Here is a 478,212-nt window from a genome sequence, read left to right as displayed (position 1 = left end):
TTGAACCACACGTGGCCGCCATTATGCAGAGCCCCATTAGCATATCCCAAAGTGCCACATTACCAGAGCCACATCCAGAGAAAGAGAAATGGGCATTTGAGCACTACATATTCCTCCTACGTCTCTTTTGTTTGCAAGCTATTTATCCTCTCTGTGAAACACTGCCTGTGTGTGCTGCTGCCTCTCAACTCCACTTCTGGTGAAACCTCTATATCCAGGGCTGGCTTTAAGAACCTGTGTGCTGAATTTTTTTTTAAAGTGGTTTTCTAGGCCCAGGCCCACCAACAAGACTGAACACGGGGCAACTCCTCCAGGCTCTGGCAATTTAAAGAGGCCTGGGGCTCCCAGCTACTGCTGTTAATCCAGCAGATGTGGTAGCTGGAGCCCCATGGCCCTTAAATCACTGCCAGAGTGCCATACAACCCACTGCAGAGTCCTAGTAGTGCACTTGGGACGGGCAGCATGGAGGGCTGCCTACCCAGCCCTGTCCCTTTTGCTCAAGGTCCTGTCCCTTCCAGGAGCACACAGCCTTCCCCCTGCCCACTACCTCGCCCAGGGGACCAACAAGTCTGTCAGCTCACCTGTCGAGGCCACTTTGCTGAACTCGGCCTTCAAAATAGTAATTCAGTTTGCCAAAGAGATTTTTCCTAAAATTTATGTGTTATTCACAGGCCCCTTCTATAGCTGACCGTGGCTGGACCTTGAGACCTGTGAAATCACAGACTACCATGCTCTGTTTAGTGGTTGAGGCTCCTGATTGATTTGTGATTGAGTCTAGGAGACACAGGAGGCAATTATGCAAAGGCCACTGGACGTGGACATCCAGCCACTGACCATCTGCCTGAAATTTAATATGGTTTCTTTACTGAGCTACCAACACAGATGCCTAGTAGACCAGGCAAAGGCTTTGTGACAGAGTTGGGTGAGCTGTAAGAAGCTGGCAGATAGGGGAAGCGTGGAGAAACATGCCCAGCTCCCACTGACTAGAAAGGCTAACAAAGATTTCTGCACTCAGGCAGCAACAATTAGGCACAGCTGCAGAACATGTGCTGCCTGGAAGAGGGGAACTTAAAAAGATGAAACTTGCCAGAGAGATGGCCAGACACAGAGGCATCAATGAAATGGAAAGTGGAAGAAATCTAAAAAAAAAAAAAAGACACTTTTAAGATAGTGAATTCTATTTTATTCACTTATGCTCCCGAGTGTTACGGTATTTCCCTGATAGACCATCTCAGATCTCTGTAAATGGGGGGAGGAATGGGACAGCTATTTTGATAACTTAAACACTGCTGGATATGCTGGAATCTATAATTAAATAACCAAAAATTCAGCAGAACAAACACAAAAGCTTCTACTGAACAAGGATGCTCCAGCCCCATTTTTCTAGTGCATTTAAAACAACTGTCAGGATAAGTCTCCAAATACATATTGGTAAATGTAGCATGAACCCTACCAAGACCAAAGAGGCAGCAGCCCTACTTTCCCTACAGCAGAGAACTCTCGTGTGTTTTAAAACTTGCCCTGCCTATGACCTCTCTGTATACCAGCTCTCCACACTCCAATGTGTGCTGTACACTCTTGCCCATATTCATATTTATAAAGTGTGACCACACCATTTTCATCTTCAAATGTCTCCATTTGCTTCCCGCACACTTCAGGTCTCACTGAAAACTACCTTTAGGTGTAAACCCCTTAATGATGTTGTTCCAGCCTCTTTTATTGACATTGTCTTTCTACTTCCCTCATGGCTCCCATGTAATCTTGCCCCTGCCAGGGCCTAACCTACACAATTCCTGATGCTTGGAACACCCTTCATGCATCTTTCTGCTTCAGCAAGTCTTCACCACTTCAGATTGCATTGGAAAACATCCTTCTGCTTTTAATGCTACAACTGTTTTGTTTAATTATGTGAAGCTCTTTGGGAAGCAGTTAAAAATGCAATTTGTTATAAAAACTAAAGTTGTATGACCGTTATCTGACACTCAGGCACAGCAGAGACTGCAGAAGAGAGAAGGAACCAAAATATGCTGCAACGCTTGTTTCTGTTTGACTTGTATATCAAAGGCAAGAAATCCATGTGTGCAAGGACTGGTGGCAATCTGAATGTTCTCTTTGGATGTTAGCGGGCAGGAGAGTGGGAGGAGAGCAGGTTTGAGAATAGGAGAATAAGAATATATTTTAACTTGTATCTGACCTCTAGTCTTAGCTCCTTCACAGACAAGGCTGAGAAAGTTGACATTTCCCCAATGTCCTGCCCATCCCTGTCTGTTTTCACAGCAGATCTCTGATTACTAATATGGTTCTTAGCTGGTGACTGGATGCTATAATGACTTGTCTTAGATTACTATAAAGGGCTTAGCTAGATTGTAAACTCTTTGGGTGGGGACAAGGGCTATAGTGCTTAACACAATGGGGCCTCAATCCTGATGGGTAATACTTCAAAACAAACAAACAAACAATGACATATCCACCCTTCTGAAGGACCAGTGGGTGAGGTAGTATCTTTTATTGGACCAGTTTTTGTTGGTGCGAGAAGAAAGCTTTTGTGTCAAAACAGAGCTCTTTTTCAGATCGGGGAAAGATATGCAGAGTGTCACAGCTAACTACAAGATGAAACAGATTATTTAGCTGTAATTAACACATATTTCATGGACCATTCCAAGTGAAATGCCACAGTAACACCTCTCTAGTCATGGCTGGGGTAGGGGGGAAGAGGGATAAGATAGCTGGGGGCGCACTGTTAGTGGTTCCTAGATTGTTAGGAAAAGTCATAAACCCGGTGTCTCTGTTCAGTCCATGATTTTTAGTGCCTCGCAAAGTTATGAATTTATGCTCCCAGGCTTGTCTTTTGGAAGTGTTTTGCAGGTTTCCTTTGAAAATGAGAACTAAAGTCTTGTACAGAATGATCCCTATGTGAAAAATATTCTCCCATAGGTGATGCGGTGGTTTTGTCTTTCATCACCCCTTCCCCCAGTGGGTTAATATAGTTACCTGGTTTCACCCCATGACTGTTATTGGAGCATTTATGCACGGCATGAGGTGATAGGCACGTGTAGGGCTCATCAATCTTAAAAGGTGTGCAGTGGGAAGTGCTGATCACTGTAGCAATGATACATCTGCAGGCTGGGCATCTGCTGTTTGGGCAGGGTCTGGTGCAGCTTTGAGTTTGCATGTCCTTCCCTTCCCCCACCAACTGAAGGAGTGTTACCTTGAATGGTTCATTGAAATATGGAGATACACATCTCATAGAGCTAGAAGGGACCTTGGGAAGTTATTGAGTCCAGTCCCCCTGCCCAAGCACCATCTTTTTTTTTTTTTTTAAAACATCTATTTACCCCAAATGGCCCCTCAAGGATTGAACCCACAGCCCTTGGTTTAGCAGGCCAATGCTCAAACCGTGTGTTAACCACTTATGTTAAACAATCTCTTCCCTCTTGTATTTAGCTGTGACACTCTGAGAATGTTTCACAGGTTCTGAATAGCGTAAATGTTTTTCTCTCTCACCAACACAAGCTAGTCCAATATAAGATGTCATCAGCTCAATCACCTCGTCCCTCTAGAACTCTGAAACCTATCTGGTGATACTACCGCTGCACTTTTACCCTCTAAAATAACTTGTCTGTGTGGAAAATCAATCAATATATGTAGTCATTCTGGTTCACTGCTTTTCACAGTGGTGACTGCTCCCTAATGAGCAGCACAGAACCACTTCATCACCATTTTAAGGAAGACTGTGCCATAGTCCATCTGTACACTGCATGTGTAGAAATAAATCTGGCAAAACAAATAATGGTGGACATTTCCAAAGCACTTACAGCCTAAATGTGCCCATTAAATGGAATGGGAATTTTGCTACTGCCTCAAATGACAACAGAGTTAGGCTAATGCTAAGCACTTTCAAAATCCAGATCTAAATATTATTTCTGTGCACACTGCTCCTGCACCCCACCACCCAGCCAGACCCTGCACACCCACACTCAGCTCTCTCTTGCACCCTACCTCCCACCCAGACCTCTCACTCCTACCCAGCTCCTGCTTCTTACCTTCCACCCAAACCCAGACCACCAAGTCTTACCTCCCACCCACACCCTGCACCGCCAGCCTGCTCCTGCACCCAGCCAGACCCTGTAACTACTGTCCGCAGCTTCCTCCTGCAACCTGCTTGCCACCAGTGTTCCCTGTAAGCTGAGCCCTTGGGCTGCCACCCAGGAAATATTTAAACGCCACCTAGATGATTTAGCAGACTGCCCCCATTGCCCACAGTCAGCAGCATATGTTTCTGGTGGCGGACATCTGCACGTCTCGGTGCACATAACAACACAATTTATTCTGCACATGGATGGAAAAAATAGAGGAAACATTGCCTGCCACCTAGAACTGGCTCCCTCACCCTCAGCATACTCCCACCCCGTACCTCCTGCCCAGACCCTGCACCTACCACCCTCACCCAGGCAGCCCCGTCCGTCACACTGAATCTCCCATTCTGACCCTATTCCAGACCCTGGCGGCCCCACAAAAATCTACTAGCCCCAAGCCATCAGAAGGGTTAACGTGGCCTGAGGGGGAAGCCCTGAGCCTTGGCACACCCCAGTGGGCTGGAGCAGCAGGGAAACTCTGGTGCCCCAAGTTGCATGAGGGAAGTGAGCTTCTTTCTTCCCCTGCTTCTCAGTTGCAGGTGACATTAGTGAGGGATTTTATTTCTCCTTCTTACTTGGGAACCAGGTGAATGGTGTGTGTGTGTGTGTGTGTGTGTGTGTGTGTGTGTGTGTGTGTGTGTGTGTGTGTGTGTGTGTGTGTGTGTGTGTGTGTGTGTTGCTTCTCACCTGTTTGTGGCCCCCAACTGATTTTTCTGTGGGTCAGAAGGCCCTGAGCCAAAAACGGTTTCCCATCCCTGGTCTACAGCCATTCCTCCACTAACGCAAATGGAGAGGTGCAAGATCTGGGTCAAGCGAATGGCATGGGTGTAACAGCAATTGCCTAATACACTCTTCCTCCTCTGCATTCAAAGGGCCTTCTGCCTGCCAAGCTGGGGACTTGCAGGTTGAGAAGGTACATACATGTCTAAGGTGACCATATCCCCTGTCCCAAACACAGCACAGGGAGATTAGTGGGGAGGGGCAGCAGCTCCACCAAACCCCAGAGAGCCAGGAATGAGGTGGCAGCCACCAGTGCTCCCTGGGATCCCTGCAGAAGTGGCAGCTGCTGCCCCACCTGCCAGCCCCAGGGAAGCTGCAGCCACTGGCGCTCCCCAAGCCCTGGGAAAGCAGCAGCCACCTGCACCTAAGCCCGGGGAAGCCGCAGCCACCAGTACGCCCTGAGCCCCAAGAAAGCAGCAGTAGCAGCAGCAGCTGCCACCCCCACCGCCAGGGAAACCGCAGCCACTGGTGCTCTCTGAGCCTCAGGAAAGCAGCAGCAGCCTCTGCCCCTCCCCCGCACAGTCGCAGGGAAGCTGCAGCCGCTAGCTCTCCCCAAGTCCCAAGAAAGCAGCAGCAGCTGCAACTCCCCCAGCTGCAGCGAACTGGGAGCCCGGGGGAAGCTGCAGCTGCCAGTGCCCCACTCAGCCCCAGGGAAGCCACAGCTGAGAACTCCTGGACAACTCCTGGAGAACTCCCACCAGCCACTGCCACAGCTGCTGGCAGAAAAGGTCAGCTGGGAGAAGGGCCCAAATACAAGACAATTTGTCCCTTTTAAAAACTAACTTGGGACGCCTTTTTGGCATCCCAAATATGGGACCATCTTGCCCAATATGGGGCAGATGGTCACCTAACACGTCAGCGTGGTGAGGTGGCAAAGCCATGAAAGCAGCTACTTTTTCTGGTACAGAGTAGCATATGCACCAGTATCAGAAACTAATGTAGCTAATTATTAGCTAATGTTTAATATAACAAACACAATAAGGGATAAAACTTCTCTGCTGTATCTAACTTTGACATCTTAGATCCTTAGCTACTTTTCACTCTACATACTCCACACGCTCATCTCAAACGTTGTTACAGAGGAAAAAAAAAAGACAGTTATAACTTTTCTTGCTACATAACACCTTTATGTTCCAGGTATAATCAGGCATTTAATCCCCACCACACACATATCCCCACTGGCTATATCCCTCCGATTCATGCATGACTATCTTCCTGTATGTTGAGTAGCAACAGAGAGGTAGCTGTGTTAGTCTGGACTCCAACAAAACAAAGCAGCAGAAATGTAGCACTTTCCAGAGTAACAAAATGATTTAACTGCTGCATTTCTGCTGCTTTGTTTTATCTTCCTGTATGTCACTCTGAAATAATCCACTAATTCTTCTCTCATTGATGGCTATAAGGCTGCTTTAACTGACAATTTCCAAGTCATACTATTCAGAAGTTGAGTCTTCTAGGGGAATCACTGCATAGTTGATCAATGCCATCATTTTAGGGTTTGCAGCAGGCATGCCTGGAATTATTGTGAAGCAATGGTGAGGGAAGGAAAGGAAGGAAGGAAGCAAAACAGAAGGAAAAATTCTAATGCACAGTAATTTTCCAGACAACCCAATATTAAAATTCATTTAAAAACATCCTCGTGAAAATCAGAAGATATTGCATTAGGAAATATATAATGTATGTAATTTGTAGTACACTGAATCCCCAGGGAAAATGTCAGCTCTAAAAATAAAATTTTTCATAAAATTATAGAAGCACGGGTTTAGAAGATATCATAAGTGTAATATAATCAACCTCCAACACTAACTTAAAAAAAAGGCAGTTAGAAAAAGTTCACACAGATTACTTACATATCAACAGGTGAAAAATGAAGAACCAAATCACCCTTTGCTGGGGAGGCAACCCTGTTGGACAGGACCACACTATGTGGTATGTCTGTGCTAGTGTAAACCTACATCTATCTGTAGGACCCACATGCGTGGGCTCAGTGTTTCCAAGCCTGCATTTCAGCAGCCATGCTGCACGGTAAACCTAGGCTTACCATTGTGGACCCAGATCTCACAACCACATTAATATGTCTCTGCTGCTCTATGCAGACTTTCTGACTCTGATCTGCAGTTTGACCTGTGTCCATACTATAAAGTGACAGGGCTTGGACTTGACTTAGAGGGGAGTTGAGCTCACACCTACTCTCCTGGCCAGATCTACGGATCTGAGTCTAAAGGGCTTTCTGCACCAAGTCCAACTGATTTGCATGTGAACAGAAGTGGGGGGCTTAGGTTTAAACCTGGATTAGAGATCTTGCTTATTATGCAGCACGTACATATTCAGAGACAGGCAAGAACTCTGAAGATCTTCTAACAGTTGCCTTAAATTACTCCTTCTATGGGGAAGAGTCCAGAGTGGGGTGCTCCAGATGTGGGGAAGGGCAAGGGAGGGCAGAGCGGTCCAGGGTGGGAAGGCTGTCCAGGGGAAGGAAGGGCAGGCAATCCCCTGCACTGCAGGATGAACCCCTCTCCATTATGCCCTGCCCACTCAACAGGTGGCAGGGATTACCTAAGGCAGGCAGGGAGGTGGCGAAGGACAGCAACAGCAACAGGGGATCGCTTTCCCCCAGGCGACTCCCCCCCTTGTACTCTCACCATATGGGCAGTGTGAGTGGCAGCCTGCTCCACTTCCCTGCACCGCTCCAATACGCTGAGCCTGGCTTCTTCTCAGGCAGTGGGGAGGGCATGGGGCTCAGCAGGCTGGGAGGGTGTGGCATGGTGGAGTATGCTGCCGCTTCTGCTGTCCGTGTGGTGAGTGCAGGGGTGAGGGTGTAAGGGGAGGTGACCTTCTGCTACTGCCACCAACACCTGCTGTCACCCACCTGTTCCAGCATCCCCGCTCAGAGCTGTGGCCGGGGAGCCAGCAGTCCAGCGCAGCCCTGCCAGCCCCACGTAGAGCCAGCATCTCCCAGCAGCCCCATGTGAAGCAGGGGTTGGGAGGCTGCTGCAGCAGACCAGTGGGGGCAGCCAGGGACAGGGGGCACTCACCTGCCCTGGTGTGGCAAAATCCCTCCTCTGGGACCACTGGAGGTCCCCAGAGTGCCAGAGCAGGGAGATGCAATCTTTATTAGTCAGAGGACCTTGATCTCTCAAACCTAGGTGATGACTTATTCAAGCTGGTCTCACCTCCTCTTCCTCAGAGAGCCTGTCTGGGCTACTCGGAGAGATTGCCTGACTTTCCTCCTCCAGGTTCCACTGAAGAGACATCCAAAATTTCTTCACTTGTCTCCTACTTGAGGAACAAGGTAGGTGTCTCAAGGAGGTCAAAATGACCATAGGGAGGACCTTCCAGGCATCCTCAGTGCTCCTCCTTCAGTTTCTCTTTCTCCCTTGGGCACAATTTGCAAACCTGTGCCTCACAAAGTGCTCACACAATCACCAGCAGGTGGACTCAAACCTGGGACTTCTGGAGCTTAATACAAAAGCCTCTACAACCGGAGCTAAAATCCAGCTGGCTCTCAGCTAAAGCTGTAAAGGACACTCAACCTTTCTCTCTGTAAGTGGTCTAGGTGCCACAACATAGGAGAGTGAACCACACCCATTATGTGTGTGTTGCATTCAGAGGTGTTTCCAGTTCCACCGACTCACATTCTAAAGTAGCTTGCACACAATGCCTGGTCAAACCCAGTCCACCCCACTGTCAGTGGGTCAGCAAAAGAGTGAGTCCCTAATATGAACAGGATGGTCAGCCTGGAGGGACTCAGTAGGGATCAGATGCCCCATTACCTAAAGTCTACAGATTTCTTCATTCCTTGTCCTCTTCCTCAGATCATTACCACAACATGGGAAATGCCACAGGTCTTAGCAGCACTGAAACCAAGATAACCACACCTCACTGGGGGGCATAATCTTTTCATGTGCTGCATTTTCCGATATTATAAGCAGGGAATGGGTCCTTTCCTTGCAACACCTGGAAGCTTTCTTTGACGACATTTCCCCATCAACTTTTAGAGAAGGGTCAAAAACCAATGAGAGAGAGAGAGAGTTCAGAGATGTTGGGTAATTGATAGATAGCTCTTGACAGAGGGGACAAAGTGAGGTGATGATCTCTTAGGCATCTGGGCTTGATAAGCAGGCAGAGGGAGCTCAGTGGCAGAAAAGACCACAGGCTTGATTCTCCTACAGTCTATGTCTAGACCGAAGGCTTTTGTTCATAGAAGTTTAAGATATTTTGTGACAAAACTCCTGTTGACAGAGCATGTGTGGACACGAATGGGCATTAAAAGAGTGATCTGCTCTCCCAACAAAGAGCGGCCAGACAGCCCAGGTGCTCAACTGGCAAAATGGCCATCCGGAACCACGTCATCCAGGGTTGCAGGTCACCCATTCCTTCCAGGAGTTGGTGGTGGAGTCCCACAGAGATGTGCACTTAAAGAGACCCCTCCAGACTGCTGTTTCTGCCCCTGATGCAAGCTCGCCTACACCTGCAAGGGACAGCAGACCTCTTGCAGTGCCTGCTGTGTTAGCCCTGAGTTTGTGGGCGACACAGCTGGTCCCTGGGTGACATACTGCCAGAGCTGCCCCAGGGCTTGCAATGGCCCCATATGGACCTGGTGTGGCTTATGCTGAACTTTCTGGAAACTGCCTTCCTGTTCCTTAGTGAGGTCGACCCCAAGATCGCCTTTAGGACCATTGTCCTGGCAGCAGGAGCTACACCCCTCCCTCCTGCTGCATTGGTGGCTCTGAAATGATGCATGTCAGCATTCCATGCTCCATGAAGGTCTGTGTGGCTTCACAGGCAGATGAAACAGTAAGGCAGGGAATAAAATGGGCCATCATAGTCAGAAGGTCAAGATAACTAAGGGTGCTTGGGAGCACCGTAATGTAACAATAAAAAGTCCATTCAGAGAGGTCCAAGATGGTAAGTTGAGTTCCTGATGGGGCCTTTCTGGAGGGTAACTCTATGCCACGGGCCAAAGTCCTCTCATTTTCTAATGGACTGCTCAAACCATCACACAATCAGCTTCAGACAGTGCAACCTACAGGTTGAAGCAAGACTCTGACCTAGTAGTCAGAGTAGAATTAAGAGAGCGGAATGCAAGGCATGGTCAAGAGACAAGCCAAGGGTCAGAGCCAGGAGTTAGGAATCAGAAGTTCAGAGGCAAGCAGGGACTAGGACTGGAGTGGAGAAGGCAAGGGGTAGATCAAGGGCTGGGCAGGAGGTAGGTCTGCCACAGCTGAAAGTGTGGAAAGCATTTAGCAGCTGCTGAGCTTCTGTTGCTACAGGGATTAAATGGTGATCTGTTGTCTCTTCTGACCAGTCACTTACTGAGGGTTTATGGGGTCCAGCTGACTGCTGTAGATCCACTGTATTTAAGACCATGAAAATAACAAGGAGGATTAAAAACTGAGATGAGCCTCTGGAATTCATTAAGAAGTGACCATTAATTACTTTGGTGAGAAAAGATTCAACAGAATGGAATGAATGGAAACCAGACTGAAGGATATATACAACTGGGAATTAGAGAGGAAGTCTTGGCAACGGGAGCAAACAATATGCTAAAGAATTTGTCAGTTGTCCTAACTACTGCCTCTTGAGTGGGTGGATTAACTATAGGCATGGAAAAATATCTAGCAAGTGTCTACACAATGTTGTTACAGTAGCAGATGTGCAGCGTCATAGCTGTGTGGCTATGGTCTTGTAGTGTCTGTGATAGCACAGGCATATCCTAATAAAGCAGGAGGTGGTAGAATCAGGGAGATGTGAAAATTGGCCAGGTTTAAAGTGTGCAAGTTGCATTTTATTATCCAGTAACACATAGGATTTCAATCCAACACAAAATAAACACTTTCCAAAAGCTTAGATCTGGCCTTCATGCGTGTGCTCAAAAGTAGGGTGAATATTTCCTGGCACTTGCAGTATGAAGATGTAAACATCTGCTAAAAACTAATTAGTTGGGCATGCCCTTTAAATAGCTCTGACATATCTGTTAGAATTTGTACTTCCAAATCTGACAGGTGAATATTATAGGTACAAATTTTAATACTGGCACATATGCACATTTTAGATCATTTAGAAGGCATGAACAAGCATAAATATGCTCACAGATGTTGGCAAAATATGAGCAGAAGTAGGTGCATGCCCAGAAAAGGAACATGCACAAGCAAATGTTGTCATTTATAAGTTTCCCTTCATGTATACAGAAAAAAAATATGGGAAATACTTATTTGTTGTCTGAAGAGAAAAGGACCTTTATTAATTGCTCTGAGTATAAGTTCTCAATCGTGCAGAGTTTACACCTCAAAACTTACGCAACTGAGGTACATTAACATTACAGGATTGGGATCTTAACCTTTTAAGCAACTTACTCAAAAGTACGTCTTGATTTCCTCATCACTGGAGTCTTGTGCAAGTTGTGATCACTTTCTATTCCAATGTAAGGATTAGTTCCTTCAACATTTACTCCAACAAGTAGTCCTCACATGCTTGAATGATCCTATTGACTTCTAAGTGCTACTCAGATGATTAATGGTTTTCAGGATCAGGCCCTTATTTTCAACAATAAAATATCATTACATGTCTCAAATGTTATTTTTAACCCAAATTTGATCCATATCTGGGTCTTAAGAGATTGGAGAGAAATAACAAACAAAAACAAACAAAACAAACAAAAAAAAAAGCCAACCCTCCATAAAGCAACTACTCCTCTCAAAAATATTCCAAAGTATATTATCTGTAAATGCAACATGTCCTTACATAGGTATTAAAAGTATCTATTACTGATGTTATAAATCACTAGTTCATACTTATAAGTTTCAAATTCTTTAGCAATACATACACGCACACACAAATCACCTCAATGAAGTATTCTTCATGATTTATTAGTAAGTATTTAAAGAGCAATTAAGTTATAAATAAAATGTGGTGATAGTACCACCTAGTCTTAAGTGCTATCAGCATATCAGATACACATGAATGAAATAAAGGAGCACATTTAAGAAATCCAAGCTTGTTTAGAAATGTTATGTAAACCTCTTAGATTAAACAAAAAAAAAATCTATTAACAAATGAGAAATAAAATAAGCTGCGTACTGAGATCAAACATGGCCATGAACTGGCGGTATCTGACATTTCCATCTTCATCAAGGGGGATTCTGTCAAGTAGCAGCTCAAACTCTTCATCAGTAATCTCCACACCAAACCTGAAACAAACAGCAGTTAGCAGCAGTCACTCACGGAGTTCACATTTGGGTCAACAGTACCCACAATACCCTAAGCATATGGCTGCCATTAACTCTTTGTTACTGCTTCGGTCCTCAAGATCAAGAGCACCACGTGAATATCAGAGGTTAATCAGGGTTTTGATCGCTTCAGCTTTCTCAAAGAAAGAAATTCTACCACAGAATCCCGCATTGGTGGGGCACAGAAATAGAAATACTAGCATATTGAACTGTGTGCAATTGTCCTCTATAAAAAGTTATTCATTACACTAAAACACTGCTGTTGCTTAAACTAGTTAACTCTGAAAGGCCTTTCATTTGGACTGTTTAGCATGAAAGAAAATGTAGAGAAAAAGTGGCTTTTCGAAAAACAGCTTCTTAATGCTTTTGCAAAGCATTTCATAGTGGCTTTAAAGACATTTTGCATACAAATATTTAAAAGGGGCAGTGTTTATTCATCAGCAAGAAGGTGTTTTCATCTCTCATGAACAATCAAAACATAATCCTCGAAATACTGGCATAAATAAGAATGACTTAAGCAATAGTAATGAACAAGGCTTTCATTCATCATTTTGCGGAGTTGACAAAACACGGCTGACTTTTGGAGGAATATACTTTCCTTTTGCAAAGGCACTGGAAGCATACACTAAACACAGCATTTATTTGTGTTTTGATTTTTGTCACCCTTTGCCACTCTGCATAACTCAAGAAAATATTCTGAGGGTACCATTTGTTTTAAACTCAACCGCTTACTTTTATACGGTTCTGACTCTTAAACATTTGGAGCAAGGAGAAAGGCTGATTCTGTATTGTGCATTACCTGACCTGGTTTATTTTTGAGGAAGTCTATGGAGAGGGGTAGAGTTAATTGTTTCTTGCGCTTGCTCTCCTCAGATTCAGTTTTACCATAGCATCGCTTAGTCACCATTTACTCCTTAGTATTTCTGATGCAGTGTCAATACACCCTCAATCTGAGAAAAAAAAGCGATCCCTCAGAGGTTTTTTGCCCCCCCTCTATGGAGAGCATGAAACCTAACCTGGCTAGCATGCAGTGCTCCCTCTAATTCCTTCCCATCCGTAGGTGGAATAAATTTTGTTATGTGCATCAAGGCATATGTGGGTGTGCACCACCAGTAGAAACACTTGCTGCTGGCTATGGCCGACTGTGGGAGCTCTACCAATAAGCTGGGTGGTATCTGAATCTCTCCAGAGTGGCTGCTTACAGAGACCACTACTACCATGCCCCAAGAAACCCAGGTTCCAGGAAATCCACTGGGACCATTAAATAATTCCACCATGCCTTTTGGAGATAAATTATTGGGTTATATGATTAGATGTAAGCAGTGGTTGCTGCTGTGGGGACCACTAGGATTCTATGGGTAGAGCCCATCAAATCTGGGGATAACCACTTTATAACCATGGCTATTCACATCTGTGAACGTGGATGCAGGTATCTGTGGCTCTTCCGTGCAGATACAGACGCAGACTGAAAATTTTGTATCCACGCAGGAATCTTTCTATGGGACGCAAAAGGCTGACTGGCAGGACTGGAGACTTAGTATGTTGGAGTCACTAATTTAAAAGAAGTCTTGTGGCACCAGTTCTGTTAGTCTACAAGTTGCCACAAGACTCCTTGCTGTAATTTAAAAGAGAGAACCGTATCCAAGAAAAGATGGATAATCTCCAATCAAAATAAAACATACAAATTAAACAAAGTCTAGACCCTGCTGACTGGAGTCGGGGTGGAGGGGGAAGGAAGGTAGGAGGAGGAGAGAGACCAGAGTGTGAAAAATTCATAGTCTGCATGTCTTTGATCATTTTAGTGGGTGCTAAAGTGCTCAGTAGTGACTGCTACATAAGATAAGACACAGGGACATGCAAACAAGCATGTTGCCCCCGCAAGGCTGCATAGAAGAATCAAGGAAAGGAGGAACAGCAACTTTCCAATAACTTGATATTGGAACTTGTCACAGCTTATATAAGTGCATTACAATTTGGGGAAAAGCAAAGTATAATTCATAATATTACTGAAGTCAAGTAAGCAGCAAGACAAGAAAACAGCCATTATCAATCCAAATGAAATGGTGATCAGAATCTCTTCACTTGGACTAGCAATGGAAGAAACTAACAGTGGGTCAGTTAAAAACTAGGAATGATAATGTTTTATAGCCTGTTGTCACTCCCTTTCCCTTGTTTGGGGTGTGGAAAATTCCAAGTCTTTACAGACACAGGGATTCATCCAGAAGTCTGTCCAGCCCCTTTGTCAGCAAACTTCCTATAGCCCCTAAAACCAATCCCTCAGTCATCAGCCAGGGGCACCTCCACTTTTGTCTCTGGCTGATTTTCACATGCAGTGCAGCATGGTGCTACCAGCATAGCTGCCTGCAGACAGGCTGCCCCCAGTCCTGAACCTTGCTGTGTCCCTGCTGGAATGCCTTCCCTTTGTGGAAACAGAGGAGAGCAGACAACAGGAGTCAGCAGTGGGATTTCCTTCCAGCTCCCTACGTAACTAGGGCTATACGCAGTGCTTAACTTGTAATGAAAGAGGTGCCAGGGCTCAAGCAATTTTTTTTAATGCCATAACTGATGTGGCAAGGCCAGAGATGCTGGGGCTATGAATTGCCAAGCCCTGGCACAAAGTAAGAACTAGCTGTAGGGATGAAAGGCAGGCCCTCTCACATTGCAACCTAAGCTGTTCTACAGTAGTGCTGCGCAGCTAGCCTTAGAGCCAGAGAGAGACATACCCATCTGGTGAAAACTGACAAACTGAGCTACAACAGTTTAAACAAGTTGAGAATTCCCAGGGCCTTGAAGACAGCTATCCAAAATTATAACCCAGACATCAACAGAATTACCCTGAATTTAGGCCGGTGTCATTGAGATAGACTAGTGTGTACTGGGTAAGGCCTTGAAGACTGAAACTGGCACAGAAATATCACTGGCAGATTTCTGGACCTGACAAACCACCACCAGGGGACATACACAAAAGACTCATACCCATGTCCTGGGAAGGAATACTAATATTCAACTTATTATAAAATAGTGTGATTGGCTAGGGGGAGATGGGGATCACAAAGACTATTGTATTCTGAGGATAAACAAAAGACTATCAGATGGGGTTTTTTTCCCCCACATCTCAGTCTCAAACCTAGATCCCTAGGGGCTCTTAGTTCTCTGCAAAAATCATTAGTGATTTTGTGAGGGAAGGACGTTTAAACATTGTTGGTAAAGATTTCTGGGACTCATCATCAGATTTTTATTTTAACGTGAAAGGAAAATTTCAAACTAAAAACACTTGCTTCACTGATGTTTCTATCACCTTTGTCTTCCACAGATATTCACACGTCCATGTTTGCTCACTGAATATTCACTGAAAATAAAAATCTTGTGACTACGTGGCCACTATGCAATTCACTCACAGGAGCAAACCAGGAGCAGCTTGAATAAGCCTTTCTTCTGCTTATCAAAGTTTCAGTTACTCAGCCAGCGAGCATAAGTGACACCAGGAGGCTAATCACACAGTGAGTGCTCCAATGGATAGTCACAGTCAAGTCTGCAGACTTACTGACACGCTGAAAGTTATTGACGGTATGGCCAGAAGGGACACTCACAGACATCCAGTCTGACCTCCAGATCCAGTCACAAAACTATTCACACAGTGATTTTTAATGGAATAATTTTTAAAAGCACAGTACCAGATCCTGAGCCACCATTCCATTTCTTTTGATCCAGCAGCACAAAGCAAGGGGAAAGGTAGCTTAACAGGCCAGTAGGTTGCTCAGAGCAGAGGAATCCAATGTAGAACTGACAGAAATGGCTTCTTCTTCGCTCTCCACAGGACCAGCACAGGGGTGGCATCTGGATGCAGCCACAGGAGGGTGAGTGGGTGGACCAGTGCTATGTCCCAGAGCTCCCCAACTGGCACAAAGGCCAGTTGGAGGGAGTTACTAAGCAGCATGATTTAGAGTAGACTTGAAGCCCTGACAGCTGACGGGACCCTGCCAAGAGTGCCATGGGTGGAAATGCACCCCACAACAGTTCCCAGATAAAAAACAAGGCAGGAACGCACGTTCTCAGAATGAATGAAAAATACTCATTAAGAATGGTGCCCTCCCCGGGCACAACTTCCAAAAGCAGGAAGAATTTCTGTGTTTGCCAGGTGAAGCTTGAAGCAGGGCACATCTCCAGTAACTCAGGGACCCAAAAGAAAATGTTTGGGGTGGAGTTTTAACAGATCTAAGAATACATACATTGCAGTAATGGGATGAATAAATAACTACAAAACAAGTGATGTGTTCAAGGTAGCAAAAGGTGACTGGAGCCATACAAAAGAGCAGGAAAAGGAAAGGATTTTGCCCTGTGAAAAAAGTGTTTTCTCTGGAAAAGGAATAGAAAAAATAAATAATTCTCCTCACTATTTATGCTAGTGAAAGGCAGGAGTATTGTATGAACTAAAGGCTGCAGGTGTACAAGGTAGAAAAAGATGGCAAGGAACAAAAAAACAGCCCCAGAGCCGAAGTGCATGCAATGCAGATACCTTGAGGTAACTGCAGCCTGAAATAATTGACAATACTAGTGAATTCATCCTACAAGAGGGAACAGATGTGTGCCACTCTCACAAAGGGTGTGGGTTTCCACCAACATGGGCAGGGCTGGGACAAACTATGAATATATTACAGTGATGCCTAAACGCCCCAATCATGATCCAACATGTATTTATATTGCCATCCCTAACAAGATCAAGCTGGCTGCAGTTACATGAGCTAGCTGCTCCTGGAAAAAGGAGCAGCAAACAGCATTTCACAATGCGATGAGACAGCCCTCTAGACGATACTGTAAACTGCAACAGAAGGAACTCCTTTGGGTTATCATAAATATTTTACAGTGCAACTCAGCACACAATCCTACAGTTTCTCCCAACCTCCATTAGAACAGGATTTGCTTTTGCATAATTTAGTATAGTGCAGCATTTTAAACAGAATTAAAGATGGGGTGGAGCAAAACTGGCTTACATCTCCTTATAAAATGTAGATAAATTCTTTGGCTAACTATGTTCAGGTGATTTCCGAGTCCTCAGAAAATGACATTTTGCAAAGTGCTGAGGCCTCAAAAGCATTTTGCCAGGATGGCTTTTGATGTCTGCTAAGAGCACAACATTTTCAGCTTCCAAAATGCTCATGGACAAGGGCTTCAACAGGAACTGGACAACTTCAGCTCATGAAGGGCAGACAGAGGGACAGAGCACAGTCACATGCTCATTGAATCAGAGCAGGTCAAAACCTGTTGCATGAAAAATTTGTTTGTCAAATAATGACCTTGCTTCTCAAAGAAAACATTTGCAAAAAGAGGTGAAGTTCTTGAATTTGGCTTTTTTTTTTCTACCACACTTACAAAAATTGAAATAATCGCTTAAAAATGATCCAAGTTTCTCATCTACCAGAACTTACTTTTCAGTTAAAACAATTCAAGATTTTGGTGAATTGAACACATTGATAATGATTTTGTTATAAACTTTTAAATTATAAGATTTTTTACAAACTGATTGCAATATTTAAAAAAGTTAAAAATGGAAATTGGAGCCATTTCAAACCCTGCAAAATGGATACCTGAAAATGTTAAAATATTTCTGAAATCACTTTTTTGTTTTTTAGATGGCAGTATTTGGAACATTACGTATCCAGACAAAATATTCGTTAACTTTTCAATAAGCTTTTTGAGGGATTCAGCTCTTCAGTACCTAAACAACAGATTTCGAAAAACATACAAGTTTGGAAATTTCTAGTCAAGGTTGTCTATACACCATAACACAGAGGTAAAATCCTAGCCCCAGTAAAGTCAATGGCAAAACGCCCACAGACTTCAATTTTGTCTGTATTTCCTCTTCATTCCCATTCAATTAAAATAGGATACCTACAGAAATCACAGTGCAGCCATTTTACACCTGGCCAGAGTCCATTACAGTAGGCATGTAATACTCCAAATTCACAATGGAGATGTTTTACATCCACTTTTCACAGCTATATTTGAATACTTGAGTAACAATTCCTTAAAAGCCTTAGTAATAATCTCAGTACAAATGTAAGTTCTTGGGGCTTGATTCTCCACGCTATTATATCAGTTTTACACCAGTGCTACCTCACTGAAATCAGCAGTCGTGTGAAATTGACGCAACTTAATGGAGAATCAGACCCACTACCTCTTTTGAGATGCTAACATGGTCTTTAGACTTAGCACACATTTCCAATATAAAATATCCTGGGCCAAATTCAGAAGTCTTCACTTAGCCCAATACATAAAACTCTTCTTTTCTATTTATCTTAAGGCCTGATCAAATACATCATGATTTGGTGTAGCATGTGCATGGCTTGCATTGCAGCAACTGATTTGTAATTCAGTTGCAGTCAAAATGGATCCAGCCTTTCTTCTGTTTAAACTTTATCATCTTTGTCAAAATCTATCTTCTGCCCTTCTATAAGCTGAAGTTAGTTAAGGTATCTATTGTGTTAGGGAATATTTAGAGTAAAACTATCCATTAGCACTGTTGAAGATCTGTACACTTACTGACTTATTCAGCAGCACTTTTTACCCTTTCTTCACTGAAGCTGATCAGTGGGAATCATTGACAATTTTGCCTGATTCAGCATAGAGACAGGATCTCTGAATCCAGCCAAGTAATTGCGAGCTGGACTGGTGGCTTCCTACAAACAAAGGGTATTCTGCCATCTAGTGGCAAAGATGTTTCAACGTTAACAAAACTGGCTTTAAAAAAAACCCCAAGTCTGAAAGCTTTGTACATACAACTCTTCACTGCGGTTCATTTCTCAAAGCTGATTATAGCAAAGCAGCAAGATTATGATACTTCAAGGATAAAAACATACTGAAATGAAATATAAATACGTACATTTGCTGACAATACAGGATGGAAACAGGAAATCACACAACGCACAATTCCTATATGTAAGTAGCACTTTAAAGACCAGCAAAATAGTTTATTAGGTGAGTTTTCGTGGGACAGACCCACTTCTTCAGACCATAGCCAGACCAGAACAGACTCAATATTTAAGTCTGAAGAAGTGGGTCTGTCCCACGAAAGCTCACCTAATAAACTATTTTGCTAGTCTTTAAAGTGCTACTTGACTGCTTTTTGTTTTGATAGAGTATAGACTAGCACGGCTTACTCTCTGTTACTATTCAACTCCTACATGTGTGTATGCAGAGGTGTGACCAATTTTTAATCCTTAGATCTATGATATACATTAATTTCCTGTCAACAGTTATCATATGGGTAGCTATGTTAGTATGTATCTACAAGAACAATGAGAAGTCCTGTGGCACCTTATGGCCTAACAGATTTTTTTGGAGCATAAACTTTTGTGGACCAAAAAAATCTGTTAGTTTTTGAGTATCTGAAGGTGCTCTGCATCACACTACAAAGAGAGACATAACTGTTGACAGATACAACAAGAAGTCCTGTGGCACCTTATAGACTATCTATACAAACTTTCCTCTTCCATGTATTGCATGTGACTCTATAACAGAATTTAATTTAGAAGAAAATAAGTAGAACTACAGGATAAATCATGTTATCTAAAAATAGTCAAATAAAATCAAGGAATAATCAACAACAAACTACCTGGTTTAAGTTTTTGATACACTATGAAGAGAGGGTGATCATTTCATGGGACAGGGCATGTCTGTTTGGCTAGGTTTGGACTTGATTTTATATAAACGACTGGAGATTTCTTTTACCTTAAGCTGAGGTCTGACCCTATGAGATGCCAACCACTTCATTCTACTGACATCAGTGGGAACTAAAGGTGCTTAGTACCTTGCAGGATCAGGCCTGTGGTTTGTTATTTAACATTTTTAATTGGTGTAAAGCATCAAGAGGGCCTGATTCTCTGCTCTATTACACCAGTTTTATAGTGATGCCACTCCACTTCATGGCTGCATTGGCATAGAACCAGTGGAACATAATGGAGAGTCAGACCCAGTTATTTTATGTGTGTTATGCCCCCTTTTTTAGTCTTAAGAAGATTCAAACTGCACTTTTCACACAAATGTAGTTTGAAAGAGGAAGAACATGTCTTAAATGTCCATTATTTCCCTGACTTCTCAAGCCCTTGGTCATTTCACATGGCCTCCTGTGATCATGACATGGGCACACTGTAGGGTCAGGTAACGATAAAAGCTAAGAAGCATATCTATGAAAGTAAAACTTGTCTACAACCTTATTACCACTGATGAAGGGAACAAAAGAATACTTTTCTTACCTGCTTTCAATTCCTGCTTGAAACTCCTGCTGACTAATGACCTCTCTCTCCAACCTGTCAATTTTTTTGAGACATACAGCTAAAGGGATCAGAACCAATGACAACATATTAACCTGCAGTTTTAAAACAAATGAGCCCTAGATAAGTGAAAGGGTACAGCTAGGAGACCATTTTGGCTCACGTCAAGTCTCAACTAGAAGGCCCAACACCACTCCAAAGCTTCTCCTATGTCCTCTACCTTGTACAATAAGAGCCAAACCCAGCCCCAAGCGTGCAAGGCACTGCCACAGCAAAGATTATGCCTGCACTATGCAGAAACGGGGCATGACATGAGGAGTCCAGGATTCCTTTATGCACAGCTGCTACACAGGGTTGGGCAGGGTGGCGGGTAAGAAAGGACAGTGGTCTGGCTGGCCAGTGAAAAAAGTCAATGAATTTGATAGTTCCTGAATCCACTGAGCAGGGCTGCAGCACCAGGAAGACTGATCCACGTGTGAAACTTGGGAGGTGGTTGTATGGGACAATTCTTACTTGTTTCACTGCATCTCTCAAGGAATTCCCCAATGCACAGTCAAACTAGTCCACCTTCAATGGAGACAGGATTTAGAGTGCCCGGCTATTATTCTTTGTTCAAATTTCTTAAGATATAGTCAAGATCCAGAGTTGACAGCACATTTTCAAAAAATTTAATAAGTAAATAAGATTTTGTGGTTCAAAAGCCTCTGGCAGTCCTGCGGTACTTCACGGCACTATTCCAATATCTAACATATCTAGTTGGAAACCTTCAGTGACTTGTGCCTTAACAGAACACACTGACTAAATGCACCAGAGAATCATTTAAAAGGGCGTGGTCACAATGATTTTAATTGTTCATGCATGAGTGAAAACAAATCCATCTGATTCCTCAAGGCAAAAGTGATACTGAGAAAGTCCCTGTTTCTAGCTGAGTTTCATCAGGAATAAACGCAGGCCATGGGCTGCATTCATAATTGCGGGCAAATCCTGAAGGGCACCACAGCTTCACACAGCTGAAGGAGGGACAGAAGGGGCGTAGGTGGCTTTTCAGCACCTTCACCCTAGGAACTACCAGCATAAGTTCTAGCAGCCTGAGGGAGTAATGGGCAAGGCTCTTCAGAACACAGTACTCCAGTTACACATCCTACAGGGGGGTACCAAGATTGGGTGATGCACAGCCAGCTACTCCAGTCCTACATTATTCCCTGCCTAAGGGACACCCCAACTGGTTGTTTAAGCCAGTCTTTTGTCACCTCTAACCTGCAGGAGCTGGGCAAAGGTGACAGAGCAGGACTGAAGATCTGACACTTCAGCTTTGCCTGCTCTCATGGGGAGTAAGGGTGCTCCACATTTAGCAAAGTCAGTCGGGCCCTATGAAACAACTCTCAGTATGAGGCAGAAAGAAACACCAAAGGCCCCCAAAGGCCTAAAACATATCTTTTAATGATATAAAATAAGAATGGTCATTTATTCTCAGTCACCCCCACTTCTCTGAAAATTAACAGAGTGGGAGCAATGTTAGTGTGTACTCCAACAAAACAAAGCAGCAGAAATGTAGAACTTCAACAAAATGATGTATTCGGTGATAAGCTTTTGTGGGACAGACACACTTCTTCAGATCCTCTGAAAAAGTCAGTCATGACGCCACATTCTCTAGAATGTGAAGGTCAGCAAAGGGTCACTGGTTTTTAACGAGACCAATATTAGCCTCCAAAAGCCTTGCAAAGGCTCCAGGCCTCAAAAAGGATCGATATGTACAGAGCCCCATTGCAGAGCCCAGCTGATCTCAACCTACGCAACAACAATGGAACTCTCCAAGAGGTCCATACAATTGCACCTCATTGTAGGATCGGAGCCTAAACATTATCTTGTGTAAAAACTCCTCTTTCATTCTGAATTTGTATTTTCAGTGTTTGTGGATTCTTTCTGTTTTAGTACCTAGCTCACAATCTGTTATAACAAGAAGAAAACAAAAAAACACCCAAAAAAATGATCAGGGACTTACTGGAACATGGCCAAGAGCGAAAGGAAATCAGATTGAAACAAATTTGTCAACTTGGCTTCAGCTGCAGTCAGAGAGGAAGCTGGGCTGATGCTCCCCGCCCGATGAAATCTACAAAGGATGCAATTGGAAAGTAACGATTAATACAGATATCACTCACACTGTGACAAAGCTCCTCTTCTAGCTTGCTGGGTCTTGTGCTTTTTGGTAGATTATTTGGCTCAGAGGCTCACAGCAGCCCACAGTTTAGACACCAGCTTGCTGTTTGGTGAGCTACTCTAATAACCGGACAGCTCAGGGAAAAGAGAGGAGACCATACTCCATAGTGTCTCCTGCTTGTCCAAGTGATTTGGGCAGGACAAACCCCTCCACCAGATCAGTCCTCCTCTTGTGCTAGGTGGGGGATAAGAGAAGCGGAGGTGCCTGAGACCACCCTCCACTTCAGGCACCAGTCCACGGACTCTGTGATAGTAGCTGACTGCAATGGCTCAAGTATCAGCTGCCTGACAGTTACGATTCCCTGGGCCACTTCCCAACAGCAGTCCCCACAACACTCCTTACCACAGGCTCTTCTTTCTCATACCCACTTGCACTTACCCCTCTCAGGTTACTCACAGCTCCTCTTCTCATCCACTCCTCACATGCACTGAGCTACCAGAAGGGGAGCCCTTTTAAACCTGTCTCACTGGTTCTTAATTGGCTCCAGGCATTCCGATTAGCCTGACTCACTTGCCTCTGGAAACCTAATTGGCTCCAGATGCATTAATTGGCTTGATTGACCTGACTGATTCCGGAAAGTTCCTGCGAGTTCTAGACTAGTTTGTGTTATGTTACCCTGGGAAGAGGGACCTATTTAATCTGGGGCTAATATACTTCCCTTTGACCACTCTCCTGTATGTGCCCACCCACTTCTCAGTTCCCCCAACAGGACCACTCTTCCGGAGCCTTCTGGACTGACCCTGCCACAGTATGTTCTCCATTCTGCTGAGGGTCTTGTGCTGGTCAAGAGGTTTCTGACAAAACAATATTCCATCCCTGCCATGGCTAGAAGATTTGATCTGTGCTATTGTTCAGGAACTGGCTGAAGATATGCATCAGCACAAACACAAGTGTGGTGTATTTTACAGAAACTCCGTTCAACAGCTTCCAGGCTATGATGACTAAAACATCATCAGTGCAAGACCACCCACAGTATTTGGAACATTATTTCTAGATGTTGGCTGGAGAAGAGGATGATAAGATTACTCGTCTGTATTCCGGAAGACCTGCACACCTCACAGACTCTCTGGCCTTTTCTGAACTTACCTGCATCCCCGATATACTTCAGCTTTCCAAATAGCATAGCATAGCTGACATACCTACTGCGGTGTCTTGTGCGTGGTAGTGTCAATAGGGGCTGCTCTCCCATCGGTGCCAGCTACTTTTCTCATTTTGGTGGCGTACTGGCATTGACAGGAGCGAGCTCAGAGATCAATTATCTCATCTACGCTAAAAAAGATAAAATCAAGGGCCAGTGGATCAATCACTGCTGAGTCTATCCACTGCATAGTGAAGACAAGGCCTCTAAATCATGCTAAAAGGGACCTTCTTTCAGTGACACCAAAACACCTTCTTTGTGGTCCGGACAGGATGACTGAGGGCTTGTCTCCATTATGCCCGAGATTGACAGTGTAGCAATCGAACCATTGCTGTCAATAAATTGCATCTGCCTAGATCTGATAAATCAATCTACAAGTGTTCACCCATTGACGCTGGTACTCCACCAGGACGAGAAGAGTAGCCAGCGTCAACGGGAGAGCAGCTCCCCCACCAACGTTGCTGCACCCAAACTACCACAGTAAGTATGTTGACTTCAGCTGTGCAAATGATGAAGATTAGATTGACAGTGCTGGTTAGTATAGACAAGACCTGTGGCACAGAAAACCAGAGAACAATTACAACACTCACAAAGTTATACATGACAATCCATAAAGATAAAGATAATAAATACGTAATAAAGACGATAAAGATAAAATATTAAGGCCAAATTATGGTCTTGTTGTGATGAGGTGCATTCACGGGCAGGTGAGTGACAGCTAAGCAGAGAGCCCTGAAGGCATTATGGCACAAGAAAGCAAGATGGCGCAGAGAACTGGATTAGTACAATGGACTTAAAGTCAAAGCCCACCAACATCAATGAAAGTTGTTCCACTCATTTCTACGGGCTTTGAATCAGCCTAGTGTGCTCAGCTCTGCCCCATACTGCTGCTCCAAAACAGAGTCATGTGCACATTAGACTGACAAGAGCAACAGTTCTTCATGATGATAAAAATACACAACAAAATCTCAATTAACTCTGACAGCTTTATTCCTCTGGCTCTCCCACAACACCTTGTCTTGTGTGTTAATATTTTAGCTTATAATATCTGTGGGCCACAGGCTGTGTTTCACAGCACCAAGCATACTATTAGTGCTCAGGGAATAAACGGGAATGATAGCGCTGGCCACATTATGTTTCTGTAAAGACAAAATGGCGTTAGAGACATTTTAAAAATGAAGTTTTGAAAAGGAAAATGGCATCATCTATTTCTGAAAAGCAACCATCATTTCAACTGATTAAGCATTTCATTAAACAGGAAGGTAAAATAATTTTGTTTGTTTAGGGACTAGTACTTCTCGGTTCACATTTTGTTACCATTCATCTGAATTTTGTGATAGACCAGAAAACTTCTAAGGAACTGGTAGAGCAGCAAAGGGCAGGAGAACAGCACAGGGGAAGCAGTGCTCAAAGTGACAAGAGAGTCTCTCCAAAGACTTTCTGTATGTATAATTTTACTGCTTGTTAACAGGGTTATTTCAGGTTACTTATCGTGTGATGCAGGCACATTCCATGATTACAAGTCCTATCTAGTAGTAGGTATCTCCAGCTTTCCAAGTCGTGCAAGCGCTGGAAGGTCATGGATTATGGCTCTGTACCAAGCCATTTAATCAGGGGAAAAGTCATACTGCTTCACAAGTTAAAATAAACTTGTTCTTGCTGAAGAGTTAGATGAGCTGCCTCAAGCTAACCTGTGCCTCTCCCCATGCTAAAATATGCCAAAATGGTCTCTATTTGACCACTCCTACCTCAAATGGGACCTATGCATTACATGGAAATTTTGACTGGTCAGGGTTAAGAATAATCTCTAGCTCTCAGAGATGCCCACAATGAGGGATGTGAATTTAAGGGAAGATTTTCTTAAAAACACAAATGAACAAAGACCTTTGCACTGGGGAGATCTTTCCCACTTGCCAAAAGGGAGAAATTTTCTTTAGGTGATGTGGGGGGAGAGGGGATCTCTGCCCTTATTCCATCTGCCACTTCTCCAGGAGTGTTGTAGGGCGTCAGGATACAATGGAGGCTCTATGAGCCACTGAGTGAAGAAACTACAATGTTGTCCCAAAATACAATATTTCAGCCTATCAACCCTTCTCTGTTGTCTTTGTTCATCAGGCAAGAAAGCTTCCACTTCACAAAGCACCACACACAAAAATTAGGTACAGCCTCCATGGCTACAGTGCATAGGAAGCATGCAGAAGTCACGGAACAAGGCTGCTTTCAACTGGACAAGGGTCATTTGATTGTATTATAGGTTGACCAAACACCTAGTTTCTTTTTAAGCCATGTCCCAGACCACCTGACTGTTTTTGGCAGACATGGGCATTTGTCTCATTTTCTCTTGCAAACTGATCAGAGAAACTTGTAATTGGCAAGAACAAGGGAAGGGGGCAGGGGAATTCAGGCAACTTGCAATGATGTCAGGTGCATCTGGCCAACCCTGTGCTGTCTCCTGATTTTACTTTGGTACATATGGTCACTTTGCTATTGCCACTTCTCTCTCTCAGGTCTGAGTCACTGGGCTTAATTCTGTCTTGTGAAAAGGGGTGCAGCCCTACCAAAGCCATATAATCAGAAAAAAGGAATGATAAATAAGTAGCAACTTCATACCAATTTATGCTTGGGATTAGAGAGGATTTTGTGTGTGGTCCCTCTGTCACAACGATCCTGGAAGTTCCATAGAAGATCCACGTAATTGATCCCAGTTTGACTGTTTTCAAGGCCACATCTTGCCAGGAAAAGGTTAAAATGCTCCTTTTTGAGATGCATGTCAAAATTTTGTAGGATTGACAAGGATTCTTTTCCCACCTTCAAAAAAATGAAAGAAGTGAATCAGACTTCTCTTTATTTGAATAAAACTTCAGAGTGCAAATGTTCACTGATGAGCTTTCTTGTTATGCATTCTGCTCCATAACCACTGCATTCATTCAGTGTTCCAGGGCCACATTCAGCCACCTTACTCATAATGGGCAAAAAATTCCCACTGCACTGAAGTAAATGGCAATGTTCCTATTAGCTTCCGTGGAGTCAGGGTTTCAGCAAAGAAATAGTACTTTACTCCACAAGCAGTCCCTTTGGTAGTCCATTATGGCTCTTTCACTCCGCAGGAAATCCAACCAAGGAAGAATTCTCATGGGAGCAGGCCTGCTGTAAGCCCCAGCAGCATGTCAGGGATGGTGGCAAGGGGGTGTAGCATTCAGGGCTGCATTGTCACCCAAAGGCTCCTGGGACAGGCTGCCAGAATTTATGGCAGTCCTCCCAGGCTATCTAAGTTACACAAGCGGTCACTCTGTTCCATGCATTAGCCTTGATTATGGGAGACATAAAGATTGTTCAAAGCTACCTTGGCATCTCTCTGTCTTGGCTATGCATTTGGCGCTGCTCCTCTTAAGCTGTGTCTACACGTGCACGTTACTTCGAAGTAGCGACACTAACTTCGAAATAGCGCCCGTCGCAGCTACACGCGGCGGGCGCTATTTCGAAGTTAACTTCGACGTTAGGCGACGAGACGTCGAAGTCCCTAACCTCATGAGGGGATCGGAATAGCGCCCTACTTCGACGTTCAACGTCGAAGTAGGGACCGTGTAGACGATCCGCGTCCCGCAACGTCGAAATTGCGGGGTCCTCCATGGTGGCCATCAGCTGGGGGGTTGAGAGATGCTCTCTCTCCAGCCCCTGCGGGGCTCTATGGTCACCGTGGGCAGCAGCCCTTAGCCCAGGGCTTCTGGCTGCTGCTGCGGCAGCTGGGGATCCATGCTGCAGGCACAGGGTCTGCAACCCGTTGTCGGCTCTGTGTATCTTGTGTTGTTTAGTGCAACTGTGTCTGGGAGGGGCCCTTTAAGGGAGCGGCTTGCTGTTGAGTCCGCCCTGTGACCCTGTCTGCAGCTGTGCCTGGCACCCTTATTTCGATGTGTGCTACTTTGGCGTGTAGACGTTCCCTCGCAGCGCCTATTTCGATGTGGTGCCGCGCAACATCGAAGTTGAACATCGACGTTGCCAGCCCTGGAGGACGTGTAGATGTTATTCATCGAAATAGCCTATTTCGATGTTGCTACATCGAAATAAGCTATTTCGATGTAGGCTTCACGTGTAGACGTAGCCTTAGAGGGACAGCACAATATTATATCCACTGATTTTTAATGATGGCAGATTGCTGGCTATTAATAAGTATAATAACTGCTGGGTGAAAAAATACTGAGTGGCTGCAATGGGGACAGAGAACTCCTCCAGCCCTGGGGCTAGAGATGGGATTCAGGGACACAGTTCATTTCAGGAAGAGGTTCACTGTTATACCATATGGGTGAGGAGACAAGACTATTAAAAGCTATTTGTCAATAGAAATTGTTATGTCCTTCCCTCCCACAAAGAGCAGACCCATCACTATCAGACAGGCTATAGGTGGATCTCATCACTGGAAACTCCCTACATCTGGATTAAGGAATCTCAACAAAAGGAGTAAAGACTCATATTGTTCTTCTTGTCTACCTGTGAAAATAAATCATGCCAATAGATTCCTCCCACCAACAGAGTTCGCAGCTCAGGGCACATGCAGGAGGGGGATAAAAACCCCAGACAAAAGGAATGAAAAAATCTATGGCTACGTCTACTCTTGCATTCCTCTTTCAAAAGGTACTGAGACACTGATTTACATATCTTGTGCTTCACTTGCATAATTTCTTTTTGGAAGAGAATCTTTCGAAAGAAAAAAGAGCAGTGTAGATGGGGCTCTTTCAAAAATAAACCCCATCTTCAAATGAATGTTTCCTGAAACGAAATAGGGAGAAGGGTCCTTTTGAAGATGGGATTTATTTTCAAAAGAGCCCTGTCTACACTACTTTTTATTCTTTCAAAAGAATCTCTTCCGAAAAGAGATTATGCAAACGATGCATGACATATGTAAATAAATGCCTCATTTGCATTTTCCATTTCCTTTATTTGCATTCCTCTTTCAAAAGAGGAACCTATCACTTCATATGACATCACATAAGGAAAGCCAGGACTCTAGGAAAACCCCTCACTTCACTTAGATTCAACTCCTTCCTGAATATGTCTCAGTTTGGAAGACTTATTTCCTATCTCATTTTTATATTCTGTTGAAGTGCAGTATTTAATTTTAAGGGTATAAATGAGCAGTAAAACTTCCTGATGTTCTGACTGAGGCTGCATCACCAACCAGCCTATGACCACCTGTCCCTGAAACACTGAATTATGCAGGCAATGTTGGCAGTAGACACACAAGCCAGGACTACTGGCACCTTCTCTTTCTTTATTTCTCTTAAAAATAAAAGAAGGAAACAACTCCCGTACTGGGGAATACAGCACTCAGGAGCATGTCAGACTCATAATCCTGGAAAACAAAGGCCCCTGTTTCTCAAAAGCAATTGTTCACCATTCATTTCCATAGACTAATTGTAGTCTGGAGACCATTTCCAGCTGTGCCATGGAACTGCTTCTGTTACCATTGCGGAACAGCCACTTTTCTTCAATCAGTGATGTCTTCTGTTAGTTTTAGTGCACATCCCAAAACTCATTCAGGTTTCCCAGGTACTTTTTTGCCCAATTAAGCTCAGAGACTCCAAGTCACTGGACCTCACGCACCTTTGGTTGTTTCTTTGCAAAGTGTTTCTTGACTGTAAACTTAACCATTGTCAGATTTGCAATTTTGAGGGGTATCACACACATCAAAGAACAGAACTAAAAACTGCAAAGTGAGATGGAATGAGGATAAAAGCCTTACAGATATTTGTAGCAAAGGTTTTTCTTTAACTCAAGTAGTAGATGTAGGGCTGGATTTACAATTTACATGCCCCTAGGCATGGCGTCTTCGGCGCCTCCCCCATCTGCAGCAGACCTTTTATCGTACAGAGTTTTAGAGCAGTATGACACCGCTAGAATGCTGGTGCCGCTATACACCTGCCTACTATGCCTAAAATGTAAATCCAGCTCTGAATAGACATTTTTTTAAAATTGAAAGTCCAAGGTTCCATTCCTATGTTGCAGACAGTCAACTGAGCAGGAAACCATGGTGTTTGAGTATAGGTAACACAAATATCCTACACTATGTGTTGGGTATGCAAATAAACAATGGTACAAAGAGGAAAAACCTAGGAAAGGCAGCCAGCATAATTACTATGGCTACAGTTACGCTACAGTGATCTGTCAACAGAAGTCACGGCCAGAAGAGATTTCCTGACAAAACTTCCACTGACAGAGTACGGCCACACACAACAGCAAATAGAGAGAATACTCCACTCTTTCAACAGAGCAGGCGAACTGCCTAGCTGCTCTCTCTACAAAACAGGCACCCAGAAGCACAGCAGACAGGGCTGCCCATTGTTCTGGATGCCCTGTCTGTTGAGAGAGGCCCCCTGGGGATGTTTACACCACTGTTTTGTCAACAGAAATCTGTCACGAAGGTGTCATGGTTCAAAGTTTTGAGGCAGAATGCTGCCAGCAAAAGTGCTGAGTTTTGTCGACACACTGTCGACAAAACCCATTGGCCGTTTCTACACAGGCCACTTCCTTCGGAAGTTGCATGCTAATACACGGAGCAAAAGATGCTAATGAGGCGCGGATGCAGATTCTCTGTGCCTCATTAGCATAACATCACGCGATGTTGAGTCCAGAAGACTGTTCTTCCGGACTCCAAAACACTATGCAGAAGCGCATCCCTCGGGGGCCTTCCGGAAGGAAGTCCTCCTTCTGGAGGCCCCTTGGGAAGAAGCGGCCTCCAGAAGGAGAAGGACTTCCTTCCGGAAGCACCCCCCAGGGCTGCGTTTCTGCACAGCGTTTTGGAGTCTGGAATAACAGTCTTCTGGACTCCAAATCACGTGACGTTATGCTAATGAGGCACAGGGAATTTGCATCCGTGCCTCATTAACATCTTTCGCTCCATGTATTAGCATGCCACTTCTGAAGGAACTGGTTTGTATAGAAACAGCCACTTTGTGTATAAACACACAGCATGTTTTGTCTCGTGTAACTGTAGCTTGTAAGTATTCTAGACAATACTTGGAGGATCTACTTACTTGTTCAGTGCTCCTAGATGCTGTTGGGACCAGCACTATAGAAAAACCACAGACAGCGTGGTGCAAAATGGTATTAATGTACCAACAAAAAGGGTAGAAGATTTGTGATGTTGATGATACTCAGTCCAATAAGAACTAAACCCACCAAACTGATTTCACAGGGTGTACCAAAATCTATCAGAGAGAGGGTAATTATTTTAAAGACTTCAGAATAACTATTAAGACTTAACAAGTTTTGAGCCAGTGATCTTGAGGCTACTTGGATAATGAGGAGCCTACAGTTATACTAATCCCAACAGCTGCTGATCTCACAGCACTTTACAAACACTGACAATTTCTCTCTCTCTCTCTCTCTCTCTCTCTCTCTCTCTCTCTCACTCACACACACACACAGGTTTTTAATGGAAACTGCATTGTGAGTAGACTCAAAACCGCTTGCCGAAGGCAGATCTGCTGTTAGCATGATAGTGAACTAGTGAAAATTCATGTGACCAACATTTCTATGGAAAGCATCATGTTGCTTTTGCACCCTTCTATGAAACTTTGCTTATTGGAGCAGTAGCTGGTTACCAAATACTGGAGCAGAACCCTGTTCTGTAGTAGCTTCATGTGTAGAACAGCCGCAGATTAGGGCCACAGGAATCTTCTGCCTGATAGCTGGACTAAGCATCTTCCCTGTGGTTAATATGGTAGGAACTAGCTCTATGGCAGATGAAAGTAGCTACTTGTGTATCTTACACTTCCCATGTTCTCTCCATTTATTTTGCCTCGCTTTACCTCATCCCAAACCAGCATTGCATACACATACCCTCACCCTTACTCTTTATTTTTTTAAATGGGAATGAGAATATTGTCTAAAACTTGATTTAGCCATTACCTTCTCCAAGCTTTTCAAACTCTCCATTTCCAGTGTGAAACCTAGTTTGTTCAGCATGTTCTTAAACTCAGGCATCAGAATCTTGACTTCATCACCTGGGTGCTTCTGGGATATCACTTCAGTAATGTCCAGGGACCTATTTCCAACAGAAGACAAGATGATTCTCGATACATTTCCGCCATATCAAACCTAACCCTGTGCCTGCCCCAAAGAAATTTCTCATTCTATTATAAATACGGAATGATAACACTGAAAAGAAAAATTCATCTTGCTGTCTATTGGGAGGTTCCTATGCACTCATTCATCCCTTAGCAGTGGGAAAGAACCAAGAGAGTAGGTTTGGTTTGGGTTTTTCTTAAATTATCAGACAATGAGCCTTGAGCTCCCTTTTTATGGTTCACTCTGTAGGATGCTGCTTTTCTCCCTGCAATCCCACTCTACAGATACATCCCAAACCTTGTATCAATGTTAGCTGTTAACATGAGAAGAAACATATGAAGAGATGTGGTACATTCTCTGTCACTTGGAATCTCTAAATCAAGACTGGATGGCTTTCTAAAAGTTATTCTCTAATTCAGCCCTAAACGGTTGTGTTTGATGCAGGAATCACTAGGGTGGGGAGTTCTGGGATCAGTGTTACCTAGGAGGTCAGACTAAATGATCACAATGGTCCCTTCCCAGCTATAAAATCTACAGATTGCTGCAGAAGTGCTCATACCTTTGTTTTGCCTTTTCTTTTAGCTGTGTGTGCACCTCTGATGCAGTCATCATGGTTCTGTCCCTGGGTCCGTGGCTGGTGGGATCAAGCTAGGCCAGAGCCCCAGAAGTAGCAGCATCACAAAGTGCTGCATAGAACTCTTCAAACTTGACAATGACTTTGCCCTGTAGCTTAAGTCTGTTACAAAGCAGAATTGTGAATGTTGTTTTTAGTTTGCATTCTCTTCAGTGATATAAAAGAGAGAGACCGCTTTTCAAGAATCTTACTGAATGCTAACGTTGCTACCACAGCTACACTTACATTTAAAAAGGAGATATTTACGAGGGATCTGATCCAATGGTAACAAAAGTCTCCCACTGACTTCTGTGGGCGGGCCCTCAAGCGTTATGTTCTTCAGCACCCTATTGACAATATTCAATTAAATTTTGTAAGAAAGCATTTCAATCCAGCTTGCCACTACACACTTTTAATATGGCTTTTTGATCAGTTAAACAAAAGTAAGTTGTCTAATTTAATCAGGTATGTCTTAATTTGCCTTTTCCCTGAAAGATACAGAGAAGTCATATTGCATCATACTGTGCTTAAATAATGTACATTTAAATATTTTAAATGGCGCTACTCAAATAATTAATATATGTATTTGTGAATCATCATACCCTGGTTGATGATGGTAGTAGAGAGAACTATTCATTAACCATTAGCCCTTACTGTTTGCTCAGTTCTAATTGCAAATAAGGTTGAAATTACATCTACTGTGAAGCAGACAGTACAGTGCTAAGGGGTATGAACAGCTGTGATGGTGTAAGATAATAGAAATCACACACTGTGCCTGCAATTGTTAATATAATACACAAATATTATTTCTCAGTAACTACATAATGAACTTAATTTCACTTCTATAATGCAGGTTATTTTCTCCAAGTGCAAAGCTGTGATTCAGCAAAGGGATTCTATTGCTGTCATAAATTACTTCAGGGTCTCTAAACAATTTATGAATTGTACAAAACAAGAGAAAAAATGAGATTCACAAAGATAACCATGATGAAGCTCATATAGCAAGGAATAATGTGAAGCAAAAAGAATTGTAGGCTGGGAAATTATAGATCAGGCAGTAACAGTATAGGGAAGGCTGTGAAGGTTATTGTGGGTAATATATTTAAAAGCATAAAAAAGTCAAGCAAACTATTGAGTAAATTATTCTTCTTTATTTTAGGTTGTTAGGCTTCCAGATGAATTACTGTTCTCAGTCTGGCATATCATATTTTTATAAAGAAAAGTCAATTGAGAAGGGTAAAGAAGATGTTTAAAAAATTAGATCCATGAGAAAATATTAAGAAAACCAAAGGTTAAATCCAACTCAGTTTTCTTACCCTCTGAAGCTATGTTAGCTGCCAGAATACGACAAGGGACTTTATGAAAGGGACAGAGATCCATTATTCTTTTTAGCCAATGAAGATAAGTCAAAAAGTAAGGGTCTGAAGGGAAAATTTAAGTAACATTTTAACTTTACAGGCATGGTACTTCTCTCACACCAGTTTTTCTCCACTGTTATGCCACAGGTGTAAAAGGAGTTATTCATGATTCACATCAGCATAAGTGAGAGAACAGTAGTTCTACAATTCCTAGAACAGTTAGGCACTGAACAAGATGCTCACGTTGCTTATGAAATCACCATCAATGGAGGAATTGAAGGCTCAGTGTGACATCCATTCATCACTGCTAGTGTAAAAATGATAAAATCAAATTTTCAGGAAGATGGACAGATCCACAGAATTTTATGAAGAAGAATGAGTTGCAGGATAGGCATCAGGAAATGTATTTTTAATAATTTGCTTTTTAGATGCACAACTGCACTCTCCCTCTTATAGTAAAATATTTTAAGACCATATGATTTAGAAAGGTGAATCTGTTCTCTATAGTCACAGCATCGTATATTATTTTCAATTTGAAAATACGATGCTGGCAAGAGAGGTGATGGATGAATTTCATGGGTAAGGAACAGATTGAGACAGGGGCTATTATAGTGAAACCAGGATTGCCATAGTCAAAAGAGAAAATTTGCTCATATTTATTTTATTGGTTACTAACATTAAAAGTCTTTTGCCATCATCTGATTACAAACCTTACAAGAAGTTGCTGATACTGCTTGCAGCTGATACACCTTCCGAAGATATTTGGTCAGCCTCATGAGCAGCACATCTCTATAAATGAATAAAAGTCAGTAATAAATCAATAATGTGATTTTATCCAGTCTACCTCCATATATTAATAAAAGAGAAAAGTGAGCTATGATTTTAACAGAGGGAAGAGAAGAGAGAAATATAAAGAATTCATTGATACTAACAACTGTATATGGTAAAAGTCAAATGGCTTTGTTTCATACTGTTAGTAATACACATGCATATGTCAAAGTAATGGGTCCTGGACAACGCAAACTCTGGTGTGAGGCACATACCTATTGACGTGTCCCTTGCCTGCAGGATCATTGTTTTTGAGCAGCTGTCTCATAGTAAAATAACCCCCAGATCTCATTTTTTCATGCAAAGTGTGCTCCAGCTTAAAAAAAAAATTGATACACATACAATAGGAAATTTAAAAGTAACACATGCTTCTAAGATGCACTTTTAACTCATTTTTTACCTTTACGCACAAGGAGAGAATATCACTTGTCACTAACTAGATGATAAGAAATCTAGAAGGAATATATGTTCCACAATGAAATGATGTATTTTTGATAACCACCTGAGAGATGAGGGAGTACTTTCTTTAGAGAGTCTTGAACAGGGAAAGAAAAATGTAATTTTTTGCTCAGCTGGAATACAGGTTTTCAAGTTCTGCTGTGTGATTGAATTGAGTGAACCTTACTGACAGTGCCAAAATAAATATGATCTTTGCTTTCTGTGTTATCATTAAACCATGTGTTGCAAGATTACATTTTGACAAAACTACCAGCACAGTCCTGAAATCTTTACTCAATCTGTATCAGACAGTTTCCACTGTCTTCAAAGGAAACTTTCCCCACAAATAACATCCCGGGGATGCCATGCAACATACATTTGTTCTGGAATCATGGTAATGAGGTCTGTGCAGTGTTTGAGAGTACAATCAATACTTACGGAGGATATTACTAGGTAACTGAATTATACAGCCTTACAGTGATTGTTCTTTTCTCTTCAATAGCTTCTAAAACCCCTATCATTTTGCAAGACTGGAGATACAATTGAACATTAAAGTATAAGCTGAGATACATACATTAAAACTATCACCATGCTTGGCTTTCAGATCAAAAGGAAGACATGTCAGTGTACTTCCTATACGCCAGTTCATAGGAATTGCTCTGAGAGGCCATATCGGTACCAAGAAAGGTTCTTCAGAGTCCAATTTTATTCTACCCATTTATTTATATGGACTGTATGTGATTAAAATCATGCTTCATCAGCTTTAATCCTGAGTTGTGTCCCAGACTGAGACAGTAAACTGGTCTTGCTGCTAGAAAAACCTGTTCTCCTTACTGCTGGGCTTCCAACGCTTCCAATGTCAGCTTCTTGACCTGAGTCATTAAAAAAAAAAAACCTTTCAGAAACTATACACAATGGACCCAGGGGGTAAGGAGAGTTAGTCAACAGGACACAGAATTCACAGATGCTTCATCTACACTACTGAGTTACGGAGATCTTTTGTGTGTGTGGATGCGCTCTTTTGAAAGAAGTTCTTTCGGAAGAGATCTCCTGGAAGGGCTTCTTTCAAAAGAGCGCATCCACACACAAAAAAGTGGATCAAAAGAGTATTCCTTTTGAAAGAACAGGCCAGGGATCAAAAAAAAAATTAGGTCCCATGAGGACTGCTCTTTCGAAGAAAAGAGCCTGTAGAGCATCTACACACATTTTCTTTCGAAAGAACCTTTAGAAAGATGGAGATCATCATGAAACAGGAAAGGAAGGGCAATTTCAAAAGGAGTACTGTATTCTTTCAATTTACTTTAGAAAGAACGCTTTTGGTGTGTAGATGCTCCGCGGGACCTATCTGAAAAACTTGCTAGTGTAGATGTAGCCAGAGAGACCATAAGCTTGTCTATACTACCACCTTCCTTCGAAGGAAGGATGGTAATTAGGGTGTTGGGAGTTTATTAATGAAGTGTTGTGGTGCATAAACAGCACTTTATTAAGCAAATTCTGCACACACACACACCCCCCGCCAAGGCAACTTTGAAATTTTAAACTTCAAAGTATTGGCTTGAATCTAGCTGCGGCTCACCCGCCGGTACTTCGAAGTGCTGGGGCAACTCTGAAGTCCCTTTACAAAATTTTGAGGAGTAAAGGCACTTCAAAGTATCAGGGGATGAGCTGACGCTAGACACGAGCCAGTACTTTGAAGTTTAAAACTTCAAAGTTGCCGCGGGGGGGGGGGGGGGGATTTGCTTAATGAAGTGCTGCGTATGCACCACAGCACTTCATTAGTAAACTCCCAACACCCTACTTACCATCCTCCCTTCAAAGGAGGGTGGTAGTGTAGACAAGCCCCAAGAGACCATCTAGTCTGACTTCTTGTTTATCACAGACTGCTAACGCCACCCAACACTTGAATATTAAAACTCACCACTGAAATTAGACCAAAGTATTACAGCCCAGAGGGAGAGATTATTTACCACAGGGAAAGCAGAGGAGGGATTAGGGCTCACCAGTGTCACAGGTCCCAGAAATTACAGGAAAGGGATTATGTGGCATATACCTAGATAATCCCAGCATGTGACCCACCACCACATACTGCAGTACAAAGTGTTCCCACTAGGCTGCTGCCAATCTAACCTAGGGAAAAATTCCTTCCCAGCCCCATATATTGCAATAAGACCCTGAGCATGTAATCAACTACCATCCAGCAAAGCATGGAAGAGCATGAGTCCCGGTCTTTCCCGTCTCCAGCTGTGGCTCTCTGATGCTTCACAGGAAGGAGATAAAACACACCTTCCAAAATACATTGGAGAAGGAGAGAGAATACCTTCCTAACCCTGCAAGCATGAGTTTTACCAATATAAGATACAGACTCCAGAGCCTTGCCTCCTACCATCACAAGCAAACCTATCAGATATCTGCATTCATAAATTTGCTTAAATCTCTCATAAAATTAACTAACTTGTTACCCCCACCACAATTGCTGTTGGCAGACTGTTACAGAACCTCACTGTTCTGCTAGTTTCTGGCCTGAATTTATTCATGTCCAGTTTATACCCATTTGTTCTTGTGCCAACATCGTTCTTTAGTTTAAATAGCTTTCCATGCTCACTAGTATTTACCCTCATAATCACAGATTTCTAGACCTAGAAGGAACCTTGAGAGGTCATCAAGTCCAGTCTCCTGTGCTCGTAGCAGGACCAAGCACCATCTAGACCATCCCTGATGGGTGTTTGTCTAACCTGCTCTTAAAAATCTCCAGTGAAGCAGGTGCCAGATCCCTGGGCAATTTAGTTTCATGCTTAACCACCCTGACAGGAAGTTTTTTCAACATGTTCAACCGAAACCTCCCTTGCTGCAATTTAAGATCATTGCTTCTTGTCCTATCCTCAGAAGTTAAAGAGAACAATTTTTCTCCCTCCTCCTTGTAACAACTTTTTTTTTTAGGTACTGTGGAAGTATAAGAGTTATATTGTAATAATCTAAGTAGTATAAGAGTTACATGGTAAAAGTCACGCTATGATACAATGTTGCTTCTGAGCTCAAGAAGGGGAAGTTATGTTGATGCTGTGTGTAGGAATGTAGGGTGGGTTTGGATGGAGCCAGGTGTGCCTGGGAAAGCAGGAACCAGAGCAGTAGGTGCTAGACAGTAATGAATTAAGGTAACCAGAGAGTCATAAACAGGAGATTCCTCAGCTCTCATCCCCTATCACCACTCCTCTACTTAAGATACATTGATGACATCTTTATGATTTGGACCCATGGTACAGAGGCTCTAGAAGAATTCCACAGAGACTTTAACAATCTACACCCCACCATCAACTTATGCCTCGATTACAACATGCAAGAGATACATTTCCTGGATACTACAGTACTAATCAAGGATGGCCTGATCAGTACCACATTGTACCGAAAACCTATTGATCGCTATACTTATCTACACCCTTCTAGTTTCCATCCCGCACACGTGACTAGATCCATTGTTTACAGTCAAGCTCTTAGGTATAATCGCATTTGCTCTGATCCAACTGACAGAGACCAAAAACTACAAGAACTTTACCAAATATTCATAAACCTGAATTACCCACCAGGAGAACTAAAAAAACAAATCAACAGGGCCAGACGAATACCCAGAGACCAGCTACTCCAAGATCGGCCCCAAAAAGCCAAGAACAGAGCACCACTGGTCATCACCTACAGCCCCCAACTCAGACCACTGCAACGAATTATTAAAGACCTACAACCTATCCTTAATGAGGATGCCACACTCCAGAAGACCCTGGGTGACATGCCCGTTCTCTCCTACAGACAACCTCCCAACCTCATGAGGATCCTCACTAACAGCCACAGTCTATACCCTGGGAATACCAGTCCTGGAACCTTTCCCTGCAACAAAGCCCGCTGCCAGCTTTGTCCACATATCTTCTCTGGAAATACCATCATTGGACCTAACCAGGTTACTCACAGAATCACGGGCACTTTCTCATGCTCCTCTACCAACATCATATATGCCATCATGTGCCAACAATGCCCAGATGCTTTGTATATTGGACAGACTTCTAACTCCCTTAGACAAAGGGTCAATGGGCACAAAACAGACATCAACACACTCCAGATCCACAAACCAGTTAGTCAACATTTTAATGGAATGGGGCATTCTGTCAATGACCTAAAGGTATGTGTGTTACTGAAAAGGAATTATCGCACCGTTCTGGAAAGGGAAACAGCGGAGCTGGCTTTTATATTCAAATTTGGCACATTAACACACGGTTTAAATCGTGATGGGAACTTTCTCAGTCACTATAGGGGCTCGTCTGCATACTTGGCTCAGTCTAATTCTTGACCCTCCCCCTCACCCCTCCACTCTCTGATTTGCTCACCTTGATTATCTTTTTCTGATTTGTCCTCCTTGCTTATTGTTTTTGATTCTCTGTGCCTTAAATATCGAGTCTGTTCTGGTCTGGCTATGGTCTGAAGAAGTGGGTCTGTCCCACAAAAGCTCACCTAATAAACTATTTTGCTTAGTCTTTAAAGTGCTACTTGACTGCTTTTTGTTTTGATAGCGTATAGACTAGCATGGCTCCCTCTCTGGTACTAAACAGGAGACTGCTGAAGGTGATATGGAAATGAAGATACATGACTGGTCTCAGGGGCTATGTGGGGTGGGTGGGTGTTTGGTTTTTCTTTGTTTATTAACTTGCCTTCTTTTGTCTGTATAAATTGAGAGACCTGAGCCCTAGGTGGGGGGCTCACCTTTTTCTGAATGTATTAGCAGAGCCGCTTTGCTAATAAACAGAGTGGTCGGACAAATTGTGAGTCTCAAGTCTAACTTTCACAATACTTAAAAGCTGTTGTCACGTCCCTGCTCAGTCTTCCCTTTTCCAAATTAAACCCAATGCTTTTAATCTTCCCTGACAGGTCATGTTTTCCAAACCTTTAATCATTTTGTTGCTCTTTTCTAGACATTCTCCTGTTTATCCACATCTTTGCTGAAATGTGGCATCCAGAATTGGACACAATTCTCCAGCTGAGGCCTCCAGTTCAGCACAGACTGGAAGAATTAATTCTCATGTCTTGCTTACAACACTCCTGCTAGTACATCCTAGAATTGCATTCGCTTTCTTTGCAACAGCGTCACATTGTTGACTCATATTTAGCTTGTGGTCCACTATGGCCTCTAACTCCCTTTCTGCAATAGTCTTTCCTGGACTATTTCCCATTTTGCATGCATGAAACTGATTGGGTCTTCCTAAGCAGAGTACTTCATATTCGTCCTTATTGAATTTCATCCTATTTGCCCCGGACCATTTCTCCAGTTTGTCCAGATGGTTTTGAATTCTGACCCTCTGTTCCAGAGCACTTGTCACCCCTCCCAGCTTGGTATCATCCATGCACTTTACAAGCACACAAGCAGATGTACCTGACGTTGCTCGATTCTTTAACTGAAGTAATTTTTTGAAAAATAAATGAAAGATGTACATGCTGTTTTCAATTATGGTATCTTTCAAAAATGAAGGAAAAGGAAAGCTGGAGTGAGGGTTTGGATGTGAGGAAGGGCAGGGGTGGCTGGGTGGCTGGCTTAGGGCAGAGAGGTGGTGGGAGCTCAAGCTAGGGGATGGGAGTTCAGAAGTGAAGGCAGGTGGGGGAGCAGAAGTCCAGACATAGTCTCAGGGCAGGGGGATGGGGAGGTGGGGGGTTCTGGGGCCCCTGGGGGTGGAAAGGGGTGATGCTGCTACAACTGCAGCACCTCCCAGAGTCCTGGGGCTGTGCTCCCCACCCCCCTCCAGGAGGGAGGGATCTGGCGCTGCATGCTTGTTGGGTGGGGTGTGGGGCTCTATGGGCTGGCCCTAGCCTCCAGCTGTTCTCTGGCTTGCAGCTGGTTGGGGGAGAGGCTTTCTGTGGGCATCCCCCAGCCTGCTGCTGACAACCAACCCTGCAACTTCTCCGCGGGGGGGGAGGGGTGTCTTTGCTTGGAGTAGCGCCTGCCCCATTCTGAAGCCTGTTGGTGGCAGGGCATCACTCTGTGGCCTGACCCAACCTTCAGCTGCCCTATCCCAGCCCGACATTGGGCTGGGGAAGGGTGGAGATGACGCTTTGGGAGCTTTCCTGCAGCTTGTTTGGTGGGGTGCTTCAGGGGCTGTCCCCCACCCCCAGTGCCTCCTGCAGCCTACAGAATGTCTGTGGGGGGGAGACCAGGCTCTGGAGGCTGCCCTTCTCTCCTGCAAAGCCCCCCCATGTGGCCTGTAGGCTGTTGGAAGTGGGGGCAGGGCTCTGGGGGCTGCTCCTAGCTTCCAGTTGTTCTCATTTGGCCTGATGGCTGTGGCGGGGTAAGGCTCTAAGAGTTGCCCCCAGCAGGTTCCCCCTCCTTCACAACCTGCAGGCTGTCTGGGGGAGGGGGCAGGCTCTGGGGGTCACCCTGCCTTCCATCAGCCCTTCTGTGGCCTGCAAGCTGCCTGGGGAGGGGCCCAGCTCCAGGAGCTCCCTCCACAATGCCCCCCACACCCTGCAGGCTGTCTGGGGAGGGGCCACACTCCAGGCGTTGTCTTTTTGTAGAGACAATTTAAAATATTACTTTTTATTGTCTCACTATTGCAAAGTAGAATTCTTACTTGACTTTGGAATTAGCATTACTGTGAGAAAATTATCTGATAACTTCATTTAATATTTTAAAGTAAAAACTAATGTATGTAATAAAATAAAACAGCAATGTTTTATTATAGATATTTACGATGTCTGTCAAAGAAGTTTTAAACTCTGTTTCCAAAAGAGGCATTTCTAATAGGCTATCGTTTTTAATAATACTAAACTAATCTTGGCTCCCATCACTTTCATTCAAATAAGATGATGTGGGAATGCTATAGCTTACCTGTTCAGGAACAAATGTTAAAGAGTCTCTGAAATGTGCACATATAAACATGTATACTTGAAAATTAATTGTGTGACTGTCTGAAGTTTTGTACATGCAAATGGGTACGCATAAGCACAGCTTGCAGGCAGAGTTTTCAAAACCCATTTGAAAATGTAGCCCTTGCTTACTCTTTGGAATGTGGTTAACATTAACATACCTCTCAGGAATGACTCTTCAGATTGACACCAGACCCTTGATACATAATGGTAGTCTTATTTTGTACAGTTGAAATACTTCATTATACAATATGAAGGTACAATTGAAGGGTGGAAAGAGCTCACTATGGCAACTTCTTGCACCCCTTTCGCTCCCTGGTGAGGTTGCACATGATGTTATAGGCACATTGGCCATAAAAGGAAGTCTCTGCAACCCCCCTCCCCCCACATTACAAAAGAACCCCAATTATCTAGCATGCATAAGCATTTTAAGGATAACCCAGAGAGGGGTCACAGGAGATAGCACTGTGGCTATGTTTAGATTGCAGACTTCTGTCAGGAGCCCAGAGGTTTCCAAACAGAAGTCTGAGGCTCCGGGAGCCTTCTGCAGACATCCTGGTCATCCCGATTCCCCCAAGGAAGAAGGGAGGCATCGGCAGAGGGCTTTTTTTCCAACAGTTGTCCATGTGTGGATGGGCCAAATGTCAGGAAAGCCTCCCCTGACAGAACTGTCATTAGGTGATATGCAAATTGCACAAAGCATTTGCTTATCTTTGCTTGTGCGCAGGTGGAATACAGAGGGAGAGCGAGAGAGAGAGATTCCACTGCACTGCCTTACCTAAGGAGTAATGGACTTAGAAGAGCAGCAGTTTGCCCTCAGTTAGGAGGGGCATTATCTGACTCCTCTTCCCCATCTGATCTTCACACAGTGCTCAACAAAGCCCATTCATTTGGATTTAGAATAGGAGAGGCAAATTTCACTGAACACATTTCTTATTCTACTTGTTGTATAAAAGAACAGATAAAAGCCAAGTGTTCACTGTGTAGGATACACCAAGTCAAAACACTCTGTCTAGGCTGACATACTGTAATCCAACCAGGAATAATACAAAATCACCTCCTTCCATCTATAACTGACCATAAATTAGCTCTTTTGTGTTACTATGGATTGTGTAAGGAAAGGATAGTTAAAATACATGACACTTTCAGTACATCACAAACCTTAAACACTTTAAGCCAAAAATAAATATTAAGTTTACACATGCTGAAGACCGCACACAGATGCATATCAGGGGGCAAGTTCTGCTCTCAATTACACTGCCAGTATAATGCCAATAAATCAACAGTTATCTGGATTCACACCAGTGCAACCTGGAGTAGAACTTCGACCTGTGACTGTTTAAGAAAATTAATAATTTCACAGGAAAAAAAGTTTTCAGTCACCTAAAACCACAACCTTGGTGTGGCATGGAATACATCCAGCTAAACGGCTGGATAGTTGAGGAGGTAAATAGTCTTAATGCTAGAGAAATATGACAGACTTTTTTTTTTGAGTCCCTCCCCGACTCTGCCTCATTCTCATCCCGCCCCCTTCCTCCCACAGGTACTTGAATCCTCCCTGACAGCTGAGGTGCCTGTTTCGCGCTCCCCTGGCACGGCCCACCCCGGGGCTCCCTCCGGGCGCCGCTGTGGGACCGGGGGTACCTCAGGCGGGCCCCCTCCACTTACCAACATCGGGAGCTTGGGCTTTGCCGGGTCGGCGCGGGCGGAGACCTGCTGCGGCTGCTGGACGGAGCGGGCGCCGCGGAAGGGGTCCCGAAGCTGCAGCTCCGGAGGCGGCGGCGGCGGGGCGGGGGTGCAGCCGCTGCCCCCTGCAGGCCGCTGGGCGCGTAGCCGCGCAGAGCCAGGCGCTCCGGGGCGCAGAGCCGGGCGAGCGGGTGGGTGGGCGAGCGGGTGGGTGGGTGCTGGATCATGGGCGGCTGGGGGGCGCCTGGCCACGGGAGCCAAGAGAAGGCCGCTGTTGCTGCTCGGCCGCGGGGTCTGCAGCGCGGCGCGGCCCGGCCCGCAGGGAGCGCCTCCCCGGCGGTAGGGGGCGGGAGCGCCGAGGGGCTCTTCCCCTTGCCCGAGGCGCTCGGGCCACGTGGCCGGCCGCCAGCTCCTGCCCGGCTCGACAAATTCCCGCGCCCCGAGCTCGCTGCTGGGCCACAGGACCCCGCGGCGCCCCGGGCTGGTGCTGGTTCTCGTCCGGAACAAGGGCAGGTTGATACAGAAAATGCCGGAATCCCCTTTCAGCCGCATTTCGGCCCAAGCCAGGCGCAGCGCTGGCCTCTTTCCCAGCCCCCGCAGGAAGGGGCCCGCCCCCGCTTGCCCACTGGCGAGCCTTTCCCCGCCGGAGGCTGGAGCATTTACCTGTCAGCAGACGTGGGGCTTCCCTTGGTAACATGAAGCCAGTTCCTTGGCGTATATAGGGAAAGTAAAATAGAGCCAGGGATCTCAGACTAACTCCCACCCACTGGGTGCAGCTGTCCACGCATCCGAGGCTGCAGTACATAGGTCTACCCAACAGTCTTCGATGTCCATACACTCGGGCGCCCTCCGACCAAGCAGGAGACAAAGTTGAGGGGCCTCAGCTAAGCCTGTCTAGCTCCCGGCCCTTCAAACCAGAGACTTAAAGAATTCCCTAGCTGTCAGCCATCAGAGGAAAAGGAGTTGTCTATTAGATGGACTGGATAAACCATAGGGATTTACAGAGATGAATACCAGGTCTTTAAGGGCATCCTGTAGGGAACAGAAAGTCAATGGAGATCTTATAGACCTGGTATAATATGTTCCATAGCCATTGCCATCAATTAAATAAACACTGCATTTTGCACCTGGTTCAGCTCCTAAGCACTCTACAAGGATCACCGTCTCTAAAGGGTGTTACAGTAATCCAGTTGTGAGATGATAAAGGCACAGATAAGTGTTAGGTGAACATCAAAAATCTGTGGTCATAATCATCTTGATAGATGTACGGGGAACACCACTCTGGTCATATACATTACCCCAGGACGAGCAGGGAGAGGCCCACTGAAGAAGGGAGGCAGGGAAGAGATGGGGGCTTGGGGTAGGGACAGAGTTGGGGTTTTGAGCACCACCACCCCCAGACACACACATACCAGAGGGCCTGCATCAATGACTTAAATAGTCACTGGGCCAGAAAGAGTGTGGACACAATCCTATAGTCTGGTGGTTAGTCGCTCTATTTAAATAAATTTAATAGGTAATGAAAGCTTATGTCCTAATGCCGTAATAAATTTGTTACTCTCTACAGTGTCACCAGATTCTTTGTTGGTTTTGCTGAAACAGACTAATGTGGCTACTCCTCTGAAATGTAAGTAATCCAAAGCGTAACTGTTTCTAAAGAAGACATTGAAGGAGACCCACACTGGAATATCTCATAGCCCAAAATATTTTGTGGGCCACACATAGAAACTCCCCTGCCCCCACCAATACACACAAGTTGCCCATCACTGAACTAGTCTTTCTCAAGATGCTTGGAGACTGTTGAGCTGAAGCCTCCCTACTATGCTTGCTGGACCTCAAGTGAAGCCTGTTACAACAACTTATATGCATAAAGTTACACACACATATGAGAGTTTTAAAGACCTGTTGAGACAAGTCCAGAGTCACGAAAAAGATTTTTTTCAAAGATGTTGAATGAGATATAAACTCTTTGCTGAAGCATTCCCTCTGGGGAGATTCAGGGACGTCCTTATGATTTATTAGGCCCTATGCAGTATTATTAAACTGGTGCTCCTATGCTTGATGGCAGTCCAGGGGGCATGTTTGTTTTAGGGATGTGATTTTATAATCTTCAGCAACACACTCATGAAATATTTTAAAGCACATTTTAAACTCAGGGCCTGGTCCATGTTGCCACTCCTTAGATCCCCATGTTGAGGAAATGGTAATAAAATTTTGAAAATCAACATTGTATATTAATTATGTATTAATCCTGTTGTCCTGTAGAACAGGGGTCTGCAACCTGCAGCTCCAGAGCCACATGCGGTTCCTTAAGGACTTCTTTATGGTTCCCAACACTGTAACTGCAAAAAAACAAAAACCAACCCCCCCCCCGCAAAAAAAAAGAAAAAAAACCCCTCCTGATTATTTCCAATAAATGGTGAACATCTAAAAGCCCCAAAATTAACAACTCATAACTAAATAGCAAATGATATGATCTTGAAACTTTGGATAACTCCCCCTAGTGTCCTCCAGAGAGAGAGAGGGTTTGGGACTGAAAGTTGGAAAGACAGTGGTTCAAACACACATGTAAAGTGTGAGGAAATAGAATATGTAAAACGTTTGTGAATGTCTTGCAGTAAATATGTATTGCATTACAAATCATTGTGTGCTGTTCTTAAAATACATGTGACAAGAAGTATGGTTTGATGTTATTTATCAAGGTCTGCCTCCTGTTCACATGCATTGTAGCTCTTGAATTGTTGATTTTTGTACTGAATTGGAAAAAATGGCTCTTCTTGCTATTTGGTTGCTGATCCTCTGTGAGTTGCCAATCCCAGATCAGACTTTCTGAAAACAGGGCAGACACCCCAAACTGGTGATAAATTCTGTAATTAGATTTCACTAAGCCAGTAACAATTGTGTACTCCTGGGTCACTGTACCACTGTTACCATGGAGTCACTTAGGTACTCCAGCCTTTTCTACCAAACAGACAAATTGGATTTAGTGAGAATAGTTATATAAACCAAAAAATCACACCACTGCAGGTTACTCCAGTCCCAAAGGACCAGTCACTTAACCCAGAAAATTGGTACTCTGGATTTCACACCAAAGGTAATGCTGACAGCTAATTCTATAGTTTATAATTAACTATAGATTTATTAGCTAAGAAAAAAGAAGACATGTTATAGAGAGGTTAAAACTTGTGTGCAGTTTTCAACTGAACTCCCAGTTGAAAAGGGACTTTCCCTAGCCACCTTCAGTGAGAAAGTGAGGGGGAGAGAAAGCAAGTGATGGGAGGGCCATGGAGTGAGTGGGGATGGGCCTCGGTGAAAGGTAAGGGTAAGGGTGTTTGGTTTTATTCCATCAGAAAATTGGCAACCCTAAAAGCCAAAGTTTGTAAGTCCAAAATTATAGCAGTTGATGTAATATATTGCTAATTTCCCAAAAGTCTTTTCAGGGATCTCCATTTTGCATTTGGTATTTTCCCTGTAAGAGTCTAGTGTCCGAGGTAAGGATTATTCCTTTAAATGAGTATTTATAGTTTCTGCTCACAGAAGACAATTTGTACCATGTCTTCACATATGTGGAACAGTGAATTTCCACTGTCAAACACAATGGCTCTGTCTTTGAAGTTAGCACTCTTAAGCAATAAAAGTCATGGAAGATGGGTGAGATTAGAGAGGACTGGAAAAGGCAAAATATAGTGCCTAGCTATAAAAAAGGTGGAATGAGCACAACCCAGGAAATTTCAGACCAGATAGCCTAACTTCAGTGGTGAGAAGGACCATAGAGCAAATAATTAATTAATCAATCGTTCACAGTCAACCTGGGAGGGGATATCCAGTAGGTCGCACAAAAATAAGTTCTGCATCTGGGTCATACCAAGATGGGAGTTTTTCAAGTTAAAAGTCAAAAGAGGATTTTTCTGTCAATTAACAAGGTATTTTCTAATTTAACTAAATTTACATATATCCAAGGCCCTTCATCTTCAGCTTTTAACGAAAAATTCCCCAGTTTCCAAAAGCTATTATGCTGTTTTTAACCAATTTTCAGACCAATTTTTGAAGAGGGGGAGGAGAGAAGGGCACTGTTTCCTCACACTACCTCCTCTAACTCTTCCACTTCCAAGGGAACTAGGACAGAAGAAATCATAGCCTAGTAACCGGGATGGCCTAAGTTACCAGCCAGTCATCTTTCTTTCAGGAGTGGGAAGCTGGGTCACAAATACCTGAAGTACTGGTTTATGTACTGTACTCAATCCTGTACCTTCCATATGCACATTACCACCCTTACAAATAGTGATCAGCATTTAAAGCAAATAAAAATTAGTGAACTATTTTTCATGCTAGTGAGGTCAAAATTAAAAACTGTTCTGATGTTGCAGAAGCTAAGTGTTTACAGAAAATTAAAAAAATTGAATAAATAAAACAGGAGAAGGATATTTTTACTCTGAGACGTACCCATAAAAACTGTAAAGTTAATTTTTGCACCAATTTTTGTCTACTTTTAATTTTTATAACAAACAATAATACATTACTTGGAAATTTGAAACAAAAACTGAAAATGTAGGGCCGTAGATATAGCACACGTCAGGCAACCTATCAGTTAGCAGAAAAGTTAGATGGCAAATGGGTGCACAAAGCCTGTGAAGAGCTGAGCACAGCAACACCTAATTTATAGGGAGCACCTAGGCTCCCTATAAAATGAATGAGGACAGATAAGTGCCTAAGAATATGTAACCCTTCTGCCGGAAGGAGTCAGCAGCAACCAGGGCTGGGTTCAACCTCTAGGGGTTCCTTTCTATCCATCTCACATAGAACCAGCTCGAGCCCCCAGCCAGTAACCTGGGAAATTCACACACCCCTGGGGGCCTTGGAGAGGCAATGCTTCCCCACTTGCAAGCGCAGAGTCTGAGTGTAGAAAAGAAACTTTTAATGAAAGACGCAGAAACGTCATATGACATAAGCTTGGGAAAATACCACACCCAGAGTTCATAACCAACCCTCAAGTAACTGTCCCAGCTCAAATGGCTTGAGCAGTGTCCTTTGCCTGTTAGGCTCACCAGCCCAATACTGTAAGGATCTAATCCACACACCCAAACTTTCTCCATACTGCGCTTCAAAATGCCCCACTTACAACTCTGTCCAGTCCGTGCAGGCCATGACACATCACCCTGATGCATTCCCTTATTAAGCCTGAGGCAATGTCACCTTTGTGCTGGTCCGGCATTCCGCTTGCCCCTGCCAGCTGCCTCACCAGTCGCTCATGCCAGCTGCCCTGCTGGCTGCCTGCTGGTCACTCCTGCCAGCTGCCTGTTCACTGTGCTCTGCCAGCTGTTTGCCCCCTGTCTTGTGGGTTTTACTGTAGGCAAAACCCTGTGATTTCAGCTCTCGGTGGCATTCAGCTCTGGGGCTAGCCACAGCATCTCAGTATCCATGAATGTGGATTCTCACAAAATAACTATAGACCCAGATTTAGATCTATCGTTGAACAGTGTGGGGGAGAACTAGTCAAATCAGTCTGATAGCTGTATGGCTCCCAGCCAGCTGGTTCAACCACTATCCCTCCCCGGGTTCAACCTCACAATGGTTAGATGGAGGGAGCCCTGCGCAATCCATATCTTACACAGCAATGATGTACCCCCCTGTACCCCACAACAACTTTAAGCATTGGTGAGACTCCATAATTCTTACACTGGGTGATAGCATAAATTGTGACTTTACAACATGTGGTTTACAATAAACAAAATGTCATTGCTTCAACTGCTGCTTATCAGGCTTTATTTACAAGGTATTACATACACAAACCTTTGCATTTTCATGCAAATGATCTCTAAAGGACACATTCCCCAAAACCTTCAGCAGTATTGAGCTACTGCTGGCACATTCCTTACAAATAGAATCCACAAAAGCTGGTAGGGAACCACCTAAACTAGCCCTAAATTCTTCCCCCTCTCAAATCAGGAACTCCTCTGTGGGCTATTTGGAGGTGTCTACCTCTGCTTGCAATCCACATCCAGGAATCCTCTCGTGGAGTCAAACAGCTTAGACACTTAAGCTATTTCTTACATGAAATGCCGGGAGTGATACTGCTGCCTCCCTCACATCACTTTTATCCCAGTAGTTAGAACATTCATTTGGGGCATGAGACTACATCTATACTAGAGAGTTTTGTCAACAAAACCCCGGATTTATTGACAAAGATCACAGAGGGTCCACAATAAAAATGCATTCTATCAATGTACTGTCAACAGAACTCAGCACTTTTGTCAACAGCCTTCTGCCTCTCCCACATGAAGCAGAACTCCTTTCTCGACAGAATCTGTTGACAGAAGAGCCCTGTGAGAGCTCCAGGCTGCCCTCTGTCTACAGACAGGGCTTCCAAGTCATCCAGCAGCCCTATTTGCTTTGCTTCTGGTTGGCTGTTCTGTCAAAAGAGTGGCCGGGCAGTCTGGCTGCCCTCTGTCAACAGAGAGAATCAACAGTGCACTCTGCTTTTGTGTGTAGTCACAATCTGTTGACAGAAGTTTTGTTGGAAGATATATTCTATTGACAGATCACTGTAGTGTAGACAAGCCTGAGAGATTCAGGCAGAGGGGAAATTGAATGTCAGTATGCCACATCTTTGGGAAGTGCATTAACAATGGGGCTAACAGTTATAAGGGAAATGGCACCTCCGCCCCCTCTGGATTTTGACTGGGATCCAAACTAGTAGTTACGTTTGGAAGATACTTGCAGGCTTAGACCCTGCAGGAAGCATAAACATCCCCCACACAGGTTGACCTGATTTAGGGCTTGTGCAGGGCCCACGAGTGAGATAGACATGGGGTGCCTGGAGCGAGGCAGCGGTGTGAATGCCCCCAGGCAGAACCATAATGCAGTTTACAGTTAAAACTTAGGCAGCAGTTGAGCTTAGATACATACAGGGTTAGCTGGCAGCTAAGCAAGTTTTTTGTTCTGGGGTTTATGTACCTAGGTGACTTTGGGGATTTAAGCCATTATACCACCTAGAAAAAGTCAGCAGGACCTCAGCTCTTACTGTTAAGTTCCAAACATTCTTAATTTAATTCCCCTGCTCCACTATTCTTCTGGTGCTAAAAGGGTGCAGGATCGGGGTAAGGGAAAGCATTAACAATAACTGAGAAACCCAAAGAAGAAAAAATGAAGGTCAAGAAACCCTGATGTTTTCATTCATGCAGCTGTACAGAAACTAATTAACTCCACCCATGCAACATCACTATGCTTTCTAGTTATACAGTTATCATCTGACATAGCATATCTGTTGTCTTCTGTGCTCAGGTATTCAGCTGTGGCTGCTTGCTCTACACCTGGGCTTTCACTTGTCTTTGATAGTGTACCTATTGGATGCCGGGGGAGTGGGCAGGCGTAGCCTGCCCACGGCTACAAGGCCCCTCTCATGATGAGAGGGGACCCATTAAAAACAGCCCGGTTCCAAGTAAATACGGGGGACAATGAAAGAAAAACCAGGAGCGGGAGTGAGGGTCAAAGGTTTAAAATGAGGGAGCCAGAGGGGGACACCGAGCAGAGGACCCCGGACAGCGCCCACCGTTCCTCAAAGGCGTCCAGGGAGTTGGTGGACGCCGCCCAGAGGAACTCTGCTCAGATTCGTGAGCGGAGGGAGGAACGGAAGTAGGCCCCACAGCCGCAGGTCACCCCCCCTGCCAGCCTCCTCTCCCTGGTTTTGTAAATGGCCATTTTGGCCGTGGCCAGGAGGAGGCTGACGAGGAAGTCCCGCGACTTTGTGGGGCCACGGATAGGGTGTGAGAGGATGAGAAGGTGTGGGGAGAAGTGCAGCCAGAACCTCAAGAGGAGGTTCTGGAGGAGCTGGAAGAGGGGCTGCAGCCTGGCGCACTCAATGTAGATGTGCGCCAGGTTCTCCCTCGTGCCGCAAAAGGTACAGGTGTCCGGGATGGAGGTGAACCGCGCCAGGTACACGCCCGTGCTCACCGCTCCGTGGAGGATTCTCCAGCTGATGTCCCCGGCGGGCCGCAGGACCAAGGTGGAGTAGAGGCCAGCCCGCCGGGGCTCCCCACCCTCCGATGATGGCAAGAGGTCCCGCCATTTGTGATCGGGGCGGGACACGAGGGTGGGGAAGTGGAGCGTATGAAGCACGAGCGCGTACAGAAAGTGTCGAGGTGCGGTTCAGAAGGGAACCGGCTGGAAAGTGTGCAGCCGGCTGAGGTGATGGGGGGGAGTGGGGTGGGCAGGATCGCGAAGCCGGGGGCCCACGAAGAGGTCCGGAGGGCTAGGAGTGGGAGGGGGGCGGGGTGCACCCTCTCGCAGGACCCGGCCGAGGTAACTGTGAGCGGTGGAGGGCAGGGCAGCCTTCACCTCCCGGAGTACGAGACGGGGGGAGCGTAGGTCGGAGAGCCCCATGCGCCGGGCGAGCGCCGGGGCCTCCATCCAGTCCCCCCGCTCATAGTCCAGGAGGTCTCCGACCCTGGTGATTCCACCTAGGACCAGCCTCCGGCGCACCGTGCGAGACTCCGCCGCCTGCACACAAAGGTGGGGGTTGTGCAGCAGGGGCTCCGCGAGGAGGTCTTCTCCCACGGTGGCCCCTAAGGACCTGGAGGCTGCGAGCAGCCGCCAAGTGCGGAGGAGGTCCTGGGAGAAGGCCGGCAGCTCCGAGAGGCCTCGCAGACGGTCTCTGCAGGATAAATAGAGGAGCTGCCGGTCGCATCGGAGCCCTCGGTAACGGCGGAGGAAAGCGTGCGCCAGCGTGCTCCACGCTGGACTATCTGCACTGTTGGTGTTGAGAAGCCTCTGCAGGGCCCGGAGGCGGAAGACATGGACCTGAGTGCGCGTGCAGGTCAGGCCCTGTCCCCCATCCTCCGGGGGGAGATGGAGTACCCCTGCAGGGACCCAGTGCAGTCCTGGCCAGAAGAACTCCAGGATTAACCTCTGGAGCTGGTCCAGGAACCCGGGGGGTGGGACCAGGGTGCTGAGGCGGTGCCAGAGCATGGACAGGACTAGTTGGTTCAACACCAGCGCTCTCCCTCGGAGGGAGAGACACTGGAGTAGCCCAGTCCACCTCCGCAACCGCTCAGCGACCCTGCTCTCTAGGCCTTGCCAGTTTTCCGGCGGAGAGGGATGCGTGGCGGAGAGAAAGACGCCTAGATAGAGCAGCGGACCCGCACTCCACCGGATGGCCTGAAGCGCGGGTGGGAGGCGGCTCGTCTGCCATCCGGTCCCGACCACCAAGCCAGAGCTCTTGACCCAGTTGACCCGGGCGGAGGAGGCTGCCGAGTAGATAGCTTGGCAGGCCTCCAGATGCACCAGGTCTCCCGGGTCCTGGACCACGAGGAGCATGTCGTCGGCGTACGCCGACAGGACTAGCCGCAGCCCTGCCTCTGGAAGCGCCAACCCCGTCAACCTTCGCCGAAGGAGGCAGAGGAAGGGCTCGATGGCCAGAGCGTACAGCTGTCCTGAGAGCGGGCAGCCTTGTCGTACTCCCCGTCCGAAGCTGACCGGAGCGGTCAGGGTCCAGTTGAGCTTGACCATGCACTCTGAGGCAGCGTACAGCACCCGGAGAAACCCGACGAAGCGGGGTCCGAAGCCGAAGGCCTGCAGGGTGCCCAGGAGATACCCGTGGTCCACCCTGTCGAACGCCTTCTCCTGGTCCAGGGACAGGAGGGCGAACGACAGGCCGTCCCTACATCCAAGCTCTAAGAGATCCCGGACCAGGGACAAATTATGCAGGATGGTGCGGCCCGGGACGGTGTAGGTCTGGTCGGGGTGGACCACGTCCTGCAGCACGGACCCCAAGCGACGGGAGATGGCTTTGGCAATGATCTTGTAGTCCGTGCTGAGGAGCGAGATGGGACGCCAATTCTTGAGGTCGCGGGGGTCCCCCTTCTTGGGTAGCAGGCTGAGGACTGCACGCCTGCACGAGAGGGGGAGCACCCCGCTTTGCAGGGCCTCAGCCCAGACGCCGAGCAGGTCTGGGCCGAGGACGTCCCAAAACACGCAGTAAAACTCCACGGTCAGCCCGTCCATGCCCGGGGATTTATTGGTATGAGACGGAGGGCTTCCGAGAGCTCGGCCAGAGTGAGAGGAAGCTCCAGCCAGTCCCGGTCGCCCGTGCTGACCGACGGGAGTCGGTCCCAGAGCGCCCTGCGGGCGTCGGCGTCAGTCGGATCCGGGGAGAAAAGGGCAGCGTAGAAGGCGCGAGCCCTCTCGCGCATCTCCACTGGATCTGTAAGAGGGGTGCCATCCTCCACCAGAAGGCAGAGGATATGTTTTTGGGCGCCCCTCTTTTTCTCCAGGGCATAGAAGAAGCGGGAGCCGCGGTCCATCTCCCGGAGGAGTTGGATTCGCGACCTCACCAAGGCCCCCTGTGCCCGATGGGCGTCGAAGGTCCTGAGCTCGTCCCGCTTCTCCTGGTACATGCTGCAGAGGGATGGATCTCCGGGGCTGGCGGCTAGACGCCTCTCCAGCTTAAGGACCTCCTGTTCCAGCTGCCCTATCAACGCATCCCGCTGCCGGCTGGCCCCCCGAGTATAGTCGCGGCAGAAGAGCCGCGCGCGCACCTTTCCCAGGTCCCACCACCGCCGTGCCGAGGGAAAGGCGTGCCACTGCTCGCGCCAGGCCAGCCAGAACTCCCGGAAGGACGCCACGAAGCCCACATCCTCCAGCAGGCTGTTGTTAAAATGCCAGTAGGCCGACCCCCGCTTCCCCGGCGAGAGGGAAGCCTTCACGGCCACCAGATGGTGGTCTGAGAAGGGGGCCGGCCGTACGCTGGAGGCGTGGGCCTGGGAGAGATGGTGCCGCGAGATGTAAATGCGGTCCAACCGGGAGTGTGTGGATTTATGGCCCACCACCCGGACGTAGGTGAAACCGGCGTCCTCGTCCAGGTGGTGGCTGCGCCAGACGTCCACCAGGGAGCGACGGTTAATGAGCTCCCTGAGGACGTCCGCAGCAGCCTGGCACTTCTCGGTCCCCGTGCGGTCCCGCTCCTCGAGGGTGCAGTTGAAATCCCCGCCGAGGACCAGGCACTCGCGAGGATCGATGGTGTTGAGGAAGGCCGCCGCCTGCCGGAAGAAGGGGGTTCTCTCCGGGCCGAGTGTCGGGGCGTAGATGTTGACAAGGTGAAAAGGCAGCCCCTCCACCCGCACCTGGAGATACAGCAGGTGGCCCAGCACGACCTCGACGCTCCCCAGCACCTCGGGCTGCAGGTCTGGGGAGAACAGGGTCGCTACCCCGGCCCGCTGGGCCGAGAGATGACTAAAGTGGACCCCGTCTCCCCACTCCAGCCGCCACTTGGCTTCGGCGGCCGGAGTAGTGTGGGTCTCCTGTAGAAAGGTGACCGAGTACCCGCCCTCTCGGAGGAAGGAGAGCACTCGGCACCTGCGGAAACCCGACCCGCAGCCCCTGACGTTTAGTGTGGCAAGGATGAACGGCGCCATTTGGAGGGCTGGGGAGGATCCTTGCCAGAGGGAGCGCTGGCGGTTCCCGTGGGGCCACGCAGCAAGCCGTGAGCCACGCCAAAGGTGACAAGGGCATCACGGAAGCCACGGTCCCGTTGGTAGACCGCGGTGTCCCTCTTCCCGGTCCCCTTGCCCTCCCTCAGAAGGGCCCTCGCGGACTCCAGGGCAGAATGGAAGTCTCCCCAGTGCTGGAGGGCGAGAGTAACCTTGTTCTTGGAGCTGCGAACGTCCTCCAAGAACTGGCGCATCTCACCCGCCAGCGTGTGGGGTGCCGAGGTCTCGGGGTCTTGAGAACCCGTCGGCCTCGCGTTCTTTTGGGCCCCCCGGTCAGAGAAGAGGTTGGGGTAGGGACTGGGGCCTGAGTTTGGGAGGGATGAGGGCGGTGGAGGGAGAGCAGCCCTGGAAGTGCTGGGAGAGGGCAGTGCAAGAGGGGCCTCCTGAGGGGTTACGACCTCGGGGGCAGGTATGAGTGGGCAGGGGTAAAAAGGAGGAGGAGGGATGGGGGCAGGGGAGGTAGAGATCAGTGGGGGAAGAGAGGGGTCATGGGGGGGAGGGAAAGGAGGGAGTGGGGGGGGAGGAGGAAGGGGAGGGTTTAGAGTGGGGGGGATTGCGGGTTCTGGAGCGGGGCATTGGCCGGGAAGGGGTATGGCGGGGTGGCAAGCAGTGAGGCCAAGGTGGGAGCAAGGGCGGAAATACAGGCCAAGGAGGTCTCCAGAAGGGGGGCTTCCTCAGGCAATGGCAGGGTAGAGGTTGAGGTGCCGGCACTCTCAGCGGGAGGCGCCGGCAGGTCGCGGGGGAGGGTATCGTGGTTTTCAGTTCCGGGGACGAAGGGGGGGTGCAAGGGGAGCCCTAATTCCCCTGGGGCGTCCGGGGGGCTGGCCGACCTCCGCCGGGGGGTCGTCCCTAGTTGAGGGAGGGGTTGCCCCTTGGGACAGCTCAGGGCAGAAGGAGGTGGCAATTGAGGGATCGCTGGTGGGAGGGGTGGGGGAAAGTGGGAGGGGTGGGGGAGAGTCCATAGGCGGCCCACAGGTCTCTAATAGCAGGCCTTCCATGTCCAGGGCCACCGGGGTGAGGCCCAGGGCCTCGACCTCCTGCGAGAGGAGGGCGAGGCCGGGAGCCACCTCCTCCGGGCGCTCCGTTACAGCCGCCTGGGTAGCGGCCGGAGGGGTGTCGGAGGAGGGCGCGGGCACAGGAAGGGTCGTCTCGGCCTATTTTGGCTCTGGCTCCGGGGCCGAGGGGGTGTTAATCTCCTCGGCTGCCGCGACGGCAACCTCCGTCGCCCCCGGCAGATGGTTGGTAGCCGGGGGTTCAGCGGGTGGAGCGGGGCTGGCGGATCTCTTGGGTGCCTTGCGCGGCACCTCCACCCCATCCTCCGGCGGGGTGGGGTGCCGGACGCGCGCACCCCCTTTTTTCCTTTTCCCCCCCACCAATACCCAGCCCTCCGAGGAGGCGGGCTGGGCAGTAGAGGAGGAGGGGCCAGGGGATAGGGCCGACAAGGAGGGAGGGAGGGAGGAGGGGGGTGGGGCGGCGAGGGAGAGGGGCGACCCGCCCTGGGGTGGGCCCTCTTTTGGTCCTGCCGCCGGCCCTGCCTCCCTCTCCTCCACGGGCCCGGCTTTTGTGCCCGCTCGGGCGCCAGCGCCTGCTGCTTCTCTCCCGGCACCATGCTGCCGGGCGCCCTCCGACGCCCGAGCGGCGATGGATCCGTCCGGGCCTAAAAGAGGAGGGGTGGTCCCAGGTCCTGTCGCGGTCGGGGCGCCGCCGGTCTCGTGGCTGACGCCCCCCGGGTCGGAGGAGGTCCCGGGCTCCTCTTCTTCATGCCGGGCCAGGGGGCAATCCCTCCGGACATGCCCCGCCGCCCGGCACCCAAAGCACCGGGCCTCCCCCAGGGTGTAGAAGACCCGGTACTGGGCCCCTTGATAGGGCACCAGTATAGTCCCCTCCTGGGCCACCCCGCTCTGTGCTGCCGCCAGCGGCAGTTGGACTCGGGCCTGCCGGCGGAATGAGAGCACGTGCCGGAGGGCGGGGTCTTTGCAGCCTAGGGGGAGGGGACTCAGGACCGTCAAAGGCCGGCCCAGGGCGGTGAGGAAAGGCAGAAGGGCGGCGTTGGGAAGGAAGGGCGGGACAGAGGAGAACACCACCCGCACGCCCAGGTCTTCCAGCGGCTCCAGGGGCACGTGCACGCCCCCAACCACCAGGCCCCTCTCCACCGCCTCCTGGGCAGCGGCCTCCGAAGCCAGGAAGAAGACGATCTTCCCGAACATCCGGGAGGCCGCCACCACGGCCGCGGACCCCACCACCCGTGCCAACGCCCGCACGTAGGTTTCCACGTGGGGCGAGGCAGCCACCAGGAGGCAGCGGACCCCGTGCCTCCTGGTGAGCGCGGGGAAGGGGCCGCGACCGTCGGGGATGGTAGTCCTGGCGGAGGCGGAAGGAGCAGGGTGCGGGGCGGCGGCCGCCGCCTGGGCATACAACCTGGGAGCTGAGATGTTGGGGCCCCCAGGGGTGGTGGAGGGAGCAGGGGGAGAGGGAGAAGGGGAGGCTGCGGCGAGTGCTTGGGCAGCCGGGGGGAGAGTCCCCGCCACGGGGGGTTTAGCCCTCCGGGCGGGGCTCTTGCCCTTCCTTTTCCCCTGGCCCTTCCTGCCCTTTTGGGGGGGTGGGTTCGGGGCCAGGTTGCTGGAGGACACCGTGGCGGAGGTGGTGGGAGCCCCGGAGCCTGTGCCCGCGCCCTCAGCCGACATGGCGGCAGAGTCTTGGGCGGCCCTGGATGAGTGGGCCGCCGTTTCGGGGGTGGGAGAGGTGACAGTGGAAGACGAGGGGAGGAGGGGGTCACTGGATGACCCTCTGGCGGGTGTGGGGGTCATGGTGGTGGGTTTGTAAGATGGGGGAAGTTTGTTGGGTGTGGGGCCTTTAAGAGAGAGCGGGGGAGGGGAGGAGAGTGGAGTGGAAGGAAGGATGGAGGCGTGGCTGCCCCTCCCCCACCGGCCGGGCTGAGGACCCAGTCAGATGGGGGAAGGGCAGAGCAAGGGCAGTGAGGTCAGGGGAAGGTGAAATCTAAGATGGCCGCTACTCCCAGCACAAGATGGTAAAATGGCTCCTTTTCTGCACTGGGATGTGAGGGATTAAAGTTTATGCGTGTGTGGGGGGGAGTGGGGGGCTTAGGTGAAGTGAAAAAAAAAGGGGGGGGCGTGGGCACAGCAAACCTGGGGGAAGGGGGTGCCCACGTGCGCCTGAGGGGGAGGCGCCCACAGCAGCTGCTGCAGAGCCTTCAAGAAACCAGGGGGAGAAGGAAGGGGCAGCTGGTTAGAAGGGGGCCTAGGTGGAGGAGGGGCCCCCAGCGGCGGCTGGGTGTGGGTGTGGGGGGCAGTAAGGGGGGGTGGGGCAGGGGCACACCCTAACACCCCACCCCTGGCTATGCAGCCACCCCTCTGGAGTCCCGGTGGAAAAGAAGGGCTCTGCCCAAACTCACCCCTCCCAGGCCACTCCACAGGAGGAGGCCTGTGGAGGGGGCCCAACCGCCGCTTTAAGAAGCCCCTTACCTTTCCTGGGGGGTGAGGATGCCGCAGCTGCTGGGTGAGGAGGTGGGCTGCCCAAGTGGGGGGCAGCAGCAGTTCCCCCGTCTTTGGTAGTGTGGGGAATGGGGAGCAGGAGAACGCAGTGCTGCTGAAGGCTGGGAGGAATGTGTCTCCCAGAGGTCATCTGCATGAGAATGCAAAGGGCGGCAGGTGTGATACTGAGGCTGGGAGGAGTGTGTCTCCCAGTGATCATTTGCATGAGAATGCAAAGGTGTGCATGTGTGATACCTTTTCAGGCAAAGCCTAATGGGTAGCAAGTAAGCCATGAGATTTGATCTATTGTAAACATGTAGTTGTAAAATCACAATTTAAGCTGACACTTAATGCGGGAGTTGTGAGATCTCACCAATGCTCTGGGTTGTTGTGGGGGACAGGGCAGTCGCCTTAGCTGTGTAAGACATTGATTACACAGGGGCCCCTGGTTTAAAGCATTGTGAGAAAAAAGGGGAGGGGCACTGGTTGAGCTAACTTGCTGACTACCATGGCCCTGCCTATACCTTGGCTGTGTAACTATAAGCCTGGCTTAACTAACCCTCCCCACCTGTTGAAAGCTAGAGCCGGATACTAGGGTGTTTGTGAAACCCCATATGAGAGATACCAGGAGCTAAAATCACAGAGTGGCAGCTGAGGCCATGGAGAGCTGAAATCACAGGGTTCTGCCTTAGGATGATCCCAAGCAGTGGGGTTGGGCGGACAACGGCGGGTGGCTGGTAGGAGCAGCAGCGGACGATGGCAACCTGCGGGCGGCCGGTAGGAGCGGCAGCGGACGACGGTGACCGGCAGGCGGCTGGTAGGAGCGGCGGCGGATGACAGCGACCGGCAGGCAGCTAGTAGGAGCGGTGGCGGACGATGGCGGCTGGCGGGTGGCTGGTAGGAGGGGCGGCGGACGACGGTGACCGGTGGGTGGCCGGTAGGAGGAGCGGCGGCGGACGCTGGCGACCGGTGGGCGGCCGGTAGGAGGAGCGGCGGCGGACGCTGGCGACCGGCGGGCGGCCGGTAGGAGTGGTGGCGGATGATGGCGACCGGCGGGCGGCTGGTAGGAGGGGCGGCGGACGACGGTGACCGGTGGGCGGCCGGTAGGAGGAGCGGTGGTGGACGACGGCTACTGGCGGGCGGCTGGTGGCAGCAAGGGGAGGCTGCAGACAAGTGGACAGCTAGTACTGCCCTGGTGATGTATCTGCGGGCTTTGGGTTTGGGACTGCACCGCAGAAGGTACACCCTGTAACTGTGTGTGGGGTAAAGGGCCAAGAGCCCCAGCAAGAGACTGGGTTCTACTGCATATGGGGATGGTATCTGGGTGAAGGGGGTTTGTCTCTTCTTTGCTTAGATATACTGCATCTGTCACTGTAACCTTGGGGTAGGTTATGGTCATTAAACAAGCCATTTCTATCTCAGACTCTGTGCTTGTGGGGGGGGGCGGGGGGAGAATCGCTTTACCCTCGAGCTGGTTGGTTGTATCCTTGACAGGAAAACCCCACAAGAGTTGAACCCGGCCCTTTTGGCAGGCATCTGGCATTAATAGAAGGGTTACATAAGTGGGGGCTCGTCCGGGATCTCTTTTGCTGGGTAGTACCCCTCGCAAGCACACATATATATATAACATTGTAAGAAGCAGTTCTGTTGTTGCAGGGTAAGTTAGAGTTTATACCATGGCTGGCCGTGTGCTAGAAGACTGGTGTGAGGAGTTGAGTATCGATCCTAGAAATTATCTATTAGTTTTAGGGATACCTGAGGGTATGGAAGATGGCCCAATTGAGGCCCTTCTAAAAAAAGCCATTGATTCTCTAACAAGGTGTTGCATATGGGGGCATAGACCTCAAGTAGACGACAAAGCATTTGTGGTGCTATGTGAATTGCCAGTAGCTGTGGACTCTTTGCAGATCCCAAGTGAGATAAAGATTCCCACTGGCACTTTGAAAGTTGTGATCACCAAGGCCTTTGCAACAGGCCCCGCCTCACATGCAGTATTTGAGGAGAAGATGACAGCCTTCTTGGCACAGGAAGGAAAGACTATGGCAGATGTGTCGAGTCTACTGAGTGCTGAACCATCGGCCCCTGGCCCTTCTATTGATGTATGGGCCAAAGCTTTGGGACAAGCATTGGAGAAGGTCCTGCACCCTCATCGTGAGTCTAGTTCATACTGTAAGTTACACTTATTTTCTGGTGGTGCGGTCCCAATACCAGGGGAAGAAGCGTTTGAACCCTGGTTAGAACATACCACTGAAATGCTCCGAGAGTGGGCAGTACCTGAAGCCAAGAAGAGAAGGCGACTGATAGAGAGTCTCCGGGGTCCCGTGCTGGATGTCATTCTCACAGTGAAGCTGGGTAATCCGGAGGCTAGTGCAAATGACTGCTTAGAAGCTCTCAATCATGCTTTTGGGAGGATTGAAGATTTGGAGGAAGTTTATTGCAAGTTCCTGAGTACCAGACAACAGAGGGGTGAAAAGTTGTCAACCTATGTTCAGAGGTTGGAGAAACTACTGCAGAGAGTTGTCTTGCATGGAGCCATCACAGTGGAACAAATGGATCGAACTCGAGTGTCCCAAATTGTGAGGGGAGCGCAATAGCAGCACCCAATCCTATTCTACCTTTGGTTAAGAGAATGACTGGTGGCCCCACCCAGCTATTTGCGATTGATTAGAGAAATCCGAGAAGAGGAAGAAAAGCAGGCCACTAGTGAGAGTTGGGGCACTCAACCGTCCAAACATCGCGGTACAGCCCTCTCGCAACCCCCCACAACGTTGATGGTGAACAGTGGAGAGGAGCTTGCCCAAAAGGTGCAAGACCTGATGGTGCAGGTGGACGAACTGAGGGGCGCTGTAGGTCCAGCCCGGTCACCAGAGAGTGGTGAACAGCTAGCAGCAGTGGTCCATAAGACTGGGCTCAGGACCACTACTTCTACATGTTGGCCAAGTATAGGATCATTCTTCTGCTACAATAGTTTATTCTTCACCAGGTTCAGTAGCTGGGGAGACAGCATTCAGTCCTGTTCCTTTGGGGGCTGATGCTAGGTAAGATATTAGAAGATTCAGGGAAGTGGTTTTGTTTGGAGTTAAAGGTCTCACAAATGTTCTAGAATTTACAATTGTGAGAAGAGCCATCTTTACAATTTGGGTGTCTTTTTGCACATGCTCCAGCTGGTGATGGTATTAACACCTCAGGTTTTCAGCCAGCCATCTGCAGGGATTCCCCTCCTCCCCCAGCTCCAATATATTGTCTCTATGTCTGTCTTTTTTAAAATTTAGTCAGAAGCAGCAGAAGTGGCCCCAGCTGGAGATGGGACATTGGGCAGAAGGGCATTGAGTATTCTCTCTCTCAAGTTCTTGACTTGCTAGTTTACACTTACATGCTTGGGTCTAACTAATCCCTAGGTGTGGGATTAAGGAGTTGTTCTCCTGGTGAGACTGGCAGTGACTTTGGAGTTTTTTCTACCTTTTTGTATTATGTGGGGGACAGGACAATTGCTAGCATTAACTGACTATATCTTATTTAATCATTTCCATGCCATTGTTGTGAAGGCCATTGCAGGGACTGTGATGTATCTCTGTTTCTTCTATTCTCTGCCTGTGGAACAAATAGTTTAGTTTTCTGGGAGCTATTATACTTTGATCGAATTCCAGTTGTTGGATTTAGGTGGTCCTTCATGCTCTTATGTTGGCCAGGAACTCTTTCCTACAGTACCTGTGGCAAGAGGGAGTGACATCAGCCACAGATGCTCAGTAATCCAGTTTAGTACCTCAGTGAGGAGAGGAATTTGTAGAATTGATTGAGAAATTTGATTTGCAATGATAGTATCACTTTGTAGGGAAGGTCAGCCTGTCAGCTGCCAAATAAGGTAAAAGTCAGTTATACCAACTATTATTATTCATATGGCAGGTTCCAACCAAAAGTCATGTCCCATTGCAGTGAGTAGATTCTCTACAAATCCCATACAATGCTTACATCTAAGGCTCCCACCAGCCCTCGAGGGGGGAAAAACACATGCTCAACTTTAAAGTCCCATTGACTTCAGCATCTAAGCCTCTGTGGGTTCACAGTCTAAACCGACTAGACACACAAGGAAAGGGCAGAATTTTATTACTGACATATTACGGATGGGACAGCAAGGTACAGAGATATTAAGATGTAAAGAATCAGGCACCGAAAGCCTATGCCCTGAAAGACAAATTGTTCTGCTCTTTCACATTTGGTTTGGCTCATGCACTTGAATTTCCCAGGGCACGTGCTCCCTGAAGCCCCCTCGCCCCTCCCTTACATGTAAGTGACCCTACATAGCCCAGTGTGCCTCTTATGTTCCAGTCTCATGCAGCCTCTGTCCTTAAAGGGACCGGGTACAGGGAGAAGGCTAGCCGGAAAAGTTTCCTCTCCTCTTCAGGAAATCCAGGATTAGGGAGAACTCGTTGCTATCTGAAACACTCCGTCAGCCCCTGGGGACTTTACGCGATTGTTAAATCCTCACAAACTTCCTTTGCTCTCCACTTAAAAAGCTCCCACCCCAAATCTGCAGCTCCCGCCCCCCAGCAAGGCAGCGCCTATTTCCCCCGTCTGACAGAATATCCCTGCAGCCCAGCGCAGACATGGCCTGGGTCTCTGCCAGTCAGCGTCCCTGTGTGAGCCCGCTTCGGCAGGGACTACGCCAGCAGTCCGAGCGCGCTCGCCGCCCGGTGCTCAGCTTTGCTCTCTGTCCTCCCCCGCGGTGCCCAGGGCTGGGCCTGCGCGCAAACGGTTAACACCCTCCCAAGTATTTCTGCGGCCTCCCGCCGTCCCTATTAATACCGCGGGCACGTGCTGTGACACAGCGTCCTCCGGCAGGGAGCAGATAACTTTAATTTGCCCTTTAAACGTCCCTAGCGCGGGACAGCCCCGCCGCCCGGCCGGCCTCGGCAGCAGCATGGCGGCTTTGCCCCCGTGCCCTATGATGCCTGGGGGCTTGCTAGCCAATGCGTGTGCCCCGCGGGGGGACCCTGCTCTTATCGCGAGAGGCTGGGGGTATAAGTAGCGAGGAGAGCGGCGCCCTTCTAGTTAGAGCGCGGGGCAGCGGCCCGGGTGGGTGGGGGAGTGAGCTGAGCCAGGCAGCCAATCAACCAAGCAGCGCGCGAGCAGCACCTGCTCTTGCACCAGGGCTCCGCGGGGCGCCTCTGAGCGCGTGCCAGCATGAGCGGCCAAGCCCTCAGCTTCCTCAAGGACTTCCTGGCCGGCGGGGTGGCCGCTGCCATTTCCAAGACCGCTGTGGCGCCCATCGAGCGGGTGAAACTGCTGCTGCAGGTAGGCGGGGGAGGGGCTGTGGGCTTCGGCGCAGCGGGCGGCCCAGGTGCGGGGCTGGCCGCGCTGCAGAAGCGCCGGCGCTCACTGGCAAGCTCGCGGGGGGGGAGCCGCAGGTGGCGTCTGATGAGCCGCAGCTTGCCAGTCCCCAGCTGGGGTTGGGGGGGGTATGATCGGCAACCGGATGCGGCGGGTTTCTTTGCGCGCTGTCGGGGCAGGCGGAGTAGCGGTGTTGGCAGGCGAGCGGCGCAGCACAGACGTCGAGCGGGGAGCGGGTCAGGAGCTGGCAGTGCCTAAATATGGCAACAGGCGCCGGGAGCTCTGGTTGCACAAGAGCCGCCTAGCGCCCTGCCCCCGGCTCCGTTTATAGCTGGGCTACGGGGGGACACCAGCACTCGGGGGCGGGAGCGGTCTTCTGCAGCGCTTAGTTTGCACCAGGCCAGAGCCCGGGTGCCTCTGGGCTCGGTAGATCGTAGCGCTGGCGGCTCTGCCCCGCAGGCAGGTGTCAGAAGAAATCTTCTTGCACCCCTGCCGCCGGTGGCTGGAGCCCGGGCTCCGTTTTGTCACACCGTACCCGTCTGTGGTCCCCATTGTTGTCAGGGTTTGGAGGCCAGCTGATCAGGCTGGTGCCCCAAACCGTGCTAAGGGCACTCATGCCATCTGACTTGCTAAGGGATATGGCGACCTGAAACTCTATCTCGCCCTAGCCTACAGCCCTGCTTGAAGGGCATGTCTGCGTCATGGGCTGAGTTCTCTGGAGGATAGTCTTCTGGTAGAATCTGAGGGCCTGGCTTGTGTTCCTGGACAGAGGTCAGTTTTAAGACCCACCTTTCATGCAGGCATTAGTACTAGGAAGCTAGAAGAGGCATAAAGCTGGCTGTGTTGAAATTACCTTGTTGAAGATAGTGGCAGTGTCATGTTCTGGGTATGTGGGGGGGCTTGAACTTGGAATGCTTGAGTGGTGGGCTGTTGCACCCATGGCTTAAAGGAGTACTAACAAACACAGAGTGTGGCTTTCATCATGGGCACCCCGCTATAAGAATTGTTCCAGCAACACTGCCTTCATGCTCTTGTATCCTGATTTGGGCTTGTGAGCTGTTGGTATTCATTCAGCACGGGAAAAATCTTGGTTGAAGTTCAAGGAACGTTCTCTTCCCCCCCCGCCCCACATAGATGCTGGGCCTGGGGTGCTACACCCCCCCCGCTAGATGAAGTGGTGCCCATCCAACACAGGGTTTTAAAATTGGAGTTCAATGGCTTTCTGCATCCCCTGCTATACTAATAGTTCCTCCAACCCTGGCCACACCAGGTGTGGTGGTGATTTCAGGCTACTCCTGCAAATGCCCAGTTTCCTCATGACCTAATAATACAATAATCCTAAAGGAGGGTTAGGATTGTATACAACTGGTACTATGTATTGCATTTTCTCATAATTTTACCATTCTCTAGCTAATTTGTCAGATTAGATGATAGCTCTCATGGTAAGAAGCAAGAAATTCCCTAAGAAGGGTCCCTCTAACCCAATATTCTGTCCTTCTGACAGTGACTGATGGGATGGATGAACAGAGCAAGGCAATCATGGAGTGATCCAGTCCCAGACTTTAGTGTTCAGAACTCTTGCTCTAGGGATCCCTGATTACCTTGGCTAACAGTCATTGATGGACTTATCCCTCATGGACTTATCTAATTCTTGTTTGAACCCAATTTTATACTTGTTGCCATAGGTATGTTGTGAAGGCCATAATTCACACATTGCTGAATCAGCCTGTAGAAAGTTCTTACTCTTCTAACCTGGTGCCTATTCAGTTTGTGGGGTGATTCCTGGCACTTCTGTTACATGGAGGGGGTAAACACATCCTTATTTCCTTTCTCCATGCCACTTGTGACTTTATAGACTGTTGTATTCCCTTCCTCCCCCACATCATCTCTTTGCCAAGGGGAATGCAAAAGCTGTTTTATACTTAAACATTTTCCAATTCTGGTTGCTCCTACTCAAAGGGGAGGAGTGTGGAGCATGCAGTATTCAAGGCGTGGGGAGCATACCATTGGTTTATATAATGTTATATTTTCTGACTTGCCTGTTTCTGTACTTTGGCTCATTGGGATCTGTTTGATACATTGTCCAGAGTAACTGTTGCAATCTCCTCCCTCTGCCCTTGTCTTTCACTCAACAGGTCCAGCATGCCAGCCAACAGATTACAGCTGAGAAGCAGTACAAGGGGATTATTGACTGCGTGGTGAGGATCCCCAAGGAACAGGGCATCATTTCCTTCTGGAGAGGCAACCTGGCCAATGTCATCCGTTACTTCCCCACCCAGGCCCTCAACTTTGCTTTCAAGGACAAGTACAAGCAGATCTTCCTGGGGGGAGTGGACAGGCACAAGCAGTTCTGGCGCTACTTTGCTGGGAACCTGGCCTCTGGAGGTGCTGCAGGAGCCACCTCCCTCTGCTTCGTTTACCCTCTGGATTTTGCCAGGACCAGGCTGGCTGCTGATGTGGGCAAAGGGCTGAGTGAGAGGCAGTTCACAGGGCTGGGCAACTGCATTGCCAAGATCTTCAAATCTGATGGTCTCCGTGGGCTCTACCAAGGATTCAATGTGTCAGTCCAGGGCATCATTATCTACAGAGCAGCCTATTTTGGGGTCTATGACACAGCCAAGGGTAAGTGGAGGGAGCAGTCTTTACTGAGACAGTTGAACAAATAATGCTTGCTCCAGTACTCCCTGCCTCTGGCACTAGCTCTCAAGACCTAGCTAAACTACAGCTTTGTGTAAATTTTATATAATTAATTGTTAGTGCACTTCTGAAATTCTGTCCTGTCTGTCTTGGCTGATCCCTTGTAATGTTTGTGGGCTTTTTGGATCAGGATGGAATAAACTTGGAGCTTCCCAATACCAATCTAACCTTATTCCTTTTCTAGCATGTTGTTTCATGTGTGGCATTTTGATGTTGAATTATGTTCTAATAAACCTCAGTCCTCCTCATGCCACTGTAGTGCAGTTCTGAAAGGAAGTAGTTATGCTCATAGGTTTTGGAGCATTTAGCCATCTCTTGATTTGGCTTTTAAATGGCTCATGGCTGGGCTGAATGACAACTGGATGGTGCTGTTTGAAGTGCAGCTGAAGGATGTGTGAGTGTTTGGTGAAGGAGGGCTGAGAAATCCCCTTGATCAAGTTCTGGGAATGAATGAGAGTTGGGTAAGAATGATTCTCCCTTGCTCCATCCCTTCATTCTGATTTTGTTGATTTACTCTTGATGACAGGTATGATGCCTGATCCCAAGAACGTGCACATCGTAGTGAGCTGGATGATCGCCCAGACTGTCACAGCTGTAGCAGGGCTGGTGTCTTACCCTTTTGACACTGTCCGACGTAGGATGATGATGCAGTCTGGCCGAAAGGGAGGTAAGAACAAATCTTCACCTGCAGAGTTTTATAGCTGCGGAGTATTTCACCAGCTGGCTATAACATAAGGTCCATATAAATTTCTGCTGCAGGGGGGAAAAATCTATTGCCATTCATATTAACTTGGTTAAATTGGTCACTATACTTGATTGACCTTCCAGATTGTCGTGAAGGACTTCTCCAGCACTCTTGTTTTATTTTAAATTTATGTGCATTTAAGATACTCTAGGGAGCAGACTTCTGAAATCTAATTGCCTGTGTGAATCAAGTTTCTCATGTGCATCTTTTGTCTTCACAGCTGATATTATGTACAAGGGCACAATTGATTGTTGGAAGAAGATAGCTAAAGATGAAGGAGCCAAAGCTTTCTTCAAAGGTGCCTGGTCCAATGTGTTGAGAGGCATGGGCGGTGCTTTTGTATTAGTATTGTATGATGAGATCAAGAAATTTGTCTAAATAAAACTCCTGTGTAGTTCAGAGCTATTGTGCAATATATTGTGGTTTAATGGACACTATTTCCTAGGGAAACAGATATGGCTGTTACGGTATAAATCCAGTTCAGAGAAGGATGCATAATGGTTTAAGGGTTGTCCATTGGATCATAGTTATATTTTGTATGAAAAGTCCTCAAGATTTTTGGAACTTGTATATATTAATCTACCAAATATCAAATTTCATCCTGTGATGTGCAGTTCTTTATTAGATGGCTTATTTGCTATTAATTTTTGATTCTTTTTAAAAGAAAACTAAGTCAAGAGCCAAGTACGTACTTGTATTAAAGTGAGGTCTCTCTAGTTAACCAACAGCATCAGGGTATTTGAAATACATGAAGAGCATGCTTCTCATGAGCCTGGACTTCTAAAAATACCTGATCCCAAGGTAAACATGTTTACAGACCTGTGTGGAAAAGGCTGTCTGTAAGCACCAGGAACCACATTCTCAATCCCTGTCTCCATGAATAATTCTCCCAGAATGTAGATGAGTTCCTAGATTCCTCTTAGTATTTCTAATTAACAAAGACTGAAATAGCATGTTCAAGATTGTGCCATACACATCTTCACAAAAAGCAAAAGTGTTGGATTCTTAGTGGTCAATTGAACAAACCAAATAAATCAGTACACAAATGAAATTCACTTTACTTTTCTTTCTAACTTGCTTTAAGTATCCATGCTTTTTGTAAGGGTTCTGCACTGACAGTATGTGTGGTGATAAAGCAATCTTTTGGTGCACTAATACATGTGAGCTCAAGATGACATAGTAATAGTCAATATAAAGACCCCCTTACAACATGAAGCACTTATGATTTTCTTCCAAACACCCTAGCAATAATGATTGTGAAGGTAGATTTAGCTTAACTTCTCTGAAAGATTGTCCTGAGCTACTGTCTAAAAATAGAGAATTGCAAAACATTTTATGGTGTAGGTGAGAAGAGGTAGAGGAGAAATCTCGTCTATTTGCTGAGAATCTGAACTCATCCACAAGTGAGTTTAAAAATTAAACTTCACATGGCTCATTTAGCATATGCATATACTGTGTTCTGGATTTTAAAAATAGTGAGGATTCATTTCCCTCCTTGATGTAAAGTAGCTGTCGATTGGTGACCTTCAGTAAGTCACCTAAACCCTTGTACACCATTAACCTGAATGGAGAAAGAGGAAAAGCATATACTTAGCTACAGTCACCACTTGCATCCATGCTATGCGCTACTCAACTTCCCAAATATGCAGGAAACTATCAAGTAAATCTTTGACCCTTTTCATACTCTACAGATCTTTAGCCTTTTGGTATGTCTAAACACAACCACCAGCAGGCTTCCTTCTCTGCTTGAGTGTTGGCTAATTGCTTTTCTGACTGTAAATAGACAACTCTCTCCCTGCAGTGGTTACACAATTGTTTCAAACTAGAAACAAGGGTGTGTCTATATGGGCACACATCTTTGAAATAGCCATGCTAATGGCCATTCTGAAGACTACTAATAAGGCACTGAATTGAATATTCAGCACCTTATTACCATTAGGACACTTCTGGCTGCGGTGCTTTGAAAGCCCTGCTTTTGAAAGCAGTGGCTTGGTGCAGCTACACAGGGGTCCTTTTTGAAAGGACCTACCCCTTTTAAAATCACCTTCCCATCAGTGAGCAGGATAAGGGGATTTTGAAAGGTGTGGGGGTCCTTTCAAAAAGGAACCCCCTGTAGCCACACTAAGCTGTGCACTTCAAAAGCAGGGCTTTTGAAGTGCCACAGCCAGAAGTGTTCTAATGCTAATGAGGCACTGAATATTCAGTTGTGCCTCATTAGTAATCTTCAAAATATGGCTATTTTGAAGATTTGTGCCCATATAGACACAGCCTAAGTGCTTGAGATGTGCCTGACAAAGGTACACATCTCACATTAGCACTATTGAAAAGGGACCCCAGAATCTCCAGCCAGAGGCAGCTGCCACTACACAGGCAAGTGAGGAGGAGATCCCACCCTGCCCCACTGCCAGTCAAAAAGGAACAGAGTTGGGGTGGGCTACCCCAGCCTGGCAATGGCACTCAAGGGAAGAGCTGACTGGGCTATCTCTGTTCCCTTGAGTGGTATCTCCTCCTTGCTTACCTATGCAATGTTAGCTGCTGCCTCTGGCTGAGCTGGTAGACCTTTGCTCCAGCAGCCTTTTAACAGGGTCCTTGTTAACAAGGGGCCCTCAGGGCCCCCCCCCACAACAGCACTGAGGGCACCTTAGGCAAGCTGCAATCCCCCTCAACCTGGGGATTGCTGCCACCCCTTCTCACCCCCAGTAGCAGCAGGTGTGCAGAGCCAGCCAGCAGCCTTTTAAGACAGGATCCCTGCTTCCCCAGCAGTAGCACCCCAAGACAGAGCTGGCTGAGCAAAGTGCTCTGACAGCTCTTTCACCTTTAACAAGGGAATCTCCAGCTCATGAGGCAACTGGTGCTGAGTTGGTAGCCCCACCTCCTCCCCTTGTGTGAATTTCAAGTTATGCCTGGTTTTCCAGGAACATAACTCACAAATCAAGGGTCTACTGTATTATTCAAAATAAAAGTTGAGACTAACCTTGAAAACAAGACACTTTTCATTTAACTTTATAATTTGCCTGAGTGCACTTGCTTCTCAAATGGTCAGATTCTTTGCAGGAAAGTATTAACAGGGAATATGGAAGACATGGCTTTGAAAATTTTTCAGGCTTCAAGGAAAGCATTCAAAAGCTTAAGATGTGCTAAACATTGTATCGGTCCTGAGGCCAAAAAAATTTGGTTGCTGTTGAATCAGAAACACCCTCTATATACAACTCAAGTTTCAGATGCTCCAGAGTTACAAGAAAAATCTAAAATTACAATACTCACCTTCATGCTACATATAAACAAAAAGGTAGTGGGGGAAAAGAAGCTGGTATCAAGCATTTTACCTTTTACAACTGGAGAACAATATATCAGGAAACATTTGAGGGGCTTCTTAAACATTGCTAGGAGGAATGAGGAGAGAATCAGCATGAGAGAAAACAGCCTTCTTCCATGAGTATGTTCTAAAGGAGATAAAGTGGAAATAACACTAGTAAAGAATATTGAAAGTAAGGTGAAAGTTTGAAACTGGACTTTACTATAAATATCCCCACAAGAGGATTTTCAGCCAGTGACCCAGAATCAGATGTCTAGGGCACAGCTGAACATTTCAAGTTAAAGCATCCTTACTCTTAGCAGTCTGAGCAGAACAGATTGTCTAATTCCTCTTCTTCAGTCCTCTATGAAAGCAGAGAGGTATTACCCAGAAAAAGAGGCTAGCAGGAGGAAAATTTGTCTTTTAGACAAAAAGAGAATTACATTTAAACTGACTACTAGCCAGGACTTGACAATCTGGATTTGATTTTTAAAAAGAAATCACAGAGCTTATGTTTTAGGAGATTTTGCATTTTGCTTCACTAAATGAGGACAACCAGCCAGTTTCTTTACAGATACTTTAGTGTCCTTTACAGATGCTGGATAATAAAACAAAATGCTCTAAGCTTATGCAATAATCAACACCAACATAATTAACATTTAATATTTTACTTCTTACAATTTACAAAAAAAGTGATATACAAAACATTTCCCATAACAAATTAAATGTAAGCAGCCAGGACAATTCAAACAAAGTCCATTTTGTTAATTTCTTCAGAGAAAAGTGTGATTTGAATGCTCAGAAGTGCTCAGGGTGACCTTGACAGTTTGTCTTTCATTCAGAAAGTCTTCAAATGGTGAATAATTTTAAATCAGTGTAGTTATACAAATTACAGCAGTACTATCCATTAGTCACAAAGAAAGAACAATTGCAATAGTAGGTGTTTACCATACTACCGTTTGAAGTTAACTGTTAAAACACTGTCACACACAAAAAATTTAATCCACCAAAGTCAGCAGGTTCAGAGGTAAAGCTTCGACTCATACAGTTTAGTCAAGGTCATCACAGAAGACCAAAGAAACTGGATGACCCCCTGTGCCCAGCGTATCACAATATTAAATACTCAGAAACTCATGCCATTGTACTAAACATGGAAAGAAAATGGATCTGACTTTTGCAGGTTCAAAAGAGGCTTGCTCTTTAACAAAGCTTTTTAACACAAAGAGCCTCAGTATTTCTACAGGAGGGGAGCCAGAACAAACAGAAGTGCAGTAGTAACTGGATAGCAGTTGATGCTCTTTACGAAGGAAAAATCCTACAGCCTGTGACGAAAAAGCCTGTTGCAGTTTAAATATGGAAATAAACTATATTACATACTGCCTTCCATTACCACTTCCATAAAATCTCACACTGGCTGTGGCCACACTAGCGTCTCCTTTCGGAAGGGCTATGGTAACATGGCACTTCAGAATATGCTAATGAGGTGATTCATGAATATGCAGCACCTCATTAGCATAACAGCAGCCACCGACACTTCGAAACTGCTGATTTTGAAATGCACGCCGCATGTGTAGCTGGGGATCTTTTGAAACAGCCCCAATTTCAAAAGCCTCTTCTTCCATGTGTTTTGAAACCGGCAGTTTTGAAGTGCGTGTGGCTGCCATTATGCTAATGAGGTGCTGCATATTCCTGGAAGCACCTCATTAGCATATTCCAAAGTGCCACATTACCATAGCCCTTCCAAAAGGGAGGGGCTAGTGTGGCCACAGCCACTATGTAACTGTAAACTGGCACTAAGGTTGGTCTGCAACCACTTGAGATTCAGTATCTAAGAGTGAAAATATAAGCCTTAGGAGCAAAAATTAAGATTTATCTTTATATTCTACTTTGTCCTCTTTTCTAATGCTGGTAGATAGTATCTCTGAAAACAATCTTGTTCTTCTAAATTTGTTTCACACAGCTCCCCGACTCGTCCCACCAGCCAGCCACAGCAGAGGTCTGTGAATAGTACCATCACAAAAGGCAAATCGCTATTGACCCAGTTTGCGGAGTAGTTGAATTTTGTTTTTATTAGATTTCACATTTGAATTTCACCATAGATTTATTTCTTTATCCAACAAACCTTTCCACCCAATACAGCAGGTTCTTTTTTCCTTGCATTTGGATCCATAAATCGGGGAAGGACCCAGAATGAACACCACTTCTCTTTCTTTGGCTAGAATGATCTGCCCTAGTTGCAGAACAGGACACTTTCTGCATCCTCAATATTTTAGCTTGCTCACCTGATATGAAGTGCTAGTGCTGTGCAGCTAGAGACTATGTCTAGATTGCAAACTTCTGTCGGGAGCCCCAAGGTCTCCTGACAGAAGTCTGCTGTTCTGGGAGCCGTCTGCCAACATGCTCGTTCCATGAGGAAGAAGGGAGGTGTCAGCAGAGGGTGTTTTCCCCGACATTTGGCCCAGTGTGTGTGTTGTGAAATATGCGTATCTTTTGCCAACACATCTCTTCAATCTATACATAGCCAGAATGACTGTTTCCGTTACAAGGTAATTTCTTCCAATCTTCCCTACAGATATTTATCTTCTTCCTGCATTGTTATGAAATAGCACATACAGATCTACTTTTTATTGAAAAAATTCCCACAAACTGTAGTAAAAAGAAAACTGAATCATTATAGCATGACCTAGAAGTTCTGAAGACCAAACACCAATGAAAAATTAGCACAATTTACAAATTAAGCACATGCTTGAAAGTTTATTACAATCTAAAAAATTAAAATTAAAAACTTTCGTTTTTACAACTTGGATCCAAAGTGCAGCAATTCCAGCCTTCATAAGTGTGAACTTCATTTGTTCTTTACAAAAACAAATAATCTGCAATTTCATTTGTCACTTCTCTCTTTTATAAATACATACTCTCTAAGGAAACACTGATTAAAGTGAAATTGTCCATTTAAAACCAGTTTACAAGAAATTACACTTCACTGCGGTGCACTTTAATCAGCAAACAATGAAGATGACAATACTCTTGCACAGAACAGTCTACAAAAGCATTAGAAATAGAAATCTGGTGATCAAGAAAACTCTGGGCAGAATAGAAATAATTTATAACCAAGCAGCACGAACATTAGTGGGCTTAGGCCTCCGTAATGCCCCACTAGATGCATCAGAAATTGGTCTCTCAGTTGTACCACTGACTGCACTGGATGAACTGGATGCTCTTGAAGCTCCTCCTATTAGAGAGCATAAGGAGAACATATATTAAAAAATAGTGCTGTTGCCTTGGATGAGGTAGGAGGCCCTATCGCTTCCTCTCCCCTGAATATTACCAAGAATGGCTTTTGTGGTCATCCTGTGCTTGAGAGCCAATCCAGAGTAATGAGGGTCATTGTCTTTACTGTGGTATCTCCCAGCCTGGGCTGCTTACAATCAGCCTACCAGCAGGCAAGTCACATTGTAAGTTTGGGGTGGGGAACCTTTTTTGGTCAGGGGCCACTGAGCCACAGCACAAACCAGGTGGGGGCCATGCACAAGTGAGAAGCAAAGAAAAAAAACCCAACAACAAAACACTTACCTGTGTTCCCTGTAAGCTAAGTACTTTGGCACCCACCTAGGAGAGCCTCAAATGCCACCTAGTTGATTAGCAGAGTGCCCACAGATGGTGGCATAAATGTCTACTTGTGGTGCACATCTGCACGTGTCTTGGTGCACATAAAATTGATTCTGCACCCCAACTGGAAAAAATTAGAACGAACACTGCTCCTCACTGACTGGCCCTCTCACTGACTGGCCGTCACGTGAGAAGGAGAGGGAAAAATCCTCTCAGGTGGGGCCATACCCGTAAAACAGAAAAAAGACTTTCCCCTTACACTTCAGTCCCAGAGAGTGTGCATGTGTAGGAGGAGGTGCTGAGGCTTGGGACTTACCCCCAGGGCTGGATTAATTCTTCTGGGTGACAGGGTTCAGTGTGCAGAAGGGGGCTACCAGGGATACAGTCATGCTCTGGGAGGGAGGGGGGGAGTGTGAATCAGCCAATTCACAGGACTCCCGAAGTGCTGGGAGGGAAGGAGAGGAAAAGAGATAGGGTACACTATGGGGAACAGTCTGGCTGGGGGTTTGAGAGAAGGGGTGGAGTGGTGGCAGGGCCTGCAGCAGAAAGGAGGGTTGAGCAGCCCCTGGCAAAATGAGAAGTGACACGTTTAAAGCAAGGGCACATAACACTGAGGGCCATGTGCTCCCCTCTGCTTTTTTATGTTTATTTTGCTGGCCATTTAATTTGCCCCTAATAATGGATCACTGTATACTGAAAAGGTATGATAAAGAAGGAGAATCGAGTGCAATGTATTTAATTTTACTCTTGGGGCTATGGTTAGTGCACACGCCTGATTTCAATCTTGCATCCCACTCAGTAGTCTTGGTTGCCTATCGCTGCTATACAGCTTAATATAAATGAGTACCCATAATGCCTTAAGCTGCGTTAATGCATACATTTCACAATGATATTAATCACCAGTGTGTCAAGTTTTCAGCAACATTACTCTGTACATTCAGCATACATTACTCTATACACTTTTATAATATAGTAATATCGCCTGCAATTAATTAGTTTGCTTGCTCATCACTTGAGGTTCAGCCCTGCTCCATCTGCCTTCACAGGGCAGATAAGTTCCTCTTCCCTGCTGGGTACACACCAAGCTGTCTCTTTCCCCAGTTATTAGATTTGTTGATGTGGTATATAAATGTGCCTCCATTGTCTCTGTTGATAACTAAGCTGGAACAGATGTACTTTCACTTACCCACCAATGAACTTTACATGTGCGGCAAACAAAAACATCAAACCGCAGTCTCACTGTCTCTGGTCAATCCTTCATTTGTATTCAAGACCCGGACAGACCTGTTTACCAATTCTGCTCAACTGCCTGGTTTAAATATACTTTAGTCATAATTCCAGTATAAACAGTGTTGCCAACCCTCAGCAGTATTGTACTGTATTTGCAACTCTGGTGTTTCACTGTACGTTTAAGACAACCTTGCTAATGTAGAATTGTTTAACAGTACGAGATCATCAAAATTAGATATGGTAGAGAGTAACAGACAAATAGTACAACATTTATTTTTATAAACAAAAATGATTAATTGTTCTTAAAGAAGACTACTGAAGATTCTTCCATTTTAACAAGAGAGAGAAAAATGGTACTTCATGCAGAAAAAGTATAATGTAAACTAATGTCATATCAGGTCCACTTACTTGAAGAGCCAAGCTGGCTTAGAGCAGACTTTCCTCGTCTTGACGATGGTGAAGAACTCAGATATCCCAAATGGCGCTGATAGTCCATCAACTGTTCAGAACGCTTCATGCCAACCGTTGGCTTCACAGCTTCCAGTCTCTTTAGAAGAGCCTGAATTTAAAAAAAATAAATAAATCCAGTTTTGGTTAAAGAATCTATAAAAATATTCATAAATTAGTGTATATTTGTATATATCACAACAGCCCAAAACTGAAGTGTTATCTGCGACTCTACACTCAATGCAGTTAATTACCAGAGAAATTATTCCACCGTTGGGTTCATTTTTTTTCCCTTTCACTCTTTTGTTAAGCATTTACTAAACTCAAAAAGTACATTTACTTAAAGTCCCTAAAATGTGTTTTTCGCTGCACACTATTATATTTCATTTTACTTGATATAAAGTATGTGTCTGTATAACTGTGAAATTGTGCTTTGTGTTTCTCAAAAATAAAACTCAACAAATCTATCCCTACAGGGAGAAGGGGCAGTAAAGACTGTGGCTCTTTCTAACTAGTTTTCCAGCGAGTGGCAAAGGAAGCCATTCACTAGTAGTGGAATGTCAGCTGCATCAGACTAAGTGCAATAAATCTACAAATATACTATAGCTTCTATCTCGGTACCGGGAAATGTGCATTGAGAGAGTACAAGAGAGAAAGGACAAGTAGTTTTGGCTTTGCTATAGTATGTCACATGTTTGTATCAAGTGCCAGTCTGTTCCTCATCAAATGGAAATACCTAGGTAAGCAAAAGTCAAAAGAAGGACTTTGGCTAGAAATAGCTCCTGCTTAAAGCCAATTGCAAAACATGAAATATTAGACTAGTCTCTAAATGTTAAATCCAACTTCCTACACATGATTTTATCACCATCTCCTACACAACTGCCTAATTTTTGATCTATGTCAAGAATTATAAATTGATCATTCACTTAATCTGAAACTTTAAACTGTAAACTCTCCACACATCTAATTAAAAACAGTCTACGCAGGCAGACTAATTTAATGAACTGAAATTCTGCTGTTAAAAGGCTAACATGTTATGAGTCTGCATTCCAATTATAAGGTCTTTGTATAATTTACATACCAGGAATATTACATTAATTTCAAGTATGCCTTGTACTTTATAATGACTGTTTATCCACTGGATATGGCCACACTACTCAAGAATTAAATAAAGCATTTGTTTGTTTTTAATACGCACATTTGATGTATAAACATTAGATTACATTTTTATGTGTGTGTACAGCCAGGGATGGCGATCCCTTTACCAAAGCAAAAAAAGCCAACAATTTTAAAACATGCATCTTTCACAAGTAAGAAAGATGTTATTTTCAAAATAAAATAAAATAAAATAAATCCAGATGAATACCATTGGAAATACTAAGCTTTATTATTTACTGAGAGATCAGATACAGATTCTAAAGTGGTAGGAGCAGGTCCTAAAATAAGAGATGAAAGGGTAGCCTTCATCTGTCTTTACTCTCTGCTGAGAATTTCATCAACGGACATTATCTAGTACCATCTGTAGCTGGAATTCTGCAATCCAAACAGCAGCCTATTGCGTATGGAAATGAATCCCTCCAAACATTTTGAATGGCTGTCCTGTCCCACTGAATCAATGAAGAACGCACTTCTTATAATTTACTACCAATAGTGTAAGCTCTAACAATAGATTACAAAAGGGAAATGTGTGAAGTGCAGTTTATGCTCAAATTCAGTATGTTGAGGCTTGGCCTTAATAGAGATAGCAATTACCTCATGCATTACAAAGACAGCTTCCCTATCTTTGACATTATTAGTGAGCTCAGGCAGGACACTTAGTATTTCACTCCCCTTCTCCCCACCCTTTGCACCAGCCCCATGTACCTGATTTGTTAGTTCTTATTTCAATTTCTTTTGGATCTCTGTGTTATAATACCATCAGTGCTGTACTGGAAATATTGTATCTCCAGATCTGAAGCAGTGGGTCTGCGCAACGAAAGCTCATCACCTAAAAATTATTTTGTTAGTCTTTGAAGTGCTGCATTACTGCTTGTTTGTTTTGTTAGAATACAGACTAACAAGGCTACGTCTGTTACTATTCACCATGATTAAGCAGATTTCAGACACTAGATTTAACATAAGGAGAAAATAAGTGAAAGTTTTGTAATCATCTGCATTGCTGTGCTTTCCTGTTCACCAAGCCTTATATTAATGAATAAGATTATTCCATTTAGGAAGAGAGTACAGTAAACACTTTCATATCTAGTAGCCCCAGGACTGGGAGGTTGCTGGATATTCACATATTCTGGGTAATAGACAGATATATCCAGCAATGTATAACAGTAAAGAAAAAAAAGGTTAGATATTAAGAAAAAAAGTATGCAGAATGCTTTATTTACCAACAACAGTAGTACTGTACTCTATAAACTTATACTGTATCTGCTGTATTTATTTGTATTTACTTTCACTGTACTGTACTTATAGAAAATATAACTAAAATTTACTTATGGTTAAAATGCCGGTTATTTGAGAGTTGTGAATGATAGAATGCTTGATATGAAAGAGCTTACTGTATAAAGATTTCTGAATAATGTTTAAAGCACTGGATCACTGACATTTGGAAAACAAACAAACAAAATCATACAGTAACAGTATAAAGGATTGCTGCTGCTTAGTGGCTTAAAATGAATTGCATTAATTCAGCTTCCAGCACAGTAAATGAACGCTAAAACTAGTCTAGGCATTTTCTTTTTTAAAAAAATCAGTGCACGTTCTTCTGATGTGGGGAAAAAGAAGTCACAAGTAAAACTGAGTGTCTAGCTTCACAAAGTTCAGTTTAGAGAAAGGTTAAGTTGCTATGTTTCCTTGCTTATGTTGCTCTTTCAATCTGTGTAGGCTTCAGTTTCACCATCCATTGAATCCAAAGAGCTGACTGTTGTGCCTCAACAGCTGTTCAAGTGTATTTATATTATGACTTCTCTAATTTCATTCTTATTAGAACCATGCTGTTACTTTGGTGAGCAGAGACAGAACAGAAGAGAGTACGTTTGAAGAAAGCTTTTTGCTTTCTCTGCATGGACTATTTTTTAATTTTCTCCCATTGTTACAGTGGCATTACTTGGCTCTGTACTTGTCAGTTAGTTGTAAATAACTTATAAGACCTTAAATTCTTTCCTTTTTAATGGAACTTTACTTATTTTTGTGAGTAGGATCCACATGAAGCTCAATGAAAGAAAGCTGAGAAGATGAACACCAGAATGAGTAAAAAAAGAGAACAGTTTGAGTATCTCAAGGGGCCATAACTTATGGTACCTTCTCTAACTTTGGTGAGTCTAGCCAGTCCGTAACAATTATTTTTATTACTGTTACCACCTAGGAGCCCTAGTCCTGGACCAAATGCCCCATTGTCCTTAGCAGGCACTAGACATGACAAAAGGACAGTCCTTCCCCCAAGAGCTTACTATCTAAGTAAATCATGGTTAAAAGATTTAGTCACAACTATTCTTAGTAAAAGTCACTGCTCAAGTCACAAGCAGCAAACAAAAATTCATGGCTTGTGACGTGTCCATGATTAGTACTATATACCCTGGACTAAACCTTGTGGAAGAAGTGACTTGTGGGGACAGCCCTGAGGGCCCTGCGGGTGCTGGGGCAATGGCCTGGAGGGCACCATGGATATGCCTGGGGAGCAGTCCGAGAGGGTGCCAAGTATATTGAGGGGAGGAGGAGTTGTGGGGTTGATTCCCTAACCCAGCTCCTGGAAAGTGGAGACCCCAGTTCGTAGCTCCAAGTGCTGCCTTCCTCACTCTGAACCTCTCCCTCCTGCTGCTGGTGGGAAGGGCGGAGGGGCCTGAGACTGCACCTGCAGTGGCCAATGGCCCCAGCCTGGGGACTGTCCAAGCTGCTCAGAAGGGCCCCAGACCAGGCACACCGACCACTGCAGAAGTCACGGAACCAATGACCTCAATGACAAACACAGAGCCCTAATCATAGTTATCCTACTTCAGGTCATTAGGACTATTGCTTGTGCCATATAAATAGGCACACCTGTGTGACAATCCAAACAGCACTGTAACTATTGTATTTTAGTGCTCAGGACAAGCAAGCATATTTGTCTCCCCTACTTTTTCCCCGTCTCCGCATATTTCTGCCTCATTTTTCACCTCCATGTCTTTGCACCTGGGTGGCTGCCCCATCCTCGTTATGGCCTGGAACTGAAGAGACTGATATTCTTCCTTAGTGAGGGAAAAGTTACAACAGCAACTTTTCCATGTGGCAGGATTTCTAATGCTGAGAACTACTGCCTAGCTCTACACCTGATATTGGGCTAGATGTGGACTCCTATCACAAAATTGCCATGCATGTAGTTTTTTTTTTGTTTTTTTTTTACTATATTACCAGGTTAAAAGAAATCCTAAATGTTTTATTTTTAGGAAAACCACCAGGAAGCATCCCCATTTGCCCTTGCCTCTGACGTTCTGCCTACAGTTCAGCTTCTGAGTACCTGCGGTATTCCACATTCCAGGATATTACTGCATTTGCATTCTGTTGATTTTTTTCCCTTCAAACAGGTTCACTCTAGCGCAGCGTTTCCCAGCCTATGGGTCGGGACCCAAACATGGCTTGCAATTACATTTCAAAAGGGTCCCCGGCTGGGCTGGGCAGCTCCATAGGTGGCTATTAAGAAACCATTCACACTACTGACGTGGTTCTCAACTTCTCAATTGGATTAACAGCCATCATGACCAGCATCTGAAGAAGTGAGTTAACTCACGAAAGCTCATGCTCTAAACTTTTCTGTTAGTCTATAAGGTGCCACAGGACCCTTCGTTGCTGCTTAAGCCAATCAGTTACACTAAGAACCATTTCAGCTGCAAGGCAAAGAACTGCACACCTGAGGAGTGGCACCGAGCTCAGGTAAGGGGGAGGCCTGACTCCAAGGTTGGGAAGGAGGGACAACAGAGCTGATCAGCTCCCTGGCTTCCAGCCTCTGCAGGAGATGGGGTCCCCATAGACCCTAGCAGGGTTCCTGCAGCTGGTGCGGCCAGCTGGGGCTCTGCACCCCAGTCAGCTTCCAGCAGCAAGGGTCCCTGTGCCTCCCCTAGCTCCCTCCAGCCTGTGAGTGACTCCTAGCCCGAGTGTGACTCTCCTAGCCCCTGAGTGAGACACCCATAGCCCCCCGCAGCCCGAGTGCGACTCCTAGCCCCAGAGTGTGACTCCCCATGCCCCCTGCAGTGAGTGACTCTCCTAGCCCCTGTATGAGACACCCATAGCCCCCTTCACATCAAGTCCTTTCACTAATTTCCTATCTATTCTTTAGCAAAGGTCAAGCTCTTCATCCTTATCTTCAGGGCTCTACACACAGGGTTCTGCCTTATAGCTCAACTCCTCTCTTCTTGCACACCACATTTTGGTTATCCCTCTCTAATGATCCTCTGACTTCTCATGACTTTGGTCCTTTTCAAGGGTGCCCTCAACAGCCAGGCCAGTCTCCTTTTTGGGCACCAGCAATCTCACTTGCCTTTGGAAAATACCTTCTCAGAACTCTGTCTTCAGCCAGCTTTCCCACACGTCTCTGCTCTACCACTATCTACTAGAAAAAGTACCTTAACCTACCTTGTCTCTCTCATTAAATAATGCAGCATTTATAAGAAAGAGACAGTATGCATACTCTCAACACATATATGCCTCCCAGTACCATCATCTCCCCTCACCTTCTCTGCCTTCTCATAATCACAGACTATTGTAATCAAGTTATCTACAGTAGAATCTCTGAGCTAAGCACACCTCGGGAATAGAGGTTAATTCTGAAAAGTCTGTAATGCTAAAGGAAAAAAAAAACAATAATTGCTCTTTGAAAAGTTCACAACTGAACATTGACTTAATACAGCTTTGAAATTTTACCATGCACCAGAGAAAAATACTGCTTAATTTAAATCAGGGGTCTCAAACTCACAGTCCAGGGATTATCTATGGCTAGAGCATATTCACAATCTGGCTCCAGAATCCTGGCAGCCCAGGGGAAATGTCCATCCCTGTTCCTCAAATCCTGCCCCTTCCCACCACTGTCCTGCCCTCTCCCCATATTTCACCTCGGCCCCCCATTCTAAGTTTGTTTCTTTAAACCCTAGGAAATTATATACAAAAAGACTACTACGCTAAAGAGGCATTATGAAGGTTAGAAAGTCAAGCACTTAAAAGCTAGGACATGTCAGAATTAAGACCGCCAGTACCACTTTTGTCTCCTATGTGAATATGATGCGGTCTTTAATTGCAGGGTCATATATTATCTTTCCCACCTGCTCTGAGGATGAATCAGGGTTTTCCACCGAAGATTATCTATAGGACCCCAGCAGAACTTGAAAGAAGTGTAGTGAATGAAGCAGGAAGAGAGGGGACAGACGGTGTAAGGTAGTTAAATGCTGCAGGGAAAAGTGGATTCTACCACTGCCTCTGCTAAAGAGTGACTAAGGGATGCCGGCAAACCACTAAAACCAAACTTTTCACAAGTTTTCACTGTGTGTTGCTCATTTTCAGGGTGTCAGACTTGAAATCTATGGTCTGATTTTCTTAAGTGCTAAGGACTTACAGCTGCAGCTGAACTCAATGAGAGTTGTGCTTGAATATTTGAAATGCTATATAATACTAAGCACTCTGAAAAAAATCTAGTCCTAGGTATCTCAAAATGAGCACTCAAAAGTTTAATTTTACTATGCAAGTTACTGTTCTGCACAAACCATGTATTGCATGCAAAAAAGTATGATAAATATTTATAAGGTTGCGAAAACTAGGAAATGCCAGAATCAAGGTTGTTTGTTTAAGACAGGCTCCATGCATATTGCATGCATTGAAATACTATCTTCTGTCACCACTCCCTTCCCCGCCCCCATAGCTCCTATCTTATTCAGTACTCAAAAAGGATGAAGCTCACCTAATGGCTGACTTCTCAATATTTTTTTCCCATCATTGTTCAGTGTGTGTGGCATCATGCTGTGTTTACTGCATACTATTCAAACCTTGCTCTGCAGACAGAATTATTAATCTTCTCTAGACTTTCCTAAGGTCCCCATCACTATAGCATCTGAATGCTTTACACGTTATCAATTTATTTTCACAACACATGCTAAAGTCATGGGGGTTCATCTGTCCATTTTATAGATGGCAAACTGAGTCACAGAGAGATTAAGGTCTCAAATATTCACTAATTCAATTTGTAAGGTACTTTAGGATCCATTCAAGCGTACCTACTTTAACATGCTGTCAATGGAGGACTATGCATATATTCACAGAGCACCTGGCTTAAAATGTCAGTAAAGACTGAGATATACACCTGCAGAGGTCTAAAAGATTATCACACATCAGCAACAACTCTTCCACATTCCATTAGGAAAAAAATAGGTTGATGGAAAAAACCATGACAGACATTTTACAAGGATAAAACATTTTGTGACTCACTAGTGTCCTCTATTGGTCAGTTACATTTTGTTCTTGATTATTTCAGGCAGCAGCCTATAATCTAAACAGAATGACCAGAAGTTCTTGCTTCTCTCTGCCATCTCCCATCCCGCAAAAAAAGCAGCCAATGGAAAAAATCTGACATCTACGAGGAGTCAGATTGGAAAGGGTTAGTCACTAAAATAGTCTATTTTGTTTCAGGAAGAAGGGTTCTTTTGAAAACAGGGTTTATTTTCAGAGGAACCCAGTCTACATGACTGTTTTTACTTTTGAAACAGTCTCTTCCGAAAACACGATCGTGCAAGATTATGCAAATGAAGTGTGAGATTTGTAAATCGGTGCTTCATTTGCATTTTTGATCTGCCTCATTTGCATTCTTCTTTCGAAAGGGGAATGTAGTGTAGACATAGTCACTGTGTGTTCACACACTAAAGAGATGGAGACTGTACAAGTATTTAGGATATTATTTCATACTTCTGCCTATGTGGCTATCACTGTTACTGAAATAAAGTTTATTCTGGCTTTAATATAATCAACATGTTTAAAAAAAAAGCTTTAAGTGTTGCCTTACTAGCTCGGCAACCATTCAATAGTGGCCCATCTGTTATCAAGCAGCCTCTGCTCCAACCTGGGAGCACTCCCACGATTTGGGCCTGTTGGAGGGTGGGGGAGAGAGCAGAAGCAGCTTTGCACACTTCCTCTCTCCCTTCCCCTACCCTGAACCCCGCCTCCCACCCTGCCATTGGGGGAACGGCAGGTAATAAAAATCAATTATTTTTTAAAAGAATTTTTTATTAAATAAATAAATAAATTTCTCATTTAAAATAACAGTTACAATTAAATCTCATCACAAACCTGCTACACACACACACTCTCTCTCTCTTTCTCTCATAACAATGAGCTGATAGTTCTGTCCAGCTGAACTACTCCCACTTGCTTCTTGAAAGTTCTGGGCTTTCAATTTTTGTTCCTCAGCTGACTAAAAAGTAAAATGTGCAAAAAAGACACAAACCGAACAGGTCTGGTTTTGCTCTGTGCTTATGCAGTGGTGGACTTTGGCCCAGTACAGCAGAAGAGATAGTTAAGATACTGATGCTGTCTCAAAGACAGAGGGGCTGCGTCTACGCCACGAGATAAATTTGAATTTAAGACAGTTAGCTTGATATTACCACATGACTGTCTTCTCTGTAAATGCCATTAGCTCGATTTAGGGAGCACTAATATTGATATCATAACATTGTTGTTACCGGATGGATATAACGTCAAGTTTGAATTTAAAACTTCTATTAAAAAGCCAGTGTGGAAGTGTCACATCTTAAAATAGAATTTATTAGCCTCCAGAAGTGTCTTGTATGTGATCCATAATGCCCCTCAGTGCTCTGCTCCAGCCGCTGCTCTCCAGGTGTGCAGGAATTAGGTATCAAGAAGATCATAAATTTCAAATCAGGACTACGACACCTGTGGCTGGAGGGTCATGTTTGTGTGAGAGCCTGAGAAATGTCTCTTTCTTTCTTTGCTATTAGCGCCGTGAGCGCATCAATGCATTACAAATAGCCCCAGTATGCAGTGTATGATTCTGTCTCTACATTTGCTACTTTTTTCTGTGCTGCCTCGTGCCAGCTGCTGCCCCACCGCATCACGTGGCAGCAAGGCTGTTGTGGGGGTTGTGCTTGCATAACAGATGAAGAAACTTCTTCTCAGCAGTTTACATTTGTGCACCCCCATCTTCCCCACAGGTGCCATGAAGTCGGAATCCTTCCTGTTCTTAGCCACATCATGTGGGTAGCCCCTGACCCAATAAAAGGATGTACCTGCTGCTTGATGCTGACCGTGCTGCCAGGCAGCACTGTGTCCTGGCTTGCATGTGGTTAGGGCTCCAAGGGTGGGAAAGAATTTCAGGGGCTTGCAGCCACTGGGGAGAGGGGAAGTCTGCCCCACCAGCTAAGATATTCACAGGGGACTACTTCAACTGCCTCCCGAACCCTAAATATACATTAGGGGCCTTTCTGCGGCATGGGGGAACTCCTTCAACTGATCCCCCACTCAAACCCACCCCACACCCCAGCAGGGGCAGTGGATCATTTCAACTGGCTCTCTCACCACAGCTCACAGCCCCCTCCCAGCAAAAAAATTCTCAGGGGCTTGCTGCCCATTGCAGACACCTGCTGCTTTTTGCAAAATATTTGATATTTCAGTTATAAAATATTTTCCCTAACCTTTCCTATCCTCTTTCTTCATGCTCTAACTCCCCTAAAAACACAGGGAACAGTGGATGGAGGGCCAGTTGAGATTCCTCTTTCCATTATAAGTTCCGTTATAAGTTCAATGTATGAGATTTCACTGCCATCCCATGTGGGCAATGTCTGTGTAGTGAAGAAAGAAGACAAAATATACTTTTTCCTAGTGTTTCCTATTCTCTTTCTTCTAACTTTGCACACCTTCATGCAAGAAAGAGTGAGTGGAGGACAAGCTGAGAATACAGACTGCCCCTGTGTTAATTTCAAAGATCAGATGCAATCATCGAAGGGGGGACAGTCAGTGGATGGCCAGCTGAGAACACAGACTGTGCACAGAAGCTGTATAGTGCACTGGAAAGCCAATTACCATCCTCTCAGCAACTCTCTTTTTTCAAAATCTTTACTACAAGCTTTTTTCAAAAACTTTCTTCAAACTTTTCAGGGTCCCTGTGTTATGTTCAGGGACAGGATGCAATCACAGGAGCAGGGACAGTCAGTGGATAGCCAGTTGAGAAGACACACTAGTGTTGATTTTTACTAAATCATTGGTAATTCACTTACAGAAGAAAGATTTCTGTTAACTTTTTCGCCATCTCTGTGGATGTCCTATTTTAACTTCCTTCCGACTGGAAAAAATTGGATGTTTGCTTAACATGGGAGGGAAATGAGGAAAATGCAATGTGGGAAGATGATGTCAAAGACCAGCGAGCATACCCAGAATGCTGTGGGGATGAGGGAACTATGGGATAGGTTCCCACAATGCACTACTGCAGCTGTCGATGTTTGCCAATTGAGTTTGGCAGCAATATGTCGACTTTGTGAGGAGCATGTGGGAAGGCGAGGATAGTCAAAATCAAATTTATAAATTCCAGAGTTACAAAATCGATATTAATAAATTTGATTTTATCTCATAGTGTAGATGCAATATATAGGATATAGGACAATATACAGGAAAGGATGCAGGCAGCATAGAAACAAACAGTGGAGTGCACTGGAAAGAAAAAGGGAAGACATTCAGCACGCACTCAGTTTTCTGTATTTCCCCACACTTTTGCCACCAGAAAAAACATCATGGCTTCTGAACAAAAGAGTGACCTAACTGGGTAAAAAAGGGAAACGAGCCAACTGTAGGCAGTGCAAGAAGATCAAGCAAGCTGCATGAATGAAACATCACAAGGAGAACTGCTTTTAGTGAGAATATGATGTGGATATGGCCGAGTGGATCAACTGGTTTGTAACTTAAATCACTCTCTCTCTATCCTTTTTAGAATAAGTGTGAATCATAGAATCATACAACAATAGAGCTGGAAGAGACCTAAAAAAACCACCAAGTCCAGCCCCCTGCTCCAAGCAGGACCAAACCCATACTTGTGATTTAACAAGTAAGTTCTTAAGCTGTTTCAGTATTGGATGTTGCTAGAAAAAAAAAGTTAGCTAATTCTTATGGCTTGTTTTAATTGGTTAACTAGGTTTAGAATCCATCATTCAAGTATATAATACAGAAAGTTGCAGCACGAGAAATCTGAAGTTGCCAATTGCCACTTAGTGTCATTTTCTTATACTACAAAAGACATGCCCCTTATTTTGGAACATCATGGTCTCAGACCATACTGGTGATACTATAAGTCCATCCCTATTTTACTTCAGCCTAACTCAGCTTTTCCAAGAGAACCCCATCCCATACTTTTTTTTAAAAAAAAGAAGTGCCAGTAAGTTAGATAGATTTGCAAAATTAAGTACACTCAGCACAGTCTTAGCTTTTTTGGTAACTTGATTTAAAATAACAATTTTTTTTGTGTGCATGACTTAAATCAATCCACCCACAGTGACGCACTTCTGTGGAGGCTTTTCAGCTGCCGCTACCATGGTAACGAGAGGCACGGAGCCATGTGGCGCCAGGAATGGGATGCCAGGTAAACGCCTCACCCTCAGGGCCCCAAAGTGCCCTCTCTGGCCCAGAAAATTCTGTAATCTGTCATGCCACATTTCCCGGGGTTGCTGTACTAAAAAGGTTCAAGTGTAATAATTTTTAATTTACCAAATTCTCTCTTTCAATCCTTTGCTGCTCCTTCTGCCTGTTGAGGGCACTATGGTATAACTTTGGCGGCAGGCCAGCAGGTTTCTTCAGAGCAGCACTTTTGCTCCTTGGCTTTGCAGACTGTTTGGAGAGTTCTTTTAACAACCTTTGGTTTTCCCGATCAATTTGTCTTACTTCCTCATTTGTGAATGAGTAGTTTTTCCTTGACCCTGGAGATGGCTGATCAATGACCAATTGTTGCTGTTCCTTTTTCTCCAAATGTAGAAAAGCTTTAAAAACATAAAAGCAAAACACACACATGGATCAAAGACGCCACATGCAAATTACTTTATATTACTATACTCTATTTATAGACCTAGAAATTAAGTTGGAATTTTTGAACCTGCGGGTCTGCAATTCAGTGTTAAGACAAATAAATGGCTTATTTTCACTTCTGTCAACACGATATTTATTTTAATGGGAGCTGGCTGGCACCTCTGCAAATCATGCCGCTTATTTAGTGAGAAAATGTTAGCTATGCTTTCTGCCCCTCTGTTTTAAACTGAAATAAGTCACACTTCGGACCTGTGCCTTCAAACCTCCAATTCCCACTTGACCCAGATTGAGACATGGTGAGCACTTCTCAGGCTCAGTTAACAAATTACTTCACTATTCAAAAGAACCATGAGTATGCAAATACATCCAGTGCGTGCTGAGCATACTTTAATTCTTGGGGACACAACAGACAGACAGACATGCAATTAGGGTATCCTTTGACATGGCCAAAGGACACATAGGAACACATGGCGACTGGAGTTTTCAGGTTTGTCTGTATGTTTACTATAGCAGAAGTTCAGCAACACCCTGCAGAAGCATAGTTGTTTCACACTCGTTCCCTTCCCCGCATCCTGACGAGTGAACACCAACATCCTTTTGCATTTCCCCTTTAGTATAGTCATCAGCCCTCCCAGTCCAAGTGGCCAGTCTTGGTCTTAGTCCAACAATGGCCCTCTAGTTACCCCCAGCCCTGTTATGTTTACCCCCTGCTATGACCTTTGTCACCTTATAAGAAGTTTCCAAGCCCTTGTAATACAGTTTCAGAAAGGCCGGGCTTAGAAACTGCCAATGACACCATCACTGAAAATAAAATGAAGTTTTAATATTGTCACAGCATTGTTCCTAACATGCCTCTTCCTTTGATGATCGTAATTATATCAGGCAAGACACTTAATACCCCCAGCCCCTCAACCTCCTCCTTCAGTCCTATGTACTTTGTCAGTTTTTATTGCTATTTTTTTTGGACCTCTGTACTACATATATATGTTAATCTGTACTGGAAATGCAATCGTTCTGATGAAGTGGGTCTGCCCATGAAAGTTCATCACCTAATAAATAATTTTGTCCATCTTTAAAGTGCTACATTACTGCTGTTTTGTTTTAACATGTACAATGATCTCTAAAATTATCTGCCCCGATTGTGCAATTGGGAGGGAATCACATTTTGAAAACAGGAGAAGTTGCCTTCGTGAGGCACACAGGAACTAGAAGAAGAAAACTGGGAACACACAAGAACAAGACGAAAAAATATATGCCCTGGAGATTACCATGAATTTGGTACAGGACTCCAAAATAGAAGAGCTTTACAAGTGATCCTTCTGGAGAGAGAGAAATAGCATGTACATGTATGGCCACTTAAATGGAGAAAAAGAAGAATCGGGGCTAGAATTATTAAAATAATCAATAAACAAAAAACTAAAATAGAAGTATGGGAGAACAAAGCAAAACTAAAGCTTAAGAACACGCAGAATTTCCACCTCAGAGTACTTCAATATGCTAGTGCAGATCTGGCATTTTAAAAATGGGAAATTTCTTGAATAGGAAACATACGTTTCAAGAAGAAAAGGTAATTTAGTATTAAAGGCCAAGCCTCTAAAAAGTGATTACTGAATGCCTGTTTTCTGTGCCATGACACACAGTTTCAAGGAGCGTAACATTCAGCAAACACAGAGCACCACCTCTGTTAGAAATGAGGTTCCTTCAATTATTTCACATTAGGTTTTCAAAAACAAAGGCACTTAAAATCCCTAGTCACTTTTAAAACAAAATAAACAAACTCCTCAAAAACAACAACCAAGCAGTCCTGTAGCACCTTTAAAACTAACATATTCCTTTATTAGGTAATGAGCTTTTCTGGGTAAGACCCACTTCTTCATATGCTCACTTTTGGAAAACTTGTTCTAAGTGCTCACACTCACAATGAGCCTGAATAGCTTTCAGTCACATCCAAACAGTTCCCATGGGAACAACTGAACTTAAACAACCAGAAGAACCTCTGATAAATATAAGAATTTAACTTAAGCAAAACTATCTGCAAGACACGTCACATCAGGAAAGACAGCTCAGTCAATTTGTCAAGATAGTATGGAAATCACCATGTAATTAATACATGCACACGCACGTGCACACACATGATAATGCAAAACTAGTAAAGATCTAGTGTGACTATAACACATTAGTAAATCTTGAAAAACATCTTCAAAACTTAGTACTTCATTTGTAATGGAAGTACACTTATTTACCAAAGTAAATCAAAGGTGCAGATCCGAAATGTGACACATCCACATGCAAAAAGAACAAAGTATACCTAGTCTACACAATTCATGTAGAAAAACAAAGTGGCACTGCTCTTCCTTAATGCAACCACATCATATGTAACTCTATGCGAACATGCAAAGCAAAAGCTGAAGAACATGAAGGAACTGGAGAGATGCTAGTCACCTGGAAAATGATCTGAAGAAAAGATTTGTTACGTATGGTGCATGACAAACTTACATAACTGACAACTTTATTACCCCAAAGGTGTTGAAGACAAATAACTTCACCTAGTACTCCCTATCCCCTATAGCTGTCCCCTTTAGCCAGATTTTATATAGAAGGGCAAGGTCAGCACTTGGGTGGGATCCAAGAGGAGAGAAAAAAATCAAGTTTCCCTAGTTTTTTATTGGCATTACTTAGCTGCTGGCAATGTGGTTTGTCAGAGAGACTATACATCCCCTGAACACTTGTTACTGAAGATCCCACGCTCTTTTCACACCAGAAAGAAATGTTATTGGTCTACTGCTCAAATTCCACTTCAGTATTTTCAGTTCCAACTCTTACCACACTGCTCCAATCATTTGGAATCTCCAGCTCCTTGATCAGAGATTAGTGATTAGCCCTAGGGTTTCCGAATAGAGGATGCAAGCTGCCGCCTGAGTCTCACCAACATGTCTTCAGCCCATGTTGCAGACTCCGGGTTCAGAGGCTCCACTTCCCTGACCAGCTAGTAATGATTTTATTAATCAGTTATTTCACTGGATAGAAGGGGAAAAAAGCCGCAGCTGCTTCCCCTGCATTCTCTCTCATGGCAACCCCACTTGCCTCTGAGCAGCTCATGATGATTGAAAATTGTTAAATTTGTATCCTTGAGTTTTCGCTCATGTCACCTCTCCAGCTTGGGAAGTGCTCCCTAAAAAATCTGCAAAGCTTCTTCATTATCAATATCAAAAACTCTCCTTTTCTGGGAAGCCTACAAAGGAACCTGACAACAAGTAGGCTGTTGGCATGCTTACAGCAACCTATCATGCTGACCAATACTGTGTCCTTGTATTCCTCCACCTCTGAATCCATCGCCTCTTGTCTTGTATTTCACCTGTAAGCTTTCTGAGGCAAAAGCCATCTGTATTTGTACATCACCTAGCACAATGTGGCCCTGGCCCAGGACTAGACCTCTGATTATGGTAATACAAGTGATACCACTGAACACAGGACTCTTCATGTGCTAACTGGTATGGCAGAACATAGTAATGCTACATAACATTTGTCTCAATGCACGCCAAAGATGGCTGTACTCCAAGAGAGAGTAAAGCAATTCCTACATACTTAAACTTCATCAAGCACTTTGAGATCCTTAGAGATCAATACGCATAAGTCTCATTACTTCACCTATTTTCTGCCATCACAGATTATCATTTTACTGCTCTGATAAATCCTTACAAGCATAAGGAACGTAGTAGTGAAAAAAATATTGAAGGTCTGATGCGGGGCAAATACCATTCTCAGTTCAGTTAGTACTGGTCTGCAAAATGCTTTCTGGATTGCATTAGGGGAAACAAAAAGCATCTCAATTAACTATTCAGGTGGAAGTGTTGTGCAGGAGCTGCATCACCTTAAATTTATTTCAGAAGTCTAATGCAGCAGTACAGTAGTCCCGCGAGTTATGTGAAGGTTGCATTCCCATGCACCCTCATGTAACTCGAATTTTGCATAAGTCAGGGGTGGGGGTCCCCCAGTGGAACACATATTCTGCAGCAGGGGACGCAGCAGGAACACCTGGAGTTTGTTGTGAAAGCTAAGTCCAGGGGGTGGGGGTGGGGGGCAGTTGGGGAGGGTTAAGCTTGGCAGTGGGTTGGGGCTGTGGGAGAAGGGCAGGGGGTGGAAGTAAGCTGGAGCCGCACCGTCAGGGGGAGCGTTGAGCTGGAGCCATGCGCAGGAACGGGATAGGCTGGTGAGGCGGAGCCACGCGGGTTGCGGGAAGGAATGCAAGTTAAGCACAACTCGAAATCATGCAACTTTGATAGCACAGAGCTGGACTGGCTTCTTGCTATGAACCTTGGGGCAATTTACATAAATTCGCACACATTGTACCAATTTGAGCTCCACTGATGGATTTATTCATCTTTCATTTAAAAATTGATTTTACAAACTATAAAGTTGTCTTTTCTTCCCTTTCAGTTTCATTTCCTTCTCTCACTATTTTGTGTCTTTCCCTCCTCCACTTCAGCATCCAGTCACTCCCTGTCTCTTTTCTTCCATTCCTTTCACTGCATCTTCCTTTCATCATTAATGCTTTGGCCACCATCAACACTTCACCATTAACACGAGCTAGTCCATCCACAACCAGGAAGAATGGGTCTGCTCCATTCCCCCAGGCTACTGAATCTAGGGGGTCTCACTACTATTAATGTTGTAATATGGAGTGCCATTCTGTTACCAATCTGTTGATGGCTCATGCGGGTAATGGGTTGCTAACAGTAATATGACAGGTGCACGAATATTGGAAAGGAACACCAGGAAGAGGAAAAGCTGTGGAAGTTTAGTAGGGAAGATCTGTTGTGATGTACTATTCAGTGCTGCCCCCACACCTTGACATACTGAGCCACACAAAGCCCATGAGTTTTGGGCTAGGATTCAGAGCTTGTAGTACCTGTGCTGCAATTGGACCAGATTTCCTGAAGAGGATATCACCACAAATTCATGGCTTTTAGTTGTCTATGACTAATATAAATTTCTTCCAAGTACAGCTTATGGCATGGTCTCACAAAGAAACACAACTGGGTGAGAACTTTTAGTTAGTTCTCCCATTCAAAGTTGCTACAGGACAGCATGAGACACTGTATCACGCTGTGCATTAAATCTACTTAATTTACTGAGTAATAAAGTAACTTCAGAGCTCTTTCCTAAAGTATATTTTGGAGCATGTATGACAGACAGCACTTACGCATTTCAAACCTTCATTGATTGAAGCCTCTACACAGAGAGCATCTTCTAACTGAGAGTGCCTTAGTTTCTTGAAATGGGTAATATTCCTAGTCTTGCTCTATTATAAAGTCCCTATGAAGCATAGTAAAGATTAAATATTTAGTCAAGAAAAAAATACATACTCATTTCCTCACGAGATTAAAATGTTAACAACCTTAGCACTACAATTTAAATACTCATCCCTGCCTAGCAATACACCAGAACCTTACTAAAATCATGTCTCACTAAAAATAAATATGAGGAACTATCTAGTGAAGTACTGAAGCAGGGCTGATTAGGATGATACCATGCTCCCATGGGACAAAAGGTGATAGATGCAATTTAACTCTTCCTTTCCGATCTCCTGGTACCCTGTTCTGGCCTGCTCTGTATTTTGTCCCTGAAGGTCTGGTACTAGCCACTGTCAGAGACAGGATACTGTGCTAGACAGACTCTTGGCCTGACCTAATATGCAGTTCTTATGACTATGTTTATTTGACTGGCTAAATAGCTGGTTGAATAACTTATCTGAATATTTAATACAATTTTGCAGCAAACATTTAACCAGATCAGATTGAAAGTTATTACAAGTCTGCAATATGCCCCACTTAATGCTCCTTTTTTCCTCTCTTTTTCAGTCTCTGGATGATTAGAATGACTATCCACTATTTTATACTCTGTAGACAAAAGAGGTAAAGTTTGCTCATATCTCAAACCAATGAAAGCAGGTGAATTCCTACTTCAAATACCATTTTGCAAGGCAAGGTACAGTTGCATTAAAATCCATTGCAAAAAATCAGGGCCTCCTTTATCACCATAGTAACATCCTCTGTCATATAACTGTCAATATGCAGATATATTAAAACCATACTTTTGTTCTTTGGGGGTGGAGAGGAAGAAGGAAAATATGAATCGGTGGGGGGAATTACAGGGGTGACAATGGACAGATAAGAAGAATTCTGTGGCTGTCAAGAGAGATTTTCACATAAAAAAATGAAAGTATGCTGACTATTACAGTGTTTTTATGGTTAGGGCCCTACCAAATTCACAGCCAGGAAAAACATATCAACAGTGAAATCTGCTTGTGTGCTTTTACCTTTGGGGTCAGCAACCTTTTGAGGTGAAGTGCTGAAATTTGAGCTTCTGACTTCTACATATGGTCAAAGTGCTGGTGATACTTTTTAAAGTAACTAATAGTCCCATTTATAACAGTTTAATTAATAAAGATAAAGAGCTTTACCATTTAGGTGGTGGTTGGTACCATTAGCTGTTTTTTTTTAAATCCATAGGCTGCATGGCTACGAGCAAACTTTTGGCTGCATGAGGGAGGAAGGGGTGGGGCTCCCACTTTGCATGCCAATGAAAATCAGCTTGTGTGTGATTCTGGGCACCTGTGCTGGGGGTCATGGACCCCTATTTTGCCTTATGCTATACTACCCAGAGACGGGGGCGGGGGGGAGGGGGAAGGGCACCAGTTTTTCTCAAATTGAGGGTATTACCCAAAAGGGAATTGCAGGGCAGCTGCAAGGTTATTTAAGGGAGATTGCAATATGGCCACCTTTACCTCTGTGCTGCCTTGAGAATTGGTGGATGGATACTGGTGGCTGCTGAATGAGAGCCCAGTTCTGCAGAAAGCAGTGCAGAAGTAAGGCTGGCAATACCATTTCATGCCATCATAAGTTCTGCACTGCTGCTGCTGGTGGCTCTCCCTTCAGAGCTGGGATCCCAGCCAGGAGCCACCGCTCTCCAGTTGTCCATCTTTAAAGGCAGCGCTGCTGCCAGCTGCAGCAAAGTAGTAAGGGTAGTAGCACTGCAATCCTCCTTACATTAACCCTGTGCTTCCCCCCCCAACTCCTCAAAAAACAAAACAAAAAAAAACCACCACCATCATTTCGGGTCAGGATCTCTTCAATTACAACACTTCTAATTTTCAGATTTAAATAGCTGAAATAATGAAATTTATTTCAAAAATCCATGCCAATGAAATTGACCAAAACAGACCATGAATTTCATAGGATCCTATTTATGGGGCTCAAACATTAATTTAATTATCCTCACAATTGTGCTGTGTATTACCAAACCACCCGCACCACAAATTAAATTATATGATCAAGGTCATATAGAAAGTCTGTAGCAGACCCAAATATAAAACCAGACTTCCTGAAACCCAGTACAGGGTCTTAAACATAAAAATACTTCCCTCCCCTACACCCCTCATGGGAAGGAACTAAATGGAAAGAGTGCAAGGAAAGGGAAAGCTGAAAAATAAACTGCTAATGCTAGAGTGAGTGAAAAATGGATCTAAGGGAACGGACTTAATTTGAGGTGAAGGTTCACTGAGAGACTGATGTGGATGACAATTTTCTCCATAACACAATCTACAGGAGATTTTTTTTGATAATTCTGTTACTGACAAAATGTGAGTCTATCAAAAAGGGAGCTAGGTCCCACAAATGGCAAGTCAAAATGCCAGACCCTCTTCCAATTTTCTGCCAATTAATCAAAAGTTATTTGCTGTACATTATGCCCCAAAGGTTGTCAACTTCTGGCTTTGGTGGACTGTAAGCTAATATTCCAGAGATACAGACTGCACCTCCCAAAACCAGGATTCTCTGGTCCAGCAACATCTGTGGTCCGGCAACTGCAGAGAAAGAGATTGAAAGTTCCAGCCACAAAGAACTTACACTCTTTAAATTTGGGCCAGACAAATCAGAGACTCATTTTATAATCAACCAGTGGATAATGATCACCTGCCTGAATATCTATACTTCCCATCCCATCTAGATTACAGATTTATTTATTTATTTTTTTAAAAAACATGATCAAATTTCCTCTCTCACCTGTTCTCCATCAATAGCTAATGGCCTGGGTCCTTTCTCATACTGATATGTTTAAAATTTCATATAATATGGACATACTCTTTCCAGCACTGAAATACTGACACCTCTTACCATCAACATGTCACACTACATAATCTGATCAATGACATCAGCACTGCATCATAATGGAATGCCTTAAGTAATCTTAAATGTAAGCAGACTTTTTTAAAAAAGTATGAACCACACCATATACCACACCACAATATTTAGCATTCCTTTGGTGCTTTACAGAAGTGCTGCCCAAGCGGAAGTACATTTGGACTCTGCCCGAAAAGTCATTTAAGAAGGCTGGAATCCTAGGCCTCCTTCCCACTCCCTGCTATATATGAATTGAGAAGGTAGCTGAGTCTTGAAATTTTACACAGTTCACCCTTTAAGACATCAAGAATTGTTTTTCTTGTCTTCAGAATTAATAATCCTGATTTTGGACAAACACTGCCCTTCATTTTTAGATTTACTTTAACATCTACTGCAGTTGTCACAGAGATTCACACACAAATCAGCCGGGCCATCCAGAAAAACAGAAACAAACTATACGAACAAGACCCAGTTAAGATCACTAGACTCTAAAACAGGGGTGACAAAACCTTGTGGCCCAAGGGCCACACTGACTATGGGGGACTGGGTAGGGAAAGCTGGGGGAGGTGGTGGCTCCCCAAACAGTTAGGAGTGACCTTGGCCCTACCCCCTATACCCAGCTACTCCTACTCCCTACCCAATGACTACCCCATCCCAGGACCGACTGCCCCTTATTCAGCTCCCTACGTCCCATCTCTTGACTGTCTCCCCCCAGAACTGCAAACTATCCATCCACCTCCCTAAAGCAATGTACCCTCTAATCTTTTTCATGCACATGTAGAATAATTTTTATGTATACCAAGGCATGTGGGTGCTCTCCTGATCAACTAGTCAGCAGCTCAATCTCTCCTGAGCATCTGCAGAAGCACACATATTACCAAGAATGCTGCTTGGGAACCCTAACTCCTGAACAACTTGTTTGCTCCCCAGAGCTGCAGGACTGCCACCTGGAGCTGCTGCTGCACTGCCAAGGAGTTAGCTGGCTCCTCCTGGCAAGGCTGTCCCCTGCCTCACTCTCTGGTAGGAGCTTTGTGGCCAGACTGAAGAGTTTACTAGGACTGGTGTGGCCCACGGACCATAGTTTGTCCCTCTTCTGCTCTAAAGGCGTGGGGTTCTCAAACAAGAGAGCCCAGTTGCTAAATCACATAGTGTTCATACTTCTCAAAAATTAGCCAGAAGATCTTTGTCATAGTTATTGGGCAGAGTCTCACATAACAGGATTCCAGACCATTTTGGACTAACAATGACAGAATCTTGAATATAACCTAGAAATGAAGAAGAAATCAATTTAGATATTAAGAACAAATTCTGAGTTCATACTAGCCAGCACCATTCATGAGTAGACAAATGCATTTTCCAAGATACAAACTGAGGAAAAAGCAGGGAAACTGAGTCAAATTTTATTCTAACACTGACATTTTTTATTTAAAAGACTAATTAGGGATCTTAGCCCACGGGTCTGCAACCAAAATAGCAAGAAGAGATATTTTTCAGATTCAGTTACAAAATCAATACTTAAAGAGGCGCAATGCATGTGAATACCAAACAGTCCTTAGTAAATAACATCAAACTATACTTTTTGTAACCCCTATTTTAAGAACAGTGCACACACAATGATTTGTACCAGTTAGAAAGTTTTAAGTTACTTTCACCTCTGTATTGGATAGCAAATGAGGACAAGGAAAACACCGCATGTGGGGACAGTCTCTTAAGCAAGAAGGAGCAATGTTTACATCAACCCTCCACACCCACCCCTCATTCCCAGCCTCTACCCTCGTGGCTCCCACACCTGCTCCTGTCTCCAAGCTTTACCTGCCTCAGCCCTCAACTCCCAAATCCGCACCCCCCAATTCCAAAGCTTTAACGTCCCTTTCCATAAGATCTTCCCGCCTCCATCCCCAGGCTTAACACCTCTCAGCCTCAAACCCCCCACTCATCCCCAAGGACTGACCCCTCTCATCCCCAAACCAGCCCCAGGGACTAATCCATCCCTGGCGCTGGCTTTATTTACTGTCAAGAAATTGGATAGGGCAGCATGGCTGGACAACAGGCATGATGGGGCAGGACAGCAGAGGCCCCAAGGTAGTGAAAGCCTTTAAACCCAGGTCCTGCTGCAGCCAGAAGGGTGGAGGGCCAATCTCTGGGTGAGAAGGGGTCACAGTTCATGGGGGGTGAGAGCTGGCTCCCTGGGGCTGTGCTCAGAGCACAGGACAGAGGAAACCTGTGCAGTCAGCCTGAAAAACAGCCCCTTGCCTAAGTCACAGCTGGGAAGGGGCACAATACAACTGGCTCCAGCCATTCCAGCACTGCTGAATGGGACAGCAGTGCTTCGATGGTGAAGAGCCTACGCTAGGCAGCCATGTGTGCCCAGAGGAAGGAAGGCTGGTGGTGGTGTTCTGCTGGCAGGGGTGAACCGAGCCTTGCCCACCAGCAGGGTGTGGCCACTCAGGTAATGGGGCAAGTGAGGGGTTCTCCCTGGCTCCCTTCCACTGCTGAAATAATGGAACTAAATTTAATAGGGATCCATCCGTTAAAACAATTAAATTTAGATTCATTATTTCAGCAGAAGAAGAGGAGAGAGCTGCAAGAAGAATCAGTGGTGGTAGCCTCTGGAACCACAAATGACTCCCTAAAGAGCTGCATGTGGCCCTGGAGCTGCAGGTTGCTGATCCCTGTCTTAGCCAATTTTGGTGGTTGTAATCAAGAGTTTATAAAATTCCAGGAGGGGGACCAGAAGCACTTCTTTTAACTTCTGAGAGTTAGCAGTATTAGCCATCTGAAGACACAGTGATGAACTCCAGCTCAAGCTTGGTTTACTATTTAAGGTTACAAATTGTTCTGAGGAAAAATACATGTAGCAAGGATTCTTTCAAAACAACTAGAAGCAAGAATGCTGGCTGAGTGAAACAAGATCCCTCACTCATGGATCATCTGTTTCTAAGGCAATAATTTTGGAACATCACATTCAAAAAACTTCAGTATTTTCACAAACTATAACAATATGAATAGTAACAGAAATGGAGCCGTGCTAGTCTATATACTATCAGAACAAAGAAGCAGTCAAGTAGCACTTTAAAGATTAACAAAAAAATTTATTAGGTGAGCTTTCATGGGACAGACCCACTTCTTCAGTATAGAATGATTTGCTTGTTTTACATAAATACATTCTAAAGGCATGTGGCATGAGAAAAACGGTATGCTAAAAATCCTTGTCAGCTACTATAAACTTGGGCCAATATACATGCTCTATATGCTCAAACTCAAACACAGTCATTTTAAACCCCAGAAGTTATTTTACAGTATACTCCATTACAGCAGGTACAAGCCATACCATTGTCTTCACTTACCACTAGAGACAGATGATTATTTCAACAAAGTTTACGATTTGAATGTCACGCCTTTTTTACCTTTTTTCCCATCCTTTCTCCTTTCGTACAACACACCATTCTTTTTTACTTTTCTCCCCACATCAAAAAAGAAACTTTCATGTTACCATTCAGCTCAGTTCTGCAAGACATACCGCGAAATGCTTCCAAAAAGAGGAAAAACTTCAGTATGAACTGGGTGTACATTCTCCTCAGGGAACTGAACCTATGCAAATGTTATGTACACTTAAGCTCAGGTCTACTTGTTACCAGTATTATAATCTCACTTTCTTATATTTCCTTAGTAAGTTTTAATAAAATTGTTTTAAATACAGCTTTGATAGTCTGATGTCCAATAGTCACACATTCCTCACAAGTAAGCAATTCTTATGATTAAACATTACTCTTGTACATTATGTTCTCTCAGAAAAATAGTTTCCCCCTGCAATCACTCTGTATATACTGAAAAAATGTAAAAAAATAATTGTGGAATAAAAGTAGAGTTTCTAGTTACAGAGCAGTCGCTTTCCAAAAGTTAATACCTGACTGATTTTAATTTTTTTAAGTATCCAAAGTAATTACAGGATCTTATGCTTGCCAGTTTGATTATTCTAGACATTGTTCCTCTGGGAATGATAGAAGGGCTAATCAGAACAATTGATTGGAAAATATATCTAAATTTCATATCTCACCTACTGACCTTATTACTTAAAGATGGCCACTGAGTAACTGCTTTTCAGTTTTGTGGAAACAAACTTGTTCCTTACAGTCAAAAGTTTCATCCAGGGAGAATATTTTTATGAAGTTATAGGTCCCCTGGCTTAATGGATGTGACAAAGTTTGGGCAAAATTAAGCCAAAAAACAAACAAAAAAAACCCCCTCACCCACACCCCAATCTAGTTTGATCTGAACTGAAACAGGCTTTGTTGTTAACTCATTGAAAAAAACAAACAAAACGAAAAAGCTTCAATAGACCAAAAAGTTTTGAGTCAACTTGAAATTATCTTTTTATTTTGAATTTTCCATTTTAATTCAGGTGTTGTAGATATTTTTCTTAATTGGCCAAATCTGAAATTCAAATAAAAAGTATAAATGAAATTTTAAAATATTATTTTCAGCTGAAACTATTCACCCAGTTTGACAAACAGTCTCAAGACCCTTTTGAAAAGAGCATTACAAACATTTCACCCAGCTCTACCCATGAGTTTAACTACCCACCAGTACCATACACTAATACGATGCGTTGCTTAGTCTGAGTTTATGAGATCAGCACTTAGAGTCATTAGAGCACATGTCCAACATGCTAGCCACTAGCCACATGTGGCTATTTGGCTAGTACAGTGTGGCTAGTTGGCTTGAACAATAAATATATTTTCATAATAATGTGGCTAATTCGCTATAGTAGTAACCACTATTTATTCTCACCCTATTAATTTTTGGTGAAAAGGAGTCTGGTGTCCCATTTGCTGTCCGAATCCTCACCATTCCTGAGTGGGATGGGAGCATCCTGTAATCTAGTGCTGCAGTGTCCAACCAGTTGCGAAGCACTAGACAATCGGATGCTCCATCACACTCAGAAATGTTGGGGATTAGGACAGCAAATGGAATACCGGACTCCTTCTCACCAACAATTAAAAATATTTTGTAAAGTTTCTATGGGAGAAGAAACTACAGTTTTAATGAAAACCTTTCGCCAAAGACAATATGGTTTTTTTGGTTCTGAAATATTTTCATCCTTCAATATTTAGAAGGAATTTATTTAGTTATGAGAACACCAGAAGTTAAAATGTTTTTGCAAAAATGTTTGCTATTTATAGTTGTGCTGAATTCTGAGTTGCATTTGAAAGTTGAGAATGTCTGCAATTGATTGATTTCACATATTAAAAGTTTTGTGGTTTTAAAGAAAATTGCTAGTATTTGCTATTTGAGTTAGCAAATGGATCATGATTTGAAAAAAACAAGTACAATTTTAATGCATTTGTGAACCAATCGATTCTATTTGGGAATTCATCTCTTTACTCACAAGAGTTCGTTAAAGGAGCAATTCCATTACCACTGAGGCACCAACATACTATTACACCCACAAAACAAAACCAGAAAGGCAGCTTTGAAACTGTCTGAAGTCAATTTTAAAACAAAAAGAAGCACACATGGGGACCCCTAATTTCTATTAGGGCTCAATACCATCATAGCCCTTCTTGACACAGAAAACCTTACACTTTGTAAATATGTTTGTAAAAAAATTTAAGAAAAATCACCTTTCAAAAGCTGATTCAGGTCCACAGCATCATGCAAAACCTTTTGATTGTATTTCCGATCAAACTCGCCATCTAGTGAGAAAGACAGATGTAAGAATAGGTCTCAAATTTTCCATTTTCTAGTGTGTTATGCTTTATAAATTTTTTTATTGTACTTAATGCCTCAAAATTACCATATAATTCTTGGCTCACATTTTCCTGTCTTTTTACTTTCAGCTTCTTATCATTTGATGCTGCAAGTTCAAAAGATTGGATAGGACTGATGTCTGGAGTTGACAGAGGTGTTACATCAGTCACTGTATCTTCAGACTCTTCTGCGTATTCACCAAGTTTTGGTTTCACTTCCCCTGACTTTACTCCTGGCCTGAATTTTTGCCTTGGGGACAGAAGACCCGAGCTGCATGTACTTTTCTTTGAGGAGGAGTGTGATGAATCTGATATGCAGCTATCAGAATCCATATCTGAACCATCTGTATCTGAACTTGAGGAGGAGGAAGAAGATGAGGATGAGCTAATATTGGTATACTTTTTGTTAACTTTCTTTCCGCTACTGGACTGCTTAGCTGATTTAGGTCTACTCCTTCGTTTTTTGCTATCATCACTACTGTCTTCTTCATCTGTATAATAATCCTCTTCACCTTCTCTAACTATTTTGGGGATCCCAGCTGGAACATTAATATGTATTTTTCTGTTTAGCGCAGAATTTCTACCAGATGTACTTGCATTCTCTGAACTTAAAGAAACTGATTGTGATGAACCATTCTCACTATGATCAGTACCACCGTTTATGGAATGCTCCTTGAGTGACTCTCTCTTTTTCTCCTCACTTTCCTCCTGAGCACTTTGTTCTTTCCTCAATTTCATTTCTGATTTAGAGTCTGACTTAGCTACATGCATGCCTCTTTTTTCTGAAGGCTCATTATGTTCTTCACCATCAGCTGCAACAGGATTTTCTTCTTTCTTTGGCTGTTCCTCAAAATCACTGTCAAAGAAAGAATGGTCCACTTCACCCTCTGACACATCTTCATACCGGTCCATCTCAAAGTTTATTGAATAAATTCCAACTCCTTGTCCTGCAGGTGTGAAAATGGTTTTCAAAAGGTTAACAAAAAGAAGAGAAAGTACACCCTTAGTATAATTCTGGTTTACATTATACTTCTATGATATTATTAAATATGTTATGTACCAGGTAAATCCTTATGGTAAGAGGCTGAAGTGGAGACTTAAGAGGAATGAGATCAAAGACAAAAAATGGCAGGGAGTTGGCACTAGTACAGCAATTGGGAGGCCAAACATCATATAGTTCTTAATTTAGGAGCAAAACTAAAGAGGAAGGGACGCTGTACTACTTTTGCATTTGACAAGGCAGTTTAAAGAGGAGGTGATGAGACCTGGAGAAACAATCATCCTTGCACAGGCCTCAAGCTGTGCATGGCAAAAGAACCACAGATCTTTAAGAAAGGGGGCGGAGACCTAAACCCTTTGCAGCTCTTTATAGGAGAACTTTTAAACTTGTCTTGACATGAATGATCCTGGCACTGATAGTACTCCTGCCTCAAGTGCTCCTTCAAGAACAGGAGTTCTAGAAGGTCTGTGGTTCCCAGTAGTTTTCCCACTTTTCAACTGCGTTGAAGCTTCAGAGCTTTATAAACTATGAACTACTACTTGAAGAGAAATAAGCCATATACAGCTTAAAAGTGCCGTTTAGCAGTTTAAGCAATAAGAAACTAGGGATTCTATTGCTATTCAAAGTTTCATAGACTCAAAGCAGTAAAAGGAGACCCAGTGAGCAAGACACCTTTCAGCACTGCAGGGCAACAGCAATGGAAGGAAATCTGGGGGCCGTCAACTCAGGAAAGCTCCTGAATTCCTCCAAGAGTGGTTGAAAAAGGGATATAAGAAGTAAGATATGACACCTCCTGCTCTTAAAGGCCTGGGTAAAATTTGAGAGTTTTGCTGCATTTATCACTTCTTGTGTTGACTGGCTTCAAATATCCTTTAGAATCTGACACCCAGTTCTCAGATGCATTCCTAAAAATACCTGAAAAGGAAATGTAATGCACAAAAGCTACAGAACAACAAGTTTATAATGTAAATATGAAAAAGAATTAAAAAGACAAAGTCACAACACCTGTATATGACATACATTTTCTTAAGAAAAAGCGGAGCATTGTAAAACTTCACATTAGATATTCCCTCAAGCATCTTATTTGGATTCCTCTTTCTTAAGGCTCGGCTTTCATAAAATACAAAATTACTGAGCTGCCTGTTTTATAGTTGTCATTTGTGGGACATTAGTTGTTTTAAAAATAATTAATAAAACTATAATACTATATGCATTGACGTATATGAAGGCTATCAAGTGATTAAAATTAATCACAGAATTAAATAATGAATACTACTGAAATATTTGTGGATTTGTTTTACATTTTCAAACACTGATTCCAATTGCAACAGAATAAAGCATACAGCGCTCACTTCATATTTATTTTTAATTACAAATATTTGCAGTAAAATTATAGTAGTTTTTCAATTGGTTCATTACATGTATTGTAGTTCAACTTCTCATGAAAGTTGAACTTACAAATGAAGAATTGTGTAAAAAGACTGCATTGAAAATACAAAACTTTACAGCCTACAAGTCCATTCAGTCTTACTTCTTGTTCAGCCAATCACTAAGAAAAACAAGTTTGTTTACATTTGCAAGAGATAATGTTGCCTGCTTCTCATTGAAAGTGAGGACACACATTCACTGAATATCACTGTTGTTAGCACTGCAATTTACTTACCAGCCAAATGGTCTAAACATTTATATATTCCCTTCACGTTTCAACCACTTATTTGTTACATAACTGAACTCAAAACCAATACATTCTACATTTCTATACTGCAGCTTCATGATAAGGATGTCCCACCACAGCATGAGTAGGTCATTCTTGCATGAGATAAATTGAAAAAAATGATGAGAAGTCCTGTGGCACTTTACAGATTAATAAATTTATGGGAATATAAGCTTTCATGGGCAAAGAACCACTTCATCATCATACGTGTGACAAAGCAAGTCTTTGCTCACAAAAGATTATGTTCCAACAATCCAGGGTTATTGATTTTGTATCTTGTCCCAGGGTTAACCCAGGATTTCCCAAACTTTATATAGTTGGAACTTGGTTTCTTTCAGTACCTTTTTTTGTGTCCCCAAAATATAAAAGCATAAGAAAAATAATGAATGAAAAAAGAAAAATGTTCCACTGTTTATTATTTATTCACAATAATAATAGTAATAATAATATAAATCTTCATATAAAATACTTAAGTGCCTAACTTATTGCTATTACCTTAATTACGCAGGAAAATACAAAATGTACCAAATGAATGGGATCATCCGCAATAATCTGCATATTTTCTAAGGACCAGTATTTTTTTTTCCCCAAGGACCATTACTGGGCCACGGACCACACTTTGGGAAATGCCGTGTTGATCTATAAGGTGCCACAGGACTTCTCATTGCTTCTGTGGATACAGATCAAGATGACTACTCCTCTGGTAACTGAAAAAAAAAGTCCTTTGTTCATAATTTTACATCTTTTGTTCATCAGCTGATATTCTATTTTTAAACAATGCAATTAAAACAGTGATTAAGCATGATTAATTTAATTGCAATTAAATCGACAACCATACTACAATTCTTTACAAGACAGATACAGCAGCAGTGTCCTGTGTCAATAGTTGCATTACTCTATTTCGTATCTGGATGTGAATAAACCAATAACTGAATTACAGAACAGCGTTCATGACTCTTATCTGACCTCAGTATGATCTGTAATATGGAATTTACTTATATCTAATCTTTTGTAAATTGTCTTGCATAAACGGAAGAGTGAAATTCTATGAGTTACAATTATTTTTTTTTTCTTAAATCTATATTAGTTAAAAATGTGTATCTATATTACCTTTCCTGATCATTTGCATCTATTAACATTTAAATGTTAACTATAACATTCTTGCAGACATAGTTCTGGTATTATGTTACTTAGCAGCCAAAACTACATTAGCAATATGTTAAGGGTACTGATTATATATGGTACCATAAGGCCTTTCTAGGACTTTACTGTTGTCACTGGACTACACAGTAATGGGTAGTTACAACTTCACGGCAACAATGGAGAAAGAATTTGAGCATCTAAATATAGGTCTTTAACAGCTGAACTAAATAAGAATAATTTGTTAACCTTCTGTGGCCTTTAACCATACTGTTCAACAACTTGGATTCTGCTCAGCAGATAGCCATGGTATTGTTAGCCACTTTACTATAATATTAATATTTTATTAATAACACTGCCTCTTCCACTTCTCAGGCACAGTCCTTTCACTTTGTAATCTTCACATTAATAAAAAACAAATGTGCCCCTTTGGTCTATTTCTTTTAGTGACACTTTTAGGCTACGTCTACACTAGCCAAAAACTTTGAAATGGCCATGCAAATGGCCATTTCAAAGTTTACTAATGAAGAGCTGAAATACATATCCAGTGCCTCATTAGCATGCGGGTGGCCGCGGCACTTCGAAATTGACGCGGCTCGCCGCCGCACGGCTCGTCCAGACGGGGCTCCTTTTCGAAAGGACCCCGGCTACTTCGAAGTCCCCTTAAGGACTTCGAAGTAGCCGGGGTCCTTTCGAAAAGGAGCCCCGTCTGGACAAGCCGCATCAATTTTGAAGTGCCGCGGCCGCCTGCATGCTAATGAGGCGCTGGATATGTATTTCAGCGCTTCATTAGTAAACTTCGAAATGGCCATTTGCATGGCCATTTCAAAGTTTTTGGCTAGTGTAGACACGGCCAGTGTGTCATAAACTACACATCATTTCAATGGCTAGTATGAAATCAATTTAAATGAGACGAATTTGATTCCCAGCAGGAACTTTTGTATTTTATTCCATTGTGCATCTAGCGCACACAACATTTTTCAGGAGCACAGAGTGTTACATATATGCGCAAAATCTTTTATTACACTGTCTGTAGAATGTACAGATTTTTACTATTTCAATTACTAAAACCACAGAATCAACAAATCAGATCCTGCAGTCGTAGCAAAAGCATATACATATGTCTCACGTCTGATTTTAATAATGCTATTTATACAAAGAAAATGTTGCCGTCTGTATATGCTAACGGCTATCCACCTACAAAATTCTTACCCAGCACCAATTACTTACATAAGCTCCAATTTGTCAACATTTTCACATACACTTATCTTTACTCAGTCACACAGTCCCACGGAAGTAAATATTACGAACACTAAGTTTTTGCAGGACTGGGACTCTCAGGAATATCCTCAAGAATACATTAGCTTGCTGATGATAGTACCACCACCACCACCACCACCACCACCAGCTAGTTGGCACCCATTACCAGCTAACACACTCAAGAGTCTGATTGCTCACCGTGTTTGGGGTTGAACAGGAATTTTCCCAAGCGTGAGGCTAGCAGGGAACCTGTGGGTTTCCTCTGCAGTACAGGCCACAAGTCACTTGCAGGTTTAAACTAGTGGAAATGGTTGTTGTTCTGTAAGTTGGAGTTTTTAAATCATGATTTGAGGACTTCAGTAATTCAGCAGAGGTTAGGGTTGGGTGAGGGTCTGTGGCCTCCAACACACAGGTCAGACTATATGATCATAATGAACACTTCTGACAAAGTCTATGAGTACAAGGAGACCAGAGTTCCCTATAAGACGTGTACTTGTGTGGCCGTCCAAGAGAGATTCAAATGATTAACATGCTTTTTGTCTGACGTGTGAAATAAATCATAAGTATCTGTAATGATAGTGTCTCATAGGCTGTGTCTACACTTGGCCAAAACTTCGAAATACATATTCAGCGCCTCAGTAGCATGTGGGCGGCCATGGCACTTCAAAATTGAAATTGCTGCGGCTTGTCCAGACAGGGCTCCTTTTCAAAAGAACACTTGCAACTTCGAAATCCCTTTATTCCAAACAGCAGATAGGAATAAAGGAATTTTGAAGTTCCGGGGGTCCTTTCGAAAAGGACCCTGGTCTGGACGAGCCACGTGGCAGCGAGCTGCGGCAATTTCAAAGCACCGTGGCTGCCGGCATGCTAATGAGGCGCTGAATATGTATTTCAGCGCTTCATTAGTAAACTCTGAAATGGCCATTTGCATGGCGATTTTGAAGTTTTGGCCTAATGTACACATAGCCATAGTGAGAAATGCTACATATTTCCAGTAATACAAGTGCTCTCAGCATCTAATAATATGCCTCTCTGAATTTGTTAGTCTTTAAGGTTCCACAGGACTCCTGTTTTTCTTTTTTTTTCCCCAGCACCTCACAATACTTGGGACTTTAACAGTGTTAGGAACAAGTCCCTTTATGGTGCTGCTTGTCTAATCAGAAGTCTGTACAATTGTCTACGATGGATCACCATGAAGGCAATAAAGCAGAATAGCTACAATATAAAAGTATTGTAGTTTGTGTGGTTCTCACAAAAAAGAATGAATACGGTAATATAACTTTCTGATCTACCCAAGTCATTGTTAGGAGAAAAAAGAATAAATACAACAGAGCCTCAGAATTACAATCACCTTGGGAGTGGAGGCTGTTCATAACTCTGAACACCATGCTTTTGCAATTCTTTCAAAAGTTTTCAATTTTACTATGCAAAAGAAAAATGCTGCTTTCTGTTCTTTAAAAAAAATACTACTTTGGGTTTAACACAGTAGTGTGTGTGTGCCTTTGCTGCTGACTGATTGTGTATTTCTACTTCCAAATGGGGTAGTATATGGTTAACTGACAGTACGTAACTTTGCTGTTCGTAACAGAACAACTGTATTCAAAAGCTTGGTAGGTTTTTGTTTTTGTTTTTGTTTTTTTAAGTCTAAGCTTAACTCAGAATTTCTACTTTTCGATTTTTCAAGCTTTTTGGGGGGAGGGGGCTGTGTGGAGGTGTGTTGGGGGGGAATGTATGGAGATTATTACACTAAACCAATATTCCGCAAAAGTAATACACAGGAGCCACAAAACTGTGCCTGCAATATTAGTGGAGATTTTGTGAGGGAACCTCCTTAGTTTTTTTAAAATGAGATTAGGAAGCAAAGTGGGCCTTTGAAAGATGGGGACTCTCAGAGATTCAGAAAATACACAATGAAGGAAAGAAATGCCACTCTTTATTCCACTAATGATCTCTTCTGTCCCCATAATGGCAGGTTCTCTAACGTCCGCAAGAAGGAAACCCTGTACTTGAAGACTGGAGGATGTGTGTGAAAGCAAATCTAAGGAGGGAAAAGAAGTGGCAAAACAGGGCTCTCAGGGGCTGGGGCAAGCAGCTGCATAGGGAAACATTCCAACAGCTGAATCCAAATAACAGAAATGTCCCTGTCTCCATTCTGAAGCTAACATCTAGCAAGTAAACATTGGAAGCATTTTCTACTTCAATGACCATTTCAGTGTATCTCAACTTGCAAACAACAGATATGATTAATTTTGTTTAAGTGGAAAGTGCCCTTTCACCAGTGAAAACTCTTCCTAGTTACTGATTAGCATTGTAAGGCTTTTCTGCAGGAAGCATGAAAGCTCTACTTATATGACTATCTGCATTACGTGCACCAGAACAGGCCAGAGACAGAAAATAAACAGCCAAAAGAGATGTGCTACTTTTCCACTCCACAACAAAATACTTCTCTGGCTGAATACTATGCTCTCTCATTGATATTCACATTATGAACTTTTTTTTTTTAAATATATCTTTCTATCCATCACTGTCTAAATAAGAACTCTGTTTTGTAAGAAATTATATTCTTTTAAACTAAATTTTGGTGCATTTACTTTAATGTGTGATCGCACCAAATCTTCGTGTTTACCTTCTGGTTTGGACTCAGTCATCTTGCAAATACTTAGCTGATGTTGTGCTGTAAATTGTCTGAGAGCACCAACAGTTTTGTGATTACACCTTTACATGTTACCAGTAAAGCCAGTTTCAGCAAAACTGTGTTTAACAGAAGCATACTGAAGAAGAAAACTGTAACTGTAGCGAAGCCTGTTAGAGATGTGCCGCAAAACAGTTATCATGTGCATGCAAACCATGTTGACCATATTTAAAATCATATCAACTTCCATAACATACTTGGAGACTGTACAGAGAGAGCTTCATATGTATGGTATGTACTGTTGTATATTGTGTAATATCTCCTTAGATGTAGCCTGTTGGGTATCTCAAATCACAGTTTGTATTGGTTTTATTTTGTTTGGTACAGAAAGAGTATACTTCCTTCCAATGTATACAAAGTCTGAGCAAGCCACAACTTACTGCAGTGGGTTAGCGATCCTACACAAAATGTAAGAGTTATCAGTGGATGTAGAGTTTTGTATTATTAAAACCACATTTTTACATAAGAACGGCCATACTGGGTCAGACCAAAGGTCCATCTAGCCCAGTATCCTGTCTGCCGACAGTAGCCAATACCAGGTGCCCCAGAGGAGGTGAACCGAAGACAAAGATCTAGTGATTTGTCTCCTGCCATCCATCTCCTGCCTTCGACAAAAGGCTAGTCACCATACCTCACCCCCTTGCTAATAGCCATCTATGCACCTAACCTCCAAATATTTATCGAGCTCTTTTTGAAACTCTGTTAGAGTCCTGGCCTTCACAGAGTCCTCTGGTAAGGAGTTCCACAGATTGACTGTGCGCTGTGTGAAGAAAAACTTTCTTTTATCAGTTTTAAACCTGCTACCTATTAATTTCATTGTGTCCTCTAGTTCTTTTATTATGGGAACAAGTAAATAACTTTTCTGTATTCACTTTCTCCACACCATCCATGAGGTTATATACCTCTATCTTACCGCCCCTCAGTCTCCTCTTTTCTAGACTGAAAAGCCCCAGTCTCTCCTCATATGGGACCCATTCCAAACCCTTAGTCATTTAGTTGCCCTTTTCTGAACCTTTTCTAACGCCAATATATCTTTTTTGAGGTGAGGAGACCACATCTGCACGCAGTACTCAAGACGTGGGCATATGTAGCCAGACAGAATGCCCCTGCTCTACTCCATCTTGCCTGCCCTTCTTAGGTGCCTCAGAGCACACAGCACAAAGAGACAGCATGATCTTGGAATGTTTTGAGAGCACGCTGTCCGGTACCTCACAAACACAGATGTGCTATGTCAGCATGACCCTGGACAGATAAGGGGGCTAACAGGCTAGCTGTCGGCCTCGGGGCTTTAAGCTGCCCTTGGCTGGCATCGATAGTTGATCCGCCCACACTTGGTCCCAGGAGGGGAACTTTACTGCCCATGTCAAAGTTTGCCCCGTTTCTATAAATTTAGTTATCTCTGTCCTTACGAACGTAACTGCCTTGTCAGCGCTGGCATCACAAAGACGAACCAATACAATTGGTACGTTGAGATAAGGAAGAACCTGCGTGCCCCAACGGGGTATAAAGAGGGGCCCGGCAGCCTACTCTAACTGAGCTCCAACTTCCTGTGCCTGCCGGTCGAGTAAGCTTATTGCCTCCAGAGGATCTACAGGACCCCCTTCCCCATACAGTTCTTCCCGAGGGATTCAGTGAACGACCTTGGCTACTCCAGAGTTGAAGGATGCAGGGGTGAGAATTATACCTGCAGTGTTTTTTTTTTTTGTACACATTTAATAGTAAGAGCTCTTTAGTCTGAGGCATCTGGTCCTCAAATGGGTAACTTTTCTCTAATTGCAAGGTCATTTGTATCATCCTACTATAGTAGCTAAGCAAATAGAGCAATAACAGTGTAACCATTAAGATTTTATCTAACTTTTCCTGCAACTGTAACCATTAAGACTTTATATAATTCTGTAACCATTAAGATTTTCATTTCTGCTTTGTAATAAATAGTAACTGTGTTTAAGCTTCAGCCTGACTCCTTCTAGTTGCTGTAACTTGGCCAAACACAAACAAAGAACCTTAGCCGGTTTGGCTATATTCAGCCTGGTCAGTGGTAAAGTGCAGTAAAAGCTGGGCGCTGAGTCATGCTGCCTCCACGGAGCAGATTCTTGGGCATCTGTACCCGGCCATCAGCTGACAGCGTACCACAGTTTTATATAGGGGAAGTAAGATATTCTTCGTCTTATTTTCTATCCCTTTTTTAATTATTCCTAACACCCTATTTGCTTTACTGACTGCCGCTGCACACTGCATGGATATTTTCAGAGAACTATCCACTATAATTCCAAGATCTCTTTCCTGATCTGATGTAGCTAAATATGCCCCCATCATATTGTATGTATAATTGGTATTATTTTTCCCAATCTGCATTACCTTACACTTACCCACATTAAATTTCATTTGACATTTTGCTGCCCAATCACTCAGGTTGCTGAGATCTTTTTGAAGTTCTTCACAGTCTGCTTTGGTTTTGACTATCCTGAACAGTTTGGTGTCATCTGCAAACTTTGCCACCTCACTCTAGATCATTGACAAATAAGTTGAACAAGACTGGTCTCAGGACAGACCCTTGGGGAACGCCACTAGTTACCCCATTCCATTGTGAAAATTTACCATTTATTCCTTCCCTTTGTTTCCTGTCTTCTAACCAGTTCCCAGTCCATGAAAGGATCTTTCCTCCTATCCCATGACCACCTAATTTACATAAGAGCCTTTGGTGAGGGACCGTGTCAAAGGCTTTCTGGAAATCTAAGTATACCAAGTCTACTGGATCCCCCCGTCCACATGCTTGTTAACCCCTTCAAAGAACTCTAACAGATTAGTAAGACACAACTTCTCTTTACAGAAACCATGTTGACTTTTGCTCAACAAATCATGTTCCTCTACGTGTCTGACAATTTTATTCTTTACTATTGTTCCTACTAATTTGCCTGACACTGACATTAGACTTACCATCTATAATTGCTAGGGTCTCCTTTAGAGCCCTTCTCAAATACTGGTGCTATATTAGCTGTCTTCCAATCATTGGGTACCGAAGCTGACTCAAAGGATAGGTTACAAACCACCATTAATAGTTCTTTCAGAACCCTTGGGTGAATACCATCTGGTCCCGGAGACTTGTGACTGTTTAGTTTATCAATTAGTTCCAAAACCTCCTCCAATAACACTTCAATCTGGGACAGTTCCTCAGATTTGTCACCTACAAAGGACGGCTCAGATTTGGGAATCTCTCCAACATCCTCGGCCGTGAAGACTGAAGCAAAGAAATCATTTAGGTTTTCTGCAATGGCATTATCTTCCTTGATTGCTCCTTTTATGTCTCTATTGTCCAGGGGCCCCACTGCTTTCTTAGTAGGCTTCCTGCTTCTAATGTACTTAAAAAATATTTTACTATTGTTTTTTGAATTTATGGCTAACTGTTCCTCAAAATCTTTTTTGGCTTTTCTTATTACATTTTAACATTTAATTTGGCAGTGTTTATGTTCCTTTCTATTTTGATCACTAGGATCTGACTTCCACTTTTTAAAAAATGCCTTTTTATCTCTCACTGCCTCTTTTACATGGTTGTTAAGCCAAGGTGGCTCTTTTTTAGGTCTCTTACTGTGTTTTTTAATTTGGGATATACATTTAAGTTGGACCTCTAATATGGTATCTTTGAAAAGTTTCCATGCAGATTGCAGGGATTTTACTCTAGTTACTCTACCTTTTCATTTCTGTTTAACTAACCTCCTCATTTTTGTGTAATTCCCCTTTTTGAAATTAAATACCAGAGTGTTAGACTGTTGCAGTGTTCTTCCCAACACAGGAATATTAAATGTTATTATGTTATGGTCAATATTTCTAAGTGGTCCTGTAACAGTTACCTCTCGGACCAGATCCTGTGTTCCACTCAGTACTAAATCAAGAACTGCCTCTCCCCTTGTGGGTTCCTGTACCAGCTGCTCCAAGAAGCAGCCATTTAAGGCATCAACAAATTTTCTCTCTGAATCCTTTCCTGAGGTGACATATACCCAGTCAATATGGGGATAACTGAAATTCCTGATTACTACTACATTTTTTATTTTGATAGCCCCTCTAATCTCCCTTAGCATTTCAGCATCACTATCACTGTCCTGGTCAGGTGGTCGATAATATATCCCTAGTGCTATATTCCCATCAGAGGAAGGAACTGCTATCCATAGTGATTCTATGGAACATTTTGATTCATTTAGGATTTTTATTTCATTTGATTCTATATTATCTTTCACATACAGTACCACTCCACCACCCACTTGACCCATTCTGTCCTTCCGATATATTTATACCCCAGTATGATAGTGTCCCATTGATTGTCCTTATTCCACCAGGTTTCCGTGATGCCTATTATGTCCATCTCCTCCTTTGATATAAGGTACTCTAATTCACCCATCTTATTAGACAGACTTCTAGCATTTGTGTAAAAGTACTTTAAAAAAACTACCACTATTCATATGCCTGCCCTTCCCTGACATATTGGATTCTTTTATATGTGATTTTTTTCTCATATTGACCTGGTAACAGCAAAGAAAAGAACACTGTGCAAAATAAACAGATGGAATTGTTTAATTAATCAGAAGTCACTGGAAGACTCTTAACTACTGCAAATGTGTAATATTATTGAGAAAGTGTAATTCACCAAGAGTATTCATAAATAAGTCTTATGGTACAATTGTGATCATCTGTTAAAACAATTTTTGCCAAATGTATACTTAGACCGCATGACCAAAGCCTATTTCATATTAGCAAGATATTTTACTATGCCTCATTAAAAAAATCACTCTTCTCTATGCATTTCCTCTACGCTGTTTTCTAGACCAATTAAATTAGCAATACTTCAATCCAGTGTTTCACGTTAAAAAAAACACTACTTTGATCATCAAATTGCAGCACCACACAATGAATGGGATGACTGGATGATATTTAAAGGAAAAGGTTTTGACTCCCATTCAAATACCCTGCTGATCAACAAGCTGGGGAGGGAGGCATGCCAAAAATTGGTTAATGTGGCTATTGAACTGAAAAGTGACTTTGTTCATGTATTCAATACAGACCAAAGCTCTCCAAACAGAGCTCTGCCTGTAAGCTGAGCAAACACGTTTGTGTCACTCAGGCCGGGATTCATGTAACAAGCCAGTAAAATCCAGTGAAGGGTGTGGGGGAAGTAACCTCACTAAACTAGAATAGCAAATCAGCAGTCATGTAGCACTTTAAAGACTAACAAAATTATGTATAAGGTGATGAGCTTCCGTGGGACAGACCCACTGCTTCAGATCGCGACACGCTGTTAACAGAGTGCAACAGATCTGAGGAATAGAAACAGAGAGATCTGACGAAGTGGGTCTGCCTCACATAAGCTCATCACCGAATAAACTCTGTTGTTAGTCTGCAAGGCGCCGCAGGACTGCTTTTCTTGGTGTGAACAGACGGGCTGCCCCTCGGCGACTAGAGCACCGTCACTGATCACTAAAACCTCTCACTTCCCGAGGCCTGCTGATTACCCGGGGCCTTTGCCGGGCCCCACAGAGTCACTGCAACAGGGGGACGGTGCTGGAGGGAGCACCGGCCTGCAGTCTCCCCTCGCCGGACGGGCGCACGGGGAGGAAGGCAGGGGGAGGAGAGCACCTCCATGCGCGGGCGGCTGGTGGCGGGGAGGGACCTAGCAGAGGCCATGGGCGAGGATGCTGGTGGGAGGGAGAGCGATGGCACAGGCGGCAGGTTTCCCAGCCCCGCACGCCGCCCCCTTCCCGGGCAGCGGTAGCACCACCGCCGTGCAGCCGGGTTAGGCCCGGTACCGCCGGCAGGGGCTGAGCGCCCAGCGCCGCTACCGCGCTTTGTTGTGGGCAGAGCAAGGCAGGAGCCGCTCGCCCGCCGGAGCCCAGCAGCCTCCTCCCGCTCCGGCCCGGGGCCCGCGGGTTGATACTCACCGAGGCCTCCGAGCCGCGCGCCTCTCGCCTGCGTCGCCGGGGCGGGGGCGGGGGCGGGGGCGGAGCCGGGCGTAGCTGCTCGCCGTCCCTCAGGCAGCAGCTCCGCCCTTAGCAACGGGCCCTGCGCGCGCGCGCGCGCGCCGCCCAGCCGGTCCGCGCGATTGGTTGGCACCGTGCCAACAGCGCAGAGTGAGACGGGCCAGCGAGGCCTGGCCCCCCCCCTCAGCAGGCCGCGCGTCGTTGAGCGGCTGCTCGCTGGGAAGGGCCTCTGGGTCTGGTGCTGTGCTCGGCCGGGGCTGGGGCACGTGACAGGCAGCCGCGCAGCAGCTTCCCGCCTAACGCGCGCGCCCGCGCGCTCGGGGTGAACCCCCCCCCCCCACGCGCCTCAGGTGGGATTCTGAGCAAACAGCTCCACGGCGTAAAGCTGCTGGCGCTGCCCCTCCTCCCGGCCGGCGTGGCCTGCTCAGAGTTCCCGAGGCGGGTGACAATGTGGCCGGCTGGTTTGGGCTGGTCTCTGGCCCGGCTGCAAGCCGCGGAGAGCGATAATTCAGGCAGCACGAGCGGTCCTGTAGCACCTTAGAGACTAACGCGTTTATTAGGTCGCGGGCATTCGTGGGTCAGACCCACCGCTGCTGACTGGAGTGGAAAACAAACGGAAGCCGAGGTTTGTGTAGCTGGGAGGGAGGGAAAACGCGTTACTTGGCACTACACGCTGCATCTCCGTTGGCCACACCCGTGGGACCTGACGAACGGGGAAGTTTGCTGGACACGGGGGTCTCCCTGTCCCCCCCGAGCCTGCTTCTGGCTCCACACAATACTGTCCTCTCTCCACCCATCTCAAGCCCCTGCGGTCCCTTTACCTTTAGCCTAGCCTGTGCTGCCTCAGTCCCAGCTGTGGCCCTAGCCACAGGCCCTGCAGAGGCTGGCTCCAGCCATGGCCAGGCTGCAAGCCCTGGCCTGGAGTCGGGGAGGCCGTGTCCAGTCCTGGCCCCAGGGTTTCTGATTTCAGCCCCAGCGAGACTGGCAGTGTGTGTCCAGCCATAGGGATGCTGGCTGTGGCTCCTGGGCACCAGCTCCATCCTCAGCTGGGCTGTTTGCCACGGCCTCAGGCCCATGGGCATGGGTATCCCCGAAGAAATCCCACCAGGTGCCCCTCCCAACAGCCTCACAGCCTTGGGGCTCTCTGATCCAGTAACATCCATCGCGTTGCCAGAAAAGAGAATCCCAGTTTGGGGAGGTGGAACCTGTAGTGGAACCAGCTGATGAATCAAGTTAAGTAGGCTGTGTCCAATTCCTGTGAATATCAAAGGTGGGGAAATTGCTCTGGTAACCTGTAAGAAAGTTGAGATCCCTGTTAAGGCTGAGATTGAAAGTGTCAGATTTTCAAATGGATATTTTGTTGCATATTTTGGATATCTTCAAGAACAACAAGAATTTCTGTGGTATGTTATAGACTGACAGATAATTTGGAGCATAAGTTTTTGTGGGCAAAGACCCGCTCCACATCGGTAAGTCTATAAGGTGCCACAGAAATTCTTGTTGTTTTTGAAATTACAGACTAACTTGGCTACCTCTCTGAGATTTGCAAATGAATTCCCACTTAGATGTCTCCCTCTACAGTCTTCCCCTGCCTTATGAGGGTAATTCATTCCTGAAAAAGCCCTCTTTGGGCAAATTCTTGTAAGTCAAAAATGTAATTACCATAAATTTCAATGGGAAAAAATGTTATGTGTTTCTGAGCCCCAAAATTTGCACCCACTTACGCTTACCTGGCAGAGGGCACAGCTGCGCAGAGCAGGTGGTGGCAGCCCTGTAGCCGCCCAGGGAGCGACTGTGTACCCAGTAGCCACCTCTCCCAGGAGCACCTGGGAGCAGCCGCTGGCTGCTGCATCGCCGAGGTGGACACCAGACCAGCCCCAGGTAAAGGCTGGGCTGGGGGCTCCAGGAAACCGCCGCCAGGTGGTGAATGGCACTGCTGTGCATTGTGGGTGGCAGCCCCCTACCCCCCCGGGGAGTGAGGAGCAGGGGTGGGGCCAGGATGGACTGTGCACCCAGCAGCCATGTCTCCCAGGAGCGCCTGGGAGCAGCCGCCGGCTCCTGCAGCACCAAGGTGGACACCAGACCAGCCCCAGGTAAAGGCTGGGCTGGGGGCTCTGGGAAACTGCTGCCATGTGGTGAGTGATGCCCGAGGCACAGCTGCGCACGGCGGGTGGAGGCAGCCCCTGCCTGAGGAGCAAGCGGCAGGGCCAGGGCCAGGGCCAGGATGGGCTGACTTTCTTCAGCTGCAGGGTGTCCGTGTCCTGCTGAGGCACTCGTAAATGCGAGTAAATGCCTCGTAAGGTGAAGTAGTGGTGCTTAATCAAGCTGCTCATAAACTTGAATTCTTGTACCCCGAATGGGCATATCTTGGGGTATGACTGTATAATCTTGTGGTAAAAGTCTTTTGCAGACATTATTGAATGTTCAGGGATGTTAAAGTGTTCCCCTATAGGTTTGTGTATTCCAGTTCCTGATGTCAGATTTATGTCTGTTCATCTTTTGGTGCAGAGACTACACAGTTAGTCCAATGTACTTGGCAGTCAGGCATTGCCGTCACATGAAGCCATATATCATATTAATGGATGTGCAGGTGTATGAGCCCCGATGATGTGGCTGATGTGGTTAGGTCTCATGATGATGTTGCTTGCCTAGATGTGTGGACAGAGTTGGCAATGAGGTTTGTTGCAAGGATGGGTTCCTGGCTTAGTATTTCTGTGGTATGGTGTGCTGCTGCTAGAGAGTAGTTTCTTGAGGTTGGTGGCTGCCTGTAGGAGAGGACTGGCCTGTCACCCAAGGCCTGAGAGAATGAGAGATCGTATTCCAACATAGGTTGTAGATTGTCAGTGATGCACTTGAGAGGTTTAGCTTAAGACAATATGTGATGACAAGCGGTATTCTGTTGTTTTCCTTGTTAGGCCTATAATGAAACAGGTGACTTGTGGGTACTCACCTGGCTCTGTCAGTCTGTTTCTTTAGTTCCCCAGGTGGGTAATTAAGTTTTTTAAATGCTTGATAAAGTTCATGTCTTTTGGTGGGATTGGAGCAGATACAGTTATATCTTAGGACTTGGCTGTAGACAACTGTGCTATGTTTTGGGTAGACTCTTGGAGGCATGTAGGTAAGAATGGCAGTCAGTGGGTTTCCGGTATAGAGTGGTGCCTACTGTTGATCATTGATTTCTACTGAAGAGTCCAAGAAATGGATCTCTTGTGTGGAATGGTACAGACTGAGGTTAATGGTTGGGTGGAAATTGTTGAAATCCCTGTGAACTTCTTCAAGGGCCTCCTAACCATAGGACCATATGATGAAGATGTCATCGATGTAGCGTGAGTAAAGGAGGAGTGTTCGGGGATGGCAGCTGAGGAAGTGTTATTGTAGGTCAGCCACAAAAATGTTGGCCTATTGTGGGGCCATGCAGGTGCTGAAAGCACTGCCACTGATGTGAAGGTATAAATTGTCCCCAAATTGGAAATAATTGTGGGAGAGGGCAAAGTCATATAGCTCAGCCACCAACTGTACTGTAGCATCATCAGGAATGGTGTTTCTGATAGCTTGTAGTCCATCCTCATGTCGAATATTGGTGTAAAGCTCATCTATATCCATGGTGGTGAGATGGCATTTTCAGGAAGATTACTGATGTTCTGTAGTGGACTCAGGAAGTCAGTGGTGCCTTGGAGATAGCTAGGTGTGTTGGTATCATAGGGTTTATGTCGACATAGCAGGATAATCCTGCTGTAAAGGTGCCAATACCTGAGATGATAGGATGTCTGGTGTTTCCAGGCTTATGGATCATGGGTAGCAGATAGAATATTCTTGGTTGGGGCTCTGGGGAAGTGTTTGTGTGGATTTGGTCCTGAGCTGAAGGAAGTCTTTTCTTGAGCAGATGGGGTAGTTTCTTTTGGTGTTCCTCAGTGGGATCAGAGGAAAGAAGCCTATAGAATGTGGTGTTAATGAGTTGCCTGGCAGTTTCCTATTTAGAGTCTGACCTATTCATGATGACTACAGCACCCCCTTTATCAGCCTCTTATGTCAGAGTTGTTTCTGAGGCTGTGGATAAGATTGTGTTCTGCACAGCTGTTCAGCTCTTTCAAGTCACAAACCTAAGGGTAAGGATAATGTTTTGTCTATGTTAAAAAATGCTGGCTCCCTCCAGGTTTTGTAATAGGGACTTGAAATTTGGCAGGGTGGCAGCTATTGCACCAAAGACCTGTCTTTGTCATCCCTTGAAATATGTCCCAGTTTGGCCACAGTATAAGCCGGGGTGTTCAACAGGTGGCCTGGGGGCCAGAATCTGACCCACAGAACCTTTTCATATGGCCCACGGAGCTGGCTGCCACAGAGCCCCAGTGGCTGGGGCGCAGAGCTCTTGCCGGCCCAGGGGGCAGAGAGACAGCTTGTGCACAGGAATGGCAGCAGAGCCTGGGAAGCCAGAGCAATAAGCTGCTGCCAGCCCTGTGGGGCAGAGCCCTTGCTGGGGTGTGGGGCCAGTGACAGAGTGGTTTGGGGCTGCAAGGGGATTAAGCCTGGTGGTGGGCAGGGGACAGTTTGGGACTGCGGGAGTTTGGGGGCTAGGGATGGAGGGTGGTTTGGGGCTGCGGAGGGGTGTAAGGCAGGGGGTGGTTTGGGGCTGCGGAGAGGTCTAAGGCTAGGGGTGGTTTGGGGGGATCTAAAGCTGGGGGTGGTTTGGGGCTGTGGAGAGGTCTAAGGCAGGGGTGGGGGTTGAGGCTATTTTGTGTTCAGCTTTCTAGAACATGTAAAAAATTTCTGTGTGGGGCCCCCCCAATGAAAAATGGTTGGACACCCCAGTATAAGCCTTTGAAAAAAATCACAGTTCATGTGTGCTGAGAGGGAGATTTCTTAGCAGTTAAATTCCATTGCAGATTCCATGTACTGTGTATTCTCCTGCTTCAAAGACAACAGGACTTTCCCTGCAGACTGGGCTCAGTTCTGTAAGGATCGACTGGAACTGAGAGCCAGCAGTCTCTTTCTCTTTTCACTTAGTGACCCTCCTGGAAGGCCCGGACCCTATAGGTGAGAAAAGTGCCTGATTTGAATGCAGAAGGGAGATAGGTGGGGAGAGGATTGAGACAAAGAGTTGTGGGGGACAGACTGTGACTGGAGATTTGGTAGTATTTGTAATACTTGGACAGACACGTTTAGGCTTGCCCTTAACCAGGGGCAACTGATGAAGAGTGATGCGGGCAGGAGGGGGACACCATCCATTTGATCGCCTCCCATGTGACTGTACAGGAAGTGGAGTCACATTGCTGGGGGTGCCAGGCCCCACTGCTAGTCCCTGAGGCTGCCAAGAGGCTCTGGTCCCTTTTCCCTCTTACCTGGGGCTTTTGGGGGGCATGGGGCCCCTCAGATCCCCTCATGTCACCAGTGCCCATAACTAAAAGCTCACGCCTTCAATTAAGAGGGAGGAATCACAAAGCCCAGACAACAAATGTTTTCTAGTGACAGAGGAAAAACAGGAACAGTAGTAAGGCCATTCCATCTATTGGACAGCCTGGGGTGGCTGTCCTGAGACCTGCTGTGGCTACCCCAACTGCCCTATGGACAGGACAATCCCCCACATTGAGGTCCGCCTTCTTAGGCAGCAGAGCAATCACAACACACCTGCTTGATAAGGGAGCAGCCCACTCTCCAAGGACTTGGCTCAGGTGGTGATAAGGTGAAGGCTTAGGACATCCCAGAATGACTCCATGGTTGTGTGAATTTTCAGAGATTTGCAGGTAAGTATCACATGGAGGTATTCGCATCTTAAAATTACATGTTGTACATTACCTAAGTCAGTGTTTCCCATATTTAAAAATTCTCTTGCCCCTTTTAGGACTTCAGCCTTATCAGCATATCCCCTCTCCGAGTGCAGTTCCAGTGCTTTTCTCCTGATTTTTAGTAATTTATTTTCTGCTGTGTGCCTCTTGAAATCATTTCTTGTACCACCAGTGTTATGCATACTACACTTGGGGAAACAATGCCCGAAGTAGTTGATTCATATATTCCAAGGTTAGATGGGACCATTGTGATAATCTTGTATGATCGTGCAAAGAATACAAGCCGTAGAACTTCCCCAGAATAATTCTTGGAGCAGATCTTGTAAAAAAAAACATCCAATCTTGATTTAAAAATTTTCAGCTATGGAGAATCCACCACAACTTTTCATAAATTGTTCTGATGGTTAATCACTTTCACTGTAAAATTTATATTTTATTTCCAATCTGGCTGTCTACACTAAAGAGTTGTGTTGACAGAAGGGGCCTTTTGTCAACATAACTCAACACACACACACGCATCTGATGAAGTGGGTCTGTGCTCACGAAAGCTCATGCTCAAAACTTTTCTGTTAGTCTATAAGGTGCCACAGGACCCTTCGTTGCTGTTACACACACAAAGCGTTCTGTTGACAGAGCTCAACAGAACTGCATTTGTCTTGACAGTGTTATCCCTCAACAATTTGAGGAATAATGCTCTGTTGACAGAAGTGCAGCGTAGACACTTCTGTCAACAAAGAGGGCTTCTGGTTCACCGGGCAGCCCTGTTTGCCGAGCTTCTGGCCAACTGTTCTGTCGATGGAAGGCAGGGCAGTCTGACTGCTCTCTCTCAACAGAGTGGATTTCTCTGTCAATCTGCTTTTGTGTGTAGATACACTCTTCTAGTGTAGACGTAGCCTCTGAGTTTATCTAGCTTCAACTTCAGGGCTTTGGATTGTGTTATACCTTAGTCTGCTAGTTTGAAGATCCCATTATAAAGTATTTGTTCTTCATATAGCTATTTACAGACTGTAATCGCGTTACTCCTTAACCTTCTCTTAGTTAAGCTATCCAGAGTGAATTCTTGAATACATCAACATACAATGATTCTTGATTATTTTAATCACGCTCATTAATTTTCTCTGAACCCTCTAACATTTTACCAACCGCTTTCTTGAATTGTGGACACCAGAACTAAAAAAGGTACACCAGCAGTAGTGCCAAGTACAGGGGTAAAACAAACTTTTTACTCCTACTTGGGATTCCATGTTTTTGCATCCAAGGATTGCATTAGTCTTTTTGGACACAGTATCACACTGGGAGCTCATGGCTAGCTGATTATCAACCATGATCCTCAAATATTTTTTGGATTCACTGCTTCCCATGACAGCCATCCACCATTTAAGTATGAGCCACATTCTTTGTTCTTAGGGGTACAGTAAACCCTTAAGTTACATGGGGGTTGTGTTCCTGCAACCCCTGTGTAATTCAAATTTTTGTGCAAGTCGGGAGCAGGTGGGGGAGAGATGGGAGCTAGGCTGCTGCCTGGTTCCTGGTTCCGTTAGGCTTGCAGGAGCCAGGAAACTGACCAGCCCACCAGAGCTGGTTAGATTCCTGGCTCCCAGAGTGGTGGGGAGCGGGAACCATGGGGCAGCCTGGTTCCCATCTCCTCACTGCTTGCAGGACCGGGGAAACTGACTAGCTGTGGGCCAAGAACTGATGCCTATAGAACATCACTAAAAACATAATTTCAATTATGTGTGTCCATTTGTAATTACATTCTGAGATTTATTAGTTAGCCAGCTATTAATCCATTTAATGTGTGCCATATAAATTTTATATCTTTCTAGTCTTTCATCAAAAAGTCACATGGCTCCAAGTGCAAAATCCTTACATCAGTATTATATCTTATCAACCCAACTTGTAATTTCATTAAAAATTCGTTAGTTTCACAGAACCTATTTTCCACAAACCTGTGTTGATTGGCATAATTATATTACCTTCATCTAAATCTTTATTTATTGAGTCCCATATCAGCTACTCCTTTATATTGCCTGAGATCAATCTCAGAGTGATACGCCCATGCTGAGGCCATCCTATTTGCCCTTTGAAAATATTGGCACAACATGAACTTCTTTCCAGTTTTCTGTAACTTCCTCAATGACCCAGTCTTATTGAAAAGCAACATTACAGGTCCAGTGAGCTCATCAGCCAGCTCTTCTAAAACTCTTGGCTGTAAGTTATGTGGATCTGCTGATTTAAAAATGTCTGCCTTAAGTAGCTGCTACAGTCCTTCCAAGATACTCATGGAAGGATCATTCACCTGAAATATTAATGATATGGAAAGAATGTTATAGATATGACTATATTATCTTTTTTCCCCCAAATACGGAATACACATTGATTGAACATTAGCTTTTTTTTGCCTTATTATAGATAAATTCTACCATTTGAATTTAGTAATGGACCACTACCATTATTAGGATTCTTTTTGATCCCCAGGTTTGTTAAAAATTCCTTAATGAGTTTAACTCTTTTACTTATAAACTTCACCTTGTCCCTCTTCACTTCTCCTTAATTTTCTGCAATTCCTGGCATCTCATTTATGTCAATTACTATCAAATTCCATTTTTACATCTGTTTTTATATATATCTATATATCTGTCTTCACTTCTTCTGAAAACCATGTAATTTTTAAAGCAATGTGACCTTAATTGATTGTGGGATAATGGCTTTTTCAACAGCCGATAAAGTGTTCTTCAGATTGGACCTTTTAAGCCACCATGTGTACATTACTGGTATGAATTTTGTTCTCTTTGTACATTATAAATGTGATTAAGTCATGATTACTTGTGCCTCTATTACCATTAGGGCTGCCTCCCCACTCTGACATGCTGAGTGCAGAAAGTGGGGGCCTGCTTAACCTTAAAAATACCTTGCCTATAAAGGTAGCCATCATCACCACCCAAGTTTGAAAAAAACCCTTTAAGCCAGCAAGATCTTAATCTTCCTTTAGGAGAGAGCTTGGAAACAAAGAGCCGTAATCTCATAGCTGACCTTTCAGTCTAAGCCGTGACTATAAATTGACTCTTCTCTAGGACACGGCGATCAAATCACTGCCTTAAAAAAAGTAATTTATTCACAAAGTGAGAGAAGATACTCAAAACATTTTGGTTGCAAAACAGAGAAGTTCTTCCCTAAGATTCAGCTCATAAGTTGCAGAGTACAGGAGAAAGAAATCATGAACCAGAGCAATTCCATATCAATTTCACAACAACAAATAACCTGACCGCATATAGCTAAATGTTACCCTTCTATTTACTTATCTATGGCTGATAGAGACAGGCAGGATATTTACAGGATTCATTCCAACTGCTTAGGAGCTATCATGTCTCTCTGTCCCCTCTGTATCAGCTACACAGACAGACTGCAATTGTTCTCAGTTCAAAAGTTTCTCTTCCTCCCATTCATTCATGACAGTTACCATTTTTTGTTCTGTGATCAGTTGCTTTGTATCTGCTAAGAAGATGCCTAATGAAGAATTCTCTTGCATTGGATGCAGCCATTTTTGAGTTTGTAAATTATCCATAATATTTAGAACAAGGGTTGGCAGCCTTCAGCACAGAGCCCACCAGGTTAATCTGATGAAAAGCCACAAAACATTTTGTTTACATTGACTCTCTGTAGGCACAGCCCACCACAGCTCCCAAGGGCCACCATTCCTGGTCAGTGGGTGCTGTGGGAAGCAGATGGTCCACAGTATTTTAGAATCATAGAAGTGTAGGATTGCACTCAAGGCAGGAGCAAGTATTATCTAGACCTGCAGTGGCGAATGGGGCAGTGGAAAGGGGTGACAAGTGCATGATGGTGATGAGGAATGGAAAAATACTGCAAGGTGAATATACACATCAGGGCAGGAAAATGAGGGGGTGGGTAAGAGCCTGAGAAAAAGGGAGGTAGTGAAGGCCGAATGAGAAAAATAATGGGGCCTTGGAAGAAAGCTTATCAGGAAGCAGCCTGAGAAAGATGCATTCAGCTCAGCATGAAAATGTAACCGCGAGATACCTCATCATGAGAATTTAACTGCAAAACTAGTTTGTGCCACAAGATTTAAGTTTCCATATCTGTGCAGCCCATAACTGGAGAACTGGACACCCCTTGCTTTTTCTCCTGTGGCCATATTAAATAAAGCGTTTCTGTTCTGTCTGAATTTCTACATCATTTTGGGGGCTCGTCTGGGATGTGTCCCTACACAGACCGCCCTGAGTAGGACCCTCATCTCGGCTCTTTGACTTCGTCACTCCAGGAGGGCAATCCTCAACTTGGTTCTTCAGCTCTGCAGCTCCAGACCCTGATCTACCATCTGCCTGTTTGGCTCTGACAGTAAATCCCACACCTTCTGGGGCATCAGTCCAGGCACCGCCACCATTTCCTGGCTCTGAGTCCCCTCTTATTACTCTCATCTATGATTCCCCTAGAGGGGACCAATTTGAAATTGATGCCCCTTTGAACTCTCAGGAGGGATGCAACATACATCATGCCACTCTAGATCACCAGGGCACCCTGATCAAAATGTTCCTCTGGAATAAAAATGTCACCACCGAGCTAGACTGCCTACAGCATAAGATCCCTATGAGAAAAACTCATCACAGCGAAAAAGCTGCCAAGTTGCAGTATCCCCTCCGAGAATATCCTGTACTGGGGGGTAATCCGTGGTGGTCCACGTCCCTTTTTTGCCTTCAGAAATTATCTCCTGGTGAACCACCTTCCCCAAACTCTGAAGACCCTACCGGGTTTGCACAAAAACTCCAAACCCTCTTTGAAGTCTATAAGCCAACTCATGGTGACATTCAGATGCTCCTTAGTGGTCTTCTTCCCGGAGACCAGAAAAGACACCCTCCTTGAAGCAGCTACCTGGCTTCTTCAAGACCCCGGCAAAGATAATCTGCCACACCTCCATAAACAGGTCCTCGATGCCATCCCAAAGGTCTCCCCGCAAAAGACAGACTGGTCCAAAATCTCCTCTTGTACGCAAAAGCCAGAAGAGCACCCTGCTGATTATTATTCTCGCCTGATCCAAGCTTTTAAGGCACATTCTGGCAGCTAGGACCCAGAAGCTAGCTTCTCTGTTATGGTTACTCAGACCTTTGTTCTAGGACTGTTACCTAAAATATCCGAGCCTCTGCAAACCACTGTGATTGGCTGGGAAACTAAACCCCCCGCCAAAATTTTGGTGGCTGCCACTCATTTTTACACTAAAGCCCAACAGCAAAAATTGAAGGCTCAAGAAAAACTGGTGGCTCTGCAAATTAAAGGTCTTCAGGGTGGCACCAGGCCACGGCACCCTATGGGACCATTTCACTTCACTCAACCACTCAGTTCCTCTGTAGTTCTTAATGACGTTTGCCACTACTGCAAGCGGAAAGGCAACTGGAAAAATGAATGCCCAAATAGACCGCGGGGGCCCCACTCTCGGCTCATGCTCCTACATTCCAGCCAGGCGCCCACTGAGGTCCACTGCCTGCACTGGTCCCTCTCCAATCTCATGAGAATGAGAATCAGTATTAGGAGAGCCGAGAAGACCCAGAGACTCTAGCTCCTTTATTTTCTACCTCCTGTGATGCTATGTTACCTGTTACTATAGGGAAACAGACTGTTCCCTTTCTTGTTGACACCGGTGCTTCTTTGTCTATTCATAGCTCTGATTTTTGTATCTAAGGTTCCTGTTTCTGATAAAGTAATTACCACTGTGGGTATTGGAGATCAACCCATAGACCACTCTGTTACACAGCCGCTTTTGTTTACCTTGGGCCCCCTCACTGAGCAACATGCCTTTCTGTTGAGTCCCCGTGCTTCGGTAAATCTGTTGGGGCGAGACCTCCTTTGCAAGTTTCAGGCAACAGTTCATTGTTCTCCAGGTGGGGTTTTCCTCACTTTACCCCAAACATAAATTCCTGCCTTAATGACGACACTAATGGAACAGGAACCCAAGTCCAATTCTTCCTCGTTGCAACCGGAGCTATTGGCTCACCTTCCTGAGTACTTTTGGTCCACTCCACGACTGATGTGGGACTACTGAAAGGTGCCATCTCAGTTTCTATCAAGGTTAAATCAGGAGTGTCTCCCCCATCAATCCTGCAATACCCTTTGTTGGTCGCTGCCTCTAAAGGCATTGCTTCTGTAATACAAGTTCTCCTAAAACAAGGTATCCTTGTACTGACTCGCTCTTTTTGTAATACTCTGATCCTTCCAGTCTGTAAGAAGGATAAGTCTGCACCTGAGGGGTTGCATGTTTATCGATTTGTCCAAGATTTACATGCTATTAACAATTTCGTGGTTCCTTTGACAGCTGTGGTGCCCAGCCCTGCTACTGTACTTTCTCAGATGCCTGCTTCTGCCTTTTATTTTTCTGTGGTGGAAAATAAATAAATAAAAGGCATTTTGTAATGCCTTTTTCTCTCTGCTGATTCACCCTGACTCTCAATACTTGTTTGCTTTTACCTACCAGGGTCAACAATACACTTTCACCCGCCTGCCTCAAAGTTTCCGTGACTGATTCGCCCACTATGTATAGCCAGCTTCTCAAGTCTGACCTTGATACAGTTCAGCTGCTTCATGGTTCTGTGTTGGTTCAGTATGTAGATGACTTGCTCCTTTGCTCTGATACCCTCCCTCATTCTCAAGCTGACTCTCTTGCTCTTTTAGAACAACTTGCAGCACGGGGTTATAAAGTATCCTGCTCTAATCTGCAATTCTGTCAGACTTCTGTTACTTATCTGGGATACACTATTTCCCACGGTACCCGTCACCTGTCTCCTGATCGTTTCTCTGCTGTCCTTTCTCTGTCTCGCCCACAGACCAAATGCCAGCTCTGTGGGTTCCTAGGTGCTGCCAACTACTGCCGACAATGGATTCCTAATTACTGTGAACTTTCTAAACCTCTCGCCCTTCTGACTTGTGACTCTTCTCCTGACCCGCTGCCCTGGGAAGCTGTCTATGAATCTGCTTTCTGTCAGCTCAAGCAAGCCCTTTCCTCTTCGCCTGCTCTTGGTTTGCCTGTCTATTCTAAGACTTTCACCCTTTTCTGCCATGAACACCAAGGTATTGCTTCTGGTGTCCTGACACAGCCTTTTGGGCCTTCCCCACACCGTCCCATTGCTTACTATAGTGCCTCCCTTGACCCGGTTCTCTCTGGGTTCCCTCCTTGTTTTCGCACTGTTGCTGCAGCTGCTCTGCTGGTTTCTAAAACCGATAACCTTGTCCTTGGGCATGCCCTTACTGTTGCTGTCCCACATGCTGTTCTTGTCCTCCTCCAACGCGGCAAAACGCAGCACTGTTCCCGGACGTTTAACCCACTATGAGATGGTTCTTTTGACTGCGGACCATGTGACCCTTGTCCACTGTGACCTCCTCAACCCTGCCTCTCTCATTCCTTCACCTTCAGACAGACAACCCCATGACTCTGCTCAGCTCGTGGTTTCTGTCTCTCTTCCCTGTCCTGATCTTTCTGATACCCCTCTGATTAACCCTGACCTCATTCTCTATGTCGATGGCTCTCGCTTTCAAGACAAACATGGTATTCTCTGAGCTGGTTATGCTCTCTGTTCTGATCACGCCATTATTGAATCTGCACCTCTTTCTGTTACTAGTGCTCAAGCTGCTGAACTCATTGCTTTCACCCGTGCCTGTCACCTTGCTGCTGAACAGTCTGCTAATACCTATACAGACTCTCGCTATGCCTTTGGCATCTGACATTCTTTTGGACAGATCTGGAAACAAGGTTTTCTTACTTCTGCTGGGACTCCCATCTCTCGCGATCGCCTCATTTCTGCTCTCCTATATGCTGTTCTCCTCTCCTCCACCCTTTCTGTCCTATGGCGCAAAGCGCACACTGCTGCTGCTGACCCTGCATCTCTGGGAAATGATAGGGTGGACGCTGTGGCCAAAACTGCTGCCCTGTCAGAACTCTTGGCCCCGATCTTATAGGCCGCTCTCTACCTTTCCTCCCCTGTCTCTCCTGACCTTCCCTTCCTCCAGGATGCCACCCTGGAAGCTGAAAAGAATGCCTGGATTTCCGTGAGCTGCACTCTCCACTCTGACTCCTTATGGTGGCACCCATCTGGTTGCGTTGTAACCCCTGGGGCCCTATTATCCCTCTTAGCCCAAATGGCCCACTCAGTAGCACACTTGGACAAAGGAGGGATGATAGCCAAGGTTGACTGCCATTGGTATGCCCCCGGTTTTTCTGCAGTAGCTGCTCATTTTTGTTGCCAGTGCCCACAGTGTCAGCAACACAATCCCGGCTGACCGCCCTGCCAGCCACATACATTCCACAGACCTTTGGGCCTTTACCCCTTTTCCCACCTCTGAATGGCTTTTATTGAGTTGCCCAGGTCAGGGGCCCTGGAAGTATGTGTTGGCTATTGTCTGCCTTTTCAGCAGCTGGCCTGAGGCATACCCTTGCCGATGGGCTGATGCCCTCACTGTGGCCAAAGAAACTTCTTTTTGATGTACTGCCCTGTTTTGGTCTGCCTCATTCCCTGGACTCACACTGTGGCTCCCATTTCATTGGCCAGGTTGTCCAACACGTGTGTAAAGTCCTTTCCATCTGATACCAGCTACACACCCCAAACCATCCTCAGACTGGGGGTAAAGTGAAGTGGAAAAACTTTGATATTAAGCTTGGGAGGATGCCAGAAACCTAAACCTTCATCATGGGAAAAGAGCTGACAATCCCCTAGTCTCCCAACACACGGGTTTCCACCAATTTGCATGCACCTTTTTACTGTGGCTTGGAATAAGTGGATTGGAAAAGGCCATTGTTAATATCTCAGCCACGATTGAAGCCATGGGAAATGCGACCATGGATGCACTTCAGGCACTAAAAGAAGAAATTTCACAACTCTTCCAAGTCACTATACAAAAATTGTATAGCTCTTGATTACTTACTAGCCTCTCAGGGTGGGGTATGTGTGCTAATTAACTCCAGTTGTTGTGTTTATGTGTCTCAGGATAAGTGCATTGAAACTGATACTCACAAAATTAAGTCAGTTAACAGTTCTCCACCAGGTGGCCTCAAAGAACACTGATTGGGGATTTAGCCATATCTGGGCCTGGTTAACCTCCTGGCTGCCTGATTTGGGTTGCTTGTGAGAAAGATGTTGTATGGAATCTTGTTTGCTCTGATTGTCTTATTACCATTATATGCATTTGTCCTGCTAGTATTGCGCTGCTTACATCTTTGCCTAACTAAAACCACCTGAAGCATCTCTGAACTGTCTAGAACAGAACTACAAATGATGGTACTTAGGGAAGTAGCTTATGAGTGTGAGCTACAAGAGAATATTAAGGATTTGATAACTATAGGGTGCGTCTACACTAGCCGGCTACTTCGAAGTAGCCATCACAATGTCAAAATAGTACGCATCGTGTCTACACGTGCCGGGTGCTATTTCAACGTTGAAATCGACATTAGGCGGTGAGACGTCGAAATCACTGTTCCCATCCGAAGATGGGAATGGTGCCCTACTTCAATGTTCAGCGAGCCCCATCAGCTGAGGGGTTGAGAGATGCTCTCTCCAGCCCCTGCGGGGCTCTATGGTCACCGCATGCAGCAGCCCTTAGCCCAGGGCTTCTGGCTGCTGCTGCTGCAGCTGGGGGTCCATGCTGCATGCACAGGGTCTGCAACCAGTCGTCGGCTCTGTGGATCTCGTGCTGTGCAGGGCAAGTGTGTCTGGGAGGGGGCCCTTTAAGGGAGTGGCTTGGGGTTTTGCTGGCCCCTTATTTTGATGGGAAGCGCTTGTGTGTGTGAACGCTCTGCATTTCCTTCCGCGGCGGCTCCTTTCAATGTTCTCCATCGCTACTTTGACGTTGAACATTGATGGCACCAGCACTGGAGGACGTGTAGATGATATGCGTTGAAGTAGCCTATTTCGATGTCCTAACTTCGAAATAGGCTACTTCGACGTAGTGTGCTAGTGTAGATGTAGCCATAGAGGTGTAAGCACAAGCACTTACTAGTGGGGAATGATGAGGAATGGAAAAATACTGTAAGGCGAGTATATGTGTCAGGGCAGGGAAAGGAGGGGATGGGAAGGGGCCTGAGAAAAAGGGAGGTAGTGAAGGCCCAGTGAGAAAAATAATGCGGCCTTGGAAGAAAGCTTATCAGGAAGCAGCCTGAGAAAGATGCCTTTAGCTCAGCATGAAAATGTAACTGCAAGACTAGTTTGTGCCAGAAGATTTAAGTTTCCATATCTGTGCAGCCCATAATGGGACTATTGTTGTATGGGGTATATAAGGAAAAGTGAACTTTTTTTTGAGAACTGGACACCCCTTGCCTTTTTTCCCATGGCCATATTAAATAAAGCACTTCTGTTAGCCAAACAGTGATCCCGTCTGAAATTCTACATCAATGGCAGAGGTGGAGGCAGCTCCTCTAGCCCCGTCAGGCTCTAGCTTCAGCCTGGTGTGGCTCACATGGCAGTGGCTCCAGCTGTGGCGAGGCTTCAGTGAGTAATCGGGGTAGGGACAGTGACTGGCTGGGGTGGGTGCCTCGCTCAGGAGCAAGGAGAGGGGTGCCCCTGTAGCGATCCATTAAATTTCTTTTGGACACCACTGATCTAGACCATCCCTGGCAGGGGTTCATCAAACATTCGCTTAAAAATCTACAGTGGTAGAGCTCCTACAGTCTTCCTATGCAATTTATTCCAGTGCATAACTACCCTGGTGCTTAGTGAGTTTTTCCTGCTGTCCAACTTAAATTGCTCTTTCTGCAGTTTAAGCCCATTGTTTCTTGTCCTATGCTTAGAGGTTAGCAAGAACAATTTTCCTCCCTGTCTTGTAATAACCTGTTATGTACTTTAACACTGTTATCGTTTCCCCCTAAATTTAGTCTCCTTTCTTCAGATGAAACAAACCCAGGTTTTTTTCAGTCTTCTCTCATACATTGTTTTCTAGTCCTTTTGATATTTTTCTTTCTTCTCTGGATTTTCTCCATTTGCTCCACCCCTTTCCTGAACTGTGGCACTCAGAACTGGACACAGGACTCCTGCTGAGACCTTATCAGTGGGGAGTAGAGCTGAAGAATTACTTCTGGAGTCTTGCTTACAACACTCCTGCTAATACATCCCAGAATAATGTTCACTTTTATTGCAAGTTTTGCACTGTTGACTCAAGTCATACTTAGCTTGTGATATAACCTCCAGATCCCTTTCTGCAGTACTCTTTCCTAGGTGGGCTTTTCTCGTTCTGTACATGTGCAGTTGATTATTCTTTCCTAAGTGGAGTACTTTGCATTTGTTCTTAATTGTATCCTTTTTACTTCAGACCATTTCTCCAGTTTGCACAGATCATTTTGAATTTTAATCCTGTCTTCCAAAGCACTTGCAGCCCCTCCCAGCTTGAAATTATCCACAGACTTTATAAGTGTACTCTGAATGTCATTATCTAAATCATTGATGAAGATACTGAACAGAAGCGGACAAGAACCAGAACCTGTGGGATCTCAGTATGCCCTTCCAGTTTGACTGTGTATCACTGATAACTACTCTCTGGGAGTGTTTTTCCAAAAAATAAAGTGGAAGCATAATAGAAGTTCGATATAGGTTGTATTTCTCTAGTTTGGTTATGAGCAGGTTATGCCAGATAGTACCAAAAGCCATACTAAAGTCAGGATACACCCTATCTACCACTTCCTTCCATCTACTGCTTTTCTTTTATTGATCTTTAGGTTTCATCTAGTCTCACAGTCTATTGCCACATCCTGTCTCAGCATGCAAGAGGCAAGAGAAAGTGAAGATCTCAGAGCAAAGGGCATGTTATAACCCCCTTTCCAGGCTACTGTATTCTTCTTGCTTAACCTTTCCAGAGTACTGTATTCCTTCTAGAAGTCTGATTTCTCTTGCATATGCCAAACTTCCCCTTCACTTAAGAAGTACTTGCTTATAAAATCAGAAGTAAAAACACCAAGTGTTACAGCACACTACTACTGAAAAATATTATACTTTATTTTACTGTATAATTATAAAATAAATTAGAATATACATACTGGACTTACATTTCAGTGTGTAATGTACAGAGCCCTATAAAGATATCATTGTCTGATTTAATTTGTATTGACTTCTAGGGCTTTTTATGTAGTCTGTTGTAAAATGAGGCTACTATCTAAATTAATTGATGTACACCTGGCAGACCCATAGGGGTTTGCATACCTCTGGTTGAGTACCAGTGCCTTAAATTCTAAAGCAAGGAAGCAGACAAATGACAAGTAGGAGAAGAAAGTGAAGATATATTCTGGATGATGTCACACACTTCTGAGATTATAGATTCTTGCCACAGCAACTACAAATTATGGATAATGCCTTTCTGTTTTAAAGAAAGAACCCCCAGGCTTTTTCACAAATTGGAACCATGAGAATGGTGAAGATTTAATGATGGTGAGATTTTAGAAGATGTCATATTTTTACTGTGTAATCACATTAGTCTGGGATCCTCCAGACACTTGTTAGTTTAGCTTTAGTACAGGAATAGTCCTGTGTGTGCTCCTATTAGTAGAGTTAAGCATATGCATGTTTGTAAAATCATGGTTTAGAGATTATAAACCCCTTAGGGCAGGGGTTGCCTTTTGCTCTGTGTGTAACCTTTTAAAAGCATTATTTGTGATCTATTTATGTTTTATAACCTTTTGAAGATAACTAAGGGTGTGACAATAAGGAGGCTATGTATTTAGTATCATATTTATTATAGTGTCCAAAGAGTGCTTGGTGCTTCAGAGCTGTATGAAGCAAAGGTTGCTGGCCTGAGTTTGCAAATTAAAATCTCAATTATGCCCTGAAGTGGTTCAAGGTATAGTCCTATGTTATTGGTGGGGCTGTGTTGTCCACGGTGACCAATCCATTTGCAGATAAGAACGAAATGATGGCTGCAGTTAAGCACATGTAACCCTATTGATGTCAGTGGATTTATACTGGTATAAATGAGACCAAAAGAGAAGAAACTCTAACTTGACACGTTTTTTCTTGTGGATTCGATTTTATGCATGGATGTACCGGTCTGGAACGTGTTGTCAGTGCAAAGTGCTACATAAACGCCCTATTGAAAGACGGGCCACTGTGTTTCCACCCCAGGAAGAATGCTTCATGAGCACTCCCCGGGGCCGAGGCTTTCGGCCTAGCTGGGCAGGCAGCGAGGCCTGGCCGCGGGGAAGAGAAGGGGTGAGAGATCCGCTCGGAGCGTGGCTCGCCTGGCGTCCAGCACATGGCCCCTCTCCCTGGTGCTGTCACTCACGCTTCCTGCTTCTCCTCCCCCTGCTAGCCGCGCGCGAGCACGGCGTGGCCTCCCTGCTCCCACCGGGCGCTGGGTCCCTAGCGGGGAGGAGCGGAACAGCCGCTCCAGCGGGAAGCGCTGGCGAGCTAGTGGCCGGCCCCGCTCTCCACTGCCGCCGGGCATGAGCCCCGGCTACCTCTCCTGCCCGGGCGGTGCTAGCGGCGGCGGGGCTCGGGGAGGGGCGAGCTTCCGGGGGTGCTGCTGGGGCGGGAGATGCGCTGCTTCGCAGCATGTTCCCCGACGCCGATAGCGCCAGCAGCGGCAGCGGGCAGCCCGAGCCGGCGGGCGCCGCGGACTCTGGGGCCCAGGGAACTCACGGCCTCGGCGGACAGAACTGCCGCAGCAGCGGCCTGGCGGCAGAAGCGGACGACGAGGAAGAGGAGGAGGATCCCGGCTCGTCCCGCTTGATGCTGGCGGCCGGGCTGGGGCTGCTAGCGGTGTCCGTGCTCCACCTGGGGGAGGCGGGGGACTGGGGGCCGCCGTGTCTGGCCTTGCTGCGCCTCGCCCTCTACCTGGGCTGCGCGGCGGCCGCCTTTCTGCTGGGCACCGCACTCGCCTTGAGCGGCCGGAGCCGCGGCCGGCTCCGGCCCCCGCCGGACTTCCTGGGCGCCTGGAGCCGCAGGCCCAGGGGGGACGCCCCGCTCCTGCGGGCAGGCGCGGTAAGTAACGCCCTCTCCCCGGTTCTTCTCACTGCTGGACCAGTTCTCTGGCCCCCGCGTCATGCCGATTGCGGCCCCAGACCCCGGGGGCTGAGTGCTGCCAGGGCAGGTACATGTGGAGCTGAGATTTCTTGCTCACTCCTGGTTCGATTCAATTCCTTCTTGCCCCCCAAACAGCAGCTGCGGAAGGGCGAGATCCTCGCTCCCCATCCTAGCGCAGACACCCGTTTACGTGTATGTGCCAGAGCCACGCGGGAATGAGGGGCTGCTGAGGAGCTTGGCAGATGCCAATACTTTGCAGTAACAGTTGCTGCAGTTAAGTGTTGTTGGCTACAGCCTTGTGAGGCTCTCTCCTTAGCATATAACCTTGTATTTGGTAAACGTATTATGACAACGTTTTCCTGCAGTAGTAGAAAACAATGTTTATTCAGGTCAGTTCCCTGCTACTTAATTGGCTCAAGTTATGCAAGTTACTTAAACTGAGAGTGCTTTTAGGTAACCATCCGGCATCAGGGAATAAATTTGTGTCAGTGTATGAAAAGCAGGGGTTCACCTTTCAATCTCTTTGCCATTTCTTTAGATTAAAAAAATACTAATTGGGGTGTGTTGGGGGTGAGTAAGGTACAAAATATTAATGTGACTTCAATGCAAATGTAGATGTGGGGTGTGCCAGAGAACTGTCCTTAAGTAAACTTTATCATATTACCTGCCTGAACTTTTACGCATCTGCAAGATGAGCATGGGAAAGACATGCAGCTTTCTGTTCTGTTTACATCCCTGCCCCAAGTTTATACCTCCAAAAATAATAATTTCCCTGCTGATTTCCAAAGAACAATTGCGTAGATGTATTCTTCTGTTTGTGATCCTGTGTTAACCCATTTATAGAGTACATACTTGCAGACATTCAGAAGTGTTAGTCAAAAGCAACTTTTTAATAATTTCCAAATTAAAAAAAAAATTAGGACTAAGAAAAGTATTGCTTGACATGAGAAATTGTTTTCAATCCAGTACTGCATATAGATATAAAAGACGTGTAGTGTTTAACATCCCAGGCAAGCTCAGTGTCATTAACAGGAGACACACACTAGTGAACTGCATATTTCCATGAAAATACAGTATAGGTATGAAATACCACAAACATAAATAATGCACTTTGTTGTAGTTCATTTTATTAATGGATCTCAAAGTGTTTTTCAATAAAGGTTAGGTTTTATACCAAAATATGGCTAATAATGCTTGAGATAACAGGGTCTAATTAGTTATGTTTAATACTTTAACATTGATGTTAATAGCAGCTTGAAAGTGTTGTCTTTTCTGAATTTCCAGGATAATGTCTCATTCAGCTATTGCCAACACAGGCTTTCTGTGAACTTGAGAGAGCAGAAAGCCTCTTGAAATTTACTCACTAGTGTAGTTTGCCATTCTTGGACCTTTCCCATCAAACAATGACAAAAAAATCTACAACACTTTTGTGAGGAGGACTTGTATCTTCAAACTATTAACTGTTAGGAGCAGAAGTAGTAGGAAGGAGCCAGTTTGTCACCAGAAATAAACTACCAGGCCTATGCCAGAGGCCTGCTGAGTGTACTCTTGTACAATAAAAAAGTGTAGTGCGTTATGCTAGTAGAAGACAATTATTCAGCTGGATGCTGGAGACACTGTTAAACAAAGCTGGCAAGAAGGTATGTTCAGGGTCTGTCCCTGCTAGTGGGTAAAAATGATATTGTACCTGATTCAAAAATGATTAAGCTGTGTTTTATGCTGAGAGGCCTTCACTGTGTTCAGCTGTTTCTAGGAAGCATATATCTAATAACTGTGCCATAATATGCAGGGGATAGGGTGTAGTTGTGACACCACTGAGGAGACACATGGGTAAGTGGCAGTAACCTCACCTGTATTGAGAGTGGTATCTTGTTGAATATTGTGGCTAATGGACTGAGTGAGTTTGTGGGGAGTGATGGGGACCTAGTGTTTATTACACACTATTAAGTTTATAAATATTCACGGATAATAAGAGCAGTTAAGTAGGAAATTGTGAAAACCCATCTGATGCTGAGAAAAAAGATGTGCTAAAGCTTTGTTAAAAGCTTTAAATTCCATGGGGCAGATCATCAGGAGGCATAAATCTGCATGCTTTGTTATGCAGCATGGCATAATGCAGCTGTGCTCATTTTCCCCATGTGACTGTCTGGGCTCCCACATCTTTTTGAACAAATAAGATAGTCTTTAAGGTGCCACAGGACTCCACATTACTTTTGCTGAAACCAACTAACACTGCTAACCTTCTGAGACTCATCTCCCTTTTTTTGTTTTTTGAGCACACCTGCTATCAGTGATGCAACTCCCCCATTACCTGGGCTTTAAAATCTCCCCCTGCCACAATAGGAAGAAACAAGTTAAGAGGGCATTGAAATAAACATATAGTGGAAACTGTGTAATTAGAGAAGACTGAGATTTAAATGAAGAATGAAAGCTAATGTTTTCACTCAGAGCAACACAGTACCTTAATCCAGCGGACAAGAACAAGAGCTAAAATATCTAGAGACAAATACAATTGCTTCCTTTTGTATACTATTATGGCAGGGCCAGGGTGGAGGGCCTCTTCAGAGGGACACCAAGCAAGCAGAAGGGCCTGAGGAGCACCAGCAGGGCAATAGCAGGCAGCTGGGTGGGAGGTGGCTCAGCCTAACTGTGGCCAGCTGACTCCATGACTGATGTAATAAGAGGCCTTTAACAGCTCTCCACAGTGGGAAGCATGGGGAGAGTGTGAGAGGTGAGGAGACCAGAGTAGTGGAGGACACGGACACTAGAAACCACAGAGGGAGAGTGAGGCACTTCAAGGGGTGGGACTTGCTACTGGGGTAGCCTGAAGAAGGTATCACGGGAATTGTCTGGGGAAGCAGCCCCCGGGTAAGAGCTGCTGGGCTAAGGGAGTCAGCCCTTCTTACTAGCAGGTGCATAGGGTCCCTGAGCTGGAACCTGGCATGAATGGGTGGGGACTGGGTTCCCCCTGCTGAGCACCCTTTGCCCCAGCAAGGGCAACTGGACCCTTAAGTGGGACCAGTGGACTGAACAGAGGCCAGAAGCCCAGGAACAAGACTGACTTTGTCACACTATCTGTACACATTCCTTATTTTTCCTGGAAACTTTCTCTTGTAATTCCCGCTTGCTGGTTTCACGTGTGGCACTGTTGTCAGATCACTCTTTGTACTGGTTTCCTATGGGATTGGTTCTGTGATAGTTTTAATTATTTCTGAAACTAGTTTTAAATACATTGAAAAACCAAAAACCTCATAGTCCTGTGTTGCACAGATAATTTTAGTTCAGGGATAGTCTTTATCTCAGGATCTGATGCCTGCTAAGATTCAATTACAATGTGCCAGATGTAGTTGAGGCAGAGTCCTCTCCCACAAAGAGTAGAAATAAAGTTTCAGGAAAAGGAGTGAGGGGATTTCTTCTTTTCTGTTTGAAAGTCTCAGGCATCAGACTTCCTGGGTCCTGGGCTTGCAGCTCCATCTCTTTTTTTTTGACACACAGTTACTTTGACCCCAAAGCTCTTTGTTTTGCAAATGCATTTTCTTCAAAAAGTATTTTTTCGTGAGTTCAGGAATTACTCTGATCTGTACTTATAGAGTAACAGAGAAGTAGCCATGTTAGTCTGTATTCTAACAAAACAGCAGTCATGTAGCACTTTAAAGACTAATAAAATGATTTATTAGGTGATGAGCTTTCATGGAACAGACCTTCTTCTTCAGATCTGCAGAATGATAGATCTGTACACTCGTCCTTCACTGTATGAGCACAGTTGGTTCCTAGCTTATTGCTCATAGGTGAAAACTTATAAGAGGGACGCTAAATTCCTGTTAAAATACTTGTAAAAGACTCTGATTGGCTGCAAGTGCTCAGAGTGGCAGCAGGTGGCACTGCTTTTGAAAGGTGAGTGAAGGTGGGGTTGGGAGTGGGTTAAAGGTTGGGGGCAGTTCGGGGCCATGAGCAGGAGGGAGGGTTAAAACCTGTAGGTGACTCAGATGGAGGAGGTGGCATTTGTTCCCCCTGGCTGCAGCCGAGGTACCTGGGGGGCAGAGGGTTCGGAATGGATGGGGGTGGGGTGGGTGTTGGGAGTGGGCTGGGGGGGGGGTTGTGTGGGGAGCTGTGGGCTGAGGAAATATAGAGACTGGGCGGGCGCGTGGGCGGGCAGGCGCATGTGCAGGGAGTTGCCATTTGGAGGGTTGGCAGTAGGCCCTCTGGGTCTCCCCACACCCCAGCCAGTGACCCTGTGGCTGGAGGTCAGCCTGCTCCCTGGCCAGGGACCCTGTGGCTGGCTGGGCTCCAGCCATGGAGTTGTGGGTCTCCCTGCACCCCGGCCAGGGAGCCTGCGGCTGTCTGGGCTCTGGCTGCGGGTCAGTCCGCACCCTGGCCAGGGACCGCATGGCTAGCTCATATAAGCGGGGAAACTTACTCACGTAGTGAACAATCGTAAGTATATGTGTCCCTTATTTTAGCAAGTACTCGTAAGTAGAGTACTCCTTAAATGAGGGGTGAGTGTACTGGAAATTCTGTAGATCTGAAGAAGTGGTTCTGTCCCACAAAAACTTTTCACCTAATAAATCGTTTTATTAGTTTTTAAAGTGCTACATGACTGCTGTTTTTGTTCTGTGCTTATGTACTACAGCAGTGGGGATAGTATTAGCAACTTGATAGGGTATTACATAAAAATGTAGGCCAGCCAGATTTTGTCGCCAAATATTCGTTCATCTTTAAACTGTAATAATTAAGATTAGGTCACCTCTTCCAGTCATGCTTTCTATAATATTTATGGAACTTCTGCTCTTGCTCAACTGTTTGTCTAGCTGTCATGGATCCTTCTGATACCATTTTGGATCCTTCTCAAGAGACAATTATGGGATGTTAAGTATCTGTGAAACTAGAGGTTCCCAAACTTTGACTCACCCTTCCTTTCTTCAAGTACAGAAAAGAATTATCTGGCCTTGTCTAATGGGCAGCAGTCTTATTAAGAGGATTATGGATGGGGCAGAAGGCCTTCATTAGAAAAAGAGTCGTGGATTGAGTGTTTAATTGTTTCTTGCAGGATGGCTTTCACTTTAGATTCAGTAAATGAGGAAACTTCAGTAAGTATTGGGTGATAAATATTTATTCTAATGGGAGTTGGACTGAGCTCCTCAGAGAGTTGGAAGGAGTGTTTAATAGACTTCAAAGGGAGTTGGGTCAGTCCCTTGGGTAGAACACTCATTTGAAAAATAGTGTTTCTTAAAGCCTTGATTCTTCAGATAATTATGATGCTTGAATAGTCCCATTGCTTTCAGCAGGTCTGTCAATATGAGCAAAATAACTTGCCCCATCCTTGTTTTGTTTGAACCCAGAGAAGCTGCCATCCCACAATGCTAAACCTCTGTGCAAGTTGAAAGGTGGGGATTTTGGGGTTGTCTGTGTTCTAAAGCTTAGATTGTTCCATGCATGTATTAGAAATCTATTGAGAATTACATTGAAGAATAACACTGCATTCTCAAAGCCTATGGACTTCAAAGGAAGGGTGCTATTTAGTTTAATATTAAGATCTATACACATACAACATTTAATGTAATTTAGGGTTATGTTATTTTGTGTGTTTAATTTTTTCATTTTTGCTTTTGCTGCTAAAACTTGTGTCTGCACATCAGGGCAGTGTAATCAAAATGATATTTTGGTACAGAAAGTAAAGAGTGATCAGCTTTCTGTTTAGACAACTCTGATTCCACAGCAAGTTTAGTTTTGTGAAGATAGTGGTGTGTTTTGTTTTGTTTTTTCCTCTTCTGTCTTCTTATTTTCATTAACTTCCTTAATCAGTGGGGAAAAAGATGGAGACCGACCATGACAGTGGTAGAATAAATAAAAGCAATAGTAAATATTTGGTTATGAATGCTAATATTTATAGATAATCCTTTCTTGTAGGATCAGAACATGTGTTCAAGGCTGTATTTGGTTCTTGATCCTTTAACATAAATAGGAAATATTCCCAACACACAGCATGAACTGATACTAGACAAGATACAATAGAACAGCAAAGGACTGTAATGTCCTAATTGTTTTTTCTTCTAATCATAACTCTTTAAATTCCCTGGGGATTTTCAGTTACCATATATAAACATTCTCTTTAACACATGGAAAAGACCTGTTAGGATAGCCATCTCCCTGTAAATTTAGGATTGAACTTTGCAGTGTCTTGGGTTAGCCAGGTGTACTAACTTTGTGTTCGTAGTACACGAGAACATTTTGACTGAAACTTGTGTGTTCACAGATTTTGGTTAATGTAGCTTTGTGAACTAGTCCTCTGTCAAGGAACTGAGAGGTCACAGTAATGCTCTGTTTCCTTTCTAAATTGTGTTTTGACTGAGTCACTTTGATAATTAGTTGGTTGAGTTGCCAAATTCCCTGTGAGGATTACTGTACCCTAGCTAAGATACATTAAATGCTTATTAGAATCAGTGACTATAATCTACACTTAGCTGATATGAGTGCTACTTTATAGGGGTTAGTCTGTTTAACTCAAACTAATAGAAAGGAGAATAAACATGTTTTCCAGCAAAAAAATATGTATTGGATTAATCATTCCCCATATTCTTCGGAGTAGCTGTTTTACTCTTTTTAATGTAAAAAAATATTTTCTGCATACATACCCAACATTGTCTCTGTCAAAAATTTAAATCTAATGTAGTCAGTCACTTTTTCACTTTTGAACTTGTCGTAAGAAAATATCTTTCACACATACTGACTGGGGTCTTTTCTCAGAAGTAATTTTATACAGTTATTCTAACTGTGGGATTTGCATGGCTCTGTTTCACATTCTGAATTGGCCAGCTTTTCTTTCTGTCCTTATGGAATTTATGCTTAATGGATAATGGAGTATGTACATAGTCCCTTGTACCTGAAGAGGGATACAGTATTGCATTTCTTTCTTCCTAGACTAGTTGATCACCCAGTCTTTGGAGCTTCTGGGGTCCAGGAAAATGAGTTTTATTACTTAAATTACAGGAAAAAATCAGTTGTGAGATTATTGGAATGTAGTCCCTTGCAGACCAGACCGGCTGACAGCTTAAATCTGTCCTTTGATATGGTGTAGAAAGCTGACCATTCTTCCCTACTGGGAGGGGGGAAAAATCTTTTCCTCCTCTCTTTCTTCTGATAGGGAGAATCAAACAAGATAGTAAATGTCAAGAGCCATATTAGCTAGTAGTGTAGTTACACCTTGATGTATAGGTCACTTTTCTACTAGGTGGAGGAGAGAGGATTAGACACAAGGTTGAATGGCAGGAAGAGCACCCTTTTGGTTAGGTTCTTGTCTGTTACTCAGGCTGCATCTACGCTACAAGATAAATTCAGATTTAATTTGGTTACCTCGTTTTGTTTTTTTTGAACTATGTGACTGTCTTCACTGTAAATACCATTAGCTTGATTTTGGGTGCACTAATTTCTAGATTACAAAATTGCAGTTAACTGACACGTATAGTGTCAAGCTCGAATTCAGAAGTTTGATTAAAGGCAAGTGTGGAAGTGCCGCACCTTAAAATTGAATTTTAGCTTTCAGAGGTATCCCGTATGTAACCCACAGTGCCCCTTGGTGCTCTTCTCTGTCCACTACTCTGCAGTAACAGAAATAGCCTGATTCTTTTCCAAGTGGGAGCAGCAAGCCTGTAGCTGAGGGCTCTTGTTAGTTTATGAGAGCCTGAGAAATGGCTTCTTTCTTTCTACGCTGTTAATCATGTGCACGCATCTACCCATTCAAATAGCCCCTGCAGGGAGTTCACAACTCTCTCTGTACAATTGCTTTTTTTTTTTTTTTTTTTAACATGACCTGGTGCCAGCCCCTGTGCCACCGTATCTGATGTCAACAAAGCTGTGCTGAGGGTCATGCTCGCATAGCACACCAAGAAATTTCTTCTCAGTGGCTTACATTTGTGTGCGAGCCGCCTAACTTCTCCCACAGGCACCACACAGTTGGGGTCTTGCCCATGCTGAGCCACGTCACGTGGGTAGCCCCAGACCCAACCCAATAAAAGGACGTGTCTGCTGTTCAGTGCTGGCAATGCTGCCAGTCTTGCAAGAAAGAGAGGGTTTTGCTGCTGCTGTGGGGACGTCTCTCCCTGGTGGTTAAGGTACAGGGTGCTTTGCTGCTGTTGTAAAACAGCAATTCTGTTTTCTGGGATGATGTGAGGTAGGATGGATGGCCAGTTGAGAATACAGTTGCTGCACCCCTGTTGGCAATACAGTGTAGGGGCAAACCAAAAATTCTTTTCTCCTGCATTCTTCTCAATCTAACATTCCAGGTCCCTGCATTATTTTCAGGGATCATATTTCTGCAATGATGGGAGCTGGGATGGAAGGCCAGTTGAGAATACAGTCACTGCACCCATGTTGGCAATGTAATGTGTGGGGAATCCAAAAATTCCTCCTCCTAATTTCGAGTGTCTTCTGCATTTCCAGGGATCGACATATTTTCTGGGATCGGGAGGGGAATGATGAAAATGCAATGGGGGAAGATGACATCAAGCCCAGCAAGTATACCCAGAATGCTAAGGGGATGAGGGAACTGTGGGATAGCTTCCCACAATGCACTACTGTAACAGTCAATGTTAGCCAATGTGTATGTGGCAGCAATGACTCTGGCTATGTCTACACTGTGAATATGCAGCACCTCATTAGCATAATGGGAGCCGCAGTACTTTGAAAGTGCTGCTTTCGATTGCGTGTGACTCATCTACACAGGGTACTTTTCAAAAGGACATCGCAAATTTTGAAATCCCCTTATTCCTATTTGGTTATAGCAATAAGGAGATTTTGAAATTTGCGGTGTCATTTCGAAAAGAACCCTGTGTAGACGGACACCGCAAATTTCAAAATCTCCTTATTGCTATTTGGTTATAGCAATAAGGGGATTTTGAAATTTGCAGTGTCCTTTTGAAAAGAACCCTGTGTAGACAAGCCATGCACGATTGAAAGCAGCCCTTTCGAAGTGCCGTGGCTGCTATTATGCTAATGAGGCTGCAATACCTCGTTAGCATATCCCAAAGTGTCTCATTAACATCCCCCTTTTGAAGGGAGGGAGGGCTAGTGTAGACATAGCATTTATGGGAGCATGGTGTGAAGTGAGGATAGTCAAAATCAAACTTATAAATTCCAAAATTAGAAAATCAATATAAATTCATATTTATCTCAGTGTAGACACAGTCCCAGAAACTTCTATAATAACCTTAAAACATTAATGTTTTCTGCAAAATCTACTTGCTGACATCTAATTTATCCCCCCAACCCAATCCTTAAGAGAGACAGAGAGAATCACTGATTCTTAAGGTGTATTGCTATTAACTTACATCTGTCTTGACAATCTGCTGTTCACAGTTCTCTTACTACTGCCTTTTGATCACAGGGCTTCTGATTCCAAGAACCAAGAATTCTGGACTGTCCTTCAATATTGCTCACTGGTTTTTCCTTCTCTGCATTTTAACATCTAAAGATGTACTTATTTGTTCTTATCCAAGTGGTTTGTTAATCTCTGTTTAATGAAGCAGTCAACTAACTTCCCTAATGATGAAGTGGTTCTTACTAATTAGAAATTCATGACAAATAAAACAAAATGCATCCATTGTACCACCTGCCAATCATCAGAAATATTTCTGGATTTTAAGGTTCTATTACATAGTTCCAGTCCTGCAGTGGGATTTTCACTTGCAGAATTAGGCTCATGATTTTGATAGTCCGCTACATAGTATTTTTTTAATTTTATTTATAGATCTGTTCAATATTCTTTATGCCGCTTTCCTTAGAATGCAAAATCTGACAGAATATGCTTTGATTACGTGCAAAAAGTAATCTTGGAATGGTAATTTCTTCCTCTTCTTGTGAAGGCTGATGCAAGGGAATTAAATCTTTTTGGAAATGCTTCACTTTATTTGCTCCCATAACTCTTTGGCTATAGAATGGACTTGCACCCAGCTTTCTTGTGTTACGCTTACTCAGACAGTTGTCTTGTTTTACCCCCATTTGCAATTTTCTTTTCATCTCTCCTCTTTTTGTCATCTTTATCTCTGTCTCACAGCTTGTTTTGGCTGTTCATTTGGGTAACACTCTTTAGACTGACATTTAATATTTGGCTTCAGAAATCATGTTGGTGTTATCCTGTCGGGGGGACAGGGCTTTGCTGTTCACTCCCTTTCCCCCATGTTCATTCTGTTGCAGAGCTAGCTGGCTGACTTCTTAGGAACTAGGATCCAATTTTTCATGGTAAATCTTGGGGAGGATGTTGTCTCCCCTGTAAATGGATACAGAGTGCCTTTCCTTGCTTTGCTATAGCAAAACAGTCTGTCACTTTTCTTCATAGACAGGACAATTCCCTGTCTGTTTTAATGTTCCTTTTATACCTCCAGGCAGTCACAATTGTTTGCAATTGGTGATTTTTCTATTGAGAATCTTGGGATGGAGCAAGGCTAGACAACTGAGCCTTGCATTACAGTATGGACTGGCCAGGGCTGGGTGATGATTCCCCTCTACTTGAGTGGGCCATCACTTGAGGCATACTAACTTAGTAACACTGATGTTACTAACTTTTTGCCCAAGCCCACAAAGGACACTTCCCATATGATTACACTATTCCTTAAATATTACCCAGAGGGGTACTACTTTTGGCAGTGGTTAAGAATCTTGACAAGTTAATGAATCTTCTGTATATACTTCTGTGTTATTCCTGTTTATACCCTGCAATATATCTGATTGGTGTAATGAATTTTCAGGTCAGAGATTAGTTGTTTGCAAAGAACAGGGGACGGTTTGCCAAGGGGCCTCTTTGTCACGAACTGTCTCCATGCTAGGGGATTGCACTGTTTAAACTATGGTGGCTTCTAAACAGAGTTAAAATTATATAAAAACTGTGTTCAGACCAGTCCTTGGTGTGAGTGATGCATAACTTCTTGATAAATTGATTTTCATATGTTAGTACCATTCATAAGGTAGTTTTTAGTAGGAAAATTATATAGCCACCTTGGTTAAAGCTGAACTAATGGAAAATCTACTAAAATGCTATCGGAAGTAGCAACTTTTGATTACCAAAGTCCAATCTGATAATTTTACTCAAGATGATCCAGTCTTTCCATGAAGACATGAGAAGAACCATCCAATATGACGGCACATTATTGGATGTTTTCAGCATCAGGAGCGGCGTCAAACAAGCATGCGTCCTTGCTCCGACATTGTTCGGGATCTTCTTCGTGCTCCTCCTAAAGCATGCCTTTGGATCTTCAACAGAGGGCATCTTTTTGCACGCAAGATCTGATGGCAAACTGTTTAATCTTGCAAGGCTGAAAGCTAAATCCAAGGTGCGGGAAGTCCTCATCAGAGATTTGCTGTTCACAGATGATGCTGCTGTGGTGTCACACACAGAAGACCAGCTTCAGAAACTGCTGGATCCATTCTCCAAAGCATGCAAGGACTTCAAGCTTTCCATCAACCTAAAGAAGACACATGTATTTGCTGAAGACGTTGCTGAGCCTCCATCAATCAGCATTGACAACTATTCGTTAGAGGTCGTCCACGAGTTCGTTTACCTTGGGTCCACCATCACTGACACCCTGTCATTGGAGACTGAGCTAAATAGGAGGATCGGAAAAGCAGCCACAACTCTGTCCAGACTCAGCAAGAGAGTGTGGAATAACATCAAGTTGTACACCCCCACCAAAATGCAAGTCTACAGAGCCTGCATCCTCGGCACCCTCCTTTATGGCAGCGAGTCTTGGACCGTGTACACCCGCCAGGAAAAGAGGCTGAACGTCTTCCACTTGCGCTGCCTCAGGTGCATGCTTGGAATATCATGGAAGGACAGAGTGTCCAACACTGCTGTCCTTGAGCAAGCTGGAATCCTAGCCATGCACACCCTCCTCAGGCAGCAGTGGCTCCGCTGGCTTGGCCACGTCCACAGGATGAATGATGGAAGGATCCCAAAAGACATCCTGTATGGCAAGCTAGCCTCTGGCAAAAGACCTCCCGGACGCCCCCAGTTGCGCTACAAAGATGTTTGCAAGAGGGACCTCAGGGAGGTAGGCATCGAGCCAGACAGCTGGGAGGAGCTGGCAGATGATCACAGCAGATGGAAGCAGGGACTACACAAGGGCCTTCAGAAGGGTGAGATGAGGATCAGACAGCTAGCAGAGGAGAAGCAAGCCCACAGAAAGCACAGTAAGGACCTGCCAGACACCCATTACACCTGCAACAGATGCAGGAAGGACTGTCACTCTCGTGTGGGCCTTCACAGTCACAATCGATGCTGCAAATGATGATCCCAAATGGAACTACGAAGGGCGCGATCCATAGCCTACGTAGACTGAAGGATGCTACTATACTATAATCTGATAATGTACATCACAAGAGGGTGAAAACTAAGAAAAATGTTAGTAGCTGCAATATTGGATAGTGCAAGAGAGATGAGTCATTGGATATTGACTTTTGTGTATTATGGTGGACTTAGTCTTTTGGCCCACAGATTCAAACAGGAAAATGCTTTGCACAAAGGCTAGTAGTATTATGTATCTTATATTCTGAATGCCAAGCTGGTTTTATTTTTACTGCAAATTTTCCTCTGCCTGGGAGAGATACTTTTTTCTATCCTCAAGTTATGTGCTGGCTGATGTTTATGCTTTGTATTGTGTGTGTTGTCTGATTTGTGGTGTTACATATTCATACAGTAAGTTGCATGTTAGTATGTTGAATTGCATCTTGTAAATATTGACCTTCGTACGTCTCCATCTCTGTAGTTAATGTATCTACTTAAATCTTTACAATTTAAATGAATATGAGCTATTTTTAAAATAAGTTGTAAGTTAATCAAATTGTGCCACACTAATAAATGATATTAGTTTGGTAATTTTTCCATTACTGAGCAAATAGTACAACACAGTCTAAGGTTCTGGCTCAGTGCCAGCTTGGATTTTATTTCAAGCCACAAAGGGTCTTGTTGTCTGTCTTACGCAGGTCGTGTCAGTGACAAAGGACAAATATGATGTGAAAGACTCCAGCCAGCTCAAACTTCCTTTTCTCATGTAAACAAACATACATGCAGGAAATCCTTAGGAGCCAGAAATATTTTTCAAATCTGTATTCAGTTTTAAGTGACCTCAGAGCTCCCATTTTTTCCTCTTTTCATTTGTTACAAAGTACCAGAGGGTTCAGAGATTGGTACAATCTGCTTTAATAGCTGCTCTTTGATTATAAACAGAACTTTAAAGCATTCTCAGATGTCGTGACTGGGAAGAAGAATTCATGTAGACATAACCATTGAAAAACTCACGGTATCTCTCTAGGTGTTTTGTCAGTTAAGAAGAAGGTAAGGCTGAAAGTCAGTGAGAGCAGGATCAGGGTCGTAGCAAAAAAGAGCAAGATTTTCTTTTTATCTGAGCAGGTGAGAGTGCATTAGGTGGCAACAGTCAGTGCAGCTGAAGTTGTGTCCAAAGTAGACCCTTTGAAGAAAAGAGATGTGTATTACCTTTAACCCTTAGAAGCAGTTGTGATACTGTTTTGCAAATTGCCTGACATCTTCTGAATTGATAGCCAGTAAAATAGGTCGGTTGGCTTGGGAGTGTCTGTACAATCTTTCATGACACTTGTTAGATTTCCAAAAAAACATTTCAGGCATAGTGCATAGGTTTTTTTTTTCTTGCTAACAACATTGCAAAAATCCTTCTTTGATGCTTATATATTCAGGGATTGAGTAAGGCACAGCACTGTCAGCACATGGATGTGGCTGTGGCCTTGGCATCTGGAGTCACATGAAGTAAGAATCTCGGCTTTCATTTTTAAAAGAATGCTTCTAGTTTTCATGGTTATGAAGAGAAACTTTTTTCAAGCCTCTGTGACATGAATGTCAGTAATGTGCGCCTAGTCAGTGGATAGGTCATACCTCTTTGACCTATTGTTTCAGGCTTTTTTCATTAACTTTAACAGCACTTAAACTCAAGCCTGCTGTTCTGGAGGTCTTCATGCTTATACCATTACCTCAACAAAGGATGGTATATGCCCTTGCTGCCTTCACACCATCATATGTGAGGGACTCTGTCGGACAGATTCCTCTGCTTGCGTGATTGGGCAGCTATCCAATTTCTCTTGAAAACGGGAAGCAGTAGATTGGGTTGGGGAGCAAAGGAGGCCTGCCGAGAAAGACGAGGTGGACCTTAGTGTAGAGGTTTCACAGAAGCTGTTCTGATCTGCAGCTAGGCCTAGTCCAATACCCACTGAAATCAATGTCTCTTTCTGTTGTCTTCGTGGCACTTGAGAATAGACCCTAGAAGTAGAGGTACAACATGTGATTGGGCATGAATCTATGCTTTTCGGTAGCAGTTACTTATCTAAAATTCCAGCAAAATATCCAACTTTTTCCCATAGAAGATTTGCCTTGAAGCGCCATGGCCTAAGATTTAAGGGACTGTACCTTTTATTTCAAAACATTCCAATTTTTTATCTTTTTGTCACCACAGTCTCCCTGTGTCAGGCCTGCGTTGAGCCATCCAAAGAGAAATTTATACTGGTTTAACGGGAGATACGTTTTAAGCTGATGTTATACAATGCAGTCAGTCTCATTTGGGAGCGCTCTTCTATTTCCGTTTAAATGTTTTGTGTCATAAGCCAGAATGAAGCGAATTAACAAAAGTTAGGATTAAAATGCTCTGAAAGAGTGACTGTGTAGGGGTTTCTACCAGTTCGATTAAATTAATTTAAAACTGTATCTTAATTAAACCAGTGCAATTTCTGTGCTGGGACCAGACATGAAATGGCTGTACTGTTTTCCTGTAAATGACTGACACTTCCTTTAGATGTGAAAACAATAAAGAAAATGAATTCAATGCTTTCTAGTCTGAGCTTTATAATCAGAACTTCCTTTTTTTTTCCCTGTGTGAAAGTGAGGCACAGATATATTGGCAGCAAGGGGAAACAGTGCAGAGGAAGTTATAAAGGCCTACCTACACTACAGTATCTGTGGTGTTTGTCACCCAGATGCTCCTTTACCTCCAGTTTCCCTTGCGTGAAACAGTGTTAACACCCATATGTCCCACTCATGTGGGCAGTCAGCTGTTCAGTGCTGCTTGTACCAAAGCGTGGCACATGCTTACTTTTTCAGAACTCTGAGGCTGTCTCTGCACTGAGGATTTTCTGAAGACCTCAAATTTTTCGTCTAGAGCTGGTGCAAATCTACCTGTGTTAGCAAAGATGGGAGCACTGGTCATGGTGGCTTGTCTACACTGCCACACCCACCTTTGCCAGCACCAGTGGAGCTGAATGGATGGGCGGATATAAACAAAAATTCAGCATAAGACAAGGTGTGAGAGACTTTGCTGGTGGGTGTTGAACACAGTTGACTGTCAAAACTGTGTGGAGGGAGAATGGGGGTTTGTAGGTAGGGATCTCTCTTCACACTTAACGCATCAGTTGCTTTTGTTTAGATATGTCCTGAAATGTGGTTTGTTAATAGTGTATTCTCTGATGGTTTCATGTGGAAAAAGTACCTCTTCCTCATATAGATAAACATGAATGTTTTATATATCACAGAGGTCTCTTTCCCTAGAGATTAGAATTGTATAGTAGGCAGCCTAAAATTTGCTTAGCTCTTGTCCCAGTTTCTCCCTGCCGGTCTGGAGCTGTTTTCTCTAAAACTGTGGCACTGCTACATTGTCTGTCTGTGACCTTCGACACAGATGCCTGTGTCACTCTGCTGTACTGTCTATGACCACCTATGTACATTGCAGTGTCACTCTGAAGTATTTCTCAGAAAATTCAATGTGCTGTGCTGTATCTGTACAATGTACCTAACACTGAGTCCTTTAATAATTGTATTACGATCCTGGGATGGAATTAAATGCTTTTGATTCCAGGACCATTTGAATTATTACTGTTGCATTTCCTTAGAAATGTAAATGAAATATATTATGCAGCAGACTCTCTCCCCAATTCTTTTTAAAATGGAGTGATTAGGCATAATTTTATTTCCTTCCTATGAATAAGGCACAGAAGTTCTGAAGTAATCCCATGATGGGTTTTATAAATTTGCTGCATGAAGCAAATTGTCTCAAAAGTGACAAACCAGAGCCTTAAAAATGTTAATATTTTTCAGACTCAGAAAAAAATCTGGAATGTCAGTTTCAGACGGCCAAAACGATTGTTCTGCTTGAGATTAGATAAATTGTCTCCTTGCACGTGTTGTGTAGAACTCTTTACTTGCTTATGACTCTAGGTTTTAAATACTAGAAAATATTGATATGAGAGCATCCTGTGAAATGGTTTAATTCATTGATTGTGCTATGATTTATAAGAATTATTACTGTAATGGTAACACCTGAAGTCTTTGATAGGGGATCAGGAACCAATTAGAAGTGCTTTGTGCTAGGCTCTGTATATTCATCATAATAAAAAGATAGGGTATCAATTGCACCAAAATGAACTGAGCTGTGAGACTCTTTTAAAAATGAGAGAGAGTTTTGACAGAGAGAGATTCTAACACTTCATTCATTAGGGAGACTTTTTTTTCTCGCCAGAGTCAGAGGAAGGATTTTTGCAATTTTCCCTCACCCCAATAACTTTTTCACATTTACCAGTAGCACATTTCTAAACTGCCCTCTTCAGTAAGGGACTGAGCCCTTCTCTGTATTTAAAAGTTGTATTGGTATAACTTAGTGCATGGATATAAGGACATGCTAATTCTTTCCTGTCAACAGATATGGGCACTCACATCAGCATAATTAATCTGGTTTGTATCAGTGCAATTCAACATCTGTTGGAGTTAGGTGTGTGTGTGTGTGTGTGTGTGTGTGTGTGTGTGTGTGTGTGTAAGTAAAGCAATATGGCTGCATGCCACATCCAATGTCAAATCCTGAATTGCAGATCCTGCCCATTCTGGACATGCTTTTAGAATTGTGCTCCAGTGAGGGTAATACCCTCCTCTCTCCTGCTTTGATGCTGTAGAAGCTAATATCTAAGGGTACATCTACACTTATGGGAAGAATGAAGTGCTGGTAGTTGATCTTCCAGAGTTCAATTTCATACACCTAGTGGGGACACACTAACTCAAACTGTCATGTCACCACCATCACCCCAGTATTTCTGGCAGTTGTGAGGAATAAGTGAAGTCGATGGGACAGTTTGTTCTGTCAGCCTCTCACTGTGTGGATGGTGGCAAAAATGGGTAGGACTGCTTCAGCTATGCAGTTCTCATAGCTGGATTTGCATATGTAAAATCATTTGAACCTCATAATGTAGACCTGGTCTCAAAGTGCCTGTTTAGGTCAGCAGCTTAAAATAAGTAGTCATGGATGTTCTTGGCAAGACTATCACAAAACTTAATTGAAAAGTGCTTTGGAAAACTTAAAGGTCTCACATTTTGAAATGTTTCATCGGGCTGAGCAAAATGTATTTTAGGCATGATTTAATGTTAGCTACCGGCCTCTTGCAGAGGTATACCAAGAAGCAATGTTTGTCTTTCTAACTGTGTGAACTGCTGCTCCAGGAAGTTTGTTTTCCTGAGGTCTTATACATGTGTAGATTATCATCTTGTTTACTAGAACATTTTTAATTGCTTAGCGTGCTGGACATGGCTAGTGTCCTAGTGTTGACTGAAGGGATTGCAAATGGCAGACAATTCCCCTTAGCAAATAAAAAAATGCAAATCAGAGAGCTTATATCCCCAGTACGTCCTAAATTCTCACCATAAGTGCCCTCATCAGCTTTAAAACAAATCAATGGTATTTTCCTATAATATCTTAGATATCACGAGTGTCATGTAAAAATGAGCTGATTCTGTTTTTTATTTTGAGTGTTTCATTTTTTTCCTCTTTCTTATTCTGTTCTGATTCTTTCCTTGCTTCTTTTATTTCAGGGTCATTTGTCTGGAAATGCACATGAATCACTTCAGTCTAGGAGAGTGGTCATTTCTCATAATATGGATAAAGCTCTGAAAGAAGGTGAGTCTTAACTGAGAGGCATGACTGGGGAGATTCTAAATCTCTGGTCATATTGTGACAGTTATTTGCAAAAGTAATCTCATTTATGTTTAGAGGACTACTTGCGAAGTGAAGTGCTACTCAACAGTGTATAAAGAGATCTGAACGTGATTCAAAATTCTTTTGATCCAGCACATTTTGCCCTGGATTAAAAGAATGATGGAAGGAAGGGAATCTTCATAAGATTAAATAATTCTATAGTTAAGTCACATAACATAGATATTGCACTGGAACTGGCATGTCTTCATTTTCAATATTGTAAAAGGCAAAGGACAGCTCAAATGTAGTTAATTTCAATAGGGTCAGTAAGTACTACCACAGCGCAGATTGCAAGCTGATCACTCCTTGATCATCAGCAGAGTGAAGATTGTCCCAAAGAAACTCTATATGACAAAGGAATGCAGTAAGCCAAAGATAAACACCCTCTATGCCAGAGATGTATTGAAATGCTCTGTCTTCACAGAGGATCTCACCTGCAAAATGGAACACAAACCGGACCAACAAACTATTGATGATGAAATGTGGTCCATGCTGAGAGGTACAATATACAAATATGCCAAATCTGCCTTTGGAACATGTAAATTCTCTGACAAAGACTGGCTCGAAGAAAATGCTGACATTCTTAGGTCTCTTCTTGAAGAAAAACACAAGGCATATCTGAATAACCTAAAGAACCCATCTCAAAGCACAAGAGATCAACTTTGACATGTAAGGTCTGCTCTTCAAAGAGATTCCAGGTGGTGTGTGAGCAAGTATTGGGCTGATCTATGTTCTAATATTCAAAAGACATCTGATTTGTGTGACCTGAAAACTATGTATTGATTGAAGAAAGCACTCGGATCAAACATGACTAAAGTCATCCCACTGAAGCATTTAAATGGACAGGTGATCACATACAAAAAGCTGCACATGTCCAGATGGATGGCACGCTACACTAGTCTTTATTCCCACGAGTGTACAATACAACCTGAACTTGACAGCCTCCGTCCCAGCTCTTCCACAAATGCCTGAGCTAGATGCAGAGCCTACAGAGGAGGAACTTTCTCAAGCTCTTGGTGCTCTTTCCAATGGAAAAGTGCCAGGAAATGATAGACTCCAAGCTGAAGTCCTGAAGGCAAACAAGACTGTGCTCTTCCCCTTCCTCTATGATTTACTCCTAAAGTGTTGGAGAGCAGGGGCTGTCCCACATATCTTTACAGATGATGTAGCTCTTATTGCTCATAATGAAGGCATGCTGCTGATGGATTCTCTATCCAGAGCCTGCAATTTGTTTTCCCTTAACACAAGCATGAAGAAAACTGTTGTATTCACTCAAGGTATTCCTCAGTGACCCAATGTCATCCTGGATAACAGCCCATAACATGTGGTTCAACAGTTCTGTTGCCTTGGATCTCCTGTCACCACAAACCTATCCATGGATGAAGAACTGAACATCAGAATTGTGAAGGCAGCTGCTATTTTTGGCAGACTTATGAAATGAGCATGGAACAATCCTAAGCTGACAGTGAAAACAAAGATACTAATCTGCCAGGCATGTGTAGTGATTATGCTGCTATATGGTTATGAGGCATGGACCACCTACTCCAACTAGGAGAAAAAACTGAACAGCTTCCATCTTCTCTGCATTTGCAGAATTATGAATATCACCTAGCAAGACAGAGTTTCAAATGCAGATGTCCTTTCAAGATCTGATGGCATACCCAGCCTCTTGGCGATCCTCAATAGCAGAAGACTTTGATGGCTCAGTCATGTGAGATGAATGAATGACAAACGTCTTCCCAAAGAAATCCTCTTTGGTGAACTGTCATGTGGATTGAGAACAAGAGGAAGACCAAAGTTAAGATTAAAGGACACATGCAAAAACACTATGAAAATAATTCCAAAATCCTGGGAATCTCGATCATCAGATCGAAATACCTCATGGTGATTGCTACGACAGGGCACATCATCCTTCAATAGTGTATGTGCAAGGCACGCAAAAGAACTTCATCTTCGAAAAACTGACTCCATAATTCGGAAGTAGCCTGACATGCAGTTATTGCAATCGACCATGCAACAGAGGCTGCAGGGAGGCAATGGAGGGCACCCGTGAGGGGGAGGGAATGAATATGAATCCACCCCTCTGCTGACAGCAGGGAGGGCAGGCAGCACAGCATACGAGCACAGAACAGCTGTGACAGAAGTTATAGGGAGGCTGCAGAGGGCCCCCATGGCGGGGGGAGCAATTGTGCTTTGTGTCCCCCCCTCTTGAAATTTTGTGCCTGCCCCCACCCCCAGTTTGCACACCCTATTGTAATCTATGAATATGCCAACTGTTAATAGAGTATGAGCAGCTGGAGCACAAAGGACCAGGTTTTAGGAGGCACCAGGCATGCATAACTTCCACTGATTTAAACAGGAGCTCTAGGTTTTCATGGCATGTTAAGAAGGGATCTAATATGTTTGTACACACAAAGGGTCAGAACTGGCTTGATTACAAGTACTGGAAAAACCATTGGAAGCAGGATTGTGCCCAGTCTTGGAAAACCCTTGATCATCTGAATGAGGAGATGTTCAGCCTGTTCCATTCCTGTTTTTCAGTTCCTATATAGAAATGAATGGTGCCATGGTTCTCAGGTCTGGTTTGTAGCATCTGGCAGGGTTGGACCCTGAATTGTGCAGTCTTATTTTTCAGTGTAATCATTTGGAATTGAAACAGTCATTACAAGTCACTTACACTTGATGGAAATAGAAGCCTGTGACGTGTTTTTTGGCAACACAGGACGTTTAAGAATTTTTTAAATTGACCTTTAGAAATGCTCAGGCATTGTTGTAATTGTAATCTTTGTCTGTGTTCTGTTCTGGTATGTTTCTCACACAGGTCTTGAGCAACCAGGAAACTTAGCTGAACTATAGATTTGAACATAGGTGCTGACTTGCCCTCCATCCAGGGGTTGCTTGAACTCCCTCTTTCTCACGCACCACCCTCACTCTACCCCTTCCTCCAAGACTCCATCATGCCCCATCCCTGCCATCTGCCCCATCTCTTCTCTGCTTCTTTCAACAATCATGGCCTGTCCGTGTTTCTCCCGTGCCCTGCTGGAGCTTCCTGAATGTCGGGAATCAGCTATGCACAGTGCTCTGGAAGCACTGGGAGGGCAGGGAAGGAGTGGATCTGTGGGGCCATCAGCAGGCATGAGGCACCAAGCTGGCACCCACTCATTTTTCCCCTTGGGTGCTGCAGCCCAAGAACACCCACAGAGTCAGCATCTCTGAATCTGAGTATAAGAGAGATGGTGGGTAAGGTAATATTGTTTTATTTCATTTTGTTGGTGAGAGAGACAAGCTCTTGAGCTTACACAGAGCTCTTCTTTAGTGTTTAGCTAGCTGTTACGAACTTCTAGTGCCGACATAGATTTGCTACCTATAGCTGTACACAAACCTGACATTTTAAGCATGCTTGTAAGCAGCGGTGAAAACTTCTGTCTTCAGAAAATGATTATGAACTACCAAGAGCTATTGTGTCTGTGCTTTCTCTTTATGTTCCCCCAGAAATTAAACAGTCAAAGTGTGTGTTCTATCCTTTTTCCCCCCCTCTCTCTATTTGATGACAAACGCTAGTGTGAAACCTTTGGGATTTGATCAGATGGATGCTTTTTCAGTTCACTGTAATGTGTGTAATGTCTGGAGGATTGTGCATTGTAGCTTAAAAATAGTATTGATTAACAGCTACCTATATATTAAGATTTAATTTTTTTCAGGTGTTATTGCTATGTATTATTGACTCAAAAATTGTGTTTTGAGAGAGGTTTATAGAGACTCCAGGGCTGTAGAGTGTTGAAATAGATTAATTTTAATAATCACTTACTTGTATAGCATCATAGATGTATTGTGGTCTTGCAAACCCAAAGTAAGATATTTTTGTCACAAAGAGCTCACAAACTCAGATGAGTGCTTTTGTGAAGATGATGTTATATTCATTCTAGAAGATTTGTTCATTTACTATGGCTCTCCACCAATTCGTTCTTTAGAACAAGGGTTGGCAACCAAACATAGCAAGAAGAGCCATTTTTTCCAATTTGGTAGAAAACTCAATAATTTAAGAGCCACGGTACATGTGAATACGAGACTGTCATTAACAAATAATGTCTAACCGTACATTTTGTCTCCCCTATTTTAAGAACAACGTACATGCACTGATTTGTAATGTGATACATGTTTACTGCAGGGACTTCGCAAACTTTTTACATGTTCCATTTCCTCACACTTGATGTGTGTGTTTGTACCACTGTCTTCCAGACTTACATTCCCAAACCTTCTCTCTCTCTGGAGGACACTGTGGAGTTATTCAACATTTTGAGATTACATATCATGTACTGTTTAGATATGAGTTGTTCATTGTTGGGCTTTTAGATCGTAAATAACCTGGAGGATTTTTTTACTTCGCGATTTTTAGCATCAGGAGCTACAAAGAAACCCTTAAAGAGCTACATGCAGCAGACCCATGCTTTAGAACACCTCATGTGCAGTAAACTCTTTTTTCACATCTGGCAAGCCTGGGATTGGGAGGTTGGTGGATGATCAAAATTGCTGGATACTAGAAGCGTCAGGATCCCCAGCAGGTGGGTGGGTGGGTGGCGGGGTATGGGGAGGGCGGCAGGGGACACTGCCAGACCTGTGGCTAGGAGCAGGCTGAGACACAGAGTCCTGCCAGCAGCCCCAGCCACTGGAACCCCAACAGGGTGCCGGGGGGGACTGACAGCCCCACAGCTGGGAGTTGGCTGGAGTACAAAGCTCCTACAGCAGCTCCAGCCCCAGGAAGCCAGCTGGGGCTGGGGGAACTCCAGCTGGCGTGCAGCTCCAGTGGCAGCCCTGGGTCTGGGAGGCAGCTGGGAAATTCCAGCAATCCCAGGGGCTGAAAGCTGGCAGGGCCAGGGGAACTCCTCTGTGGTGCAGAGGTCTGCCAGCAGCCCTGGGCCTGGGAGCTGGCTGGGGCCAGGGAACCTTGGCAGTCTCGGGGCCAGGGAATTTTGGAGTTGGGGGACCTGTGGGGCTGAGGAGCAGAGCTCCTCCAGCAGCCCCAGGGCTGAGAGCTGGCAGCTCCAGCCTGGGGACTTTGCCAGGGCTGGGGAACCCTGGGAGCCCCTCTAGCAGCTTGGAGTGAGGCCTGAGCAGGCCGACCCCCAGGTTGTTCCTGCACTCAGATCTGCTCTCAGAAGAGGAAGTGGCATCATGTTTGTGCCAGTTGTTTGAGCGTTCTGGTTGGACGAATACCAGATAAAAGAGTTTACTGTAATGTTTAACTAGCTCAGCCAAGAAAATAATGAAATTTCATCTGTAACTTGTATAGCATTTTTCATCCGCGTCTATTAAAGGGATATATGATACTTGAGAAGTTGTGAGATGGCGTATAGAGGTTTTTAAATGGCTCTCATTCTGTTCTCTCTCTTAGGCTACATCTACACTAGGGGAAAACTTCAAAATGGCCATGCTAGTGGCCAAATTGGAGAATAATAATAAAGTGCTGAAATAAATATTTGGTGCCTCGTTAGCATGCTGCCGGCCACAGCACTTTGAAAGTGCTGCATTTTGCTCACGTGTGGCTTGTTTACATGGGGGGTCCTTTTCGAAAGGACCTTGCAAATGTCAAAATCCCCATATTCCTATTAATTGCAGTGCTTGATTATTATTCTCCGATTTGGCCGTTAGTATGGCCGTTTCGAAACTTTCCCTTAGTGTAGACGAAGCCTTAGAGTTTTAGAATTACATCCGTGTAACTTCAGTGAAAAACACTCTTTTACACTGATGTGAAAATAGAATCCTGCATCTTCCTTTAATTTTGAGTAATTGATTCAGTATGATTTCTATTATGTAACTTTCCTCCTAGGTATCTTAGTAGTTGCTAAATAGTCTTCATCCATCAAGAATTAATTGGCTTTCTAATTTTTTAAAAAGTTTTTAACAGTATTTTGGCGGATGCCATTCTCCTTGGCTATGTCTAAACTAGCCCCAGAACTTCAAAAGGGGCATGATAATGAACCTAATCAAAATATGCTAGTGAGGCATTGCAATGAATATGCAGCACCTTATTAGCGTAACGGTGGTCGGAGCACTTGAAAAGTGCTCTTTTGATTGTGCACGGCTCGTCTACACTGGGTCCTTTTCACACACTTCGAAATCCCCCTATTCCTATTTGGGTATATTAGATGTTGCTATTTATTGTTTTGTTTCTCTTCTTAGTGTTTGACTACAGCTACAGAGATTACATTCTGTCTTGGTATGGGCGGCTGAGCAAAGATGAAGGACAGCTGTACCACCTGCTCTCTGAAGATTTCTGGGAAATGGCCAAGCAGCTGCGACAGAGGCTGAGTCACATCGATGTAGTTAAAGTTGTTTGCAGTGATGTAGTGAAAACTTTACTTACACACTTCTGCGACCTTAAAGCAGCCAATGCCAGGTAAAAAGGTGGGGAAAACCCCACAACATGGCTCCTTCCTCCTTCCCCAGTATTTTAGTAGGATGTTCGGCTTGTCACTTTCCTTTTGGATAAACTATCTTGAGATAATAAAGAGTTTATAATCCAGAGAGGCACCATAACAGTAATGTATGTTGTCCTTCATGTTTGAGAGACATGTGCTACACTTTCAGGGACTTGGGGAAAAGGGAAACCCATATTTCTCTTTCGAAAAGGTTGACTTCTTCACTCTGTTTCTAGTCCTGTTCTTTGCTCACTATGCAAGAGGGTCAGTGAATAACTTCTGAGCATGCCATGAGACTGCAGTGCTATTTGGAAAAGAGAACAAATAGCCATGGGCACTCTTTCTCAGAAAAGTGCAAGTGTTAATTCCCTAATATTCTCTCCTCCCACACCTGATACCAGGAAGCAAAGCCCCATGGTTTCTATCAAATGTCTGTCTTGCAAAAGCAAGATGTTATGTTAGTCAAATTGTTGGACCATATTTTTCTCCTGTTTAAGAGGTTTTGTGTGACCTCTCTTTATACTGTCCCTGGTGATTTATGAATGCTTATTTCTCCTCTTAATACCATGATTGCACTCAGTCTGGTACTTGAAAGTGACTAGTAGTTCTTTTGGCTGGCTCTGTGAGCATGCATTCCTTGGTCTGAGTGTACTATATAGACTTGGGAATGAGGCACATTTGTGCTTGTCAGTTTTAGAAAATAGCTTTTTAAATTATTCTAACTGAAATGTTTTTTGTCTCACGTGATGAGACCTTCAGGCTGTTTTGTCCACAGTGATATTCATTTGTGCACTTTGCCTAGAGTGACATTGACAGGTCTGTTTCTAATATTGATCTGGGAAAAAGGCTTCTTTCTCTGTGTCCACAGTTATTTTACATGCCAGCAATTTCTTTCTCTGAACAGATAGTTTTAGAATTTTACTGGATGGTACCCAGTGCAGTTTTTTCCAGTACGTAACAAGTGAAACCAATGAGATAATTACTGATGGTTTCTGCTGGAAAATAGAATATAAACAGGTGATATTTATATGCCTTCAATGAAACATATATAAAATTCTCTGTTAGCCTTTAATTTGAGTTCCAGAATATTTGCAAGTTACTTGTGTCTCAATAATGGTAGACATTTTTTGGTTTTCTGACATGCTTACCTATGCTCTTTGAGTGCTGTATTGTAGTTGATCACTGCGATCTGAGGCTGGACACTTTTTTGTTATTTTATAGGTATTATGATATTCAAATATTGATAAACAAAACACCTTCAAATTTGAAGATGGAAAAATAGTCACTGTTTTTGGATGGGGGCATTTGTGTTCTTACTATACTCACAGTAACAATTCATCCTTTGCTTATTTTTAATTTAATTTTTTTTTGCTTTGAGTTGATCATGCATTATGATTACCCGCTAAGACTAGTACACAATAACATGCAAATATAAAGGTTGCTTCAGAAATCCATTGGGCAGTGATAATCGCATTCCTTAATTTACAGATTAGTTATTGCATGCAGACTTTAAATCTCTGAAATGCAGCTAACAAAAAGATTAAAGCCAGACAGGTTGATTACTCTTTCCACAATTTGAGATCCTGGTACTGTTTCTTAGAAGATCTGCTTTGGCTGTAGGAGTATTCTGAGGTGTGTTTGTTTTTGTTTTTTTGTTGAGATAATTTTTTGGGTGTGCTATGACTGCTGTGATGCTCTCATACATCCCATAATATGGGAAGTTGGAATCATTCGCTTTTTTGATTTGAAGCTTGAGCATCACAAAAAAAAAACCTTTCCAGTTCAGTGTCATTATAATGCTTAAAAAGCAAACAACAAAATTGGGAGCAATCTATCTACAGTATATAGAACTGATACCTCTGATACAGTTTGGCTCTGAGTCCAAGCTTTGAAAAGTATGCTACGTTTAGATTCAAACTTGGATGTTTTGTGTTTGTATCTGTGAAACTGAAACCCATTGGTTTGGGTATGTAAAATCATTTGCTATTGTGATAATGCATCTTATGCATTGTGTTGTCTGTGAAATTTTGTTACATATTATGATAGTAAAGGGAGTTTCATTCTTTGCTTGAGTACAGTAAGTGATCTAGAAAATTTCAAATACAGCTTGTTCCTCTTGTAGAGAGGATGTTATCCTGGTATCTGCATTTAGGGTCTTCCTCATTCTGTGTGGCAAGTAAGGGAAAGAAGTACTCTCTCTTGCATGAGGCTAACAACGTTAATCTAGTCTGTGTGAGGGTCATAGGGTTTTTGCCAACCATTTCACACCAGGTCATCTTTTTAAAAACTCAACCCTCTGCACCTGCTTGGGCTGATAAACTAAAGAAGTGCCTAATTCTTCTAGTCCCAAATCGTGCTTTCTGAGGTGTTTTTTTTCCTTTTCATGCGACTCCCCCAGACACTGGTCCGGTAGGATCTGGAAAAGATTCTGTCACTCATAATTTCACCTGGAAAGTTACGACAGTTTATTTGGCTGTTTGATGTTCTTCCAGAGTATGAAAGGGATTAGATAGTTTGACTAAGGAAATTCTCATTTGTGTATGTGTGTTAACTGATTTCCAGATTTGAGATTGGAAAGGAAATTCTGCTGAAGGCATGTTTGCTGGTGCTGTAATGAATTTTTTCTTCTTTCTTTGGCTCATAGAGCTTGAAGTGCCTATTACAAGATGAAGTGAGTGTATTCTGCAAGATGGATTTCTTGTAACTGCGGGAGATGGGTATTGGTGAACCTCAATTGTTTTTGTGTTCTTTTTGTTTCTCTGTGTCTGTTCCCTTAATGTCTCATCCAAATGGCTGGTGTTGGCTTGAGTAAGGCATAGAAAAGCTGAATGCTTGCTACAGTCTTCTATTATGGCTGGATCATGAGCTGAATAGGGTGGTGGAAAAAAATCACTGGGAATTTTCATTAGGGGCCCAGTGTAGGCACCATCTGTTGTGCTGTCAACTCTTAGTTTTGCTCATGCTAAAGAACAAAAAGCAATTTACTTCCTGGAATTTATTCTCTGTGTGGCTCATAAAATATTTTAGTGTCGGAAAGGCATAATGCCTTCACATGAAATAAAACAGTCTGAGACTGTAAGACTTTTTTCCATGTAAAGCCAGATTCTAAGTGAAAGTGGGAGAGGAGAAAGGTTCCCTCATCCACTCAATGAGAACAGTGCCTGTTGACCAGATGTAAGGCACTATCGATGTGATCAGAAGGTGTCTGTGTTTGTGGGTTTCTTACATTTTTGCCAGGTTGTGGGTGAATGGCAGACTTATTATTCATTGCTTTTAATCTGTTCTATGTATCTTGAGGTGAGAGTAGTAATAGTGAGTGATGGGCTGCTTTTTTGGTAAAACAGTGTTGCAGGTTTTTGCCATTAGATTCACAAGGCAAGACATGACTTGATGTTAATCCTGTAAGGTAGCTGACCACTCCGATTGATGGAGTTTTAGGGCAGTATCTGCTAAGGCAAATGGGAAAACTGTCTTGTGTCTATTATTTCTTTCTGGAAATGGCAACACAGGAATCCCATCAAGTTCTCGGTACAAAGCTCTTGTTTTTTACAAGGGCTTTTTTTTCCCCTCAATAGTAATCTATAGCTTGGTTCTCAAATGTCTTGGCTCTGTTTGTTTGTATATTACAGATAATTTTGTGTCATTATAGTTGCTACACTTATTACAGTGTATTGAGTAAAGTGACATTCAGTGTAGAATAGAAACCATTGTTACCATGAAGTCAGCAAGAGCTGGTACCAAGAGAACTTGATTGAACAAAGCCCCAAACACATCGACCCTTAATGATAGCTGGAGTACAGCTCCCAGTGTCTCCTTTTTCTTTTATAATTTGTCTCCCACAGTTTAAGTATGCCAAAAACTGCTTGTCATGCTAATCCTCTGAAAACCTATATCGAGATTCATGTGAATTTGAGAGGTTGTTGCAATCAGAACAGATACGGGAAAGAATGAGGATTAAACAGTTATGAAATAGCCCTTGAATAAGTATTTTGTTAAAGTACCTCTTGGCTAGTGCCAGTCTCTGAAGTTTTGGGTTTCTGGGAATGAAGACTTTCCCAGAAGAATTCAAGATGTTCTAATTTTCTGTTGTTTGTAATACACTAGGTCTAGAAACTACAGTCAGGATCAGGGTCTCATTGTACTTGGCTCTCTACCAGCATAGTGTTTTTTGTAATCCATGTCAGACTGTTTTTGATAACAGACCCAAATCTTTTATAGAGTTCTCAGTCTTGCAAGACTAATGCACAAGTTAATAACTACACTATGAAACACATTCTCCGTTACATTTCAATAATATATCTTTGCTGAGACAACACATGCTGATAAAGTGGTTCAGGGCCCTTGATGTGATGTGTTGATTAAATTGACTTTCCTCTCAATGTACATATGTTCATTGTCTTTTAAAAAGTTCAGCCTACTTCTTGTCTTTATTGTAATGCTTTCATATACAAATCTAAATGAACTTATTTAATTTCTTAGTAGTTTCAAACAGATCAAGCAATTTTAATTCTGTTATGCTGTCAATAGGTTTAGTGATCTCAGGCAGACACAGGTAAAGAGATGCAGATTGCATGTTGCCCCTGATGGTACCCAAGGCTGCTTTGTTATGAATGTATACTGAGTACAGAATGTGCTGTGAAAATGTTTTATGACTTGTTGAATGTGCACTTGAGCTCACCCATTTCACTGTCAAGAATATTAAGAGTTAAATGTAACTTTGTGGGACTTCTTTTCTGAAAGACAGTAATTACTGGAAATAGGGAGGTCTAAAGGAATGATTTTTCAGCTGTTACTTGTTCCTGTGGAAACTCTCTCCTCCCACTTCCTATGCAAACAAATAAAATACAGTCTTATCTTTAGTGTCTTTAAACATATCTTACACTGCAGTTTTGTTTCCCTGTCTGAAGGTTTTCTGATCTTTACCATGTGAGTTTCCTCATTAATTGCTGCAGGATAGATACTGCACAGGGTTTTCAGTCTTTGGGCGTAAATTTGCCATGTCCAAGCATTCCAAGATCCAGGAGGTAAATCCTCCCTTCCCAAATAATTTTTTTTAAATTCTGCTTATTTATATTCTTTTTAATCTTTTTGGGATTAAAGTTTTTCAAGCTCTTCTCAACCACCATCAGGGCTAGAAATACATACATACACTTTTTAAGTGTGTGTAATAGTGCCAGGATCTGGGGCTTAAAGAGAAACGCCTAGTATTGCAAGACTCAAGATAGAATGGCGTGAGTTGACAATACTGGAACCAGTCTCAGGAGGCCATGACCATATTATAAAGAGTTTAGATAAATGAGAGTGAGGTTGGGGTGCAAACCTAGCTGAAGGGCTCACTTGGGCATTCACTAGTCTGCTGTGAGGAAGCCATCCACTGGATTAGCCTTCAAAATCTGAACCAAGTCCAGGTGCTTGTCTTTAGGCATTGTCTTGGTGTGAAGGCCTTCTATTTAGTGCCCTCTCCTAAGAGCTTGGACACAGCAATCCAATTGCCCAGTACCTAGAGTTAGCACTGACCACTCAGGCTTCCCTGATGTAAATTAAAGGAACTTTCTACCAGAACTCCCAGCCATGTGGTTGCTCTGATGTCACAGATTAATTCCTCATAGGGCGAGTGGTAGGTATAACTGGTAACTAACAGGCGGAGGCTTGAATTTGAAAACACAATTGTTTTCTACTTAATAGTGTGAGAAATCTATAAAAATCCTCTCCATGAATTTCCATGCCTTAGTTTCCTCACCAGTGCATTCTTCAGGAAGGGTCAGAGTCCTCTAGGGTATCTGAGCTCCTTCTCCAGCATTGCATGGCTTGTCTTCTCAGTTATGCAGTCCCTCCATTCCTAGGACCTAGCTCATCTTGCTTTCTCTGACCTTGGTTGGTTTCACAGCCAACCTGAGCCCCACTTTCTATGAAAGCATGCCTGTACCTTCACATCTCATGCAGAAAGCTTTGTGTGGGTCTGTGATCGTGTTTACGCAGCAAAGAAAAACCTGTGACTAGACAATGCTAGCCAACTTGGCCTTGTGGGCAGGGACTGTGAGGGTGTTTTATTGCTGTATTGATTTCTGGGCTCTAGGATCGTGTAGAGTGTGGGGGCGGGGGAGGCTACAGAGGGGAGGGAAGGAAGGAAGGGTGGGTATGACTCTGGAACTCAGAATTCTGTGTAGAATGAAACAAATAGCCTGAGCCCCATGAGCTCAAGTTGGCTAGAGCAAGCTAGTCACCATTTTTAATTTATGTAGACATATCCTGTGAGTCTTGCCTGACCCATGGAACCTTTCTAGTGTTTTTGCAGGCTAGCTAGCATCAGTATCTTGTTATCTTTGTTCTGCATTTGGCGACTTTTCCACTCCTTCCTCTTCACCAGCTCTCTGCAGATAGGTAAGGGGAAAATGGTTCTTTTAGGCTTGAGTTAACTTCTTTTGCCAAGGTGCTTCCATCTGAATAGGTGTCCTCTGAAGTCTAATAACCTGCCATTGTACCTGGTATTGAAGAGACGTGACAATGCCGTTATTAGCAAAAGTGGCATTCACGTGTATAAATAGGTATGCAGTGATACAGCAGTTTTCATAATAACGTCATAGTAATTAGAGAAAAGTTGTGCAGGTAGATTCTGCCAAAGTGTCACAGGGTTCCAGTATGGAAGAGGTTGGGAACCCTTGTGACAGGTAATGGTGCAGTACTAGAGGATTGTGGTAGATGTTACCTTGCTAAAAAGCCAGTGGTGTTAGTTTGGGGTTTATAAATATACATTTATAAATAGGAAAGAAAATTGTAATAGCTTCTTGTCCATAGTAGTTTTTAACTTTTTAATAGTAAGATCTCTTGTGGTAAGGTTGCTGAGCATCCTGTAGACCTCATCCATACACACTAAAATACACTTTACAGTTATTGTCATCTTTTTTTATTAAAAGCTTTTTGTAAATTATTTTTAAATTGGTGTTTTCCACATTCCAGTCCTCTTAAATCCTGTGAGTGAACTGGAGGATTGGTAGCATCAGAAATAAGGTCGCTGTGGGGGTCGCTAACAAAGGCATTTGAATACAGATTCAATATCCACACTGAATAGAGGAGGGCACCACCAGAGCATCACTTGCCACTTCTTGTGAGTGCAAAAATTAAATTTCATTCAGATCCAGAAATGATGAACCACATGGAAGAGCTCTCTGGAGAAAGGGTTTGTTTGGTGTGTTGTTTTTTTTTTTTAAATTGTTCTGCCTACCTGTGGTTACTAACCTTTCCTCTAAAGATTATATGTACCAATATTTCACATATTTTGTGATAGCCAAAGAAAAGGCCCTGGCTTTCTTAACCAGTTACATGATTTCTTATCCACACCAAATTGAGTGCATGTTCAAAGAACTTGTAAGATGACAGTATATCTGAAATGAAACTCCTGAATGATTGATCGATGTTGGCTTCACTTCACAAGGAAGTAAAAAGTAATCATCTGTAATGTATGCTGTGCAAACTACAAATGTTACTGTCTACATTGTCAATTTAATACATAAAATATAATTTAGTATACGTCAGTCACTAAAAGGGTAATTGTTTCTTAGCCAGTGGCCGGGTAATGTGCAGTGAGGTACCAACTATGCCCTTGTTACCATCCGAGTCTTTAACTGCTAGAGCGCAGGGCTCCTAGCACTCTCACCTATGGCCAGGCTGTGGTAACCAAATGGTTAAAGTTCTTTTTATTGTGCCAGCTGTGTTGCAGTGACAGAGAGTGACAGCAGTCAGGCTTAGATCTTAACTAGTTACAAGTTTATTAAGCTATAGTTATAAGCGTGGGGTTACAAAAGGCTATTGTCTACTTCTTTATGCTAGCAGAGTACAGGTGTTAACAGGTTACATTACAATTCAATACCACGACGTCTTAATGCAACAGCATCTATCTATAGAGCTCTAATTCTTTAACTGTGCGCACCAAAAGGAGACCTGAGTATGGGTACATCTTACCCTCCTTAATATGGGTGTATCTTACCCTCCTTGCATCTCTCGATACCAGCGTAGCCAAGCCAGGATCGGTCACTCAGTTCCGCGGAAAGACGAATACGAAATTGGGCGTCCCCAGTTGCAAACCTCAGGAGGCAATCACCTGACCCAACCAGCAGGTAGTTGGTGGGAATGCACTCAGAGTCAGAGTGCTGTTGGGCCCATCTTTATACCCCTTGGGTCAAGTATCCTCTTTCTTATCTGTGGTGCCAGATCGTACTGGTCTGTTTTTTGTGATGCCAGTTTTTACAAGGGCAATTCTTACTTAATTTGCACTTGTAAGACTGGAGATAAGCAATTTTGGGAGTACAGGACATTCTTTTACAAGGACGGAGATTTCTCTTCTGGGATGGCTGTGTGGGCGCATCAAATCCATCAATGCCAGCTGGGGGTAATTTCCTGAGGTCCCCTTATTGACGGTTGGCCTGTTAGCCTTTTATCTGTACTTTGTTTCTCAGGGTCACGATGAGCTAGCACATCTGGGCCTCTGTGGAAGACATCAAAGACTGTCCTGTTTAACTGGTGTTTAGTGCCCTGTGTGCTCTGAGGCACCTTAGAGGGGAGGCAAAAGCTGGTCTGTAGTGGGTAGATTTTGTCTGGCTACGTTGTTAAAGACACAGATGTGTTGAGTTGCCACTTTCGCTGTTTCTCTGTGTGATTTTGAAGCTGATGAAGTAATGTGTTTAATTAAAAGCTTTGCGAGGTACCTCTTTTGGGAGCCACTCAGTCCAGTTTAAGATTTGTTTCAGTTCACTCAGCCATTGTTTTCAGAATGTAGGGCTAATCAGCTACGTTTTCAAAAACATTGTGTGTAAGTATCTGTGTGTAAACTTAGTTAGGGATTTTCAAATATCAATTTGTGTCTTTTCTGTTTGGAAAATCCAGTCATGTAGTCATAACAGATACTTCTGTGCTCAGAGGTTGAGTCAAGGTGGATGATGTACTGTTTTTTATTTTATTTTTTTTATTGGACCAATGTCTGTTTTGTGAGAGAGACAAACTATTAAGATAATAGCTCAAAACTTCTCCTCAGGTCTAAGAAATGTTCTCAGTGTGACAGCTAAATATAAGATGGAGCAAATTGTTTTCCATAAGTACCTAACATATTTCTAGGGGACCACCTGACCTGAAATGGCCAGTTAACACTCTATCATGGTGGTGTGGTGTGTCTTTTTATCATTTTCCTGTGAATGCAGTTAGTCCCTTGTTTTATTCACATAGTTGTCATCTGAAGTATGACACTATGAGGTACACCGGGGGTGACTATCTGTCCCATTTTTTCCTGGGACAGTTGGGTGTGACAAGGTGGCAGCCCTCGCTGCCAGGAGCTCCTCCACTTAGAGGCTGCCCCATTCCCTAGTACCCCACAGGGGCAGTCCCTACTGCTGGTGAGCTCTGTCCCAGGGTGGCCTCTTTATTTCTTGGCACCCCTCCCCCCACCTTGGGAGGTTGTGGACCCCCATCCTCCACTTCCCCTCATCAGGAGGCTGCAGAGTCTTCATCCATGGTGCTTCACTGTGGGGCAGCTGCCCGCATCGCTGAGGAGCCCTTACATGGAACAGCAGCCTCCCCATCCCTGAAGGCCAGTGTCCCGTATTTGCCATAGGACAATGGGGTCATCCTAGATACACCACCTGCTGTGATAGGCATGTGTGGGGACCCATGAATCTTGAAAGTGTGTGTTATGAGACAGCCCTCCAGTCTGCTCCCACACGTGTGCACTTACCTGGGATATTGAAAAGGATTTAGGGGAAGTTCTTTATGCAACTACAGCAGAAGTTGATGCTGAAAAAAATCTAGTGGTGCTCTGTGTGCACGCCTGCACATGTGCATACTGCAGTTAAGTTTCCTGTTTCCACTAATGGCTGTTGCTGTTTGTGAGGGTAACATGTACCTCGTGAGCTATTTTCTCTCTCATACTCAACCCAAGATGGATCTCCAGCAGAAGAGAGACTTCCTCCAGTAGGTACCCTGCCCATCATGTCCATGTCTTTCCAAATCCATCAAAGTACAGCTACCCCCAGTCCTTTTGCAGAAGTCCAAGGGACTCTCTCACTCTGCAGGAATCTGTGCATGCCTTTGTACATCAGTGTCAATAACTTGTTCCAATAGAGCTGGGAGTGATAAGGTTGTGATGGAAAGCAGGCAGTGAGAAGGAAAAGAACTTCAGCTAGAGATTAACCTATTTACAGATAGCTAGATAGACACTCATCCTGGGTTTGATCCTCTTCCAAACTTCAGGTGGAAAAGCAGAAAACTTTTCCATAAGCTTATCATCCAGAGAATGCTTCTATTTCTTGGCAGTGACAGCCCTTTCAAATGATACTCTCTCTCCTACGTGGCAAGTACGTCTGTTTTTGTTCTTTTAAACAGCTCCATTGAATACTTTGTAGGATTTCATAAACATATCAAACAGTTTCTCCCTTGTGGCAAGAAGATTGATTAATTGAGGGTTTCCATTTCTCCCTGTCTCATTACAAAGGATTCATTAGCCTGGAGGAAAACAAAGGTAATCAGCATAAGGCCTGCCCAGTAAACAGAAACCAGTGTCACTCATGCTTCCGCTCCCCACAATCTACTAATTAAGTAATTTGGCAAAGAGCATACATGCAATGATGGATACAATTCTCACTGTTGGACAGCAGCAGTTGATCCTAGAGGGCAAATTTGGGGTCCTTTCTGCAACTCTTCCATGAGATGTCTGTGAATTTTTGGGAAAGCACCAAGAAGATCTGATGAAAGTTGTATTAGGCAGCAAATAAAACTTAGCAGGAAAGTTAGAGGTCATTTTCACACATTTGCACAAAATAAAGCATCCTAAACACCACCACCACCAACATGGGCTGAGTGCCTATTGATGTCCGATGCCTCCCTATTTCCTTCCATCGTTCCCTGTCCAGTGCAGAGTGGCTTAATTTCTGTAGACTAGCTCTGCACCAACCTACTGTATGGTCTGCCTCTCCTGTTCAAACTGTCCATCACGCCAAATATCAGAATCTCTTAATTTTTCATTCATTCCACAGATATGCCCAGATAACTGTAACTTGCATTGTATAACCTGCAGTAGGTTCTCTTTTCAGCTGTATCTTCCTATATAATTCTTCACTGGTGACCTTCTGCATCTATCCAGGATCTTTCTAAAACAACTCCTCTCGAAGGCCAATATTCTTCTCTTTGAATCTTTTGTTATCACCCATGTCTTACATCCATACCACATGTTGCTGAATACACACGTTTTCAAGATGCTTGGCTTTGTTCCTAAACTAATAGTTTTGCTTTTCCAGATCTTATCCATCACCTTCAAACTTGCTCTTGCTTTCACTATTCTAGTTGCTATTTCCTTCTTACAGTCTAGATCATACATTTTGTCAGATGAGTGTCAATGCACTGATTGTGAAAAAACAATATGAATGAAATTTGATGCCAGTACAGCTAACTGAACTGTAGGAAGTGGACATGGTGATTGAATGATGGGAAGTCCAAAAACATGATAGATATCTTCTTGATAAGAAGATGGTTAACATCAGTACAGTAGTACCAAATTTCCCAAGGAGCAAATATGGACTTGGACCACAGTCTAGTGATTGCAAACATCAGGCTGAAACTCAAGAGAAAGTAAAGGATGGCACCAGTAATGGATGAATTAAAGTCAGGGACAAATATTTACCAATTGGCTTATTCTTTCCATTCTGTTTCTGTGATAGACCCATCTTGACCACATGCCAGTAAATTCTTGGAACTGGGCCAACTCAGCTAAGCTAAATTTGTCTGATACTGTAATACTACCTAATTTTGTAAGAGACGAAAATGCAGACAGACTATACAACTGCTTCCTAGCTGTAGGAACAGTTAATGCTCCAGAGAGATAGGAGTGTTTGGCTGCAGTCCCAAGGGCTGGGGGGGGTGGTGATCCTATGGGGACTACACTGATCATGGATGGAATAGAAAGATAAAAGGCAGATTTAATCCCAGTCCAGTCATCTGTGCTTTCAATCCCTTTCTTGTATTCTGAAAGTGTTTAGCCATAAATGATGGCATAGACATCACTTACAGAAAGTGTGTGAGGTGGTCTCTAGTAGTATCTGAAGTGATGGGCTAGAGTGCCTGGAAACAGTATTTTTGCACACACGTGTGTCTCCAGGCCCAGATGGTCACTGTCTTGTCCAAGTACTAACACAACTGTTGTTCAAAAAGAAGCTAGTGGTGGACGGTTTTAGGCTGGTAGATTGTAAAGCTGGAAGAATATACTATATCTAGTGAGCTGACCTCCTGTAGCCTGTATAACACATGCCATAGGACTTTCCTGAGTTAGTTCCTATATGAACTAAAGCATTCATGTTATGTCATTCTGGCCTCATAAATCATTATTATAATAATTTATTAATTCAGGTAACTTGTTGAGGGGAGGAAATTCGGGATCACATTCTCCCCCTACCCTGATTTGCTGCTTGGGTTGTACTTGAACATGTAGACATGGATGGAGCATGCTCATTAACAGCAGCTGCCCTCATCCTGCCACTAAGCTATTGGCAGGTTTGGGTCGTCTCTGCTTAATTTAATGTATTCTGCTCCCAATCTAGGATTTTTAAAACATGGTACATACAGCTGCTCTCTGCATGTTGGCACTGAATTCTGGGTGGCTACTTCATCAGACCAGTTCAGCAGGGCAAGGTTTTAACATGTAAAAGGAGATCAAAAGTTTATCTAAAACACCCAGGACCTCTGCCAAACTGGTCTGGGGACAGGTTTGTGTTGACAAATAGCTACCTGTAAGAAGAGACCATGGATGGAAGTGCTTGATGCAGTATAGTGACAGCTGTAGGAAACTGATGGGGATGTGCAGTATACTAGTATGAAAGTGCAGTGAAGAAGACAGCCAAACATTCTGAGACCAGAAAGAAGAGGCGGTTTGACCCAAAAGTCAGAGACCAGTTCCAGTGCAGTTTGCAGGAGGCCTTCCATTGTGATGGGGGGCAAGGACACCCCTCTCATGAGCCAGTGCTCTATAGACAAATATGCAGAGTATCTGCAGACCCATGAGGCACCTTTGGTTTGTGCACAAAGAGAAGCAGGTATATTTCCCTGTGACTAGAGTATATGGCTGTACCTGCTGTTTCAATATGTACTGTTGGATTTCTGTTGTCTATTTTTCTGAAATAGAGAAGTGGCAGAACAGCAACCACCTGAGTAATAGGTGGTTACTGCCAGCCAGGACCTGCAGAGGCAACATCTGTGTATGCCTGGAGCAGAAACCAATGGTAGAGGATAAGGAGAGAAGTTGTTTGGGTGAGGAATAGCATATCTGGGCCCTCACTGCAGTCCGAGAGGCTTCTACTGAACTAGAATCCCTGCTTCCTGTGGAAATGACCATGGGGCCTCTCCAGGACACACAACACCCCTCCCATAGTACCTGCAAAGAGGTGCATCTGGAACCAACCTATGCACTGTCTCTTGACTTCCAGACCAATGCTGGAAGCATGTGAGGCACCTGTTCCTGCAAGAACTGCCAGACAGGGCACCTCACTCCACTCCTAGAGCCACTTGCATGTGCAGGAGATGCTGCTGCCATGCAACCAAGAGTCAAGGCAGGAAGCAAGAGTAATGGGGTGTGCGGATACTGAGTACCAGCTTTGTTACCCGTGTGATCACTTTCTCATGCAAAGATCTATCTTTGCAGCCCCCCACCATTTTTCTTTGTGTACACTCTTCCTCACACTTTTAATTACATAAAACTGCTTCAGCATCACGCACTTTTGATTGTGCTTAGCCAAAACTCTTTCCACTGTCTACATTTCCCAACAGGCAGCCTCTGCAGCACTAACCCTGGCACCAGCTGAGTCTCTACTCATCCAAGTTGTGCCATGGGGTAACCGAACATTAATGTGCTCAACTCTGACACATATGGACATGCTTTGAAACTCTCTTCAGTGCAGCTAGCCCCACCAGCAATGGCCCCCAAAGGTGCACCCTCTTTCCAATGTACTTAGTAATCTTGTACTCCCATCTGTCACCATTTTGAAACCTCCCAGGAGGGAATTCTTTAACTGGGGTGCATAACTTCATGGTTTTTGTACCAGTCATGATGTTTTGGAATTGTAGTTTGCTTACTGAGCTGGATACATACGACATGTTACTTATTATGAAAGATACATGGAAATTTACAATTTATGACTACTTAAGAAAAACATGTGAGCTGAATTCAGGAAGTTACAACATTCCATCATAAATCGGTTGTTTTTGATGAAGTGGCTAGTGTCTAGAGTTCAGTGAAATTCTTCACTGCTGTGTCAAAGAGCCTAATAGAATAACTTATTCTGTAGTTGAGTCCAGACTTATTCTGTGCCAATGTTCTTTTAATATTATTTTTATTACATTATTATTTTTAACATACAACAGAGCATTCCATTCACAGCAGAATATTCTTTATGTACTTGTTTTCTCTTGCAGGCCTGTGAGAGTGATGGATATATTTCCATTTAGGAACATAGGAATTGTCATATATCTACAGAGCACTGGCGCATCTAGGCGAGTGTCCTGTCTCTAAGGCAGCACTTCCCAAATCATTTCATTGAACACTGGTGTTCTCCATGATGTGGATAGGTGTTTTGTGGAAAAAGTTTCAGTGCTAGCAGCATTTTTTCCTTCTAAAATATTAAATAAGAAATTGTGCATATCAAAAATACTAAGGTATTTTAAATAGTATTTAGATTGGAGGAATATTTATAACGTGTTTATAATGGTATATTTGTTATACAACTCATGCAAAAACACCCTTCCCATTAAAAAAAAAAAAAGTCAAATGTTACTTATTTTCCAGTATTTTTTCTATAAAAATAGCAAATTTATAAAAACACAATTTAAAAATATTTTTCCAGATCTGATTTTGTTTTGCATTTCTTGTTCATAAAAACATTTTTAAGCTTTAAGAATGGACAGTCCTTTTTTTGAACCCTGTTATCCTTTTTTGTTCTTATGCAAAAAAGACACTAACCATCCTTCTTTTGGCTGTTGCATTGATGTGTTGCTCTGGGTTTAGACTTAATTTTTATACTTAGTTATAGGTTTGCTAACTGTCTTCCTATCAGAAGGGCATTAGTTGTTCATTGAGATTTTTTCTCGTGTATTTTTTATTCCTTGTAGAATAAGGCATCTAAAAAACCTCTTTTGAATCAGCTTTTGAGCATTACATGTAACAATTTTTTTGGTATGAACCCTCCTTTCCACTGGACCAGCATGTGTGTATTTCATCAACATATTCCGGATACAGAGTGTTCTGTGCCCAGATTAGTTTGGGAAATGCTGCTCTAAGGTTATGCCTACACTATAACAGGGAGTGTGATTTCTAGCTCTAGTAGACTGGTGACCTAAAAATAGCAGTGTAGCCCAAAAGCAGCATAGGTAACTGTTTGGGCTCGTCATCCCAATGCATACCCAGGGCTTGTACTCGGGCAGCTCATTTGAACTCCCGCCAATGCTCCCTTAGGCCATATTGCTGCTGTTTACATAAGCTGGGAACCATACTCCCAGCTGTAGTCTAGACATACTCTAAAAGAAGCCAGCACCAGATGCTTCAGAGGAAGGTGCAAAAAACCTTTTATTGGAGAATTATGGAATAACCTGCTGATTAGAAAAAAATTCATCTTAATGCTCATAGTCAACTCTTTGCTCAGACCACGAAGCATGGGAATTTATTCCGTATTAAAAAAGAAATGATCCTGTGTATTATAACTCTGGATGCTCTTCCCACCGCCCCATTTTACTTGGAGGTTTAATGATACCTCGTGGCAATGTGTTCCACAGAAGAACCACAGACTTCCATCTTCGTCAGTTTTGAAATTTACCATTCAGTTTTGCTTCCCCTTATCTTGGTATTATGAGAGAAAGTGAACAGGAATCACTGTATACCTTCTCAGTACCATTCAATATTTGATTATACCTCTACCATGTCCAACTTTCATTTGTCTCCACCCAGAATTGAGCAGGCTCAGTCTTTCCTATCTCTTCTCATATGGGCATTTTCCCTTGGCTAATTTGCATCCTCTATTTCTGCTAACATTTTGAAACGAGGAGAACAAAACTGCACATAAGATAAAGGGGCTAGATTGATCTATTTAAGATGTTTTAGTATTTATCACATTATTCATACATCCCACTTTTATTTATTTTTCCACTAGTTAATATTGTCTGTGAGTGTTGAAAATTCTCAGTCAGCTAGTTATTCAGTGATTCTTTGTTTGGGAGGATTCACTTGACTTTCTCGTGTTCGTTATTCGCTCTGAAAAGTCTGATCATAGAGACAGTCGGTTTTCTGAGTGACAGCTTAGCAGTTGATCACAGATGTGGAAGATCACATCTGTTCTATGTTTAGTATCACAGCTAGATCCACTTCTCAGCCCAGCAATAATATGCAGTCCCCTGCAATTCTAATGTGAGCCTAATAATTAGTCCGCAGTAAACAGGTCTGTTTGCATCTTTAGTGCTTTGCCTTCTCATTTGGGTGTGTTGGGGGCAGGGAATGGATTAGGTTTCATGAACATCCACAGGAGTGACTAGAAAACAAACTTTTTATTTTTTAAATTCACCCATCTCCCCAGGGGCTTATTCTGAACTGTAATGGCTTATTCTATATTGCTGTGGTTTAAAACATGTTCTTATTTGTACGGGTATAGAGAAAAGATTGGGCAAAGGATTAAAATGGGGTAAATGAAGGCTTGCCTCAATATAACCAAAAAATAAATAGATGACTGTAGTTTTTGTGTGTTTTCTGGATATGGTTATGTCCCTGGTATTTTTGGTAATGGTGACTAACGATGCATTGTAATTTCAACTGAAATTCTGGTACCCTTTTTAATAGGCAGGAAGAGCAGCCAAGGCCATTTTTACTCCATCCATGCTTAAGAAATTCTGAAGAAGAAGTAAGATTCCTGCAATCATGTTCTCAAATTCTGGTGTATTGTCTCCTACCATCAAAGGACGCCCAGTCTCTCAGCTTGCGCATACTCCTCGCAGACATGCTTGCAACAAAAGGTAGATTATAGATCAGAGATAATTTACAAAATGTCTACTACAGTATTAGTGATTATAAGTTTAATATATTGACATCACAATTTAAGTTCTAAAATTAATCTTTTGTAATAACCTGCTTAAGCAGAGAATTAAAAATCATAGCATTAGCTAATTAAAGATAAAGCACTGACATCTCTGGGGCAGATTTTAGCCAGGTGCTTCATTTATGTGTTTAAATACAGCAACTGTGTCTACACATGCACAAAACATTGAAATAAGCGGCCCTTTTTCAAAAGAGCGGGAGGAGTGTCCCCACACGTAAAACTGTCTTTTGAAAGGAAATTGAAAGAACGGGGTGCAGATGTCAAAATCCAAACCCCAATCCCAGACCAGGAAGATTGGCCCCTTTTCAAAATACTAAATTGGAAGCGTACACATGTAGACGCTCCACAGTCAGCTTTTACGAAACATGGGTCTATCATGGCGTCGGTCAGCTGGAGCGCGGGCCACTCCAGCTGGCAGCAGCAGGGCTCTATGGTCCCTGTGTCCAGCTGCCTTAAACCCGCACGCATGCAGGAAATCCGTGGCAGGAAACTGAGTGTGTACTAGGAGCAGCCTCTACATGTGCTGCAGCATGGCCAGCAGCCAGGCCCCCCCACAATCCCCACGCTGCCCCCCGAACCCTCGCAGGGCTCCCGGGGGGATGGGGGGAAGGGCCCCTTCCTGGACAGAGTGGGAGCTGCAGGACCTCCTCAGCCTGTGGAAGGAGAAGGAGGTTCTGCATGAGATGAGGGTCAAGTGGCGCAATGCCCCTGCCTTCGGCCACCTGGTGTAGGGCCTCCAGACCAGGGGCCACCCGGAGCGTACTGCAAAGCAGGTACACTCCAAGGTCAAGGATCTGCAGCAGGCCAGGCTGGCCACTCAGGGCAGCTCCAGCCATATGCCCCTTCTTCCGGGAGCTCTGGGGCATCCTGGGGCCCCAGGACAGCTCCCCAACCCCGTTGTTCCCAGACACCTTGGCCAAGGAGCTGCAGCCGGGCGAGGAGGAGGAACAGCAGCCTGGACCAGGGACCCAGAAGGGGTGAGGGGACCACGGAGTGGTCGAGTGAGGAGGGAGCCCTCACCATTGTCATCCCCTCCTGCTCCTCCAGCTGGGCAACTGGGAGCCGGACGTCACCCAGGGACCCTCTAGTACATACAGGGAGGGGCGCACACCTGCTGCACAGGGTGGGGGTGAGGCAATGGCTAGTTGCCTGCACACAGGACTGGTGGGCCCAGGCCGTACACAGCCCACCCTCTACATGGCATGCAGCACCCCACAGTGGCCCACCAGCAATGTCCAGCACCCACCTTCAGTGGACAGCACCACAAGCTGCAGTGGGTGGCCCACAGCCAGGTCCCCTCCGTCCCGGGGCACATTACTGATATGCTGTCCTCCTCTCCACACAGCTGCACCATCCATGGGCCGGGAGAGCCCTGTGCTGTCCCTCGTCCCCAAGAGCCACCCACCCCTCAGCCCTCAGAGGCACCTGGACGCCACCCCACATAGTGTGCCATCAGGGCTGTGGCTGGAGGGCCCCCCTCCAGGCTGAGGAGGACCTAGCCAGCTAGCGCCAGGCCAAGGTGGTCAAATAGCACCTGCGTCTCGCCCAGGCCGAGATGGAGTAGTGGAGGGTAGCCTGGGGGAGGCTGCTGACCACACTCAAGGGCATTTGCCACACCCTCTGAGACCATGCAGCCAACGTTGCCCACCTCCTGTCCCCCCCCAGCAGCTGCTTCCGCTGAGCCTCCCCCACCAACACCAGGCCCACTTTCTCAAGCATTACTTCCTGGTGCTACCCACTCCCTCTCCTGCCTGCTGGGGACCCCACACCGGGCGAGGCAGGGGCTCCAGGGGCCAATAGGGCTTGCAGCCCACCAACCCTGCCTTAGAACGAGCGCCCCGCCCCCCCCCCAAGTTAGGCTCCCACCCCCTGTACATAGCTAACAAGAATAGTGTAGATAAAAGTTTTATAAATGTTCACTACTCCGTGCTGTGCTCCTCTGCGGGGTGGTGGATATGTGGGTGTGGTGGGGTGAGGGTGGTGGGGGCAGTGGGTGGCAGATGTGCATGGGACATGGATGTGCATGTGGGTCAGAGATGGTTGTCGGCAAAGGCCTGCCTGAGGGCCTCCCTGATGTGGTGGCTGTCCCAGTGGGCCTGGCAGATGGGGGCAGTGCCTGGCTGCTCATAGCTGGTGCCGGCTGGAGGCCCCCCCCACCCCTGGGGACATAGGCATCCCCCTTTCTCTCCACAACATTGTGGAGGATACAACAGGCACCCACCACCTGGAGCACCTTGAGGACCCTGACCTCCAGCCGCATGTGGAGGCACCTCACCGCCCCTTTAGGCACCTGAAGGCCCACTCCACGACGTTGCAGGCATGGTTGAGGCACTGATTGAATGGCTCCGAGTGGGGTTGAGGTGTCCCGTGTACGGCCTCATGAGCCATGGCTGCAGGGGGTATGCTGCATCTGCCACTAAGCAGAGTGGCATGGTGACATCCTCCCCCACTGGGATCTCCTGCTGGGGGATGAAGGTGCCAGCAGAGGCTGGAGTTCCGGAACACACTGGCATCATGGGTGCAGCTAGCCCAGCCCACATCTATCTCAGTGAACCAGCCCATCGCGTCCACCAGGGCCTGGAGCACTGCTGAATGGTAACCCTTCCTGTTGATATACTGGCCGGCGCTGTGTGGCGGGGTGTGGATGGGGATGGGCGTGCCATCCAAAGCGCCAATGCAGTTCAGAAAGCCCAGGTCCTGGAAGCTGGTGACGGTGTTGTCCAGATCCTCCAGGCGGACAATTGTATGGAGCGGCATTGTGTTGATGGCTCTGATGACCTGCAGTGGGGGAGGGGGACACCTGCTGTAGTGCAGGTGTGGCGGCTGTCTGCGCCCCACCCCCCCAACCTCGGGCCTGTTCTGCCTGCCTTGTCCAGCCCCTCCCCCCTCCATCTGGCCCCTTGCAGCAGTGGGTTCCCCTTGCCCAGCCCCCCCATCCATGGGGGGGACGTGACCCAGCCCCACCTTACCTCTATAAGTACAGCCCCGATGGTGGCTTTGCCCACCCCAGGCTGTTGTCCTATGGAGCAGTAGGAGTCCAGGGTGTCCAGCTTCCAGATGACTATCCTGACCCATTTCTCCAGGGTGAGCGCTGGCCGGAGTGCTGTCCTGGTGCCGGAGTGCAGGGGTGAGCCAGTGGCAGATGTCGAGGCAGACCTTCAAGGACATGCAGAAGTTCTGCAGCCATGTTTCCTCATCCCACTCCCCTAGCACCATGCACTCCCACCAGTCAGTGCTGCTGGGGTGGGTCCAGAGGCATCAGGGCACCTGGGGGCGGTGCCCTGGGTGGGGGAGCCCCACGGCCCCAGGAGGACTGCCCAGCCAGCTGATGAGATCAGGTGCAGCTGCAGTGATGGTGCACAGCACTGCCAGCAGGGTGTCCATAATGAGGGTGTCCTCCTGCAGGAGCTGTCACTTTGCCTCCATCGTGGGCACGGGGGGGGCTCTGCCGGGGCGGGAAGGTCTGGGCAGCACTCGGCTCATGCAGAATGGAGGGAGGGGCTCTTTAAAGGGGCGTCTGGCTGCAGCCCCAGAAGGGCTTGTCGGCCATGGGACCCGGTCCGCAGCGTTTCCTGCCGCCCTTCTTTCAAAAGAAGGCTTGGAGCCATGTGGATGCTCTCTTTTGAAAGACCTGCGGTGGCACTTGGCCAATTGAAATGCTGATCTGATAATGGTGGCGGGTGCTCCCTTTCGACAGCCGCTATTTTGACCGCCGAACTTTGATTTTCATCCTTTCGAAAGGGTGCTCATGTGTAGACCCAGCTAATGAGTCTACTTACCTGCTTAAAATTAAACACATATTTAAGTGCTTTCCTAAATCAGAGTCCGAGTGTTAGCACCTTGCAGCAAGGAGCCATTCCCCCCTCCTCCTCTTCTGTCCTAGAGGAAACCAAACCTTCACCACTCTGCAGTGGTGTGACCTCCTGGACAGCGTTTGTGTGGTCCTGGTCTTTTTTACGTTCCTCAGATAAGTAGAATGCTATCCTGAGGAAGTGAGCTTGACAAAGGAAACCCTAATGAACGATTGATCTAATTGAGAATTTTAGTGTTTTATGTAACACACTTTGAACTGGATGATGAAACCACTAATCTCTGTCCTTTTTTGAATTTGGTATTGGGGACAATTTTTCATATTGCACGGTTCCAAGTAACCCTCTTTTGGGATGGTTAATTTTCAATTCATAATTCTGCCCCTTCATAGACTCTAGTGCAAGAAGAGCAGAGACAGATATTTGAAATGTCGTATAGTAAACTTTCATATTTTTGGCAGCCCCAGGACTGGGAGGTTGCCGGATATTGAAATACCTCTGGATAATAGAGAGGTGTACTTAGCAGCGTAGAACACTAAAGAAAAATAAAATTAGATATTAAGAAACAAAAATATATGCAGAGTACTTTATTTACCAACAGCAGTAGAGTTGTATACTGTATTCGCTATATTTATTTATACTTACTTTCACTATACTGTGTTTATGGAAAATGTAACAAAAATTTACATATGGTTAAAATGCCAGTTATTTGAGAGTTCTGGATGATAGAATGCCAGATATGAAGGAGTTTACTGTAGTTTAGATTCATCTGGTTTAATATGTGTAAACTTTTTCATAACCTGAATTTCCAGTTTCCTCAATCCCAGTGACAGTTTGCAGTAATAAATGGAAAAAATAAGCAGTTTAGGAAGAGGTAAACCTCAGTCTAAAATGAGTGATGCACTGTATAAGCCAGGAATTACGTACTTATTCTTTAGAATTTTATCAACCTTTGTTTTGTGGCCAAAATGTTACATTGATGTTGTGTCTGAGTTTGAAGATGACATTTGTTCTTCAGCAGTAATTTTGTTCTTAAATTTCTTCTCTCAGTGCTGAAGCCAACAGTGGAGCTACTGAGTGATCCTGATTATGTCAACCAAATGCTGCTCAGCCAGATGGAATACAGAGAACAGGTGAATGAGCATCACAAGAAGGCCTACACATATGCTCCTTCTTACGAGGAGTTCATCAAGCTCATTAACAGCAACTCAGACATTGAATTCCTGAAACAACTAAGGTATCCAATGTTCAGAACTAAGCATGCATCCCTTGCCAGTCCATTATTGAGACCTATGTGATGTGTGATTTCTGTGAAGCCCATAGAGGAAATATAACCCTTTACATTGAATGAAGCTCCTGAGTAATCTGCTTTCCCTTTAGTGAGCAGGGAATATTAAAATTATCTCATTATAACTGCCTAGTGTATATTAAAGTACCTCAATTATTTAAAGACGTATAGGAACCTTCTCCACAGCATGCTCCGATCAAAGGATCAGAGAAATAATGTATTGACTTTTCATTAGTATGTGATGTCTCTTTAAATTGCATTTCTGAAAAATATATCACATTTCTTTTGGGGCTGGTTGATTCTGTAACGTGAGGTTTATTGGACTGGGCTGCAGTGTGTGTGTGTGTGTGTGTGTGTGTGTGTGTGTGTGTGTGTGTGTGTGTGTGTGTGTGTGTGTGTGTGTGTGTGTGTGTGTGTGTGTGTGTGTGTGTGAGAGTGAGAGAGAGAGAGAGAGATGACCTCCTGGAAATTTTTGAGGAATTTTTAAAGGCAGATGGCTCCTAATAATGTCATCTTGAATAGATCTCAGATTGAGTTTGGAGGCCATGATTTAACTCTGAAAGAACTAAATAAAATAATAAGATCTCCTGTGGAATGAACTTCTCTCTTTCGTAGTTTTCTGTGATGTGATACCAAGGCACCTATCTAATATTAATCCTGAATACCTTGCAATGTTTTTCATCCCTCTCCTTCCCAAATCTGAGAGTTTGGCTTGTGTTTTCACCTGTTCCTTCCTTCCTCCGTGATGCAAGATAACTGTTCGTGACCTGCTTGTAAGTACCAGAAGAGGGATCCTCAGAAGGGCCCAGCAGTCTCTCTCTCGTCTGGAATAAATTCCTATTCCAGGTTTCCTGTTAGTTCTTTCCCATCTGATCTGTCTCCCTCTTGTTTCTTTCTGTCTTGAGGACAGAGTTGGGAACACCCAGCAACAGTAAATGGGTTATGTTGGAACTGTGTGGTGTTCCTAGTATCGGGGAGGGTGTCAGGCTACATTTATGACCTTTCCAGTGTTGCAACTTTCATCTCCCAGTGACCAGATGTCTTTACCTGCATGGTGCTGTGTATGTGTACCTGACAGTGCTGGTGTTCCCAAGGGTGTCCTGCTGGGAACTGCAAGTTTCCTAAGGGTGTAATCACTGTCTTCATTGCGATGAATCTTTTTTTAATGCCCAGATTTTTAAACCAATGGTCACAACTTGTAGCATACAAATGATTCTCTGACTTCGCTAATAAAAAAGGTTAACAGTAAAACTAGGTTAACCCAAGAAGTCATCCTGCAAAAATGGAAAGAATACTGAGTCCACATGTAACCATCCTGAGGCAACTCCATGTGCAGAGCTGGATGTATTAGCAGCAAATGCAATTCCTGACCCTGAAATTTGTGGAGCGGCACCTGTGTTTGAAAAGGTTTGCTCAGTCGTACAGGCTACGTCTATACTACAGAGATATTTTGAAAGAAGCCCTTCTGGAAGATCTCTTCCGAAAGAACTGCTTTTGAAAGTGTGTGTCAATGCACAAAAAAGCGGATCAAAAGAGTGATCTGCTCTTTCAAGAGTGTCCACACAGCCCCCACTCTTTCGAAAGAACAGGCCAGGGATCGAAAAATAAGGTGCCATGAGGACTGCTCTTTTGAAAGAAGGACCCTATGGAGTGTCTCCACATGCCTTCTTTCAAAAGAAGGCCTTCTTCCTGAAACGAGAGGGGAAGAGCACTTTTGAAAGGAGTGCTTCATTCTTTCAGTTTATTTTCAAAAGAGTGCTTTTGGTGTGTAGACATTGCGTGGAGTCTTTTGAAAGAGCCACCTTCTTTAAAAAAAAACTTTTGAAAGAACTTGCTAGTGTAGATGTAACCTTAGAAACTGTGAAGCAGGCATGCTGCTGGACCCAACGGCATAATGCCCAAACCTTTCAGGCGTGCCATAGAACTATTGATGTAACCTTTTTTACTGATCTGGATTATGCTGGTTGGTGGTGTTCTTTGTTCAGAATGTAGATGGTCTCAACGGTGCAACAGAGAGGTGCCCGCCTCTGGTAAATATCCATAGGCTAAGAGTTGCTGGAACAATAACAGAAATCCAGGATGTCAGTAGAAAAGTTGTCATACTAAACTTGTGCTTCCAGACAAACATTGGGGCAGTGGCTTATTTAATCTATATAGGTAGTATATATGGCCCCCTTTTCATCTTGAGAGATGGTGGTTAGCAGGGGTGGTGAGGATCTATGGGCAGTGTTTGAGTCTGCAGCTTTTCTCGTGGCTTGTCCATCCAATATTGGATTTGCACGGTCAATTTCAATAACTGCATATTGGTCTATTTCCAAATTCTGGAGTTGGAGTTTTTCCCTACTAGGATGAAGTTCTTTTGTGTGGCATGTACATATACTATTGAAGGATGATGTGCCTTGTTGTAGCAATCGTTGCCAGGTATTTTGATCTGATGATGTAGACTTCCAGGATTTTGGATCGATTTTTGAATTTTTTTCATGGCTTTTTTTGCATGTGTCCTTGAATCTTAGCTTTGGTCTTCCTCTTGTTCTCAATCCATGTGACAGTTCACCCAAGAGGATTTCTTTGGGAAGATGTTCATTACCCATTCTTCTCACGTGACCAAGCCATCGTAGTCCGCTGCTGCTGATCGCTATGAGGCTGGTGTGCCAGATTGTGACAGCACATCTGCATTTGAAACTTTATCTTTCCAGTTGATATTCATAATTCTGTGGAAACAGCAAAGGTGGAAGCTGTTCAGTTTTTTTGTCCTGGTTTGAGTAGGTGGTCCATATCTCAGAACTATATAGCAAGATACTCACTACACGTGCTGGGTAGATTAGTATCTTTTGTTTTCACTGTCAGCTTAGGATTGTCCCATGCTCGTTTCATAAGTCTGCCAAAAATCGTAGTTGCTTTCCCGATTCTGATGTTCAGTTCTTTGTCCATGGATATGTTTGTGGTGACAGTAGATCCAAGGTAACAGAATTGTTGAACGACATCTAATGGGCTGTTATCCAGAATGATATTGGGTCAGTGAGGAATACCTTGAGTGAATACAACCGTTTTCTTCATGCTTGTGTTAAGGGAAAACAACTTGCAGGCTCTGGGTAGAGAATCCATCAGTGACTGTAGTGTCTCTTCATTATGAGTAATGAGAGTCTGCAAAGACGAGTTCCCTGATGAAGGCTTTCCTGACCTTAGTTTTGGCCTTGAGTTTTGCCAGGTTGTGGTGAGAGCCATCTAATCTTCTGTGGAGAAATACATCTCTGCGTGAGTTTCGAAATGCACAATCTAGTAGAACTGAGAAGAATATGCCGGAGAGGGTAGGGCAAGAACGCACCCTTGTTTGTGTCTGTTGTTAATTGCAAACGGTTCCAATGTAGATTCATCATATTGCACTGTTGTTCTTATGTTTTCGTGAAAGGATGTTATGATGTTTCGTGAGCTTGAGTAGGGTCAGTGGGCAGTCATTCTTGGTTAATACTCCTGTATAGTCCTGACCTACTGACTGTGTCAAACACCTTTTGTTAAGTCCACAAATGCTATGAATAATGGCTTTCCTTGTTCTGTGCATTTTTCTTATATTTGTTGAAGAGAGGAAAATCATGTCCATTGTTGACCTGCCAGTCCTGAAGCCACATTGTGTTTCTGGATAGACTCTATGTGTGAGTTTTTCGAGGCATTTGACAATGATGTGGGCAAATGCTTTGCCTGTGATGCTCGGTAATGAGATGCTTCTGTAGTTGTTGTAGTCACCCTGGTCTCCTTTATTTTTATAGAGAATGATGATGTCTGCACCCTTCATGTCAAGTGGGACATCACCTGCACTCCAAGGCAGTAAACAATCATTAAATGGGCAGAGCTAGCCAGATGTCCTAAGGAGAGCTGGTTTAGCTGTCGCAGCCAGGGTTTGGCATAAGGTTGGTGCCAAAAAAATTAAAAAGGTAAAACTATATACAAAAGTATGGGTTCATGAAGCCTTCATACTTCTGATTCTTTTATATGGATCTGAAACATGGACGTTTCTTAAAACAAGAGGTCAGGAGGCTGGAGACAGTTAATATAACTTGTCTGTGGCAATTACTGGGTATAAGATGGTTTGACTTTATCAGTAATATGGCTGTATCATTGAGAACTGAGCCACAAGAGTACTGAAGTCATCATTTGGCTGTTGCACAGCATGACCCAAAAAGGCTAGCCTACATCTCAGAAATGATGTCCCAGCTCATCTATCTACAGAGCTGAGACTCAGTCAGAAGAGGACAACTGGCCAGTCACAGATTGGCAGTGGTCATGTGCTCTCCTGCATTAATCCAGCTTCACCAGCTCAGTTATACTCTGTGGAGTTCTTAGATGCTTGGAATAAAATGTGTGGTCATGAGCATTCAGTGCTACTGATCTCCTCTGTCTAAGCATGATGCTGTTTATCTCCCCTTTACTGTGGATCTTGTATCATGGACATATTTCATTTTGGGTAGCTCTTTTCCTCTGCACTTACAATTGTGCTCGTACAACAGAAGCTAACCATTTTTGTTTGTGGTTTAGATTTTCTACTGTTCCCATGGAGTGAGCAGCCGTGGTCCGCTTAAGATAAAGACACATCTGTCATGTGAGAGCCACATTAAATGGTAGCATTACTTTCACATGACTAACGTGGAGTTATAAATGCAGAAGGGGTGACACACCTCCAAAGGTGGATTTCTGGATATGGCCCTACTAGGCAAATAGGCTGCTTGACCTCAACAGTAGAGTTGGGCTTGTGGAGAAATGGAGTCAGAGTTAACCCCTTCTCTGCTACTCAAGCATCACAGGCACTCATTTGCTTGCTGTACAAACACGTGCACCCCTCATGCTAGGTTTCTTGAAGAGATTCCCTCTAACTTCTACTAGGGCTGTCAAATCCAGGGAGTTCCTTCTCTACTTCCTTTCTTTGCTGGGTTTCTCGGAAGTTCTTTCATACACACACTGGATGCCTTGTAGCAGTGGGTTTAGGAGGGTAGAGGATGGGTGCTTATGGATTCAGTAAAGGCAACCGCATCTTTCCATGCTCTGAGAACCTAAAAGAAGCACCATTATCTTCATTTATTGCCATTATCTCCAGATAACTGAAGCACAGAGAGACTAACCAGCTTTTCCTAGAACGCATTTGAAAGAGTAAGGACCAGAAACTGTGTCCAACTTCCCAGGCTAGCAGCCTAACCACTGAACTACCCTTCCTTTCTTACTGGTCTTCATAGCAGAGCCAATGAGAGAGCAGTTTCAAATGTTTGGTGCATTGCACAACCAGTTTCCATGAGGTGTGGGTCCTGATGTGACAACTGAACACACCTCCTGTTAGATGTGTCCCAGTCAGCCCATGTGTTTCGGGGCTGAATAAGCAGATTTTCCTTTTTATTCTTCCTTCATTTCTACACTTAGCTCTGAAACCACTTGTATTTTCCAAAGAGGAAAATGCGTTAGGTGAAATAATTTTGTTCCTTGGTTGGTTATTTTTCATCTTCAGTGTATTTGCTCTTTTCTTTAGGCCAGCATGCTGTGCTACTGACAGTATAAATTACCCTTTATTAGGCCATTGGAAACCTAAATAGCCAGGAGGTTTATTAGTGTAATAACACTAATGGAACTGCTTGCTTCAGTTGAAACCTAAGCCTTTTGTTGTTGTTCTGGTACAATTACTGTGCACTCTGTTCACTTATTAGCTCTCTGGGCTCTTTTTAAATGGTAATATCAGGGAGCAAACTTGCTGTATGAAGCGTTGTGTTTTTTAGCTACACTTTATGTTCACTTTCCAGTCTACGGAAGGGCAGTCTTATCTTGAGCTGTGATCTTGTAACCACCAGGCAATGCTGAGTCTGATCAGAACTTGAATGGTAAGCCTCCAGGGAAATCTCAGGATTCTTGCAGGAGAAGGGGCCTGGTGTTTCTGTTTCAGCAGGTGATATGGTGTCCTCAGGGTCTGTGTTAGGCAGACATGTCTGCCTAGTTTCCTTGAGTGAAAAGCATAAGAACGGCCATGTTATGTCAAACCAGTGTTCCATCCAGCCGCCTTCTCATCTTCCAACAGTCGGTAGTAGAAGATACTTCAGATGGAATAAATCTGTTACTTATAAATGTCATTGGGTGACCCTTGGTTCTTGAAGGGTTATGTGAAGGGGTAAGGAACACTCATGTATCTGCTTTTTCCACACCCTTCATGATTTAATACACCTCCATCCTATCACCTCTGAGTTTTTTCTTTATAAGATGAACAGTCCCACTCTTAAATCTTTCCTCATATGGCGAGACTATCCCCAATCAGTTTTGTTGCCCTTTTCTTCACTTTTTCCAGTTCTAGTGGCTCTTTTCTTGATACGGGGTTACCAGAATTGCATGCGGTATTCAAGGTTAGGGGGTATTACAGATCATATTTTCTATTTTATTATCCAGGCCTTTCTTAATTGTTCCTAACATTCTGTTAGCTTTTTAAATTGCCACCTCACATTAGGAGGATGTTTTCAGAGACCTATCCACAATGACTCAGATCTCTTTAAGTGGTAACAGCTATTTTAGATCACATAATTTTGTATGTATAGTTGTGATTTACATTTTGCTTTGTGCATTACTTAGCACGTCAGCATTGAATTTCATTTGCCATTTGCTTCTGTTTTATCCCTTCCCAGGCAACCAGTTTTGTGAGATTGTTTCACAGTGAGCATTGGACTTAGCTGTTTTAAATTCAGAATTGTCCAAGTGCTTGTTGACCCTCATCCACCTCCAAAAGAATTCTAATAGATTGGTGAGGTGTGGGTTCCCTTTGCAAAATCCATGTTGACTCTTCTGCAATGTATCATGCTCATCTCTGTGTATGATACTTCTGTTTCATCCTATACCATAGGATCCACCAGTTTGCCTGATACTGTAAGCTCACTGGCCCATAATTGTCAGAATTTCCTCTGGAGCTTTTTTTAAAAAAAAAACAGTGATACATTAGCTATCATCCAGTCTTCTGGTGCTGAGGCTGATTTAAGTGATAGGGTAACATACCATAGTTTGTTCCTTCAGAACTTTTGAGTGAAAACTGTTTTGGCTCTGGTGATATGTTACTATTTAACTTAGTAATTTTGTTCCAGAAACCTCTCCTACTGGGATGTGAATCTCAGATAGTTTCGCAGACATGTTGTTGTAAAAGAATAGTTCCATGGTAGGAATCTCTTTCACACAGTGTTCAGTGAGAACTGATGCAAAGAATGTGTTTTAGCTTCTATACAATGGTCTTGTAGCACCTCGTGTTGTTCACCAACCCTGCTGGTTGTCTGGTAGGCTTGCTGCTTGTGCTGCACTTAAATTGTATATTTGTTGCTTGGGGAAAAATATATATATATTAGGAGCAGAAATGGGCAACATGCTAGTGAATGGACCTCATGAATGGCCCTTCATCTTAGTGGGCTGCAAAATTGTTGTAGCCAAGACGGTTTCCCTGGATAGGGTAGTTTCACTGACTGTGCTTGCTTATCTAGAAATTGCAGACTGTGTCAGCTGAACCAGAGCAGTGCTTTGTATGTAAAGGGAGCACCCAGCTCTCACAATAAATGTTGTGTGCAGTCAGCACACATCTCACTGCATATTCATATCACTTCAGTAATACTGGTGGGGAGTTTAAAAAAAAAAACTATATAGATGGTAACCAGTGGAATCTGGCAACCTTGCACATGAGCAACGGTAAACAAAATGTCTTGTGAGCCATACGTAGAATCCCAATTGTTTGTAGGTTGCCCCCCATTGACTTAGAATCGCTTTAACCTATCTATCTATATCTGTTGGAGAACTGGGTTACCTTCTGTAGGCTTTGACTTTTGGTACTAAGTATTGGAGGTACCTAGAGCAGAAGATCATGTGACTTGGAATGATAGCTACTTTCCAGTGCTGCTTGGTTCGTCTGAGGAAAAGTTGTGAGTCGCATTTTCATCAAGTAGGTACAGTGTTAATGTCCTTCATTTCCTTTCATCAAGGCAAAGAGTTTTACAGAGAAATTTGCTGCACAAGGATGTGAAGACCCATTGTATGCATATATTTTCTGTTCAGGTTATTTCAATGTGACCAACAATCCTTAAACTTCCCTTTCCCTAATATTAAGATAATGGGGAACGTTGAACAAGATTTCAGAGAATAGTGAAGGAAAAGAGAAGCCTTATGTATGAGGTCTGAAAGCAAAGCAGTAGTTTTATGTAGTGCCATATGTTTGCATGAAATAAAGAGGGTTGCTGAACTACAAGTGGCTGAGAATGGAAGATGATAAAGACAGGAAGCTGAAGATTAATTTTTCTTCTGATTAGATGAAGCAACTATGATGCAGGTAGAGCAGTGTTCCAATTATTATTTAATTTATTTGTGTACCAGATGATTCATGGTATATATTGGTCACAGCTCCTGCTGCAAAGCTTTGTCTCTTTAGCCGTGTCTACACAAGCCCCAAACTTCGAAATGGCCACGCAAATGGCCATATCGAAGTTTATTAATGAAGCGCTGAAATGCATACTCAGTGCTTCATTAGCATGCGGGCAGCCGCGGCACTTCGGAATTGACGCGCCCTCATCCCGACGGGGCTCCTTTTTGAAAGGACCCCGCCTACTTCGAAGTCCCCTTATTCCCATGAGCTGATGGGAATAAGGGGACTTCGAAGTAGGCGGGGTCCTTTCAAAAAGGAGCCCCGTCAGGACGAGCCGCATGGCGGCGAGGCGCGTCAATTCTGAAGTCCCCTTATTCCTATCAGCTCGTGGGAATAAGGGGACTTTGAAGTAGGCGGGGTCCTTTCGAAAAGGAGCCCCATCGGGACGAGCCACGTGGCGGCGAGGTGCGTCGATTCCGAAGTGCCGCGGCTGCCTGCTTGCTAATGAAGCGCTGAATATGCATTTCAGCGCTTCATTAGTAAACTTCGAAATGGCCATTTCGAAGTTTGGGGCTAGTGTAGACGTAGCCTTAGTCTTCTGTAACGAGACTAACAGTAAGGGAAAGGATCAGGGACAGAGATAATAGCAACATGAACCGGTGATCACACAGTTAACATGTGCAGCTCTTTTTAAAAAACAAAGTGGAGGAAGCTAAAAATAATTGACTCATTTATGCATTAGTTTTCTTCCAATTACCTAGATAATTCATTCTAACTACTTGAATTGCTGTGATGCCTAGAGTATCTGAATTGTGAAAGCATCACAGCAATTCTAATAGTTAAGACTAAAGTGGCAAGAAAAAATGAAAGTGGCAAATTAAAAATTAACTTATCTGGGTAATTGGGAACCAAGTATTCTAATTTGGCTGTCATTAGCGTGGTATCCGAGCACCTTACAATGCTTAATGTAGATATCCTCACCCATGTGTCTGTGTGGCAGGGAAGTGCTCTTACAGAGGAAGAGCTGAGTTACAGAGAGACTAAGTGACTTGCCCAGGTCATACAGGACGATGGTGTTAAACTGATTAGCCACATTTTCTTAAAAAATTAAAGAAGTTCAGAAAGGATTAGTTAATCCTCATCTCCTCAGTAATATGCTCAGAGGAATATCTGTGATAGAATAATTAAAGTTTCTGTTAAGCAAGGAGTTCATGAAATCCATGAAGATGAATGAACAGGAGTAGTATCTTGAGTAAAAATATCATTGCTTCTTAACTTTATCTTCCAATTCCTGCAACTGTAGGCAGCTCATGTTTTCCTTCTGTACAAATGTAATTAGGCTACCTCCCAAGCTCATATATAATTCTTTGTGTAGATTAGTTCAGAAATGGGGAATTGACCAAGCAGTCATGTGTTAAGGCTGCAACTTTTAGTGACTGCTTTTATGGTTAACTGTGGCTCTGCCTCTCTCTGGCTTTTTATGGGTTAGGAAAAGGGATGACAGAGGAAACCCTTTTACTTTCCCTTATTCCACCACTCTTATAGGAGGAGCATGTCTTTCTGATGGGGCTGATGTTCTTTTCTTTCTTAACAGAATGTGTTCATTATGACTGGCCAACACAGTGTATTTCCCTTGTTAGCAGGGTTTCCTAAGGACTTGCAATTTATTCACTGGTTTAAATAACCTTGTGCCTACTATGCTTGGTTCCATACATTGACTTTGTACAAAGTAATTGACTTTTGTTTTAAAGCCTTGAAAGGTACAGAGGCTGCCTGCATCATTGTTAAAATTACCCGAACTCCTTCCCGAGCAAACAATTACAATTGCATGTTACATCAGCAGACAAATCTGCCTTTACTGCACCTAGAACTCTCTTCTGAAGCCTGTCCCTGTTTTACAATGGTCTTAATTATTTCACCAGGCATGTTTTAAAATTTCTTCACTTGCCAAGTTTATTACATTTCAATCCCACTCTGTTTGCCAGCATTACTTTAGTTTACTTTTGAATTTTAAGACCATGATTTTGTATTACATTTTCATTAACTTTACTGGGGTTTTTAAGAACCTGTCCTAGAGTATCCCACATGTTTCAGTTGAGTGAAGAAGACTTCCTAATTAGTGCTGGGATTTTTGGATGATTTTCTTTTTCTGATGGTTCCATCTTTTGGAAACTATACCCTCCCCCATTTGTTCCCAGGCATACTCTCCCTCTGAATGGGAAAGTAGGTGCATGTGAAGTGACTAGGTTTCCCAGTGAATTTGTTCTAATATTTGTACTTCTAAAATATGTGACGTGAAGAGCAAACTGTAAAAGACCATCTTTTATCTTTTTGTTCTACCCTCTTAAAACTAGGTATCAGATCGTAGTGGAAATAGTTCAAGCAACCACAATCAGCAACTTTCCCCAAATGAAGAGACAGAAAGGTAAGCATGCATTCTGATAGGCGTTAAAGCTGTGTATTTAATGTAATAAAATAGTCAAATGTAAGACAGATACATAGCTGGATTTGTGCACACAGTCCTTGGATAGATTTTGAGACTGCCTACCTGCATTAGATATTCATGTTCCAGTCTTCTCACACTTTTCAGAGAAGTACTTAGTTTTGTTTTACTTATTCAATTGTGATTGAAATTTGACAAAATCTTCTTTCCATTGTAGACAAGGTTCAGAAAATAAATAATGGCCGTCACTGCAATGCCTGCTCATAAATAAAGAAATTTTAAGGTTTTTGCAATAAGTTGGCATTTTACACTGTTTAGTAAAACCTCTGACATTACTCAGTTTCACATATTTGCTGGCTAATAGTTGCCATTGCATAAGTATTCAGAATTAATCCTCTAAGCGAGCCTTTTTAAAAATTGTCCAGTATAAACTCCACTTGATATTCTCTAGCACCAATATTACAGTGTAGGAGTTTTTGTTTTTCACTGATCTAAATGACTGAGAGCACTGTGGAGTCGAGACACACAAACTTGTGAGAGAGGATGTTTGGAGGACACAATCAAAATACATTATGGATTCATGAAACTGTCTCCATCTCTATGAGGCCATCTGGTTTCCTGGTTGTAAGTGAGGGATTACAGTCCTGAGGAAGTGGGTTACTGTATATTAAAAGTGTGGGGTGTGGGAGAGTGTAACACAGAATGAAAGGTCAGGTGAAGGGGGCCCCAGTTAATACAATATGATTCAGATTTTCCTGTAGATTCTCATTAATATGTGCTTAAAAACTTGTGGCATGTTTGCTTAGATACAGTCATCATAATCATCATCAATAACCATGGGCTCAGCGCCTGTTGGTGTCTGATGCCTCTCACTATTTCCTTCCATCTTTCCTTGTCCAGTGTGGAGTGGCTTAGTTTCTGTAGACGAGCTCTGCACCTATCTGCTATATTATCTGTCCATTCTCTGTGGAGTCTGCCTCTCTTATTTGAACCGTCCATTATGCCAAATACCAGGGTCTTGATCTTTCATTCATCGTTCATTCTGCAAATATGCCCAAATAGTTGTGGCTTCCGTTTTACAACCACCTGCAGCAGGTTCTCTTTCGGCTGTATCTTTCTATGTAATTCCTTACTGGTGACCTTCTGCGTCCATCCTTTTCTCAGAATCTTTCTATAACAACTCCTTTCGAATGCCAATATTCTTTTCAAATCTTTTGTTATCACCCATGTCTCACATCCATACAACATGCTGTTGAATACACACATTTTCAAGATGCTCATCTTCGTTCTTAAGCTAATTGCTTTGCTTTTCCAGATCTTATCACCTTCAAACTCGCTCTTGCTTTCACTATTCTAGTCGCTATTTCCTTCTTACAGTCAAGATCATATGTTATGTTGCTTCCCAGATATGTGAACTTCTCTACATTTTCTAGTTCAATACCATCAACATTGATCTTCCTTCCTATTTCCTTATCTCCAAATTCCATTGTTTTTATTTTATCAATGTCCATAATCAGTCCGTACTGCTTCCCTTCTTTGTTTAATGCCTGCACTGTTTTCACTAGCTTCTCATCTTCCTCAATGATAACTGTATCATCCGCGAACCTCAAGTTAATTCTTTTCCCATGCACAGATACCCCTCCTACCTCTTCCTTGATCTTGTCCATTGCTCTCTCTAGATGTCGATGAAGATACTTTGGCAATATTAGATCTCCTTGTCTCGTACCGCAACTTGTTCTAAACCACCTTCCCAACTCCCCGCATGTTCTCACCACTGCCTCCGCATTGCCCTTGATATCCTTCAACAACCTTATCAATCTGCTATCCACTCCATATGACTCCAATACTGCCCAAGTCACTTTCTGATCTTTTCTGTCAAATGCCTTTTGAAAATCGACAAAGCAAGTATATATGTTCTTGTTCTTTCATTGATCTTTTTCCACTATCAGTCTTAGTGCCAATATCTGCTGTATGGTACTTCTATCTTTTTCTGAAACCTGCTTGCTCGTCTGCTCTATGTTCTTCTATCTGCAGTCTTAATCTCTCAGTATCATTGTCGGCACCTTGCCTAGATGACTTGTTAGGGCAATCGTTCAGTAGTTCTTGCACTCCAATGTACTTCCTTTCTTGGGCATTGTCACTAGCACAGATCTTGTCCATTCCTTAGGCGCCTCCCCTTCTTTCCATGCTATATTACACAGTCGGTGTATTTCCTGAATCATGCTTTATCCGCTGTACTTGATCATCTCTCCCATGAGCTTATCATTTCCAAGGCTCTTGTTGTTCTTTAGTTGTTTCACTGCTTTTTCTACTTCCTCCTTTGAAATATCAGTCTTGATCTGGATGCTCAGTGGAAATATCTCTTTCAGTTCTTCAGTCACTCTCTCTGAGACACTCGGGTCCAACTGTGCTTTGTATAGGTTGGTGCAATATCTTGTCCATCGCTGCACAGTCTTCTCCCTGTTCACAAGCACTTCTTTGTTCTCATCTTTGACTGCCATCTGCTTCGGTTGCCATTTCCTATTAACATTCCTAATTGTCTTTTACACCTCCCTGGTCTTACGTTCGCTGTAACACCTCTCAATATCTTTACATTGCTCCTCTAACCATTTCTCCTTATCCTTTCTGGCAGCTTTTCTTACTTCATTGCATTTCATCCTATATTGCTGTTCTGCCATCTGAGAAACATCTCTTTTGGTCTTCAATGCTCTCTTCTCTTGAAACAACTTCAGTGTCTCCTAGGTAATCCACTTCTTATTGATTTTTTTTCTTCTTCTGGAACAGTCTGCTCAATTACCTCTTCTATAGCAATGGCTATCCCTGTGACTCTCTTATTTAGGTCTTTCTCTGTGGCAATAATCTTCTCTTCCAGTGCTGCTCTGTATGCATTCCCTGTTTCTCGCTCACACAGCCTCGCCATGTCTCTTTTCTTAAACTGTGTCTTACATTTTCTTTTGAGTTTTATCTTGATGTTTGTGATCACTAGACTGTAGTCTGTGATCTATATCCGCTCCTTGGAAAGTTCAGCATTGCTGTATTGATGTCATCCATCTTCTTATCAAAATATTTGTCATGTTTGTGGACTTCCTGTCATCCAATCGCCACGTCCACTTCCTACAGTGCACCTGACATATATATGCAAAAATTGGGCAGTGACAGTCCTCGTTATTATAGTTACTTACCACACACAAGAATACACGTACAGGCTACGTCTATACTACAGAGCTCTTTTGAAAGAAGCTCTTCAGGAAGATATCTTCCAAAAGAATTTCTTTCAAAAGAGTGCGTCCACACACAAAGAAGCGGATCAGAAGAGTGATCTGCTCTTTCAAAAGAGAGCGTCCACACAGCTCTCACTCTTTCGAAAGAACAGGCCAAGAATCAAAAATGTGCATAGCTATTACGAAAAAAGGGCCCTGCAGAATGTCTACACACGTTTTCTTTTGAAAAAAGCTTTCAAAAGGGGGTGCTCTTCCGGAAAGGGGAAAGGAAGAGTGATTTCAAAAGGAACGCTACATTATTTCTATTTACTTTCTAAAGAACACTTTTTGTGTGTAGATGCTCCATGGGATCTTTTGAAAGAGCCCCCTTCTTTTGAAAAAACTTGTGAGTATAGTTGCAGTCACAATGAAAGCTGGCTAGAAACTTGCCCTGCTATGTCTTTTTCATAAGAGTAAGCCCCATGTCCACCATAACTGTTGACCTTCAGTTTTGCTCCTAGATCAAAGAAAATTCCAGTTCTCAAGCTAGGATGATTGAGGCCATTCTCCATCACCTCCTCTGAATTTACTGAAACTGAGGTCTTATCTTTGAGGCTTGTGCTATACAAGCAGTTAAATGAATATCATGTATTTTTGTTTTTATATGCTTCAGTATGCCCTTCCCCAATTTTTTAAAATGTCTGTTGTTTTCCTTTCAAGTTAGATGGATAGACATCTTAAAATATTTATATTCATATACAATTTATACTCCCACCTATGAATATTTTATTTGACTTTGTTTATTTAAATCAATAAATGTTGGTTTCTGTGTTTGCAATAAATTGCAGTGGTAGCAAGTGTACTAGGCACAATTTTCTTTTGGCACAGATAAACATTTTTTAAAGGTTCCAGAAGGTAATAAAAACAGAGTATTTTGTTTGTCCACAATCTAAAATGGAAGAGAGACTTATGGAGTCTGTGGTGGCGATTTATCCAAGTTTTTCTCCAGGACTTTAAATGAAATTCCAGTATAATCAATTCTTGCAATTTTCATCATGAATCTTGCATTATTGGTGTCTCAGAATCCCAGGTGTTGGAATCAAAAGATTGCATTAGAAGCTGTTTTCATTTAAAGAAAATTAAAATTTAGCTCTAATTCATTCAGGCTGTGTCTACACTGGAGAGTTCTCTTGACAGAAGGCCACTCAGGGAGTCTCTACAGTTATAAAGCTTTCTGTTGACAGAGTCTCGACAGAACTCTGCTTTTGCCTTGTCGGAGTTATCCCTCAAAAATTTGATGCATAACACTCAGTGCAGTGAAGACAAGTCTGTCAGAGAGGGCTTCCAGTTCACTGGGCAGTCCTGTTTGCAGAGGGCAGAGCAGTCTGGCTGCTGTCAACAGACATTACTGTCCACAGATGCTTCTAGTGTAGATGTAGCTGCAGCGAAAAGCTTTAAAAGGTAACCTGAATGCCCCTAAAGGCTCAGGAATCCCTCAATATTTATTATTTAAATAAATTTAAAGCTAATCTTATGTGTGTTGGAGCCTGTCTGTCATTTTTGAATACTTGAAATTAGCACTACTGAAATTCCTTTCTTTTATAACATACACTAAAGCTAACTATTTGCTAGTTCCTATTGAATTGCTGAAACAAAGCAAAAGGAAACCCGAAAGTAAGTATTAGGTTCACTGTCCATTAGAGAAGGAATATTAATGTACTTCAGATGTAAGGCTAATTTACTGGAAAGAGTTTTCCTCGTATTTTATTACTTTATATAAAAGCCTCACATGCCCATTACAAATCAAATTTTTCATCCCTATGTTTGCCTATTGTTGCTAGTGGTAAGGAACTCTGTTTTCTTGTGAGAAGACTTGATGTATGTACAATACTTTTTGTGCAAATTTGTATTCTGAAATGCTTTTACAGAGATAGATACTATTATAATTTGCCTCACTTGAAAAACAGATCAAACATAGGTTTCATGGTAATTAAAAAAAAAAAAGCTATTAAAATATAACCTAATCACATGAATAAACTAGGAGAAAATAGAATGTCATTTATTTAAATATCTTTATATTTTTCTGTGTTTCAAAATACATTGGAATTACAAGATGGAGCTCTGTAAACTTTGTATTCTCTTACTTATTTTGATGATGAATGTGTATACTGTAAAAACCAAACTAAATAGTATTTTTCAGTTCCCCCATTAAAAATACTATAATGTGGTCTCTTTATCATGAAAGTTGAACGTACAAATGTAGAATTATATACAAAAATGCTATTAAAAATAAGACAATGTAAAGCTTTAGTGCCTACAAGTCCACTCCATCATATTTCTTCAACCAATCACTCAGACATAAGTTTGCTTACTCTTGCAGGAGATAATTCTACTCACTTCTTTGCTTACATTATCAACTGAAAGTGAGAACAGGCATTTGCATGGCACTATTGTAGCCACTGTCACAAGATATTTATATTTCTGGCACACTAAGGAGTCCTATGTGCCTTCATTCTTCAATAGCCATCCCAGAGTCCATGCAGATGATGGGTTCTGCTCAATATCAACAAAAAGCAATGCCAACTGATGCGTGCTCATTTTCATCATCTGAGTCAGGTTGGTTGTCTTTTGGTGGTTTGAGTTCTATGGCTTCCACAGCAGAGTGTTGCACTTTTAAGGCTTCAGAAGGCACTATCCACATCAAGTCCCTCTCAGATTTCGGAACGCACTTCAGATTCTTAAATCTTGTGTCAAATGCTCTAGTTTCTTTAGAAATCATGTAGGTACCTTCTTTGCATTTGGTCAGATCTGCATGGAAAGCATTGGTAAAATAAACTACATGTGCTGAGTCATCATCTGAGACTGCTGTAACATGAAATGGCACAATGCAGGTAAAAACAGAGCAGAAGACCTGTAATTCTCTCCTGAGGAAGTCAATCACAAATTTTAATGCATTTTTAATGGGAATCAGTATGGAAGCATGCTCTCTGGAATGGTAGTGGAAGCATGAAGGGGCATACAAATGTTTAGCACATCTGGCATGTAAATACTTTGTAATGCTGGCTCTCAAAATGCTATGCAAACACTTATTGTCACTTTCAGGTGACAGACATTGTAAATAACTTGGCAGCATTATCTCCCACCAAGGTAAATAAACTTGGTGGCCTTCACAATTAGGTGAACAAGAAGTAGGACTGAGTAGGCTTGTAAGCTCTGAAGGTTTTACATTTTTTTTGGTTTGGAGAGTATGCATTTGTAAGTTGCAGTTTCACCATGAAGAGATTCCACTACAGTACTTGTGTGAGGTGAATTGAAAAATATATTCTTTTATTAGTTTTACAGTGCAAATGTTTGTGATCTATATAAGATCATGTGAGCACTGTATACTTTGTATCCTGTTGTTTAAATCAATATATTTGAAAATGTAGAAAAACCTTCCAAAATGCCTAATACATTTCAATTGAGATTAATTTAGGATAATTTTTAATCACAATTTGAGTTAATCTTGTGAGCTAATTGGAGCTAATCAACAGCTGTAACATGTACCCTGTCTCACACACAAATGATGAAATTTGAGAATTTAGTTCCTGATGGGAAGACTGTACTAAGGTGTAATTTTGCATTGGCTAGGGCTCCTATTACTTTTCAGTTTAATAAATATAGCTAATTTAATATGCCATTTTAACGTTACTAAACTGAAGAAGTTACCGAAAATACTGGGCACAGTATTGTGAATTAGAAAGTTTAATGATTACGTAGTCTATCATTGTAATTCTAAGTCTAGTCTAGTTTTTTCCCCTCCCTATATGTTTGTTTTGTGGAATTAGTTCTGTATTGTTTGAAGTTTTTATTATTTTCTATTATTTAAAACAACTACCACAACAATACTTTTTACTAGCCATCATGTTAAGGTGGAATCTTGTCCCAAACTAGCAATTAAGGCTAGAGGCTCAACAGTAGTTTTGATTTTTTTGTGGAAACCTTAGTGTTTAAAGTACTGATAAGCACCCTGTTTCTGGAAAATTTTCCTTCTGCAACAGAAATTTCGTTAGAGGAGATGTAGTTGCATAGTGGATACTTCTGCAGTTCTCATAATATTGCCTTATTCTACAGACTTATCATTTAACCTTGCAGCTGTTTTGTGTAGAATCCCACATCAGCTTTCCCACAGTCAGAATCAATTAAGGTTTCACTATTTGTAACCACTTTTTTCGATTATTGCTCAGGATATTGGTGCACAGTTCATGGGCTTATAGGTATTGTAAGGCACCTAAAGATAGAATAGTCTTCAAGTTCTTTGTCTGTTGTAGTTATTTTCGTAAGGGTTTCTTCCTCCAGAATATGGAGAGTCAACCTTGCTGGAGTTGACTTTTGGAAGACAGTCAACTGATATAGGGTTCATATTGGGTTTATTTTTGTTAAGGTGGAGGACGTTATTTGAAAAAAAAACCTAATATAATGTTTGTTAATTTCAGTTAAAATGGTTTAAAGAATACCATTGCCTTGTGAATGTGATCAGAACAGCTTAGTGCTAAGTTGCACCTGTACCAACCACAAATCTCATTTAGGATGCTCCTGGCTCTATACTCACAACCTTAATTTAGGCTTTGTCTACACTTCTAAAATTAAAGTGCAGTTGAAGAGGGGCAGGATAGCTAAGAGATCGCTCCCAGAGCTCTTTGTAAATGACCTGTACAAAGGGAGTAGTGAACAGTGCTGGGACCTGTTTACACTGCCACTTTACAGTGCTGTAACCTGCTATGCTCGGGGTGTATGGGTTCCTCCCCCACCACACTGCTCAGCCAGAAAGGTTCAGTGCAATAAAGTAGAAGCATAGATTTAGCTTGAGCATGGCATTAAGGAAGTAGAGTATGTGCTCAAGCCAAGGGATCTTGCAAAAATACAGAGTGCTGGGTGTGTATGATTCTTCTAGGTTAGCCAGCTGGGTTTATTCTACTCCAGGTGGTGGTCTCAGTGACAAATCTGCTAGTTTCACATAGCAGCACTGAGAAAAGCAAGATTTTTTTGTTTTGTTCTTTTCTTCTGGCAATAGAATTTAGCAGTTACATACAGGCACACCTTACTTTATGCTGTTTCTTTCAGGAGGAGTAGATATACATTAAACAGTAGAATACAGTTTAGTTAATGTTTTTGTAAGAATTATATCTCTAATTTTATCTTAGCTATGTCTTTATATTGCATCCATTCCTGTAGTGAAGGTGTTAATTGTCTAGGTTTTAGAATGGTAAGTGAAGCATCTAATTCTGTAACTACAGGAGAGCATATAAGGAAATAACAGGAAGGGTGGGAGTAAAGTTGGCTATTTGTTGACATAGTAGACTTAAACTTCTTACAGAAGTGAAACTTAGGGCACTTCAACACAGAGCAGGCCTATGCACTACAGGAGTGTGATTTCTGAAGCAAACTCTTGTTTTGCACACTAGTCGGTTCATGTGAAAGTTCCCTATCAAAACAAAAAAGCAGTCAAGTAGCATTTTAAAGACCAACAAAATTATTTATTAGGTGAGCTTTCGTGGGACAGACCTACTTCTTCAGACCATAGCCATACCAGAACAGACTTAATATTTAAGGCACAGAGAACCAAAAATAGTAAGCAAGGTGGACAAATCAGAAAATAAATGATCACAGTGAGCAAATCAGAGAGTAGAGGGGCAAAAGGGTGTTGGGGGGAGTCAAGAATTAGATTGACAAGTATGCAACCGAGCCCCTATAATGACCCAGAAAAATTCCCATCCTCGTTCAAACCACGTTAATGTGTCGAATTTAAATATAAAAGAGTTCAGCAGTCTCTCTTTCAAGAGTGTCGTGAAAATTCCTCTTCAGTAAGGCACAAACTTTTATGTCGTTAACAAAATGGCCCATGCCATTAAAATACTGGCTGACCAGTTTGTGGATCAGGAATGTTTTTATGTCTGTTTTGTGCCCATTAACTCTTTGTCCGAGAGAGTTTGAAGTCTGTCCAATATACAAAGCATCTGGACATTGTTGGCACATGATGGCATATATGATGTTAGTTGAGGAGCATGAGAACATGCCTGTGATTCTGTGAATAACCTGGTTAGGTCCAGTGATGGTATCTCCAGAATAGATATGTGAACAAAGCTGGCAGTGGGCTTTGTTGCAAGGAAAAGTTCCAGGACTGGTGTTCCTGCAGTAGAGACTCTAGTTGTGGGTGAGAATCCTCATGAGTTTGGGAGGTTGTCTGTAGGAGAGAACAGGCCTGTCACCTAGGGCCTTCTGGAGTGTGGCATACTGATTAGGGATAGGTTGTAGGCCTTTATTTATTCATTATGAGGATTCTGTCCCATGAAAGCTCACCCAATAAATTATTTTGTTAGTCTTTAAAGTGCTACTTGACTGTTTTTTGTTTTGATAGTATATAGACTAGCACGGCTTTCTCTCTGTTACTAAAAGTTCCCTAGTGTGCTCTTAATGTTTCAACTGGTGAAAACATTAATGGCAGAACTGTCTGACTAGGAGAGGTGAAAAGAGTGGGGAGAGTCAGGGGGAACGAGTGAAGCAGAAGGCAGAGGAGTAAGTGTCTGATTATTTAAGTCACTGCTGCCACCCCAGTGTATTTGAGCACTTTTTTGTAGTAAGGCAGGGGACCCTGATATGTAGTCTGGGATCAGTGCCCTGTTGTTTGCCTGAAGGAGGCAGCAGTCAGAGGTGATGAGTGCCTTAAGGGCCCAGTAGCCATGCTGTCAGTCCAGTGCTGCTTCCCCAAAAATGGGCTGCCTCTCCAGACCCTGCCTGTTTGTTTGTGTGCCCAGGTACAGTTACCAGCATCTCATCCATGTTTTTTTCCTGGAGTTATGGGACTGACTGTGGCTTTGCCTGCAAGTTAGTGCGAGCAGGTAAGTCGAGCATCTCTCCTCAGTGGGATAGGAGAGGGAAGAGCTTCAGGTGGACATTGGGGTACTGTAAATGGTTGTGGTCTGGAAAAGGGCACTGAGGACCCAGTAGGACCTCTGCAGTTATTCAGGAACACAAATAGAAGTTCCTGAAATGGTGGGCCAAGTTACAGCCCAGCTGGTTCCCACAGTTGCAGTCTGGCTGAGCAATCTTCTCCTGCGTCCACCCAGGGAAGAGGAAGAAAGTTCAAGGCCTCCGAGCCCGTTTTCCTTTCTTACAGATGGTTCTTTCATGCATACCTTTCCCCAACTCTCTCAATCCTAAAAGTAGTTGTTTGTGGTGGTGTTCTAACAATATACAAAGTAATATAGTAACTGTTTCTTTGTTACATGGGAACCACAACCTGTAACACCACTTGCTTTACCGTTATGCAGTCCTGGCTCTCAGCCACATATAGTACACATCTCTGTGTTACATTACTGATACCCACAAAACAACAGCTGTGCTTTGTTTAGTATCTCCTTTTTCCTGCTTTGCATGCATAGGGGGTGTTCCTGACCAACAGACCTTTGTTAAGCATCAAAACAAACTTCTGGATTCGAAACAATGAGGAGTTGTGTGGCATGGTAGACACTAATAGATTTATTAGGGTATAAGCTTTCAAGGGTAAAACCACTCATCTGATGAAGTGGATTCTAACCATGAAAGCTGATGCCCTTATACATTTGTCAGTCCCTGAAGTGCCATGTGACTCCCTGTTGGTTTTGCTGATACACACTAACACAGCCTGCCGCTGGGAGAGACTCTTCTGGATTCAGTTAGCCATATTTAACTTTTGTGAGTTCATGTAGATTAACTGAACCAATATGTACTCACTGAGTGAAATAACACACAGAGCAATATATACCAAGTGTGACTCACCCACTGCACTGAAATGCAAGAACAATGAATCCTGTGATACCTTAAAGACTTAACACGTTTGTTTGGACATAAGCTTATTGTGTGCTGGAGCCAACCTCATCTGATGCGTGACATGCAAAATTTAATTTGACAGATACATGAAAAGATGGGTGTGTTAGTCTTGAAAGTGTCAGGGGAATTCCTCATTGTTTTTGCTGAAACAGGCTAACATGGCTAACCCACTGAAACTTGCACCGAAATGGAATTTTCCAGCTTTGTCATAATAAAGCAGAAGAGGCTAAATAAAAATATGCTGTTTTTATTTTGCGTAGTTGTGAAATTTCTTTACTGAAACCAAAAGGGCTCTGCAAGACATTTAGATTTTGAAAATTTCCCAGCCAGCTCCACTTCTTACTTTCAGTTTCTGCTGCCATGCTTTACGTATAGAAACACAGCACACTTGTCATCCTGTAGAATTGACATTAATGCTGCTTCTGTCATTTCCCATTCATGTCACCACTATGCCTCTCCCTGCCTTATATGAGTGTGCCACTCAACCTTATTTTTCAAATCTTTCTGTACACAGATGTATATGTATTTAGATTTGTCTATTTAACTCAGAAAGCCTCCCATCCACCATCACTATGTGTATATGTATATATTATAATACAAGGAAGGTAGAAGGATGGGTTTCTCCTCTTAAAAAAGCAAACAAAAATAAAACTCAGATTGTAAGGCGAATATTCAATATATTTAAAACTTAGTTGCAAATATGAGTTTTATGTATTTCATTTGAGGGCTTTCCCTGTAGCACGCTATATGTACTGTAGTAGTATTACCACATTATAAAAATATGACTATGCGGGTAAAGAATTGAGTATTCATTTCTGAATACGGCTTAATGCTGAGTTGCATATATCCTGAATTTGAGAACAACAAGAAGTTTCGTGGCAGCTTAGACTAACAGATATTTTGGAGCATAAGCTTTCGGGGGCAAAGAGCTGCTTCATCAGATGCATGAGTGGGGAGGTGGTTTCAGAGGGTTATTTAAAGAGTGGGGTCCCAGTAAGAGGGACGGTCAGAGCTGGCAAGGTCTATTCAGCAAGGTGGAAATCCTTGTCAGGTCTGACCCTCCCTCTTACTGGGACCCCACTCTTTAAATACCCTTCTGAAACCCGCCCCCTGACTCATGCATCTGATGAAGCGGGTCTTTGCCCACGAAAGCTTATGCTCCAAAATATCTGGTGGTCTGTAAGGTGCCACAAGACTTCTTGTTGTTCTCGAAGCTACAGACTATCACAGCTACCTCTCTGATACTTGATACCCTGAGTTGTCCATGTAGCTTGCTCTGGAGCTTATGTCACATGCATGCACAAGTGTAAGAAGTTTTTTGATTGACCAACAGACTTGCACTCCCATTTAACACACACAATGGATTTGCAGGAGCTATTCACATTCAGGGATAGCACAGGAATCATTTTCAGTGCTGCATCTTTTGTTTATCTGTTTTTAACTAAATATTTATAGAACTACAGAGAATATTTGGGGTGGGAGAGTATTGAAATTTGAAGCCCTCTGAATGCCTGTGTGTGGTTTGTGCACAAGCTCCATTCTGTTGAATTTTAAAAACATTTTTCCATGTCTTTACAAATTCAATAACATATTGAATAGTGTTGGTATGGTCTCATAGGTCTCTTTTTTGAGTGAGGTGCACTTGACTCAAGTGTGTCTCCTGAGGTCGATAATAGCATAGCAGGACATTGTGTTGTCTAGATCAGTTAAAATATAAGTGGACATGTGGTTAAAATATTTTGTAATTTTCCTGTGGCATTTTCTCTTAACTATTTTATGTGTGCACTTTGTGTCAGTGGAGATAGCTACAAATTTATTTTGGAAGCAGACTTTCAGGTATTTTTACTCCAGTGTCCATTTGCCGTGTTGAGCCACCAGCATTTCAGAAGCTTGTAATCTGAAGTTTTCCATTGTGAAAGATAACTTTTCTCATAGCTCTGCTGTTTATCATAGATACTAAAGGTAAAGAAACTGCTGCAATGAAAGCTGACCTTTTGAGGGCCCGCAATGTGAAAAGGTATATTAATCAGCTGACTGTTGCAAAGAAGCAGTGTGAGAAGAGAATAAGGCTTCTAGGAGGTCCAGCTTACGACCAGCAGGAGGATGGTATTGCTGATGAGGGTGATGGCCCTCAGAGCCAGAAGGTAAGTATTACATAGCATGTGTAAGGTTAGAATGATTGCTTTTACCTGCCAGGTGTTAGCATTTGCTCATGTTAGTTTACTTTTAATTATGAATGTATGTTATCCAAGTGCTGGTGCAGTTGTTTTGTGTTCTGTTTGGTTCAATGCTGGGAAATTAGTGTAATCGTCACTTTGCAAAGTACATTGTGGTGTGTTGAATATAAGGTATTGGTATTGTCTATACGTAGAACTTCATAAAGGGTTCTTCAGCTCATGAATTTGCCGAATTTTCAGATTTGCCTTCTGTAGTAGATTGAGACACAATTATAGTAGTGGTCTTCATAAGATTACCTCCAGAGCTGCAATATTCCTTGATCCTTCCCCATGTTGATTATAGGAAATACTTTTAATATTTTAGTTGTGTAAGGCAAGTGGCATTTTTCAAGAACAGTCACTACAGAAGAGGTTCAGTCAGACTATTGACTATATCAGTTGGCAACGCTTTCTTGTTTGTGCCCTTTGGCTTAGCAATAGCCGCAATTCAAACTTGTATTTAAGGGAAGCCAGCACTGCCCTACGTATTGGCCCCTCTACTGCTGATGACATAGAAATAAATACCCAGCATGTGGCAGGGCTTCTTTGTTTTGTTTTTGTTTAACAAAATTAATTAACATTGGCTTATTACTCCCTGTGACCCAAATTTCTCTATAAAAAAGAGAAGCTGGTCATTCAGGTAGCCCTACAAGGCTACGTTGTTTATATTGTTTAAAGAATAGCTAATGCATCAGGTGTATACAAAATGGCAGATCTACTTTTCTCCTGTTACAATGTGTGTAACATTTCAAGAATAGACATTTATTGACATATTTTGGACAGCACTGGTGTGGGTTCAGAAGATTCAAAACATTCTCATTGATTTAAGGAGTATGTTACGTTCTTTAAATGAAGAATGAGTTGACTGATGGCTGAGAATATACTCCTGTCACTGTGACTCATACAGCAACCTTCCTCTTTGGTGGGACAGAGGTGATATATTATCAGTAATCTCTTCATTTTAATAAGTGCTTTGGTTATAGAATTAATTTGGAAGTGAAGTCAGTCTAGTTCTCATAATACAGATTTAAACAATAGAAAGCCAAGATCCAAAAGTATTCTCAGTTCTTTTGCAGCAAAAAGCAATGCTGGTTGTAAAATAGCTGCATTTTACTTTAAGATCAATACGTAATTCCAGAGACTCTTAAAGGTTTCTAGTTTTATTTTTTAATTTTGTATTTAGTCGCATTTAATTCTCATTTTATTTCACGGACCTAAATGTGATTGCTTTAGCTAGACTTTGAAGTTAAAGATGTATTTTTAACTTGATATGTAATAAAATTGGTTATTGGCTGTATCTGTATGCTATAGTTGGGATTTTGACCTCTATGCTATAGTTGAGTGTGATATTTAGTTCCAGAAAAGTAAGCCCTTTGAATTAAGGTAGGATATCATGCACCCTTTATAATCTATTAATGATCTTTATCCCTTTTTCTAAAAATGTCACACCTGCACAGCAATGCACTAGCCTGATCAAGTTCCTGTTTTTGGTGTTAACTAAAGAAATTATTTACATCATCTATAAACTGCACTCTGCATAGAAGTTATGTTTGTCTTATTTATAATGAGTATTGTACAGAGTCTTTGGCTGGCTGGTTCCCACACTGTGGTCTGTGAACCACCTGTGGTCCAAGGAGCATTTGAAGTCTTGCTTGAAATCAAATCTACACAATGGATGGGAAACGCCTCACAGCAGGAAACCACGTGAGATTGCTCTCGGGCACAGACAGCCAGACTTTACAAGAGTTCTGTTGATTGTGGCTGGGTAGAAGTTGTAATGAAAGAGAAATAAAATTAGCTTTCCTCCATCACAGGGATGGCATATACATTGTCTTTTTGTGTTAAGTGACCATACTTCATGATTTTTGATGCTCCACCCTCCTTTCCTCAAGCTTTGTGTCACAGTTTATCTGTGTAACTTGTAAGGATGGTGGAAAGTGGAAGGGCTTAAAACTCTTCTCCACTTCCATCCATCATTGCTTCTTGTATATGCTAAAGAGAAAAAGATCATGGCAAAAGAGTGTACTCATATTGTGTTAGACTGGAAGAATGTGCATTTTTTTGCTTGGATTTCCTCCCAGTGTTAGTGAAAGGGGAAAATAGCCAAAGCGCCTTTATATTATAAATGATCAGTAATCCTTAGTACGGTGCATCTATCTATTGCTACAAAACCAAAGGCATACCTACATTTGAGGAATTGATTTGATTTTTTTCAAAGCAATTCATTATTGTAAACAAGACACAAATGACATACTTCTCATGGGATCACCATGCATCATGGGGACATCGTTCCAGTATCATTCATGTTCTGCTGTTTTCCCGTTTCCCCCCAAAAAGGCAGGATATCAAAACAGAAGTCCCCTACCTCACTCTGCAAATACCATTTGCCCATCAGGAAACCTTCGTATCAACCAGATTTTCTCTTCAGTAAAGTCTCCTCTGGCAGCTTTCTTGCCTAAAGGCTAAGCTTGCTGTAGCTCAGGAAAAAGTTGCCATCTATATCTCAGATTTTCATGAACAGGACAGTGTGAATGTGTGCAGAGACCTACAAATAGCACCAAGCAGCCTACAGGTGTGTTGGGATTAATAGTTCACAATAAAATTTTTCAGATTTGTCTCATTAAGTAAGTGTATAATCACAATGTATTTTTTAATCCTCTTTGGAATCATTTTGACCAGATCTTGGATTGCTCAGAATTGTGAGGGACAGAAAGTTCAGCGTGCTTGCTTTCACCCTCATTTTCAAGCTCCCATATGAAAAAACACATTTTTTAATCGTGTTATGGAATTTGGCAAAACTTTTGAGGAGTAATGTGGTAGAGGTCAACATATTCCCTGCTGCAAGGTGTGGAAGAGATAAGTGTGGCTGTTTAGTTTTCTCTTTAACCTTGAAACAGATGGAGAAGGTAAAAGGCTTAAAGGGTTACCGTTAGGGCTGATAGCTCTAAGATTATCTCTACTTGCCCTGCTCTGGTTTGAGGATATGCACGTGAGTTGAACACATATATGTGTGCCAGAGTAAGTAAGGTCTGTTAGTGTCCTCTAAGCAGGGTTGATTGTGAGCAGTGGGGTGTTACAGAAATGTACGGGAATGCTTCACAGAGCCTTCCAAAGTGGGTTTTGATATCCTGCCTCTTCAAAACAGATGGCTAGTGTAGTGCGAACGCAGGGACACTCAGCAGTAGAGGCTTGAATTCTGTTTGCAGTCCTGTCCTGCAAAATAATCATGAGCACTTAGTCACATCAGCTTGCCTGTCATTTATTATGATGAACAATGGTTAAAATATTTTAATTTTATTCACCTTTGACTTTTTTAAAAAGCTCTCTTACTGAAGTCTTATTAAAAAACTGAATATCATTGTCAGTATTTCTGACCTTACTCTTTATTTACTTGTGTGTTTTCATACAAACCATCTGTTTCTTAAGATTTAAACTATCAGCTCTTTTTTTCCTGAAGTCCTAATTTTCTATTGCATTATGGCTGATTGCTGTAGAAATTATTGTATTATGAAGGGATTACAATGTAGGGAGGTAACAGGGTCCAGTGGACGGGATGGCGCTCAATGGGGAGCCGAGTGCTTGGAGTTCCGGTTCTTACTGTGCTAGTGACTTTGTGAGCCTAAGCAAGTGAATTCATCCTCTCTGCCTCCACCTCCCCGTCTGTAAAACGTAAACCTTTGTAATCTCTATCAAGAAACACTACCCCATGGAAGATGTGCCTGTTCTTATTTAGTTAGGTAGAAGACCAAGCATGTGTAGAAACTGGTGCAAGCTGAAGGAATAAAGATTGCTTTCATTTGTTTACCTTCTTTAATAAGGAATGAGAGAAGATGTGTAAATACAATATGCAGTTTGAGTTGTTCTGAAGTAGAATATCTGAGACTTCATCAGCTCTCACACTTTGAGAATTGTCTCTAGTACTTCTGATGAGTAAAAGCAAAAAATGATCTTACTTTTGTTGTGGAAGAGGAGGCCAGGTATTTTAGTTAACAATATTTAGCTATTACAGCACCTTGTGTCTACAAAGCAGTTTTCAACTACTCGTGAACAATTGCTCTGAGTTAGGTTGATAAATATTCTCATTTTAAAGATTGGCAAATACAGGTTCACCCTCCCAAAACTGGTACTCTCTGGTCTGGCAACATCTGTGGTCCAGCATGACCACGGATGTTACTGGACCAAAAATGTTTGGGTGGTTATTAGAGGGGGCCAGCCAGAGCCCAGCCACCCTAGGCAGAGGAGCCTGGTAGAGCTTGTTTTTCCAGCCAGAGCTGGCCTCCATGGGGCTGGGGCCATGCCAGCAGTGTGGCCAGGGCTGAGCCTGGTGCCTGCTGGGCTGGGGCCATGCCAGCAGTCTGTCTGGGACTGCAGCCAGCCCCAGTGGCGGAGCTGATGCCGTGGCCAGGGTTGGAGCCAGCCTCCACAGCACCAGGTCTGGGGCTGCACTGGTGGCACTTATGGGGCTAAGCTTGAGCCAGTGCTTGCAGGGCCGTGACTCTGTCCAGCACCCTCAAGGCCAGGGTCACACCACCAGCCTGGCTAGGCTCAGAGCAAGCCTCTGGGTCTGGAGCCAGCACCTGTGAGGCAGGGGAGCCTGTCAGCAGCCTGGCTATGGGAATGGATATGGATAGCCCCAGTGACTGGGCTGAGGGTCAGAGCTAGCACCCCAGTCAGGGCTGGAGCCAGCTTTTACAGGGTGGGGGCTGTGCCATCAGCTCGGTTGGAGCTGGAGCCTGGCCATACCCAGAACCTGCAGGGCCAGAGCCAGTGCCCGCAGGACCATGTCTGGCACTTGTGGTTCTGGGGCTGGCAGCTCGGTTGGGGCTGGAACCCCCCTCCACAGCTGTCACCCTGAGCATGGCTGGCCAACGTCAGCCCAGTGTCTGGGCAGGAGGTGAGGAGGGCCGTGGGGCTGGAAGATGGGAAGGTGGTGGGGGAGGGGGAGCAAAAGTAGTACCAGGAGCAGAATGGAGTAGCAGACAGGGTGGCTGGAAGCAGGGGACCTCCGTTCATCCAGCAATTTCCCTTGTCTGAAACCATTCAAGTCACAAGGATGCTGGATGAGGGAAATGCAACTTGTAGTGAGACTGTAACTGTGACGCAGAATGTCATTGGAGTGACATTAGAACAGGAAAACTGATTGCTTGTCCAATGCTCATTCCACTAGAACATATTTCTTATCTATGGAATACCAGTAATAAAATCTAACTGATTATAAGCTGAATTGCTTTCAGAGGATCGTAATTTTTCTTTTGTGGTGTTAGGTTTCAGAATGGCAAATCACGATCTAATCTGTGACATTTCAGACTGATGTTTTTCTGACACGATCCAAGCCAATGGCCTAATTTAATTCCCCAGAACACATAGAAGGATCTAATTATTTGAGACAGCAATGGCTTATTGAATTTTTTTTAAATGGCAGATAAAACGTACAGTGTGTTGACACACAAAAATTGTTGAAAAGAAAATGTTGTTTAAATATCTGTTCTTACCACAGAAATAAAACCTGATATAATTGTGGTTCCAGGGGACCCAACTCAGGTCACTCAGGTGATCTCCAAAGAATGGGATCACTACTCCCCAAAGCTGTTGGTCATTCCACTATTTTAATTTGCTCAGCTAGCACAAAACAGTCTGTGTGATATGATGTTGGTTACCATGAATCCAACAACACAGTTCCCTTGAACCAGTCTTAGGTCTCCACCAAGACAAATAAATTTCTACCAGTCCCAGAGAATCAGACACATTACATCCCAGGTCAATTAGTATTTCAGATTTTATCCCAGATAAATGCCTGGAGCCTGTTCTTATTAACTAAACTAAAATTTATTTAAAAGAGAAGAGAGTGTTTGTTTGTTAAAAGGGATCAGCACAGATACAGACATGAATACAGTTCTAAGATCAGATTCCTAGTAGAGATGCAGGGCCAGAGCTTGCAGAGTTCTTACAGCATTAGCCCATTGGTCAGTCCTGGGGGAATTGTGCAATTTTATTATAGCTCCAAATGAAACAATAGCAGAACTTCCCTGGGACTAAAAGGTTATAGTCAAAGGTCCGTATTTCCTGAGCCAGTCCAAGCAGGTTTGGCAATCTCAACCTGCAGCTTAAAATTTTCCCTGATAAAGTAACAAGCAGATCTGAGAGAAAAAGGATCAGGTCCCAAGTGCCTTCATACAGTTTTCCAGCAGCCTATTGACCATTTGGTACTGGGTGAACAATAGGTCTGTTTTGAAGTCTCCATATTTGCTTATCTTTCAAACATTGCGGGTTAAAGAGCTGTATGGATTAGCATAAAAACATCATTCACTGGTTTACTATATACATCAAAGAGGGAGGAATACATTGTACGCATTTGGTTATAGTGTTGATCTCAAACAATATACATGCAGCCACACAAATCCATAAACATTATCTTTATTTTCCTTAAGGTTGAATTTGGGTCATTTATCTTGCAGGATGTTTAAGCCTTTCTGCCCATGATTATCAGTTATACATGAGTTCTTCTTTACAGATCCTTCAGTTTGAGGAGATTTTGACCAACCCATTCTACCGAGAGCACTTTCGAATGTACGTGGAAAGGATGGACAAGAGGGCATTGATTAACCTTTGGGAGTCGGTGGAATATCTAAAGAGTGCTAACAAGGTAAAAGTAGTGTGTACTATGTGGGGGCTTGTTAATAAAAGCAAATTTTTATATGGTGAGTTCTGCAAAATTAATATTCAGAAATTGTGTTAACGTTTTATGTCTAAAAAATCAGCACTTTAACCCAGGATGGTACTATTTATTTCATTATTTCAACCTATTTATCTTGTTGTCTTGGTCTCGTGCAGAATTTTAAAATCCTTTGATTTTTAACAGAGGAGGAAAGAAAAGGAGATGTAAACACAAATTATAAAGTGGGACATTGGACCACTGATCCTTTCGCAACATTGTCACATACAACAGCCCGTTTAAAAGAGCCAAAACACAAGTATAGCTGTTTTCTTAACCAAGTGAGAAATAATTTTCACGAATTCATTGTCTTTTTAAGAGCTACCCTACCTTGTTACCAAGTAAATGACAATTTGATGCGCCGAGAAAATTTTCAGCTGGGTAGGTACTACACATGCACTATTCCTTTTTTGCCTCTACTCCTGTTGGCACTCATGTGAAGCCCACTAAAGAATATAGGCAGCTTTCCATTGATCTCAGTGATCATAATTTAAATATACTTACTTTTTGTGTCTGTACTTAAACAGATTTTTCTATAAAGACCTTCTTTCTCCTAATTTGGAACACTTTTTGTTGCCAGTGTGATAGAAGTGAAGTCATAAGCCATGTTTACACAGGCAGCATCAGTCGACAGAACACTGCTATACACAATTTACTATATCGACAGAGAACCGCCAGACTGCACTGCCCTCTGGTGACAGGAAGCGGCATGGCAGCTGTGCAAACAGGGCTGCCTGGCAACCGGAAGCCTCTCTGCCGACAGAGGTTGTTCCTGAATGGGGAGAGGTATAACTCGGCCGATTTAAAGAGCTCACTTCTGTCAACAAACTCTGGACAGAGCGCCTCAGCTGTATAGATGCTCTGTGAATTTTGTCGACAGAAACCTGGTTCTGATGACAGAGACCTTGTTCTGTTGACAGAAGGTGTCTGTGTAGATGTGGCCATACTTTCCTGTATCTAGTGTGAGAGAGCACTCCATGATAGGATCTGCCATCACTAGATGGGTAAGAGGGTTTGAAAATGAGGGTACAGAGAGAAGTATAATTTAAAACTTCAAGAAGCAGCTCTGAATGCTGGAGGTGATTGGTATGATGTGGATAGAGGGAGGACATATTTGTGAATATTGGAATAGCCAAAGGTTTATTTGTGTATGTATTTGGTGAAATGTTTCGGATTTTCCTTAGCATGAAATCCGAATTCTCCTATTGAACATTCATTATTATTCCTTGTTTCTCATTTATTCTCTTTTTAAAAAATAATTAATAAAATCAGCATGCAGGAGCAATGCCTCATGACTTAGATGGCAAGTGACTTGCTGGCTATGGTTCCACTACAGTGCTCTGTCAACAGAAGTCACTGTTGGAAGAGATGTCCTGACAAAACTTCTGTTGACTGAGTGTGGCCACACACAAGCCAATTGGAAGAGCATGCCACTCTGTCAACATATCAGCTCACTGCTTAGCTGCTGTCTTGACAAAACCGGCACCCAGAAGCCCAGCAGACAGGGTTTCCTGTTGTTGTGGATGCCCTGTCTGTTGAGAGAAGCCGCCCCTCCCCAAGCACCCACACATCTTTCTTGTTGACAGAATCTGTCGGCGGCAGCAGCATTGTGCCTCATGGCTGAGAGGCAAAACACTGCCAGCGAAAGCGCTGAGTTTTGTCGACAGACTGTTAACAAAATGCATTTTGTGTGTGAATGTTCCACCAGTTTTGTCAGCAAAACTAGCTGGTGTAACCATAGCCATTCTGAATAGTGAGCAGGAGAAGATGTAGTCCAAGTGAATGGTTAGCAAATATCCACAGGCTCAGATTTGTTCAGGTAAACTATTAGGCAGAGACAATTGTTTACATATGTGGGAATCGGTGGTGTTTTGCAGTTTACTCAAGAATAGAAAAGGAGGCGCTGATTGCTCTATAACCTATACAGTAGGGTTTCCCTTTGTATTTTCGAGACTGATGAGTGCCTTGAGTCACTTTTGTCATTGGTTTATAATGCTGTTCTGTCATCTCATGCTTATACTGCTCCATGAAATTCTGCCCTATCTAATGTATTTTTTAGGGATTTTCTACAAAGAGAATTTGTATATTCAAGTAAAGCTAAAATATAAGAAACCTGACATGACTAGTTCTCCTCTGAAATTTCAATTGAGAATGGGGAGCAGAAAGCAGCTTTAATTCTGTCTGTCTCTTTCACCATACAGTACCAAAACTGGTAAAGAGAGACCACATTTTAGAGCTCAGCCTTTTCTCAGTTATGCAGACTTCCATCATTTTTTATCTTCCTCCTTTGTACCACAGCTGATCTTAACTGATGATAAGATGTAGAGATATGTCTGTGCATATATCCAGGCACAAGATATAGTCAGTTCAACCGCCGCTAAATGAAATCTATAAGCATTCTGAGGTATGGTTCCCTTTTACATTTATTTTCTTCTTTTTTCCACCATCCCTGCCTCCTTATTTTCCAGACTGAAATACCTCAGCTAGTGAGTGAAATTTATCAGAAATTCTTTGTGGAAAGCAGAGAAATCCCAGTGGAAAAGTCACTTTACAAAGAAATACAGCAAAGTCTCGTGGGCAATAAAGGCATTGAGGTTTTTTACAGAATTCAGACTGATGTTTATGAAACACTAAAGGACAGGTATTACCCCTCCTTCATTGTCAGTGATTTATATGAGAGCCTAATGAAGAAGGAAGAAGAGAGTATTGCAGTTCAGTTGACATCTGAAGACAAGGATGAAGTGGTGAGTTAAATCTACAATTCTTGCTGCTTTTATCACCAGAGAACAATCTGAGTAAAAAGCTAAGGAGTATTTTCTCATCTCATACTTTGTACTTATTTTATTTCTTTCTCAGAACTCCTTGCTGTTTACATATCCTGAGCTAGTCAACCAAACAGCACAGATTTGATCATATTCCATTTTTCAGTTTTTGCATAGGAATATAATAGTGTGCATATAGCAAAAAGGCACTTTGTCTTCAGGTCAAGGGTTGCAATGTGTTTACTGTTGAAGGAAGGAAGGATTTTGCTTAGTTCAACTAAAGTCCACAGAAGCTGACTTCTCTTCTGAGAAGCCTTGAAGTTTCAGAGTTGTGTTTTGTACTTCATAGTTACAAACAACTATGTGGCATTCTTTGATCCAAGAGGAGAAAAGGCAAGCATGTCTGTGCTTGGATCATCTCTAGGGTACATGGCATTTTAAACCAATATACAAGTGCAATACAATTATGATAATGGCAAACCTTGGCATTTGATAGTTAGCTGTCAATTTTACATATCTCCAATTGTTCATACGTTGGGTGTTAGCTTTTTTATGTGATCAGTAATAGGATGTTAAATGTGTGATAGCAATTTTAAAAAGATGTGCTTAATGGGCTTCTGCTTCAGTGTGTGTGTGTTCAGAGAACTGTCCATAATGACTCCAAGATCTGTCTGAGTGGTAATAGCTAATTTAATCATCATTTGGTACATATATTTGGGATTATGTTTTCCAATATGCATTACTTTGCATTTATCAACATTAAAATTCATCTGCCATTTTCTTGCCCAGTCACTTAGTTCTGTGAGATCCCTTTGAATTTTTTCAGTTTATTTTGGGTTTAATTATCTTGAGCAATTTAGTGTCACTTGCAAATTTTGCCACCTAACTCTAGCCCTTTCTCCAGATTGTTTATGAATATGTTGAATAGGTTTGGTCCCAATCCAGACCTCTGCAGGACACCACTAATTCCTTCTCTATTCTGAAAACTGGCCATTTGTTCCTGCCTTTTGTTTCTTTTCTTTTCTTTTAGCCAGTTATCAAACCATGAGACGATCTTACCTCTGAGAGTTTACTGAAAAGGCTTTGGTGAAAGACATTGTCAAAGGCTTTCTGAAAATCGAAGTTACATTGTGTTCACTGTAGCCCCCGTGTCCACATGCTTCTTGGCTCCACCTCAAAGAATTCTAGCAGGGAAACTTCAAACAGTTTTATAGCATATCCCCTCTTAATGTTTGCTCTTCTCTTAAATTGCTTTTTCTTGATAAGGGGTTCAAGAATCCTGCTATATAAAATTTTCATTCTCTTTTTGTTACTCATCTACCTATGCTCCAAATTATAGGGAGATTAAAGGCACCTCCAATATCATTCTTTCTGAGCCTTGCAAGCCAGTAGGACTTTCAGAAAATTATCTTAAGCGTGACACAACATTTTCCCTAAAGCAACTGATATAATGATTCAAGAATAGTGCTCTTTATTGTCAGATTTACCTTGGACTCTCCTACAGTCATCAGAAGCTAATTTTTGGCATTAGCATTAGTTATTGTTCTTTTAAATCCCTAAGGGAGTATGTGCAGATTGTGAAGGTTGCACTTTGGTCTTTGCACATCTTGTTCCAATCTGTCAATAACTCTGAAGTGTGTAGATAAAGATTTTTTTAAAAACTGTTTGCCAAAAATTGCTAATGAAGAGTGTACTATTAGAATACCTCTCTCTAACAGACCAATGCTAATTGCTCTACAGGAAGCCTCAAGCAGCTTCAAATTGAGCATGAGAAATAGTGAATCTTTTCTGCAGAAGGTTTCATGGTCTCTCAGAATTGGGGAAATAACAATGCTGACTAGTGGTCTTTCAGTTTCACATATATACAGCAAAATATGCAACTGAAAAAATCAATTTCTTTGCGCATAGTTATATTTCTAGAGGGTTTGTTTTTGTTACTAGAAACTTACAGCTTGATTACCACTACAACCACCCTCTTGTGGTGCTCAGCACCCACAGTTTCCATGAAGTTGTGGGAGTGATGGGTACTGAGCTTTGTTTTTCAGAAGTGCCATCTTCAATGGCAAAGCTGCCCTGTAAGGGGAGCTCAAGGGATGCACCAATCAACTGACCCAGAATGTTTCCAGAGATGCTGGCAGAGAGGGCTTTGTCAGGGGTTTTATCCCTTGGGCATTATCATCCCCGTGGGCCAGGGGAAACAAGCCTTTGACCATTAAACATCAATGCAGGTACAGGTAGAATCTAAAGTTACATAGGGATCCATTTCGCAGCCCTCTGCAACGGTCACTCTGTGTCAGTTGGTTTCCCTGGTAACCTGAACTCATGAATAATTCATGCCCCAGGTTCAACATCCAGGCCTCTGATTGGGCACAGGTGGGGGGTTTCTAGTAACTTCCACGGGCCGGAGGACCTGGTTGAGAACTGCAGGTACAGAACTCTCATATGATGATCATGTCAAAAATATTCATGAATCTGCTCTATAAATTCAGGGGCCACCCTCCATTCTGTGGCCCTGGGAGCTAGCTATCATAATAGCTGCTGCCGCATAGGGGAGCGCTGGTTGCCGCTGCAACGTCCACTGACCCTTAGGCCAGCTCAGGAAGAGAGCGAAGAGCTGAAATCATAGCGGCGTCTGCCCTTTAGGGGGCGCCGCCTAGAGCTGAAATCACTGCAGCACCTGCCTCTGGGCGGCGCTGAAGCTGTGCTGAATCACTGGAGCTGCAGCTCGCCTCAGGGGCAGCTGAGCTCTGAAGCAGCGCCATTGTTCAAGCGCCTCCCCGAGCCCCAGCACCACGCTTGCATCGAGGAGCGGCAGGTGGGCCTTCAGGCATACCCACCGGGTGGTGAACTGGCCTGTGGCTTAGGCCACGGGTACTGCGTACCCAGTGAGGAAACTGGAGGCCCACCAACACCATCTCATCAATGCCGCTCCTACGGCCATGTCATCGCCTGTGTGCTGCGGGTGTGCTGGGGACCATCATTCTTCAACCATGACTACTGATTGTGACCACTTACCTGGATAAGACATCAAGCCGGACTGGACCTCTACAACCTTCAGGACACGTAACTTACCTATAGGCGTGTGGCACAGCCCAGGACCTTTTGACATTTCACTCTAAACATTTTATTTTAACACAGACACTTGGGTATTGGGTCCCCTACTGGGGGGTTCGGGGTTGCAACCCGGGCTGCGCCCTTCCAGGGTCAGGGAAGGGTCACACCTAGGGGCTTGACCCTAGGGTCGGGCTTCATTGCCCAAATATAAACACTAACCCAAAAAAGGGAAACAGAAAAAAAAGCTGTACACTTGTATTAATAGTTCAGTTTAAATCAGTCATAGTTTAACTTAGTTATTATAGTCAGCTATTAGTACATACTTAATAGTTATATTCGTTAATTTATTGTGCAGGTGGGTCGAAACGGTGGAGGCCCAGCCTCCCGCTTCCCCGAGTCTACCCTGCACTTATCCTATTCCCTCTTTCCTATCCTGATTCTCCAAGCCCCAGCTGGGGAGGCCAAAGATACTCACTCAGCTGGGAGGAGGCCTTAGAAGGCACAGCCCTAAGGTCTCCAATAGGTCGGCTTAGCAACCCAGCCGGAGCGTAGGGGGGAGGGCGCCCCGCTCAGAGCTAAAATATCAAAGCTCTTTGTACCTCTTTCCTAACAGTTTCCCTTTAATCTCACTCTTTGCCTTCCGGTTCAATAAAGACAAAGTTACAGGTCTGCCTTCATGGAATTATTAGTAACCATTGTAAGTGTTTAAACAAAGTATCACTATTATAAACTGTTTCAAGTCTTGTTGTTCTTTGCTAGCTTGTTGCTGACTTTTTCAATAAATAGTTTTATTGAGTTCATGCTTAAAGCCTCCCTCTTTTGCCTCGACTTTGCCCTAGTAGCCAGCCACTGCCTGCCAGGGGAAAGTTCCACCGTACAGCAGTAAGGGTATGTACACAGCCCCGGGTCTCCCTGCCGGAGGTGGGTGGGCGCGGTCTGCAGAGGGGTGGGGCGATCTTACGTCGCCGGGTCTCTGCCGTCCCTCCTTACCATCTCTGGCCTAGGCCCTTGAGGATTCGGACAGCTGGTGTCTGGGAGCCTCGCCCGCAGTTGCGCTAGCTGGGGCTGCCCAGAGCGGGTAGAGAGGTTAGCAATTCCCCCTTTTAACACCAACAGGCTTGTGGGACAGCAAGGCTTGTTTGAAGCTGGGTAACAGGTAGAGTGAGCACTCCCCCATTTCCCTCCCACTGTTGCCACACTTCTTCAATAGTACAAGTACATAGGAAGGAGAGGGGCAATAGCTCACCTGTAGGCTCCAGCAATTCTGATATCACTACTGGATTTTACTTGCGTTTCACACCTGAAGTCATGTTGTAGTTCTCCTTCCAAGGGCTTCTTCCTGACTCCCTAGAGCACCTGAGCTGAAATAGCCATAAATTGTATTCCTGACTTGTGACCCACTCAGACAGATTTCATAAATACATGGATGATGGGTTCATTTATGATTCTCTCATCAGGAGGCACATGTTTGTTGTATTTTGAAACTAGTCAATGAGTGGATCTTGAAGACCATACTAAGACATTTTAGGCTGAGAGTTTTTCCTGAATAAGGATTGCGGGATTTAGCCCATTAGTAAAAGAGTCTATGTCAATATGTTAGTTTCCCTCCAGGCAAAAGTAGTCGCAGTAAAATCATTCCACAGACACTACTGGCAACATACCAGCAAAGATGGCTGAAGCAATCTAGAGACTGGAGAGAGTACATTGTCAAAGTACTGTGCAATGCTATTGTGTAGTTTGCAAATACATGAAGGCTCCACAAACTATGAATAGTTAATTTTGAATGTATGGTGAGATTATTGTGATTCTCTGCACACATGAATTATCATTTCTCTCCTTTTAAGAAGACTTCCTTAAAAATGGAGTAAATCAAGAATTTAAGAGGAGGAGAGATGCCTGCTTTAACTCTTTGACAAAAATTGCTTTGTGATTCAGGCTGCTGCAGGCATCATATTACTAAAATAACTCACAAGCCCAGTGTCTGGATTACTAATGTGATAAGAACATAACTGATTTTGATTAAGGTTAATAAGTTTACGTGAGCGCTATTTTGTTATCTGCAACTAATTATGGTCACAGTTTTGATTATCCTGTAATTTTTGATTATTTATTAATAGGCATGATTATGTTTTATGATGAATCAATTTATGCTAGCAATATTTTCTGCCTAAAAATGTCACAAATTATAGGTAAATATAAATGCTGACAACAAGCAAGGAGTGACTCAGCATTTCCCTAAGAATACAGCTGCTGGTTTTTAATTAAATACAATGCTTCAAGAGTGCACTAATTACCAAACCAAAACTGATGATACTTTTTTTTTAAGTGCTGAAATTATTTCACTTGCTTATGTGCTTGAATCTTTTCCATTCTTTTTCTGGCCTCTCTGAACTTCCCAAATACGGCCTTTACTTTATGATGATATTTAAGGAGTCCATGGATACTGTTGTGTAGTTTTCTTACTGATGTTGTTAGTTCCTCAAGACACCAGCCAAGTTTCACTGTGTTAGGTGCTATACAAATATGAAGTAAGAGAGAGTCTCTGACCTAAAGTGCTTGCTCTGTTCAAAGAGAACAGCATGTGAAGAAAATGGAAACAGAACGGTGATGGTTGATTGCCCAGTTTCATAGCAGGGGAGTGGTAGAGCTGGAGATTGAAAATCAGTGTTGCTTCTCATTTTAAGGATCAGATTAAGATCTTCTGGGCAATTAATGATTCTTGTTTCCTCCTGTCTCCTCTGTCTGACATGGAAAAGTCTTGTAGAACTTAAAGATGAAAATGTGTTCTATAGAAATTCCTCTATAAAACTGTTAAATTTTAATATACTGATACATTTTTCTATAGTGTGTATTTAGTCATATTTTCTAGAGACAAAGTTCTTTATTGAATTCAGTAAGCATTTTTCTGTTTTCCTTAAAGAGCCCATCTAGATTGCTCATGAAATTAAGTTAATTAGATCTGGCCATGTGTGAAATAAAATATGTAGGGCCCAAACAAAGTTCTATAGCCCCTCTAGTAAGCGGGCTGGGTTTTGGGCCTCTTGAAGAGAGGATGTTAACAGCTGGCAGTGAGAGCAAATCTAGTTGCCTGTCTCTGTTGCATGTCAACCCCATTTTTCAAGACAGGGACATCACAGCAAGCTAGGGAAGGTTGTATGTGGGAGGCTGAAGGATATATGAGTGGAACAGATCTCCCAAAGGTGTGCCAACATACGTATGTGGCACAAAACTGCACAAGTTGTTACCCATGTATTGACTCATCATAAATGCTAGGCAAAAATGAATCAGAAAGACAAGATAATTTGTATGTACTCGGCACTGATTTTAATAATTTTTAATGTAATGAACTAGTAAAACAGAAGTAAAATCCAGTTTGAAATGAAAATGAAAGGAAAAGCTTCAGTTTAGCTGAGAGTGTTTGAAAACTGATGCTTCTATAAAATTTGCAGCAATTTACTTCTTCTATCTTCAGGACTCTGAGCTGCAGTATTTATTTACTTCATGGCTTCACATACTAATTATGACCCCCAACTTGTATTCTGCTTTTATATTGCAAATGTTAAGTCTTATTCTCACTTACAATGAAGCCCCAGTTGTTCTTCGAGTGTCCCTGTGGGTGCTCCACATTAGGTGTCGGGCTCGCCCGGTGCCACAGATCGGATCTTACAAGCAGTTTCTGCCGGACCGCGCATGCGCCGGTGCGCGCCGCTCCCTTGCGCGCTCCTGGCCACGTGCGCGATCCGGTCCCCGCCAGTTCCTCTTAACTGCCGTCGGCTGCAGATGGAATCCGACTAGGCTACAGCCAAGTTAACGTATTCAATGGTTTTAACTGTTTTTCTTTTTTCTTTAAAGTTTTCAAGTTCTTAGGCTACTGTTAAGTTAGCCAGTTGTTATTTAAAAAAAAAAAAAAAAAGAAACAACAAGCGGGACGGCATTCAGTCCAGTCCTAGTAACAAGCAGAGCACCAGAGGCCAGGAGCCTAGGGCCATTAGCCCTCCTGCTGCGGCAGGCTATTGGAGAGGGGGAAAACAGCACAGAGAAGGTGCTAAGTACCCATTAACAACTGAAAGACTCACCAACAATGTCCTATTCAGGATTCAAGGAATGTGAGTCTTGCTGAGAGGCAATGCCAGCGTCTGATGGGCACAGTCACTGCATAAGGTGCCTGGGGGAGTCCCATGTCACGCAGAAATGCTCCTTCTGTGCAAAATTAACAGCCAGAGCAAGGAAGGACAGGGAGATGCGGCTTGAAATGCTGCTCTTCGACAAGGCCCTCCAGCCAGACGTGCCAGAGCGGCCGCAGCAGGAGGGACCCTCCGGGGCCCATAAAAGGAAAGCCGCCTCCCTCACCCCATCAGCACAAAAATGGAGGAAAGTCTCCCCAGCCCGATCCCTGCCGGCAGCAACAGCGAGCGGGACGGGAGGAGCGCACAGCCCCCAGCCGCAGCAACAGCTGATCGGCGGCGGCACGGAGAGCCACGTGGAGGTGGCTCAGCCTCCGATAATCAAACAGCCGCCCCGCACCGCAGGCAGGGCGGCAGCTAAACAAGCGCCGGTACCGGCGGCACCGCAAGCAGCGGCACCGACCCTGGGGAACTGGCGGTGCAGAGCGCGCAGGCACCCAGCCTGCAGGCACCGGAGGACACCGCCCATGCAGCACCGCCTATAAGCATGCCGAGCACGGTGCAGACGGGGCTGAGATCCCCTACACGTCAGGGGGCGGAGCTACCACCTCAAGGGAGGGGGAAGGCTGCACACAAAACAAGGCACCGCAGCCCCTCTCCAGACAGGGCTGCAGAGTTGCTTTCTCTCAGCCCTCTGCTCATGCTGCAGACTCCGACTAGGAGGCAGGGGTCCCCCCTAGCCTAGCCGGAGCCCCCGTCTCCATTTTTACAACCAGCCTCGCCCTGGCTAGGACCACCTTCACCCTTCCTGGGGTTTGAGCCGCTGGAGTACTATCACAAATCGCTCTCTCCAGTGTCCCAGGTCTCTCGACGATCTCGCTCCCCCAGACGCAGAGGGTATGCACCAAGGGAGTGGTCTAGGTCACCTTCCCAAGAGCAGTGCCCATGCTGCCATGGTCGCCCCTATCAAGCGGGGCATAGACACCACCGGCAGTCTACCAGGGAAAGATCCCCACAGACGGTCCCGTATCCCCGAGGGCAATCGCAAACGGGGACAGAGACTCAAGTATCTCAGGGGGAACTGGTTATGGAACCCCGAGATTTTTCCCTCGCAAGCTTCCAGCAAGCGGATGTACCATCACCAACAGGAACAGGAAGTGTCCAGAGAGGCGTACCCTAGTGGTTCCTCGCTCTCCTCCCCGGACGAGGCTACGGCCCCAGGGGACGTCCATCCTCCGGACGATCTCAAACAGTTCCAAGAGCTGTTTTAAGAGGGTGGCCTTCACGCAAGGCATCCAGACAGCAAAGGTGCAAGAGAAACACCATAAGCTCCTCAAAAATCTGAGACCTCTGGCCTCCTCCAAAATAGCAATACCGCTTGATGACGCAATCTTGGAGTCCGCCACTATGATATGGCAGACCCCTGCGACTATTCCGCCTGTCCACAAGAGAGCGGATAAAAAAAAATACTTCGTGCCGGCGGAGGGCATGGAGTTCCTGTTCAGCCACCCACAACCAAATTCCTTGGTGGTGGAGTCGTCGCAACAAAGATCAAAGACATCTCAATTCAAGACAGGGGAACAGACAAAGATGCCAAGAAGCTAGAGCTGTTAGGCAGAAAGGTTTACTCCTCCTGCACTCTACTGTTGCGAATAGCAAATTACACAGGGCATCTAGCGAACCATAATTTCGACAACCACACTAGGTTAACCTCCCTCATGGACTCGCTTCCAGAGGGCAAGAAACTGGTGCTCAAGGCCATTGTGCAAGAAGGCTACGCGGCCTCGAGGACGGGAGTTCAGATCGCCCTGGATGTTGCGGACACAGCAGCACGCTCCACAGCTACGGCAGTGGTGATGCGAAGGGAGTCCTGGCTCCAGACTTCGGGTATACCGAGGGACCTGCAGACAAAGATAGTCGATCTTCCCTTCGACTCGCAGAAGCTGTTTGCTGAATCAACTGACTCGGTCCTTCATTCCAGTAAAGATTCAAGAGCCACACTTAGGACCCTGTGGATTTACACCCCTCCATACAGAAAGAAAAAGTACTACCCTCAACAAAGATGGTACCAGTACCAGCAACAGCATCCCCAGTAACCACAGGGGTTACGAGCAAGGGCGACATCAACAGCACCAGCAGTACAGAACTCCCAGGCGACGTTCCCAACAGAGCCGTGCGTCCTCGGGGCAGGGCCAAAGGCCACAAGTTTGACACACAGATCCAGGGCTGCGCCATCACTACCATTGCACAAGGTCATGCGAAGCGGTTATTCCACCATCGCCTCCGACCATTCTATGACCAGTGGCAAAGGATCCCCACAGACAAATGGGTGCTGGAGATCATAGCCACGGGGTACGCCATCCCCTTCCACTCGCTCCCACCGCCACGACCTCCACCCAGGCCCCACCTCCAGGAGGCCTCCCACGTAGCGAGGCTCAAGCAGGAGATAGACCATCTCATGCTCATAGGGGCAGTGGAAAGAGTGCCGGAGCAGCCGCAAGGGAGAGGGTTCTACTCGAGGTACTTCCTCACGGAGAAAAAGACAGGAGGCTGGAGGCCTATCTTAGATCTTCGAGGCCTCAACCGGTATCTGCGCAAGCAACGCTTTCGGATGATCACAATCGCCTCCATCCTTACGGCACTAGATGATGGAGATTGGTTCGCAGCCCTTGACTTAAACAAGATGCGTATTTTCACATAACTATCCATCCGGCTCACCGACGATTCCTCCGGTTTCATGGTAGGCAAAGAACATTTTCAATACAAGGTCCTACCATTTGGCCTCTCCTCGGCCCCCAGAGTCTTCACGAAGACCTTGGCAGTGGTGTCAGCCTACCTGCACAGACGGGGGGTATTTATATTCCAGTATCTGGACGACTGCCTACTCAAAGGGGCCTCGAAGGAGGAGGTACTACGCATGATACGCGTCACAGCAGGTACGTTCTCTTCGCTCGGCCTGGTTATCAATCTGACAAAATCAAAGATAGACCCCACACAGGACATAGAGTTCATAGGGGCACGCATAAATTCTATTACAGCGAGAGTGTATCTACCAGAGACTTGCTTTCGGGCCATCAGCTCCCTCGTGCAAGTCATCGCTTTCAGCCCTACGGTGCCGGTTCTGACGTGCTTACAGCTGCTGGGCCACATGGCGGCAGCGACGTTCGTAGTACAGAACGCCAAGTTACACATGCGCAGCATGCAGCACTGGCTGGCGAGCGTATACAAACCGGCAGCACACACCGTTCACAGGGTGGCGTCGCCCACAACAGAGGTGCGCAAATCCCTGCAATGGTGGGTAAACCCCAAGAACCTGTTAACAGGGGTACCCTTCCACCAACCACAAAAATCGGTTTTTCTTACTACAGACGCCTCCCTCATAGGGTGGGGAGCACACATGGGCGAAGAGGTGACGCAAGGGCTGTGGTCCTCCACGGAGCAGTCACTGCACATAAATGTACTGGAGCTCAGAGTAGTGTTCAACGCCTGCAGACACTTTCTAGACGATATACAAGGCAAAGTAGTCGGGATCAGTACAGACAATACCTCCACCATGTTTTATATAAATCGGCAAGCAGGAGCTCGGTCCCGTGCCTTATGTATGGAAGCAGTCCAGTTGTGGAACTGGTGCATCGCCAACAATATAACCTTGCAAGCCTCGTACTTACCAGGTGCTCACAATGTGAAGGCAGACAAGCTGAGGAGGCGTTTCGCACTCACGCACGAGTGGCAGATCCGTCCCGATCTGCTGCGACCGATTTTTCACACATGGGGTTTTCCCCAGATAGACCTGTTTGCTACTCAACACAACAAGAAGTGCCCACGATTCTGCTCCAGGGCAGGACTGGGATGGGGGTCCCTGGGGGATGCATTCGCGATCTTGTGGAGGGGCCCCCTGCTTTACGCTTTCCCTCCCACAGTGCTCATCCACAAAGTGTTGCAGAAAGCCAGGAGGGAAGGAGCCTGAATGATCCTGATAGTCCCAACGTGGGATCGACAGCAATGGTTCCCCCTACTCCTGCGCATGTCGGACCGGCCACCGATGCCCCTTCCTGTGGCGCCGGATCTGCTCACGCAAGCCCAGGGGTCCATAGTGCATCCGCACCCCCAAGGCCTGCGACTACAAGCGTGGTTAATCCATGGCTCAGCTCCCTAGAGAGCACATGTACGGAGGAAATGCAGCAAGTCCTAGAAAGTAGCAGGAGGACTTCCACCAGGAAGACCTACAAGCAGAAATGGACTCGCTTCACGGCATGGTGTTCTACCAAACAGCTAGCCCCCATTTCGGTGCCTATACCTGTGATATTAGAGTATTTACTGGACCTCGAGAGGAGGACTCTCACTATCCTCGTTAAAGGTCCACCTTGCTGCCATTTCGGCGTTCAGACACGAAGAGGAAGGGCACATGGTGTTTGCCCATCCCATGGTTACCAGGTTCCTCAAAGGGTTGGTAAACCTATACCCCCCTCGGAAACCGCTTCCACCTTCATGGAACTTGGACCTGGTGCTTAATGCGAAAATGGGACCACCGTTCGAGCCTTTGGCCACGGTTTCCCTCCGCCTCCTTACGATAAAGACGACCTTTCTTCTCGCAATCACATCAGCTCCCTCCTTTTTTTCCAAGGAGGCGGTAACCATACGGCTGGATCCAGCCTTTGTTCCTAAAGTTTCTTCTGAGTTTCATATTAACGAACCTATCGTTTTACTCTCGTTTTATCCAAAGCCTCATAACTCTAACAAAGAGGCGCGCCTACACCTCCTGGACGTGAGGAGGGTGCTAGCCTTCTATATAGACAGAACCAAGTCCTTCCGGAAAACGGATAGACTCCTAGTCTCTCTCGCTCCCAAATCAAACGGAGAATGTCTCTCTTCGCAGAGAATCTCGAAGCACGTCGTATCTTGCATAAAAATGTGCTTCGAACTCAAAAAGACTCCTTTTACTGGCCACTCCCAGGGCTCATTCCACTAGGGCGGTGGCGGCATCAACAGCCTTTTTCAAGGGCGTTGCGCTAAAAGACATTTGCAGAGCGGTGACCTGGTCATCCTATGACACCTTCGCCAAACATTACGCCCTTCACAGGGTCTTCCAAGAGGATACCCGTCTCTCGACAGCGGTCCTCTTGGGGACAAGCTGCACATAATCCGATTACCCACCTCCTATCTTGGGTTACTGCTGGGTAGTCACCTAATGTGGAGCACCCACGGGGACACTCGAAGAAAGAAAGGTTACTGACCGTAGTAACGGTGGTTCTTCGAGATGTGTCCCCGTGGGTGCTCCACTACCCGCCCATCCTCCCCGCTTCGGATCTCTGTTTAGTGTTTTGCAGGAGCATCCGAGGTGGTTGGTCAAGGAACTGGCGGGGACCGGATCGCGCACGTGGCCAGGAGCGCGCAAGGGAGTGGTGCGCACCAGCGCATGCGCGGTCTGGCAGAAACTGCTTGGAAGATCCGATCTGCGGCGCCGGGCGAGCCCGACACCTAATGTGGAGCACCCACGGGGACACATCTCAAAGAACCACCGTTACTACGGTGAGTAACCTTTCTTTTTAAGTTTCCATACTGCCAGAGCAGCCTACATGGGATTTTTTGTAATTGAGAATAAGGCTCTTTGTCAGCATCTTACTGCTATGTTACATGTCAGATGTGGGCATCTGGAACACCTTCTAAAGTCTACTCTAACTTTTGCACCACAAGCCATTTTACTTCTGCATTTGTCTATACTGAGATTAATTGTTTCTATTGTAGATAAGTGTAAAATACAAATAATGAAGTGAGTGTAGCAAACAGGAACAGATTTATCATGTTTTGCATCAGTGACATGCAGGGATTGCTTACTGACCAACATTTTTCTTTCTAGGACCAAGGATGTGAAGAAGTTATTGATGAATGCAGCACAAGAATTAATGAACAGGCTAGTTACGCTGTAAATAAACTTCGCCAGCTAAATGACAAACTTGAATATAAGAGACAAGCTCTTAATTCCTTATGTAATTCACCAAAACCTGACAAAAAGGTAATGTGCTCAGCATTCTCAATTTAAATTTATTTTCCTTACTTGTGTCTGTGGTGTCAACAGGGTAACGTCCCTGCTTTTAAAAATGTGTGTTCTTAAAGAGTGTCAGAGCCACTGTCGTAAATATTTCAAAATTGAATTGAAGTGACTTTGTTCCTCATTTTTATACGACCCGCTTAGAACCCTGAAAATGTTTCCTCTTCTGTTTTGCAAATATTTCTTTCATACAGCTGTATCTGATTCCCCTAGTTATTGTAGCAGCTTAAGTAGACCAGGCTGCTCTGTATACTCTTTCTTATTGCTGCTCCAGTAGCATTGCAGCTCTGGAGGTCAGATCTGTCAATAGACTTGTGCTTCCTCTGTTGGCCCTGCAATTACAGAGCACAAGGTAGCTCCTGAAGTGGTGGTACGTTTTAAATTAAGTTTACCTAGCCAAAAGAGTAGCTAAACTTTTTTTCAAATTGCTATTTAGAATGTAAGGGCACTATTTCATCAGTAGGCATCCTTCAGTCTGCATAGACTATGGATTGCGCCCTTTATAGTTTCAATTGAGGACTTCATTTACAGTGTCTGCTGTGACTATGAAGACCCACACGAGAGTGACAGTCCTTGCTGCATCTCTTGCAGATGTGGTGGGTGTCTGGCAAGTCCTTAGTGTGCTTTCTGTGCACCCGCTTCTCCTCCGCTAGCTGTCTGATCCTCATCTCGCCCTTCTGAAGGCCCTTGTGTAACCCCTGCCTCCATCTGCTGTGGTCATCTGCTAGTTCTTCCCAGTTGTCCAGCTCGATGTCTACCTCTCAGGTCTTTCTTGCAGACATCTTTGTAGTGCAACTGGGGCGTCCGGGAGGTCTTTTGCCAGAGGCTAGCTCACCATAAAGGATGTCTTTTGGAATCTTTCCGTCATTCATTCTGTGGACGTGGCCAAGCCAGCGGAGCCGACGCTGCCTGAGGAGGGTGTGCATGGCTGGGATTCCAGCTTGCTCGAGGACGGCGGTGTTGGTCACTCTGTCCTTCCATGATATTCCAAGCATGCACCTGAGGCAGCACAAGTGGAAGACGTTCAGCCTCTTTTCCTGGCGGGCATACAGGGTCCAAGACTCACTGCCATAAAGGAGGGTGCTGAGGATGCAGGCTCTGTAGACTTGCATTTTGGTGTGAGCGTACAGCTTGTTGTTATTCCACACTCTCTTGCTGAGTCTGGACAGAGTTGTGGCCGCTTTTCCGATCCTCCTATTTAACTCAGTGTCCAATGACAGGGTGTCAGTGATGGTGGACCCGAGGTAAACGAACTCATGGACAACCTCTAACGTATAGTTGTCAATGCTGATTGATGGGGATTCAGCAACATCCTGACCAAGTTCGTTTGTCGTCTTTAGGCTGATGGTAAGCCCTAAGTCCTTGCACGCTTTGGAGAACTGATCCAGCAGTTTTTGAAGCTGGTCTTCTGTGTGAGACACTACAGCAGCACCGTCTGTGAACAGCATGTCTCTGATGAGGACTTCCCGCACCTTAGATTTAGCTTTCAGCCTTGCAAGATTCAACAGTTTACCATCAGATCTTGTGTGCAGCAAGATGCTCTCTGTTGACGATCCAAAGGCATGCTTCAGGAGGAGTACAAAGAAGATCCCGAACAATGTCGGAGCAAGCACGCATCCTTGTTTGACACCTCTTCTGATTCTGAAAGCATCCGATAATGCGCCGTCATATTGGATGGTTCCTCTCATGTCTTCGTGGAACAACTGGATCATCTTGAGTAACCGTGGAGGACAGCCTATCTTGTGCAGCAGTTTGAACAGACCATCCCTGTTGACCAAGTCAAAGGCCTTGGTCAGGTCAATGAAGGCTTTGTAGAGTGGCTTCCTCTGCTCCCTGCACTTCTCCTGCAGCTGCCTTAGAGAGAAGACCATGTCAACGGTAGACCTCTCTGCGCGGAATCCGCACTGCGATTCGGGGTACACCCTCTCAGCAATCTTCTGGAGTCTGCCAAGGATGATGCGAATGAACAGTTTACCAGTGACGCTTAGGAGGGAGATTCCATGGTAGTTGTTGCAGTTGCTTCTGTCTCCTTTGTTCTTATACAACGTTACAATGTTAGCGTTGCGCATATCCTGTGGAACCTCACCCTCTTTCCAGCACAGGCACAGTAGGTCATGTAGGGGTTCCAGGAGTGTGTCCGCAGCACGCTTGATTACCTCTGGTGGTATACCATCCTGGCCAGGGGCCTTTCCTGCTGCAGTGCTGTCGATGGCTCTCTTCAGTTCATCCACAGTCGGTTCCTGATCCAGTTCGTCCGTTACTGGTAGGAGCTCAAGGGCTGCGTCAACCACAACGTTCTTGTGTGATTACAGCTCGGAGTAGTGCTCAACCCAGCGCTCCATCTGTTTTTGGCTTTGTCAGCAATGACTTCACCAGATTTGGATTTCAGAGGTGCCATCTTGTTCTGGGTGGGTCCTAATGCCTTCTTCATACCCTCGTACATTCCTCTGAGATTACCAAAGTCGGCACAGGTCTGGATGCTGCTGCATAGCTGGAGCCAGTGGTTGTTGGCACAGCGCCTGGCTGTCTGCTGTACTGTTCTTCTGGCCGCTCTAAGTGCTTGCTGGGTACTCTGGCTCAGTGAGTGTTTGTACTCCAGGAGTGCAGCGCGCTTCTTTTCAATGACTGGAATAATCTTATTGGAGTTAGCTTCGAACCAGTCGTTTGTGTTTCTAGCTCTTCTTCTTCTTCTTCTATTTCATCAGACTGGCGTAATTTAAGGCTATGTCTACATTTGCCCCCAACTTTGAAAGGGGCATGGTAATTAGGGTGATGGGAGATTACTAATGAAGTACTGCAGTGAATATGCAGCACTTCATTACGCTAATTCTCCCCTGCAGCAACTTCAAAGTGCCAAAGTGGCAGCCTTTACTCCTTAAAATTCTGGGGAGTAAAGGCACTTCGAAGTAGCACGGGCACTTGGGAGTGCCTGTGGCTACACGCGTCCTGGCATTTCCAAGTTTGAAGATTTGAAGTTGCTGCGGGGGAGAATTAGCCTAGTAAAGTGCTGCATATTCATTGGGGGCAAGTCTAGACAAAGATAGATAAAAATGTTAATGCTGCAGCATTGGGACCAAAACCATGCCATAGCGTTTTGCTCTCTGAAATGCTTCAAACCATTTCTCCTAAAATTACTCTTTTTAAGAAATGAGTTGGGGTGATGGATCTGGATTAGAGTCTAAAGATGAGTTAGTGCCTCAATGCAGTTATCCCAGAGTAGCAGTAAGATCTTGAGTTTTTGTGAGATTTTCATTCCAGCAGTGGATGACTTCTGAAGTCAAGCTGTTCTTACAAAACTCCCACAGTCTTGAGCCACTTCTCCTTATGAGATCTTTTCCACACTGAGGAAGGCTCAGATGTAGGAATCCGAATCCAAATCCAAATGCCCTTCTCCCCAGAAATGTCAAGGGTAGTATGTTCAAATTCTGGGTATTAATTTCAATCTGTTACTGATGTATTCTAGTGAGGATTAGCCTTGCTTTTAGCCTTCTCTTCCAGTGACTATAGCCACAAAACAGAAAGGGTATAACAGAAGCTGATGTAGTGTTGAAGGTCAAGTGGTCTGACTTTTGCTTCAGAGTATACCAATTCACGCTGAAATTAACAGGAGCGGCAGGCCACTGCTGTACTTAATGAACAGCAAAAGGAAAACATTGGTTGAAATAGTAACACAATATTTTGGCAAGTTCTTTCCTCAACTCTGTTAAATTGAATGAAAATCAGCAATTCTAAATTTGAAAGATAGGTCCCTCATTTCTTTCAACACTTAAAATGTTAACATGAATCTCTCTGAGGGTCAAAAAGGGAGAACATTATAAAAGATGATAAATTGTTCAACCTGTTAATTTCTCATTTGTATTTGATTGACCTTTAAAATGTTTGACGTGTGGGAGAATAGTGGCTTGCAGATTTTTAATGACCTTTTCAGATTTTACATGACTTCTTTTCAAAAATCTAAATCCACTGTTAGTTGTTCATTTTCTTTTGATCAATTCTCTTTGTGGGATCTATCCCCTGGGACAGCAGAGTTTAAAGGCGGCAGCTCTACGCCTGTAGCCTGCCTTCTACATGGAGCAGGTTGAAGTAATACCTGGCCTCCCTCCATTTTAGGTGGTGAAATATTGGGTTTGGTCAACACCTGCTGTGGACTTACGCTACCTGCTCCTTTTTTAGTAGGGCTGGGAAGGATTTTTTTCCCCTTGACACCATATTGTCTTGGGTGCAGTTGGGTTTTCCTCACAGTAGGCTCAAGAAGGGCTTTCTTCATGCATGACATCAACAGCTATAGTCTATATATTGCAGTTCGTTATTTAAGTGTAAGGTGGAGGTCTAGTGCAGGTGCTCCATGGGAATGGTGTACAGGTACCAGATAAATGGCTTGGGAAAGGATTTACAAAGAGGTGGTTGGTAAATGAGTGAATGGGGGCAGTTGGAGACTCATATGACTGGTACAACAGGGAGCAACCCCACCTCTTTCTTATAGCCCACTTCCTCCCTATGAGAGGTGGGAGGATGGATGGTAAGGTTCTGGGAATGGATTTACTGCAAACAGCTCAACGGAAAAAAAAGAGGGGAAGGTCACAGCTGCTCTATATCCTCACGTGAGAGGCTGGTGTGAATGTGCAGTCTCTTGTTCAAAAGACGCCAATCTCTTACATATAATATGCATATATACTACAGTGGTATCCATGTGGCTACCACAGCTTGAAAGAACTGCAGAAATTGCAGAGTTACTAGCAATTCTGCTTCATATTTACCTTTATTCCTGAACTTTTCTTGTGTGCATGGTACAGAGAGGTTCTAGGATATGTTCTGTAAGTAAAAGCAGAAAGGAATGTTTAATTCCAGTCTCTTCTTAGCTTATGGGTAAGTCAAATTGTCAAATTCCGTTCCTGACTGGAATCTGATACATTCTGTACATTTCATAGTCTGGTCAGAATTCTAAATTGGTGTATGCATATGGATGCGTATAATTGATATAGGGTATGGGTTATCTGTTTTTTATACACATCAGGACTGAGAATAAATAAGATGGATTTTTCTTACATGCTAGCTTCTTAGAGGGAAGAAAAATGTGCAAGTATTTTTAATGTGAATTATTAAATTACCATTGTCGTAGACTGTATAAAGTGTATATTCTATAAGATAAAATCATATTATTTTCCTTCTATTATCTACTTTCCATTTTGCTTCCTGCACAGTTTATATGGAGAGGGCATGTTACAAGGGGATGGAAATGAAAGGATGATGTGACTAGTTCATGGGAGAAATTGACTTGTGTGGTAGTATAACTGATGGGTGCTTTTTGGGGGAAGAAAATGTGATAGATGGGAATATGTCACTATTCTTTCCCTCAAACTTCCAGGCCCCTTTTAAAGATTTCCCCCCCCCATCCCTTTATCCCTGAGTACACCCTAAGTTTCCTCCCCCATCTTATCTGTAAAGTTAAGCCCCCTGAGTTACCTCTGTGCGAAATCTAGTGTATCAGCAACTAGCTTGTCACTTGTCAGGCAGAGCAGCTAACTGGTCTTAGATGTTGCTCAGTTACTAGTGATGGAATTGAGGACATTATCTGAAAAGGATGTCAGAATGAGTGGTGACTGTGTGAAACTGCTACGGCAGACTTAAAAATTAAAAAGGTTGAAAGCGAGGAAACCAGATAAGAGCATTATAGAGGACATGAGGAGCAGAAGTAGCTGGCTATTATTTTTTGTTAGGTTTATCCTGGTTTTGGAAGAACTAGCATATTTACAACTAACTGAGAGAGTGTCTTACTTTTGGAACCAGGAGTGTATATTTAGAAATGTAAAGGGAATTATATGAACACAGATATGTCAAGATTTTTAAATCATATCAAATAATGGCATGACACATATGCCATTTAAGTCATTAGGAGGCTTTTCCATTGATTTCAGTAGGCTTTGTCTTGCGCCTAATACCTGAACAGTGTTGTTACCTCTTTGGATTAGTATGAAGTTTTAGTTACTATCCAGCAGAGCCCTCCAGCCCACTCAGTCAAGCATCCATTGCTTTTTCTATCCCCTTAACAGATGGCTGTTTCTACACAGTGGAAGGATGAAAGTTTAAAGGTGAACTGCAAACTCATAATGAAAGTGAAGTTTGTTTTGCTGAATAACCTGAACACCAGCTTGCAGAAGAGCATTCAGCAATAATTTAAGCTAAATTTAAGTAGCCCTTCAAATCCTCCATGATCTCTTGGTTAGTCAGCAAGAGCAAGGATTTGAGAGAATAAAAAACCACTTCTAGTTAAAGATACTTTCCAGATGAATCTGGTTTCATACTTAGGCACAGTTTAACAGAATAAAATATAACAGACATGTTTCTGTTGAGTTAATTACCTATTCAGAATTGCACATGACAATTGTTTTTGTTTGCATTTATTCTCCCAAGTTGATTACCCACCAAACATTGCTGTTTAAGGCTGATCTGTGAGAATGAGGAAGTAAAGCTCACCTAATCCTACTTTCATTCTCTAGATTGTGAGAAAATGCACAATGTGAACAATCAGTATGTGACTAAAAGTAAATTCGTTTTCATATATTCCTTCCATTTTAATCATATGAGAATATGCTAGCACATTCATCTGGCATTGCTCAGGTTACTCAAGGAGGGGCTCAGGGTGGGGGGCTGGAGGTGTGGGCAGTGCCAGAGTCAAGGCAGATGGTTGGGTGGGGGGGATTGGGGCAGGGGTTAGTGGGCTGGGGGGTGAGGTGTGCAGGAGTCAGGGCATGGGATGGGGCGTTCATGGACGGAGTTATGGATGTGGGGGATCAGAACAGGCATGGGGGTTGCAGGAGTCACGGCACTGATGGGCAGCTCAGGGCAGGGGGTGGAGGGTGCAGGAGTGAGGTCAGGAGTGGAGATGTGGGGGGCGCTGGGGACATGGGATAGGGGGTGCAGGAATCAGGGCAGTGGTTGAGGGCTTAGGGTAGGTAGTGAAGATTGCAGAAGTCAGGACAGGGAGCTGGGAGGTATGTGGGGGCTCAGGGCAGGGGATGGGGGGGCAGGAGTTATGGCAGAAGGTTGGGGGCTCAGGCAAGAGGGTTGGGAGGTGTGTGTGGAGGGCTCAGGGCTGGGGCTTGGGTAGCAGGAGCCGCATGGGGAAGCCCCAGGCCTCCAGCAGGAGCCACATGCAGGGCAGGGGAAAGGGAAGGGAACGGAAGCTCTAGGCCCCTGACCCCCGGCCCCCAGCAGGAGCTGCGTGGTGGGCAGCAGGCGGGAAGTACCTGCACCACAGCAGAAGGATGGGCCATGGGAACCTCACTTGTGGATGGTGTCCAGCAGCACTCAGATCCCCAGCCACCCATTGTCTTATTGTTGCAGCTCCCTTCCTCCCCCAGTGGTCATTCTGCAGTGTGACTGTCCCTCTTAGCAGCCCCCTTCCTGTCCATGTTATGAATACTTGTTGTATTCCAGGTACATCCCATTGTCCTGGCACAGGGGTTGGCAACCAAAAGAGTAAGAAGAGCCATTTTTTTCCCAAATTCGGTTAAAAAAAAAAAAACCTCAGTAATTCAGGAGCCCGAATGCATGTGAATATGAGAGAGTCCTTAATAAGTAACATCAAACCGTACTTTTTGTAACCCCTGTTCAGTGCGCACACATTCCACAATGCACTGCACACATTAAAAGGGAAGTTATCCAGCACTTTGAGATCACACATCATTCACTGTTATAGATATGTGTTGTTCATCTTTGGGCTTTTAGATTTTCACCAAAATATTGAAAATAATCAAGAGGGTTTTTTTTTAAACTTTGCAATTACAGTAAACCCTTGAGTTTCCATGCAAGTTGTGGAGGGGGCCAGTTGGCTCCCCTGGGCTTGCAGGAGCTGGGAAACTGACCAGTCCATCAGGACTGGTTAGTTTCCTGACTCCCAGAATGGCAGGGAGCTGGGAACCAGCTTGTTTCCCATCTCCCCCTGCTTGTGGGACCTGGGAAACTGACCAGCTATGTGCTGGTCAGCTTTCTAGGTCCCGCAAGCAGTTGGGAGACTGGAACCAAGAGCACCCTGGTTCCCAGCTCCCTACTGCTTGCGGGACCTGGGAAACTGACCAGCTGGTGGTTGGACAGTTTCCTGGTTCCCACCAGTGAAAGGTAGCCAGGAACCAAGTGTCAGCCTGGCTCTCCTCCCTTTGCAGTGCTGGGAAATTGACCAAAGCAGCAGCCCTGGTCAGTTGCCTGGTGCCAAGGAGTGGAGAGGAACCAGGAGCAACCTGGCTCCCCTCCACTCCTTGGTGCTAGGAAACTTACCAGGGCTGCAGCCCTGGTCAGTTTCCCAGCTCTGCAAATGGAGGGGAGCCAGGCTGCTTGGTTCCCAGCTCCCCACCCTTGCAGAACTGGGAAACTGAACAGCCCAGCAGAGCTGGTCAATTTCCTGGCTGCTTCTGCCTGCCTGCCTTCCCTCAGCCATGCTTCTGTCAGCCTCACCACGGCACTGCTGGGAGAAGGGGCTCTGACTGCCTTGGCAAGCTGACAGCCACAGAGCATCTTAAAGTTGCGCTTAACTCTCAAAGTGAATTTCATGCAACTTGAAGCCACGTATTTCAAGGGTTTACCATATAATCTTCGGAGCCACAAAGAAGTCTGTAAGAAGCCTGTTGTGGCTTCAGAGTTGCAGGTTGCGGACCCCCTGTCCTGGCACAACCAAACCCTGACCTTGATTTAAGTTTGGATCAGAGAAGGCTGCATACCAAATTTGGTGGTCTTAGGCCTTACTGTTTAGGAGTTCTTGAACAAACAGACTCACAGACAGAGCAACACACAAACTCTCTGAAATATATAGTAGATTATTAATGTAGGTGAGGAAATCTAGTTACTTTTAGAAATTGTTTTTGCTTTTGTTCTTAAGAATGTAGAATGATACATTTTGATGCAAAATACATATTTAACAGCGTATCGCATTTGAGTCCAACAACAGATTTGTTTATGTAACGCTGTACTATTTAACACAATTAGAAATCATAATAAAATGTGCATATAAATATAGAAATGCATGCATATGGTTAGCATGACGATTTTGAGCATTTTGTAGCTATTTGAAAGAATAGTTATGTAAAATTTTATTTCTGTTTTAACTTACTTTTGATTTAAGTAGCACACAGTTTTTAAGGTTTTGTTTCTGATATGCACTTGCTTTTTATTTTAATGATAATGAAACGTAGTGTGAGATTCATTACGCCCTCCTGTATTGTTATGCATTTTGAAACATGTTTAATAAAAACAAATTAGTGGTAGAGTCTTGGTATTTAGTTATGTAAGGTCAATGGCTGCCACAATATACTGATTTCTGTAGTTCTGTTCATCTTCTGTTTGAGTTTTCCCATGATTTCACTGATACATTCTTCTTAGTTGGAATACAGTTGTTGTAAAGAGATTTAAATGCAGGTAGTCCTGGAAAATCTGGAAGTTGTCCCAAGAAGAAGATAGTTGTTTGAAGAGGGAGTTAAATACTTGTGATTTTAAATGATCCTTCACCTCACAAAGAGGCCAAGTAGTACAGAGGCAATGTGTACAGGCAGAGCCATTGTAAATGTATAAATGTGAGCAAGTTGCAGCTTTCCTGGTCCAAGTTGGTCAAGGAGGACTGCAAATGAAGCTGAGTCTGTGTAGTATTTCACAGACCTGAAATCATCAACTTTTCTTTTCTGTTATTAGTCATACATTTTACATGTATTCCAAATTTTTTACATTCATGTTCTGTAGGAGTAATTTGCAAATCATTTTGCCATTTGTAAGATAACACCTTTCTTTCTTTTAGAAAATGATGTTTTTGATAATTATGTCCAAGCAAGAAAGTCTTTTAAATGTTTATTTTCCAAAATAATAAGAATTTTTGGCTTTCTGGGGTCTATTAAATTGTAACACTTTGGAATGCTTAGTTACATAATTAAGACATGAGGAAAGAAAATCATCCACTGGTTGTTTAGGCGTGTTAAATATTTCCTAAAGAGAGAAACTTGTCTACAATGAGTACCTGTAAGGGATTCTAAAATCTTTAACACAACAATGTTCATTTAAAAACATTTCTGCATTGATTGTCCCCTCTAGTCTGATGAATGGTGATATTCAGCCTATATTTCTGGACGTATTTCAGGTTTTTTCTTTTAGCACAACAAGGTGACTCTTAACTGATACAGTGCATTCTACCAATTCATATTAGACTGCATAGATTGTACAGATTTGGGATTTCTGATGATGACTTGTCCCATGGGATTATTCTTTTTTTTTCTTCTCCATCTCCTGCACCCTTTGCATCTCCTTGAATATTATCACCAAAGAAACCAGAGCCAATGTTATTGTAGGCAGTTTCCTACCAGTTTGTAATTCCTGTGTTTTCCTTGCCAGATTGTTTCCAAGTTGAAAGATGAAATTACTGTGATGGAGAGAGAACACAGTGACCTTCGGTTGCACATTGCGAGAACAGACTGGTGGTGTGAAAATCTTGGCATGTGGAAAGCTGTTATAAATACAGGCGAGGTATGTTTTCACTGTGTTTTATCCTTTTGGTTCAGTTCAAATGCTCAGCGTAAAGAGAAAAAGAAATGCTTATACTGATTCCCCTCCCCCCCCGCCAAGTTTGTTTAAAACAACCTGATCAAGCTCCTCCCTTTTATCCTTTAGCTCTGTTATTCAGGAGCTAAAGGAGCATCTGTAAATATTCAGTGAGTTCATGCATAGGATAAAATCGTATGTTCTGGAGCACTGTTGTTTGTCAACAATGATCACATCAAGATTTGTGCCTTGTAATCTTATGATGCTGATTGACTGAGATGCAGTCCTGTTATTGACATGCATGGTGTCTGAGTTCCCCCGAGCCCTCTTGCACTCAGTTCCCCGAGGACTCAGTTAGAATCCTGTCTTGTCACTCATTTTCCTTTTATTTGGCTTGCAGCACAGCGAGGCTGAGTTATCAGATACAACGGCAGGGGGTGTACTGCACACCTAAAGTTACACAGCAAACCACTTTCTTCGTATGCATTTTCACATAACTATATATTGCATTTACCATACTTTTGTATGGACTAATCCCTCAACAGCATGCTCAGTCCATTCGCTCTCCCTGGACAACTTACACTTACTTCGTCTTACATTCCAGGCTTATATCGTCCATTGTAAATGGCTCCTTGGATGATATCTCCTTGTCTTTGCTAGTACAGACATGCTTTTTCCTAATGCATTTCCTTATCCTAGTTAGAAAAACTATTTCTGTAGTGATTGCCAGAAAATATTCTGTTTTCAGTGTGCTAGAACTTCTTTACTCCTGTCTTCCAAAAAACGAGGCCTTTGACATGTATAATTACTTATGTCATGGCAGGCCTACATTCCTCCATGAGGAAGATCCAATATTTGCACTTGCTGTATGTCACAGTATGACCTTCCCATACCAATTAAATTTTAAGGGACTACTAGGGAAACTAGATGAGGAATAGGAAAGGCAACTTGCACAGTGGACCACTCAAAGGAATCCTGGGGAATTTCTGAAGTACTTCATGTCACTGGAGGAAGCTTAGAGGAAAAATGTGACTCTTCTTTGAGCATTGTCCCTGTGGATGTGCCACTGTTAGCATTTGTGACTCCACATGTCTGATTGTTTGAGATGTTTACAGATGGGGCTTATGCCCTCCTGCAGCTTTGAGCATTCTTTACTTTGGGGAAGATGATTCAAGCTAGTGAACTTTGCTGAAGAACTGTATCTATAGAGTAGTAGAATAAATTCTTGAAATTTGTACAATTCAAACCATCAGCTTATTGACTGGATAGTGAAAGATGAGAAGTATGGAATTACATCTGTTATGTAATAGACAAGAAGCATTTATTACAAAGTGGGTATTGTCTAGCATTAGTCATATCAACCTCATGAGATTAGTACATTGATCCTCTTGAGCTTTTCATCTGGACAATATGCCTGAGCTTAAGGAGGTGTCTAAACACGACCATACACACTATTCTTTGGGTCCAGGGTTAGAACCCCCCTGGAGGAAAAATTAATGTATACTCAGCACCCACCAGCAGTGAAGCTCCCGTAGCCTCTCCAGTATCTCTTGCCTGCCAGTGGTCTTGCTGACCACCTCCTCTCATCCACTGCATGCAGCTGTTTCTCAGCATTCAGGATGCTCTGGGAGGGAAGGGGAGAAGTGCTGATGTTGTATGAGAGGAAACTTAAGGGCAGGGAAGGAAATAGGGGGTGGGGGCTTGGGAGAGATGGAGTGAGAAGGGGCAGGATGGAGGCAGAGCAGGAGTGGGAAGAGGTGTGGATGGCACTTGGAAGAAGGGGTGGAGTGTGGACATGGCTGGAGAGGGGTGTCAGGCACTCCTGGTGAGTGGGAAAATTGGTGCCTATGATCCTACAGTGCTTCCTCAGCTCTTGTCCCCTAGTGCCCCTCTCTACTTGCACTACATTGATGACATCATCATCATCTGGACCCATGGGAAGGAGGCTCTTAAAGAGTTCCATCGTGACTTCAACAGTTTCCACCCCACCATCAAACTCAGCCTGGAGCAGTCCACACAAGAGATCCACTTCCTGGATACTACTGTGCGAATAAGTGATGGTCATGTAAACACACAAAATCCACCTGCTATAAGACAGGCCCAACAAAGAAAACAACAGACCACCACTGGCCATCACATACAGCCCCCAGCTAAAACCTTTCCAGAGCATCATCAGTGATCCACAACCCATCCTGAACAATAAGCCTTCACTTTCACAGACCTTGGAAGGCAGGCCAGTCCTCACCTACAGACAACCTGGAACAAATTCTTACCAGCAACTATAGATTACACCACAGTAATGCTAAATGAGGAACCAATCCTTGCAACAAACCTCACTGCCAACTCTGCATATATACGTACACCAGCAACACCATAACAGGACCTAACTGCAAGATTAGGGGCTCATTCACCTGCACATCTACTAATGTAAGATATGCCATTATGTGCCAGCAATGACCCACTGCAATATACATTGACCAAACTGGACAGTCTCTGTGAAGAAGAAGAATAAATGGATACAAATCAGACATCAGGAATGGTAACATACAAAAACTTGTAGGAGAACATTTCAATCTTCCTGGAGACTCAATAACAGATTTAAAAGTAGCCATCCTGAAATAAAGATACTCCAAAGAGAAACTGCAGAGCTGCAGTTCATTTTCAAATTTGACACCACCAACCAACCATAAGATTGAACAGAAACTGGGAGTGACTGGCCAATTACAACAGCAGTTTCTCATCTCTTGATGTTCATACCTCCACATTAGCTACTGATAATGGGCCACATCCTCTGTGACTGAATTGACCTTGTCAGCTCTGGGCCTCTCTTGACTGGTATTCCCTCCTTTTCGTGAGCCTATAAATTTAGACCCTCCTCTAGAATCCCAACTCATGCATCTGACAAAGCAGGTCTTTTCCCATGAAAACTTGTGTTCCAGAATATTCGTTAGTCTGTTAGGTTCCACAGGACGTCTTTTTTTCTGAAGATACAGACTAACTTGGCTACCCCTTTGATGCTATGGACCCTAGAGTTTTTCTTTGTACTCTTCAAAATTTTCTTGTTAAATGGAAAAGATTGTTGTCTGAACCTGAAAGGTGCCATGAGTATTTCTTAATCACAAGATGCATGTTACATCTGCATTAGATGTAGTAATTCTTGTTGCTTTTAAAGCTAAACCTCTGTGTGTGTTGATGCTGTGGTTATTGCTATGCTACTTGAAAGTAAATAGGTGTGTGTGGGGGTGGGGTGCATAGCATCAAAGTCAGAAGTAATTTATTCTGACCTCCTGTATAATACAGGCCATAGAATTTACCCAAAATAATTCTCTGAGCAGATATTTTAGAAAGGAAAAAATCTAGTTTAAATTTGAAAAAAAAGATCAGAGGTGGAGAACCCACAATGCCCTCAGTAAATTGTTCTACTAGTTAATTACGCTCACCTGTAACAATGTGCAGTAATCCCTGGAAATGGGAGTTAAGCACAACTCAAAATTCCACTCCCTCTGGCCCTGGCTCAACTCCCCACCTCATGTGGCCCTGGGTTAAATGCCCCCTACCACCCAGCTCAGCCCCACCACCACGTGTGGCTCCAGCTCATCCCTCCGGCCCCGGTTCAACCCCCACCCCACCCAGCTATGGCTCACCCCACCTTCCCCCCATTCCGGGCTCTGGCTCTCACACATCCCCTGTGCACAGCTCAGGGGCGTACCCTCTGGAGGGCTGCGCGACCCCGGCCCAACTCCACGCCACCGCCCTCCCTTCAGCCTAACCCACCGCCAGGCTTAACCCACCCCAACATCAGGATTTACCTTTCAAGAGGAGCTCCAGGTGCTCCTGCTACTTCCCCAGCTGCAGAACTTACATTCTCCTGCGGAAAAAGCCGCCCTTCAGTTTACATGCACTTTGAGTCACGTGAGAGTGTGTGGGAACACAACCCACGCATAACTCAAGGGACTACTGTATAACTTACATCCCATCTGAATTGGTCTAGTTTCATCTGCAAGACATTGTCACGTTTTGCCTTCCTCTGTTGGACTGAAAAGCCTGTTAAATATTCCTCCCAAGGAGACATCTATAAGTTGTAATCAAGTCTCCCTTAACCATTCCTTTGTGTGTAGCTAAACAGATTGAGCTATTTGACTCTGTTACTTAAAGGTATGTTTTCTAATTATTCATCATTCCCATGAGTCTTCTCTGAACCTCCTCCAATTTGTCAACGTTGTTCTTGAATTGTGAGCACCACAGCTGAACATAGTTCTCCAGCAGTGGTAGCACCAGTGTCAGATATGGGGGTATGTAACCTTTCTACTCCCACTGGAGATTTCCCTGTTTACGCATGAAAAGTTTGCATTTGATATTTTGACAACAGTGCCAGAGTGGGATCACAAGTTTAGTTGATTTTCCACCATGGCCCTAAATCCAGGGATTGTATATATGTACCCACTTACCTACTTGAAATATAGCATACCTGAAAATACTACCTGAGAGGAGGACATGGGGCCAATAGTTACAGCTATCAAAAAGTTATTACAATCACCCCACCTCTCACAGTTCTATTCTGACAGTTGCCACAAAGTCCCCCAGGAAGGATCCTAAGAGGCATTCACATTTATGACAATTGAGTGGCACAATTTACAGGGCCAGTTCTATGTTATAATTTTTTTTTACCAGTTAAGGGAAATACAGGGTCATTGACTCTCCTATAGGATTCATTTCCCATGCTGCTAATAAAATTTGTTCCTTTAAAATATAGTTTTAAATAACTAGGAGCAAATAATTTCCATGGTGTGAAAACCTAATAAATTTGGTAACAAATTGCTGCTGAGTTTATTGCTTATGTCTTAGCATCCTGAAAATAAATGATAGATATGTCTACAAGAAAACCACAGGGTGTTGTTCAAGTGGATTATTAGATCTAACCTGTTAAACGTGATACATCATTTTGTTAAATGGAACAGTTAGTGTACTGTTTTATGCTGCTGTAGATAAGACTATCTAGTTCATTGAAACTAGTTCATGTGGTACTAAAGTAATAAGTGTCGTCTTGCCAGCCTTGCTTTTGGGTTTCTTAGGCTGTGTCTACTGTCTAGACAAGAAAAATTACTTCAAAGTTGCTTGCTTCAAAGAACAACTTCGAAGTAAGCAACTTTGAAGTAGAGTGTCTACACACTCCCTACTTTGAAGTTAAACTTGGAAGTAGGGTACTACTCCTTTCCAGGGAATGGAGTAAGGACTTCGAAGTTGAGCTCCCTACTTCAAAGTTAACTTTGAAATAAGGGAAAATGTGTGTAGACTCTCTGCTGGCTACTTCAATGTGGTGCCTACTTTGAAGTTAGTTCCTAGTGTAGATGCACCCTTAAAACCTTATTTAACTTTGAAATCCTGAATAAAGTGATAGCATTAATAGGTACAGCCAAATGTACCTGGCAAGTCAGCGGCCTAGCCCCCAAAGAAGTAGTTTTCTAAGGAGGTAGAGGTTGCAAATGGGTGCCAGGGTCACAACTCGCCTTCCTTTGTCCCTTCCCTTATTGCTAAAAGGGTGGAATGCCATGGCCTAATCCCAGGTAAATAATGGGTGGGGGTCCATTTTTCTAGTTATTGTTTACCTCTCTCCATTTGTGGTTCCATTTCAATGGGGTTGATGTAAACTCTTCCATATAGAGAGAGTGCAGTGAAATATTGTGCCTATATGTAGTGAATGTGCAAGAACTTCATATGATCATAACTTCCCTTTGCTCAAAAAGGGATTATGAAAGCCATTAAATATTTCATTTGAGTGACTGGAGTGAATTTTCTTTACTTATGTCTCTGTCTAATTATTCTCCCTGTGAAGAACCATGTGAATAATCACCTGAAAACAGAATGAATGCTATTTTTAGAAGACCTAGTTTTACAATTTTCCCCTGCTTTGATAGAAGGTCACCAAGAAGGAATACTTAACGTAACAGGTAGAGATAATTGCCTCCTGGTTCACCAACCGCTTGTAATCTTATTCCGATATGGCTGCACCTTGGCAAGCAAGTGATTAGTCTTCTGAAAAATTGTGTAATTCAGAAAATCACTAATGATCACTTGAGCTCCTCCATCTCTGACTTCCCAACCTTCATAAATCCATGTGAAAGAGAGGTTTTGCAGTGTTCCTGAAGGAACAAATCCAGGCTTTGCCAGACCAAGGCAGGAAGAGACTCTGTATTTAGACTCTTTCTGGTCCTGGAAAACACTGGTTCCTCCTTCTTGAAATCATTGGAGTTTGAGATCAAACACTTCTGCTGATTTTCAAATGGGGCAGTGTGACATGGGAAACAAAGGTAACCCTTCAGGTACCTATGTTTGAAACCTTGTAGGACTTTATAAATGAAAGTTTAAGGTGCTGGTTTTATCTAGAAACTCATTTAGGAATCCCTGCAGCTCTCAGTTACTGGGATCATGTGTTTGAGTTTTTAATGGTTCTGTGTGCAGTCTCAGGAAGAGCACATTGTAAGAAATATGTTTATAAGCAGATAGTTTTAATTAAATGTCACGTACTATGATGGTATACCAGCTATTAGAATTATCAGTTATTAGCATAAATAGACATCACCAGACTTTTAAAACCTTCCCAGTAGATGATGATGATGTATGAATTTTATGGGTATCCTGACTGTAATTACAGAGTACCACCTTCGTGAGCAAAATTGCCATAAAGGCAAAACAAACCCCATTCCAGCAAAATATATGAAGATTGCTTCCCTCAGAAAGAAGGTCTCAGAATGGTGTGCTATAATTCCCTTTTAACCAATTATCCAGAAATGGTCGTTAGGACAATCAATTTCTATTACTTAGGATATGTCTAAACTTGGGAATAATTAAAGTTTATTGAATTTGGCTTTTTAACACTAGATTTTATGGAGTCGAAGTTGTGTCCACACCTGCTCACAAAGTTGACTTAGTGTGTCCCCATTAAATACTCTAAGTTCGACTGTGGCAGCAGTGCATTGTGGGCACCTATCCCACAGTTCCTGGAGCCACTTGATTTTAACACAGCACTGCTGAGTGTCCCTGGTGTACCCTTTTGTGAAGCATGCCTTGTGAGGTCTTCGCATAAATGTTGCCATTTCTTTTGCTGGTTTTTTTTTTTTTTTTTTTTCCTGCATGAGGACAGATTCATTTCCCCCCCCCCCCCACCCCAGTGATGAGGTTCTGGATCTTCCGATTGCTCCATGCTGGGGCTCCTTTGCGACCTTGGGAACTTGTAGCTAGTAGGTGTGCTGCTGAGGTGTGCTCCTGACGTCTGCTTGCTTGCCGCACTGGCCAGAAAGTAAAGGAAATTAATTCAAAATTCCTGGGCTGATGACTCCTGCTTCCTGTCACCTACTTTCTCTTCACCTGGAGAGCAGCGGAGGTGAAGCAATGACCAGAAAAGACACATTGGGACATTGTGGGATATTGTCAGAGGCTAATAAAATTGATTTTAATAATACTGTTGTCTGCACTAACGTAAGGTCAGCATTGAAAAATCGATTTTGGCGTTACTCCTGGTGAAATCATGTTTACAGAAGTCGAACTTATACCCTCTTAAAATTGACCTAATGAACCCTGTGGTGAGGACTGATGCTTTATAAAATAGACCTAAGTCCTTAAATTCAATTTTATCCCCTAGTGTAGACCAGCCTTACTTTTTCTTTACAGACCTAAAAGGCAAAATGTGTACCTTGTATAAAGGTCCAGTTGGCAATGTACATGGGCATGCATTTGCGTCAATTTGATATTACACTTTATCTTCAGAATTTACATTGGAAATATTGATTTCATTAAGGGCTTCTGTGTGAGAGGTATTAAAAATATTTGGTAAAGAAAGGGCCTCATTCTGTTGCTGCATGTATTGTTTTGCTCTATTAATTCAATTGCCAGTTGTCTGAAAAAACCTGTTTTTGCACTGGTGAGGGGGACACCTAACATTTTGGCTGAGACATGACATTACAGTCTGATCTTTTGGCATTACCACAGACTGCCTCTCTATCTCTGAGAGAGACTTTTAACCCCACTTTGCCTGAGTTTCCCCTATCTAATAACGTACTTCACATGGCTATTATATGTTTTCATTCATTGATAGTTGTAAAGGATGTGGTACCCCCAAGGGGAGGCAGATGTACATGTGTGAAAAGTACTCTGCTGCAAGTAATGAATGAAGAAGTGAACTGTCAGTTGAATAGTCCCAGGTACCACAAAGTATTGCTACGGTTTATATATGTGGTTATCTGTGTCTTCAGAGAAGACAAAGTTGAAAGGAGAGACCAGGAAGCATATGAAACTAATCAAGAAAATCAAGTATTGGTAAGCCATAGGAGAGGTCATTGAAGCAATGTGAGAACAAGTCCTCCAGTTCCTTCCTTCCCTGTCTGCACAGAAAGGTTTAATAACAACTTTAGAGTGTCAGCAGTAAAGATGAAAGTAACTCCAAATTTCTTACAGGTACTGTTGTACTGCATCCCCACTGGGAAGGGTACTCGGGGCAGGGGGTTGGGGAGTGATAGGACAGTACCTGTAAGAAATTTAAGTGTGGGGTGGTGGTTGTGGGGCTCAGGGCAGGTGTTGCAGTGGGTGTGGGGATGCAGGAGTCAGGGTAGGGGCTTGAGAGAGTGGGGACGCAGAGCAGTGTTTGTGGGGGGGTGTGGAGGGGGCTCAGGGCAGTGTGGGTGGGGGTGGAGGAGTCAGGGTGGGGGCTTAGGAGGAGCTTCATCCCTCCCTAAATGGCACCCTTGGGAGGACATGGGGCTGGGACAGCCCTCGACTGGTGGGGGAGCAAGCCCTCAGCCAGCCCCTTTAACCTGCCTGCTTGCTGTCTTTGTGTGGCATTCTACAGGAGAGTCCCAAGATGGCTGCATGTCCTGCGGCCAAGTGCCCCAGCCATTGAGCTCCTTCTTGCCAGAGCTGTGCACCAGCTTATTTCCATCTCTGGTCACCCAGGAGCAGCAATAATGTGCTTAGAAGAGAAAGCAGAGAATAAATTAAAACCGTAAAACACGGGGATGGGTGCTTGTCACCGCAGGAAAAAGAGAGAGAACAGAGACCAACCTGACATGAAAGATACTTTGAAAATCATAGAAGCCAAATGACAATGAGATACAGTTGTCCCCATGAGAAACTTAAAATATTCTGTTGATGTAGGATGCATTGCAAGGTATCAGTGCAGAAGATAAAGGTATTAATTGGGACTGGGGGATGGTAATTGCAATATCCACAGCATGCTGGATCAGATTTAGTTTAGTAAACCAAAGCTTAGTATGAAATCTTTATGCTACAGCAGAGAGAACAGAACTGGTGATGATCACTGACCTGTATACAAGTTGCTTTTTTAATGTTTTGCTGTCTGTTTACTATCTCAGTAATGCATTTTACTCTCCCTCTGCCCACAAGGTTGTAGACGAAAATGGGGAACAAGTGCCCTGCTACTTAGTTATGGTGAGTTTACAGGAAGTTGGTGGAGCTGAAGCTAAGAACTGGAGTGTTCCCAGAAAGCTCAGTGAGTTTCAGAGTCTCCACCGAAAACTCAGTGAGGTAGGAACAATTTTTTCATGTGGGCGGGTTCTTCATCTTTTAAAATGTCAGACATACATTCAGAAAAAAAGATTGTTACCATTGTCACCTCTAATCTGTGCGAAAAATATAGAAATTAGCTTAAATATGAAGTATTTACAAAGTAAAACAAGCCCTTTGTGTTTGTAAAGAAAAACTATATCAAAGTGTGGTGGAAATTGGTTTATAAGTCTCTGGTATTGGCCTCCAAAGCTCAGGTGGTTATCTTTTTGATTCACAAGTGCTTCTTGGTGGCTAGTTTACTTAAGCTGCAGGACAAAGACACAGTGGAGGTAACTGCTTTATTTCAAAGGAAAACAAGAGGCTGATAGCTTTCTGAAAGAAAGGTGGTGGGCAAGAGCAGGACAGTAAAATTGAAAAGGGAATGAAATCTTAGGTATGTCTACGCTATCAAGTTTTGTTGTCAAAAACAGCAATAGTGAGAGCATTCATGCTGCAATGTGACTTGTTGGGGGAAAAAACACGCTGTTTTTCTGACAAAAAGACTTCCACCCCATGAGAGACATTTCTTTTTCTTTCCCATTATTGTCAACAAAGAACCAGTGTGGACTCCGATTTTATTTTGTCAACAGAACTGGATTCCGCCGGTATCCCACAATACCTGCCCTGATGTGTCTGCTCAGTGTTTTGCTCTCTGCTGCCCTGCACATATGCACCCCCTCCCCTTTCAAAGCTCTGGGATGTGTCTGATCTCTGAGCGAGCTGCTCTGTTTGGGGCATGAGCAAAGAGCAAATCATTGAACTGCTCCTGTTGTGCCCTGCCCTAAACACTGTTAGGCAGAATGTTGCTGCATGGGGAGATGGACAGATTGCTGTGCTGCTCTGACAGTACCCAACAGGCAGAGTTCATAGAGCTACTCATGACTGCGAATGCTGTGGGAGAACACAGAAGGAACCCTGAGATGCACAGGGATCAGCTCTGCTTTCCCACAACACTGCATTGTGGGATACATACCCACAGTTCATTGCTCACATTGTTGATGATGGTGCCCCCAAAGTGGACGTGACCTGTTGGTAGAGGGAGCACATGTGAACACAGTTTGGTGACTTTTGTGTTGTTGATTTTTGGATGTCAGTGTAAGTTTTGTCAACAGAACTTGGTGGTGTAGACATACCCATAGCAACAGGGGGCAGAGTCCTTCTGGGGTTTTCTCAGTGGACTCCAGTAACAGACTTGTGGAGGGTACCACTCTGCTGCAATTGATTTAATCGGAAATGGAAGATAGAAAGAAAACAGGAAGAAGCTTAATTTGAATCCCACCACTTTCACCTTTGTCACACTTTGTTGCTTTAATTACAGGCGTCTTTCCAACTTTTTGTCTCTTTGCCAGTTTAACTGGACACTCGTGACACACCTGCTGCTTCCCAATGCCTCAGTGGGCCTTTGTGTCTTTTATGCTTTATGGCCAATGGACACTGTCTACGGCAAGATGGATTTTCTGTCTCTGCCTCTTCTCCTTTTCTTTTTTTATGCATTGTCCTGATTCATCTAACTTGATGTCTTCTCGACACGCAGTCCATCATTATCCTATATGGTTTCCTTGTCAAGAATATGGCATGCCCAAATGCAAAACATGTAAATGCACCAGAATCTGGTTATTCCTCATGAATGTACTTTCAGATTAACTGCTGTGTACAGTCTTTTTTTGGACCGAATTTTCTCGCTAGCAGCTAATTTTTGCTGAAGCTTATCTTTTTCTTGAAAAGATTACAAAAAAGTTTGTACTTGTCATTTTCATGTTTAATAATGAATTGTGTTTGCTGACGGGATTATGCTTATGCTTACGGTGACTTATGCTCTGGATTGGCATATGAGCCCATTTTGAGTTCCAAGCATGAACTCTGGCCCCCATGGCAAGTGAGGGCTTGAAGCGGTAGGGGAGAGAGAGTGTGCGCTTTGGGAAAGAGACCACTTTGTTAGTCTGGAAACCACTCTTTTGGCCAACACAGGATTGGTAGTGATGGGACACCAAAGGAGTAGTTCCTAACCTATGTTACCTATGGTTGGCCGGAGAAAGAGTTCCTTGGGACGCTCAGAAGTGTGGAAGGGAGAGGAAAACTAGGGCTTGTCTTTGCGTCTGCATTTTGACACATACCCTTTTCTGCCTTTTGGTGTATGTATGTATTAAAAATGTACTGGAATAATTTATTTCATCCTTTCTCTGCTCAGTGTTTTCCATCATTAAAGAAAGTTCAGTTGCCTTCTCTCAGTAAGCTGCCCTTCAAATCTGTAGATCAAAAATTTATGGAAAAGTCCAAGAACCAGTTAAATAACTTCTTACAGGTAAGAAAACAAAGACTGTATTCTCTTTAACTTTGTTAATTACAGAGTTTAAAGGCAAACTGGCTGCCCCCATTCTGAGCTGCTGGGGTCTGGAATCCACAGTAGTTTGACTGCGTAGGTGCAATGCATTTTCTCCCAAGCTTTAGAAAAAATTCCTCTCTTTGTCTTCAGTACTGTTCTACAAGCACTGTTTAGAAGGTTGTGCTGCAGTCACTGCTCCTCCTTCTGTGGCTTGCTGAAAGACTGTACATCAGTCATTCATGTTTTTTTTCTCTTGGAGAGCTCTCAGTGGGTATTTTCAAACAGTCTGAGGAGCTCACAAGTATGCAGCGTCACAAGGTGCCTTTCTGTCACCCCGCCTGCATGTGTATAACTTAGGAGAGCTAGTTAGTGTGTTGATGTAAGAGTTTGTGCTGTGCAGATGACACCCAGCTGTATGTCTCTTTCTCTTCTCAGCAACGCTACGTCTACACTACAGAGATCTTTGGAAAGAAGCCCTTCTGGAAGATCTCTTCTTTTGTGATCCACACACAAAAAAGCAGATCAAAAGAACGGGCCAGGGATCAAAAAAATCAAGTGCCCGTGGAGCATCTACACACGTCTTCTTTAGAAAGAAGCTTTCAGAAGAAGGCACTCTTCCTGAAACCAGAGTGGAAGAGAGCTTTCCAAAGGAGCGACACATTCTTCCGATTTACTTTCGAAAGAACACTTTTTGTGTGGAGATGCTCCACGGGAATCTTTCAAAAGAGCCCCCTTCTTTTGAAAAATGTTGTGAAAGACCTTGCTAGTGTAGATGCAGCCAGTCAAGTGTTTAGCTGAAACTAGGGCATGGATGAGAGCAATCTGGCTTTTGAATCCATTTAAGTCTGCGCTGGTGATAGTGGGTTGGGAGGAGGAGATGGCAAAGGTAACAGCAGCGCCTTTGTTTGAGAGTGCATTTGATATTGGTTCACAGAATCATAGGCTGGAAGGGACCACTCTTGGTTAATAGTACTCATGTCTTATGGGCAATGTTAGATCTCAAGATGCTGTTTGAAGATCATATTACAGCAGTGACCTGGTCAGCTTTTTACAGTCTGTGTCTGGCTGGGCGATTGTGCCATCAGCTTTTTCTTGATGTGGACCTTGCCACTGGTATCCATGCTTTCGTCACCTCAGGATAAGACTGTTGTAATGTACTCTGTGGACTATACTTTATAATATTTCAGCGACTGAAGCTGGTCCCAAATGTATGTGTTTGCTAAGTGAGCACGACATCGCACTGGGGAGTATGCAATCCCTGTGCTTTAAGATTAGCCTGGCTACCAGTTGATTGTGCTCTAGAGACTATAGAGTCCTATCTGATCTGTAGACAAAAGAGCACTGAGTGGCTTGGGACTGGCCTAGCTGAGGTCCATCTCTTCCTATATCCTCCTGCCACAGCTGTGGTCAGCAGGTGCTTAAGGTTGTCCTCTTTGTTATAAAAGGTGGGCATTCCAACAGGGCATTCATTCTGTCAGGGATCCAAAACTCTGGAAGTTACTGTCATTTGGTCCAAAGAAGCTTGAATCTGGTGACCTTCCATATGCAAAAGATGCCTATTGAATAGGATCTCAACAGACGGCTGCAGGTGTGCTTCCTAGACAACAGGTGGCTGGCCAGACAAATTCCTGTGAAATTGATTTCAGTGTTCCTGAAGTTTTATTTGATAGTATGTATTGTATGATTAATTATTATGTTGGATTGCCTAGAGCCTTGGGTAGGTGTCGTCATTATTTTAAATCCAAATAAATGAATAAAAGGTACTTTTGGGATAGGACAACATTTGAAGCGGTTGTATTGAGGTCTGCAAGATAAAATTTCATTTAGCCTCAAGCAGAACCAAACAGGAGACATTATACAATTTTACAGATACAGGAGTAGAGCTTTCAGGGCCACCTGGCTTAACATTGCTGCTTGTTTAAAGCAGACTGTTTAACAATTAAGAGAAACTCTTGTAGATTCTGAAGTTCAGAGACTAATACGCCACGGGTGATTCAGGAAAAATTAAACTTACTGCACTGATTGATATGAAATGTAAATTGATCATAGCATAATCTTCCTGCATAGTTTTCCATTTTATTTTCCAGGTACTATAATATAACCAAAAGTTGCTGTAAAACAGCAGGGTATATTTTTCCCTCAGGAAATTAAATAATTGTATGTATGTTCTTTTTCAAAAACAGGATGTTACTGAAGTAGAGCTGAGTGCCATTAATATTAAATGTAATTTTTTTTAAACTGGCATTAGGATTTCAAACCCTGAATGTTTGCCATTTCATTGACGTGTTTTACAAAGGCGTTAAAAAAACAGAAATTTATTGAAATCTGAAACCCAATTAGATTATTGCATTTTTAATTGCTTTTTCTTTGGATGCTTCATTATCCTTAAATAAAAACTTGAGATTTTAGGCATCAAACATTAGGACTTCTCTCTCTCCCCCCGTCAAGCCCCATCCTTTTTGTGTCCTCTCTCCTTTTGTTTCTTGCTGTTGTAAATTCTCTTCAGTCCTAGCTGCTTGTGGTCAGATGTTCCATTTTCCATGCCCATAACCTTTTCTGCAAACCATCCTTTCTGTCAGTGCCTGAAGAACCTCCTTCAAAATGCTGCTGCTTCTCTGGTGCTCAGAATCCAGTCCTGTTTATCTGCATCTTTGTCTGTGTCATATTCGCCATTCTCACAGCAGCACACAAGGCAAAGCAGCTAGTTCTGTAAAGGTTTCCCTGCAGATGAAGTAAATTAGGTCGTGAACATGCTGTTTGATGCAATCAAATCGTATTTGCCAGGGAAAAATAAAAATGACCCATGGGCGTGCATATGGAGAGAGCTTGGCAGGTGAGCAGTTACAGCGGTACCCAGTTAGGAAAGAGAATTATTGGCAACAGTCTGCAAAAAAGCATACACAAAGCTTCGACAGAAAGGAAGGCTGTTGTCAGAATTTTACTGGAGCTATTTTTGGCTTAAAAAAAGTGACTATATAAAAACAGTTCCTACTTACTCAAGGAATATGTTTGTCTGTGTATTTCCTGTGTATGTCATTTGCATATTTTACTGTTTAATTTGTATTACTTTTTACTACTAAATAACTGCAGAGCCAAAATGAACCAGATTCTCTTTTGGGCCATACATCATTTTACCCACAAGCCTTATATTCCTCTCTCACTGGCCTAAATCAGGAGCAAATCTATTGTAACCATTACAGTTGTCATATGTTAAATAAGAGTCCTTGATAGCTGAGTCATTCCTTGTATTTAGATCTTTATTGGTAGCAGAGGGGCAGGAAATGGAGACAATGTATAAGCCGAAAGGAACTCCTCTTGGGTTTCAGATCCCATGTTGAGCTTGCAGCATTGACGTTTGGAAGGAAAAAAGTCTCTCTAGTGGTAAGTCATTTGGCTCTCAGAGTGACTATGGAGCTAAAAGCTTGGAACTCTACAATGATATTTTTATAATAATTTGTTTTTACTTTTTAAAACAAAATCTCTTGGAACTAATTGTCATAGCATAAGGATATTAAAAATTTTAATATCCTTTTAATAAGTTTTAACATTTAAAAATGATGGTGGATAATGTTCCCAAAACTCAAGTCTCTGTGTAAGATGACGGATACTATTCTTATTCATGAATGCTAGCCTTACTGTGCACCTGATTAGTGTTTTAGTCAGCTGTACTGAAGAATCCATTGCACCTTATTGTATAAATAATTCATATTCCATTTCTATGTTGTGAATATTCTTCATTCTATTTTCTCCACAGAAGCTGCTTTCTGATGAAAGATTATGTCAGAGTGAAGCACTTTATGCCTTTTTGAGCCCTTCCCCTGAGCACCTCAAAGTTATTGATGTGCAAGGAAAGAAATCTGCTTTTTCACTCTCAGCATTTCTGGAAAGACTTCCTGGTGATTTCTTTTCTCATCAAGAGGTGAGTGGTGGAAAGGTAGTTTTCCTAGATTTAATCATGTAACTAATATATGCTGTTAATACATGACTAATATATGCTGTTAATGTGCGTTAATGTGTTTGCAAAGATGCTGTTCATCCAAGGTGACTTCTTAAAATGCTACTAAATAAAACAGATTTCCTATCTGTGGTAAATATAAAATGTAGACAATTGTATAAACTGTATGTTCCACATTAATGAAATGTAAGCAACCCGGGACACACTTTGCTAGCAAGATTTTTGTGTTTTCAAACACTTAAACATACAGCGCTTGTAGAGAGGTCCAGGGATATCTCTGCTGATGAAACCCAGACTGGGGTGGTAAGGTGGATCTCTTTAATAAAAATGCTTTTCTTTTGTTCTGCTTCTCTACATCCTCCATGTAACTTTCTGTACATGCCCATCATCAGTGTAGTTTTCTCCTGTTTTTGTTGAAATTAGACTACCAGAAATAAGGGATCCAAATTCAATGGCTCTGATACTCTGTACCATATGCCCTTCTTCCATACCATTCAAGTAGTTCTTTTGTATGTGGCAGGGGAATGCTTCAGTTGGCTAAGGCAAAAGTTAAGCATTTTATTTGGCCATTGAATTTATTTTTTGCTTTTTTCCATTTATGAAAGGTACTTATAGGCTGTTCAGAATGAGGACTGTGATTTTTCCCTCTGTGGCTGTACAGTACATGTTCAGTGTGGGACTACTGTACTATAAATCACATATAATATTCTAAGCACATAAAAGCTCACAAAAATTATCACACTTACCGTGTATCAATCTCAAACAACAACATGACCCCTCCTCCCTCACACTGCTGAGGTTGCCAGAAAAAGCCTGTTTCTCCAGGTTTTACAGCGTGCCCTGAAATTGTTCAATCCACACATCGAGACCACGGGAGTAAGTTCCAGAGCTGAGTGCTCCTTTTTAAAGAATGTCCTTTCTGCCCTCCCAGGCAAAGACCTCTGACTGTTGACCCCTGACTTTGCAGTAAGCCTGTTTGTTCCAGTGTACTCATTTCAAAAAGACATGCCTCCAAACAACTGAACTATGCTGGTTCTACAGTGTGGCACTGAAAGAGGAGTAAGGATTGTGCCTTTGCATCCCCTCAAAGGGCAAGCTAGAATGGCAATGCCGCAGCTTTTTTGTGCTTCACAGTGGAGCCAGAATGCTCCCTAACTCTCACAATGAACAATCCATGGGGGTGAAAAGATCAATTGATTACCTCCAACAGTGAATTAATATTCCAGATACACCAGCTGCAAGGAGCCCTTTCCATCTTCTTTTTCTTTTTGTTCCTCTCTTGAGGCATTTTTACTTCAAGAGATTTTAATTATAAAAGTAGCAGTTGAGTGGCATGTCCAAGCCATTCTGTGGAGATGACCCATCTACAATATAAATGCACTTGGAAGACATTTGTGGATTTTGACAAACTACATTACCTGTTCTACTTACACAAGATGTTTTTTGTAGCTCAGTGTGCTATTGACTACTACTTTGCATATTTCTTATCTGTCAATAAATGATGCACTTGCAACTATTCCTGTTGATGGGAATATTTCATTTGGTATTTGTCAGAAACAGCTGTTCTTTCTTTTTTAAATCTGGCTGCAATTGTAGGTGTAAAATATAAAAGGGTATTCTGGTGATAGTTCTACTAATGTCAAAGATGATAAAATACCTTCACTGGAAAGACATAGGCTCTTAGATGGGAGTGAAGGATAAAATAAATATGTAATATATTTTGCTCTTTAATTGAAAATGGTGCTTGAGAGATTGTGTGTACATAAGAGCATACCACCTCTCAAAATATGTAGGTTTATATATGCACACACAAGATGGAAGCAGAAAGGCTTAAGGAACACAGGAGAAGGGAAGGCAGGGACATAACGATAGGGAACGAGAGAGGAAGAAAAATGAGGGAGTGGAAAAAGAATGGTGATTGGGAAAAAAAATGGAGGAAAAGACAAAGCGAGAAAACACAAAGATAGAATTGTAGAAATGTTGGGCTGGAAGGGGCCTTGAAGTTGTCAGGTCCAACCTCCCTGTATTGAGACAGGGCCAAATAAATATAAAGTGTGCCTGACCGGTGTTTGTCTGACCTTATCTCAGACACTTTCAAGTTATGGGGATTTGCCAAGCACTACCTGCAGTGGAGCTGATCCACCTCTGCTTCAGAACACCCCTTAGCAGAGCAGAAGATAGTACCAAGGTCTCCATCTCACTTTTCTTTTCTTAAGACTAACCATAACCAGTTTATTAATCTTTCTTCAGAGGTTAGGTTGTCTAAACCCCTTAACATTTGTTGCTCTCTTAGGGACTCCCCAGTTCATCCACATCATTCCTAAAGTGAGGTGTGCAGAACTGGACAGACTGTTCAAGCTGAGGCTTCACCAGTGCCAACTAGAGCAGAAACAGATATCTCACATGGTTTACATGTAACATTCCTGTTAAGATACAATACCACAGAACTATATTATTTATTATTATTTTTGCAACTGTATCACGGTACTGACTCATAGGCTGTGTCTAGACTAGCCTCCAACTTTGAAGGGAGCATGGTAATTAGGGTGTTGGGAGATCACTAAGGAAGTTTTGCGGTGCATATGCAGCACTTCATTAGGCTAAATCTCCCCCATGGCAACTTTGAAGTGCTGGCTTGTGTGTAGCCGTGGGTACTTTGAAGTGCCCATGCTCCTTCAAAGTCCCTTTACTAAAGGGGACCGCATATGCACCACAGCACTTCCTTAGTGATCTCCCAACACCCTAATTACCATGCCCCCTTCAAAGTTGGGGGCTAGTCTGGACACAGCCATAGTCAAATGGAGATCCAGTTTTAGCCTCCTGGACGTTTTCAGGAGTACTGTCACTTACCAGTTTTTCTTCTTTTTGCAGATGTTCATTTAACTTTTCCTCTTTTCCTTCTTTTCTTTTGTACTTATTTATTGAGTTTTATCTTGTTGAATTCAGGCCAGTTCTCCAATTTGTGAAGGACATTTTAAATTCTAATCCTGTCTTCCAAAGTGCTTGTAACTACTCAGAGCTTGGTATCATCTGCAGATTTAATAAGCATACTCTCTGCTCCTTTATCCAAGTCATTAACAAGAATATTGAGTAGTACTGAACCCTGGACTGACTCTCTCAGACCCCACTAGATTTGTTCTCTCAATTTGACAACAAACACCAAATTATTACCCTTCAAGGATGTTTTTTCAGACATTTGTGCATCTACTTTCTCAGTAATTTAAACCACGTTTCGTTAGTTTGATTGAGTGTTAGATAGGACGACATCAAAAGAAATCAATGGTAATTAAAGGCCCCTTCATTACCTGGTGTTTTGTGTATTTCTGTTGTTTATTCTCGAAATGCCACTTCCACTGGTTCTTTCTGATTTGATAGGTATATAGTGGACTTCTACCATGATATCTCCCTTATTTTATTGTTAGCTGGAGATTTTTCAACTGGTCTGCTTCTCGCATCCTTCTGGACATGAGAACAAATGTGTATGTATTGTTGATGTATAATGCAACAGCTCCTCCCTTCTTATTCTCCCTGTCCTTCCTGAACAACCAAGCCTCTGTAATCTCATTAAGTAATACTTTACTTTATGCACTGGTGCTTCCAGTTCTTCCTGTTTATTTCCCCATACTCAGTTCTTTGGTGTATAGATTGGTAGGATGCTGAGCGTATTCCCCCACTAATTTCCATGTTGGCATTCCCATGATCTTATTCTAATTTTCCAACATCTAGCCCTCACTTAAGGCTGCCTTTTTTTTAATGCTTACCTGTGGGCTTATGTCACCTGCCTCCATGGGACCTCATTTTAAAGCCCTCCCCACTAGATTGGTAAATGGGTGCATGAAGATGTTCTTTTCCTTGATCAGGTGGACCTCTCTCTTCACAGTAGTCTTCCTTGGAACAATGTTCCATGGCCAAGGAGACTAAGGCTCTCGTTGACACTATCTTCACAGCCATGTATTCCTCTCCAGGATGGACCTGTCCCTGCCTGAGCTCTTATCCTCAATGAGCAGGATGAATGAGAACACCATCTGCACCCTTGGCTTGTTCCTGCTTCAGTTCTGGAGACCTGGAGTCACTTCTGAGCTGCTCGCTGTCAGACCTGGCAGTATCATTAGTGTACACATGGATGAGCGGCATGGGGTAGCGATCACAGGGTTGGAAGAGGCTCTCCAACCTTTCTGTAATGTCATGAGCTCCAAAGATAAAATGTCAGGTTGGCAGGAAGATGCCGCCACCCCCTGCAAAAGAGAGCCTCTGAGCAGCGGCTCTCTGTGCAGCCTCCTCTTGAGTTTCCAAGCTTTGGGGACAACTGGCTGCTCCTCAGCCATTGTGCCTGCTCTTTCCTGCCTGTTGTCAGTGCTGCATGCAAGTTCTTGACCTCAGTGGACAAGGTACCTGGTTGGAGGTGCAGCACTGTCTGCTGCCACAGGTGGCCAACAGCCAGTCTCCTCCATGTAGACCAGCCAATTCTCTCCTCTCTGCTGCTGTAGTCATCTGTAGCCATCTAGCATCCTCTTTGCCATGTGTGTTCTGCCAAGGAAGCCCTTGCACACCAGGATGATATACAGATGAGCCACCAACAGACACCAGATTTTCCTGCTGGCTGCATTCCAGGCAAGTTGAGACCAGGACCTCAGTGAAAGTCTTCAGGATCATTAAGCCTGTCAGTTGGGGTGGGGCGTGTGACCACAGGTCCAGGCAGAGGAAGAGGTAGCAGTCGTGCTGGCAACAGGCTATTTTCATCCTACTGCAGGTTCTTCTTTGCAGACTGTCCACAAGTTAAGAAATCCCTAACAAACAGCCCTACCTCCCTGCCTTCCTCCACGGATGAACACAGCTGGCAAATTATCTTAGTCTCCCAGCTATCTTCATCTTATCAGTCATGTAGCTAGAAGGAAAGAATACTGATGGAAGAGGATGGAGAAGGAAAAAATTATAATATTTTTTCTTTACTCCTTTTCTTTGTTTCGAAAAAATGTGGGGGAAGGTTATCGTGAATGGATCCCAGACCAGTGCCTCTGCCAAGGTACTTAAGGTTTCAGAGTATGCGACAGCTCAGTGGTTGCCCAATAGCATAGTCTAAGCGTGTTTGTTGTTGTTTTACCTGATTGAACACCATAAGCGCCAGCTGAACATTACATGGTCACTCATTTAAACAAGAGTTTTCACATTATTCCTTGTTTTGTAATTTCTAGCAGAAATGCTCTCATTTTATAACTTTCAGTCTAGATCACGCCTCGAGCTCTTCAAATCTGTGAGGCTAGGAGTGTTCTTTTCTATTGCTTTTTTCAGAATCATATACTGGAGCTATTTTAAGACCTGCACTATTGATAATGCTCATGGGAAAGGACTCTATACATTTCAAATGTATATTTTTAGCTGTCAAGACCAAAACCAAATCATAGGGAAAGGAGAATTATTAGTGTTTTGCACCATTAAATATGAGAGGAGGTTCAGGTTCATGCAGTAGGTAGTTGGGAAGGGAAGGAGGTTTACATTTCAGGTCCCTTCAGAGCTGTCTTTCATACTGTGCCTGTATTGCTCTTTTAGGAGGAGACAGAAGAGGACAGTGACCTGTCAGACTATGGAGATGATGTGGATGGGAAACGAGATGCTCTTGCGGAGCCATGCTTCATGCTAATTGGCGAGATTTTTGAGCTGCGAGGAAGTAAGCTTTTGAACTCGCTCATTAGTGGAGTCTGTTGTTCAAGAAAAAAAGCTAAGAAATAATGGCTTTTTTTCCCCAGACATAAAAATTAATCCCTCTTTCCCTACCATTTAAATGAGTGGAGCTATTGTTGCAGTATAAAATACTGATTTCTTTGGAAATTGTAACTGTTCAATTTCCTGACTCTTCTGGTATTAAGCTCCGAGTTATAACACTGGGGATTTTGCATTAAATATTGGTAAGCTTCACTTCTGTCTAAAAATATCCTGCATTTCCAAAACACAGACACAATCAGAGTATGCATTTGTCAGGATACAGCATTTTATAGGGAATTAAATTAGAAAGTAATTTGCATATTGTTAAAGGAACATGACTTGCATTATTACTCCACATACAACTAAAGTACATAGTAGACTTGAAGCAGCATGTAATTTTTTTCAGAACAACTATTATAAAATATCACACCTTTTCAAAGCACTGAAATTACATGCCCCAACTGGAAGTCTTTGCAAAATAAAGATGTTTCCTAAGACGCTATTCTTAAGACAGTGAAAGTTAACTGAGAATTTTATAGTTAGAGAATACTCAAATTTTTTCTTTCATTTGTTCTTGATGACAAGAAGCTGCCTTTTTTCTATTTGCAAGTATATTCAGAATTCCAGAGCCATTGGTGAATACTGTACATCCTACCCTTTAGAAATACACATGCAAACCTAAACAAAACCAAACAAAAACAAGAATGATGTAGGACATAGTGCTGGACCACAATTAATGTAAACTTTTAGGTGATATATTCTTCAAAAAAAAATTTCCAATACGAATAAAAAATCAACAATATAGGTCTTTGCCCATGTCTACAAATATAAAAAAATTGGTGAAATGGTATAATAATCATTATTTGTACTCCTTGTTATGATCTAAACTTGATGGATAGTGCTTGGCTGTCTGTAAAGAATAAAGAGAAAGTTATCATTGGAAAAATCAGATTTCATCTTATTTTATTTAAAAAAAAATCTAACTTATCATTGGCTTTGATGTTTGTAGTTTATAAATCCACTGGACATCATGTGTCCAAATATTAACTCTGCTTCCTCCTGTTTTGGTATTTCTGTAAATTGAAAACTTGAACTAGCAAGTCCAATTCAGTATATTTTTTTTCTGTTATTGCCAGTTGCACCTAAAGTATTTTTTCACATAATTTGGTGGCAACATTTGATGTTCGTTATTTTTTTATCTCTATTTTTGAACTCTCAGTGGCCCATGATAGAAAGGGGGCAAAATTGAATCAGATCATGCAAGGTGCTATGTGCAAATTTAGATCTTTGAGTACTTCCATTGTTAGTCATTGTTGGACAAAAGTAGACCACCATTAGGCTCAGCATAGGCCTAATTCTGTTCCTGTTGAAACCCACAGGAGTTTTACCACTGACTTTGACAGGAGAAAAGTTAAGGTAACGTTGACCCCTACTGAGCATCCCACACTTTACATTTTTCTCTCCTTATTGACCAAGATGGGAAAGCAGTAAAGAACCTGTTGTTGATTAATTAACTGCACTGCTAGGGTATTCTTTTCTGGCCTTTCTAGCTTCTGTAGGGGGAGGGGTCCCCTGGACAAAGAAGCTCCCATAGGGTAGCTCCAGCATGGCCAAATCATTTAAAAAATGACTTAGTAATTAAACCTAGTGACTGAAATATTCTAAATGCAAGGAAACAAAGTAATTATGGAACTTTGTTAATTGTGCTCCAGATGCACATTTTGTCAAGACAGTCCCATGGGGCTAATTAACCTGTTTTCTTTGAAGTTCACTTTCTGCAAGGGGAGAACTTCTGTTTACTTTTTTGAGATGAAGATCAATACAGAAGAGAAGTGACTAGCGTGTCAGAATCTTGAATGGTTTTCATGATGTCCAGTTTGCTGAAAGGGTTTTTATTTCTCTTTTCAGTCATGTAGGCTTAGTCAAAGGAAAAACTTACTACATTTTCAGTTGGTAGTTTCTTCTGCTACCTTAGTATTTTTGGGAAAATAAGGTTTTGCACAGTAAATACAATATTGGTGTTTATACTATTCTTACCTAGTATGTTAGATATTTGTTTAATATTTTATGAAAATGATAGTGTTGAATTACAAACACTGCCAATGAGAAGTATTGCATATTCCATGAACAGACTACACAGGTTAACAGACTACAGGTAGCAGACTACACAGGTTAACGTTGGAGCTGGACATGAATGACAGCAGTACCTCTGAAGTGGTTGCAACTTAGTATCTAGTTGAAATGGAATTGCTGCTGTCAGACATGGCAAAAATAAATATCCTGACTCTAAAAAGTATATTTCTTGCAATCCAGTGCAGTCACCTTTTTTCTTTCTAGCAAAGTTGAAGGAGCTAGTAAAATAGCCAAAATAACAGCACAGCAGGGCAGACAAGGAAAAAAATCAGAAGTAAAAAAACAGTATATGTAAACCTTAAAAAGTTGAACATTAATACAGATAACAGTAGAGAAATGTATTGTCATTTCTAAGTCATGATTATGGAAACTATTTATAGTTTAATTACAGAATGTCTACTTTTCTTTCCTTTTTCATTATTCTAGTGTTTAAGTGGGTCAGAAAGACATTAATTGCACTAGTACAAGTCACTTTTGGAAGAACTATCAACAAGTAAGTAGAAATTCCTTTAACTCTGATTGTGGAATCATTACTGTATGAATAAACAACTAAGGTAGACTCTTTGAAAATATCTGTAGACATTCTTCATGTAGTTAGGGCTAAACCATTGTTGTCAATATTCAACTTAAAATTAAGTTTATTCTTTGTTGAGCAGAGGGAAATCTAACGCAGACATGGAAAATTGATAGAAAAATCACTCACAAGGATGCAGGCCAAGGTTTAAATTAATTAAATTGGAGAGTCAGTAGCTAGTTGTCTCTCCTTTTTCTCTGGCTGGACATTGGTAGCTAGAACCTTGAGAGTAATAGGGGCCCCCAGCAATCCCCCAGAAGATGTAACCTTAGAAAGGGGGAAGAACACCACATCTACACCATAAGATGAAATTCAAATTTATTAATACTGATTTTGTAACACCGGAATTTATAAACTCAAATTTGACCACACTCACTTCCCCACGTGCTCATCACAAAGTCAGCTTATTGCTGCCACACTTAATCGGCAAACATTGACTGTTGCAGCAGTGCATTGTGGAAACCTATCCCACAGTTCCCTCAGCCCTTCAGTATTCTGGGTATTTTCACTGGTGCAGCATGGGGGGAAGATGCCCCACAAGTGGTTATTGATATTTGACATCACCTTCCCACATTGCGTTGCCCTCATTCCCCTCCCATGGTAAGCAAGCCTCCATTTTTCCAGGTGGAGAGAAGGAAAACCAGTGCATCAACAAAGATAACCAAATTAACAGAAATCTCTTTCTTCCATAACTGAATTGCTTTTTAAAACTGTAGCTGAGGGAGGGTTTTTGGTTTTCCAGTCCATTATACAGCTCCTGTGCACAGTCTATCTTCTCAACTGACCCTCCACCAACTGTCCCCCATCCCTTGATTACATCTGATCCCTGAAAATAATACAGGGATAATGCAAAGCTTGAAGAAAGAGTAGACGGTAAAGATTTTGAAAAAGCATTTTTGGTGAGGAAGGGTTTTTGGGTTCCAAGTTCATTATAAAGCTTCTGTGCAGCTTCTCAACTGGTCCTTCGCCCATGCTTCCCTGTGTGAAGGGGTGCAAAGTTAGAAGAAAGACAATAGAAAAGGCTAGGAAAAAAGACTTTTGGCTTCACTCTTCACTACACAAACATTGCCAACACAGGGGACGGGGCTTGCCAAATTTCATTGCCATTGGGGGTTGGTTTAGTATTTGGGAGGCTGAATGGCCAGTTGATATGGTCCCTGAAATTCATTTTGGACAGTGGGATTGGGATCCATGGCTCGAGGGCCACTTGAACTATTCCTCCAAGGTGGCAGCCAGGCCCCACAATTTGTAGCCACCCCCAGCCACAGCTAGCCTCCAATGTGCTTGTTGTGGTGGGGAGGTGTGGGGGGGGCAGTTGAAGCAGTCCCCCCCTCCCCACCCCTGTGGCAGCAAGTCCCCGAATATCTTAACCCAGCAGCAGCAAGGCCTTAAAAATATTTTTGTTGCGGGGGGGGGGGGGGCAGTTGAAGCAGTCTCCCCAGCGGCAGCAAGGCTGTGAAATGCCAGGGGAGATTCCCCTCGGGTGGCTGCAAGCCTCAAAAAATTTTTTCCCACCCTTAGAGCCCTCACTATGTGCAACCCAGGACATTGTGTTGCCTGGCAGCATGGTCAGCACCGAATGGCAGGTATGTCTTTTTATTGGGTCAGGGCCTAGCCCTCTGATGTGGTTGGGCACAGGAAAGAGCCCGACTGCACAGTGCCTGTGTGTGTGGAGGTGGGGGGGGCCCGCACAGACTTAAACCACTGAGAAGTTTCTCAGCCTCTTATACAAGCATGACACACACCCCCCCCCAACAGCCTAGCTGCCATATGGTGGGGCAGCGGCTGGTGCCAAGCAGCGCAGAAATAAATACCAAGTGCTCAGCTAGCAGAGGTACAGACAGAACCACACGCTCCATGCTGGGGCTGTTTGTAATGGATAGATGCACTCACAGCGCCAATAGCACAGAATGGAAGATGTTTCTCAGGCTCTCATATGGAGGCTTCCTGGTCCTGAATTGAAATTCATGGTTTTCCTGTTACCTAATTCTTGCGCACCTGGAGAGCAGCAGAGATGAAAGCAGCCAGAGCAGAGCTCTGTGGGGCATTATGGGGCAGGACAACTCTGGAGGCTAATAAATTTGATTTTTAAAACATAGCACTTCAACACTGGCCTTCAATTAAACTTTTAAATTTAAACTTGATGCTACACCCAGCTGGTTTCAACGATGTTGTGATATCAATATTAGTGCTCCTTAAATCGAGCTAATGGTATTTACAGTGAAGACAGTCACATAATATTGAGCTAACTGCCTTAAGTTCAAATTTGTGTTAGTGTAGATGCAGCCTAAGGGGGCTGTCGCAGTCGCTGCTGGTCCCATCAAATTTCCCATCCACTGAGACAGGAGTATGCATTATGATTCTGCTTATATAATCTATCAGAGGGGTAGCTGTGTTCGTCTTCTGTATCAACAGAAATGACAAGAAGTTCTGTGGCACCTTATCGATGAACAGATTTTTTGGAGCATAAGCGTTCATGGGCAAAGACCTGCTTTGTCAGATGCATGCGCCAAAAAATATCTTAGTCTTAATGGTACCACAGGAATTCTCGTTTTTATATAATCTAGCTCTTGTTCTGAAAACAAGATTGTTTCATGAAGCTTTGCCATTTGTGGAGTTACATTACAGAAAGAAAAAATATACTTCATTGGTGAGAAATGAACATGTTGGAAAAAAGGGACTGTTCTTCTTCGAGTGGTCTCCGTGGGTGCTCCACGGTAGGTGTCGGGCTCGCCCCGACACCACAGCTCGGAAAATCTTCAGCAGTCTCCGTAGGGTCGCGCATGCGCCGATGCGCGTTGGCTCTTCGCGCGCTTACGGTCACGTGCGCGATCCAGTCCCCACTAGTTCCTTCTCAACCGCTAACAGCTGCAGACGGAATCCTCTCCGGCTCCAACACCTGAGACAGATAAAAACTTATTTTTTTTCTTGTGTTAATAGTTTTTAACAGTTCATAGTTAGCAGTTCTATAGTTGTTATAGTTAGTTACTCTGTTAAAAGTTGTTAAAAGTTAAAGACTATCTTAAAACCGCAGCGGCCGCCTCCGGGTGGGCCCGCTGCTTTTGTTTGTCAGCCTTCAAAGGCCAACGGTTATTAACATCACCTAACAGACTGTTAAGTGTGCTATTAGCACCTAAGGACTCAGAGTTAAGTTTTAACAATGCCATCCCCCGGCTTTAAGAAGTGTGAATCTTGCCGGGAGGCCATGCCTGCTTTGGATGGCCATAGCAGATGCATACGGTGCCTTGGGGAGACGCACGTTCCCCAGAAGTGCTCCCATTGTTCCAAGTTGACTAATAGAGCTAGAAAAGATAGAGAAATGAGGCTGAAGATGCTGTTAGTTGACAAAGCACTTCAGCCTGCCTCATCGGAGGCAACGCATGTGGAGGGCTCTTCAGGACCGCACAAGAGGAAGGCTGCCTCTTTGACCTCCTCTGCGCAGAAGAAATGAAGAGCCTCGCCTACTCGATCCCTGCCCCTTACTGTTGGGAGCGGGACGAGTGTAACAAAGGGCCCGTGCACGCTGGCTTCCTCCACTGGTAAAGCTGCGGCGCATGCAACCACTCAAGGCCCTGCAGCTACCAGGGAGACGGCACCGAGAGCCGTGCAGGCACTAGTCAGTCCGGCACCGGCTACTGCAGCACCGACTGAGACTTCCCCAGAGGCACCGGGATCGACGGCACTGGGATCGATGGCACCGGCAACAACGGCACCGGGAGCAGTGGAAATCAGCATGACACCTGCTCCGGTACCAAGTTCACCGACAAGACCACCCGAGAGGGTAAAGGCTAAAACGAAGACCAGGCACCGCAGCCCCTCTCCTGAGGTAATTGCGCTGCCTCTGTCACCACAATCACCACCAGAGATTCGACGGGCAGCAACACCTTCAGCCTGCCACAGACGTCGTCCTCCTTTTCTTCAGAGTCCATCCCAGGGGTCTGCACGCTTTTCTCCATCATCTAGCAGAGATCCCTACGAGTCTTCTCACAGAGGCTCTCCTCGTACGTCGGTATCATCTCGGAGGTCTCGACATTCCAGGCACCACCCTTACATCCTTGGGTCATGGTCCAGGTCTCCATCGCCGGGCCCCTGTCCCTGTTGCTACGACCGCCATCATTATGCGGGGCGTCAGCATAGGAGGTCGATGTCTCACTATGGATCCCCGTCGACCACCCCTCAATGCCACAGTGTTCTGCTTCCACCTGGGGGAACACCACGAGTTCCCCAATCAGAGGCTGGGTCTAAAGACATTGAACCCCACCTCGAAATTCCACAAAGGCAATCACATCAATACAGCCAGGATCCAGAGGAATTGGAGGAGAGATACCATAGTGATGCCTCCTCATCGTCGCCAGATGAGGCCGTGGTCCCTGGAGACATTTCTCCCCCAGATGACCTGAAACAGTTCCAGGAGCTGTTCAAACGAGTAGCTCAATCCCAAGATATTCAAGTGGCGGAGGTGCAGGAGAAACACCACAGACTCCTTAAAAACCTCAGGCCTCCATCTTCTTCTAAAATTGCTATTCCTCTGGATGATGCAATCATGGAGGCAGCCACTAATGTGTGGCAGACTCCAGCATCCGCTCCTCCTACCAACAAAAGAGCGGACAAAAAGTACTTCGTCCCTGCAAAAGGTATGGAATTTCTATTTAGTCATCCACAGCCAAACTCGCTAGTGGTTGAATCATCCCAACACAGGTCCAAATCGTCCCAGTACAAATTTGGGGGATTGGACAAGGACATAAAGAAGCTGGATCTTCTGGGTAGAAAAGCCTACTCCTCCTCTACTCTGTTGCTCCACATGGCCAACTATGCCGCTCATTTGTCGAATCACAATTTTGACCAACTATTCCAAGCTTACTGCCCTCATGGACTTCCTTCCGGAGGATAAAAGGCCAATTCTTAAGGCAATTGTGCAAGAGGTCTATGCGGCTTCTCGAGCGGGCGTGCAGATTGCACTGGATGTGGCGGACACAGCGGCCTGCGCCGTGGCCACTGCAGTGGTAATGTGGAGAGAGTCATGGCTTCACACATCCAGCATTCCAAAGGAGTTACAGGTCAAAATTGCAGACCTCCCCTTCGACAAAATAAAATTGTTTGCTGAATCGACCGACTCAGTCCTACACTCGAGCAAAGATTCCAGAGCGATACTTCGGACTTTGGGGATATATACCCCACTGTTCAGAAGGAAGAAATTTTATCCTCAGCAATGCCATTACGGTTACCAACAACAATGTGCCCAATTTCAACAGGGGTATGATCAGGGACGTCATCAACAATCACATTATAAGGACCCTAGGCGCCGGCCTCAGCAGGGCAACACCTCCACAGGGCAAAGTGCAAGACAGCAAGTTTGACGGGTATGTCGAGGGCTGCGAAGCCAAGACCGTACCTCAGTGCCAATCTCAGTACATGTTCCATCACGGACTCAAGCCATTTTACCCACCATGGAAAAGCATCACGTCGGACAAGTGGGTATTGGAGATTGTAAACACGGGATACACGATCCCCTTCCAGTCTTTACCTCCACCAAATCCTCCCACTGCACCCCTTCTCAGAGACTCCTCTCACCTACCAGAATTAAGGTGGGAGGTGGACCACCTCCTATTCATAGGGGCGGTGGAGAGAGTACCGGAACAATTTCAAGGCAAAGGGTTCTACTCCAGGTATTTCCTGATGGAAAAGAAGAAAGGAGGGTGGAGACCCATTTTGGATCTATGCACACTGAACCAGTACCTACGCAAACAGCGCTTCAAAATGACTACGATGGCTTCAATAATCACGGCACTAGACCATGGCAATTGGTTTGCAGCCCTCGACTTACAGGATGCGTATTTTCATATCGCAATTCATCCAGCCCACAGGCGTTTCCTCCGGTTCCTTGTGGGCACAGATCATTTCCAGTACAGAGTCCTCCCATTCGGACTCTCTTCAGCACCCAGAGTCTTCACCAAGACCTTAGCGGTGGTGTCAGCGTACCTACACAGACAGGGAGTTTTCATTTTCCCGTACCTGGACGATTGCCTGCTAAAGGGAACTTCCCGGGCGGAGGTATTACGTATGATACACATCACCACAAAAACATTTACCTCACTGGGCCTCATCATCAATTTCTCAAAGTCAAAGACCGACCCCATGCAAAATATAGAGTTTATAGGGGCTCGGATAGACTCAGTCACGTCAAGGGTGTATTTACCCGAGGCTCGTTTTCGTGCCATTGAATCTCTCGTACAACTACTAACGTACAGCCCCACTGTTCCAGTTCTCACGTGCTTACAACTGTTGGGGCATATGGCAACCACCATGTTTGTGGTGCAAAACGCCAGGCTGCATATGCGAGGATTGCAGCATTGGTTGGCAACCATATACAAACCCTCAATCCACACCGTCCACAAGAGGGTGTCACTTACAACAGAAGCACGAAGCTCGCTAACATGGTGGGGAAACCCCAAGAATCTCCTAACGGGGTGCCCTTCTGCCAACTGCAAATTACTGTGTTCATTACAACAGATGCCTCCCATATGGGATGGGGGGCTCACATGGACAACAAAACCACTCAAGGATTATGGTCCCCCGCAGAGAAGACACTGCACATAAACATATTAGAGCTCAGGGCAGTGTTCAATGTGTGCAGGCATTTTCACAATTATCTGCACGGAAAAATAGTCGGCGTGAATACCGACACCACCACCACCGTGTTTTATATAAACCGACGGGGGGGAGCCAGGTCTCGTACGCTTTGTGCGGAGGCAGTCTGACTCTGGAACTGGTGCATCGCCAACAATATAATCATGAAGGCTTCATACCTACCGGGGGTCCACAACATCAAGGCGGACCAACTCAGCAGACACTTTTCGCCCACTCACGAGTGGCAAATCCGTTCAGACCTACTTCACCAGGTGTTCCGCAGATGGGGTTTTCCCCAAATCGACTTGTTCGCCACCCGAGAAAACAAGAAATGTCCCCAATACTGCTCCAGAGCGGGCATGGGACAGGAGTCTTTCGGGAACGCCTTCATGATCCCATGGAAGGGCCCTCTACTTTATGCGTTCCATCCCACGACACTTATACACAAGGTCTTGGAGAAGGCCAGAAGGGAGAAAGCACGCATGATACTCATAGTCCCAACCTGGGGCCGGCAACAGTGGTTCCCATTGCTCTTGCGCATGGCTCAACATCGGCCATTTCCCCTACCAACAGTACCGGACATTCTCACTCAGGCTCGGGGGTCAATACTGCACCCGCACCCGAAGAGACTTCGGCTACAAGCATGGCTAATCCATGGCTAAGTGCCTTAGAGACTACATGCTCAGAGGGAGTACAACAAGTCCTTGAATGTAGTCAGAGAACTGCCACCAGAAAGACTTATCAGCACAAATGGTTGCGTTTTTCCGAATGCTGTTCCTCCAGGCAACTAATACCCCAGGATGCCACCATACCTACGATTCTGGATTATTTGCTACAACTCAAACAAAACGGACTTTCGCTATCCTCTATAAAGGTGCATCTGGCAGCTATATCAGCGTTTCGGCATAAAGAGGATGGATCAACCACATTTGCCCGTCCTGTTGTCTCGCGTTTCCTAAAGGGGTTGGTAAATCTGTACCCCCCTAGGAAACCAATACCGCCGTCATGGAGTTTAGACCTAGTTCTGCACACCCTCTCGGGACCGCCCTTTGAACCATTGGCTACGGTCCCCCTTCGACTACTTACTATTAAAACGACTTTCCTCCTGGCAATCACGTCAGCTCGCAGAGTGAGTGAGCTCGCAGCCATAATGTCCACACCACCCTGCACGATCTTCTCAAAAGAAGCGGTGGTCTTACGATTACACCCAGCCTTCGTTCCAAAGGTCTCTTCAGATTTTCATATCAACGAACCAGTAGTGCTGCCCTTGTTCTATCCTAAGCCTCACAACTCAAATGAAGAGGCACGGTTGCACTTACTTGACATAAGAAGGGCACTGGCCTTCTACATCGATAGAACTAAACCTTTCTGGAAAACGGACAGACTCCTGGTGTCCATTGCATCCAGGTCAAAAGGAGAAGCACTATCTTCACAGAGGATTTCAAATCACATTGTGTCTTGCATAAGACTGTGTTACGAGATTTGCAAGACTCGTCTGCCAGTTCCGCCAAGAGCCCACTCTACTAGGGCGATGGCGGCGTCAACGGCCTTCTTCAAAGGCATCGCGCTGAGAGATATCTGCAGAGCGGCGACGTGGTCTTCCTATGACACCTTCGCCAAGCACTACACCATGCACAGGATGCTTGATGAGGATACACGCCTGTCGACAGCAGTCCTTTCACGGGCAAGCTGCGCATAAATTGGGTACCCACCTCCTTTTTCGGGGGGGGTTACTGCTGGGTAGTCACCTACTGTGGAGCACCCACGGGGACCACTCGAAGAAGAAAGAGAAGTTACTCACCTGTGTAGTAACGATGGTTCTTCGAGATGTGTCCCCGTGGGTGCTCCACTACCCACCCGTTCCTCCCCACTTCGGAGCTCTCTTTGTGTGTTTTTTCAGGGGCATCCGGAGCGGTTGATCAGGAACTGGCGGGGAGCGGATCACGCACGTGACCGTAAGCGCACGAAGAGCCGACGCGCATCGGCGCGTGCGCAACCCGATGGAGACTGCTGAAGATTTTCCGAGCTGCCGCGCTGGGGCGAGCCCGACACCTACTGTGGAGCACCCACGGGGACACATCTCGAAGAACCATCGTTACTATACAGGTGAGTAACTTCTCTTTCCTTTTTTCTTCATGGTGAATTAGCAGCATGCAGCTCCTTAGCATCCTGTAATTTCTGAAACAGTTAAACATTATGACAGTTTGAGTGGCTTATTTCCTGGGTCTATCTGCTTTTCTTATAAACCCACCACAAAGATTTTCTCTAGGGCTAAAACTAGATTTTTGTTTTAAGCTATTCCATTTTACAGTTGACTGTAAATTTACCTAAGTGATAGAAACGATTTTTTGTAAACAGGCTGAAAATGACTTATTTGTAGGGTAAAGCATATAATTTACACAACTATATCAAGCCAAAATGTCAGTTTTTATTAGCATAGACTGTTAATCCAGAAAGAATTTTCCAAGTTGTCATTGAGGTTTAGGCTTGCAAAATGTTGCCATCACAAAACTGAAAAAAAAGTTTAATGAAAGTTGTTGTGGAAAAACATGTGTTTTCTTGGTTAAAAAGTGTTGATTAGTATAGTGCCTCTGCCTTTAGTAAAACAGTCATTCAGCAAAGCAGAAATTCAGTGTCAGTCAGCATACCTTGGTTTTTCACTACCATGGATCTTTGCTTGGCTTCATCACCAGTTCAGACCCTAGAAAAGCTTTTTCAAATGGAGCATAATTTGTTACTCTGCACTGTCGTCATAAGCTTTTGATGCTTGAACATTATGTTTAAATGTTGGTAATCCTGTTGGTTTGGGGAAGGGTGTTGATATAAAGCCTGTAGTAGGAGACGTGAGAAGAAGAGCTGGAGTGAATCCATGACTACCAAATTGTGGATCATGGTGAACTTGCTGCTGGGAGGAGCTGGTTGGCTACGTTGTGCCAGATCTTCCCCTTGGTATCAGTGCTGAATGGCATTAAACTCAGATAAAATGCAGCAAGGAAGAGAATCTATGATTTGTCTCTCTAAGGTGTCCCAGGAAGGATGGGGCTGGGGGGACTAAGGTTGCTGTAAGCTGTCTCTTTACACATCCATTTCTGGGCTGCTCCATGCACTATGGCATAATTTAGATAGTATTGGCAGCCTGCCTGAGTTATGGCAGCCTCCTAAGCTGCTTTGTGGGTCACAGGTTTGTTTGAAATCGCTTCAGCTTTACATGTTGGGCCCCCATCCCTGGTACACCACGGCTTGCCACAGTCTCCTCAAAAAGCAACCTTATGACTGTCTTCCAGAGTGTTCTTCCTGGGGGAATCCCCTCAGCCAGACACACCTGTGTCTATTTATCTGTAAAGGGCCCAGCTATGGGGAAAGAATGTTGCCCTAAGTATTTGTTCAGTAATGTCTTTTCTGTGTAAGCAGTTGCTGTAGTGGTTAAGGGATGTTAGGCAATATTGAATAGAAGGGGAGGTAGTCCATGGGTTGCTCTCTTTGTTTTTGGTGTGACCCACAATAAAATTGAAGAATTTGCCACAAGTTGAAGAATGCCTGATGATGTAGCTACATAAACCTGGAGTCATTTTGACAGAAAATCAATGGGAGTGGAGTTACTAACTCACATTTGTGCCTTTGAAAATCTCTCTTTAATCTCTGGAAGCCGTATCTCCATATTAAAGATGAAGGTGGTTGCAGTATTTACCATCTAATGCTAATTATATGTACTCCACAGGGTGCTGGTATATTGCTGTAGATCCCTGACTTGGACAAAGTTGGAGCACTGGAAAGTTGTATTATAGCCTGTAATTTTGCTTTTGCTTCTGAAAGTAAATCAAACAAAATATTTGTAAACATCAAAATCTACTGCAATATGCTTCCATGTAAAAGTGTGGTAACTCTTACTCATAAGTGAAAAATCTGCTCATTGACAAATCAATTGGAGTATTTGTTACACTGGATTTTTCAGATTGTTTTTCCTTTAAAAATGGATGGCAGCTATGATAGTAGCATTGTACTTCCAAAAGTCTGTCGTTTTATGTAATTTCTGCAGTACTTTCATCTGGGTGAAAGCTTACTGAGACTCTGATAAACCAGTATTTTACTATGTACATGACACATCCCAGAAAGCAAATAACTGTACAGGCTGGTCCCATCATCCTTTCAGCAGTTCATCACACGTGCCAGAATTGCCTGCACAGACATTATCTTGTGGGAAATTGAACAAGAAATTATGGGAAATATTGCAGTTGAAGCTTGATAGAGTAATGGCCTTTGACAACAGTTACTTAATGAGTTTTAAATTGAATTTTTTTTTCCCTTGTCTGCTCACATGGTACAAAGAGGTAGCAGGAAAATCTCTGAGAGAGGGAATGTGCCTGCACTTTGAGGGCAGAATTTTTTTTTCTGAGACATTTGTATTTTTAAGGACTTTAAACTGTGGTACAATTTTTGAATTGTGGTACTGCAGTGCAGCAGCTCATGTGGAGGCAGAGCTGTCTGTTGGGTTGGGTGAATTGGGACAATGGCTCCTGGCCCCATGCTTTGGTGGATCCCACATTTTGACATTGTGATATCAGATACCAAACTTTGCGCACACACTTCAAAGGGCGCATGTTTTACTCGATGCGTTTCAGGATCCTAGGGGTTCACTGGGGCTAAGCAATCCTTGGGATGTGATGGTGATCTAGGGGAGGTGTGAGGATTGTGATGGTGGTTCTCAGATTTGCCCCATGGTGCAGGAGGCAGTAGTACTTGTTCCGTGGGCCCTGTGGCTGGCTGCCCTGGACCTGGGAGGCATTTATTTAGGGGTGGGGAGAGAAGGAGCTGGCAAACTGCATCCATTAAGTTTGGGTCTGTTAAATTGACAGTTTACTGTATATGAACTTCATTATAATTATATATAACTACAATATAATATGACAACATTATAATTGTACAACTGGGCATAGTCAATATTTAACCTGAAGCTGCTCTTGAAGTTCACTGTAACCACGTTAGCTGTATACAAAATGTTAAGGAGAGTCCATACAGGCTGGTACGTTCAAGTCCTGCATCCCCCTGGAGATGGCCCTGATAGTATTGCTTGGAGCTGGCTGTATATCCCAGAACTTAAAGTCTTTAAAGCAAAGAGTGATGGAGTTAGTCCCCAGAGGTTACCTGCTCTGTCAGTTACTATGGTTATAGCACAGTTGGTGAAGGAGTTTCCTAGGTACGTTTCTGGAAATGCTTCATCCTGTTTTACTTGGCTGGCGCTTTGGCCCATATCATCAGTTTGTGGTTCCCAACTACCATTTTGCTCAGTGGTGCGGCTTTTTACAGCTCTCTGTGCCCGCCAGTGAGGGAGCCTTTGTACAAGGCCCCTGCGTAGGGCTGCTGTCCACTCCTGTAAATGTGTGTTCCTTACAGCGAATCAAGCTCTGTCTTCTCCACGCTGCATTATCATATATTTGGAGCAACCCGAGTTCCATTTCCAGTCAGTGCGCATAGCTGAATGGGAAAGGGGTGAACTGGCCAAATAGACTATAATAAGAGACTGATAAACTGGTACAGTTTTATGAAGTTGGTTGTGTCCTCCACTCTTGGTTTTTGCGTAACATCTGATGTATGACAACACAGTCCCTTTTAAATTTCTTTTTAAAGGCAAATCCGTGACACAGTAAGCTGGATATTCAGTGAGCCAATGCTTGTTTACTACATCAGTGTATTCCGAGATTCATTCTGGCCAAATGGAAAACTAGCAGCCACAACAAGATCCAAAAGTGAAGAGCAAAGTCAGGAGACAAAACAGAGAGCACAGCAAAAACTACTTGAAAACATTCCAGGTGAGACCATCTGTGTTTTGCTACATCCAATCACATACAAAATAAATAAAGTGCACTTTTCTCTTTGCAGTTTAGATTGTACCAGTTTTCAGCATCAGAAGGTACAATCTTCCTTCCAGCCCTTATCCCTAGTGTCTCTGGAAGGCAAATTGGCTCACTTCTCAGTGCAGAAGGGGACTTCTCTGCCTACCTGTAAGAGAGAATTAAAAAACCTGGTAGTGAAGTCAGGAGGATCTGGCTCTTCCCCTTTAGCTGAGATTTCAGAACTGGCCTCTTCCACAGGGCTATCCGGACTGATATGCAAAATGTGCAGCTATGGGCAACACCAAATTGCCCCAGATTTCCTGGGGCCCCACATGGGTGTGTACTGCATCTGGGATCCATTGGCCCCCAGCCGCAATCTGTAGTCTCCCTGCTCCACATCATGGTCTGCATCCAGCCCTCATTGACGAGGCAGCAGCAAGCAGTGCGAGCACAGGCCAGAGGACTCAGGAGGAGCAGGAGGCAGCCATGCAGCTGGTGCCTAGAGAAAAGCATTGCTTCTCTCTGGCTGGGTGTGGTATCACCCTCTGCTCGTCTGGCTTGTGTTCATGCCACTCACCACTCCTTGCACCTCCCACCTGTTCCCTGAAGCTATTGGGTGAGCCTCCCTTCTTGCCCTGCCCAGAAAATGGTGTTTGGAATATCCTGTCTAGGAGAGTTAGTAACCGTAGCTCCTGCCTCCCAGTGCTTCTGCCTCCAGGTACACCTCTGATGGAGTGGTTGCTTCCCCCCACGGGTGTGTGCGCGCGCCAGTGCAGCTACTTCAGTCACCAGCATTGGCAGGGACGTCCCTGCTCTTCCCCCTTGCAGTCTATCCTCATGTTTGAATTTCACCTCTAAGCTTCAAGCAACTGTTTTCAGTTTAAACCCTTTCATGAGGTTGTCACATAAATTTTAGTGACTCTTTCCATTCTTTTCTAATGTCTTTCATCTGACCATTAAAATTAAATAATCATTTTAGAGTAAATAATAAAGATAATGCACTTTGTATGAGATTTGGGGGACATTAAATAGTGCACATAGCTGACATATATACCTATGTGAACTTCTTCCTGTTATTCCTGTCGTAAGATGAGAGTTTAAGTATTTTTTCCCAAGATAAAATACAACAATTTAGAGAGAAGAATTCTGGATTGTTTTCCTGGTCCTATCTTCCAGTGCCATATTCTAGCCACTTCTGAGAAGTTTAGCTAATAAAGAACAACATCTCTTTGCATTCAATCCAAGCAAAGTAAGATAAATTTTTCATACTCTGATTTACAAGCATCTATTGGGATGTAAGAAACTAACCTAAGTGGCCTGAATTTCAGATGCTGATCACCCATTAATTTCCTTTAGCTTTGATTTGTAGACGTGGTCTCAGCATTTGCCATCATACACCTTATCCAAAATTAGAGCACACACATTTTCCCCAAAAGACTTTATCCTTTTTTTTAAATAATTTACTATAAACAACAGTATGAATTCACTATTCATGTGGTAACAGCAATTTGCAAGGAATTTCTTAAAGGTCTTGATTTAAGCTTTAGTTAAAAAAAACAAACAACAACAAAAAAAACCCTTTTTTTTATCCCCACTACTAATTTGCCACTTCCTAACACACTCCTACACACCTTCAGTTCATGATACTGTTTTCAAGCCAATACTTGCAGCTTTTTCTTCTTTTCAGCATTACTTAGACATTTCCACCTTTTTGCTATACAATATTTAATTGTATGCAAAGTTAAGGTAATCTTTTCCTCCTTTATTCAAGAAATGTAATCAACTTTTGGGATTTGTGACCTGGCAACTAATGCTCTGGGGATGTGGCTGTTTGTTCAAGTTTGTGACCACCTGCTTCCAGACAAGCTGACTACCTGGGTATATCCAAATAATCACCATTTAGTTTTCTCTGAGAAAAACATGTTAAAACTAGAGACTAGAAAATTCACAGTAGATCAGCAAACAGTAGATTTCATATTTTAGCCTTATATAACTGGAATACCCTACTACCTGATCTACCCATGACATAAAGTGGGCTTTGATATATTGGATTGTCGTAATTTTTCTGTTACACACGCTTTTCAGTAATTTTGAATTTGCATTCAAGAAACAAAATACAACACAAGGGCCGTGTCTATGCTATCCCAAAACTTTGAAACGGTTGTGCAAATGGCCATTTTGAAGTTTACTAATGAAGCACTCAAATACATACTCAGTGCATTAGAATGCCGGCAGCCGTGGCACTCCAAAATTGCTGCAGCTCGTCCAGATGGGGGTCCTTTTTGAAAGGACCCCACCAACTTTGAAACCCCCTTATTCCTATCTGCTGTTAGGAATAAGGGGATTTTGAAGTTGGTGGGGCCATTTCAAAAGGAGCCCTGTCTGGACGAGCCATGGCAATTTTGAAGTGCCGCAGCTGACGGCATTCTAATGAGGCACTGAATATGTATTTCAGCGCTTCATTAGTAAACTTCAGAACGGCCATTTCTTCTTCGAGTGTCCCCGTGGGTGCTCCACATTAGGTGTCGGGCTCGCCCGGCGCCGCAGATCGGATCTTCCAAGCAGTTTCTGCCGGACCGCGCATGCGCCGGTGCGCGCCGCTCCCTTGCGCGCTCCTGGCCACGTGCGCGATCCGGTCCCCGCCAGTTCCTCTTAACCGCCGTCGGCTGCAGACGGAATCCAACTAGGCTACGGCCAAGTTAGCGTATTCAATGGTTTTAACTGTTTTTTCTTTAGAGTTTTCAAGTTCTTAGGCTACTGTTAAGTTAGCCAGTTGTTATTTTCAAAAAAACAAACAAACAAACAAACAACAAGCGGGACGGCATTCAGTCCAGTCCTAGTAACAAGCAGAGCACCGGAGGCCAGGAGCCTAGGGCCATTAGCCCTCCTGCCGTGGCAGGCTATCGGAGAGGGGGAAAAACAGCACAGAGAAGGTGCTAAGTACCCATTAACAACTGAAAGACTCACCAACAATGTCCTCTTCAGGATTCAAGAAATGTGAGTCCCTCCGAGAGGCAGTGCCAGCGTCTGATGGGCACAGTCTCTGCATAAGGTGCCTGGGGGAGTCCCATGTCACGCAGAAATGCTCCTTCTGTGCAAAATTAACAGCCAGAGCAAGGAAGGACAGGGAGATGCTGCTCTTCGACAAGGCCCTCCAGCCAGACGTGCCAGAGCGGCCACAGCAGGAGGGACCCTCCGGGGCCCATAAAAGGAAAGCCGCCTCCCTCACCCCATCAGCGCAAAAATGGAGGAAAGCCTCCCCAGCCCGATCCCTGCTGGCAGCAACAGCAAGCAGGACGGGAGGAGCGCACAGCCCCCAGCCGCAGCAACAGCTGATCGGCGGCGGCACAGAGAGCCATGTGGAAGCGGCTCAGCCTCCGATAATCAAACAGCCGCCCCGCACCGCATGCAGGGCGGCGGCTAAACAAGCGCCGGTACCGGTGGCACCGCAAGCAGCGGCACGGACCCCCGGGGAACCGGCGGTGCAGAGCGTGCAGGCACGCAGCCTGCAGGCACCGGAGGACACCGCCCGTGCAGCACTGCCCATGAGCGTGCCAAGCATGGTGCGGACGGGGCCGAGATCCCCTACACGTCAGGGGGCGGAGCTACCTCCTCAAGGGAGCGGGAAGGCTGCACACAAAACAAGACACCACAGCCCCTCTCCAGACAGGGCTGCAGAGTTGCTTTCTCTCAGCCCTCCGCTTATGCTGCAGACTCCAACCAGAAAGCAGGGGTCCCCCCTAGCCTAGCCGGAGCCCCCGTCTCCATTTTTACAACCAGCCTCGCCCTGGCTGGGACCACCTTCACCCTTCCTGGGGTTTGAGCCGCTGGAATGCTATCACAAATCGCTCTCTCCAGTGTCCCAGATCTCTCGACGATCTCGCTCCCCCAGATGCAGAGGGTATGTACCAAGGGGGTGGTCTAGGTCACCTTCCCAAGAGCAGTGCCCATGCTGCCATGGTCGCCCCTATCACGCGGGGCATAGACACCACCGGCAATCTACCAGGGAAAGATCCCCACAGACGGTCCCGTATCCCCGAGGGCAATCGCGAACGGGGACAGAGACTCAAGTATCTCAGGGGGAACTGGTTGTGGAACCCCGAGATTTTTCCCTTGCAAGCTTCCAGCGAGAGGATGTACCATCACCAACAGGAACCGGAAGGGTCCAGAGAGGCATACCCTAGTGGTTCCTCGCTCTCCTCCCCGGACGAGGCTACGGCCCTGGGGGACGTCCATCCTCCAGACGATCTCAAACAGTTTCAAGAGCTGTTTAAGAGGGTGGCCTTCACGCAAGGCATCCAGACAGCAGAGGTGCAAGAGAAACAACCTAAGCTCCTCAAAAATCTGAGACCTCCGGCCTCCTCCAAAATAGCAATACCGCTTGATGAAGCAATCTTGGAGTCCGCCACTATGATATGGCAGACCCCTGCGACTATTCCGCCTGTCCACAAAAGAGCGCATAAGAAATACTTCGTGCCGGTGAAGGGCATGGAGTTCCTGTTCAGCCACCCACAACCAAATTCCTTGGTGGTGGAGTCGTCGCAACAAAGATCAAAGACATCTCAATTCAAGATAGAGGGAACAGACAAAGATGCCAAGAAACTAGAGCTGTTCGGCAGAAAGGTCTACTCCTCCTCCACTCTACTGTTGCGAATGGCAAATTACGCAGCGCATTTAGCGAACCATAATTTCGACAACTACACTAGGTTAACCTCCCTCATGGACTTGCTTCCAGAGGACAAAAAAAACCGGTGCTCAAGGCCATCGTGCAAGAAGGCTACGCGGCCTCGAGGACGGGAGTTCAGATCGCCCTGGATGTTGCGGACACAGCAGCACGCTCCACAGCTACGGCAGTGGTGATGCGAAGGGAGTCCTGGCTCCAGACTTCGGGTATACCGAGGGATCTGCAGGCAAAGATCGTCGATCTTCCCTTCGACTCGCAGAAGCTGTTTGCTGAATCAACTGACTCGGTCCTTCATTCCAGTAAAGATTCAAGAGCCACACTTAGGACCCTGGGGATTTACACCCCTCCATACAGAAAGGAAAAAGTACTACCCTCAACAGAGACAGTACCAGTACCAGCAACAGCGTCCCCAGTACCACAGGCGTTACGAGCAAGGGCGACATCAACAGCACCAGCAGTACAGAACTCCCAGGCGACGTTTCCAACAGAGCCGTGCGTCCTCGGGGCAGGGCCAAAGGCCACAAGTTTGACACACACATCCAGGGCTGCGCCATCACTACCATCGCACAAAGTCATCCGAAGCGGCTATTCCACCATCGCCTCCGACCATTTTACGACCAGTGGCAAAGGATCCCCACAGACAAATGGGTGCTGGAGATCATAGCCACGGGGTACGCCATCCCCTTCCACTCGCTCCCACCGCCACGACCTCCAGCCAGGCCCCACCTCCAGGAGACCTCCCACATAGCGAGGCTCAAGCAGAAGGTAGACCATCTCATGCTCATAGGGGCAGTGGAAAGAGTGCCGGAGCAACCGCAAGGGACAGGGCTCTACTCGAGGTACTTCCTCACGGAGAAAAAGACAGGAGGCTGGAGACCCATCTTAGATCTTCGAAGCCTCAACCGGTACCTGCGCAAGCAATGCTTTCGGATGATCACAATCGCCTCCATCCTTACGGCACTGGATGATGGAGATTGGTTCGCAGCCCTTGACTTACAAGATGCGTATTTTCACATAACTATCCATCCGGCTCACCGACGATTCCTCCGGTTTCATGGTAGGCAAAGAACATTTTCAATACAAGGTCCTACCGTTTGGCCTCTCCTCGGCCCCCAGAGTCTTCACCAAGACCTTGGCAGTGGTGTCAGCCTACCTGCACAGACGGGGTATTTATATTCCCGTATCTGGACGACTGCCTACTCAAAGGGGCCTCGAAGGAGGAGGTACTACGCATGATACGCGTCACAGCAGGCACGTTCTCTTCGCTCGGCCTGGTTATCAATCTGGCAAAATCAAAGATAGACCCCACACAGGACATAGAGTTCATAGGGGCACGCATAAATTCTATTACAGCGAGGGTGTATCTACCAGAGACTTGCTTTCGGGCCATCGGCTCCCTCGTGCAGGTCATCACCTTCAGCCCTACGGTGCCGGTCCTGACGTGCTTACAGCTGCTGGGCCACATGGCAGTGGCGACGTTCATAGTACAGAATGCCAGGTTACACATGCGCAGCATGCAGCACTGGCTGGCGAGCGTATACGAACCGGCAGCACACTCCATTCACAGGGTGGTGTCGGCCACAGCAGAGGTGCGCAAATCCCTGCAATGGTGGGTAAACCCCAAGAACTTGCTAACAGGGGTACCCTTCCACCAACCACAAATATCGGTTTTTCTTACTACAGATGCCTCCCTCATAGGGTGGGGAGCCCACATGGGCGAAGAGGTGACTCAAGGGCTGTGGTCCTCCACGGAGCAGTCACTGCACATAAATATACTGGAGCTCAGAGCAGTGTTCAACGCCTGCAGACACTTTCGAGACCACATACAAGGCAAAGTTGTTGGGATCAGTGCAGACAATACCTCCACCATGTTTTATATAAATCGGCAAGGAGGAGCTCGGTCCCGTGCCTTATGTGCGGAAGCAGTCCGGTTATGGAACTGGTGCATCGCCAACAATATAATCTTGAAAGCCTCGTACTTACCAGGCGCTCACAATGTGAAGGCAGACCAGCTGAGCAGGCGGTTTGCACTCATGCACAAGTGGCAGATCCGTCCCGATCTGCTACGACCAATTTTTCACGCATGGGGTTTTCCCCAGATAGACCTGTTTGCCACTCAACACAATAAGAAGTGCCCACGATTCTGCTTCAGGGCAGGACTGGGACTGGGGCACGCATTCGCAATTTTGTGGAGGGGCCCCCTGCTTTACGTTTTTCCTCCCACAGTGCTGGTCCACAAAGTCTTGCAGAAAGCCAGGAGGGAAGGAGCCCAAATGATCCTGATAGTCCCAACGTGGGATCGACAGCAATGGTTCCCCCTACTCCTGCGCATGTCGGACCGTCCACCGATGCCCCTTCCGGTGGCACCAGATCTCCTCATGCAAGCCCAGGGGTCCATAGTGCATCCGCACCCCCAAAGCCTGCGACTACAAGCGTGGTTAATCCATGGCTCAGCTCCCTAGAGAGCACATGTATGGAGGAAGTGCAGCAAGTCCTAGAAAGTAGCAGGAGGACTTCCACCAGGAAGACCTACAAGCAGAAATGGACTCGTTTCACAGCATGGTGTTCTGCCAAACAGCTAGCCCCCCTTTCGGTGCCTATACCTGTGATATTAGAGTATTTACTGGGCCTCAAGAGAGGAGGACTCTCACTATCCTCGTTAAAGGTCCACCTTGCTGCCATTTCGGCATTCAGACACGAAGAGGAAGGGCACACGGTGTTCACCCATCCCATGGTTACCAGGTTCCTCAAAGGATTGGTAAACCTATACCCCCCTCGGAAACCGCTTCCACCTTCGTGGAACTTGGACCTGGTGCTTAATGTGCTAACGGGACCACTGTTCGAGCCCTTGGCCACGGTTTCCTTCCGCTTCCTTACGATAAAGACGACCTTTCTTCTCGCAATCACGTCAGCTCGCAGGGTGAGCGAGCTTGCGGCAGTTATGGCAACGCCACCCTACACTGTTTTTTCCAAGGAGGCGGTAACCATACGGCTGCATCCAGCCTTTGTTCCCAAAGTGTCTTCTGAGTTTCACATTAACGAACCTATTGTTTTACCCTCGTTTTATCCAAAGCCTCATAACTCTAACAAAGAGGCGCGCCTACACCTCCTGGACGTGAGGAGGGCGCTAGCCTTCTATATAGACAGAACCAAGTCTTTCCGGAAAACGGATAGACTCCTAGTCTTTCTCGCTCCCAAATCGAAAGGAGAAGGTCTCTCTTCGCAGAGAATCTCGAAGCACATCGTATCTTGCATAAAAATGTGCTACGAACTCAAAAAGACTCCTTTACTGGCCACTCCCAGGGCTCATTCCACTAGGGCGGTGGCGGCATCAACAGCCTTTTTCAAGGGCGTTGCGCTAAAAGACATTTGCAGAGCGGCGACCTGGTCATCCTATGACATCTTCTCCAAACATTACGCCCTTCACAGGGTATTCCAAGAGGATACCCGTCTCTCGACAGCGGTCCTCTCGGGGACAAGCTGCACATAATCCGATTACCCACCTCCTATCTTGGGTTACTGCTGGGTAGTCACCTAATGTGGAGCACCCACGGGGACACTCGAAGAAGAAAGAAAGGTTACTCACCGTAGTAACGGTGGTTCTTCGAGATGTGTCCCCGTGGGTGCTCCACTACCCGCCCATCCTCCCCGCTTCGGATCTCTGTTTAGTGTTTTGCAGGAGCATCCGAGGTGGTTGGTCAAGGAACTGGCGGGGACCGGATCGCGCACGTGGCCAGGAGCGCGCAAGGGAGCGGCGCGCACCGGCGCATGTGCGGTCCGGCAGAAACTGCTTGGAAGATCCGATCTGCGGCGCCAGGCGAGCCTGACAGCTAATGTGGAGCACCCACGGGGACACATCTCGAAGAACCACCGTTACTACGGTGAGTAACCTTTCTTTGCATGTCCATTTTGAAGTTTTGGGATAGTGCAGACGTAGCCAAGGTGTGTATGGAAAATATGACATAGTATAAAGCACAATATGGCTTTTGGTACATTATCCATAGTTGGCTTAACGAAGAAAAGTCAATTATAGCATCTTCATTAAAAACGTAGACTGTTTTAGATTATTTTTTATGTACCATAATGAAATGTGCAGCACATTGCCTAATGGTCAACCATGAAAACCCTGGTTACTCCTCTCTGAGACTTATTTAATACAAACTGCAAATAATTAATCTAGAAATGTTTCATTGTTCTGCTTTTGCTTGGGTATATATAGGGTTTTTTTAATTTTAAGAGGCTCCATTGTGGCAAAACTCTGAGATCACATTTCTCCTTCAAATAACTTGTTCAGATGACCAGATACTGATATTTTCAACTAATTTTATTAATTGTATCACTTATCTACATTCATGTTGTGTCTGTGAATACCTGAATAACATATGAGACTACAGGCCTGGTGATCTGCATTACCTAAGAACCTACTACACACAGTATATCTTTGACAATAGCACTTAGCAGGTGCAGCCACCACAGAATAAACAAACTTTTTATTTTAAATATATTTGACACACACGCTGAATCATATGCCTAACTTTAAACAGGTGAGGAGTCTTATTCATTGACAGCTCTTATGCTTTAAGTTAAGCATGTACTTAAGTATCTAGTATAACTCTAACCCCCCTGTCTTGTTGTGTGGCATCTTCTGATGCAGTTGCCATTAATTGTGAACAGATATTTTTATCAAAATCAGTATGAAAATATAATCTAAAATATTTGTTGCAGATGCTCTACAGAACCTTGTTGGACAACAAAATGCCCGTCATGGTGTAATCAAAGTGTTCAATGCACTGCAAGAAACTAGAGCCAATAAGCATTTATTATATGTGAGTAACCAAGTGTTCTGTGAATTTATTAACTTACTAAGTTCTGAACATTCAAATAGCTATAAGACTGGACTTTTTTCAGTGCCTGGGGAACTGAGGTCCTAGTCAATCTGTGGGACTTCTAGGTGCTGTAACAATAATTGCTAGGCTCAGAAATGTCAGTATGCATATAAACAAGGAAATATTTTCTTGCAGATATTTCTTATACCCAGAAGGTTTTACAAAGCTTTTAAGGATTCCTCTCCCATTAAAGGAAATTGCAAAAATCGGCATTTCCATTTAGACTTCCTAATTTTGCATATTGAACAGGTGTTTAAAGAGAAACTTAGTACACCTTAATACAGCTTTCTATACCTGATGGAGAGCTTAACTTTGATGTAATGGGACAGATCCTTAGCTGATGTCAATTGATGTGGTTTCAGTAGAGTTGTACCAGTTTATACCATGCATGTTAAATAGTGACAGAGATAGCTGTGTTAGTCTGTATTCTAGCAAAACAAAACAAAAAAGCAATCATGTACCACTTTAGAGACTAAAAATAATTTATTAGGTGATGAACTTACGTGGGACAGACCCACTTCTTCAGATCATAGCCTTACCAGAACAGACTCAATATTGAGAACCTTATTTTGTCAACCTTGACAACAATTTTGGACCTCTGTGCTTTATATATAGTGTCTATTCTGGTAGGGGTATGATCTGAAGAAGTGGGTCTGTCCCAAGCCCATCACCTAAAAAAAAAAATTTATTAGTCTTTAAAGTGCTACATGATTGCTTTTTTGTTTGTTTATACCAGCTGAAGATCTTGCCCATTGTTTCAAAACTGACCTCCTCTATCTTCCTTTTTCATATGATCAGAAACTGATTTTTCTCTCATCTTTTTGAGAAACCAGTACTGAGGTAATACCAGTAATGTTGCTGCATGATGATATTGGCACGTGGGATATTACTGATAGTTCCATTCTAAATGGAACTGGTGGACCAGGTGATCCTATTGTGATTCTGTGAACATCTCAGAAGGGAGGCAGAAATTCTTATTTGCTGTTTACATAATCTTAGTGGCTTTCCATTTTTTTTATTTCAGGTCTTGTTGGAACTGCTGCTAATTGAACTATGTCCTGAGCTAAGAATTCATTCAGAGCAGCTTAAAGCTGCTCATTCTTGAATCTGCACAAGTAAACCACTAGAGAAATGTCTGTGTAATAACAGACATGAAACTTATCTTCCTCTTTTCCACAGAGGGCTCACTGAGGACTATTGATTATTTTTTAGTTTTCTTTCTTGTTTATGTGAAGTAAAAAGACTTGAAAAGATCTGATGCTGTAGTAGGGTAGAAAAACAATGCTGTATAGTCGCCAGTTTTATTTAAATTGTTATATTTGAATACGTTTTTTGGTTTAAGATACAGACTGAAATTTAAACGTTAATATAAGTTGTAAGAATCTAGAAAAATATTTTAAATGTTTATTAAAAATGAATTTTGGTCAATAGTGGTAAACTAATGAATGTTGTACAGTTAATTTCCTCATTGAGGATTTGAACACTCCTTTATTCTTGTGTATTGAAGAACCTTGTTGTGCAATACTTCATGTAAAGGTATTGTGAAAATTTAATCTATTTTATTTTTACCAAAGATTTACCATAATTTGAAGCATTTGTAAGCAATAAACAACAACTGGATTATGGTACTTGATGACAATTAGTAGTTAATGATGAGTCTGACATCACTCATTTCAAAGGGAATATTTTCATTGTATTATATAGTCTGTCCAACATACACCACATAAATTAGTGTGTCATAATGGAAAGCATCTGATCAATCATTAATAAGAAATTACTTATTGCTTTGATTAGCTGATATTCAAACTATTCTTGTTGCACTCCGACATTATATAGGATTGCTGTGTATAAATGCAGGTAACTTTTAAATCGATTCCTGATTTTATACAATGGAATTGAAACAAATCTTTCTATAGTGCTTTTTCATTCATATGTAAAAGCATGTAAGTTTGGTTTTATTCAACATGTGAGTAGCTGAACACCATCAAAGATTTATAGGTAACATTCATTACTTTCTTGGAGAAACAGCAATTTGCTTACAGTTTACACCGGGGTAACAGCCCTTCTGTAAAGGGGTGTGTGTGTGTGTGCATGCTGAAATTTGACCTTGTGACCTTTATGTACAGTCCCAGTGCTAGTGACACTTTTTAAAGTCACTAATAGGCCTACCTAGAACAGCCCTGTTAATAAATAACTAAAGGTGCAGAGCTTTACCGTATGGGGGATGGTTGGTAGGATTAGCTGGTCTTTTGTTAATCCCCAGGCCCCATGGCTCTGAGCAAGCTGCTGGCTGCATGGGAGAGGAGGGTCAGGGCTGAGTTCCCACCACACGTGCTGATGAAAATCAGCTTATGTGCCACTCTTGCCACCTGTGCTGCGGGGGGGTTGCTGCCCCTGGTTTAAACTGACTATAGTTTAAGTTCTGAAACCAAGACCCATATACTACGTACTGTGCTATATAAGAATAACTAACTATACAACTAAAATAACTTACACTGTATACATTTATTGTAACATCAAGATTTCTCTGACAATACAGCCTTAAATTTCCTATTCTATAGCACAGCTTTAAGTCAACCTAAATTCTGTTGGAGCTGTAGTCATATAATTAAATATATTCATCCCTTGCTTTACGAGCACAATTGGTTCCCAACTTTCTGTTCATAGGCAGAAATTCATAAGAGTGACATTAAATTCCCATTAAAATACATGTAAAAGTCTCTACTTCCTAGGGCTCCCAATGTGGGGAAGGAGTGGCAGCAGGTGGTGCTGCTTTTGAAAGGTAAGTGAGCCTTGGGTTGGGGAGGGTTAAAGGCTGGGTATAGTTTGGGGGTATGAGCAGGAGGGAGGATTAAAATCTGGTGGCAGGTTGGGTGTGGTTCAGGCTGTTGTGTCTTGCGGGGGTGGGCTGTGGGGCATGGGGGTCAGGTGGGGGATGGGTCTGGCTGCCACGGTTTGGGTCCGCAGGGGGGTCTGGCCATGGGGGTTACAGGTGGCTGCAGGGGGATCTGGCTGCAGAGGATACAGGTGGCCACGGCGTCTGACCACGGGGCCAGCAAGGGCATCAGGCTGTGGGGGGGTATACAGGCAGCCACTGGGGGTACAGGCGGAGGCGGGGTGGGGGGGTCTGGCTGTAGGACTGGCCGGGGCACCAGGCTGCTGCAGTTTGGGGCTGCGGGGCCGTGGGGAGTACAGGCGGCAGTGGGGTGTCAGGCTGCAGGGCCAGTATAGTGTCACACGGCAGCAGGTTGGGGCTGCAGAGACCCAGGGGGAGGGAGGGTAAGGCTCATATGAGTGGGGGAAGCTCACTCATAGAGTGAACTAGGGTAGGTAAGGAGTGTCCCTCATTTAAGCGAGTATTCATATATGAAGTACTCATTTTAACAAGGGATGAGTGTACATGAAAATATGTAACTATAATAATCAGTGAATCACTGGGGACAAAGTAGCTTTTATATTAAAAGATTCAGTATGATACTGCTGTTCATTAGTGTTAACCTATGGCTATTTTTTGTGCTTGTTGAGATGTCAGTCTGTATTAACAGGAATAGCTAAAAATCCAATATGTATGAAGATTAAAATGGATAGTCATGGTCTAGAGATATACATATACACACTAACATTTCATTACTGTAAGCATAGAGTTTTCTGTGATTAGTTTCTAGAAATAGGATTTCTCAATGTTGAAAGCTGATATGATCTGTTCTGTAATGAAGTATCTACCATGCATGCCCGTTTCCAACCTTATACTGCTGACATCTCACAGTGCTGTCTTTGAGAAGGTTGTTCCATTTCAGAGATATGGGAAATTCCAAAGTACACAGGGAAAAGATTTAAATGTTAAAAGAAGCACACACCTTCAGTTATTGCCCCACTACAGAATATTCTATGTAAATGTACAGTAAGGTCTCAGAGTGCGCGACCCTGCTCTTATGCGTCTGACCTTGATCCCACCCCCTCCATCCTGTTTAAACCACCTGCAAGCGGCTCTGGTTCAATGCCCCTGCCAGCTCACAAGCTGCCTGCCTGCCTGCTCTTCCCCTGCCTCGAGCATCTCTGATGTGACACCCCCGCTGCTGGCTCACACGCTGCCCCTCCCCCGCCCCATGTGGCTCCTGTGCAATGCCCCCTGCCTGCTCACCACCCAGGCACGGCTCTGGTTCTGGCTCAACTCCCTGTCCTCCCACAGACCAGTTCACCACCTGCACTCAACTCCACCCCTAACCCACCCTAGGCTTAGTTCACCCCCCTCCCCCACCTGCCTCCTACAGCCCCAACCCACCTCCCCGTTTAACCCTCTCCAACTGTTTCTCCCCCCTCCCCGCCCCCGCAGCCCAGGACTTATCTTTCAAGCTGCTTCCCCAGCTGCAGAACATGTGTTCTGCCAGGGAAAAGACAGAGCCCACCTTGCACAAAATCTGGGTTACACGAGGCTGCGTGGAACGGAACCCTCCCGTGCTCTGAGACCTTACTGTAGAGTATGAATTGAAAATAGGCTGTATATGAAAAGAGGACACAAATTTTAAGCACATGTATTTCAGAAGTCTTATTTTGCTGATTCTGCAGGCATTTAATATTTGTAAGTAAAAGAAACTGACATTAAGTGATTTCTTGTAACAAGCTGATTTATCTTGAATGCATACCATTTAGAGCAGCGTTGAAGAAAGAAATACAGGTGGATTGTGTCAATACAGTGCACGTTCATGATGATTAAGCCTTCTCTATAATGAAGAAAGGCAGATATGAGTATGTATGTATGTAAATGTAAGGGTTATCAACAAAAATTGTCTGCAAAATGTTCTATGTTCTAATCAACAACTGCATAATTCTCATGATTTATGGGAAAAAAACTGAAAGACAAAGAAACAAGGGATTACCTACCTGCCATGGATAAACACGGCCTCCTATGTGAAACATACAGCTTTGGAAATGGCTGGGATTTGCCTAAATATGAGATGTTCTAAATTCTCCCATGATTAGCTGCCAATTCAAGGTCAGAAACTACATCAGGATCCAGAAGGCATGCCTTTGAAAACACACAGAAGAGTGAGTTGTATTTTACAGGCAAAACTGGAATCTAAATTAGTTTGTACAGTGCATTGAAAGTGTAACACTATAAAAATGTAAGTTATCAAAATTGCTTAAGTATCAGTTCACTAAATACACTAAAGCAAACTTTAACCTTTACATCCATTTTTCTAACTATAGCTGAGACGACAACACTGGCATACTATAAGTAACTGGAACCCTCCAGCTGAGGGATATTTTGAAGAGCCTGGACAAAAGGTACTTCTCCCAAAAATTTGATATGGCTTATGCTGAAACCTATGCAATAGAATTATATCAGTTTGCAAGTAAAGTTTTCCCTTAATTCTGTTCACTTTCCCCTCAGCACTGTGATCCAGCCATTAATATAATCTCTGTGATCCCTTCTCTCTGCAAAACTTTACGGGCCACATTTGGACCTGGTTTATCTAGCTTAAGCACGTATGGTAAAATAGGCTAATGAGGTTTTGATGTTTCACTTAAAATAGGGGTAGTAGTATAATTAAAATATGGCTTCCATCCACAAATCTAAAAGAAACAAATGTTGCTGATTTAGTATCCCAGAGGAATACATGTTGCAAAACACTGTCATTGGGGTATCAGGCCCTTCACTTGTAGATCACTGGCTCAAATCTGCCATAAACCACTGATGACAGAAAGCTGTTACTACCAGATGGCTCTTTGGTGCAAAATGAGGTGAGGGAATGGGTGCCCACCTTTTCATTGGACACCCTTGATGGCTCTCTGAACAGATATGAAATGGGCTGAGTATGCAAGGAGACTGAAATACTTCTGCATTTGAAGTGGTCACTTGTGAAACAATAAGGGTCAATATGAGAGAGCTTGCACTGATCCTTCCATGATGTAGCTATTCTGTGGAAAGATAGTGACCACATTTTAAAATCATGTGTCCAGCACTTTTCACTGCATTCTTTAAAATCTTTAGATTTTTTTAAAGTGTAACTACTTTTCACAGAAGAAAATTTTTCCATTAGCAATAATCGAGCCTCAGATTATCCTCATTGACGACGATACTACCACTGAAAAGATCATTGCCACCTGCTCTGCAATCCTGCTGACTTCAATTGAATCATGTGAGTCAGAACTACACCTGATGTTCATTGTGCTATTAACTTAAGTCCCACATAGTTTCTACTTATTTGGGTTTTACAAAACTGGACACTAGTCTTATTCTTGGCCCAAAACTGATTTGCCCTCTAATACAATCAGACTATTAGCCATTTAGATACATAGATTTTTGTGTTCTTTTATGTTTCTGCGGTGCCTACCTGTAACACAAACAGGTTCCTATCCTGACTGCTACACTACCACAATACTAATATAGCCATTAAAAAAAATTCACAATTTTTAAAAAGGCCATTTTTAAATTTAGGATTACAGTGTTCTCTGCACAGTAGCACTTGGCTAATCAACACTAGCCCAGCAGCTGAGTTTTTGTCAGTGACACAGAACAGATAAGGGAACAAAAAAGTAGTCATGATCTTCTTAAGTATCAACAAAGAATTCTGTGATTTAAAGGCATCAAGGTTTGCAATAAGTTCTGCTTTTGAATTTGAGGCAAGTATACACAATGAAGTAATGAAACCAGACTATTTATCACTTTAACCACCTTGGAAAAACTGTCTTGAAAGATTACCAGCCCAGGCACAAATTCTACTCACATGCCTTTGTTATGGTGATTACAACATGAATTTTACTGCATTATCAAACTTAATTATTTGCTTTAGGTGAGTAAATTCTTGTCAGGCTTCTTTTGAATAGTGTGAATTTACTTCATGATTTTTTTGAAATTCAGCATATTTTTATGTAATAAATGTGGATAGCAAATATTGTTGGAGCCTTTAATGAAATTGTACAGCTAATTTACGAACTTACATTCAGAATATCACTCATCTTATACTACATAAGTTAATTTGTAGGGTCTCCCCAGGCTTACCCTAGAATAATAATTTTTAGCTGCAGCTTGATCTTGTTGTATGCCTAGGCCAACCTGGAGACATCTAGCAAAGTAGAAAGCAGCCATAGCAATCCCTTTGGCTATATATACAGGAAGGCAATCGGTTGTCTTTGCTAACATATCAATGTTATCGTTTTCTGCAATCCTGTTGTAAAATTTACAATACAAAGGTTAGAGGTGAGTATTTCAAGCCTTGATAGAAATCAGCTATATGAAATATAAATAGAGAGCACCAAAGCATATGCTTTGTGTCCAATTTGGTTAAGTTGGGAATTCTCTTGATGACGCTATGAATTTATAGCCTCTGCTGCAAAATATGTTTAATGGTACACATTGATTTGAGCAATTGAACGTGACTCTATTTTGAGTAACCTTGTTTCATATAAGAAATAGGGAGCAAATACACGATCACAGTGGTCATTTTCACCACAACTGCAGTAACTATAATAAAGTGCTTAACGCAAATTGTTTCTACCATGCTTAAATTTGAGTTAATGGCAAAGCTTTACAATTTTGTAAAAAAAAAAAAAAGCAAAAGCATCATTCCAGATCATTAACATGGATTTACCAATATCTTATCTGACATTCTAGGAGAACCTTTGAAAACTTCAGGTGAAGAGGACTAAGGCCATCACCCGCTGGATGTCCCTGATAGAAATTACTAACTCTTAATGAACTAGAGTTCAACTGTGGTTTGCTAATACACTCAAATGGATTTTGAATTTTTTAAAAAGACTCAAATTTGATACAGCACTTTAGCAGTAGTGCCCAGAGGGGAGGGGGCAGGAATATTTATTTATTTATTTAAATCCTATCAGTGCACCAGTCTGCCAGGTTTGCTGTTATTGATAAACTCCCTCTTGAGTGGCCTGGTAAACAAGCATGCACATAAGGTTTCCAAACAATGTATGTGAGTAATGTCATGTTTATTCATAAGTCAGGATGTGCAACTGACCATCTGCAAAGAGCTGTTAAATATATAAAGTAAAACAGACAAATAAAAACAGTGTTTCAGTAAAACTAGTGGTAAAATATTTAAGTATAACATTCACAGATGAAGCTATGATTTTTCAAGTTTGTATTTTTAACTATATTTTCCAGTTAAAATTATATTTATAGATCTAAAATAAAAAAACACTACTTTGCAAGATTCTTCTTTTTCTTGCACTGTGAGATATTAGCAGTGTCAAACTGTTACAGGGAAAACATAAAATCCCGACTTTCAGCCTTGGTAGGAAAACAGAGAAGCTTATTCAGTTGTTTTGTTTTAAACTATAGAAGTGCTATTAAGTCAGACATATTGTATGGGTTACTATCAGTGAATCTGATTGATTGTTTAATACTCCACAAATCATTGCCTACTAAGTTATTCACATGTATCAACAGTAGTGTTCTACCACCTAATGTGATCGCCTTTAGCAAACGACAGCTAAAACCAGGAGATATGCTGCCCCATTAAATTTGTATCAAGCAACAACCTGGCTCTTGCAGTTTAATGTCTTCTGATAAGACACACAAGGAAATGTATTTCTGCCCTCCCTTTCAAAATATAGAATGCTAGTGAAAATAAAAGCCAATGAATAAACCTTAATGAACACGGACAGACAGAAGACGGAGCGACTGATACAGTCTACTGGATGTTTTGTTAAAGGGGGTACCATGGCGACGACCTTAGTTTAAAGAAAGCAATACAGAACCGGAAGACAACTATTTGAGACTAGTGTCCAAGTGGCTAACCCCAACGCCAAAAAATAACGCATGAGCAGGAGGACGGTTCTATGTTACAGGCCAAGTCAATATATCTCAGGTCACTTGGGTGCGAAAACCCTCCCTCTGCCCCCTGAAGTTAAGTTTTGGACTGTGCACAATGGCACTATGTCGACAACAGATGCTCTTGCCAAAGTGGCCAAACTATGCCGAGGGGAGAGCAGTCTGCTGTTGGCCTAGCACAACTTCCCCAGATGTACCACAATGGTGCAGCTGCATCGCAGCGGCGGTGTTAGTGCAGTGCTGCCGCGTAGACGTGCCCTGAGATGTGACTGAAAATAAGTACATGATACAGAGCTCACTTTGATGTTGGTGGGAGTGATGCAAGCCTGAAAAAGAGCAGTTAAGTCATGCTTTTATGAAATGAATGCCCCAGATATGGGCATGCTGACTTGGCAGTGACAGAAGTACTATAGCTCTTTTATATAGTGCAGCAAATTGGTGTACAGAAGGTCTCTGGGGGCACACTGGGATAGGAGTAAAGAAAATACTAATGCCTGATATAACAAGTGCTGGCAGATTTCTGTCCCAAGAACATCTACAGTGCTACTGAGCTGGGATAGCTTTGGGCAAAATCACAATACATTTTCCTTCAGAAGTTATTTATGGTTACAACCTATTACTGCTTCTTTCTGAAAACCTGACTACAGCTAACAAGGTACGCCCTTTAATTGTCAGAATAGCCTGCTGAACCACTGTGGTTAAAGGACAAACTCCAACTGGTAGTCATCCACCGGCCATATCATTCTATCTTCACTCAATGGGAAAGAATGAGAGTCTAGGCTGAGGGCCAGTGTGAATCTTGTAGGTTCAATGGTGAATAAAAGTTGTTTGACTGACTATCTCAATTTACTGACTGTCAACGTGATCCTGAAATGTGAATCTTGAAATTCTGCCACTCCTAGTTTGATGTAATTTTCCTCAGCAGTGTATTTTGGTCTTCATTCCTTAAAACTTTTACAGCAATCTGATGAATAGATGCATTTTTACCATTTGAAGGATGTTTTGTATGTATCTTGGTGAATCACTGTCTCCTTTTCCTTCAGAAACTGAATGATCTGATTGATGGGTTGAATCTAATGTAAAGCTTTGGTAGCAAAATATGACATCTGAGGGTTTTATAATGGGACATTTGGTCACATAGAAGTTGAAAAACTGAGGCCAACATAATTCTCCTCTTCAGCGTGTTCTGGATTTCACACACAGTGAATGACACATTTGTCTTGACCAGAATGTATTATTTAATCTAAACTATCATGGCTTAACAAATTCTTTGGTTGCATCATTTTTATATAGAGAAACAAAGCAGTATTTGTGTTCTGAGAACACATTATAATGGTGTACTGAAAAGTACTACCACTTGAAACCTTAGAAGTGCCAGGTGTGTCATCAGTAAGATCCACAGGAACTGTCAGATTACCTACTCTTGGGGAAAAGGAAACAGGGAAATGCTGACTGCAAAATTGATGTGAATGAGAAGATTGAGGGGGAATGGAATAGGTGTGCTCTGTGTGTGTGTGTGTGTGTGTGTGTGTGTGTGTGTGTGTGTGTGTAATTAAAAAAAAAAAAAAAAAAGTAAACATGGATAACCTACCCACCCCAAAGGAAACCTTATCAAGGATGACCAGAAGGCTGAGGGTAGTTTTCTTTCCTTGTTCCCAGACGAAATCATTGAAGTTAGAAAAGCTGAGAGCCATGCACTGTTGACAAGTAAATAGATGGCTGCCTGAGCACTGGCTGAAACTCTGCTAGGGACAGGAGGGCCATTTTAATATTCTGACAGGTTTGGGGCCAGCTAGAAACTGGAAGTGGAGAGCAGCACTTGTCTTTTTCTAGATGGAAACATGAAAAATCAAACCCTTACCCAAACACATTAGAAACTCAAAAGAAAGTTTGCTTAGAATGTGGAAGAGGGGAGAGTTGTTTTAAAGTAATTTGTCTGTCACTATATGAAACTATCTCCTTGCACATCTTATGAATTTTGGTAAACATGGAAGATGGCTGCAAATTATGAGAAATGACATGAAATCACAGAGCAGGCCTCTCTTCTTGATAGTTCTGCTCATTCACTGCATAAAACTTTTGCAGCACTGAGACAAGACAGAGTTAACATAGTCTGAATATTTGTTTTATATTACATCCTACATTATTTACAGCCTTACTCTAGGCATAAGATGTGGTATAGGCCCCTGTCACACCTTTTATTTAGTTGTATTAAAATGTAACCAAAATAACTTGGAGAATGTCATTTCAGTGTATGCTTGTTTTCATACTTGATCTCAATTTCTGCTCCAGTGATTATTTCCACTTCCTTGTGAATCAAGGAGGAAGGATGGTGTTGAACTGAATAATGGAAGGTTTCATAATAATTAGGGCCTTAATTTTGTCCAAGTTCTGTCATTTGCTTTTTGAAGATTGAGTATGGCAGTTAAATCTGGTATCTCCAGTAGGGAATTACATACTTGATTGGCGTGAGTTTGAACTTTAGCTAAAAAATTATTTTTATCTTTAACTTCTATGATCTTAAGTCAAGAACTAAGACATTTAACTCAAATTAATTCACCTTCTGGCAAGTGCAGCAGCTTTGATATAAAATTTTCTTTTGTAGTAATATTCCACAAGATGGCCTTGAGCATAGACATTTCCACGTTCTGCTGCTTCCTTCAAGCACTCCAAAGCAGCCTTTGTATTTTGATGTATGCCTTGTCCATAGAGATACATAACACCAAGTATACCCTGTGACTCCAGACTTCCATTGCCACAAGCTTCAGAATGCCAGAAAAATGCCTACAGAACAGGCACAAAGTTGTTACTTAAACCTATTTCCTGTATTTGTGCAGTCCTGTGTCCTGCCACTACAGTTGGTCATTTCTTAAACATACCCACAACCATAAATCTTAATCCCACTTCACAATACTGATTAAGATTCAGATCTGATACTCCTGCTAATTTTTTCATTAGAAAATCCAGACTACTAGTGTCAGGGGATTAAAATAAGAGATTTTCTTTCTGTATATATGCTAATTTGGTCCTAAATAAGTGAAAAGATCAACAACCAGGGCACATGTTATAAATAAACTACAGCAATCTCTTTCTGGACCTCCTCACAGATCCAAAATGAATATGGACATTGTGTCATGCTCTGTAAATGGCAGAACTCATCATTACCTTTTTCAGATCTTTTGGATCTGATGTAGAATAAAACATTCCCAGGGTACTTTGAGCCTTTACACTTGCTTTTGGATTCCCATGGTCTGCAGCAATAATCCACAACCTGAAAAACAAGGAGGGAAGTATAAGTTATATTACAACATGATATCTTATCAATCATGAAGAAATGAGATCAAATTACCTTTCAGCTTCTTTATCGGAATGCTTAACACCACATCCTTCAAAATAAGCTCTGCCAAGATTGTATGCAGCAGCATATTTTAAATGTCTTGCTTTAGGGGAGTCAGAGTTGATGATTATTTTCATGTACTCTATTCCTTTTTCCTTAGAGAGAAACAGATTTTAATCATACTTTTCCTGGAATTTTAATTTTGTCTTTATCACCTGAAATTAAGCGACATATTACTCTCAAAGAACTTTTCAGTTCTCAAACAGCCTGAATGTTTAAAAAAAAAAAAAGTGATCAGTTAAGAGCGTATAAAAAGTCTAATTCTTAATTTTAAATATTTCATTTTTTAAAAACTCAGTTATGCTGTATTTTTATGGAAAAGATGAACTACCTTGTCTAAAGCTGATACTGCATGGGATGTCAGTTTAAGATGACACACAATTCCTGCTCAAGCTTTCATTTCACCTACTGCAGACCATCATTAAAGATTTTGCTACCCACAGCACCCAGCTCAGAAAGTTTAACAATACTAGTTATTTTCTGAAATTAAAGCCATTCCTTATACAATGAGTCCCAAAAAAGACAGTCTCTCTCTACTAGTAAAAGGACTAATACATTGAGTTGAAAGTGTATTAAAGCAATACTGTTTAAAGAAAAAGCTTTTATTAGGACCATTTCTTCAACTCATTAATGGGCCTCTATGTGCATCCCTATGGCTCTGCCTACATGGAACAAATTGCAGGGATGGGGGTTTCACTTTTATAATACTTGTACTGATTGTTTTACTTGTTTAAGATCTATTACATATTTAAAGTTATGTAACTGACAAGTAAGTTTAGAATAGCTGTATAATGACTTACTGGGTCTTCTTTAGTCCCCAATCCATCATAATACATTACACCCAGCTGATAGAGAGCTTGAAAATCCGTCTCCTTGATTTTTTCAAATTGTATAAGTGCGTCTTCATACCATCCCTGAATATGACAATAAGCAATCAAGTAGTTCATTACAGTGTGTATAACAAATGAACTCTTTAGCATAATTTATTTTTAAACTAGAGCATTTGCTCAGGGAACATGACAAATCATACAGATGCAGAAAGGAACAAAAATATTTTATATGATTAAAAACAGCAGCTGAAAGTCACTTCAGCAATTGGAACAAGTAAGATTGATGTAATAGTGAATCAGAAGGAAACATTTAGGACTGCCAGCCACAATTTGTTACTGTATATAAGTGTGTATGGACCACAAAAAAAAAATTACCATAGCTATGTATCACTTTACCCCACTGCATACTGCCCCAAAAATGTCACTATTTGTAGAAATAGGAAAAATATTTTCAGAAAACCTTGTTTCTTCCTAATTAATCTCCCCATTTAACTCTATCCTTATTCCTAACTCTAATCCTTATTTAACTCTATCCTTATTCCACAAAGCATGTTCTTAATTCCACAAAGCATGTTCTTAATTTTAAGCATTCATTTAAATAACTTTTAAATCACTGACCACAGTGAGATTCTAAGCACACCTTCAAAGATAAGCAGCTGTTTATGTGCTTTACTGGATAAAAATGCTTAAAAGCTTCATTAAATTGGGGCCTACACTTGTGATCACACAGCAAGACTCCACTACCACAGATGTATGAGGGATTTTTTTTTTTGGTTTTGCTTTACAGCAAGCTGATAAAGGAGTACTAGAATTCTACAGTGAGAATTGAAGTGGACACAAATGTAACTTACAGTTTACTGAGAGGCACCTAGCTGAGTTCCTCTTTATACACACTCCTCATGCCGGAAGCTGACCACCTTTATTTGCTTCCAGTAAAAACTGAAGTTCCTAGCCTCCATTATGGTTTCACAGAAGAATAGCTAATACATGTGATTTATCCAGCACTAGAAACAAATTGATGCCAGTGAAGACATATCTGTATGTGGCAGTTTTAAGAGTTCAAGCAGCAGCCTTTACAATGTTTGCTACTTTAACTCAGGAAGAAATCAGTTTTTAAATACTCAGTAAAATAATGACAGCAGAAGCCTGTTAGTTGAGGATTTTGATATCCTGATTTAAAGGTACCTATTTCTTAATTTAAAAAACTGTAAAAGCAATGAAAATACTATACTGAACAAAAGTAATACATCATATTTCCTAATTTTTTTTATTTGACAATAACTGTTTAAACAGCTTTCAGCTGGATTAAATGCCTTTTACTCATGCTGTCTTACTTAACTAGTAGGTATTACCCTTTAGCCTAAATCACCTCCGTTGGGAGATGCATCAAAACAGCCAACCTATGTAATTGTCCCCTTTAAAAATAATTAACAAAATCTGAAAATAGCAATAGCATTTTATACCTACCTGGTTTTAGATATCAGAAAAGGTGGAGCTGCAGGTTGCAAGCCTCTTAAACCACAATTTTATTAGCTCAAGGAGACAGAGTAATGGGTAAACTGTGCAACAGCATAATAAAACCTTTTCTGTATTAAACTACAGTAAGAAAGCCCAACAACCTACAGGGGGGCAGTGGGTATGAAAGGCCAGGGTAGGATAGGAGTCTCCCAACCCAGGCACTAGCCATAACCATGTTCCACCCTCCCTCCTCTTTTATCCTGAAAGGGCTCACTCAGTTCCAGCTGGCAACTCTGGCTGGCACTGGAGGAAAGAGAAGGGGATCCTCTGGCTGCTCAGCGGAAGGAGGCTCAGGGCTATTTCAGCTTCAGGGAACAGCAGGTGAGACAGTAGGGTCTGGGTGTGGAAGAGGCTAGCCTTCCTCATGGAGAGGTTCACCTGCTACCCACATACAAGGATCAGGCCTGCTGATGGGGAAGGGGCAATTTCCCTCAGCCCCTTTGAATTGCTGCTGGGGGGGGGCTGCCCTGAGTGCTCCATGCAGCTCTGAGGGCTAGGAAAGGTGCGGGGGGCATGCCATTGAGGTCAGGGCAGCACTAAGGGTGGGCTGTCCTGCCCCTGCCCTTCCAGGGAAGCAGAGCTGCCCCTCCCTGACCCTAGCCCCTCCACATACATTTTGCTCCAAGGCCCATGGTGGATATAGGCGAAAGATTTAGGGCCAGATTCACAAAGGCACTAAGGTGCCCAAAATCTGGACAGTGCCTAGGTCCTAGTTTCATCTCCATTGTGAGGCATGAAACCGCTCTTGAACTCGGTAGGTGCCTAAATTCAATTGCTGCCTATGGTTTCAGAGTACAAGCTCCTGAGATGCTATGCTTCTGCCTCTGTGCATGCGTACGTGTTACTGCCTCACTCCAGGCATCTGGATGCCTATCTGTCACCAAAGCAATTCACAAATGGGGTCGGGGGGAGGCGGACAGAGAAGTGTGTCCACTTGTTATGTGAGGGGTGCAATTCAGTAGGCATGCTGAGGTCACCTACCAGTTCATCATGCAAAACTAGCCAAAGGAGGAGATAACAGTGGTGATTACGGTACAACTATTAGGCCAGTGGGATAGCACAGTCACCTGGAATGTAAGAAACTCTGGTTCAGTCCCCCTCTCTCTGTTAGAGGAGAAAAAAGCATTTGAGCAGCAGACCCTCACCTCTCAGGCCACTGATCTGACCTCTGACATATAGGATATGGGGCTTCTTTAGTGTCTCCTGTTGATCCTGTAGACAAATAAAATTAATGGAGCAAGGGCACTGGTCTCCCTTAGTGATTAGATGTGTACCCTAATCACCAGGCAATAGTGTCATTCTCTCTCTCTCTCTGTCCCCAATGACTAATGTAATATTTATCCGTAGAGAAGGGAGTGAGAGTGTGGTCAGTGGTCAAGGCACCCACCTAGGAGACCCGATGTCCAATTACTCATTATTTATCCCCAGTCTTACAATTTCAACAGGTGGGATGGAGGAAACTGCCCCTCCCGCAATCAGAACAGTCCATACGTCAGTGGTTAAACACTCTCTTGAGGTGAGTGAAACTCCTGATCAAATCCTCAGCCCCACATCCCCCTTTCCACAGCACCCATAGATGAAGGAATTGAACTTGAAGCTCCCACCTGCCAGGTCAGTGCTCCAGCCAGTGGACTAAGAGTTACAAGCTGAGAACTGCCTCCTCTTCCTCCACCCATTTTGTGTGGCGGGAGACAGGTCCCGAATTCATTCTCACAAGAAATGTCTGAGAGGCGGGTAAGCTGCCTGACACGGGGAGCTAGTTTTTGTTCCTGGATTACTCAGCAGAGACAGGTGCTTCCTCATAGCCCAGACCTAAGTGCTTCCCTCCCACAGGGGGACTAAGCACACCCTCATCTCTTTGGTATCTCCCACTGTTTAGCTTAGGTGACTTCCAACCTAACATGCTGGTTTTTTGTGGAAGGCATGCTAAGTGACCATTCCTTCCCGATGCATTGTGCTGGGAGCTTAGGCACCTAGGCCGTGTCTACACTAGCCCCAAACTTCGAAATGGCCATGTAAATGGCCATTTCGAAGTTTACTAATGAAGCGGTGAAATACATATTCTGCGCCTCATTAGCATGCGGGCGGCTGCGGCACTTCGAAATTGATGTGGCTCGCCGCCCGGCTTGTCCCGACGGGGCTCCTTTTCGAAAGGACCCCGCCTAGTTCAAAGTCCCCTTATTCCCATCTGCTCATAGAAATAAGGAGACTTTGAAGTAGGCAGGGTTCTTTCGAAAAGGAGCCCCGTCAGGATGAGCTGCGCGGCGGCGAGCCGCGTCAATTTCGAAGTGCCGCAGCCGCCCGCATGCTAATGAGGCACTGAATATGTATTTCAGCGCTTCATTAGTAACAGTCGAAACGGCCATTTACATGGCCATTTCGAAGTTTGGGGTTAGTGCAGACACGGCCCTAGTGTACTTTATGGATTACAATCCTGTGATTTTAATAGGTGCCAGGCGGCTCAGAATTACAACACATAAGCTCCCCCCTCCTATCCCACTGCCCTCCAGCTGGAAGCAGGCTGCAGATACAAAGGCAGAAATGATCTTCCACTCTTCAGCTGACCACAGAAAGAGAGGAACTGAAGCAAACACAGAGCCTTATCCCTTTACATAACATTACATCGAACACTGTTACTGTTGCATGGCTTTCAACAAGCGTAGTTGGAAAAGAGATTCCTGAATTTTGCAGCAGCAGGAGGTTCCATAGCAGGCAATGATATTATGCAGAGACCACCTCAAAGATGTGATTATTAGTATGCGTCTAGACATGAAGATCTGGTTCAAACTAAACTTCCATACACAACATGGATATCTAATCTCCAGTTAGCCAAGAAACAGTCCGATATTCCACGAGATGGGCCCAATCTTACCTCCACTGAAGTCAATGAGTGTTTTGTCACTCACTTCAGAGAGAACATAACTGGGCCCAATAATTCTGCTTTCAGTGCACTCCCCAGGACTTCAGGCAATGTCTAACATCAGGAGCACTAAACATAATTTCTCAAATTTGAGAATATTTGAAATAATACTGTATCTGTACCTTTATCTCTCTCCCTCCCTTCTGCTTTGCTCCTCCTCCCCTTCTCATTCTTACTCATGGAACAGTGCTTCCCACAGTTGCTTGATGGGTAACTGATTCTGATTTTTTATTTTATTCATATGCGATAAACTGACTGCTGAGCATTCTCCCACCAACTCCAGTACTCCATCAGAATTAACAGCCTAGGTGGAGTTGACAGGAGAGCATCAGCTGTCAACTTATTGCAATGAAGATACTGCAGTAAGTGAACCTAAGCATGTTGACGGCAGCAACGTTATTCACGTAGCTGATGTTACATAATTTTGCCTGACATTTGGCAGTAGTCTAGACTAGGGACTTTGTATATATCTCCTTTTGCAACATTTTCTAGTGTTACCTCTTTTTCCTTGTAAATTATAGAATTTTCTAAAAAGTAAATAATAAAGTACAACCTCTTCAAAGTACAGCTGCCCTCGTAGAAAATATGCCAGAGGATCTCCATCTATGATCCTCTTCGCCAACAGCTTCTCTGCCCTTGCAAACAAAGCGGTATGGCTATAATTCCCTGCTAAAAACAGATATACATGTGTCTAATTACAACAAACAGAATAATATTGTAAGCACACTATTGCATGTAAATTGTAATAGTTCTTTTTTTTACCCTGACAGACATAATTGTTTTTTATTGTTGAATGCGCCACAGACTCAGCTGAAACAGATCAATATTTTATAACAGAGGAAAGAATTTACAATAAAATAAATCTTTATGAAACCATTTATTTTGGCACAAAAGTGTTATAGAGTAAACACTTTCATATCCAGCAGCCCCAGGACTGGGAAGTTGTGGGATATTCAAATATTCTGGATAATAGAGATGTATACCTAGCAATGCATAACACGAAAAAAACAAGATTAGACATTAAGAAACAAACAAAAATGTATGCAGAGCACTTTACCAACAAAACTGGTATTGTACACTGTATTTGTTGTATTTATTTGTATTTACTTTCATTACATGGTTCTTCTGAAAAACATAACTAAAATTTACTTATGGTTAAAATGATGGTAATTTGAGAGTTCTGCATGATAAAATGCTGGATATGAAAAATTTTACTGTATGTATTTGTGTGATGGGAACATGATCTCAGTTGATGTAAACCCATAATTCAAATAAATTCCCTTGTGCAATGATTATCCACCATGTAAAACTGAACTGCTAATGTTTAGAACAGTTTAAGGTCTAAGCTAAACAACAGAAGATATCAGTGAACTTAGATGATACAAACTCCTGGAAGCAAAATCAGGGAATATCTTTTTAAACCCTGATCTTGAAATATGGTGCACAGGGAGCCACATAGGCACAACAGTTCACCTATTTACAATATCTTGCAGGAGCTGGCCCTTACAGAGGCTGAAAAGGAGAAGGAGGAGGAAAGGCATTTTTTCATATGCTAATACATGGACTAGCTGTACATGGCTGACCTTAATTAGGTGTCTAACTCCTAGGCTGGGGCTACACTAGAGAGTTTTGTCGACAGAACGTGCCTTCTGTCGACATAACTCGGGGAGTGTCTAAACTCTTAAAGCATTCTGTTGACAAAGTATCGACAGAACTCTGCATTTTCCTCAACAGTATTAACCCTCAAAAATTTGAGGCATAACAATCTCTGGACAAGCGTACTCAACAAAAATGCAGGCAGTCCTCTTTGCAGAACTGCCATTCTGCTGTCTGGCACCAGAGGGCAGTGCAGTCTGGCAGTTCTCTGTCAACAGAGCAAGTTGTGTGTAGATGCAACCTGTTGACAGAGGGTCTGTCAAGACTGCCCTGTCGACAGTAACTTATGTCGATAGATGCTTCTAGTGTAGACATAGCCCTAAAGCAAAACTGTGGAATTCAAAAAGAGAGACATGCGTATCTCTGGCCTCCAGTTAGGTGCATCAGATCAACTGCATGGTAACTAGGCTCAGGGGGTAGCCTTGTTAGTCTGCAGCATCACAAAAAACAAGTAGTCCTGTAGCACCTTAAAGACTAAAAATTATGTGACTCCGTACTCAGCTAGATGGCTTTTGAAAATCACTTCTACGGGTCCTCACTCTCAAAATATTCTGTGAGCTTAATTTTGAGTGCTCAAGGCTCAAAAGTCCACAGGGACAGAGTGTGTGTGGCAGACTAAGCAAAGCCTAAGTATCCTTGAGAAATCTAAAGCAAAGTCACTCCAAAAATTGAGACTCAAAGGCTACATCTTCGAAGATTTTTATGTGCTTAAAGATTCAGATATACACCTACTGGGCTCTTCAAGAGTCTAGCAAGTTACACACTTCAGTCCTATTTAAATGAACAGGAATTAGGTGTCCATCTGCTTGCACACTTTAAATGTCCCCTTAGGTGCCTATCCAGGACTGCCAACATGGAGGACAAAGATGGTAGTTGCCCTGGGCCCAGCATTTCAAAGGGGACTGAAACACCATTGTCCAGAACTGTGGGCCCCTTTGTGTTCTTTCGTCTGCTGAGCTGGTTCTGACCCTTCTTGCAACAGTTAGTTCAAGTTACCACACTTTTCCCTGCAATCATGCCATCTACATGTTTTTCCCAAACGAAGGCTAAAACTCCTTATTCCAAAGGCTTGAGAAAACAGTAGTAAATGTTACATAATGGTAGCAATTGTTTAAAAAAAGGAAAGATAAAAATTACAAAAACTTGAGAAATTATATTAAAAACTCTCTGTGAAAAAAAAATTATGCTGCCAAAATAGGAAATACCAAGTTTATAGTTGCCATGTAACTTGCCCCTTGTTTGCATGAATTAAGTGACAGTAATTACATAATTGCACAGTATTTGTTTCCAGAAGACCCCTCCCACTCCCCCTCACTTCACTGAGTGCATGGAACAGACATATAAGGGGTACAGGAAAAGTTATGTGGTCAACCATCAACTGCCATTTCCTAACTTCAGAGTACTTTACTTTGCAACCTTCCTTTAACATCATATATTTTTATGTACTATAGAGAGACTGACATGGTGCTTTAGTGAATATTTTCACTGATTTCTGTTTTACTTCAGTGAACATTAATCTTTATGACAATAAAGTCTCACGTTCCTCAACACTGCAGGTGATGAAATCAAGGTGAAATCACCAATGCCACTGTCCTGCTCCACATTTCAGTGAAGATGCTATTACAACAGGAGATCCTTTCTCATCAGTGTAATTAATCCAAATCCAGCTGTTGCTTCTACTGCTGTAAGTTGTACACTACACCGACTTAATAACTTCACCTCCCCAAGAGGTGTAGCATTTAGGTCAATTTAGTAGTTGTCACAGTGTCCGTGTAGACGTTGTGTTGCTTACATCACCCGTTCCTGCCTTTGGTAGCATAAGCTGCCAGCCCAGCACCTTTGAGCTGATCTCTAGACAGGAGTGTAGCTGCGGCTGGGGCCACCCAGTTAGCATGGAATCTCATCCCCTACTCTATCTCTGCCCAGACCTGGAAAACATAGAACAGCAGGTGCACACACCCACAGCCAGGGGAGGAATGGCAGTCACACAACAGCAGAGCTCCTGACAAGTGTGGCATGAATGCTGCAGCAGAAGGAAGGCATATTGCCCAACAGTGGTGGTCATCAAAAACCAGAGGTCTGCTACTTTCAGGGGAGCCCTAGCTGCAGCATCCATCACCCTGCCCGTGCAGAAAGCTGGCTAGATTGGAGGAAATGGGAAAAGGTGCCTTCCCTCAGTCCCTCCTGCCTCCCATCCCTACCACTGGGTGGGCTCAGCGTTTGGGAGAGTGGGTGAACATCCCATGCTAGCTATGCAATTGCTGCTGGAGCACCACCACTCCATTGACATCAACTTCTTCCGTCGGATCAGGGCAGTGGGGTTCTCACATTCAGCCTCATCTGGGGCTGACAGCAGTCAACCCTGCATGTGACTATCAGCTCAGGGTTTCACCCCCCACAGGTTGTCCCATTTAAGTGGTTCCAAGAGTAGTGGTGAGAACATGCACCTCCAGCAAAAGCACACTGTAGACATGAACAGCCATTTTATTATGGTGTTAGCTGTAGCTTGACCTAATTTATGATGACTTAATTTTGTAGTGTAGACAAGCCACCAGAGGTGATAATTAAGTGAACAGGCAAAGCTCTTCTGTTCACACAGTGCTGTCTACATGAGAGAGAACAGGAAGGTCAGTATAACCACCCTGCTCTGGAGTGGATTTTCACACTGCTGAGTGACATAGTTATACTGATATAGATCTGTAGTGTACATGTTGGGTAAGCCTGACCGGTAAGTTACTGGGAGACTGAGGATTGGACTCCAGGAGTCCTATCTTCCAGTCCCTTGTTCCCAGTTGTGCACTGGATGAAGCCTGGTACATGCAATGCCAGTGGGGCCTGGATATCTACTTGGCTAGGAAAGCCCTCATGCAAACCAACTGCTTTGGGGACATTGACTGGCGAAGCAGCTTTCAGCAGGAACACCAAATTACATGGGCTCATGGTGCGTGGGCTCCAGAAGTATTCCTGGCTTGGGGGCTCTGCTTCAGCAAAGTCTGTTGCTGGATCTCTCTCCTGGCCTGGCTCACGTGCACCCCCACCTCCGGTGCATCCCTTGGCCCAGGGGCTCCTACCATGCGCAGCAGCAGAACTAGGGGGCCCCGTGGTCAGTGGGAACTGTGGGGCAGCACCTACAGGCAACAGCTGGGAGAGGCCTCCCGAGCCTCTACCTAGGAGCCACTGCTGGGAGGATTCGGTGGCCAAGTGCCCCACTTCCTCCTGCAACTAAGACCCTCCGACAGCCTGTACCCTTCACCCCATCTTGCACCTCCACCCGCTCGAGCTCCCCTCTGCTCCCGACTCCCTCCCGAAGCCTGCACCCCTACTCCAGAGCCTGGGCCCAGCATCCACCGCCCTCGGGGAGCCGCGGGCAGTGTTGAGAGGGTGGCAGGGGAGCGGGCTCTGTGAGTTCGAGTCCTCCCCGTTTCTTTCTACAGACCTGCCGCCCCCGGCTGCCAGCGCTGATGGGGGCTGCGGGTGTCGCCCCCTGTGCCCTGCCCTTGCTGCTGCTTCATCTGGGAGCTGCCGCCGGGCCTGGGGACGCTCTGCAGGACAGACTCGGAGATACACCCGTGGGGCAGCGCCTCGCTCCTCAACTTCATCTCGCCCTCTGCTGCCGCGCCGCCTGCCCTGCAGCTCACCGCGCACACCCGCTGCAGCCGGGCACAGCCCTCGCACCAGCCCGGCGGGCTCGCGCCAGACCCGGCAGCCCCGGGACGCTCGGCCCGAGCGGCGTGGAGGGCCCGCCCTGTGCCCCCCCACGGGGAAGGACCACACTAGGGCCCCTCGGAGCCTGCGGGACGTGGCGCGCGACTCACGGGGACCGCCGCGGGGGGCCCATCCCGGCCGCCTCGCGGAGCCTGCGACCGCTCCCCGTTGCCAGGTAACGATTATCGCCCCGGGCGGCCGCGAGCTGCCTGCGCCTGGGAGCCGCCGGACGCCCCCTGGTGGTGCTGAGCCACTAGCGCGGTGGGGGGGTGCCCCCCCCCTGCTCAGCGAGGGGCGGGGGTGTCACCACACCCTGCCGCAACGGACGGGACAGACAGCGCGCGGCGAGCCGGGGCTGAGGGGGGCTCCTTGCCAGTGAGTGCAGCAGATCGCGGGGCGGGGCGGGGCGGGGCGGGGCCCACGCCCCTCCCTTCGCTTGTGGGGCCCCTAGGGCAGAGAGCCCGACAGGCCACTGGGCGTGGCGGACGGTCTCGCCCACGGGAGCGCTGTGGCAGAGCCTGCGGCTGTGAGTGTTAAAAAGCTGAAACCAAACCCGGTGGAGGGAAGGCAGGAGAGGGCGTCGGAGGAGAGCGGGTGTCTCCTGGGGGAGAAGGTGAAAAGGGGCGTAACTGGTCACCAAGTACCCCAGGTGGTAAGAAGAAAGGTTAGGAGGCACTGTGAGCGGGGACCTGCGGACCCTCCCCCCCTCCAGCAGGGGTCTGCCCCTGGTTTGCAAGACATTGTGTTTGCCATTGGAGAAATTGGAAAAGGTCTGGAGAAGAACAACAAGAAGGATGAAATGTCTAGAGAACATGAGCTATGAGGGAAGACTGAAAGAACTGGGCTTTTTTTCATTTAGAAAAGAGAAGACTTAAAGGGGACATGATAGCACTTTTCAAGTACCTTAAAGAGGGTTACAAGGAGGAGGGAGAAAAATTGTTTGTTCTCTTTGGCTTCTGAGGATAGGACAAAGAGCAATGGGCTTAACCTGCAGCAAGGGAGGTTTAGATTAGGCATTAGGAGAAACTTCCTAATTGTCAGGATGTTTAAACGCTGGAATAAGTTACAGAGGAAGGTTGTGGAATCTGCATCACTGGAGATATGTAAGAGCAGGTTAGATAAGACACCTAGAAGGGATGATCTAGATGGTGTTTGGTCCTCTCTCTTGAGGTCCCTTCCAGTTCCAGTCTTCTATGATTCTATGTGCTGGTGTATCTGCCCACAGGCAGGCTTGAACCTCAGACTTCCGGAGCTTAGTGCAAGCACCTCTACAGCTTGAGCAAAAGGCTTGCTGGTGGTCAGCTTAGTCTGTAGAGGACACTTTCTCTGTGGTCTAGTTACCACTACATGGGATAGTTAACCATACATAGGTGCATGGGTTATTCAGGGTTGGCAGATTTTGTTGGTTTCCATCCCCACAGTTTTTTTCCTATCCATATTACTAAGGAGGCACACATGTAAAACAAGAGCAGGTGAAATGAGGTGGGTGCTGACTACACACAACATTGAGTATGAGAGTTGTGTACTCCCTTTACATCCAGTCAAAACACACACCCTGCAAATTCTAGGTGCACGCACAATGTGCAGTGCTACCTTATCTGGAGAGGCCATCTTGGTTACTCTTTACAACAGTCTGGCAGCCCACTGAGAGGAAGGATGGCCACTCATGCACCCCGCTCACTAGCTTAGGTTACCCATCACTGTGCTACAAATAGCACTGCAGCGCTGACAGAGAGGCCTCTCGTTTTACAGTTGAGAGAGCTGCTGTGAGCTGCTGGCTACACTGCAGATTTCATGTGGAATTATAATTTTTGCAGTTTATGTTCCTATTCCATCTCTATATTCAGGGGCTTTGGGAACAATTTTTATAATGGAGTGTCGGGGATATTTTATCTCAAGGACATTATCACCCCCGTGTGTCAGGGGAAACAAGCCTCTGGCTGTGTTAAAATCTATGCAGGTACATGGAAAATCTAAAGTCTCATAGGCTGCCATTTAGCAGCCTCCCCCAGTGGTCACTCTGAGTCAGTTGGTTTCCCCGGTAACCTGAACTCATGAATAATTCATGACGGCAGGTTTGAAATGGAGTCCTCCGACTGGCCAGGGTGCTGGGTTTTCTAGCACCTTTGGCCAAGAGGAGGACCTGTTTGAAGACACCTGTGTAGAATCTTGGATATTATAATTAGCTAATGAATAATCATGAGATCTCTCTATAAATTCAGGGCTGTCAGCTCATTCTGCGGCCCTTGGGGACTCAGATAAGAACTCTGATACCCAGCATAGGAGAGTGTTGGCTGCACTGTGGCGTCCGCTGTTCCTTAGGCTAGCTCACCTGAGCGAAGAGGTGAAATCACTGCGGCGCCCACCCCTCAGGTGGTGCCGGCCATGAGCTGAAATAACACCACAGCTGCGGTAGCCTGCCTCAGGAGCCCGCCAACAGGGAAGCGGCGCCAGCGCTCTAGCGCCTCACCGATCATGAGCGGCGCGCTTGCATCGAGGAGCAACAAGTGAGCTTCTCAGCGTACCTGCTGGGTGGCGAACTGGCCCGTGGCTCCAGCCACGGGTACTGCGTACCCAGCGGGGAAACCAGAAGCCCACCAACATCGTGTCATCATCGTTGCTCCTCCGGCCATTCCATCGCCTGCGCGCCACCTCCTTATTAAGACAACCACTCACCTGGACTGGACCACACTGGATTGGACAACCACCTACCACCTGATGTCGGGACACGTAAAATACCTATTAACTCGTGGCATAGCCCGGTGGCATTTACACACTGAATTTGACACTCTCACTTACCTGAGAAGACATTTTATCATAGTGGGCACCGGGACCCCTAATTGGGGGACAGAGGGTCGCAACCTTTGTCGTGCCGTCTCTCGGCAGGGGGAGGGCAGAACCCGGGGGCCTGACCCCTTAGGGCCGGGCCTAAGAAGCCCATAAATTCCCAACTAGGGGTACACTTGTTTAAATATTGAATATAATTAGTTGTAGTTTTAGCGTTCTTGATCATATAGAGTTATTAGGAATAGTAGTTAAACAGAGTTAATAGAACTATTAGTTAAATAGGGCTATCACAGTAAAGAACTTGACTTGTTGCTGTGGGGCGTAAATAAAGCCTCTTTACTCCCTTTCCCCTTTATCCTTTCCCCGTATTTATCCCAATAGGGGCCAAAGACCCCTGGGAAAGGGCTGGTGTTTAGGGGGGCTGGCTTCAGGTAGAATCCCCGGCAGTCCCCACCACCAGCCACTTGGGCCGGGAGTAGCGCCCCAACCCAGATTCCCTTTACCTTTCCCCTTTTCCCCCAACTTATTCATCGAACCTCTTCCTTTGCGGAAGAATAAAGTTGATGGTACAGGAGATCTTCATGGAGTATAAATTAATAACTGTGAGTTAAACCTAGTTGAATTACTAGTAATAATATATATTGGTTCATGTTTGTTTCCTATTGTTTTTTATTAATAAATCATTTATTAGCTTCACCTTTACTCTGTGCCTGAGCCTCCCTCTCTGTCCTGACCACTACCTGCTAGGGGGATAAGGTGAGACCTTAGGTACGCTTGCATTGCCCCTCTTCTCCTGCCTGGTGGGTTGGTTGGATCCCCCCCGGGAACCGTGGGTCCTGGCGGCCGACTCGCCCGCACTATCTCGGTCACCAAGCGGGGAGAAACCACCGGATGCTGACATGGAGATGCTGAACGCAGAAACTATGTGTTTAGTTACAGAACAGCAAGAAGTCCTGTGGCACCTTACAGACTAACAGATATTTTGGAGCATAAGCTTTCATGAGCAAAGACCTGCTTCATCAGATGCATGAGTGGGAGGGTGGTTTCAGAGGGGTATTTAAAGAGTGGGGTCCCAGTAAAAGGGCCAGAGCTGACAAGGTCTATTCAGGCAGGGTGGAAAAGGCCCATTATCAGTAGCATACCTATCAAGTAGTACTTTGTCAGCTCTGGGCCTCCCTTTTACTGGGACTCCACTCATGCATCTGATGAAGTGGGTCTTTGCCCACGAAAGCTTATGCTCTAAAATATCTGTTAGTCTATAAGGTGCCACAGGACTTCTTGTTGTTCTCAAAGATACAGACTAACACAGCTACCTCTCTGATACATGTGTTTAGTTGTTATTAGTACTCCAAGCCAGGAAGTGCTTTCTGTTTCTCTCCTAATTCTAGCATCCTGTCTGTGTTAAAGATGAGACAGCTGGAGGCCACACTGTAGAACTCCTAAGGACTGTATGGGTATGCCCAGTGCTATTTTTTTTTTTTTGGTAAGGGGAAAAAAAAAGAGGAACCAGTACTCAGCCAGCTCCCTGTCCCCCACTCCCAGCTAATCCCACAGCTGGAGCTGCTGAGGTACTGGCACAAAAAAAACACTGCTTATGTCTGTACTGCAAAATAATCCTGGGTTCATAATCAGGTTCAAGTGTAATCCATATTCCATCTACATACACATCACATTAATGCAAGGCTCAGACCCAGAGGTGAAGGGGCCTATGGAAGGTGGCGGGTCAAAACCCACGTCAAGCCATGATTCAGATACGAGCCCTATTGCTCTGAAGTATAGATGCAGCCCTTCCTGACTTAAGAATCTCCCACAAGTATCCCACAATCCCATGGGTTAATTTCCTTTGACTTCTCTGTTCCAAAAATCTCTGGTGAAATCAGTTGAAAATGCAAGCCAGCTCCCCTTTCAGACAGCCGCAGCACAGTGAGTTGCTGTTAACCCTTTCATGGTTTCCTAGTCCCTGAGCTGCAAACACACTATTGGAGAGCCTGCTGCAATTTCAGTGGAGGACAAATGCTTTTGTGAGGCATGCTACTTCTTGGTCACAGGAGCTCAGCCAGATTGTGGTGAATTCAGTAAAGTGTGGACTTTAGCAAAAGTACCAGGAATGACTACATGTACCAGCAGATAGCTTAAACAGCTGGTAGCCTTGCAAAATTTCCACACTGCTGATCAGTGCAAGGGACAGACTCTGTGGTTCAAGAGCAACCATAAGATGAATAGGGACCAGAACCACACCTCAGACACACTAGCAACTTCCTGCCCATTTCATAAGGACTTTGGCCAGGTGCTGCGCACTGCCCTCCCCCCCTCACCCCCAGCACAGAGCTAAGAGTGGTGCACGTTGACCTGATCAGGCACAATGGTGCCTGCTGTCCTCTGAATCCAGCATGGGAACTGATGCAGGTTCCAAGTGAGGAGCATGAAGTGACTGTTTATGAACAAGTCCAGGGCAGGCTGAGGGAGGGGATCAAGAGCAAATTCTGGGTCTATATACAGAAGGAGTATTTGATGTCCCCTACCACCCAGGAACATTGTACTGTCAAGCCTTCAGCAAGCCCAGAAGAGGCAGAAGCTGCCCCTTGCTGAGGGAGGCTCTCTAGCAGTACCTCAAATTTGACAGCAAAGCTAGGCCTTCCTTGGGTGGCAAGAGGACGCAACAAAGCAACCCCCTACCACCTTTTAGGTCCAGGTCCCACCTCTGCGGACTTATGACGGGGTGCACACTTGGTTGACCTGGACTCCACCGAACCCCCACTCTTGGGCAGGCAGGAACTAGGAGTGACGAGACAGACAACCGGATTGTTTCAAACACTTACAATAAGTTTATTATTTCTTAAGGAAGAAATGGAATATTATTGCAAGTTCTTATTTTAGCAACGGTACACGCCTACTTGAGTTAAAAACAAGGTGTTCGTGTTAACACTAAAGTCACGTGGTTTCAGATAAATTAGGTGTAGAGGTAGATTGTTGTTGAGGTAGGTTTGAAGGAAGTTGTATAGAATTAAGTTGTATAGAAATAAGTTTGAAGGAAAGTAATAAATATAATAAATATTAATAACTATATAAATGTATGTGTTTTTTCTAAAATAAAGGAGGGGGAGGACGCTACTCCTCTTACCCCTACTGGGATCGGGTCGCTACTCCGATCCAAATATTAAATATGGCCAGTGGAGGATTTCCCTCTCAATTGAGCCAGAGAAGAAAATAGGAAAGAAGGGAGGCCACTCCTTCACCTTAGGGTGTATTTTTGTAATAAGTTGCTAGCAAGTGACTACCAATTCCTCCATAAGTAAATATTGTTAACTAACAACTAATATCTATAATTAATGTACTAAAATAATTTAACAAATTTATCTTATTTACTACTAACAATTCTAATAATTTAACTAATTAAATAACATTAAAAACCCATCTATAAATACGTCTATAAATACTAATTAATTATAACAATAATAACAGTTCTAAATTGAGCAAGCTTAAGTGTCCTTTTTTAAATTAGAGTCCAGCCAGAGGCCAGCAAGGCCCAGCCTTGGGGTCAGGCCCCCAGGCACTGCCCCTACCTTGCCAGGCAGGGACACAGCAAGGGGATTAACCTTGCTCCCCCACTGGGGATCCCATTGCCACTGACTGGAGTGGCAATGTGGTGTCTGTGGCTCTACGCAAAGCGCAGGCCTGTCAGTGAGGATACTTCTCTCAATCAGTGTATCACGTCCAGTGAATGAGTCAGGTCCGGTAAGCAGGTCAAGTCCGGTGAGTGTGATGGCGGGCCCTGAGTTTCACTGAGCCAAGCTGTGCAGTACCTGCACAAGTGCAGGCCAGTTCAACAGCTGGTAGCTTCCCCACAGGGACACCGCTTGCTGCTCGTGCTGCTGTCGCTGCTTGCCACAGGAGCGTGGGTGATAGGCAATCTTGTGCTTCCAGATGAGTGGTGTGCAATCTTGCGCCTTGGGTAGGTAGCATTGTTCAGCTCTTCTCTCTTCTTTCTTTGCCTTTTCAGGCTAGCCTGGGGACTGGCAGACATTCCATAGAACCACACCTTCCCATCAAGGGCCACAGAATGGGCTGCGAGCCCTGCTTTTATAGAACGGTCTCGTGAATATGTATGAGAGTATTAGCATGCAGGCAAAGTCTTCAAACAGATCCTCACTTTGGTGGAAGGTTCTGGAAGTTCTCCAGAGCCACCCAATCAGAGCACTGCATGCAAATCTAGAGTACCCATGATTCATGAATATGGATGATCTGATGGAATCTTTTCAAGTTGCCGGGGGAGCTAACCGTCAAAAAGTAACCGTTGGACTGCTGCTAACTGGCAGGCTATGACAATTTGAGGCTTCATGTGTCTGAGGGGATTTTTCCTCACAGAGCCCTTTCCTGCCAAAAGCATGCTGTCCCTGACTCACGGGAGTGATTATGTCCACAGGGATGTTTAAACACGACACCCCTCAGCTCAGTAATTTTCTGACTCAAAGCTTATTACAACAGTCATGGGAGGGTTTTTTGCTCTGTGTACCAATGCAACAGCTATGAGATGCCCCAGCTACCAGTGTGTATCTGCGAATGGTAGATTGCATCCCTGAACCTTGGGGGTCTGCTCCCCACTACATGGAATTCCACACCCTTGAGCAATGTAGTTATACCAGCCTAAGTGCTGGCATAGACAACACTATGTCAGTGGGAGAGCTCCTGACAACATAAATCCCACCTCTCACAGATATGAATTTATTAAGCTGGCAGGGGAGATCTCTCTCACTGCCTCAGAGCATCTTCACCTACTCTTCTCGGAGAGGAGGCCACAAGTCCCATCCATGGCACTGTCACAATTAGGAAACCACATTCTCTCAAAGGCTGTGTCTACACGTGCACGCTACTTCGAAATAGCGCCTGTCACGGCTACACATGTTGGGCGCTATTTCGAAGTTGAAATCGACGTTAGGTGGTGAGACGTCGAAGTCGCTAACCCCATGAGGGGATGGGAATAGCGCCCTACTTCAAAGTTGAACGTCGAAGTAGCACACGTGTAGACAATCTGCGTCCCACACCATCGAAATAGCGGGGTCCCCCATGGCGGCCATCAGCTGAGGGGTTGAGAGACGCTCTCTCTCCAGCCCCTGTGGGGCTCTATGGTCATTGTGTGCAGCAGCCCTTAACCCAGGGCTTCTGGCTGCTGCTGCAGCGGCTGGGGATCCATGCTGCATGCACAGGGTCTGCAACCAGTTGTCGGCTCTGTGGATCTTGTGTTGTTTAGTGCAACTGTGTCTGGGAGGGGCCCTTTAAGGGAGCGGCTTGCTGTTGAGTCTGCCCTGTGACCTGTCTGCAGCTGTTCCTGGCACCCTTATTTCGATGTGTGCTACTTTGGCGTGTAGACGTTTCCTCGCAGCGCCTATTTGGATGTGGTGCTGCCCAACGTCGAAGTTGAACGTCGACGTTTCCAGCCTTGGAGGACGTGTAGACGTTATTAATCGAAATGGAGTATTTCGATGTCGCTACATTGAAATAAGCTATTTCGATGTAGCGTGCACGTGTAGACGTAGCCAAAGCCAGCAATTAACTCAAGAATATCTTTAATGCCTGACACTTTAGGGTAAACCACATGCCTGATTGCCTCAGAAATCTTAGCTGCTACTTTATCCACAGTTGACTTTTCTACACCAAACTGATTGGCCTCCTCAGACTTCTGTTACCAATTTCCAGATGGTAATAGCCGCCTGCTTTTGGATACTGGAGCGTCAGGGCAAGCTGTCCACAAAGCTTCAGGAAGGTGGCTTTCTTCATGCAAAAGTACTAGACCCACTACACTGTTGGCTGTCTGCATGACAGTTTCATCTCACCAGTTTGGGCTTGTAGTCCTGTACTAGAAGTACTGGTCTCTGTAGGAGGCATCAGAGGCTATGATGATTGTACCAAGAAAGAAGCATCTGTCAGTGCCATGCCACAATACTCTGCTGACTCCTACTCCATAGTGAAATCCGTCAGGTGCCTTTGTTAGGACAGAAAATGTTGCCTAAATGTCCACTGGCACTTAACAGAAGCTCTGTCCATTTTGAGACAGCAGTGAAAGCACAAGTGAGAAACGTTCTTCAGAAGCTGCCTCCTCCATGTTGCTAGCTCTGGTAGCTGGGAGCACATAGAACAAAATGGCTGCTCAGCAGGCTGTATTAGTAAGGGGTTCAAAATTCATCTTACTTGCAGTATAGTCAGGAAAGCTTTTGTGCAGAGCTTTGCAGTCAAAAGACTAGACCAGCCACATACTGGGAGGCTGCTAGGGTCTCTGGGATTTGGTTAGTTGGACTCAGGTCAGCATGCTGCAGTGTGCGTGATGGGGTCCCAGATTTGAGTGTGGGTTTGAAAAGTCTCTTAGCATAGACTTAAGAATCAATGTAGATTCTCAAGACCAGCTTACTTGAGTCAGCTTCCTTGATTTCCAGTAACCCTGTTTACATTGCAATGTACAGAAACTCCATGTTGACGTGCATCTGATGAAGGGTATCTGCCCACAAAAGCATATGCCCCAATAAATGTTAGGTGCCACAGGACTTTCCCTTGTTTTTGTGGATACAGACTAACATGGCTATCCCCTGATACTTGTCTCCATGCGAGTTGTGGAGCTGCAAGAGTTTGGCATTCTCTTTCCTAGGCTTGCTTCTTTGTCCTTTATTTAGTTAGTTCATTTGCTTTCTCAAAAGTAAGAAGCCTTTTGTATTGGATTATGAGAGGTCTTGGTAGTTTAGAGTTGCGCTGTTTCTAAATAAATCCACCCACTTGGTGAAAACAAAGCTCCATTGTATCTTGATTTGGAGACACTGACAAATGAGTCAAGGTTTGCTCTTTGTTTATAATGTCACCTGAGTCTCTTCAGTGATTTATAGTCCTCGCTGTATGTGGATACTGTTTATAAGATGTGTACTATAAAGGGAGATATAATATTGTTTGACAAAGATTCCAGCGATAGTGGCAGTGTATTTAAATACTCTAGCCAACTCTTTGGATCATTGCTCCTATGAAAAGCCAGAGAAAAAAATGGTCGGAAAAATAGTTTCCCTCTGTTTTGGCAAAAGTATATTTGTTTTCCAGTGATTAAAAACTGGAAGCTGCAAAAGAATGATTGGGGAAAAGATTACACCTGAAGCCCAGCCCCCCTGAAGCCTTAGGGAAAATTGTTAAAGCCTTATGCGGATCCAAAATTGCTACCCTCATCTGTGTCTGTAAAAATGAGCTGCCAGATGTCTGGCTCTACATCTGCAGATGCAGATACCTGTTGATATAAAGCAGATATCCATGGATTTGCAGGACTGTAAAAACATGCCCTGAGTGAACTTTGTAGTGGTATCCCCTCTCCTCACCTTGTTTTCCCTGATCCTTATGGGCTTTCCACGTGCCTTTGCCCCTGCCCCCTGCCCACTCCTAACCTCTGTACTGTGCTACTTTCATCCCATCACTCCCAACTCTTGTGCTGTGCCCCCTTTGCGTCTACCCCCCACACTTCTCCCTGTACCACTTCCTGCCTCCCTAAGCTATGCACCCTGCTGCTGCAGTTCAACCCTAAACCATCAACTCCTGCACTGTGCCCTCTCTTTGCCTTTAACCCCTGCACTCTCCCCTTCACCTTTCTCCTGTGCCCATGTCAAGAAACTCACCAGGATCCAGGGAGCAGATGCTCACTCCCTCCTGCTCCCAACTGTTGCTCTTTTGAACACCTCTGAGGGGTTGTGGCAGAGTGGGAAAGCAACCATCTGCACCCCTGCCCCCGGCCTCACACACACCATGTTCTTCTCCATTGGGAGGAAACATGAAGAAATCTGTCTCCCACCCCTGCCGCACAGAGCCAACCTTCCCTGGATTAGTTTCTGATGTACACCTCTGCATTGCCATACGGCATCCCTTGGACTGCTGGGTGCCCTGGACTGCTGTCCTAGTGGCCCATCCCTAAGTCTGGCCCTGCTGAAGCCCACAACCATAAGAGGCAGGTATAATAGGCCAGGGAAGGCTAAGCCACCTGACCCAAGATCCACACTACTTGCTGCTGCTGTTGCTGCTGCCTGCTGATAAGGCCTCCACTCCACTACTACCACAAGTGTTCTCTGTAAACTGTGCATGTGTGTGTAGCTGCTCAGGAGAAATTCAAATATCACTTAGCTGATTAGCAGAAGAGGGACTTGGCAAGCCGGTGGTGGGCAGGTGGGAGAGTGAGGCAGCTCAGCTGGGCACTGGGGCTGCACTGATGTTGGGGGAGCTGGTGGCTTGTTTGGAGCTGGGTGGCTTGGCGGGCTGGTCTGGTGCTGGGGCCGACTGCTCAGCCCAGCACTGGAGCTGTCCAAGTTCAGCCCAGAGAGGCCCTTCAGGGTGGTGGGTGGGGGGTATTGCCTGGGCTAAGCCCAGCACTAAGGCAGGGTGTGCAGCTCTTCCTGGTGTGGCTGGGGCAGGCTCCTTCAGTCATGGGGTAAGGGGCCCTCAGGTCTTCTCCTGTTAAAGAGGGGTGGGTTTCAGGGCTTGGGGATGGGGCCTTCAGCAAAAGAGGTGGGGTTGGCGAGCTAGCCTCCCCATAACCATTGAAATGTATAGGAATTTTTGCCTTTCGGCAGCCAGCTTCTGGCTGTCACTCCCATTCTGTGGGAAGAACATTGTATCACCAAAACATGGCAAAGGTACTACCATGCTGGCAAATCAGCTGCCAGCTCTTGCCAAGTTTGTAGATGTCCGGTGAGCACTGACAAATTCAGAGCTGGAAATCAGACCAGGTCACCTAAATGTTAATATTGTTCAAAATATGTATTAGACTTGCATGGATGTATTTAGTGTTCAGTTTGTATAAAGTACCTGTAAGTTGCTGCATGCATTAATCTTACTTATACTGTCTGTGTTCCATGACACCAGGTAAAATTTTATTTTATAACTGTTAAAATTGCCTGCTCAGAACTTGTAAATTCAAATAGGAAGAGTGGTTTCCTCAACCCATCCGGGAGAGCAGTCTAAATTAAGTGGGCCATTGTAGGACAAAAGCTTTGTCAATAGCTCATCCAACCCTAGGTACCTGCAGAAGGCCTCATCACAGTGATTGGAATGCTGGAAGAAGCAAATAAAAATAGTGCATGAGGAAGCTTTTTCATCTGTTTGCTGTTTTTGAGCTCTGACAAGGGCTGACACGAAATAAAAGCAGAACTCCCCAAGGGTTAACCTGGAATTAGTCCTAAAAGACATTCATGCTGACAGATTACTGTATCTGTCACCTTTTGTAACCAAAGACTGAATTTATTTGTGTGTATGTGGCCTACGGTAACCTGCACATAACTCTAAAGTTTCTTTTTTCTAATTTACTGTAGGATTGTTATTTAGTTTTACTATAGGATTGGCTACCAGCACTGTCTTTGCAAATAACGAGCAGTCATGTAGCACCTGAGAGACTAACAACTTTATTTGGTCATGAGCTTTCATGGGTAAAACCTACTTCCTCATAACTAAGGTACAAATTGATCTGGGATAAGTGGCTGACCACTTTGGTATGATAGGAGAAATTTAAATATTCTGTGATTTTCGGTATAAGCAACTCAGTGTTAAGACTGCAGCTGTGATCCAGAAGTTCACATTTGTTATTGGTGAAATCTAGTTATAGAATATACAGTTAGGTGGGGGTGTATGCTCTGCTTTTAACAGTCTGCCTAGTGATTGGCATTGAACCACTCCAGCTAGTGTGACAGATGCTTTAAAATAATCACTGTTTCAAAACTCCTATTTTTCTCTCTTTTTAAAGTGATGTTAGAGAGTTCCTCCTCATTCCATTTTTTGGCACTGCAGTCTGTTTCCATAGCAATGGAGAAAGCAACCACCAGTAGATATAGAAGAGGAATGTGTTTAGATATGTGTAGCTGAAGCTGAGGGCTACAAACTTTGTTTTTCAGTAGCTCCGACAGCCTCATAAAATTCCTCTCCATTAATTCTAATGGCATTACTCCCGTGAAGAATATGGTCCAATATGTCTAAATGTACTTTAAAATTTAAACTTTTGTTAAAAAGGAGTTTTTAAAGATCTCACACTACAGGCCTTTTAAAAATTGTTTCCTTTTACAAATAGAATGTAAAGAATATTCTGTCAAAACAATAACCCACTTCAGGGAGAGCAGCCGTATTGTACTTCTACACTTCATGGGTAACTGAAGGTATGTGTGTGGGTATAAGATAAAACTGCACAACACCATGCTGTTTGTTATGCACTGTCTTATTTTTATATGTATGCAAAATATGTTAATACAGCATTATAACTGACATTTTCAATGCATAAGAATTTTAAAAGTTTCCACACCTGCTATAACATGGGCTTATAACTGTGAGGCATTTTACATTATTGCATATAGCGCTAGATTTTTTTGTAGGGGGTGAATTAAGATAGAATGGTTTTATGATCAAATTAAATATCAGTGACTGGGAGAGTACAGCTGACTCATGCAAACCTGGTGCCTACTGGGTTTGGTGGAACTTGGCAGGAAGATCAAGGATTTGTGGATAGGAGGAAGGTACAAATCAATTCACAGTGACTGGCAGGATTAGCAGGAGAATCAGTGTACAGGACCCAGTTTGGACGGGTGTGACATTTTGGGTGAGTTTGGCTTGAAGCCACAACCGATAGAGTGATGCAGATTTACTGGAGGGCCTTAAAAGTGGGGTGATCCAGACCCAATTCATGTCTGGATATGAGATGTGTATCTCCACCCAAGACAGAAGCCCCTGGACTCCAACTTTGACCCTCTGCCCCAGGGGGCCGGTTTTAGGTGGTAAATCTCAGACAGGTTTGCATTTTGGGTCCCTCTCCTGGGGTTATGCAGTAATTTTTGTTGACAGACCAGGGTCATGGTGCAGTGAAGTCTGAGAAGAGCTGCTCTGGACTCTTGCACAGATTTTCAGAACTTATGTGGGGTGAAACCACAACAGGGAAGAGAAGTGAGGGGCTCTATTACAACCATTCCCTTGCGACTAAGCGGGACAGCAGGAGTTTTCAGAGTCCTTCTTTGGGTGAGGCTTTGTTTCGCCCCCGCATACGTGCCTGAAGAAGCCTGTCTGTCGGTATCTATAAGCTTTCAAAGAGAGGCCCATGCTTAGTCTTGGGAATTGTTTCTTCCTTCCTCTCTTGCGGCTGTAGCAGCAGCAGCTACGGAAGGGCCGTGAGTGTGCGTGTATGCAAGTGTGTGAGACGTGCCGGGCCGCACTGTGTTCCATGGCCGTCCCACCTGCCCCAAGCACTCAGCGGCTCCGCCCTACTTCGGTCTGTTCACTGGAACACGTGCTAGGGGAGCCCGCCCAGGGCAGCAGGAGAGAGCCGCGAAAAGAGCCAATCACCGCGCAAGAAGGCGTGTTGAACGGCACGTGCTGCTGTTTGTGTACGTGCGGGAACCACTTTCCGACAGAGGTGGGGGTAGACCAGCCCGGAGGTCCCCTGTACAGCTTGCGGGGGTTTGATTTGTCTTACGTGCGCTGCACTGAACGGGGAGAGGTGTGTGTTGAGCTTCCCTTCCTGCCGCAGTGTCAGTCGCCGAACAGCGGTAGTAAATAGTCTACCACCCATTTCAACTGGAGTCAAGCGGAAAGGAGACAATGTTGATGACGCTGGATTACAGCTCAGAGGTAAGTCTGGGCTGAGGAATTCGCAGGTTGTTTCTATGCGCTGTTTGTTAAGAGGTCCAGGGGGTATTTGAAATGTAGCGTTACCGGTATGGGCAAAGCCCAAATCCACTGATGTTACTAGGATTTTGCCAGTTTCCCTCTCGACCTGATGGTTTGTGCTCTAATAAAGGTAGAAGCCTGGACCTTTCAAATCAAAAAGTCTCTGCTAAACGGACACATGGGGAAAGGAAGGCGGAGGATACCTTCAGATTTTATCTTTAGGGTCTAAGAATAAAGTGGAGCTAAATATATTTTAAAAATACTTCCCTCTCCTCCCTGTAGTCTCACAGTTTGAGCCTCCTGCTTGAGTCCGGAACTGGGGTGAATGCTCCCGCAGATGGCTTGGGTCAGTCGCCAGCTCACTTGGCTGCTTGCGGAGGACAAGCTTTTTTCCTACTGTGGCAACTGCAAACAGGAGTTAATCTGAACCAACAGGTACAAATAATACTATTTCGGTTTGGTTTTGCCAGCCTGATTCTGCTGAGGCATTGCTATTGTGCAAAAGGTGTATTGTTTATCAGTTATCATAGAGTTGATGAAATATACAGATTAGTTGCTTGTGACTAGTTGTTGTATCTCACCTGTACAATTTATTTTACATAAAAATGTATCCTTTGTGTTAAACGTCCCTTCTCCAGTCCTTAGTCAATATTGAGTTGTAAATATTTTCAAAGTGGACTTTTCCTCCATGTAAAACATGCTTTAAAATTCATTGTGGTTACTGTGTGTTCAGATTGTTTGTAGTTATATAGGACCCTAACAAATCTGAAACTTTGTCTCCTGTACTTGCATATTGTAAATCACTTTAGTATTTCCCCGCCTCTCTTTTTCTGCCAGGGTCTTGGGAATGGGCATGTAATCCTCTGGGGTGTATTAATGCCCAGTATGGAGTCATACTCAAAAGCAGAAATTTTTGGTGATTTTTTTTTCTTTGAACTTCACTATGAATGGTGCTTTACTTCCTACCTCCCCAGTTTTGCTGGAAGATCCTGTTATGTTGGTTGTGTGTGGCTATGTAGTAGAGATGCTTAGAAAGTATTTTCCCCATCTCTCAAACATTTTCAAGAATTCAAGAGTTTTTTTCGTCTTAGATCAGGATGATTATTTTCATTGACTTGATCTGAAAACATTTTGGTCTGAGTTTTCAAGTCAGGTTAATTTTATTTGGATTTGACCTTAATTTTTAAAATTTTTATCAGCTTATATTTTTACAGGAAAAGGCGTTTTGAATTGGAAGACCAGAAATTTTTCATTTTTAAAGTGTCAAAAACATCATTAGTTTCTAAACTTTTAGATTTGACAAATGCAAGCCTCTTTTGCAATCAGTTTTTAGTTTTAATTAATTCACTTTCTGATGTTGACCATTTCCCAACTAGCTATGAGTGAGCTTCTTGTGGTTTTTTTTTTAAATAAAAGTTGTTCCAGGTGATAAACATTTTAAAATTATCAGCTAATAGCTTGTTTATAAATAAAGATTATTATAAAAATAGTGTAATAGCAGGTGCTGTTTATACTTAATTGTATATGTATTTTCTGACCCCCCCTTTTTGACTTGCACCAAGATGGCATCATCTAGAGTTCTAATGTTTCCGAGTGCATGCTTTGGAGGCCAGGGTGGCTGAACTGGAGGAGCTAAAGAAGGCAGAGGTGTTTGTTGATGAGACTTTCCGGGACATAGTAGGGCTGTCCCACCTCCAATCTGACAGTCGTGATGCTGTTACGGAGGAAGAAAGACTCAGGGAAGAAGAGCAGTCAATGGGAGCACAGGGAAACCATCCCATAGTTGGGACCCTCCTTCCAGAGGGTGCTATGGTATCCTCTCGCGCCGAGGATACTTCTCCAGGGGAGGGAGCACCAGTTGTTAAGAAGAAGAAGGTTTTAGTAGTGGGGGATTCGATCATTAGAAATATAGATAGTTGGGTTTGTGATGACCGGGAGAACCGTATGGTGACTTGCCTGCCTGGTGCGAAGGTTGCGGATCTCTCCAGGCATCTAGACAGACTTATGGGCAGTGCTGGGGAGGAGCCGATGGTCGTGGTACATGTCGGTACCAATGACATAGGGAAGGGTAGAAGAGATGTTCTGGAGACCAAATTTAGGTTACTAGGAAAGAGACTGAAATCCAGAACATCTATGGTGGCATTCTCTGAAATGCTTCCAGTTCCACGCGCAGGGCCAGATAGACAGGCAGAACTTCAGAGTCTCAATGCGTGGATGAGACGATGGTGTAGGGAAGAGGGGTTTAGATTTATTAGGAACTGGGGACACTTTTGGGGTAGAGAGAGCCTATACAGGAATGATGGGCTCCACCTAAATCAAGGTGGATCCAGACTGCTGGCATTAAACATTAAAAAGGTCATAGAGCAGTTTTTAAACTAAGAAGTGGGGGAAAGCCGATTTGGTGCGGGGGAGCACGTGGATCGGACGGAGACTTCTCTTACACGAGGCTCCATAGATAGGGATGCCCTAGAAGTTAGTCAGATAGGGAACGTGGGAAATAATATATGGGCAAGATCAGATGTGAAACAATCGCATATAAAAAAAATCCAAGGCATCTGTGAAAGGCGGACATATAAATAGTGGTAGTTTTTTAAAGTGTTTTTTACATAAATGCTAGGAGTCTGTCTAATAAGATGGGTGAACTAGAGTACCTCATATCAAAGGAGGAAGTTGACATAATAGGCATCACAGAAACATGGTGGAATGAGGACAATCAGTGGGACACTATCATACCGGGATATAAATTATATCGGAAAGAGAGAACAGGTCGTGCGGGTGGCGGAATGGTACTATATGTGAAGGATAATATAGAATCAAATGAAACAAAAATCCTAAAGGAATCAAAATGTTCCGTAGAATCATTATGGATAACAATTCATTCCTCTAATATGAATATGGCATTAGGAATATATTACCGACCGCCTAACCAGGACAGTGATAGTGATGCTGAAATGTTAAGGGAGATTAAAGAGGCTATCACAATAAAAAACACAGTAATAATAGGAGATTTCAATTATCCCCATATTGATTGGGTACATGTCACCTCAGGACGGAATTCAGAGATTAAATTTCTTGATGCCTTAAATGACTGCTTCTTGGAGCAGCTAGTACAGGAACCCACAAGGGGAGAGTCAATTCTCGATCTAGTCCTGATTGGAACGCAGGATCTGGTCCAAGAGGTAACTGTTACTGGACTGCTTGGAAATAGTGACCACAATATAATAACTTTTAATATTCCTGTGTTGGGAAGAACACCGCAACGGTCAAACACTCTGGCATTTAATTTCAAAAAGGGGAATTACACTAAAATGAGGAAGCTAGTTAAACAGAAACTAAAAGGTAGAGTAACTAAACTAAAATCCCTGGAAGCTGCATGGAAACTGTTTAAAGACACCATACTAGAGGCCCAACTTAAATGTATACCCCAAATAAAAAAACACAGTGAGACCTAACAAAGAAACACCATGGCTTAACAGCCATGTTAAAAAGGCAGTGAGAGAGAAACGGGCAGCTTTTAAAAAGTGGAAGTCAAATCCTAGTGAGGAAAATAGGAAGGAACATAAAGGCTACGTCTACATGTGCCCCAAACTTCGAAATGGCCATGCAAATGGCCATTTCGAAGTTTACTAATGAAGCGCTGAAATGCACATTCAGCGCTTCATTAGCATGCGGGCGGCAGCGGCGCTTCGAAATTGACGTGCCTCGCCGCTACGCGGCGCGTCCAGACGGGGCTCCTTTTCGAAAGGACGCCACCTACTTCGAAGTCCCCTTATTCCCATGAGCTCATGGGAATAAGGGGACTTCGAAGTAGGCGGGGCCCTTTCGAAAAGGAGCCCCGTCGGGACGCGGCGCAAGGCGCGTCAATTTCAAAGCGCCGCTGCCGCCCGCATACTAATGAAGTGCTGAATATGCATTTCAGTGCTTCATTAGTAAACTTCGAAATGGCCATTTGCATGGCCATTTTGAAGTTTGGGGCACGTGTAGACATGGCCAAACACTCCCAAATTAAGTGTCATAACGTAGTAAGAAAAGCCAAAAAAGATTTTGAGAAACAGCTAGCCAAAAATTCAGAAAATGATAGTAAAATGTTTTTTAAATACATTAGAAGCAGGAAGGCCGCTAAAGAAGCAGTGGGGCCCTTGGACGATAAAGATATAAAAGGAGCGATCAAGGAAGACAGTGCCATTGCGGAGCGATTAAATGATTTCTTTGCTTCAGTCTTCACGGCTGAGGATGTTACACAGGTTCCTAAATCTGAGCCAGCCTTTTTAGGTGACAAATCTGAGGAACTCTCCCAGATTGAAGTGACATTAGAGGAGGTTTTGGAGTTAATTGATAAGATGAATAGTAACAAGTCTCCAGGACCAGACGGTATTCACCCAAGGGTTCTGAAAGAACTCAAATGTGAAATTGTGGAGTTATTAACAGTGGTTTGTAACCTATCCTTTAAATCTGCTTCGGTACCCAATGACTGGAAGACGGCCAATATAACGCCAATGTTTAAAAAAGGCTCCAGCGGAGACCCTGGCAATTATAGACCGATAAATCTAACATCAGTAGAAACAATAGTAAAGAATAAAATTGCAAGGCACGTAGAAGAGCACGAATTGTTGGGCAAAAGTCAGCATGGTTTCTGCAGAGGGAAGTCGTGTCTAACTAATCTATTAGAATTCTTTGAAGGGGTTAATAAACATGCGGACAAGGGGCACCCAGTGGACATAATATACCTAGATTTCCAGAAAGCCTTTGACACGGTCCCACACCAAAGGCTTTTATGTAAATTAGGCGGTCATGGGATAGGAGGAAAGATCCTTTCATGGATCGGGAATTGGTTAAAAGACAGAAAACAAAGGGTTGGAATAAATGGTAAATTTTCACAATGGACGGGGGTAACTAGTGGTGTTCCCCAGGGGTCAGTCCTGGGACCTATCCTGTTCAACTTGTTCATCAATGATCTAGAAAATGAGGTAAGCAGTGAGGTGGCAAAGTTTGCAGATGACACCAAGTTGTTCAGGGCAGTCAAAACCAAAAGGGATTGTGAAGAACTACAAAAAGATCTCAGCAAACTGAGTGATTGGGCAGCAAAATGGCAAATGAAATTTAATGTGGATAAGTGTAAGGTAATGCACATTGGAAAAAATAACCCAAATTACACGTACAACATGATGGGGTCAGATTTAGCTACAACAGATCAGGAAAGGGATCTTGGAGTTATAGTGGATAGTTCTCTGCAGACATCCATGCAGTGTGCAGCGGCAGTTAGTAAAGCAAATAGGATGTTAGGAATTATTAAAAAAGGGATAGATAATAAGACAAAAGATATCATACTTCCCCTATATAAAACTATGGTACGCCCACATCTTGAGTACTGTGTGCAGATGTGGTCTCCTCACCTCAAAAAAGATATATTGGCATTAGAAAAGGTTCAGAAAAGGGCGACTAAGATGATTAGGGGTTTGGAACAGGTCCCATATGGGGAGAGGCTAGAGAGACTGGGACTTTTCAGTCTGGAAAAGAGGCGATTGAGGGGCGATATGATAGAGGTATATAAAATCATGAATGGTGTGGAGAAAGTGAATATAGAAAAATTATTTACCTTTTCCCATAATACAAGAACTAGGGGACACCAAATGAAATTGATGGGTAGTAGGTTCAAAACTAATAAAAGGAAATTTTTCTTCACACAGCGCACAGTCAACCTGTGGAACTCCTTGCCGGAGGAGGCTGTGAAGGCCAGGACTCTATTAGGGTTTAAAAAAGAGCTCGATAAATTTTTGCAAGTTAGGTCCATAAATGGCTATTAGCCAGGGGTAAAGTATGGTGCCCTAGCCTTCAGAACAAGGGCAGGAGATAAATCACTTGATCATTGTCTTCTGTTCTCCTTCTCTGGGGCACCTGGCATTGGCCACTGTCGGCAGACGGGATACGGGGCTGGATGGACCTTTGGTCTGACCCAGTATGGCCATTCTTATGTTGGTGCTAAGACTGGTTCCTGACACCTCATTAAGTGATTGGTGTTCTATTTTATGTTTTTAGGATTGCCATGGTGATGCTCCAATTCATAAAGCAGCTAAAGTTGGAAGCTTGGAGTGTCTTGCTCTACTTGTTGCCAGTGATGTCAGAATAGAGTAAGTCAAAGTCTACATTTAACTCATTCAAATATTAGCTCTCAAAGATTCTGCTTAAATTGTAACATAAATGTGAAACATATGCTAATAATGCAGAACTTTTTCTGCACGTTAAAATCAGGGTGCAGCCATTACAAGTATTTATTTGATAGTTGTCATATTGTACAAATAGACCATTGTCTTTGTTTTAGTTTAGAGAAGGATCTCTTTACCTTAGCGCTAAGAGTGACAGTGAGGGAGCTGTGGTACTCTATATACTATCAAAACCAAAAAGCAGGCAAGCAGCACTTTAAAGACTAACAATTTATTAGGTGAGCTTTTGTGGGACAGACCCACTTCTTCAGACCATAGCCGTACCAGAACAGACTCAAGATTTAAGGCATAGAGAACCAAAATCAGTAATCGAAGTTGACAAATCAGAAAAAAATTATCAAGGTGAGCAAATCTGCTCTCCCCTCTGCTCTCTGATTTGTCAACTTCGATTACTGTTTTTGGTTCTCTATGCCTTAAATCTTGAGTCTTTTCTGGTACGGGTATGGTCTGAAGAAGTGGGTCCCACAAAAGCTCACGTAATAAGTTATTTTGTTAGTCTTTAAAGTGCTACTTGACTGCATTTTTGTTTTGATAGCGCTAAGAGGAGCTTATTTGTCAAAGTCCTCTGGTTGGAGGTACTTCCCATTTCCTCTGGTTATATTATTCTTCTACTTTAGGCAGTTTTTTTTGGGGGGGCGGGGGGGGAGGGGAACATAGCTTGTCAAATATTTTTGCACTTGACAATGATTTCTATTGAATTACAATAACTGCCTCATCCTACATGGCAACCATTTGAAATTGACCATGTATTAACTTTTGTGTCCTAGTCTGTGCAATAATGATGGACAGACAGCAGAAGATCTTGCATGGGCCTGTGGGTTTCTGGAATGTGCCAAGTTTCTCACAACTGTTAAACATATTCAAAATATGAAGCTAAGAGAACAATCTAGTGATTCACTTAAGGACAACTGTGGTTTGCCAAGAGAGGCTGGACAGAAACGACCATGTGGAATTATGGGACCCACAGATAGGAAGAGGAGGAGATCAGATGGTACGTAGCTTGACAACGCCAGGGGAGGGCAATAACTGCTGATGATGGGGGTGCTCCACTCTCTGATATTAATGGCAGGAGTGTGGTCTGGAATGGAGGATGGGTGCATAAAGAAGGTCAGAGTAGAGACTTTTTGTGACCTGGGACATTGGTTTCCTGCCCCTGGGAGTTACAAGGATTGTGCAGGGGGTAGGGGCATTGTGTGGAGATTCCCCTCCTCCTATGGGGTGAGCCCCAGGCAGAGACCCCCGACACTGGCCCCAATACCCAGCTGGTTTGAGTGGCACCTAGGAGTCTGCCTGAGGGTCCCACTGGACATAGTGGCCCAGAAGATTGTGGTGGGTTGGATTTTGCCTGTCTTGATCAACATTGAAAGTGAGATACTTCGTTAAAACTGGCTTAATACATACTAGAATATTTTAAAGCAGTATCCCTGGCTTTCAGTATTTAATTGCATTACCTAAATGGCAGTACATATTAAGTGGAGAGCAGGCATGGCCTTTCTATATCCACCTGAACCTATGTTGTAAGGTTGTTTGTGCCATATGAACATTAATGTTGCATAGAAGAACATGCTGCCACAACAGATGTTCTAATAAGGGGCCAAATTACTTACATGCATTGGCTAAGGGTAGACTGATTTAAAGTTAAAGCTGCTGAATCACTTTCAGTTATTAAAATCAACAAGCAAGAAATCTTGATTTTTAAATAATTTACTTCTAATTTTTCTTAAAACAACTATTTTTTATTTGCAAATATATGCTTTTTATATTAAATTCAGGTAATCTTTTTGCTAACCAGGGAGTATGCTGTAGTTACACACAATGTTTATGCTTGCTTAAAATTAATTTTTTACTAGATTAATTTTTCCCTATGGTTTGTGCAGCTCTCTACTTGGCTGGAATTTCAAGTTCAGTTAAAATGTTCAAAACATTTTAAAAATTAAACTAAGTTTTGAGGTAGAAAGAGGGATGGATGCATTAAACAGCCATCCCATACTACAGGCCAGTGTTTTCATAAATCCAGCTGTATATTTTATTTTGTAAAGGTAAGCTTTTTTTTGTTTGTTTGTTTGTTTGAACAGATTTTGTATCTTAAACTACAAGTCAGAAAACCTGTGATCCTGTGAAGACTCTAAGATGAATCTGAAGTCTGTGAAAACAACCTTATTGGTCTGTGACCAAAGCAGCCCAATATTTGATGTTCCGCTGCCTCCTTCTGGGAAGGAGGAAAACACTTTGCTTCTTGAAGAAGATGATTTTCTAGAATACTTGTATTCATAAACCTGTGTGTGTTCAGTTGTAGATTTGTGTATAATAGATCAGCCTCTTCTCAGGTAAATAAGAAAAAGTTGATACTTAGCACATACATTATGGAGCCATGAGGAGAGTTTGGATCAGTTTCAAGTCAAAAATCTTCACACTTTAAAAACAAGAGCCATCTTTACTTTTAGGAGTGAAAGCTGCTTACGTGAGTGAATGTTAAAGGATGCAGCCCTAATTCCATAATGGACTTCATGAGCTTTCAGAAAGCAATAGTCTAAATGTTAAACTCTCATTTGTGAAAATTAAGAAATAATAAACTCCATTAATTAAACTTGTATATACACAAGACTGATTTACCCTTTTTCTTAGGTTTTTATTTAAAAAGACATGTCACAGTGAATTTTATTTCATCTACTTTTGACTGACAAAATACTATTTCAATTGAAAATAAGCCTTTTCTAAAAGTTATCCATTTCATTTTAAAGAGTTCAGATACCTTCATCAAGTCTTGAATTCTGGATTAACATGATTTTTTGCAGTTGGAATTTAAATAGTTTTTGGTCGCTGAGGTAGGCACAAGTTGTAATAAGCATCTTTGTTCCAAAAGTCTGGGCCCTTCCATCCACACCAACCCTGTACAGGGACAAGCAAAATAAATCCATTTCTAAGACAGCTGTGGTTAGCAGATTTACCGCACGCAGATTGCGTAGTTTTCATTATGCATAAACTAAATTAACAGTCAAGATTCCTTTTTTTTTTTTTTTACTTGAATGGCTACTAAGTCCCATGCTGTTTAAGACTGAAGTCTAACAGCAACATTATGGTTTGAAGAAGGCTTATTTTATTCCTTATTTTGAAGGTAGTAATGTCAAATCACTTTAAAGCTTTTTTTTTTTTTTTTTAAATTATCAGTTAAGAATATAGTGTGAAATTTACTCTTTACAAAATACTGTATGGACTGAAGGAGTGCTCTTGGAAATTTAGTTTCCAACTTAGACCTCAATTCTGCAAACATTTATTTACATACTTACATTTCACATTGTTTTATTCAAATAATTGAAGCTGCTCAGGTGGTTAAAGTGGAGTGCATTTTGTAAGTGTGTGTGATTTCTATTTAGAAATGAAAGAATTTGAAGTTTCAATTAACTGTGAAGTCATCTTAGGACTGGACTACTCTCAGCCTTGGAAAAACTACCAGAAACCTACCATACTAATCGGAGGCAGATGCAAAAGTAAAGGGTGCTACACCCGGATAGCTGAACAACAATATCTAACCTCAGCTGCTGGGGGGAGAGACAGAGAGCAAGCATACTGGATGGAATTCATACTGAAGTGTTTTCCTACTAGTCAAAATCAGCCCCAGTTTAGTATGTATGAAATCTGAAGGTGTCTTCCTCTGAAGGAGCTATTTCTTCCAATCTGAGAGCCTATTGCTAATATGGTATCTGTTATTCTACCATTTTACCAGAACCCCACAATTTGTCATATCATATCCATCCTCTGAATAGTTCCAATTCCTGTCCTTCCTGCTGCTGAGTTTTCTGGAGCAGATACAGAATGAAATTGATGCAAATTTTCTGTCCTCAATTTCACATCTGCCCATTGGAGAAACAGAACTGACAAGCCTTCTTAATTACATTCTGCTCCTGGTTAACTTTACTATGAGCAACAGCAGAACTGAAACAGTCTACCTGCATATTCAGGAAGATGTTATTGCATGGGTTATCTTGCTGACTAGAAAGTTAGAGCCCAAATGTATCCCAACATATGAATATTCTTTTAAAAAAACATGCTGATAGCTTTTGTGCATATAGGTACCTAATTTCAGAGAAAATATCCATTTTAGAGAGTAAAACATATGTAACTAGATATTAATAAGGGATGCTATACAAGATGCAAGGTAAAGACATCAAGATGTTCAGTCTCAAGAAACTGAAAGAACATTCCTTCTTACTTTTTTTAAACAAAGTTCTCCACACATTGCACCTTTTCAGAGTCAGTACGCTCCACAGGCAACACGTAAGGGTAGGCTGTACTAGTATATTCACTTCCATGCTCAGCTGGCCACCAGAGCCGCATCTACACCTGCATGCTACTTCGAAGTACCGGTGCCAACTTCGAAATAGTGCCCGTCACGGCTACACGTGTTGGGTGCTATTTCGAAGTTAACTTCGACGTTAGGCAGCGAGATGTCGAAGTCGCTAACCCCATGAGGGGATGGGAATAGCGCCCTACTTCGACGTTCAACATCGAAGTAGGGAACGTGTAGACGATCTGCGTCCCGCAACATCGAAATAGCGGGGTCCGCCATGGTGGCCATCAGCTGAGGGGTTGAGAGACGCTCTCTCTCCAGCCCCTGCGGGGCTCTATGGTCACCGTGTGCAGCAGCCCTTAGCCCAGGGCTTCTGGCTGCTGCTTCTGCAGCTGGGGATCCATGCTGCATGCACAGGGTCTGCAACTAGTTGTTGGCTCTGTGGATCTTGTGCTGTTTAGTGCAAGTGTGTCTGGGAGGGGCCCTTTAAGGGAGCGGCTTGCTGTTGAGTCCGCCCTGTGACCCTGTCTGCAGCTGTTCCTGGCACCCTTATTTTGATGTGTGCTACTTTGGCATGTAGACGTTCCCTCACAGCGCCTATTTCGATGTGGTGCTGCCCAACGTCGACATTGAATGTCGACGTTGCCAGCCCTGGAGGACATGTAGACGCTATTCATCGAAATAGCTTATTTCGATGTTGCGTGCACGTGTAGACGTAGCCCAGGAAGGATCAGCATTCTTTGTGAGGTGAGCGGCATTCACTCCAGGTAATGAATAATACCAGCAGGGCTAAATTATGTATAAACTAACCCTACCGCTCAAATAGCTGAAAGAAGTTTTGTTTTCATGCAAGTATACACGTGGGAAAACAAAGCTACATGTTTGTTAAAAAAAAAAAAATCTCAGAAATTAAAATTATGCAGGTAAAAATTACCATGCTATCACTCCAATATTTGTCAAGCCATATAACCAATGTATTAGTGTTGTAGAAGCTACATGAAAAAAGTTAAAATCTCACCTTTTCCAGGATCACATTCAGATCTTCTGCACCAGTATAGTGTGGATCTAAAATCAGAAATTTTGTGTGTCCTGTAACCTCATTCCATGCCACTCCTAGTATTGTGTGAGCCAGAATGCCACCACCTAGATTGGAGAAAATATATACCCTTTCTAAGACTTTGTACAGTTTGACAGTCTTTTTTTTTTATGCACACATACTTTTAATACGTAGCAGCCAGATCTACAAGTGAAGTTTTATTCTCTGGATTATGAAAAATAGTAGGGTAACTGCATTATGTAAAATCCTTCATAGACTATAATAAAGTTGTGATACCGAAGGAAAGAGATTTCTTTCCGGTAATAACGAATACAAATTTGATATCTCTCTCTCTCCCCAATCAGCAGTCAGTATTATGATCCACTCCACCAACTTAAGACAGGAACATTTTAGATATAATATGTCCACTCCATATTGAAATAATGAGTTCTAGAAGAGGAACCGACACTGAGAAATTTCCCAAAATTGAAAAAAGACAAAAAAAAGTTAGAAATTTGTAAGCAATAAATCAAAGAAGAAATGTATAACCACAGCAAACCTGTGTTTTGTTACTAGATACCAAGGTTCACATACACAAGTCTAAAATGTTAAAAAATAAAAGGATTAGGTGTAAAGCCCTGTAATGGTAAATATCACTTGTCTGCTTCTCACCTAACAATTAGGCTACAAGCTGGTGACTAGACTGAGTTAAGTAGGGAAGAGAAGAAACCAAATAATATGCAAGTATTCCCTTTCTCCTACAGTGGCAAGAAAGGATATTTAGCTGCCTTGTATAATCTCAGTGTTTGGGCATCTCCCTCTCTGGCCAAAAGATACATGCTCCAGCACGTTGTTGGAATGGTCCAAGAGACCCGAGGAAGGGCTGCAGCACTTTTAACTTGGTAGCTTTCCTTAATTCTCCCAATAATCTTTCCACAGAAGTTTTGGAAGCCATAAGCTTCTTTTCTTAGATCTTCATGCAGGACTAAAAATCACTATACTTGTAGTTTAGAAGACGTAAGTTTCATTGCTTCAATAGGTAGTCTGAGGACTTAGGAAGGAAATTAACTTTTCAGCCAGTGTGTCTGCTGTTTACCACTCACTCACTGAAGATTAGGTGCAAGAAGAATGGAGCACGAGAAGTTAGAAACCAAACTGCAGCAATGATCTGGGACACCCTGCTGAGTTGGCCCCCAGCTCAATTTGTAATCATCTCTTCAGCAACTGGTTGCCCTGGGAGGACCCTGGTAGTCCGCTTCCACAGCTTGCTGCTCCGATAGTTCGGTGTGGTGGAGACACAGAACCTCCACAGAAAGGTATATAAAAGGAGAAGAACCACAAGAAAGGATGGAGATATCTGTATGGGGGGAGGGAAATGACAAGTTTTAAAAATAGTTTTATTGAGGGTCCTTGACAGCTTGTAGTTCAGGCAGAAGAGCCTTTGGTGCTTTCACTAACAAGACCAAGCACACTGCACAATCTGCTGGAAATGTCTTGGGATTTCTGGAAATCAGCATTGTAAAGCTAGCCCCCCCAGAAGAGCATTAGTAAAGACGATGGTGGTCTTACAAGCAAAAATGAGGTTTCCACCATGGGGTTTATGACAGGACTGATAGCGCCACACACACTACAATCAAAGGAAAATGTAGGCAGATGGGATATTAGTTTTCAGAAGGCCAATGAAGTCTGATGGTTTGGGAGAGGCCAATTACACTGAGCCATATGTACTGAAACGATCTAAGATCCCTGAAGATAGGGCTCTTGTGAAGAGTTCTCATACTGAAGCTTCTGAAGAAAAAAAACAAAGACCCAAGACTGAAGACTGTAAATGTAGAGAACAATTTCTACTTAGTGCTGATTAGAGGGCAGCACTTTATGGACCACTCTAAATGGAGCACAAAAAGAACGTTTAGAACACTAAAGGACCGTCTTACTGATAAAGCAGCCCCCCGCCATATTCTGTCAGGTCAGAAAGGGTGACAAGACAGTAAATACCAAAATCAAAGCAAAAAAGATAGTTGAAAGATGTGACAAGGTAAGGCTGGGAGGGAGTAAGAACATGAGGGAAAACCTATTGGAGACTGGGAGAGTGTGAGCACCTATTGCAGGCCGGGGGAGGAAGCCATCCTGGGCCAGTTGGGGCCAGCTGGTCCCACTTAAGGCTGCTTTTAAAAGAACCTTTGCCCAGTAGGCAGGGGGAGAGAGGCAAGGAGGGAGAGAAAAAAAAGCGGGGGGGGGGGGGGGGTGTTCCTTAGTAGTACCAGAGGAGGAGAGCAGTGCTCTGCTGCAAGGGGCTAAGATAAGGCTCTGAGATTTGGCATAAGGCTAAGCAGGCTGATCACACAGGAGGAGCCAAAACCAGGAGAGGGAACAAGCGGCTGCTGCTGCCGCTACCACTACCTGGAAGAGGAATTGTCTGGGGAAGTGGCCCAGGGAAGAGGTGTGCTGTTCATAATGAGGGGAGCCTTCTTCCACCACTAGCAGCCACGCAGGGTCTCCAGGCTGGAACCTGGAATGAGTGGGTGGGGCCCAGATTCCCCCCCCCCCCGACCACCATCTCCCCGCCACCATCTCAAGAAGGGCAATGGTATTCTGGCTCTGGGGTTAGTGGACTAAACAGAGGCCCAGGAGCAAGGCTAGGCTTGCCACAAAGCATATGAAGAAGTTTCTGCCTGATCAGAAACCGGCAACTATATTGGTCACTCTTCTAGGAGTGAGGCAATAAATTGTTACAATTTTCTCTGGTGCTGTCTTATAATGTAGTGTTCAAACAGAGCTGGATGACAGTATAATTTCTTGCCTATAAATGTTAGAATGGGCAATGTTAGTAAAAGGAAAACAAGATTTATATTCAAGTTTTTTTTAAAAAGGTTTCTGTCCACTTTTAAAAAGCACTATTACCTTCAGGCCCTCATCAGGGAACATTCATATATTCTTATAACCCCTATTTCCTTACATGAGTCATCAACACTTTAAGTTATTGAAATATTTCATCTGGTTTTAGGGAAGATTTTGTTTGGGAATGAATGCTCTTCAAAGCCAGTTAAATGCTGATGGTCAAGGGAGTTACTGTTCAGCAACCCAAAATTATTTACAATAGTCTTTCTAGTGTGGGTGGGGAACAGAGTAGCTAGCTCACCAACTCTGGAATGCAAACTTCAAAACCTTTTTGCTAGCCTCTCAAATTTAGAGGGCATCATTCAAGCGGAATTCAGTGACGCTACTCTATCTATACTAGGCTTGGAGCCTAAAACCACCATGAAAAGATATCAGCCAAATCAGTTTTTTCTGTCCTTCATCTAAGCAGATAAAAGATAATATACTGTGGTGTGCACCTGAACTTCCATTAATCTTGTAATCTCACTTACTACGAAGGATGTGAGGGAGATTCCCACACCTGAGACAGTCTTTTTAGATGACAGATCTGAGGAACTATCCCAGATGGAAGGGTTGAGAGTGGTTTCAGAAGAAATCACTTAAACAGTAGTAAGTCACCCAAACCAGATGGTATTCACCCTGGAATCCTAAAGAAACTCCCATGAAAGAGCAGAAGTATCAATATTGGCATGTAAATTATCACATAAATCAGCTCCTTTACCAAATGACTGGAGATACCTAATGTGATGCCTATTTTTCAGAAAGACACTAGAAGCAACCCTGGCAATTACAGGCCAGTAAACATAACTTCAGTACCAAGCAAACTGGTTGAAACTATGGTAAAAAAAAAGAATTCAGACACACAGATTAACACAGTTTGTAAGAGAAGAGTAAAGAGGGCTTTTGTCAAGGGAAATAATGCCTCAATCTATTTGAATTCTTTGAGGATGTGCCATCAAGTATGTGGACATAGGTGATCCAGTGAATATACTGTACTTGGACTTTTAGAAAGCCTTCGACAAAGTCTGTCACTGAAAGTTCTTAAGTAAAGTAAGCAGTTATGGCATAAAAGGGATGGTCCTCTAATGGATCAGTAACTGATTAAGAGATTGGGGGGGAGGATAGGAATAATTGGTTAGCTTTTAGAATAAAATAGTGGGATCTATACTAGGACTAGTATTATTCAACATATTTATAAGTTGTCTGAAAAAAGGTATAAACAGAGGTGTCAAAGTCACCAGATGATAAATCAGAATTGTTAAGAACCCAGCTGGTTTTGAAGAATTACAAAAGAATCTCACAAAACTGGATGACTGGACAACAAAATGACAGATGAAGTTCAGGGTTGATACATGCAAACTAATGCATACTTGAAAACATAAACCCAACTATTCACACAAAATGATTGGGTCTAAATTAGTTTTCCTCTCAAGAAACAGATCTTGGAGTCATTGTGGTTATTTCTCTCAAAACATCTCATCGCTGTGCAGTAGCAGTCAAAAAGCTAACAGCATGTTGGGAACCATTAGGGAAGGACAGATAAGACAACAGTAAATATAATCCCACTAAATAAATCCAGGATACAGCTACACCTTGAATACTGCGTGCAGTACTGATCTCCCCATCTCAGAAAAGATTTATTAGAAATGGAGAAGGCAGAGAAGGGCAACAAAAATGACTAAAGGTGTGGAAAAGCTTCCATGTAAGAAGAGATTAAAAAGGCTGGGACTTTTCTTTCGTCTTGGAAGAGAAACTACTAAGGGGGCATATGACGGATTTAAAAAACCATGAATGGCATGGAGAAAGTACAGAAGAATCTCAGTTACCTATATCAGAATTATGAACTTATCAGTCAATCAACCATACCCCTTAGTTGGCATTGGAAGCATGCACTCAGGAAGCAGAGACAGTAGTCTATTAAAAACCTGTCAAAATAAGGAAACTTCCTCTGTGCTTGTTTTATTTAAAATAAGAATATTTCTTCTGCATAATTGTCAACCATAAGTCTGAGTTTCTGCTGTAAATAAGGAAGTAAGTGTTATCTACCCCTTTACATACAAAAAATAGGGATCACTCATTGAAATTTATGCAGAGCAGGTTTAATATGAACACAAGGAAGTACTTCTTTACACAACGCAGTCAACCTATGGAACTCTACGCCAGGTGGTGCTGTGAAGTCCAAAAGTTTAACTGGGTTCAAAAAAGTAGTAGGCAAATTCATCCCTAGCCACTGATGGACTTACCCATACACTCAGTGTCCAAAGCCTCTGAGTGCCAGATTCTGGGACTTGATGATGGGGGATGAATCACACAGTAACAGCTCAGTTGTGTTCATTTAGAATTAGTCACTGTTGGAAGATAGGATTTTGGGCTAAATGGGTGCAGTATGGCCATTCTTTTGTTCACGTTGTTCTGGATACCTAGAAGTTGTTCTGTACATGCTCACTAAGTACTTAAATAATTGTATATGAAAATAAACCTTGGCGAGGTGATCAAACAGATTGACATTTTTCAATACTGCAAGGCTTACCAATCATAATGGGAGTCCCTTCAGTCTTGAAATGGTGAGTAAGTTCTCTTCCCTGGGAAGCTAGCTCAGAACCCTGGCTGTATAAGAAATACAATGTTCACATTATCCCCTTTATTAGTTTTAATTTCTTGTTCCTCTTTCACTATGTATCTACATAAATTTGTACTTAATTCCTCTACTATATATTTAGAATTTTTAAAACTATGTTTTATTACATCTCCTCTTAACACTGTAGCAGGACCAGGAGTTTTATAACAGAGGAAAAGCACACAAATAAAACTTAACATTTGTGCTCACACAGCTGATGTAAGCACCCAATGTAATTTATAGAGGAAAGTATCACTGCAGCTATCCAATTCACACAGTATCCGTGAAAGAGGTCTATTGGAAGTCGTGCCTCCCAGTGGAAAGATACCACGAGAGCTGCTTCAAGGTAGCTTCAAACTGGAGGTTTAAGGAAAAAGCGTTAAGAACCTCATCTAAACAGCTCCAGGGTTCTCTCAACAAGAGAAAAATTTACATTCTTATTAAATGAAATAAACCTTTGTTAACAACAATTTAAGGTTGCCCAGTGGTTCTTGCTGGCTCCCAGGGGGCAGACTTAAGCTTTCAGCATTTATCTTAACTCAGGATTCCCTGGTTGTCAGAAGTTTGAATTTAGCTGAACTTCACATTCTGGAAGAGCATAAGCTATCACTGGGCATCCGTAACCCTATGTTAATGAAATATTGCCCATTTAATCTCCTAGGACTTTTCTACACTTGCCCCAAACTTTGAAGGGGGCATGCTGATCAGGGTGACAGGAGATTACTAATGAAGTACTGTGGTGAATACACAGCACTTCATTAGGCTAATTCTCCCCGCAGCAACTTTGATGCTTCAAACATTCGAGGAGTATAGGGACTCCAAAGTGCCCGCAGCTACACACATGCCGGTACTTCGAAGTTTGATGCTTCAAAGTTGCCACAGGGGAAAATTAGCCTAATGAAGTGCTGCGTATTCACCGCAGCACTTTATTAGTAACCCCCCGTGGCCCTGATTTAACATGCCCCCTTCAAAGTTGGGGGCAAGTGTAGACAGGCCCCTAGACTTTTTAACTGAAAGAAATGTTTGTTGATAGGAGAACGTTCATTTAGGCAGTGATAGTTTTCATCTATGTTTGCAGCTGATTTGCTTCTGTGGTTAATAATCAACAGATCTAGCTTTTATACAGTGCTTTTCATCAGTAGATCTCAAAGAACTTCACTTTAGCAGATGGCAAACTGAGGCACAAAGAGGCAAAGTGACTTGGTGTAAGGTCACCAATCCCACCATGGTCTCTGGATTCCCCAGATACCAATTCACACACACTGATAGAGAGAGACCCAGACTCTGCGGAGCGTCTGCCCCAAATCTGGGAACACACATGGGAGGCAGACTGGAAATATCCTCTGCAAATCCCACATCACGCAGTGCCCTCCCTCTCATGCTCCACAGCCCCCGCAACCCCCCCACACGTGACCCCCACCCTTCCTCTTACCCACATATCCTCAATTATTCACAGCCCCATAAAGTGCCTCCTCCTCGCTGAACGCCAAACCTCTCTCATAAGTCTCACCTGCTCTTCCACCTAAGTTACCCTCCCTTACCAGCGAGCATTTGCTTGCATACTTATTTTCTTTTCAAAATTAGTTCAGTGACTTGTGAATATTCTGATATACTCAGAGTATACTTCCCAAAAACAAAACCACCCTTGCCGAAGGCAGTTTGGAGCAAGATGACTCCTTTTTATTTCAGATTTCTGCTTAGAGTCGGACTTAAATTCTCAGAGCCTTGGCAGTGCTCAGGTCCTATGGCTGCAGTCCTCCCCATTGAGCCACTCATGCCTTGTGAGTCACAGCTGACTTTCAACTCCCTTAGCTTATTTCTCTGCACGCATGTGGTGGAATCCATTTGGTGCATGAACAGCTATACACCGGGCACGGGATTCAGGCTGCCAACTCCCTTTGAACGTGCCACTGACTGATCTGCAGTCAGTACAAACAGTTGACTAACATACACTGGTTTTTACTTTTACACACACACACACACACACACACACACACACACACAGAGCTGATGATAAATGTTTACAATACACATATTGCAGGTGGTTAAATATATGTATTAAGTATTAGTAAAGCACCTAGATTGGCTTGTACTTTTGTTACAATGTTGAATACTTATGCTAAGTAACCCGTAATACCTTGCATTAGATGACATAAGCCTTGGATTGAATAGATACGAAAACTCTGAAGTACAGGACACATGATTATAACAGGAAAATAATTGCCTACACAAGTCCATTAAGTGCCTTCCTCCCCCTTAGTCCCTGGAATACATGTACTCAAAACAAAGATGTTTGCATCATAACCTGTAACACACAACAGGGCACACCATGGTTCCAGAACAAACAGGGCAAAAAGATGACTGACAATGATTTGTACAATACCTTTTTCTGGTAAATACTTATGGAATAAAAGGATCACCTTACGGAATAATTTTGGAGAATGCCTTAGCATCATTAGGTAAATGTAACAGTGCTGCATGGCACTGTTTTTCAGAGACTGGCATCATAGAGAACGGTTTTCCTGTACCATGACTGACATTGGTTATTTGAGATCTCAAGTATCTCTCATAATGAACCAGAAAGGGTAGTAAGGCAGTTGACTGTACAATATAACAAAGATTGAGTCCTGCAGAGAGCTCAGCACAGACAGACCCATGTGCCTGTACACAGCCCCATTTACTTCAGTGTGGCTGGGTGCAGGAGTTACCTGGAGGAGATGCTTGCAGGATTGGAGTTAATATCCTATTACTGTTAATAGTTTCTTAAGTGATCCATTCTTCACCACATTTTCCTCCAAGAAAGAATTAATCACTGAGACACAAAAGTAAAAAAAAATATTCATTCTTACCTGACAAACAGTATTTTTGAAGTTATTCCTAATAACTGGTTCAATACAAGTTGTACCTCAATAGAGCCAATCCACTGCCGTGACCCAACAAATGCTGCAGGTTTGTCTCCAACATCGACTAGCGCCTTTGTAACACACATCCCATATAAAAAGAAACAGTATAGAATGGACATTTTTACAGTTTCTAGCTATAATATCCATTTAATTTACAAATGCAAATTTACTGAACATAGGTATGACTATATTTAATTAAACAAACAAAAAAAAGTCATTAAAACCGTCTAAAAATGGTAATTTTCTGTCCTTTATGGAAACATTTTCTTGTTTCAAACACCAGTTGATTGATAAATATTATTATATGTAGCTTGAAAAAAATGGTCCAGAAGAAATATTACTATTCTCTTATTTTTTGCATAATTAGAGTAGTGCTTCAGACAAATGTCACACAATTACAGTAAACTCTTGATTTTATAGACTAATGGGGGAGGGGTCTTCATTAAAACTCAAAAGTCCATTAAATTGGAGGATTTACTGCCCACCAACCCCCACCTGGCTCCTGCAGCTCCAATCCCACCACCCCACAAAAATATTCCTGCTATTCACTGGTGGAACTGCCATGGCTGGAGGAGCTGCTGGGGACAGCCAAAGCATCTGGGGGCCTGCTGTGGTTCGGAGGCTTTACAGCAGCTGAGGGCCCCACTGTAGTTGAGGTCCTGCAACTGCGAGGGGTCCACCACACACACCAGCAAGGAACCCACTGTGGCCAGGGGCTCTGCTGCATGGGCCAGCAAGAGCCCCGCTGTGGCCTGTTGGAAGGAGCGTATGGTGGTTCCTGCATGCCATGGCAGCTGGAAATGGTAAGTCTCTGACATACTTTTGGCGGAGGGAGGGGGTTAATTCAGGATTTTACAGGCCCTGGTTTAGCAGGCTTCAGGGACAATGGACCCCGTTGTTCCTGAAGTCCACTAAATTGGGGCCCATAAAATCGAGTGTTTACGCTACTAGTTATATTTTGGGTTTAACCTCTTCTTCACATTTAACACACATTTCATGGAACTCCATTCAATATGCTTATAGCTATTAGGCTAGTATTTATAATATATTAGAAATTCTGTGCATGTACCAATTATAGTTTACTTACACATCTTAAATTTACATAGTAAGTGCCCAGTTACCTGGCATTCGGACAACTGGCACATTTAGTCAACCAATGCCCTGGCCAGGGCTGGTGTCCCAGGCAGGGCCAGCTGTCACGGGGCTGGTGTCCCATCTGGGACCCCGTCCAGAACCAGCTCCCCTGTGATGATACTGGATTTTTAAAATTATTGTGAAAGCCACTGCTGTGGCCATTGTATTAATTTGGCCCCAGATCTTGCACCAGGTGAGGTGTCTAATGAAATCTGGTAATGCCGTGAATCTGGTTACATTACTGGTATACCTGCGCCATCTTTGTTTTTAAAGTTACAGCTATTGGCTTTATACCAGAACTAGAAATGTTTTAGTGCCAGGATTCACGAGAGATGTGACCACCTCCCCAGTCAGGAGACATGGGGTAAACAAACAGATGCCCAGACACTAATTCCACATTTTATGGAAATGGACTGGGATGTGAGATCAATGGCAAAATCCCACAGCAAGCCACCGGGTCAGGTGACCCGCCATGGCCTATGGAAGAAGAAAGGAATTTTTTCCCTCCACACAGCAAGCTGTGAAGTGGCCCTGGTAGTGACCATCTTTGCTCTCTGTCCTCATGTCCTATGTGGATTGGGGCCGATCCCTAAAAATTCTGAGGAGTAAAGGGTCTTCGAAGTTGCCCAGGCACTTTGAAGTGCCGGCGGGTTAGCCATGGCTGCGCACGAGCCAGCACTTCGAAGTTTAACACTTTGAAGTTGCCATGGGGGAGAATCAGCTTAATGAAGTGCATATGCAGCACTTCATTAATAATCTCCCGACACCCTACTTACCATCCTCCCTTTGAAGTAGGGAGGTAGTGTAGACACAGCGCAATAGAACTAACATAATCAAACATACAAGACTCACATGCTCACCTCTCAAGATGTAAAAAATTAAATTCAGGAACATTCCAAAGATAAAAATACCCTCATGCTCAAACACAAATGATGTCTGCCAAATAAGGACTAAATCATTCCTTACTAATCTAGGGCAAGATTCAAATGTCCTGAATTCAGAAGAGAGCCTTTTAATTAGCTTTAAGAGAATTGGATAGGGTCCTTAAATCTCTACTTTGATAAAGACTGGGTGTGTTTTGGACACGTTACAATCAGTGTTCCCTGTAAGCTGCATGCTTGGACAGCCGCCCAGGAGAAATTCAGGTGCCACCCAGCTGATTCATAGAATGCCTACAGCCACCCACAGACAATGGCATGTGTTTCTATGGTGAGTCACATCTGCACATGCCTTGGTGCACATAAAATTCATTCTGCCAGTGGATGGAAAAAGTTAGAAGGAAAATTAGTTACGAATTGAGAATCCAAGAGATTATGGGTTGACGCTCTCTCATCCAGCGTGGCAACACCCATCAAGGACATCCTAAGAATTTATGGGGCTGTATTCAGTGCTATTAAAATGATGCCTTAATGCCCAGTGGTAGTCTGGGAGTGGAGGGGGAATGATGATTTTTTTTAAAAGGTCTGAATTATAACATTCAGCAACACGCTAATGACATTTTTAAACTTAATAATCCTATAGAACAAATTAACACAGTAAATTCAGAAACTGACAGTATGTATCTGGGGCTGGCAAATGCCTGTTAAATGGCTTCACTACTACCTGAATGGCTTTTTCAAAGGTTTGATGTTCTGCTAATAGGTCTGGCAGGCTTTTCACTTTTCACAGTAACAGAGAAGTAGCCGTTTTTAAATTTAACTAGGAACCAGATCCACAAAACGCTAATCAGAGGAGACAGATGGATGAACATTAAGACCAAGTGGTGCCCCAAATTCTCAGGTGCTCTACACACCTCTCTATTTTGTGTACAGGTAAGGATGGGCCTGACATCCATGGTCAGACAGCACCACGCATGTTACTGCACCAGACAGCCCCAGCAAACGAGGGTGGGGGCTGACCAGGAGTCTGGTGGCAGGGGAGCCTGGCCAAGACCAGGAGAAAAGCTGGGCTGGCACCAGGGGGTGGGTCCAGCAGCCAGGACCCCGGCCAGGGTTGTGACTGGAGTCTAGGGGTTTGGGCTGGTGGCCAGGAGGCAGGCAGCCCCCTGGGAGAGCCTGGAGGCCAGCAGCAGAGGGGCCAGCACTGACCTTCCCTGGTCTGGCAGACTCCCTGGTTTGGAACTGGTTAGATCCGAGGGATGCAGGACCAGGGAGGTCCAACCTGTACCAACCAAAAGAACTTAAAAATCTTATATCATGGAACTCTTTTGTAGGGAAACCTATTTTAATGCCAATCCCTAACTGTTCATCACTGAAAACAGAAGCCCTTCAAAGAGCAGTGGGACACATGCAGCCCCTGGGTGGTTTTTTGTGGGGGCGGTTTTTGTGTCTATTGTTGCTCATGTGAAGCATTGCCTGATTCCCCTGGTTTCCATCCATATATTTTTTTCCTAACGGTGTTACTAAAGTGATATGCATGTAAAGCAAAGGCAGGTGAAATGAGGTACATATTCATTGCACACATTAACTGTGAGAGGCGTGCACTCTCTGCATCCAATGACAGTGCTGCTATGGTTCAGTCAGCACACTCCATTAATTCTAGGTGCAAAAGCACAGTTAGCAAAACTATCCCATCCCAGAAGACCATCTTGGTTACAATCTTGCAGCCCACTGATCTGAAGAAAGGCCACTCAAGTGACCCACTCACTGACTTAGCGTGCCTGCCTCTGCCTTACAACAAAATGTTCTAGAAGTGATAATTCAAAAGTCTTACAAATAAATATGAATACTAACTATGAGTGGAGTAGAAAAGAGAGACAAATTAGACTTTTAAAAAGTTCACTCTGTAGAGCACCTTAAAATTAATGGAATAGTACTTTTAACCAGTTCCAGAGCTTAAACTGACTTTTCAACAGGAATAGAGAATGAAATGCAGTCTGTTTCTTTATCCTGTACCTGTTGAATCTCCTTGTGTGTAGGTATAGATTTCTCTGTGTAACCTTGATGCTTGAACCATGAACAGATAGTCTGCAGAGACCGGTAGGCACAACCCCAGCCATTATCATCTATCCGATCCTGCATGTAATGATGATAACTATATACACCATGTACCAAACACACCTGAACAAAAAAAAGAGACAATGTAAACCCCTCTATATCAGTAGCTGTTGTCTCAGAAGCTAAATACTCATTATTTGATCAATGTGTGTTGTATGAGGTTTTCAAATTATTGACTTTGACTCACAAAAGAAATAGCTGTGAGACTTCTTACTTCCACATACCCAGGACATATCTTCAAGGTTTTGAGTTTTTTTGATTTAAACAAAAAAACCAACAAGGGTGAAATTCTTAAAGAGCAGTTTTACTATTCAATTTTTAAACTGCATCAGTGATATCTTGTTAGTGGACTTGTAAACAGTTTTCTGTAAATTCAGAGAAATACTTGGAATGTTTTATTTAGCACACTGAAGACTCACGTTGGGGGACTAAATCACACTTAGCAAATCCTAAAAGCTAATGAGGTACTGGTACAGACATATCATACACTAGAGCAGGAGTCAGCAGTGGAGTGCCGAAATCTAACTTTTTGATCCTTATGTACGGTCTGAGTGCCAGTGATACTTTTTTAAGTCAATAGTAGTCCTACTTACAACAGCTTCATTAATAAAGATGCAGAGCTGTACCGTTTAGGTGGTGGTTGGTAGCATTAGCTCATCTTTTGTCAATCCACAGGCAGCATGGCTTTGAGCAAGCTCCCGGTTGCACAGAGGAGGTGGTGTGGGGCTAAGCTCCCACCTCACATGCTGATGAAAATCTGCTCATGTACCACTCTTGGCATGTGTGCTGGTGGTTGCTGACCCCTGCTTTAGAGTTAGGGAACTCAATTAAATTAACAGGTCACAGTCTAATTATTACCCCATTAGATCATTTGCTAGATTGTTTAATACCAATAAGAAGAATGGCTATCAGACCACTGTAACAACATACAACAGTGGGGCTGGGTCTACACTTGCCCCAACTTCAAAGAGGGCATAGTAATCAGGGTGATGGGAGATTACTAATGAAGTGCTGCAGTGAATATGCAGCAATTTATTAGTCTAATTCTCCCTGGCAGCAACTTGGAAGTGTCAAACTTTGAAGTGCCGGCATGCGTGTAGCTGAGGGCACTTCAAAGTGCCTTTACTCCTCAAAATTTTGGATATCCCCTTGCCTGTGTTACCCTCAAAGAATTCTTGTAAATAGGTGAGGCATGATTTCCCAAAACCATGTTGACTCCTCCACAAATAATCATATTCATTAACATATCTGCTTATTCTCTTCTCTATTATAGCTCCAAGCAGTTTGCCTAGTAGTCTTTCTGGCCCGTAACTGTTGGGACCATCTCTGGAGCCTATTTGCAAACTTGGTGTCACGTTAGCTATCCTCCAGTCATCTGGTACAGAAACTGATTTAAATAGATTATAAACCACAGTTAGTTCTGCAATTTCACATATGAGTTCCTTTAGAACATGTGGATGAATGCTGTCTGGTACTGGAAACTTATTACTGGTTAGTTTATCAATTTATTCCAATTTCCTCAAATGACACCTTAGTCTGAGACAGTTCGTCATATCTGCTGCCTAAAAAGAGTGACTCAGGTCTGGGAACCTCCTTCAGCTCCTCAGCCATGAAGATCCAAGAAATCAGTTTCTCCACATTGGCTTTAACATCCTTGAGCACTCTGTTCTCTCTCAATCAACCAGTGGTCCCACTGTTTAATAGTTTCTTGCTTCTGATGTACTTAAACATTTTTGCTGTTACTTTTGGAGTCTTTGGCTAGCTGTTCTTCCATGATTTTTGGCCTTCCTAATTACATTTTTACACTTCATTTGCCAGAGTTTATGCTTCTCTCCATTTTCATCACTAGGATTTAATTTCCATTTTTTTAAAACAATGCCTTTTTGCCTCTTTCTGCTTTTTCACTTTGTTATTCAGCCATGGCGGTACTCATTTGATTCTCTTGCTACACTTTTTCATTTGATATACACATTTGAGTCTATTACAGTATCTTAAAATGTTTCTTTGTGGCTTGCAAATATTTCAATTTTAATTGAATATCTGTACATTTTAATTTCTCTTTAATTAAATTCCTCATTTTTGCATAGCTCTCCTTTCTGAAACTAGAGTCTACTGTGTTGGGCTTCTATGGTGTTTTCCCTGCTACAGTGATGTTAAATCTATACATAACAGCAATTCTAAAACTCTATAGTACATCCCTTCAAATGGTGCAAGGAGACAATTTTTCTTGTCCCCTCCTGATAGCTGTTATTCTTGCTGCTTTTAACCCTTTCTCCTCAGAGTATTACAGCTCTCAGCAGCTTAAATACAGCCAAAGCAGAAGAATGCAGCAGAGAAACAGGAGGAAGTGACAAGCATGGTTGCAGAGATGGAGAGTTTTAGAAACCTCTCATTCTGTAACACCAAGATCTGTACATTATAATAATTTTATACATCTCTGTGGCAGGGCCATGGTGGAGGGCCCCCTGAGAAGGTGCCCAAACAAGCAGAAGGAAGGGCCTGCAGGACATTCACAGGCAGTGGGGCAGGAGATGGCTCAGGCTAATTGGAGCCAGCTGCCTCTATGACTGGGCTAATAAGAGCCCTTTAAAAAACCCTTCACAGTGGGAAGAGTGTGAGAAGTGAGCAGAATGATGCAAGGAGACTAGAGTAGTGGGAGGAAGCAGAGCATCAGGAACACCAGAGACCACAGAAGGAGAGTGAGGGGCTTCTGTAGATCAAGAATGGGGGCTTGCTACTGTTACAGCCTAGAGAAGGTACCAGGGGAATTGTCTGGGGAAGTGGCCCAGGGAAGAGAGCTGCTGGGCTAAGGGAGTCAGGTCCTTCCACTAGCAGCTGCATAGGGTCCCTGGGCTGGAACTGGGCATGCGTGGATGGGGCCTGGGTCCCCCCCGCCCGACCACCTCTTGCCCCAGTGAGGGCAACAGGGCCCTTAAGTGAGCCCAGTGGGCTGAACAGATGCTAGAGGCCCAGCAATAAGACTGACTGTCACAATTCCTAACCAAAGGCCTCTGGAGCACCTTAATAAAAAGGCACACAAAATACAATGTTGCCTTTTCCTCTTCATGAATGAAAGTCTCATGCCTTTATGTTTTGCAGTATCTATTGAGACTGTAAAGGCTCTGAGGTCAGGACTTGGTCCGATGTGTGTAGATGGCAGTTCACACATGTCAAAATTAATAAAGCAAAAATAAAAATTAAAAACCAACTCCTGTACCTTAATTTTGTCAGAGCAGATATTAAGACACTAATAAACGCTACCACACTCCCCACTACCATAAACAAAAATATACAACTGAGATGACTATAGAAGTAAGTGTTGATTCCTTCCCTGAAGGATTTTGATGCCATGTTTAGGTGCAGCTAAAGAAATGAGGTAAAAAAGGAAGAGAATTCTAAGAGCCAGACTCCACAAGTCCCTCCTACAAACTCTTCATGTTATAATTCATCAAGATTGTTAGTGCCATTCTCGAAACTCTCATTTGTCATCCTAGGACACCAATTAAAACTGGTGCCATAAGCTTTTCCTGGGCAGATCTAACTGTGCAATGAGCAAAGACCTGCAGTTCTCAACTTTTTCCATATTTATGATCTTCTTTTCTGTACTAGGATCACCTGAAGACTTCCACTTCCTTTCAGCAGAAATCCATCTCCCATTTAGCTATTGGCGAAAGGATGGGGAGGTTAAAAACCTCATACTCAGGATCCATGACATAGGCCAAAGGTTCTCCAGCATTTTCATTCTATAGACCACCTTGTCTAAGAGAGAGTCTCTCTCAAACTCTTTTCAGTGATTGGTTCTCAAAGCATTTCATTTTGTAGATTTCCGTTTGACAATGTTGAGAGACTTTTGATTATCAAATCCTTTGATTGTTGTCATTCAGCTGCAACTGTCAAAATTGCTTGTAAATGTACACTCACAGGGAAATGTTCACAGCTTTAGTTCACTGCAGCTAAGTGCACAGTTTACAAGTATTTTAAAAATAAAATTAATTTCTCCTTAACATAACTGAAAGCCTGAGCTTCCAGGTTCGATCTTGTAACCTGCCTAGATATAACTGCATCTCTAGAACAGGTTGACAATGAATTAGAGTCTCGATTAATTTCCCTGCTTTATTCTATTTTAATTTCAGTAGCTATCTCGCAAACAGTTGGAAATTGTAATTAAGTAAAAATACCCCCATGGTGATAGCATTAGGTATGACAGTCAATTCTTTTTAACAAGAAATATGTAAAGTAAGAAGCATTTTCCAATAAATATCTGAAATAAAACTTACCATACCAGCCTCCATACCAAGTGGATTGAGATGTGTATGAGGATTTCTGAGATAACCATCCGTATATGGCTCATCTGGAAAGCGATAAGCATTTGCTCTTCTTAAATATGGTCTATCAGAGGGCAGATGGAACAGTTCATGTAATTCCTACAATGCAAGTCAGAATAAGGGATAACAGAAGAATAATTCATGTTTATTTAAAAACAAAATTACTCCACATAGTTGTTCTCATAACCAATATGTTTTAATATAGCAGTTTATATACTGTTACATACTAAAACCTCTACAACAAATCAATATTGGACGTGTGTGTTTAACACCAACACCCCAGCCCTGCAAAGAACTTCATACAAGTAGATCCCCAAAGCCTAAGCAAAGACTGACTGAAGTGAATGGGGCTCAACAAGAGAAGAAGGCTGTTTTCAAAGGAACCCCACCTACACAGCTAGTTTTCAATTTGAAAGCAGCACTTGGGACATTCCGGGTGGCTTTCATTATGTAAATGGAGAGCTGAACATTCATCAGTGTCATTAGCATTTTTGAACTTCTGTATTTATATACCCCTTTCATCTCTTAAAGTGGAAGTCCAATCCTAGTGAGGTAATTTGGCAGTGTTTGTGTTCCTTCCTTTTTAACTGTAAAAGTGTAATAAGAAAAGCCAAAAACTCAAAAGTAACAGCAACATGTTTAAGTACATTAGAAGCAGGAAGCCTGCTTAAAAAAAAAAAAAAGTGGGGCTCCTGAACAACCGAGATACAAAAGGAGCAATCAAAGACAATAAAGCCATTGCAGGGAGACTAAATGATTTCTTTGCTTCAGTCTTCACAGCTAAGGATGTGAAGGAGATTCCCAAACCTGCACTGTCCTTTGTAGGTGATGAATCTGAGGAACTTTCCTGGATTAAGTGTCATTAGAGGTAGTTTTAAAACAAACAGAAAAACTTAACAGTAACAAATCACTGGTACTGGATGGCATTCACCAAACTGAGTGACTGGGCAATAAAATGGCAAATGAAATTTAATGTGGATAAGTGTAAAGTAATGCACACTAGAAAAAATAACCCCGAGTATACATACAATATGATGGGGGCTAATTTAGCTACAACTAATCAGGAAAGAGATCTTTGGGTTATCATGGATCGTTCTCTGAAAACATCCATGCAGTATGCAGTGGCAGTCAAAAAAGCAAATAGGATGTTAGGAATTATTAAAAAAGGGCTAGAAAATAAGACAAAGAATATCATATTACCCCTATATAAAACTATGGTATGCCCACATCTTGAATAATATGTACAGATGTGGTCTCCTCACCTCAAAAAATATAATTTTGGCATTAGAAAAGGTTCAGAAAAGGGCAGCTAAAATGATTGGGGGTTTGGAATGGGTCCCATATGAGGAGAGGCTAAAGAGACTGGGACTTTTCAGTTTAGAAAAGAGGAGACTGAGGGGGGTATGACAGAGGTATATAAAATCATGAGCAGTGTGACAAGGGTAAATAACTTCTCTTTATTTACTTGTTCCCATAATATAAGATCTAGAGGACACCAAATGAAATTAATGGGTAGTAGGTTTAAAACTAATACAAGAACATTCTTTTTCACACAGCACACGGTCAACCTGTGGAACTCCTTGCCAGAGGAGGCTGTGAAAGCTACGACTATAACAGAGTTCAAAGAGCAGCTAGATAAATTAATGGAGGTTAGGTCCATAAAAGGCTATTAGCCAGGGGGTAGGAATGGTGTCCTTGGCCTCTGTTTATTAAAGGCTGGAGATGGATGGCAGAAGACAAGTCACTTATGTTGAGGGGTAGTACAGATGTGGTCAAAAAGATTATTTTTATGGAAGCCATACAAATTAAATGGTACTGATAAAGAAATATGAAACAAACAATGTGTCTGACATAGTTACCAATTAAAGAAAATGAGCTCACATTTTGAACAAATTCTGTTTGTTTAAATATCTCTTACATACCATTTGACAGAATAAAAACACAGAGAACCAAACAAAAAGTCATTATACAAATACATTTAAATGGAGATCTTATTTTAAAATTCCTACATAAAAACAGAGGTGAGTTTAAAGAAACCAAAACAAACATCTGTTTATGAAGAAACATACTTGAACTTCAAAATGTATTTCAATAAACCACATATATACACGCAGTGTTCTGTTTCAGTCATAAATAGAAAATGTCCCCTCTCAATATTTGTTCTACAGGAGCTAACTGATAGCTTTTACCTTTCTGTAAGACTCCAAATGATCATCTGGAATGCCTGTAGGGTAAGATATTGTAATAAGGTGCTTTTTCCCTGGTACCATGAAGTGACATTGTTCAGGTACCACAATAGATGTTCCCTTCATATATGTCAAAATGCATCTTTCCATATCAGTTAGTTGCTTATGAATTGCATTCACCAGTAGATTTTGTACACTGTAAGAAATAAGGGGAAATATTTAAGAATTAGAACACCAGCCATGCTACAAAAGTTCCTCTCTCCACTTACACCCAGCTTCATATGTTCAATGATTCAAAATTAGACTACTGCATAGTTTAGCCTCAATTCAGTAAATCACACAAGCTGAACTGGAAGTACTTGTGCATAAAATTAGGCATGTGACTAAATGCTTTTTTTGGATTGCAGCCATTGGGCTTAGCACGTTGTAGGATCAAGCCCCAAGCAAAGGGAGTTCAGTGGATATCACTTCTGCACCATTTTTGACTTCAAACTGCCAGGTGCATAGTAACAGAGAAGGAGCCGTGCTAGTCTATACACTATCAAAACAAAAAGCAGTCAAGTAGCACTTTAAAGACTAGCAAAATAGTTTATTAGGCAAGCTTTCGTGGGATAGACCCACTTCTTCAGACCATAGCCAGACCAGAACAGACTCAATATTTAAGGCACAGAGAACCAAAAATAGTAATCAAGGAGAACAAATCAGAAAAAAAAAAAAAAATGATCAAGGTGAGCAAATCAGAGAGTGGAGGGGTGCGGGAGGAAGGTCATGTGTGACCTCCTAAGTGCAGTTCTGAGACAATGAGCATTTATCAAACATTCCCTCCAAAACACACACACATTTGTGTGTATTTACTATCATGTAAAGAATCTGGAACAATATCTTCTGAATAATTTTCCTAGCAATCTACATTTCTTTGAGTGACAAAGAGTTGGCAAAATTATCAGATACTATGCATCTTCAACACTGATTAGCTCCAAAAACCCTAACGATCACTACCTAACAATGTTAGAAAATAAAAAACTGATGTGAAATAAAACGCAAGTATACTACTACAGATAGAACCTCTCTAGTCGGACACACTCTCGTCCACCAAAATCCGTAATCCAGTATGATTTTAGTTAGCCAGACAATCACTTATCATGGGTGTGCCCAAGCGTCCTGTGGTCCCATAAAGTTTGTTCACAGGTACCAGTCCTGGTTCTGTGTTCTGTTTTGTAATTTAAATGTTACGTAGTCCTAAATGTCTTCTAACAGCCCAGTAAGTAGTGGAAATGTTGGTAATGCTGCTAGACTGTACTGATCTCCATGGTCTGGTAAATTCTCTCATTGGCACCAGTAAGGGCCTGAGGGTGCCAGACTAGACAGATTCAACCTGTACTGCTTCAATACAGAAATTAGATACTGTTATACAGTAATTCCTCACCTAACATTGTAGTTATGTTCCTGAAAAACACTTCAAGTAAAATGTGGTAAGTGAATCCAATTCCCCCATAAGAATTAATGTAACTAGTGGGGGTTAGGTTCCAGGGAAATGTTTTTTGACAGGAAAAGTTACTGTATACACAGAAAATATAACAATTTAATACATTACTCAGCCATGATAATTGTGAAGCTTAATTGAGGCCAGGGCATAGCAGGATCAGGATGTGGCGTCTTGCCCTGTTCTACCTGCCTGGTGCTTCTACAGGGAAGTGGGGTGGGGGCTTGCCCACTCTCCAGCTGGAATGCCAGGCAGCTTGAGCAGGGTGAGGCAAGCATTTAAACAAATAAGGTTGCTGATATACTAGCAAACAAATAATGAAACAATCTTAATTGGGATGACTTTAAATGAGGAGTTAATATATTAATCCAGTGGTTCCCAACCTGTGGTTCGCAGACCCCCACTATTTCAGGGGGTCTGTGGGGAAAAAAGTATAAAGGCACAGAAAATTGATTGATGGGGGTCCACAAATGGTTGGGGGGTGATTGGAGCCCTGTGAATGATTTAGGGAGATGGCTGGGGGTTGGCACTCATAAAAAAGGTTGGGAACCACTGCATTAATCCATCATAAATGAGGCCGCAAATCTGTCACTGAGTTCACAGAAGTCATGGATTCCGTGACTATGGGACTTCCACAACTTTCACAGCTAGCGCTAACCCAGATACCATTCTGGGTCAGGGCCAGCTGCAGCTCAAGTGGCCCTGAGGAGCTGGATCCAGGTGGTGCTGGAGCAGCAGCAGCCCCATGCATCTGACCCTGGGGGATGCTCAAGAAGCAGCAACCTTGGAGGCCATTGGAATACCAATTTCTGTAGTCTTGGAGCACCTGGCCACAGAGCAGTGGGACCCCAAGGGGAGAGATATAGGTAACATGTCAATTTACAGTCATGGCTTGGTCACAGGCCATGAATTTTTATTTATTGTCCATGACTTAATAAAATACTCATGACTAAATCATAGTCTTAATTATAAGCTTTGAACTCATAGGTAATGGGGAGGTCACAAAATCACACTCATTGAACCAAGGAACAACTGTTTTAAGAGCTTTCAGACACTGAAAAGATTTCAATTCTATTCCCTCTTTTACTTGTTTTAAAATTGCTAAATTGTAAACTGATGTAACATTAGTATCCACAATTTCATTCAGAAAGCACAGACCATAAAACAAACAAAACCAAACTCATAATTACAACCCCAAAGATGTATTATACTTACTTCCCCCATGTTTCTTCTGGAGAAACTGGTACAACAACATCTACTGGTAAGGTCATGTTAACATAGTGGTGTTTCTTGGATTCCCTTTCAATGACTGGTGCTTGAGCTGCCAAAGGAGATGTCATTTCCAACATAAGGTCTACATTTACTATCTGCTGCTGCAAAGAATAAAGACAGTTACATGCATCAATCATACATGTCCAACAACACATGCATCAAGAACGGATGGAAGAAAAACGTAGATTCTAAAGACCTGTGAAGGGATTCTTCAAATAGTAAAAGTTAAGAGCCACAAAACAAACATGCCCTTGACAGCACCAACTAGCTGCAGTGAGAGAGGAAAGGAAGTTGCAGTTTTTAATATCATGAGCCAGAAACAAATACCTCGGCTAACACATTTAATATTACACTAGAACCTCCCTAATCCAGTGTCCCTAACCTGGGAACACTCATGGTTTGGAGGAAACAGCTCTGCACACTGCTGCTCCCCACCCTTCTAGCAGTGGAGGGCATTGACCTATGTGTATGCCCAGCAGGGTGGCACCACGTAAGTGCCCCTCCTCATGCTCAGACATTGCAGTGACCTCTCTGTCCTCGAAGATTCTATAATTTGGCAAACTCTTCCCTGAAGTTGCTGGTTTAAAAAGGTTTAAGTGTATTAGAGACATAAAAGCCCACTTCTGCATGCTCATTTGTGCAGATAAATCTTTGCATTTGTGTAGAGCACTGTTGACTTCAGTGGAGTTCTCTGTGGGTGCAAAAGTTTGCCTATATGGACCAGCTTGCGAGAAAAGATCATTTTGCTTATAATACGCTGCTAATGTGCGTGAAATACATACTGTGCTTTGTAACATTTTATCCTTCTTTTTTGCAAGTTTTCGTTTAGACTCATCTTCTTGGTCAAATCTGCAATATTAATAGAGAGAAACTAAAACCATGAAATTTAATCTTTTATGAAAATTATGATGTCATTTTTTCAAATGTACTTACTGGATAAATCGTATTATTTCCTTACAAACAGAATTATCAGTCAATTCTAATGGAACTGTGTTCATCCTGCTATTAGGCCAAAAATACACCGAACTACGGCACACTCGTAATACCAGTACACTTGAAGACAGTTTGGTCGACAGATCACTGAAAACGTATTTTACTGCCTTTTTCACTGAAGCCTCTAAAACAGAATGAGAATATAATATGGTTAGTGATGTTCAAATAACTCCCATTTATTACAGCTACCTGATGCACGTATAAAGTTAAAATATTTAAATGGTACCCTAGGGAAATATAAAAAGCAAGTGTTGCTATGATCAAAAGGCTATGTGAAAATAGCGAGCAAAGATTCTGACCCCACTGTAGTCAATTGCAAAATTCCCACTGACATCAATGGGTCCAGGATTTCATCTGGATTCTTTTTATAGATCTACTTGAGCTACACGTTGTACCTCTCTGGTCTGGGACTCTCCTGTTCAGCAACAAGATTGGCCTTCCTGTGAGAGCAGGGGACTGGACTCAATGACCTGTCAAGGTCCCTTCCAGTTCTATGAGAGGGGTATTTCTCCATATATTATGTTGCTGAGCCCTATTAGCAGAGGTTGCAGGCAGTAGGATTTGATACCCCACAAGTTCCGTCTCTACTCTGCAGAATTAGAAATTACATGTGGGGGAAGCTCACAGGGTTACATCCTCTACCTCTATTTTTGCTATGGTTTGCTAGCCCTGCTTGATCACATGGTGCCTCTGGGCCATTAATCCTGCATGCCAGCTGCTGGAGCTGGCAAGTTGAGACCATGGGAAGAAACAGCAGCAAACTGCTCACAGCTGCACGGATAGCCACAGTTTTTCCTGGTCTCTCTCCCTGAAGAGTTAAAGATGCAGCCCCTCCCTGCAGCTCCCAACTTCTGCCTCTTCCAAGGAGCTCACTGCTGTGAGCATGATGGAAGGGTGCTCAGGATAAGGGGGGCAGGCTTGGGGGCGCAGCTCAAACTATTGAGTGGGGGCTGAACCTTTCAACTGTGTCGCCTTTACCCAGGTACCCATCATCTCTGACAGAAGCTCCTATCCCTATCACCTGCAGAAGCCCTGAACTCTTCCCCACAGGCTGAAAAATATAGAATGGGGTGCGTAGAGGATTGAGGAATCCGTGTTCTGCATTTTAACTATAAAAGAGCCACGTACAACTCCTGAGCCACAATTTGGTCACCTCCACTTTAATGCAGGAACAAAACTGTGATATTGCTTTTTATTTCTGTTACCCCCATAGAGCCAACTTGACTAGAGAAGCCTATGCTGAATTTTATTCTGGTTCACATAGCAAAAACAGCATTGTTAACTAAGGCACCCATCCTGTAAACACTTGCACACATGCTTAGAGTAATTCCTGCAAAACCTCAAGCATGTATAGAACTCACAGACTTTCTTGCACGGCTTACCTTCCAAACACAGAACCACGTTGTAGCTTTATTTACACCTGTGCAACCTTCCTGTCTTTAGTAGAAATGTTCAGGTAGTAAGTGAAAGCAAAATTTATTCTGTGGTATCTCTACTATTACTGATGATGAATGAACCATAAAGAATACAACTTGACTTTCAGATTTACATTTTGAGTTTGAAATAATGGCACCTACAAGTTTTTTTATTTGTATGCTGAGCAAACACAGGCTGTAATATTGCAATCCTTGCATATTTGATTAGTCCTGTGAAGTCACCACTATTCAGAATGCAGCAAGTTATACAAAGGCAAACATAGCTTTCTTGAGTAAGTTACTGTAGACCTTCCACTAATCTGTTTTGCATTAAAAGTCTGGGACCGATATCTGTAAAAATCAAACTATATATAAACATAATGTAACCTTCTTCCATGGAGGGCTTCACTCTCTTCACGTGACCCCTTTTCTATAGGTAAGACAACTATCTATTAGTAGAATATTAAGCTGCAATGTACATTGCATTGAGATAATTTGGGTTTTCCGTTGTGCTTCACCGAGCATGAAATTCACTCTTTTCTATGCCAAGTCCAATTAATGAGCCTTTATGAGAGGAACTGAAAGGGATGGTGAGGTTGGAATCCAGACACAGAATCCTGAGCTTCATCAGAATGCATTCACCACCTCTACACCAGCTCACAAGCTCAAATATGGGCTGATGCCTTGATGCAAGTCACTGAATAGATATTAGAACTGATTCTGTGGTCCCTGACAACCATTTCCTCTTGTGAGTTTAAAGGTGCAGAATCCTGTGCAACTAGCCCTTAGAGTGCAGAAGCTTCTGAATGGCTGTTTGGTACACATCCTCTTCCTGCATGCTCTACCATGGAACTTAATAGACATCCCATCGAGGGTAGAAATTTGGGAACTAGAAAGATCTAAAGTTACTGATTTTGGTGTTGCTTTAAACTACGTGTGTGCGCGCACATATATATAAAAGAAAGGGGTGTAGTAGAAAGGAAGAAGTTGTCAGAAAACTTAAGCATGAGAGGGAGGACAAAAATGAAATAATCTTCATACTTCCTTTAAAGTTGAGTGAAACGCTAAATATTTGAAGAAAATGTATTGGTAAAGAAATACTTTAATCCAATACAGTTTCTCTTCTATCCAAAACTTTACCTGCCTATGAAATTACCCTAGGATATTCTTATAGACGCACCATCTGTAGTAGCCATCTGAAATGCAAGATCCAGGCCTCCTCTTATTCGAAAGAGTATGTCCATAGTTTCCAGAATGACCTAAGGAAGAACAAGAAGCTGACTTAGAAAGTTAAATAGAAATGAATGGCATAATACAGTTACCTCAATGATGTTTCCCAAAAGTTGGAATGAAAACATGGCACACTGAAAGAGGATTACTTTTTAATCACAGAGGTTTTAATGGCATATTTTAAAAATGCTTTCTGTTTTGCTTTTTGTTTTTTTTTTAAAAGGGTAGAACTTCATCTACTTTTTCTGGCTGCTTTAAATTTGAAATTGTTTTAGATTTTATGTTGTTTCCCATCTTCACCTCTGCTTCCTGGCTGAAGGAACGACTGCAGCTGCTCTGCTGATAAACTTGGCAGATTAGATGGGGAGCAGAATGCCTCCTGTCTGCAATGCTGAGGTACTACTGCAAGTTAACAGGAAACACCGCCTCCAGTTTCTTCTTCAACTGTTCATTTTGGGAGGGAAGCCACCTTCCCAAGTAACTAATGAGGAAGAACTCAAAACCTCTGGACTTGCGAGGGCTCAGTGAAAATACAGAAGGTGATTTGCCAGTCATCTGCTCCTAAAGTAGCCAGCAATAGTGTCCTGAGCCTCTGGTTTTTGAAGCTGGGAATGGGTGACGGGGAGGGACACCTATGCTATCCATTCCTCTGAGACACCTGGCATTGATGTATGTTGGAAAACAGCATATTGAGCTATATTGACCTTTGGTATGACCCAGTGGCTGTGCCTATACTAGCCCAAAACTTCGAAATGGCCATGCAAATGGCCATTTCGAAGTTTACTAATGAAGTGCTGAAATACATATTCAGCCCCTCATTAGAATGCCGGGAGCCGCGGTGCTTCAAAATTGATGCAGCTCGCCACCGTGCAGCTCGTCCAGATGGGGCTCCTTTTTGAAAGGACCCCGGCAACTTTGAAATCCCTTATTCCTAAGATAGGTCCTTTCGAAAAGGAGCCCCGTCTGGATGAGTCGCGTTGTGGTGAGCCGCGTCAATTTCGAAGTACCACGGCTGCCACCATTCTAATGAGGCACTGAATATGTATTTCAGTGCTTCATTAGTAAACTTCATGGCCATTTCAAAGTTTTGGGCTAGTGTAGACACAGCCAGTATGGCTATGCTTACGTTCTTAAAGAACTGTAGTCAATGTAAAGACCATTTGCTAATATACAACTATCATCACATCTCTCTTTGCTGATAAACAGTTGACACTTTGAGGTTCAAAGCTAGCTCTGTATTTTGATCACTATTTCAATTCCATGTATAATACATATTTGGCTTCCACTAAAAACATTCTGAACAGAAACAAGAGAACTACAAAAAGATAATAAGCACACTGGAATTTTATCTGAAGAGTCATAGCTACTTCTGCTTTTAGAAGTATCAACAGATACTGGGGATACCAGAACTGGAGTACTGTGTCCAGTTCTGGGCATCACATTTCCAGAAAAACATAGAGAAATTGGAGAGGGTCCAGAGAAAAGCAACAAAAATAATTAAAGGTCTAGAAAACATAACCTGTGGAGGAAGACTGACAAAATTGGGTTTGTTTAGTTTGGAAAAGAGAAGACAGAGAGGACATGATAGCTTAAGTACCTAAAAAAGTATTTATTACAAGGAGGGAAAAAATTGTTTTTCTTGACCTCTAATAATAGGACAAGAATCAATGGGCTTAAATTGCACCAAGGCATGTTTAGGTTGGATATTAGGAAAACCTTCCTGTCAAGGTGGCTGAACACTGGAATACATTTCCAAGAGAGGTTGTGGAACCTCCATCACTGAAGACTTTAAAGAGCAGGTTAGATAAACATGTATCAGGGATGATCAGGGATTCCCAACCTTTTCAGTAACATGGCACACTTCAGTGATACAACAATTCCACTTTTTTCAGCTGACTTGATTGCTCACAAAATGTTATTTATTACGATTACAGTCTTACTAGAGGTTAGCAACATAGTAGTGCATACAGCAAACTAGACAAGGATCAAATATATTAAATGTTTCAAATCCACCACAGAACATACCACCTTAGACAGTGAGCACAGACATTTCCAAAATTGTCTCAATGCCAAGCTAGGAATGCTGGATAAATGAATAACCACTGAAAGCAGCCCGCCACTTACCCCCAGCCTGTTGGAGCCAGGACACAGCATTTAAACCAGGTCCCAGTTCCACCAGGCTCCCGCCCTCTCTCCCTCCCCCTTACCACAGCAGGGACTGGGGATGGAGGGCTCCCCACCAGCTCATTTGGGCTGGGAAGCAGAATTTCAACTGCCTCCCAGGGCAAATTGGGTCCTGCACGGTTGGCATTTCCCCTCATGGTGTCTCTGTAAAAAGCCACCACAGGGGGAAACCTACAGACTCCACCCCAGCTTGGACTCAGCCAGCCTTGCTGCTTGAGCCCCAGCTGGCATAAGATCATCAATTTCCCCCCAACTTGGCTCTGCAAAGAGCCACAGGGAGGTGAAACTGATGAAAGTTCATGGCACACTGGTTGAAAGCCACTGATTTAGATGGTGCTTGGTCCTACCATGAAGGCAGGGAACTGAACTCGATGATCTCGAGAAGTCTCTTCCAAGTTCTAGAATTCTGTGATTTTATAGCAGATTGTTAAATCTTTAAAGCCTCCAGTCTTTCCATGAAGCAATGGACCTGTCCAATGAAGTAAACTTATTGATAAGCATTACCTATGTTAGACTGGTAGCTATTTAAAATATCCTTAAAAAAATTGACCTTTAAGTAGTAGTATTTATTTCAAGTTGAGTTGCCAACACACATTTTTATGCTAGTAAGTACGTAAGGTGCCTTCAAACATACAGGCTATGTCTACACTAGCCCAAGTCCTCGAAACGGCCATGCAAATAGCCATTTTGAAGATTACTAATGAGATGCTGAAATACATATTCAGCACCTCATTAGCATGCCGGGGGTCATGGCTCTTCAAAATTGCCGCATCTCCCTGCCGTGTGGCTAGTCCCAACAGGGCTCCTTTTTGAAAGGACCCTGGGAACTTTGAAATCCCCTTACTCCTATCAGCAGCATGACCATTTTGAAGATTTGGGCTAGTGTATACAGGGCCACACTGACAAACTGCTCACCGCATAAGGCCCTGATGCTGCAAAGCTTCACATAGGTTTCTGAATTCAGGACTGCATGTGGGCCAAAGCATCTGTCCACATGGTGCTCCATACAGAACTGATGCTTAAGTTAGATGGTTACCAAGTGACAAGGAGGCTCACAACTTGAGGACAAGGTTGGAAAATGAGTGGCTTCTAAGAAGCTGATTGCAGCACCTACTTGGCCCAATGCCTGCTTCAGTCGGTAGGGCACCCGACTGGGACTAAGGAAGGAACCCTGATGAATTCCCAGCTACAGGCTCCACGTGTCCTTCCACAATCCCCTCACCTCCCCTGGCCTTGGCTCCCCTACCCTCCACCGGCCCCATTTCTCCCCAGGGCTAGCAGACCGCAGCCGGGCCTGGGCATGTACAACAGTGACTGCGGTGGGGCGGTGCAAATCAGAGACACGGTACGCGAGGGAAGCGAGCACCAGCCCAGCGCTGAGCCGAAGCTGGAGCGGAAAGAGGGGGCCCCGGCCGAGAAGGGCAGGACGGGGGCGGACGCAGCTACAGGCCACCGAGGTACCGGCACCAGGGGGCTTCGACTGCACGGGTGGCTGGCTGGGCAGCACGAGGGAGAGCCCCTCCCAGAATGCAGCGGGCCAGCGGAGCCGAGCGGCCCCTCCCCGCAGAGCAGCAGCGCCCTGGGCCGCTCTGTTTCCCCCATGCAGCGGCGCGCACTCACCACGTCCGTGAGCGCCGCACTCATAGTCTGCGCGCGCTCAGCCCCGCCCCCGGCCCGACGGGGCTTGGAACAGGCCGGTTCCCTTGCACGCCCCGCCGGGTCTGACGTGTCACTCGGACTAAGGAGAGGTACACCGAGAACGCCGGTTTGCGTCACGTGAGCAAGGGAGGTGGCCGGAGGCTAAAGAAGAGAGGACTACAACTCCCAAGATGCAGCGCGGGCCCGCGAGACTGCTCCTGGATTATACCAACAGGGCTAGATGAATGGGGCCAAAGCCTGTGAAAAGTCAGGCCCTTCCGTTCTTGTTGGGCTTTTCCGAATCCAGGGCAACCGCATCAACAAAGAGCTCCGGGTAGAGTCCGCTCCCTCTCGCGCAGAAGCCCGCCGCCGCTTGAGGGAGCGGGAGGTGCTGCCGCGCGTGTCTGCCGCACACCTGGCCAGGTGAGGGAGAATTCAGTCCCGATGGGCTCGTTAAAGCTATCGCTGGAGATTGTTCCCGTCCGTGCGTCCCACCTCAACCACAGCAGCTGAGAGTCAGTCATTACTGCCAATGCAGGTTGCCTGCAAATCATTTAATCACGAATATATGTGCAGTAATTTACATCTTGGTGCACTGATTATTCATGCATTGATGTAATTCTATTCATGCAAATATATTTACATGGGTGTACACTGATGTAATTCTGTTTGTGTTTTATGAAACTGCTTGCATCGTTCAAAAGTAGTTTGTGCTTTCTTAATAGTGCCGTACACAGCTGCTCCCGTTAGCTCAGCTCATTAGGAGAAGAGGTGTTGGTAATGGGGGAATTCGATCTTTGGAAACATAGACAGCTGGGTTTCTGATGAGCAGGAGAACCGTATGCTGACTTTCCTTCCTGGTGCAATGCTTGCAGATCTCTCCAGACATCTAGATAGATGTGTGTGTAGTGTTGGGGAGGAGCCAGTGGTTATGGTACCTGTACATACCAATGACATACAGAAGAAGAGAAGAGAGGTCCCGGAAACTAAATCAAGGAGTATTGTCTGAAATGCTTCCAGTTCCATTGGCAGGTCAGGTAGACAGGCAGAACTGCAGAGTCTCAAGATGTGGGTGAGAAGATGATATAGGGAGGAGAGGGTTTGGATTTATTGGGAACCCAGGAATCTTTTGGGAAAGAGGGAGCCTATAGAGGAGGTATTGGCTTCCCCTGTGCCAAAATGGAACCAGATATCTGGCACTTAACATTAAAAAGGTTGTAGAGTAGTTTTTAAACTAAGGGCTGGGGGAAGCTGACAGGTGCACCTGGATTGGACAGAGATGTGTCTCAGGAGAGGGTCTATAAATAGAGATCTTCCATGCTCTAGTAAGGAGGACAGGATCGAAGGGTAAGATCAGGTGAAAAACAGTCAGATTAGAGAGAGTACCATTCAAACACATCAGGAAATGTCAGACAGCTAAATACTGGCAAATTATTAAAGTGCTTATGCACAAATGCTAAAAGTCTAAATAAAATAAGATGGGTGAACTAGAATGTCTTGTATCAAAGGAAGATATTGATAATTGCTTTTGGAAGCAGTATGCTTTCAAAAATGGGGATTCCTTTTGAAGGAACCCCATCTACATGGCTAGTTTGCATTTCAAAAGCAGTACTTTCTATGCAGCAAGTGGCTGACATTATGCAAATGAGGTTCTGAATATTCATATTATTGCCTTGTTAGCATTTTCAATCCACTGTATTTACATACCCATGGCCTCAGTGGGACATTGTCAGACCAGGTTACAAAATATATTGCACATAGCCTCAATGATTAGCTCTTCCTTTCTGTCCTTCTGGGGCATCTGACATTGGCCACTGTCAGAAGACAGGGTACTGGGCTAGATGGACCTTTGTTCTGACCCAGTATGGCCTTTCTTATATTCTGAAACATTTTTCATCTCAATAGTTCTACATATATTAATAAATTAAATTGCTCAATATCCCTGAGAGGCAAGTAAAATGTGTTATACCCATTGAAAAGTTATGAAACATACGTATGTGCTTACTGATCGGGGAACTGATCCTGAAAAGAGCTGATCAATCATAGCTACCATTGACATTAATCATTGACATTTTTTAAATTGGTGAGAAATGTAGGTGTTCAGCACTTGTCAGGATCATGTTTTATGTTACAAGAACAGGGATCCCCAGACTCCTTTGTCATAATTACTGTCTGGAGCCCTTGCTTCATGCCTCCCTGCATTATCTTTCCCACTGTTAACCATGACTGATTACAAAGCACAGCTGAAGATAATCCAGAAAGACAAAGGAGATGCCATCGTGTATACCCTTACCAATGTTCTTCACTGCTCAGATCAGTGATCTCAATATTTTAAAGGGACTCATTACTGCAATCTGATCCATGAGACCATGAAAGTTGAACCCAATTCCACCACAGATGAATGTGGGCCTCTGTCCCATATTAGTTTTAAATTGTATGTGACAATAATGATTCTCTTCCATGCAGTTCGGCTCAGTCTTCTTATCATCAGCACCCCAGCTATGACTCTATGGATAGTGTTACATGTTAAGTGCCATAAAAACATAAAGGAACAGAAAGCTAGTACTTTTGGACAAAAGACTATCAGCACAATAATGGCACGTTTTATTTTAAATGCTCAAAGTTTGACTGAAAGTTTATTTGTACATTTTTACAGTAAAAGACACAAGTGTAAGAAACATCTGCATTTTCTAGCATAGTGAACTATCATACAGAACCAACAATGCCTTCAGAAGGGAAAACTGATATGGAGAGGATTGGCCTCTTCAGTGAAATGGAGTATGTTACTCTTGGAGATAAATATGTCTCAAACTATATGCGTAAGTACATTTCATTTTAGCAAATAAGGATATTTCCAGTATCCAGCTAATCTGTGTTCTAATGACTTCTTGTTTTCTATTAGGCCTTTTAGAGATGTGTGATTTTCTTTTTTAATTAATCAAAAAGCTCCTTGTCTTTGCTCAATGTGGTATAATCCATTATTAACAGGTCTGCTTAATATGTCACAATACAAGCTATGTTTCAGTCACTGTTATTTTAGTAAAAGTAATGGACAGTCATGTAAGCAAAAATTCACATGACCTGTTTATGACTTGTACTATATACCTCTGAATAAATCTTGGTTGAAGGAAGTTGGGAGGGATACAGTGGGTGCTTGAGGCAGAATGTGTCTGGGGTGTGTGTGTGATTCAGAGGACATGGCGGGTGCTTGGGAGGGAAGGGGGCAACCCAGGGGACATAACAGGTGTGGGGATGGTGGCACAGTGGACAGTGTTCCCTTGTAAGCTGTGCATTAGTGTTGCTTCCAAGGAGAGACTCAAATAATTCCCAGCTGATTAGTGGAGTGCCCTCAACTAAGTTCTTTGTTTCTCCTGGTGGTGTGCATTCATATGTCTCTGTGCAAATAAATATTATTCTGAACATAGATGAAAACAATCCACACATGGATGGAAAAGATTAGAGGGAATATTGGTGGCGAGTGCTCGGGGCAGCACTTCAGGTGCTTGGTGTGAGGTGATGGTGCACAGTTTAGGACTCTTGCTGGTGCTGAGGCGTGGATGGGGTTGAAGGGTCTACCTAGCTCTGAGCGGCTCTGCAGAAGCAGCAACATGTCCTTCCACGCGCTCATAGGAGGAGAGATGGCTCTGTGTGCTGCTCTTGCCCCAAACGGCGGCTCTGCATCTCCCATTGGCTGGGAGCTGCAGGGGTGATGCCTGCAGGCAGTGCACAGAGTAGCTTGGCTGCACTTCTACCTAGAAATCACGGGACATGTTGCTGCATTTGGGGATTCTCCGCATTAGGTAAAAGCCTCCCAGCACTCTCACCACATCCTGTGCCCTGATCCCTGGCCGCTGCAGATGGCATGGGGATCCTGGGAAGTCATGGAATCTGTGACTTGGGTGACCTCTGTGACAAGCCCACAGCATTAGTAACAAAAAATGGAAAAAAGGGAGAGCATAAAAAAGGTAAAATCTGTTTAACCTAAAATATTAAGATTAATACAAACATGCATTATGTACATTTTTTACATATTTTATAGATGAATTATACTATTGAAATTACTAGTGTATCTTTACCTACCTGTGGGTGTGGAGTAGGTCATCTCCAAGGACTCAGTCCCCTTGTCTGTAGAGATTTCCTGTGGCGGTGTCTCATGGTAGCCACTCCATGAAGTGACATTGCAAGTGGATTTGTTTTAGGCTTTTGTGATGGGACCTAAACTCTTATTCATTTGGCCTTCCATAGTGAGCATTCTTTCCCTTGGAAATGTCAGCTCATGGATTGCATAACCCTTCAAGTTTTAATTTATATGGGCCATTATAATTCAGATTTTAAATTAATAGCTGTGAGTTTTGAGAAATGTACATACATTTTATAAAATTAGGTTACCAGGCTATCAGTTAAAACTTATGAAACTCCTGAGACAAACCAATCATTTAATCACTTCTTTGAAACGAACATTTTAATAAATTAGGTCCTTTTGAAACTGTTTCCCATGTGTACTTAAAACCAAGAAAATTGGTGTCCCATTTTTCTTAAGTCAATCAAAATGCAAATACCTTAATTATTTTGAATATTGTTCTAGGAGACTAAATGACAGAACAGTATTAATATGATGATTTATTGCAACAGTAAATTGCTCCACAGATTTTCTCCTCAGCTATTTTTGTTTATGTTTGTCATGTTAAAACTGAACTGACGTTATGGAAAGCCTTATATTCTACTGGCATCTGTCTATTGGCTGTTGGTGATGAGAGCAGGTAATTATTTCTGTGTGGTTGCTCCAAATGGCATTTCTGTTCTGTTCTGTTTCTTTACATTTAGTGTTAACGTTTTTATTTCTTTGCTTTTAGTTGACCATTTAGTTGAGTTTAAGTGAGTGGTTGTTGTTGTTTTTAACTTAGAGCTGGATTCTTTCATCCTCGCTTTCATTGTTCTTTGGAACTACACGTGGTATTATTCATGATGGGTAAAAATGACAGAGTTTGACCCTCAGTAAGATTCAACCCTCGTGAAGGGATGTTCATAGATTTGAAGACCAGAAGGGACAATTGTGATATCTTGTCTGACTTCACATATAACCAGGCCATAGAATTTCCCCAAAATAATTCCTAAAACATATTTTTAGCAAAGTATCCAATCTTGATTTAAAAAAAATAGTCAGTGATCGAGAATCTACCATTATCCTTGGTAAACTGTTCCATCAACTAATTACTCTTACTTAAAAATCATGCCTTGTTTCCAGTCTGAATGTTTCTGGATTCAACTTCCAGCTGTTGGATGATGTTACACTCTCCTCTGTTAAATAATGTTAAATGACAGTGCACAATAGTTATGGCTTCCATCCAAAAGGTGATGATGGCAACGGTATTTGTGTGTTATGGAGGCACAACATTAGAAACCCGACTGAGGCAACCAGTTTATTTTCCATAGTTAGAGTTACGTCTACACTAGAGCGCTCTTTTGAAAGGGCACCTTTTGAAAGAGTGGTCGAAAGATGCCCTTTCGAAGGGGAGTGTCTACACACGGGCTGGAGCCTGTCAAAAGGGCCATGCACCACATCGAAAGGGGCTGTCCAGGAGGTTGAAAGAGAACCTCTACACTCACCAATGCCCTCTTTCGAAAGAAGGGGCCAGGAAATGCTGCGGACAGGGTCGCAGGGTGGCCAAGCCCTCATGGGGTCGCTGCAAGCTGCTCTTTTAAAGGGCCCTTCCCCATCACCCTCAGCCTACACAGCACAAGGCCTGTGGAGCTGCCACAAGCCCTGCAAACACAGCGCCTACAGGGAGGGCCATGGAGCAGCAGCAGCTCGACACCCTGCTGGCTGCCATCAGCGGAGTGGGCACCCTGCTGGCTGCAGCACTGGTGGCTGTTCTGCAGCTCCTGGCAGGGGACCCCCCTCCCCCACAAGGGGATGTCCCAGACCATGGAGTCCTCCAGGCCCCACGCTGGATGCTCCACCGGCTCTGGAGCTACCCCACCAGCTCCAAGTGGTGGGAGCAATGGGTCATGGGGGAGTGGGATGATGACTGGTGGCTCTGGAATTTCTGGATGCGGCGGCAGACCTTCCTGGAGCTCTGCCAGTGGCCATCCCCGGCCCTGAGACTCCAGGACACCCGGATGTGGCCTGCTCTTCCCAGGGAGAAGAGTGTCGTGATAGCTGTCTGGAAACTGGCCCCTCCAGACAGCTACTGGTCTGTGGGACACCAATTTGGTGTGGGCAAGGCCACAGTTGGGGCTGTTGTGATGGTGGTAAGGAGGGCCGGGCACACCCCCACTGGGCCCAGGCACACCCCGCACACCGTCATGGGTGCCTTTGTCCTCCAACCCCCTGCAGGTGCTCTGCGCTGTAAATGCCATACTTCTCCAGAGCATTGTCTGCATCAGGGACTTGGATGCGGTCATCGTGGGCTTCACCACACTGGGGTTCTCGAATTGCTTCAGGGCCCTCAGCGGGACCTGCATACCTATCTGTGCTCCGGAGCACAGTGGAGGACAATTCATAAACAGGAAGGGCTACCATTCGGTGGCCCTGCAGGCCATGGTGGACAGCTGGGGCTGGTTCCAGGACATATATGTGGGCTGGCCTGGATGCACCCACTTTGCGCAGGTCTTCCGGAACTTGGGCCTGTGCCACCGGCTACAGGCAAGGTGCATTCCCCAGAGGAAGATCCTGCTGAGGGACACGGCCATGCCCCTCTGCCTGGTGGTCAACGCCAAATACTCGCTCCAGCCCTGGCTCATGCAACCCTATACAGGCCACCCCACCCCCAGCCAGGAGCAGTTTAATACACAGCTCAAACATGCTCGCCACGTGATGGAGCGCATCTTTGGTCGCTTGAAGGGGCGGTGGCACTGTCTCCTCACCCAGCTGGACGTGGGTGTTGTCAGTGTCCCCCAGGACATGGGTGCCTGCTGCAAGCTCCACAGTATCATGGAGAGTAAGGGGGAGGCCTTCGTGCAGGGGTGGGCACCCGAGACTAGCACGGGCTACCCCCAGCCAGCCGCCTCCCCTAGCCACCAGGCCCACCAGGAGGGGATCTGCGTCAGGGAGGTCCCCGCACCAGTACTTTGACCGGGGACCACTGTGAGTGGTGCCCCGGCCACCCCTAATGGGCCTCCTACATGCTCCCTCCACCTCCTTGATGCTCCCTTCCCACTTCTCGCATGCTCCCCCAACCAAGCACACGGGGGTTTTTGCAAAAGAAACTGGTGTGTTAGTAACTGCAAAAACTGTGTGTGTAAGACTTATTGCTAACATAACAGAACAACTAACTATTTACAGGAGGAGGGGTACCTAGGTGGCCCACCCAGTCGGCCGTCACTCTGGGGCAGATGTGGAGGGGCACGACCTGTGCTGGCCCCAGGTCCCATGTACTCCACCACCCTGTTTTGGGTCCCCAGCAGGGAGTATGGGGAGGTGGGGCTGGGGATCAGCCTCGGGCTGGTGGTCCAGGCCAGCAGGGTCCTCTCCTCGGGGGCTGGCACGTGGGGCCACGGCAGGAGGGGCAGCAGGGCCAGGAACTCCCTGTAGATGGCCACAATGTCCCAGAACATGGCCAGGAACTCCCCGCAGGCTGCGCAGTGCCAGGAGGCCTCCCCCTCCTCCAACGGAGCTGGCGCTTGGCCAGCTCCAGCTGGTGCCAGATGAAGGCGGCGAGGTGGGGGTTCTCCACAGGCTGCCTCTGGCTCCACTGTGACCAGGCCCATCCTGGCGCTGGTGGTGGCTCTGGCCCCTCACTGTCCCTCACCTCCAGGGGGCTGTCCATTACCATGGATGGGGCAAGGCTCTCCTGGACCTCGGATGGTGTGGCTGTGGAAATGGGGGAAAGAGAGGAACAGGCCATTAGTACCAACCCCTGCCCCATGGCCCATGCCCCCCATCCTCCTGCAGGTGTCAGGCCCCCGTCTTCCATTCCTCATCCCCCGTCTGTAGGTGCAGTGGCCCTTTGTGAGGTCCACCGTCCCACCCCTCCCACTGGGGGCAGGGCACAGTGCTGTCCACGGGAGCAGGTGCTGATGGGCACTGGTGTCTGTGCCGTAGTCCGTCTCGGCCCTGGCAGGCCGGGGTCTGCTGGGGTTTGGGGAGCCCCTTGTTGTGTATGGTGCCCGTGCCCCATGATCTGGGCCATGTGCCTTGTTGGGTACATAACTGACAGTCCACCACGGAGCTCAGGGGATGGCTGTGCTGGAGGGGAGGTCTATAACCAGCTCCCGCTCCTCACTGGCCCAGTCCCTGGCCAAGGCTGGCTCTGTCTCTGGCACTGGTGGTGTGGGGCTGGCTGCTGGTCCCGGCTCCTTGACCCAAGGAGTCCAGGTGGGCTGGCAGGGAGGAGGTGTCCCGGGGGCCCAGGATGCTCCTGAGCTCCCTGTAATAGGAGCAGGCAGTGGGGGGTGGCCCCCCACTGGCTGGCCGAGTCCCAAGCCCAGGCATAACCCTGCCGCAACTCCTTCCCCTTACTCCTGACCTGGTCAGGAGTGTGGGCAGAGTGAACCTGGGTGGTCAGGCCCTTGGCCAGCTGGGTGAAGGCGAGCACGGCCTGGCACTTGCTCCCCGTGACCCAGAGCACCTCCTCCTCCTGCCAGGGCCCCAGCAGGTCCTGTAGTTCGTGCTCGGTCCAGGAGGGGGTGTGCTTTCCCCTCCCCCGGCTGGGCCCTTGGGAGCCCTGGGTGCGCTCGGGGGAGGGGGCTGGGGCTCCTCACGTGGCTGGCTGGTGGCCATCGCTCTCTGGGGGCTGCTGAGGGTCACACTGAGGCGTGCAGAAGCACCACGTGTGTTAGGTGCTGCCTGCACACTCTCAGCTTCCTGCAATGGGGTTTCCTGGTCCGTGTGGCTTTAAGAGCCACTGCACGCTCAGACCATAGAGCCCCGCAGGGGCTGAGCAGCACGTGTCTGCCTAACAGCAGACTGGTGCCAGGGTGGACCCCACCCTTTTGAAAAAGCGAGATGCAGAGCGTGCACACACCTCTTTTGAAATAAGACATCGAAAGAGTGGCCTCTTCCTGTTTCCTGTTGGGAAGAGCGGTTTCGATTCCTGCAGCACCTAACGTTGATTTCGTCTTCGAAAGAGCGTGCCGCGTGTGTAGATGTTCTGCATGTGACTTCCAAGTGGGGCCTGCTCTTTCGAAAGAACGGGCTAGCGTAGACGTAGCTTCGGTTGCTGAACAGTTGCCACGTAGCATCGGCAATCAGTCACTACCAACTTGCACAGGTGATTTTAAAAGTGAAGAGTTCTCTATTGCATTACCAGCTCCTTTTGAAACATCCATACCAAGTCTTCATTTATGATTTCTAACGTTAAACTAAGAGAATCTATAGAGTTAAATGAATTATTACAATGCTTACTTGTTTTAAAGGCCCTTTCAATGAAGCCGCAAGCAAGAACAAACAGATGTTACCCGGGGGTACCAAAATGTTGTCAGCTCTTCAGGCAGGTTACTTTGAGCCTCAGTTTGTGAGGGTTTTTGAAGGTGAAGCCTACTCAAACCCAGTGCAACTAAGAAGGCGATATAGATTGGCAGAGTCAAAGAAAAATATGGGCAAACCTTTCCTTCCAAACAATGGAGTCAAACTGCCGTAAGTGTTGTAAAAGTCATTTGGTTTTTTTTCCCCTGCTACGTTAAAAATAATTTGTCACAACTTTTAAAATAAAAGTTAACTTAACAAGAACATGATATTGCTTTATGAGACCCCCATGCACAACATATAAAGAAGCAATATTTAAGCACACTATTGCCATTATCCATTCGCCTGATAACCAACAGAAACTTAGAGAGAGAGAGAGAGACTAAAATTCTGAAGTAAAATATTGTGTGAAGCTAATAGTACTGGATCATGGGAAAGGAGACGAACAGAATTAGCTATCAGAATTTCTCTGGCTACACCTACGTGAGAAGCCTCTGTCAACAGAAGTCACTGTTGGAAGGGATTTCCTGGCAAAACTTCTGTTGACAGGTTGCATCTACACATAAAAGCAGATTGAAAGAGCAATCCTCTCTGTTGACAGAGACAGCCAGACTGCCTGGCCCTCTCTCAACAGAATGGCTTACCAGAAGCCCTGTCCGTTGACAAAAAGGCATCTACACAGCTGTTTTGTTAACTGGAAACTGTCGAGAAAGGTGTTATTCCTGAACATGGAGAGGTACAGTGCTGCTGGAGAAAGTGCCAGATTTTGTCAACAAAGTACATATTGCCCATAGACGCGCTGTGTTTTTTTCCCAACAAAAGCTGAGTTTTGCTGGGAAAAGCCTCTCATGTAGACATAGCTTCTATATCCTCTGGCGGGGGTCCATTTCCTTGGAGTTTTTTAATAACAGCTGATATAGCATGGGTAGCCTACAATTCTGGATACAGATGAGCACAACTGTGATGAAAGCACTACCTGTGAAAACATCTCTGTGAGTTGGTCACAGCATGTAGGCTATGTCTACATTAAGACAAAAGTTCGAAATGGCCATGCAAAGATTACTAATGAGGCACTGAAATGCATATTCAGCACCTCATTAGCATGCCACTGGCCGCGACTCTTCGAAATTGCTGCATTTTGCTCCCGCATGGCTCATCCAGATGGGGGGGAGGTCCTTTTCGAAAGGACCCCACCAACTTCGAAATCCCCTTATTTCTATCTACTGATAGGATGAGCCACACGGGATCGAAAAGCGGCAAATTTGAAGAGCTGTGGCCAGTGGCATGCTAATGAGGCTGTGAATATTCATTTCAGCGTCTCATTAGTAATCATAGACATGGCCATTTCAAAGTTTTGTGCCAGTGGAGACACGGCCATAGAAACATAAATAACCCACAGTGCATTTGATTACAGTACACAAGAAGCTGGATGTGAGTCAGAAGTGTGCCTTTATTGCCACGGAAGCTAACAGCATATTAGGCTGCATTAGCAGGAGTGAGCACTGCCAGCAGATTGATAGAAACAAGTGACAAAACAAGAGGCAATGGTCTCCAGTTGCAGTGGGAGAAACCGAGGCTGCATATTATCTTGCCCACCTCTGTCTGAATCTGTTCCTTCCCTCCTGCCCTTGGTTTTCTCCTTTGTGCATTAGAATCAGATAGATTTCCCCATCACACAGTCTGGGTGCCTGGAGGCGTGTGATTGAGAATCAAGGACAGACTACTAATTGCTCTCGGTTGCAGTCCCCAGCCTGGTCCCAACCTTGAGCAGTTGTTACAGGGAAGTCTTTCAAAATTGCTGTCGTCCTGGGCTAGAGCATGCTCAGTCGCTCTGTGTGGATGGCGTACATGCAGTCCAGTCAGCGTAGGTGCATTAGAGCATTTCAAAGACATGGTAGCCAGGCTTTTTTAACGTGGACAAAACAACTTTTTTTCTCCCAAATTAAAAGTAATGTGTTTTGATGTATTTTTAACCTAAATTATAGCTAGGAAGGTAGGCATTTACTGTTTTTTTGAAGTTCTTCCAACTTCTGTTTTCTCTAATAGCAAAATCCTCAATTTGTCTGCCATTTTCTTCAGTGATGACCAATGCCTTTTACTTGTTTGGGGAACACTTGTGGAAGTCTTTAATCTATTAGATTTGTTTTTGTATGTTTACATGGCTGATGTAGGCTGTTATCAAATGTGGGTCAGGGCCCAAATGCTTTTTGATAAAGTGCATTTTGGGAATATGCACAGTTAAAGTTAATCCCTGGAAGAAATTAAGACTGACATCAGGAAATTCTTCTGAAGGCACTGTCCACCTGAGCCTTAGAGTAACTACTTCATTCTTAAAATTTTTGGGAAAACATATAGTAGGTAATTCAAATACCAAAATAATTTGCGAAAATATAGATGAGTGTAATTATCTAAAATATACTTAACATAAGGTTGACATTAAAAAAAGCAAGCAGACATGTTCCTGCTTTCCATTGCTAGCAGAAAATTTAAAGCAAACAAACCAAATGCCAAACTTTGATAGCTGAGGATATGAACAACCAAGGTACCCCAAAACTTAACTTAACTACTTCTACTCCCATTGTGTGCCTTTACCATGCTGTACCTGTGGAATGGAAAGAACCTGAAATTTAAAATATTTACTCAAAAATGCCAGTTGCTTGTTTTCCAATTAATATCACTTCAGAACTTTGAAGGTGTAAAGCATTGAATGGGTACCAGTTATTAATTTATTATTAACAATTATAGTATTATGCATTTATTTTGTATTTCAGATGTGGAATAGGCACTTACTATGGAACTATAGGTGGTCCATATCCATACTTCAGTGCACAATTAAGAGGGAAAGCAGCATATGCTCCTCCTGGAAAAAATCTTTACACAAATCCTGGAAAGAAAGGAACTGGATATGGGTAAAAGAACCAGTATAACTTCCTGACTAGTTCAGCATCTATGGAAATACTTTGAGGTCACCATTACTAATTTTCTTTACGCAGATATCCAAATCTTACCATCGGTAAGCAGTATCCACACTCAAGTGAGGTATATGATATCGGAAAAATAAATGCAAAGGTAAAATTACTCAGTACCTTTAATCACTATTTGCAAACACTTTACCTTTCCTATGGTTTTTCTTTTAGTCTAGAGCAACAGGTAGTTATTTTCCAATGGACTGAAGATAATAATATTTTTTAATGAAGATAAGGCAATTTAAGAATATGATTGGTTTCCTTTTGCTCTCAGTCTCCCTGGCATATAGTCCTATTACTCATCCTGTGCAGTGATCTGAGGATTTGTCCTAAAGTATCAAATTCTGAGAGAGAGAGAGAGACTGGCCCAAATTATTATTTTTTAAAATTTGTATTGTGGTATCTCCAAGGAACCCCAGTCTTGGACCAAGACTCTTATTTTATTAGGGTTTGTACAAACATAGAACATACAATATATATTTCACTATATAAGGCTGCTACCTCCGTCAATCTCATTCATCACATGTCAGAGGAAATGATAGCTGATTTGTTTTTTTGCCATAGTATTTGAGAGTTTTATATTTTTACCACAAACTAATAATATTCATTGAGAGTTACACTGAAATTTGGATTGGGAAAAATATGATGTGGTAGGTTTCAGCATCAAGAATGGGATGTCTTCTTTACAATTGGGGTAGAAAGTTAATAGTTTGTTAGTTTGAATGACCCAAGATTCAAATTATGGTAGTATGGGCCTGGGTTGCAAGTTCAGATCCAGAACTGAATTCCTGAAGTCAGAGGGTGTTTGGATTTAGGGTTTTGTGGTGGGCTCATCTCTGTTTAGAAGTAGGTAATGTAGTACAAATGTGATTGAAAAGAGGGGAGGAGTGACCGAGAGCATCTAAGGGCTTGTCTATATTACCGCTTAAGTTGATGTAACTAAATTATTCAGGCGGCATGGAAAAACTAACCCCATTCGTGACATAAGTTACATTGGCTTAAACCAGTGTTGGGCCGTGTCTACACTAGCCCCAAACTTCGAAATGGCCACGCAAATGGCCATTTTGAAGTTTACTAATGAAGCGCTGAAATGCATATTCAGCACTTCATTAGCATGCGGGCAGCCGCGGCACTTTGAAATTGACGCGTCTCGCCGCTGCACGGCTCATCCCGACGGGGCTCCTTTTCGAAAGGACCCCACCTACTTCGAAGTCCCCTTATTCCCATCAGCTCATATGCATTTCAGCGCTCCATTAGTAAACTTTGAAATGGCCATTTGCGTAGCCATTTCGAAGTTTGGGGCTAGTGTAGACATAGCCTTGGTGGAACATACCTTCCACCTCTCATTGAGATGAAATAATTATGTTGATGGGAGAATGCTCTCCCATTGATGTACTGCATCTTAGCTGATCCAGCTGCAGCAAGAAAGATGAGTCCTAAGTTTTGCAGTTCCCCAACTGTAGTGGCCTCTCCACAAGTTCTCTCCTCAGCTCTTCAGATAAACCACAAAAGACAAGTATCAGGGACTGAATGGACTTAGAGAGTGAAGTATCCTGTGGCCTTAGAGGTGACTGGTCTCTGTAAGTCAATGTATAAGCTGATCATTGTGGTGAAGCTGGATGCTAAGTAAAGGGCGTAATTTTTCTGGGCTGTCAATCAGGCACATTTTGCACATTGTAAATTTAAATTAAAAAAAAAAAGTGTGCCATCAACTGTATAATTCCCCAAATCTTGCCTTCTCTTCATGCAGTAGCACCACATTGTGTTGGTTGCTGTAGGTACTTCTACCCTGCAAAGAAGGACAAGATTTATTTCTTATTCATAAAGCTGTGAAAATTTGCTACCCATAACTCGCATGAATTAGCAAAATTGTATTGTATTTGTAACATTAAAATCTATATGTCTCATGCCATTAAGATGTTTAATTAGTTAAGTAAATTTTTAAAAACTCTTTAATTCTCTTAACAAGGTCTTAAATTCCTAAGTGGTGTCACAGTTTCCTTGCATATGTTGCGCTCAGTTGATTATTCATTATGCATTAAATTGTGACCTCTGTATATGTAGAAGCCATGATTAAACATAAGCAGAGGAAATTACATTAAATGCATTCCTAAAAGTTAGGTTTTTTTAAGACTGGATTTAAAACTCTTTTTTAAATTTTTCTAATCAGAGTAATCTGAAAGTAAAAATGCCCAAGGTGATACCTTCAGAACTATTTGTTTTACAGAATGTGCATGAAGACCATCAACGTTTGATGAAAGGAGGGCCTTTCAAGTTAAATCTTTACCCTCGGGAGTATTTTGACATAAATCCATATCATGATGACAAACCTTTGGCACCAGCTAAGAAACCAGCCTCAGAAAAGCCAATTGCACACCCCTTTAAACCAAGTTCTCCTGCTAAAAAGGTGAGTCTGCTCTCAGCTACTGCAGCAAAAAGTGGAAGTCCAAATATTTGATATTGTTTGTGTAGAAAGTTAAATTTTTATTGTATATGAGAGAAAAATCACAGAAGAGTAGTACTGAAAGAGGCCTCAGAAGTTCAACTGGTCCAGTCACTTGCACTCAAGACAGGACGACATAGTAATCAGACCATTCCAGACAGGTACTTGTCTAATCCTTTCTTAAAAACCTACAAGGATGGCAATTCCACAGCCTTTCTAGGCAATTGTTCTAGTGCTAAGAAAATCACTGGTGATTTTGTTATGGGATTTGCAGTGTTTTATAATTGTTGCAAATTTGAGTGGTGTTGAGATTCTGTGCATGCACCAGATGGCAAGCCACTCACTCACATTTGGACTGACATGATGGATGGTAGATGGGCTACATATGAATGAGTGGCACTATGAGCTGGAACAAGAGGTTGCAATGGCAATCAAATTTGGCGTGGCCACGTCTTTGAGAGCCAAGCGAGACAAAGTGTGTCTCTTCTTTGTTATTGCCATATTTTGGAAAGTAGACTCTATGCGTTGAACCACAAATTACACAAACTGCAATTTTTGAACCATACTCGCTCAGTTTTTTCAGTTTTACTCAGGAATAAGTGCTCACTGACCAACGTGAGTAAGGACTGCGGAATCAGACTGTAAAATTACTTTTAAAAGTAGTTGTCTATTTCTAATAAATTAATATGAACAAGCTCCTGTGCAGAAGTTTTGCAGTTCCCCACTTGTAGCGGCCTCTACATTGTTCTTCCTTCTGTAAGAAACTCTTACAGCCCGTGCAGGGCTTGTAATTAAATGAGTGTAATTAATCCCTAATGGGGAATGACCAGTTGGGTATCAGTGGGCAGGGAGGGTGTGGCAGAGCAAGCTGCTGCTCACACTGCCCACATGGTGAGTGGAGGGGTGGGATGCAAGGAGAGGTGACCACCTGCTGCTGCCACGGCACCTTACCCCAGGTAATCCCTGGCCTGTTTGGTTGGGGCTGAGTAAGGGGACAGAGTGGGAAAGATGTAGGGTGGGGGGGGGATTGCCCTGGGCCTTGTGTCTGGGCTACCGAGGGTGGGGTTGCCCCAGGCTCTTTCCACTCAGGATGGCCCTGGGTACAGTTTCCACTGTTGGTACCATCAGTGGAGCTGTACTGGTGGGAGCCAGTGATGATCATTATAGATTCCATATTTGCCTCAGTAAAACCTTCCGGGAAGGACTGCTAGGCAGAGATGGCGTTCACCTTTTGAGGAGGGGGAAGACCATATTCGGACACAGGCTGGCTAACTTAGTGAGGAGGGCTTTAAACTAGGTTCGACGGGGGCAGGGGAGCAAAGCCTGCAGGTAAGTGGAGAGATGGATACCTGGGAGATGAACTTGAAATGGGAGGGAGTATGGGCTACACTGGGAGAGTAAAAAGGGTGCCAGGGCAAAACTGGGAGGCAAGACCAAATCAATGTCTGAGATGCCTATATACAAATGCAAGAAGTATGGGAAATAAGCAAGAAGAATTGGAAGTACTAATAAATGAATACAACTATGATATCGTTGGCATCACAGAAACTTGGTGGGATAATACTCATGATTGGAATGTTGGTATTGAAGGGTACAGCCTGCTTAGGAAGCACAGACAGGGAAAGAAGGGAGGAGGAGTTGCCTTGTATATTAAAAATGTACACACTTGGACAGAGGTGAAGATGGACATAGGAGATGGACGGGTTGAAAGTCTCTGGGTTAGACTCAGAGAAGTTAAAAACAAGGATGAGGTCCTACTAGGTGTCTACTACAGGCCCCCTAGCCAGGTGGAAGAGGTGGATGAGGCTTTCTTTAAACAGCTAACAAAATCATCCAGGGCCCAGAATTTGGTGGTGATGGGGGACTTCAACTATCCAGGTATATGTTGGGACACTAATACAGCAGGGGACAGACTGTCCAATAAATTCTTGGATTGCATTGCAGACAACTTTTTATTCCAAAAGGTTGAAAAAGCTACCAGAGGGGAAGCTGTTCTAGATTTAATTTTAACAAATAGGGAGGAAATTATTGAGAATTTGAAAGTGGAAGGATGCTTGGGTGAAAGTGATCATGAAATCATAGAGTTCACAATTCTAAGGAAGGGTAGAAGGGAAAACAGTACAATAGAGACAATGGATTTCAGGAAGGCAGATTTTGGTATACTCAGACAGCTGGTAGGTAAGGTCCCATGGGAAGCTAAACTGAGGGGAAAAACGGCTGAGGAGAGTTGGCAGTTTTTCAAAGGGACATTATTAAAGGCCCAAAAGCAAGCTATCCCGCTCCATAGGAAAGATAGAAAACATGGCAAAAGACTGCCTTGGCTTAACCAGGAGATCTTGCATGATCTCAAACTAAAAAAGGAATCATATAAGAAATGGAAACTAGGACAAATTACAAAGGATGAGTATAGGCAAACAACACGAGCGTGCAAGAGCAAGATTAGAAAGGCTAAGGCACAAAATGAGCTCAAGCTAGCTACAAGCATAAAGGGAAACAAGAAGGCTTTTTACAAATACATTGGTAACAAGAGGAAGACCAAGGAGAGGGTAGGGCCATTGGTCAGTGACAAGGGAGAAACAGTAACAGGGAATTTGGACATGGCAGAGATGTTTAATGATTTCTTTGTTTCGGTCTTCACTGAGAAATCTGAAGGAATGCCTGACATAGAGAATGCTAGTAACAAAGCGGTAGGTTTAGAAGTTGAAATACAAAAAGAACAAATTAAAATTTACTTAGAAAAATTAGATGTCTGCAAATCACCAGGGCCTGATGAAATGCATCCTAGAATCCTCAAGGAGCTGATAGAAGAGGTACCTGAGCCTTTAGCAATCATTTTTGGAAAATCTTGGGAGATGGGAGAGATTCCAGAAGACTGGAAAAGGGCAAATATAGTACCCATTTATAAAAAGGGGAACAAGAATAACCCGGGAAAGTACAGGCCAGTCAGCTTAACTTCTGTGCCAGGAAAGATAATTGAGCAGGTCATTAAAGAAATCATCTGCAAGCAGTTGGAAGGTGGTAAGGTGATAGGGAACAGCCAGCATGGTTTTGTTAAAAACAGATCATGTCAAACCAATCTAATAGCTTTCTTTCATAGAATAACGAGCCTTGTGGATAAGGGAGAAGCGGTGGATGTGATATACCTAGACTTCAGTAAAGCATTTGACACGGTCTCACATAATATACTTATCAATAAACTACTCAAATACAACTTAGATAGGGCTACTATAAGGTGGGTTAACAATTGGCGGGATAACCGTACCCAGAGAGTAGTTATTAATGGCTTTCAATCCTGCTGGAAAAGTATAACTAGTGGGGTTCCACAGGGGTCTGTTTTAGGACCGGTTCTGTTTAATATCTTCATTAACGATTTAGATATTGACATAGAAAGTACACTGATTAAGTTTGCAGATGATACCAAGCTGGGAGGGGTTGCAACTTCTTTGGAGGATAGGGTCATAATTCAAAAGGATCTGGATAAACTGGAGAAATGGGCTGAGGTAAACAGGATGAAGTTTAATAAGGGCAAATGCAAAGTGCTCCACTTAGGGAGGAACAATCAGTGTCAACCATACAGAATGGGAAAGGACTGCCTAGGAATGAGTACAGCAGAAAGGGATCTAGGGGTTATAGTGGACCACAAGTTAAATATGAGTCAACAGTGTGATGCTGTTGCAAAAAAACAAACATGATTCTAGGATGCATTAACAGGTGTGTTGTGAACAAAACACAAGAAGTCATTCTCCTGCTCTACTCTGCGCTGGTTAGACCTCAGCTGGAGTATTGTGTCCAGTTCTGGGCACTGCAGTTCAGGAAGGATGTGGAGAAATTGGAGAGGGTTCAGAGGAGAGCAACGAGAATGATCAAAGGTCTAGAGAACATGACCTGTGAAGAAAGGCTGAAGGAATTGGGCTTGTTTAGTTTGGAAAAGAGAAGATTGAGGGTGGACATGATAGCAGTTTTCAGGTATCTAAAAGGGTGTCATAAGGCAGAGGGAAGGAACTTGTTCTTCCTTGCCTCTGAGGATAGAACAAGAGGCCATGGACTTAAATTGCAGCAGGGGAGGTTCAGGTTGGACATTAGGAAAAAGTTCTTAACTGTCAGGGTGATCAAACACTGGAACGAGTTGCCAAGGGAGGTGGTAGAATCTCCATCACTGGAGATATTTAAGAAGAGGTTAGATAGATGGCTTTCAGGGATGGTCTAGAAAGTACTTGGTCCTGCCATGAGGGCAGGGGGCTGGACTCGATGGCCTCTGAAGGTCCCTTCCAGTCCTACTCTTCTATGATTCTATATGTTTTTTTTACAATGCCATTAATATTTTTAAGATTCCTTCCTCAGAATCCAAATTTGTCAGATCAAGTATTCACTTACGTAAATATTTAAAAATTCTCAAGTTATCTGTTTAAAATCAACAGATAGCATATGGTTTTCTGGTATGTACATAATATGATGTGGTTTGCCATGCAGTGTTCTGGGTTATCTTTGTATAGAATATAACTAAAGCAATTGTTTTGTAAATTAGCACTTTGAATCTTTGCTTTTTTTCTTCCAGTCAGGGGGCATGAAGGCAGGAACATTTGATCCTTATCCTTCCCATTCTGCTGAACCATATGTAGTTAAGTTTTCTAAGCCCGTCGCAACTAATAAAGCAGGACTGATTTTTCGCGATTCCCCTGGGTCAAAAAGCAGGCCCACTACAAGTATAGTGGCTTTGAATGTCACAAGGTAAGCACTTAACATTTATTTTGATAGTTCATATTTTACATTTTATAAAATAGTAAGAATTTTAAAAACACTTAGATTAATGGAAGTAAGTAGTGTTTCTTTCCCTTCTGAACTATTAGTTAATGACAAGATAATAAGAAAGGTATAGATAAGTTATTTTCAGAATTCGTTCCTACTTTTGTATGTTCAGATTAATTTAAAATGAAATATGTATCTATTGACTTTAGGAAGCTGCATAATATATCGTTGGCCCATTTTACTATGATTATTCTGACATCCGCTGTACTTGCCAAAATGTACAGAAACCAGGGGCATGTCTTATTAAAAACAACACTGACTTTGTTTCTATTGTATATGTGAAATAAAATTGTCTGTCTTCGAGCCAATATAAAATCTGTAAAAATGGTTAACCAAAGGCAGTGGAGCCTGGTACAAAGGTATTAAAATTATTTTAACCTATGTTTATAGAGGTTCTATTTCTGATAGTTTTTGTGGGCTCTCTCTACACTATCGAGTTTCTTTTTCATAAAAGGTGGGGCTCTATTGAAAAATCCCAAGGAGCATCTACACGCATAATGTGTTCTTTGGATACTAAATCAGAAGAACACAGCACTTTTCCCAGCGGCCCTCTTCCTCTCCCAGATGGGGAAGAGCACCTATTTCCAAAAGATTCTTTCAGGAAAAAAAGCGTGTGTGTGCTCTGGGAGTCCTTTTTTCGAAAGAGCAGTCCTCCTGGTGCCAGATTTTTTGATCCCTGGCCCATTCTTTCGAAAGAGAGTGGGGCTGTGTGGATGTTCTATATCGAAAGAGTGGATCTTTTTTTCCCCCTCTTATCTGCATTTTTGTGTGTGCATGCACTCTTCTTAAAGAAGATTTTTTGGAAGAGATCTTCTGGAAGAACTTCTTTCGAAGGGTCACTGTAATGCAGACATAGCTGTGGTGTTTAGAATATATTTGGTTTTTGTTTTCATTTGTCAAAACAGAAGATGTCACAGTAAATTAAAAAACATTATATTGTTTTCTTTGGATTCTTTTAGCAAAACTTTTTCAAGAACAGACCTCCAGTGTTTGCTTACGTATCAGTTAACTACATGTGCAAATAGCATTTTTTGTGCATACCTGCATAGTGCAAAACATTTTAAAGGAGCTTCAAGTTAGCTGCACACTCTCACATTGAAATTTAAACAAAATCTAAACCACAAATTTTCAGGGAACTATGTAATATTCTTCCCAGTCCTCTCCCCCACTAGTATATCTTAATCCCCTTCCTAAACTAGTCTTGTATTAGGCAGTTTAGTGCTAGTATCATTGTCTGCTCTGGGGATTCTACTAATATATCAGTGAAAAGTCATACTCTTACTCTAAATAATTATTTTTTTAGGAAAAACATATTTAGACGAGGTCTCAGACTTTAAGGATGGGTCACTGGTGGCAAAGTGCCATTGACTGCTCCCAGACGGTCAGGATGGGCTCACTGGAAATACCTAAATGGCGTCCAAAACAAAATGTGACAATCACCACAGCACCCCACCCCCCTCTCCAGCAAACTGTCGGTGACTTGCCCGTGCCATGCCATGCAAGCTGCCGTGCTGCCCCGAGCAAGCCACGGGAGGAGCTTCCTCCACCACTGCCGCCGCAGGCTTGTCCCATATGTGTGTGGAGGACGCTCCATGTGCGTAGCTCTAATGAGCCACTTTGCCACACAGCAGTGTCAAGTTCACCACCTGGCGAACACAAACGGACAGTGTATTAGACGTGGCGGACCTGGAGAAAGAACTGTTCAATCGGACATAAGCACTACAGAGAGAGATGTAATATAGCAAACTATCTCCCATGTAGTCCATCGTAAATAAACCTAAAGGACACAGTCTAATTTATTTTCTCATATCATTACTTTCTTGCATTTTGGGAGATAACAGTAAGACCAAACTTATTCTTTGAAAATCATAGCTCATAACCATTATGAAATGAGCAATGTTTAATCACAATATCCCTTTTCACATTGCTTTATAAATTTCCATTTTTTTTTCCTGGAAAGTTAACGCTATGATGTTTAGACCATGATTCCACAATTGGATTTGCTAGCATAAATTGCTGCAATCAGATTGAAACCTATTGAAATCAGAGGGGACTTTCAAGAGATTCAGGGATCTATGCTTGTGGATGCTGTTGTACCACTGGAGACACTGTTTTACCAAATATTTTTCTTAGATCTAATATACTTATAACTGCTTTGTTTCACTTACATTTCAGATCACTAAATGTAATGAACTACAAGACTGCACACTCGATGTCATATTAGCTTTGAACAATGGGATAAAGAATACACATCTTGGACTCCGTAAACTGTAACAATTCAATGATTAAAGGGCATTTGAAGTAAATAAGTTTTGTGGAAAATAGAATACAGCCAGATAAAGCCAACCCAGATTTATTTGTATCCTATTTGAGGCTATATTTTATAAATATGTAAACAAAATAAATTATGTTCAGGCTATGTTTAAAGTGTGTAATAAACTGTATTGGTAGAAATTAAGATGTCTGTATTGTCTACAGACATTTTATAATTTACTCCTATTGCAGAAGCAGTTTGATAAATGAACACGTACACTAAGAAGTACTTCATAGTTTAAGTTTCTCTATAAATGTTTATGGTGATGGCATCAATAAGCAGCGATTACCTCTTCTGAGATGAATATCAATAATTTTATTAACCAGAGACAAAACATTGTTCAAGGTGAAGGCAGTACTTTCCTTTAGAAAAAAATAAAGCTTGATGTTCATCTTAGCCAAGCTAAAACCCATTATTGTACACTCATCCCTTGTTAAACATATATACTTACCTTTGTTCACTAGACGAGTGAACTCCCCCCGCTAATACAAACCTTCCCACCACTCCGCACACCCAACCCACCGCAGCCTGACCCTCCCACAGCCCTGTGGCCCCAATCTGAACTCCCCACCGGCCTCGCAGTCCCAACCCACCACAGCCTGACCCCCCCCGCTGGTTCCATGGCCCCAACCTGCTGCAGCCTGATTCCCTTGTCAGCCCCACACAACCAACCTGCCACAGCCTGACCCCCGCCCACAGACCCAACCTGCTGCAGCCTTAAACCCCCCCACTCCCCCCGACCTCATGGACCCAACCCACTGCAGCCTTAACACCCTGCCATCCGCCCCATGGACCCAACCCGCCACCAGGTTTTAACCCTCCCTCCCACTCCTGGCCCCAAACTGCCCCCAGCCTTTAACCCTCTCCAAGCCCCTGACCCCCAGCCCAAAGTTCCCTTACCTTTCAAAACTAGCACCACATGCTGCCACTTCTTCACCAAATTAGGAGCACTTGGAAACAATCACACTTATGTGTATTTTATTGAGAATTTAGTGTCCCTCTTAAGAGTTTTCGACTACGAGCAGAAAGTTGGGAACTGCTTGTGCTTGTATAGCGAGGGATGAGTGTATTTGGATAGTCTTCAAAAGGATCTGGATATGCTTTCTGTTAAGATGGCCACTTCAGACTCATCTTCTATTGTTCTCAGAGGGACAGAGGCCACAACCTATCTTAGCAAACATGGCCACCACCTCCTTTTCCTTTACACTTTATAGTGCACCTCTCCCTGCCCCAGCATAAGCTACCGTCATCCTTCTCAAAAGCAGTTTGGCTTTACTTCCATTAATAGGAAGAAATTGAAAAAAATCAGGTTCTTGTAACCTGAGGCCACAAACACAAACTTTAAACTCCTCTTTACATAATTCTTCATCTGGCATTTTTATAATGTCCAATGATATCAATAGCCATTTCACAGTTGGGCTAGCAGAGAGACAAAGTGGATGAGATAATTTTTAATTGGACCAACTTCTGTTGGTGAGAGAGCCAAGCTTTTGAGCAAAACAGAAAGCTTGTCTTTCACCACCAGAAATTGGACAGTAAAAGACATTTCCTCACTCACCTCATCTCTATAAACTCCAAGTTACGCTAAGCAGTTTGTTATGTGTCAAAGCTAAATTATTACAAATACCCACAGAGCATCCAGCTGAAACATTTAGATACATAAATTGTTACAGAAAGATAATGTTTTTATGTCAACATGTATTAGGGTATTTATTTTAGTACCAAAGGGATTATTGGGATATAATATCACATTCACTGAATAATAACTCTCCACTCCCCACAAAAAAGTAAATACAATCTAGACTGAAAATGATATTTTTTGACATTTAATAGTACAAAAATGAAAAGTATTGGACAGGTCTTTCGGTCCTTACCTCAACAAATTAATCATTGAGAGCAATAGCTGTTTTGCCTGAATAAAGTTACTGTGGGACATGGCCTACTAATATTATTTTAATTTATATGGCATTTTTGATGTTTTCCAAGTCCACATCATCACACATGGTTTATTTTGTTTTTAATTTCTAAGTTTTTATATTACTGGTTAGTGATGGCGCTGTCCTTTGACAAGTTGGTGTCATCTTCATAGAAAATATCAGAAGGCCAATAAACAAAATCACTAGATAGCAGAGCAAGCTTTACTGAATGTCTTCCTGACTGCAGTTCTAAAACTTGTCTTTGTGATTATAGATGTAGTATAGCTGACTGAAATAGCACTAGAGTATTTCTGTACATCCACGTGCATCTTCTGTTTTGGTAATTCTTCCTCTTCTAGCATCGTTTGTATTTCAGCAATCTTTCCATTTTCTAACAAATTGGAAACATTGGAGAGTTAATTAACATTTTTAAAGCTTAATATTAAAAAAAATTATTGAACTTTGTTAGCAGAGATTTTTCATAACTGTCAAGAAAGTGGGTCAAGCTCACGTTTGTCATGTGAGCTACTGACTTTCCCCTTTACTCAATTGGGGGCAGGAAACACATTCTGAAGTCTCTGTTGTGCCTAGCACAATGAGCTTAGTCCTGATTGCCTATCACAATGGGGATCACTTCTGGTTAGAGCCACTGGATGCTACTGTTTATTAAATAATTAAAAAAACCCTGTAGCTTATCTTTTCTTAGCTTCATGGTATTTTCTCTGTTGCAATGCACGTCTTCCCAAGAGGCTGCATTTAAACTGTGTTCCATTAACTGTCTAGTGTGGAAAGATATAATGTGCCCCAGTAATATAAACATCTTCATAAACTCACTTGTTCTGAACCCTCCCCTTAAAGACAGAACCAGTCACATACCCACCCCATAAGTTGGCTCAGATTCTGATCTCAATATCACACCTACAAATCTGGACCAACTCTATTAAGTCAAGGAAGTTACACCGTATTTTCACCAGAATTAAATGAAATTAGCATCTTGTCCTTTCACTTCAGTGACCCATGGAATGAAAATCTTAAAGCCACTGCTGCATTTTGGTCTTCAATTTGGTGGCACAATAATGTTTAATACTAGCAAAATTATTTTTTAAAACATGCTGTTCTAGAAATATTAACATCAGAACAGGAAGACTTTGGGCTTATCTACTCATTGGAGAAAAGTGTTCTAGGAAGGTGGGGAACGATTTCTAAAACATGCTCACATTGTGCATTACTTGGTTTTTGTCTAGAGCCAGACTATGTTGATGCATACTGGAGAATATTTAGTTTCAAACAGCACTAAAATAGGCTGAACCTCTCTAATCTGGCACCCTCTCGACCTGACTGATGCTGAACCAGAGAATTTGCCAAACCATGGGAGGTCAGTATTGTCCAGCAGCATTACCTACACTTCCGCTCCTTTCTGGTCTCTCTTAGAAGATATTTAGGGGTAAATTAGAGGCAAATAACAGCACAAAACACTGAGATCTAGGACTGGTGTCTGTAAACAAACTTTATGGGACCATGGGAAATTTGGTCATACCCATGCTAAGTGGAAACCCAGATAACTAAAATAAGGGCGGACCATGGATGTTGCCAGATCAGAGAGGATCAGCCTGTACATTAAAGTGCACTGTTTGAAATTACAGGAATCTCTGCACAAGTGGTCTGTGCTAGAATAGCAGGTCTGCTGCGAGTCAAGATTAAGCTGTGGTAATTGATTATGGTAAATATCTGTTATGATGCTTGTACAGTATATGCCTACGCTATACCTGACCAGAACTGATACGTTACAATTTTCATGACAGGCAAATCTACACTCTCTCTCTCTCTCTCTCTCTCTCTCTCTCTCTCTCTCACACACACACACACACACACACACACACACACACACACACACACACACACACACACACACACACACACACACACACACACACACACACACACACACACACACACGTCACTAGACCCCCTTGATACATTTACTGAACACATAATGCTGTAGTCATGACTACATAGAGATTACAACAGCCCCATATTTGTGATATGGTTCCCTCTCTCATCTCCATAGGCTGTGGTACCAGGAATCTCCATACAGTAATGGAATCCCACAGGCTACCCCTTCTCTCTACATTTCTGTGACCCCTTCTTGGCATATGTCTGCAGTACAAAAATTAAACTTGTTAACAAGTGTGTTAAGATGTATTTTAATTTTAACAGTTAGAATCTGGTGCAAACAAAATAATTGCTATTTAAAATGATAGCTGATCCTAGACAACCATAAAGCAAGACTGGGTATCTTTCTAAAAAATATGTTCAGATTTGTATATAATTAAAATATAAACCCTTGGGCTTGATACAAGAATAACTGAATGCAGTGCTCTGGCCTGTATTAGGCAGTTAGACTGAAAGATTATAAAGTCAAAGGGGGCAGCAAGCCTGCTGATGGGGGGCTTAAAGGGGTAGTTGCCCTGGGGCCCAGCTACTCAAAAGGACCCAGTTCCCACTGGCTGCTGCTACTGCAGCAGTGCAGCAACCAGGGCCCTGGACCCTTTAAAGGCTGACAGATCATCAGGTGGTGTACTATGGGCAGTGCTAAAGGGCTGGTGAGGGCTGGGCTGAGGAGGGAAGCTAGCCCTGCCACCCCTCTAAAAGCACACAACCACCCCTCCACCTTGCCCAGGATCCCGCAGTTCTGATGCCCCTCCCAGGGGCAGATACTCAACTGGGGTAAATTCTAATAGCTCCATTTATTTTAGTGGAACTGTCACAGTTTACGTCAGCTGAGGCTCTACACATATGAATCTATAAAATACAGACAAAGCTGAAGTGTTCAAAAAAAGCATATGGCAAATTTTATATTGTGAAACTTCAAACAAAAACATTTGTTGGAGTGACAACAGAAACAAATAACTGAACAGCAGATCTATAATCAGTTTAAAAGGAAGAATATTTATTACAATTTCTCTGTCACAATAGACTGTTGCAGTTTAACTGGAATTGCCTGCAAAAGAAAAATAGTTTTTTTAAGAGAAATAGTATTTCCTTAAAGATAGTAGGAGTAATTCCTTTTACGAGATTCTTCAGGACAATTAAAAGAACCCAAGCACCAAGTTATCACTCTCAGGGTTCAATCCATAACTCATTACAGTAAAGGGAAAATTCACTTTGCCTTCAATATGGATTAGGCGCTCTTGAGATTTTGTTTTATGATCATAAAAATTGTGCCTGTACTACGTAGAACCACTCTTTTGGAAATAAAAGGTTCTTATATTAAGCAACCAAGACTTAAACTGCCTCAGCCTTAAAAAACAACAAACCAAAGCTGGTGGTGGGGGGGGACGACTACAAGCCTCAAATTAAAAAATTAGTTTCCCTAAGCAGGGAATTCAAACCAATGTGCAGCCTGGTAATAGTTTTGCTAATTTATTAACCTAAAAAATTAGTTAGTGCTCAAACTGGGTAAATTAGAACAACACACGTGCAGTAAGATATTGTGAAGTACAACTCATACCTTGTGGGCTGCATTTTAATGCAGTATACCTGTAATCAGAAATTTCTTCACAGATTTCAGTGGAATATTTTTCCTTCTGGCTGCCTGAAATATAAGTGTGTTTATGCGGCTCATTGACCAGAATAGTAATTTGATCTCTTAGCTTAATATAATCCTTATGAAGATGGCGAAGTTCAAACTGCAACACATCCCTTTCATTTTCTATAGTTCGCAGTTGGTTTTCCATTAGTAAACGATCTTCATTCAATCTTCTGATGTTATTTTCATATTTTGAATTCTCTTGTTTACATTCCTGCAGTTCCTTTTTAAGAAGCTGATTGTCCTCTGTGATATCTGCCACCACTGTTGATAAACTCTCCCATTCCCTGTTCACATTCAACAAGTTAGTCTTCAAAATATCTGTTTCTGCTTTTGTATTTTGCAGTTCAGTCAAGAGTTTCTCTTCTGTGTAAGCCTTCTCTGACTGGACCTTCTCAAGCTCCTTCTGCATTGTTTGTCTAGCATTAGTACATTCTTGCAGTGTCATTTCAAGATCAAGCTTTTTGTCTTTAAGTGATTGTATTATGTGAAGAAGTGTCTCCTGTTCAAATTTTGTTGAATTTTCTTTTTCTTTCAATTGCCGTATTTCAGTCTGAGTATTTTCAAGTTCTTTTTCAAATGAGTTTTTTTCTTTTGCAAGCTGGGACATTTTTATCTCCAGTTTCTGATTTGCTTCTTGCAGCATTGAAGATTCCTTTTGCAAATGTTCTAATTCCACACGGAACCTATCTTTCTCACTGGTAACAGCAATTATATTTTCTTGTGCTTTTTGGTTCTTAATTTTGAAGTCATCTAATGCTTGCATTATAGTTTGGTTTTCAGTACAGAGTTGATTGCTTTTTCCCTCAAGAGTTTTCTTTTGATCTTGAAGTTCTTTGCATTTCTTTAACAACTTTTTCACTTCTTTAATACATTCTTTGCTGTCTCCTTCTGATTTAAATAATTTGACTTGCATATTTTTCTTTTCTTCAACTAAATCTTTAATTTGCTTCTCATACTGTGAATTTCTCTCTCTCAGAGACCTTATAATAACAGTAAGCGGTTTCATTTTTGACTGGAGAGTTACATTTTCATTCTCAAGTTCCATTACCTTCTTTTGCAAGTGTTTAGAATCTTTCAGGGAATTTTGTAACTCTTCCTTTTTTGTGGTGTACTCATCAGGCCTGACTTCATAGAAGTTCTGATTTCCAAGCTTTAGTAACCTTTGGTTTTTAATGTGCAGCTGTTGTTCTTTTTCTTTCTGTAGTTTCTCTGTGCCATCAGGCATAAATAATTTATCTTTCATAGCTGTAGAACAGACATTTAATTGGATCGTGTCGACACCAGTGTTAGACCTATGCAAATCTTTATTTTTGTTCTTGCTTTCTGTTTCTCTTTGTATACTGCATGTAGCTCTATACATAGAATTCTGTGAATTATCACATTCAGAGTCTTTATTAAATTCTCGTCCAAGCCTCAGATTATTATCTGCTGATTCTTCAGGTTCTGCTATTTCACTTGATTTTAAATCCAGATGTAGTTTTTCTCCACATAAAATAAAAGCGGATTTTTCCAGGTCTTTTTCTGACATATCAGAAACATTACTTTGACTGCAGGAAACATTCTGATTTTTAAATGCATATGCTAGCTTCTGTTTGTGAGACTTTTGAAGTTCTTGTTTCAGTGGTCTGATAGAATCATTAAAGTTGTCTGTTAAATGAAGTTCATCATTATATTTGAGGAGAGGCGTATGTGCTTCAGAGTCATCCAAAATTACTTTCTCAGTTGGATGCACCATACTTTCAGCCTCCAAATCAGTACTAAGAACACATTCGTATTTGTCAGAATCCTTCAATTTACAATTATTACTTAGAGCAACCATAGTTTTGTTTTCAATTGGTTCAACTGAGTTTGATATTTTTCCAGTTGCTGTAGCTCTGAATGAAAACTGATGTGAAATATTTACATCATTGACCACATTTCCAAAGATATTATTAGAATTTGTTTCCACAGATTGAGTGGTACAGAGTTTATCACGATGAAATTTCTTCTTAGACAATGGTGTTTCTGGACTCTCTGTAGTCTACAAAAACAACACATTTGCTATAATGGCTATAATTTTTAAAAATACTGTCAGCACAAGACAAAAAATTTGTTATAAAGTCTACATATTATACAAAACTAGTAGAGATATTATCTGCCAACGCACTGTCTGTCTAACATATTGAAAGACATATCGAGATTGTTAATCTTTCCAAGAAAATTGGAAAGGGGAGATTAGAATACTACAAGAATTTAAGAAATTTTATTATGGGCCCATTTCATGGTTAGTCTTCTGTTTTCTTCCTGAAGCCTGCTAATATTTCATACCACACTGAAAAAATTTTTCCAGAAAGCACAGCATCTTATCAGGTATGGACAGAGACACTACTTTATGTGTTTTGAACAGGCCCTTTTACAGAGTCAGTGTGTCTTTTTTCTCACTACATGGAGCACTGGAACAAGCCGGAAGTGGTGACTCAAATTTTGAGCCTTCTGTGAACATTTGCAGCAGGGAAAAGATAAGCTAATGGCCACATTTTACATAACTAGCCCCACTGAACTACTCACATAAGGCAATCATGACTTGGTGCTAAATTTGTGTTAAAAATATGTTGTTTACTCAGCACTTCACAGCAGTGAGACAAACTCGGTCTTCAGACATACACAAATCTCCAATTGCATTCAACAGGAGCTCTTCCCTTACAATCCAAAGCTTTAGCATTATTGGGAGGCCCTGGCTGAAGTCTTGTTCACAGTAAAAAAGGAACTGTGCTTTAACCATATGGGGGACAAGCCTGTTGTAATTAGGTCCCCCAACATGATTGTTTTTGTAGACTTCAGTTAGTGTTCTCTTAAGCTGGAATTATGCTGAACTTGTTCTATAAATAAAACTATTACCTATGTTGGAAAGCAAATTATTGTGGGTATGTTCTGGGCCCAGAGTTTCCCTTGTCTTTATGTTTTACAGAAAACACAGTTCTCAAGAACAGCAATCCAAAAAAATATTGTAATATACATCTTAATGTTAGGTAAGAATTAAGTAACACACCATAGCCATATTGAGAGATGTGCTGGTCATCAAAAGCTTGTCTGGAGTACACTGTGGAGTTTTGGTGTCAATTATATATTTATTCAGTATCTCACTGATTTCAGATTGTACCTGAAAAATATGGAGAGTGTTAATTTTTCAAAGACATCTACAAAAAAGGCATAGAATCTTACAAGCTCACAAATGTAGGACTCAAAGGGACAAAGACAGGTCATCTCACCCAATGGTATGCTTTATTAGTCTAGTGTTCATAAGTTAAGTAATTGTAACATGCTGTGTATAATAAATACAGGGTCTTGTTTTTTACAATAAAATATATTTGAGGCTATTGAAAGTATCAAAAGTTTAAATGGTAATTAATTGTATAAGAATTAGGACTGACTATTAATTTGATAAGAATTAGGAAATAAATTTTCAGATAATCAGCATAGCTTTTGACTTTTAATACACAATACAGTATTAACAGAGCTGTTGGATTATTTTATCAAATTTTTGCAAAATAAAGTTGTTTGGTCTGGCACTTTAGTTAAGATACCCAGGTCAGTGCTTAAAAAGTTGGCGCAGTAGATTGTTGAGTTTTTCCTTTTATTTTAGAAATACTTAACTTCTGCTCTTACCATGTTAACATTCAGCAGAGTCTGTTGCCGAAGTGCCTGAAATGATTTCAGCTGTTGTTGAAGGATCTAAATTTGTAAAATGAATAACAGAAAACTGAGAGGTTTGTGCAGATAGAGAGGAATTAGAACAATTCTCTTTATAATACTTGCATTTTCCTTTTCAGTTCTAGATTTCCAGTTTGGATCCAGCCTCACACATTAGCAAGAAAGAGTTTTTACTGTCCAATGGCTAAATAAATTAAATAAATGGAGATATGCATCACATAAAGCTGGAAGGGACCTCAGAAGGCCATGGAGTCCAGCTCCTGCCCTCTTGGCAGGACCAAGCACAATCTCTCTTTTTTTTGGGGGAAGGGTGGGGGGCGGGAGAATCCCTATTTTGCCCCAGATCCCTAAATAGCACCCTCAAGGACTGAGCTCACAACTTTGGGTTTAGCCCAACCAATGCACAAACCACCGAGCTATCCCTCCCCCCATTTAGTGGCTTATATGAAATGAGCTGGCAGTTTCCAACACCTTTCCCATTCAGAGTCATTTGAAAAAAAAGGAAAAAACACCTGTGTGATTAAATCTGAACTGGATCACAAGCATTCAGAAATACGCTGACTGCATGAGCTAGGAGAATAAGTATTAGTATTGGGCAAAAAAATTCTAATTTGTACATGGTGGCTATATTATATGTACCAGAGAGGCTTTTCCCAGCAAAACTGGGCTTTTGTTGGGAAAAACCACAGAGTGTCTACATGCGAAATGTGATTTGTTGACAGTCTGTTAACAAAACCTGGCACATCCAGTGGCAGTGTTATACCTCTCCTCATTCAAGTATAATGCCTCTCTCGACAGTGTTCTGTTGAGAAAACTGCTGTGTAGAGAGGCTCCAGAACCCTTTTGTAGGCAAACTGGGCGCACGGTTCACTGGGCAGCCCTGTTTGCAGAGCTTCCAGTCAGCTGTTCTGTTGAGAGAGGGCCAGGTAGTCTGGCTACTCTCTGTTGACAGAGCGGATTGCTCTTTTCATCTGCCTTTATGTGCAGATGCAATTTGTCGACAGAAGTTTTGCCCAGAAGTCCCTTCCAACAAACATTTGTTTCAACAGATGCTTCTTGTGTAGATGTAGCTGGTTTGTTTAGGAAGCATGTTCCCAACTAGTGGAAGAAGGGGGAAAAAGAGGTAAGAGACATTGTATGGAGATATTCAAATAGCTCAGAATAAAAAAAGATATAAAACTCGTTTATCATTAATGGAAAACTGCAGTTGAAAAGATATTTAGTGGCAAACTACATAGCCTCAGACTACATCGCAAATTGGTCTTCTTGCTGGAAATTTTCCCCCGGGTTGTAATGGATGTATTGAAAGAATCGGTTTAAAGTTATCAAGATTCAAAACCCTATGATGTTTTGTGCAAATAATTTGGATCAAATTAGCATACGTTTAGTGCTGACTGCGGCTGGATTTGACCTCCTGTTCCTGTTGTATAATTATCTGAAAAATAAAAGCATCAAATCCTACTGTTACAGTCAGAGCCGTTCCAGGGTGGGTGCAGGGCCATGAGAAATCAGCCTCTGTTTCTAATTTGACCAGAGGTGCTTCCCTGCAGCTCTGCCCTGGCCTCACCACCACTCTTCTCCTCCTCCCAATTCCCCACCCGTGCCCTGCTGTGGCCCCTTCCCCACCTTCTCCTGCCAAGCTTCACCTCCTCCCCAGAGCGTGCTGCCTCCCTGCTCATTCTTCCTCCCTCCAGTGCCTTCTGACACATTGAAACAGCTGATCTATGCCTTGTGGTAGGTGCTGAAAGAGGGAGAAGATGCTGATCCACAGGGCCTACTGGTGAGCAGGAAGTGCTGGAGGGATGGAAGGCATTGATAAAGGGCTGCCTGGTGGATGCTGAGCACCAGTGTTCCCTGTAAGCTGAACACTTGCACAGCTACCCAGCTGATTAGTAGAGTGCCCACAGACACCCACAGTGGGCAACATGTCTTTCTGCGGAAGGTGCGTATGAAATGTATTCTGCTCAGGGATGGAAAAAGTTAAGAGGGAACTCTGCTGAGCACACTCCATTTTTTTTCTCATGGGCTCAGTCTCTGGAGCAGCATAGAGTCTGTGCCTGTGGCTGCCACTGCCAGAGACTGAGCACAGGTCCTAAACAACCTGTACACTGAAGAACAGGGCCTGGAGCGGATGCCCTGATTTGCTGTAACCCATGGGACAGCTCTGGTCAGAGTATCTATAATTCATAGGCAGAAACCTTAAATGTCTAGTTAGAGAGAGAGAGAGAGAGAGAGACAGAGAATGGTGGTGGTGTGTGGGGGGGGGAAATCATCTCTGCACTAGTGCTCACACTGGGGAAGGGAAAGAGTTTTTCCTTCCCTATTCTGGGCTTAAAAACAGTGTTGCCCAGTCTCATGATAATTATTGTTTTGCTTTAAGCCTTGGCTCCTGGAGTCAAGTGGATATGTGATGATTTCATCCTTCATTCCCTTTTTAAAAAAAAGTTCCTGGTCCTTGCGGCTATGGAAAAAGCTTCCTAAGGTGACTCTAGTGCATTCTAAAGGCCCAAAAAACAGAAGACAAGTTAAAAAAAAACCCTATTATTACATACATGATTTTTGGTGAGCCTGACTCATGATTTTTGACCATTTGGAGTTGGCAATATTGTTGTTAGCTTATGCCTCAGGGACCCTTCATCACTGGATACCAGGAGAATGAAGTTCGGGGGGGAGAATCAAAAGCCATAGTTTTAACCTGAGGAGTGTGCCTTTAGGTCCCTTTTCTGTTTCATTCTAATCCAGTGGTTTTCAATCATGGTTCCATGGAGAAATGCTGGGGCTGCAAATGTCTGTACCTCCATTCAAAAATTTTTAGGGGTCCGCAAATGAAAAAAAGATTGGCAACCACTGCTTGTTAATCCATGAGGAATGTCACTTCAAAGGATGCTCCTCAGAAGCTGGCTAGTGACTTATCACACACTTTTCATTTGCAACTAATCACCACGAGTTCGTCCAGTGTTTCAGAGCAGGACCCACCCCCACACCCTCCAATTTGTGAGGAATTTAAGCTTTCCTTAGAGAACATAATTCTAGGTTGCGGAAGAACGACTGTGCTCCACATTCAGCAATGCCTTCCTGGGTATACAGGCAGCTTGGGAGGTGTGAACTGCACTTATTCATCTCTTGGGTGTGTTAACTCTGAAGATCAGGGAGGAGAATTAAAATAGCAACACTGTAAACTGTTTCACTGTTGCCCATTTTGGCAGAAACACCCTGTGATCATAGGATCTGAGACAGATCACCACCACCATTCCCATAGAGTAACCTCTCTGCAAAGCCTCTGCTGCAAAAGCTACTCCTGCCCTGTTCTGCACCAGGATGGCTTTGCTGGCACTTGGGACTGTTCATTACACAGGAATCTCCCTGCTTTGGTGCCTAGGGTGAGACCTCCACTTGTCCCCCAGGTTTAGGGGTTGATCCCCATTTGCCCCAAGAAACCGTGAATATCTTTGTGGTGTTAGACGGTGACACGAGCACATCACATCGCGCGAACATGACGTCACACAAACAACATACTGCGTCCACATCATGACGTAAAGCCACATCTCACTGGGCGGATGTGATGACATCAATGAGCGTTACGGTGCCTCCCGGGGGGGAAATTTTGGGTCCAAGAGGAGTCTTACCCGATCCGGCCTCCTCGCAGCTGCCCGGGGCTTTGGAGACGGGCAGCGGGTCCGTCTCCTGCCCCTTGCTCCCACCGCTGCTTTCCGCAAACTCCTTCCCTGAAACGCAAATAGAGTAATTCTCTGTAACTGCGACCGCCCGAGCGGCCCCGACCCGGCCTGCGCGTGTGACTCACTGTATCCATCGCAATGTCTCATTTCGTCCTGCGCCCGCCCGCACTTGCCTCTTCTACTTCACACTGACCCGAACTGTCCCCACCAGTTTGGCTCTCCCGCCAATGATGCGCGTTGCCAGGTAACGATTCTCCCGGACCGGAAGTGCGGCCGTGCAAAGCAGGAAGCCTCTACTTCGGGCTATGTAGGCACGCGCGCCCCCTAGAGGCCACTTGATTCTTTCGCCGCGCGCCCCGCCGGCTGCTAGGAGCCTTGCGCCCCCTGGTGGACCGAAGTCCTCTGGCGCGCGGGGGCGGGGGAGTGCTAATGCTGTGCAGTGCTAATGGCTGTTTGGGAGCGGAGGCAGGTACCTGTATGGCGCCCTGCACAGCGGACGGGAAGGGGTAGGGGTGTGTGCAGTGGGGACGGGCAGTGTGGGGCTGTACGGAGAGTAATTCCACTGTATTGCATCGAGCCCCTTTAGTGCAAAGCACACCCCCCGCCCTGCTAGCCGCGCTCTTCTCCTGCCCCAGGCAATCCCCCTTGCACCCGAGCTTCACCCCCTCTGCATGGTGTCCCGTTGCGCGCTTTGCTTTCCTTACAGAGCCAGCTGTTGCACTCAGGCCGTAGCTTTCCAAACGGCCCCCGACCTGGGATTTTGTGTAGCTCGTGATTTTTGTCCATAGTCGTATGATTTGCTGGGATGGGACTTGACTCGCAAATCGATGGAGTTGACACGGCTGCAGTGAAAGACACTCTCTCTCTCTCACACACACAAGCAGTCAAGTAGCACTTTAAAGACTAGCAAAATAATTTATTAGGTGAACTTTCTTGGGACAGACCCACTTCTTCAGACCATAGCCCTGTGATCTGAAGAAGTGGGTGTGTCCCACGAAAGCTCACCTAATAAATTATTTTGCTAGTCTTTACAGTGCTACTTGACTGCTTTTTGTTTTGGTAGTATATAGATTAGCATGGCTCCCTCTCTGTTACCACACACACACACTCTCTCTCACTTTCTCTTGCCTCATTGCACCTGGTAATGCCCCCTCCCCGGCTTTCATCTGGCCAGGAATTTCAAATATGCTGCCATTGAACTTTTTAGGCACATTTCTTCACACTGTGCTGTTCATAACAAGCCCTGGGAAATTTAAAACACATGGAAGTTGTTGTCTGTTTATCTCTAAGGCTCCTGCCTTAGTGGACTGTTACTGCAGGCAGGCTTTAGCAGTGTCAGTTCTGAGGCTGACTTTTAGTAATGCATGTTGGTTTTTAAAGGAGATTAATCATATTTTTATTTACAGATATAAATTGCCAAATTAATCTTAGCTTTGATTTACTTCCTAGGCTATTTAATGTTCTTATATGACCATCATTACTATAATATCTTAATTTTTAATATATTTATCCTTACAACACCCCTGTGAGGTAGGAAAGTGTTCTTGTCACTCAGGCACTTAGTGGCCCAGGCTTGGATACTCCAGAAGCATTAAGGCACTTACCTCCCACTGAGGATCAGTGCCTACACTGTAGCGGGGAGTGACTTTTACAGTACAGGTAGATAGAGGCGCATTAGCAGGGTTTGAACTAGTGTGCTGAAAATAGCAATATGGGTACTGTAGATTGGGCTGCCAAGGAGCTGAGCTCAGGTTACTAGCCGTAGGCCCTGCCAGAGGCACAATGTTCACATTGCTTTTTTCAGCCCCAAGGGCATAGATCTGCCTGGGTTGGAAGGCGTGCTCTCTACTGTTGTGTAGATATACCTAAGTGACTTTCCCAATGCTTCTTAGCAATTCTGTGATGGAGCAGTGGCTTAAACCCAGGTCTGAAAAAATTAATAGAACTGACAACACATATACCAAACGCTGTTCATTTGGTTGCTTTTGTTGTTTCCCAGTGACTAACTTACATCCATATATTGTCTACTTAAAGTCTGATCAGTAACACTTACTCACATAAATAACCAGTATTCTTATTAGTAGTTATCTTCTTGAATTAAGAGATGACTTGTGATTAAATTGGTCATGTGAATAAATATTTCAGGATCGGGCTCTTAGACTGTAAATTTCTTGGTGCAGTTTTTTTTTTTGTACTGGTTTATAAGACATCTGTCATACTTTTCTTATTATATAGATAGAAAAAAGAAAGGTTGGGAAAAACAATAGCAGATGGTTAGTCACATCAAAATGAGGCAATCCTGAGCTATCGTACCACAGTGGATGTATTCAAAATCTTACACTTTAGCCCATATATCAAATTTTAGACTTCTGTATTTTCTCACATCTCACAGTGTACCTGAGACAATAAAGGTTTTTATGCCTACTATTATATATAAGCTAGGAGTGTGAGTGGTAGAGTCTGTTATCTGTAGATAAAATTCATCTTGACTGGTCTCATTTCAAATTGTGTAAAATAATTTCCCCCGGATTTTCCTGAGTGGAAGAAAAATGGTCTTAATGCATAGGAGATAGCTTGATAAGGGGATTTCATTTTTGGAGATATTAGAGAAGTTTTCAATCTTTATATTGTGGCCTGATTTTTTGTTACATAATTTTCGTTTACAAAGTTTGCACATGTGTTCATGGCATCAGTTGATTATATATGAACAAAACTAGATAAATAAAATAAATCTGGGACAGTTGGATATTATTAGTGAAGAAAGGTCTGCAATCATGCTGTCACAAAGATAAAAAGAGCTGTTTGCTCTATAAGGATAATATCTCAAGATCACATTGGGATCATGACTCTCAGTAGGCATGAGATATAAGTTTCTAAGACTTCACTTAGTTGAAATGTTTATGCAGAAGTACCCAGTGAGGCTTTTGTACACCTGTCAATAGACAGCTGAAGAGTTTAGAGGTTGGAGGTACTCCAGCAGTATTACACAATGACAATAATATGTAAATCCTACCCTTATATACCTTCTTTGAAGCCAAAAATAAGTGTTTGTCATTTTCTTGGCTTCATAATTTAAAAAAAAGCTTTGGCCTATGATTGAAATCCAGTGCATAATGGAATACTAAATATATCACAAATGGAATACTAAAGATATCACAGTAGCTTCATGTGAACAAGACCAGATCTTAGTTTTGATTGTTTCCCTTCCACAGCTAATGCAGAGGAAACAAATCAGATTCCATCAACTGAATAGAGAAATAACTGATTTTTCAAGTTTTTTAGAAATGTTTGTTTTGTATTTAGAGTCATGTTCTGCACTTTAGCCGCATCTACCCTAACCCCTTCCTTTCGAAAGGGGCATGGTAATGAGTGAGGTCGGAAGATGCTAATGAGGTGCCTCATTAGCATAATGGTGGCCGCAGCAATTCGAAAGTGACACTTTCGAATTGTGTACTGCCCATGGAGATGGGGGCCTTTCAAAAGGACCACCCCACTCTTCAAAAGCCCCTTATTTCTATTTGGTTTTAGGAATAATGGGCTTTTGAAGGCTGGGGTTCTTTTCGAAAGACTCCCATCTACGCAGGCGGCACACAATTTGAAAGCAGCACTTTCAAATTGCTGTGGCCACATTATGCTAACAAGGCACTACATATTCATGGTAGCACCTCATTAGCATCTTCCAACCTCTCTCATTACCATGCCCCCTTCGAAAGGAGGGGACTAGTCTCGACATAGCCTTTGTGCCCTATTTCAGTCTCATCCCAAATAACACCAATGAGATTCCATTGTCTTCAGTGGAAATACAATTGATTTACGTCAGCGTAAGGGAGCTCAGAATAAGACCCGTGTACTTCATGGAGGTTGTATGGGTGTAACTGAAGGAAGAATTTGTTTCAAAAATTTCAGTTCCATCATACAACATAGTGTTAGGGATTTTTTTTAAATAAGGCATGTAAATTCACTCTTAAGTGTCAGCAGTAGATAAAGTGCTTCAATAGGGAAGAACTGGTTGAGAATTTGAAAGTAGAAGCTTGGGAGAAAGTGATCAAGGAATAACAGAGGAGAGATCAGCAAAATAGACAATGAATTTCAAGAAGGGAAGCTTTAGCGAAGTCAGAAAGTTGGTCCAATGAGAAGCCAGTCTAAGAGAAAAAAATGACGACAGTTGGCAGTTTTTCAAAGAGAGATTATTATGGGCACAAAAAGCAAGTAGTTCCACTGGATAGGAAAAGTAAGAAGTATGGCAAGAGACTGCCCTGAATTAGCCAGGGGATCTTGAATGATCTAAACACTGAAAAGGAGTCCTCCTAATCTGGAAACTAGGTCAAATTACAAAGGACTAATATACACAAATGGAACAAGTGTGTAGAGGCAAAATTAGGCCAAGGCACAAAACAAGATCAAACTAATTAGAGACTAAGAGTGACAAGAAAGCATTTTACAAACACATTAAAAGCAGGAGGAAAACCAAGGGCAGGGCAGGACCACTACTAAGTGAAGAGGGGAAACAATAACAGAAAATGTGGAAGTGGCAGAGGTACTTAATGACTTATATGGCTTTTTTTTCACAAGAAGGTTGGTGGTGTTTGGATGCCTAACACATTGAATGCCAGGGTAGGTTCTGAATCTAAAATAGGAAAAGAACAGGTTAAAAATTACTTAGATACGTTAGATGTTTTGAAGTCAGCAGGGCCTGATGAAATGTATCCTAAAATACTCAGGGAACTGGCAGGGGAGCTATATGGAAGACTGGAAAAGGGCAATATGGTACCCATCTGTAAAAAGGGAAATAAGGACAACAAAGGTAATTGCAGAGACTTCAGCTTAGCTTCGGTACCAAAACAGGCAATGTAGCAAATAATTGAAGAATCCACTTGCAACATCTGGAAGATCATAAGGTGATAAGAAGCATTCAACATGGATTTTTAAAGAACAAATCATGTCAAATCAACCTGATAGCTTTCTTTGACAGACCAACAAGTGTTGTGGATAAGGCAAAGTTGTTCATGGGGTATGTCTAGACTTCAGTAAGGCATTTGATAACAGTCTTGCATGACCCTCTCATTAAAAAACTAGGAAAATACAACATAGAAGAAGCTACTATGATGGATGGATAACTGGTTAGATGACCATTCTCAGAGAGTAGTTACTAATGGTTCATAGTCATACTGGAAGGGCATAATGAGTAGGGTTATTGCCGAGATAAGTTCTGAGACCAGTTCTGTTCAATATCTTCATCAGTAATTTAGATAATTGTATAGAAAGTGCACTCATAAGCTGTGTCTACATGGCCCCTCCTTTTCGGAATGGGCATGCAAATATGGCCAATCAGAAATGCAGATGAAGCACGGATTTAAATATTTCACACCTCATTTGCATTTTCCCACATGATCTGGGTTCTGGAAGAGCCATTTCCAGAAGCCAAAGCAGCCGTATGGACAGGGTTCCTTTTAAAGGAACCCCCTCCGCCTTTTGAAAGCACCCTTCTTCCATGTGGTGGGTCACATGTGCTGAGTGGCCAGATGGGCCCCCTGTGTGTACAGCTCTCCTGAGCTGCTTTCACCACATCCTGCTGCCCCATTCACCACATCTGGGAAATGGGGAGTATATTGGACACCATGGGTCTCAGAAGGAGAGCTGCAAAAAGGGATCCAGGGGACATAGGGGACCACAAGCTAAATATTCCTATGTCTAAACTAGAGAGTTTTGTCGCCAAAGCAGCCATTTTGCTGGCAAAACCCACAGAGTGTCCTCCAGATTCCCGAGGTATTCTGTCAACCATAAATTGACAGAATGCAGCACTTTTGTTGGTACCTGTACCCTGCTCCCCACAAGGAATAATGCCTCTGTCAAAAGAGATCTGTTGAAAGACAGTCTGGACTTTCCGGGGGGCCCTCTGTTGACAGACAGGGCTTCCAGGATATCGGGTAGCCACATCTGCCATGCTTCCAGTTGGCTGTTTGGCTGGTAGAGCGCCTGGGCAGTCTGGCCTCTCTCTGTCAACAGAGCAGATCGCTCTAGTGATCCGCTTGGCAGTTTGGCTGTGATCTGTCAACAGAAGCTTTGTCGGAAGATATTTTCTAACAAAAGCTTCTTTGGACAGATCGCTGTAATCTAGTTATAGCCACATGGGTCAACAGAGTGACACTGTTGCAAAACAAGCAAACATCACTCTGGGATACATTAGCAGGAGTGTTGTAAGTAAGACATGAGACATAATTCTTCTGCTGTACTTTGTACCAGTTAGGCCTCAACTGCAATATTGTGTCCAGTTCTGGGTGCTGCATTTCAGGCAAGATTTGGACAATTTGGACAATATCAAGAGAAGAGTAACAAAAAGGATTTCTGGTATAGAAGTCATGACTTATGAGAGAAGATTGAAAGAACTGCCTTTGTTTAATCTGAACAGGAGAAGTCTGAGAGGGGATATGATAGCAATTTGCAAACACTTATAAGATTGTTACAAGGTGGAGGAGGAGGGAAAAATTATTTGCCTTAACCTCTGAGGACAGGACAAAAAGCAACAAGCTTAAATTGCAGCAAAAAAGGTTTAGGTTAGACGTTAGGAAAAAATTCCTAATCGTCAGGGTTGTTAAGCGCTGGAATAAATTGCTTAGGAAAGTTATGTGATCTCCATCATTGGAGATTTTTAACACCAAGAAGAGCCACCTGGTCCATAGGATGGTTCAGGGTGGCTGCCCCTGGCACCATGATTTGGGGAGGTCCTATGGCAGCCACATCAACTGTCTTTTGAATGGGTCCTAGGGCAGCATGGGGGAGAGGCCTGGTGTGATTTTGCAGGAATCTGGCTGCTGCACTCATCACTGCAGCATGAATTGAAGCAACCTGGCAGTCTACTCTATTCTACCCTGCAGCATCACCCTCTCCTAGCCCACTGCGCTTTGCTTCTCTGTCGCAGTGGGCTGGAAGAGGGCCTTGTGGTGGGACGCACAGTAAACCCATGTCATATGTTCCTTGGGAAAGGTGGCTTCAACAAAGGTGAAGGGTGGTATTTGTGACATGGGTGTGTGTTTTGGGCTCTGCAGCTAGAGCGCTGAGGGGGTGATGCCCCAGGCCCTTCAACCTCCCAGGGACAGCACTGATAGCAGATTAGGGAGGCTACTATAAGGTGGGTGCATAACTGGCTGGATAACTGTACCCAGAGAGTAGTTCTTAATGGTTCTCAATCCTGCTGGAAAAGTATAAAAAGTGGGATTCCGCAGGGGTCTGTGTTAGGACCGGTTCTGTTCAATGCCTTCATCAATGATTTAGATATTGGCATAGAAAGTACGCTTATTTAGTTTGCAGATGATACCAAGTTGGGAGGGGTTGCGACTACTTTGGAGGATAGGGTCATAATTCAAAATGATGTGGATAAATTGGAGAAATGGTCTGAGGTAAACAGGATGAAGTTTAATAAGGACAAATGCAAAGTGCTCCACTTAGGAAGGAACAATCAGTTTCACACATACAGAATGGGGAGAGACTGTCTAGGAGTGACTACAGCAGAAAGGGATCTAGGGATTATAGTGGACTACAAGCTAAATATGAGTCAACAGTGTGATGCTGTTGCAAAAAAAGCAAACATGATTCTGGGGTGCATTAACAGGTGTGTTGGGAACAAGACACGAGAAGTCATTCTTCCACTCTGTTCTACGCTGGTTAGGCCTCAGCTGGTGTATTGTGTCCAGTTCTGGGCATCGCACTTCAAAAAAGATGTGGAGAAACTAGAGAGCGTCCAGAAAAGAGCGACAAGAATGATTAAAGGTCTAGAGAATGTGACCTATGAATGAACTGGGCTTGTTTAGTTTGGAAAAGAGATTGAGGGGAGCCATGATAGCGGTTTTCAGGTATCTAAAAGGGTGTCATAAGGAGGAAGGAGAAAACTTGTTCTTCTTGGCCTCTGAGGATAGAACAAGAGGCAAAGGGCTTAAACTGCAGCAAGGGAGGTGCAGGTTGGACATTAGGAAAAAGTTCCTGACTGTCAGAGCGGTCAAACAGTGGAATAAATTGCCAAGGGAGATTGTGGAATCTCCATCGCTGGAGATATTTAAGAACAGGTTAGGTAGACATCTGTCAGGGATGGTTTAGATAGTACTTGGTCCTGCCGTTGGGGCAGGGGGCTGGACTCGATGGCCTCTCGAGGTACCTTCCAGTCCTAGTGTTCTATGATTCTATGATTCTTTCTGAAATGCACCATGGACCTTTGGAATTGCTGTCAGGGAATGCTGTGAAGGCCAAAATTATAAATGGATGAAAAAATGTAACTAATAGCATTCATGGATTAATTTTCCATGAATTTAACAGGGAGGGTCAAGGGAAAATCTTTGGAAAGAGTCAAGGTCAGAAATAAAGGGTCTCAGTCGGTGCTACTTTTTCCATAATCAAAAAGGAAATGCTCTGTATTGTTAGGAGAATGATCTGTGTAATGAACAAGGAAACTGCTAAGTGATATTCAAGGAATACCAACCATCATCTTAATGCTACTGCTCGTTTACATTTTTACACTGATTGAATTTCAAGTGCTATAATTAATCCTGCTTCTCCTTCTCAGTTCTTGTGAGGGTTTACTCTTTTTGTTTTCATGTCCCTGTTGCTGTGTGTCAGTTCCCTCACAAACAATTGTCACAAAGTACTGTTAAATGTAAAAACTAGAAAGATTTCTTATCTCTAGTCTCTTTCAACTGTAGCAATTTTTGGGGTTTTGTTTTTTTTTTTACAATTGTAGGTAACAATATTTTTCAACTGCTAATGGGCTTTTTTAAAAAAAAATCATGGTGTTTGTTTCTGCTGAGGAGCTCAAATGAATTATTAGAACTGAGTCTCTTTGCTACTAAGGATTTCCACGCACAGTGGAAGCTTGTATGCTGAAAGAGTATTCACTGCATAGGTTTGAAGGGCTGTAAATCAGTGCAAGTTAGTACCTTCTTTGGGCTCTTGTTATCTTTAAGTTGTCTCTGTAGGATAATCCATGCAGGAGGTTGTGATGCCAAATAGCTCAAGCTAGACTCAGTCTCTTTATTAAGTTCTCAACCTCACAAGTATCAAGTGATAGTACAAATTTCTGGCACACACAAATGTTTCACTTGTCCTTCTCCAACCCCGTACATCTTTGGAGAAGGGAAGATGTTGTTTCGCTGTCTTCTGATCTCTCAGAATCCATCCTCTTTCACTGAAAAGAGGTACATGTAATAAGTTGCTGCTACCCTGTAAAGGTTATTTTAATGGGTGTCTCTCTCTAGGTTTATGTTGCTTTTGAGCTCTATACTATTATTAGGTAACTTAACTAAGAGAAAAATAGACGTGACTAAGCATACTTCAGGAGAATACACATAGTTTAGTACAGTAGTCTCCTCTGTGGCTGTGTCTTACAAAGATATTGCAACTAAGTTCTCTCACCTTCCCACACAGATACACGTGCACAGTTCTTTCTCAAATTTCGACATTCTCTGTTTCTGTCCTGTCACTACATCTCTGCTGTCCAGTAGTTCATTTGTGCATCTTATGGGAAACCTGCATCCACAGAAACAATCATTTGATTTTTTTTTCTGCATGTCATTTTCCTGATGAAGTATAGTTGTGTATATTTTCCTTCGGACTGTTGGCAGGATGAAATTCCTGTGGCTTACTTATATGTGAATTTACTTTTGAGAAATTGTAATATCAGAAAAAAGCAGACATTCATATTAAAAATATATCATAATTTGAAAACCAGAAGTGAGTATGAAGAAGGTGTAGGAATTATATAAATGTCCCTCGGCTCAAAAGGACTTGAAAAACGTATATGGGTTTTGTTATAGCTTTGTGCTAAGCTTTGAACAGAAAAGAGTGGGTTGTTGCACTGCTCTTGGAAGAGGCTGGCTCTGGGGGTTTCCTCCTGCTTCAAGTGGGATGTATCCTGTGCCAGATCTTCATGCATCATACATCTCCTGGAGTGCTGTTGCAACTCCACTGGCCAGCATGGTGACACAAAAAAGCAAAGACTTCCCTGATTTCTTCCCTTTTGCATAGGTGAGGGAGTATCATAGCTCTTTCCCAGAGTTGATATATACATTGTGGGCACACCATTCATGAAAGTAATGGGTTGCTTTGTAGTGCATTTCTCTGTTGCCTGGTCATGAATGCTAGGCCATGATTGGGCTATCTGTCATAATTCAGAAACCTCTCTTTGGCTTGACTCTGTTGGCACACAGGAGTTGTCAATTTTTTCATTATTTTCTGCCTTTGATACGGCTGTCTCAACCCACTTTTCCATAGCCTGTTCTACTCTGTTTAATATCAGTTTCTTGTAGGCAGCTGAGTTCATACAAGATTCTTAAGAAAGGTTAATTCAGGCTCCTGCTGAACATTTTTAATAGCAAAATAATTTTGAAAGAAACCGAAGATCTGTAAGAAACTGCTGAAAAGGGAAGAAGGTCACAGGGTGGAAGAAAGTATATAACATAAAGGATGTGACAGTACTTTGTGTATAGTAATTATCACGTTCCACGTCACCCTTACCCTTTTTGTGTGTTTTTACAGATTTACAAGCGAAAGAAAAATAATGTTTTCGAATGTGAAAAAATGTGAATGTAAAGATGAACATTTAACAGGAAGCTGGAATGATTACCAGATTATGTTGAAACGTTTTAGATTTCAAATAATGGGTGTCCCTTAACATCATGAAAGAAACTTAAATAGCTGACTGGGAAATGTCTTTGGAAGAGTCTAGATAAAAAAAAATCAAATCTAGAATTAGCATCTTACTCTCCATCCAAAAATAAAGGCTTATGGCTATACCAGGCTCTTCGCTTTAAAAAGGCATTTGTGCATAGTTGACATTTGTGGCATGGTAGCCTTAAACTACCATGACCACTAGTTACACCATTTTTAAGCGAGTGGATAAAGGTCTTCACTTTTGAACTATTCATTTTGTAAGGAAAATATGCCAGGAACCATTGACATTGAGAAAAAAAATAGTATTTGTGTTTTTCTGGAGAGAGCTGCTGTATCTTCTCCTTAAATATTAAATATATCTGTGTAGAGACTGCAGGGCAGAACTCCAGTTTTTTCTCCAGTCTTTTCTCCAGTCTTTTGTGTTCCAATCTAGAGTCTTAAATTCAGTGTGCAGTGGAAACCCTTGTTTCAAACCCTTCCCATGCCTGTTTTCTCTTATTTTCATTGCTCTTAAGTCTTGGACATTGAGTGGTGACACTCATTATTAGGTAAGATCACCTGTCAGATTTGTTAATGTCACTTGCAGACTGTGGCCTTCTTTCAGAGTACCATCATATCATGATGCAATGCCACGGAACTTCCCCAAAATGTTTTGGCATGAGGTCGTGTGCTTCAACCTGACATCTTTCATATGTATTTACCTGTTCTTTTTTCCAATTTTTCATGCCAGTATGTTTGGGAAGCTAAGGAAAAGTGAGTTGCTGACCCACTGCTTTGAAATGCTCCCTCGTGTTCCCACCCTCTCCTCTTCCCACAAAGATGGAGGATTTTTGGTTGTAGTTAAAAGTTTGATTTTACTTTTTCCCCTCTCAGTGTACAAACCTACAGTGGTAGAAAACTAATCTTGCTCCAGATTACACAGAACAGTAGAAACAATCTCTGAAATGCAGAGCAGGAGGATACTTTGAAAGGACATGCCTGAATGCTGAGACAAGATTTAGAATACATAGACCATTTCTGAAAAGGTATCTGCCTAATATGCTCATAGAAACTCTCATTGACAGGAATTCTACAACTTCATTAGGTAACTTCTTACAGCAGTTAACTATCCATACCATTGAGAACATAAGAATTGCCATATTGTGTCAGCTTAAAGGTCCATCTTGCCAAGTATCTTGTTTTCCATACCTAAGTGTGCTGGCACTCTACGCAGCCTGGCACCAGAACCCTCTCCCCCACAGTGGGAGGATTTGCTCCACAGGGATGTGCAGTGGGAGCCAAAGGTGTGGGGGAAAACAGGTTGCCAACTCAACTGGACAGGCCAGATGCCATTTGCTGCAATGTCATTCTGTTCATCCAATCTGGACAAGTTGGTAACCTTTATCAGGGCAGGGATGGAGGCTCATTGGCGGCTTCAGGACAGCAGGAAAGTAGTGTGAGCACAGCACGGGAGGAAGAGAGGAAGGCTTGTGCTGCTGCTGGATGGAGAAGAGTGGTGCTTTGAAGGGAAAACCATTACTTCTGTCCAGCCATTGGCTGCATAACCAGCCCCTGCTCTTCCAGAGTCCCTCTAGCACATGCTTGTGCTTCTGGAGAGGGTGCTGAGCCCATGTAGGAAGATCCGGGAGTAGAACTGTGGGCAGCTGGAGCCTCTGTGCTGAGACCACTGGGGAGAGAGGTGTCCATCCCTAGGCATATGCAGCACAGGGTACCACTAAATTTAGGTCCAGCAATGCCCTACACAGCTGCATATGCTGCGTATGCAGAAGGACAGCCCTTCCCTGTTGCTCACTCTCAGCTTCTGGCTAACAGAGGCTAGGGACACTCTCCCTGTCCACCCTGACTAATAGCCATTGATGGACCTATCCTCCACAAGTTTTTCGTGCTCTTTTTTGAATCCTGTTATAGTCTTGGCCTTCAACATCCTCTGATAAAGAGTTCCACAGCTTGACAATGCATTGTTTGTTTTAAACCTGCTGCCTATTAATTTCATTGAGTGATCCCTGTTTCTTGTGTTATGAGGAGTAAATTGCCCTTCCATATTTTATTTTCTCCACACCAGTCATGATTTTACAGATCTCAATTCAATCCCACCTTAGTCATCTTGCTTCCAAACTGAAATGTCCCAGTCTTATTTATTTCTCTTCATATGGCAGCCACAGCTTGTCCCACTTTGCTTGTCCTAATTATTTTTGTTGCTCTTTTCTGAACCTTTTCCAATTCCAATGTATCTATTTTGAGATGAGGTAACCACTTCTATATGCAGTATTCAAGATGTGGGTGTACTATGGATTTCTATAGAGACAGTATGGGTGTGTCTACACTTGCATTCCTTTTTTGAAATAGGTATGCAAATGAGGTAAATAAAAATGCAAATGAGGTATATTTGCATACTGGCACTCCATTTGCATTTTCTTATTTCAAAAGAAGAAAGCCAGTGTAGACGCTGCCCTTTCGAAAGTAAACCCCATCTTTGAAAGAATCCTTCTTCCCTTTATTTAATGGGAAGAAAGATTCCCTCAAAGATGGGTTTACTTTCGAAAGAGCAGCGTCTACACTGGCTTTCTTCTTTCGAAAGAAGCGATTTTGAAATAAGAATATGCAAATGAGGTACCAAATACGCAAATATATACCTCATTTGTATTTTCAATTGACCTCATTTGCATACCTCTTTTGAAAGAGGAATGCAAGTGTAGACGCACCCTATGATATACAACAATATGATATACTTTTTCTTATCATTGATCCCTTTGTTAATGATTCCAAATATTCTGGTTGGTTGGTTTGTTTGTTCATTTAATTGCCACTGCACACGGAGTGGATGTTTTCTGAGAACTGTCTACAGCAACTCCAAGATCTCTTTCTTGAATGGTAACATCAATGTAGACCCCCACTCTTTTATGTGTATAGTTGCGATTATGTTTTCCCAAGTGTGTGACTTTGCATTTATCAACATTAAACATTATGTGTCATTTTGTTGCCCAGTCACTCAGTTTTGAGAATTCCCTTTGTAGCTCTTTGAAGTCTGCCTGGAACTTAATTGTCTTGAGCAGATTTGTATCATCTGCAAATTTTCCATCTTGCTGTTTATCCATTTTTCCAGATAATTTATAAATATGTTGAATACTACTGGTCCCAAAACAGACCCCAGGGGGACGCAACTTTTCTCTGTTCTGAAAACTGACCATTTATTCCTACCCATTGTTTCCTGTATTATAACTAGTTACCAATCTATGAGATTTGCAAACATTTAGTTTATCTTGTAAAAAGTTTTAAACAAATGCCTTGATTTCACAGATGTATGTATTGTGTTTGCTATGCAAGCATTCAACTATTTCAAAGTTATTTTTATCAAGTACAGTATGTCATAGAAAACGTTATGGGCTTACATTTCATTAAATTACATTGGAAGCTTCAAATATAATTACTTTGCAAAATGTTACTGGTATATATGTAACTGCTTGTAATGAAACTTCGGTATTACTCCCACCCCCAAAAGAAAATGTTTAAAAACTGCTCTTTTGGATTAATCAGTGGTATTGCTGCTCTAAGCTTCTAATATCTTTCTGTGTGCATGCATGTCTGTGTGTCCGTTAGCACAGAATTAACACTTCGGATAAACAGTAACTGCTTCGTATCCTTCTGGTGGCCTCATGCGGGCTCGCGCATGAGTTTCACAGTACAATTGTCCCTCCACAAAGAAATAACCCTTTTGTTTGAGATTGGTACTGCAGTCAGAGCACACAAAACATTCTGGGTGCCGGTACTTATCACGTGCCTTCACCACTGTACCACTGTTAACGAAAATAAGAGAAAAACAGATTAATAGAGGAGAACGAATTTAAAGGAAAACAGAAATACTTTGCAATATGACATAGAGAAACAGTATTTGTTTTGTATCTTATGGGTTTTTTCTTGTAGTGTCTGCAAAATTATGCGCATGTTCTGCTAAGTGCTAGGAAAATATTTTAAATCTGGAGGTCGATTCTAATCAGATTTTTTTCCTGAATAAATATAAATTACCATATGGAAGTTGTAGTACTTCACTGGACCATAAAGATTTCAAAGAACACTGCTGCATTCATCTATCATACGGAGAGTATAATGTAGCCCAGCAATAAGAGAGTGAAAAAAAACTGACGTAACAATTCCTTCAACTTAGTCTCCAAGACCTGAGTTCACAATTCTTTGTATCCATACCTGGAATTACTGACATTACTGAGATCTATAGTGTGGAATTTCGAAGGAGCCAGAATCCCATTGAATTGGGAACCTTACTCCACTAGGCAGCTTTGAGAATCCCAGCCTGAAACAGTACAAATTATACAGCTGCTCTTTTCAGTATACACCAATTAATAACTGAGTGGGGCAAGAGGTACCAAGAAACTTGAACTTATGCCTCAGCAAGTGAATAATAAATAATAAAAAAAATCCTTAAGTTACGCGGGGATTGCATTCTTGCAACCCCTGCATAACTCAAATATTCGTGCAAGTAGAGGGGAAATGGGAACCAGGCTGTATCCTGTTTCCCAGCTCCCCTGTGCTGCTACCCTGATCAGTTTCCTGGCTCTGCAAGTGGAGGGGAGCTGGGAGCCAGGCTGCCACCTGGTTCCCAGCTCCCCGCCACTCTGGGGACCAAGAAACTGCTCCTGTCAGGGACGGCAGCCTGACTCTCACTGGCGCCACTGACAGAAGCGGGATGCCATGGTTTCCTGCTCCTGTGAAGGGTGGCAGTCGCATTAACCTGAGACGTGTAGCTTGATTGTGCATATCTCAAGGATTTACTGTGTGTGAAAAGTGAGCTGAAAGTACAGGAAAAGTTTATGATATGTTAAAGATTTTGGAATTTGGACAGTTTATATTTTAAGTATTTCAATTCATCTATATTATTTTTATTATTCTAAAACTATGAATAGAAAATCCCTTAGAAAATCCTCCTATATTTTGTGTAGGAGATTTACACTATAGCCATAACTTTATCAAAATTAAAAAGAGAACTTACACAATGCCATTCCCACATTTGTCACACAATGGCACTTTTTGTACACTTCCTGCACCAGAAGGCATCTTTGTTACTGGTGCTTTCACAGTCCTTGTACCAGCAGGACGTCCATCTGAGAAATAGAATATTCTCCTTTACTTAGTATAATACAGAAGCATAAGTATATTGATTTATAAGTAAGGTCTTAGTTGTATTACAGGATGATTGTCAAAAAATTGTGATTCTGTTGCAGACAAATCTGTTGCAGACAAATCTGGAAAACTGCAGGAAAGTAATAATGAACATTATTGTTTAATAATGGACCTTACTGTTTAATAATGGATCTTAATAATTGTGGTAATAAATTCCATTATCATTTTTCCATGATTTTCTGCTCCTGGCCATCCAGGTTGAAAGAAGGAGCCTCAAACTGTCAGAATTTCTGTGGAAGCCTGACATTGCAGAATCCTCAAAATCTCAAGGTAAGAAGGCATCATTTGTAAGCTTGTTCCTTAATTCAGTAATGTTAGCATTTTTTCTATATGAGCCAAGGAACTTTTCCTTTGTGGTAACCTTTTTAATTTTGAGGGGTCAAATCTTGCATCATCAAAGTGAGAATATTGGCATTAACTTCAGCAGGAACAGGATTGGCCTCCGAATGTTGTTTTGTGTTAATGACAGCTTATGATAAGATAACTACTTATCTGTAGATCTAACCTTCAAATGCATTCTAAAAGGCCGATGACACATTATGAATAAAAAGTTATATCAGTATGTAAGCAAAATATATTATGACTTTATACATGCATTTTGTGTTGTCACTGTTAATTTTAATGTTAGATTCATTTTATTTAAATGCTGCTCTTTCCATATATTACAGCTATAGTAAAACTATCAGAATTGCATAATATGCCTTTCCCATTTTTAATGTTAAATCTCACCAAATTACAGTAATTTTAATAGAGTATAGTTATGGGAAAATGCAAGTACAAACTGTATTGTTCTCTTCAACCAATTTTTTAGGACATTTTTGTTTTTTATTTAGAAGTGTGCGTGGGGGTGGGGGGGAGAGAGAGAACAGAATCTTAACTGAAGAAAGAGCTTAAAATTCTTTCCCATTCTTTTCTTGGTTTAGAAAGAGTTGACCAATATTCTCTTCCTGTTTCAGTGGTATTTTTTATCCAACCCTCAAACTTTTCTCATGTAAAGTTTTTATCAGTCAGTCAAAACATTTTTGTACATCTTATACATCTTATAATCCTGATGAGATTCTGAAAAAATATGATGGATTAATAAGACTCTTAAGACTTGTTAGTTATAATAGCACATATTAAAAGGAGTAAAGAGGTAAAATGTGAAGTTGAATTTTATAGCTGTAATTCCTGTATATCTTCTTTTCAGGTTTTTCTCTTTCCACACATGCAAAAAATAAAAAGTGCTGTGAACAGATATATGTAGAGTAAATTGCTGCTAACCAGCATTCTCGGAGACTATATCCTGGAGGATCTTAAATGAGCCAGATTGACGTGGGTTACTGGGCCCTTCCTGATTGTCATGGAGCATCCTGTACACATCAGACTGAGGTACAGAGGTTGGCACTGGTTCACTGCAACATGAACAGAGGATGAACAGGTAAAGAGTTAACCAATATAACTTTAAAGCAGTAGTGCATTGGGATCTAAGAATATGATTCAATAAACATAGTTATGATAAAAATCAGTTGACAGAATCATTGTCTATACATTTTTCCCCCGGCCCCAATTGGCATGCTTTGTAGAGTAGTGCAGTTCTGATAGAACTTTGTTAATTTAAATAAACATTCATGATATTGTTGCCCAGCATTGTCATAAGCAAAGTACTCATATCACAAATAAGTATCAAAGTTTGTTTAAGCTCAGAAAAGTGACTGTTGAAATAGCACCTTCTGATTAGTTACCATGTCCAGTCACAATGTCTTTGTGTCTGATTTACTCACTTTTCAGATAAAACTAGGTTACTGTTAGCTTGGTGGGGCAAATACAATCAGGGAGGAGTAACCCAGATTTCACAGAAGTGCTAAGTATGATTATTAGTCATAATATCTATTATTTGTTAAAACATGCCGTCACTCACATGACGACAATGACTACTACTACTACTACTGCTCTTTCACTGCTCTGTTCTGCCTCATGCGTCAGTTACATTTAAAATGCAAAATGTTTTATTACTGCTGATGCTGCAAATAGGGATATAAAATCCTGCTTAATTGGTTAACTGGTTAAATGGTAGGTTTAACCAGTTCATCAATTAAAGCAGGATGCCAGTGTAGAGCAGCCCTGATTCTTCCAGATGGAGTGGTTCCTGTCCATGGCAGGGGGGAACCACTCCAGCCCAGTGGATTCCCGTCACCCGTGGTCCACCCCACCCATAGGGTGGGAGTAATCTCCTGCCTGTGTTGGGCTGCTCCAGCCTCTACCAGTTAACCGTAACTGGTAAACCTCATATGTTTAGGGTGAGGCTCAGAGGTCTATCAGTTATCTGGTTAAATATTAACATCCATAACTGAAAAGGTAGAACACAGCTTGATTTTTCAGATGCTAAGTCGAGTTTATGGGATGGGAGCTCTGAAAAGTCATCTCTTGATTTACAAAAATTATATGTATAGAAGTCTAGCAAGAGAATAAATATGGCACCTTATGATGTTATTTTTACAGTGGCTTTCCTGGCTTTAGCTGCATTGGAAATGGGCCATTACTTGTCTTTACCCTCAAAACAAGTGGAAGCCTTATATATCTGCAGCCAAGTCACCATGAACTCTTTGACCTAATTTCCAGAATACCATTGTCAGGCCACGTAGCTTCAAAGGGAGCATTAAGATATTATATCATTCACATGATTAAGAAAGATTAGCAGAAAACTGAACAGCCCTGTCTTTCTGCAGGGCATCATCAACCAAATCTTTTGTTAATATGAGTTGTTATACAAGTAAATCACAGTGGCTGTTATCTTAACTTGCATTCATTGGCTACGTCTACACTAGCCCCAAACTTCGAAATGGCCATGCAAATGGCCATTTTGAAGTTTACTAATGAAGCGCGGAAATGCATATTCAGCACTTCATTAGCATGCGGGCGGCCGCGGCACTTCGAAATTGATGCGGCTCATCCCGACGGGGCTCCTTTTTGAAAGGACCCTGCCTGCTTCGAAGTCCCCTTATTCCCATCTGGTCATGGGAATAAGGGGACTTTGAAGTAGGCGGGGTCCTTTCGAAAAGGAGCCCCGTCAGGACGAGCCGCGTGGCGACGAGGCGCATCAATTTTGAAGTGCCGCGGCCACCCGCATGCTAATGAAGCGCTGAATATGCATTTCAGGACTTCATTAGTAAACTTCGAAATGGCCATTTGTGTGGCCATTTCGAAGTTTGGGGCTAGTGTAGACATGGCCATTGTGGGATGAGGGGAACCCACAACCAAATGTTCCACAGTAGCAAGTGTTTAAAAGCCAAGCTTTATTGAATGAAAAATTTGGTTTATAAAAATTAAATAAAACTGACCTGTTGCTTACTTTGGTAGTGGCTGCCTTAACAATGTAAACACACAGTTTGAAAATCAGGCATCATTAAAGTCAATGGCAAAATTCCAATTGACTTTAGTAGGGCCAGGATTTTATCAGTTATAATTTGTATTAACTATCTTCTACTAAGCATTGTTACTAATAAGGAGTGCAAATATATTGAAGAACAAACACCCTGGATGCATTGTGAAAAACTGGGCTGAAGACGAAAGTGTTTTTTAAAATTTTTTAGTTTTAAGGAAGCTGAGTAGAAGCACTGTCATGTACTTTAATGAAGCATATTAGTGTATTTTTACAGAGATAAATGTTTTAAAAGCCTCTCATTATGGGCTTGTTCCTTTTCCCAAGCTTATGGTAACATGCCCACTGATTGCAAGGAGCTTGATTGGGCTTTGTGTGGGTCCAACTGCCTAGGTTTTTTGAGACTATGGTTTGGGTTAGAATATGAACTGGAATAGAAATAGACTGACTGGTTAAAAATCTCTTGTCCTGTGTTTGCATGTTGGATATCCTAAACATCTGTAATCCTAAATTGGGAGGTCATATTCAGTGGAGTCCTGGAGAGGTCTGTCCCACGTCCATTGCTAGTTAATGTTAGGTAACGAGAGTAGGTTTATAAAATTTCCAGGTGATGCTAAGCTGGGAGAGGTTGCAATCAGTTTGAAGGACAGGACTGGAATTCAAAATGACCTTGACAGGTTGGAGAGTTGGTCTGAAATCAAAAAGAGGGAATTCAAGAAAGGCAAAGGCAAAATTATACATACAAATACAAAATGGGGAATAACTGGGTAGGCAGTAGTACCACAGAAAAGAATGTGGGGTCTATAATGAGTCACAGATTGGATTTGAAGCAACAATGGGATGCAGTTGCAAAAAAGTTTTTTCTGAAGTGTATTACATGAGTGTCATATGTAAGACACAGGAGGTAATTATTCTAATATGCCTCACTTGCAGTATTGGGTCTAATTTTGGGTGCTAGACTTTTAAGAAAGGTATGGACAAATTGGCTAGCTCCAATGGGGAGTAATAGGAATTATAAAAGGTTTAGAAAACCTGACCTAAGGAAAGATTAAAAAACTGGGTATGTTAAGTCTTTAGAAGACCGAGGGGGAAGGAGGACTTGATAACCATCTTCCAATATGTTAAGGGCTTTTATAAAGACGGCTGTGATCAATAAATCTTCATGTCCGTGGATGGGCTTTATCTTTAACAAGGAAGGCTTAGGTTAGATATTAGGGAAAACTTTGACCGAAGGATAGTCGGTATTGGAACAGGTTGCCAACAGAGGTTGTAGAATTCCTGTCACAGTTTTTAAGAACAGATTAAACAAATGCCTGTCAGAGATGGTCTTGGTACACTTAGCCTTCCTCAGGCATGGACTAGATGCCCTCTTAAGTTCTTTTCCAGCTCTACGTTTCTATGAGTCCCCAGCTAGATTTCTCTGAGCTATTTTTAAAATATTACACTGACTATATTTCCTCCTCAGCATAGTACTTTAATTCTTGGTGAAAGTACTGTAGATAAGGCATATGCATTGTATTTAAACTATCGAACAAAGACTGCGACAAATAACAGGAAAAGCTTTTCATACACGTTAAAAACAATGAACTTTTTAAATTCCTACAAAGGGTTGATTTTAACTCCTCATCCAAATTTACTTATTTTTAACATGTTCCCAAGAAAAATCATGACCGTAGAATTACTTGCCACAGAAAACATTACCAGGCGCACCACTTTAAGGTATCTTTTCCAAGTGAATTAATGTAGAAAAGTAACTCTCAGCAACTGAAACATTTCAGGGCTCTGTGCAGGGTCAGTTCCCAAACTGGGGAGGTCATTGCCAACTGTGAAATCTGAATCCTTAGACTTCATCCAGAGTTCCACAGGAGGCAGAAAGCAAGTTTTCTTTAAAAAAGAATGTAACTGATGATGAATATCCACACAGTAGGCAGAACTGTTTCTCCATAAAGGTCTTAAAGAATGAAATTTGTTTCCATCAGATCATCATGAACTTGGCCTATATACTTTTGGGTAAGTATGATTTTTATAGTAAGTAAAGGTCCGCTCCTGCAACTTGCCGAATGACCTGTACTTGCATTCAAGTTTGTTATTGAGCCCTGGGACTGAAAACGTTTGCAACACAGGCTGAACCTTTCTAGTTCGGTACTCCCTCATTTGGCAACATTCAAAATCCAGCATGATATTAGTTATCTGGACAACCACTTATCATGTGTGTGGCCTAGTTTCCTGTGATGTTTGTTTACAGCCACCAGTCCTGAATCTTAGTGTTCTGTGCTGTTATTTAGCTGTAATTTACCCCTAAATGCCTTCTAAGATCCCAGTGAACAGTGGAAGCATTAGTAATGCTGCTAGACAATACTGACTCCTGTGGTCCAGCAAATTCTTGAAGGTGCCAGATTTGAGAGGCTCAACCTGTAGTTTAAATGTGAATACCATGCACACTGTAAATGATTTAACTTAAAATACTGTTAGTAAAACACAGGAAAAAGAAGCTACATTGTTAGAGTGCAAAATGAAGGATAAAGGAATGTAAATCACAAATTATTAGTGCTAAAGCTGCTTCACCTTGGGAAGAAGAAACAGTTGCAAAGATATGCTCATTGCATGCCTGTGGGTGGGATGGGAAGCGTTGATGGGACTCGGGGGTGGGGTGGGGGACCGATGGGGGAGGGCTGAAATAGCTCCAGCAGGGAAGAGGAGATAGAGTGGGGCCTGAAGCCCTAGCCCACAGCTCCAGAGGTAGGGCAGGGTGGGGGAGGGCTGGAGCAGTCCAGCTTGCAGCTTCCCAGGTGGCGGGAGTGGGTGTGGGGCTCTAAAGCAGTTACAACCTGCAGCTTCAAAATACTATAAGCTTCAAAATCTTTAGTTGCTGGTTAGCTACCTTTTGAAATATAATTTAGAAACTGTAAGAAAATTGATGTTAATGCTTTAGCAAATATATTCAGTGCACATGCTAGCTCTCATTACCTCATTGGGGGATTTTCCCCCAGAGCTGTAGAAACTTGGCCCTGCAGGGTTTCCATTATATTGTCATCTGAGTACATCTGCAGAGGTGTATTAAACTGAGCATGTACAATCTTGACACCCGGAAGTTCCATTTCCAAGGGAATGTTAGGGGCCATCTTAGATGCAGCTTTCAAATCAGTAGGGCAAATAGTACTAAGAGTACTGACAGAAGAGGGGGTACTACGTCCACTGCCACCATCAATACCGGAAGGAGTACTGCCTCCACTGTGTTAATAGCCAGTTTAAAGAAAGGTGTGCAAGACAGAATAAACAAGTGTAGAGATGTTAGCATGACTATAAAGAAAGGATGAGATCTATCAAGTATAGAAAAGTAAAAGTATGTTTAATCTGGTTAACTTTACTTCCTTAATTCCCACTTGCTTTCCCCAAAAAACCCACCTATAAACAAAACCCAAGAACAATCAGTTCAAAAAATCTAAATCTGTGAAAGCCCAGGGTCTAAATATATTTTTCTCTGTTGTTAACAGTAAATATAACTGTCTGAAAGGTAAAAGTACTTGGAAAATAATATTGCTTCTTACTGTTAACATTGTGCCTTTTCCAGAGGTTTAATGAAGACTCATTATATCCCCTCTGAACTACGTAAGCATTCCTTAAGTCCCACAATAGGAAGCAGAGGCATTAAGAGGTTAAGTGACTTGCACAAGATCACCTGGTCAGGGCCAGAAATTAGAAGTCAAACTCTTCATTTTAGTCTGTCCCCTAAACAGGACATTACATTTCCTCTCTTGAAAGGGTTTTGCACGAAGAAAACTTAGAATAATGTATGTGAGACTTTTTACATTTTCTTTAACACTACTCTAAAAGAAGTATTACACCTTTCAAATTAGTTCAAATATAAATGTATTTACTGCAATTCTAATGTATTTTGTTGAAAATTTCAAAAAGTTAAAAATGTTAAAAAAACTGGACATATTTTTTGCTGTTCTCAAAATTACAGTTCCAAGCAGAAGGTAAAATGGCCTTTCCCAGGAAGAGACTAGATTGTCAAAAGAATATGGAATAAATCTTGGTCATTTTATTTTTGAATTTGACCTTATAATTCTTAAAAAAAAAAAAAAAAGTATGTTGACCTAAAACTCCGGTTTTAGAGATGCTCTAAACCAACTTGACATTAATATGGGTAAAACCTCTGGAAAACCATTAGCCAGGAAATGTAGTGAGTATTGTATCAAAATGTCTCTTTTCAGTATCACTGGTTTTACCACTCTTCTCATAGCACTTAAGGCCCTGTTCAGCTCCAGTGTGCCACAGAGGGTTTCTTTTTACAGAAGACAGTTTTTCCAGGAATAGTGCATATTCCTGGCCTTGCACAGCCATCGGAGATAATTTCCTTCCCAGGGCCATAGTCGCATATGTATGGTTATCAAGATTTTGGGAAGGATTATGATTCAATCTGCTTTCTTCAGTCCACATACTTGTATACTTGTAGATACTTCCTTAGCTGACTTCTGAAGAAAACAGGGAAAATTTTAGATTGTTCTCAGTTTGGAGATACAGTACAAGGCTACATTTCATAACCCTGCCATGGAGTGGGACCACAATGACCCAAAATTATTTTCCTGTAGTTCTCAAGTGGAATTTGTGCAGGATCACATTCTGAAAGTTCTGAGATACATTCCTGAGCCTCAAAGGCTGGTAAAAGGAAAGTTCCCAAGTAATTATGCAGTCCCTGCATGCCCCAATCAAAAGCCCATAGAGGAGAACATTCACAGATATGCATGCCAGTGCTGATGAAAATCAGGGCCATACTTTAGATGATTTGGATCCTGCAGCGGAGTGAGAATGCTTAATGATGAGATCCAATAAATGGAAAACATTGAGAAAGGCCAAAAGAAGCATATCTATTGCTACCAGTAACAAAGAGAGGCAATAGTAAGTAAGTGTTAAGATTTCATGCATCTGCCAATTAGTTTTGTTAGCATGAAGTCTATAATTTTGCCTAAAATTGAATTTATTAGCCAAATCCTGCAGTTCATATTTAGCCCTTATTTTAATAGAACTCCTAGGGCTTGTCTACGTTAGCTCCCTACTTCGAAGGGCGCATGGTAAGTAGGGTGTTGAGAGTTTATTAATGAAGTGCTGCAGTGCATATGCAGCACTTCATTAAGCAAATTCTCACCCTGTGGCAACTTTGAAGTGTTAAACTTCGAAGTGCCAGCTCGTGTCTAGCCGTGGCTCACCTGCTGGTACTTTGAAGTGCCTGGGTAACTTCAAAGTCCCTTTACTCCTCAAAATTGTGTCTCCGGTCTGGGATGAGCCAGCACTTCAAAGTTTAACACTTCGAAGTTGCCACTGGGGGGAATTTGCTTAATGAAGTGCTGCATATGCACCGCAGCACTTCGTTAATAAACTCTCAACACCCTACTTACCATGCTCCCTTTGAAGTAGGGAGCTAGTGTAGACAAGCCCCTATTGAGAGACGACTGTAGGAGTTTGCCTTATGTTCTGAAGAGAGATTTGCAACTAAGATGGTGCTTTTACTGTGTTCTACAAAGCATAATAAGAATATAACTAACCTGTTTTGGGATGCAATCCCCATCTGTTGCTTTGAGAATTTCCAACATGATAAATTACATTTTCTCTTTTGGCAAATGTGACTTTAGGTAACAAATAAGCAGAATTTTCTTTACATATTTGCTCAGTCCAGAGGGTAAAAAACTGACTCCCAACCAATACTATTGCCACTACTTTGCAACTGCAAAGCATCATTCATCTAAGGCTAATAAATAATATTTGCCATTTGAAGTACACAGAACTTTCTGTTGTCAAAGCACTCGACAAATATTAACTTATGAAACTCACAACGTTTCTTATATTAATTTTTGCAGCTCATTTCCCTTCTGCAGTCCTGGAAAATAGGAGTTTATTTAAATATTTTCTCTGAAAATTACAAGTACCTTTTAACAAAGCATTGCTTGATTAAAAATAATTTTCAGAACATACATTATGAAACAATCCTAAATAGTCAAGATTATATAGAATGAGTGCTTACTGTAAAAAAGAATAAGCACAAAACTATATGACATTTTATACAGTCCCAACATTCAAATAATGAGAAGTGATATTAATATAGTTGAACCTTGTAAATTCACATCATGCTGGTATACAAGTCAAAACATTACCACACAAAAAACATTTTCACCTCACTTCTCTGCAGAGAGATGATAATAGAATGCCGTAGTGCGATTACACATATATTTAAAAGAGATTATGACCTGTCCTTTTTGCCAGTATAAGGGAGTAGGGTGACATAAGATACACTTTGAATCCTCTGTGCCAGTGCTCTGTATGGCACTTCTTTTGAAAGGGAGCAGCAGGCTCCATTGAGCAGAGCTGGTTCTCCTCCCCCTTGCGGGTTAGTGGGAAAGGGTGGAGTAGGCATGCAGGGGGTGGACTGCAGCCTGCAGTTAGGCTGGCCCATTGGGAAGCAAACACAAAAAGAGATCTAGACCTACTGTAATTTACTTCTTCTCTACAACTTTGGGAAAAATGAGGGAGAGAGACAGACTCCCTTTGCCGAATCTCATGTCTGGGGCACTCCAGAGGGCATTGCAACAATGAGCTGCCCTTTGCTATCCACCAGATCATAATTTGCTGTCCTCTCTCTAAGATTGTAAACTTTTTAGGGTATGATCTTATCATTCCTATGTGTCTGTAAGATACATGTAGAAATAATAGGAACAAAGAATATACATAATTAAAACTAAATTTCATTTGTGTAAACAAATGAACAGTACCATTAATCTTTTTTAGTGTACAGGTTCACTAACTGGACAGTTCACAAAATTTGGTATACTGTGTGGCTGTGTCTACACTAGAAGCATCTGTCGGCAGCAGTTACTGTTGACAGGGTAATCTCGACAGAACCTCTGTCAACAGATTGCATCTACACACAACTTGCTCCGTCAGCAGAGAACAGCCAGACTACTCTGCCCTCTGGTGCCAGGAAGTGGAATGGCAGCTCTGCAAAGAGGGCTGCCCTGCAACTGGAAGCCCTCTCTGTCAACAGAGGTGGCTACACTGTACTTTTGTCGACAGTACTCTGTCCAGAGATTGTTACGCCTCAAATTTTTGAGGGATAATACTGTCGAGGAAAATGCAGAGTTCTGTTGAGACTTTGTCACCAGAATGCTTTAAGTGTGTGGACGCTCCCTGAGTTATGTAGACAGAAGGCCCTTTCTGTCGACAAAACTCTGTAGTGTAGACCCAGCCAATGTGTCTGCCCAACATAAATATGATATCAATGAGGTTCATGCCAACTGCATTGACTTTTCAGACTATTCTGTCAGATTTAAGTTGCTGGAAACAACACAAACTTTTTTTACTTTGAAAATAAGGTGCAAAACTGAAGCCACTGGTAATAACAAAGCCTATGTACTGGAAAGCAGCATCCATAGAAATTCGTCCACTGAAGCCTATAAGGCCTCATAGCCTATGTAGCCATAGAGCTTGCCTTTGATTTCAGAAGGATACTTCTCCTCTATTGTGATAAAGTAATATGATAGCGGGCACTACACCTATCCCTCGATTTACAAACTTTCGATTTATGAATTTTCACTACAACAATGTCAATTTATGAACATATTTTCACTACAAAGAAGAACCAACTTTCATCTGAGCATCTGCTTCGTAAGTAACGAATGCAGAAGAATACAGCGGTATGCAGTGCAAGGCTGACTCATTTCTCTCAGCCACCCAACTCTTCCCAATTGGTTCATGTGTTTTGTTGTGTTCGTCTCCTCTTGACTGGGAGTGATGTTAATATTCAAATATCTTTGTTATTTGGCATCATCATGGGTCCTAGACATGAAAAATTTTCTTCAGGAGCTGTCACTAGGGCCAAGAAACCAGGGAAAACAATGTCTGTGGCTACCAATCTTCACGTTATTGAAAGAATTGAAGAGGGCCAGCAATCAAAAGACATATGTTTGGCAAATAACTTGGCGGTGTCAACAGTGCGTGTGATCTTTGTTCAGAAAGAAAAGATAAAAGAAATGGCAGAAATGTATGTCGATGGAGCTAAAAGTTGCACTGAATAACAAAGGCCAGGGATGCAATAATGTGTAAACTTAAAAGACTTTTAATATATTGGATCAACAACCATAATGAATGCAACATGCCTTTCAGCTTCCTCATCATAAGGGAGAAAGCCCTGTCTGATTTTTTTTGGAGGACCTGAAGAGGAAAGCTGAGGAGGAGAGGCAAGTTGGGGCTGCTGAAGTAATGTTCAAAGCAAGTCACTGTTGGTTTGAGTGCTGTAAAGTTTGCTCACGTTATCATAGTCTGTGTTACAGGCAAAGCAGCATCTGCTGATATTCAGGTGACTAATATTTTCCCAGCCGCATGACAATGAATAATTGATGAAGAAGGGTATTGTCCAAAACAAATTTTTAATGTTGACACAATGGGGCGTTTCTGGAAGAGAATGCCTTCCCAAACCTTCATTTCAACATGTAATACCCAGAGGCACTGAGACCTCATCTGGGGTGAGTGAAATCTTTGTTCTACAGCCTCGGCTGAAAGCCAGCTGGCCTTTAGCTCATGTGGTAGAGTGCAGGACTTTAGACCCAATGTTCACAGGTTCTATCCATGGTGGTGGCAATCCAGGTCTGTTGGCGTTACAAACGGATAAAATAAAAACCACAGCTTTCAAGGCCTCAAAGGATCAACTGACATTACTTCTTGGTGGAAATTTGGAAGGACACATGAAACTGAAGCCACTCCCTGTTTGCCATTTGGAAAATCTGAGGATGTTCAAAGGCTGAAAGCATCATTACCTGTGGTCTGGCATTCTAATCAAAAGGCATGAGTGACAAAGCAGGTTCTTGCTGATTACGTAACAAGCTACCGTTCATCATTCATTTCTAAATAGTATGATGAAAATAATCTGGATACTAAATGTCTGTTGATCCTTGATAGTACTCCTGGTCACCCTAACAATGTCAAAGACTATGGGGATAACATTTGAGTGTTTGGTTTTTTTTTTGCCCCCAAATACGATTTCCATCCTTCAGCCACTGGATCAAGGCGTCATTGCTACATTTAAAGCTTACTATCTGCAACTGGTGATGAAGTATCTTGTATCTGCATCGGACGTAGAAGGCAAACCAACAATTAAGCAGTTGTGGAAGAACTACAATGTCAAGATGGCTATAGAAAATATCACAACTGCATGCAATAAAATTACTCAAAGTATCCTGAATGGTGTTTGGAGAAAGCTGTTGCCAAAATACATTCATGATTTCAATAATTTTGAGGGTGAAGAGAAAGATGTTCAAGTTCTGTCATGCAACTGGCAACTCACGCAGGATTCTGTGAGGTAGATGCAGATGATGTTCAAGCCCTGTTATTGTCACACAGTGAAGAATTGACTAATGAAGAATTAATTCAGCTGGATACAGAAAGGGTATCAGAAAAGGAGGAAGAATGGGATGAACCACTAAAAAATGCTGGAAACTAAAACACTCCTAAATTCTTCAGTGCGTTGGAGGCAGGGTCACAAATTCTTGATGACAATGACCCAAACTTAGAATGGAATTCAGCATGCAAGTGACAAATTCATGAAGCCTTTTGCTGCTTTCACAGAACACTAGAACTGGAAGGGACCTTAAGAGGTCATCGAGTCCAGTTCCCTGCCCTCTCAGCAGGACCAAACACTGTCTAGACCATCCCTAATGGGTGTCTATCTAACCTGCTCTTAAATGTCTCCAACCTCCTGAGGTAACGTATTCCAGTGTTTAACCAACCTGACAGTTACGAAGTTCTTCCTAATGTCTAATCTAAACCTCCCTTACTGCAGTTTAAGCCCATTGCTCCTTGTCCTATCCTCATAGGCCAAGGAGAGCAATTTTCCTTCCTCTTCCTTGTAACCCTCTTTGAGGTACTTGAGTTGTATGACAGGAGAAAGAGAGCTGCAGTACAAACGTCAATTCTATCATTTTTCAACCCTCAGCGTTATCATCTCCTCCTAAACCCTCATCATCACCAACTGACCCTCAACCCGCAACCTCAAAAGCTGAAGATAAAACCCCAATTAAGGAGGTTGAAGTCACTACAGAGCTGTTTCCGATGAAGACGCAGATGATCCCTTGGAACTCGCATCAATACCACCTTCTTCATCGCTATCTAAGAACTTACTGGTGGTAATAAATGTCATAAAAAGCAATAAAGTAGCACTGTTCTTATTTTTATGATTGTGTGGTGTTGTAACATATTTGGGAAAAATATCGGGTGATTTTTTTGGGGGGGAGTCAGGAACCAGTCAAACTTTTTTACATTGAAATTAATGGGAATTTCATTTTCAGTTTTTATGAATTTTCACATCACAATCAGTTTTCATGGAACAAATTACATTCATAAATGGAGGGATAGGCGTAGAACTCCCAATTATCACAGAGGAAGAGATGTTAGATGAAAAAAGGCAGCTCATGTGCATGAACTCTTTGCTATCTGACAGTTTTGCAGTTTTTCTTTTATTTAGATCTTCTGCAGCAGATTGCGCTGTGGGTAGGTCACCCTGCTGTAGAGTGATTAGGTTTGGCCTTTGCAACTTACATGGTTCCAAGGTTCATGATATAACTGGTTGGATTAAAAAATTGGCAAATTAACAAGTAATACCTATTGTCATACTGGGAGTAGAGAATTTCTCAGCACCATAAACTTGTCAAGGTCAAATCCTGATCTCAGTGGTACTAACGTCAGTCTGGACCAGGTCCATCAAGTTGAAATGCCTTCACTGGAATCATCTGTGTAACTGACATCAGAATCTGGACCCTCTTCCTTTATGAAATAGAAGTCTGAGCTCTGCATGCATTTTATTTTTAAAAGGTTTAAAATAAGCTTTAATTGCATAAAATAATTTCAAGTGCACTAATATCACGCTTTCATATGAATTGTGAGAATGCATTAAAAACATGCATCCAAAGCATCATACAGTTAGAGCTTATGACCTGGTTCGGCCTGAGACTATGAAAGGTTTGGGACGAATATTATGCTTGTGTTCAAAGTAGTTCGAATCCTGAAAAAAAAAAAATTAAAATAACTTCCTTCAGTTGATGAATGTTTATTACTGGGTAAAATTAGCATACATAAATATTAAAAATTGTTACGAAACAACTACTTTTATGTTGCACACTAGTAGTATTAAAACACACTTCGGCCGTGTCTACACGTGCCCCAAACTTCGAAATGGCCGCGCAAATGGCCATTTCGAAGTTTACTAATGAAGCGCTGAAATGCATATTCAGCGCTTCATTAGCATGCGGGCGGCCGCGGCACTTTGAAGTAGGCGGCGCCCTTTCGAAAAGGAGCCCCGTCTGGACGAGACGCGAGGCGCGTCAATTTTGAAGTGCCGCGGCCGCCCGCATGCTAATGAAGCGCTGAATATGCATTTCAGCGCTTCATTAGTAAACTTCGAAATGGCCATTTGCGTGGCCATTTTGAAGTTTGGGGCACGTGTAGACGTAGCCTTCATGTTATAGTCAAACACAGAACACCACAGGGTAGTGTAAGAGAGAAGGATTTTGTGGAGGATTGCAGCCAAATCCAGAGGAAGGGCACTTTTAACTATCTGCGCTATCGCTATTTTATAGTTGAATGTTCACTTCTGGATGTTCAAAGGAAATTGATTAACTTATCACTATGAGAAATATGACAGAAATTTAGGCTGCCAGGAAAAGAAAACAGCAAGAGCTGGACTTTTGAATGGACATCAACACAGACAGTGATACCGCCACAAGAGATCATGTAATGCAAGTAAACACCAATACTTACTTTTTAGATGAACTAGGTATTAAACCCCTCAGTTGTCCCTGAAGAGCATCTTGAATATTGCCAGATGAATACAGCCCAATTGGAGAATTATAGGAGGAACTCACTACCTGTCTTTTGTCATCAATGTTTGCTGCTGCAACAAAAGGCTGGGCCCTTCTGTTATAAGCTGTACCAATAGACTTGAATTCCTGTACATAATAGGCAGACAAAATACACAAAGCTACAGTGCACACTGAAGCTAATAATGAGTAAAACTGACAACACTGCTAGTCTCATTTTTCTCCACTGAAGCTTAGACTCGATTCAGTAAGCTCATAGGTTACGCAGACGTTCCGTGTTTGTCCATGAAACTTTCATGTGGTATGTAAGCCATGTACATTCAAATGTTGTTTGTCTGCCTCATGAAGTGGCATATATGCAGATATATGTAAAATCTTCAATACTTAGTGTCTGGTATAAGAGTTACATATAATCATGTTTTTTGAAAAGTATTTTTCTCCTTTTTCACTTTGTTTGCTTTATGCATTTTGTCTATAGTTCACTTAAGTGTTTGCCTTAATTGTTAGCTAGTCCCTGTCCTCTATTGTGTTGATTTGTCACATGCAATAGGGAAGGGAAACACATTTTAAAAATAGAGAAATGAGGCTGTAAAGCCAAGAATTTGACAGAAGAATGGGGAAGGCATAAGTCCTGAAATTACTTTAATGCAAAGAGGTTAGATTTAGGTTCTAGCAAGAATTCAGCATCAGAGCTTTTATTAGCCTTTTAAAGCAAGAAAAAATCACAGATACATAGGACGTCTACTAGAAGATGCAAACAGGAAAAAGCAGTTATATTAAAAGAGAAGGTTAAATAATAAACCAAAGAAGACTAGAAGAGCAGTACATAGGTAAATCAACACAGAGAAATTCACTTGCAGTTTTGTGTTGCTGTACATTGTGAAGATGCAATGGAACAGTATAATAGTAATTAGATGTTACCCGTTATGATAATTGAAGATAATTTCTAATTTGTGTAATATATTTGATTCACAATATTGGAAATTGATTCAGTTCCATCATATAAATTTAGGTCACCATAAACAAATATTTAAAACCCTAACAATTATTTCATTATTCTTGACAACTGAATAGAACAGAGGACATATAGCATCCTAATAGCATCTTCACAATGTTACAATTGTCAGAAGTTGTTTGCATTTGTACACTTTGTTGCAATTAGTTAGAATTAAATTCCTTTTTCTTAGAAAATCGTGATGTGCACAAAATGTAAATGACAAAACATTCAGCAGTCAAAATAGTCCAGCTCTTGTGTTTATTGTACTGAAAACTAGGAAGGTTTCTCCTTTACACCAGAACTTTAGTTAGAATACAAGAGCATTCCAAGTCAAAACAGGAATAAGTAGGAATTACGATATTTAATTATATTGTTATAGTTAACAGATGACCTAATCAGTACAGGGCTATGCTATTTTCATGACTGTGTTCATGTCAGAACAGTGTCTCAGTTTATATTTATCATCAGAGAACTTAAAATTAATTCATGCCTGGGACCATGTGTTAATAATGATGTATTTTATTTTAATAAAAAGTACGTTATTATTTATGCTTTGGAGGTGTCCTAACATTGAAAGACCTTTAGATTATCTCATAGCTAGCTATTTTGTATCAGAATCAAACAGCGTAACCATCAGGAATGCCCCTGAAGCAGTATTTCATATTGTTGAGTAGCATTTCTACCATATGCTCCACCAGTGGCCCCTGTTGCCAGTCCCTCCTAGGGCTAGAGGAGAATGTGTGGTCGCTACAGCTTTATACAGTAAATCCTTTTCCAGCTGACTAAAAGAAATAGAATGGTTCCCCTTTGTGGGGTAACAGGTTGAAGAAGGGAGAATGTCTGCCTGCACACAGTGGGAGGAAGCAGGAAACAGCTGAACCAGGTTGGTGTGAGGCACTGGCTTTCCAGTTGACTAAAAGGAGGTTGGTGTTTTTGCCTTGTGCAGCCTAGTGAAGCCATCTTTCACCAGGATCAGGCTGGCGACACTCAGTCCCCCATCCACAGAATCTGAAAAAGGACTGGGTTCTTTCATTATCCACTGTGGCCATCACATTCTCCTTTTTTCCTTGGGGGTTAGGAAGGAATTTCTCTCTCGCCGCAAGATTAGCTGAATATGGGAGAGGTTTTTTTCCCACCTTTCCTGCACCAGGTTTGGGATTTGGCAGGATGAGCCAGTGGCATTGGGTTATAATGTCATAACTCAGTAACTAGAACTAGTGGCAGATATTCAGTGCAGATACTCATTAGGGAAGGGATAGGCTTATGAGACAAAAATAGTCATTTTTTTATTGGTGATTGTCATTTTATAACTCACAAACAGAAGAAATGCATTTCTCAGAGTCATTGGTTGTCGCGGAGATTTTTGCTAGAACATGCATGAATCTTCATCGATATTACTATTTATATACTGGTAAATGTTTTTTAAAAAAGTAATGTTTTTTAAACATTTGTGATATTTTACTTGGTATTATAAAAATTAACTTTAAATTAAAAAAGATTTCTATCTGGCAGAGAGTCAAAAACTAGCTTTGATTTTGAAATAGGCCTCGTGTTTACCGCAACTGTGACCTTTGGCATAAGTTCAAAAGATACTTATGAACAGGAAATGCTTATAAAACTTGATGGTTTTCTGTTTTTGCAGACCAACTCGTGGATGGACAGCCTTTGTAATGTAGCAGAGTTTGAGTTTAAAGAAACGTACGGTGCTTTGGAATTTTTCCACTGGTAGTGGCATTAATGCCTTTAATTCAGGCATTGCATTCATCTTTCAGTTTCCAACAGCCTTAAACAATGTAACTTACACCAGCATTTATTACAGTTGCATTGTAATTCATCAGCTCAGGCTAAGGTATGAGGAACATGAAGGGTTTATCTACACTACCACCTTCCTTTGAGGGAAGGATGGTAATTAGGGTGTTGGGAGTTTACTAATGCATAGGCAGCACTTCATTAAGCAAATCCACGCCCTCCCCCTCCTCCCCCCCCAGCAACTTCGAAGTACCAGGATGCGTCTAGGTGCAGCTCATCCGCCGGTACTTCGAAGTGCTGGGGCAACTTCAAAGTCCCTTTAAAATTTTGAGGAGTAAAGGGACTTTGAAGTTGCCCCGGCTCTTCAAAGTACGGGTGGAGGAGCTGCGGCTAGATGCATGCTGGTACTTCGAAGTTTAAAACTTTGAAGTTGCCGTGGGTGGGAATTTGCTTAATGAAGTGCTGACTGTGCACTGCAGCTCTTCATTAGTAAACTCCCAACACCCTAATTAACATCCTTCCTTCAAAGGAAGGTGGTAGTGTAGACAAGCCTGAAGAAATTTTCCCACTGTATTACTTTAAATAGCTGAACATATGTGGCAGACTTCAGGTGTTGTGTCTAAATATGCAGTAAAATACATCTTTAATTTAAGGTTTCACCTATTTGAGAAACAGAATTAATAATGTCATTTTGGTGCAGAATAGAGCTGTATGATGGATGCTCTAGGATGATAGTACTTGATTTCAGTTATAATACTCCCTTAAATTGTTTATCATATTTGCTTACAAGCTCAACTACTTTTGTGATGACCTATCTGTTGCTGACTATGTATGTACTTCTGTTATTTCCCTTTGAAGGGAAGAGGTGGACATGCAAATTAATGTTGACTTTTTAGTATAACACTCATTTTTAATCGTATTTCCTATGTTTGACCTATAAAAATTTTGAGAAGTGCAGACCCCTTTGGAAAGGACCACAGGTTGAAAACTAGTGTTCTCTGATAATGGCAACCTTTTGTGGACACATTAGACATAGTTCACACAGCCCCAGGAGTCCAGGGACCAGAGGCAGAAAACCGCTGTGGCTGAATCTACATGGACCTGTAGTGTTGGCAGCTTCATGGAAATGAGAAGTCTCACAATTGCAAATAGCTGCTCATTAGCATAATCATGTGGCTAATTAGCATAGCCTGTGAGGTCTCCCTGCTAGCAGTAAACAGGCTATGTAGACATCTCTCTGCTGGCAAAAACCCCCTCTGTCACCAGCCCCTTTTTCAGGCATAGCGGCTGATGACAAGGGGGAGTGTTTGCTGGCAGAGGCACGACTACATGGCCTGTTTACTGCCAGCAGCAGCCTCTGCAGTAGGGAGATCTCACATGGCTATGCTAATTAGCTGCATGATTATGCTAATGAGCAGCCATTTGCAAGTGCGAGATTGCTCATTTCCATGAAGCTGCCGGCACTATCGGTCTGTGTAGATCCAGCCTGTGTAGCAGAAGCAGTTTTTCTGATGACGGGGGTAGAGTTTTTTCCAATAATTTGTTGCCAAAAAGTATTTAACTGTTCAACAACATCGTGCTTTTTAAAAATGGTCTCTTTTAAACATAGGACTATGAAGTTATAGGGTTATTGACAAGCTTGATTTTTTTTTTTTTTTTTGTCCTACAGCTTTTTTCCATTTTGAGGAAATGCTGATGTTACAAAAGCCTTTTCTTTGGTATACCCTACACATCCCACAAAGCTATGCATTTAAAATAGTTAAATTTCTTGATGCTCTGTACCATACTACTATTTTTGCTAAAATGCATTGTACTAGTTAATACTAAGGTTTTTAGGACGTTTGGAAAAAACATCTAGAATTGGAACGTTGAAATAATATTAATGTTTAAAAGCCTGTCAGAGCAGGATTGGATCATGTATTTAATGGAATTCGCTGGAATGGAGTCTGTTCCTAAATTTGTCATAGACTAAAGAATCATGATAATACACCAGGGAATAATATGTTGAAATATTTGTTTTGATGCTGTCCTGCCAACAAAATAATAATCTTTTTTTAGCCAAGTTTTGAAATTATATGTATGTGTACGTATTAAGTTTAGAGAATATATGGCAAATGGAACAAAGCACTGTGAACCACTTACTGAACATTATCTCTTACAACCTCTAGAGATGCAACTGAAGTGTTTAGTTGTAGATTGATCAATGTGGCCCTGGACATCTCTTCCACATGCAGATCTGTATAAGGGCTTCTATATAAGTTATAGGCAGGGAAAAACTCAAACAGATTTCAGTTGCCTTGACTGTGTGAAGGGATCAGGACTTTACTACAGAATGCAGATAGAATTTACCACAGAATGCAGTTTATGACTGATCCATCTGATTGTTGTGTGAATAGGTTAGTCTTCCACATATTCAGAATTTGCAATTTTCTAAAACTCTGTGGCTTTCTGTGGTACTGCAGTTGTTTATTGAAGTAAAAAGGCTCAGCATTACTGGACACCCGCCCCCATAAACATGACTGTTACAACACAAAAACTGCTATGGTGGTTTAACTGAATAATTTGGATATTTGACATTTAGTGTCATTTGAAGAAATTAAAATACGATGGATGAAATATTAAAAATAGAGCACTTTAAACAGCATTACGAACAAAAGAGTTTTTTTAATTAGTAAAACTATGGTGAAGTGTAAAGTTTTGAGCGAAAGTTTCAGGTGCTCTGTAGTTTTTCCACAAGGGAATTTTAGGCTTCATTTAGATGTAAATGTGAACTTTAAAATATCAGTCATTTAAAATTATGTCCCTGTATTTAATACATTTTATGATTTATATCAAGTTTAAGTAGACAGTGGAGGAAATGTGCTGTTAAGAATTACGATGACAATCAATGAAACAATTAGGATGTGAAAAACTATACTGAAGTGTGTTGATGACTTAAAATTTCATACCTGTGGTTCAGCTTCCAAATTTGTTTTGAAGGGATGTGCTTTGCCATCTTCTGAAACTTGTGGAGACCATAATCTAGTTTCTGGCCTATTAATAAGATAAAATTACCTCCCATAAACATGGCATACACACACACACACACACACACACACTTGGACATATATATACACTGCAAATTTAAAATCAGAAGTTTGTTCAAAAATTCTTTTGAGTATTTTAACATAACATTCTTTTTTTGTAACATGGACGAACTCTTATGTGTTGCTTTTATGCATTTGGTAGTCAGAAAATTTACATAATAAGCTATACATGAAGACATACTGTACTAAAGATTATGGCTCTATAATAGTCTCTTGATTTCAGTGGTACCCCAAGCAGGCCCCTTGTGCCTTTTACTTTACTTTAGGTTTTCAAAGCATTTCAGAAACATAAATTAAACAAGCCTGAAAAACAGCCATGTGACATTATTATCTCCGCTCTTTCATTTCAGAAAATGCAAACACTTATGGCCTTCTTTTCCAAGTTAGGTAAAGGCAGTTGGCATATGTAAAAAGCATAATTTGAGCATGGAGTTGTTCCAGTTGTGTATGCTGATTGGGTAATTGTGCAAATGATACTTACAGTCTGTTTGGCATGCATAATAGTAGTAATTATGTGTGCAAAATTATAGAATCATAGAACACCAGAACTGGAAGGGTCCTCGAGGGGTCAGAGAGTCCAGTCCCCTGGCCTCACAGCAGAACCAAGCACCACCTAGACCATCCCTAAGAGGTGTCTGTCTAACCTGCTCTTAAATATTTCCAGTGATGGAGAGTCTACAGTCTCCCTATGGCTGCGTCTACACGTGCACGCTACTTCGAAGTAGCGGCAGTAACTTCGAAATAGCGCCCGTCACGTCTACACGTGTTGGGCGCTATTTCGAAGTTGAAATCGACGTTAGGCGGCGAGACGTCGAAGTCGCTAACCCCATGAGCGGATGGGAATAGCGCCCTACTTCGACGTTCAACATCGAAGTAGGGACGTGTAGACGATCCGCGTCCCGCAACATCGAAATAGCGGGGTCCTCCATGGCGGCCATCAGCTGGGGGGTTGAGAGATACTCTCTCTCCAGCCCTTGCGGGGCTCTGTGGTCACCGTGGGCAGCAGCCCTTAGCCCAGGGCTTCTGGCTGCTGCTGCTGCAGCTGGGGGTCCGTGCTGCATATACAGGGTCTGCAACTAGTTGTTGGCTCTGTGTATCTTGCACTGTTTAATGAAAGTGTGTCTGGGAGGGGCCCTTTAAGGGAGCGACTTGCTGTTGAGTCCGCCCCGTGACCCTGTCTGCAGCTGTGCCTGGCTCCCTTATTTCGATGTGTGCTACTTTGGCGTGTAGACGTTCCCTCGCTGTGCCTATTTCGATGTTGGGCTGAGCAACGTCGAAGTTGAACATCGACGTTGCCAGCCCTGGAGGACGTGTAGACGTTATTCGTCGAAATAGCCTATTTCGATGTCTCAACATCGAAATAAGCTATTTCGAAGTTGGGTGCACGTGTAGACGTAGCCTATGTAATTTATTTGAGTATTTAACCAACCTGACAGGAAGTTTTCCCTGATGTCCAGCCTAAGCCTCCCTTGCTGCTGTTTAAGCCCATTGCTTCTTGTCCTGTCCTCAGAGGCCAAGGAGAACAATTTTTCTCCCTCCTCCTTGTAACCCTCTTTTAGACACTTGAAAATTGCTCTCATGTTTCCTCTGAGTCTTCTCTTTTTTAAACTAAGCAAGCCCAGTTCTTTCAGTCTTCTCTCATAGCTCATGTGTTCCAGACTTTTAATTATTCCTGTTGCTCTTCTCTGGACCTTCTCCAATTTCTCCACATCCTTCTTGACATGTGGTGCCCAGAACTGGACACAATACTCCAACTGAGGTCTAATCAGTGCTGAGTAGAGAGGAAGAATGACTTCTCGCATCTTGCTTATGATACTCCTGGTGATGCATCCCAGAATCATGTCTGCATTTTTGTAACAGCATCACATTGTTGGCTGTCATTTAGCTTGTGGTCCACTACGACCCCTAGAGCCCTTTATGCAGTACTCTGTCCTAGACCGTCACTTCCCATTGTGTATGTATGAAGCTGATTGTTCCTTTCTAAGTGGAGTACTTTGCATATGTCCTTGTTAAACTTCATCCTATGTACCTCACACCTATTCTCCAGTTTGTCCAGATAATTTTGAATTATGACCCTATCGCCTAATTAATCAGGATTTTTACAAGCTTAGTTATACATATCTCGCTCTGAAAATCAGGCCCCTAACACTAACATACGTCATGTCAGGGAGAGAGCCTGGAATAAAATGCAGATTCTCTGACGCTTAACCTGTGCTGAAGCCACTAGAAATGCTCTCTCCAACAAAATATTTCTTCACATGAAAAGTAGAAATGCAGTAATATGGTCAGTCTGTTTTAAGAGTTATCTGTGTGGCAGTTGAATGACTGAGTTAAATTTTGAATCCATGGCTCATATATTTAAAACACTAGTAAATAAGGAACTGATTTTACAGCTGCCCCGTGCACAGAATTTTTATCTACTTTAGTAGAAATCATGTGAGACCTACAATGCAGATTCAGTTCCAGAAACATAATTTTATGACACATTTTGCACTCTTCTTGTCCCAAAGCATTGCATAAAACCATGAATCATTTGTTGTTTTGCTGTCTGCTTAGTTTAGACCCCAGTTCAGTAAAACCCATAAGCACTCAATTTGTAAATAAACCTAAGTTAATTTACACTTTTAAAGGTGAACACATGCTTAAATGCCATCCTCAATAGGGATGCTTTCCTGAATTGAGGCTGTAAGCCTTGATCCTGCAACTGGTTTTGCATGTGTTTAACTTTAGTACTGTCTGTAGTCTCACTGATGTGTAGAAACATTCATGTGTTAATAATATTAAGCGTGTGGATAAGTGTTTGCAGAACTGGGGCCCTAGATGGTAATAGCCTGACCCTGTGAGTTGCTGTTCCCATTGAAGATATGGACAGCAGCTTGCAAACTGGACACCAAACTCCTGTATGTCCATAAAGTTAGTGGTGCTGTGAAAAACTACTGTTAATACAGGATGTAAGACATGCTCTAAAGCCCACTTAATTCAACAAATAGCAAGGGTAAAAACCCTTATGAATTCAGAACTATCAGATACAGAATCTTAGATGCTAGTATCTGTTTAATTTTGAAATGAAATGTTGTGATTAGATGATTCTTTATCCTTTTGAAAGGATAGGCATTATCTCCTTAGACAGTCATCAGATCAGAGGGAAAAAGGCCTCTGTTTATTAATGACTCCTCGAAAAGCACATATGATGATGGGGTCCATACATATAATGAAATACCTCTCAATTTTGAGACAAAGTTGATGTGATGCTGCTTTAATTCTCTCCTGGGCATCATTATGAGTCATATTCTCTGTACTATAGCCATCAATAGCCAGAATGACATCACCAGGACTCAAATTGGCCGCTGAAGCCCTGCTTCCTGGAGTAATCTAAAAGAAAGAAGAATAAAGAGTATTAATTGTTGAAATTAAAACATATACGTGAATCTCTGCCAATAGCAATGATCATAGTTTTCATTTTTGAATACTACGTTTATTTTCTAATATTTTGCGAAGTTTGAGGCTCAAATGTAATGCAATTTCAATTTTAAAAACAAAAAAACAAAACAAAGCAGGGCACATTTATGCTTTTCCCACAAAGAAGCAAAAAAATTGAGTGCATATTTCATCTCTAATTTTTTACTTCTCCTAATTAATTCTGTACTTTGTCTTTAAAGCTAAGTTGTCACTTCTAGGTTTGATAGAGAAAAATAGTAAAATCTGTTTTTATACACATTTCATAATTTTTAAATGTGTTAGACAAATCTTTTTCCTGTTTTCCCCACTTTCAGGCTAAATTATTTGTCTTTGTAATGTTATCATCATGTTCAAATCCCAATATACCCATAATTTGGAATTTTTATCCTTGTTCTATTGAATTTTTCAGTTTCTTCTGTAGTTTTCTAAAGTAAAGTGATTAGACGGAAATCTGTGCTTCCAGAATAAGATCGAATAATCATTTGATGTGATGATATAATAATAATGGTCTGTAAAATAATATATTCCTTTTGGAATCTCTTTTTGAATAACTGATGCACATTGGGCACACATCCTCACTGACATTTATAGGAAGGCACCCATGTTTTCTGTCTTCTGTACCCAAAAAGGGCTTCTTATTTTTTTTACTTAAGATAAATGTAATTTGCTATTGTTTAACCCAACCTCTGAACTCAGAGGGAATGTCTACAGAGAGTTGTTCTCCTGGCACTCTATGCTAATGAGCAGTCTTGCAATTGCAAATGACTGTTCATTAGCATACTCATGTCACTAATTAGCATAGCCGTGCGAGATCTTGCTGCTGACAGAGGCTGCTGCCAGTAATAAACAAGCCATGTGGATGTGCCTCTGCCAGCAAAACCCCCCTCTGTCGCCAGCCCCGTATGCCTGCATACGTTGAAGACTAAACCTTATACCTGAATTTTTTCAGGCATAAGGGGCTGGCAAGAGAGGTTTCTTTTGCCAGCATAGACATGTCCACACAGCTTCTTTACTGCTGTCAGCAGCGAGATCTTGCATGGCTATGATAATTAGTAGTGTGAGTATGCTAATGAGCAGCCATTTGCAATTGCGAGACTGTTTATTAGCATGAAGCAGCCAGGAGAACAGCTCTGTATAGACGTGCCCTCTGAGAACTGTTTGGAGTTTTTCAGAATTTCTCCCCTCTATCTCCTATATTGACTCTGATACTGCAAGCTGCTGTGGGCATAGGTCCCCACGCATGAATGGAACCCAGCATAGATAGCGGCATCCATTTCTGAAGAGTAGTTTTACAGGATCAGGGTCTTAAACTGCTCTCTACAATCTGCATATTGTGTCTTGTACCTAATCTAAATAATTAATGAATATGAGGTCTGAGCGTACAATTCATACAGATGCCAAACTTGCTGTGTTTTGCTTGAGTGCAGACTATGGAGTGGAACCCATGTTGTTCAATACTTCACCACTGTTTACCCCTCAATATATCTCATTCTTAATTAATTGACTCACTTTTTAATTACAAAAATTAAGAGAACATTTGTCTCCTTTTTATGGAAAAATTCAGCTGTACGTAGAAATTCTTTCAGGTTATACCTATTTCCCCCTGCATCATCTTTGGTTTTTTTTTTCTTTATTCCTTGTATGTGACTGTTATATTTTTCCTTGCTTTATACAATGTTTTTTTTTGTGTGCAAAATTGTTTAAATATTTGTTAAGCTAATGGAATATAAACCCAGACAGAATATTTGCATACGTGCAAACAGGAAAGTCTGGCAGCTATTATTATGACCTTACAAATGACCCTACCTCTCAAATTCTGGATGTCATCCTTTGCCTGCGAACATGAGATTTCTAAACACTTCTAAATTGACATTACATTTCTCTACAAGCTCTGTGATTCACAAGAAAAATAGTATGGTGACATTTAAAATCTAACCAGACGAGCCATTTTACGCCACACAATCGCTTTTTGTCCCAGCTGCTAGTAAATCCCTTTTCTGTCCCTCTTCTCAGCCTGTCTCCCAGAAGAGACAACCCAAGCCTGCTGATAATGGAGAGGCAGAGTGGGCGCTGCCATCTTCAGAAGCTACTGAACATTCTCAGTCCATGCTTAGTATGAGCCCAGCATGCATTGTTTCTGCCTCCCACATAATTATTTCATTATTTGAGCTTGGATGAACTGACTTCTCCATTCTGAACCTCTGGGGGTTACAAAAAGGGCAGAAAATCGTTGTAAATGTCTGACTGGCTAAGTTCCGCATCCAGATGGCTACTTTCCTCTGTGGTCGGTACCCCATTTGATTTTCTTCTGGACCTGAATTTTCTGCTCAAGTCCACGCTGAAACTCATCTCAGCAAGTTCCAAACTGTCCAATGCCTGTTTTGATTTCCATTGCTCCATGGAAAAACTTTAATCAATTTGTTGTTCTCCTCAGCAATCTGTTTTACCATTCTAACCTGTGGGAGTTGCATCTGGGTTCCGAGTTGGTCCAAAAGAAATTAAGACATAAAAGAAGATTTTCCCAAAAGGGGTTCAGAGAGAACTTGCAGGTTGAGATGAAGTTGCTGTTGGTGATCTCACTAAAAACCCTTGAACCATCTAGAAACAGTGCAAGATAAATACACAAACAGCAATTTGTAGCTGAAATTTGAAATATGAAAGAGGTATAATAATAGCAAAATATAAATTTCCTCAAGAGCAATTTCTTGTAATATCATTGGCATAAAACACCACAAAATTAATCTAAAGTAAGAATTTTCCCTTGGAGCACAGTAAAAGCAAAAAAGTAAAAAAGAATATATACATACTAATATGTATATTTTTGCTATTTCTAATGAGCCAATGCCATGGTATATAGGGCCAAGATGAATTTAAAAGGTATTTCAAGAATTGCAAAGCCTAAAAGGGCCAGGTTTTTATAACTGGAATGCAGTCAGTGGAAGTTAAGGGCCTAAATGGTTTAGTCTGGGGTAGATGGCTGGCATGATACCTTGGATATATCTATAGCCTAGATTTCGGAAAGGAGGAGTCTCTGGAAGGAGTACTTCCTTCTGGAAGATCCCTCAGGGGCCGCGCTTCTACACACTGTTTTGGAGTCCGGAAGAGCTTCTTCAAGACTCCAAATCATGTGACCTTATGCTACTGAGGCACGGGGAATTCACATCCATGCTTCACTAGCATAGTTTGGGCCATGTATTAGCATGCCACTTTCGGAGAAAGTGGCATATGTAGAAATGGCCTTTGGGAGCTGCTGCTTGGTCAGTACAAGATCTCTTGCTTCAGAAGCTGGCCTGTTCTCCCTGAGCTGTCTGTCAATTTCTATCTTCATTCTCTCCAAGAGAATCCTATTAAACACTTTTCCTGGAATATACAGTAATGTGGTGCCCCTCCAGTTCTTGCATTCCTTCAGGTTGCCTTTGTTTGGAAGCTTGATAAGGTAGCCGTGTTTCCAGTCTTGTGGGATCTCCTCAGCGGCCCAAATTTTTGCAGATCATTTATACATCATGCTGACTGATGCTTCGCTAGCTGCCTTGATTGCTTCTGCAGGAATGTTGTCTGGGCCAGGTGCTTTTCTGCTTTTCTGATTTCTGCTTTTGTAGGTCCGTCGCTGTTAATTTGCAGGGATGTATCTGCAGGTGGTAACTCTGGAGGTTCCAGGTGGGCAGGGAGTTCAGTAGCTTTTCAGAGTGTTCCTTATATCTACTGAGCTGCTCACTTGAGTTTGTTAGCACACACCCCTCTTTGTCCTGTACTGGCTGATCCACTGTACCCCAGCTGTCTTCCATGCGATGTTGTAGAGCTCTTTCAAATTTCTTTGTCCTGCAGCTTGTTCTGTTTGTTGTGCAGGGCTTTACATAAAGTTCTTCTTGTCCCATTTTACAGCCTTTTTAGCTTCTCTGTTGGTTTTTGAGCACAGTCTCTGAGCTTCTGCCTTGGTTGCTCTTGTTTTGCTGTTGCTGACTGCTGCTTTCCTGTCCTTTTCGTTCCTTCACTTCTCTCAGAGTTTCTGCTGTGATCCATTCTTTGTGATGCTTTATTCTCTTTTCCAGTGTTTTATCACAGGTCTCTTTCCAGGTTGTTTTGGTGTGTTCCCAAAATTGTTCCATGGTAGTATCTTTCGGGATGCGATTTGTCAGAAGTGCATATCTGTTGGACAGCTACCCTTGGAAACTGGGTCATCTCTATATCCTACAGCTGCTCTGTGTTGAATCTCAATCTTGGTTTTGTCACTCTTGTGGTGTACCTCTTGAGCTTGAACATGAGTTTTATCATGACTAAATGGTGGTCTGAACCTACATCTGCTCCTCTTCTAGGTGTCTTGCATCGATCTTTTGAAAACTGCTGATACAGATGTGACCAGTCTGTCTTTCTGACTGGTGGTCCTGTGAAACACAAATGACGTTTTGGAACCTTTTGTGTGGAAAAATATTACCACCTATCACCAGTCCACTGAAAGAACAAAAGTCACCAAAGCACTTTCCTTTTTCATTCTTGTTGCCTACACCACCTTTTCCCATGGTTTGTTCTCTGCCTGTATTTATGCTTCCAGTTTTTGCATTGAAGTCGCCCATCAAAATCAAGATATTGGTTTTTGTTTTGTGGTTCACAACACACTAGTTTCTCATTAGAAGTCTGTCTTACATTCCTCAGTTGCTTTCTTTGTTGGTGCATAACATTGCACAATCAGTATTTTCTGCACTTTGGTGTAGAATCTGGCTGTGATGGTGTGAGGTGATACTGCAACCCATTCCTTTAAAGCACCAGATGCTTCTCTTGATAATATCAAGCCCACGCCTTCTGCGTGTGGTGCACCCTCTTCTTCATGTCTTGAGTAGGTGAGGGCTTCACCTGTTGCCAGGCATAGCTGCCCAGATTGTGTCCATCTTGTCTCTCACAAGCCCAAAACTGCAAGATTGTACATCTGGGCTGGGATGTTCAAATGTGTTCAAAGTACACAGGTACTCCAACTCTCATTGAATTTGAATTGGTTATCTAGCTTTCTCAGTCCACTTGGTCCATATTAGCTGCGTCTACACGTGCACGCTACTTCGAAGTAGCGGCAGTAACTTCGAAATAGCGCCCGTCGCGGCTACACGTGTTGGGCGCTATTTCGAAGTTGAAATCGACGTTAGGCGGCGAGACGTCGAAGTCGCTAACCCCATGAGGGGATGGGAATAGCGCCCTACTTCGACGTTCAACATCGAAGTAGGGACGTGTAGACGATCCGCGTCCCGCAACATCGAAATAGCGGGGTCCGCCATGGCGGCCATCAGCTGGGGGGTTGAGAGATACTCTCTCTCCAGCCCTTGCGGGGCTCTGTGGTCACCGTGTGCAGCAGCCCTTAGCCCAGGGCTTCTGACTGCTGCTGCTGCAGCTGGGGGTCCGTGCTGCATATACAGGGTCTGCAACTAGTTGTTGGCTCTGTGTATCTTGCACTGTTTAATGAAAGTGTGTCTGGGAGGGGCCCTTTAAGGGAGCGACTTGCTGTTGAGTCCGCCCCGTGACCCTGTCTGCAGCTGTGCCTGGCTCCCTTATTTCGATGTGTGCTACTTTGGCGTGTAGACGTTCCCTCGCTGCGCCTATTTCGATGTTGGGCTGAGCAACGTCGAAGTTGAACATCGACGTTGCCGGCCCTGGAGGACGTGTAGACGTTATTCATCGAAATAGGCTATTTCGATGTCGCTACTTCGAAATTAGCTATTTCGATGTAGCGTGCACGTGTAGACGTAGCCATTGTGTGTTATTGTGTGTTTGCTGCTCTTGTAAACTGTGAATCTAAATTCCTTCTGAGATTAAAAAAATAAAGAGGAGGAAATAGGAATATATATCTGCTATATGCAAGCATTCTGGGCATTAGGTAACAACATGTTTTACTCAGATAGGGTAATTTTCTTCAGTTGCATGATTTTGAGAAAAATGTTTTATTTTGGTGGTGCATTTATTGTATCTATTGATTTTTAAATTGCTTTGTGACACTGAATTATGGATGCTTCAGAATGCCTCTCTTTTGGAGAAAATAAAAAACAGTCTGCATAAATGTTACAAGAAAATGTATGTGAGCAAAACAAGTAAACTGTATACATAGTGAGGAGCCATAGCACTCTATAGCAGAACAATTAAGACTGTGAAATTCTAAGGTTGCTCCTCCTCCTTTAAACACCATTTTTACACTTAGAATTTTTAATAGGCGTCCAAGTTTTACAATGCATAATTTTTTTATCTCAACTGTTCCCTTGACAGACTCAGACACATACGCACATAGAGCTATATTCCCCCTTCATCACAGGCACACAGCAGGCCTATCCTAAAACAAACAAATGATTTCATTAACTTTAGTTGGGGGCTTTGGATGCTTTCCATAGATATGTATGTAAGTTAAGTTCCAAGAACTTCAGACGGTGTTTTCATTTTTCTTATTAATTTTTTGCATCTTGTGTTTTATGTCTTTATGTCCTGCTAATAAACACATTCATTTAATGTCTATATTCAGTCTTTCCTTAATATCATACTTGCTTGTTACATTTGCTTGAAACACTCGAGAGGATCGTCTTACTGTGTTTGGTTAGGAAAATCACACGTGGGTTTTTGAGATGACATTCGTTCTGTAGACAGGTGTTCGATGATCCCCGATAGTCTTTCATATGTGTTGTACCACCAATAAAGGTTTTCTCTGATTGAATAAGGATTATAGCCAACTGGAGTTATATATGCTGAAGGAATTTAGTCAGAAGGATAATTGGAAAGCTATAATAAACACTCAATTTCTGCTTACTATTTTAATGGTTAAAAGTATTTTTGAGGAATACATTTTCTGGTCATTATGCTAATATGAATGGATACGTGTTAATTTTCATTATGCATATTAATGACTATCCTTTGCTTTCAGTCTAGTTCTGCATGGAACTGTGCAATACCTAAGAATTTGAATGCTCTCTAATTTGCATCTTGTGGCAAAGGACACTAACAAATATAGGCCAAGTATCTAGTTTGATTAGCAGGGAAGGATATCATTATATCTAATAAATCTACCATGAAAATTTCTGAGCTCTAGCCTAATAAAATTAAACATTTAAATTTCCCTATATTTATTTTTAACACTTCTTCCACATGAGGCGTAAGATTAATGAGCATTGACATCTTGGTTGAAACCAGCAGCTTTTTGTCTCAACCCACTTTTTAGGCATGATGATTAGTCAGTGGCAAAATTATTTATTCTTCAGAAAATGACAATACATGTAATTTATCTCTTGTTGGTATAATTTTAAACCTCATTGCACTTAGCCTAAACAAAGGGCAATATAAACCAGACGCTGCTAAAATATTTTTCATTAGAGATAATGGAAACTATTTTCTCCTTGTAAGTCCATAAAAGGCAATGAAAGTCTCAATACAGCTGGACATTTTTTTCACCGTTTTTTACTCAATGTGTTTTTTTCTCTTTCTCCAAAGTTTTCATGTAAGACAACAAACATTTTTTCATATAAGTTTATATAACATCAAGCAAAGTAAGAGCATTATATTTTAAGAGCAAAATGGTATCTCAGTTATATTGGCATAAATGTCAAGAAACTCTATTGACTTACATGGAGTTACTTCAGATTTACACTATGGCAATTCAATTTCCGTGCTTATCCTTTCTCCAACTCCTGTTTGAATTATTTTTACTGCATGGCATCATCAGAGGTATTTACTCTTCAAGTTTTGACACTTATGTAATACTGTACTAAGATATGGTCTAATTCTGTGTCTCAGTGCAGAACTTTCAAACTATGTTTGTGAGTTGGAAGAGATTAATGGTGTATGCTTTTAGTACAGGCAAATACTATAAACCAGCAAAAATAAAGAATGCTGATTCTGGTGTTGGATACTTAACATGTAAAGAGCTCTATTCGGCAGCATGTACTTAAACCAAGTTTACCTATGAATAGGAAATATGTTTTGTGATTGATTTAAGAATTTAAAATAGATTTAAATGACAACCTCTGAAATAAATGCCAGTTTTCCATATAATAAAATACATAGAGGAAGGTTTGTGTTCTCAATCCTCTTTAAATATGAAGTACTATAAGAGATAAATATTGAGTATCATTAAAAGCCACTAGTTAATGCAAAGGATTTTTTTCTTGCTTGTTCATGATAGAATAACTTTGTCATAAATCACTGATGTAAAATAAATGAAAACATACAACTATACATTTGTATGAACATAACCCCACTTCCTTGCTGACAACACAGTGATCTTGAAGTAGTTAATTTTTTTTACAAACTCTTAAGTCAAATTGACAAACATCCACCCATAAGGAATAGCTGTCATGTCCCCCTATCTTGCAAGGTTCGCATGGGCCAGTTACTGGAACTGATGAGAGCTGCAATATAGTCAATATCTTAGGGTGGTCTCTGGCTCCCTGTGGATCCCAAACTGGAGAGTGAAAATCTGAGAGGTTTGGGAAATCATACCTTGCAATTGTCCCCTGGACACTGGAATTTCATTTTGGAAGTGAGAGTGGGAGCTGAATGAAACCCTTTTTTACCTACTAGAGCAATCTCTTTAAAATTTATAAACAAGCAAAACATTTCAAAACTATCAACTTCCAGCAGCTCTCTAAATTTGAACAGTAGTAAATGCAAGCTGTAGCTAGTTAACTTTCTTATTGCTTCATCCAAGAGCAAAGAGCAAAAACTAAAACCATGTTAAAGTAATAAATAAAAGGAAATGGAAAGGACACATACCCTGGTTATGATCAAAGGCTGGTTAAAGTCTATTCCTCCGGTCAGCCTGAATCCCCAAGGAGCAGGTCCTGGGAGAAAGACATTCTGTGGCATTGTGCAGCAATTTTCTGGCACTTACTGTTGGATTATTTTTCTTTTCCCCCAAGCTCAGTAAGGGGAACTGAAGGCTGAGCTGTAGGTATAAAGGGCCTGCCAGCAGTGTCTCTTGCAGACCTTCTATAGGTTTGAGAAGTTTTTTTTTCTCGTCCCACAGCTGCAGAAACAGCACTTTATCTCTGCTCTTGTATGACGTCACCTGACGCTTGTCTGCTCCACCCACGGGGGGAGTACCAGCTTTGGTAAAATAAAGTCTGGATGCTCTGTGGAGGTCACAGCAACTAGGTTTACTTTATTTGCTGCTTCATAGTGTACTGCCCAGTCCCTCGTTCAATAAGATTCAGATTACAACTTCCTATTTCTCTCTTAAAGCAACTTGGTCTCACTTTGGATGTAATTTTATTACTGCACTGTCTTTGCTTTAACCATACCACAGCATCAACATTTCACTTAACAAGAAATATTAATATTGAGCTTTTTCCCTCATCAATGATAATTTTGCATTTGACATCTTGTGATACAGTCACAAAATCTTTCAAGATCTCCATTTGAAGTTTTCAGCTATGTATTTTGTACACAGTTCACATGTAAAATGTTTCTGCTGGCTTGAAAATTTTTATCAGTGTCATAGATATGTCTAGTATGTAGACATGGAAACAAACAATGCAATTAATATAACAAAGAACCACTTCTCCTTCTTATGGCATTGTCTTAGATGCTGTAGTTCCTGTTCAGGTGTGTTCAATTTGTGGTAGTTGTCAGGCTACCAGCTGTTTTTCTTGTGTCAGCTGATGTTTTCTTTCCATGTGTCTGCTCCATCTTGACTCCCATTTTTTTGTACATTGCTGTAAAAGAGGGACAGCATTTTCCAGTGGTGCTGTTCTTAAATGTTCCCTTTCAGTAGTTGTTCTATAGTTCTCCATAAGTTTCTTATACCCTTGTTCCAAGTCTCTGCTGACAACCTTGACTGAGGCTCCTCATCACTTTTCTGGTATAGCTGCTAGGGCTTAGCCCTTGTACTGAGAGAGAATACCCACTTTTCCATTGTGTCAACTTAGGCAAAATGTCAGCTAAAATCAGTGGGAGTTTTGTCAGAGTAAAGATAGAGAGAAAGCAGGGTAAAGATTTAGGAGTTTGGCCTAATGACAGTAATGATCCAGATTATGTTCCATAGCTCAGTACAGAGATTCTTCATTTGCCATGGCAAGGGACTTCAATATCTCCACTTCTCTATTCTCCCCCACCACTTTATAGAGGCCTCTCCATGTGGTCCACTCATGGGAAAGTGCTTGAAACTAGACAGACCAGGAGAAACTGTAGGTAAGCAGGGGGTGGGATCGGTGGTACACATTATCATCCCTCTGGGGTAGTGGAAAATTTCCTTGGATTTCCTTCTCTTTTCTGCTGAACACCCAGAGAGCTGCAGGGGGGGAAATGGGATGTGGTGCCAGCTGTGTAGGGCTCTGTCAACGTCTGGGTGGCCCAGCAGACTTTTCAACAAAGGAGCGTACCACTGCGCCTCCTGATAGGATGTCAAGTGTGTGTATTGGAAGGTAGAGGGGAGATTCCACAAGATACGCGGATATCATGAGGATGGATGTGGCATAGAACTTGAGTGGAGTGTGAATTCCCTCTCTCAGATTTTCCACATGCCATTAATATACATTTTATCATATATGCTTACTCTTCATTTGTAATCCATTGATCAGTTTCAGTCCAAGCTTGTTCTAATCCATTTTTGTAAAAGTTTCTAATACTCCGTATTGTATGTTTTTCTGAAATACCTGTATGTTACAGGTATTTCTTTTCCTCGATGTCCTAATTTTAAAATACAGTTTGTCTTACAAAATTTATTACTTACATCTGGCTGTTGCTCGTGACTCCATTATGCTTTTGATGTTTACAAATTTTCCTTTTTCTGTTTGCTCTGTTGTTTCCCTAGATACTGAAGATAGACTTTGGCCATTGTAAGGATCACTGTTTACTTTCTTCACATGTTTTTTTTTTCTAGTCTTCTTGTAACTCTCCAAATCTCCATAACTAGCTAAAAAATCTGCTCAACAAATATCTCATATGTGATGAATAATTTGTATAGTTTATTATTGATTGGCTTAACTGCTCAGGATCCAAATAGTCATTATGAATTACTGATTTTGATGTCTTCAGTTTTTTTGAAATATTTCCTTATCTGGTGATATCTCTCTCTGTGTTTTATATGCCCACAGGCAATTCTTTGATGAAGCCTTAGGCTCCTGGGCCACATGGTACCCTTTATCTATGTGGTATCTTTTGAGAGTCTTCAGCAGCATTGCCTATAACCCTAGTTTTGGATGGTGTGTATATATATATGCCATGTAAACACCGTATAGATAAGTTAGCCGCTCTCTCCTTTGCACCCCCACCCCCACCCAAGAGTGTGGGACACTAGCTTGGTGGGAAAGTGGAGAGTATTTGTAGGTGGGGGGCTGTTCCCTTTTAAGGTAGGATACCCACCCACACAAGCACAGCACAAAGAATATGAACTCCTTCATAAACATCCTGTAACTGGCAGCTGTCCATGAGGCCTGCCAATAATTTGTAACACTCATATAATCCCATCATATTAAGGTGATGTCAGACAACAAGCAATGAATGCAGTGAGATCTAACCCTCATTACATATAAACAGCCAACCTTTGAAGCTGGTGCATTTGCCACCTGATTACCCCATCTGGAATACTCCTCCTGGGAATACACAGTGTTATTAGCAGACCCGTCTAAATTAACCCCAAATGTAAAGTATATGATTCCATAGTGAAGAGCATATTCTGACAGTGGGGATCCCCCATTTGGGAACTGTGTAGATTACAAGAAAACAGGAATACGATATTGTATTGTACAAGATGTATTGTTTCAAAGGAGCACCAAATCGGGGCTCCAAGGGAGATGCCCTTCTGACACTTTCAGAAATAGGAGACTCCATCTATGCTAGGTGTTGGAACTCTACCTACAGAAAACAAAATCATTTGGGAGGTTCCAAGAGTGTTTCATTGGCAGAATAGATGAAGGGACAAGTAATCTTTTCTCAGACCTCTTCAGTGCATTTCAGGCTGTACCCTGCTCTGCTACAAGTGAGAAGATAACCCTGCACGTCAGGATGTGAGGACATACTCTATTCCAAGCCAAGGCAGTTTTGGTAGCCTCTTTTCATGAAGTGCCATTGATTGACATCTATAAGGCAGCAATATGGACCTCCGGCCTTACTTCCACAAGGTATCATGCCCTAGTGCAAACCTCTGCAGTTGATGCATCCCTTTAGTTTTTTGATTTGATGGCTCTTCAGTCATCAGTATTGCAAAGAACCTCACACCTTATGGTAAATTGTGCTAAACTGAGCCAAAGTTACTAAATTTAAAATAAACTGTGAGTCTTCAATATCATATACATCATTTTTCATAAGGCGATAGTTACAGTACGTGAGCTAGTTAGTAATTTGGATCCTGCTGACCTTTTGTATCAGCCTTTAGCTAGTGAGCGTCTGATAAATCTGCAAGTATTCTCTGCCTTTTCTCTTCCCTTGTTGAAGTGAAAGATGGGCACTCTGATAGTGTAATCATGCCCTTGACTGAGGAGAGGCAGGGAACATGGGTTTGTGACTGTATACCTCCCCCAGCAACTGGCTATTGCAAGCGGATGTGTGACTGGGAGAGCAGAAGGGAAAGGGCTTTCTGTAATTCTCTGTCACAGATGTGCCTGGGTGTGGGACTTAGGTACAATACCTCTCTTTCAAGGCATGACTATGCTACAGTCTGAAGTTGACCTGTGTTGGTAATTACAGCAGTGGCTGATATCCACCTGGCCTTTCTGCTGTTGGTGGTGCTTGTCCTTTCTAGGAATGCTTCCCACAGTTGAAGAGAGGTGTGTGTGTGGAGGGGAGGAAATGAGAGCCAGGCTGCTGGGCTCTCTAAGCAGGGAGTCTCAGGGCAGCAGCCATGAATTGACAAGACAGATGGCAGCCAGTATAATATGATGTCTATGCAGACGCTGCCTCCCCCTAAATATATGGATCTATACCTCTTGAAGAGTCTGTGTAGCAGAGCATTTACATTGGCAGGACAAGGCTGTGTACAGTGACATTATTAGGTCAACATAAGCAATCTTACATTGACTTAATTATGTGGTGTAGACCAGACCACAGTGTCTACTTTTCTGGTCTTCCTCCATTGTGCATAGCTCCAGTGCTTGCTCCTGCTGCCAGAGGCTAGGTCTACACTTACCTTGAATATCGACGACTGCTACGCAATTTTAGGTATGCCAATTGTGTACCATAAATCTATTTTGCAGCTGTCAATATTTGTCCCTGTCCCCAGTGCAGAATGCCAACAGGAGCGCTCCTCCCATCAGCATTCCTTAATCCTTGCGGCTCACAAGGAGTTCCGGGGTCGACATTGAAGAAGCACCCCAGAAGACTGAGCCTATGTGTTCAATCTTCCACAGCAAATGTAGACCCAGCCAGAGATTCTGAATAGCAAGGCTGGAATTGATCAGATTCTGAATGATTTCATTCTAATACTGTAATTTACTGGAGGAGTCCATAGAAAGACATCACTATATTGGTTTATGTTTGGCTCTACTTTGCAATCATAGAGGCTAAAATTTTTTTTCTTAAAATCCTGCAGAAGTTGAAGACTTAACCTCTCTTACTTGTTGAGGGAAGCTTCCCACTTAGTAATAGTAAATAGGCATCTTGGAGTTTTTTAAGGCAGGTGTTAAATGTCTGACATAAATTAATAAAGAAACATTAAATATAAAAATAAAATTTTGCTGACATGGCATTTTCAAAATTTGTGAAATGTATAATTTCTAAGTGACTTTTTCCCTAACAACTGAGAAGCTGGAAAGTGAATTATTAAATAAAACTAATGTTGCTTCTCTGACCACACTGGGCTTTTTTAGGGCTTCTATGTTGTCTGGGGCTTAGACACTGACTTTTTACGTTTTTTGAAAAAGAACAATGAAGTACCTGGTGATGGATGAAAAAGAGACATATATAAAATATGGCTGGGATTTTAAAAGGGAATTAGATGCCTGAAATTCATTTAAGCACCTTATTCTTTCAGATGACTTTGAAACCCCAAGCCTACCTTGTGTTTGCAGACAGGTATAAAATATGTCAGATATCCATCCATCCATCCATCCATTATAGTGTTGACTGCCGGAAATGTTGATTCTTGCTCAAGTAGTGTCCCCGTGGGTGCTCCTCTCTGAGTGTTGGTGCTTCCTTGCTCCAGCACTCAGAGATTCTTCTCTAGCCATGGTTTCTCATGTCATGCATGTGCGGTAGTGCCTCCTTATTCTCTGCCATCCTTGGCAGCAGACGGAACTTCACTCTCTCTCTCTGAAAGACAAAGCATTAGTTATTGTTCTACCTTTAGCCATTCTTATCCAAGTTGTCTTTCCCATTAAAATTTAACAAGAAGAAAAAGGTTAAAGTTAGGTTTAGTGTTAGAGTTTAGTTACTGCATAATTGCAGGCTTCAGTGATGTGCATTGTGCAGGGAAGCCACGCCTGCCTCCAATGGCCATGCATCGTGCATTAAGTGCCGTGGTGAGGGTTACCAGACTCAGTCCTGCACCCCCTGCTCCAGCCTCATGGTGAGGGTCAGGAGGGACTGACCCAATAGACTCTAGACTTATCATTGCAAAAAGTCCCTCCAACCACTGGCCCCAGAGCAGCCTTGCACTGAGAAATTGGCACAGGAAACCCAGGGTACGGACTCTGTGTGTCCCTCTACCTCAGTGGGCACCTCAACCACCCAGGCGGGCATTCCCTCAACACGTTCCCAGCCTCTCGCGCTGTCTTTGTGGGCAACCCCAGTCAGAAAGGCTGCCACGATGCCCCCAGCACCGCCTAACCTGGCACCACACACGGGTGCTTTCGGAGATGAGCCGCCAGCATTCAGCACCTCTGACATCATTGGCATCATCAACACCGCTGGCTTTGGCTGCTTCTAATCTGGGGCATACGAGGTTGTCAAAAAGTAAGACCCCGCCCTCAGAGCCGGAGATGGACTGCAAGCAGCACCGCTCCATGTCTCCATGCCACTTGCATGAGGCACCTTAGTCACTGCAACCTACAGTGTCAGTGACATGTCCCCCATCGCAGCATTCTGAGTCAGAGGACTCCCTGCTAGAGGGGGAGGACAGGTCCCCAAACTGCGCTGTTCCTCTTCATCACCTGATGATGCGGTGATCTCTGTCTCACTTCCGCCTACGGACAACTCACAGGCCCTTGAAGAGTTGTTTCGGCAGGTGACCCAGGCTCAGGGAAAGGACCTGCAGGAGATGCAGGTCAAGCAGTACAGGCTTCTCCACACCCTGCAGCCCCCCGCTCCACTTCCTCCCCCACTGCCTATGGATGAGATGATAATGGACTCCACAAACGTCTTGTGGCAGACACCAGCGTCCATTGGTCCCACCAACAAGATGGCAGATAAGAGGTATTTTGTGGCCTCCAAGGATGCAGAGTTTGTATTCACTCATCTGCAACCAAATTCACTGTTGGTCGATGCGGTCTGTAACAAGTCCAAGTCCTCCTGTTCCATCCCTCAGGACAAAGCTAGCAAGTCGGACATAATGGGGTGCAAAGTCTACTCTTCTCCTCTTTGCTCCTGCAGGTGGAAAACGATGAAGCCATGGTGGCAGACTGTGACCACCTCAGTTATTTCAGGTTGCAAGAGATGGTCTCCTCCTTGCCAGAGCAGCAACACCCAGTCTTCATAAATGTAATACAAGAAGGGCACACTATCGCCCGTATGGCCCTCCAGTCCGCAATGGATGGTGGCTAGAGTCACATCCTCTGTTGTGGTCATGAGGCGAACTTTGTGGCTCTAACCCTTGGGGGTCCCCAGAAACCTTCAGCGGAAGGTAGAGGACCTTCTTTTTGGTAAACAGCACCTGTTTGCAGAAAAGACTGACAAGGTCTTACACTCAATGGAGGACTCTCATACCATGTTGCATATGTTGGGGTTGTACATCCCTCACCATTTAAGCAGGCTTGGCACTCTCCCCACCAAGCACCCTGGAAGCGGTTCCAAAAGCAGCCACAGCATTAAGAAATCCATTAACAGCACAGGTCTCAGCAGTGCAAACCTCACCAACAGCAGCATCAGCAATCTGCGGAGCCCCACCCTCAGCAGCCTAAACAGTAGTTTTGAGGGTTTGTTCAGGAATTTGAGAGATCTTCCCACTCCAGCTGTCTCACCGCCTGGTCACTATCCATTTCACCACTGCCTCAGCCCCCTTTTCCATCATTGAACCACCATTACTTTGGACAAGTGGGTCCTAGAACTAGTGGTCTGGGAGTATTCATTCCATTTACTTCTTCCCCCACATCCCATCCCTCTTCACGGACCCCTCTCATGAGAATCTACTCGAGCAAGAGAAATGGGACCTCCTCCATCTGGGCACTGTTGAGACAGTCCCAGCAGGGTTTCAGGGCAGGGTGTTCTATTCTGTGTACTTCCTAACCCAGAAGAAGAATGGGGTGAGGATGGGGGCCCATCCTTATCCTCCAGAGGGTCAACAAATGCATCTTCTATTGAGGCTTCAAGATGATGACTTTCACAACCATTATCCCGGCACTGGACAAAGAAGACTGTCCCTCCGTTCTCAACCTACAGGACACCTATGTCCACATCACAATCCATCTGGTGCACAGGTACTTCCTTTGTTTTACAGTGGGATCCTGCCACTACCAATACTATCTCCTTCTGTTTGGGTGCTCAGTTGCACCCAGGGTGTTCTCCAACACTCTGGCCATCATGGCTGCCCACCTATGACATCACGGAGTGATTATCTTCTCTGGATGATTATCTCATTTCTGGAGGCACTTTGCATGGTATAGGTCACCACAGACCTCCTGCTCAACCTCAGCTTCCACTCGGAGAAGTCCACACAATCTCTAGTATTCATTGGGGCATGCACAAACAGTACCACCACCAGTGCCACTATTCCTGTTCAAAGATTCTGTGCCCTGCATGACCTCATCCTGGTTGTGCAACTGTCTCCCACTGTCATGTGGCACATGTGCCTGAAGCTGCTGAGTCACATGGCCACCACCACATATGTGTTCAAGCTGGCCAGACTGCACATGCGGTGTCTCCAGTCCTGGCTGGCCACATGCTACAGCCCAGCTGGGAACCTGCTGTCCAAATCAGTAGCCATTCCACCGCACGTTCTCGCCTCCCTCCATTGGTGGACATGCCTGGACAACATTCTCACAGGGGTGCCCTTCCGTCATCTGCCTCATCTATTCCCCTCACTACGGACACCTCCCTTATGGGATGGGGGCCCCAGTTGGATTGCCTTATGGTCCAGGGCAAATGTTCCTTCACCGAGCAAGCACTCCACATAAATCTATGGGAGCTCAGAGCAGTCCAGTATGCTTGCCAGCATTTCCATCAGCACCACTTGTGCAGAACTGTCAACATCTTGGTAGACAACACCATGTACATGTATTATATCAAGCATCAGGGTGGGGTTCAGTCCCCGTCCCTGTGTGCAGAAGCCATAAAACTGTGGAGCTGGTGCCTTCAGCACCATATCACTCTGGTGGCTACATATCTCCCCAGGGAACTGAATGTGATTGTGGATGCCCTCAGTTTCTCATTCAGCAGTTACCATGAGTGGGAGGTAAGCATGGTGGCCCTCAACCACGTGTTCCAGCTTTTGGACCAGCCATGCACAGACCTGTTTGTAACCTGAATCAATAGAAAGTACCATCCGTACTGCTTCAGAGTGGTTCTGGGGAGACGTTCCCTCGCGGACACTTTTTCCATCAAATGGGACACGTCCCTTCTCTACATGTTTTCTTGCCTCTCCTTGGGTCAAAAGCTTCTTGTCCAGGTCAGACAGGATCAGGCCCTCCTCACATCCTGATAGCCCCGGCGTGGCAAAGACAAACTTGGTATCCTTACCTTTGTCAGCTGTCAGTGGTGAGTCAGTATCCCATTTCTACCTGCCACAACCTTCTGTCCCAGGACTTTGGCTGCATCCTTCAACCTGATCCACTCAGGCTGAGACTCCACATGTGGCTCCTTCATGGTTCCAGGACACTGAAATCACAAGCTCCGAGGGGGTAAAAAGGGCTCTCATTAACAGCAGGTGGGAATCCACCCACAAATCCTATCTCTACAAGTGAGCGCAGTTTTTTCAGTGGTTGGGGTCTAATCACCCTATGCCTTCTCACAACATGTCACTTCCTGTCCTCACAGGCTGCCTGCTGCACCTGCATGATTCAGGCTTAACCCTCTGTACCATCAGGGCGCATGCCATGTCACTGGTGGTGTTCCACTGAGCAGAGGATGCGATCTCCTTAGTTGCCCATCCTATCACCAAATGCTTTTTAACGGGTCTGCAAAACACTTTTCTGCCAGTACACCCTCCGGTCACTATCTGGGACCTTAATCATGTACTCAACTACCTAATGAAGGTGCCCTCTGAACCCCTTGTGATATGTTCCTGGCTCCATCTGTCGTTGAAGGTCTCATTTTTGGTCACCATCATGTCAGCCAGGAGGGCTGGGGAGCTTGCTGCTGTCATAGCTGAACCTCCTTATACAGTGTTTACCAGGTATAGAATCACTCTTTGCCCTCATCCTAGGTTCCTCCCTAAGGTTTATTCTGCTTTTCATATCAACAAACCTATCCATTTACCTGCATTCTTCCCAAAACTGCACTCTGATCCTGTGCGTGAGGCATGGCACACCCTGGACATTCGTCAGGAGTTAGCCTTTTATATTGATTTTATGAAGCCTTGGCACAAGTCTTCGATGTTCTTCCTCTCCTTCATGGAGTGATCCAGCAGGGTGATCCCATTTTGTCTCAATGGCTGGCCTTCTGGGGGCTGTCACCGCGTATTCTACCAGGGCCAAGTCTTCCACCACTGCTTTTCTCAAGAATGTATGGACGTATGCAAGGTGGCAACGTGCTCTTCAAGCGATACCTTTGCACAGCACTATGTTCTTTCATCTTCAATTGCTTCCTCCATTCAAAACATAAAAACAGTCAAGTAGCACTTTAGAGACTAACAAAATAATTTATTAGGTGAGCTTTCGTGGGACAGACCCACTTCTTCAGACCATATTAGTTTTTAAAGTGCTACTTGACTGCTTTTTTGTTTTGATAGTATATAGACTAGCACAGCTTTATCTCTGTTACTTTCCTCCATTCAAGTGGGTCAAGCAGTTCTGTCGGCTGCAATCATTACTGGGCTCCAAACCCACCTCCAAAGTGCAACTACTGCTTCATGGTCACCCAGAGTGGGGCACCCATGGGGATGCTACTCTAAGAAGAAGTTACTCACCTTGTGCAGTAATGATGGTTCTTCAAGATACGTGTCCCTGTGGGTGCTGCACTTCCCTCCCTCCTTCCCCTGCTTTGGAGTATCCTGCTCTATTTGCTAGGTTAAAGAAGGAAAAGAGGGGCCTGTGCCATGTGAATGCCAGATAGCACAAAGAGGCACTACTGTGCATTCACAGCACGAGAAACCATGGCTATAGAAGAATCTCCAAGCACTGGCGTGAGAACGCACCGACACCCAGTGTGGAGCACCCACAGGGACACGTATATTGATGAACCATCGTTACTGCACAAGATGAGTAACTTCCTTATCTACCAACTATGACAGAATCTCTGTCATGTCTTTATTGCTCTAGAATGAATTAAGGATGTAGTTATAACATTACATGAAAATTTCCTTCTTGTGGTTAGTTTGTCTCACACCTGACTTTCAAATGATATACTAAAGTCACAGAGCATTTCCATATTCTCAGTTTAAAATGGGGATGTGTTTCTAGAAGGTGTACTTTTTTGAATGTAAATTACATTATTTATCAAATTATAATATGGAAGCAAAATTTTGTTTTAATAGAATACAGACTAACAGGTCTATCTCTGTTACTTCTATATGGAAATGTACCAACAGGTTTTGTTTTTATGCTCAGCTAGACAATAGCAGTTTTGATAGAAACTGTTGGACTAGGACTATAACACTCACTGGAAGCAAGGAGTTATTTATCTGTTCAGTTATACATTCATCAGTGGCTTAGCTCCATGTTAATAGCTCGAATCAAACGTCACCACCAAACTTAGCAAGCTGCTGCCTTGTTTGGTTTAAAGTTGAAGTCCATTCAGACACTGGAGCCTGAACAGAATAATTTAAAAAGTTAATTTGTAATAAAACTAGCAAGGGCATGTGCCTGGACAGAATATCAAAATAATGTCTCATATTACTTCATATGGTCAGAGAACTTTCTCACCACCCATTTTTTAAAATTATGTAAGGAAGCTGTTACATATATCTCTAATAAAATGGTACTATGAAAACTAGAATATTTCAGTGTTAATTTCTATATATTTTGTCTTTCAGTTAGGTTACTCTTTTAGATAATTTATAATAGAAGTAGGTAAAATACTCTTGAAAAGCATTACCCATAATTCACTAGACTCAATTTACATTTTTCAACAACAATATTATATCATTTATGAACAACTCACTGTTTTTTTTTTTTGATAAAATTCCAATTTTTATTTGGGCAAACATTACATTTAAACCAAGTAAGGGTGTGATTTATGATTGTGCAGACATTTGTATATAGTATATAATGATTGTTCTTGGCTGGATTTTGAAGAGAAGAGATATTTAGCATGTTTACAAAAGGGATGCTAAGGAAGGCTAGAGGGCTCAGGTTTTAGTGATAACTATACACTTTTAGGTCACGTGTTGAAATCCCACCTGACAGCTAATGAGTGAAGATTACGATCTGATGATTGTGTGTTGATGAATACTATTGTGATTGCTATTAGTTGATTGGCCAGTTTTGAATCATAGAATCGTAGAAATGGAAGGGACCATGAGAAATCATCGAGTCCAGTCCCCTGCACTCATGGCAGCACCAAGCACCACCTAGACGAGGGGTATGCAACCAAAATATTGAGCTGAGCTATTTTTTAAAATTCAGCTACAAAATCAGTACTTCAAGAGCCGCAACGCATGTGAATATGAGACAGTCCTTAAATAACCATCAAACCATATGTACTTTTTGTAACTCCTGTTTTAAGAACAGCACACACACAATAATTTGAACCAGTTAGAAAGTGTGTTACTTTCACCCTTGGATTGGAGGGCAGATGAGGATGAGGAAAATACCGTGCCTGGGGATAGGCTCTTAAGCGGGAAGGAGCAATGTTCATATCAGCCTTCCACACCTCCCCCCACTCATTCCCAAGCTGTACCCCCTTGGCCCACAAACCCACCTCCCGTCTCCAGGCTTTAGCCGCCTCAGCCACCAAGTCTGCCCCCCATCCCGCAAGCCCGTTATCCCCACACTCAGGCTTAACCCGTCAGCCCCATCGAGGTTGTATTTCATGAGTTTGTTTATTAGTAGGTCACGTGTGACTGTATGTGATGCTTTACTAATGTCTAGGTAGACAACGTCTGCAGCTTTCCCCTTATCCACAAAGCTTGCTATCATATCAAGGAATGCTGTCATGTTCGTTTGACATGATCTGTTCTTTACAAATCCATGTTGACTGTTATTTATCACCTTATTGTATTCCAGATGTTTGCAAATGGCTTCTTTAATTATTTGCTTGATGGCCTCTCAAGGTTCCTTCCAGTTCTAGTATTCTGTGATTCTTTGAAGATACTGAAAGGGTCATGTAAAGTACCTTCAGCCAAGATGTAGGATTTGTTTGTATCTAAACCATCCAAGAAAGATGGCTATGCAGCCTCTTTTTGAAAACCAGCAATGAAGGAGATTCTACAACTTCTTGAGACAATTTGTGTTTTAGTGTCCTATTATTTGTACAGTTAGGAAATATTTCCTAATATTTAATCTAAATTTGGTGTATTATCGTTGAAATTTTTACTTTTTTTCCTGCACTCTGTGCCAAGAGACAACATTTTTTCTCCATTTCCCCTATGGTATTCTTTCAGGTATTTGAAGGTAGCTATCATGTCCCCTCTTAATCTCCCTTTTTCTAAACAAAACATAAGCAGTACCATCAGCCTTTTCTCATATGTCTTATATTCTACCGGTTCGACCATTTTTGTCACTGACGTTTGAATCCTCTCTGGTATTTCTACTCCTTTTTATAAAATGAGACACAGTACTCCAGCTGAGGCAAGCCAGCATTGAGCAAGGATGGTAATGCCACCTCTCATGACCCACATGCTATACCTCTGTTAATGCAGCCCCATTGCATTTGCTTTTTTTGCAACAGCATTGCATTTTTTTTACTCATATTGATGTTGTGAGCCACCACAATTCCTAGATCCTTCTCAGCAATGTTGCTGTCAAGTCAATTGTCCCCCATTCTGTATTTGGTCTTTTGGTGTTTCTTAAGTATATTACTGACATTTGTCTTTGATTAATTTTATTTTGTTATCTATAGTCCACTTCTCCAATTTATCAAGGTCCTTTTCAACTTTAGTTCTGTCCTCCATAACGCTTACGATCTTCCCAGTTTTATATCATCTGTAAACTTGATCAGGATTCTATATACAAGCAAATTATTGCATAACATATACCCTTACTGATGCTGTCATGTTTCCAGTACACTGACTGTGACAAAAGGAAAAAGTTAGCACTCACGAGTCAAAACTATGTGTATTGTACAAAAGCTACTTAAAAACTCATCCCTTACTCTTTATCTTAGAAATACTGTAGTTCAAATATTCATACTTTTGATTAGCTATGGAAAGATTGGAAGTTGGAAGTGCTAACTAAACTGCTTGTTCTGCTCACACTTGTTTTACTGAAACTGTCCCCCCCTCCCCAAAGTCTGTTTACTGAAGTTACCAGAACAGTAATTGTGCTTGCCAAGCGGATTGTCTTACCCTGTCAGCACTGACTTGTTCCAGTTCTATAAATGAGTGGAACTAATTTTATAAATATTTAAAATATCATTTAAACATAAGCTTGGTAGTTTTCAGTATTCTTTTTGCAGGGTGAAAACAATATATCTTCACTATAAACAAGGAAATTTAGTCATGGCACTCCTGGAATGTGACATTAATCAACAACCATGCTGCATCTGCCAAGAAAATAATACATATCTGCTTTAATTGATATAATGATCCCAGTCTCTACTCCTTTCCTAGCTTGTTTTCATAAGAATTTACACCTACAGTATCTGATATGTTGTAAGTGGCAATCTGCCTTTTCTCTGTAAGATAATCTCTTATCTTTTACTAGAGGGCTGTAACAGATTTTTTTTTAATGTACGGTGAAACCCAGACTTTCTTTAGAACATACAGTAAACTCCTGGGTTTATATTTTCATATATATTATGTAGGTCTAGCAGGATGAGACCAAGCTATATACACAACAAATGCTGTAATCATTTGTATGATTGATTGTCTTAATTTGCTCACAGCAATGTAAGAGTTTTCTTGTCCCCCCTGACAGTACCCAAAGAGGCAGGCATCAGGAATTTTGTTTCGTTCTCCATGAACAAATGTGCAATGGAAGCGGTAATTTATCTTTCATCTTGTGGTTTTGGTTTAACATTTTAACAGTGGTTACTATGGAAGAGCTAGCTGTGTTTATTGGGTCCTAACAAACAGCAACAGCTGAAAGATAAATATGATGTTCTGTTTTCAGTATAAGAATGGGATGCAAGCCAGTTAGCCTCCACCACAGAATGAGACTAGTACACTGAGACCTTTGTGGGTGCTGGCCTGTATTGTAGTTTTTCAGATTTAATCCCAGAATTTAGCCATTACTATAAATAGTAATTTTATAATTTTAATTTAATCCTTTTTATTTTAGGGAGCCTTAAGTACCCAGCTGCCACTTTGAGCACTGAAATCCAAAACTTCTCAAAAACCCTGTTTCATCACCACTTTACTCTGGAGGTGCCTAAACTCCCTAACTGCCAACTTTCCACTAGTAAAATATGCTAAATTTCTACCAATGTGCATGTATAAAGTTGCTTCTGCCATAAGGCCACTGATGAGCTAACTTCATAGTTAAGCATCAGTGGTATTCCCTTGCTTCTGGGGCCTAGTCTAGTAGATGTACTCAGAGGCTGTCTTAAAATGTCCTTACTGTATTGGATCCTGCACAAAGAACCACTAAAGGACATGGAGGGTGCTCCTTTATAAGCTTTAGCTGAGTGGTTAATGAACTCACCTTCGCTTTGGAGCCCTGAATTCAAATCCCTTCTCTGTCTGATGCAAAGCAGTGATTTGAATCTGTCTTGCACCTCTCAGATGAATGTCATAATCCTACTCGGTTTAGTGGCATTCTGTGGGGGATAGGAGGGATAGCTCTGTCTCATCTGTTAAAGCAGATCCACTTTCCATAAAATAATTAAATAGTCATCAGAGCAGGGACTGGAACTTGGGTCTCATTTCTCAAACCAGGTCCCCTAATCCCTGGGCTAGACAGTTAATCTCACATGTTTTCTGCCCCGTGACTATTTAGGGTACTTTACCAATGGAAGATTCAGTGCCTTGGGAGTATAGGCACCTACAGGGTAAGATGGTGATGGAATGGGGGTTTTGAGAATCTAAATTTTATACACGTTGGAACAGCTTCACCAAATGAGAAATTTACACCCAGAATACTCAATAGCCTAGAGGTAGGAGCGTTCATCTTCAGGGTAGATGACTCAAATTCAGCTCTCTGTTCCACACCAGTGGTGTAGGGAACAGGGCGGAATTCAGACCATTGGGCAAAAGGTTATCAGGAGGTATCGCATCCTTCTCTTCCTCCTTAAAAAAAAATAGCTGATCTGCTTTAGGTGCATAATTTTGGGGATTCCCAGGGAGGCCACAAATCCTGAGGGAAAGGAGATCCTCCAGCCTGCGTTAAGTACCTAATCCTTTTGTAGGGCAGAGCTGTCGTACCCCTCTCCTCAGCAGCATTTTTAGCAGGCTGTCAGTGTCTGCTACATTCCTGATTCCCAAATTCTTTATATAAAATTATTGCATGATAGATACACACACACATAAACAGTAAGACCCAAATTAATGCATTTATAGTTGTTAATGCAAGGTGCCTTTGAGGGTCTGGCCTAGATGCTTAGAATTAACTTTTGAAACCCATAGGCAGGCCTGCTGACAAGGGGAAGCAAAGGCGGGGGCAGTTGCCCTGGGGCCCAGCAGTGCAAAGGGCCTGGGGCTCCCAACCATAGCTACTGGTACTGTGGCAGCAGTGGTGACCAGAGCACCAGGCCCCTTTGAATGGCCACTGGAGCACCACTCTGTGTGGATCTCTGAGGGAGGAGTGGGGTGCCAGGATCTGGCCAGCATTGATGGCTGACTGCCCTTGGCCCTGCCTCTTCTGCCTACAACCCCACCCCCAAGGGCAAGGAGCCACCACCCTCTCACACTTTGTCCTAGGGCCTGTGATGATTGTTGGCTCCGCTGCCCATAGGGTATAGCTGTGTAATACCAATTTGAGTGTTTTAAGAATATTATTCAACACAGCAATCTGAAGTTTTAGCTCTTGAGTTTTCTAATACTGTGGAATTCCAGCTAGGATAATTTTGGACTCAAGTAAGGCTTTTTGAATTGAAAGTCCATTTTTTGGAATGGGGAAAATTTTGAAGCTCTCTTGAGTCATATAATCATAGCAACCTGTAACGCTACAAAAGTCAAAAAAGCTGATTCTCTGTGAAATCCCATCCTTTAAGCAAATTTCTCTCCGTGTGAAAGGAAGTTGTGGGCGCTGTGCTTAGAATAGTTTTGTTTATACAACATTCAAGAAAGCTGGTGACTGGGTTTTTTTATCAATTGTCAGTAGCTGTGTAGGTATTAGAATGTAGAGTAGATATTCTTGACAAAAAGAGCCACACGTTCATGGAGTTCAAATACGTATGAAGGCATATTGTCAAATAATTCAGTGCATAAGTTACCAAAACACACAGTGCACTTATTTACAATATGCCTTAGTAGAGTGGCTCCCATCCTGGGGTTTATGGATCTCTTGGGGTCCACAAGGGTATTGCAGGGGATCGGTGAAAAAATAAGTGATAAATAAAAATGATCATAGAAAATAAGTTTAAAATAAAGTGCAAAGTTACAATCAATTATTTTTAAATTAAATATCTTCCAATAATGTTATGACTTGCTGTCTGAAAAGCTATGTTGTGGTTTATATTTTCATTTAATGAAGTGTATGTAGTAGCTAGAACTGGCTTTGAGGGGGCCCGCAAACGGTTTGCGGGGTGATTGGGAGTCCACACTAGTGAAAAGGTTGGGTACCAGTGCTTTAGTACATACCCAAGAAACCAGATATTCAGCTATAAGTCCTTGCTACTTTCTGATTCTGACAGGCGCCATAATTTATCTCTCAAGTTCTGGATGCGCTGTGTGTTGAGATAACTCAGATGGGCAGACAACATACATCAAAGGGAAAGTTTGAGGTGAACATGTCAGTTCCTGACAGCTGCTGTATGGGTTGCATGATTATAGAATGCCTGTCCTGCTTGCAGAGCTTCAGATAACTTCTAAATGTCTCCACTGGTTTCTCTGCTAGCCTCTGAGCCCTGCATCTTCCAGGAAGCAGCTGGCATCCCTCTCTGGCTCCTTTATATAGAGGAAGCCTGGGACTCTGCACACTGCCCCTGCCTGGAGCCCCATTTCCACTGTCTGGGAACTACTGCCAATGGAAGCTGCAGGTACATCACTTGTGGACCTCACAGCACATGGAGCCACTTGGCTGTGCCTTTGCATAAGAGCTGGAGGGGTACACCATCTGCTTTCTGGGAGCTGCTTGAGGTAATCCTGCACTGGATATGCACCTCAACCCCCTGCCTTCCAAACCCTTCAGTCCTAGCTTGGAGCAACCTCCTGTACTCATAACATCTCATAGATGGTCCCACCTAACGTTCACATCCCAGCAGGAGCCCTCACTCCCCAACCCTCTGTATCAACTCTTATTTCCCTCCTGTTCTCTAAACACCTCAGTCCCAGCCTGGAGCACCCTTCTGTACACGAAGTCCCTCATCTCCAGCCCCAACCCACAATCTGCACCCCCAGGTAGAACCCTCACCCTCATACGCCCCAGTCCATTGCCCCAGTCCAGTGCCACATCCTGTGCTCTGAACCCCTTAGCTCCAGCCTGGAGCCTCTTTCTGCACCTCAAACACCTCAACCCTGGCCACACGTAGAAGCACCCATCCTCAGCGGGAGCCCCCTGTCCCTCTTGCTTCCCTGTCCACTGTTTCAGACTGATCCTCCTCCCACACTCTGCACCCCTTTTCCCCAGCCTCACCCCAGAACTTCACTCCCAGCCTGAGTCCTGACTCCCTCCCTCACTTCATCCCCCTGAGCCAGAACACAGAAAATGAGTAAGTAAGTGAGGGTAGGGAGTGAGTGTGATGAAGGGGGAAGGAAGAGGAAAGAGTGAGTGGGAGAGGACCTCAGAGAAGGTACTAGGTAAGGGCAGAGCCTCAGAGTTGGGGGTAAGACAAGGATGGTTTTGTACAAGTAAAAAAAGGACCACCTTAATTAAAGTGCAGACGAGTACGTTGGAACCTTAGAATTTCATACATCAGAGTTATAAAGCAGCAACGAAGGGTCCTGTGGCACCTTATAGACTAACAGAAAAGTTTAGAGCATGAGCTTTCGTGAGTTAACTCACTTCTTCAGATGCTGGTCACGAAAGCTCATGCTCTAAACTTTTCTGTTAGTCTATAAGGTGCCACAGGACCCTTCGTTGCTGCTACAGATCCAGACTAACACGGCTACCCCTCTGATACTTGACAACAGAGTTATAAACTGACTCAATCACACATCTCGTTTGAAACAGAAAGGTCAAAATCAGACAGCAGCACAGCCAGTGACAAATAATAAGAAGCAAATACAGTACTGTGTTAAACTTAAACTGCTTAAAAATAAAGGGAAAGCAGTGTAGTAAAATTTCTAAGCTACATAGTCAATGTTCAGTTGTAAATTTTTGAAAGAACCACTGTACCATTTGGTTCAGACTGATGAGCATTTAAGAGTACCTCAACTCATAGGTTATACTATAACTTAATTTTCCTAGGTGTTCAGCCCCTCTGATCTGCCCATGATTTCAATGAGTTGGCATGAGGTGGGAAATACGCCATTTCATTCAAGGCCCCATTCCTTTTTGTTAACTTTTCTCTGTATTCCACATACCAATTGACAGCACCCTCCGAACTTATATATATGGAAGAACAGCTCAGTAACATTACAGATAATTCCCTTAGATTTTACAGGTTCACCATTCTCCATTATTTTGGCTTTTCAGAACTTGATGTAGTAGAAATCTAGACAAAAGTCTGAAAACCTTAATTAAGCTCAGAGCAGAAGATATTTGCCGACAAGTGGATATGCAGATTATACAATAAATAGGTCCCCTTGGACTTCTCACTTAAAGAATATTCACAGTTATGTGAAACGTGGTTATTTTAAACAGCAGCATGTTAAGAAGAATCTGTACAACGTTCCATTTCCTAACTATTCAAACTGTGTATTTGGAAGGGAGGTTTGAGAAACAACTGGGTCCATGTGGGTTTGACCACGCTGAAGATTTAGTACACAGGTTATTTTCTTGTTACATGTCTTGCCACCCAAGAAACGTTTATCTCCATTCCTGGCCCATATACCTTTTACCATATCACTTCAGTAAACAAGATACTTGCTATAAACAGTAAACCACTGAAATATGTGCAACTGAGTTGCACATGTCTCAGGTTAACATGACTGCTGTCCCTGACAGGAGTGGGAAACCTGCTTCTGTTGGGGCGGCAGCCTGACTCTTGGCACCCCTGACAGGTGCGATTTCCTGCTCCTTTCAGGGTGGCAGCTGTTCCTGTCAGTGGTGACAGCAAGCGTCAGGCTGCTACCCCTGACGCGAGTGCTTTCCTGGTCCTGGGAGTGGCTGGCACCTGGGAACCAGGCATCAGCCTTGTCAGTCAGTTTCCTGGAGTCAGGAAACCAGAGGCAGCCTGGCTCCCAGCTTCCCTCCGCTTGCAGAGCCAAGAAACGGACCAGGACAGCAGCCTTGGTCAGTTTCCTGGCTCCAAGGAGTGGAGGGGAGCCTAAAGCCAGGCTGCCCCTGGTTCCTGGCTCCCCTCCACTGGCTGGAGCCAGGAAACTGACTGGTAAGGCTGACTGGGTCTCACAAGTGGTGGGGAGATGGGAACCAGGCTGCCCCCCCGGCTCCCTGCCACTCTGGGAGGCAGGAAACTGACTGGTCAGGGGAGGAAAGGATCCCAGTTAGATAGTCTGTAGGCCTCTTTGGATGAAAGGTACTCTATAAATGTCACTCATCCTTTTTATTATTTGCTACCTTAGACATGTCTTGGACAGTTTTATCCTCTCTCATGGTCTCTAAGGAGGTGGAGGCGCTGATGCTCATCTGTTCACATATCTCCAATGTTTCAAGTTAAAAAGTACCTATCTATAACAGATGAATCAGTGTCAGTGTAAGTAAAAACCTTTAGCAGGTCTTGAGCCAGCCAGTATCTGGTACGTGTTTCATATTTCAGTCCAATGTGCTAACCTGAGACCACTACACAACACTGAAGGAAGCCTGACTCAGGGTCATTAAACACTCTGGTTTTCTCGGTGAATCACAGCAACGGATATACTTGTGTTAAATAATTCTGTGGTGATCTAGCTAGAACAACATGTTCAGTAACCTACTTTGTTTCTCTTTTCTTATCTGTGGTTCTGTTCTCTAGTTTTTTTTATTTAGCACTAATCTAATGTGTGGAGACACATTAATTAAATACATGATTTGATAATTTTTTATCAGTTTGATCTCTCTCTCTCTTTCATTGGTTACCAGCATGTATTTTGGAGTTTCTGCACTGATGTTAGGTCATTTTACACAGGGCAAAGTAGGATTTAAAAATAATTAAGAGCATTGTTAAAGTTTAATGGCTAGCATTTTTAAACTGTGCCTAATGATTTAGGGGCTCGAGTTTCATTTACAAACTTGAGTTTAGAAATCACTTTTGTGGGAGTTTTCAAAAGTGTCTTATATGTTGCTTACTTTCATGGTTTCTTTTTTTTTTCCCTTGGCCCCAAGTATTTCATGTGTGAGTATGTGGGCATAGATTATTCCCTGCCCTTTCTCATGATTGACCCATGACAGTGGGTTAAAGAGAGAGAAAAACGCTGATTTCTGTGGTAGGGGTGGTAAATTTTGGGTGGTACATTCCCTCCCCAATTTGTGGATCAATAAGACTCAACGGAAGGGGACTTCTCTACTTATGTGGAGCTCAGACCTGTCCCACAGACACAGCTGATATTTTATGGCCTCCAAAACACCTGCTTGTGTGGTTTCTGGTAGCCTCATGCTACTGTCACTTTGATCCACTTGCAGCTTCAGAGAAGGCCTTTTGGAGAGTAATATGTCTCTAGCTTCTATTCCTTCACTTTTTAAATTTGTGTAGAATTTTGGATACAGTGCCGGGAAGTGAAGTAAATCTTCTATCTCCATCATGTATCCCACCTTCAAAATTTGCATGCTCCTGTGTAGAGATCTGCATTGATTGACCTGAACCTAGTGCTGAAAAGTGGTCTCAACTATCTGGCTTGTAAACGGTGGTTATTTGAATATCTAGAGGCCTCCAAATGTTCCATGGTATTTAAAGGTTGCCAAAATTGCAAAATTTTGCCACTTTAATTTTTGAGTGTGTTGCTCCTTGGGTTGTTTGTTTCAGGTTATTTTTTTTCATTAGTGTATTTCATGATATTTTGTTCATCTTTTCCTACTGGAATACCATGTAAGCCTAATTATAATTATTATTCTTATATGAATTGCAATAGCACATAGAGACCACAGCTGAGATCAGTGTTTGTCTTAAGAAACTTGAAATACTGGATATACAAGCCTGCTGGTCTTACAGGAGTACTGTTAATGATAGAAGGCTAAAAGATGAAACCTACCTTGCCTTTTTCCTTTGTTTTAGCTTCCACAATCCATATAATTTTTTATATTTGTTTCTTTTCATAACAAATGTTATTTTTAAAATATAAAAATGGTGTTAATGCCAGCAGGCCAAATGTTAAAAAATTGGTTTCAAACACAAAACAAGATAAAACCCAGAAAAGAAAGTTCTTAGTGGGTTAGTTTCAAGAATCTAAATGGGTGTTACAAGGAAGAGGGAGAAAAGTTGTTCTCCTTAGCTTCCGATGATTGCACAAGAAACAATGGGCTTAAATTGCAGTTAGGGAGATTTAGGTTGGACATTAGGAAACATTTCCTAACTGTCAGGGTGGTTAACTACTGGACTAAACTGCCTCGGTTGGTTATAAAATCTTCATCATTGGACATATTTAAGAACAGGGTGTATAAATATCTAACAGGGATGATATAGATGGTGCTTGGCCCTGCCGTGAGGGGAGGGGCCTGGACTTGATGATTTCTTGAGGTCCCTTCCAGTTTTAGTATTTTATGGTTCTATGACCGTTTCTTTTTTCAGTAGGTCTCACTAGGCTGTATTGTGCAGTAGCTTCCACTGTGGAGATTTTCATCCACATTAGTTGCACGTACACCACCTATGGGCATTTGACATATTAGAATAGTTCTTAATTTTGGTATCTGGGGGCATACAAGCATTAATCATTTAATCCAGGCTTGCACTTTTTGCTGGTAATTTATTATATTCATGCTGTAGAATTTTTAGGAAAATGATTTTCTCCCATAGATTATATTGACTTTTCAATTAAAGATGAAAACCCAAAATATTTCATCCAGAAATTGAAAACCAAAACATTTGAATTGGAAATGCTGCCGTACAATCTCACAGGAGGTGTTGTTTGATTGTCTCATAACTCCTCCTTTTCTATGGTGCAGGTTCCTGGGTTGACTACCTTTGCCATGATGCATGATGGTATTTTGTCTTGCTGAACTGCTGCAGTTCATCATCACTTATGAGATACTGGCTCACACTCTGTAGTTCTTTTGTTTGTAAAGACCATTCTTTTAATATAACAAATGGCTACTTTCTGGTGAGTTTTGTTCATTCTCCTGCTTTTTTTATACTATCACCTTCATATTTGCTACCGCATGCAAATTATGCTTTAATTTTTATGATTCGTAGGGGTTCAGGTGTTATATATAATCCTAGAAGGCACAGTTCTGTAAATCACTTCACATACAGACTGTGCAGCGTGGCTGAAGATTTCGGCTCAAATGCAAACAGCAACCAAGATTAGACCAACAATTACAACTTGATGATGTTCATGGTCTTCACTGGTTTCACAATTTTGCCTAGTGCTCACTAAACCTGGAAAGGTGCTGCATGAATGTTGATAGGGTTCTTTGAGACTATCAGAGATAACATATAGTTTATGAATAGGAAAACAATGTATTTCATATGCCAGTGTAGTACACCTTCTTTGGTTTGAACAGCGTTTGCCATGTAGAACATCTTCACAGGCATTGATTCTCAAAAATTGATAGAACAACTTTCCCCCTTGAATGGACATTCACTATGTTTTCAATGGCCTTGTGGGAGAAGGATAGTGACTGGCCAGTAGATGTGATTCAGAAGACTGTACCAAATTCATGGTAGTTGTTCCAGGGTATTTATAACTAACATGTAGCTCAGTACTTTTTTGTCCAGTGGTGGATAAACCCAACCACTGTCTTTACATCCCAAAAACTAACTTGCTTGAGATTGCCGTAGTTCTTGGGAAGACATGTACATCTTTTAAAAATCCAGCTACAGGTTTGCTGCTGCTTGCCCGCTGGCATGGCTTCCTGCTCAGCTATTATTGTTCAGCTCTCATTTGTAGATCTTGGTGTTGGAGTTTCAGCCTCCCTAAAATGAGCTTTCTGGATCTCTAAATCTAGATCTAATTTAGATTCACTATATTATTATGTATTTAGAGGTATATGCACATGAGTTTACTCTTGTCAAAAACACTTTTCCAGATTTGAAAAAGATATTTCTCTAGCTGATGTGCTGTCTTATTGATGTTGGCAATGACTGAAAGGGTTAGTTACAATACTGTGTCTTTTATTTGTAATATTTAAACAGATGGCAGGGAACTGATACTCTTATTATTCCATAGCCGCAATTAAACAAGAAACTGCTATAATGAACAGATGTGCATTGTTTAGATATTTCTATTTCAAATTTTCAGTCTAGCAGAGAAAGCTTGATTATGAATGCAACTCTGTACGTAAAGTCTTGGCTCAGCTGAAGTTAAAGGGAATCTGACACTTGACTTCAACAAAGCCAGGATTTCACCCTACATATCTGTAATTGCTGTTAGGGAATATATTTAGCAGTGATCTAAGATCCTGTTAGAGCTACTTACCTAATAGTTAGCTGATAGTTCTCACATGTTTCACATTAGGTAGTACAGTGCTTTTTCAAATGAACAGGAAGCACCTCATGTTCCTATCACACTTTGAACATTGGCGTTTAAAGGCAAATAATAAATACCAAACATTACACAATGGCATGCCAACATTTCTTGCTTCAGTTTCTGGAACTGACACACGTTCATATTCTAAGGCTGTGGCTCAGTTCAAAGTATACCATTATTTAAATTTCAGTCCTCATCCTTTTGTTTTTACATAGCCTTTGCGTTCCACACAGATGATCACAATAAGCTCATATAACAGTTATATTGCCATTATATAGAATTCTAGGGCTGACACCTCTTGGGTACTTTGTGCATATATATATGAAAACAGGATGGAAAGATTTATTTTGTACTCAAAGTGTGAAATCTACCCTGGCATAGCGGGTCTGCATGCTAAAATATTACTTGCACCACAAACCTATTAATACACCTTGAGCAGATGCTCTGCAAAGCGGTTATTTTCATCTTCTTAGCAAAGTAATATATTGTCCAGCCTATTGCAACAAGAATAATGAGAATGAGGTCTTGCAGATGCAGGTTTATTATTTCAGCATATAATCTTACCTTGGGAGAAGTTTTGGAAACTATTTCAAGCAGACTTTTAGAGCGTATAATTACCAATATTGGCAAAGAGGTTGCTTGTCCTCTCTGGATTAACTGTCCACCCTCAAACTAGCTTTGTTATCTCAGGGTTGAGACACGATGTTTAGGCAGTACCTGCTCAGTGGATAAAAGATTATTTCAGGTTGCCACACCTAAGTCCTTTCATGGAACCTCAAGTGCTTTGGAGATTCTGCTAGTAAAAATACTCAGCTCTTTTATAGAGCTTTTCAGCGCCAGCTCTTGGGGCATTTGCAAAGATCAGTGTCCTTATTCCCATTCTACAAAGGGGTTTGGGGAAGTGAACCGAGGAACAGAAAGGGAGCCTAAATCCCATTGAAAGTCACCAGGAGTTAACCTCCTCAGGCCCAGATCCTTAAAGGTGTTTTGGAATCATTCCATTCAGTGTTGCAGTGCCTGGTCCCTGGGCAGTTTACGTCCCAGTTTAATCCTCAGCCCCACACGAGATGCCAGATTGTCCACAAAATGCAGCAGTACCATTAGGACTCAGATTGTCAAATGTATGTATGTAATTCCCATTTAATACGAATTAGGTGTCTAAATGCCGTTGCAAGTCTGAAGAATAGATGCCTAAGAATGGGATCCTTAATGCTGAGGGGGAAAACCACCTACGGTGGCCGGGAGTGAAATGCCAAGCTGAGGGGCCCTAGGCACATCATCTCCACTGTTTGTGTGAGGTAGGAGAGCTAGGTGCTCTTCAGCTATGACTTCTCTCTTGGAATTAGGTATATGAGGTGGGTTAGCCTCTTAGCCCATGTTTCAGAACCCCAAACATCTCTCTCTTTGGTTCATACTCATGCCTTATGTTTTTGCTTTGACCCCCACTGTCTTTTGATTGGGTGCTGTGCTGCCCTCCTACTTATCAGTAGCCTGTATCTGGTTCCGCCCCCCACCCTCAAGTTTGGCAGCTATGGAGTCTTAGATGTGCTCAGAACTCATTCACAGGATTAGACTCTCATGCTGAAATAGAGGTGTTCTCGGTGGTTTGAGAATGCGGTTTGGCGGTGTTAGCTAGAGCAAGGAGCACGATAAAACTCATTAGCTATAGGGGAGCATTAAGACTTTGGACAAGCTAACTGATAGAAACTAAGCATGTGTCTATACTGCAGTTAGACACCTGCAGATGGCCTGTATCAGCTGACTCAGTCTTAAGCTGCAGAGCTGTTTATTTGTGGTGTAGCTATTTAAGCTGAGCCTGCAGCTTGAGCCTCAGGACAGACCTACCTTGCCAGGTCCTAGAGTCCCTGCTTCAGCCCAAGCACATATTTCTACACCGCAGTTAAACTGCTCTGCAGACTGAGCCCTGTGTGCCGGAGGCCAGCCACACCGATTGTAGCCTGAAAATTTGAAATAGAAGTATCTAAACAATGCACATCTGTTCATTATAGCAGTTTCTTGCTTAATTGCGGCTATGGAATAATAAGAGTATCAGTTCCCTGCCATCTGTTTAAATATTACAAATAAAAGACACAGTATTGTAACTAACCCTTTCAGTCATTGCCAACGTCAGTAAGACAGCACATCAGCTGGAGAAATACCTTTCGAAAAGGAGCCCCATCTGGACAAGCTGCGTGACGGCAAGCTGCGTCAATTTCGAAGTGCCGCCGCCACCCGCATGCTAATGAGGTGCTGAATATGTATTTCAGCGCTTCATTAGTAAACTTCGAAATGGCCATTTGCATGGCCATTTCGCAGTTTTTGGCTAGTGTAGACGTAGACCAAGAGACATAAAGTGAAAAATATGAATTTGGGAGCATTTTGATTTTGTATCTGGGCAAATAAGGGAGACTATAGAAGTGAAAGAGCAGAAAAGTTGGATTATGTCACAAATAAAACAAAGACGGTAACACAGGTTGTGTTTTTCTGTTTATGAAATACTCTGTCTTGGCTGAGAGGCATGTTTCCATTGGTTTTGTGTATTGTACAGGCTAAGTAGCAACAGGGCTGTCAGAACTGCTGGCCTTTGTTCACATACAGTATGAATGGGTTCATGCTTAGTATCAATGTGTCACATATATGTAACTGGATGATAGGCCAGCCATAAATCTAGAATCCTGCAAATGAAATGGTAATCACAGCAATAATGCTTGTGTAAGGCTGTAATCACTGTCCATATTCTCTGCTCATAAGTAAAGTCAGATTGCTGCAGTGTTACTGAGTTTAAAAAAAAATGGTGTGATCATATAGTTTGGGGAGATGCTGCTGTATGATCCTCATAAAAGAAAAAAAATAGAAATCTGTGAGCATCTTTGTATGGTGGGATGCTGAGCTAATAATGGACAACGTAAAACTGGTGCAGTGATTTTTGTCTTTGTGTAGCAGTCAATAGTCTGGCAGAACAAGAGGTACTGTGGGAGGAAACAGTTAAAACATTCTTCCCCATCCAATGTAAAGTTGGTGCTGTCTGTTTACAAAAGGGCGGGGGGAGATGCAGATCTGAACCCATCTTACCTCACACTTTTCACCCTCATCTTTGGTGATTAAAAACTAAGCCAATTCTCCTACCTTTCTAAGAGCCAGAAGACACGTGTGTCCTTTGCCTGGCTGCTAAAACTTCCAGCTTTCCTCTGAGAGCTTCTGTGATGCATCTTCAGTTTTAAAACCTGTGGCATGTTGAAAATTAGGGCATTGTGTGAAATAAAAAGCAGAAGGGTTACTGAAATACTGGTACTGTACCGTATTGCACAGAGAGCAATGACGACTATTGGCTGTGGGACACCCAGCTGCCTAATTCAGGTTTACTATGTCATGGGGTCCTCAGAGTGCATGATTATCAGGATAATGATTGCCTTCTGATGAACGGGATGTAACTAGTCTATTACCAGATGATGTGATCCCAGAAGGAGGCTTCACTGGTGAGCAATGATGATCCGATATCCTTGGTGTGGTAACTATTTTAAATCAGAAATTTTGGAATCAGTGAATGCGGAGGCTACTTCGCATCTCCCGTTGTGTGCGTTTGGAGTATTAGGACGGAGGACAGACATAAAAATGTAGCAAGCCTACTGCATGTGTTGATTTGAGGTGGGATTTCCAAAAATGCCTAAGGATGTGTCAGGACAGTGACAAGACGCACAGCTCTTTCTGCCCCAGGTCTGCTGAGCTGGGCTCATGGAGCTTGAGCTAGAGCCCAGGCTACATAGTCCCAAAGTATGCTATAATTTTATAGCCCTGTCTCGAAAGCCCTATGAGTCCAAGTCAGCTGACCCAGGCAAACCAATGGCAGGTCTTTTATTGCAGTGTAGACGTATAAATGTCCTAAGTCATCTAGGGTATTTAGACATTTTTGAGAATCTCAGCCGTAAACAATGCCAGATAAGGCTCAGGGCATTTCACAGAGCTTAAAGAATAGGGAAGGCCCTGTCTATGCTAGGAGGGATGTGTCTAGACTACCCCCCAATTTTGAAGGGGGCATGGTGTTGCGAGATTACTAATGAAGTGCTGCGGTGCATATGAGGAGTAAAGGGACTTTGAAGTATCACAGGCACTTCGAAGTACCCACGGCTACACGCAAGCCGGCACTTTGAAGTTTGACACTTCAAAGTTGCCACGGGGGAGATTTAGCCTAATGAAGTGCTGCATATGCACAACAAAATTTCATTAGTAATTTTCCAACACCCTAATTATTACCATGCCCCTTTCAAAGTCAGGGGCTAGTCTAGACACAGCTGAGGAGTTTGCCATGTAAATTATACCAGCAAAACAAAAGCCATATCAGCAGTAGGACTCATTTGCTCATATAACTAGATTTATACAATATTTGCTGTTACTATAGGGGTGGGGCCCCAGTGTGCATCTCTGTGTGACACATGCCCCTTGAGTGGGGTGTCTCCATGCTCTGACCCCAGCCCTAGCACAATCCTTGCAGCTTCCATTGGCCAACTCTCAGTGTATGCGGGGGGGGGGGGGCACTGTATTGTAAAGTGTACTATTGTTTCTATGTTGGTAGACTCTACAATATCAGCAGAGCTCACCTAGGCTAGGTATAGATTGACAAGATCTGTCAGCAAAAGATACACACATTGCTCAATGCATTTGTGTATCTCCTGCCACCAGTTCTGTCAGGAGAGGCTTTCTCGATAGTTGGCCCGTCCACACGAGGCCAAATGTTGGGGGAAAAAACCCTCAGCTGACACCTCCCTTCCTCCCCCAGTCTAGACACAGCTATCATGACAAAGCTGGGTTTTGTATCAGTATAGTAAAAACCACCCCTTACTAGCAAAACGAGCTTTTTAGAGAGAAGGCACAGGTTTGCCAGTATAATTTCATCAGTCCTACAGCCTTCTCCAGGTGTAGCAGTATCACTCAGGGATCCTTCTACTGACCAATAATTCTGTGCCCCACCCCCCCCAGAATTGTGGGGCGGGGGGTGTAGCTTTGGCCTGACTTCATTCACTGCAAATATCACCTCATACTGAGATGATATGAATTGTTCAATGCAATGTGGGTAATACTATTGACATACATAGCTTTTTTTGCTCTTGCTTGTCCCCAGGCATCCACCTAAGTCTTTGTTTTAGCACCCCCACCCCCAAGCCTTTGTACAATGAGAAGTTTTCTGAAGAACCCCCAGGCTTTGTTATAGGTCATCAAATCTCTTAGGTCTGGTTAAACATTTTGCTGGGCTATTTGTGTGTCATAACAGACATACCTGTGTCACACCCTAAACTGTTACAGCTGAGGTGAGCAATAGTTTTTGATTGGGGGCAGGGAGGGGAGCACGCCAAGAATTTGGTAAATGGTCATGGGCCATGGTTTTCTATGATAGTAATGGAGGGAATGTGGGGGTTTTGGATGGAGTTCGGGTGCAGAAAGGAGCTCGGGGTAAGGGTGCAGGAGGAGGTGTGGGGGTCTGGGAGAGGATTTGGATCCAGGAGTGGATTCTGACCTAGGAGAGGGGTGCAAGGTCTGGGAGGGAGTTGTGATTTGGGTCACAGGCTGCAGGAGGGTCTGCAGTGTGTTTAGGTGTGACCTGGGGCAGGAAGGTGGGGTGCCAGGTGCAGGCTCTGGCTGGAAGATGCCTACTCCAGGTAGCTCCTGGCCAGGAGCCCAGCAGGACCCTAAGGCAGGCTCCTTGCCTATTGCGCCCCCACAAACCACTCAAAGTGCCAGTTGCTGGAGCCAGTGGGTACACCTCTCTGTGGTGCGCACCATAGGGGTAAAAGAGGTTCCGCAAACTGCCTGCACCCACAGGCACAGCCCAAGGAAGCTCCCATTTGCCAATGAGAGCTGCGAACATTGTGCTGGAGGTGGGGACAATATGGAGAGACCCTGCTCCCTCTATGGGAGATGCACGTGCTGCATTGAGCATTTTGTGGGAGCACGGAAGGAAGGGCGGTTTGTAACCCTTTAATACCAGTATGCTCCACAGAGGACTAGGTAGTTCTGGGAATGGTGGAACCATGCCCAGAAGATTAGCACTTTTTTGGTGCAGAAATGTCACTCCTAAAAATTGTTTCTTGAAGCAAATATTTTAGGAATATTATGATGAATAAGGGATATTAAAAGTGGGCAAA

The 478,212-nt window shown here is 43.3% G+C and overlaps 9 protein-coding genes, 1 long non-coding RNA gene and 1 pseudogene across 17 annotated transcripts; 5 read left to right on the top strand and 6 right to left on the bottom strand.

The window, feature by feature from the left end:
- The first annotated feature begins 63,681 nt into the window (after window positions 1–63,681).
- SLC25A4 (solute carrier family 25 member 4) lies at window positions 63,682–67,797 on the top strand. The gene is made up of 4 exons (XM_074992935.1): window positions 63,682–63,918; window positions 66,090–66,576; window positions 67,178–67,318; window positions 67,617–67,797. The coding sequence occupies exons 1-4, from the start codon at window positions 63,808–63,810 to the stop codon at window positions 67,772–67,774; spliced, it is 897 nt and encodes a 298-aa protein (XP_074849036.1). The 5' UTR covers window positions 63,682–63,807; the 3' UTR covers window positions 67,775–67,797.
- A 225-nt stretch (window positions 67,798–68,022) lies between these two features.
- Window positions 68,023–115,713, bottom strand: CFAP97 (cilia and flagella associated protein 97). Of its 2 annotated transcripts, XM_074992933.1 has the most exons (7): window positions 115,665–115,713; window positions 105,141–105,352; window positions 101,979–102,878; window positions 101,806–101,877; window positions 87,687–87,955; window positions 75,939–76,089; window positions 68,023–73,923 (listed from the first exon to the last, which is right to left on the bottom strand). In XM_074992933.1, the coding sequence occupies exons 3-7, from the start codon at window positions 102,841–102,843 to the stop codon at window positions 73,796–73,798; spliced, it is 1,485 nt and encodes a 494-aa protein (XP_074849034.1). In that variant the 5' UTR covers window positions 102,844–102,878; window positions 105,141–105,352; window positions 115,665–115,713; the 3' UTR covers window positions 68,023–73,795. The 2 variants fall into 2 exon arrangements, with proteins under 2 accessions (XP_074849034.1, XP_074849035.1); XM_074992934.1 differs by lacking the exon at window positions 105,141–105,352 and having other exon boundaries at window positions 115,665–115,697.
- Window positions 115,714–135,019: 19,306 nt separating this feature from the next.
- Window positions 135,020–287,327, top strand: SNX25 (sorting nexin 25). 4 transcript variants are annotated; one of them, XM_074991843.1, is made up of 20 exons: window positions 135,041–135,441; window positions 153,341–153,425; window positions 159,684–159,900; window positions 176,772–176,944; window positions 181,887–182,073; window positions 192,829–192,899; window positions 205,919–206,109; window positions 212,693–212,824; window positions 215,362–215,637; window positions 228,691–228,846; window positions 239,251–239,382; window positions 248,794–248,934; window positions 251,144–251,257; window positions 254,546–254,659; window positions 255,033–255,197; window positions 260,781–260,898; window positions 263,493–263,559; window positions 275,893–276,074; window positions 285,508–285,608; window positions 286,693–287,325. In XM_074991843.1, the coding sequence occupies exons 1-20, from the start codon at window positions 135,190–135,192 to the stop codon at window positions 286,771–286,773; spliced, it is 2,955 nt and encodes a 984-aa protein (XP_074847944.1). In that variant the 5' UTR covers window positions 135,041–135,189; the 3' UTR covers window positions 286,774–287,325. The 4 variants fall into 4 exon arrangements, with proteins under 4 accessions (XP_074847943.1, XP_074847944.1, XP_074847945.1 ...); XM_074991842.1 differs by lacking the exon at window positions 254,546–254,659 and having other exon boundaries at window positions 135,020–135,441; window positions 286,693–287,323; XM_074991844.1 differs by lacking the exon at window positions 248,794–248,934 and having other exon boundaries at window positions 286,693–287,327.
- A 3,030-nt stretch (window positions 287,328–290,357) lies between these two features.
- On the bottom strand, window positions 290,358–308,382 carry LRP2BP (LRP2 binding protein). The gene is made up of 9 exons (XM_074991841.1): window positions 308,274–308,382; window positions 303,681–303,796; window positions 298,660–298,773; window positions 297,812–297,954; window positions 297,628–297,733; window positions 297,023–297,246; window positions 292,672–292,837; window positions 290,550–290,694; window positions 290,358–290,389 (listed from the first exon to the last, which is right to left on the bottom strand). The coding sequence occupies exons 1-8, from the start codon at window positions 308,380–308,382 to the stop codon at window positions 290,629–290,631; spliced, it is 1,044 nt and encodes a 347-aa protein (XP_074847942.1). The 3' UTR covers window positions 290,358–290,389; window positions 290,550–290,628.
- Window positions 290,598–293,341, top strand: LOC142012050 (uncharacterized). The gene is made up of 3 exons (XR_012645247.1): window positions 290,598–290,954; window positions 291,710–291,808; window positions 293,284–293,341. It is a non-coding gene; the product is annotated as an uncharacterized LOC142012050 (long non-coding RNA).
- Window positions 291,652–291,764, bottom strand: LOC142012942 (U4 spliceosomal RNA; annotated as a pseudogene).
- A 14,345-nt stretch (window positions 308,383–322,727) lies between the features above and the next one.
- ANKRD37 (ankyrin repeat domain 37) lies at window positions 322,728–331,652 on the top strand. The gene is made up of 5 exons (XM_074991838.1): window positions 322,728–322,888; window positions 323,210–323,362; window positions 328,964–329,055; window positions 329,916–330,139; window positions 331,224–331,652. The coding sequence occupies exons 1-5, from the start codon at window positions 322,859–322,861 to the stop codon at window positions 331,235–331,237; spliced, it is 513 nt and encodes a 170-aa protein (XP_074847939.1). The 5' UTR covers window positions 322,728–322,858; the 3' UTR covers window positions 331,238–331,652.
- Window positions 331,653–331,762: 110 nt separating this feature from the next.
- On the bottom strand, window positions 331,763–363,886 carry UFSP2 (UFM1 specific peptidase 2). 2 transcript variants are annotated; one of them, XM_074991836.1, is made up of 12 exons: window positions 363,708–363,886; window positions 359,854–359,932; window positions 357,199–357,382; window positions 357,048–357,114; window positions 356,209–356,366; window positions 353,514–353,706; window positions 351,277–351,423; window positions 346,898–347,062; window positions 342,816–342,940; window positions 339,880–339,956; window positions 334,455–334,579; window positions 331,763–332,037 (listed from the first exon to the last, which is right to left on the bottom strand). In XM_074991836.1, the coding sequence occupies exons 1-12, from the start codon at window positions 363,729–363,731 to the stop codon at window positions 331,951–331,953; spliced, it is 1,431 nt and encodes a 476-aa protein (XP_074847937.1). In that variant the 5' UTR covers window positions 363,732–363,886; the 3' UTR covers window positions 331,763–331,950. The 2 variants fall into 2 exon arrangements, with proteins under 2 accessions (XP_074847937.1, XP_074847938.1); XM_074991837.1 differs by lacking the exon at window positions 346,898–347,062.
- Window positions 363,887–364,059: 173 nt separating this feature from the next.
- On the top strand, window positions 364,060–385,925 carry CFAP96 (cilia and flagella associated protein 96). Its single transcript, XM_074991840.1, has 8 exons — window positions 364,060–364,148; window positions 366,382–366,544; window positions 373,083–373,302; window positions 375,903–376,040; window positions 376,125–376,200; window positions 378,325–378,504; window positions 383,096–383,268; window positions 385,522–385,925. Exons 2-8 carry the CDS (start codon window positions 366,448–366,450, stop codon window positions 385,568–385,570), a joined length of 933 nt encoding a protein of 310 aa, XP_074847941.1. The 5' UTR covers window positions 364,060–364,148; window positions 366,382–366,447; the 3' UTR covers window positions 385,571–385,925.
- Window positions 385,926–390,682: 4,757 nt separating this feature from the next.
- Window positions 390,683–399,668, bottom strand: CCDC110 (coiled-coil domain containing 110). Its single transcript, XM_074992104.1, is given in 8 exon segments — window positions 390,683–393,188; window positions 394,197–394,307; window positions 394,814–394,879; window positions 396,241–396,293; window positions 398,485–398,583; window positions 398,661–398,708; window positions 398,744–399,020; window positions 399,654–399,668. Coding segments are annotated over 8 exon segments (2,817 nt in total). The 3' UTR covers window positions 390,683–391,040.
- A 12,757-nt stretch (window positions 399,669–412,425) lies between these two features.
- On the bottom strand, window positions 412,426–447,886 carry PDLIM3 (PDZ and LIM domain 3). 3 transcript variants are annotated; one of them, XM_074992929.1, is made up of 8 exons: window positions 447,628–447,883; window positions 438,659–438,810; window positions 435,301–435,385; window positions 428,725–428,792; window positions 420,713–420,976; window positions 415,648–415,778; window positions 414,194–414,305; window positions 412,426–412,985 (listed from the first exon to the last, which is right to left on the bottom strand). In XM_074992929.1, exons 1-8 carry the CDS (start codon window positions 447,718–447,720, stop codon window positions 412,796–412,798), a joined length of 1,095 nt encoding a protein of 364 aa, XP_074849030.1. In that variant the 5' UTR covers window positions 447,721–447,883; the 3' UTR covers window positions 412,426–412,795. The 3 variants fall into 3 exon arrangements, with proteins under 3 accessions (XP_074849030.1, XP_074849031.1, XP_074849032.1); XM_074992930.1 differs by lacking the exons at window positions 420,713–420,976; window positions 428,725–428,792 and adding an exon at window positions 429,548–429,735 and having other exon boundaries at window positions 447,628–447,886; XM_074992931.1 differs by lacking the exon at window positions 420,713–420,976 and having other exon boundaries at window positions 447,628–447,884.
- Between the last annotated feature and the right edge of the window lie 30,326 nt (window positions 447,887–478,212).

This window comes from Carettochelys insculpta, chromosome 4, assembly GCF_033958435.1.
Source record: "Carettochelys insculpta isolate YL-2023 chromosome 4, ASM3395843v1, whole genome shotgun sequence".
NCBI lineage: Eukaryota > Metazoa > Chordata > Testudines > Carettochelyidae > Carettochelys > Carettochelys insculpta.
This window is presented reverse-complemented; position numbering and strand designations above follow the sequence as displayed.

Excerpts from the sequence above, each read along its gene's own strand:
- CFAP96 (XM_074991840.1), top strand. The coding sequence starts at position 366,448 with ATGCCTTCAGAAGGGAAAACTGATATGGAGAGGATTGGCCTCTTCAGT. Across the intron at positions 373,303-375,902 it reads AACAATGGAGTCAAACTGCC|ATGTGGAATAGGCACTTACT; the intron begins GTAAGTGTTGTA and ends TTTGTATTTCAG. Across the intron at positions 378,505-383,095 it reads CAAGTTCTCCTGCTAAAAAG|TCAGGGGGCATGAAGGCAGG; the intron begins GTGAGTCTGCTC and ends TTTTTCTTCCAG.
- PDLIM3 (XM_074992929.1), bottom strand. The coding sequence starts at position 447,720 with ATGCCACAGAATGTCTTTCTCCCAGGACCTGCTCCTTGGGGATTCAGG. Across the intron at positions 420,977-428,724 it reads ATAGTCTCAGGCCGAACCAG|TGGAGGCAGTACTCCTTCCG; the intron begins GTCATAAGCTCT and ends CTATTAACACAG. Across the intron at positions 415,779-420,712 it reads GGGGAAAATCCCCCAATGAG|TGAACCAGTGCCAACCTCTG; the intron begins GTAATGAGAGCT and ends TTCATGTTGCAG.
- SLC25A4 (XM_074992935.1), top strand. The coding sequence starts at position 63,808 with ATGAGCGGCCAAGCCCTCAGCTTCCTCAAGGACTTCCTGGCCGGCGGG. Across the intron at positions 63,919-66,089 it reads GGGTGAAACTGCTGCTGCAG|GTCCAGCATGCCAGCCAACA; the intron begins GTAGGCGGGGGA and ends TTCACTCAACAG. Across the intron at positions 66,577-67,177 it reads GGTCTATGACACAGCCAAGG|GTATGATGCCTGATCCCAAG; the intron begins GTAAGTGGAGGG and ends TCTTGATGACAG.
- SNX25 (XM_074991843.1), top strand. The coding sequence starts at position 135,190 with ATGCTGGCGGCCGGGCTGGGGCTGCTAGCGGTGTCCGTGCTCCACCTG. Across the intron at positions 159,901-176,771 it reads CTTAAAGCAGCCAATGCCAG|GCAGGAAGAGCAGCCAAGGC; the intron begins GTAAAAAGGTGG and ends CCTTTTTAATAG. Across the intron at positions 176,945-181,886 it reads AGACATGCTTGCAACAAAAG|TGCTGAAGCCAACAGTGGAG; the intron begins GTAGATTATAGA and ends TTCTTCTCTCAG.
- UFSP2 (XM_074991836.1), bottom strand. The coding sequence starts at position 363,731 with ATGAGTGCGGCGCTCACGGACGTG. Across the intron at positions 357,383-359,853 it reads TCAGATGGCTACTACAGATG|AGGCTTCAGTGAAAAAGGCA; the intron begins GTGCGTCTATAA and ends ATTCTGTTTTAG. Across the intron at positions 353,707-356,208 it reads CCAGAAGAAACATGGGGGAA|TGTACAAAATCTACTGGTGA; the intron begins GTAAGTATAATA and ends TATTTCTTACAG.
- CFAP97 (XM_074992933.1), bottom strand. The coding sequence starts at position 102,843 with ATGGACCGGTATGAAGATGTGTCAGAGGGTGAAGTGGACCATTCTTTC. Across the intron at positions 87,956-101,805 it reads CCTGAATCAGCTTTTGAAAG|CTTTTCTACATTTGGAGAAA; the intron begins GTGATTTTTCTT and ends ATGTTTTTAAAG. Across the intron at positions 73,924-75,938 it reads AAGCCAGCTTGGCTCTTCAA|GAGGAGCTTCAAGAGCATCC; the intron begins GTAAGTGGACCT and ends GCTCTCTAATAG.
- ANKRD37 (XM_074991838.1), top strand. The coding sequence starts at position 322,859 with ATGTTGATGACGCTGGATTACAGCTCAGAG. Across the intron at positions 322,889-323,209 it reads CGCTGGATTACAGCTCAGAG|TCTCACAGTTTGAGCCTCCT; the intron begins GTAAGTCTGGGC and ends TCCTCCCTGTAG. Across the intron at positions 329,056-329,915 it reads GCCAGTGATGTCAGAATAGA|TCTGTGCAATAATGATGGAC; the intron begins GTAAGTCAAAGT and ends TTTGTGTCCTAG.
- LRP2BP (XM_074991841.1), bottom strand. The coding sequence starts at position 308,382 with ATGAAGTTGAGGAGCGAGGCGCTGCCCCACGGGTGTATCTCCGAGTCT. Across the intron at positions 303,797-308,273 it reads GAAGCAGCAGCAAGGGCAGG|CAGGGAATTATAGCCATACC; the intron begins GCACAGGGGGCG and ends ATCTGTTTTTAG. Across the intron at positions 292,838-297,022 it reads GCTGCTGCACTTGCCAGAAG|GATTGCAGAAAACGATAACA; the intron begins GTGAATTAATTT and ends ATTTTACAACAG.